Genomic DNA, 460,000 nt, shown 5'->3' with positions numbered 1-460,000 from the left:
TTCGGCAAAGATGAAGCTAGCCGTGGACGGTGAAGGGTGCCCACCAGAGGAGGGGGAGGGTTGGGCAACAATTTTGCACAACGATGAAATTGAACCGATAAGAGAACTTTCTGCTGAGAGCAATTTGATGGTTTGGTGCGTGGCACAAGTGGGACCCTCCCCCGTCAGCTGGGTTCGCTATCGACCCCGGGCACGACCCCGGAAATTGGTTAGAAGAAAATTAACTTTTGCCCATCATTTTTCCACCAAACTACCAAACAACCGGGGCTGGGATGGTGTCTTAACCGTCTAACGCACCACGGAACAATTTTGGTGCCGTGCAAGAGAAATTGAGTTGTAATTACGTACATTTTTAAGTTTTCGCTCCATGCATTGGGAGAACACATTTATGGCACCATAAAGTACACGGTTTGACACAGCATTTCCATTGTGCACTAGGTACCGACAAAAAAGGGTTCCGAAAACCCATGTTTCATTCCCGCATTTCGTACGCTGCAATTCATTAGCATGAAATTCAATCCGGTTCGCTTGTGCTGTGTTGTGCAGAATAGAATCTAGAACGGGAACACTGGAAGCTTACACGTGAGCTGCAGCAAATTAATTCCTGGAAAGGAACCTACACAACTCCCTACTAGGCCGGGCACGAGCTTTACCGTACTGTAATCTGACCACTGTCAAAACATCAAACGGCAGGACGAATGTACATCAACCTGGCATTGGACACTATTTTTTCGACCTACCTACCGGGATAAAGAAACCCACCTCAGCTTCGCATACACCTTTCGGATTAGCTTTATCGTAGCTGGATCATGAAAATTCAAACAGTACGAAGTTGAAAAAGGAAAAAACAGATATCCATTTTCCCCAAAATAGAAAACCGGTTTCGTCGTTCGGGAAATTATTCTTCTCGCACACGTACGGATCGTACCGCCCGCCCGTGTACATCAATCTGCCGGTTAGAAAAGTTCGTAACAGATGCGATAACGCATCAACCCCCCCACCCCACACTGCGTACACTGCCGCACGAGACCATCTGTCTTTATTCCATGTTCCGGAGCGAATAACTTCCACATTTCGGTTGTGTGTTAAGTACAGCCTGTACCTGTACCGAACAGCTTCACATCGCAGTAGGCAGCGGGAAAACAAAGAGAGGAACAATTGGCACGTAAATTCAACTTCATCTAGCTAAAGGTGGGAAAAAGGTTTGGCAACACTGGCAAGATTGAATGCAAATTTATGCTCCCTCGGGTAAACCATTGCACGCACTCCATGCAAAACACACACACACTGGCGCAGGAGCTGGCGTGTATTCTGGGAATTCGCTTCTTCTGCCTTCTGCGGTGTTGCTGTGCACAGTGCACCTGCGAACGCAATAAAGGGAAATGCAGGATGGGACTGGGGGCCTTCTCGGAACACGGATAACACAGTGTGGAAAATGAAGATAAGCGATGTGCAGCGTGTCAACGGGGGGTGGTGGGGTAATGTAATGAGGAGATGAATTTCTTTTCAGCAAGTTGGATGAAAGCGTTACACGATATTTATCACGCCGATGGTGCGTTGAGAACAATGGCTTATACCAGGTATCTTTACTGTTTCACCATAACATCAGTGAATCTGACGAGGTGAAACTTGTCTTGTTGCAGTATGTTTCTTTTAGTGGAAAACATAGACATGGTAATGTTTGAAAATTGGTTTTAGTATAGTTTTATGATAAGTAATTGATTAATTATAGTTTAAGCCTACTTTGGAGGCTAATGGAAGATTTTTTTGGAAAAGGGCACGCTGATACTTCCCTATGTTATGTTCAAGCAATTTGTAAAACTCTTTTTAAAAAAATTAGATCCTTGCTATGTTTTCGATATACTCGTGCACTAGAAAAATTTAATGTTAAAGATCAAAAGCCTAAACAAGTAAACTACTCATTAGGGGTAATATATATCTACCTCACAGGTTGAACTAAGGTTGTTCATGTAATGTTCCAAGTTCTAGACCACTTAGAACAATAACTAACGTCTAATTAAAGAAAAAAAAAACAAACAACTTCAAAGAGTTTCGAGAAATTGAACCAATTGAACTGCTTCATTGTTCAGTCATTTCGTCCAAAGTTTAATTAACAGCATCTTCCAATAACTGTTAAGTTGTCTGTTATGTGTCTATTATTCCAGTGCACGTATAGAGGAATATCTACTTGGTTGGTAATGGGTCCATATTGAGGACTATCATCAAACATCAGACTTTCCATTCTATTTAATTATAGTTTATTATACATTATATACAGGGTGACATCGTAGAACTGATACACTTATTTGAGAGCCCCTGTATTGTGTTTACTGTTACTGTATGTCAAACACATGGGTATATTTTGACAGATGAACTTGTTTACTATTAATGTGCAAACCGTACACTTCGTGTTTAGTTATTTTTTTTTTTGTAAACTACAATGGATTCAAGTCGCCAATCTCAAATTAAGCCGATTATTCGTCTACCGGACCTCCGGCGGTACGAGGTGACAGGCACGGTTGTTCCAAAGAAGAAACCGGGCAACAAACGAACTGTCCGAACTCCAGCGGTGATCAAAAGCGGTAAAGGAACGAATACGGCGGAATCCAGCTCGCCCGGGAAGAAAAATGGCGCGTGAAATGAACCACTATATGAGCCACTTTGCCATGCAACGCATTTTAAAAAAGGATCTAGGCAACAAACCGTATAAAAAACAAAAAATTCACGGTTTAACCAGCAAAAATATTGCCGATAGGGTTACCAGTTCTCGCTTGCTGCTGAAGACGCACGCTGGCCACAACATCATCTTTACGAACGAAAAACTGTTCACTTTGGAGGCACCCTTGAATAAGCAGAATGATCGTGTTTATGGAGCATCTCTTCGGGATATACCAGCAGATAGAAGAGTAGTCGAACGGTATCAAAATGCGTCATTTATCGATAAAGGCGTGAAGATGAACAAGGGATACTATTTAGAATACGTTCCACAAGGCCACTTAAAACCATACGCTAAGAAGCTTTTTGGTAACGACAGCTTTTGCTTCCAACAGGAATTAGCTCCAGCCCAAAAGGCTTCGATCGTTCAGGAGTGGTGCAAGGAGCATTTGCCATGTTTCATCAGTGCATCGGAATGGCCAGCTGCTAGGAAAGCTGCCACATGCTAGGAAAGTTGGGCGACGTCAAACATTTGAATTTGGACGGATGCAAGAGATTTTCCAAGATTCCAATCAACATATGGGACGAAATGCCTGATGAAGTTGTGCGTGCGGCTTGTAACGACTTCCAACAGCGCCTACTGGCCGTTATCAAGTGCAAAGGCGAAAGATTTGAAATAAATTAAGTAAAATGCAAGTTTAGTACTGATAGATGTTATTTCAATCGATTTCGAAGAAAAATGCTTCCATACAGTTTCGACATAACAGGTGAGCTTTTGTTATTATTCGCAAGGAAGTGGATGCTATGGATATTTATGATCATTCCTAGGTAATGAATCTTCTCTCTAATCTTATGTACATCGTCAATACTACATGCTAATCAAGTCATCTCGAATCATCTAGAACCTCTGAAGAGTAGGCTATTTCTTGAATTGATCGTTGCTCATCATTGATCGATTAGGTTCTTGTTTATTTTTTATTTTTATTTTTTCTATGCAGGCTTAACATCCTTCAATCAATTACTGATATTTTTAATAGTACAAATTGTCTCAACTTCTTCTCCTGGGTTTTAATATAGACGTCAGAACGCAGATACCATCGGGGATCTCATTCAACAATTGCATCGTTGAAGAAGATGAAGAATATCAACGAACTTTGGAATATCTTTATTGAAAAAAATATTTTTCTTTACTGATTCAACTTCAGATCTAATCCATCTATTAGCTTCACTATTTTAAGTACATATGTAGTACACTAAAACATGTTATCATCATTCCCGAAGGCCATTAATTTAAGTTTGATTGAATATATTAAAGTAAGTTCCCGCTTTCATCGAACGATTCGCAGCGATGAAGCAAACGTGAAATAAAACAATCGTGTAAGCCCATTTCCCAACCTAAAGCAAATTAGTTCGCTGCTCGTGATTTATATGGCCGCCCCCGAAGCGGCCACACTTGTGCGCCATTTGCAAAACAAGTGTAGGTAAACAACGCGAGGAATGCTCGCTTTGAGTCCGTTCAACAACACTATTTGCTCGTCCGTTTGTAAGGTGCGCATTCGGTGCACTGGTTTCGCATCCCTTGTCTTGTGTCCCACCCCTCATTGCAGAGTTTCGAAAGTTAAATAATCCAACAATGAGCCTGGTCTTGAGTTGCTGGTCTGTTTCTGCTTGCAGCCACAGCCCACGCTTTCTTGCGCTGCCACCAAACAGCCAGGGATAAAACGCTGGATCCACCGTGTGTAACACTTGTCGTACTGGCAATGCTCAACAAACAGCGCTAGGCAGCGTCTGCATGGTTCCGTCACTCAAACGAACCCCGGTGGAGGAGCCAATCGGGTGGAGATTCGAACATTCGCGTTTGCTGCTCCACTCCACTTTCTTTTCGCATTTAGCTTTGCCTTTGTTGATCTTCCGATTGTCTCACCCAAGTGGCTCGGAACTGTTTATGTGTGTATCTTGTCTTGCCGTCTTGAGCTTGCGTGTGTATCCTTTCGGTGGGTGGGAAAAAGCTTTGATGCTGCAGTTTTCGGTGGCGTTCGGGTGGGTTATGGGGTGGGTTTTGTGTCTACAGAAAGCAATAAAATAAGGCGCTTCCTGCAATGAATCTCACATCCATTTCTCCAACGCCTCACAACGCACCCTTTGCCTCACGGCACGCCCCGGATGGGTGAGCGTCTTCGTTCCGTTCGCTTTTCTTTATTTTGTTTCAAAGCTTTCCTGTACTCCATTCCATTACGTGCTTGACTGAGCAATGGGATTTTGATTGCTCAAAGTCGACAGAAGCCGCACATCCCGATTCGAAACGAGACCGGATCACCGGGAGCGGACTTTCGTATTGGCGGATTTTTCCAACCTTGCCTCAATTCCACAAAGCCTGACAGCAGTCAGCCTGCCACCAGCTTTCGGAAGGGCAAATTGATGATATCTTCGCATGGTACCTCCTGGGCTCCTGCCTGTGCCGCACAAAACGAAATGTTAGAAATGTGATGGGAAAAAGTTAGCATAATTTGTGTTTCACATTCAAAATTCCATCGCGCACGTGTCTTGGACGATCGTGGCATGGTACGCATCAACCATTGCTTATTTGTTTCGCGGGGTCGTGATTTTTTTGTTGTTGTGTGTTTCAGAATTACGGAAATATTTCTGCGCATTGAAGCCATAGGAGATATATCATATTGCTTATGAAACAAGCAACTCTTGACACATGTAAGGAAAAGGAAAACAAGTGGCGAGATTGTCTCAGATGGTAATAAAAATATTGAGATTGTTTTACTTCTGCCTCTCGTTACACATGCCTAGAACGCCTTTACAACTTCGACAAAATAAAGTGAACCACTTCTGTTCGCTTCCCCATTTATCTATACACAGATTATTATTCATTAACTTTTGTAATCATCCCAAGTTGGTTTGAAGTTTTGAATGTTGTTTGAAATGAGTGTTTTTCTTCGTTTTCGGAGTTGAACTGTGGCATCCATTGCAGGGTTACTGGAAAAAAAGTTTTGTACTTTTGCCTTCTTTGTCTAGGGCATTTACGTGCCCTTGTGTCCTTGTGAACGTGTAAAATGGACGTTAAGATGGGCAATCTAGTCGAGTGTATTGAGTATCATGAAATGCATAATTTAATGATCGGTCTTCTATTGCAGTTATATGACTTATTGTTTTCGATACTAAAATTTAAATATAAATAATGAGTACAACAATTTTAAAATCGATGGAAACAATACATCGAAACTTTTTCCATCAAGGTCAGCATTGAAGCTTTTCCCAAGCCATAGTTGAAAATAATACGAATTTAACAACTTTAAAATTATTTTCTAGGAGTTTTTTGTATTGAAATACAGGTACAACATTATTTACTTCGAAATAAATGAAGGTTTGTTTAAAACTTATTAAAATGAATTAAACAGTTAGCAAACATATTTAACCATATCTTTTCTTCAAAACAGATGAATAAGGTACTTTAATTCCAGTGCATAATTTATATCGTATGCTATAAACATTAAATAAGATATAATTTTAATTCGCTGTAAAATATTTCCTACATTTACTACATTAAAATTATAGAATCCTCTCTTAAATTAACCTCTTAGATTAACTGTCTGTTACAGTTACAGGATACTTGTAGTTTTACACAATATCGATTATGCATTTCGAAGTTTCGATATCGAATGTAGTATTACAAAAAGAGTACCATAAAAGATTGTTACAAAATTTACAAGTTTGTTAAAAGAAGGTTTGCTGGAATATGTGAAATAATTCTACGTTATGAATTTTCACCGATTTATCAATAACTAAATGTTCAAGTTCAACAGTATAGACGTTGCTTTTAACAAGGAACCATTACTTCGTGGAAAAAGTGGTTGAAAGAAAATATGTATTTAATGTTTCAACAAAACAAACACAATTCAAATGCAAACATGAGTTTCATAATCGTTTAATCAAGCAAGCTGCTTAACCTAACCGAGGAACCTAACCGTACAACCGCACATCAAATTTCAATTCAAAAATGTTCAATCACAACCAAATGCCACACACACTGCGGGACACATTTTGGATCTAATCAGATAATGGAAAAGCGGCCAGAAATTGAAACCATCCTTCCTCACTTTCGCACTCTCCCTCCATCCCCACGATGGGGAGAGGGAGTTCCTCCCTAACCAAACAAACATGGACAGAGGAACCGGTACCGATGTCAGTTGGAATTTGATGGATGGAATGGAACCGTTTTGGTGCTGGTTGGATGGTTCGAACAGGAAAAAAAAAATATATTTCCATTCACCTAAGCCCACTCCGACGGTTTTGGCTCTTATTTTGTTTTCATTTATTGTGTTTTTTTTTTCTCTCTTTCCCATGTTTTTTTGTTATTCTTTATCATACGAGATTTGCTTCTATGTTGCTGCTGTATGGAGGTTCAGCCTGCTTGTTTTTTCACCTCACCCGATCAGTGGCTACTACTCGACCGGATCTCGACCCGATGATATCGATTCGGGGCAAAAATAACATATCTCATGTGTTCCACAGACCAGACAAAAGGTGTTCGTTAACCTTTCGAACACGACGACCTGCTCGATTATGGGGCTCTCTATCCCGTCTCCTCCCGTTGGCATATCGCTTGGATGCGGTTTTTTTTTTATTTTCGATCAAAATTCATACAAAGCTCAACCAACGTGGAGAGTGAGCAACAAAAAAAAACGCAAACTCCTGGAGCAGAAACCATCAGGCGGAAAAAAATAAATAACATGAAGAACTATAATGTATGTGGTAAAATGGTTCGTTTTGCTTCTACATTGGTGCGTAAACTCTTTGCCCGGCAAACCGGAAACACGTTCCTGCCTTTTTACTGCGGAACCGTTGCTCCACTTCCGCGCTTAACGACATGCGAATAAAAACACCCATCGCCTGTTAGTGCACCGTCAGGTGAAACATTGTGGCTGGCATATGAACATGTTTTGCATTCGGAAAATGGAAAGCACACCGGGAGGAAAAAAAATATTCAAAATCATACCTCGGGTTTGAAACCCGGAAACAGCAACACACGCACACACATGGCCGCACAACAATTGTGAAATTCCCATGTGTTGTGTAATCCCTGTGGCATACCTTCGTTCCGCTTTTTCGTTACCAATCTCCCCCTCCCTGCACTGTCCAACAAAAAAAGACGTACAGCCACGTTAGAAGAAAAAAAACAACCTCAAGCGTTTACGGTTTAACACACCTTTCGTACATACCGCCGCCGTACCATTAACGTACCAAGCATTTTGACCACCGCGCGCTTCACGGCCACGGTTTAGCGTTCGTTTGATTTCATCCTGGCGTTAAAAATACCATTCCCTGCGAAAGAGGAACAAACCCTTCCCACAACAATCAGCTCCGCCGGTGGCCAATCGCAGGTCCGCACACAGCTGAGCGCTATTTTCGCCTCCCCTGGATGGGTATTTTGCCACATCGCATCACCGCATGGTTATCGCGCGCACGGTGGACTTTACAATAAAATATTATCGTAAACTTTTGTTTTTTTGTACCCCGTGAACGGTTCAAACGATGCCTAAGTGGAGTTTTATGCCGATTGCGTGCATTTCGCCGTTGAATGGTACGATGAGGTGCCAAAGAAAATGGTTGCGCACAAACGCGATGCTTTCATGGTGCAAATTACTACGCCTTCACCCATTGACGTAGGATAGCCTTCGACAGTAAAACGGCTCTCCATTGTGTGCTCACGTGGTTGAGCATTTAGAGCTAACGTGGCCAGTTCCACATTGCAGTTTCAGAAATTTCAAAATGGTCTATAGCAATACCCAGCTTTCTATTAGCATTCTCCAAGTTTCCTGATCTCAGAGTGATTATCTCAGGTGTTTTTTTTTGTGTTGTTTGAATACGTTTTTTATTTATTTTTTGTGGATTGTATCAAATGCGTGTGTTACAAAATGGCTTCTCGTTCCATCTTCTGCTTTTAACATGAGTGATGGGACGTTTCAAACGTTAGATGTCAGAGAGACGTCTGAATAAGTTTGAATCCTTCGTTACGTTCGACAAGTAACGAACAGAGAGGATTATCTATTAATAACATGTCGAAACAACGATACGTCATGCAATTTAAGTCTTGATGCAGTCTTCTTGTTTGTAGGAGTTTGTAGATCTCGAACAATGATTTCTCTGAATAATGCGCATCTGAATCACTCGAATCCTCTAGCGGTTCTGTTCCTCCTGTCGTTAGATCAGCCAGGTTCTTCAAATGATCTTGGTGCTCTAAGGAAGATTCGTCTTTGCTCTGTTTTCTAGACGAGCCCAGCATATTAGTTAAATAGCTTTTTCGTTTTCATCGTTTTGATCGTCTTTTCATCAAAGTACCTCTGATAATGTCTATACCATCCACGAAAGAAAGGAAATGGAAAGAGCAACTTAAAGAGCAGTGAACTCCTTAGTGCAAGATCAAGTATAACACACGGCAATCTACGATATATTTTGTAAAATTGATGTATAGAAGATTCGTGGAAATCTTCACGTGTAAAAAATTCAATCAGAAATACCATAAAGGATGATAAAGGGCATCATAACTCACGAATTTCCCTAATTTTTGTGCCTCAAGCGGACCATTCGGTCTGTTATTATTGTAATAATAAGCTAGATGCTAGAAAAATACGGAACATAAATGTAGAATATATTCAAACTTTCAAAGTTTCAAAGTGTTTGAATAACGAGGGATAAATTTAATTAAATTAAACTACAGTTTTCTTTAACTCATTGTATTCTGTTCACTTGCAATTGTATTCAGAAGCAGAATACCTAGAGTTCTAATATATACCAGTATAATAAAATTTTTCGAAAAGTTTTATTAAAATTTTAAAAGAAAAATGCCACGGCAAGCACTAAGACGTTTTCTCAATAACTATATATAATAAACTATTTACTTTGTTCGACTGTCAAAAGCATAAAAATTAAACTAGCGATTATCTGAACCAGATATTCGTAACCATTCAAAACATTAACTAAACCCTAGAGTTGCTGGATATTATTTCGTTTTTGAGCTCTTCAATACTCTACTGAGATATTTCGTAAAACATCATTTACGAGAAGGAAGAAGAAGTGCAGAAAAAATGGGACATCAGCAGATAGGGCGGGATGCAGTGCAAACAGTTGGACTAATCTTAAACAACTAGTATCACAATGCACTACCAATCATAAAATAAAAGTTGCACAACTCCCACAACAACACATTTTCTATTCTTGTTTGCCATCCAAACCTTCACTAAACCGCTTAGAGCGCTTTAAAAGAGAGCCAAAGACAGCGCTTTAGAGCTTTAAGCACTTGGTATAACGCTTTTACGAATTTTAAAACAAAGAACCCAAACTGCGCCATCATTTTACACTTTTTCAAAACTACCACCAACAACAGTACCCCGTAGGTCGTCCCTTAGTTCCCAGCGAAGCTCTCACGGGGACCTGCTTGTGATTAATGATGTGTGATAAACTATCGATTTCCTTTGCCAACAGCCGGTCACTGGGCAGCTGTTGCAAATGTTGTGTACGTGCCAGCGGCCACCAACCCAACCATCATGTTGGAGGGCCCTTGAGTTTGTGCGGGTTATTAGCCGATACGCCCCGAGCGCGGGGGTACGGAAGGGGGGGGGGGGGGGGGGGGGGTGTTAAATGCTGGTACCGGGGCCAACCGGAACATGGAAGAAACGACCACAGGAACAGGATAACAATCATTATTGTCCGACAACGTTGGGCAAGCAATGTTTCCTGGACTCTGGTCGGAAGGGAACGTATCGCCATGAGGTCGTGCGGGACGTACAAAAAACAAGTGAAAAACATTGGCTGTCTGTAATCTGTCTGTAGCATGTTGGGGTTTTTTTATTAAATTGAGCAACAACAAAAAACAACTACAGAGACGTTAGGCGCTTGAGAAAAGAATTAAGCGAGATGAAAATATTTTAGGAATTACCGTAATTTTTTCCCATTTTTCTATGATTCTCTTTAATATATAATAATAAGTCGTGGGGTTCTCATTTTCTCATTAAGATTAGATTCAGCCTACTATTTTAGAGCCTTGCACGACTCATCCAACTGTCATTTTTGTAGCTATATAGAACAACTATATAGAAGAAAAACAATAAACATTCCTTTGGAAAACTAAAGCCAAAAAGAGCAATCTAATACAGTTTACCAATAATACCAATCTAATACCAATCGTTCCACAAAAATGTCATAAACAAATGCAGATCAGAAACTTTAATAATAAAACCACGAATGAGTCAAAGAGTTTAAATAAATTCATACGAAATTGCGCGTGAATTCAACAATAAAGTTCTAAGCGTAAGATGATGATCATTTAACTTTCATATCACATTTACCACAGTTTATGTCACACCCCGCAACATATGCCGTCAAACTTCTAACAAAGAAATCCGACTCATGTTTGGCTAATTTCTCCACGTTGATTTTTGTAGCGTATTAAAGCGCTACACTTTCAAACAGTTTAACGACACTCATTCGCGAAAAAAAGCACACTGTGTATGATTTTACCAGCTACTCCTGCCAGACTGCGGTCACACCCTGTCGTGGGAAAAATTCCCCCAACTTTTCCCTGAAAATGCAGGGACAAATGGACATAAAATTACTCGGTACCAACATCAGGACCCACTCCGATGGGCGACAAAGCAAAGGTAAACAGAGCGGTAACAACATGAATGCAGTACGCACAAACTCCGGCAGCTACTCTCATTCGACTGGCTCGATCATCCCACCGAAAATGACACCCGCACCGGCAAGAAACGGTCCCGTAGACAGGGGGGAAACGGGGGAACCGAACGTCAACGTGCAAGAAACGGATGGGAAATTAAATTTGCATTTTTATCGCAAGTAAAACGATTTTTATGACGCTTTTAAGTGCCCTCGCCTTGGAATCCGGAGGACTGTTTGGAGGATGGTACGGCCGCAATGAAACGTGCCAGCGATGGGTTTTGTGGCTAATGTGCTGGTGCTGGTGCGTTTGTGGAGAACAATGTCCGACCACGTTGATGAGAGAGCACTGCAGTCGGGCATAGACTTGAAGCATCACTGGTCACTGCTTTATACGAAAGGAAAACCAATCCTGCCGGATGCTGAAGGAACTCGACCAGGACAGTCAGTTGGACAATGTCAACCGGGCCGAAAACGGGCTCGTGAGCTAAAGTGAACCTTCATAATCCCAGTTGTGACTCCCTCCAGCAGCCTCAAACCAAACACAATTTTGTGTGGCGTGTTTGGTGCTCGATAAGAAGCACGACATGATGACCCGCGGTACGCTCACGCCCGTTAAAGGGCCACGGCGCGTGTCACCATTTGCAAATAATGAGTAAATGAAATCAGCTTCCAGCCACCTTGTGTTTCGCACCACGCGCCTGGAATGGAACGGGTCCGGGGCAAATGGACACAATTACCAGAGTTTCCTGAACGCCTCCTTTCTCGGCTACCTCTTACTGCCCCCGTCCAACATCAGCGTTGGATCGTGGCTGACAGTAACAAGCGGACCGTGTTCATGGCGCACCACAAAAACGGAACATGCAACCGTCTCCGTCTCCCAACTTCCCACTGGCCGCCCCCTTCCTCCAAATGGTCTGGCGTAATGTTTAGATTAAAATGCTTTACATCGGGTGTACTCGGCGAGTGTTGCTGACAGGACGGATATGCTCGAAATGCTAACAATAGCGGATGTGTATATTGTGTGCGAAAAACGAACGACGTGAAGAAGGTTTTCACTTATCGCTTGTCCAGCCATTACGTCACAGGTGGCCGCGAGGGTCGCGCAAGACCAACCGGCTCACCATGATAGGATAATAATGTTCCCCTCCCGACAGACGCCCAACAGACACTGCGTTCTCAACGATGCTCAAACAAACTAACGAACCAACGCTGGCCAAACTAAATGGAGCTGCTGGCCAAAATTGGCCTCGAAAAAACTGATTCAGTCACGAGTGTTTTTATCGCTCGCTGCGGGATGCCAACTCGCATGCCCATTTGGGTCCCATTAGGGACTCGTTGTTTTGAGTGCCGAACAGACCCTTAAGCGGCAAACACAGTTAAGCGGTCAACCAACCGTAGGTTACTTGAGTTCGCCGAGACTGTGGCCAATTAAAAATTCCTTTGAAGATCATGTAAAATTGAAACAACAAAACAAAAACACTTTTTACTGACGAACAGTAAAGAATGGATTTTTTTTATTTAATTTGAAATAACAACCATCAACTCCCTCTGTTACAGGACATCACTGATATGCTTACGCTGTCATGGTCTGATGAGTTGCTCATAGTTTTAAGAGTAAGAAATGAAAATTATAAGAGAAACGAGGGTATCGAGCATTTCGTAATTCCAAACAATTGATTCATATTTAGCAAATACTTGAACAATAATCCTGAAGTGCAATTCTAACCTAATGAAGATCACCACAAATTAATCCTATTTTACGTTTTCGAAACCACATCCCAATTTATTTCCGTAGCTTTAGTCCGTTGGCAAATAAATCCGACTACCTGTGCGAAACATTCCAGCGCGAATCAATTTACGATGGCAAGTTCCGCGAATTCCACAACCCCGCAACCTTTTCGATCAGGTTGTTAATTAACGGAATTGCAGTGTAAGCCTTTTATTTAGCAGGAATTTACACTTGGCAAGAGGAAGCAGCCAATTATTTTCCATAAACGTAAACGAATTAAGCTGAACAAGGTGTGCTAATAAGGGTTTACAGAATGTGTTATTTACAATAGTTTAGCTTTAGTTTTGTCCGCGGAACTCAATCATTTTGAAATAAGTAATTATCCTTTTTGTTATAATCACACTGGCGGTGGGAATTTGTACACATTTGTCGTGTTATATGTTCGTTGATTTACTGATCATTTAGCGATTGGCTTGCATGAACGAGGATAGGGAAGAGATTGTCAATCGACCATGATTTTGATAAATTACTCATAACCTCTGGTAACAAATGTAAACAGTCCGACCAAGATGACTAAAACAAACCGATCGAGATTGCGGTGTTTGCCAAGAGAGGGCGCTGCCGTTGTCTCGTAGATCCCGAAGGAGACCGATACAGCGTTGGAGCGATGACCGGAGAGGCTGGGTTGACGACCGTGAAAATAAAAGCAGGTGTCAGCGTTCATTCGGGCCTCTTTTTCGCTAGTGTGAAACACATGTAATTTTTTTAACTCCATCAAATATAAAGTGTTAAAATAACGTTTGTGGAAAAAATACTTTTCATTTCAAGATTCGAAAAGCGCCTGTTGCGTGACGCAACAACCTCAATTGCTACAAATGCATTATGATCAGGAGGACCTGGAAGATACTTGAATAACCATATAAGGTGTGAATATTCTAGATCTAAAGATCAGATCTTCGTGAGAGTATCACCCGTTCGATGATCAGTTCTGGATCAACTTCTCTCGTATTTGATCATATATAGCTGAAGCGAAGACCTTATTGTAGATTTAGTCAAATCCTCGGGAAAAAGCTTCATTGCTTTGTTTTGTTCAGGAGTTTCTAGCCTTCTATCGCTCCATCAATTTCACTGTTTAATTGCATTGAGAACTGTGTGGAACAACGGACAAACCAATAGGTTACCCAGTGCTGGTCTTCGCGATGCTTTCTATTTATTAACTATTTGTGTAATTTGTGTTTCAGCCTTCGGTTTCAATTGTGGACAGAGGCTCATTTCGATTTCTTATGTCATAATCATGATGTCGAGGAACTTTAAGAACAATAATTATTCTGAGCCACAATTTTTCCCTTGTTCATAGTATTTGTACAATCAGCTCTATTAATAATTGTAATAAATAATTTAAAAATCTCGATGACATAAAAATTACAATAAAAACGATACCATTCCCTTAGCTCACCATCTACCAATCTGAAAATAATCTTCTCTGACCTTTGCGCAATATTTCGCCGAAACCACTCCTCCACGCTATCCGGTTGCATACATTTCGGGAGGGTAAAAATATTCCACCCAAAACCAATGATCGCTTTTAATAATTCATCAGTTCCTATCGCCCCCACGCCCCGCACATAATGCATGCATGATGTAGATGTATCAATTCTGTGGCCAATAGATTTACGATACCTCCATCCCTTATGCGCTTCGGCACGCACTCCCACACAGAAACACCCAAACGCACCAGAAGCGGAAAAGCGTTCCCATGCCCCGAAAAGTCGCGTTTTCAATCAAGCACGTGTTTTACCAACGATTAATTATGCAAATCTACACGTCGTGCTTCGCGCGCGGAAGTTTTGGTCCCCGTCCCGTTATGGACCACCGTACGACACATGTGTGCGCTGCGGTACAAACCCTTGAGCGAAAGCGTTACCTCATCGCTCATCTCGCCGTGCGCTGATTATATGCTTGCGGATGCGTGTGTAGGTGCGTGAAACTTCACGCACCGGTAGGAAAATCCCGCGAGGAAAATTATCCTACCCACCCGCAGTGACGGCATCGTTTCTAGAGTCTTTGCTTTGCGTCATCTTCATTAGCTTCTGGAGCCTCTATGTGGGAGAATATTATTAATATTGCCGTTCCGTTTGCTTGATTTTCAGTGAGCAGTAGGCAGTCTGAGCGAGCATGTGTGTGCATATATGCGGTGCCAGAACAAACAGTGACTGAAATAACGCCCCGAGGATAGCAATCATAGATCGGTCTGCATCCGTTCATGCAACCGGCAGAGCTCATGACTACCCTATTTGCTCTCTGGTGAAGCATGACAACTGTGTGGCTAAAACGACATCGCTATAAGTAGTTGCGAATGGAAAACTATGTGTTTCCATGGAAACTCGAACCTTCAGAGTTTAGCAAATCAATTTTACAATGATATTCCCACTCTAAATCACCTTAACATCATTTTTCCTTGACACACTTCCGTTTTAATTTACTCTACAGTAAAAGGGATGGTAAATTATATATCTGATGAGTAATAACGAGATCATTTTAAATTAACCGTTTAGGTGCTTTTTATCGGCCTATAATTCTTGAAATATTAATCATTAGACGAACAAAAGTATCGACGCCTGATCGATGGCCAACAATTTTCGTTTTTACAAAGCTGTAATTATCAAACTAAATTGACGGGTTTGTCTTTTCCTGTGAGATGGTGAACTCAAGTGTAACTTTAAGGTCAATACCACTTCGTAGACCTGTTTTGGAGCTACTTGCTGTAATTTTAATTGTAATTGTATTGTATTGTATTGTATTGTAATTGTAAGGAAAATCGGTTCAAACACTTAAGCTTCAAAAATGTTCAAAAATAACCTTTTCAAGGATATTGTTTTAATAAAAAATACATTTAAGGACCTGATGTTGCACAAAATTCAAAGAAAAGAACCAAAAAGCAAACATATTTATTTGGTAAAATTTAATTTATCTTTCTTTCTCAAATTTCTGATGGATCTGATGAATCACAAAGTTCCATGTCATTTGAATTGAGATTTTGTGCTACCAATTTCTACCATCACCTTTGTAAGTTGTAAAAGGTTTATTTGGATTTAAATTTGTAATTGAAGAATGTATTTTCCTACAAATCCGTACGAACACTGGTGTTTTAATTCTAATAATTCACAAAATTTTAAAATTTATTCTTATTTCCCAATTTTTAATCCTACATGGTTCAATTAAGTCTTCAAACGTTAGGATAACCTGTTTAAACGTTTTGTACCTAAAGCTGTGATATAAAAAATACTCAAATAAGGATTTGAGGAGCCTTATCATATATCTCTCCATTTCATAAAATATTCAAACACAATACTTAGCAAGCAAACAGTAGGTTAACCTATTTATCAAGTTTAATCAGAGCGATTCAATTTAGTTAACTCAAATAAATTTATTTTAGTTTGTCCTAATAAGTGGCTAGTATTGAAAGTTTTCTGCTTTAATTATTTACTACGCAGACATGGTTCAAAACATTAACACTTCCATTCCCAATTTTCATTTGAGAACTGAGCACACCAATTCGGTTCTCCAATTCTCTTCCACTCTGCTTGACCTGAATCAACCGATAGAATCATCAACACCTTCATCGTGAACTTCAATCCTTGGCTTTGCTTACAAAAATAAAACCATTAAACCCGCACGACCATGTGAAAGTATGTAATGGAGCACCCATTTCAACAGCATACGCTATGGAATACCCCTGACTAGGTAAAGCGATCATTCTCATTCTGGGGCCGGTTTCGTTGGAACTGGGGTTGAAACAAACCCCAAATCGATATAGAATCAAAATTACATTCAACCCATTTCCCGACACTGGCAGATGTGTGTTGTAGGTGCAGGTTGAGGAGCTGAACCGGACCAGTTCCAGTACGGTTCACAGAATCTCTGAGGAATTTTTAATTAAGTGTACCAGTCCCAATTTACCATACATCTCTGCTCTGGGGAAAACCCCGCCCCAAACAGATGGATAAATTTATTTTCCAATCACAACTTACTGCTCGATCACGTCCCACGACCCATCTCAACTCGAACTCGGTGCTCTGTCGTGTGCGATGGTTTGGGGTTTTAGTCCGTCCGTTTTCATTAGCACACAAGACACACTTTGATTGGCTATTATGCTGCGCAGGTAAGTCAGTGGCCATCTTTGCATCATCGAGCGTTCCGTGCACCACCATCAAAACAATCATCATGGGTGAAAAGATCTTACATTATTAACTTCTTTCCCTCCCCCGTTTTTGTGGTGCACCGAGCCTGAAGAATTGTAGACAAAGCCTTCCCCACCGGCAGTAGTACTACGGCGGCACGTGATACGCTTTTGCTGGAGCACACTGGAATTTATTTTGCACTACTTAGAGCTAATTCACCGGGAGACATCTAATCTACCCTGGGGAGCACGGGAAGATTAGGAGCATAACTTCCACTCCGCAGAACAATACTACACATGTGGCATGCGCCCGGAATCCATCCGCAAATCCTGCACACTAATTTCCGTACCCAGCAAATGTCTGCCGATGTGTGGCAAGTCGGAATGAATAAATTATGCAAGTAATTAAGGTGTTTGTGTGTTGCCCTGCCGATTTGTCCAACCAACGGCCAACCGGCCACAGCGTCCATTTCGCAGGCCATTTGGAAATGGGGTGTGAGAGGATCACCGCTCGCATCCTGCCACGTCCTCGTGTTTCGTTCATTAGATGTGCTATGCGGAACGTTAAAAACATTAGCCTTTCACCGGAAAGCATCCGCATCTACTACGACACCGAGAAAATGGTCAAGCGACCGCATTAAGCCATGCCCAGACCAGGTCTGTTGAGGTTCTGGCGAAAAATTCGAAGCTCCCAGAGTACGGGATGGCGCCGAATGTCTGTACCGCTGGCGCGACTCCACTCTCGCACGCTTGTTCTCTGCCTCGGACTGCTAGATGGCCACTTTCATTAGCAGCCCAACATTAACCCCGTTTCGGCGAAACCGAACCACCAGCTGGGTTGGGAAGTTTTCACCTCCTTTAGCAAAGTTTTCACCCGGCAACATGGAAAGAAATTGTCCATTTTCCAACGGCAGCCAACAGAGAGCTACTACTCGGAATGTCTGGGTTTCATGTGCAGACCGTACAAAACCGGGCACCGCGAACCACCGCGGCCATAGCCTACGGGGCCTGTGGTTGCTGCCAAACTTTTGTCCAATATTCACGTTCCGGAGGAGTAATGCGCCATCGTAGGGGGAATGATTTACTTGCGGCACAAATTGACCTTCGCCATTGCTTGGCGCCGTTAATTTTTTAATAAAAGTGTGCCTTTCCCTGGCCAAAGGCACACACGAATGGAGCCAAATTTCTTTTACGGGTAGCTTTCAAATGAATCCCGATATTAAAAGGCAATCCCCAGTACTCCCACCACAACTGTGGTAGGAAGAAGATGAGTGATTAAATAAATAACCATCGTGATTATTTACGACAGCCAGCGGTAATGCACCTGAGCCACTTTGTTGGAATCATCGGCACCGGCTAATGGAACGTTTGCTGCTGAGTAGTGTGTTCGCAAGAAAAATATTACAAAGTGTCCAGTTGATCACAGGAGAATGTATTTTGAGTTGAGCTAGCAACATAAAAGCAGGATTATTTATATATTTGATTTAGGATCACATTTTTTTCTTCTTAGTATCAGGAACAAATTGAATCTAGTATACGCGGGAAAAACAAAAATACCAGATGAAAATGCCTAGAGGAATTTTACCTTTTTCTGTCCAAAAAATATTCCAAAATACTGTTGTTCTTAAAAGGACTCATAACTGCGGTAAAACATGTTTGGTAAATTAAGATTTTCTGAGTGAGAAAACAGTTTTTCTTTAATTTGAACCCCATCACTACCAAATCTATTTCAAGCACATGGAAATCTTGGGAAAACTCTTTCATGTACCGTTCACACCGGAACGGAATATTGATTCAGATTATGCTTGATAACGATCCTGTCGTGTGAAAAACCACTGGTTGTCAAAACAACTTGTCATGAAAGACTGTTGACTGTTCTAATCCAGCAATCAACGAATTGCCTGGTATCAATTGAAGTTGAAGAGAAACTTAAAACAGTTGTTTGTTCCTGATTCCTGTGTTTAAACAGTCCTCTGGGAATTTCTTCTAGGACCTTCCAAATGGTCTTGAACCAGAAGACTGCAATTATACCAAAGACCGTTAAAAAAATAAATATCAGCTTTCAGTATCTCTTCTAGAATTGTTGAAATAGATCTCCGATGAGTGGGTTGCTAAAAAATCTATCGGAACCATCTGAGGACTCTTGGAGATCTTCGGATAAATCAATTGCTTTAAACATCTAACATCTTCCAAATCAGGTTGAAGTCTGGGGAATCCCTGATGATGAAGCAAAACTCCTCTGACGTCTGATGTTCAATGGTGGATGTCATTGATTTGTTACAATTGGAGGCCAAGGGTAGGTCCACAGAAACAATCACATAGCGACAATATCAGCAAAAGTATTTTATAACCATATTCCAGAACACCTTAAGGTCTAAAGGTTAAGCACTAATTGTCAACAGCTGAATAACCTTCATTAGGAAGTACGGAGTAGGAAACGTGGTTGCTTATCTCTATGGAAACGGACATCACGTATACGACCCTATCGCTACCCTATCGCTACGCATCATTAAGCTACTAGATCCCTCTTGTATAGTTTGGCTGCTTCTCAGTTAACTATGAGGTTAATATGGCCGTCATTGCTCAGTCTCTGCTGTACCTACGTGCAGTGTCAGTGCTGTTGCATGATCAGAACTTAACTTCTGTGCAACGATCTCTGGAAACCCCTCACGCATGATTCTCATTTACACAAGCTCATTGTCTAGCATATCTGCTGAAAGTCTATAAACCAATCGTATGCACCTTTGTTAATGCTTTGACAAAGCAATCGAACCGAAAAACATTTGCTAAAGCGAACAAATCAACTCGAAACCATAAAATGCAACCAAACCTTAGAAAGGAACTAATTTTGCCTCGATAATGCGGCGAGTTGTCCACCGGAATTGTTCAACACGGCGACCCAGTTGTAACGCACGTTGTTATCGCGTTTGTCCCACGCTTGATTTGTTGGTTACAATTTTCGTACAAAGTAGCTACGATTTGTGCCATTGCTGTCTGCGGGTTGGGTCACATTATTTATGGATCAGTAACGGTAAAGCAACAAACCGGGCGTAGCACAAACATAAAAAAACCAGGATCGTCATCATCAGCATCGTTTGGCGCTTTTCGTTCCGTTCGTTACCACGGCAATAACGACTCTCCAATACCAATGCCAAACCACACACCAACAACCGGAAACCCTCTTCTCCCATTTCTTCTTCCCATCCGGCCAACAATCGCGGTCGTTTTATCTGTGCCAAGTGTTTTTCTTCAATTACGCTTACAAACGTCCAAAATGGCCAAATGCGGAGAAGAAATTGTTTTTATTTTGTGCTTTCTGCCCTTTTTCCGTTTCCGTTGCAAAGGTACGCCTGGCCAAGATGGCAAAATCTTCCAATGGAGGTGTTACCACGAAAGGTGGCCTTCAGTGGCATGCTCCGGCAAACAACAACAGGATGCGTTGAGCATCACTTCCTTAAAAAAAGGGATTTTTAGAATTTTCGATGTTCTCCTGGCGACGAAAAGGTGGCAAGAACGTTAAAAGAGCACCAAACACACACTTACCACGGATCGTTTTTAAATATCGTTAGTTGTGTCCTTCTGGATACTTTAAAGGAGGCCATTTTCTTACGCTTTTTTTTTTGTTTTGCGCCCTTCTTCACGTGTGTTTCGTGCGGTTTTACGACACTGCAAGCTGGAGTTTTTCCTTGTTTATCCGTTCATAACGCACAACGAACCGAAACTGTCTCGAAGGTCCTTCAGATCCGTGCCAAAAACGCAACCCCCAAATGCGCCGGAAACAAACAGCACCCCGGATTCGATCGCTCTGTGTGCAGCCGTGTGCAGCGGCAGCCGCTACACCGTTTCCACGACGATTCAGTACGCCAAGAGCCTACTTAGATCGGTTACGCCGAGAAAGCACGTTGCTACGTAAGGTCGTATATAGGAGGCCGGGTGACGGGTGCGAACAAAAAAAAAACATAAATTTATTTTCATCTGAAACGAACGACAAGCTCGTAAATTTCGTCCAAAGCAATTCATTTCCGTTTGCCTGCCTGTACGGTACGGTACGACCGCGACCGGAAGGACGACTTGTGCTCGAAGTTAGCGGGTTTTACTTTTTCTTACACATCCTTCATGTGGCACGTGGTTTTTCTTGTTCTTGCACCATCTTCCACCGCGTCCCGAGCACAAATGTTCCCGTTCTTGGTGTAGGTGCAAAAGAATCCACCGTTGTTACACCGAGCGGCACACCAAGCGGATTGTGTCGTTTCGATTTTCGAAACACTTGATACTTGCCGTTTCCGGTTTTGATGGTACACACACAGCTTTTCTATACATCCTTCTCGCTTTTTTACCCTCGTATGTCGTATGTCTTGTTGTATTTCCTACTACACACCCGCATTCCGCTCACTTCTTCACTTCTTTTTCGGCATTTTTCCTTACCGACATATTTCCGGGAATGCTGACGACCCCCAACAAAGCAGTTGCGGTTACGGTGGTTCACTCGGTGTTACCGGCGGTTACGGGTGCCCCGTCATAAATCTACTTCTTCTACTTTTCCTATATATAATGACATTTACGCAAAATGGGTTAATTTTGGCCTCGGTCCCGGGTGGATGTATTACGGCAGTGGCTTTGGGGGGGGGGGGGGGTTTATAGGCTCTACTTACAGCGGTGGTTATAGATTATACAAAAAAAAAGACACAAACGGCCGAATTGTGTACATCGGTTGACTTGAGCGTCATGTTTGGAATATAAATTTCCCGCAGAACACTCAACGAAGATCATCTTCTACGAAGGTACCCCCTTATGTCATCCCTTTTCTCGTCCTGTACATGATATAGGGTTTTGTGTTTTTACAGTTTCTTTATATCAGATCTAGATCTAGATTAGCTTGTACATTTCGCATTTTATGGTGTTGACCTTTTTTCTTTCTTGTACCTTCATATGTTTATGGTTTAGATATGTTGTGCTAACATGAATTCTAAAAATATCTATTTCTATTTTTACATTACAAATGCAAAGTGTCTGTTAACTCTACATTCGACTTTAATATTTCTCTATAAGTTGCTTAAGAAGAAAACCATAGAAAAAACGTTGTGATTTATCGTCAAGTTCACGTGTTTCTTCAAAGTAAGACAAAATTTTTGTTTAAATTCCCACAAAAAATCGGACTTAAAGTTAGTCTCATTTACCATGTCTTATTTTGCATATTTTATTCGCACTCAACTCAAAGGCATGGATACTTTCTGTTTGTAAAACTTGTGACTCACTTAGCTTAAAATTGTCATAAGTTCGACAACTTTGTTTTTAGTTATTCCTAACTACACCGATATGATAGAATACTATGGTAGTGCATTGGGTAGTGTATTGGTATCGGTGTCTCTCTAAAATCTCATCCGGACCTATCCTCTGTACGCAAAAATGACAGCTTTATACCTCTTGAGGTTGTTGTACAGGACAAGTTCATATACGCAGCAAGTATTATCAATTTTATCCATCCAGTTCCCATATTTCACGCTATCGTAAGCAAATATTTGTCACACTTACGCTCCAAAAAGCGACCTATACATCCCAACTATTTCTTTGTCTTGTCTACCCTTTTAGTATCTTGAAGAGCCAAAAAAAAGCAACGCACTAGTTTTTTACAAAAGTTCAACTAATGGGCACTGGGTCCCACACAACTGCCCGCATTTTATTTCGCCAATACCAAGGGGTGACACTTTTCTCCCACGGCACGCAGTGAATAATGAACTTCCCATTTTGCGGACACCGGCACCTACGGGGCCGAAGTGCAGGAGAACCCATTTGTATGCAGCACAACCACATTATGCCGCCACTGGTCGCGTCATTCGTTTTTATGAGACAGCTCGGTTCGGTCGGTTCTAGCTGTCACAGCTTCTTCCACGATAACAAACCGCAAAATGGAAGTGCCGATCTCCCCCCTCCCGATGGATACTTTTGTGTTTGAAACAAAACGAAACCTTTTCGGTACTGGCCAGAACGATCCGAGGCCGTTTGTGCACACAAACACAAAAAAACGCCTAGCGCGTTGGGTCGAGAAGTCCAAAGCAAACGAACGGAAAAAAACATAATGTAAACGTATATGTATTAGGAAGTGATTGAGTGCTTTCGAATAGTGGACAAAAACGGACGTCGCGTCTATTATCTGTCGCAAAGGCTTCGGGCGTCGGCAGGGAAAGCATTTTGTACATATTAACGAAGAGATTAATGACCCATTCGAAGGCTGAAGAAAAATTCATTTTGTCCCGTTGTGTCGTTATTGTGTCGCAACATTGGACATTTCTTCCTGCAGATGGATCTTTTATCCATCTTTTATTTTTTGGTCTTCCTTTTCCACGGTGCTTAATATTGCAAGACATATTTTCTTCCGAAAGGTCATCATTTACTTCATCAACACATTACGATACAGAAGTTTTAATTATTTTAAGCACTTTCCCGGTAATGGATACAATATTTACACAATTGAATATTAATGCATTTCCGGCTCTCTTCACTCCTTATAATTAGATGACTGAGAGCCTCAAAAAGCCAAACAAAAGCTTTAAAGCTTAAAGCTTCAATTTCAATGTGTCACTAAAACAGCAGTTAGATATTTACTGAAACATTAAACCTATTTGCTTCTTGCTACAGCTTAAGTAATATTGATGGAACCTTTTATTTGGTGTGTTAGAACATTTGTAAGGTTCCAACGATCTGTCAAGTGAGGTTATAACTTTGAATTGAGAGTTCTCAATTATACTAGTATAACGCATACTGATCCTAGTCAACAAGGCGACCTATCACAACATTCGACCACGTAAAGACAATTTCGTTTATTTTTATTGCCAACTGCTTACAAAATACGAATAGATCTCAATTTACAGCTGCTAAAATCCACATTTATTACCCCCCAATGTACGGCACTACACAACAACAAAAAAAACCCAACAAAACGCATGCACCTGTGCTCCTGTGCAGCAATTTATCAAAATTACAATCATTTCAATGCTTAATCCGGCAACCCATTGAGCGGAGCGGATTAATTTTTAAACGTATCATAGCACTGGATTCCAATATTCCCACAATCATGTCGAAATAAATCCGGATTACTACGAAACCGACAATACCATAGCACCATCATAATCCCGTTTCCGTTCTTTTCTTTATTTGTTTACCTTTAACTTCCCACCCACTTTGTGCTCCACTTGCAGTCGCTACACGGCCCGCACCTGACGCTGGTGACATTTGGCATTTGGTGGGCCATACAGGGAAAGCGTTTCGAACATTCAATGCCACTTTTGTGTACATACGAAACAGCCAATACAGTTCCCATATCATCGTTGATAAATCGAAATTAATTTACTGTAACTACCACCGAACGGCCACTCGTCCATACCCGGCAGCTTAAGCGAATTTTAATCAATTTTTTGTTGTGCTGCGTAAAATGCAATTTAAATAAAATTAAACAAAGCACTCCAAACGGCACCACACTCAAACGAGTTCGATACGCACTCCCACGAATACCGAAGGGTTCCCCGTCCGAATGATGATTTGAAAGCGACCACATTGGCGTTAATGTCGAACAATAAAGGTCAGCTGCAACAAATGCGGGTGACAAAGTGAAGCGAATCGCCTCCTCTCGCAAAAAAGCGGATTAAAAATGCATTTGGGAACGCTTACGCGATGGCACCCACAGCGCGATCGGGCACCGCCGCGGACGGGAAGTGGCCGGCTTAAGCAAACACAAGCCACATTCATTTGGGGTTGTTTGTATACGCATTATCAATAAATGACCTCGGCAGCCGGTTGGTGCCACGTGTGCCACTTCCGGTTCTCGGGTAAATAGAGCAAGAGAGAGAGAGACAAGGAGAGTGAGATGAGTGCCACTCGTGACAATCCGCTGCGTAGTATGAGGGATCGAAAATGAAGTGTCACCGTTCCCGTTCTGGCATCTCGCTTATCCTGGTCACGTCACCGGACAGTGGATTTTTATGCGCACGGCATTAAATGGAAGAGTTAATTTAAATCACTGCTGCATTCGGAGGGGGGCAAAATTTATGGTGCAGTTTTGCAGCTTTGATTGGCCGATACTGTGCGGTGTTTTTTGTTCCCCCTTTTCCGGGGGGTAGTTCCTGGTTGTCGCATGCTGCTAAATTGGCATCATTTAACCGATCATTGATGCGTTGCCATAATGTTGCCTTATTCATGCTTAAGACTGGGAACTGAACGTGATTAATGCTGGACGAGTTGGTCGTACGCTCGCTTCGTTAAATAAACGTCTTCAATGCAACAATAGCAAACAATAGCCAACATTTATTGCCTTTAGTGTATAAATATAAAACGATCGTCAATCAAGCCATTACTTCATGTGGTGATTTTGTATTCGCTGTGCTACAGTGTTTCAGCAATCGCACGGCTTTTATAGCACTCTTTTCCTTGCGTTTAATAGCAGATTTATAGCAAATGTTATTTGAACAGTCTCATGCAATCGATGCAATTGTCTCGATAATAAAAGGGCCGACATTTAATGCCATCCTCTTCGATGGATTGGGTATTTTCTCTAGATCAGTGTCTATTAATACAGTTGCTGTCATATTTATCACGAATATTATTTCTGGAAAAAAAACCTACATTTATGATTCGATCTCTACTTGATCTCGTATTGCAAAGAAACCTGCTTTTATCTTCTGAACGTAGCGTGGTAGCGTGGAAACCCTTCATTCCATAAACTGCAATGGATCAACTAAATCTGTTTGGTCTCCTTCATCATCGATATCGCTTCGGACGTGGGTATGTGTGCGGGTGTATTAAGACTGCGAAACTCAATCACATTTTTATCGTCTATCCGAGCTTAAGATGCAGATGCGATCTCACCCGTTATTATGCGAGCGGGCCAGCGGGCCAGGAAAGGACATATGTACACACAGTTACCACACAGCTGGCAATATCTGCCGGATAGCTCCAGCTCGAAGGCGAACGCTGCATTCACAGCCAATATATAGGCGCTGCTGCTGGTAAAATCATCGACCTTCGCCGCAACGTGCTCCAAACGTGCCCTACATGTGTCTTCAACCGGCGCAAAGGATAATAATGTCGATGCCTTCGATCCGATTCGAAGGATCGGCCAAAACTGGAGTTTTGCCCTGCACCCTCCTGCCGATGGGTTGGGACGGAAACGTATAACTGGAAATTGGCATTGGCCTTTCGAGAGATATCGATTCGTTTTCTCGTTGATGGAAGGAAACACTGAAGCAAAATAAGCATTGCTAACCCCATTTTTTTTTTTTGCGCCCCGGGGCGTGTGTTCCACAGGGTGTACAAATAAACCTCGATAGAATGCTGTGGTAACACAGCATATGCAAGCAGAGCAAAATTTTCCTCATCATCATTTTTGCTTGATTTTCCTGCCCTTCCTCCGTTGTAGGGACTGGATTATTTTTTTCTTCTCTATCTTTCTTTTCGTTAGACAGTCCCGGCGCACGGGTCGATGGAAATCGTGTCGTTAAAATTGCTCCATTAAGAAACCACATCCACGGATAGGCACTCGGCACTCGGTTACGGTGAGGAAGGATCTGTTTTCCAGCAGGATTTAGATTATGGAACCGGGACATACGACATGTTGGATGGTGATAGTCTATGCATCTTATTACGTGTAAATTTAGATCAGTATCTATCGTTATCAATATAATTCCAGCAAGTTCGAATCTGGTATATATTCGTTAGGTTTATATTGATTTGAATATATGCCGTAATAATTCGTTTTGTATCATAACAATTGTCAATACTGAAAAATCTCACAGTTTTTAATATAATAATGTTCGCTATAAAACCTAAAAAGCTGGGGCGGCCCGGTGGCATGATGGTAGCGGAGCCGGTCATCACACGAATGGACCGGACCAAAATCCCATCCGGACCAAATCCCCGTAGCAAGGACTGACTATCCGGTTACGTGGTAAAAATAAGTCGATACGGCCAGGCCGTAAAAAAAAAACCTAAAAAGCTATTTTTTATTTTTATGCATAATTTTTCCACTTTTGCAATAAATTCTTAAAGACTTTGTAATAATTTAATGCTTGGAAGTAAATATTCTTTTCTATCACTCGCATCCAACTGATACCTTCATTCAACTTTAGCCCACATCCACAATCAATATGCTCCACCGGTATGCCTTTCAACACAGAATCCAAAACTTCCCAGCAATACTTCACATTAAAGTTTCAAATGATAAATTGTTTGCCCAACACGCCTTTCAACTCGGATGGAAAACTTTTCTTTCTCTCTCTCGGGTGCATCTCATACGAGCGTATCTATCAGCATCGAGCTAAAGTTTGCCCTCTCGACGAGCGCCTCATTCTCTATTGTTCACCTCCATTTTGTGGGCCAAAAGCATCCACTTACGAAGAAGGAGGGAAGACACAAGTTATTAAAATTCGAAGTGAAATTCGAATTCAACAACAACAGCAAAAAAAGCGTTATTCCAAACGTGTTAACACAAAGTGAGAACTCCATATCGTGTTCTTGGGAGGCATCTCCAAACCCCGTGCCTTCCAAAACGTTGCATTTCTAATTCCCAACGCTGAAGTGGTTTGATTTTATTCAAGCGCTCAACCGAAGCGCTGCCTTTAAACAACTGTGCAAATCATTCTGCTTTCATCGACTATTTTCTGCCCAAAAAACAAAAAACAAAACAGCCACATCAACACCGGGGATTCCGGTAATCAAAACGACTCTCATTTGCATTTTGCTTCTAGATGAAATGAAAAATAGCACCGAGTGCTATCACTGCTTATCCATGTCCTACGTCAACTCGTGTCATCTTTAGCACGGTCAGACAGTTCCCAACAGGCCCAACCCCTATTCTTTGGCGAATGTTAAAAGCAGGCCAGTAGAACAACATCATCATCATCATCATCATCATCATCATCATGATATCGTCATCCAGTTTACTCCAGTTTTATTTGTTCGGTGCCATGCTTCTTTCTGTGGTCGACTACAGGCAAAACGACGTCACTCATCCCAGCTCGCCAAAGGACACGTGTCGTGCAGCGCAAGACAGCACAACAACATCGCATCTCACAAAGAGGGCTGTGTATGTGTGTGTGTGAGTGGTGGCATACAGGGAAGAAAGTTCCTTTCAAAACTACATCCTTCATCCCGTACGATGCTGGTCAGTTGTGCACTATGCCAAAGCAGTGTACATTGTTTGCATTAATGGTACCCCCCCCCAGTACGGGAATTGGTCCGTCGCTTCCAAGTACAAAAATTCCATCAACATTTTTTCCTCCCCCCCGCCGGTGGTGACGGTTGTCCTAAGTTTGAGAATATGAAGCTCCCACCACCAAAAGCAAAAAAAAGAAGCCAAAACCTAAAATAAAATAAACGTATAAACGAAGAAGAAGGAACGGTGCGCGGTGGTTTACCAAAACAACCACACGACAAAATTTCACCTCCAGCAATCCGCTGCCAGGCAACCACCAGAGACGCTGACAGACCGATGATATTTGCCCCGTTCGGTCTGCTGGCGTTAACATATTTAAATTGAAAATTCTCTGTCAACTGGCAAACTGGCATCAACGGCCGGCTGGCCCGTTTGGTGTACGGTTTTGGGAAATTTGGTCCAGTTTATTTTTACGCCACACAACCACACACACACGCGCGCTCGTCCGCCATTACGATGCCAAGATGAATCCGAAGGCGATTGTGAGGCAGCTTCCGTCACAGCAGGCTTAGCTTCCGTTATGGAATGTATCGAGTGTGATTTTTTGCTTTCTCTGCGCCACCTCTTCGCAAAACATTTTCACTTTTAAGCTTCGTAACGTGTGGAAAATTGGGTTGAGCTTTACAAAACGGGCCCGGGAAAGAAAGGGGGCTTTGCGGAACTGGAATGGCTTTCGAAATCGGACGAACAACGAAGACGACACGTTAGTTGTAATGGGATGACAGTTGTAAACATGAAAAATGGCATCAAAATCCGTTGTTAGCGTTGGCCGGTTGGGGATTGGGGTGGTTCAACGGGCCTGGTGGGTAGCAAGGATATGACAAAAAAAACGGAATAAATGGATGTAATACCAATTCCGAGCAATAAACGAACACACATGTTAGAATGTCACGGTGTGTTTTGGGTTTTGTTTGTTATGTTTTATTTTGTTTGATACCAGATAACATTTGCGGTTGCCCATTAATTGAACGTCATGCTTTTGCGAACATGATTTACAAGGGTTTGCGAGTTAGAGTGTTAAAGTCGGAGAGATTCCAAGGGTTTTTTTTTCAAGTTGATCATGATTGTGGGTAGATAAATTTAAAATTCTTACCACTTTCAGGAATATTGAACAAACTGGAATCAATTCTGATTAATATTAATAACAATTCACAGTTTTACACAGCTTTCAGTGAGAAAAAGCATTGAAAAGAATCGATTTCTGTTAGAAAAAGTTGTCAAAAGCAAAATGGGGTTTTAGATCTAACTCGACAAAATTCAGTTGCACTTGAACAGAACAATGTCCCCAATTTTACTACTTGAATTTTAAAATTCAATGTTAATTTAATTAATTAACATTTTCCAATTATACGGGTGCCATTTTACCGGGGGTCTGATTAACCATGCTGTACGTAAATTACCGTTTAAAAGGGAATTCGACACGTTATCTGCAACGCCGTTAACGGAAGTAATGAAAAGACCAATAAATAAGTGATAAAGTATCCCCAAATTCTAACAAAAACTGAATATTTCATTTAAAACAATTAACCACACAACGAAAATATATTATACATCTAAAATAACTCTGTTCTTCATACGTTATACGCTAGTCGTATCATAAAAAGCAAATGTGTCTATTAATCGTATTACAGTCGTTCATGTTTAATTTTTTCTCTGGTTTATGAGTCCTTGTCTTGTAGACACCAATTTTCAACAGTATGTATAAATTTGTGTGCTGTAATCACCAATACTCCACGATAGAATTTATAATACTCCACGTAGGAAAAAAACAACTTGAATGATTACCTCGCATATATGGAATATTTGATGGTAGTGCATCAATAAAACATCAAAAACAATTAACGTTGATGATATGTTTAATTCAGCTTACAATAATTCAATTGAAATTTAAATTGATTCTCATCTTGAAAAAGAAAATGGTTGCAAGACTTTTTCAGAAAAAAAATCTACCGATAAAGCTCAAGGTTTTCAAAGATTTATACAATTATATAGTTTATTCACAATAAATAAATTTTATTTGTCATTAAATAAAAAGCTTGGCTAGATATTGTGTACATACATAAATGCATGAATGAGCGACAAAAATTCGTTACTTAGACACAAAAATTGATGCTCACTGTCAATAATTGGTGACTACAAGACAAAAATTTAGCGGCAATGACTGTATTTGACAGGGACCGTTCCACAGTATATTGTAACCGGCTAAGTGAAATTATAAATGAATCGGAATTAATGAGTTGTCAGTTGATAATCGTAACGAGAAGTTGGAGGAGTTGTGACATTTGATCTGATCCGATTTGATGATTCCGCTGGACTCCAGGAACATGGAGAATACGTTCCGTTGTGTTCCAATAACATTTTTTCGTAAATAATGAAGAGAAAATATGGTCTAAACATTGAATATGATCTAACGCTTGGAGCTCTTCTTACTCCAATCCCATAGTTTGGAGCATTTCTCATCCCCAGTTGGTAAGTGTCAAGGCAGTATTGAGGCAGTCAAGGCAGTGGCTGTTGTGTAACAATTCATCCTTTTCCATATACGAAAGAAGTATCATAACATATTTTATCAACAAATCGTAACACTATCGTCCTTGGTAATCATTTAATCTGTTGCGGTAAAGTAGGACTCAACAACAAAATAAACACGCTCACAACAACAGCACCACAACCACGCTTATCTTACGCTTTTCCTTCAACAACCCAACAACATGTGTCCCGCGTTGTCTTCGCCCTGCTCGTAATCAATTCCACTGCCGCCACGGCACGGCCGACCCTGCCAAACAACCGAAACAAAACTGCGTGAATTAATTTCTCACCTAAAGCAGCACGGTACGGTTCCCAAAACGGGCTCCTATTCTCCTTTCCCACATTCTTCACACGCCTGGTAGACGTTTTAATTGACTGCCATGCCCAACGTTCCGACGCCAGGGACGACGACACGCAAGAAAACGCATGTTTTGCTCCAGGGGGCGATAAATGTTTCACGTTTCTTGGCGCGGATTTTATTGCGTTTCTTTTTTTTTCCACGTTTCCACGTCTGCAAGCATGCAAAGAGGTGGTTTTGGTCAGGTTTTATGCTCGCCGTTGTCGTCGTCGTCGTGTCGATAAAATTGCAACTGATACTTCTGGCACACGAGACGAGCGTGGGCCAAAACGGAATCCAAACTGAAACCTCACGGGCTGTGCCTAGAAATGGCTCAATGGCTACAGGAATCCCTGTTGTTATTAGGCAGGGCAAAGAAAAAGGGGAAACACACTAGCAACCACCATTTTATGGGTTACGATCGAGCGAAGAATGGTTTATCGTTTGATTAGAAACGTAGAGAAGAGGCGCACGAAAAGAATGGAACGTTAATGACCCGCGAAATCGTACCATAAACCGGGATGGACTGGATTGTCTCGAGGTCAAGTGAGAAAGGACGACACTCTATTTATCTATTTATTTTTACCATGTTGGTTCAATTCCAGCGCTGTGCACGTATGAGTACTTCATCATTAACTTTTCAACCATATTTGTATGCGCATAATATCGGTATCAAACCATAATGAATTCACTTTCAATAAATCAATACGCTCATAATTACTTCCGCACAATCATCGTACCATTCAAACAATTTCAGCTCCACATCCAACTAATTTCACCGACCGATATGGTTTATCACCAACACCCAGCGATCAATTTGTTTGTTTTGTCGTGTGACAACAATGCGACAAGTATTTGCGCCAGTCAACCAGTGCAAATAAAAGCTCCACAAGCTTGTACAAAATTATAACACCCAACGATGAAACCTGAGTAATGATGCCTGTTTGTTTGACACTGCCATACGCAAGTCTCGCAAGTATTATCATCCACAGTTTGGATCACAAGCAAACACCAGCGCCAGTAACGTTGGACATTTGATGCAATAATTTCTTTAACGCTCACACAATGTACACTTGTTGTAGCGAGACTTCCTTTCATGCAGCACGTGCAAGATGATCTCTTTGTTCGACTTTGCACGCTAAACCTCCGAACCAGGGCCAAGGCTGCCCGGGACGTGGGAATGGAAAGCTCGCACGAAGGAAATGAGAACTCGCATCTCATATTTATCCCACCACCCCCCCTCCATTTCCGGTCCGGTGTGGTAAATGCGTGGCATATGACATGATGTTAGAGCCCACGCGCGAGACGCACCGAGAAAAGCGTCCAAGCTTCCGGATTATACACAGCCTAATGCTGTAGGAAACCGGCATTGGCTATTGGCGGAATCGGTCGCCGGTTTCGTTCATATTTGGACTTTTCCGAACGAAAAACCATTGTGGGCTAGTTTCGTTGTGCTGGATATCTGATTTCCACTCGTGTGGTGTATTTGCGCTATTTGCGCACACAAGCACACAGTAGACAACACGGGCGCGAAACCGCACGCTTCAGATGTGTCGACATGAACAAACATTTGACCAGGAATGATGCAATCGTTCGTCTCTCGTACAAATTGAAATCGATACGAAGGCTTATTGATTTTGCCTGTGTGGAGCGTTAAATGAAGCTTAATCGAACAATAAAGTGATAGTATTATGCGTTGGAATATGTTTCGTGAGCATTTTTACTTCGAGTAATGATGCGAAAGCTTATTCAGCTAATTTAAAAAGCTTTAAAAAGCTAACTTAAAGCATTTTGGTTGCAATGAAATAGTGAAAACCAAGGTCTGTGTAGGAAAGAGGTCGAGTAATATGGAGTAATTTGACAATTAGCCAAAATTTCGTTACACGTGATTTGACGTTTGGACGCCCTTTTCCATGCAAATGTTTTGTGTGTAGTTGTGTTGATTAAACGATCATAACAACAAGATTTTTATTGTTTTAGATTTGGTTGGAAATTTGTGTCGCTGTTTTTCAATTTTAGTCCGGAATAAGATCTGCAGATCTTATTGGCGATTGATGTTAGATATGATTGGTGTTCAAGGCAGGTGAGAAAGCAGAGAATCGAATCTTGTAAAGCGATCATCTGGCAACGAGTAGGTGAGGCTCTTCACATTTGAGGAAGAGGATGAGGCTCATCATATCTCCCGGTTCATAGTACGACATGAAAGTCCGGTACCGTGTGATCAACTCTTGGTTTCAGAACACTAATAGGTGATGACCACACACCACTTTATAAAAAAATCAACAGTTTGCTGTTTTAGCTAAAGGCATTCAAAACGAAGGAAAACTTTAACGACCAAGCTAATTGTGAATCTTCGCGATATAGTAAACAAGTAGGCTAGACGCAAGGAAAAAGTGACACTAATACCACGATAAGAGAGTGTGGGTGAGTATATTGCATCTTACACGGGCGACCAAACGTCAAATGAAATCCAAAATGGCGATCTCCTATCTTGGCTATTATTTGTCCTCTTTCCTACACAGACCTTGAGTGAAAACCATGCATTTTTAAAGTAGGTTGCATACATTCAGGGGCTAATCATAATAAAGTCATGACAGCCTTATTCGATACAAGATTCTTTAACACATAACGATGATGGTGCCATCTCTGCCCATGTAAAATGGGATCAAGAAGAACGAAGCTGTATGTAAGATAATTGTTTTACATATTCGAGACTTATCGAGACTATTTAGTCTTATTCTCATTAGATACATTTTTTAGCAATATTTTCATCATTAAAATTTCAAACATATCGCTCTAGCAAAAATGTAGTTTAGTGAGTTAATAAAATTTTCAAATTGGATTCACATATCCACCAAGACTCCGATGTTTTTTTTTGGACTCAGTAAAGTCCGGAATTGATTTGATGGCCTAAATTATTCCCACGATGGGTTCAGTTTTAGGAGTATACATGTGGGAAGGAGGTTTGACAGCCCTGGAAACAGCGCTATAGAAGCCAGCGCAGAAAGGATATGAGTCAGTAGCAAACAGAGAGGTGAACAGAACAGAGCGTTTAATTTCAACCAATAAACACATATCCCATCAAACCTTTTTACATACATTTTTTAACAAACGATTTCCTACAAACGATATTTTCCTTTGATTTACTACCAATATCTCATAGTAATTTCAAGCAACGTTCTTGCAGATTTTCTACAAATTTCTATACATCATCTAACAAGTTTTTATTGTCATTCGTGGAATTGGGATAAATTCTACTTCAGAAAAGCTAACTTATTACCCATTGCTTATTTAAATTTGATCAATTGTTTCACAACTGTTTTTGTAGGCATAATCAACTAAACGCACATTTCTCTCTCTCTCTTTCTCTATCTAGATGGTTTCTCGTTTCACATCGATGAGTCAGCTACGTTAAAACCATCAAAGTTTTTATTCTCGATTGGTCAAATTGGTCTCCAATCAATCGAACATCGTTTTGCATAACCCAATAGTATTCCCTCGTACACTCCCAGACAGCTTCTCCTAGTCGAGTTCGGGGAGAATGGTCACGAACAATCGCTACCGCAACTAAACTAACCCTTGCCAAACCGCACTCACACACGCGCACACATAAGCACACACACAGAAGCCAAATGAAACTCCGATCCGATGAGCCAAGCTCATCAGCATGCCCACGCCCAATGTCCAACGGTACGTCGCGATCATGCACGATCGAACCGACGGGGATCAGCTGTCACAAATCGCACCACCGCTATCGCCGTAGAGTATGGCCCCTGGGATCGTCGACCGTGGCAACACTGCTGGCAGCACTGTCAACACTCGGCGTGTGCACGGTCACACTCGCGACAACCAAGTCCGGAAGCGCTTCCAACCCTGCCGTACTGATCTCGAGCGATGAACCGACGGCGCTGGCCCTTGCCGCAGCCGCTGGCCAAAAGCAGTCGCAACAAACGTACTACAACAGCCGGGGTGGTAACACCCCTTCGCAACGGCAACAGTGCGCCCTGTCCGAGCACACCTGCACCAACGGACGGTGCATTCCGTGGGACAAGTACTGCAATAATGTAAATGACTGCGGTGATGGTAGCGACGAACCACGCTTCTGCACACGTAAGTAATACAACCCGGTTTGGGTGCATTCCTGTGGGTGGATGACTTTCCTTTCCGAAAGGAATCCTTTTTTGCCGGTAATGTTGTTTTTTTTCTGTCTTACTCTCCTCCCCGTGGAAGCTATTCTCATCCATCAAACAATAAATGGAATGATGGGCGGTGGGCTGGTGTTTTTTCCGTTCTCAGCAGCAAAAACAATGTTCCTAACATCATAATGGCACACTTTGCTGTGCAGTGCTGCCAGTACACCCGCGTGCGCTCGCTGCCATAATAATGCTGCCGGAAATGGATTTCTCTTTAACCATTTCCATTGTTTGCAGTCGACAAAAAAAAACGCAAACACACTCACAATTTGTCGAATGCAGCAGCTTTAGCCGGGATGCTAAAGATAGGGACGTGGCGGGAAAAAAAGAACCCGACAAACCTGACACGGAACATTCAACTGCAATTTGTCGTTATTTCTTTCCGGTTTGCGTTTTTTTTTTGCTTTTGCCTTTTGCCCAGACGTAGGGACAACTCATCGCTGTTCATCGCCGTCGTCCACCGTCTTTTTTGTGTGTTTGTGAAGTGTGATGGAAAAAAGCTGTCCCCCGGCCGGAAACACAAATCCACACATTTTCCATTAGCTATGCAATAACGGGCACACTAATGTGAAAGGAAATGCATGATGGAAAGGCATTATTTGCTGCCTCCTAACAGGATGCATTCTGTGCATTCCGCAACGCAAACAGTGCAGATTTTGTGGCTTTTTGACGTGAGAAGGGGTTTTTTTGCGAGTGTGTGTGTTTTGTACATCGTTTATTTTCAAAGGATTCTTCAAATCCTGTTTGTGGTGCGTATTCGACAATTTATAGGCACTTGTGCAATACTTGCAAACAGTTTCGAGTTTTATGAAAATTATGAAAAATTAGTTTTTCTTTTCTCTAACACAAAAATTGATTATAAATGTTCTATGTTAGTCAAATTCTTTACTCTAAATACATTATCCTCATTTGGCACACAAGAAGGCTAATTTGTACTAAAAGGCATATAAACATTTTAGAACAATTTTCAACCACAACCAGAAGCGTGCTGAGTATTTTGAAATTTTCGTTTTATAATTAAGTTAATTATCCATTTATTATCTGTTATCGGGTAATTTAAATTTATTTCATTAAAAGGTAATAGGAGACGTCAAAACGGCCAGACAAGAAGCTTTGGATTACTTGCAAACAGTTTTGAGTTTTATGTAAAATGTGGAAAAATTAGTTTTTCTTTTCGCTAACACAAAAAATTGATTATTAATGTTCTATGTTAGCCAAATTCTTTAATCTAAATTCATTATCCATATTTGGCACACAAGAAAGCTAATTTGTACTAAAAGGTATATAAATATTTTAGAACAATTTCCAACCACAACGGGAAGCGTGCTGAGTATTTTGAAATTTTCATTTTAAAATTAATTTAGTTATTCTTTTACTTTTTGTAATCGGGTAGTTTAAATTTATTTAAATAAAAGGTGATAGGGCCCATCAAATAATCAAAGCGGCCGTGACAGAAGCTTTGAATTATTAGCCGTGAACTTAAACGTAAATAAAAGCAAAATCAAATCCATTACAAGTATACAAAAGTAAATCCTCTACAGTTTTGATGTGTTTTTCCTTGGCTTTATTTTACCCCAATTTGGCACACAAAACACAACAAAACTGATAAAAAAAGGAAGTGACACTGCCATTTAGTAATGAATAGTAAGCAAAGGCACTTCAAAATTATCATCCTATACAACTCAAAATATTCGGGTTTTAAGCAGGCTACTTTGAATAACAATTTTAATTATCAACTTTTCAAGAACGGTTTATATTAAAATGAATGATTTTTATACGCTGGAACATGATTGGTTAACAGAGAGATTTAACAACCTTAGTGCTTAAAACCTATCACGTAACTACGCCGTCGTAGTCATGTCCTCTCGTCATGTTATTTATCTGATGATTATTTGTCCATGCGGATAGCTTCAAAAGGCTTTACATGTTAATAAAAACTTCAGAACCATCAGACACTCTTAAATCGACCAGAATGTCATAAAACTAAACAAACCCCATTCCTTCAATCGATCGTGGTATTAACCATGAGTTATTCAATTGTAACGGAGAAACAAATAAAAATGTTTAATTTGGGACGGAAATAAAAATGGTCATTCATTCTAACAAATCAGTGAGCTTTAATTAAATTTACTTTAAAATAGTAAACACTCAAAGTCAAAGCATTTCTAACTATTAGCCATACGAATTAGCCCATCGCAGTTTTACCCCCTTATTCGCCCAACCACGCACACACTAATATTTCAATTTTCACCTTCCAAAAGCTATTTTTCCATTCATTACATTACAGGTCATTGAACGAAATATCTCTCTCTTTTCCGCTCTTAGTTCCACATTTTGAAATTTTTCACGCCGCATTGGATTGCGTGCGAGGTACCAAGCGCGCGAATGGGCGAGTTTGCCCTCGTTTGTTGTTTTTGTTAACAAAATTTCATTTTGAACGTATTTATATTACACACCGCTCGCACGCTAAATGGCACTTGGGCGATGTAATTTTCACTTTGCGCCTGTTTGCGTTAAATTTTTCCGACAGTTTTTCAACCGGTAGCGTGGAACACAACATGGAACGCCAAAACCATTCAGATAGTTCGGGGGGGATACAAGCAGGAAGAACACACACACACACGATGCGAATGACTTTTGGCGTTGGAGTGTGAGCATACACGGGGGCAAGGCTTTTTATCACCAACCAGTGTGCCACCGTTTGTGCCATTTGAACACCTTTTCGGGTGTTTTTTTTTTCGTTTCTATGTCCCTAGTGCGCTTTTTCGTAACCCTGAATTAAGTGCCCGGAAAGTTCAGCTCCCGCCTAGCGTAAATAAAATAGTGGCGTCAAATTCGCCCCACTACACCCCCCCCCCCCCCCCCCCCCCCCCCCCAGGCCGGAATGGTACTAAAATTGAATCTACCGGTGCTGCTGCATCGGTGTGGTTCCCTTCGGAAAAATACCAAAAAGGGGAAAAAAATCACACAACAACAAAAAAAGCCTGTCCCAACCGAAGCCGGTTGTGTAAAATCGATTTTCACCTTCACCACCACCAATTTACGGTGACAGTGAACAGAAGAAACAACAAAAAACGACTCTCCCTGATAGCAGAAGTACGCGAGAACACAGGCAAAAATCGGAACACTGTGTGCTAGCATCGTGTATGCATAATGCCTACCATGTTAGAGTGCGGAAAAAAGAAACTATTAAACTCGACAACTGCATTCCGGTGCACTTTTTTGCATGCGCCAGCTTGAAGCTAGCTTTTTTATTCGATGCTGAGATACCGTCATCGTACCCATCGTTGCCGTGCAGATAGTACGAAAAAAAAAGAATTGCACCGAAAAGGTAAAGTTAGCTCCCCACGAAGCGAATAGGACGACATCGCTTATCCAACGGAACCGAACGATGACGTCGATGATGACGAGCGGCAGGAAAATGATGTGATTGGTAGAGAAAGCACACACACGCGAGCAAAAAAACAACAACCTGCACGCAGCGACCGAGAGGAACACACTGCTATAAAGTCACCGTTTTTGCTTGCCTGTTCTGCACACAATACCATGGCAGTCTGGACCCATTTCGGGCTTGGATTTTTTGTTGTTGTCGTAGCACTGACACTGCAACTGTTTTGTGCATCGCTGTCGTTGTGGTTTTCCTTCGATCAGTCGGCGTTTGCCAGCTACAATGTAAAGCTTTTATTTTCATTGCGTCGAGCAAAAGCATAAAGTCCTGTGCTGTGCGGAATTAGCTTATTAACGACCCAGATCAGATGTCGACCTGGGAGCGTCCAGTCAAAGAGCGCAAACTTATTAATTGAACATTGACAGTGTGCACTTTTTTATAGTGCTATTGGATATCGATATGACACACTATTTACAAAAGGATAAATGGCACTATAAGTGACCCAATTACGGTTATACTACGTCATAAATATAGAAATTTAATTTTTTATATATTTCATCTTGTGCAATATTCGTTTAATGATGATTTTATATGTTTTTTTTTTCAACCAAGCATGACCGAGATAAGGCAAATTGCAAGGAGGAAATGCCTTGTGCCATTTGTTATTTTTTCTCAACACAAGCGGTGTTGAAAATACGGCATTGCCATCATAATAGAAATTAAATAAATATTCTAAATGGTAAAAAGTGTTACCGTTATCGATGACATATTAAATTTCCTTTATGTGAAGTGGTAGGAACTGGTGTTGATATTTAGCTGAAATAATGATTAAATAAGCTCATAATTCGCTATTATTAAACGGCGTTGTTCTTAGCGAAATGTTAAGAATTTTCAGTTATTTTGGCGTCATACTTTAAAAGTGGAATATTTTGTAAAGAGTGAAAAAATGTGTCTATAATTTTAAAATTAAAGTTAAAGTTTCGTTTCAGATGGAACATATAATGCCCACTATTGCCATATAACTGTTGCTTTAACCATAATATGGTCGCTTACCCTAATTAATATATTTATGTTATTAACAGGTGGGCTGATAATTGTTTGGCCTATGACAGTAAAACACTTTTTTTTGGCCAAATTTTTTTTTTGTATTCAACATACGTCCCTTCAAGGATGATTCACCAATTATAGCGGTCTTTCAATTTTCGATACCATTTTTATAGTAATAGTTGCACCTTGCCTCAAAAAACGTCTTTGTTTCGGCGATCACCTTTCTTCCGACGAAAATTTCTTCTCAGAGGACATCCTTTTGGGATCTGAGAAATGGAGTTTGTCACTGAGAGCCAGATCTACGAAATACGGTGGGTGGCGAAGAATTTCGTGGCCTATTTCATGAATTTTTGCCATTGTTTTCACTGATTTGTTGCACGGTGCGTTGTCTTGACAAAACAAAACTTTTTTTTCTTCTAATGCGGCCGTTTTTTGGCGATTTCGTCCTTCAATCGCTCCAAAAATTTGATGTAATAGTCGCTGTTAATGGTTTTTTCTTTCTCAAGATAATCGATGAAGATTATTCCTTGGGAATCCCAAAAAATTGACGCCATAACCTTGCCAGCTGATTGTTGCGTTTTCCCCCGCTTTGGAGCAAGTTCATCGCGTCCAGTCCACTCGGATGACTGTCTATTGGACTTTAGAGTGAAATGGAGAAGCCAAGACTCATCCATGGTAACATACTGACGCAAAAACTCGGATTAAATTCGCTTAAACAGCTCCAAACACTGCACCGAATCATCAAATCGTTGTTGTTTTCAGTCAAATGTGAGCTCGCGCGGCAGCCATTTTGCACAGGGCTATCTCATATCCAAATACTCGTGAACGATATGTCCAACACGTTCCTTAGACATCTTTAGGGTGTCAGCTATCTCAATCAGCTTCACATTATGGGTGTTCTTAAAAATTTTGTGATTTTTTTAAATGTTTTCTTCTGTAACCACCTCTTTTGGGCTTCCACTGTGTTCACCGTCCTTAGGGCTCATTTTACCACTTTTAAATTTAGCATATCAATATTTGATGGTTGATTTTGGTAGAGCAGTGTCCAAAGACTCTTCATCAAGCCAATTTTTGGCTTTAACTATATGTTTCCCCTTCAAAAACTAATATTTTATCATCACGCGAAATTCCTTCTTTTTCCATGATTACTCAAAGCACAAAAGTTGCGTCACACAAAATGCTCTAGCTCATTAGGTTGTGGCCCGAGTGCTGTCAAATTTGGACAGAATTCGTTTGAAGGTTGGTACAAACGAAATATGATATGGATAAAAATCTTCTAGCGCGATAAATGTGTTAGGCCAAACAATTATCAGCCCACCTGTTAGTACAATATTTCCAGTAAGCAAACATACCTTAACTGTCATTAGGCCAAACAGGTATTCGTATCACACTTACACCTGGGAATGAAAGAATTAAGTAGAAATGAGGTTAGACAGTTACATTTAAAGTTATATTAACAATACCAATGTCAGTATCCAGATAATTCTTAATAATAAGGGAAGCGTTTAACAACCATTTTCATTTAATGGCAAAAAAACATATACTCATCCAACAGTGGATAGTCTGTGTTTAAGCAATTCGCCGCTGTCACTGTTCCTTACTTCAACTACGTGACCAATTACTTCAAGTGTTCTATTTGAATCTTGATAGAATAATGGTGATAATCGACATAATTGAGAAACAAGTTTCATTAAGAACGAGGCTACTCAGCAAGACAGTAATTTACATATCAAAAAACTGGGATATGCGTCATGACCAATTTAGGCAGCAGAAAACGAAATATGCGCAACTGATATTTGCGACGCGCAACCAACGTCCTCTAAACTCCACTAAAATACCCTTTTGCCTAAAGTGGTATGTATATCCACTAGAAATAATTTATGAACCTTCACAACCACAAATCGTTTATTGTCCTGGAACGAAATGCTAACTTCTAAACAAGTAAGACAATGAGAAACTACCTACAACTATCGACAATAAACACATTATCCTGATCAATCGCTAAACCATACCAGAGATATTTCAGATAATATTTAAGCACTTATTCATGATGTCTTTGAAGATGCTTAGCACTAAGGAACTGTTCTGGAAGTACAAGTTAAATTGGACTGGCTAAGCTTTTACTATTAGTTCTCACTATGAAGAAATTATTAGAACAATTCTTTAAACCATTTTTATAAACAAATAATTTTAATGAACAATCTATTACCTAATGAATCGTCCTATTTTCATCAATTCATGCTCGTTTTAGCCGAGAATCTATAAAAAATGTGAGGATCTATTAAAAGTGGGAATGTCTTTTCGAAACAACACCATCTTTTCTTTATTCCCATAACTATTTTTGCTGTGTTGGGACGGTCCGATGTTGTATTTGGTAGCACCAAGATCGGTCCCACTCAACAGGACCGTTTTCCCGACTAGGTGGTAAAAATAAGAATATAACACCCGTTCTAAGGAAGGAAAAAATGCTTTTCTTTCCAAATTACGTTAATGAAAATTAGGGTATTCAATGGCAATTATTTTGTGACACGGTGTGTGTTTCGAACTAATAAGCTGACTCTCTTCAACAGATTTATTAGCGCACAAAACAAGAATACTCAGTCAAAATTAAGTAATATCTAAGCCACGATACGCCGGCAAAATGATTGCAAATCAAACGGCTACAGTACATTGCTAACACTAAAACAATCATCTCAACAAAAGGTGCACACTTTAGCACAGAAATCCCATCGACCCACTTAAGCACCATTTACGCTCATCATTACTTCCTGCAGTGCACTTTGCTATGTTTCAATAAACCAATCGTACAATATACGGATGGTGGTACAGCCCGAAAGTGCCACAGCTACTTCCATTTGTTGGATGCAAAATAGATTTCAATCCCGTCTTCGCTCACACTCTTCACCAAGTAATTGATTCAAGTCCACTCCACCAATTCAATCCACTTCTCTGTGCGCCGCGTACCGACCGTGTGATAGCTCAATAGTTGCGCCACCAGTGGAAGACACACCATCGTACCGCACAGACCATCATCAGGTGGAGCCGTTTATCCTTCCGTCCGTCCCGTTTTTTTTTTTTGTTGCGAAAACGTCCACCATCCAAACCAAACGATGGTCATGTTACTGCTGCTGAGCTTCGCTCAGATTTTCGCTCTCTCTCTCCCCCTTTCTTGCCTTTTCCCATCATGGTAGCACCAAAGTGGGTGAATTATAACCCATTGCAAGAAAATAACAACAACCAAAACGGATGCACGGCCACTTTGGCTGATTCTCAATTATTTGTTTTTTGGGTGTTCAGCTTCCACCGGGAGTTGTTGGGTCCGGCAAGTTGCGCAACGAATTCTTCTGTTTCATTCCACCTTTGCTTTCTGCGTTCTCCATTCTCCGTAGGGTGCAACCGTACGTACTATGGCAACATTGGACTGACGTACAATCTGGAGCTGCACCGACCGAAGGAGGACCGGATACCGTACGTGTGCATCCTAACGTTCACAGCCGCCGGAGGCAACTACGGTGACATCGTGCAGGTACGTACCGGAACGTCCATTGTTTCGTTGTCCTTGTGGTTTTGTTTTTTGTTATTTTTCTTCATTTTTATTCCCTCCATCCCACACCCTGTACTATGAACACAAAGAAGTGCGAGGAAAGAAAAGATGCACTGTGTGCCGGTGGGAAAGCGAACACACGCGCAGATAGGTGTGTCATCGTGCATCGTGGACGTTGCTTTGTCGTGGTTTTGATTGCCGTTCAATTGTCAATCGACACTCGGTCAAGAGGATGGGTTTTCGAGAAATCATTTTTCACACGCCCCCACTTTCACTCACACACACTAACGCATCTCGAACGGTTTTCGCAAACAGGATCAAAGTAGGTATGAAACCACGGGCGTAAAAAAGCGTTGACACGTGTCAAAGTGCTGTCAGTGTGCGTTGCACGCAAAAGCGTTACCCGTCCCGTCTGTCATCAAAGTAGCTGAATCGATCAATCAAGCTTTACTATGGCTCCTTCGGTCCCCGTTTTCAATCCCAACAAAATGTATTTCAATGTAAGAAAAAAGCATAAAGCGAATCAGGACAAAAAAGTGCCACTACTATTGCACGGATGAATGCAGGTTGCAACTGTTTGTACAACTGCCAAAGGCGCCAAAGAGTGTTGGCAACTGGGTTTTTATTTTCCCAATTTTTTATTCGGTCCATTCGGTCCCACCCATTTTAAAACACAGTTTAGCGGCCAATGATTTTCCCACGACCATGGATCACTTTTTTACCCAACCCCTCCCCAAAAAAGGATGCGTTTGTTTTATTGTTGCTACGAACGCGAACTCGCAAAACGCATTGGCATTGAATTTCAATTTCAATTTTGCCCGCATGCAAATACATCAAATTTATCATCCGTGACACGGTGAACGCGGCCAAAGAAAAACAAACAACCCAACAACATGGATCACACGCACTGGAACACATGCCCCATTCCCTCCGGCGGGTTTGCGAACGATCATAAATCGTGAAAATAATGTCAAAACACCAGCAAGGCGCAAGCGATCGCTGTGTTTTTGTCCTATCCGAGGTGCCACCGGGGAGTGTTTTTTTTTTCGCTTGTCGCAAATTCTATTTGGCAAAACCCGTTCGCCACCTCGACAGTGTCTGCTTGCGGGAAAAACGCTTCTAAAACCCCGATCCAGTCGGGAGGGTACCGAAACTGGGTACAAAAATCATACCCACCCCCAGCCCCAGTTATGCGCAATGATGAAAATTTAATTGATCCGCTGAAAGCTTTTTGATGTTTCATCAAAATTTAATTAAACTTGATCCGCCGATCGTTCCCACAGTGGCAGAAGTTTTTATCCCTGCAATGGAATGCCGTAGCCGCGTTCCGCTTGCGCCACACCGTGTACACCTACGATCAGATTTTGGTTCGCATTCGTGTGGAGCAACCGAAAGCGTGTACCGCATCCATCGAACAAAAGCGAGTTTGCTGATTCGAAAATGATTAACCCTTCCCTCGCATTACATACCCACCTTCTTACGCTGTCCCCGATGGTGCAAAGGACATGTTTCAACGATGATCTTTTCATGCATACTAAATCATTCCGCCTCACCATACGAACGAACCGTGTTTTTACTACGTTCACTCATCAACCGTCATCCACGGAGGGAGACGAACAATGTTTGATCAAATGATAAAACTCCGAACAAAGCTAGTAATGTAAAAATTAAAAAAAACACACGCACACACACTTCCCTACATCATTTTCCCAGCCCAATGTACACCTTTCCACCTGTATAAATTATTTGCGCACAATTTAATGTGGGTCCGAAATTAATCCGAACGGAAATGTGGTGCATTCACACCGCACGAAGTAGATGGAGGCGCATGGTGCTTTATAACGAATAATATTTTTTTGGTTCATGGAGACGCCTGGTGCTTTGTGTTTTCTTTGATGGAGGCGCCCAGTATTGGAAGAATGCCGATAGGCATTTCGCGTGCTACAGTTGGGTTCAAAGTAATATTAATTACAATTTCAATCATCATTTTTATGTTGGTTTATTCTTTCATTTCGATTGAAATGGTGCAGTGTGGAAAAGTTTAATTAAAACACGACACGAGTTCACAATTTATGTAACTTGCGTTTGATACATCAAAACAGCAAAGATACAGCGAAACTCTCCTCCTCGAAACACCTCCTCAGAATCAATCAAATTAGCACTCAAGCTCTAACCTTTAATTCCATTTTCGTTCCTGGCTAGCTGTAAATGATAACTGACAATCTAATTCAACCTATTTGCCCGTGGATCACTGACAAAGCCCCGCACCGACAAACTCAAATAGGATCACAATAGAACGCCAAACAGAAGAACGTTTGGTGCCGAGCTTTGTTGTCATACAACCACATCCACACACACACTTAAAGATTGCTTTTCACACACAATGAAGGAAAAGTCATCCTTTCTTGCGAGAAAAGATTACCTACCCAACAATAAAATGCTGCTTTATTCTTCTCGGGGCGTCTTTTAATGCTATTTGCTTGCTCTCGCTTGCCATAACAGAGCACAGCTCACACTCGCCGAATATCGAAGGCCACCTTAATACGTGTATCGTATTAGTTTGTTTTTTTGTTTGTGTCGCAGCCATTCTTTAATGGGAAAATGGCTTTACGTTACATGATGCTCCGGTCAAACCGGTACCATCGACCTGGAAAAGAAAAGCGAAACCAAGTGTAATACCCAATCGGAGTATTAGCTTCGTGCTGCGGGGAACTTTCGTGATCCGATGATTCGCTGCAAACAGCTTTATTGAAAGTGGATTTAAATGTTTCTTTTATTTTTAGAGGCCTCATATAGTATCATTAGACTTTATTCTTTCTTGTAACGCTATGGAATGTACAGCTCTAAACATCATGCATCAGGCACTGTTTGCCTTGAATTTTTGTAAATTAAAAGCATTTCGAACGCATTGATTTAAAATGGTTTGCAATCGAGTAGGATGGCCACCATGCGCTCGGCACCGTGTTATGTCATGTCAGCTACTTAATGCGATTAATTCCGTCCCATCCTATAGCACTTGTTTTCTTCCCTGTAAAACAGCTCTATCACCGTGCCCCAATATCACCCGTCGGTTGTGTGTTTCTGTTACGCCAACAGATTAGATCGATTTATCGGTCAAGCACAATAACAACCGGCGCTGACGGTCGCAAGGTTGATTCGCCATCGTTGTGCGTCGTGTGTCCCATCCCCTGCAATCGACATGCGGCCGGCCAGTACAACCATAAAATATGTCCCACTCCAACCGGCTACCAATCACAACCCATCGCCGGAGTGCGGGTCAGAATCGAAGGCCATACGAAAAACGGTTTCGTAACGCCAACCGCCACGGTCACGAAAATGGAACCGAGGACCGAAACGAGCGGGCTCGATGAAATGCACATAAAACTAAACCTATTTTGTCTTAATTTATGAGCATGTCGCACGAACGAAACTAATAACGCTTATACGCGTGTATCCGTATCCACCCCCCGGTGGGACTGATCCTTTCGCTGTGGACGGCACAAAGCTCTTGCTGGCGCCCACGTGCTTCGTTCGTCGGTAAGCACTACGGAGCGACCGTGGTGTACCGTGATTACCCAAGACGGCACCACCAAGAGGAACAATCCGGTTCGATGTTGCTCCCGCACGACGTTGGCCGGGCAGGGCGTTTGAATGCGAACCCGATTATTATTTGTGGATCGTGTTCGCATCGTTTCGCATAAACATGTTTGCTTAAGGTGGAAGGAAGCTTGCTTGATCAACATGGAAAATAATAACCAAATGGATTCATTACACTTCAGCAATGCTTCAGGAAAATGCTTTATGGCTGACAGATGGCAACTCCTGTGACAGCCAGTGGTGGTTTTAGTATTGGCATGAAAATAGGACCGCACATAAAAATCCGAAAGCCGAAATTCCTTTGTTCATTTTGGGCAAGAAAAACAGTGAGCATGTGCGAGAATATTAAACAAGTTGTATTACATTTTTGGATGCCAACGATGACAAGCTTAAAATTATTTGGCAACAGATTCAAATGGACGAACGGTTACCGTTCAATCAAAAAATGTTTTTGACCCAGGCTTCATAATTCAATGATTCCTAATCTAATTCAGCTAATCTGAACACCGTTTGACTTGCAATTGTTCTCAGTAAATATTCGCATAGTTTAAAATTTCATTCCGTACGCATTGGTTTGCCTACGAATTTCATTTTAATAATCCCATTTTTATCATTGAAAAAATAAAAAAAACATATGTAACGGCAAATATTTGTATAAGCAATATTTGTAACGTAATATTTCATAATAAGGCACATTTAACAATAAAATAAAATCATTTTTTGCACAAACTAGAAATATTTTAGTCTTTTATAATGTACTAATGTAAGATTTTAATATTTTTCAAACAATAACTGTTCAACATAAGAGTTTTTCGTAGTACACGCCCGCAGTACCTCAGGCAAGATTCAGATTGTTGTAATAAAAATAACAATAGTCAAGCATTTAAATTTAAAATTAAAATTTTTGGTCATCTAGATACATAAAAAAAGGAAATAATGGCGATAATAATGGTTATAATAATTGTTCGCCAGACTCGGTCGTAGTTGGATTAGAAGTTTCCTGCTGCAAACCAAGGTTGCTAAATGATTGTAAAATCAGTTTAAATTTGGTCAAGTCTAAACTTCTAAGTCTCCAATTTCTTATGTACGTGTGGAACTTATATGACACTACCCTGAAGCGTGTTTTTAGCAACATTATTTCTATAGAAATAAATCTGTCAAACAGAAGTTCACCTAATATCCTTCTTTGCTTACCTACGAGCTAACTAGAATATGGTCCGTCATTTTTTCTTTTTTTTTGGTGATCATGGTATTTTAGCGTGTATAACGACCCGCTTTTAGGTCAAAAATGACCAAAGTACAATTAAGGGGGTCGTTATACAAGGGTAGTAACTTTTCCATTCTAGCTTTATGGATTAAAATATGATTTTGTTGAACTAAAAAGATGGAAGGATAAGACAAGGATGAATCTGTGGGTTTAAAAATGTTTGGAACAAGAGACCTGGAGCTCTTATGAAAAATCAGCAATGCTAGTACTGGATGCATTTAGAGGTCATCTACCAGCAGAGGTTAAACAAATTGTTGCTCAAGCAAAACGTTTCTGAAAGTCATTCCTGGAGGTTTAACCAGTCAACCACAACCGTTTAAGGGATTGATAAGCAAAGAATGGAGTAAGTGGATACAAGGGGCTGATTCAAATCTGACTGCTTCAGGAAGCATAAGAAAAACCCACCATTTCAGCGATCTGACAATGGGTCATTATTGCATAGTCAAGAGTCGCGCCAAGAGATCGAAGCGATTGTCGTCAAATCCTTTCAATAATGCGAAATCAGTAACAATCTTGATGGGACTGAGGATTATGAAATTAGTGATGACGGGGATGATGACAATGAAAATGTGTTTGAAAACACCAGTGAGGACGATACGAAAGAGTATTATGAAATGTAATGTTCAAAATTAAATGTAACAATAAAATTGTTCCAATTGTTAAAAAAAAAGAAATAAAATCAGTTTTTTTCTAAAAAATTTGGATAATTCATCTAGGGGGTCGTTATACACGGGGGGTCATAATACACGCTAAAATACGGTACTAACATGATGTTTAAATAGCAACTCAACCATACATTAATAAGTTGTTTATGCTGTTTTCGAAAACTCCATTTCAAGCGTTAAAACAACTTTACTCTCGCCATCAATGTATTCTTTACTACGACCAAAATAAGTGTCTCTCACGCTTATATCCACATAAAACGGAACATGCAATCGGAGGTCCCTAATTACCAAGCGCTTTTCAAATTCCGAAAAACACTCTACCCATGTACCCCAACCAACATCCAATGGCAATTATAATATTTCTCACTTTACAAAATCCAAAATCGAAATTGATACACCTAGCCGACGGTCTACCCGAAGCGCCGACGAAAATAATTAGCCATCATTTATCATGAACCCATAATGAACTGTTTGTAACGCGAATGTATAATTAAGCTCTAGCGACGGAACGGCCCGTGACTAATCTACCGAGAAAGTCCACCATTACCTCAATCCATCCCACAACGGACTTGATAGCCTTTTGCACGGAGCCCATTGCACACGAAATCCACACTTTGCGGTGGAACACATTTCGATAGGCGATTTTACCCTACCTACACTAATTGCACCTGCACCTCGCACAATCATATGATCCCCGGGTGAGTCTCGCAGGGTCAAGCAGGGTGACGATGAGTTCGGAATGTTCGGAGCGGAATGTGCCAGTGTCCAATGATAATTTTCCACCCTGCACGCTGCAAGTTAATTGCAGATTAAATGCAACCTGCTCGGACGTGCGCTCACGTGCTATACGCCATCCTGCTAGTTGAAACGATGCCCGTTCGCGGCCGGGTTGTGGCTCGTATAGTGGATTTGCTACATTTTCCAACACCTTCACCACTGATGCGAAACCGTAAACTCTCAAATGCATTATTTGTGGAGTGTGTTTCCTCCCTATAGCCACCGGAGAATAGAGAAGAAGCTGGTTGAGGGCTGCGTGCTTGGGCGTATTCGTTTCGAACAAAAGCATTTGCTGCCGTGGTGTATGTATCGGAACGAAAATAACCACAAGCGCTTGCAATAAACGATCCACAGCCAGCATTATTAACCCGCACCGTACTAACCGTTAACCTCTGCTATTTGATTGCCACCTGCAAAGACACACTCCCTCCACTGCGTAATTGCGTCTGCTCGAACAAACCCGAACGAATATGCCAGTGAATATGGTCCGTCATTTCGCTTTAGCGTACGTGAATCTGTTACTCATATTTATTTCAAAATTCGCAGTCAAAACATTGTCCTAATGTCCGTCCCACAGTGCCATTTTTTTTCTATTGTCCTACCAACCTCCCAATTACACAGTTTAAACAGCATCGCAATCATTCTATTTTCCCACAGGTGACGCTAGACAGTTTCACCCTCGGACGGTTCGTGTCGTACACGGAAAATGGCTGCCCGGACGGGTATCTGCAGGTTTCGGAAGCGAAACGTGCCAATGTCGGTGGCATGTGGTGCGGTACGACCTGGGGACCGGCCATCTTCTACAGCGAAACCGACTCCCTGGTCATGACGATTAAGCTGTTCAAGTACGTATAACGATTCCCCTCCCTGTTTGCAGTGTCAGTGCGATGACAGTCCGTTTAAACGGCACGGTTCACTACTTAAGCAGTTTAGAGAGCGAGAACGAAGGAGATAGAGACCAGGAAATTGGCACGTTTTCTGGCAAATTTAACTTGGAGAAATTTTGTACAAACTTTAACTAAGTTACTCCACTGTTTACCGCAGGCTTTCGCGTGACCAGAGCGGATACAACTTCGACTTCCGGATACAGTACAAAATGTTGTCGCGCGCCAGTGCGGTCGTACGGTACGGTGGGCACAGGCACGAGTACATTCCACCGTGGACGAATGTCACGTACATCCCGAACTATCCGCTGATCGAGGACTTTACCAACTCGACCGCACACTCGGAGCACCAGACGTACCAGGAAACCGGTCTCGGGACGGGATCCAGCCAGCAACGCAACCGGATGATATCGCTCGGCGCTAACGATCTGCCCTATCCGACGACCTACGACAATATGACGCGCGGCATTGGACTGCAGCGGGGCGGCAGTGGTTCCACCACGCTCCACGGGGGCGGTTCGATGTTTGGGCGCACAAACGGGTCGACGGACTGGATGCCGCTCGGGTCCGGTGTGCCACCCCGCAAGCAGCTAAACTACACCGAACCGCAGTACTACCTAGGTAATGACGTTGTGACGTTGCGTCCGCGTGACGTGATGGGCCGCCATTATCGTGCCACAGGAATTATGGCAACTTTTTGTTTTTGTTTAGCGTTCTCTGCAGGGGGGCCCGCCATTTTTCGGTATTGATTGTTTTTTTTTTCTCTCCCACCGTCCCTTTTCTTCCCATCCGACAGGGGATCTTATGCAGGGTACGTTCTGCTCGCGAATATTCACCAACTGCGACAAGAAGGTGTGCCGATTGCAGTCGCCCAACTTTCCCGGCATTTACCCCAGGAATTTGACGTGCTACTTCGCCGTTAGGCAGGTGAGTGTATACACCGTGGGAACCATTGCACACCATTCGAGTGCTATTAGCGTTCCTGGCGTCACAATCAAAGTGATTGAAAAAAGAAACTAAAACAACAAATGAATTATTAAATCAGAAGAAAAAAGTGCTTGTGACGGATGCCGAGGAAGATTTCAAACCATTAAGTAGCAAAGTTTTAATTGAAAAATTAGTTTGCTAACTAAAAATTTTGATAACAACAGCACTTAATTGCAAGAATTACTCAAAGCTTGTAATTGGCAATTGCCATTTCGATAGAACATCAATAACATTCTTCTTCGTAATCACTGTTAATTCACGTAATCACTGTTCATGAAGTGCAATGAATTTTGAATAGAAGTAAAAGTAAATAACATGGAACAAAGCTCCAAAACATTGTATAAGACATAACTAAGTACTATAGTACTATAACATTCAACTATACCAAGGATGAGGCACGACTAGACCGGTTCACACGACAGAACAGGTTCAAAACCTCATCCGGACCAATCCCCTGTAGCCATTCCTGACTGACCATTAGGCTTCCTGTAAAAAAGTCTAGTAAGCCATAAATGTCAGGCAAGACCTTGTGAGTCGTGGACCTTGTGGGGCGTCAAGACGAAGAACATCAGTGATAGAAACCCACTTGAACGAAAGAGCTTCATTAACACAAAACATTTTTCCAAGTGTTTCAAGCGTTTATCATTCATTGTTACTTTGTGTAAAATGTCGGAAATTTCAGAAATATCGGAAATGTCGGAAAATGTCGGAAATAAACCGTGGTTATATCATTATTACCTAAAATTAATTTGACAATCAATTAACCGTTCAATCTACCGATAAAAATCTTTCGGTATATTGTGCATATTACAAAACTATCCTTTTACATGCAAGAGAACGAAATGATTACCCTTATCAATGTATCAATTACTAGGGTGCATTTTGCCCATGTGCATTAAAGTTGTGCTCGCTCAAGTTGCTGAAGTGCGTGGGGGTCTTGGAAGCATAATGTTGATAAGTGTACCCAGAAGGCCTATCGCTGACGTAAATGTCCTAACGGGCCATCCGGCGTAGGTTCTGAGCCTTGAGGAGTTCTAAAGTCCGCTCCGGCGAATCGGAGTCAGTTCCCTGACCGTGGTGGTTCCCGAATACGAGCGGGCTTCCTTCAGCAAGGATGTGGGTTCTCTGTGAAGATTCTCTCCTCTGACAATCCAAAAGAAGTTGCTGAAGTGCACTGTTCGAGTGGTCTTCGAAGTTGCCTCTACAGTTTGGATGCCTTCCAATCGATGATTAACGGAGAGGTTCGAGTCTACCCAGACTCTCGGAGTTAGGGAGAAAATTAGGTTAGAAAATTTGTCTACATTCTTGGCCACCTGGCAGTCAACATGCACCTCGGTTCAAGTTCGGTTAAGGGGGGCAAGACTAAGGGCAAACGATCCGAGATAGACGTCGCATGCCACAGTAAATGTTTGGCATGATTAGTCTGCTCAAAGGAAGTATCAATTGCTCTCACTTACAAGGGCTTGTTATATACGCTCCAATAGTTCCCGATCGATCTCTCGTCCATTATTAGAAACCTGTAGGAATCACACTGACTATGGGTGTAGAGAGCCCTTAACCACGATGTTAATAGCATTGAATGAAACAGTTAAACTATTCCAAGTAAGAAGGAAGAAGGAAATGTCTCCAAACTAATGGGATTTGTACTTTAGATCACGATTTCATTAGATTCATGCAAAATATAAATGAATAAATAAACTATTCGACATACATGACCTATTTCAATAATTTAAAACCTACCGCAAAACTCCAAACCCCAAACAGGTTCATTATATGATGAATTAATTAATTAAACTATTAAATAAATGAAGGGTATGGAAAGTGAACAAAAATGATTTCATTGCACATTTTAGACATCGTTGTCGCAGGACTGACTGTCCTGATACGGGTAAAATATAATTAAACAAAACTAGAAATGGCAATCCTAGACCCTGGAAGATGTTGTGCTGGTAACGGCAATACCTCAAAAATGATCGCTTCCTACCGGGACAACATGGGTCAGCATCCAAAAAAAAAACGGTCACCTACTCTACACTTCTAACCATTCTTTAACCCAATAAATACCCAAAATTGTTTGCGTTAAATAACATTCAATAACATTATCATCCCTTTCTATTATCCCACTTTAAGTTCCCACCCGGTCCCTTCGTCCTCGCCCTCCGCTAATTGTTCCAGCCCTCCGAACGCTTTTTGGTTCTAACGATCCGCTGCTAGTGTGTTTTCGGCAGTTCAATGTTCTTTTCACCCATTTTGACTGTGGCATCTCCCCGTCTTCATTTCGCTCTCGTATGTTATCCTCTGTTTCTAATTAGCTATCTTCCTGTTTTCTATTCGCGCTCTCTTTTTTTCTCACCCCTTTTCTACTCTGTTTTGTGAATTGTCCATTTTTTGTATCCTCTCTTTCCTATTTGTTTCCTTCCTTTTTGTCTTTCCAGTTCCAGTTCCAGAGTACAACTAGTACTCGCTTGTTCCTGCAGTTTTCCTAATTTCTTCTTTTCGTTGTAGGGTTTAGTTTAGGGCCACTTTAGTTTTAATTTTTTTATACCATTGTACAGCCCGCGAGGCAAATAATTTGATTAAATAAATAAATAGTAATAATAATAATAGTAATAATAATAATAATAATAATAATAATAATAATAATAATAATAATAATAATAATAATAATAATAATAATAATAATAATAATAATAATAATAATAATAATAATAATAATAATAATAATAATAATAATAATAATAATAATAATAATAATAATAATAATAATAATAATAATAATAATAATAATAATAATAATAATAATAATAATAATAATAATAATAATAATAATAATAATAAAATAATAATAATATTTAAATAACTGATACGAATAGGACAAAGCTCACTTACACCCTAGCCTACAGTGTGTAATGGCCTTCGATCGCTTCGAACCGTTCGTTAGCTATCACCGAATGAATGACGGATTCTTTGCTCCTTTTTTAACGGAATAAGCTTGATTAAAGGCAGCTTTATCTCCACCTTCATCACGGGCTCTAAGCTTTCTTTGTCTTCAGCTCATTATAAGACTCACGAAGACAAGACTCCCACTCTTTTTGTTTTGAAATCAATTCCCAAACCGTTCCAGCTCATGTTCCAGCACAGCGAGTCTCAATCATACGCTTCACTTAGCAGGCGTAATGCGCAAGCGAATGCTTCGTCGGCAAACTTTTTCAACGTTGCCTTTGAAGTGTTTGCAAGATTATGAATTTGATCCAGCGTGCGCTTAAAACGCACGGTTCCATTTTCGTAAGCCAATGCAATCCTCCAACCGTTCCTTCTTCTTTCATCTTACGGTTGATCCAAATGCGCGTTTTTAAATGAAATTGTTTGTCATTCTCTCAACCGGAGATAAGACTCTACTGCTCCACTTTGGGCCTTACAACCAGTACAACCAGTCGCTGCAACGAGACGGAACCGCTCGTGCGACTACTACTAATTGGGATTAAATCGTTTCGCCTGTTGAGGCAATTTACGAAAACCATTCACCACATTTTGCTCCACTCGCCTCCTCTTTTATGGCGGGGTACCCACCCTGCGAGAAAGCCAGTGCCCAGAAGGCTCCATAATGTCTTCATCTCGAACGGATGACGGGAAGATAGTGCTACTCGTCTACTCGTTGCCCTTACTTGCCTTCCCTTTCCGGGCAGGTGTCCGTCTGTCTCCGTTCGTGGCGCAAGGAAATGGCTTCCACTTTATCGTTCCGCCAAGAAACGGGTTTCCCCTTCGGCGCCGTCCCACCACGGTCAGCTGATTAGGGTTCAATATTTTACTTAGCAATTAAAGCACCATTAAAAGTCACACTTTCACCCGCTTGTGACACCGGTGGACACCCGAACCACCTTGGCAGGATATCCGTTCAGTTCTTGCAGGTGACGAAGAGCGTGTTCTGGAAGTGTCTGGTCAGATGTGTCGACCAACGTCGACAAGCGGTACACGGTCGCTTTGCCGTAGCGCATCGGCACCGCACCGGGTAGCGCACCGTGGAACTTTTAATGAATTTTATAAGCGCTGATGAATTTTGCAGAACGTATTGCAGATGAAATTTAATTAAACTAGCGGCAAACAAACACCCCGGTCCCCGGGTCGTTTCGCCGGTCATTGCGAGAACCAGCGGCGGCGACGGCAGCCCTTCGGGGAATGCCATCAAAAGGAAACCACCAGTAAGGGAGTGTGAGAAGAGCCCTCTTAATCACCGGATTTGGCACAGGAGCAGCAGGAAAGCTGGGGCAATGACCGGGGACGAGTAAATATAAATTTCACCATTATTAGTACGCGCCTTTGCGCCTTTTTTTGAGCTTTGTCCCATTCAAAACATGATGTCACGGAACACGTAGCCCAGGAGCAGGATTATGGATCAGCATCAGTAAAGGCCCAATCCGTTTGATGATCCGATGCTCATGATTATGATTGTGACTGGCTCGTTGGCTGGCCAGATAAGTTGAATATGCCTCTCAGTGCCTCGCACCACGGGCGAAACTTTCTCGACAGGGACACATTTGATTTAGAACTTGGGCCCTCCCGAGGCCCCAGTAACAACAACAACGGAGTCGGAGAGTGACAATTTGATGGCCCTAATAAAATGATTATGCCGTGTAGACCTTCCCCCCAAGCAAGCACAAACAACAGAAGGCGTTAAAACTAATCCCATTTCGGGTGGAAAATATCGCATAATCCTCGCACTACCTTTACCTTTGCCGTTTTGTCCGGTGCGGGCAGTGAAACTGCCCTAACGTTCGTTTACAGCGCGATAACATTGCTTCAATTAAATGTGCATGACACTTGCCGGGGGGAAGGTGTATTTATAGCGGCGACGGATTAATGGGTGGTGGCCATTTTTGGAACTGGTCGTAACTGCTTACTGTGGCTGTTATTTTAATGCAAGATATTTTACAGTTACAGAACTGTTAAACACCATCCATCCATCCGGCAAACATTAGTTTGTAGTTTCTCGGCAGGACGTGGTCAGAACACAGAGCTATAGCATCAGCCATAAATAAGGATTAAATATGGTGCTGATGATTACTGATTATGGTACACTTGAAATACGAAATCAAGCGGCCACTTTTATTCTATTTTATGCTTTAAATAGTTTTGTCATGTAATCTTATGTTGTTGTTGTATATTATTAAAGAGTTTTTGGACCTCCTGGGTCTCTTTCGCCTCAATGTAATCTTATGGCTACAATTTTTCAAAGGTTTAAAATAGTTTCTTGGACACATAGCTCTGAATACTGTTTACCTACCACGGTCATATAAAACGTCATCTTAATCTGAGTTTATTTTATATTTATTTAATTGAGCTCTGGTCAACATAATTGGGTGATTGAAGGAAAGTCTAAAGGAAGTTTTTCTATAAATATTTTTCAATAAAAAAAACATGAAAAATAAATAATAAATCAGTTCTTCGACGAATAGAAACATTTGACCGAATAGGCGTTTTGATTGACAATAAGCTGACATTCAAGCATCACTATGACAACGTTATTACCCGCGCAAATAGAACATTAGGTCTACTGTTTAAATCGGCGAGGAACTTTAATGACCCACATTGTCAAAAATCTCTGTATTGCTTGTTGGTTCGCCCGTTATTAGAATACTGTTCAATTGTGACTTGGCCGTATACTACGATATCTATAAGAGACAATACAGAAAGGATTCACACGATACGCCATAAGAAAGCTAGGTTGGGCAGACGCATCCTTGCTACCACCCTACACAAACAGCGTTGCCTTCTTTTGGGCACAGAAACATTAGAGGTCAGGCGCAGCAGAGCTCAGGTCATCTTTATTGCAGGACTACTACTAGGAAACATAGATGATCCCTCGCTAGTAAGTAGGATTTCGTTTGCTGTCCCGCGATCGGTATCTAGATATCGACAAATGTCGCACGAAACTCGCGCTAACACAGTATACGGTACTAACGCGCCTCTTAAAGCCATGATTAGGCGATTCAATCAATGTTCGTGTCAGTTCGATTTTACGATGTCCATGTCCCAATTTAGAAGTTCTTTGCGTTTATTGTAATACTAAACAACGATCCTCGTTAAACCGTTCTCGGTGGACGAATTAATTAATAAACATTAAACATTAAAACGTTAATCTAAGCGAGAACTGTTTGACAAGGTTTGCGAGTTTATAGTACAATGCTATAGCCATTTCTGGACTCTTTTCAAGTTGCACTGCAATATGTAGACGCCGCAGATGTGGAGTTTTACCATTTTCCTTTTGCTTTTGCAAGGCTACAAACTATATAAGCATTTTTGAATTTACACACAAGTTCATCCAATGACAAGGGTGCGTAGAATGACCGAGCTTTTTGCAGAGCATAATTGGTTTCAAACAAGGTTTAAAAGAATGTCACGATTATACTTTCTACAACAAAAAACATATTTGGATTCACTTCTTTCTTATATGTGAAAAGCCTGTAAGCCACCATCGAAACTCAATCAAGAGTTTCAATTTTATAAAACAATCTAATGAACATATAAATAAGAAAAAAATTAATAAACAAATCAATAAACTAATTGACAAATAAAAACTTAAATTAATATACTTCTAAGTAAATTATTGAATAAATGTATGCAATTCTCTTCTTGGCGTATGAACTCCTGCCATTTCTGGCTTACTAGACTTATTTTACCACGTAGTCAATTCTTGCAACGGGGATTGGTAAAAGACCAGCATATCACCGTGCAGCCCCTAAATTTATACATACATGGTTAATTAAAGAACAATATAATAATTTAACAGATAATTCGATAAAGAAACTCACATAGGTTGAATATTCTAAGCTTAGGGATATCATAAGTTAGAACATTAAATTTAAATTATCTTATCTTTACTTGGCTAAAGTCATTCTTGAGGTTTGTTTAAGTTGGGTGGTCAATTTTTTTAGTTCACACCACCGTGTAATGAAAGGAGTAATACTAAACTACCTGTACTTACTTAAAGCCCTTATCGAAATGAGGATTCTGTATGCAATATAACCCTTTTTTTAATATTAACTGCAGGTTATGATAAATAACAATGACCTTTACTGTTTTTTGTTTTAACTTCTTTGCGATTCCAAAATCTTTGGTACTCTACTATCGGTGCTCTATTGATCAACAGTACCACTTCCACCAAATTAAGACACGAAGAGCGGAAACATCCTGCTCCCAGTAATTGTTCCGAGTGGCACATAGCAAACGCATCGCAACAATAATTAAAACATAATACGAACGTACTAATTAACGCCCTGTGTTGTTCCTCTTCCATTGTAGCACGATGTCCCACCAGGTAAGCATGCGTTTATCGTCATCAGTCAACCGAAGGGAAATCTCGTGTGGATATCGACCGAGGCATCGGCCGGTGCCGCCACGAACGCCGCCCGTGGAGACGAGAAGGAAAAGCACAAACCTCGTCTCCAAACCTGGAACGAGTGTGACAGCGTGCAGGTACGTGGAAATGGCCGAACGGCATCGCCCCACTCGCGGTTTCCCGTTCCGCTCCCTTAGAGGCATAGTATCGTAGTGATCGATTTGATCGAATCATTCCCACCCACGCGGTTGGGGGGTAAACTCACGAGGTACTCACAATCGCGTCGCAGAAACTCAATGGTCTCTTGGTGCGAATGAGATAGAAAAATCAAACGGAAAAATCGCGATGTGGAACGGAACGAGCTTCCGCTTCCCAGCTCGTCAGCTCGTCGATTTGCATTACCACACATACCCACACACACGCACCTACACGCACACGCACACATACAACAAGCGTAAGCAAAATATGCAAACAACAAACACAAAGCCTCATTTCTCGTTTTGTTTCCTACTTTCTTTCCATTCCACTCGGTAGAATGCAACTCAGTGCAGTTGCAGACACTGTCCGCCGGCTCCTCCCCCTCTAGCAGTGACCTCATTTTCCTAATCCCTTTCTCCCAAGCCGCATCATTATCAAAGGGAATCGATAAAACGAAAATAAAGTGGATATGTCTAAATTGAAAAAAGCAACGCCTACTACCACACAGACGCACACAGCACACAGTGTCAAATCCGGATGAAACTGTCCCCCTGCCTCGTTTGAATGGGACACACCGGACACACTTGCATTCGCTGTGCGACCACAATGTCCCTATTCCGGGTGAACAATATTCACACCGTGGACCGTGTGGCAGTAAGGTCGCATCCTCGTCATTGGGAAACACATATTCGATGCCTCTAGGACTCATGCTCATCGTAGCGCATGATGTTTTTCCACCCCCACCCGTTGAGTGGCCAACCTGTGAAGCGTGAATGCTTGTGCGACAGCCGCTCGTACGGGACAATATTCACCGTTCGAAGGTGTGGAAAAATTGGCCAGCAAATAGCCACAACTGCGTACGATTGCGCGATGGATGGCTATTTAAACGAACTCCCTGCGTATTGATACGCCACCGGGAGAACGCCGGATGCAATTTTTGCATTTGCGTCGCATCCGCTTGACGGCGTCGCACGGCGAGGGCTATTATTGCATTTTCATCCATCGTTCGCCAACAGCCCGCAGTGTGTGATGGTGATCGTTGCAACTGCATAAATGCATCCTGCACATCCTGCAATGTTTATACAAACTCGTTTCCTGTTTGTTCGCACCCGTTTTTCATTTCGATGTGCCATTTTCCTTTCTTTCCACGTGGCGCGGAAAAAGGAATGCAATGTATTACACTTTCCCGTTTTTTTTTGTAACTTGTTGTTTCTTTTCCTGGTCCCGTTGGGGTGCGTGTACTGGTTTGATTTTCCTTTTTGTTTTTTGTTTTGTTTTACACTCTCCCCAAGTTCCGGCGTATTGTTTTTCCACTTCTTGCACGCGCTGTGTCAAACCCATCCCCCATTAATGAGATGAATATGAAAAATAAATCGCTCCACTGGATGTGAAAATGGTGCAAACAAAAAAAAAACAAAGGCAAAGGTGAAATGGACGAACCTTTTCCTTCGCAGAAGAAAGGGTCTCCGTAAATCAAGCAAACACACACACACACACACACTCAATTCCTCCATCCTTCCGGTTCCGGCAGGGGCAGAAAAACAACGCAATCCCAACGCGGTACCGGGAAAACCGGTGGGTTTAGAATGGTGGAATGGTGTTTTGTTTTATGATCATGTTGAAGCAGCGGGGGCAGTAAACTCTTTAACTGTAATTTGTAGCAGGACTACTACCTGCTGAATGGGAATGTCGTACACGTTATTGGCATTAGTAGAACAACAAGTCACATGGCACAAAAGAACCATTTAGGGCGCAATATTTGTTGATAAAAATTGTCTGTCGATGGTTTATCATCTTTAATTTTTTATTTTTCGATTCTTTTAGCTATTATTTGAACAAACAAATAAGCCACTTGGAATTCTGATTCGATAAGATTTGTAATACGATAGTGGAGAGGGTTTTCAATGGCTAAATAGTTATATTTCGTTTATTGTTTACGTGTTCTTTTTTTTTGCTATAAGCACATAAGATTTTGAGACAATAAAAGAGACGACATAGTTGAGACATAGTTGCAATGGTTGTCTAAGAAATTATTAGAAACATAAAACATGCTCTAATGAATAACACTTTTTGTATTTATTTTTGTCAAACGTATTTTTTTGGAACTCTTCTACTCTATACTCTACTCAAGCTCCAACTCTAAATCTCTCTCTTCTTGGCGTGACACGTCATGCCTGCCGTTCCGTTCCAATAGAAACGGAGTAAGTTCGTTCCCGCACTCCCATCCTTATAGTGTTCCCATCCTTATAGTGTGCCCATCCCTAATGCGCGCCCATCACTACCGCGTCCCGATGACGTTGAGAGTATAGATTGTGACAGGCGACGAGAATTTTTTGGTCCTTCGATTCAAGTGGAGCTTCAACTCACCCTGCCGGAGTTGTAAGACAACAATTTGGATAAATAAAGAAACCAAACACCTGCCATTTCTGGCCTACTAGATTTATTTTATCACGTAATCGGGAGGACAGTTCTTGCTAAGGACGATAGGTCTGGATGGGATTTTGGTCCGATCCGTTCGTGTGAACATCGGCGTCGCTGCCATCATTAAACTGGGCCGCCCCTATCTAGATCAAAATTAACTCTATATCTAGACTATTAAAAGTTCGACAAAAAATCCCATCTCTAGCGGGAATGAAGTAGACCAGGGTTGAAAGACCAAATTCAATGTATGGAAATAAACATTTGAGGTTTGAGATAAATATATCAATAGGAAATACACTCTCTTCTGAACCAATGCTATGTGACTGCTGTTCTCTTTGGAGACAAAACATAATTTTAAAATACAGTCCCAATGACCTCAAATATTCCAAATATTATATTAATAGCTATTTTATTAACTTTTCAATCCCTATCGGGATATACCAGGTTGATTTGATTTTAAAAATTATATTTTGATTCTTTATATAGTTCTTGATCATAATTAAAAATTTATTTCCCCTGCCACCTATCGAATAAATAAAGAATAATAAATTTTTTATACAATTCACTAAAAAGTAATATGGTGCTTTAAAGTCAAACTCTTGTGAAATAATGATAAAACTTGTATCAGCACTTTTCACCAAGTATAACAACATTGCAATCAGCAGTTTAATTTTTAACCCACCAGCTTATTGGCTCATTTCCAACTCTAATTCAGTCCAATTAAACACAGCACCAAAATGAACGTTTTCCTTCAAGCACATCCTTCAGTCCGATTGAATACCGAATTTACTTCCCACACCCCCCACTCGCAGACAATCAAACCGGGTTATCAATATTGCCTTTTTCTGGACAAAAAAACGGGTTTCCATTCGAGAAAAAAAAGAAACAACCAAACATGCTCATCGTACACACCGAAAACATCTCCTGTACCGTACACTAAACCGATGGAGCTCATTAATCAAGCGCATCTGCTCCTTCCGCCTACATACAATTGTGGCTCTGCCTCTCCATTTTGGCTTAATTTGAAATACTCACCGCCCCGAGGAGGGAGTGAATGTGTGTGAGTGAGTGTATCGGCCTAAATTAAGGAGTTAGCAAACGGTTGGCAACATAAAGTCAGCACTGCCAGCATTCATTTCTGATCGTTAGTGTGATGAGAAGATTTCCTCTATCAGCGGCCAACAATGCGGCCACCAGGAAAACGAAAGGCGATATACCGCGTACGTTTCATCCATTTTTCCCTCGCTACGTATTATCTTTCGGGCAGAGGTAGTCAGTCTTTCGGCAAAGAGATTCTTTCCTTTTGCGGCCGATCGGTACGTTAGGCGTCTTTGTGCGGTGGGAGATTTGTTTTGGATGAGGAAAAATTGAACGAAACTAGAAACAAGATAGCTAAAGCCACTATTGATTAACCACCCGCTGGCGTGAGACAATGCCTTCATTGTGGGGTTCTCGGTGAAGACATTCGTCTTTTTTCTATTTCGTCTACATACGTCAAAGAAGCTAACAATTAAAAATTAAATCAAATTAAAAATAGCTTTAATTCTCTTCAAATCCGTATCAGAACGCAATTTTTAAAAAACGGAAAGACCATTTTGTTAATAGGTTTTGTGTTATAAATATTTTTCGATAAATATTATAATTTAATAAAGTTTTCGCTGCTTGTTCGTATAACACAATTACACCACAACAAATAAGTAAAGCAACTGAATTAAAGCTGTTTATACTAGAACTGTCAAGCGTTTTATGTTAATAATCATTTTAATAACAATTTCAAATACCTAGAATTATGTTTTACATTTTTTTGTTGCTCATACTAAACTATTTTCATTTCATTCATTTCATATGTAATTTATTGTGTGCCTAGAGGGTTTAACAATTTATTAACTAACATATAACGAAACGAACTTAAGGTAAACTGACAAAAATAAAGTAAGAAAACCCGTGGAAGGAAAAAATAAATCAGAGTAGGAAGGAAAGAAAAAAATGAAAAAACAAAGAGAGAAGAAGGAATAGAAATTAGAACAAAAAACATAAAGTAGCTCATAAAAGATATGTAAAAGTCATGTTCCAACTACGGAAGAATTGTTTAATTAAAAAAACAATGGAATTAAAATGAAGCTTTCCATTCAACAGCGCTGTTTGAATAGAAATAAGTTTGTTTACTAAGTTCAATTAACACTTGTCTAAAGGAAAAAAGTTCCTTCATTTTGCTTAACATATAGAAATTAATATTTAAATTATCGTTAAGTCAAAAGTGTATCACAATTAATATATTTAAGTTATGTTATGTTATGGTATGTGTTATGTTTCTTAAAAGACGGCAAAAAAACGTTTTATCAAAGAACTCCATAAATACAGTAGCGAGTTCTGCTGTCTGTCTTATTCTGATACCTCATCACCACGGCAAACGCATATTTCTGATCGATAAGATACTGAACTTTTGACACGTGAGTACGCATCCGCAGCAAGGTGTAGCACTTGCCGAAACGGGCTGTCAGCAGCTTTCAGCCTAAAGCGCTGCTTTGCTTCGGCAGTACAATACCTCGACTGATGGAGTCACGCGTGATCGATGGCTGCGTTGCGTCCGGGCTGCGATGCATTTTTACGCAGCGTCTAGCGCATTGCTGTGGTCACCGCGTATTCGCGTATAAAAGCCCGGCACTAATGCAACGTCCTGACGGATTTCCCTACCCACAGCTGCACACACGCAGCGAAAAAAAAAGAACGCAAAAAGCAGGGTAAACAACGCTCAAAACGTAACCGAAGCAGAAACAACTGAAAAACCTTTTCCGTACCTATAGAACGATAGGCGGTTCGATTGGTAGCGCTTCAAACCGGCGTGCAAATTAATCTGGGTCAGAACGGACATCACCGCCAGTGAATGGGGAAATTGGGGCCAATGACTAGAAACATGCGAATCATCGTTCCGACACGTCACTCGTTCGATGGTTCGGTCTAAATCATGCAGGTTCGATTGCGGCAACCGCGCACGAGAGCCGCGACGATGTGGATATAACATGCTCAAACCGTTTCCGAAGCCGTACCGGACGCGGAAGTGCGCATTGGGTCGCCCCACGGTCCTGTTGGGGCAGGGTTCATATTTTATGAAATTGGCGCCCAGAATTGTGCGATCACATATTAACACACTGTTCTAGGCCAGACAGCTGTTTCGCCAGAACGGAGCAACATTTTTGTTCGATGATCAATTTTGCATTATGAAATATGTCCCGTGCACAATGTGTGTGTGCGGCATGGCTGTTGCCATTTATGTACGTATCAATTTGTAGCTAAAGATTATATTTTTGTGGGAAAGGAGCTTGACAGACCTGGTAAAAAAGGATATAAGCAGTGGTTACAGGGCAGAGAGGTGAACGGTGATAACTTAATCGAATTCTTGCTACACCTCTACCCTCTTATTCTTCTTTACTTTTTATTGTATTTTCTTCATTGAATTTGAAAAATTAACATTGGCAAAACGGTTTGAACAAAACTAGATTATGAAGAGCAAATCAAACATACAAACAAATTACTTAACTAACAAAAGAGACGACCTAGAACTATACAAAATTGTAAATAAATATCTATTACCTCAAAAGGGTAACAAAGACGAAGAAAATTAAGAAGCAAAAGAAGAAGAAGAAGAAAAACAAGCAGTAGAAGAACGTGCAAACAAATTACTTAACTAACAAAAGAGACGACCTAGAACTATACAAAATTATAAATAAATATCTAATACCTCCAAAGGGTAACATAGAAGAAGAAAATGAAGAAGCAGAAGAAGAAAAAGAAGCAGAATAAGAAGAAAAGGAAGAAGCAGTAGAAGAACATGCAAACAAATTACTTAACTAACAAAAGAGACGACCTAGAATTATACAAAATTAGGAATAAATATAAAATACCTATAAAAATACCTAATATAAAGGGTAACGTAGAAGAAGAAACGAAGAAACATAAGAAGAAGAAGAAGAAGAAGAAGAAGAAGAAGAAAATTTAAGGAAAATATAGAAATAACAATTAGAAATCCCAAAACAGAGTAACACCATAACACTCCCACTGCGGGAACAAGAATAAAATATTCCAAATTATACATAATCTAAGAGTACAGATAGTTTTTGAGTAAATAACTTCTAACGTTACCCTTTTTGTGCAGTAACCAAGCTCCATAAACAGTTACTTTTCAATTTATCCCTAGTCCCTACGCTGTTCGGCTAAAGTTCCACTCGTTCGTTCGATCATTACGTTCGACACATACGAAATTCGAATTGCAAATGACCTTCAAATTGTTGCTACCATTCCCTAAGCCCATTCCCATTCGGCGACGCACACCACGCCCTGTCGTGGCCGAGTTTTGCGTAGAATTGCAATTTTGCATTTGCATTTGAGGGCCCCCGTTTTGGGAAGCCGACAACGACGATAATGACGATGTCGGCACTGATGATGGTGATGGTGGTGTTGATGCTGGTCACGATGATATCATAACTGTCCTCACGCCCTATAATCGGGCTTTACTAACATATTCAGGCCAGGCAACCGAGGATGACCTTGTTTCTGTGGTTTCCGGTTCGGTGGAAAAGTTTTTCTCCCCCAAAGGGCGTAACGTCCCGGTTTTGGTATGCAGATGGAAATGGGGGGAAAGGTTTCATTTTGCTAAATCGATACGAGTTCTGCGCATCGTGTGGAAGATGTAAAACTGGGACTGGGACTTCCGGGACTTTAGGAACAAGAATGCAAAAGGACGGTAGAGAAAGCAGTTTTCCAACTATCGATAAATTATTTCCACCGATTTAGAGCACGGGTGGGTTTTATTTGCCAGCTCGTTAAACCAGTTGCACACCTTGGCCCCCCGAGAGCCCGAGAATGTTTGGACGAATAGCAAAACGAAAGGTTGGAAAAATCAACCGTACACTCGGTGCAGATATATTTATGTAGATATCAATATTTACCATGTGCACGGATCGTGTCAGGAAGCACCGTCATTATCCAATGCTTCCAAGTCGGCCAGCACCGGACCGAAGACTGGTAGTGACATAAATTTATTATCCCGCATGTTGCACAGCGCACGGTTCCACTCTGCCAGCAAAAACATCGGAACGTCGTGTACCGGACGTTGTAAGCATTCTTTACTACGGCCACCGCCGAAGCCACGGGACGGGACGGGCCAATGGGGGGAAGAATGGATTGAAAGATTATGATATATGCTATGAATATTTAAAGCACCATGCACCGGTGCAACCACGCTACTGATCGTCGGCTGATGCTAAAATCGTTCGATGCATCCCGGGGACCCCCGAAGGGACCAACAAACTCGACCACATACTGCCATTCTGTCCATTACCTGCAGATGAAAGCTTTACCGGGTCCCGTCCCGGGGGCGGATTGAGAAGGCATGCCAGGCATCAAACCATATCGCATAACGAGCTCTCCCAGCAGGAGGGCCAAAAGACAATAAAACAACATGCTGCTACTACTACTACTACTACTACTGCTGCTACTACTACTTCTGTTGCACTCTACACTTTGTGGCTTTGTGGAAGCTCGTGGGATATTGCTTTTCCAAATAGACAACAAAACAAAAAAGCCTCGCGGGAAATATTCCGAAAAGGAAGGTTGTGTTTGCCAATAAAGAATTCCTCATTATATAGTACACCGCCATCAGTGGCCATCCTCTGCCATCCCAGCACAAGTATTTTGAGTTATTTTCAATACCATTCGGAAGGTGATTGGTGACTCCTACTGGCTACCCGGTTGTTACTTTCCTTTCCACTCGGGATACTTGGGGACCTTTTTATCTCTATTTTTATTGTTATTGTTTATGGGCTGGAATGAGCAACCGTCCCGGCTCTGTCAACTATGGGACTTGCTTTCCGCTTGCACGATAACTGACATTGAAATATTTCAATAAAACTTTGTAGTTGTTTTTTTGCAAAGCTACTAATGCTATCGATGATCACACAAAACAGGAAGCGGGAAGATTTACTGCTGATTGTCTGCTGTGGTAGACGCATTTTATGAATGTCATTTGAACGGGGATGGAATGTAAAAGCTATTGGCAAAATGTTATTGTTCTTTGTACTAAGAATCAGTAAAATACGCTCCACGTAGTAAGTTTAACTACTCAAAACCATTTAAAAAAGGTGGTGATCGTGGGAATACATTTTGTAATTGGGTACTTTGGCTTCACATTTAAATAAATAGATTTTATGAGTGTGATTATGGGTAAAAAATAGCTCAAAATTCATTAATAAGTGAAAGTAATGATATCATCATTGATGATTTGAGGCGGCCGGTGGTGTATTGATGGTGGTGCCGGTCTTTAAACGACAGGACCGGTTCAAAATCCCATCCGGACCGATCCCCTCGTCCCAATCCAATCCGATCCCGAGAAGAGAGTGTTAGAATTACAATAGTTTTTATTTAAAGCAGAGGTTTTGTGAAGAATTCGATCCATATATGAAAACAGGAAAAGGAAAGTTTTAGGGCAAATAACATTTTAATCAAGTAACCATAGAGCAAAGGAAGAGAAGGAAAAGAAATCAGTTAGTAACCACATCTAGAGAGGATCACACCTATAACAGATTGAAGTTCAAGATATTAGTTGAAAATAAAGGCAAAACCAGAAATCAACGGAAGGAGTTTGGATTCTATTACAAGAAAAAAGAACACAACGTAGGGTAACACACGCCAACAGAGAGAATGATATTATGAAATTATTCTTTATTGCCTAATCTTCGTTGACTGTCAAGGAGTGACTGGATTTCACTTTATTCACTCGTAGCTGGTAGCTCGTAGTCAGTTTTAAATTTTGTCCCGGTCCTGTCGTGTGAAGTCCTGGGCCGTCGCTACCAAATACTACACCGGAACATCCCAAAAAGGAAACGCTTCAATAACCACCAACAACACCTCGTTGTACTGGTACAAAATAGGATAAAAATCTGTACAATTGCAATGGCATTTGTATCACTTTTCGAATATAAAATTCGTTATGAAATTCCCTGCTCTAGTTTGTCCCCAACCTGTGGTGAAGTTATGCATATAAACCACCCGCACCCAAATCGGTTGCTGTGGCTGCTCACCAACGCACAAAAAAGTGTCTCTGTACAGGCGGCTGCGAACAATATTAATATTACGCACCTACAGTACTGACGGACAACCTTTTGCACAATGTTATTTTTTTCTTTTAAATCCAAAACTAAACGATGCAAAAAAAACCCCACTTCACGGCAAAAGTTTTGCAACCGTGAAATTTACGACTGTTCGTTGCGAATTAACTGTACTCTGCTACTTTCCGTTTGATATTGGATTTTGTTTGGCCGGTTTTGGGCAAAAAGTTTTCCCTTTTTTCATTTGTTTGGCGCTGTTTTTTCATTCCATCTGGAGCATGGCTGAGCAATTTTATGGTTTATTGTCTGACATTTGTAACACTAGGGCGTGAATAAAAAAATTCGAAGGCACCCCAGTAAACACTATGATAAGCATTCTACCCGAGCATGGTATAGTGCTTGATATGTTTCCAGTTTTAAAGAAAAACATGTCTTACTCCCCAAGTTTTCCATCTCCAATAAAAATCCAATTCAAATCCTTCAACTATCCTTACAACCTATGACAAACGGATATGGTAGCCACACAGAAATACACTAAAGAGCAAGAAGTAAAACAAAAAAAATAAAATAATACAAAAATAAACCCTAAACCTATCAAAACAAATTTCATTTCAATCACTTAATACAACAGTCCTAGTTAAGGGTTCATTTATCCTTTTTTGAAGCCACTTATATTGCTTGAGTTAAGTAATGGCCTTTTCGGTTTTCATATTAATTTTTTTTTTCTAATTTAAACTTAATTTACGAAAAGCTACATTTTATTTGAAAATAAGTTTGAAAAACAAACAAACAAACAACTCCAATGAAATCCAAAACAAAAACATATATTAAATAAGTAGATTAAACAATAATTTACAGTGGACATAAACGGATAAACGGATAAAACAGATAAAACGGATTATCCGTGGCAATAAGAATGCGATGGGACATTCGGCAACTGCCATACCAATTAAGGCTTGTAATGATACCTCCTAAATACAAAATTTCTGTTACAACAATAAACCACAAAGTTAATAAACTCCCTCGCCTTACCAAACATTTTCCACCTAATATTCATCAGAGAAAAGCAAACGTACTTATCAACCAAAGTTATCCGCTTATCCAGCTAATGTAAAATCCCGATAAAAACGGATAAACGATGTGTTCCATTGTAGTTGAAAATAGTCCCATCTCTTTTAATTACACTGGGTGTAAGCGGCATTGAATGAATGCTAATTATCCTTCGGTTTTTAATGGTCCTTCATTAAACAAAGAACAAAAACCAACTACATACAAACATTACATGATACTCCTACAACTACAATTAATACACTCACAAATGCAAATGCAATTTCTATTGTACCTCCGCATTGTTCAATCGACTTTCTGTAGCTTATACGCGTGTGTAGTGAGTTTCCTTTACAAATGTGTAGAACTGTCAGAATTATAACCGTTCGATTTAAATGTAAATTACTTTGTAAAACATTTCCCACCTGAAACCACACGTAACAGGAATGGGTAGAGCTTTTAGAAAACAAAAAAATAATCCATCAATCAAACCTCAAACCAATTTGCGTTAAGTAGATCGCAGCATCGCAAACATTTTTGGTGCTTTACTGCTGTAAAATTAAAAGCATTCAGCACTACTACCAACTGCGAATGCGATGTAAATTATTCTGTAAACTTTACTGTAATGTTTAAACAAAAAAAAGGCGTTTCGTCCCATTATCGCATCGTAGCCTCGAAACGTTTTTTTTTACTGAACATCTCCTTCCCTTTTTTCCGATTGGCAATCCATTGGTGCATTTTCTGTATAACAAACCCCCCCTGAATGCTGTTTTCGACCAAAAAAAGGAAACAGACCCCCAAAACGCTAACGAAAATTGCTTCGGAACGAACTCACTGTGCTGCTGCTCATTGTGGTTGTTTCGCAACATTTGTTCGATCGTCTTGCGTTGTTTCGTTTGAATCTGTTTTGATCATTTTTTGTTTTGTATTTGTTTTTAGCCTTTTTGTCTCCTGTTTGTTTGTCTCTTTCTATTTTTCTCTGTTCTTTTTTGTACTTTCATGTGTATCTCTGTCTTTCTCTCTATTTCTCTTTCTCTCGTACACATAATCATCATCACTTGTCATCGATATTATTATGCAATGCTACAAACTGCGACGGCAAAACATCGCGGTTTTACTCATTATTGCGTAAATGCTTTGCGCGCCTAATGCCAAACGCCAAACAGGACAGCACGAATCCGAAGTGGAAATCAACGGTAATGTTGTGTCTCATAGTACTACTTCACAAAAACTCTACAAACAAACCTTTTTTAAAAACACACACACACACAGAGCAAGCTAAACAACAGCGATAGTGCGCTTTTACTATCTTTGTTCTACTCTGTTTTGCTCTTTTCTTTCATCGTTGCTGTGTTTGCTTTACTTTGTTTTGTGTTTTATTCTTTTAAACACTGTTATCGCTTAGCTGCTGCTTTTTCTCTTTCACTAGCATAGTTTGGTTTTAATCTTTTCTAGAAAACCAAGCAATAAGTCTCTTCGAGCTTTGCAAACACTTTCACCAACCTGCCAAGGCTCACACTTTATTAACGTTTTGTCGAGACTTTCTATTCCACCCGCAAGCAAGTCTGTCCTTTTAGAAAACTTTTACTATTCACAACACAATCTGCAATTTAATACTTTTACTTTAATGATATGAGAAAAATCCTGTAAGATAAATCTCCCACACGATCACTCATCCTTCCAGTCTAGCTGTTAGTTTTTTTAGCTGTCACACCCTTGTTGATGTTGATGTGTATGAATGTGTTTCTTTTTTATTGTTTGTTAGTTTCTTTTTTCCCCGTTTTTTTTCCTAAATTAGTTTCACTTTACTACCTTACATTTTTTTAATGCAATGGAGAGAAAATGGTTTTTGCTATTTTTTCTTGCCTCTTGAAATTTATCTGAATATGTGCCCACTTGTGTCACCAGAGATTGCACCCCTCCAAACGTTCTCTTTCTCACTCTTGCTCTGCTCCTCCACTGCCACACAAGTTCCCGTGTTAGATATCTGGATGTATTTGGTTGTGGTTGGCTAAATAGATTTAATAATTACTCACGAAAACGTCGATGAAGCAACTAGTGAAGTGTTGTCAACATGTCAACATAACACTGCATGATTTTATGTTTAGATAAAATAGCATATAGCAGATGATCCTCCCCACATCATCACGGCGCCAAAATAATAAATATTGATTTTCCATCCTCACATGCACCGCAATTTGACTAATGTGTCATGAGAGCATTGTTTGAATAAAGCTATAATCTCATATTAACAACTTCTTTAGGGGAAAAACTACAATGAATAATAAGCAAATCACTTTGAAGTAATTGTTTTTTTTTGCGTACCCCTTACCAAAAACCCGGCCATCAAAAGCCATCAAAAGCACTCGAAGTACATTCCATTTTCATAATTGCTCCAATCATACACACAGGGTTTGTCTTCGTACAAAGGACAGGGGGTGCCACCAGGACACCAATATGGAGCCTTTTTTCTCGTGGGACCAAACGGTTGAGGTGGTTATGAAAATTAAAAAATCACCACGATCGTCTTTTTCTTTTTAGAAGACGCAACCATCCGCTGCCAAAACACATTCACAGCGCAGAGAATGCTGATGAAGGCTAATTTATTTTACATTTCATCGTGCTTCTCTGCATTGCCCCCCCCCCCCGGACGTCACTCGCTCTGTCTGCTACGGTATCGAGAGTACGTGGAAAAAAGTGAAATCCGTCGGTGTTGGACTTCGTTTTCTTTTCCCAGCGCATAAATCAACCTAGCGAAGTGCACCGTTTTCAGGCAGTTGATGGATTTGATACGACCATGCAACATACAAGCATGTGGCAGGTATGGCTGTGTGAAGGGGACTTCAAAAAAAAATACAGAAACATATTGCATCGCTCCAGCATCTTCTTTGCTCGAGCAGCATTAAGCTCCAGCCAGCCAGTCCTCCAACACCGAGCGACCGTGGTATGTAATCTTACCGCCGCTGACAAAACGATGCAGCCGATTGTGGGGAAGGAATGCTGCGTGTATAAGTACTTCCTACTACCTTGACAGGGTACACCAGGGTCCCACCACTCGCGGTAAAACCTAGCACCTGTACCGCATCTAACCGTCTTCGTCGTCGTCGTCGTCGTCGTCGTCGTAAGCTGTCATGTTCAATTTCCCAATAGACGCGCCGGGAAGAGAAACACTCATCTTTAAAGTTCTTTTTTTTCTCTATTCTACAACCTCCGTTTCCACATCGTTTCCATCGTACCGTTTTGTATGTTCTCTTATCTTTAAGATGGGATTTTTTTTTGGTCCCATTTCTTTTTTGCTCCACCTACTCCAACTCCTGTGCTAGACAATGGCGTGCAGTCTAAGTACGCTTTCCCGCTTTGCATCGTGTGCGTGAAAGTGTCGTGTCCGGGTGTTATCTTATCTACACACAGCGGTGCTGTTGCAGTGCATACGGGAAACACGATGTTAATACGCACCCGGCAGATAGCGATCTCGGTGTGTGTGTCTAGGATGTAGCTCCTTGGAAGGTTCTAGTGGTGGTCTCCATTTTTCATTCGCCAGCCGAGAAGCATCGTGGCGCTCGAAGCAAGTCGATGCAAAAAATAAAACTCCGCAACGGAGTCACTCTCGGTGGAACAGGGAAACATTAAATTGAATTAAAGCACAATGTAATGTTTTCTGCAATCATGTGCATGGATGTTCGTGCAGTGAATTATTTCATTAAAATTCGCACCAGGAAGAAATGGGCCGACGCCAACTGAGCAATTTTATGCTGTATCGGGTGTAAGTGAAGTTGACGTTTCATTTGGTCTACTTGGGAAATAATTAGGAATTACAAACAAGTAAACTTCTCCTCAATTTGACACCCATCCAGCTCAATGGTGAGAAATGTCTTGAAAATTCGGTTAAAGCGATCCAATGCCATCCATTAATCATTGATAGCCCACTCATCTTATCGCCAATACAATGTTTTAGATGACTTTAAGAAGTGAGTCGCTAAGGGCTCATTCAAGTATTACGTAACGCAAAAATTGTCAATTTTCCACCCCCTGTATTGTAACAAAACGTAACATTTGGATGACCCCCCCGCCCCTTGTTTAAAAAAAATATGAAATTTTCTTAAATTATCTAAGAAATTCCAACGTATTTCAAACAAAAACAAATGCAAAACGAAAGGAACAAACAACTTCTTATTTGAAGTTGTTTTAGAACATTTTTCAATCTGTACAGCTACGATTTTGCGTACGATATTTATTTAACAATGTTTGCTTTCATGCTGTCCGTATCTTTCGTCAATATAATTTTGTATCATTGATATGTACCAAGTTAACTAAACCAAGGTTGGATAGGTTCAGGATAAAGATATTAATTACCGGGAGACGCTTCGTATACAAGTTCTCAATCACCTCAGATCCCAAACGTGGGACCATTATTCATTCGCTAATCGTCCACTAAAAAAAGCTTAAGAAGCTCGCTTGGGAGTTTACATTACATATTAACTTGGTGATGATATATAACTTATATAGCTCTTGCTTAACGCCCAACGGAACATCAGAAATTTAAAATGTCAATAATTGTTATTTGATTAGGTATTAGGTTATGGTGGTTGGCATTGAGTTAGGAAGATAACCAGGCATTGCATAAAGTTCTTTACGATAGTGGATTACTTGGATGCATCAATTTGAGTCTGTTTAGAGCTCTTTTAAGCTCAATGTAAATTTTAAGAGTCGACGATGCTTGTTATGTGACAATGGATGCAAACTAGATCCACTACTACACACAGGAATCCAAAATCACCATCTGAGTGGACATCAGAAGTCATAAATGAGTGGGTATCAAAAGATACCAAAAAACTTGACCTTCAAACAAACGACAAGTAGATAGATAACATGGAATTTGTATAAAAATCCCTTAAATAAATTAATTTTTCATGGACTATTTAAATAATACATAGACTATGAAGCTGGAAACTAAGTATTAAAAGTTAAACCCCCCTCCCCCCTATGTAACAAATCGTAACGCTGGTACTGACCCCCCCCCCCCCCCTCACCCTATCAGCGTTACGTAATAATTGAATGAGCCCTAAGTATCATTAAGACGAACGTACAGCACCAACGCTGTCGAAACTTTTAAGATTTACTAGATACGAAGTTACGGAACATTCCAGACAGTCTAATGAACCCTAAGTCCCTCAGTCCTGACGTCGATGACCTTGAGGATGTCATATTGGACCTTCACATCAATCAAGAGCTGCGGAGCACAAAAGATTTAGTAGACATTTTACAAAAAAATATCCCAACAACAACTGAAGTTTGACAGACAGATCTATCACTCTTCGCAAATACGTACTTCACTTCATTCTCACTTCAACTTGGTTTTGGTAGACACGATTGTTAGAAAAAAACATTAACGCTTAAAGTTAAGTAACCTTCAATCGCACATTTCCGTCAGCTATCGATCGATTGCCGGTGATAAAAACGAAAATGGGCAATAACGATCGAATAACCACGATTACGAAGATTTATTCCGATCAAAAGAGAAGCAAAGCACCAATTGCTTTACTGCCCGAAGCCTAGATCGGAATCCAAATCGGTGGCGTACATGTGGCGAGGTTCTTAATCAAATTAATTGCAACTCGAATTGAGCTGTAAATGTTTGTTTGTTTTTTCTGTCTATCTTCCCTCACACAACTAAATTCACAGCAACAATCCTAAGAGCGTTTTCCTCAACTTGTGGTTAGATAAAACTCCACTTTATCGGGGGAAAAATCGGGTGCGAGGGGGATTAGCGCCACATTCGACCACTGGACCACTCTCTAGATCTGCGGTTACTAAATATTCATATTGCTCCAATTTACTCCGGACTGCTCCGATTCCGAACGACGCCAAATAGCCGACCGACACTTTATTAAGCAATAATTGAGAACGGTCGAAAACCGGAGGCTAACTGTGGACTACAAAACCGATCCGGAAACAAATCCCAGTCCCGTTTAGAGCGTGGCATTAATCACGCGCCGACCGGACTCGTTTCCCCCTTTTGGGCCCCAAAAATCCGTTTTCCCTTCAATCACGGACTCCATTTCGGGCTTTTGCCACTCGTTGCGTCGCGGCAAACCGGATGTGGAAAGGATTTGTCTTCCTGCCCTCTCCCGGAACAACAGTTCATTTAATTTAATCAGCTCCAATCGGTTGGATCCAGGCAGTATGAAGCCTGGAAGCAAGCCTGGAATAGACCTATCCATCTTAAACACCGCGTACAACGAAACAGCGTAGAATTAGGTGGCAAAGTAAAACGTGATGCTGTAGGTAGGTTGTACATACACGTTTCCCGTCCTAACAGGGAAGGCATCACAACGAACAGGGCGATACATTTTCATACATTATTCATTTTCATCTTACCGAACCAACCCGGACTGCGGTACTTCCGAGTAATCGAGCTGTGTTTGGAAGTCAGCATGATCGGACAGTGCGTTCTTAGGCGTTGCTTCTTCGATTAAGACTCTCCAACGGGATGCGGAGTGGATCGTGTTTAAGGATGTTGCAAAGTACGCGTAAAAACCTCGAACCTCGTACGAACCGTGAACCACGCAGATGGAGTGGTACCGTGAGCTTAATTTGATTTCTGTACTCTCAAACGGGGCCAGCCAACCTTCGGGCCAAGATTGTTTCATTGTCAGTAAATGTTTCTGCATCGAAGTGTAACTTTAAAAGTGATCATAACAGGTCGGGGATTTATATCCACATCATATTTCGTTGGTACCAACCTTCAAACAAGTTCTGTCAAAATTTGACAGCACTCGGACAATAATCTAGTAGGCTAGAGCATTTTGTGTGACGCAACTTTTGTGCTTTGAGTAATCATGGAAAAGAAGGAATTTCGCGGGATGATAAAATATCGCTTTTTGAAGGGGAAAAATACAGTTGAAGCTAAAAATTGGCTTGATGAACAGTTTTTGGACACTGCTTTACCGAAATCGTAGTGAAATAAGCACTGTGGACGGTGAACACAGTGGAAAAGCCCAAAAGAGGTGGTTACTGACGAAAACATAAAAAAAAATCCACAAAACTATTAAGAGCACCCATAATGTGAAGTTGATCGAGATAGCTGACACCCTAAAGATGTCTAAGAAACGTGTTGGACATATCGTTCACGAGTATTTGGATATGAGATAGCTCTGTGCAAAATGGCTGCCGCGTCAACAACAACGATTTGATGATTCGGAGCAGTGTTTGGAGCTGTTTAAGCCGAATAAATTCGAGTTTTTGCGTCAATATGTTACCATGGATGAGTCTTGGCTTCTTCACTTCACTCCAAAGTCCAATAGATAGTCATCCGAGTGGACTGGACGCAATGGTCCTGCTCCAAAACGGGGAAAACGCAACAATTAGCTGGGAAGGTTATGGCGTTAGGTTTTTGGGATTCGCAAGAAATTATCTTCATCGACTATCTCGAGAGAGTAAAGACCATTAACAGCGACTACTATATCAAGTTATTGGAGCGTTTGAAGGACGAAATCGAAAAAAAAACGGCAACATTTGAAGAAAAAAAATTGGCTTCACCAAGACAACGCACCGTGCCACAAATCAGTGAAAACAATGGCAAAAATTCATGAATTAGGCCACGAATTGCTTCCCCATCCACTGTTTTGCCCAGATCTGACCCCCAGTGACTAATTCCTATTCTCAGAACTCAAAAGGATGCTCGCTGGGAAGAAATTTCCGTCGGATGAAGAGGTGATCGCCGAAACAAAGGCCTGGGGCAAGGGGCAAATACTACTACAAAAATGGTAGTATTGAATAAAAAAAAAATAATTTGGCCAAAAAAACTGTTTTACTTATCAATTATTCAAACAATTATCAGCCCACCTGTTACAACATGTTGCTTATAGTATGATGGAAACTTCGATGTTGTAAATTAATTTTTAATTAAAAAAATATTTATTTTTCCAAAAAAATCCTTCGTATGTTAAATGAAATCAAATCTAAAAGACAATCACAAAATCCAAACAGAGGTATCATTCCTAACTCTTCCTGAACTGGCAAACGATACAACGGAGGGAAATGGAATAAAATGCTTCTCCATTTTCGTCTAATTGCCATCCCTTCCTGCCTCACACATCAATTGCGTGCGAAATCGACGACATTTGCATACGTTGCTTAAGACTGTCTGCCGTGCTGTTGTATTAAAGAAAGGAAAGCAACAAAAGACACTGTATCTGTGTCTCTGCTTCTTCTTTCTTCCCTTTAGCTCACATTACCACAATGCTCGTTTGCTTTTCTGATTATGTGTGGATTTTGCTTCCCTTTCGTGGCCTAGCGAGGCTGTCTCGAGGGAAATTGAAGTGATTTCCCGCTTTCCCGTACCCAGTGCTCGCTGCTGTACTCCATTCCATTTGATCGTGCTTGTTGATCTGTTCTCTACCCCATTCTCCAGCTTTCGTTTTTCGTTATCTTCCTCCCCGGAACAGATTAACGGCAAGAAGGATGAGGGTTTTTTTGGAGGAGTGGAAAAGTAACCAAACAAACCAAGAAAAAAGGCTGAATCAGATGTGATTTTTTCTCCTCTGTCTCTTGTCGTTCTGTTTGTGTTTGTGCTTCAGCTTTAATTTCGTCGAAAGGTTTTTCTTTTTCGTAGCTAATTCCTCCATATTTGCAATCACGTTGGTCTGGCTCGGGGTGGAACTGCTACTGCCACCCAGTAGAGGAAATGCTCCACTGCGAACGAAGTGGGCTTAAGAGCTAATTTCAATTTTATATGCTTTCCAATTTAGCGTAACTCTCTCTCTCTCTCTCTCTCTCTCTCGGTGAGTGTCTTCAGCACACCACACGCAGCAACAGCAACAGAAAAAAAAATCAAACAATACCAAACTTTGGCGCAGTACTTATTTTCCCCCGCGTTACGCACCGGAAGTGAGCGTATATTGGCGGGCCGTGACTATTTATTTCAAAGCCCAAACCCAAACCATTCCCACAAAACACGAAACTTTCAATGATACGGGATAATTTATGCAGGTCACCCAACAAACTTTGGGGCCCAGCAGTGGAAATCCTGAGGAGGCGAGCAAAAGTTTCCCCTGGTTTGGAGGAACAGGTTTTCATCTTCTACGCTCGCTCGCGTTTGGTTCATCTACCTACACCCTGCCACCAGCGTGTGGAAAGGGACGAACAGCACTTAATCTTTCTGCCAACCTCAAAAATCAGACCTTGCACAGACGCACACCACCCCCTTTGGCAGTTTGCATTAGCATCCAGTTTGATCCTTTATTTTAATGAAGCAAATCACTATGCGATCGATGGGGATCCAAATGTGAGAGGGGGGTTTGTTTGTGGAGGTTAAAATAGTTTTGCCAATCTATTTTTGCATTTGCTGTAGAAGATTGAAATAGTTTTCCCACAGCATTAAATCGAAGTATCATAAAATGCTTATGAAACGCTGACCTAAATAGATTTTTCCGAAGATCATTGAAAAGATCAGGGAGGATCTCCTAGCGTTGACGACACTTTCGATAATACTTAAGGTGATGGGTTGAAATCTGATCTATATCAAGGTTTTTGATCATCGTACCCAGAGATCACAACACAACACAATACTTGAATGCAATTTCTTACGAAAAGAGAACTTACTTTAAGCGACATTCAATTCAATTCCCTTAAATATTCTTCCAAGTTTCCACAAAGAACCATTCTACCGTACCACATCGCGACGCTTCTCCTGCTCTTTGAAGCCGTGAAATACAACGTTGCTGTTGGTATGTCTGCTGTTGGAAAATGTCGCCCATTCAAAGTTGACAAATGGAGCGTAAATTAATGAAACGTGAAACGAGCTTCAGACATCCTCCCGCTTTCCCGGACTTTCGCCTTGTTGTGGTTGTCGTTGTCGTTGTTCGAGCAGTATGAGTATTTGTAGCGAGAAAAGCGAGTAGAAAATAAAAAAACCACATGCAACACTTTCATGCTATTCAACCGACCGGGACACACACAACATGAAGCGCGTGTGACATAATGCTCATTAAAATTGTAAATTCACTGCTCGGCAGCAGCCCATCTTGGCCCGGGCTTTGCGCCTAGAGAACCCCTAGAGATGGCTTTACATCTAGCAGTGACATTCCAAGGGTTTATACGATCTTTCACTAACTGTCGCCCTTTTGTGCCTGCCTTGCGGTGGTTGCGGAGGATTTCAAGTGGACAATGTGGTGGAAGGAACTCCACAACAAACGGAAGTTGGGACCATAATGTCCACCCAGAGGCACCCCGGGCCCAGTTCAAACAGGCATGTTACGATTTCGGTTCTGACGGTTCGTTCGAAGACTCTTCGTATCTAATCCCAAAACTTTGCATATTATCAACACATTACGTACCACGTAAGCGTGCTATGTGCTGAAGCATAGCTTCATTATGAATTCTTTTGGGTGGGCCAACGAATGGCGCTGGAAACGATGCGTTTTTTCCATATAATGATGAGCTTAATTGCACCACACATCATAGAATCGTAGCGTAACATTGTACGGGGTGCTTTACAATAGCATTATAAACCCGATTTCAAAGCACCGCAGAGTGGATGAGAGAATTTAAGTGCAATTCCCCCTCACTCGGACAGTATGAAGAGTTTTACGAGCTGGATAAGGTTTGCGAACGCGTCCGCCCTCCAAAAACCGTTTGATAACCTTCGTTCGACGTAACGGAAAAAGAAGCCACCTTCACGACTGCCGTGCCGTGGAAGATTCGTCTTAAAACGACGGGAAGGACGAAGTGTGATTCCATTTGCCAACTCTTTTGTGCTTTTTCGACGCTGTCACGAGGTCCTTTTGGTGGCGGTGACAAGAGCCACGGGCGATGTTTCGATGGTGGATCGCTGGAAGGCATGCGAGACAGCTCGCACAATAAAAACCACATTGTAAAAATCACCACCACCCTAACATCCCGGCGGAATGGAATAAAATCGATCGATAAAAATTTCATCTCACACACCCCCGTCTGGATCGGGACATCACATCGAAGGACGGTTCGCATCTAACTCGGGGAACGTCTATGCCGCCATCGTTTCCACCCGCCCGAAAGGAACGGCGTAAATTCTGGGCACGATTTGAGTCAAACCGTAGTCTCGACGCCGCCATACTCCACAGCGTAAGCAGTTTTTATTAGTTATTATCGGCATTCATTATCTGCCACTTTCTGGTGGGGAAGGGAGGGAATTGACGAAGTCTGAATGGCGTTAGAAAGCAAAAATCGCATCGCAACAGGGCACATCGATATTTGATGATCGATTCCAGCGAGACAGCACGAGCCACTGATGTCAATCTACACCGGTCGAGCCGTATAACTCCCGCGAGTGCTTTCCAAGCGCCAATGGTGTTTGGATAGCTCGTGGGACATTTCACTCGTACACACCGGTACCGGTCGGTCGTAAATAATGTCTATAAATTCAACGGTGCAGCAGAAGTTTCGCTCTCGATTTTCGTGATTAATATCGACCAGAGCGATGAAGGGAACGAAATAAGTCCGCCGAGTAGATTTATGCGATGTGCTGCAGGCTGCAGCGAAACTGTCATCTATAGCAATCAATAGTCTTCTGCGGTGTACACTAACGCAGGGCTACACAGATAAATGCATAAAGCCAACCCGTTCAAGGCATTCGAACGGCACCGTAGGACACCCGTTCCATTCAAATCACTTTGATCTTTGCTAACCTAAGTGCTTGAGGGTTGTTCCCACAGTGCTACAAAATGCGAAACCGTATGGAGTAGGGCGCTCGGTTACTAACCGACCAATCCGATCGATCGACTTCATCCGATCCGGCTTTTCATCAATTAATTGTATTGTTCTATTGCTTCGTGTTAATTAGCCGAGCACATGGCCACATCATGGACGCTGCGTACGAGACATTCCTTATGCTCAACGATAACTAATCGAATGACAGGCAACAGTTCGGTTTGGCCGTATGTCCTCCCTACTGCAAATGGAATTGCCCACTTGAAGTGCATTCCATTGACCCGAACGGGAATTGAATTGTAACGTTACGATGCATGATTTACTTACCGTTACCATCTTGGTGCTCCTTAATGTCCTTAGCCCGTAGCTTTCTGGCACCCTTTTGCTCCCTTGCTGTGTTTAGTGTCCTCTGTTATCAGTCGGTTGTGCACGGAGAGCGCTGTAGAATGAGCAATTAAATTCGCTTTAGTATTTTTGAATTTTGAAAATTTCTTACACCAAAATTCACACTATTGATTGTTAACATTTAAAGGCTGTTCACTGAGGTGTAATAAATTAACCCACAAGTGTCAAAATGTGTAGCACTGAAGCAGAAAATTCACGCGATAAAACGCACCTTTGTATTGGCCAAATCAAATTGGAGATGATGCACGCAAAACTTCAAATTCTGTCTACTAATTTAAGAAAAATGTTTTACTTAGAATTTAAACCAACACCCGTTCCGTAGCTAACATACTATAGATCCTGCATTATACCCTGCATTAGAGGGTTTTCTTCTGTAGACTACAAACCCTTACGCCACTAGTTGAGTGAAGAGATAGTCTTCTTCTTTCCGCCTTAGTTTTTTAGATATGTCGACACGGTAGAGTTTACACATCTACTACCACTTCATTACGCTCTAAGTGCACTCGACAATAGATACTATTTCGCTCGTCTGTATCTCTCTCTCTCTCTCTCTCTCTCTCGCTCTATTTTACTCTCACCGTGCAAATAGACATGCAGTGATTTTTCTTGTGGCGAAATTGCGCAAAGTAGCTCACTGTTGCAAAAAAAACCCACATCTCATTTCGAGACAATTTAGCGCCTACTGAGACTGTCAAATCATTACATTGTTTTACAAGCGGGCTCGATGTCCAGCTCTCCTCATGCTAAATCGAACGCAACAGTAGGCTCTGTCTTACCCAAATGCGTGTCCTCATTCTTCTCATTGTTGAATAAATTTGTTTATAACCTACAACTTACAAAAAAATATAATTTTAAACACAACCTACACCGATTTTTTATTTGTGTTTGTGAATCAATGACAGCCAAAATTGGGCTATTTCGTACACGCGATGAAAACGACAAGCCGTTTTTTATAAGCCGAACTTATCATCGCATTTCATCGAATAGCATTGCGAAATTTCTCACTGAGAAAAATCGCTGCATGTCTATTTGCACGGTCACACATTTTAAAGTACACTATCATGAACTTTTGTCTCCCCCCCCTTTCTCTGTCTTTATCTCACACACTCTCTCTCTCTCTCTCTCTCTTTCTTCTAAGCGACTATAATCTGTCACTTATTTAAGTAGAGCGCGCGTACTATCTCGTAGCTATGATCCTAGTTCTGTCCTCATTCTTACTCATGACTCTCCATTCGGGGTTTGATTCTGTCACCTTCACAGGACTACATTACCGTGTACGATGGGTACACGACGCGTGATCCCATCATTCTGAAGATATGCGGCGGTGGTCAAGCAATACCGCAGGCCATCTCGAGCGGTCCGGAGCTGTTGGTAGAGTTCACCACATCACCCTACGGTACCTTCAATACACCCCAAACAAGCGGACACTCGCTGCATGGTTTTCAACTTGAGGTAAGTTGCCGAATTTCCCCCAACTCACAAACTATCTTCTCACGGGTTTTTATTTTGTTGGCGTAGGTCTCGGTACGTTTTGTTGACATCCAGACGCCGACGTACGCGAAAAGTAAGCGCGTGTGCGAGTTTTGGCTCCGAGGAACGGGGCACGGTGTGTTGCAGAATCCGCTACACTCGCTCGCTCCCAACACGACCTGTCTCTACCATCTGCAAGTAAGATCAATAATTAAGGTCTTTAGCAAAAGAACGATCGTCTTTAGTAACCAAACCAACGTTTTGCGTTTTGCACCTAGGGTACTGAAGCTCGCGCACTTGATGCAATCAACATCCCACGCCGCTCGGGTGCGCTTTCCACCTCGCCGACTCGCTTCAAGGTGTGGATATCGGTTATGAAGTTTGAGCTTGCGCCCGAATTCGGTGCCACCGAGGAACAGCTGCTACAGTACCAACGGACTGAGGACTGCAGCGGTATGCTACGGATATGGGACGGACCTCTTAGAGAGGTGCCCAGCTGTAAGGATTTCGACTGGTAAGCTGCGTCTTCCTAGCACTCGTTGTGTAACGCGAATTACTCATCAAGCTCTCATCCAATTTTCAGTCTAACGACCGATAAAGATGGAACACAGCGCAGCAGCATACGATTCGGTGCGAATACGACGAACATCATCGCCCGGTACTGTCGCGGGTCCGTTCCACGATCCTGCGATCACGGCATCCTCAACATGAGCAGCTCGCGACCGTGCACCTTGTCGGAGAGTTACGTCTCGAGCAGCGACTTTGTAACGTTGGAACTGAAAACATCCGATTCGACCGTGCTTCGTCCGCTACAGTTCGCACTGCGCTATGAATTCGTCGATCTCCTGCAGGACGGCACCGCGATCGGGGGTGAGAATGAATGCCATCGACGATTCGCCAGCAGCCAGATGGAACGCAAAGGACCGCACCCTATACGAAGCGTGCGAAACATATTCCTGTTCGGCCGCGGTGGAGCAAAACATTTACAGTGAGTATCTCACGCTCGTTGGGTCGTTGCCCTCGGTAAAGATCGGCATCTTGATGTAACGATGTGTTTCCCTTCAAACTGCAGCTGCATCTATCGCTTCGAAGCACAGCGTGGAGAGCGCGTGCGTATCGAGATCAATCGTGCCATGACCGGTAACCGGACGTGTGACTCACGCGTGGATCCCGACACGGGTCGATCGTACTGCTTCGGCGATAGTACGGCCCGGGTCGAGATCTTCGAGCGTCCCTGGCACGAATCGATCCTCTTTCCGCGCGGCTGTGTCTGCAATTCGACCAACAATTCCTACCTGCCGATCGTGTTCACGTCGACCGGTCGCGAGGTTGAGATACACTTCAGCGCAGCCAACATGACCAACGGGGATGATCCTGATTCGCTCAACTTCGAGGCATCGTACGAGTTCGTCAAGGGTCCAATGATGTGCAAGGACGTGCGCCGTAAGAACGCCATTACCGGTGTAGTTACGCTGACCTCGGGTGATGTATGTATCAATGCATGATTGTCTAAGCATTCGGTAGTGTATTTCATCTCGCCATCTTGCAGGTCGAATGTCGCAACCGCCCGTGGCTTATAGAACCTTCGTACGATCGGTATCTCTATATACGTCTGAAAGGGCTGTTCCTGCGTAAGTTCAATCCAGCGAGCCCGCTTGCGTACAACGCTAGCTTCAGTGCTGTAACGCCAATACGCTGCTACACCAAGTCACGCGTCATCATAACCAATGGGGAAGGTATCTCGGTGACCGCCTGTCCGCTGCCCGAAGAGACCAAGCATCGGCACGTGGTGGAGGTGTTCAGTGCCGGCTGGGGCCGTAAGCATCCGTTCTTCGGTGCGGAAGCATCACGAGTCGTTTCGGTGGAGTTCCTCAATCCGGACGAGGGGGGCCATTATGCGTTTAGTTGGCTCGAGCTTACGAAACGAACATCGGCAAGCTATGGTAAGCGATATATTGAAGGCGATGCGAAGAGAATCTTCAAAAAATGTCCAACAATCAAACTCTCCTCTTTTGGTATCCTTCAATTCTTCTAGCTTTAGTACAGGAAGAATGCCCCTACCTTTGTCCCGATCTGAACGCTTGCGTGAATGCTTCCATCTGGTGCGATGGCATCGAACAGTGTCCTTCGGGAGAGGATGAAGCCTTCACACACTGTTCTGCGCTGTTGCGGCTGCCGGCAGAGATACTGGCCGGACTGAGCGTTCTTCTGCTGGTGTTATGCTGCGGACTATTCGGATATCTATACAGGTACTAGCAGAATGGCTTCGATTCGATTCAATCGCCACTCACTCGCTCTTCATTTGCTCTTCTTTTTTCAGAAAAATCAAACGCAACTGCCGACGGACGAGCGTGCTCCAGACGCGCCTGAAATCGCTCAGCTCGATGGATACGGCCGTGTTCGAGGACAAGGAGGTGATTTGCTGACAAAACGACAATTCTGTACGGTACGTCGAGATCGATCGCGTTACCACGGTCTGACCGCGTCATCGCGCAACACCAGATGCCGTACAGAATTGTCTTCCCATGCAACCAAACCAAACCGACGATATGCCAAACGATCGCCAAACGGGCGACACCAGTGAGCAGCAGGAAAATGATGGACTGAGCAATAATAGCAGCAAAGTATCGCGTACTTCTTCTTTTCTACACACGACACTTACCACTACGGGCCCGTGGTGGAGAGCGTCACCGGACGATAGAGGATCATTACTACTACTACTGCGAGTGTCGCTACACTAGCACTGCGAACGATGGAGCAAAAACCAGAGCAAAACCTACTAACTTAACTTTACTACTTGTAGCGTTGTAGCGGATAGTAGCAACTAATCATTACTACTAGGAACAAAATAAAACGGCCCCAGACGGAAGCCATCTGTTAGTCATTCTAATTCTACAATTTTACTATAGACCAGTAGGATGAACATAAAAACGGCAGACGGAGAACGTAAATCAAAAGCGGAACGGAACCTGTCCCAACTGTCAAACTAAGGGAGCCAACATTGGCAGCGACGACCTCCGGGGTCGGGGCTGAGGTCACACACTACTATGTACTACGTTTTAGTATTACTTCTAGTAAAACGATACAAATCAGAGACAAACAATTATTATGTTTTAAACGCTAGCTGAAAGGTTATTAAATTGAAGGGCGAGAGATTGGGTCGGTTATATAGCGGCGGATCATTTGTACTTGGAAGAGTGAAATCAAAACATCCCACAACGTCCTCCAGAGGCTGCAGAGGGTTAAATCGTTCTTGCATAGGATCCCCAACACAGATTGTGCACAATCGAGTCGATTATACTTTTTACGATCAAGTTCGAGCAAGCAAATTGTACTTTGACTCTCACACTTTCCCTGTCGCGTGGCAACAAAACGCAACTGTTCCTTCGACCAAAATGCTTTTTTCCTTGACAGATTCCACCACTAAACGGCTCACTACGATCAATCCGCACTGTGCAGAGCTTTTAACGAACGATTGTCGAACTGTCTCTATGACCGTGCCCATGTTTATGCCTCAATTCTGTGGAGGATTTAAGAAGCGAAAGAGTATTATTAGCGAGTACGGGGGTATAGGATTTATTAGCGAAATGGTTACAGCAGCAAATGCAAATCGGCGTTACATTTATGGGGGAAAAAAGGTGTAAACAAACAAACACCGACACTTAACGGTACGATATGGACTTGTTCATTATTAATTGAATTGAATTATATCTAATCAGCGCGGGTGAGGTGTGCGTGTGTGTATAGCAAAAATTAAAATTGGCCGAAAAGGGGAATAGCCGTAGGAGGGCAACCAGGTGCAGGAGCAGGATATTAAAATCGATTAAATCAAACAATTTAAAAGCAAACCAACAAATGATAAGAAGCGAATGATGAGAATTTTAAACACTTACATTAAATCGTACATAGAATATAATATTCCAGTCGCAGACTAAAACAAACAAACAAAAAAAAACACATTAACTAACAAGTAACGCAATGGACGACACTTTCCTTCATAGTGTCCCGTGTTACGCAGCAAAGGTCCCGATCGTGATGATCGTGATCGAGTACTTGACATGAAGAAGGCATGTCGGCATACACGAACAAACGATGTTTCATATTCAAATAGGTCTGTTGGCGGTGGTTTGGATTCAATTGTTAGGCCCTTCCCCCAGCAGGGGCGAACACGAGTTACGTAGATAACTAGTTTATTAATGATAGAGAAACCAGCAAACAAAAAAACCCTCCCCATTTAACGTACAGGACATCCCCGATCGACGGCACAACAACACGGTTGCGGGGTTTTTTGTCTGCATTGAGCGACTTTTTCACATTTAAAGTAAAACGGACCAAAAACTAATGCTATATTGGGCGTACTCTTACCGCTCGGTAAGGAAAGACATTTGGCGTCTGGATCGTGGACGGAAATGTACATAGGAGAGAGTGAGTGTGGAAAAGGTGCAAACCCATACCTTTTACTTTGTTTTGTCGAGAGGAAGTTCTGTTCATCACGACCACCACGACCACTAACGACTAACGAGAAAGAAGGTGACACTCAAAATGGACGGACGCAGCAAGTGATTTTCCGTTTTTATGTTTAGGTGAGTTTCGGCGGCTCGAAGAATACGATTTTCAACACTGGTGGTGTCAAACATGTCAGACACACACACCGTAGTACGAGTAAGAGCATTTGAAACACATTAAAACTGCCAACTCTTTACTGTGAAGAAAAAGAGCTCCCACAGGACAGTGATCTTTCTCGATCGATCGATCGATCGATCGTACCGGAAGTTCATCGTTCATATAGGCAATATAGCGTAAAATCAAAACCCTCTAAACTGCCAAAATGCGTTCGATTTGTACACATCTAAACGTTATTTACACAATGCATAGCTTTCCGGTCCGGTTATCGATTGTCCGTTCGAAGTCATTCGGTTACACGTACACGCTATTCCGTTGTGATTGAACGATGCTAACCGCCCTACTGTCCATTAACGTTTTACACGTACCCACGAATTCGCGGTAATCGAAATCGACATCGCAAAGAACTTTAAATTACACAACCAAAAACTGCCAAAAACTTGTTGAGTAAAGGAAGTAAAATATCAATCCTTGATTGGAGCGCGGGTGTAATCGTTTCGTTTTTCACCGTAACACTTGATTTTAGTAGTCAGTAAACTCTCGCTGCATGAGAACGATCCACGGTGACAACAGAACGAAACTTGAAGGTTAGTAAAAATTGAACAATGTTAATAGATCTAATCGAATCCAGTCATGGAGCAACCGGTGGTCCGGTTCAGGAGATTAAACATACACACAAAATCAACAGACACACACACACACCTGTTAGAGAATGCAAGGGACAGGGAAGGATTCACTAGTTGAACACTTGTTAAATTTGATGCAAAAACAAAAAACAACCTAACGCATGCGTTAACTACCTTTGCTGAGTTTAATAGCTAATTTCAAGTGGAGAAGCTTTCCATTTTCTTTTCTGCCACATGCACACACACACACACACACCGGTGTAAATAGGTGAATTGAGGATCCGATCCGGTCCCGGACGGTCCTTTCTGCTCTTCTTCAGGAGTATCGAGATTCCGCACCATTCAAAAGCACTCAATCGCCACTGTCCGAAAGCAGCCACTACATGAGAGCCAGGAGACGTGTTTCACTCGCCGAAACAAGGCAAGAAAAGTTTTACCAAAACCAATATAACAAGAAATACAATTTATCTCCAGTTACAAATTTGCCAAACATGTAGAATGAACAGAACACTGGAACTTCCTCCCCCTGAACAAAACCTCCTGACAATTCGTAGCAATAGAAAATGCGCGCGCAACTGCACGTGCCCCAGATTTTTCTCTAACCAAACTGTTGTAAAATAGTATCACAGCACATCATTTGCTAAAGAAATTACCGAAGAAAAACAAAAACACAACAGTTACAAAGTAGAAAACCAATCGCTTATTATGAAAGCAACAAGAAAAAAACACAGACAAAAGCACCATATTAAAGAAGAAAACGCAAGGGTAAAAATGATAAAACAAACGGGGAAGAAAAACACAACAGATAAATTACACAACAAATTAAAAACAACGGTTGCACTTCTCAATTCTGATTCACCTCGAGATAAAGAGGCTTATTTAAAAAAAAAATAAAAAGCAAGACGAATCCAAGACTTCATGACAATAAAAGCGGTAGACGGCAGTGGGGATAGGAAGCGGTGTCGATTAGGGCAGTGGGAAATTGTTTAGAGACCGTGGAGAAGAAGTAGAAATAAAAGCGATGGACGTAGCGAATGTGTAACCGGTAAGTGCGATAGAAACAAATACAGAAAAAAAACCATAGATTTGTAATGACAGAAGAAACCATAGAAGCAAGTAAAAGCAAAAGTTGTAAAGCGATAAACGCGATAAACCCAAAATGGCAAACGGGCCAGTACTTAGTATGGCACACGAAAGCATGCGATGAACTCTCGACATACAGACGCCAACAGAAGACATGTCAAAATGCAGCTACGAATGTTCCTTTCATTAGTTTCGTTTATGTGCTACTACCTCTCGGGTAATGAAGATGTCGAAAAAGGACATTAAAATAAACGTTACAAACAGTTTCCCAACATCCAAAGCTGAACAACAACCTGAACGAGGTTGGGTAACGAATTGGATTAAACCCCAGTAGACCAGTTGGTTTTTTGTTTGTTCCAATTGATTTTGTGGCATCTTCTTTTGCATGCAAAGCAGCATGAAAATTAGGACACATGGAATTTAAGATAATCTCTCTCAATGATAAAATGTTTAGCAAAGAAACAAACAAACAGCGGTCACATTAGCGAACGAAGCGATACCAAAAGCATCTTTACATAAGCCATAAGGCAAAAGCGCATTGGAAGAACATAAAACACACCCAGAACCAGTTGAAATGATTGAAATGCATTACTAAAACAAAGACAAAGATTCAAAACTAAAAGAATTTGATGATGGTGCCCTGGTATGGGGGGCGGGAAAGTTAGTCAGCTAAGGAGACGCTGACGATGGGAAGCTAAATAAGTGATCCTAGGTATTCACAATGGGACTGTAGGAATGTTTAGAAAACAAAAAAAGTGAAATTTAAAAATTGTAAGAAAACAAAACTTTACTCCGCTAACAATAGCAATTTCAATGAAATTTCAAAGTGAACAAAACAAATCCATCACGAAATGCAACAAGAGCGAAAAGAAGAAAAAAAACATAAGAAATAAAACAACTCAACCATATCATTGAATTTCAACAGAACCGTAACATCAACCTGTATAACACATGTGCTATAATGTCTAAGTATCCTGGTGGATGGGTTATTACTATTTGGTGGTAGTATGTGCACGTTTGATCATTCTATGATGTACGCCAATGTATGCAGTCGCATTAGATGATGATGATGATGATGATGATGATAAGTCCCACCTCATACCCCAACACACAGGTTTGAGGGAGACACAATTATCTTTTATGATATTCAAACTTAAACTCTTCAACAAGTAAACTCCCATATACAATTCCCCCATTGTCCGTTAAAGAGGTCTACCGAGTACCAATTGATTGGGTAATCGTCTACCAGCTTTCTGGACCGTTCCATGCATATGGCTAGGTCTGCATGGACACCAATAGCACCAATATTGTCAGCAAAAAGATTGATCTCACAAGACTTCAACACCTGTTTCATGTCATTTATATACATCATGCACAAAATTGGTCCAATAACACTTCCTTGCGGAACTTCCAAGGGTGTTTTTTATAGCCTCTGATTTAGAGCTTCCTGAGTTCGCTGAGTTCTTTCTTTTAAATAACTTTCGAACCAATTAAGCTCCCTCCCCACAATACCAAAACGCTTTAATGTTGACCACAATAACAGTCTTGATATTGTCTCAAATGCTCGTTTTAGATCGAAATGCGCAAAAAAAGCATGTTGATGAGACGAAAGTCTTCCAACAATTGGTGCTTTGGCAATTCGTTTCTTAGCAAAAAGTCAGGGCCGCTGACAGAATCAATGTTTTCATTGATTTTTGAAATACTATTTACAAAAAACGAGTAAATAACAAGTTCAACCACGTCATAATATCTAACTACAGAAATGCATATTTAGTTCGGTTCGATCAATCTTTGTACCCTCCAAGCCTTATCTAAACAAACATCACACATGAAAAGCACATTATTATACTCACATTATCACCAATTAAAAGAACGGCGGAGCATTTTAAACACTCCATGCCGTAAAAACAAATCCGAACTATTTTTATTATAAATATTTACTAGGATCCGCCTTTACACTACCACAAACCACTTGCACACAACACTACCCTACTAATGATCTACACTGCGTTGTCACTCACGCAATTACAGATTACATTTACAAAATGTCACAAACACTACCGTAAACAAACAGATCGGACGCCGTCGCCCACGCGGTGACGCTACTTTAGGGCAGAACAAATCCTCCTGTTTTTAGCAGGTTAACACAAATAAACACATTACCAATGACATCGAAAGAATCTATCGACATTCATTAGTAAGTGAATCACATAATTTAAGCACTTTGCTATATTTTGCACTAGTTTTTACCAAACACAAAACAGAGCCTATCTATCACTGAACTGCACGTGTAGGAGAACTGCATCACTGAACAGTCACCAATACGGAAATGGGGGGTTTCTCGTAATGCTAGTAGTGGTTAGTGGTAGTGTGCGATCACCGGAAGAGAGGAGAGCCGTAATCGAGGACTCTAGTTCTCGCAGTTTTATTCTCCAGATGTCAGTCTTACTATTGACATTGTTAAATTTTATCAACAATGAATAACATAAACAGTAAGTAATTATATTCATTCACCTCGGGGCTGTAGTTTCGGCAGAACATATTTTTCATAAACTCACGACGACACAATAATGATCTACATTCTCAGATCCGGTCTTCATTTTATTACATCGATCGATTACTTCACATCTTCTGTATCAACACTTCTGTCGGAAACTTCTTTACTCCACAGGTGACCCCCTGCAGAGGCACCGAGAAGGACAGGATGACAACCAAAACCGGACGCTTTCTGTTTTCCTGTTCCATTGTTCATCTCTTTGCGTGTGTATGCCTATTGCCTCGAAACCAATGATCCGCTTTGGGGGTGAAGAAAACCGAACGTAATGTGGAGCTAATGACTTTACTTAAAAAAAACTGGCGAAACTTTTGCAACAATTCCCAGCATGCCTCTGTGAAAATCGTTTTTCTTTTGCGTCCTCTTTCTTATCGGCCTTTTTTAAGTTTATCAGTTCGATTCGTTGGGATTCGTGCCATTCCTGTTCCTGCCGTTGTTCGTGCCCTTCGTACATGGATGCCATTATCTCCTTATGCTGGGGATTTCTTTTTTACATAATCAACAATTTATTCCGTTGGATCACTGAGTTATGGAACGATTGAAATAAAAATAATTTTGTTTGGTAAGTGAGCGAACAAATAAGATTCATTGCGAAGATAAACGCAACTTACCTACTATAAACCTTCGAATTGCAACCGATTCCGTCGTCTTCTTGGTTGCCAAACGATTTTTTAACAAACTAAAGTTGGGAGAAATCAATACATTACCCACTGTATGTATGAGCGTATCAATAACCTTTCATCAGCTTACTTACCACTGGGTTGAGCATTATCTCTTCGTCCATCTTAAGAATTTGCTTGTTCAGCCCCATCACTAAGCCTATTTGATGCTGCACCATTTCGAACACCTCCTGGTCGTTGTACTCCTGTGGATCATCCTTGAACACGACCATACCATCCTTTTGATTGATGGTGGCAAATATCTCACCAGATTTGATCTAAAATTAAATGGCATTCTCAACAACTCCCTCGTCAAAGCTCATCGCTGAGGTACGTACCATATTGAGAATATATTTCTCCGCTTCGGCCGGCCCACTCAGCTGCACACGACTGGCCACATCGGCCAGCGACAGCGTGAGGAACGTTTTCGTCAATCGCTGAATGTTCTTCTTATACAGCGATGCGACGACCTGCTTCACCAAACCCATGTTCGTGTCCCGCTGGAACGAGTCGCGAAACTTGTTCACTACGTTTCGTACCTCATCCGGCGACGAGGTGTTGTACGCGCTGGACAGATCGTGGTACGCGTGGCTGAGCGGCTTCATAAACCGGGTAATAACCTGCGACGAGTACTTCGGTATTGGTAGCACCTTGCCGTGCAGAATGAGCGACACCAGAATGTACTTCTTGTACGATTCGAGCATAATGTGCGACATCGCAAGGGCAGGTGTCGAGACGGCCACCTCGAAAAAGTACAGCGCCCGCTCGTAGTTCTTCACCGCCGTGTAGATCATGCCACCGTAGTAATAGTACAGCAGGAAGTACTTCGTGTCCGCGTAGTTATCATCGGTGGTGGCGATCGCGGCAATGTCGTAGTCCAGCAAGCGTATCGCCGGATTGAACACCTTCGCACACAGGCACAGCTGACATAGGTCGGCATGGATGGGTGTTAGCTGGTTGTTGAACAGACGTATCTTCTCCAGCGCTAGCACGAGCACGTGTATGCCCTGGATGATGTGTTGTTTGTTTTTTACCAGCGCCGTCGTCAGATGATGGCAGAGTTCGTAATCTAGGAACAACACAAGGGTACATGTTTCATTAAACTAAACTCGAACGATGCAAGCCAATGCGTGAAAATAAAATGCAGTACAGTAGTCTGGGGATTCTTCGCCAAGGCAACCGATTACTCTAGTTACCCATGCTATGTGCCACCAAATTGACTCAACTTACAAACTTGTGGTGCAAATCGAACTTGTTCGGCATCGCAGGAGGTGATGAATTCCCGCACACTCCGTAGAACGTTATCTGTGTCGTCGACGTTCTGTGAGTGAAGAACGAATTGAAATTAATGAACCACCACCCTCAAAAACTCTCCAAACATTCCATACTTACACTCGAATCGTTAAACTTCGCCGATAGCACGAACAGGTAGCCCAACGAGTGCTGCTGAATATCTAACGTTTCCATTACATTGTCCAGGATGTTGCCATTCTTCGTCACCAGCTCGACCGAATCGATTAAATATACCACCAGTTCGCGAAAGTTACCTAAAAAGGGTCGTGCATTTATCGCAACACGTTCGAATCGAAAAATCATCTTTGTTTACATAATTTCCTATGCCCTTACCTGCACTGCTCTGTGTACGAACAAAATTAACATAATACTCTAGCGGGGAGGCCATTGTTTACAACACAACCGCCTTTGGTGAGGCTGTTTTGCGAACAGAAACAGGGTAGTAGACACGCTCTGCTACGAATGGTGCGTGATGGACGTTTGATGGATAATCTTTTTCTTGAAGAAACCGATTAAATAAGCGGCTCGCACGGTGTTTCTTTCTACCGTTTTCGTTTCAGCACCTCCGCAGGGACATGACCATACCCTGTCACGGTTCTCGATCAACGATGCACAAATTCTAAGTCCCGGTTCGATACCGCAACCTCCGCTGCTGCTAAACAACACGGTTTGGTTGCGTACGAAAACTTCGTTTATGAATATGCGCTAGGAAGATGGTAGAAAGCGGGCCAGCTTTATCACAGAACCTCAGGATTACCACACAAGGATGCCTTTTTTCCTTTCGCACAAGCGATTTTGTGTCGGCAAAACGCGAATGTGTGTTTCCGTGCAAGAGTGCAAGACAAGAAACGTCAACAGTGTCAGAGAGAGCATGTGCGCCAAGTGAGCCCACTTTGGTACGATTTTATTTGACACTAGCAGATAGCCGCTTCTAGCCCATCTTGTTTTATAAAAATTAAATAGAACGTCTACAAATGGTTGGAGAGCATTAAGTTGAATAAGTTTAACAATATCATTCAAGTCAAATAAATCCACCACAATGTTTGTACAATAACGTAAATAATATTTATTTTCTTCTCTTTGCAAAAATGGCAACACTGCCACATTGTAACTGTCAAATGGCCTCACCGGTTGTTTTCATTTGTGTTTTTTAGATTTTTTTTATAAAGTAATCAATTACATCTTTCACCGATAACAACAGCTTTTCATTAAATGTCCGTCACAATTTTGTGCAAATCGACATGTTCATTAAACCAGAAATAGATTTCACCAAGCCAAATGGTGCTAACGTGTCCTCCACGGTAAGCTGCTTTCTGACATGTTTAAGTATTATACTAAAGTAATAGTTTTTACCCATTTTAGAACTTCGATTCAGCTAATACTAGTGGAGAATGTTATCAAATTATGTCCGTAAGCAATGACCGCGAAGAGTCGGTCAATATTCCTCCTAGTTGGACAACACGAACGCTCAAGCAAGATACCGAACAAACCGGTAATCTGAATAAAAGGTATGCCTGCGGTTATTGTGGGATGGTTATATACGATACAATGCAGGAAATTAAGCAGCACATGATCGAAGAACTTGATTGCATTAGCCACAAAAGGTTTGCATACAGTCGAACATCTAATGACGACTACGACGAAGAAGCCGTCGACCAGATTGACTACAGCATCAAACCATCAACATCCTCCAGTACGGTGGCCAACGAGCAATCTTCCTATCGCAGCTCATCGTCATGCGAGGATGAACCACTCAAAAACAGTCCACCAAACCTAAAAGGAACCCGTCGAACACGGGCGAAGAAAGTTCAACCGGAACAGAGCGCTCCTAGCGAGGAGGAAAGTGATCAGGAAGAGGACTTTTTGCAAACCGTCACACTGAAATCGCTGACGGAAAAGTTCCAGTACGAAAAACCCCACAAATGTTCCCGTAAAGGTTGCCCGTACAAGTTCGCATCGTACGATATCCGGGACCAACATTTGCGCTGTCACGCGGAAAATGATTCCATGCCGGAAGCTTCCGATGGGGGCGCTAAAGCTGGCTTGCCACGGAAACGTTTCAGCTTTAAATGCAGTCAATGTGATGATAAGTTCGATTCCTGGAAGCCTTGCCTGATGCACGTGTGGCGCGAACATCAGATTGATCTTGGTATGCTACGGTGTCCGGTGTGTGAGAAGCGCTTTGTCTACACGGTGCACGTGTTTAAGCACCTGCAAACGCACCGCCTGAACCAAACGCTCGATGTTTCCTGTCGGGTGTGTGGTAAGAAGTTTGTCAACACGTCGCAACGTGCGGTACACGAGGCGTTACATCGAAAAAAGGACACGCACGAGGATGAAGAAGAACTGGAGGTGAAGGAGAAACTACGCTGGTACGCGGAAAGACGCTGCAACATCTGCAAGCACATGTTTTCCAACTCGAAGATACTTTCCAAACACATCAAAACGGTACACTTGAAGATAAAGCCCTTCGTGTGCAACGTGTGTGGATACAAATGTGCTCGGAAGGCAACACTTAACGTAAGTTTTACCAAAATGTTCCCCAAGCGCCCGTAGGATTTTACGTCTCACTACGTATCTCTCCCACCCACAGATTCACATCCGACAACATTCGGGGTTGAAGCCGCTAACCTGTAAAAGCTGCCCCTTTCGGACGGCGGATCCGAGCGCTCTCAGCTACCACGAACGGCGCCATCGCAACGAAAAGGCCTACCAGTGCAAAACGTGTGGCATCAGGCTGGTACAACCGAGTGCCCTGCGTTGCCACATACAAACCCAACACCCGAAAGAGTACCAACAGATGAAATGCACACTGTGCGATTATGCATCGATTAATGCACAGAATCTGAAGCGCCACCAAGCCAATCATAAAGCGGGATTGATAAAATCCAACGATGAAGATTCTCAGATGGAGTGCGACATCGAGCGGGAACATGAGCATGGGGCACAGCACGGCAGGGGCATGAGCGCAACGGATCAAGGGCGTCAGCCCCAGAATGCTCCGGAAATTTCGTTCGATTGCTTTCTGCCGCCCGAAAGCGTTGATTCCGTGGTGCATGATACCGGTGGCATAACGATTCCAGCTGCCGTCGTTACCTTGCCGGCTGCACTGTCCGAGGAGACACAGTTCCCGATTTAAACTCTAAACGCAGCTTGCTACTTTCGCATTTAAATTTGAATATCGAAACAAAGCAAGCGGAATGTTAGTCCGATATTATCGCGTAAAGACCGAGTCGATAGCATGAATATCAATTATTTAGTGGAACGTTCAATAACTTACCCTGTTTGGTTTTACGCCGCGAGTGGACCCTTTGCAACTATTCAACAAAGATTAATTTTAATCACACTCAGATCACACACAGATTAATTTCAACAAAGACCGCAGACACTCTAAATGAGAAGAACAAGATAACAAACGTAATGAGAATCCGTTTCGCTAAGTACCAAATTGTTAATTAACCTTCTTAAAAGTACATGATCGTTTAGCCCATATAAAAGAGAAGTTAGTAATATAATAAGCATTTAAATTCTTTATGTTGCTCCCACGTCATTAGTCGAAGTTATCAAGTTGAAGTCATTTGTTTCAGTCATCCCCGAGTTGAGTCAAATTGAAAGAACAGTACATTAAATTTATAATTACGAATTGTTAAAGGGTAATTCAACTCACCATATTTTGTTTACACCTACAGACAATATGGTGCATTTAAACAAACCCGTCCCATTTATCATTGATTAATGAATACCCCTAATTGCCAGCTGTTGGACATTTTACATACCCAAATCAATAAAGCATGAGAATGCAAACCGTTGTGTAAAATGTCGCAGTTTTCAATCCAGTTTCATATTCAAATTACAGCGACACTCAAAGCAAATGAGTACGGACAGTTAATAATAATAATTAAAATGGATCAATTTTACTAACCAAGGTCATTTGTAACAGCCGGGCTACTTTGCAACGGAGTTAAATAGTTCGCCAGTTATGCTAATGGGAAAGCTGATCGCTCTCACGCTTATTTCCCATTATGATTCGATCAACCAAACCGTTCACAGCAGTTTACCCTCGTTAGTGTAGTTAGAGAACAGTACCAGTGCCGAGATGAGTTACGAGTACGGTATAGCAACGGGTGCCGATAGGGAAATAGTGCGCGAAGCGCTTGCCAACTATTTCTACCCAGAAGAACCACTTACCTTAGCCCATCGGGATGGTCCCGACGTTACGGTGGACGACATGGAAAACGCTCTCTCTTTCCTGGACCAGGGCACCATAATTCTGGCACGCGCCACTAGTACCCGCCAATTAGTTGGACTTGCGATTGGAAGACCACCAACGGGCGTCATCGTGACACCTATCACCACACGAAAGTTTGCCGAAATAACAGCGTTTCTGGAGTGTCTAAGTTCACGTGCTTCCGGAAGCGGGAGTTCGTACCTTGTTACCATGCTGGCAGTACATCCTGCTCACCGTGGCCATTCGATCGGTCGCCGATTGATGGAGGAACAGATCCGATTGGTTCGTGTCCGTTGGCCAGCAGTGCAAAGTGTCACCGTGGAAGCAACAAGTGCGACCTCTTTGCGACTTATGAAGCGGATTGGAATGTGTGAAACGGCAGGGTTAAGCTTTGCGGAGTATCGAGACGATGTTGGTGAGCAAATGTTCCTTGGAGCAGGTGAAGTAATTCGATTGGAGATGAAACTGCGAAGAAAGCAAACATGCGATAAAAGTGAATAGATGAGGGTTTATGAGCGATGTACTTAAATAATAGCAATAAAACATAACCGAAAAGAAAGGAACATCCCCTGCAAGAATCCCTTTTCGCAAACGAACAGCACACGTTTCGGGGTTTTTCCTTTTGCTTTACTTTATTATTTCCACTTCCGTCACACTTCACACACAATTCTATATCCATGCTTTTGCGCCATGCCGCTCCACTTGTTCCGCTGGCGGGCGTTACCTTCTCTCACGTCTCTGTATCACTCCACACACATGTAATAGTCCCATAAATCTAGCGTATGACAGAACCGAAGGACCACAAGAATGTATCGTCGTTGCTGATTAGACAGCGAGAAAACGAGGATATCTGTTAGTTAACACCTTTTACCATGTTTATGACACCGAGTGTTGTTATTAAGAGGTTCATCATTATACTGTGTCTCCCGTCACTGACCGATAACTTTCCCATCGTTCGACGATCACGCTGCTCTTACGAAAAGATACTAAAATACGAAAATACTTCCATTAAAACTTGCTTCCTCCTTCCCTGGCCAGTATACTCGCTTTGATTTTCGTTAAATATTTCCTTATGTGGTGAGAAACGTTCCTAAACAGAAGAGACAACGCTAACTACTCTGCACGAACCTAAAAGAAAACTTGAACGGTGACTACAGCTACGGTTACTAAACAGTGAAATTAGTCACCGGTGAAGTGTTTTATCCTGTTCCAGCCATGTTCCTCTCGCTTGAGGGGTTTGGGTTTCAAACGCCCGAATGTATGCAATCAGATTATTTTTGATCATTTTGTTGCCTACTGCGTTTATCCAAACTTACGTTGCCAACGTCCAAGCAAGCGGTGAAACGTGGTCGAACAGAATAATACACTTACACTTAGTGTGACACTATTACTGGATTATGAAATAACTAGTCCTTATACGTCAAATTTGTCTAGTGGACACTACACGAACCGGTTTCAGTTGACGCATGGGAAGAGAAAGAGTTATAAGAGACTGAATCTACTGTAAATTTGGCTCAAAGGGATTGAAGAAGATTTGCGTTGCAATTTACCACAATTTCTTCCATCCCGGGAGGGGGGTTGGATCATCCTATAGCTCTAGCTAGTGCTGCAACATGGACAAATAAACCCAACAAACGACTACAAAGTTAAGGGTTGATTTGTTTGTCAAGAAAGTGCTTCTATGCCAAGGAGAATCCATCCACATCGTTTGCTTTGCACTGATTTTTGCAGTTAGCTTTGTTAGAATTCGCAGTTACCAGCGTCTTAAGTAATGCATCCTTTCCCCGTTTTACGAAGGAAGATGGGACAAATGTTGGATAAAGTGTGTTTTTGTCTTCTCTTTTGATCCTACTTCTAGTTTTAGCTTCAGTTACTAAGCTTGCGTTCTATAATTAAACCTCACTATTTGTATTACTCATCTGCCATAAAATATATAATCATGTGGGACACGATAGACCAAACTAAAAGGACCAGCCTTGTGAAATTTCTAATCTATCCCTTGCTCCACCAGACAACGTTCTACCTAAGCCTTCAAGCTTTGCGTGTTGCGCTTTGTAGCACAGTTGTATATTTTACTATTTCAATGTTCTGGAGATGTAATTATTGCAGGTTGTAAAAGTTGAAAAGCGGCACATTTGGGTAAGCTAAGTTTCAGTAGCAAAATATTAACAGAAACGGTTAGTGCATAGTGTTTAAATGAATTTTAGCGTCTTGTACCAACGAATCTACTGGTAATTTTGAAAACAATTTCAAGAAAAGAAAATAGCTCTCTACACAAACAAAAGTTTCATCAAATTACATACTTCTCTGGACCGAATCGATACCTTTCCACCACTCCACCATTCTGCACTATATTTCACGTTTATTATTTTTTTTGTCATTATACTGTACATTAAAACATCTCAGAAGGCAACATCACATCGTGGGAGAAGTGGGAGAGCATTTGTTCTGTTTTGCTTGTTTGTGTGGCGTTTAAATGATTTACTGAAACGAACGCGTCGCATACTTCTCGGAAAATGATTTTTACGCCGCGCGAGTCCATTCCAAACCGCGCGAAAGTATGTCCTCTGAATGGACAGATTCGCAGTAATAACAAGTATAAGCGTTTAGCAAAAGAGAGGAATTAACCACACAACGAATTCGTGCTGGTGCTGTTAGAAGGGATCAAGTTTCGATCGTAAAGGACATTTAAAACACGACAAATGTCTCCCCACCATGTCTGGCATTGTTGTGTCGTGTTTGATTGTTAACAAGATATCAGCTTAGCGCTGCTTTAGCATAGTTTTACATCAACATATACCAAAGACACCAAACAGCTAAAAACGTTGAAAAAGTTAGTGTACCTGTGTATCTTGGTTCCTGTATTTGCACCGGTTTTCTCTTCCCTTTGCTAAAGTTGTCCCTCTTCATACTGTTTAAATTGTGCTGCTGACCGCTCGAGGGGCCGTTTCAAACGTTTACAGCCGTCGTTCATCGTGGCGTTTAATGTTTTTTTTTTCATCAGTTTTCGTTCCTGTTTACAAAATTGATTTTCAATTACAAATTTCGATAAAACATATCGATTAAAAATTGTTAAGAAGTCGTACTCTTGCAATTTCCAATTGTTGTTTTCCTTAGCTCTTTTGGACAAGTTCGATTGTTACATCTTTTTTGTTTCTCTTTCTCTATTGTTTTAGCATGTTTTCACTGAACGTTTGGTGCCGCCTTTCCCCATCGTTTGATTTTTGTTTTCGTGTGTTCCCTAACACAGTCATGTTTTAGACTATTTTCTATACAAGATGCATTTCTTATACCTCCGTTTGTTCCTGTGCCACTGCCCATTCCTTTTCTCGATTTTTGCTGCCTTTTTACACTGACGTTGCCTGCCATCTTAACACAAATAGTCGGTTATAAATACTTAACTAATTCATTGCATTAATTTATAGAGATATTTGTTAACGCATCAAATTAAACGCTGACAATCTACCTCGATACTATGCACAAGCGCGCAGTGCACTCTTTCTAACTAATAGTTCTAACCTTCCGTATCTGGATTACTGCATTTTTTTTCTCCATTTTCGTACTCCATTTTACTGCTTTTTACTTTTATCTGTACCGGTGAACCGGTTTTAATACAGCATTGGTTCGGTTCGAAACAGATAATTACACAGCGTTACGCTACCCACGACAGTTATCGAGTGCTGGTCACTGTTGCTCTTCCGGACCCTTCGTTTAAGTAAACTATACGCATGTGCAAACGCATCAACACATGCACCATTTTCGTCCAGCAAATCGTATGCACATCAGCTGCACGTACCTCCAGTTCAAGTTCTATTTTGTAGCCGGGGTTTGTTCCGCTTCACCGAGCAAAATGGGTGAGAATTGATGGTGAATTGAAAATCTTTCAATGTGTGAGAATTTGCTTTGCATGCTGCAACATCAAACAGAACGAAAACGTTCGCCTCACTAAAGGAAGGATGAAGACCGGAAATAATTGCTAGTTTCTTTCTATTCTTTCTGCATCCGTCACATGCCATATGCAGTCAATGCCACACCCCTCAACATTCTATGTTCCACGTTGCTAACACGGATACACATCTAAACAAATAATAGACGACAAGAACCTGCGCAGAACTAGACAAAAGCACTTCGCTAATGGACTTGCAATCAGTATCACCAACTCGATAGTCTGGCTCGTTATGTTCGATGCAGTACGTGTCCAGCCGTGTGGCAATGTGTTCAGCGGCGATTCTTTGCAGTAGCTTTGCGCTTAAACGGACAGCGAAACGAAACTGTTATACTGGGTAATGTTTCGCTTGAGAATATCGGCACACAGGCCGAGCACACGTTCGAACCGGGCCCGGTCCAACTTGACACATTTGAGCGGACCACGGGCGATGACGGTTGCGGCACGGGGTCGATCGAGCAGCAGCGCAATCTCTCCGAAGTAATCCGATGGACCAAGGCGACCAACTTCAGCAGCTTCTTCATTCTAAAAGGAATCAAAAGAATAGTATGATTAAAATTAATTTCTCATGCCAACCATTGTCTCCACCCTTCTCTACTGTACCTCTCCACGCTTCTGCATGACGGTTGCACATCCTTCCACGATAATGTAGAAATCGTTGCCCGGTTCACCTTGTTTCACGATTGTTTCTCCATCCTCAAAACTAACCGGCTCAAGCGCATCGGCCACCGTTAGTCGTTCCCATTTATCGAGACTCTCTGCAATGAATAACATCAAATAAGCTGATAGTTGTCGTTCGAAGCTTAAACAAAAAGTGTATCTCTTGGTTTATTGTTTACCTAGAATTGAGACGCGCGACAAGAACTCTTCGTACATTTTGCGCTTCCGAATCGTCGAACCCATCAGAATGCGGCGGTACGAATCCCGATCGATGCCCCACAGCTTCACATCAGTTTTGGCACGGACGGTGGCCGCACGGGGCGTACCATAGATCAAGGCCAGCTCACCGAAGCTGCCACCTTCGCTGATCGTCGTTACCTGCTCATGATTTACAAAGACCTGCAATAAGAAAGAAAAGATTACTTGTGAGTAGAAGCTCTTCGAGATGTCTTATCATAAACACAGCAACTGTGGGACTCTACCTAGAAGTCCCTAATAAGGGCAGCATAAGAACATTTGAGGGTCATTTGATCCTGAAGTTTTCGTTTAGCAAGGGATATTCATTGTTTTGCAATTGCAGCATTGAATTTTAAGTTCTACTTCCAACATATCTGTAGCACCAAAGTAAATTTATTGTAAGTAGTAAAACAGTTTCTGTTAGTTCATACAACCCATAAACCGCAGTTCCTTTCCAAAACTGTGAAGATTAGACTTTTAAATAGATTATAAATTTGCAGAGGCTATGTATTATATTAAAACACAAACATCACGAAAGGTTAAGAATATATCTTTCGTAAGTTAGTTTAGTATTCTTGTTTTAAGAGTAGCGTTCCTTAATATAGACACAATATCTGTAGGAATTCTGGTGCTACTAAGCGATATTCCACCAGATGGCGCTAATAAATGCCGAATGTGTTAAGACCGGACTGAAGATCACATATTAAACTAAAAAGCGTCGTTGTTTCAACATCAATCAATCTTCTTTAAACGTTTAACACATAGAAGGCTTCGTCAGAGTACATTCAGCGCTGAGGTACAAACGTTTAATAGTATGAGAATCTTCAATTAGAAACGTTCTCCAACAAAGCAACGCAACAATCAGTGCTAAGAGTAGGACATACCCAATCATTCCAGGCAATGAGATGAAAGCTGTCCACCTTCTAATTAAATCGAAACAATTGCCTTGTTCAGTTCCATTTCCTGTCGCTTCCGTTGGTACAATGGAAGCAATGAAGAAGTGAACAATCCCGTTCCTGGTTAAGATTTCTGACCGGGAGTTGTATGTTCAAACACATATCGTTCAGCACTAACACAAATTTCAGGCGAAAAAGGAACTTGCGGTGTTTTGTTTCCATATGTGGCACTCATCCTTTTGTGGGATAAGTTTTAATTAGGAAAAGTTTTTTTTCGCAAAAGGACCACGTTTTATTATCATTGCTCAGCTTGCCCGTATGTAGCGGATGTGTAACACAACGGATGTATTCAGATGGATGCCCTTTGCATGCATGTTGCTGCATCGAACTAGTTCCAACTATCCCCCTTTGGCGGGTCGGTGATCAGGAGATGTTTTTGAAGTGGAGAGTGTGAACTATGCAAACACACACAGAGACACGATGGAAAAGCTTGAGACGAATATTAACGACGGAAGCTACGGAACCCCCAAAAGGTCAAGGATATTGTTGAAAAGGTCAGGCCAGGACGATGCATAGGAATTCAAAAATTAAAACTTCACTCACATACGGCTACGGGCAACCGTGACTTGCGGGGGACCGTTGAGGCGAGAATTTGAATACACTAATCAGTGCTGCGGTGCGGAGAACCGGTCACTCTGCACACGCTGCAGAAATTGTGCCCCTTTTGTCGGAACAAACAACAGTGACATGTACTACTGGTTTTTGAAATTAAATTTAACGAAATTGCAGCACAAGTACCATTTGTGTGTCACGCTTTCGGGACAATTCAGCCGTTGTTTGGACGCCAGCACGGTTCGCACCGAGTGGACAGACAGAATGGAACCGGAAAATTCTAATTGAAACAACGCACCAACAAATGACCACCGTCACCATCACCATTCCGTTCCGACATTTCCACTGATGAGTTGATGGGGGACGCTCTATTTATGTCCATCTTTGTCTGGGCTGGCTACTTGAAGCTTCAATTGAGCTCGCACTGACGGTGCTCCCATCCGAGAGTACTGAAGGAACCCAACTTGATGCTGCCTTTGGGATGTCTTATATGGTTTAGATATGGATGCGGCATCGATTATTCCCATCTTTATTTGATCCCACCGGGTCACGTTTTGAGTGTCGGTACACGAGTGTTTTTTCCCGATCGGAAAGCGTTGCTGATGGAAAGCGTTACCACCGACCGCACTACACAACCACAACAGAGCAAGTGTCATGGTTTGATTTTATGACCACGGCGCCTGTACGTATCCAGGAACGCTTCAATATACGACGCCAGTGTAAGCCATGCCGCGTCACCACGAAAACCCCAAAACAATTTGTCGTAATCTGTCAGTTTACGGTCTGGCGCGTGACGGTGGGTTATCGGTTGTGTACACGGTTAAGCTAACCGAACCCACTGGACTCGCTCTCCGTGTGTTGGTGGTGGTAATGTTTCATCTTCCAATCCCATATGTTCAATCATTCCTGGATTAGCTAGCGAACGTTTTATATTCGGACACAGATACGTGTTTTCAATTTCCATGCTTCCATCACTTCCACCAACTTTTTATACCAGAATTAGGGGATACACAATCCTTTTCAGCCCTAAATTAAATCTGCACACTTTTGATATGGGTATCGGAATCCGATAAGCTGAGCTTAGTGCCCTTAGTTAGGCACATACACTTTCTTTGGCAATAGTTGGGTCTAAAAATAAGTTTTCAGCATTTTACAAAAGGGGAAGTTACAAACATCGTAAAATACATACGTCAAACTTGAAGTCAATCAATACCAAAGCTTAAAGTAAGTCTGATCTGCATATGATGGGATTAGAAAAGTATCATATATTACGATCGGCTTCAGAGTGGTTACAATTTTACATCTTTTTTTAACAAAGCCTCACATTTTGAGGTTAAAATGCTGGGAACTTGCTAGCACTCCTTATATATTATCGATTAAAGTGAGCTTTTAAATGCAAATATATTTTGTTACAACTAGATTCTAAGCCATTGATCAGCTTATACATAACTTGGTAATAATTTTAGTATATTTTAGTCCAATTTACGTTTTGACAATACACAGTTGTAACAATTGCACAACGCATCGTATGCAGGATGCTATATTTAATTGCCATTTTGTTCCCCAAAATGGCCAGTGCATTAAACACTTCAACCGCCTGCCTTCATGTCCAGTTCGTTAATGACATTGAGTACATTACCGGAGAAACATTGGGGAACCAACGGTCCACACAAAAAGGTTTCCCCAAAAAACACTGTAGAGAAATTAACACAGAGCTAACTGCTTTGTCGATCCAAACGGAAGAGGGGTTATAAAATGCTAGCTCGATTAATTAACCACCAGGGTAAATGATTACCTCTTTCCGAAAAACCCATTCGCCAAACTGGTAAGTTAGATTACACAGAGCCCGGTACGCATTTGCACATTCAAACCCCACATCCCAAACCTCCTCCACAGTGTGGTTGTGCTAGGGGTTGGGATATTAATTTCGTCGTGTTTATTTGTTTACACACACATGACCGCCGACGCTACTGTTCCCGGTCGACGGTACCACGGACTCCCCCCAGCGGTACACTATTTCTGCTCAGCGCTTAGCTACTGAACCGAGAATCGAGTGAAATTTGAGCACGGTCCGCAACCCGCCCAGACCGCAAACGATCAAGATGCGCGGCGCGCTGATTACGGCATCCTTTGCTGTCCCCGCCCAAACTGCTGAGAAGTGGACGTGGACATGCGAGTGCAGCAAGGGTGTTGCGGTTGTTTACTTCACGGTAAAACAACCGTGCGCATATCCCCCCACAACGATGACGGATCGAACAATTTGCCATTATAATAATGCCTATTCAGCAACACTTTTCCCGGTGCATCAATCAGAATTCACCGACAGTTGTTTGCAAACTATTACTATTTTTGCTTCTAACTCTAACGCCACAATAAAAAGAAATAACGCTAATTATCCACACGCACCTCAACCTCGCCGATGTCGATGACGTAAAAGTTGTCACCCTCGTCGCCCTGCTGAATGATCGGTTCGCCGGGCAGAAAGTTGCAGGGAAACATCGCGTCGAAGATGTCCGACCGTTCGTTTTCGTCCAGATGCGAAAACAGCACATTCTTCGCAATCGCTTTCGACAGCGCGGCCATCGTTTTGTAATCCTTCGGCACGACTTTCTTCACGTAGCTGGTGGCGTCCTCCTCGGTGACCGGTTCGGCCGAGATGCCGCCCCTGCGCCGTACCGGCGGTACCGCCGTCTGTGGCATCGGGCTCAGATCGTCGAGATCGTCCGGCGTGGCCGCTTGCTTGCTGGCGTCCAGCTTTGCCTGTTCCTGTGTGTGTGGGAAAATGGAAGCAAGAAGAGAGAGAGAGAAGAACAAATATTAGCACACATACAAAATAATGCAGATGTATTGGAACGTGGAATTTTCCTGTTGACATGCCAGGACTCTACTTCTTCACCTTAAGCATCAAAAACCTAATTACATCCGTTTCCATCCACTTTTCTCCAGCTTCTATGCTTGGTGCGTGAACAATAGCAGAACAGTGACCTCCTAGTGTACCCTGTGCGCCCCATCCTAACATTAACAGCGTTATAGGAGGTCTTATTTCCTGAGCTTTGTCGCAAACAAAATTACCGCACACGAGAGCAAACCACGATACCCTGCTGCCCCAACGGACCCCGTTGATTCTTATCATTACGAGACATTTGACTTTTGTTTCACCAAACGGCACGACGACGGTATGTACTTATCGTTTCTCCTTTCGACCGTGAACACAACTGATCATCGACAATAGTGTTGTTTTGGAAAGGGGCAAGCATTGAATGTCAGCAATGATAGCAAGCGTTTAGATGCTAAAATTAGAAATCTATTTGTATCGATGCGAGAGGCTAGAAAATAGAACGGAAGTATTTATATTTAATGACACCACACTTACATGCCACGATGGCAGATTAACTACATTTCCTACAAATGATACATTTGAGACAAACAAAATAATATTCTGACAAACAATAGTAAACAAAATAATGACAAAATGGCAAAAATGTTGTTTGATTTCTTCTTAAGCAAAGATGTATTCTTAGAAACATAAAACTAATCATTTTTGCGATGTTTTCTGTGACCTCGAATAATAAAATTAAATTTTATTGTTCGATTATTGACTATAAATCAACGGGAGATAAATACAAAACTTAAAATGCTGTAATCCATTTCGCATGGCGGTGATAACTTGCATAAAGACAGCAGATTTTCAACTTTACAGATTGTCAAGGATTTTTCGGTATAGATTAAGTTACTTTCTGTAAACTCCGTTTGGAAATTAGATTAAAATAGTCTTTAAGTTCTTACTTCGTTATTTATAGCTATATGTTATAAATCCTCAATATGTGTGACCTGATTCTTTTAAAAACCTAACTTTATACCTCCCTTTAAAGAACTTCTGCATCGTATCCTATAAGTGATGGGAAAAATCGCTCGCATGTGGGAATCGATCCGACCGATCCAGAACCGCCTTGGGATCGATCCTCCGAATCCGATCCGAATCCTACTAGATTTTTTTATGACCACAAAAACAAATTCTTTGCTTTGTAAACATAGAAAATGCATAGTGGATATGCTAATACGATATTTTGTTCTTGAATTAAAAAAGTGGGATCAATTTATGAATTTTAAATCCAACCCATATTACATCGTAGCTGAATCACACCGACCAAGAAGTCAAGATCACCAAATACATTATGTGATTATTTTATTGATATGTTTTTAGCCAAATGCAAAAATTAAAAAAAAAACACAAACCAAAGCTACAAAAATCCAAATCCAAAAACAATTATCCAATTATTTCTATGCCTTCCTCGCTTAAATTATGCTTTAGAAATAATATTTCATGTCCGTGTAAATTAGCTTTGCCTCAGAGAAAATGCGTTCACATGAAACAGAATAAAAAAGGCAACAAATCACAAAATATCCGCATCCGAAAACAATCCCTACCACAATTACAGATTCCAATCATGACTGTTGCGAACGCGAACAAAACTCATGAATGAGCATGCTAGAATCCGAAGGGGGTTAATCATAACAATTGAGAAAACCGCGAAATCAGTCGAAATGTTAAGAACGCGAACAGAACTCATGAATGAGCGTGCTAGCACCCAAAGTGAGGGCGCAAATCATAACAGTTGACATAAACGCGAGCTCGTAAGTAAACAACGTCCGGAGACCCGTTCGAAAAGCGCATAAACAATAAGAGCCCTCACCGTTGATACTGTAAACAAATACAATCGACTATACGACAATTATCGCAAATAAGCAGACGCAATGCGACCGTCAACGGGCGTGTACACCCGACACCAATAGATTTGCCAACATAAGAAGAATAATTCGATCCTCACAATGCAAGATATGCTAAAGTAAGAACAATGATTCGATTTTTCAACATAAGATTGCTAACGTAAGGAGAATGATTATATCGTTCATCTCGTTTTCACTTTCAAATCTCGAGACACATTGTTAGTATATAAGCAGGAGAAATTGCCAATAAACTTCACTTGTACTTTAAACCCTAACACGGTATCTTCAAGTCGCTGGGTTGGCAATCGAATTGAACGGAGGTCCACACTAGATACTTACTCTGATTATTCAGAACAACAGGCTAGTGTCCGACCCGAACAATTCCGAGCGCCTTCACTTCTACGGCCCTTTCAGTGAAAGTAAAGATCCACGTTAGAAACTCGCCCTGGGAATCCAGCTACAAAGCCTAACGTCTGATCCGAACTGATCTGAAAGGTGAACGAGACTTGCGCGAGAGTCTCAGGGTAGGCCAACCTTCGCGTGGTCAACCTACGGCGGCGGACCCAGCAGTCCGACTTTGTTCCCGAAGCAACAAATGGTGGCTCCAGAGAGGAGATTACAGTAACTCGCGCGCGCATTGTAATCTCTTTAGAACGAACTTACGTTCATGGTGTGCTGTCGCCATAAGAACAGCAAAACAGTTCTGTGTATTAAATGATTCGTGAAGACGGTTAAAACATAACAAAAGTGATTAAGCGTCGTGAATATCGAATCAAGTGCAAGTGCAGAACTTTTTAAAAGGCTACGGACTAAAGTGATGTTCTAAAACTTCTACGGACGAGAAAGTGAACAATATTAACCACGAACAACAGTGATTCAAGTTGCGCACCTCTTCCACCGCAGTCGTCCTTAATCGCCACAATCGTGAAAGATCCAGCCAGTGCATCAAGGGAAGTTAACATAAATCCGAAAGGGGTAAGTGTAACGTTCTATTTAAGCACGGCAAGGAAATCTTTGATTCGTCCAAAATGCCTTATGAATTTACCGAGAATAATAAGGGTAGTTGTCGACTCTGTGCAGCGGAAGATACCGCTGAAGAGAGTATGATCGCATGTACAGAATGCGATCGATGGTTCCATTTGACATGTGCCAAATTAACTCGGAAGCCAAAGCCAGAGGAAGCCTGGCTATGCTACAAATGCCAACAAATTAAGTATGAGCTTAATAGGCAAAGAGATGAGCTCAAGGCTCTCGCGGAAAGAGACGCAAAAAATAGAGCGGAGCTCAAGGCCTTTAAAGAAGGCCAAATGGACTTCGGGGAAGGAAGTTCCACTCGAGAACAAACACTCGAGGAAATGGTTTCAAGGTTGCTGGTAAGCCAGCAACAGCAAATGAAAGAGTTCGCAAAGTTAATGGCGAACAATGGTGGTGAATCCACTCAAATAGGGATCTTGGTCAAAAGACAAGCCCTAATGCAGTTGCCTAGGTTCGATGGTAGTGCAAAACAATGGACCAATTTCAAAAGAACGTTTGAAGACACAACCCGCGAAGGGGAGTTTTCTAATATAGAAAACTTAAATCGTCTAAAGCAAGTTTTACACGGAACAGCCTACAAGACTGTTCAACAATTGATGATGGAGGCGGAAAACGTTCCGGAGATAATAAAACGTTTAGACGAAACTTTCGGTAGACCTGATATGGTTTATTTGGAATTATTGAACGATCTCCAAAGGTTACGAAAGGAGTCAAAAAACGTGATCTCGGATATGGCTAACGCACTCGAAAACATCGTGACGAACGTAAAACTTATGGGGAGACCGACGTATTTGAACGATCACAGGCTAGTGATGGATTTAACGGCTAAGTTACCGCATCACATTCAAGTGAAAAGAGCGGAACATATGGCGGCCGCATCATCATCATTAGATGTTCAAAATCTAGAGGAATTATGTCGATGGCTCAAACCCTATGCCAAAACGTCGGAAATGATGAACACGATCGCAGTTCATACACAGAAGGGAAACAGTCTTTTCCATGATCAAAAATCAACTGCTAAGGCTGAACTACAGCCTACAAAAAAGGAAACAACTTCCTACAAGTGGTCAAACAGGGTAATGAAATGCTTAATATGCAATAAACCTCATGCTACGATCACATGCTATGCATTGATCAGGGAAGTACCTTCTGAGCGAATAAAAATTGCTCGAAACAAACGTTTGTGTCAAGGTTGTTTAAAAACAAACAATCATTCGATAAACGATTGCAGGTCCGCACAAACTTGCGGAATAAATGGATGCGAAAGTAAGCACCATAAGATGCTTCATGTAAAGGTTACGCCTCCCATAGTTGAAAAAGAAGGTGTAAATAGCCATTATGAAGAAAATGCATCATCAACACATTACCAGGTATTACCGGTAACATTAATAAACGAAGATAAAAAGATAGATACATATGCTTTCCTAGATCCCGGATCGTCCTTAACACTTTTGGAAGCCAAAGTCGCAAAGAAACTTGAGCTTACAGGGAAAGAAATACCTCTTCAATTACTTTGGACACAAGGTAAAATGGCCGACCACGTTAAAAGTCAAAGCGTGGAAGTAAGAATCAAGGGTGCCACAAAAAAGGGATTTGTACTAAAAGACGTAAGGACAATTAACAATCTTAAGTTGCCAATTCAATCTTTGAATTACGACGAATTGTGCGATGAATATCCTTACCTGAAGGACTTACCCATAAATGCCTATAATAACGTTCAACCAACAATCATAATTGGCATTAAACACAATCACCTTTTAATGGGAATATCCCATAGATATGGAAAGTTAGGTGATCCGATCGCAATGAAAACAAGATTGGGGTGGTTGATTTATGGCAAGGCAGCCCATGATCAAGGAATTAATCATTCCATGATAATAAAAGAAGACGAAGGAAGTCTCCGTCAAATAAGGCCAAATTATTTATCAAGAGAGAATTCTGGTGCAAAACCAGTCACTCAGCTTCCCGAATTAAAGGACAAGGCACGAAACAATGATGAATCAGTTGAAAACTTCCCGAAAACACGGAAGAATGCTATCAAAGGAAAGATTAATAAATGCTGCATAAGGGAAAACGTTTATGCACCGCCCAAGAAAAGGGCAAACCGGAAGAAGACAATACCTTGCACGCGGTATTCGAAACAGCTTCAGACAAGCACGACAAATGTTGATGCAACAATACACAAAGATGAATACGTACCAGGGAAGCGTACGAACAAAGCAAGGTTCAAACCAAATATATGGAATGCGCTATTAATCATACTTCTTCTATTTGCAGCTCAAGCCTTTGGAAAAACGATTAATGGGTTAATCGCATACGATTGTGCAAACGATAACATCAACATAACGAGTTACTCATTGATGAAAGTAGCCTCTTGCATACCTCAAACAGAAAACATAACTACAGTCGAAACCAAGATTCAGGTATTGCAACGTAGTCCGAAAACATTAACACATGTGCGCCAGTGTAAAGTAATTATTAAACGCTCGATAAAACACTGCGGGGCTTGGTCTCACACCTCTGAATATGAACATGGTTTCGCGTATATAGTAAAGGAATTTACTCCGGATGAATGTAGGCACGCTCAAGTGGTAGGCGAAATTTCACTCTCTGATAATTATAAGATTAGGGAATTGCGTCGCAATCACACCACCAGAGGGCAGGCATTGATCATCGGCAGCGTCACGGGCTCATCGTGCGAGGGAGGTGTCTACTCAACACCATCTTATACGTGGACGAAGGCGCTGGTATACTACGAGTACGAGATCAGCATGTACGACTACGTGACGACAGCGAACATCGAGGAAGACCAAGTGACACTTCGAAGTGGTATCGTGTGCCCGTACAGTGTTGGTTGGTGTTTGGACACGGAATACGGCTATCTCACCTGGGATTTAGATCACCAAAAGCTCTGTGAAAGGACCGACTTCGAGATCATCTACGAAGGCACGGTCAATAAAACGTTTAACAGCAACAAGGGCGATCGCGTAAACGCCGTGTACACCTTGATCACACACGAACAGATGTTTTCAATAAGAGCGCGTGATGTAAAACAGATCTGCGGTTTTGACAGTTTCGATACAGATCACCCGAGGATCTTTATCCTTGAGTCAAACGGTTATCAATCGCCGTTCAAGCGCAAGGCGGTAAATGGGAGAAACCTGGATCTCTTTACCTATTTCAACTCCAAGATAACGTTGGTTGAAAGTTACCTCGGGCAGAAACTGAATGATGTGTACACCGCGGTAATGACAGAAATATGCAAGGTCGATAAGGCACTGATGGAAACAAAACTGACGTTAGCCCGTATCAATCCAACCGAATTTGTCTCCAATTTGATACGACGACCGGGGCACACAGCAGTAGTCGCCGCAGAAGTGCTGTACATCCTTGAATGCAAGCCAGTTTTCGTCACCTATGAGAGGAAAGATGAATGCTATCAAGAGGTACCGGTACAGTATAACAATCGGTCGATGTTCATGGCACCGGTTACAAGAATGCTGCAACTACGTGGTACCCAAATTGACTGCACTCCACTGCTGCCTGCTAAATTCAATATCGGTGGCCGATGGTATACGACGGATCAAAGACTACGGGAAACAACGCCGCCGCAAGAGTTAACGACGGACGTCGTGACAAGCTGGTCATACACTCCTTTACCAAGTCTAATGGAAAGTGGCGTGTATGATTACGAGAATCTGCAGCGAATGAAGGACATGGTGTACGAACAGAGTGACAAACGAATCGCTTCATCAGTCGTACACAAGATGATATCCGGCCAGCATCCAAATCTACAAGGCTTCTCTTTCGAGCCGCTCGTCTCCGAAAACATCATTCATAACGCCTTTCATAAGTATTGGACAAAACTACTATCATGGTCAACCTGGTTGGGCAACATAACGTCTACAGCGATCGGTATCTACATGTTAACCCGAGCTCTTAAATTCATCGTCGACACCATAATACACGGCAGAATTCTGTACGATATTTACGGCATTGGATGGCAGCTTTTGGCTTCGTTTTGGGACTCGCTAACAAATTTGCTGTCGCATCGCAACCACATGAAGAGGGGTCAGCATACACACGTTCCACCGACAACAGCTCCCGAGCTTGATCATCAGGACGTCGAAGTACGTTCACATCGTCTTCCAAACACCAAAACCAAGCAGTATCCCGACTTACGCGAAGAAATGGTTAGTCTTCAGGTTCAGCGTAATGACTTCGGATCATAAAGTTCTACAAGCATCAGCCCATTCTTCAGATCAATAATGCCGGTGGTAAACGAGTAATTTAAGAAATCAAATGAAGAGAGAGTGAAATAATTGAATGGATTAATAGTTATCGCGTTAATTTGTAAAACCTTTAGTTTTACCAGGGGAAGAATGTTGCGAACGCGAACAAAACTCATGAATGAGCATGCTAGAATCCGAAGGGGGTTAATCATAACAATTGAGAAAACCGCGAAATCAGTCGAAATGTTAAGAACGCGAACAGAACTCATGAATGAGCGTGCTAGCACCCAAAGTGAGGGCGCAAATCATAACAGTTGACATAAACGCGAGCTCGTAAGTAAACAACGTCCGGAGACCCGTTCGAAAAGCGCATAAACAATAAGAGCCCTCACCGTTGATACTGTAAACAAATACAATCGACTATACGACAATTATCGCAAATAAGCAGACGCAATGCGACCGTCAACGGGCGTGTACACCCGACACCAATAGATTTGCCAACATAAGAAGAATAATTCGATCCTCACAATGCAAGATATGCTAAAGTAAGAACAATGATTCGATTTTTCAACATAAGATTGCTAACGTAAGGAGAATGATTATATCGTTCATCTCGTTTTCACTTTCAAATCTCGAGACACATTGTTAGTATATAAGCAGGAGAAATTGCCAATAAACTTCACTTGTACTTTAAACCCTAACACGGTATCTTCAAGTCGCTGGGTTGGCAATCGAATTGAACGGAGGTCCACACTAGATACTTACTCTGATTATTCAGAACAACAGGCTAGTGTCCGACCCGAACAATTCCGAGCGCCTTCACTTCTACGGCCCTTTCAGTGAAAGTAAAGATCCACGTTAGAAACTCGCCCTGGGAATCCAGCTACAAAGCCTAACGTCTGATCCGAACTGATCTGAAAGGTGAACGAGACTTGCGCGAGAGTCTCAGGGTAGGCCAACCTTCGCGTGGTCAACCTACGGCGGCGGACCCAGCAGTCCGAACTTTGTTCCCGCAGCAACAATGACAGATCCGGGACCCTTGTTTTGGATTTCGATCCCGGTTTCCCGTCATTACAGATGTAGATCGAAAAGGATTGTTTTGGGATTCCAATCCAAAGGATCCTGGATTTAGGATCGAATCCGGATTGATCCAATGAAGGATCCAGAATCCAGAATCCGATCCGATCCGCCTAACACTATATCCTATATCTAAAATCCGTTCCTTCAATTTCAATACATGTCAATAAAATTTAAATATTCAAAACATTCATCTGCTGAATTTCAATAAATGAACAATGTTCATGATTCATTTTACCTCAGATGAATGTAATTGTCAAAAAATGCAAAAGGAAAAACTGATATCTTTACTGTCAGTTAATTATGAGCTTCTCTTGACGGAAACCGCAGCAATTAATTTCAAATATTTGCTTCCCGCAGGTGGCGTTAATTAAGTCGAAGCAAATATTCATTAATTAAGAGTTCATTAATAAAAAAAAAACATTAACTCTCCACCCGCTGCCGTATCGTAGCGAATCCTGTGTAGTGTTTGTTATTAAGGATATTGAGATTTTCATACGGAACTTTATAAAAACGCATTCAGTCAAGCTATACACTGAAAGATTTCTGTTCCAAATTGGCATTTCGAAATCATATATTAGATGCACAAGAGTTTTAAATGGATGATATGGCCGATTTTATGTTAAGAATTTTTTAATGTTTTATTAGACACATTCTTTTTTCAATAACATTAACAGTTTTCCAAGCAGATGTCTATTTGTAAGCTATAAAAAGTACCATTCAATCCGAGTCATATCATTCGCACTAAGTTTAAGTATCAAAGGACGATACACTTGGTTCCGATAGGCCAATCATCACTTGTATAACAAATCCTTTGAAAGCATTGTGTAAATAATAATCGTGTAAACAAATGAACACCACCTCGCGAAGGTCTCGTTTGTTTTGGACGCTCACACTTGCCATCCACAGCTTTATCCATGAATGGATTTCGGGTAACTTCCAGCATCCATTCAAAATCCATCTGCAACCCGTCCCGGTAGCCAAAAGCGACAAATCATAATAATACCATCGCATGCATCGGCAAACGTCCCGGGCAGCCTGCGTTCGTGCGCCGTTCCAATCTGTTTGCCCAAGAATAAACAACGAACCACTTCTCATGTAACAAAACCGCGTATGGTCATTCCGGGGTTTCTTTTTTTGCTTTTTGCGTCCGAACCGAAACACCACTCATTCGGGCCGTTTTCTTCTGCTGCTAAAAATACACCTTCCGAGGACTCTACTTTTGTACTCCCGCGTATCCGTTTGCGTGCTACTTCAATTTGTACCGTGAAAAATGAGTACACTACAGTGCAAACTACCAGTTGAACAAGCCTTCCAACGGAGTACACTTTAAATATCTTCCCATTTACCACAGGGGTGTGCGACAACCTTGACACATAACCTTTTATGCTCACACGGGCATGTGTGTTGGGGGGCGGCGAAAACAAATTCCATTCACTGCGGTGAGAAAATGCGGATCCGAAACATTTTCCTTTCCGTTTCGATCCAAACCTTGCGTGACCGGGTGCGATATTGGAGCGGCGGCCAAAGTGGTTCCTTTCACCAGCGAAGAACGGGTCAGCGCTGGCTAACCAGGCTCAACAACCAGAGGCCCATTTCGGGGGTAAAAATCATTTTCCACCGATGGGGGGGTCAAAGGGCTCTATTATTAGCATCCACGTATTAATGGGCATTTTTCACCTTTCGCCGCTGAAAAGTAGCGACGCTTGAATATTGATATGGTGGTGTGGGGATTACGTTACCTGTGTCCTTTTATCATTTATTCATCGTCTGCTAATAATGAAACAACTGTTACGTTCTTAGATTTTGGGGTTCTTCGTCACACGCACACAAAGCACGCCGGAAAAACAAAGCAAGAGGGAAACTTTAAATCAATACCTTCCCATGAGACCCCAGTCCTGTAAACAGCTTCAAAGCGCTTTTACGAGTACCTGACGGGGTAATAAAAATCATAAACTTTGCAGCAAAATGGGCTTTTTATCAGCATGAACACGACACCGCTCCGAATACATGCGAAAGCCAAGTATATTCGGTTCCCGGTAAAATAAACAGGCGCAACTGGTTGGATTTTCTTTAACTTTATGCTCCAGTAGCTGGACAGTCTATACTGTGTATGGTGAGAATGGTCCGGAAGGGATTTTGGACCGGTCCTGTCGTGTGAAGACCGACTACACTACCAGGTTGTCCTCATTTACAACACTAACTTAAGAGAAAATAATCTAAAAAATGTTTTTGAGACCTTAAATCTTTTTCAAATTTAAGTTAAATATAAGGAAGAAAGTTTTTTTTTTAAATTTCTTCAGGAACTGCCAGGCTGTATTGCTTACAACTAAGAGTAACTTAATCTGTTGTACAATTCACATTCGTTTGAAGACATTCCCTTCTTCAAACAGTAAAAGGTCACCTTATCCAGCGTGTACTCGGTCAATAAGTAAGAAAGTAACACAATAAAAATTATTTGATCCTTTGGCAAATTGAAAAGTACATTCAGAAGTTTTAAACATTCTAGTTTTATTTTATACTGACTCATAACTAAATAATGATTTAATAAAAAAAATGTTTCATGGTACGCCTACCCACAAATCTTACGTATATAATATATAATATATGATAACACTTATTTATATTATTTAAAAAAGATAACAAAGAAACCCTCTGCTCTCTAAGGCACCCACCAGCATGAATTTGTCAATCACAAAACATATGCCTTCGGTCGGGCTGTTCTCGTTTTGTGTATCTCTCTCTCGGGTTTTTAGCACGCCACCCAACGTGCGAAAATAAATAATTCACTCATCAGCCCCCCGACTGCGTGTATCCTTATGATGTGAACCATCTGGTCGCTTCCTGTTCCTGGGTACTGACCGGGATGGGCACAAGTAACATCATTTTATACGCTGCTCTACAACAGCAATCCAAATATCGCTAATTAACACGTTACATTAACAACAACGTCCGACGTTAATTACTCAAAACTCACCGCCATCCCATCATCCTGGGGCTCGGGTGTGTCGACAATCCCCCAGACCGACTGACACCACCTGCTTTTGCTTCGTGTTTTAATTCCACCAGCAGGGCACAACGCAGCCACTCAGTGCGAAAGCGCATATTTTGGGGAGATTAAAAAGCTTCCTGTCGCTACAAGGGAAGCATCCATCAGCACCCCAACACCAGTTGGCATTTAAAGAGAATGACAGAAAAACAGGGGGAGAGAGAAAGCTTTCACTTCAATTATTCATTCGATCTGTTTGGAAGGTACACGTCCGGAATGCGTCGTACAAACGCGTTTGTGCGAATCTTTGGAGAGATTTGTAGACAACTTCGGTACCATAACCATAACAGGCTGGCTTTGTAAGATGTACGATATATCACCTCGGGAGCTGCTACTTGTTGCAAAACTGGCCCTTCTTTAAACTCTAATGACGTCGTACACAGGCGGCACCGTCGTCTGCAGGAGGAGAAGGAAAACTTTACCGCACAAAGTTGCCACTAGCAGCTCACTGCGGCAAATGTGCGCAACATTTATCTGTGTCTGGTGGATGGGCTTTGTTCTACGTCATTTCTCTCGAATGGGGAAGAAGCAGAAGACCGTATAGCCTGACACAGGATCTGCAAACTGAGCAACTCTGAGCAGTCGAAATTATCGCTATAAGTTTTCCACCTTTGCCCCACCTTTGCAGAGAGAACATACAGTGGTGGCCGTTGTAATATGGCCACGTGTTTCAATTTCATGAAGCAAACATTCTATCTTTGAACGAGTCATTTTTATATAATTTTAAATAGTAAACGATATTGTGCGACCTATCTGAATCTCCCTAAACTAATCAATCTTCTTCTTTATCGGCATAACAACCTCAAGAGGCTAGGTCTGCAATACTTGACTTTCTGTGATTTTATTTACCAGTAGGTGGAAAATTAAGTCTTGCCGTAGAGGGATTGGAAAAGGATTCTTCAGGGTCCGAATGAGATTTTGATCCGATCCGTTCGGGAAGACTTCCGGTTATGGCAACTAATAAGACATAAGGATTCATGATTATCGCATAAGGATGAATGATTATATGAGATAAAAAAGGAACGCATACATTCCACAAAATACACGCTGTCAAATACGGCTGTCCGTCGACTGACCGAAAGTTCGAAATGTCGACTTTATACATTCCTTCTTACCTCGTAATGAAGGCATTATTTGAAGCGAAAAACATTACTTTCATCGAAGTTGGGTAAACTTATGACATTTGGTTCATATAAAAATTCAAAATGAACGATTTATTACATCGGTCGGTTTATAACTAACTTGAACTTTATGAAACTTTCCTCCAGGTAACTGAACTGAAGTAAACAGTAACTGATTTTATGGATATTAAGATAAACATCTTACAAAATGTGACGAGTAATACGGTAGCCTTATTTCACCGACCACCACTGTACGGATCTTTTCTGCAATCCAAAAGTATCCTTCTCCAGCTCAAGCACATCAATCAAGAAAAGTATTACCATTTTGTTTTAATGTAACAATTCTATCGCAAATTAATGCTGAACCGAATAAAGAAAGTAACAGCAACGTCTTAATAACGTGATACCTGCAAGCACCAACCGATAGAACGGGTTCCGGGGGAGAAAAACCGAGTCCCGAGACGGAGACTTTGATTTATTAGATTAAACAACATCGCGTGAGCAAAAGCTTCGTCTCGTGCATCAATTTTCATTAAGACTAAAACGAATTGACGTAACGGAAGGGTTACGGGGTATGAAGAGAAACGCGATTCTTATCATATTAGTGAGGTCAAACGATAACTGATGTTGAACACTTTTGCAAATTCACATGAGTTTTAAAGAATACGACCCACAATCGCCTAGAGAAAATCAAACGAGCTTTAAAAGCTCGATATTAAAGTACAAACCATCTCCCTCCAGGAACCGATCCCACTGTCAGATCTTTGATTCGATGATGGATAGGTGCATCGCTCACCACCATTTCCATATGATTTATGAAACAGCAAACAAATAACCGAAATGCTTTAATTTTAGGTGAATTCATACGCTTGCTCCACTGCTGCACGATAAATTAGCAGATGTCAACCGGTTGAAAGTCTCGCACAAATCACCATGTCCGATCCTTCGACGAGGAGTTGTGGGCGTCCGTTTGTGAGCACAAACAACCGGTGGGTTCAGAAGATGTATGACGTGACACACATTATGCTGATCACTGATGAGGCGATACTCTCCTCCCAACACCGGGAGAGGAAGCAGCATGGGAAGAACTGGAGGAACAAGTAGCACGTTTGGCCTATGTCCCTGTAAAGACCACGGTACCGTATCACTCCATTCGTCCAAAAACACGCCATTTTCGTCAACACAACGTGAGAAGGGGAGATCCGTCTCCATTCATTACTCAATCACCGCTCGAGCGGTGTATCGCTTGTCAAACTTTTGATTCATTGCTCTCCGCGCTTTCACGTTAGGTTCAAGTCTCGTGTGTCTCGCGTGTGTTTCGTGTATCGCATTTGTACTTGATTGAGCAAACCAAGTGCATAGACGTCTGGAAGATAAGGACTAGCTCAGACCAGATGTGTCTTGTGGTATGTTTTCAGCGCCAAATTTTTGCTAACGAACGTATCTCTCGACAGAGACAAAATCAAAAATGATTGATTAAATAAAGTTGGTGAATCAATTTAGCAGATTTCGCTAACAATCTGGCCTCCAATAAGTACAACCAACGATAAGTGCAGGAAATGGGTTAAGCGACACTTGTGACCTAGTCACGTGAGTAGGATGACACGTTTGACAGCATAGAGTAATATATAAATTATGTTGTTTCAAGCTATAAAATATTATAATATTATGTCCATTGTACAAAAATACACAAATGTCGTAAACATTATCGTAAATATGATTGTTTACCAATGTTTCCACGTCTTCCACAACACTGATGCATATTCATTAACACCATTAAAAGACAAAACAATATCTAGGCGTAAGGCAATGATAAACTCTATTTTGCTAAGTGTGTTCTCTTCGCCCCTAAAAACAACGGTTTGAACCAAGAAACCAAACCCCCCCCCCCCCCCCCCCCCCCACAACCTTATGGTTGCCACTCTCCAGCCGACTCCATACACACACACCGCAACTTGAATGTTTATTTTTACTTGCGCTCGAATTGGTCGCCACGCCAAATGGAATAAGCGTAAGTTCATTACAACGCGAACCGTCCCGGCCCGGGCCCGGTGGAGTTATTAAAATGTACGGACTATATTTAGTACGCGCCACACCTCGTGTCAACGGCGCGGTGCCAGGGCGTACCGGTGTCTTTTGGCACGAGCCATTCTCAAGTGGGCGCCAACGGGGTTTTGCAGCAGTTGGCAACATCCAACGGCGGCGGCCCCCGTTGACATCCAGCGATGTCGACAACACTGGAGAGTGCACTGGCGTGACTGTGAGTAACCAGAGAATCAGGTGAAGTGAGCCTCTTCTTGTGTCCTTTTGTGGAAGAAGTGGTATTTAACACTACTTTCACTACTGGTTGTACATTGTTGAAGAGACTGGTTGTGGAAAGGTACGGTAATCAAGCAAAGAAACATTTTGTATAAATCAGAAATTGCTGAATATTTTAAACATTTTTAATACAACTTTAAAGATAAAAGAACGATAAAGCTTAGTACACAATTTTAAAGAACGTAAATGTAACAAGGTGAGGATAGTGGACAGCAAACCGAGCTTCAATGACGCAAATGCGTTAGAATTAGGTTTCGGAAACCTTTTCAAGTCTCCATGCAAAACAGTATGCCCCCTTCTTACCACCACTACATATTACAACATATCGAAGAATCTCAACCTGAACCCCATCCACTATGTTTATTTATTTAGAAATATATTTTGTACTCAAATTTTAAAACATCGAAGAACGGCTAGAATGTGTGATTCAAAAAACGTGAAGCGTATTTCTTCTGTCCTTTTGAACAGATAACATTTTTTAAAAATCATTTTAGTCATTTATAGCGACTATCGCATATCAGCGCTTATCAACATAAGTTTTATAATATTTGCGATGATATCACTTGGATTAATAGGAAATTTAATGTGCAATTCGGTGTGTTTAACCAAAGGTTAACGCAAATAGGCTTTAAAATATTTGAATCTAAGAGAGAAAGAGAGTAAACTATTCGGACAAAGATTCAAATAAAACTGCAGCTCTTCATTACGCACGCGAAAAGCATCGATTATGAACGTTTTAGCAAAACCATGTGTTCAATCCTTGTACACAATTGAACTCTTTGGGATTTTTTGCTTTTCGAAGGACCATTTATTTTAACTTAAACTTAACAATTTCAAGATACGTCCGTTCCCTTTGGCGATCACTCTACTTCTTGTCTCTTGTCTCAATTCGTTCTCGCAGCTCGCTCTCTCACATCCTTCCAGCACACCGCATAGGGATGTGTAAATGACGAAATGACTTCTGGGTTTTTTTATGTTCCGGATGGGAACGGAACACCATGGTTAAAAGATAAACCACACACACACAGGGGAATCACAACTAAAAACATGTAAGAAAAAGCTTGTAATAATAAACCATCTTAAAATGTTTAATATCGTACTAAGGAAATTAATCAAGCGTGTGTACAGCTAACGTCGCAACCGTACACAAAAACGTACCATGAAGGCTCCATTAGAATTACTTCCGCTGTTGCGTTGGTCAGCGGCTACCGGCTACTTCCGGGCGTAAACTAATCGCTGATAAGTGATTAAAATATTTGTCCATAATCATCACACAAACTGTCATTTCCCTTTTCTGCCCCTTTCGCCTCAAAACACACGCATCTTCGCTGGACGGTGGGCCCCCCATCTGTGCAAGTTTGCACTATTACCACTATTTTTAGCCTTACGGATGGCCATCGACCAAGGAACGCGAACGCGACACAGCAATGAACTAACGTCGTCGCGTGCCATACGCCGGTTGGTTGTCATCGTCCTCCTCCTCATTGCCAAGGGAAGGTAGAGAAGGCCCGTATAAAAACCATCAAATTATAATGTTAATGGCTTCCCGCGCCGATTGCCCTCATCCTGCGCCTGTTGTTCGTTTGGGCAGGAAGGAATCGTTCGTCTGTTTCACTGTTGCTTCCCATTTTCGACTGGACACGATTTTGACGTGATCAAACAACAAGTGCTTCCGGTTCATGAAGATTTTGGACTGGCTGGACTCTAGAGTTCTATTATCAAAATATTGTTTACATTATTTGTCTACAAGATGTCACGTTTCTTCCCAACTCCCGCTATAAACCCACGAGGATGACATACGCGATCTTATTAATTTCCTATTTATTTACGACCCAAAATTACTAAGGCCGACTCCCAGATGGCCAATCTGCCATATTTTATCTCCCATCTTGGTGCTGTTTATTTATGGCGCATGTTAATGTTCGCAAAAAAAGGATATCACACATCAAAAAATAAAAAAGAAATTATACAAAGCTGGCTCCCTGCCCGCGATGGTGCCGATTATTTCTACTTTGCTCAACTCATCCGTGAAACAAGAATACCCCCGACGGTATTGTCACTGTGTCGCACCACAGCACACGACAAACACAGCGAGGTGCGATGTGTAGTATGGTTCCAGTTTTGGAAGGACGTGATCATTAATAATAATCAAGTCTATTGCCCGGTGAAGCATAACAATGCCGCACCGTGCCGGAATGTGGGCGATGATGGGCACAAAAAGGCGTTCGGAAAAAAAAAACGAGTATCAACTAAACCTAAGCATTACTTATTTGGGATCGACAGCAGATGTGAGACGATAACGACTTGGTGGCATAATTTATTGAGCTAAAAACAATCCAAAGGGAAAGATTTATTTACGTATCGAGCGAACGTTGTGCCCGAAAGAATGTATGACAACCTGATCAACATATTTGATTTTGACGTCTTTCGACATCGGTTTGTGTAACGTGAAGATTTTCAACAAGATGCAATAGAAAATCAACCAAACAATTGCATTGGAAGGACGTCTCTCTTAATTAATTAAATCACTCCGGCTTCATTCCGGTGACTCTGAAGTCAACAAGACACGTCTAAACGTTTTGATCTTTTGCAAACTACTAAACGATGCGTTCTGTTTTCGCTATCGCTTTCATTCAATTATTCGGGTTTCTTTTTTAATCATCATCGACGCAACGTTCATGTAGTACCACATAAGCTTCTTCTATTTAACCTTCCTGGCTACAGCACAAAACAAACACAAACACACACAGAATCTGAACCGTAATGGGATGCAATTGAAACTAATTTATGACCGTGGGCAAACAAAGTGTCTATAGTGTGAGTGGAGGATGAGAACTCGAGCGACACTTTGTCTTGTCGTGTGGTTGGTTTCTTTTTGTGATTTCATCGTCGTGCGATTTAATCTTTGAAAACGTGAAGGAAATGTAATGCGATAAGATCCTGTTCCGAAACACCATTATTTAAGGATGGCTAGGTAATAATTTGTCCCTACTTCACATGCTGCATGCGACACGAATTAATCGCTAATTAACAATTATCCTCTTCCCCACCTCCATTTTGTCCCACGGACAAACCCATCTCTCACACACACACAAATGCCACTCCTAATTGAAATATCATGTAACAGAAAACTGTTTCTTTACCTTTTCCTCCCCACCGACGATCTGACCCACGATCAACACCGACGGGCGCCCAAGGTAAATATGACCAGAATCTAAATATTGTTTCTGTTCGAAAGGCAAACCAAAACAAAAAAAAACAGTCGACCGAATGCTAACACCATCACACCATCTTCAATTCTGAACAGCTGAAAACAGCTGACAGGTTGTCGCGAACACCGGGCCGGGGGTAATTACAAGAGCTAGCTGCCCGTTTTTTGTCCATGCCCAGGTCCATCATCGCCGACGCAAAAGGACAACGCGAACAACAAAAAGGCGGAGAATAACTGTTGGTTTGCACTAAAAATACCACTCCACCGGGACCACCACCAGAGCACCGGGGCCCAGAAGACTGACAACTTTGCTGCACACAAAGGCCGACTGATCTGTTTGACGGAGCAGAAACCGTAGATACCGTGGTCGGGGCAAGAGACCCGAATTTTCACCATTTGGTTCGGTTTGAATCAACGTTCGATTTTCTATTTCCATGTGGAACGCATTCCATTATGTAACTTTTAAATAAAATAGAACAAAAAGTAGATAAAAGTGGCAATAGATTCACACAAACACCTTGTGGCAAGTAAAAAATGAAGGTGAGATTCGCATTTTAATTAGAAATTGTACTCCTTGCTAAGGAACCGAACTCCACATTGAAATCGAACCGGTATTGCCGGCTGTTTGCATTTGTCAACCTATCGTCAACTTTCTTCACTCTCTTTCTCTCCCTCTTTCTCTCTATCACCCACTCACCCACACACACAGACAAGCGACAAATAAGTTGTCGCCCATGACAGCTGGTCCGCCTATTTTCGAAGGATTAAAATAATTTCTTGGCATCAAACCAAAATCGTTTCGTTGGCCCTCCCTCCCAAACTGCAGTTGGAATTTGTCAGCTGATACCTGAGCTCCGAAATGACTAAAAACTTTCACAACAAAAAAGCACCACCACCACGGAGTTAGCTGTGCTACCTCTATTGACCTTGTGACCACGTGCTCCAACCACTCACACACCCACCAGGCGTCTCCATCGTTATCGTCGTTTATCAAATTACCACGACTTCTTGGGTGGCCATTATGGTGACCGGTTGGAATTGTGTGTTGGACCTTCCGAAAAACAAGCGCCCTCCACTGTGGAGGGCAGTTACTTAATCTAATCAATGCAGAGGAAGCGTCAATGATGGCGGCCATATACCTCACTCATTCCGGTGTGATGCCGGGAAGATTCAAGTTTCCGGTACGGGTGACGTTAAGCGCTGTAAAGCAACCGTGATGATAAGATCTCGGAACTCCCTCGGAACGGTGACGAACTCGTGTGTGCAACTTCACTCTCGAAATTAGATTGGAACTAACTGGCACCGTTTTCTATTCGTTTTTTTTGCACTTCCACTGTATTAAGCGTATTCTTCTCCTTACTTGAACTCCACTCACGGTCTTAACAAGCCTTTTAACAGGCCACAATACACCGAACCTGTTTCCTGCTGCTTCACAACATAAAACACAATGCACCGAAAAATTATTAAATATTTTAAATACTTCACAAATAGTTATTAAAGTAAATACTACTGCACCATCGACATAAGTGACTTAAACACGCACGCAGTTAATCCGGCGGTCCGAACACGACTGAGAGAGCATTCATTTCACCATCGTTTCACACCATTTTCCATTCAAACGTTTCCACTCATGCTCTCAAAGCGTTGCAAAATGCGCTCGGAAAAGAAAACATATTTTTAGAATTTTAAGCAGCGGTAGAATAAAAACAACCTGATCCTGGTGTTGGTCATCAGTGGCACCGGTAGCACTCTGGGCACTCATTGAATATTTTCATGTTATCGAATACTTATTCGATTGGATTCGGTTCTCGTGCTACTTCTACAAACAAACACCGAAATCATCAAAGACCCTAAAACCGGCAAGAAGTATCCAAACGGTGGATCACTCACCCTCGATCGTTAACCGTAAGAGAAAGATAAATAAACACTCATTTCCCTCATCTCCTCGTCAACTCAAATGGACGACCCAATCCATAACCTACACCCGGCCCGTACGAACGAACTAAAACGAACGACAGCGGCAGAAGATCTGGTTGGTTAATTACGGGTGATTGGTCAGGAATTTCAAATGAGCGCTGGAGATGCAAAAATAATACTACACCCACGATCGAAAGGACGGACGGTGTGCTGCTGTACCACACAAATGTCGGTCCACCGGTGTGTCTACTGTCACACCGTCGTGCACGGTTGGACTTAATCTTCATCTGCCACTTGTTGGGCACAAATCACTCTCGACGCGGTTGTAGTACTGTGTCAGATGCTTTCCAATAACTGTTCTGACTCGCACACTGACCGAACAATTTTCGTTAATCCCTGCCAACGGAACACGGCGGCGCAAGAAGGTATTTGGGACAGCTTCTTTTTTCTTTTCTTTCCTTCGTCCCCTCTCGCACCGAAACGGCAACGCTAAAGACGGCAATGTGTGTTTGCTGGATAGCTTCTTGCGTTAAGTAAAGTTGAACGATTTTTCAATTTTCCACCACTTGCGTGCACGCAGCAGCACAATCACACGCGCCACCACTAGAAACAAATGCAACCATAACGGCGCTACGCGGGTGCAGGGGTTGAATATTACTTAATGCACCGTTAATTGAATTTACGACCAATTGCCGCAACTTCCTTGGGTGTTTCGGTACCCCCCCCGCCGTACGCTGGTTAGTAAAGATAAGATATGCAAAGCGGGGTTGTCTCCGAGCACGCAACCGATACGACCGAACAGGAAGTGTAGTTTATCAGCTCGAACGCACCAACAACGGCATCGGCAAACGAAATGGTAAAAGATCACAACCTCAAGCCACACGCCGTGACAAAGTTCAACCAGGGCCGTAGATGGTGTTTTGCATCACTCCGCAGCAAGATCCGTTCAAGATACGCGCCAACCGACGACTAAAACGAGTGTGGTTGTTCTCGGCTTACCGTGCAGTCGTTTGGCGCGCGAGACCAAGAGACACATTCACGCAAACACCCACACGACGACGACGAAGACTAGCGGGTCGAGCGGGTCTGCTATATGTAACGGCAGTAACGCCGCATCGTTACTGCCGCGTTAGACCGCTTACTACCGCAAATCCTCCCAAAACGGTCGATGGTTGTGTGTCAGCGTGTTCCTGGCCGTTACATTTGTAGTAGCGCGCATTCGAGTGCTCGGTGGATGAATCCACTGTCGGACATGGTCTAACAGGGTGTGGGTAAAACGGGCGGGGGCATCTTAACCGAACATCCCCAAACACGGCGGCAACCCCTCAAGTGTGGCGTCGATGTATTGGTGAGTTGTCTACTGCCGTTGTTTACGATTCCGATTCCCCTCAAGATGCTCGCGGTTACGGTTACGGTTACGGGGATAAGGGTCAGATGATAAGTAATGGTACAAAGTTACTCTCAGTAAATCGAAGCGACAGAGCCACCATCCGTGAGTGTATATTTTTGGCAGGAAGATTGTTATAGCTAAAATATATTTAAAAAAATAGTTTACTTTTATACACGAAAATTTTACACAAAAAAATACAATAAATAAACTTGAAGTAATGCAGTTCTTTATAACACTAAATATATTCCAAAATAACAATATAAATGTTGCTAACCAGCAACGAAAGCAGCTATTAAAGTGCTTTATACACTCTTAAACACAATCCAGTTAAAGTCAGTTCCAACGGCCATTCGTGTAGATCGATGATGTAATCCAAATAAACAACTTTGCCCATCGGTACGAGATGACCTATTTTAAACGCACCGGGCGTTATTAATTGACCCGTGCAAAATTAGTCCATCAGAGTCCGCTGTCCCAAGCCCAGGCTGGCCATAATCGTTTAACTACCATCACCAATACCAGCCGTGTACATCACATTAAAACCTTCCCTCCAACGGTACAGGCAGGCAGGCTTCCATCATTCTCACCCACCGTATCAAATTTATGGACTTTCGTAAATGATGCTTAAAAGACGCCATTCAGCATTCCTCCGTTTCGAGTTATTGCGATTAAATGTGCAGTTCCACAACAAATGTGCTGACGGAGGTGAAAGTATACCGTACTTTTTACATAGCTTTCGTTGTAATTTTAGGCGACTAATGTAGATAACAATGGGTGTAGCATTTTTCATTAAGTGTAATTTGAGTTTAGCTTTTTTATTGCGTTTATGTTTTATATGGATACCGATCCCTTGATTCGACCAAAAGACAGTTGTTCATGTTGTAAAACGATGTTTTGTTCTTCATCAATTTCTTTAGGCGGTCGCCGCGATTTTGACTCCTCCTTCGAATATAATAAAATCAAATATCACTAAAAGAAGATAGAAACATATCCATTGCCAGAGTAAATTACATAACAATTGATGGGAAGACCAGCCTCCAGCTAGAGACACTACTACAGCCCGAAGCTACTAAAACATGAAGGCATGAACGAAATCGTACCAAAACGATACCCAAACAACACATCAAACCTAACAAACAAATCGCCCAACGGGAACGAAAACGAATGGACGATGATGATGATGAGATCGTGCAAAATGGCGCCAGACAAACAGCGAGTCCTTATGAGCTCTACATCTGGTACGTAGCAAGGGCCTTTGGATGCGGTTATCCTTCCTATCGACCATCAACCTATCGGCGGAGGTTTCCGAACCGACATCCGGCCGAAATAATAAACCATGGCATGCACACGATGATAACCATGATCATCACCGTCCATACGAAAAACGATGGCCCGTGTAATGGCTGATGGATGGTGATAATGATGACGAGCGGAAATGTGCAGCGTCGGAAATGGAATGTCTAGCAAACGGATCGGGCCCTCCCGGATATCTAACCATATTGTGGTAAAGTATGGTTTTATTACCTTGTTTCCGGTGCTCAAGAAAAGGATATGGAGAAATGATACTGATGTATGATAAGTGAGTAAGCTGTATATATAAATGTATAAATTAGAAGCAGCCAATCCAGTTGCAATCCAGTTCACCTTATAATTACGATCAAATGATGTTTCTTTGTGAGCAGTTTATTGAGTCGAAGTTGACTCATACCCAAAGAGAACAATTAGACTTTCAACGGCCAAAATTAAAGAGTGCTCTTTCTAACCGCTGTTGCTCTCCTGCTTGCTCTCTCGCCGAATCGAAAGCTCGCTCGATGACTGAACGATATTCTCATGCTGTTCGCTTCTTCGGCGTCATGCGCTCTCGCTCGTGCTCATTATTGGATATTGCGCACACACCTGTGCATTTTCTTCGTCAAATTTACCGTGTGAAAGAGTACATTTTTGCACCGGTTTTTGGTATGAGGAACTGGATGATTTTGCAAGCGCGCTGATGTTTCGGATGAAAATCCTGTCATAAGTTATATGGCACGATATGTAGAAGAAAGTTTAATGTATAATTTTTACTATTCCAAACATTTATGCTTGTAACACTAAACGGTGCCCTTATTACAAAGAGGTCATTATGGTAACGAACGGTACCGCCATGTATATCACAAAAGTATCGGTTGCTTTAAATTGAAGGATCTGTATTTTGCATCATCCGAAAAAACAAGACACTACACAAGCAACCAACTCCAGTGATTACATCGCAAGTGTTCAAATATTTTTATTTTAACAACATGAGTTATTTGAACCGCGAACGCCGTACCGGTGCTTTTTACAAACAGGTGGCTAAATTCATAAAGGTGGACGCGGCCGAAGAAGCTGACCCGTAAGCCCTAGCCGGAATGGCAAGTTCTACTGTTGGGTGGTAATGTGTCGTGTAAAATAAGGGCTTCGCTTTTTCAGTTCCCATCGAAGCGGTTGTGGAATTGCCTGGATTGATGGATTTCGGTCCATGTCGATCGACGAAGGCATCCGTTACTGAGCGCTATCTAACAACGAAACGCATCACAATTTCATGCATGTGCACGTTGAACTTATTCATACTGCTTATGCGTTTAATACTTCTGCATGCCAAAGTCACCGGAGCAAACCATAACCTATCCCTCCCAGCAGAAAAAAATTATTTCCAAAGTGATCATCCGTCTACGGTTCACTTTGCAGACGAACGGGGGAACGCATGGTTTCTAACCACGGACGGCACTATCGACTAGCTGCAGTCTGTCTCGGATGGCACGGATGGTATATGACACGAACAATATGCCCCGTACATATCCGTACGTATCCGATGCCTCCCTACTCCATTCGTTTCAGAATGCTGGGAATTGAAGATCTAAAATCACTCCTCTCACATACGCAAGCTATTTTCATCGCTAAGATTCTCCTCAACAAAATATATGCCCCATCCTTACTATCTATATTCATTCCGGCGGGCCTTACCCTATACGACCAAAATTATCCTTTTCTGCGAGCTATGAAATCATTCAACTGCTTTTTTATCATTTCGATTATAACATCTCGATATCTGCTTTTCGGGCCCGACTAATTAATGACTCCTTATAATCCTCTATGTTTGTTTCCTCCTCTGACGCGTTATTAGATTTAAGATTAGACTATAAGATTCCTTTTGTGAAGCCTTCTGAGCGGACAAATTATTTCCTCTTAACACTATACAATCATTGTATATCGAGCAAAGGATAAACCCGTGACCTGTCGAACGGTGCTGATCTTCTGTGTTTGACCAGTTTACTTTTGTGTCACTGCTTCACACTGTTCAGGACGACTGAAGGGACGTCCTCAGTTTGGTAGTTGGCGGTCAACTGCAGTGGCGGAAATAACATTGGAATCTTACGTATTTTCTGGCCAAACATAACATGTTACTTTGCGCACAAATATGTACACATTTACATTAGCTGGAGACCACAGCACTTATTTCGTGAGCGCACCATTCATCTGTCGCTACATTGTGATATGTAGAAAATAATAAAACTATTTCTGAGATTGTTATATCTTACACCACAAGAATTACAATATGCAATTGTTTTTTGTTCAAGTTCCCATAGCTGGAGTATGTTAAATAAATGATATAGTTCAGTTATGGGTTGTTTGCTGAAAAAGAGTTTGCTGAACAGCGAATCGATCACCTGATGCAGATCGGTAGAATATCGTGCCATAGATGTCGTTATGTAGCCTCGCGCTTCGTATTATACCTTCCAAGGAATATTGACGTCTGCGCGAGGAATTTACCGGCGCAAAAACTTCTCTACTTGTGGCTTGTACTCCGGATCTACCGGTAGGCCCTGATCTAAATCCTCTAGCTGTTCCTTCGTTTCAAGCGGTGCTAATTCAAAATCCGAACGAGGGAGAAGCCCTTCATCTGGCCGGGTTGCTGCTGCAAATTCCTCAGTCGCCTGTCTTTGCCTAGCAGCGTCTCTTTTAATATGGTTCTTCTAGAAACGATCCATCTTCCACAATAATCCACGGAACGCCGTTGACAAAAACAGTTTTGATTTCCATTTCGACAATTTCACAACAGAACACAAACAACTCAAAACACAAGGAATACACTAAAAAATCACACCAATCACACCATATGGGTGACGCAACATTTTGATGCATCCTCGAACCAAAACCATGACTTCAACGCAGCAGATTAAGATTTAAGTTTCACGCGCTGCGCGTAGAATAAAACGCAGTCATTAGTAACTCTCTGACACGCTATCGCCGTAGCATCATCTTCAGACGAGCGCCGCAAACACTCATGGTAAGAATCCGTTCAATTCCGTTTTCTCTTCGATGGTTTCCTTACAGAAATACAGACCTGAGCAGGTTGGCCAATATCACAATAATGTCTTCCCTTCACTTTCCCCACACACAGCTGATATGTGGTAGCAGTAGCAGGACGACAGAACAGCACATTCCAAGCCAAGGAATAAATGCTAGGGCGAAGAGTAGAGTAAAAAGGACAAATAGTACTGATAGACACGTGTACCACCACCACCACCTTAATTTATTTTTTTGCCTTTCGCTAAATTTCCGTTCGTTAAATTTTGCAAAAGCTAAAAAAAAGCGCTTTAGCCAAGCCACACACCACAAAACGCGGCCGAGCTGAGGTCAAACCTGCTTCCTTTGGAACATAATCAAGACCAAATCGCGACGTCTAAAAACGGTCACGATTAGTTCCAAGTTTTGGGTCGCGCGACCTTTTGGGATACACGGTTGCGAATAACGCCTAAAGTTAGGCAAACCGATAACACCAACCAGGCGTCATTTGAACACGTATTCGAACACGCCTACTAGGTTTAAACATTTTATGCACTATTTTAAATACGGAAAATCTTAATTTATTTACATGAAATTCTTCATGATATTAAAAAGTCTGAAGCGTACATTGAGATCTTAACGTACGTTATATTGTTCATGTATCCGTGGAAACAATTATTGCACCATAAATTGCTCAACGTTTCAATTATTCCACCAAAAAACTGTTAAAGTCACATGACAAAAGAATGGCGTAACCTTACCGCTCCGGAAGTATCTTCCCAATCAACCGTTGTCGTTACCAGATTTTTTCTTGGGAAATCACCACAAAACCACAAAACTCTCCACGGTGTGTACCTACCGCAAATCCGTATCATTACTTTCCCTTGCTTCCTTCGTACGAACATGCGTATGTGTGTGCGTGTCTTGTGTAAGACAAAAAGGACTTACCTAAAAGAAAAAGAGAAAAAATATTTCGTTAGAAAAAAGAACTTTCAAATGATGATCGATATCGAGGGGTTTTATGCTAAGAAGAATCGAATCAATATTGTCGTTCGAATTATGTACAAAACATAATAAGTCAATAACGATAAATATTTATTAATTTAAATATTAAATTAATATTAAATATTGAATGTACGCGAATACAAATATAACATTGCAATCAAACATAATCAATGCGTTCGTACTGTAGCGCCTCAAAACGAAATTCAATTTTCGTGGAAATACAACTCGTGGAGCCGCCTTTCTCCACAAATGGTATAAAACGGTCCGCCGATCCGCAGGATAAATGTTTGCCATCGAACCGATATTACATTATTATTACTCACCAATGGCAAGGTCAACATGCTTCCGGTGTGTTCTGGTAGAAGGCCGCGGGGATGAAGTGTTGTGATTTTTCGTCCCTTTTTTTCGCTAAAATATGACCGAGTCTGCCGGCGTATTACCTTCCGGTCGGGAAGTTTTAGCATGCAAAACAGGACCTGAACACTTTCATAAAACGCAAGGACTTTAGGGCAACTTTACGTCTACCATGGACGGACACACTGTTAGTCTCTTCTCGCTGTGGAGCAGAAATCCAATCGAACTTTCGCGCACAAGTGGTCCTTTCCGTTTTATTTCCGCTTACCATTCAATTATATCATTCCTGTCACTGTACCGATCGATCGAATCATAGCGAAACGCGTTGTACAAAAGCTAAGAGAGAATCAAGCCAAAAAAAAAACAACGCTAGTTCGAGGATTCATTCTACTCAGGTTGTCCCCGTCCCTGCGATTGGATCAAGCATTCATCACCCGTTTTTTTTAATAATCAATTTATTCACACACGTTTTTATGGTCAAGAATAACAATCTTCATCAAGCACGATCCTTCCCGTTGGGGTTTGGGGCTTGTGAAAATTAATTTCCCTTCATTTATCAAACCTGCCCAACAGCCGCACAGCCGTTGACGGGGTCTCGTTCGCCGACGCCAACCGCAGAGCCTTGTTTGATTAATAATTTGTTTCACTTTCATTCCTGCGTATCTCAACGTGCGTTACACCGAAACCAGAACAAATGATAAATATGGAACAGGACCGTGGGACAAAAAAAACGGCCAAAGCAACGCGAAGAAAAAAAGGCATCCCAAAGGCAAAATATTTCAATTTCACAGCCGGCTTACCACCGCGTTGTTGCTTTCGCCTTTATCAGATTTGTGTGTGTGCGTTGCAAATTATTCTCGATTTGCACGATCCCCCGTATTGAGTGTGTGACCAAGCGCCATGGAACCGGGAACTAAATTATTCGCGATTACGGCACGAGTACACGATGATTTGTTCGTGGCTTTTATTTGATTAAAGAAATTTAAATTACCTTCAGTTTATCGTGAAGGAGGAAGTTGCTTTCTGGTACCACTGCCAGATGTTACAGGTTGCCGATTGCCAGAGTGGGGAACCCTTCCTACAAGCGCACTTTTTCATGAAGGTCATGCGGGCCAACCCGACACGAAAGAAACCGCCTGGAAGGTATGCAAAAAAGTACAACGCTTCGACACCCTCGGCTAGGCGAAATGGAAACTTTCATTCGCTCCAGAAGGTACGGAATTTTCAAGTGGTCCATCACAACCCGACGGGGTTCCTCCTTTACCATCTGGACACCAGGCTGGTGCGCCCGAGGGTTGAGCACGTGGAGCAAAGGATTCGGTTCATTAGCAGCAGTACCTGTGCCTTGCCTCCTGGTGATTGGTATTGTTGGTGCTGTTTAAAATGGGCGAGGTTAATTAACAAAATGGTTATAAATTAAAGATGAAAGTAAAGCGCTGTAAAGTAATGACCAAGCTGGCCATTGAACGAGCACAACAGGAAATGCTTTCTTTAGATGCATGCATGATTTAATCCTTTTACGGTTGTTTAAAATGAACGTTGAAGAATATTTTATTGTACAAACTAATTTTAAACAGAATTTTATCACGTTTGTTTTTCAACAGCTAAAATGTACTCTATTGCCATTAAATATTATTTCTTTATCAGCAGAAGTTACGCTTTGATCACAAAACGCTACTACCACAATAAACACAATTAAGATTTTGCTTCCACGAAAGATTCTCCCTTTATACTCGATCAATCCAACCAGACAGTCCATCAATCAAACTGTTGTCCTTCCGGCGTTCGTCTTCCGGAGAGCAACCACTCAATATCAACCTCCAATGGGGAATTAATTTTTCCTAAAAAGAAGAGCAAAAATCTCGTGATGGAAATAACAACGCAACAATGCAACACTCACAATCAAAAATCCATCACTAAACGGAAGAAGTAAATCTCGAGGGATTAATTCGAGCTGTTAAAATGTGCCGATTTGCTTTTTGCTTCGATCCGGCGCGAACGCGCCCTTTCAACAACGCCATTATGGTGAAATGCTATTAATTGTTTTGGTGACAAAAAACGGACAGCCCTGGAAAGACAGCAGCGTTCATTAATTCCATTTAGGGTGCGATAAATGGGCTGTAAAACGATTTCACGAATGACAATTTATTCCGTTGTTTAACCGTGATTAAGGCCGGTTTTCTGAAGTTAACATGCGGTAATGATATGCCAGTCCCAAAACGTCTAGTGCTGCTATATACGACGACTGTTGTACAACATTACAGCACAACAAACGTAGCGAGCGTAGCTACGACCAACTCAAGATACAACGAAATAAGCACAAATCGATTTTCTTGTTTTGATCCGATTAAAATGAAGCGCTTCCTTCGCAACGCTTACACCCATATGCTGCAGTTGCTTTCGTACGACCCGCACGACGTGCTTTCCGCCGCTTTCAAGGACTCGAAACCAAACGGTTCCATTCACACATTCTGTTGCATAAACATACCGCGGCACACACGCATGCGGCGCTTCGTCTGTAACACAAAACGATCCAATTTTTTTCGTTGCACGCTCGTCGTTTGTGATGCATTCTATCCTGTCCGTGGCAATATGCAACACATTGCCACCATCTTGTGACTGCCAAGGGTGCCAAGGGTTTTCCGGTAACGAACGTGCAATGTGCATCACATTTTATATAAAAGGAGAAAATATTGGATGCAAAAAGGTTTACAAATTAAAGCTTTAACTTCAACTTTGTATACCTTTAATTATTAAGAAGCTAAAGAGAAAGCTACACAAGATATAACATTGAAGATATTGTCGGAAACAAGTTTGAAAAACCAAAAATTAGTTTTTAAATTACAGTTTTACAGAGTTTAGAAATTAAATCATTTAAACGAATGCAGTAAAATAGCTAAATGTTTCAGGGAAATTCAAGAAACCCTTCTCTTACATGGAATCAAAGACACGAACGTAAAATGGTATTGCGTCCCGCTGGAAGGGCACGGGCACTGCCACACAAAAGGAAGAGTGCGCCGAATCAACCACCCACGATAAAACACAACTGACACGATTATGCACTTTTATCAACCACGGCACAGAAAGACGGTGAGATTGAGGTCGAAAGGAGGCCGTCAGCTTCCTTCGGTGGCAGATGCCAACTGGACGGCTCAGTCGCAGTGCGGCCGCTGCATATGCAACTGAGGGGCTCTGAAAGGAGAGTGATATCGAAGAATGTACTTGTGTACAAGCAGTTCAGTGTGATAAGCCTTTTACCATGCACTCTCGATGCATCCTACGACGGAACCGGCTTCAAGCTGACAATGTCAACGAACGATGACAATAAAAAAAACCCCAACTGAGGTAACCCTTGGCGGAAGCTTTTACAAACCGTACGCAAACCACACACACACACACAGGAAGAGCATTTATAATGTTGCTCTTCCGGTGCTGCAACAGCAAAAGCAACTGTGAATGGTTACAACAGTGTAATTGTAAGCAAAACCCGGTCGTCCGGTCGGTAGAAAACCTCATTATCGAGAAACGCACGGTGAGCGGTGGAAATTTAAAATGTTATAAATTTGTTACTTTACCCCGGCAAAACTGAGGCAGCGTTCAGATGAGCACTGATCCTCTGCCCACATCCTCCGAGTGTAAACCGGACGGTGAGAAAAGTTTGCAACAATGCCGCACCATACAATGAAATCGCAACTTGATGATTTCGCAACTTTTTAATGAATTTAGCTGTGAATTTAAATATCTACTCAACACGGGGAATTGTGTTCGAGAAAAAATACATGTAACGTCATTTACATTTCTACTGTTGGGTTTGGTAAACTTTGCGTTACCAAATGGAAATGAAGGAACCCCGCCGTACCACTTCCCTACCTCGTATCTCAACATAGCATTTTGCTGATAAATAAACGCTTAAATGTATGCAATGTAGTAACAAAACGGGTTACAAAATGTTATCATGACAGAATCCTAAATTTGCTTTAATATTTTTTGAGTGTACAGCCAGTCCCCGAGATACGCTATTATAGCGAACCACTATAACCCGGGAAAAATCCGCGTAAGTCGAATCCTGGTGCAATTTCGTTTAAACTTCAAAGTCACAGAGTCGACTTCCTTCTCTGGACTTAATTTATTTTCACCGAATCAGGCGGTTCTTGGAAAGATTACATTCAAAATAAATTAAAAAGAAATGTTTTATAAGACAAAAAAGGTTATGTCAACCAAATTCAATCCTTTTTGCTTAGATATTGTGCTATAAACTAGCTCATCTGTCAAATTTCCAAAAACCGCGTATTTCCGAATCCGCGTATAAAAGGAATCTCGGGGACTGCCTGTATATAGCGTCTGAAATATTGACCTACAATAGTTTCAAAAAATATGCATCTTTGTAAAATGAGACTAATTAAATTAAAAAACTCGATGTAAATGAAGGATCGCTTTGGTGAAAGAAAAAACGAAATAAAACTCTTACTGACCACACGAAAGCTCTAAACCCGAATAAAATCTCCATCTCAACGCTCGAAGAAATGGCGCTGCAAATCAAATCCTGACACAGTTAACCCCGTTTCGTATCAAGTTCATGTCTACGACCTACTTTTCGAATGTCCTTATAACAAATCCATTCTATCTCGCAGCTTCTCGCTATCTCCGCGTTCGTAGAGTGCACACAACATTTAGAACCCATTTATTTCTCAAAGTTTGTGTATTTTTTTTTGTTGCTTTAAATCGATTTCTATATCTCGCTACGAATGCCAAAACGCATATCCAAACACCCCCACAGTGGAGAAAACAGGCCACAACAACACTGATGGAACCGTCAGTGGAAACCGACAACAAAGTTCACACTGTGGCGCCGTTCCACTTTTCATCGTCCAACCGAAATCCGCTCACTTTGCCACTCTGCCAGGATGGTGGCTGGGCGCGTTTCGGTCCACATTTTTGTTCGCGCTTTCGTCTGTGTCACGGTTGTCCGTCGTATCGCGTGTCCCAAAAATTCCGCGCCAGACCAGCGCGACGAAACAGGGCCCCATCACAGCCGCGCAAGATGAAAACCCGAAACAAAAGGCAACAGACACACGCGTTGAAATGTAACGTAAATACGTTGAGCCAGTGGCTTGTTGTAACGGTGGTTTAGCTTTCGCCTAAACCCGGCTACACCAACAAATGGGACGGAAGTAATCGGAAACAAACGATCAACGGGTTATAGTTGCCCCAAGGGGATGTGGATCACAATGTAAACCAAACCGGTCGTTACATTAGCATAGAAATTGAGGTTTTGGTCGTGTGCTCTTTCTGTCGTAAATTCTCATTTCCCAAGCTACTGTAAGCAATATCGAGAGGAGCAAATCTTTTAACAAATTAGAGTTGCTCAGTGTGACTTTAATTTCATTTACTTTTAAGGATACAATTATATGAAACCTGATCAAAATCAAAAAGACTGTAAACATTCCAATTCAACGGAATATTAGTAAACGCATCAAACCTGATAAGAAAACCCTTTCATCCTTGTGCCATAATGATCTTTTACGTAAATACTTCAAAACGTCCTGTGGCGCTAGTGTTTCATAGGGCTCGTTTAAAACAGAAGGAAAGCAGAATTGCCACTGAGCGGAAACGGTGGATGAATTATTTACACGCTTGCCATTTTGCTTTTGCCAAGCAGTAGTAGCAAAGCCCGAACAAAACCGGCCGAAAAATAAATGTGAAACGCAACAACAATACCAATATCCAATACCATTTTGAAAAGGTTAATTATAATGTATTTCAATATGAAAGTCTTGCACGCAGCAATGAGCTCTTTTGAGTAATGGCTCCTATTTTCCATTAATACATCCTACTGTAACCAGATCGTTTCCGGCAAAAAACATGGAGATGGTTTTGATGTGTTGTTGTGCTTCACCTTCGGCAGATGTTTCAATAATTGGAAAAAAAACATAAACAATACCTCTCCCCTAAACTAGGCAAACAAAATGTATGATGAAATGGGTTTAGGGTATAGTGTTCAATACTCCAATTCCTCTTGCCGTTCACCACACACCAGGCGCCTCCATTGAGTGAAGAATTTTAAATTAAAAAAAGAAAAGTCAGAAACAAAAATAAAAAAAAAAACACAATTGCAATCAGTTGCAAAATGCAATCAGTTGTATGATATTTTCATTTCCCATTTTCTCTATGACATTGCACTGCTCGATCGATCAATAGTGGGGTAGCACATTCCATACAGTTCCCGATAAAAGCGACACGTGCGAATAATAGCTATTTTCCCACAAAAAGCTCATCTTGAAAGCTTACATGTACACAAACATACTACCCACATACCTGTCGATACATTTTCAGGCAAAAAAGTTTTGTGACATCTGCCCTGCACTAGGAACGCCGTGGCAATTGATCAGGAATATAATTTGAATATGGTTCTAGGAAGGAAGATTGACAAAATAATGAAAATCCATTGTGAATGGAAATTGATTATTATTGGCATTGTGTAGCGATACTATACAATTGTGCAGGAAAAACGGTTTTCGATAAACCCATTATGAGATTCCTATCATTTAATGATTCGATGTTCAAATAAAGGATGAATGTTTCCATCTGAATAACAGCCACAAATCAATAACCCTGTCAATGCGCATCATACGAAAACGCTTCAAAAGCACACACTTGGTTGAAGAAATAAAGAACATAACAATGTTCCGCAAAACAAAAATAGTTTTATTTGGTTCAGTGTCTCTCTTCTACATCGACACACACTCGTTGCGAAATCAAAACCATACATGCCATTTCTGTGCTTATAAGCTTTTCCATTTTCCATTCAGTTTCCACCCAATGACCCAACATCAATGGGGGGAGGTTTGTGTGAGATAAATGGCAATGAAAGGCATTCAGCTGAGGCAACATAGCAATGCCTTTGACAAGAACGTACCTGTAATGCGAGAGTTCAAAAGCAGAACGAAAGAAAAGTACAACCACATTCAAATAATGATAGCCATTCAACCTTGTTTGTCGCAAACAAATTCAATTGGTAAATATAGAGGAATCAAACACCATTGAACCACGAATGCTACACTGATGCCATCAAAGAAGCACAACAGCATACGAAAAAGGAAGAGTTGCGCATCGGCAAAGTCAATAAATCACGAACCACTCCTCCCAACGTGGGGAGCAGGGCGTAACACATCGGCCAACAATCTCAATCTCAGACTAGGGGGGAAAAAAAGGCATTCCAAGAAACAGTAGCGTCACCCGCATCATCTTGGCCCACCTGATACCGTTGTCAGGAGTTTTGACAAGAGTTTTTACTCGCTCGTTGCTTCCTGCAACTCTCCAAGGAAATGTGACCGCCCGTTGCAGACAAGACAGCAAGCTTTTCGTCGCAGCTCAGATTTCGTTTCATGCAAACAATCTGAAAAATTCTGAGAATCACTACGGTGCAGCAGGTGATCTTGCCTGTGCAGCAATTTGACATAATTTGGTCTAATTTGGGAGTAAACATTATAGCACCATCGCTGAGCATTACTGTGTGAAACTAGACTACAACCTGATTTTTTGTTCTATTTGTGTTTGTACGGTGGTAGTCATCTATTTTTCCGTAACAATCCATCAAGAAACATTAAGTGCAACGAAAAGTAATATTCCTCGTTTTACATCCCATTTGATAATGGGCTTCGGCAAGAAGCTCAAGCGTTCTTTTCAAGTAAATCATCTTCAACATATCTAAAATAGAAATTTCGCGTGGGACGAAAATAAAAGAAAAATCAGGAATATTATTAGATGCATGACGAATCGAAATAAAAATACAAAACATAGCGCTTCTGTTGTTTTGTTAACACAACGATCCATAACTCTAAACATATAGATAAAATATATAAATAATAATATATAAATATATATAAAATAATAAATTCAAAAATTAAACTACTAATTGAAAAGTCGGTTTTCATAAATATCAATTTATTATAAAATGACTGACTGAGATCGAAAAGGTTATGTTTTCCTGAATATTTGTCATTATATTGGACCGACCCGGTAACGACACCTGCCTTCACACGACAGAGTCGGTCCAAAATCCCATCCGAACCAATCCTCCGTACGCATAACTGACTATCTGACTACGGGCAAATAAAGTCCAAGAAAGTCAGAAATGGCAGGTTGGATCTCTTATGGCAGGCAATTAAAAAAAAAATACTCTAGTGAAGTTGCTGAGTTGTTCCAATAACACTAAATGAAAAATTCAAGACAATCGGTTCGTTAAGCTTTCATTAAATTCTGGGAACCGTTTTGGGAAAGGTTGTTTTGATATGATCGTGATTAAATATTGAAGAAATATACATATTCGCATGTGGATGAGCCTACTGTTTATATCTATTGTTTTATCCAGATATTTGCGAGATCTAAACCTCCGTTAAAAAAATATCTCTAACATCATGTTGACTGTATATCTCCATTTAATAATTTTAGTAGAGAGTACCATTTTAAACATGATCACGATCTATACTCTAACATAAGCACTCAAACTATTGAAACATATATGTAAATAAACTTCGAATCAGACAAATACAATTAGAGTTCCATAAAACCCAACCCAAAAACCCAAATGCAACCGATCGTGCGTCAAACAAACGTCATCTCAAATTAATTGTGTCACCTAAAAGAAAACGGAACACAACGACCCGCTCTCACGCTCTACCCTTTTGTACCACCACCCATTGCCGAAAGTTATATTTCGTTGCTTTATTTTTGTCCTCACCCTCCCCCCTCCAATAAATCGTCCATCATCAGATCACACCTGACTTTGCCGCGCTTGGCGCTGCTAAAACGAGTTGGAAGGAAGGTGACATACTAAGTGGATTGGGTAAATGTCACACCTCGGTTGGACGCAGAAAACGGATGACGTGTGGCGGAGGTGGTTCATAAAACGAATGATTAATTACCATTAAGCACCATAGCGTCAGGATAATTTAGCCTATATCCAATGACGAAATCTACGGGCGTTTCGGACTTTAACACACACACTCACAGAAAAGGCACACAGTGACGTAGATAAGCGCGGCAACAGAGTGTTTCGTGTCCTGTTCCGCCATGTCTGCCTGAACTCTGTACAGGTACAAAGGAAAAGCGAAACAATTAGAACATGCGTCACAGGCGTCGAGCGCTGTAAATCAATTCATTCCAGCATGGAAATCAGATCCAAATCCCGACCTACTCTAGGTAAATCCTTTCCTTCAGGAAACAGACGGAGTATATTTTATGCGGCTCGGTGTAATGCGGTCGATGAGGCAATGCTGAAGTAAACCGTGGGAAAACTCAGCTGGGCCACGGGGACAACCTATGACAAGGCAGATCGACACGTCATGCCGGTGTGGCCCATAAAGGCGTACGATCGATTATATGTTGGGCAATGTTTTGAATACCTAGTTGGTAGCTTATTGAGACGAGAATCGAAATCGAAAGGCGATTAGGTCATCTTGGCACGGTGAACAAGTATTTTCTTCTCCATTACGAACAGAAAATTGAATGCGGCTTAAGGCTTTCATCAAGAATTCCAAATGAATAATAGTTTAATAAATTCAATCGAAGTAAAGTTGTGTTCATTTATTCCTGCTTTATGACTGTCTCTCGCGTTTGGATGCAATTAAAACATCGACAATCGACGGGAAAAAGTGCGAAATGATCCTCTCGATGTATTAGAGCTTCCATAAAGTTAAAGTCACTTAGAACATAATCATAACAATCAAGTGTCTCTATTTTGGCGGTTAAACCCATCTTTGCACACACTACAAGACTGTGTCCATTTTCATTCACCTCCATTCACTTCGATTCATTCTGTTCCGCACCATTATCTTACACGAGACCCCGATTAGATAACAAAGCCGTACGATAATGGTTACGGAAACGTGTTCCTGAACAATGCTACAAATGTCCCGATTTTGTAACTTTCCGGTCGTACAAGCGCTCACACACAGGCACCACCACTCACTCACATCGTAACATTAGCAACAGCACACTGATTACTGTAATGGATGGAATATTACACCGACGAAAGCGTTCGAAACCGAATGGACGGCAATGGCTCGTCGTCGTCCAAAAGCTTTTCCCGGTTTGGAAAATTCGAACGATGCGTACCAAAAACCGCACGCGTACAACCAACACGCAACAACAAACTGCTCACTGTGGAAGCGCCACCCAAGAACTGACGCGACTGATTCGCAATACTGCTCCCGCCAGGATGCTACTCCACGAAAGTCGGAGTCGAACGTCAAGCGCGAACAATTCGTGGAACAGTATTTTCCCAGCGGAAAAGCGCCATTGCACGTAGAGCGAAAGAGCGAGCGAATCTGGAGGTGATCTGGAATTCCAACAATGCGAAAATCTCAAGAGCGAGATGAACGAAACCTGAATTCAATACCAGTCCCTTGGGGGTTGAGCGAAAGCGAAGCGAGAGAGCATTAGGCATCGGATGAATTAATCGCGTACCGAGTGGCGCTGTTGATCAAGCAAGGAAGCATAACATTAGCACCACACGGTGCACAACCACACAGAACATTCGCTGTGGTTCTACCACAATCATCACAACAACCTCATCGGGTTCTCACCATTTTCCCACGGTCTCCAAAGAGAGCCTTCTGCCCGGTTGTTCTTCATCAACGGAACACATCCTTTTCCGTGGGCAGCTCCAAGTGTGTTGGTAAGTTCGCAGCAAATGGAGACTCTAACGCGTGCCCTTCAAAACATTACACCAATACCAATACGACCCCAATGGATGAGAAAGCTTCTCACCGACCGATGAGGAAACAAACGTACGTACACATTTGCGTGTGTTTGCGTACAATGGCCTTTGGTGCCGCGTTGATGACCTTCAGTTTGTTGCCAAACGGTGCAACGGAAAGAGATAGCCAGAACAGAGAATTCGCACTACTTTCACTTCAGGAAAATGTTACGATATGGTGTGCCGGTTTTCCGGTTAGTACCAACACATCAACACCGGGCAGTACCTACATCACACAAAAGTCATTGACGTCATAATACACCCCCAGCTTTAAAAGGGTGGCCTCTCGGTGCAGGCAGTGCTCTCTATACAATAATTTATATTTTATTTTTAAATGATATGACTGTTTTATAATTTATGCGCATATGTTAGTGATATTAAAATGATTCTGTTTATACGAAAATTATTTTTCCATAAAACAATATATAACCAAAACAAATAGCATTAACTTACAAAGAACATACTACTACACTAATCAGGAAACAAATAAAACACATGTATAAACACGAAAATTTGAAAAATATCCGTAAATTCATCTAAACAATACAAAAAAGTTAATTGATTTCAACTTTACAAAAGTCATTACTTTCACAAATAAAATACAAAAACTATTAATTATGTGAAGAATATTTCAATTTCTACTTCATGTTGTAGTTAATTTCCTGCTTTTTATCTGCAAATATTCTCCACCATTGATGTACCCTCGATTTTAATTTATCCGCCAGGGAATCACTGTGATACGCTTGTTTGCAATAAAGCTTACGAAAGCTTTTGCTCGAAGAATTGCTGGCAAAGCGCCACGGTTAGCCGAGATGGAAAACTTCACTGTCCAAATGGTAAACAAATAGAAGCTTTCCCGAAAAATACCGACTGCTACAAAGGCACGAAGCTTTACGAAACCGTGAAAACCACAGAATGCGCAACATGATGCAACGCAACAGGTGTCCTTCCAAGGTGAAAAGGCATGCAGACCAGAGCAAGCACGTTATTATCAGTGAAGCAAAACAGATTAGGAATGTATAAGTAATGCAAAATCAAGCAAAACATTTTCCACAAAGTTCGCACTTCAAGTGACAGCGTAATTGCATATGAAGAGGCAATTACATAAGGTAATCAAGAACTCACCCAGGCATTGCTCGTTATCGTGTACATATTTTTTTTTGCAAAATAAAAACTTTGCGGCGCATTTTATCGCCAAAGTTTCTTCAAAATCTCTTTTTTTATGATCGCTAAGCAACAACAATCACTGCTTCGGATGCTGTCCGATTAGGAAGATGATTTCCTTGCGCAAAACTTTTTCATTCAATTTTTTATTTCCATAAAGAAAGTACCCAAACCCTTTTAACCTCTTCTTTGCTTGTCATTCACTTTCTTGCTAAATCAAATTCGAATTGCACCAAAAACCCCCCCTTGAAACTTCATCCGAAGCGGCTTTTGTCGGGCACAATAATGTCTAAACGATAACAAGCGCTGAGTTTCTACCGGCTACCAGCTAAAAAGTAGCTGAATGAAAGGGACTTTTCCTAATTAATTGCATCTGCGTGGAAAAGACAGCCGAAGGAGAAAGCAACATCCGAGCAGTTGTATCACGACAGCTCGGGAAGTTGTTTTTTTTTTCGTGGAAAAGGCGTGGAAATGAAAGTTTTCCTGGCGCGTTGCCCACGCGGAACCAAGGAAACTTCATCGCCCTCCTGGGGGTTTCTAGCTTGCAAAACAGATTGCCCATAGAGTGTGTTTCTGTGGCAAATGCACACATTTCAAACTTGATACTAACACTTTAACACCATTCAAAAGTAAGTACCTGAAGTATGTTTAGCAAATATAAAGGTGTTTGTTTTTGTTCATAAGGAACAACCTGGCCGTATTGAAATATAAAAGTGTGACGTTTAGTGTTGCAAACGCCTGGAAGTATGCAATTTTTAAAACACTTTACACTAGTATACATTACTCGTAAGTTAAAGCGTGTCTCTAGAAGACTTATGTCCCCAATAAATGACTGGCAATTAGAAGAAACTTATTGCATACTCTCTAACACGATGCTTATAGTGCAGTAAATACACCATGAAAAATTATCGCTCTATTCTACGATAAAGGGACTGCTGTCTTCTTGTAGAAAAATTATTGTTTTTTTACATAATTCATGAAGATAAATACTGTACACGTTCACACAAAGTGACAACACACACACCAAAGCATACCTTCGTTTCACCCGATGGAGCTGGCACTGCATCGGGTAGATCCACAATGATCTCCTCGTTCGGTGTCAGCTTTTGCCCATCATCCAACGGAAGACGGTGAATCCATTGGTTGGTTCTTTGGACGTTTTTCTGTCCAGCTGATAGCAACGATTCATCCGCATCACCCTCCAATAATTCAGCCTTTCCCCCATCACCTCCAATAATGGTTGAATCCTTTGCTGGAAGCTGTTGCTCCGTACGTCGCCGGATGGTGTAAAAGCGAAACCTTCTTCGGCTACCCGACCGTCCCGCTGGCCCAAAGCCACCACCAGCCGTTGGTTCATCAGCCGCGTCACGACGCCGTGCGGACGAACCGCGGGACGATGGCAGGAAAAACGATCGAACGCGATTGAGCCGGCTCCCGGGGGACGACGTCGATGGTTCCACAGCCGATTGTTCGACGTCAGACGAAGGCAACCGCTGGGTATGGTGGTGGTCCGGCGTTGATTCGATTAAATTGTAATTCTTGGACGAGCTACCCTCGGTATCGGGCCCACTACTTCCGGGGGCTTTCTCAATGCCAAACAGCGCACCAAGTCGATTTCCCATCGTCCGTGTCCGCAAAAGGTTACGGAGGGGGGGCGATTTTCAATTTAATCACTTCAGGGACCTACCGAAACGATCGACCACGCAAAGTGCTAGTAAAACAGAGTTTCTTCTTCCCTGGTACGTTCCTCGGCAAGAAGACGCTCCTTGGTTGAACGTTTAAAATTTAACCATACTTCACACAGGAAACGCTTCACAGTCACTAAGCGCAGTAAAAACTATTGCACTATTGCACGAAAACTCTTTTGATATTAACTTTAACAAATATCCACATGTTTGCCACTGCTTCGAATGCTTCGGAACCATCTAAAACCCCGACAGACATAACGTCAATCTTCACCGTTTGCTCTGTATCAGTTTATCTAATAATCGATACTTTTATCTCCAATCGCTACAAAACGCTCCATTTCATCGTGCAATAGTTTATCGATCCCCCGGGTCACCCACGAGCAAAGCATGCGATTCCCTTTCCATCCGGAATCGCGATTAGATAGCAAGAACCCACACCCAATCGCCATATCGCTCTTCCGGATCGTGCCCCAAAAGCAAACATTTGCCAAAAACTTATCCGAAGGGCAAACAGTATATGGCGCCCTCTAGCGGCCGGGGAAACAACAACGGTAACAGGAGATGTCAAGGCACGAAAACACATTGCATACTTCGCATCCGTTTTGCGGTTGGCAATATAAGGGATGGAATGCTGCCCCCGAGCGCAGACAACCGGGAGGGCTCACAATCCGTAATTCCATTTCATTCACATCTGTAGCGCGCGATACGTGGTCTGTGTTACCATCGCTAAAAGGTATTAATTTCGCATCGATTCCAAAACATAGCCTGGATTGCTGGAAGCCACTGCAAGGGAGCAACAGATAAGATTAGATAACGAGCTGCATTTGATTGTGCCTTTTCCTCAACGTCTTATGCTTTAAGTACACACTATTAAGGGGAGCATAAATGGATTAATGCTCCGAGAGAAGCGTTACATAGCGTTACGCTGATGCGTTGTCGGTAGTAAAGAGGGAACACTTCGACTGGGATTAACATTATTGTTTGATCATGGGGGGAAGATTCTTAACATGATTAGTGGTCCAATAAAACATGATGGCTTTCACAAATTGATATGATGACATAAAAATATCCTTTTCAATCAATTAATTCTCCAACAGTCACGGACACCAAGGGTAATTATGTCTAGAAATTGAATGTCCTTCTCAGCTATAAGTTCATCTTCAGCTTCAACTTAATATTCCAAGGTTCCCAAGTACACCGTGAAGGTGACGTTACGTTAAGCGAGAGAAAATTCAAAGTTATAACAGGTAGGCTGATAATTGTTTGGCCTAACACGTATGTCGCGCTAGAAGATTTATATCCATATAATATTTCGTTTGTACCAACCTTCAAACGAATTCTGTTCAAATTTGACAGCACTCGGACAATAACCTAGTAGACTAGAGCATTTTGTGTGACGCAACTTTTGTGTTTTGAGTAATCATGGAAAGGAAGAAATTTCGCGTGATGATAAAGCATTGCTTTTTGAAGGGGAAAAATACAGTTAAAGCCAAAAATTGGTTTGATGAAAAGTCTTTGGACACTGCTCTACCAAAATCAACCATCAAATATTGGTATGCTGAATTTAAAAGTGGTGAAATGAGCCCTGAGGACGCTGAACACAGTGGACGCCCAAAAAAGGTGGTTAGAGACAAAAACAATTAAAAAATCACAAAATTATTCAGAACACCCATAATGTGAAGTTGATCGAGATAGCTGACTCCCTAAAGAAGTGTAAGGAACGTGTTGGACATATCGTTCACGAGTATTTGGATATGAGATAGCTCTGTGCAAAATGGCTGCCGCGTCAACAACAACGATTTGATAATTTGGAGCAGTGTTTGTAGCTGTTTAAGCTAAATAAATCCTAGTTTTTGCGTCAATTTGTTACCATGGATGAGTCTTGGCTCCAAAGTATAACAGACAGTCATCCGAGTGGACTGGACGCGATGAACCTGCTCCAAAGCGAGGTAAAACGCAACAATCAGTTGGCAAGGTTAGGGCGTAAGGTTTTTGGGATTCACAAGGAATAATCTTCTTCGATTATCTTGAAAAAGGATAGACCATTAATTGCGTCTACTATATAAAGTTATAGGAGCGTTTGAAGGACAAAATCGCCAAAAAACGGCCACATTTGAAGGAAAAAGAAATTTGTTTCATCAAGACAACGCACCGTGCCACAAATCAGTGAAAATAATGGCAAAAATTCATGAATTAGGCCACGAAATGCTTCGCCACCCACCGTATTTCGTAGATCTGGCTCTCAGTGACTAACCCCATGTCTCTGATCCCAAAAGGATGTCCTCTGAGAAGAAATTTTCGTCGGATAAAGATGTGTTCGCCGAACCAAAGGTCTTTTTTGAGGCAAAGAACAAATACTACTACAAAAAGGGTATCGAAAAATTTAAAGACCGCAAAAATCTGTCATAGGCCAAACAATTATCAGCCCACCTGTTATACCATCTGATCGAGCTGATCGTTGGTGATTTATCATCATAACTCATACAAAATTCTGGAAGAGTGACGAATGGCTTCATTTAAGCCTTGCAAAACGGTCCATCAATCATTAGCCACTGATAAAAATTGTAACACAAAATCTGTGACAATGGTCCCTATCGCGAAACAAGTTGTTAAAATTTATCCACCTGCTTGGTTTTATCCACCATTATATACTACTGTGTCCGAAAAATAAAGTGACTTTCCGTTTTTTTTCTAAATGGTATTTTTATTAGGCCAAATTAAGGTCATTCCATTCGAAGTAATCCCCTTCCGATGCAATGCATCTCTTCCCCCTCTTCTGCCACTCCTCGAAGCAGGTGGAAAACGCGGATGCAGGGATGGCCTATAGTTCCGCCGTCGCTGCGGCTTCTATCTCCTCGATAGTGTGAAAACGGTGTCCCCGAAGCGGCCGTTTTAGCTTGTTGAACAGCCAGAAGTCGGCTGGTGCCAAATCTGGTGAATACGGCGGTTGCGGAACGATATGAGGGCCAGTTGTTGTGAAAAACTCCCTCAAAATGATGGCCGTATGGGAGGGCGCATTATCATGGTGCAACAACAGGCTGTAGTTTTTCCACAAATCCGGCCGTTTTCCGCCGGCCGGAAATCCCAACACTTTCCGAAAGGTCTCGTATCGTCAACTGACGATTGTTGACCACCAAATCCTTGATTTGGACGACGTAGGGGTCGTCGGTCGAGGTGGATGGACTCCCCGGACGGTCCCCGTCTTCGACCTTCTCACGGCCATTCTTGAAATCACTGTACCCTTTGTACACATTTTTCTTCGACATAGAATTTTCCCAAAAGGCTTTTTGTAGCATCCGCAATGTTTCCGCAGCGTTTATTTCATTGCGCAAACAAAATTTGATACAGGTGCGCTGTTCCACAAACTTAACAACTTGGTCAATATGGACAAAAACACATGGCGCAGCTCCGAAAACAAATTTTCACTACTAGCCGGGTTGATGTTGTGACTTGAAACTTGGCAAATCTGTCAAAAACATTCAAATTGACAAACGAAAAATAAAAACAAGAGGCTTCTTTAGGCGTGCGAAATTTGACATCTAGTGTCACCTTACTTTTCGGACACAGTAGTATATCTACTAGAAATGGTATCGCGAACGATTTTCCCCTACCAGTCTATAAAATCATACCAACCATTATAAATACAGATCTAGTAGTTTTGTCATTTGTCAAAATGTATGGTTTCTCTTCATATCGTCGGCTAACGAAGAAGTGTTTTGCGTGATGCAGTAACTTGCAGCACATTCCTTTCACCTTTCCCATTTCACGACTAGGCTAGTTCTTCTATTTTATTTCTTCTAAAGTGACTTTTCCCGTACGCAGGCGGTCCGGTTCTAATCGTCATTTATTCTACAGAAATAAGTTATTCGTGAATGTTAGTGTAATATGTTTTTCATTCGGACGTGGTTAAATCAAGGTAATTCCGACTCCACATGGACGGCGGTCGCGGCAGTACCGCGAAAAACGCGGCGTGGTTTAAGATGGACAACTCTGCGGAACAGCAGCCACGGAAGATTTGAGAACCGCCACGGACCGAGATGAGCCGGGCCGAGCAGATGTTCTGTATTGGCAACGAAAGTTATACGCGTTTTCCGCGGCACCGCTCATGTGGAGACGGCCTAACAGAATACGGTTAGTTTTGAAAAGGAAAGAGATTAGCAAAGAAAAGCAGACAAAAATGAGAAGAAAAAAAGCGGAAGTCCGTTTTACCAGAATAAAAAAATTAAATTAATGAAAGTTTTTAATTTTTTTATAAGTTTGTACCTTTCCTTTTCAACAATAAATTTCCCATTACATTACATTACATTTCCCGTGAAGTAAGTTCTTAAATCTTAACATAAAACGGGGTTGATACCGTATAACTACTGCATCGAGGCAGTAGGTAAATATATGGGTTGATATAATTAGTTTAGCTCGTTCGCGATACAAATTAAAGACTTTTTTAACGACTACTCGATTTTTTCCCCACGATTTGTATGGTAGTCATGGCAGTTGCCTTCACCGTTTTAAGGGTTGACAAGTTTGCTGCGTTGCGATACCAATCCGCCATAACTGTCATTATAAGGGTTGATATTTTTATCGACTAGTAGTTAATTTTGTTCGCGATAGGGACCAATACCACACAACCTTATTAAGCTCAATAAACACGCATAGCCGTCGCACAAACGATTCGTGATTATTATCGTTAGCTATAATAAAACACCACAGACGCTAAAGTTCATTTTTCCCACCCACAGCCACAATTACTGTCAGGCTACGGACATATAATTGGCGCACTGGTTTGGAGAGCATAATCTTTCACACATCATCGATGGGTACTTCGATGGTTCGATCGATGATTGGGAGTTTTGTGCAGATTTCATCAATGAAATTGTCACAACGCAAATTGTCGCATAAGCGTTGGTAACCATGACAAACAGTGCTGCATCCCAGCTACTTGGATTGAAAAAAGTTCAAAATTGGATTGATTATCCATCGTTAACTTTTCCATCCGCCCAACACACTTACCGGCTCGTGTGGGAGAGCAGATTTTAATGGCGAAACTTCCGCCCTACCTCAGCGTCCCGTCTCTTCTACATCATCGCGATTATGAGTTCCGCGTAACGACCTGAAAGTTCATAGTGTGCTATGGTCGTAGAAAATATGATCCATTTTTCGATATCCTTCTCGTTTAATAGCTCCCCACCATAACGATCGGGGAGACCTGTGAATCGGCAAACCTTAATTACCTTCATTTGGTACATCGTTACACGCGCAACATGAGCTACGTTACACGCATCAGAATTCTGTTTCGCTCCCGAGCGTCTCCTAAAAGCGATGGTGCAAATTAATTTTTGATAACAATTTCCTGGTAATGAATGGTTTTAAAAGAAGAGAGAGAAAAGGAAAAAAATATTCCGGAAAACAAACTTTACGCTTTTGTTGGCCCTGGTGTAACTCAACACTGAATGAATATTTCCCAACAAGCAACAGCGCACCCGGAACAATACCGGGCTATGTGTGTCGGTCCAAAAGGGCTTGCTCGTGGTGGCGAAAGTTGAGCAAGAAACAATGCTCTAGCCAACCACCACCTATGGCCACCTATTTCAATGCGTTGCTGTGGGTGGGTGCTGTCGCTCTATACAAGAGACCCAGTCTGTCTGCCTGCGGTAGGAACAAGTTTCCCAGGACAAAGGCAACTCGGAACGATAGTTTGGCCGCAGCCAGCCACTGAAGAGCTCAGGAAACGGCAAACAAGCAAACACATAGTCGTGTCGTTGCGTTGGGAAATCTCGAAGCAACGTTTTGTTGGCCACGAGATTGATACTGTCGGGTAAGGACTGTTTTCTCATCCAACAACACGGATCGAATCGGTAAGCGAGCGGCAAAAATAGGATGCCACAAAAGATGGATGGCCCACAATGGATGGAACGAACACCTGTTACCGAAACAAACAGTGGGATAATTCGTCGAGAAGGTACACACAAGCATAAGCTGTACATTTATCATTTTTATATCAATGTTTTGTGAAATAATACGTATATTTTCCTTTCATTTGGAACTTTTTAGATTAAATTGGGCTTTAGAACAGATTTACGCTTTCCTATCCCAAACATTTGACCAACTGTTTCATAACCCGTTGTGATACGCCTACGAAATCATCCTGTGGCTGGAAGATATTGTAAGAGGAGACCTTCCATTTCCCAACATCCAGATGCCATCGAATCTCCACCATACCAGACGTCCCGAACCGCAGAAAGCACATTCGAACCCTGTTGCATTGGAAATACGGTGTGACGCATTGACCAGAAAGAAAGGCCAAACCAACACACAATGTCCTTTTCCGTGTTCGGCGCGTGTGGGTGCTCAAGCAATATGGCAATAGGAGCTTGGTCGACCTGGAACCATCCGACCAAAATAGACGAGACCGAGCTTTGACGACGTGTTTGCGGGGGAAAAAGTTCAATCCGATTTTCACTGTCCCAAGATCGAGCGATACGAACGAAGATTATTCAATCTTGTGGGAGGATATCTACAGAGAGTGCCACAATACACACACAGCACAGCACAGCTTATCCTGTGTTTAAGCCGTTTACATTCTTCATATTGAATGGAAAAGGATATTAAAAGCGACTACAATTTGTAATGCTTCTGTGTCAAGCCATTATCCTCAAATTAAGGCAGTTTCAATCTGAAACATACAGAATCTTTTAAGAAAATGAAGCGGAAGCTTTTATAACATTATGGCAACATCAGGGATCTGGCTTTTCTTGACTTTAATCCCTAGGCAATTCCTTGATTTGAGTTTTGCGACTTATCCTGTGTTGAGTAAAAATTCGGCACCATTATCACACCAAAAACATCGAAACAAGTAATCTTGCTTCAGAACAACATAATGCAAAAACCTATTAAAGCTGCTCCTTACAACCTTGGGCTTGTGCAAAACTAATACCGACAACTTCTTTAACCACGCGTGTCGCGTGTCGAGACAATCTTCTATCCCTTCCACTTGAAATCCTTTAAGAGCTTTTTGGCAAGATGTTATCAACCTCTGCTTAAGTGACCTCGCTTATCAGACGGTAGTTAAGGGATGGGGTTGGGGGGGTGGCTAAGTCATAAAAACGCAGAACAAACTTCAACTCCACGGCTCCAGCTTATCCCTGTCGCCAGCAAGTCGTAACGTCATCATGGTTCGTCATCATGGAGCGCCCCATGCTTCTTCTGGTTGGGTTTGGTGAGGAAAATCTCGCTCACCCCAAAACCCCTTCTATTTGATGACCTCATCAACAGCAGGGTAGCAGAGCGTACCACCAGAAAGGATCGTTTGTAGATAGCACAACCTTGGGCTGGTGTGGAGGATAGGACTTTTTGCCGCATAAGCATGAAATCGTTTATCGTTTGCATTACCTGCTTCGTGTAGCTTTTTATTTCTGTCTTCATAATGTACAACCATAGCAAATGTTGTTCCACACGCAACTACATTCGATCTACTTCCGGCGTCGGATACTGGTTTTGTTTAAATGAATCATAGCCGTCCATTATGGATGCACTAAGAGTGAAACAGGCGATTTAAAATAATAGCTCTAGCATACTTCAATAGTCGGTTCGTTTAGAAAACATCTAATTCAAAAAGGAACGTTATGCAGGCCTAGTCCAAGAATTCATTGTATTCTACGTGTTTGTAAATTCAACCAAATAATAAAAAAGGACGATAATACCTTTCAATTCAATCGAATAATTTTGTTCGATTCGAAATGATTATAATTCTCAGTACATTATGGGCCAATAAGTCAGGTGGAGTCTGTAATGTTCAAGCATAAACGATCATGTATGATGTACGATATACACGATCCACTATAGAAGAGTATCTCGAAGATTACTTGTACTGTCAAACACAACTCGGAACTCCGACCAAGAGTAATCTGGTTGAGCCAAAAGTATCATAATAAATTTATTGGAAAGCGTACACAAAAATGACACACTTAGTGACTTCAGTCGATACCCGAAATACGAGGATAATGCGTTCCAAAAAAAAGTCGTGTATCTGGAATATCCGTGCATCTCGAGATTCCTTTAAAATATCGTTTATACGTTGAATCAAGAGATCGAATATTTATTCCCACGTTACGAAGCTAGCTCAAAATTGATATTTATGCGTTTAGTTAAAGAATTACAGAAAAATGCAATGCAATTTTTTTTTATTTTTTATAATAATCAAATGGAATGTATTTTTTAAATTTGCAATTCAAAAAATTAATTCTGCAAATAAAACTTGAAAGGTCAATTTTATAAAATTCGCGTATCCCCTAATCCGTGTATGACGAGAACCACTTACTCGGGTATTAGCTATATGTAGAACGGTCTGGCCATATCGACTTATTTTACCACGGTAACCGAATAGTTAATTCTTGCTACGGGGGATTGGTCTGAGTGATGACCAGCTCCGCTACCATCATGCTACCGGTCAGCCAGGTATTCTTTCTGATGCATAAGATTCCAGACTTTCTGGATCCCAAGCCTTTAGAATTAGACCTAGTAGTGAAGTCTCCTTAGAGTGAACAACTGTGTCTATACCGGCTCTGCTACAGGTACGACGATCTGCTTTGGCAGTGTGTTTAAAAGGAGCAGCAAACTCAAACTCACTTCTTTGACATACCCTCTCCCATTCAGAAATCGGAAGTTCCAGTTGCCAACCAAAATAAAGCCATTAATTACATTCAATCGTGAATAAAAATCTAACCGATCGAAAAATCGGGATCAAGATCACGCCAAATTGCTTGTTTTCTGTGCACCACGCAAAATGTATGTACACGTCTTCGGAAGTTACACATTTCCACCAATTCATACCGCACCGCCAATAAAACAAACCATCAATCAGTTCTGCCTCGTCTGCGCATCGTGACGACACTGTACAGAACTGCAATCTTGATAGCATCAAGGTGCTGTTCGTTTGATTGCTTTGTTGTACGATGAAGGTGGCGAAAAGTGCACACGCTTGTAGAAATCTCTCCCGCCGAAGCAAGATTTTTTTGGTGTTGATAAAGGCAAGATATTGAGATTGCTTTCTGTACTTAAAAATGTCCACATTGTAAATGTGCTATAAGCTGCTGCTGAGAGCCATTTTGAATTGACGGTCATATAAAAGTTATGAATGGTCTTGCTTATAAATCCACCCAGTTCCAAGGAGATAATTCTGAATTTTACACAACCAATTCACACTTATCGACAACCGTATGACTGATCAAACGGAATATATGCGATCGATCACGATGACCGTCGCGATCACCATTCGTACCGAACCACCCCTCCCTGGCACAGAGCTAGCTCATGTGTACAGTCCACTCTGACCAATCTTGATGCATTTCCTCGCCAACAATTACGCTCACACCAGTAATCGCACCAACAGCAGCCGAATCAAACGAACACGACACACGACGATCGTGAATCTCTTGTTTTCTACTTATTTGCATACAACCCTCCGACTCCCGCCCAATCGTACAATTACATGCACAATCGTTGCGCGAGGGTAAACATCGTTTCCTGCCTGCTGCTGTGCGATTCATTCTGTCCACTCGGCACCAGTTCGGGGGTGGATGGGGTCGGTATGATGGACAACTGCAACAACATATTGTCGTTACTTGGCGACGCAATGCACAAGGTCAACTATCGGCGGAGGACAGCGCGGGACGGCCACGCACACACACACACACACACACACATGTACAAGTATCAGCAACAGCATCATTCATCATCAAACTCACCGGACTTACTTGATCGCCGTGAGATTTCGAACAAGGGGACACTCGTAGCAATGTTGGTTTGTTGTCTCTCGCCCCTAACAGGAGACATGATTAATATTGCAAAACTGAAAGAGTACACCAACAAGAGTGTTGTGCTTTCTAGAACAAAATGGAATTAATTTTTTTGTTCTGGACAGAACTAAATAGAACTATACAGAACACATTTATCAAATATTTTGAAGTACATCGAACCATCTTATGGCGAGAACTCCGATACAGTGTTTTAAGCGTTATACATATCATTCGAGAGAATTTTTTCCATACGCCATGGTATGAAAAATAAAATAATTCGATCCACGTCGATAAATAATTCATAAAAATATGTTTATCAACCAGATAAAACAATAAAGTTAAGCTAAAATCATTCTTCATCGTTATATAGAATTTTTTTTTTGATAGTCTAATCAAATGACCAATTTTTGTTGCTAATGTTTTAATTTTAACCAAAACTGAGAAATATTAGAAAATAATACCCAATGCTTTTAATACCTTCAGAATGCCCTAGGGTTCTTGAGGATTTGTTTTATCTTCTGCTGTAAATATTTATTTTTTGGCATCAGTAACTCCCGAAGTTTCGTCAAAGGACGGGTTCTCCATGCTAAAGCCTCGTAAATGTTATTGTTTTTCATTGCGGATCCTAAACAATTAGCCGTCGTTACAAGTTCATTAACTGCTAACATTTATCTGAGCAGCTCCTGAACCATCCATATCAGGCCAAAGCTTAATGAATATTTCAACTTTAGTATTGATAATCAAAAAATGGATTACAGGAACCGAAAAGCTCATTATTCGAAATTCCGAAATTTTGCTCGCTGAAAGGTGTTTTATTTCGTAGTATTTAGATATGCTTGCTGTAGGAAAAATTCGTTGAAATAGCTACTCGCAATGAGGAGGTTGATTGTATTTGAAAAACATAACGTGCGCTTAAGTCAAATTCCCATTGAGTTCCATTATTTCCAGGACACCTAGATGCAATATCACGAACTTCATAACAAGACCAACAAGATAATACCATAATGCGAAGAACGTGGGGATCTGTAATGTATCTTTCTTCGGTGATTGAATTCTGAAAAACTAACTTCAAACTTCAATAAACCGTAGATCGAGAAATAACAAAACAAATTGATACTATTTACTACCAACGTATTACACTCTAGTAAATGCCATGGCCATGCAGGCCATGTCTTTGTTACAAAAGTTTTGGAAGCAAGTTTCACGTACATCGTGAAACATTTCACTCGATTTCTGGTAAACCAGAGCCATAGCATTAAAAGATGGTTTGTCACAGAACCAAACCAATTGGGATGACATCAATGTCCAATACGTATGGCACGATAATTAGAGATCTAAATAAAAGCAAGCTCATTCAAAAGTGTGCTTTTACAGGTTCACTGTCAAAATACCGTATTTTAATTGCGTGCTAGCAACATTTATCATTTATCGGTGCTCATTATTGCATTATTGCTGCAAGCAAAGAAGATAATGAATTATGGGATTCCAAACCCAACAATTTTAGAAAATTGAGGATTATGGACTAATATCAATTCTCGTCTTCTACGCCCAACATGTGATTCCCCCCGACTAGAAATATCTACGTAAGAGCGAACTGCATCGTTTGAAACAAAGGGTAATTCGAGTCGTGGCAAATCTAGACTAGGAAATTAGGTTCTACAATTTCTAATCCTTTATTCTCCGCTCAGTCATTAATCAATGAAGATTAAAATTGGATCAAACAATGACATGGTGAAAAATTATTCAATCAATTGTCTAGCCTCTTATTCATCGTTCGTAGATCAAAATCAAAATTTGCTGGATTCGAAACCGTTCTTCAATGTAAAATAGGCCAGGACTTGTAGACATTAAATCATTAAACATTTCCTTGATTGCATATTGTTGATAAAACCACTCTTACATAGGAAGGTAGATGCTTCAGCAGTGTGGTATGGAAAACTTAAATAACACTTACCCGTTCCAGCTTCTGGAAGTACTGCCGCAGGAACACGATCGGATTGTCGGGCCGGGACACGCACAGCTGCGCAATGCAGTCCTTCAGCAACCGCTGGATCCGGTGCGTCTGGATGTACGATTCACACTCCCGCAGGTGTTGCTCTTCCTCCTGTGCGTTCGACATTGTTTTGCCTGGGGGCTTGGGGGAGGATGGGTAACGTCTGTTTAATTCACTCCGCACTCTGCGATACGTGATCTGATTCCGCCGCGCCGGTTCGAATACAGCGGTTCCGAGAGAAAATCCAATCACGAACTCGACGCACACGCTAGCCAATAATCAATCACACGCGAGATTGCACACCGTGTAACCCACGCGCTTCCAAAACGATGATGAGACCGTCAATTGATCACACGACGCTGATGCCCTAGAACACACTCCAGAAGGCGCCCGCCCGTAGGATAACGATTCCGGCTGATGATTGTTTAGTGTCGGGCTGCAGTTTCCGAAGCACGTTCGCCACACCAACGCTCGATTCGCTATACTGTGCACGCCTTCCCAAACTTGATGTTACGTTCAATGGTTGCTGCGGATGGCTGGGAATTCCCGCTGGTACCGGACAGCTGTTAGCGTTTCGTGGGAGTTACGTTAGATGCTAATGACGACCGCGCCTTAGATTACGGACAGGATTGAAGTTCAACTTCCAGCGGAACAACAGAGCGAAATCACCGATTGTCCACCGTTTGTTGACGTATCGATGATTACTTGGGACTGAAAAATGAGGACACTTGATTTATGAGTGGGGGGGGGGAAAGATGGCAAAATGCGCTCTACTGCTTCAAACACTCTACTGCCGCGACCACTGTAATTCGCTAGCCACCGCGAAATGTGAAACCTTTCTTCACAGCAACCTTTTGGGTACGGATAAAATGACGGATTCTACACGCGAAAACAACAATTCTTCGGGAGTGGTGTCACACGGTTGTTATGGCCGTACCTAGCTCCGTACACACAATTTTAGAAGGCGCAACGTAGCACTTTCCCACGAACAGCTTCTCACGCACGCAACCACACGGAAGTGCACAGTGTTCTGGATATCCAGAATTACTCCAGCTATGCTTTGGGAAGGTCGGATATAGCAGGTGGGGAATTTCTAGACTATGCAGCAAAAGACAGAAAACAATCGCACTCGATTCCTGCACACTGTCGTACACACGAGATCGCAGCGAAGGGAGAACGAATGTTGTTTTTTTTCGTATGTGTGCACTTTTTCGCTGTTTGACAGCTCCGTGCTGCACTGCTGAACGGTCCAGCGGACATGCGTTGCGAAGTTACATTGACATTCCATGGTGGGCAAGTTTGCGATGATTTTTTATTTTCAAAAATTTATTTTAAAAAAACATGGAAATGAAACATGGAAAACATGAAACTCGACGGAAAAACACCTAATCCTTCTAGGAAGGAATGTTTCTTTCTTATTGTTCCTTCCTTTTGAATCAATTGAATGTAATGGAAGCAAAATTCAAATTTATTTTTTCCTTCATTTTCATTAAAGACTCTCCATCGTTTTATGTTTATTCATTATTATTATTCATAAAACATCGTATTTAAATCAACACTCCTGGGATGTACAACATTTAACCCAGCTAAATTCAATGCGTTTGCCAATGGAACCTGCTAAATGTTGGAATGAACTACCGCTGGTCGGTATTGGCAGAGGTACTTAAAATCACTCATCGAGCGCCCTCCCTGTGGAAAATTTAACATGCCATTATAAAACTCACCAACACGGTGTAAATATATGTGCGTCCTCCCTCCTCAAACATGGTTCTTCTCTTACCTTCTCCTTGATGAACACTAGCTTCTATACCAGATCGGATGAGTTGCAGATCATGTTCAATATCTTCCTTGCTTAACAGATAGCTTATTTTGACCGGTTGAGGCATCGGAACAGAATCGCAAAGTCGTGGACGCAGTTGCCGTGTTGCCGTTGGTGACTCCGTATTCTTAGCATTCCCGGTCAGCTCCATCGCATCGACCTCATGTCGGAGCATCTTCTTTTCCTGCTCTAAATCAGAAATCGCGGTTGCGATCAGATTCGCTTTCTGCTGGGCGAATTCTTCCTCCGCAGCGGCTTTCTCACGCAAGCAGTCACGATTGGCGCTGGCTAGCGCAAAATCTCGTTCTATTTCATTCAGCAGCAAACGATCATCGAGCTCGGTTTGGAGTTTTTGTAAAATCTTAAAAAACTCCGGATGTTTGCGTTGCTTCGCAAGTTCCAACTGATGAAGCAAATCGTCTCGGTTTTCCTGATAACTTTGCTCCGCATGATGCCATTTAATCGACCACATCTCAGTTTCACTCGCATCTTCCGTCTCTTCACCACTGCTGATGTAGTTTTCAGTATCTTGGTCCATCTTGGTATCTTGGTACACTCTGTTCGCCGATTTACGATAAAACTTCGGTGGAACAATGACTAAGACGCCTACTCTATCGCCCGCTTGCAATTCCAGAACTAAGTATTCAGCAGGTACACAGGAAATGACAATGAAATGACAGGAAACGTATTGTCGAATTGAAGCAATCAATGGTTACTTGGATAATTTTCATCATTCGTATCGCCCGTTGATTCGTAAAAATTAATGAAATCCAACTTCAGTCCTCCAAGTCTCTATTATTCCAAACAGTAACCAAGACCTTCGATTACTATTACTAGCGAGGAGATGAAGGAAATTGAAAAAAAAATACACTAATAAACTGTGAGAGTTCGTTTTTATTTAACATTCAAACAAATAGACAAGCTGTAGTAGTATATGGAAACGACAAGCTTTCTACTAATAGCCACATTTAATCAGTTTCATTGTTAGAATAAAACCAAATATTACAGACACATAAAATTTATCACTAGCGATTCAAATCTGAAAACGAGACACAAACATTGACTTTTTCACCTCATCCGCGTACAAAATGTAGAACTGAATGTAGATTACCAAATACGTCGTGATTGCCCCAATCATCTGAGGAAGGGGAAAAGGAGAATAAAAGGATACCAGCATTACGTAAGACATCGATTACGAATCACCGTTCCAGAAGAACCTACCCCACACAGCATGTTGCAATTAATCTGGAAAAAGCCCATCGCTGAGAACTTGAACACCTTGTTCGGGGCTTGAAATGGGATCGTCAGTTTGATGACTTCCTAATGAGATAGTGGACAAGTGAGCATTTCGTCCCGAGCACCGCTCCTAACTCTTTCACACTTACCTCCGATGATAGATGGCGTGAACCACGCAGCTGCAAATCCGCCAACAGATCGTTCGCCTGCTTGGTTTTGTTCGAAATCTTTTCACACAACAGTACGATCGTGAGCAGCACACCGAGATTGATCGATATCGTGTTGAGGCACACCATCAGCGACCAGATGGTGAACCCATTCTCACCCGTAAACCAGTACAGAATGGTGTAGCTATAGTACAGCTGTATCGTCGTTACGATGAAGATCGAGGTGAACGTCAGTAGAAACAGTAACCCAAAGTAACGATCGAGCATTTTACAAATGTCGTACAGATCGTTGTACCGATACAGGACCTTCGGAAGTTGCAGATACTTTAGCGATGCACCGTCCATCCCGCAACCGTGCACCTCGATCACGTGCAGGCCCAATTTCTTCGGCCCATTCACCGTCGCCACATTAAGTCGGCTCGATTGCTTATAACGCATTCTTCCCAAGACCGGATGTTGTTCTTCCTCCAGCAGCTGGTTAAGCAACCGGAACCTTCCATTAATGTACAGCAGTAGTAGAATAACCTGCGTAACGGCTATCACGTCCACGAACTGGGGTAGTATCGTTATGATCCAATAGTCCACCCGGATAGCTCCTCGGAATACCGTCACGTAACAATCAAAGCCGCTCACCAACAGCAACACACCAAGCGTTCCCAAAACGATCCCAATGTTCCAACGGGCCATGCGCCCAAAGTTGCTACCGATGGAATCCTTCTGCAGATCAAATTCCAGCTTGCGCAACGCACGTATAACTTCGGCGAAATTGCGCAATCTAAATGTCGGTGTCAGTAGGATCGCGGTCAGCATGATCGCGTTGGTGATGAGCTGAAAGTAATTGGAGATGCGCGAGATCCGATCGTTCGCATGATTGCTGGTCGCGATCGAGGATACCATCGCGGTCCAGTAGAGTGTCACGAATCCACCCACCGCACAGCAAAATGGTTTCGACAGACGTACCCGGTTCGTGTTGAGTTCGAACGGTGCCAAACCGATCAAACGGTAAAACTTTACATTCATCTCAATAATCGAGATGATCGATTTGAAGGACACTTTGTTCTTCATAATAGCCGAGGCTTGGCGCCGTCACTACACTACAGTAATAGAGTGGTTCTGTTTAGACGTTCGCGGCATCCTTTTTATAGCTTGAAATGGGTGTAATCAAGAACGATTGCTTAACCACCTATAACGATGAGAACTAACACAATGCGTACGTGTAATGGAAAACAGCTATTAGGAGTGTAATGGTATCCGTTTCGGATTGGTTCCCCTCATCCGCACGCAAAAGGTAACACACCCTTCTTCTGCGTTTAAGATTTTAATTTTCGAGGTTAAAATATAGCAAACCTAGTGCTGGTGGAACATTTCTCACTTAGTTAACGGCTGGAAACGAAACGAGTACAGCATCGTACCATAAACACACTACCACACAACACACACACACACATAGTCTAAAACAGTTAGCAAATACACAATCTCAATACGAACACATGATGCTGACTTATCCGCATCTAAAACGACACCCTTTCCTACATGCCCACACACCAAATGTGTGTCCACTGGCTACATTTCGCTATATAAACGTTGTAATTGCACATTACCTTTTCACATAAAATCCTGTTCCTATCCTTAGCTACTTCCTTCCATGCGATGGATTTTGTTTACTGTACTATAAAAATAAACTATAGTTATTTCAGTTCTTACTAACCAGCCACGCCGGTCATCGCGCAGATGATCGTGGCCGAACAAACTCGCTACACTACCGATCAACGGATCGTGCGTTTAATGCTATTCTTTCATATGGTTTCTATATAGTTTTTTTTTGTATTAACCCTGTATATGTATCGAGTGCAGTTCGCTGCAATGTGGTTATAGATGTGCTACTAGTAACTTCCTTACACTACTATTACTATGTTCCATTACATATTAACCTACGGAACATTGGAACGAGAGAAATCTTGAGGCTTGAGAATTTGCAGGCTTGGGGCGTAGCTTCGTGGGAGCGGATCCCCATTTCATCAGGTAAAGGTAGTATAAGGTGAGTATCTTCCACGACTATGGAGGAGCATTAAACTGTAAACAATTTTACCCAACCGGGCGTACCCGTTTGCGGACATACACACTGAGACAGAAATTTAAAAAAAAAACCTGCTACATCACATAACGCATCGAAACTAACAAACATAGTACCGTCACTTACATTCACATTGGAGGTTTGCTAAACGCGCGAGGCGCAGATAAAATCTTTCGTTTAAAATGGGAACTTGCTATTGCTCCATTTACTTAATTTTAATTTTGTGAAGTTTTAGCTTGAAGCCTAACATTTCACTCAACACACCGGAGAGGGCGGACAGTATGACCACCTTCACGGTGGTGTAGAGATACGGATTTGCACTGAGACCGGAGATTTTGAACGGAGATTCCAGCTCCTGTGAAAACATGAAGAAACATTATTATGGGTGAATATTATCCTGACCATATCACACTCGGTCGTTACTTGCCTTGAGGAGATCAGCAGCTAATTTTAACACGTTGTTCGATATCATCAGCTCGTCTTTCTTATTTGGTTTCTGTTCAATCTGGAAGAGAAAGCATTAACTGATCATTCGCATCGCTACTTCTGTGCCAAAACGATCGACGCGCTACCAACCTGGACATAGAGATTTATCTGTTCCGTTATCAGCACCGACACGCTCTTGTACTTCTTGTTAATCTTCGTACCGAGCGTCATAAACCTCAGCAGAAACGTCCCAAACGCGCAGGACCATGCGAGCGCCTCGAGATTAAACTGCGAGTGCAGATGTACCGAGTCCTTCAACCATTCCACACTCAAAAAGGCAAGCAGCAGCAAAGTTATGATAAATGCGGCCGATACAATCACATCCACCGAGTTCTGCGGTCCGCGACGCTTTAGGTACGATCGTACGCACAGCCACGTTTTAATATTGCGCACCTTGTTCAACCGGAAGTGCGGTATGCCGGACTTTTGGGCTCGCCGGGAGGATGTCAGATGCGAGAAGAGTTTAGCGTACAGAAAGCGCTGCTTAAACGTACGCTCCGCTACGGCGAGCAGGAAAAACACCAGAAACGTTAGCACGATCCGCAACAGGAGCCCGAGCACCAGCACAAACCGTTCCCAGGTGCTCTCGCCGAAAGCGAACCGCAGCACGGCAAGTAGCGAAAAGGATGCCTTTTCGAACAGTATCACCGGCATGTCGAGGAAATTGACCTCCGTCGAGTTGGTGGAATCGACCGTCGCTTCACACAGTCGGCAGAAGGCGGGCACAAGCGATAGGAACACGGTGAGCACGACGCCGATGTACACGTAATCGCACGATTCGGGCATAGCTTCGACGCGCTCGATGATGGCGGAGGAAATGTCCAGCACGGACATTTCGGCCTTCTTTGCTTCCCGTGCCTCCCACATGGTGCAGCTGACACGATCGCTCGCACCGCAGGCCGGATTCAGGATCAGCGTTGGGACGTCCTCAAGCTCGTAATCATCATCCGAGTGTTCGTTTTGCGTATCGGAATGGTCCAGCTCGGAACTGTAGCTGCATTCTTCGCCTAAAAGTAGCGAGAAAGATGGCGTTATTCTTTTTGAGAATAGCTTTACACTTTTTGTCTAAGAAAAAATATGTCCCATTCGAGTTGGTATATGAAAAATCGAATTTAAAGATAAAGATAATCTTCAATATCCAATTTGCACAATTTGTTTCCCTTGCACATTGAACACTAAAAACTGTCCATTTCGTTTAAAATCATGATTTAAAACATGCGCGAAATACTTTGTTATGTAAACGGATGGAGAACACTTTTAGATTTAAACCGCATTGTAATTATGCAAAAGTTAGTCTAGCTCACAAGACGTTAATGCGATAAGCTTTTATGTACTGTATTATTATGCTTGCTTGTCCGCTTAGTTGCACACAGTTATTACAAAATAAAGTACAAGAGTTCAAAACTTGGCCTACTTGGTCTCGATTCTTTTCAAATTAAACTACAAATTGTTGAGGTAGACATGAACCCTTCAAACAGATATCAATTCTGTTTAAAGTTTTCGCGACTGAAACGCTGAAAGTTATGCAAATTGAATTGAGATTTCATTCGATCGAGCTCATATTGATTTCAGCTCACAAAAGTACCAAAAAAGGGAAGGATTTCACATTTACCTCAACACATTCCACTTCAACTCGAAAACAATCTACAAACGATCCTAACTTTATCACTACAGCCCGAAATTCCAGTAAATTTCGTACTGGTGCAACATGTACAAATCATAAGCTTCTACTTATCAATGCCAAACCAATGGGCTTATCTATTTGGTAATCCTCTCGGGTAAACCCCCAACTTCCTATCGTACAGCAAACAGCGCGTTTGGGTGTGGTGCATGTGCCATTACCTTCGGTCAGTACGGAGGGCGAATGGTGAAAGTGATGCTGATGCGTATGAAGCGAATGAACGGAATGGATCGTCGGCTGCACTACGGCGGAATGGCGATGAAGGTAAAGCAAATGGTGCGGTGACGGGGACGAGCCGGCCGACGACCGTACCGGTACCGGCTGATGGCGAAGCGGTGGCGATGAATGGAGTAGGTGCAGGTGGGGCGGCGACGGTGAATGCAAATCGTACTCGTTCTCTTCGTCCGTATCGTCGCTGCCGCTCGTCCCTAGCTTTTCGTCCGTTCCGCTTAACTTTGCACCGTCGTTCGGTGCGCACCGTTGCTGCTTACTTGTGTCCTTTGTACGCCGTTGCCGTACCGGCTCCTTGTACTCTTTCCCCTCCTGCGGTTGCTGCGTATCCTTTTGTGCAACGTCCGGCACCTCCTTGCCTATGCTTTGCTTGCGCTGAGGATCGAGCAGTCCATCGAGTTCTGGGATGATGGGAGTGTTGTAGCTGGTGGCACTATTTTTTAGCGTATCCGTATCGGAATCGGATTGGTGATCTTTAAACTCTATGTTTCCTCCGGTAGCACCAGTAGCTGGCCAGTCATTTGCAAAAGGACTTTTGCGGTAGCGGTTGTGATCGTGGTGAAACACATTCCCAACACTATCCTCACCGCCGGAGCTTTTGCCATTTAAGCTCTCGAACCCATCGTCATCCACGACCGGTTCCAACAGGGAAGTTCCCGGCCGTGTACGTTCCGGTACAGTTGGATCCCAATTTACATTGCGCCGACGCAACCCGGACGGTAGCAGTGGCATCGTATCCGATGCCACATGATCACCAGAACGGCGCCCGTTCGGTGGTGAATGATCGCTTGAACTGTTCGTCGATGTGATGGTTACGCCTATCGGTGAAACCTTCGCCGTACCGTTCGCTGCCCGATGAATATTTGGTGCACGATCTTCCATACGAAGCAATTCCTCCCGGAGAGTGCTATTCACATCCTGTTCCACATTTAGCTCCGGTTGCTGTCTTTCCACAGCATCACTACTGGTGCTACTGCTCGTACTACATGCACCCTTCTTTGGAGCCATCCGGGCAGGTGAACTGGTGGCCGATTTCGATCCGCCCACGCTAGCAAACGCTTTCTTGCGATCTCGATCATCCGATGGCATCCGGCCCGAAGCCGATTGTGCCGTTTCGGAGTGTGCCCTAACTCGACGCTTGCGACGAATCCGTTGCTCACGTTGCTTCTTGCTCAACGTTCCAATACCAGTCGGTGCCGACATGGGCGGGCCGGATCCGGTACTAGGGGCACCCGGCGTTCCCGAACCAGGGGAACTATGCGAGAAACACTTTTGTGATAGTTTTCCACAGGAAAACAGTGACGATCCATTACTGTTCGAGGCTGTCGCAACAATCTGCGAATGAATTACGCTTAACAGCAAACTCAGTGCTAGCGGGATCAAAAAATCCGATATCGTGACAATGTGATCGACCGCTTCTGTTGTCAACTTTGAATCACTTTCGCTACCTGTCACCGATCGGGCACAGTAGCTGTAGACGCCGAGATTCAGCATCTGGAGCAGATAGAGCGTAAGCAGGAGTAGGAAAACCCCTGGCGATGTTTGCTGTACCCACCAGCGGGCATATACCGGTAGTAGCAGAAAACGCAATGCGGCCAGATACAGCACCGTCAGGATCGAGAGTTTCGATTTAGCTTTCGGGAAGGTGGAACCGCGTACCAGATCGACATCGATCAGTTCGGTTTTGAGTTTGGTATTCTTTAATGGCAAATGGCTGATGCCAGCTAGAATTTTCTGCTCGATCGTTTTCTCCCATTGCTGCTTGTCGTAGGTGCCGATCTTCTTCTGATACCATGCGACCAAAGCATCGAGGCGCATGCTCCTCAATCGTTTGTTGTTTGTGCAGGGTGTACTTTATTGTTTGATGTTCACTAAAATACTGAAACGGAATAAAATGTTAAAAAAGACTTAAACACTTATGAATATGCCAAAAAATTAGTATTATTTACAACTTTTTGGCAGTAGAACTTTGGAGTAGTAAATGTTGAATTGCAATCAACTTTTGTTAGCAACCCCACAATTACCTTAGCAACCGAGTAGATTAATGTTACGCTAATCAAATCAAACAATAATGCAACCGAAAGGGACCAAATTTTCATGCAAGACGCAAAAAAACTTTGTTTGTTCAATTGTATCCACGATGCGTAACGGAAATATGTATGATTGGTTCCCTTATTATTTATAGACCAACTACATGCAGTGCGAATTAGAAAAGTGGTGGGGTGAGGAAATACTTTCTCATCGCAATCCTATTAATAGGCAAACTTCAGGAAGAACCGGCCGCAGCTGATTGTCCGAGGTCACACCTGATACTTCCCCCGATTGTTGGCCAATAAACTGTTCTACACTTTGTTTAAAATTTTTTTTATGCTGAAATGATACCACTGTTACCAAGCGAATTGTCACATAACACCAAATTAACACCGCACAAATCAATTTTTCACAAGTTTCCTTCACCACACACAAAGCAGCTACCTTGCTCACCTAAAGGCCAACGTTGCGCGATGAGTTTTTAATTCCGGTGTAAAAGAATTCCACATACAAAATGCTCATCGAACTCCACCTGAAGAAAGTATAAAGTTTTATGTGTTTTAAACAAGCTTCCAGCCAACGCACTTACTTTAGCTGGGCCACGAGAAAGTTTTTCCCTTTCCGACAGCGCGAGTTGAAGGTCGTATTATTGTTTACATTTGCTCACTGGCAGCGTTTTGACAGCATGAGCATTCAGCTGAAGTGTCATTTACACCAAGCGCTACCGAACTGGCAGCGCATCGGTGTGCTGTCATAGCTCCCGAGTGGGAAAATATTTTAGCCGCCTAAAGGTATGCAATTTGCGTTTCGTATAATCTCAATTTAAACTCACATAACGATGGTAATTTCTCCTCTGTTTAATGAAACAGTATAACATTGGTTAAAAATCATAAGTTTAAATGCGTGCCGCTGCTTTGTGGCCAAACGATAATTCATCATAGCTCAATTACCATCAAACGATTATTTACTTTCGAGGCATTTAGACTTCAAACTTTATACAGAAAAAGGACAGGGATCGTAGAAGATAAGTTAACTGCACATAACATAGCAGAATCACGATGAGCATTGTTAAGAAGTCATTCATTTTGTGTTACATCTGCCAGATATTTGAAATTCACCGTCAGTTGTTTTCACATTCCTACAAAATGGCTAGGTCATAGGTATTATTGGGGATATTGAAATCATAATCTGTTCTTCTCTGAAATGTTCCCTTGTGTGAAATATGGAATCCAGCGATAAAGATTCCTTCGTTCAAACATTAAATAATCTATATTCAAAAGCTACGGACAATAATCTTTCAACTTGTCAAGCCAATAATCGCCTAAGCAATATGCAATCCATAAAAAAATTTCCTTTCCACTCTACGAACTATCTCTCGGGAAAAACAATTTTCCTCATACGACGAGTGATACAAACACTACGATCGGAAGCAAACCACGAAATCTTTCCAATAAAAAAAAACCAGACCACTCGTAATACCCGATCCCGGACCGATCGTAGATCCCTGAGATTCTCTCCAACTGCTGCTCTTTGGCGCTTCGGAGGCAAGAGCACGACCAGTAGGAACTTATTTTTAACATCACCCATTCCGTAGCAATCGCGCAACGGTCGCGAATCACGGGGATCGGCCGCGAAAAGCCGTTCGTACCGAACGTACGCCGCAGTTACGAGCGGACCTCTGAACGGAGCGGAACTTGGAGACTGCAAGTCCGCGAAACATCCCCCCAGCACGAGATGGGCCTGCCGCGAATCAGGAGTCTAGTGGCACCGTTGTGCTTCCTACTGTTGGCCAGCAGCTGGCTAGTGAGCGATGTAGACTGTGCGAAAAAGGCGGGCGGTAGTGCCCCGGCCGCGGCCCCCGAGGCCACGATCGAGGAAGTTTCGGCGAAGCAGCTGGAGCGGTTACTAGAGGATAAGGATTACGTTGCCGTGTACTGGTGTAAGTGTTGGCCGGGGTGGGCCGTTCGGCGGAATTGAGTTGAGTGATGTGAAATTCTTGCTGCTATTACTGCCGTTGCTGCTACGGCTAACGATCGGGATCCTTGTCTCCGATCCGTACGCTACATCCTCTTCACGAGTATCAAATTCGTCCGTGTGTCCCGGACCCCGGACCTCTTGTATTCGCAACCTGGGGCTACCTCGGTCGTGGGAAATGTGTGCAAAAACGAGCTAAAAATAGTTGACCCGGTTCGTCCGTACTTTCCGTCCGTCGCTCACATCTTAGCCACCGCCACGGGGCCCTAGTGTGTGTTTGAGTTCAAATGCAACTGACCACTGAGAGATGAAACTGTGCAACGATTGTCACCTACACATTTGATAGTGCACACCATTCGAGCAGTTTCTCCGACAATCTGTAACTGCTCGAAACCACCGTACCAACGTTTCGTTTCCAGCTATCCTTTCGGGTGTGTCCTGCTTGCGGGTGCTAATACTATCGAAGCATACGAAGATGTACTAGGAGGATGGACCTACCACAGCAAGACAACACCACAGACACACCTACACACACAGTAACTTCACCCGTTGCGTACGCGCGCTCGTGCGCTACCGCACAACACACGCGCACGGCGCACAAACACAATCCACACCACATACCCCATTGCGCAACCGGAATTATAAGCAACAGTGGTTTTTGTCGAGTGGTGAGAGCTAAATTATTTTTAAAAATAATCGTGAAAAGAAAAGCAAATGCAGGCGGAAAAAGACAACGTCCCAACATCAATAACCCTACCCAGGCCGCAAACAGGGTTGGGGTGGAGGGGATGAGGCAAAGGGTTGAAAGGAAGTCGTGGGAAGATGGGTAGCGGGGGATGGGGAGAGGAAGATGTTTGCACGGTCGGCACGTGGGCCCCGGGTAGGGTTGGGAAAAATAGCGATGTGACACAGTGGCAACACGGTGACGGTGCGGGTAAGCTATGCGTGTGCAAATAGTGTATGTGCGTGTCCGTGTTTACACGATCGTGTGTCCTGCTGTGATATTGAGTTTCGCGTACAGAAGAAAAAAGAAATACTCCTACAGTGTGTTTGTGTATCGTGCGAGAAAATTAATGAAGGAAGATCGTATGTCCTCTGTACGTGGGGAGAGTGAAAAGGAGCTGCACTACGACACCAAACGGATGACATTGTTCTTGAGGTCATTGAAGTTGCGTGAAGATCTTCAAGTGATCGTGTTGTGTGGTGCAACAGTCCCGAGCATCGTCTGGTGAAGTTCACTACCTAATGCTATAATATTAAACCTTCTACAAAAAAAAGATCCTCCTAGAGTCGACTCCTGATGTCCGGATTGTCGAACTTCTAATGTCCGGTACAGACGACACTAACCGGAGCATCTTCCAATGTCTTCAAGTTACATCTGACAACTCCCATTGCTTCATAAATGTTCACCCCGCGGCCATTTAGAATGCCTCACATATCGTAGAACAAATGCAGGACACGAAGCCGGTACAGTTAGCTGATAAAATCGCTCGTTCCCCATGTCCCCGATGTCACTGTAGTTCTGGCGCGAGCTCAACCGTACCCGAAGCGGTGGCGGCTGCCTCCCCCGAACAACCGGTGAGCACGCGGCCTGTTCGCGAGGGTTCATGCGATAGGTTGCTGTTTTTTCGCTCAGAACAAAGTGTTCAAAAATAAACCTTCCGACCCGTGCCGACGCAGCTCACAAGATATGCGCCGGTGTGCCGTGTGCTCGACCTCGTCCTCACAATCATTTCGCAGGGGTTCCGCTCAACGGCCGCGTAGCAGGGTGTTTTTTTTTGTTGCTGGTTTCTCGTCTGCTAAAAGAGCTTTTACGCGGTTGGAAGCAAAACAGGCAAAAGCAGATGCATTAAGCGTACCATTTTGAGCAATTAGAGTGGTTCTTCTACAGATGACAAGGGGGATGATCTAGAATTCTGATGTTTTTAGTCTTTCAAGGCGTTGTAAGCTGTTCAGCATCGTTATGCGTTAGAATTGCAACAAGAATATTGAAAGGATTCTCTTTCAATCGCTCATTGGCAGTTTTATTGGTAGATATAGGCAGTAAGGGCAATACAAATATCCAAAAGTTCTTCCAAAAGATCCAAAAGATATATTAAAAGATCTTCAGGTTAAGCAAAACCACTAAAGGATCTCAGAGTGCGAGGGCTATCCAATTTTCTAGTCAAACTCTCACTCAACTCCCGCTCTAATGGAATAGAAATTCACCAACTGCATACCACCGCAACATGGCCACATGCAGTCCCGGGGAACGGTACTTGAAGAAGGTGCCGCTATGTACAAGAGAATAAATACCTCCCAAGCTCTGTACCGTTGCCAGTTTGCGGTTTTAGACACAAATTCTTCACGCGAGTTTCTTCAACCTTCTTCCCGGAAAAGGGTCTCAGTGTCCTGGGAACGGAGAGTATTAATACGTTTCTTGTTGGACATGATTTGGTGCTGTGCTCTTCCCAACTAACCTTTTGTTAGCTGGCTGCGGAAACCCCGGTTAGCCGAGGAGGTTACGGTTTCAAGTTCACTTTTCTGCCCCTCGGTGTAACACAATTTCGTTCCGTTAAATATTTCTCCCTACCGCTGGCAATAGCGGACGACCGCTACGTCCCGGATCGGTGCCGCTGCCAACAGGTTGTTGTTTATCGGTTGTATAATTGACAGCTCTGATTGATCGACACCTGGGGTATGTGTTTTTTTGGAGTAGCAAACCGGTACGGGTAGGGTCTTACTGCATTGCTGCATTTGCTTATTTTAAGCCAGCAAGAAAGGTGCTAATCATTGGTACGAAATAGCTCCAAAGGCATTCAATTGCAAACCAGGCCCGAATGCCGCATTAGGTTACGATTAATATCGGTCCGAAGTCGATAAAAATGGTGGAAGCATTCCAGAAACAAAAAGGTGAAAACAACACCTCATTTATCGCCTGCCTGCAAATATTGGTGTGGTGTGTAAAAATATTTAAAACCCCATAAACGTAAGCTGCGAAAAACGAACTCTACCCACTCGACTTTGGTTATGAAAATAATCCACTAACGCAAAATTTACTTGATCACATGTATCTGCGGCCTTCTTTTTTCCCCTTTTGCTCCATTTTGAAATTTTTTGACACACCGGATGTCGGTTGCGCTAATGGTGCGAACGGTGGAAAACCTTGAACGCCTGCGTTATGGTCCCGGTGGCCACGGCTTTATGTAAACAGTGTGTTTGCCCCCGGAGGACTACAATCCGGGGGCCAGAAATGTGAGTTTGATGTTTCCATTTGGTTATTATGGGCCATAGTAAAATGGTCCGGTGGAACGATACTGTGCGGCCGCCGACGGCAAGTGATCGAGCGATTGCCATCGCCCTCGCAAGACGAAGAAAAATGGCCAAAGGGGTGGAAAAAAATGGAGCCATAAAGTGTGTTGCACTTTGTCGAATTTTATGATTGAGCGTCGAGCGTTCAGTGTCTATTAGCGAGGGGAAAATTGTTTGGTTTAGGGTAATTTTAGAATTGGAATTGAATTGCTTCGACATTTAATTTGAATCGTTCCTCATTCATTTAAGTAACCACTGTTTAGCAAAAGCAACTAGTTTTGAATTAGTTTATTTAGTAATTCACTGTATATATAAAGGACTAGATATCCGAGGCCTTTTGTATTTCTTTTATATTTTTATAAATACAAATAACTACAACAGATTCTATTCTAACGATCGTATCGATCATGACAATATTTCATCCACACGATTATCATCACTCCGCTCTCTATTATGATGCCTTTGCTAGTCTAGACTAATCTTTATCTAATCTAAGTCTAATCTAATCTAACTTTACTAATCCCGTCAATTGCCCAGTGGATGAACTTGACTTTCCCTTCCGTGCAATCGGCCAGCTTAACGGCTCGATGGAGACGCATGGTACTTCACGTTAGGTAAAACCTAATGAACCAACCCCTGACATTGCGCGGTCTTAATCGTGTTTAACTACCCACACGAGCGTAGAGCAATTGAAATCTTGTGAGCAAGAGAGTAAACCAAACCTGTCCGACCGAATTTTCCAACAGTTTCCTTTGCATCTTCCCACTTACCAGCGATCGCGCGCTCTGCAAATCGAGATGCTGCATGGCTGCGCTACAGTCGCACAGTGGCAAATTAAAAATAGTCCCCAGGTCCCCGCAAGTCAAAGATGAAACGGTAAACGATCATTTTCCCGCGTTTTGTGTGCTCTCCCGCACGCGTCGCCATGTTTCCGCCGTGTTTTGGCACCGCACGACAATGGTGCACTCGAATCATTCAACTCGACATTGCAACGGTTGCAGTGGGATTCACTTGGCGCATACAAACGCACGCATTACGAAAAAAAACGAGTCATCGTGCTTAAGCACCTTGAGACGGGTTAGGGATGATGGTAAAAAAATTAGGTCAACTTTCACGACATTAGCGGCGACGGTGTCTTTGGAGCTCGAACCCAATGAAGTCGTTTACGACTGCCATGTCTGCCGCATGATTTATCCACTTATCCCATTCGTTCCATGATCGAAAGGATTATTATGGCAACCTTGAACTCATTATGCCATAATCAAAGGATAGCTCATTGTCTGCACGGTGACAACTTTAACTTCAATATTTCATCGAAAATCCCATCAGAGCACGTTCCGACGTGCCAAGTTATAATGCGATCGGTTTACCGTCTGCTCGTGGCTAGCAGATTTATTTTAAGAGCCCGAACACTCGCGTGGCCTGTCTCCTTCGTCTGGTTACTTATAGACATCGGTTAGGTAGACGTATCGATTAAAATCGAACGTGTCAGTTCGTCGCTTCATGTTACAAAACACGTGAACCATTTCAATGGAATGTGACCCTCTTTTGGGAGAGAAAAAAAACCCAATGGGTTTAGTTCGGTTTTAGTTCGCAAAGAAGCTTGCTGTAAATGATTGAAGCACAATTCATGCATGGTTGTTTTATAAAACAAGTTGAACGCATTATTATAGCTTTTGGAGAGTTTAGTTTTGATTTGCTATCACCCATCTTAAGAAGTATTTGTTCATCTTCCCTTTCGATTCTAAACAAAGCAATTTCAGTTTCTATAAAAGAGTACAGGCACTTCCCGAGATACGCGATTGTTGGAAACTTGACAACTGAGTTAGTTTATAGCACAAAATCTAAGCAAAAAGGTGAAAAATTGGTCGAAAATAGCTACTTTTGCTATGTAAAACAGTTTAATTTATTCTTTTCAAAAAGTACCTGATTCGCTGAATGAATTAAGTGCAGAGAAGGAAGTCGACTATGTGACTTTGAAGTATAAACAAAATTGCATCAGCGTTCGACTTACGTGGAAATTCAAGATACGCGAATTTTTCCTGGGTTATAGCGGTCTGCTATAATAGCGTATCTCGGGGACTACTTGTACTATCTTAAAGCTATAGTAAGGAACTTCAATTTGTTTAGTTGTGCTCGAAATTCATATACTTGAAAAAACATGAAAATAATTAATAATGGCCTAATAACTATGGCTCTAAACGATTTAGTACCTTAGTATTTTAGTTCCTATAAAACATGCCATAAAATGATAGCCTTTAGAGATAAAAAATATGAATCATAGCTTAATATTCATTAATATTCAGCCGAATAATAATGCTTAAATAAATGTAGATGATGGATGACATTGATTTTAGGGAAGACGAAATTACTATTGAGGTATAAAACTTATACTTATGTTTTAATTTGAAAAGTAGTTACTTCGTAGTCTTTTTCGATATATCCAGTGCTGCAAGTATCATTAATAGGCACTTAGTCCCTACCTCTCAGGGCGGCTCTGTCTCAAGATCTGGCCAGTTTCACTGTGTCTCAATAATCAACATCGACAACGATAAAACATAGGGAAACAAACGCAAAAGTTCGTCCAGTTTTTCAACCAGTTAGTCCGTTTGGTGTAAAAAGAAGTGTTGTAGTGAATTTCTTACTTAACCCGGTTGTTCACACCCGCAGCTTGTGTTTACTGATTGTTCAGTGTGGTTCTAAAATACTCCATGGAATAAGACACAAAATGAACATTCTGTTTGCTATAACGAACTGCTTTCCTGGAGTAATATTTAGTGATCGGCAAGTGATCGTGTGTATCGATCAAAATCGATGTATCAAAAATTCCGGATCAAATGTTTTCTAATCAGCAGCAGTAACAGCAGTAGCAGCAGTTTCAATAAAACAAATGATCGTATGACGTACTAAAAAAAAACTTCCCACTTCTTCTCCCCCATTTCCCCGCACACCACAGATGCCCGTAGTTGTACAACCTGCGACACAGTATTAGCAGAGCTAGAGCACATCGACGATGATACCGATTCGTTCGGTGTCGACTTTGTGAAAATCAACGACAAACGACTTGCGAAACAGTATGGCATCGCGAAGTTCCCGGCACTCACCTACTTCAGGTAAATTGCTGCTCAAAACGAACAATTTTAAATGCACTTTTAATATTTGGCAAACAAACCAAAAATAACGTTTCATCTCTTCCCACAGGGAGAAGGAACCGATCATCTACGAGGGTGACCTCATGGATGAGGCCGGTGTGCTCGACTTTCTTACCTCGCTGGAAGCGATGGATCTGCCCGACCGGATCGAGGAAGTGAATGCCAAAATTCTGTCGAAGATCATCGAAGACTCCGACTACGTTGCGGTACTGTTCTGTAAGTGCTCCGTGTTTGAATGGTGTGTGCTCGAATCGCGCGACTAAAAGAAAAAAAAACCGATCCTCGCGCTGTACATGGATTGTAGAAAGTGGGGAGAGAAAACTAGCTCAACTTACCGTACCGTAGCCTCGTACGTGGCACTCGTTTTGATGCGCTCGATTTGAAGTAGTAGTTGAAGCTGTACAGTGTTCGTGTTACAGTTGTTTTGAGTTGTATTGTTTTTCTCCTCACGTTGAAATCTCCTTCACCCGGACGGGTGTTCTGTACACAGTTGAAATATGCACCCTGCTCGATGCCGATCTTCATTTTAGTATTTGGTTTACCCGTCTCGTTCACACACTTTATCACTCGTGTTTATTTAATTACCATTTTTTTCCTTGCATCAGTATTTCGTTGTGTTGTGTAAAAATTGAAAGCAGCTAGCACATTTCATCACATTGTACAATGGATCACCAAACGCACCGTTTCATCTGATAAATTAACCACCGTACACGCTGTGTATGCGCTGCGCTGTAGATCGCAATTGTCGCGACGAACCCGGTACGCACACTATGGGCAAATGTAGAGCACGGAAGTGGACAGATTCTGTTGCAGCACCGATGTGTTTCGGGACTTTCGTAATTTCACGTTTTGCTGATCTTCTCCTCTAGCCGTGTATTATTCACCTCACGCGCGCCTTTTGCCCCCCGTTTTCTCACCGCTGATGCTGCTGCCGCTGCTGCCGTGTAGTTCAACTTCAGCGTTAAGCCTCGCGTTTTGATTCGTGCCAGACTCTCTACGCTCTTCCTACTCTTTTCGGTTCATTTCCATCGCGATTTCGCTAGCCGTGATTAATGCTGTACAGTTTTGAAAGCGAACCCTACTATAAATATCGCAATCATCATGATGTACATTTCCGTACGGCGGTTTTAAATTCATGCTCATGCCCCCCGTTCAAGTTTCTTCCCGCCCCAGAACGGTTCGGTACGGTTCGCGCACATTCCAACGTTTTCTTCTGCGCCCTGCTTGCCATTCGCCGCTCCGCAGCAGCGAACAAGGAAATGCGGACCGTTTTTAAGAGCAGTTTGTCACCTCGTATTAAATTTACCTTCTGCTCTCTTCCCGTCGGTGTCGGTTCGCGGAAGCGTTCAACTAAATTTTAATCGTTCCCATCTGTTATAAAAATACACTTTCTTATTACGTTTTTTTTCTATTCTTTTTTTTCTTTCCACTTTCCTTTCTTACTTTTTCATGCGTATTTTTTCCATACGCGCTCTGCACGTTCAAAATTGCACTACCGGTGCGGGTATATATATGTGTGTGTGTGTGCGCGCGTGTCCGTGTGTTATGCCACCTTTATGCACACCTCTCCATGCACTGCATCACGTAAAATTACACACACAAAAACACACACACCCTCACGCACGCCGGTCGTTTGAAAATTTTCAAAACCACACGAAATAATTTCGAAACCTTTTGGTCGAAACCGCACACCACCAACGTACAAACATATACACAAAAAAACTACAAACTACAAATAAACATGGTAAAATGAAAAAAAACACACATACGACAAACCCAAAAACCGCCCCTTCGTGTCGTATCGTACCCGCATATTCGTAGGCACTGATCACGAAAACTGCCCACCCGGAAACAACAGTAAGTGTAACAAAACCGTCTCTCCCTTCCACTGTCTCCCTCTCTCTTTAATTTGCTATTGTTCCACGAAAACCACCCAAAATGTCCGCGCTACGTTTTTCCCTTCATTTTTCCCACCCTGTTGATTTTCTTCTTTTGCCCAATCTCGTTTCGCTATTTTGTCTGTATTAATTTTACTTTTTTCCTACGCCTGTTTTGTTTGCTACGCTCCCAGGCAAACAGTATGCCAGGACAATTCGGTTACCAGATCAAGCTACCCGATTACTCTCGCCTACTACGCCTACTTTTTCATGTTCTATGTTTGTTTGTTCCTGTCAAGTCCTCAATGTGTCAATGTGTTTGACAGCTCTTGTCGTTAAAGTTATTGGTTCTTTCGTTCTACAATTTCAATTTTACTTTGTTATTGTTTCATACAGTTATCAAAGTTAATGCAGAAACTTTTCCATGTGAAGAAAACGTTACTTAAAGTGTTATTAATTTTCTTTATGTTATTGCTTTCTATTTGCATCCCATTTATGGTCCCATTCTCTGGTAATCGTTTTTTGTATTTCATTAAACTGTTATATTTTATATTCTACTTCCATCACTCACTAAATCCGCTACATTACCTCATTACTTCAGCTCTAACACAGCTTTGACATCGTTCTGTGATGTATTCGGCGCTTTCCTGTCGTGCTTAACGATCAATACCATGCTGCTTAACAGCTGCAGCAACGAAAGTTAAGCAAATAAATAAACAAATAAATCATTCCACTGTTACGGCTTCATCTGTTTGGTGCATCTACAGATGCATACTAACCGAATTTGACTCCATGTTTATGTTTACTTTCGAGTTACATTATATTTATACCAAAAAACCTCTCCCAACAACAAACGATTCCCTCCATCAGCTGCAACCACCACACGTGAGGAATTCGTGCTGTGGGTCACCTTGGAGGGAAATTTCGTAAAGAATACTGCCCTACAGGAGACCGTTTTACGATCGGCTCTTAATATTCAAGGTTAGCACAGTTGTTGCTTTGACTCTCTGCGCTTAAGCGAGAAGTGAGTCACGGTTAACGCAAAAGTGACATCCTCTTGAGACGACACTCACGCAGTTCGTGTCGGACAGACGTGCGTGACATCATAAGGTAACGCTTCTCCAGACACATCCCAGCGACACTAGAGCGCACTGATGTGATCCACTTAAAGATTTGGGTTTAATTTTAGTACAACACTCGCACACAGTGGCGCAGCATGTGATTATTATTAGCCACCCTGGGAATAGTTGTATCAGTGGTCGAGGAGCAAACGCATCACTTAACTGAACTGATGCACTCAGCCGCTTGGTGCGAATGCACTGTGTCATTCCATTACCACCACATCCAATTGATTGCAGTTAGGAAGAGCTCATTTCTTTTAAATGTTCAAATGTTTCCCTGCTCGGTTTAGAACCATTGTAGCCTTCAACATAACCTTCAACTTTGTAAAGAATATGAACTAAATATGATTCTACTCTCGATCTAGGGTAGCATGTTATTCGCACCTTGGTAAACGCTTTTTCAACCCTGGCTTAATAGCCATACAAACCCCAACGATGACTCACAATAAGTAAAAATTAGTTTCATTACCTAGCAAAACCATCACTCAACGCGCACCCAGCGCAAAGAGATAGTTTGTATCTGAGCGGCATGTTTTGTCTGCTCCGTATGCTCATCACCTATTTTTATCGTCAGTTTCCCTAGTGCCCTGGCTGCTTTACACAATCGGTAACCAGTTCGGAACGATTTATTGGTGCACTTTGTTGTTAAATTATAATGATCCACTACTTTGGATAATATCCCCCTTCGGTTGATGATGCTTTAAAGTGTCAATTACTTTGATGTTTGATATGCTTCCAAATGATGCAAGAATGAACATATTCCACACCGCTGTGGAGGTCAGAACTTCCTACGTTGTCGGCACGATCAACCGACCGATCACATTGGAGCTATTGCGAGTATAATATTCGCACCCATATCAAAGCCATTCCGTTCTCGTTTTCCATCAGCTAACAGTAAACGATGATATTAATGAAAACATGCACTTTCCCGCGAAGGTGGCCACACGCCGAAGAAACGTTGTTCCTTTTACGTCCCATTCAAACGCAACAAACATTCACACATGTTGGAGTGAAACAGGTTGATGTGGGAGAAGCAAAAAAAAACTCTGATCTTGAACCGATCCGAGTTAGACGTAGCGTGTAGGTGTTACCTTGCGTATACAGACGTCCATTTCGGAACCTGAACTATGAACAAGCACCCACGCACTCCATGCGCCACGGTCAGCAAATTAAAAAGAAAGCACTAAAAAACATGAAACCGCACCGATCTGCACAGTCCTACCGTACTGCTTCGCGCTTAGTAAGAAAGCGCTTCGCACACCTCGTTTGAAATTACATCACAACACATGGAGCACGGGCATTATTTTTAATCTGCACTAGTACACACCAAACCATAACTAGCGCGAGCGCCATCTAGTGCCAAACCTTTATACTCCCTTGCGTTCCCACCGTATCCAAATTGAAGTGGAGTCTGTTTTTCGCCCTCACGTCACTATCCCACCTGTGCTCTGTTCTTTGCTCTGATTCTTTCATCTCGGTTCCGTTTGTTCATACAGCTGTTTGTTTATTTGTTCGTACGCTATTTGTGTGCTCTCTAAAGTCCTGTTTGCTGCCTGGTAGGTTAATCACTGCTGTGTTGTTGTTAGTGTACGTTTTTTGGGTTGTAACAAATGGTGTGTATGTGTTGTCATTTTGCATGCTTTTGTTTCGGTACGATGAAACACCAACCCACGCTTGTTAACCGATCCACAGAAGAACGATTTCTATTCCCTCGCCCTTTTCTTCGGTTTACATTGAAAAGAAAGGGAGAAAGATCCCTCTAACAGGTTGATTATGCATGCGAAAAAGTTTACTAAATGCAAAACTCTCCTAGACACCTAAAGTTAATGATGATCACTTCCCACTGTACCTATCCATCCTTATCCATTGTGGCATACAATGTTTGCCGTCCAGTCAACCATTCAATTCTCAGCAAAGCTCCCGGACAAAAGTACAGACATGACATGAGACTAATTTCACTTCTGCCTTACCCTCAACCTCCCCCAGACAAGCCGGAATGTAAGAAGTGCATCAAGGCCCTGCAGGAGCTGGAAAACATTGACGACGAGGCGGACCAGCTTGACATCGGATTCGTGAAGATTCACGATGAAGATTTGGCTGAGGAATACAATCTGGGCCCACTGCCAAAGCTGGTCTACTATCGTCACCAGACTCCGATCGTTTACGAGCGTAAGTGTTACCGTTCTGCGTCGCGCGAGACTAGCGTGGGTTGTCGCTGATCAATGTCAATTTTCTATCACCCACTGTCCACCGTGCAGACGAACTGCAGCGTGAGGAGGACGTGCTGGAATGGCTGGTTGAGAACAAGGCCACCGGTGACGATGATGATGTCATCGAGGAGGTCAACGCCAAGACGCTCAAGACTCTAATCCAGAACATCGACAATCTGGTCGTGCTGTTCTGTAAGTTTCCCGCGAGAAAAACTCGTAATCTTCCCATCCTTGAGATCACCACCCATTAATCATTGCTCATGTACTCACCACGGCAGATGACGATGAAGATGAGGACTCGGAATCGGTACTGCAGGAGCTGGAAAACATTGACGATGACTGCGCCAAGCACGGTATCCAGTTCGTGCGGATCGACGACCCGAAGGTCTCGAAGGAGTACGGCATCGATGAGGTAAGACAACAGACACGTTCACGATCACCACTGCTTCGCCGTCGGTATGACGCAAGCCGGCACTGTTACAACCGTGCGTGTCTGTCCGGTAATGGTCGGAGTGCTTTATGGTGGTTAAAATTAGAACCCACTTGAAAGTTAACGAACCAAACCTGACTGGGGCTGATACGCGGGGTATCGTCAGTCGGTGTTATATTTATAGTGCCACCCGCCTGTATCGTCGTACGATCGGTGTGGAAAGCCACCTTGCTAATCGATTGCCGATTCCGCCAGCAGTTTTTGTTTATCTATAGTGGTTGACTGGTTTATCTCATACTGTCAGCTCTGAGCGCCCCCGTACTGTACTCGATTCTACGCTATATTCTTCACCCTTCAATGTGATACTTTCAGGTCCCCGCGATCGTGTACTTTGAGAAGCAGATCCCCAATGTGTACGATGATGATCTGTCGGATGAGGAGGAGATCCTGGAATGGTTGCTCTCTCAGCTGGAAAAGGACGAGATCGAGGATGTCACCGATGAGATGCTGGACAAACTTATCAAGGAAGGCAAATCGATCGCCGTTTTGTTCTGTACGTTAAATTTAATACCATTGCTTTCGTGTAGTTCCCTTGCTCATTGAACTTTCTCTTCCACACACTAGATGACAACAATGACAAGAAATCGGAAAAGGTTCTGAACGAGCTGGAAAACATCGACGATGAATGCGATCAGCTTGGCATCAACTTTGTCAAGATGGACGATGTCGAGGAGGCTAAGGACTACGGTGTTACCAAGTTCCCCAAGCTGGTCTACTTCGAGCAGGGTATTCCGACCGTGTACGAAGGCAGCCTTGACCAGGAAGAGGATGTGCTCGATTGGTTGGAGCGCCAGACTAACAGCGACGAAATCGAGGACGTGACTGATGAGATGTTGGACATGATCATCGAAAAGATGCAGCACGTCGCCGTGCTGTTCTACGACAAGGACTCGAAGACGTCGCAAAAGGTGCTGGCTGAGCTGGAAAACATCGACGACGAGTGCGATCAGAACGATATCGCTTTTGTAAAGATCGATGATGACAACGAAGCCAAGGAGTGGGGTATTGAGGAACTGCCTACCATGGTATGAAGGGTGCTGGGAAGTGGAGTAGATCATTCTGTACTCACGAGATCTTTCTTTTCGTAGATTCTGTTTGAACGCGGTATTCCACACATCTACGAAGGTGATCTGCAGAGGGAAGAGGAACTGCTCGGCTGGTTGGTACATCAGAAGCGTCATTCCGAAATTCCAGAAATCACCGACGAAATGAAGGACAAGCTGATGCAGATGTACGATCACGTTGCTATTATCTTCTGTAAGTAGTCAGCTAACAACCTTCCGTTTACCGTCATAATATCCTTGGTCAATACATTCCCGCCCTTCCAGACGACAAAGACGACAAGCAGGATATTCGCGTGCTGAACGAGCTGGAAAACATCGACGATGAGCTGGAAAAGGAAGAGATCGTCATTGCCCGTCTGGATAATGCTGAGGAAGCGCGTGAGTATGGTCTTGACCATCTGCCAGCACTGGTGTACTTCGAGAACGAAATCCCAGCCATCTACGAGGGCGACCTCATGAACGAGGAGGAAGTTCTCGAATGGCTCAAGCTGCAAAAGTACTCGGCCACCATCGAGGAGGTGACGGACGAGATTCTGCAGGATTTGATCGACGATCATGAATATGTGTGCGTCTACTTCAGCGGCGAGTGTGAGGAGGGAGAGAAATGTGACAAAATCCTAGACGATCTCGAAAACATCGACGATGAGCTTGACGAAGCCGGTATCATCTTTGTTACCACCGAAGATATGGGTAAGTGTAATAAAAGCTCCATCCTTATCACTCTGCTTATTGATTCTGTCTCTTATTTCAGTCACTGCCAAGAAGTACAACATTAAGAACATCCCGTCGCTGGTGTTCTTCCGCAACAAGGATCCACTGATCTTCGCGGGTGATATGAACGACGAGGATGAGGTCCTGGCATGGCTGACCGATGAGGAGACGCTCGAAATTCCCGGCAAAATCGAGGAAGTCAACATCAAGATGTTGGAGAAGATTCTGTCGGAGAATGAACACATTGTTGTGTTCTTCTGTAAGTACACGCTGCAGTGGCGGAACGGTGCCAAATCTGACCCACACCTTCGATTTTCTGTCCATCTCCACGATAGATCACGATGACGACAAGAAGGCCCAGAAGATCATTGCCGAGCTGGAGAACATTGATGATGAGTGTGAGGAGAAGGACATCGATTTCGTAAAGACGTCCGATGAAGAGATTGACAAGGAGTACGATCTCGAAACGCTGCCCGCACTGGTCTTCTACCGCAACAAGTTCCGCACGATCTACGCCGGTGATCTGATGAACGAGGAGGAGATCCTCGAGTGGGTTCTGGAGCAGTACAACACCAAGCCCGAGATCATCGAATCGGTCGACCGCAAAACGCTGCAAGTGTTGGTTAACGAGGTGGAACATTTGGCTGTGCTGTTCTGTAAGTGAACGATCGCTGTACGATCGCACCCTGGAGGATGTTTTAAAAGCGATCGATTTCTCGCTTACCTTCCCACAGACGATGACGAATGCGAAACCTGCCCCAAAATTCTCGAGAAGCTGGAAACCATCGACGACGATACCGACAAGCACCATATCCAGTTTGTGAAGGCCAACGATGAGAAGCTGGCCCACGAGATCGGAATCTTCTCGTTCCCGGCCCTCGTGTATTACGAAACCGGTGTCCCGATTATGTACGACGGTATGGAACGTTCCCCAAGCTTTGATCGAGATTAATAGCGAGATCAAGTGAATTCACAACGACAACACTTCCACCTCCCCACCAAATGGTCCCCCGTTCAACCTCCATTCCTTTTTTTTGCTATGTTTCACTTTCTTTTCCCTCTTTTCGCAGGTAATCTCAAGAACGAAAAACGCATCTTGCAGTGGCTAATTGATCACAAAAGTAAGAACGGAACTGTGTCCTAGTTGTATAAGTTATCCACCAGTGCCTTATGTCTCCGAAAAGGGAAGGCCTTCGGAGTTTACGCTCTGCCCACATTTTGACATTTTTCCCAACTCCCGACCGTTTTGCTCATTGTTTTCCTATCGGTGCTGTTGTTGCTGTTCTATTTTGTTTATTCCCTCCAGTTTTGTGTTCTGTTATTTTTCTTTTTGGGTTTTTTTCTGTTCATCGATCAAATGTACTCGCTTCACCTCGACTTCACCTCAGCTCTGCATTCCATTCGGTTCAACCTCTTCCTGACGCTAAGGATTTTACGGTCATCTTGATATTTAAACTTGCTATTACTTCTGAAACATGCTCAAGACAAGACATTAAAGCCAAACAGTGATTGGCCGGTACGTGCTTGCAATTCCGCATCATTCCTGAGAGTACAGATCCTTACAGACCGACCAGGGGAAGGTTTTGCAACCGATTCTAAACTTACACTCCTCATATGCGCCTAGTTCTGGAATTGCTTTTTCCCATCTCTCCAGCGTCATACTACCGTTAAGCTGTTAGCTCACCCGAATACCCGCTTACCATTATCATGCCCACATCACGTGTCTGATACCTTATCCCATCCGTGCAGGAAAGTACGATATCAAGCTGAAGTACGGCATGGCGCGCGAGCGCGTTCCGGTGGTATTTTCCGATCCGGAAGAGGAAGCCCGCAAGGCACTGCTTCTGGCGGAAGCACGTGCCCGTGCCGGCGTTCCGGAACGTTCCATTTTGCGCCCATCCACAACATCGCTGTCTGCGCCATCCGTTTCGACCATGTCGGGCACGCTCTGTTCGTTGTACACCGGGCTAGGTAAACGTGGCGTGGCAGAGTGGTCACCGCCAAACAGGAAGCAACAACAAACGCATGAGTCTTAATCGTTTTTTTGATGGCCACTTGGTTTCGTATCGTGCACACGTGTTTCGGTGTTCTGCAGCGTAGCGCTCCGCCCGTAGTGGATATCCGTTTTCTAACGTCGCTAGGTGGCACCTTAGTATCCTTCTGCTCCCCACTTGTCCCCTCTTCCAGTTAGCTCTTCACTAGCAATGCCTAATTGAGTCGTGCATTTAAGAGTTTTGCGGTTTTTGGTTTCTTCTTTTTTTTTGGTAAATAATATTGGCCACTACTAGCGTAGAGCAGAATTGCAGCAAAACTAGCTCCCAATCGGTGTTAGATGTAGTGTTTGTTTTTGATTGCCCAAGGCAGTACACTCTGTCGCATGCAGGCTCTTGGGAGAACTATGTTGGACTTGGTTGTTTCGTCTATGACACATGACCAGCGCACCTATCGCCATTCGGCACGCGTAGAGAAACGAGAGACAAGCATTTGCATCTTCTAGCGATCGAGCGACCCCACTTCTTTCATGCCACTTCCTTTTAACCCCTCCTTGACTGAGCGCACGAACGAACGCTTGTGCGTGAATTGGATTCCTATCCGGTCTGGTACCGCACTGGGAGTTATTGTTGGCGTTACTATAGCCTACCCGATTCGATGTTTACTAAATTCGATGTAATCAGTGTAACCGATTCGATGTAGTATGTTCGTACCGTCCGCATCGTTGTACCGCTGTATCTATAGCACCCGATCGTCGTCGTTACTACTCCCGTACTGTTCTACTAGTTCTTCGATGTTCGTTAGTGTGTAAGGCTCAAACAACGTCCCGATCAGTCCTTCGATGATTCGGTGTTGTTGTGCTGTGTTTTCTCGTACTCATAAATTCCATCTTTCCTTTTCTTCTAAAACCACTCCCCATGCCACCGCTCCCGACGCGGCCATCCCATCCGCTCATTTCTTCCAGACAATAAGCTACCGAAACCGAAACTCCGCAAGCGTTACACCGACGATGTGGAGGAGCTCGAACGGGAGGATCGTATCGACAAGAAACGATCCGGTGGCAAGAAACTAAAGCCCATCCCGAGGCTCGATGCGGTCGAACAGCCGAAAGCGCCAGGCACCGGTAAAACCGCCCCCAGCAAGGACACGAAGAGTAAGCCGGGTTCCGCCAAGTCCGCCTCCGCTTCGTCCAGTAAACCCACCAAAGCCAGCGCCAGCAAATCCGAGCCGACATCCACCAAGGTGTCGTCTGGTGGCGGTGCGAAAAAGACTGCCCGTGCTGTCGATGATGATGATGACGAAGGTAGTTTGATTCTGCGCTCCTTCGCTCCTCTGCACCTCAGTTGCTCAGTTGTAGCGCTAGCTCTCTAACCTCACTGTTGTGCCCTGTATTTGTAGTGTATTGTCGTGTACTTCGTGTTTCTGTAGTGTGCCTCTGTAGGCACAGTGGTGCTGCTCACACGCTACTGGTTTAATCTCGATTGACCGGTTCGGTCTCCTACTATCCATCTATATCTATCTGTCTCTCTCTCTCTGTAATGCGCCTAGTACATCTATGCAAGCTGTATCTACCTTAGTGTACCGTGTTTCTGTGCCTGTTTGGTCTTTGTACATACTGTAGCTAATGCTAACCCAAAAACCAAAACAACACCTGCGCCGGAAGGAGATCGGCCATGTGGAAGAATGCGTATCCTGGGAGGGAGATCACGTACACAGCTTCGATCTTCGTTCTGTCTGCACACATAACCTCTACTCCATCTGCACCATTAACCACCGTATTTTCTTCGCTCCTTGACTGTCGCGTCGCATCTCTTCCGGCTGCTGGAATCAACGAGATCGTAGAATTTTGTTTTGTTTTGCTGGTAGCTCGTAAGGATCGTGTATGTGATCTTGTGAAAGGATCATGTAAAAATGTGTACCCTTCGCGATCACCTTCCGTTCCGCTGCCCTCGTACGGTGAATGCGTTACGGCGTAGCAATGAGTCAGTATAAAAGAGCCTTTCCAATACTTCATTCATAGGTGTACAAAAGCAAAAGGAAGATAACTCCAAAATTTCGTACCACTATCATTTTCAAACCAAGCGTTCGTTCCCAATTCCACGATGTTTGCAACAAAACTAGTTTGCCTTTTTTGCCTAATTTCTTACTCATCCTTTAGCCGCCATTTTGTTCCTAGCCATTTTTCCATTTCATCTACTAGCCTACTTAGATGACGATTCGGTAACGGATGGGATGTACAGTCCCGTCGATCGTTTCACTGCACAGTAGATTGCGTGTGCGAGTGTGTGTTTAAGTGTGTGTGCGTGTGTGTATTCTTTCACCCATATACTGTTATACTACCCGTTTCCATTTATACTCCCTTTTCTGCACTCTTAATCCATCTTCTGCTATAATGTTGGTTCGGGGCTTTAAGTTGACGATTTATCTGACGTACCTGTTTCGAAACTGAGAGCGGTGTATTTTGGAGGCAAAATTGATATGTCGTACGGTTTAAGCTGACACATTGTTTATCCGCCCATGGTTTATCATCTGTATCTATGTACACTTATATGTAATCTACTACTTCCGGTCCGGATACTGCCCGCCCTGTCACTATTTTAACGAGTACTTGGTTTTCCTTGTAGCTTCCTTGTACTTGCGTACTCCTTCCACCCACAGAAAAAGAACAAAAACAAACCGAACAGCGTAAAGGATTCAAAGGGAACATAAGCGATAACACGGCAAAAGACTGTAAGAGCTATAGATGAATTTATGTTATCTTTAATCGTTAAATAAGCTGTACAGAAGCAAGTTACCTCTTAGTGCATTCACTGCTGTGCTCAAAACGCTAATGACGTTCACTGTATTCTTTTTAGGAATGGCCACTGCTAAAGTACCCAAAACACACGGACTTGACGAGCGTATACCGAGCAGAGGAGATTATTTTGGGATGTGATCGTCACTCGATCGCCACGAAATTCCAGAAACGCAACAACCACCACAGAGAGCCGCTCGAACGGACAGCAGGAACCGTTTGCTCTATAAACCTGCCTCATCCAAACGGCGTGCCGCGCTCACGTCACAAAATAATCTTGTCTGCTTGTCTGTAGCAATCAAGTGTGCAACAAGCACGTGGCCATATCCAGAGAACACTACAAAGATCCTAGGCACCAATTGCTTGCTCCTTTCAACGAACAGCTAAACTTAACACGTTCTAGTGTTTGTAAATAAGATCAAACATTAAAAGAAAAACAAGAAAATGATCCTGCTAACTTCAAGCACGTCGAAACTTCGAATGTTCATGCTACGGCGGAACCACAAATCAAACCAAAACAACAAAAAAACTTACCAAACAATACTAATGGTACACAAGAAAGCGGATGACGGGATGAAACCAAACCTCGCTGAAAATAGACAAAAAAAAACACACCGCGTCAAAGGAAACAATGTAGAAATGTTTGTTTGTAGTGATTTGGTTTTGTTTTACAAAAAACATTTTGTCAGTTAATTCATATCAATTAGCTGCTTCCGGGGTACCCCGACCCAGGGCCCAGGAAACGGATTTACGTGCGGCGAAACCGGAAGAGATCGATCCTCTGTAGCTATGTTCGAACGCGTCGATAAAAGCGCTAACCGCGAAGGGATAGCCGCGTCACACTGATAAGAAATTTCGGTTCGGTTTTAGTAAACGATGTTGTAGTTTCAAATCATGCCCACGGAACCCTACAACAGTCACGAGAAGCGATCGTGAATTGTCAAACGAACCCGTAACGCTGGCAGCGTAACGCTTTGTTACGTTTAGTGATAGTGATCCTCAGAAAGACCCGTTTGACATACGATAACGATAGTTCGCTCCATCTATTGTTACTCTTTCCTATTCTTCTCTTTTTTTTACTCTCCCATTATGTGTTTTATTTTTAATGTTTTTTTTTTGTTTCTTTTTTTTGCACAACTACGCTGCTCCGATCATGTATCGGTTCGCTGTCTATTGTGATGTATCGTGCCGCATGCGCTTTTGTTTTGGCACTTGTGGGCACAAGGTTTTTTTTTTATTTTTCATTTTACTTGCCACTCAAAACAGTAACGAGTTGCTACTAATGGCGGGACACAGAGTCGATTGTTAGTATTTGCATTCCAAAGCAAGTATAGGTGTGACGGAAAATCGCGCTCCAAAACATATCGTTGCAAATTAAATGTTTTAAACGCACAAGAACAAAAAAAGCCCCGAACCCACCAGATGTAACCCTGCTGAGAATGTGCAATGAATGTTTGACCCCTGTTTTATGCTCCCGTTTTTTTTCTCTCTATCTCTATTTTTGTTTTAATCAGTTCTAAAATCACTGCCCGCCACCATCAGCGTATCGTTTGAATAAGCATAATATTAAAAAAAAACCAACGACAAAACAAGCAAAAATTTGAACTTAGGATTCACTAAATCTGACAAAATGTTTTTTGTATAACACACAGATGACGAATGTTTCTACGTTGGACTGGGACACGCCGGTCGTGTTACAAAGCGGGACAAAAAATCCACCGCCAAGGAGGACGACTCGTTCCGGTGTTGCCCGGCAAAGGTCGAGAAGAATACCCGCGTAACGCAGATGGCCGCGCAGAAGATCAGCCGCCGGGACAGTGACGAGGCGGAGAGCCAGTTCGCGTTCCGGCAGAAGAAGCTGTCCGATGTGGCCGACGCAACGGCGGCCGCCGCCAAGGAGAAGAAGGCCGCCCAGGAACGCCAGCAGCTCGATGTGAAGAAGGCATCCAAATCGGGGGGCAAATCGGGCTCCAAGTCGGGCAAAGGTAAAAAGGACGCCAAGGACGACGATGGCGACGATGACGATGATGGACTGTTCGGTAAGCTCGGTTGGTGGTAAATGATCAAAAGCAACAGCAAACAAATCTTCCTTCCGATGTCAAGAGAGCAGGTTCCGATTACCGCACAGTTCACCCTTTTTTTTGCTCTATCGTACCAACGTTCGCCCTCGTCCGGACCTTCCCGTTCATCAGATTCCATCTCTGTGTTCTGTATGTGTTCTGTCGAAAGTAATCCCTAACGCAGGGGAGGAAACATCCTACGGTGACGCTCTACTCGGGGTCACCCAAAACGAAATTGTAGCGCTGTCAAAATTTTACCTTCCAAAACCCCACCCAGCAATTGCTCCAGGTTTGTTTCGAATCAGCAAACAACACACCGGAAGCACACAACCCGTGTTCGTGACCGTTATGGTTCCCGCCCATGCCCACGGTGTACCCAGAACCGTCTCTTTCCTAATGTGTGTGTGTGTGTGTGTGCGGATAGAAATCTTTCATTGGAATTTTCCTCCCTTTCTGATGGTTAATGTTTAACACCCCTTTCTTATCGTCATCCCCATACTGTTTCCCCCAAAATGTTTATTTCAATGTTGTTTTCTTCTTGTTAATCCTGCGTGTACAGCTTAAATGCAGCGACAACAGTATACCACTGTTGTGCCTTGTTGTGCGCGCCCCCGGGGGAATCAACCTAAGCATCCCTTATCTTCTCACGCCAAATAGGAAAGAGACGGTTTAACTTTCACTCTGATTATTTTGTTAACAACTTTTGTAAGGGTACGGTGGATGGGTAATGCACGTGAGAGGAACGTTTTGACAGCGTACAATACAAAGCAAAACAGATAACGATAGATGGTAACATTGTGGCGTAAAAGATGAAGGAAAAAGAGTTGTCAAACAACCTGTTATGCAGGATGAAAAAGTAGGAAGAAGGTGAGAAATATTTTAAAATAACTTGTAAATAGTAAAAAACAAAAACAAACCAAAAAGTGACACTGAAAAGAAAGGTAATGAAAAGTGAAAAAGAGAGAAAGAAAAAATCTCTAAGTACACAAAGAAAGTAGCAAAAGTGAAAAACAAACATAGTAAATGAAGTAACGTGGAAACAGTGTTACAAAATGCAAAAAAAAAACAAACAAAAACTTTCAAAGAAGGTGGCCAAGAAATGATTTTTTTCTATAAAAGTTGATCAAAAAAAGGAAGAAATGAACAAAAACAACAAAAAAAGTCAAATTTGCTCACTTCAAATCTATCGCTGCTTTGCATTAGACTGAGCAAAAATGGACCTGATGTGTCGGTCAATATATTAGCACGCTGCACGCTTCTCCAACTGTAATGCTGTTGTTTAGTGATAGTGGCCAAAAAAAAAACAATACTAACGCACACGCAGTCGAAAGGAACAGAATAGGTAGAAACGCTGCACTTTTCCTATTGTTATTGCAAATGATTATCTCGTTTGTACACCGGCAACATCGGAACGATCGCACATTTTGACAAGCAACAAAAAAGAAAACCTCGCACGAATTTAGGAAAACGAACCAGTACTATTACTACTACTACTGCTACTACTACTTACTACTTACTACTTATTACGTCTACTATTTCCGCATGTATTTTAGATGCACTTGCGCTCGATGCAAACGGTAACGCGCAAGGTTGTTATTATCGTTACTTATATACACCATATATACATTTCTCTTTCGTTGTTGTTTCATTTTTTCGCAACTGTTTCGCTCAACCATAGACTGCAACATGTGTTTGTCGATAGTGTATAGTAGTAACTTTATTTACCTGTTTAGACCGTTACGGGCGGCATCGTAATGCGTAACTTGTCCCATTCAGAAGGGCACAACACCCTGATCGAAAGGCAGCAACAATTAAGAAAAAAAAACCCTCATTTCACGAGGAGAGGAGGAGGAGTTGCCTAAGCTGTTGCTACTAAGCTAAGCTTTACCGCACTTTGCACTTTGGTTTGACGTGTAGCAAATCAGTGAGATCGATCAGTCGGAAACTTTACTTGTACAACCGTTTCGCCGATAACGCTGAAGCAACCGATCTCACCGATCGCACAAACTTACCTTTTTACACTCGCAACTCGCACTGAAACTGTGTTACGAAGCTCTTGTCTTAACTACCTTTTTTCTTCCTTTTTTTAAACACTTTTTAACTATTTCACGAGTTTTGCACGCGATTTTAGATACATTGTTTAGTTTACTTTTCTATTATAAATTCGGTACCTTCTGGGTGCACGTTTTGTTTTTAATATTTTTAACTTTTATCTCTGTTGGCGTGACAAGGGCGACCTGTATAAAAGGGCGGACCTGTGATTTGTGTCGTATCAGTCTTAGGATATTTCATTAAATAAATAAACAAAACAGAAGGCAAGGCGAGAAATATCGTTCTTAGAAGAAAGCTGCTAATGCTTCTGCGCCGTACTTGCGCTCCAGCTAAGGAAACAACACATTTACTAACATAAATCGCAATCGAAACTGCCATTTGGCGAAAAAAAAAGAGAATAATGTCGTCAAAATCTTCACAAAACAGATTCTCCTCCATCTCGAACGGAACGGACACACGCTCGATGGTGTATCAGAAAAGAAACCGAACCATGGTGATGGTTCGAGATGCTGCTAGTTTTTTCTGTGATTTTGAGGGTTAGTACTTTTTGGGATAAAATTATGAACGAACAAAACAAAACTAATTAGAAAACCAACAACGGTTGTCAAACTTTCAAAGAAGCTAACATCTAGTCAGACGAGAAAGACAACATACGTAAATAAAAAGGGGGGGGAAAAGAAAAGGGAGAAGTTATACAAACATGAAAGCTCAAACAAGTGTCCGAACGAACACATGAAAAAGAAAAGATGCAAAACGTTTAGAACGTGTTCAAAGAAGAAGACTAGAACTATTTCTACAAACATGAACAAACAAACATGAAACATGAAGCAACAAACAAACATGAACAAAAAAAAACACTTAACAATGGCTTGGAGCTGTTCGAAGAAGGAAATGAAAGTAGATAAATGAATACAAAAACCCCCCAGCAGAAAATGAGAATGAGAAGAAACAAAAAGTGTGTAAACACAATAAGTAAAACCCAACGGATGGGGTGGGGGGAGGGAGTGTAATACAAACGAAACAATCTCAAAACAGTACAGGTTCACTGTTAGAAGCTGTCAAAGAAGGAAGGAAAAGTGAAAAACTTTTTTATACATATAGATAAACCAAAACCAGAAAAGCAAACGAGAACAAAGGAGGGGAAAAAAATGGGAAGGAGAAACATGCAATAACTAAGAATTAAAAGGATCGAGAAAATCATCATCCCTATTGTTAAAATGCCTTTTTATCTTTAACTTTTACTGAAAATGGAAACAAAGAAAGTGAAACCAATTACCAAAACAAAGAAAACCAAACCACAACAAAGCTGTATTAGTTCAAGTGTTTCTATCGGGAAAGGTGTACATGTGTTGCCTTGTAGAAGCAGAATCCTTCCGCTGTTCGGTTCGTTCCAGTTCGGTAAGAATGGGTGACTATCGTTTTCTGCGCCCTGTCCTTCCGTCTTATCTCTTCATTCTCGCTGTAAATCTGTCCCTCTTTGCACCCACTTTTACTTGTACACATCCGTAAAAGCGATGACTTTGTAGTTCACATTAGCCCACTGCAGGATGTAAGTATTTCTGACACATATAGTGCCAGCCGGCCATTTACCATCGGCCATGTCACTATCTGTAATTGCGTGTTGCCAAATGCTACTACGAAAACGAAACCTCACTTACTCAAACCGCTTTTCTTTCTTCGGCTTTCCGATGTTGTTACCGATTTCTACTCCCGCGGGGGTTTCGGAACTGGGCCGTGGTGGTTTGCTTTGCAGGTGACCTACTGAACGAATACGACGTCCTGGATTGGATGCATGGACAGAAGACGGACGAAAGCATCCAGGAGGTGGAACGAGACGAACTGTTGAGCCTGATCGACAGTAAAGACTTCCTTGGGGTTGTATTTTGTGAGTAATGGTTGACTTCATCTAAAAAGATACGTTCTCTAATGTGGAATGCAATACCTGCTTTCAGATGTTGAGGATGATCCAAACACGCCCAAAATTCTGCGCCACATCGAGCTGATCGACGACGAAGCTTCCGACTACGGTATTCTGCTGGTCAAAAGCAGCGATCGGTTGATGGCGAAGAAGTTTGGCTTCCGCAACCCGCCCGGTGTTACCTACTTCCGCAAGGGCAAATCGATCAACTACGACGGTGACATCGACGACGAGGAGGAACTGCTCGATTGGCTCACCGATCCGCACAACATGGAAATGACCGATCACATCGAAAAGGTGAACCGAAAGATGTTCCAGAAGATACGCCAAGCGTCCGACTATTTAGCTGTGTTCTTCTGTAAGTTTGTCGCGTGGTAAAACGGAGGGGGGAAGGGGTGCGTTTTTTTTTTCTTTTGGCTAACCCACGTAACCCCGGTTGTTGCAGATAGTGACGATTGCAAACAGTGTCCACGCGTGCTGGCCGAAATCGAACACATCGATGATGAGGCGGACGGTGCCGGTATTAACTTCGTCAAGATCGACGACAAGCAGATGGCGAAGGAGCTCGGTGTTTACGCGCTGCCCGGTATCGTTTTCTTCAAGCTGTCATCTAAGGAACCTGTCATCTACGCAGGTAAGTGGCCAGTCTTCAAGCTTCAAGTATAGTTATGAAAAATTCTCCTGGATGTGTGTAGGATGTCGTCTAATTGCATAGTAAAGGTTGTTGTGTTTTTGTCCTCTACTTTGGCAAGAAGATTGAGAGTTCCTCAAGTTCCTCCATATGATATTTCTCATATGCTGCCTACTTCTTAGCGTTGGGAAGTTGAAGGTGGATCGGTTGATCCAATCCGATACAGGCTTGAAAAATCTGATCCAATCCTATAATATGGTATCAATTGATCCGGGATCACTGTTGAATAACGCTGTTGATCCCTAGCGATCCGGGATCACCGTTCCATGGAAATAGTGATCTCTTGAATGGGGATTGTGATCCCTAGCACAAGGCATTTCCTCCTTGCGATTTGCCTTATCCCGGGCATGCTCGGTTAGGCTACTTAGATATATTTCCTATTAAATTCTCTAGCGTTCCGGACAGCTTATATCCCTGATCTTGTATTTTTTAAAACACGTTTATGTCGTTTAGTCTGTACTCTACTCGATAATGCTGCTCTATTCTGGAACTCTGCCTCTCTAGTCTGGATTGCGAAACTGGACTAGGTGCAGAGATGCTTTACTTACTTAGCCGTCTTCCTTCGATTCAACTTATCAGTGTTTAAGTTTAGTTCTCTAAGCTAATTGTAGAATTTCCTTGCACCTGCTATTACGAAGTGTTATGAACTCACCTTCACCTTCTTCGATATCGGACATCCACAGGCGATCTGAATGATGAGGACGAAATCCTGAACTGGCTTATGACACAGAAGAACCCTGGCGGTGACATCATCGAAGACCTGGACGGCACGAAACTGTTGAGCCTCATCGAGGATTCCAACGCACTGGCTGTGTACTTCTGTAAGTAGTTCCATCCATCAACGAAGCAACCGAATGAAGATCGTTCACGCCACAGTTGGCTGTCGGTTGGGGGATGTGTACTGACAATGTGCTCCGTATGTGCTAATGTATGAGTTTCACTAGAGACACGTATTCACACCGGTGGGTTGATGTTCTAAAACTTCTCAGTATTCTAAACGCTACTATTTGATGTTTTGTCTTCTTTTACACCACCACCAAAGTGCACATCTCGCACGTACTACTACTGCTTTTACCGACACAGCGTATATTAAATCATAAACATTGCTCTTTGTATCTAAACTTTCTTGCACCACTTTTGTTTGTGTTTGTTAATCTGCTGCACCACCGGAACCGCGGCACCATCGGCTATCTCTTCTCATCTAGGGAACAAAACGACTTGTGAAGCTTGCTTTACAAAGGCTGCTAAAAAGCAGCGCAAAGCGAAGGAACGTAAAGGTCTGCTAGATGCTGCATCATCTGCGGAGGTCGTAGACGATGGAGCGGCGGAAGATTCTGCGTCGGATGGCGATGTACCAACGCCGACACCACCACCACCACCAGTAGCGGCTGCTGCACAGGCATCCGTGGAGGGTATAGCAGCAACAACCCCGAAACCCGTTCCCATCTCGTGTATTAGGCCTCTTGTTCTGGCAAACTGTCCATTGTTCCTATACAACTTACACACATACACTCATGTTGGTGGCCTAACTGTTGCATGTTTGTCGTTTTGTGTGAACACAGTACCGCGCGATCTCTGTACACCTATGTGATCCTTCATTGTACACCTCGGAATCTACTAAAATTATTGCACTATCTAACGTTTCTTTACCATCTCTCCCAAGTTGTACCCTTTGGAGTGTCTGGGCTTTGTGCGTACTATTGGAACTAATTACACCAATTTATATCGTCTCTCTCCCTTTCTCCACCCACAACGAGAAGATGCGGACGATTGTGAGCAGTGTTCGGGTGTGCTAGAATCGCTGGAAAACATTGACGACGACTGTGACCGGCATGGTATCATGTTTGTCAAAACGGATGATCTCTCGATCGCGGAACAGTACGGTATCTCCGAGTACCCGGTACTGGTGTACTTCGAGGACAATGTGCCGAATGTGTTTGAAGGTAAGCTAACAGCGCGTAAACACAAGCGAACTGCCTCTGGAATAATGCGCTAATTTCGCCTTTCGTCAGGTTCGTTGGACGAGGAAGAGGAAGTGCTGCAGTGGCTGATCACGCAAAAGACCGAAGATCGCATCGAGCTGATCACACGCGTTATGCTGGAATCGATGGTCGACGAAACGCAATACCTGGCGGTGTACTTCTGTAAGTGATCTCGCTTTCGCTTTCGCACATCCGATCTTCTCTACTCACAACAGTCGTTGTTGGAACTGCTGCTTCCGAAAAACCTCACCAATTGGTACCATATTTCCATTAAAAAAAGCATTACAATGCCGTTTTTTTTTTTTTTTATTTATTCATAGACGGCCAGGCCGTATTGCTATTACAATGCCGTTAATATCCACCAAAACAAGAAATTATTGATTTACCCCATTTGCATCCACGGACCAATCTCCAGAATGCACCAACAGTTCCTAATATGGTTTTCTTTTTTCTTTGTTATTCTTTTCTTTTCTTTTTACCGCACAACAAAACAATGAATTCCACACGCGCGTCTCTACCGTTCTTTGCACCTTCAAAATCAAACCATGCCCATGTTGTTCCTTATTATGTTTTTTTTTTTACTTATTTTTGTTCTCCACACCGGATGTTGTTTGTGATGCACCACGTCGTCTTCTTATCTTATGTTCTTATCAATATCCTACCCCACCGCCATTTGTCCCTACCAAACAAAACAAAACAAACCAAAAACCGCGCATACAAATCAACATGCAAATAATGCTACTGCCAACAACAGACAAAACCAAATCACCCTCGTACTGCCGAAGTTTTTGTTCTGCGGAAAACATCCGCAAGCGAAAGGAATTTGCACGGGAAGGAATTTCAGGTATCTTACTAGCAGCAGCTATCAGAACAGCGTTTTTCTTTCGTTTTTTTTCCTCTCTCTCTCTCTCTCTCTCTCTGTTTTTGTTCTCCCATTTCCGTTTTTTTTCTTCGTGTGGCTGCCGCCAACCCGATCATCTGTGTTTTTCCCCTGTGTGCCCCTGTTGGGTGTATCCCGATCACTGTTTCGCTGTCTGTTTAACAAAGCTGGCCCCCCCTGTTCTACCCAGCTGAACAACAAGCTGTACTTTTGTATATAGTTTCTGTGTTGTGATCTCTCTATGTCTGATGCTGGCTACCAACCAAAATCTACTCCCCCGCAAGCGCAGCGCCATTTTGCGCCTCCACCGGAAACACATCCGTTTTCCGCTCCTGAGATACTACTACTGATGCATCTCCTATGTGCTGTGTGTTTGCCCTCTTCCCGAATTTGCTTCCAATGTACATACAAGCAAAACAAATAATTCGTGCAATATAATACGCGTTTTTTTCCGAAGGATATCTTCTTTAGCCCAATACTCCACCACACAGCCCAACAATTCTAATACTGGCCTCCACTGTAAATATTGCCGTGATTGATTGACTCACTTCCATAGCTTTCTACCGCAAAAACCCCATTCGCTAAGGGACATCTGTGTGCCGAATACGGAAACCTTGCTTGCGCGAGAAATTCCTTGCCGAATAATGTGTCCATTTGCCCGGAATGCCCGGAATATGCGTTTGTGCACTCCAACGGAATGAACTTCTTCGGCAGTATGTCTGTGCTCTGTTTTGTTTTTTTTTTCATTTCTATTCCTACTGTTACAACCTATGCATAATTGTTCACCAACAGAAAAAAAGACCACCTCTCTCTCGCCAGCCAAATTCTTCCCCTGTCTCAAGTCTCAAGCTAACCAATGCGCAATGTGTAATATAAATGAAAACATTTCCATCGATGCTTGCTGCGATTCCGTTCGTTTCATGTCTACCTCATCATATACGCACCCTCCCCAAAAAAAAACTTCGTGTCCCTTTTCTACTGTTAGCTCTTAAAGCTTCCTTCCTTCTTCCTCTCTACTGCTATCTGTCTTCATTGGTTGTGTTCTCTCTAATGAATTGTATTTGATGTAACGCCTATCCGCATTGCCATCTTGCGTGTTCTGTGCCTAACGTTTCCGTCTTCCCTTTCGACAGACAAGATCAACTGCAACATCTGCGATCAAATCCTGGAGGGTTTGGAAGTGATCGACGACGAGCTGGACGTGTTCGGTATTCACATGGTGAAGATTCAGGATCCACAGCTGGCGAAGCGCTACTCCATCAAGACATTCCCGGCGCTAGTGTACTTCAGGTAGGGATGAAACACGGGATGAACTGCATCTCTAAAACTGGAACTGGAACGGTCATTTAGCTAATCGATCATTTACTCACCATATGCGGCTAGAAACGGTAACCCATTGATCTACGAAGGTGATCTCCAGAACGAACAGTCCGTACTCGAGTGGTTGGTTGATGATGACAATCGTGAACTGGCAGATGAAATTGAGGAAGTTAACGAGCGTATGCTGGATCGTTTAATGGAACAGTCGCCGCTTCTCTGTGTGTTTTACTGTAAGTTCATCCTAAGAAGTCACGTCTTACTGCACTACTCACAGCTCCGTCTCCCGTTTACAGACGATGAAGATTGTGCCGAGTGTGATGACATCCTTGAGGAGCTGGAACTGATCGACGGTGAGGTAGATCTTTACGGCATTGACTTCGTCAAGGTCGCCAGCCTGGATGCGGCTCACAAGTACGGCGTTACGACAATTCCGTCGCTCGTGTACTATCGCAAGCAAATCCCGATGCTGTACGATGGGGACATGCACGATCACGAGCGTGTCATGAACTGGTTGACGTCACAGGATGTGTTCGAAATTAAAAACGAAATCGAAGAAGTTAACCGCAAGATGCTGAACAAACTGCTCGACGAGAATGAGTTCCTGGCCGTCTATTTCTGTGAGTATCGGAATGGTGTTATACTTTTCCAACCTTTTTTAAACATAAAATAAAATATACCTTCTGCTGCTTCTCTCCCAGTTGAGGAAGATCACGAAGAAAGTGAGGCGGTGCTGGAAAAGCTGGAACTGATCGACAGCGAAACGGATAACCTGGACATTACGTTCGTCAAGATGGGTGATCCACGGTACGCACGCAAATGGGGCGTCACCAAGCTGCCCGCGATCGTCTACTTCCGCAAACGGTTCCCCAGCATCTACCGGGGTGACATGTACGACGAACAGGACGTGCTCGAGTGGTTGCGCAAGAACCGATTCCGTCAGCCGGAGCTGAACATCTTCATGTACGCACTGATCGCGCTCGGTCTCGGGTTCGTCATCTACACTGCATTTTTGCTCCAGTGCTTTAAGCCTGCCCCACCCGCACCGGTGCCCCATCCGAAGCAGAACTAATAACGCGCTTCGCGCCGGCTGGCACTAGGGTACATATTCTTCCAGAATAATAAACGTTAATAAGGTGCAAACACGATCAGGTTGATCATGTTTGTCCCAAGGAGGGGGGGAGGAGAAAATGACAATTAGAAAGCCGATTTTAATGTGAAGTGTGAGTGAAGGGAAATATACTTTTACACTCGTCTCGCGACATCATCCACATCCATCTCTTCCCATGAGTTCCCTGACGCATCCTTGAGTTCCATGATCTACAAAAAACTGCCCCCAATAAGAACAAAAAACAAACGCACTACCGGATGGGTTTGTATTAGAGATGGTTTAATTTTGTTATATAGAAGAAAACACAAACAAACGTTTGCGAACATTATGCGAGAAGGAGAAACACACAAGACCAAACAAGAGAAATAAATTCGATAAAAATTAACATAACATTTTCTCCACTGTGATCATACTACTCTGATGATGATAATAATAACGAACAAGACGACATAACCCCATAATAATACGCAAGTATCCTTTGGAGGTGGGAAATCACAGGGAATTAAAGAAAAAAAAACAAGAAGAAGTATAAAGTAAGCAAACTTGTAAGCGTTTTCCCAAAAAGAGAGAAAAACTGTTGAACGGTAGAAAGGAACAAAAAACAAACACACAAAAAAACAAAACACATTACATGGTATAAACATACATACGAAAACGAAATGCAACGAATTGTTGATTGTTGATGCACCTGGTACATTTTTCCTCCCCAATTTGGATATCAAAAAACATGAAGCCCAATGTGGGTTTTAATGTTAGCGAGCTACTAGTAGAAGCGGTGGGTCCGTGTGTCTCGGTTCAGAGTGAAATAAAAAGAGAGAAAGCGAGAGAGAGAGAAAAGTAAATTAATTTTCTGTACCACGACGGGGATGTGAGCCCTTTTTGCAATCACGTGCAAAGACTCGCCATCACATCCCGGTGATCGGTGTGGCGGTACCAAAACGTTGCGAATAATCGAAAAGACATACGTTAACCGAAACGAAGATGACGACAAACGACAGACCGATCGGGATTTGTTTCTGTAAAAAAAAAAACAACCGTTGCTGTGTTCTGCTGTTTTCATCTAGTTAGCCATTTTTATGTTGTTGTCAGTATGGAGTCTATGGTGTATTATCGTTTGTATTACAACATTCAAACCCCGCTCTGTCCCGTTCTCTGTTTTTTTCTTCTGTTTGCTTTCGTATAACAAAATGTATATTTTAAGTAATTAAATGTTTGAAAACAAAAATCACCACTATAAAACAATAGACTTTGCGATGAACTAAATGTCTGTGAAGGTGTGCGCTAGATTTTAAACAAACAAAACAATGTAAAACCCGTACCATACTATCCTGCAAAGCGTACAACATGCTGTAAATAAAAGCTGATAGCGAACCAACAGAACAGAGCAAGGCGTCTTTTCCTGCCCGTTTGTGTCGAATCGGGCGTCATTCTCTGCTTTCTCAAGTAAGGAAACAAACACACAGCAGACGCCATACGCCGAATATTATCCACTCCATTGAAGACGGATTTATTACGTGCGACAGAGCATTACGATCGAAGGATGATCACCGTGTCAATCTCCTGTTTCGACGGGGCTACATAAATACACACATAATTACTCCACTCTGGTTCCTTCACTTGTCCACACACACACACACACTTAAAAAATCAACCTATTTAACGGTGTTGTTAATGGTTTTCCTCTCTTTCTCTTGCAACAGTTGCATCTAATTTACCAAATTACGGACCCAGCGGAAGGGACAACAAAATATTCCACAAGTCTGAGGAATTCTCCGCTCATGTGTTGCTTTGTTAATCTGCTACAGTTTTCCTCGATCCTCCTCCTGTATGATCACTTCATTTCCGAAATTTTGCGACGCATATGTTAACAATGTCGAATCGTTGTCGGTTCAAAATAAAATGGAGTTATACAGATTCGTGGACATGTTCGCTAATGTGGATATTTTATGTAGTGTTTCATTCCTGTCGCTTCTAAAACGTAATTTTAGCAAGTTGCCTAATATATTGTTCATCTATCATTTATGCATCCGGTCGAATCTGCGCGACGGTTATTGTTAACAAAAACGCCACTTCTCCCCCTAAAGGCTCTCATTTCCTACCTCTTTGCAAATTGAAAATTGCAAAACATTCAATGATCGTTCTTTGAATCGCTAGAACGCACGAACCATGTTACGGGCAGGACGAAACCACAGTGAATACAAAACCGTAACAGCTCACTACACACTCACTTAATCGCTCGGGGTTGCTCCTGCTGTTCTCCCCTCTTTACAATATGGTTCGTTAATGTTTATCTCACTTGTAGTTAATATGTATACATTAGCTTTCCCTACCCATTCTAAAGATATTTTGTCCTCCATTTAGACGTGTGCGGCGTGTGTGTGCATATGCTCTTTCTATAACATTCCTTTTATATTATTTGCTCTTTGCTTCTCTCCGTTATTCAATATGGACGAAAAATTTGTACGTTCTGTAAACCACACTCACAAACGGCTACACACACGAGCAAGATACAGGAGCTAAACGGATGAAATAATAGCTCCACCCAACACCATTCTGCTCCGAACGAACGAAGGACGACTTCTCTCACATCGAAGAAGACAACAAAGCAGGAAACATCCAGTAGTGTTTAGTGGATGCACTGACTACTCCTTACGTGTGTGCGTGTGTATGTGGTGTGGTTTTCGTTTAAATAACGCTTATAAAAATATCCAACCGTCCCAAATGCAGCATGACGGCGCTACAGCAACATGATGTCCTGCCCAACCAACTTGTACGATCCCTATCATATACGGTGATAATGGTGATACGATCCGATATTAGCTCTTTTGTTCCTATTCTTTTGTTTTTTTGCAAACTACATCTCTTACACACGCACACACCTTGCACGTCCGCTCAATGCACATTCAAACGTTGTGTCAGGTACTGTTCTATTAAATGGTAAAAATAGTTACATTTATTCATGTGCACAGCTAGCACGTCGGCATATATGAATATAGTATATGTATGTATGTATGTATATATATATATCGGTATATAGTGTACTTTTTTCTTTTACTTCCGTTCTTTCAAAGTCCTTAATTTCATGTACATTGCATAAACCACTGACATTAACAATTAATGGTACGGCCCAGAAGACATTCTTCCGCGACCAAGATATATGTGTTTTTTTTTGTTTGGTAGATGCAAAACCAAGCACTACGTCGATTCATTCGCCGTATACCACGTAACTTCACTAATAACACCTCGGCACAGTTCGGCGCTTCCGAGTCTAATACGCCTGTGGTAGCTGCTAATGGTACCACTAACAAGATATGAATGCACATTTACATACGCTACTTGCCGTTTGCCCGTAGTAACGACGTACTACTTGTGGAACATCATGGAACTACCGCAGTAATATTGGTAACTCTCCTAGTCCAACGCCTAGTCTTGACAATGATTTTGAGTATAAGCGTACACATGTGGACACTCCACATCGATAAGCCACAGCTCTAACATTCTCTTAGCCGATGATCTCGCTTTTTGAAGATCGCCCTAAAAAATGTTCCACCCCTTCGAAACATGATGTTCACACTCTCTGTATTAGAGCGCTCCTATATCAACAGGAGTTCTAACTCATGTGTAGCTGCCCCACCATTTGCTTACTTGCTACGGTTTCGCTAACATCAATGTCCATGTCGTTGGGATGTTTTATCTTCTGAAAGCACACACACACAAACACACGCACATACACACATTCTTAACGTCGTACCAAAAATTACAACACGCTAACATCCTACCAAATACACAATTGTTGAGAATCGAGCCACTGTGTGCACCTTTACCAACGGTTCGGTCCACCTGTGTTTCGTTCTCCCAAAATGGCAACGCGTGAAATAGAGCGCGTTTGCAAAATTCCAAACGGTTCGTTTGCTTTGTACCAATTTACCAAACAAATGTTAAAGCGTGCGTTTACATCGAGCCCGACTTCGCGTAATGCCGAAGGCTGGATTTGGTGCCGCCACCAGTGCCGCCACCGCTGTCGTTGGTGGGGGTTGGATTTTCCGCCGACTGACGTTCGTGATACTCCTGGAAGCAGGGCACGATGCACAGATTCGTCTGACACTCCGGACAGTGGTACTTGGTTTTGCGGCGCAAGATACGCCCGTGCGCATCGATCGTGTTCCAGCAGAAGTTGCAGCCAAGAGCCGGCCCTTCGCGTACCACCGGGCAGTGACTCGAGCGCGGATTATCCAGCCCCGGTATGTCGGTTGAGCGGGATGAGGTCTAAAATGGCACAAAGGGGAAAATTGTTATTACAAATTTCGCATAGTTCATGCAATCCGGCCTTACCAATGGTGTTGATATCGACCGGGAAAGCTCTTCACCCTTCACGCGGATTGTACTGGTCGGTGCGGACGTGATGGTGGTAGGATTTGACGGCTGTTCGCTAGCATTGCTAACGACACTAACGCAAGCACCACCCGAAACGGTTTGTATCGGTTCGGCCGGTACAATCACCACCGTCGGACCGGAAGAACCGGTACGATCTACGCTCGATTGTAGCTGAATCGTAGGAATCACACTCGTCGGTGTACCCGCTTCCTCATCCGAGTCCGTCTTCAAGGAGGACGATGGCGTTAGGTAGTGTGTAGAACCGCTGCTGCTCGTAACCAGTGTCAAAGGTGTCGAATTACCACGCTGTCCCGTGCCGGGATGAGAGAGCTGACGCTGCAGGTTGTACGCCTGCAGTGGTTCGAACGTTCCACCCGTACTGTGACCGGCGGCCGACGTTTGACTCGGTAACAGTGGATGCGAGTGCTGCTTAACAAGGTACGGTTGCTGGCTGGTAGGTACGGAAAGCAAATGGCCGTGCGGTCGATCAACCGCACCCTGGCGGTTCTCACCCAACGATCCGATCGGTCCACCGATCACGGAAATGGACGACGATAGTGGCAGGATTGGTTCGGACACCTGGCGCTCAAAGCGATGGTGTGACGGCACGGTGAGCAGATGCTGATGTCCGTACTGTGCCGTAGGACTGTTATCATCCGATGGCGTATCCGGTTCGTACGGTTGCTGACCGATTGAGGACGAATCGCTTTCCTTCTTGATACGCTGCTGACGGATCAACAGACGGCCACGCTTTGCCACCGCACTCACTATGTGACCACCGGACGTGGAGGTGGACTGTTCGCTGCTACCGAGACTGCCGGTGCCGGTTGAAGCTTTCGATGCACCACTGGACGTCGATGAGGACGACTGGCCTGGTATTAACCCAAGTGCCATGCGTGCCTTCTCAGCCACTAAGGAGGAAGAAGAGAGCAAAAAGCAGAAGAAAAAATAAACATATAATAATTTTTTGTTTGACAAAGTACGAAATTAATAAAAACAGAAGAAAACATACAGAACAATTATAATTCAGCCTCTCGAAATGTTAACAGTTATTCAAAAGTGCAATAAACAATAATTGTAACAGCGAAACATATGCAAAAACATATACGACAACGCAATAATTCAGTTTGCTTCAATTTATTTAAATTACTCACATAAGTAAATACTTATTTTTCACAGAACGCGTACGTGTGTGTGTGTGTTTGTTCACTTTAATCGATTCATTTTGTCCTGTACTTTTCTGCTTTTCCTCTTTCTTTCTTCCACTTTCTTTTTTTCTTGGATTGTTTTCTGGTATGTTTGTTTGTGTATTACTTTCTTATGTTTTTATGTTTGTGTACATGTGTTTCTTAAACAAACTGATACGAGAATGGCATTTTTGCTTACTTATTTAACTTTTTTCTTACCGATGACTGTCGACATTTGCTCTAATGTCTGTTGTTACAAACAAACAATTTCCCTTTATTCCTTTTCTTCTTATATGCTTTTGCTTTTGTCACATGTTGTGAATTGCTTCTTCCAATACAACGAATTCAATTTAAATTAGGATTGTTTGTTCCGTTTGCTTCGTTTTGTTTGAAGCGCTTTCCTCCACTTTCTTGCCGCTTTTCTTGACTATGCACTTTCGTCCACCAACGCGTAAAGTGCTTCTATCCACATTCAACTATTCCGTTTCCTTCAACTGTGCTTTTTTCCCCGTTTATATTACAATAAACTTAGCGAGAGTTTAATCTGTTGATTTATACAAATTTCCACACGTGTTTACTGCACCTTATCTTACTTACATTTCTTCTTTCATTGTGTTTGTTTGTGTTTTGTTTAATTCGCTGTAATAATTTCATTAACCTTTTCATTAGTTTTTTTTCTCGTGTAAATGTCTTTTTTGTTTCGTCACAAAATGCTTTTGAATGATATTCTTTTTACCTGTTTTCTTGCTTTTTACCATATTCTCGTTTTACTTTAAAGTATTTCTGAAGGATGTTTCGTGTGATCTGTTCCTTACTAGATTTATCGATCAAGTGTAGTGAATATGTCTCCGCTTCAGCCATGTTATACTGATTTGCTTTACACTAGTGTAGTTTGCAGTTACAAGAATCATCAATTATCACCTGCAACAGTTAATTGATTTTCGCATATCGATGACTGTGACTGTTTGTGTAGGTTATTTTTGCTTTGCTCTCTTTTTGCTTCTGCTTTTCTATTTCACTCTTAACTCTACGCTTCTACACTGCTTCCCTAATCGCCTTGACCTTTTCGCACAAGACTGACTTTAAGTTGTGCGGTGTTTTTTTTTAAACACCCTACAAATATACACGTATAAACTGCTAAAAAAGAGTTAACAAAAATACTATTCACCATCGCGCTTTTGGATTTTATTTTACTATACAATTTTTGTTTTCTTTCTTTTGTTTTTTTTTTGTTCGACATTTATCTCTTACGATTTCTTTTTCTTACCTCTTCATTCTCTTTTTTTCCATCATACCGTGGCTATGTGTTTTGTTCATTTTTTCACTACATTATCTTCATAATTGCTACTTTTACTTCTACTGATTTTACATCTATTTGTTTGCCGTATCCCTGCTTCTCTCTGCACCCTGGCCGCTCTTTCCACCCTTCCGGAGAGCTGGGATTTTGAAAGTGTTGTGTTTTTTTTGTTTTATGCTTAAAATACATAATTTTTGTTTTTAGAAACTCGATATTTTTCACTCGTTATCTGCTTCTCCACCTTCGTTTGCCTCTATACACTTTGTTTTAATCTAAGCCGCATCAAGCATGCCCTCGAAGTCGAACCCCGAAAGTCTCTCGTTCTCCCCTGCCCCATTATGTATAAATGAAAACATAAATAATATTTTACATGTAGATGGATCACTTGCTTTAAACACATACAACGTACAAGAAAGACTAACACACAGACATACATATAATTACACACATACAAGACATATATTCTTTCTTGCACGCAATTTGGAAGGTCAGAAGAAGGATAACGGGGGGACTGAGATAAATATCTTTCGAATCGAAATGGTATGTGTGCCCACATACAAACACACCGAGCACCGGATAAAGATTCGTCTGAATACAGGAACTGGAAACTGAACACACCACTAGTTCTTCGAATTGAAGTGGTGTCCTCATTGAAATAAATGTTAATTTTACAAAAAATATACTCTCGAAAGAGAAAAAAAAGGATATGCTTACCAACATGGGCATATCATGCATACAATTAATTAATTGAAACTAATTTCTGATTGACATACAGCGATATCCCCAAGGACTTGACGGACTTCCAGTAGTTCAAAAGCTCATTACCTCCATATGGAAAAGTGCAATTGTTAAGATCGTCAGCTTCATTGGATGCGATCGTCCAAAACAAAAAGGATAAAGGGATGATCTTTCTCTACATACTGTTATCATACCGTACTGTAGAGCTTTTCCGTTATGTGGCTTCAATTGTTGCGCACCGACGACAGTGGAGGTTCAATGGGGCGGCAGGTCTCGTTTAGACCCTATGTTTCTGTCACCTCCGTAGTAGTAGGACAACTACCACCACCAAGGGATAGAATGGCCGGATCAGTACCACCTCCACCACCACCATCACCACCATTGCTTACGGTCACAACACGAAGCCACCCGTCCCCTTACATGGAGTTAAAGTTCAACCCTTGGAGGTTTACTGCGCCCGTATTCATGTTAACCGTGGCCGTATCCGGATACCGCTGGCGGGACATCTGATGCAGATTGGCGGTGGTCGTAAAATCGACATGCCGTGTATCGAGAAAACCCATCACACCCATCGGATGTCCGTGCGGTGGGCACATGAGGGGGGTAGTGGAAGAGGCAGCAACGACGGCAGCGGCAGCAGCTGCCGCAGCGGCATTCGTTGTGTCGTTGCCTTGCTGTTGCGCTTGCTGCTGTTGATGTTGCGTTTGCTGTGCTGAAGTGACCTGTTGCTGGGTCGCTTGATGTTGCTGGACTTGCTGTTGCTGCTGCTGCTGCTGCTGCAGCGACATATTAAGAGCAGGGGAAGATAGTGCCGTATCATAGTGCTCCATCGAAGCGTTCTCATCACCGGGTGGCGTTGTGGCCGTCGGAGGCGGGGATATGTTCGGTTCCAGCTTGATGCGATTCTTAATACTGGGCCGGCTGATCGGGTAACCACGCTTCTTATACTCTAACCATAGCGTACGATTGTTAACGCCGTACAGTCGTGCGGCTTTACAGAAACCGATACCACCGAACCGGACCGCCTCGAGTGCTCGCAGGAAATTTTCATCGCCCTGTGGATTGACGGATCGTTTCCGCTTGACCGGTTGCACGGTACCACCGGCACCGGTTGTACCCGTTCCAGCAGCACCTCCTCCCGCACCGTTTCCTGCACCAGCACCACCGCTACCGCCACCGCCGCCCGTTGTACCATTTCCTCCGGCCGTACCATTACCACCGGCTCCCGTGCCCGTATTGCCATTCCCGCTCGCATTCGTGCCGGACGTCGCACCGGCCGTTGTTGCGCCGAGCGGTGACTGATTCGGCGTTCCGGTACTGTACACAAGCCCCGTCGTCTGATCGCTGCCCGTCTGCGGTGACGTCGGCGTGGACAGGTTCGACGATTGGTAGCTGTTGACCATACTGTTCGGGTTAACCGATATGATCTGGGGCGAGAATGGATGCTGATAGATTTGTACCGGTGTCGTCGGTTGCGGTGTTGTCGCGTTCGAGTTCGTCGTGGATGCGTTCGCGAGCCCACCATTGTTACCGGTGGCCGATCCAGCCGTACCACTGCCCGGTGCACCACCATTGGCGGCATTGTTTGCACCGTTGCCGCCACTACTTAAGCCTTGACTATCACCCTGATGCTGTTGCTGCTGTTGATTCGTTTGCTGATGATGTTGCTGCTGTTGCTGCACCTGCTGCTGATGTTGTTGCTGCTGTTGATGTTGCTGCTGCTGTTGTTGCTGCTGCTGTTGCTGCAGTCCTAAATTCGTCTGACACGGCGCAATGCCAAACCGCGAATAATTCGTATCGATTACCGTCCATTGCCCACCTGGGAACGGAAAAGGGAACAAGAGAGCTTTGATTATTTATTTGTTTTCTATTTAATTTCGTATCGCGCAAACATTCTGTCCTTCCTTTCTATCTTTTTCCTCACAAAATCGCTTTCAATGTGTTTCTCGTTTTGTTACACGAAGCTTTACGTTCGATCGTCCAAAAAATACTAATTTTTGCTAGTTTTTTTTATACATTTTCAAAACAAAGCGATCGTTTTTTTTTTTTCAATCCCGAAGGCCTTTTCAAGTAGGAAACGAAAAGAATTTGCAAATTTACGCCATGTGTTGTGTGGTAATAGTAGTAGTAATAGTAGTAATAGTGGAAGGAAATGGGTACAAATTACGTGCGTTTACTTCACTGTTTTGTTCATGATTTCGAAGGTAAAAACTAAGGTAAACAAATTGAATTTTCTTCTCAAATGCCACACTTTAGCTATAAAGACTCGGAGATTTTAAATAACAGTTTGTAAATTACAAAGAAACCAAAAAAAAACTAAGAGCAGCAAGATGTACTCCGTCATTAAACAAAATTAAAAGACAAAAAATCTTTAAACTAACCTAGGTGAGGGGCATTTTGTTTGCAAACAGAAAGAAAAAATCATTGCAAATGCAAAAGTAAAACAAAATTCCCAAGAGGAAAATAACCATGATTTTAAATTGTGTAAAACATACTGACAGCAAATAGACTAAACTACCAGAGCAAGTAAATAAGACTGAAAAATTTCTGTACTTCTTACATGCTTTTGTAACCGCTGCTTACTTTTACTTATTCGGAACATTTTTTTCAAGTAAAATTTTAAAACAGAATGCGCTCTCTAAGATATACAAAAAAAAAATCTAGTCCAAATGTTTCTACTTATACTTGTACCAAACGAGTCGTCGTTCAACAGTTGAAAGAACAGTAGCTAAAGTAACCGTAACTCTAGTGTGATCAAGAAATAGGAAATCGATCAGAAATGGAATACGCAAAACAGAAATTTTAAGAATCGTTAACTCCTTTTTTTCCTTGTCTTTTATCATCTCCTTTATCTCGTTTACTTCGTATCATTTGTCACCTTTTCATATTCGAGTGTAAAATTAAATAAAAAACAAATAAATACAGGCATCGTTTTGTTCGATTCACGCATGTCATGGTTTCCAACGCGTTTGCATTGCTCTCCATTGTGACATTCATTATCACATATGATATCGTAATGCTTTGTTTTTTTAATTCTTTTTATGCGTTTTTTAATACAATACCCGAGCTCTCTCTGTCTCCTCTTTCGTTGCACCAAATTTTGTTTCATTTTGTTTCATTTAATATTATTATTACACATAAAAATTTGATTAACGTTAAAGTTTGTTTGTTTGTTTGTTTTTTTTCTGTTGTTACAATACAATTAAAAACACTACAACAAAGTGAGATTAGATTAGATAATTTTGTGACATTAATTATTACAATTTAAATTATTGCACGAGCTGCCATTATTTGCTGAAACATGATTTAGCGCGGTTCTTTAGTTCAGTGGAGTGGTTGAGTTTGGATGGTGAGTAATTGTTTGGAATGTGTTGGTAGTAAGTGAGTGGTTGAATGAATGTGAATGAGTTGTTTGTTTGTTTTTTTTTGTTCACACTTTTCCATTACTTTATGTTTGCGTATTTTTTGTGTGTTTGTGAGCGATTGTTTTTGATTTTCTTTTCTGTTTTTCCATTACTTTTGTTGGTTTTTTACTCAATTTTTAAAACAACTGTTTTCACATCTGGTTCATCGAAACAGGAGATGATGATTAAGATTAAATCATAAGTAAAAGAAAAAAACACACACACACACATACAGATACAACACAGTATCGACATTGAAAAATGTACAGGCAAACATCGATCGAAACGATTTGTTAGAAGTGTTGAAATAAAACGGAAAGACAACAAAAAAAACAATGAATATGACAGATGACAAAAAAGGAAAACAAAACATGATTTCTGTATTTTATGTTGCAGTGAAAGAGACATATATATATATAGATACGCACTACATGAAAAAAGCAGATAGAAAACCATTTAATGTGTAGCTGCATCTAAAGAGTGGCACGAAAAAACAAACGGTACTGCAAACAGCAAGCGCCATTTGACATGGATGTGCAGGAGGATGGGAACGATGAAAGGGCACACACTGTCGGAATCAATCATGATTTTAATAAAATGACACACGAAACAGAGAGCACGTCGCATGTAAACCCGGCACAAATTACGAGCGCGAGAGAGAGAGAGATATGCGAAAGTGACGATGACAATTATTACTTACGCGTGCTATACACGATTTCAACAAATGCCGTAGAGAAATGGAAGCGACAACACAACAACAGCAGGCGGGTAAAGCATAAAATATTCAAACAGCAAAATAAAACTCGCCCACTTCGATCGGGAGCAGAAAGTCGCGACCGTCGCGCTTGGTGCGGGATTTTGCGTCTGTATATGCAGACGATCGATAAACCGTCTATAAAGCATCCCATCTCGTCTTGTTGGAGAGTGTGTGTGTGTGTGTGTGTGTGTGTGTGTGTGGACACTAACATGGTATGGTAATTGAAGAAATCAAATTAGCAAGGAAACGTGGTACAACACGGGGCCAATATCCTCCCCGTTTGATGCTGTGCCGTTCGATCAACTAGTCTTGCTGAAAGCGTACAGACAGACAGGGCGAAAAGGCTCTACTCTGAAGGGAGTTAGTTAGGAACCGAGCCGATGCATTCTAAAACGATCAGGTGAACCTGAAAACGGCCGGAAAATAGGGCCGTAACTGCCACATCCAATGCAGACGACACAGACGACCGGGTTCGACTGTTCCCCGTCTGGCGGCCATTACCGGCACAGATAGGCATAGATAAGCAGTAAATCTTACACATCCACGCTTGCCTTTACAGCAGCCAAACAGAAACACGCAGTGGAGTGGACGCTGGCTGGTGCCACCAAATAGCCGGGCGATAAAATCCAATCCTAATTACGCAAACACCAGCAGTTCCGGCTGGAACTGAAGCTGGATGGGGATGTTCGTCTCCACATCTTCACTTCATACCCACAACCCAGAGGAGCATTTCCATCCGGTTGATTGCACATTCATCTCATTAGAAAATGGTTCCCCATCCATCCGCGTGTCCTTTACCGCCACCGAAAGCTTATCGCAACAACCACCATTCTCGAGCGCGCTGTCCTCGTTTCCAGAGGACCAAGAAATCATGATTAATTCACACAAGCAGGGGCATTGTGAGTGAAGGTGCTAGACGATGGTTGCTGTGCGGGCACTGTGTTCAGTCACAATATATTCTCACCACCAGTAAAAGCGAGGGGGGGATTGACATTTTGGTGGTCATAAATTACGATGAAATAATCCTTTCCACGAGACAAAGCACCCCCCCGAACAAACAGACACGTTGACGCCGACGTAGGCGTTTATGGCCTAACTTTCTAACATGCTTTAGATTCTACTCAATTTAAAACAACAATGCGGTTAACTGCTTACACAGTAACATTAAACCACTAGCTTAAAAAGTAGCTCAAGATCTTTATTACATCGCGCAGAATTTACTTTAACTAAAGCATTGAAACAACCAGAGTTTAAGAAATCCCTCAAAATGGCTTTTACACATTGTGGCGAAATATGTCACCTACAGTCGTCTCGAAAGTTTCGGCACGAAATTAATCAATCGATGGTATTTTACTCATGCTGCGGGGCGATGCTGCTTTATTAATAGGAGAGCACAAAAAAAAACCCCATTCCAATGGGAACAGCGCTACACATCACCACCCCACGTGGGGAGGACACCTCGTCCCGATAAAGGAGAACTTTGTTCTAACTCTTCCCTTTCAGAACCAGTACCAAAACATCGTAATCAAAAACTCCCCGTTTGTTTGTGCATCGGGACTGCTGTAATGGGGCGCGCGGAACCTCTGGCACGTCCTTTTTCTTCTCGGCACGATCGATATGGCGTCAGAGTTGACAGATGCTCACGGTTGACATTCGCTGTGATGCTTTCGAGGGAAAGGTTAGAACGCCAACCATGGACTATCGTGCGGGCGCAAGGCGACAGACACTGTTCCATCTTGTTTGGAACAACCCTTCGGTGCCAGTGTCGGTGCGCTGTAACAGTAACGGAGTGTAGAATGTTTCAACACCGACCGGTGGGGTCTGTTGTGGATAAGTATGGCTGGTGGCAGCTGATGAAGAGTTTTGTTGAAACACATCCCGTTGAGAAGATGAACAATTTAAAGCATGTCACCGGGATAAGGATGGCCGGCTTGAGGTTCTATCCGTCTAGCGGATTCTAGCTGCTTTATAATTAATCGTGAAACCCTTTTTGTTTGCAACCATGTGGATGAATGGTTTACACACACTTCTTGCCGAATTCAATTTGCGTTATTAGATTTTCGCTTTAAAATCCATTTCGTTTCAATATTTAATTACGAAAGATACTCTTGTCCTTTGCAACCTTTTTGATGAGTGTTTGCAGCACCACCTGCGTTTTCATCCTTTGCTATTGATTGATTGTATGAATTCCTCGTATAATCTTAAGATTTTGCCATCTAACCAACACACCAATCGCTTTTTTGTAATGAATTTGCATTTAAGCTCACATTCCAGTTCAAAACAACGACTTCCATCCGACAGACAGCATCCTCTCGCTTCGAATTTACATCGTTATCATCAGCAGTCAGGAAGAAACAAAGCCAAGCCACCAATAAACGAAATAGATTTGCTGGAATATCCATCGTAAAGGGTGCGAACGATAAAAAGGCCGAATGATAGTCTCTTTTGTAAAAACACTGTAACACCCGCTAAGTCGCACTCTTCGCCGTTTGATGGTGCCTTATCCTAGGGCACAGGATGAACGCACCCAACCGGAATTAAACTACCATCCGGAGGCTGATTTTCCACCGAACGTCAATACAGCGAAAGTGAGTTCTCTCCAACACTCCCTACTCGAAAACGTTATGCTGTCATGTGCGACCATCGTGTCGCTTTGAATTGAAGTATTGGGCGTCAATCGGACGTGCAAATAACCCATTCGAACGAAACAGCGTAGAGCACACCATTTATCTACTGCAAGGCGAAATACACTGGGTAAATGTTACGAAAATTTGAACCTTTTATATTTATTGGAAGATTCAAATGATTGAATATATCTGATAAATTCATTTTATGAAAAATAATTTAGTTCCAAAGAGGCAGTGATGCCACTGATATATTTTAAACAAGCATACAAAATAAAACTTTGGATGTTTTTGTATCATTATTCAAGAACTCTTGGAACTTTACAAAGGCATTATAAACGCAATTAGCGAACAAACGAAACTCAAATGAACCATTTCAATTCAAAAAATGATCGTCCATTCATGTGTTCAGCCACTTAAATAGCTGAATTACCCATTCAAAATTTGCGCTTCACGCTCAGATAAGAAGCATCTCTCCATGAATAGATTAGTAATTCTACTTTTCAGATATCCACTTCATTCCCATCTCATAAATCGTAGACAAGCATCAATGAGCAAAAGCAAAACATACTTCTAAAGCGAGTTATGCAAAGAAAGGTAAAAAGACCAATTAAAAACGGCTCGTGAAAGCATCAAAAGCTACGTTACCGAGCGCAGCACAAAGCCGGGAGTAAAACTTACTCTCTTTACTAGCATTAATCCTTATCACACATTTCTGGCTTCGTTGTTATTATGCTGAGATACTCAAAAAAAAGCTTTCTGCTTGCCAGTTTTCTTCTCCTGTCAACGCTTAATGTCACCACGTGTACTGATGAAGTTGACAGGTTCACAAATATCTAGTAGGCCTTAAAGAGGCTGTTAGTAGGCAAGTGTGAGAGACGAAACAAATTCATTGAAATCAGTGCATTTGAAAAGACACAAAAGATGAATGGGTAAATTACACGATTAAAAAAAAAAACGTCACATGTGAAATCCGTTTGCTGAATACAAAAACGAAAAGGTCCAGCAATTAAAGGGGGGGTTATTTAATCAATACCCATGCATGCGCCCACAGTGCTAACCAGATTTGCGCTAAATGCTTCACCTTTCAAAAGGTTTTGCTTTGGTTGGCTAACTAATTGCTCAATCTACCGTGTGTGAAGGACGCGCTCGATGTTGGAACGAGTTTCCATCCATAATTCTAGTTCATGAAGCAGAAACCAAAAAAAATATATGTATAGGAAAAATTATGGAACAGGTTGGAAAAAAGATCAATACACATTCACATAAGTGGGTAAAACAAAACGAATGCTCAGCCGATACGGCTAGGCCGTTCTAAAGAAGCAAAAAAATACTAATCCTTCCCCAAACTGGGTTGAAGGCATTTATTATTTCTCCAAACGAATGCCATCAATTCATTCCGTCACATTCGATGCCATACCTCCCAATTAAGGGTAAAAGGTTCTTTTCACCTTTAGCAAGGGAAAACCTCATCCCAGCCAGCGCGACGCTCACTAATCAATGCACGGGGCAATGTGGCACGGGAAGAACGTAGCAACACGCGAGAGAACACTCCGAAGAAGAAATACAACTTCACAAACGTCAACATCAGGCAAACATTCCAACACCATCGCACCATCGCAGCAGAGTAAAATTTCCATTTCCATCGAAGCAGGTCACGAACGGGGTATCCAATGACGTCGTTCGGAAAAAGTGACGGGGATGGGGGGGGGGGGGGGGGGGGGGGGATGGATATTCCTCCCGTGCACCAAAAGGGGGGTGGACATTTTGTTGGAGTATTTGTTGCCATCAATCTGGTCCAACGTGCCACCCCGACCACCGGTGTGATGGTTGTGCGGATGACTGCGGAAAAAGGGAAAACTTCCAACGACAAAGAAAAAGGTCGCGGCGACGCCACACAGCAGCTTTCTTTGCACCACGGTCAACACCAGTCCGGTGTAAATGTATGGGTTCGTGTTGCCTTCAGTTAGTTTTACTTCGTTCCTCTATTCAGTGTGTGTTTGTGTGTATGGGAATGGTAAAATCTATAAAGTGCAAGGACAACAGCAAGGCACGGTAGCATGCGGCCGCCGGTAACGAAAATCAATACTGAAAAACATCAATCAATGTCAGGAACGGGAAGAAGCGATAGAAACGGAGCAAGAGAAGGATTGGTCCGTTGCCTGGTATTGAATAATTTTCTCGCCACTTGACTTTTCCCTTCGGATTGTTTTTTAATAGTTCTTGGCCGTATCTCCATTCTGACATTTATAATTCAATTAATTCCAGCTTTTTTTTCTTGCTGTTGTAATATTAATTGCACGAAAGCGTACTTGCAAGTGCATTTTGCATGCATCGTGTGCATCAAACATAACCAAAAAAGAACAAATCACATCAAATAAAAATGTTCGTCTAATAAAACATTTCTTTTTCATACAGAACTATACTGATTGCATCTAATCTGCATTGGACAAAAAAGGTATAAATAATAACTAAATCCAATACATCACCGTCAAATGCAAAAGCAAGTCCCGGCAAAAGGAAATAAAGTTTTGAATACAACTCAATAGAAAACTAGCATACGATAAAACCTCATCCCATCCAACAGAACTAACAATTTCGCATCTATCGATGTAATTTTCCAATAATGGTAAACCAATTTCCATTAGGAAATGAAGAATTGAGGAAAACATGCTCTGAAAACTGATACAGCTTATCTGTTTTTTTTTTGTTTTCCGTGAAAAACATGAAGCAAATTACGCCGATTGCTTCTGTTGGAATTAACTGGCAGTCTAATCTAATTTGAGATAAATGTATTATAAAGTATAAAAGGTCGCATCTATTGCCAGCGGTAGCTAATGATCGATAATTTACAAAATCGTTGTAAATTTATGTATATTAAAAAATGAAAACTAAATAACTCTTATAACGATTAATTCAAAGTCTCACTTGACTATATTTTGGGACATCTTTTAGTAAAGTACAGTGGATTCTCAATTGATTTAAGAACACCTGCAAAGAATTTCCCAATTATTGGAACAAAAATCACAGTTTACGGCAATGTTACCAAATTATTTCATAATTGCAGCAGATAATATAATAACACCACACAAGTATTTCGGAGCTACGGAAAAGTCCATTAACAGAGAATATAAACGTGTTAAGAGCAATTGTCGTTGAGACGTAAGTTTAATTTAACGTTTTCAATATCATCTGCTGCGATTGTAAAAATGATAACGGGTGTTGTGAAATCAATTGAAAATCCCTGTATAACACATTAAATATTAAAATTTCCCGCATAAAAAGCAAAGCAAATGTAAAATAGTAAAACCACAAAACAATCCCCAACGATCGATCAATCGATCGTGCCAAGGTGGTAGAAAATACCAACACGAAATGGTCTCTTTTTGGCATGTCTTGTTAAACATGTTTTCCATCGCAGCGAATCCACTCTCCAGCTAGCTAGGTAGGTATGGTTGTTCTAGTGAAATTTGCTACATTTGCTAGCTCTACGTTAAAAGAAGCTGCATCAGAATCTTTGTTACCTTAACACGCGAACCACACGACAACGTGGTTCGGCTGCTGTCCACCAACAACTGCTTCCTCCTCGTACGATGTTGCTATCGATTGAATGAATATTTCAGACAACAACACGCTTCCCGATGACCGAAAGCACATCCGGCTTTTCTTTGCTAACCCCTTCTTCTGCTCTGTTGTGGCCACTTTGCTACTACAACGCAGGTTCGGAGGTTTGAGACCGAAATTCCCATTCACGGTTGCTAGTAGCAGCCTGACTAGCTGTCAGCAATGCGTTTTTCTTTCGAATGGTTAAAATCTCAGAGCGGAGGGTAAGAGCAACTCCAACAGTTCCGCAGCGCAGGGCACGGGTGAAAAGGGATACTAAAATATTCAATTTATTCGTTCAACCTCGTGCCACCATTCGGCACCATTCGATACCAGGCGAGATGCGTTCCGGGGAAATCGGTGTTATGCTGCTGCAGGTGACCGGAAAGCGAAATACCACCATCACCGTAAGGCGATCGATCGGATCGATGCAAAAAGGCGGACCACCATCGATACAACCGAGCAGAAGTGGAAACAATACTGATTGAATCAATACAAGTCAGTAGACTGCCTGGTGGTGGTGGTGGCGAAGGTTTTATGCGATGAAATATGTAAAATGTTTGCAGAAGGGATAGAACCCTTGGATTACATTATACAGAAATTGCATTCGAATGTTATCACTTTAATGGATCAATTTTCATTACCCAGCGCAGTAATCAAATGGTCGCAAAACTGAAAGCTTTCAGTTCAGTTTCCTTTCACCAATTGCCTTTTTATTTTGCCTCATTATCAGAGCAGCGAATGGATATAATGTTTCCATTGTTCCAATCCTTTCCGGTGCAATTTGATTTGATTTGCTTTGGACAATCCGCAGCACCATCGCTACCGCACAAAATGGAAGATGTGACACGTTGGACAACTCTTGATCGCTCTTGAAAAAAAAGCTGTAAAGTTGTCCACTTACAGAGCGACACGTATTGGAACGTATCTCTATCGTTCTCGACCTTTGTTCTCGAAAAATAAAACGGACGGACAAACTAATTCCAACCGGGAATGCCACGTTTAGTTTTAACATAGAGAGAGAGAGCACCACAGCGGTTTACACCGCCAGCATACCGCTACCGTATATTGAAAGCAAACACAGCATCCGTAATTTGCCTTACGACCTGACTTCGAGGCTTTGACTTCGATTAACCAAACTCTCTGTCAAGCTCAACCAATGTCGCCTTCCCCCCCCCCCTACCAGAGTACGATCGTTTGCCAAACAACGTGAAGCTGCCAAAGCAGAACCCAATTAAAATGGATGTCCATCCAAACCTATCAGCCCGACGGATCCGGAACTCGAGCGTACTTCTTACTTACCCATGCAAAGCACCGTGTACCGGTGGTAATGTTAGAATGCTGAAATGCATTCAGTTTTTCCATCCGCTTTAGACACTGGACACGGCAAAGTTGTGGGGGATAAAGAAGATATGACCAGAAAGAGAAAAAAAAATGCGAACACGATCCATCTTGATTGGAATGGAGACCCGGGCCTGTTCCGAACCAAAACCGAGTGCTTCTGGTGTGTTGGACCGTACCTGGCACAATGGATTATGGAGAACCAACAAAACTGTCATACACGACGCACCTACCTGCGAGGGCAGCCCTAACGTACGCATGCAACTGACATGCGTGTGCATGTGTGGGAGAAATATATGGGAAGTAAAGCTTGGCGTGGAACAAGTCACCACACGTGCAGGGAAACAATTCAATGGCATTCTTTGGCCAATTCTATTTCCGTACCATTGTTTCTAACGTTTGACGTACGATGAACGTCATCGAATAACAACGAGCCCCCATTTGAGCGCGGAGGTAAACAAACGGACACTTCGGGGTATTGTTATACTACTGTTTGGAAATGCCTTCAAACGACTAGTTAGGGCATAGGGATGGTTAAAGCATTGAGTAGGTCTAAATCGGTCAAAAGATTTTTCTCACGAGTTCTTGAAGATATGTTACAAACCATGTGGGCTTCATTCAACAATAAATATACGAAAAAATACAATAAAAATTCAATTCAATAAAAAATATGTAAACCATGTTATGTTATAAGGTTTGAAACAACTCCAGCTGCTTGCTGCATAATAATACAGGGTTTCCGGGTTTAACTGAGTCTGAGAACAGAGTCAGCTTCTATTTCAACCGGTTCCAGATGGTACGAGTGATTCAGGATCTATTAACTGAGCCCTTGCTAGTTCCGTTTGAACTCCGCTGAAAGTGTTTTTATAAACCATTGTTTTATGCATATTTGTGCATATTTTTATATCATAAATAATTTAAAAAAATAATAAATAATAAATAAATTAATCATAAGTCTAAAATATTCGCTGGCTGGGATACGGTGGGATAAGTTTTGCGGTACTTTATTATGAGCCGCTTGTTCCGCATTGATAAATGAGATTTAATAGTATAACCACTAAACGGTCTCTTCTATTTCCTACTTCTCAAAAGTGGAACCTGAAACAGTTCAATAAAGCAGTGGTGAGAAATCAATATTGATCAAGACTAGGTTAGTCATACCTAATTATCAACCGTCCTTCGTTGCTTGAAATCCTTGCTCTCAATGCGCCAAATTATGTTGTGCTAAATATTTTATTGTTTGTGTGGCGAGACCCACCATCACGGTCCTGTGGCTATGTACAATGATTTTCCATACTCAATGTGGTGGCTTAATTTGATAATAAGGCAACCACAACCAACAGCAGTGTTTTATATGTTACCGGTACGGGTATAAAATCAATTCTACCCGTGGTATTCGCCATAGAACCGGGAGCGATTGACCATTAACGAGAAGTTTACGCTCAACAGCACCAGAAATAAAAACAACCAAACAATCCCCAGCTTTGTGCCACCTTTTGTTCACCTTCATTTTCCTTGTGCGCCTTTAAGTTCGTTTCGCCGTACTTGGATTTGTATTTAATGAGCACAATGGTTGCCCTACTAGCGCTTTTCGCTTCTAGCGATGCTTTTTCCTTTCGTTTTTAATCCAACCAACACGAACGAACGACACCAACATTAATGTCAGCGTTGCTAGAACAGAAAATAATCCCGCCAGCAATCATTGCGTTCCAAAAATGGATAAAGTGACACGGAAGCGAACATGAGCATTCATTTACCCCGCGGAAGGAAACGGGACCACGAATAACATTTCAATCAGCCTTCCACCAAACATAAGACACACAAACACACGAGCATAGCAAGCCATGAGCACCGGGAGAAATGGAACAGTACCATATCCTTTATCTTTATCCGGTTCGAGCCACTCGAACAACTGGCACTGGCGGAATTGGAGGACAACCAAAAAAAATAAAAAATTAAAACTCCAATGAGAAAGCAAATGACCAGCACCGAAACCATGCCACGAATGGAAATGAATAAAATAAAATCGAATTAAACACGCCAATGGAGGCGCCTGGTGGTGGATGGGAACAACAACAAACGGGTCTTTCGTCCCTTTCTTCCCATTCTTCCCTTGCGCTCTTGAGCCGAATCGTGTGTTCGTGTGTGAAGGGTGAAGCTGACATTAATGTCGCCTATTCGATAGCATTCACGGGCCGCTGGTGTGTGAGTGAGCGAAAGTTACGAACCGAAATGAACGACCCCAAAATAATAATGCTTTCGATTTTCCATGTGCACAAAATTTGCTGGGAATGGGTACTACGAATTACGCATTGTCGCATATCTGATCAAGAGGTGGGTTCCGAGGTGCGTATGTAATGTGGTCCCAGCAGCAGCAACCATCAACACATCGGAAAACTGCACATACTACAGGAGCATGATTATTATTTGGGAAAATGATCAAAAATTTAAAGAAAAATTATAATCATAATAGCAAAAAGAATACAACATAGTACGGTTTACCGACCTACGCAATCGTTTACGCACGTTTAAGTGTCCAAATCACTAGCCGTAAGCGGATGAAATACAATTCTGCCACAAATGGGGAGTGGGAACTGTAAAACCGCATCATATTTTTCATTAAACATTGAACTGCTATCAATTCAAATTATTATCAATTATTTCAGCAAATATTTGAATTTGTAAACCTGCAAATTAATTTATTTGTACTCACAAACAATACTATTATTTCATGCTTTTGTGCAGTGATGTATTGTTCAACAATAAAGTAAATTAAAACGACACCATCACCCTTTTTACACACCAGTTTACAAGCACAATTTGGGGTTCCTACATGATTCACTTTATTTAAAAAAAATCATCAACAAAAAAGTTGATACTGCACACGTTGCGTGTGTCCGTGTCACCTTAGCATAAACATAATTTAAATATATTCCGGAGCCAATTTAATAAAAAGCGCCCCCATGCTTGCCTCGGACGATCGGACACTCTGCCGCCACCATCATCATCATCAACATCACGTGTTCCGTGATTTTAATTACATTCGCTGGAATAAATTATTATCCTATTTTCCATTTCATTCGCACCCCGTGTTTGCTGTTGTGTAGCAGCAGTGGCCTACCCCTCCAATTTTTCTTGATTGTATTGTACCAAGGGATCCCATTGTTTCCTGATTTCAGTTTTGGAGGGTAAATTTTAATTGCATTTTCGTATTTTTTGTTTCTGTACATTCATTTGTTTTTTTTTTATTTTTCTCATTCATGTAACTTAAAACATTATAGCTTGTAATGAAAAAGTTCCGAAAAAGTATACCTCAATGCAAAAAATACTTTGTAAAGCAAGATAAATCGAGAAGTCCTCATTCAAAAGCATATCGTTGATAAACTATCAATTCTATTCGATAATCCTCCTGTCCGAGAGGAATATATGATCAAACTCATATATTCAAACCAAAAAACTCGCGCTAACTCCCACGAATGTAACTCACCGTGTGTCAACCACGAATTGTGATGGAAATCGATTCGATTACTTCCTTCCAACCCATTATTTATATCAAACCAACAACAAACAAAAATGGGTTTTTGTGTCTCTTTCAATCGGTTGTAGGTAAATTTAATTCATTTCCCGTCAAGAACACAGCCGAACAATGCACCGCAAGCGGCCGGTTTTCCACGCACCAGCATAGTAGTAGCGTAATAATTCAAATGCACCCATCACCTATTGTTATCGTGCAATACCCACAAGGACCACCCATACGTCACGAAGGATTAGTTTGACGTGTGTACAATAATGGCGAAACCGAGAAACAACAACAGAACAGAACCGTGGTCTGTTCATTTTGTGGCTTTTGGTAAGCGTTTGAGAAGGATGGACGATACTCACTATTTCCCCTCAAAAGCTCATCATTATCCACAGGGGCAGGATATTGGTGACGCGAGTCAAAATCACCTTTAATGATGCCCGAGCGTTTTTGGCCTTAATGGCACAAAGGGCACATGAAACTACCTTGAGCCCCGAAGAAGGGTTTCAACATGATGGATAGGAATGACAGGACCGAGATAGATTCCCATTCGGACCATTCCTCCGTAGCAAGACTCTCCAGCTAGATATGATAAAATCAATCTAGTAAGCCAGGAATCGTTACGTCAATACATTCTGCCTTATAATGTACCAAACCAAGGTCTGTGTAGGATAGAGGTCGAGTAATGTAGAGCGATTTGACAAGTAGCCAAAAGTTCGTTACACGTGATTTGACGTTTGGACGCCATTTTCCATTCAAATGTTTTGTGTGTAGTTGTGTTGATTAACCGGGCCGGTCATAGCAACAAGATTTTTACTGTTTTAGATTTGGTTGAAAATTTGTGTCGCTGTTTTTTCGATTTTAGTCCGGAAAAAAGCGTTACTAAAAAAGCGTAAATGTTTGGCTTACTCCTGTGGAGAAAAACTATTCAAGTGTTGGACGTGTTTCGGTATGTATGATTTTTTTTATTTAAGGCCAAATTAAAATTTGTATTTCGCAGCGTTTAACATTATGTCCGGAAAATGCGATACAAACAGCGGACAAAAAACATAAAAAAAACCACAAGCAGGACATCAGCCGGACGCATATCATCAAACGCAGCAAAGGAAGTGTGGACGGAAATTGGAGAAACAACACAATCTCCTCTTACATTATCGTACATCAAACGTCAAACACATCCTGTTCACACTTACCAAGACACATTGTGTGTACTTATCTACGTATACAATTGTGCGTATGGATCCCTTTTACCTTCCCTTCACCTTTCTACCAACACCCGGGCTATTCCACAAACTTCGTCACCCAAAAGGACACACGAATGATGCATAATAAATTAGTATCGAAGTTGTCCATCGTTGGACGATTGCTGCACACACGCTTCCCTTACACATCTCCTTCCATCTGCTACAAATGAGCTGCTTCCGGTTGAAATGGCCGAAAAACAAAACAATACAGCGATGACAGTTGAAAAAAATGTCACACTTGCGATACCACAAAAGGCAACGGAAGGTGTGCCCGGAAATGGTGACCGTGTGATAGAGGGATGCAGCCAACAAGAGTAAAAGAAAAACAAAACGATGTCCAATGTTGTGGTGTTGTAAAAAATGTATAGCGAAATATTGAACGTACATACGCCCACCAGTGAGGCAAAAGCTTCCGGTGTACTGTGGCGAACGAACGATCGATCGATGCAATGTAATGAGCGTATGATGCTCATATTTTAATTCCCATTTAATTGTACTTAAAATTGCACTAGTTAAACGATCATATGTCATAGAAAATTATGCAATATCAAATTAATTCAAATATATAGCTTAAAACGTTTTAAATATCTTTTTTCTTTTATAATTAACATATATAATATGAGTCATTTATTATTAACCGTTTTTAAGTAGGAAGAATGCATAAATTAAAATGATAACAAGAAGCTACTAGAACGCAACAGTAAAAAATTGCCTTTTCCATTCCCCAATAATGCTATTCAAACTAGTCACTCTTTTCCCCACAGTATTTTTCTCCATTTTACCTGGGTTCTCCATTCATTGCTCTATGTTCCACGCAACTCAAATCGATCAAGATACAAAAAAACAATTCAAAACAAAAACAGCGATTATGGCAAGCACTCAAATCGAAGCGTTTTCTGCCGGTTTTTTTTCCACATCCCTATTTATACTCATTTTATTCATGTCACACCTTCATGATACACTATTATAAATCATGTCACATAGAATTTCGCTTCGTTTTTGTGTTTATTTAGCACGATGATAACGGCAAACGATTACTTTTTCCTATCCCTTCGGTTTGAAATGGGTTGATGGCTGTATGATAACAGAAGTATAAACAATAGCGCGCGCGCTGAAAGGATTGAACATATTTTTGCAGCAACAAATAAAATCCTTTATCCTCGCACTGTAAAAATAGTTTTCATTGGTTGTTTCCAACATTTTTAAAACCAACCAAAAATCGGCAATCAAAGCAATTGATCGCAATAATGGGTTGAAACGAATGCGGTAAGGGTGATTGTCGATTAGAGAAAAAGCTCACCAATTAAAACACGAAACAAGGTTGCTGCTCAATTGGTCACATTAAATGTAGGTAGAATCGAAGAATCGTGTGCCAGACACACAATGTTTGAGCTTTATTTGTTATTTAATCCCACCTAGTCACTAATTGAACGTTTTTCATTGCACGTTTCTGCTTTGTTTGGGCTTTCTTTGCAACACAGAATTAGGATTAACGCCAATGTTCACCAAAAAAAAACAGACGGTGCTTAATGAATCATAATTGTTTTAAACGAATATAAAAATGATCAATGGTGTTGTTTTGCAACGTCAGTCTCTCTTCTTTAGTGCTAAATAAATGTATAATAAATGTAATTAAAACACTATAACTGCGAACAAAATCTATCGCAAGCAATTCATGTAGCAGATAGACGACTAGGAGGAAAAGTTAATGAACACCAAAAAAGGTTTAAAAGTTCAATACAATAAAAAGACAAATCCTCCACCAAATACATTATAAATCAGACAACACCTAAAAAAACTATGTAAGTCAAATTACGTGTGCTAAAAAATACTGGATTTAATTTTAAAGGTTTTCAATTTTGATTGACAAAGTTTTAGATATTTCCATATGTTAGATAAGTTCAACTGGAAAGTGCTTAAATATATATATATATATATATATATATATATATATATATATATCTAAACTGAAAGCTTTCCATTTAAATATAAATATATATATAACCCTATTTCTAGTATGCAAACGACTTACATTGAATGCCATTCCAGGATTCTGTTCAAGTTGAACTAGAATGTCTCGAGGAAGAATTGGAATCCTTCCCTTGGAGCTAACATAACAAATTGTATTATGATACTATGTAAAATATTTATAATTTTGCATCAAATAACGATGCGTATTTTCCGAATGGTATCGACATCACCGCGACGGACATTACACATACTGGGCCTGAAGTGCATCTCCATATTTTCTCTATAACTTTATACTACATCCCACAATCTCATATTTAACGAATTTACCAAATTCATCGCTATCGCAACAAACAATACAACACCACGACCGCCCGTGCCCATCGGTTCACACACAGCCCAAATGCATCATTTGCATTATCCAATGGTATTTTTCCCTTCCCGTCACATCCCATCCTCTCGATACTTTAACGCATTCAATCACCACCCAACCGATTCCCCCGGCGGTGCCCATCGACGATACGCCACCATTTTCCAATCGATCGATACCAAATGTGATTGCAGTGGAAAGCGACCTTCGGAGTGCTGTTTTATTGAAATTCGATGACAGCCAACGGGCTCCCCGTACTGAACAAGGGGAGGCGTGAAAATGTGCTTCCACTGCTGCAGTTGCCATCCATCCACAGCAGCATCAATAAGTAGGTGAGATATGGTGAGTGGGAAGATTATTACAGCCGCCTCGAGTTGACGTAATTTAACCCATCCTTCGTTACTCCTTCCACAGCTGCCTTCCGGCGACGCCACCAGCAGCAGTTTCATCGTGCTTCACGAAATTCGCCTATCCTGCGCGACCAATCAGACCCATACACACGATGTCAGTAAAACGGATCGGAAAGTGTAAGGAACGCATCGGATGGGCTACAATTTAGTATCCGTTTACGGTGGAAGAACAGCAGATAGTAAGGCCATCTACCCCTTCTGGGATCTGCCGTTTATTTCCATCAACAATCATTTAGGGATACACACATACAACGCTCCGTCCCGCTCCGTTTTACGGGATGGACGTGGATGTGGACCAAGGACGGGAAAATTCATTCCCAGCCATCACCAAATCTGTCGGCTCGACTGCAAAGGTAGCTGCTGCTGCTGCTGCTGGGGCTTAATGGTGCTGATGACTATTCGAAACGAATTTTAATCAGTTTGCATTCCACGCATACTATCCAAACAATGCAGTGAACGATTGCAATCGAGTCAAGAGACACCACCGAAAAGGGAAATGGGGCATACACAGGAGAAGAAGGGGGGAAAATGCAATATATGCCAATACTTATACTCTCTTTTTTTCTATTTACAAAACCACACACACACACCCATACACAGACGTTTTCATATCATTTGCGCAAAAGTGGGAAAAAGAAACTTTTAAAATGAAAATTTTTGGTAACGAGCGGTGAAGCACATTTTGGTTTGGTATGTGTTTATGTTGGATTTCTTTGTAATTCGATTGATGTCCTTCCCTTTATCCTTTTGATAACCTATGATTATCATTACTGTTTACAGATTTGTCATGCATTATATTTTAATTTTAGATTGATTTTAATACAATATAATCGGCTTTTAAAAAGTTTTTCAATTACCGATTTGAAAAAAAAAATAATTAAAGGAAAAGCAGATAAATGTCGAAAAAAGAAACATGTTCAGAGCGACGTTATTTTATAACGCGTTATTCGTTTCAAAGCAAACAAAAAGATTAATTGCGATCTCGAATAGCAACGAGAAACTAATTAAACCAATATTAATTGCACCTTCTCATTAAAATTGCAGCAAATTTTAAATGAACCTCCGACAAAGGCAAAACCGTATGTTTCGGGCCAAAGTGGAATAGCCAATTGGAATGGATCAATACCCAAAATTTATCAGATAAAATGCATCTATCGTTTTTGCAGCTCTAAAAATAGCTCGTTTTGCAGGAGCTAGTGGTAGGACACTACATCGATGAAATGGTGGTGTTTACTTTGTAGCGAAACATGAAAAGGAATGTTACAAATTTTATTACACATTATTTCACAAAATACAACCTCAGTATAAATATAAGCGGAAGCGTTATATTACTTCATTCTGGCACATCTCATTACATACGCATCAAAGGATGAATAAATGAATGCCCGGTACACCGAAAGCCACCAGCTTTAAGCGACAGCTTAACGGGTGTATCTCCACCCATGGAAACAGTAAAACAGTAAAAGGTGTGTTTGGTTTTGTTTGCAATTGCATCATATGCTTTTGCTTTTTATTTTGTGAAAAAAAACATAATTTTCATCAATAATGATCAAACACTCACGCTGAAGCAGAAGCTTTTAATATGGCACACATATGTGACACACGCGTTCAATGGGAAATGGTTGGTAACAGCAACGCCACTTCCACGCTCTACCTTTCTTCATTATATTTTTATAATCCATCAATATATTTACTGCGCCCAACATTAATTGCATTCTTGTGACGCGCAATTCAATTTATTCAACGCCAACAAGCATACACCGGACGGCGGATTATACCGGTCGGGTAGACTTTACTGATAAACAAAACTGAAATAGCCAAATAGGATCCACATCTGCTGATAATTGGAATGGAAAAATAATAATAATTAAATGGAAACCATCTCGCTGAACAAAAAAAAAAACAATTCGATTCCATAGCTTAAGATTACGTGCATGGCTTGTTACATTGGGAATAAGTGGCAGAATGCAAGAATGACAAAAAAGTATAAAAGTTCATTGAAATATTACGCGAAGTAAAAATAGCTCACAAAGAACAAAAAAGCTTTCTATAAGATCCTTACAAATAAGCCCAAACAACGTAAACTACCATCTGTTTTATACAACATTGCACTTTTTGAAACAAGTGCAACGAATTAATTTAATAAACCTAAATACAATCCATAGCGAAAATAATAACTGAACGAAGGATGATAATATAAACAATGAACGAAGGAACACTTGTTAGTACCACATGAGAAACATGATTAATGTTATTGTAGTGAATGGAGCATATGAACGAGTGAAAACGTTTCCGAACATCACACATACGAAGACTGCATACATTCACACACACACACACGTAATAATCAAACATACATCCAAACACAGCGATACCAATACACAGCCAATCAATGAATGAACGAAAAGCAGCACCAAGAGAGAGAGAGAGGCTGAATTATATAGAGAAACCGGAAAACGAAACGGGCGAGGGATAGAAAGGTTTCAGACAGACAGATGGACGCGTACCGAGAACAGCAGACGACGTTGCTATTATCGTGGCATCTCGTCGCCTGCCATGTCTCGGGTACCAGGTGGGCCACAAAGGATATCACATTGTGTTTGGTCGGTGGGTCCACTTACCGGTATGCTGTGATTGCGATTGCGTTATATTTACGGCGGTCGGTGTCGTCGAAATGTCCATCGGTATGGTTTGCGTGACCCCGCTCAGGTCTTCCGTTTTCTACAATGCAAGCAAGAGAAAAGGATATGTTAATGGTTGTCTATTTTTCGAAGCGAATAGAACGACAATGCAACACTGTGATGATTTTGATTACATCCGCCAAACCACACGCGGCAATGCTGCTGGTGTCTGTACGGCAACTATTGGTTTTTGTTTGTTGGAGAAGTCCTACGGTCGTTAGACCAATGTAATCAAAATCCAACGTGGCGATCCTTGCGGTACATACGATAATGCTCGGCATGTGATGGCCCGTCTCGTCGACGCTCTCCTGCGATGATTCGTGCTGTTGCTGGTCCACGTCCGAGCTGGGGCTTTCCTTAATGATACGGATATTGTTACCGGCAGCGGCGGCTGCTGCTGCTGCAGCGACAGCGGCCGCGCCCAGCGCTAACGCACCGTGCCCTGCCGTCGCCGTACCGTACGATATGTTGTCCACCTGCTGCTGGATGTGTAGATGCGGCACGAGGTTTAGTGTGCTCGGGTCCGCACTCGGGCCGTGCTGTTCGTCCGTCTGCTGTTGTTGCTGCTGCTGCTGAGCAGCGGCAGCCGCAGCAGCAGCGGCAGCTACTGCCGCCGCTTGGTGCTGCGCTACGACCACAGCCGCCTGCTGCTGTTGATGCTGCAACCGGTCGGTCGAGATGGAACCGGAACCAGTTGACGTCTTCCGTAACCGTTTCCTTCGTGCCGCAGGTGACATGTTGGTCGTGGGGGAAGGTGATCGTCTCAGCTGCTGGGTTTGTTGATGTAACTGTTGCTGCTGCTGCTGTTGCTGCTGTTGGTGTTGGTACTGCTGTTGTTGTGTTTGTTGCTGGTGATGTTGTGCCTGCTGCTGCTGTTGTTGTTGCTGCTGTTGTTGCTGCTGCTGCTGCTGTTGCGCTTGCTGCTGAGATTCGGCACTGCCCCATATCGCATCGCCAGCCGCACCGGGTATTACGTTCGCCGCCTGTATCAGATCGGATGGGTCGAGCTTGCTCAGGTCCGCCTTACACACGGCTGACGCATCCGGCATCTCCGCCAGGCCCTTGATTTTGAGCATTTCGGCCGTCTTGAGCACCTGGGGCAGCTGTTCGGTCGACACGTTCACCTCACCGTAGTACATGAAGTCAACCATCGTCTTCAGGTCGTTGTACTGCACGTCCTTCAATATCACGATTGGGTGTTGGCAGGGATTGGCGGTGAAAAGTGACTGAAGAAAAAATAAAATAAAAACCAATAAACGTTATTGTAGAGGCATGAAGACAAGGAAAAAAAGTGTTGGAGAAGTGTTATAATGTCAGAAAGATATGAGCTAATATACAAAACTATCAAAATGGCATTATCACACAGAAATGAATATTTGAAAATGTTCGTTATCCAAGGTTATCAAGGGATGAACCATTTCAATATATGCAATCCCCTCTACCTACTCTTCTGTTCCAATTCTCGTAACATTGTCCTGTCGTTTACACAAAAGCATAAACCTTTTCATTTCACCCTTCTTCAAAACGATAACATTTCAAACATTTTCTACAACAACAGAAAAGAGCTTACCCTGTGAACCTGAGCCGTATTTCTGTGATTGTCAGTTGATATAATTTTTATAAATTACTCTACATCCCTCTTGTGTTGGAATACCTCCGCGAACCCTTGCACAACGCGCTTGTATTCCAATTGCCGAAAGGTCGTAGATTAAATAACACCCTGTTATTGCCACGCGTGTCGAAAGATTTCCGGACGGGATAACGCAACTGAAGGCAATAGCCGAGGGGAATACTCGTGAGCTTTCCTTTTTGATTAGGGTGAGAAATGCTCAAAAAGCAAACCAAAGTGCGAAACACATTCGACATTAGGGTAGGGAAGAAATGATTCGGGAAGGAATATTTCTGAGAGAAATTGTAACAACTGTGACTATAGTGCATCCTACTGACATGCTGGAGGAAAGAATTTGGAAACAATAGGATAACAAAAATCAATACTTTATCCATGTGTCATGTGTCCCTTTTTTTTGTTTTGCATTCAAATGCCAGTAATCATAGTAGGCGACTGAAATCCACACACATCCATAGTAGGCTATCTATTATGATCCACCGACAACACACACACACACACACATGCGCGTGATGTACGAGATTAATTAGCAACATGATTCAAACTCCTCCTGTCATATGCTACACTCGCACGCCATCTCTATCTTCGGTCTGACACAGAGCATCCCCGAGTGCACGTTATCCTATTTCCTCATGTGTTCGTCATTAATACCTGTCACGTTTGAGGACGAAGGGCTGTAAGTGTAAGTGGATACTGGGTGAGGGGAGGGGAGCCTAGACGGCACCGAAAGGGTTATTGACGCAATTAACCAAAACCAGGCAACCATACATGCGTGAAAGAAAGTTAAGTGTTCGGAGTCACGGTGGAAAATGTCTTGGAATACATTTTTCACACTTATTTTCCCTTACACAACAGGGACAAGGAAATTTATTTGTATGATGAATGTAGCATAATACTATGCGTATGGTGGCAGAAACCAATTTTAACTTTACGAATCATTTGCTCTTAATTATTACTTAAAATACTGCGAAAACAAAGTCTGCGATATTGGAAGATAGTTGTGTCAGAAACCTTTAGAACCTTCAGGGTGTAACATGCAAATATAATTTCCAGAAAGCAATTCTATTATGAAACGAAACAATTGTCTAATTACTAAATGTAACAAAAAAATTAACACGAGTGTCAATTATCAGACATTAAGAAACACTGAAAAATAAAAAGCTATTCTTTACATCTCAAATGCATGAACATTATCAGTTGGATGGCATTCTTAGCCTTATCTTTATCCAAACAAGACTGTGAAGATGACAAAGCTGCTTACAAGTACGGATTGGTAAAGAGCATATTCTCCAAATACCACTGACCATAATTTTATTTCACTCCGTAAAACTTGAAGCATCATTAACCGAAAGCATACGATAGTCTACATTTAGGCGCCGTTTTATAAGCACTCTTACCTGAAAGTAGGAACTGCACGCCGACAGGACAACCTTGTGTGCCTGCAGCTGCCGTCCCTCGGCGGCCAGCGTAACGTCGACCAGGCTCTCATTGTGCAGCAGCGTCGAGAAGACCGAGATGAAGTTCGGCTGATGGTTGTTCCACCGTAGACAGTACTGCTGCACGGACATCATTCACGAGCCGTTTTTTGTTTAAAGGAAGGCGAAGCAGAGAGTTTGTACGCTGGCTACGTTGGCACTACCCGATGGTTGGTAGTGCTTCACCCAACGATACGCCCGTACCGTGGTTTGCGTGGGTTTGTCAATGCTCCCAATGCTACGGTTTGCAATAGCGATCAATAGTGATTTTTTTTAACGGATATTTAACGATCTGCAATTAAAAAGGAAAAAAATTGATGTTAATGTATATAAATGTGTCGCTAAACAAACATAAATTTGCAATCTATCTTAAATGGCATATACCTAATCATAGTACATATTTAAATGTTAAATCTTTCGATAATAATTTATTACCCTGTTCGCAGAACTGGACAAGGCAGGATCAAAGATGATCACAGATCACAAAATGTGATACCAAACATAATTATAGCATAGTTACAGGCGCTTAATATAAAATTAGTACAAAGGGTCTTATCATATCTTAATCTAAATCTTAATCCCAACATGTTATTTATTTAGTAATTAAACAAACACAAGCCTGCGATTTGCGAAAACTTATGAACCAATGAAGAGAAGACTAGTCGTGTCCATAGCTTCTAAGCGTATGTAACGTCAAATTGAAACTGAAAACAGATGCATAAAATAAAAAGCCATAATCAAAAGTGATGTGACTTTCATTAATACAGGCAGTCCCCGAGATACGCGGTTCCTCTTATACGCGGATTCGGAGATACGCGGTTTTTGGAAATTTGACAGCTGAGCTAGTTTATAGCACAAAATTTAAACAAAATGGTGAAAAATTGGTCAAAAATAGCTTTTATGTCATATAAAACATTTGTTTTTAACTTATTTTAATGTAACCTTTCTAAAAATCGCCTGATCCGTCGCATAAATTAAATGCAGAAAAGGAAGTCGACTCTGTAACTTTGAGGTATAAATGAAATTGCACCAGGATTCGACTTACGCGGAAATTCGAGTTACGCGGATTTTTCCCGGGTTATAGCGGTCCGCTATAATAGCGTATCTCGGGGACTGCCTTTTTAATCAAAATATACCATATACAGGCAGTCCCCGAGATACGCTATTATAGCGAACCGCTATAATCCGGGAAAAATCCGCGTAAGTCGAATTCTGGTGCAATTTCGTTTATACTTCAAAGTCACAGAGTCGACTTCCTACTCTGGACTTAATTTTTTCACCGAATCAAGCGATTTAAAGAAAGTGTATTCTTTCTTTTATTTTATTCTAAAATAAATTAGAAAGAAATGTTTTATGTGACAAAAAAGGTATTTACGACCAATTTTCATCCTTTTGCTTAGATTTTGTGCTATAAACTAGCTCAGCTGTCAAATTTCCAAAAACCGCGTATCTCCGAATCCGTGTATAAGAGGAACCACCGCGTATCTCTCGGGGACTGCCTGTAATGCGTATCTTCCTATGTACTTCTCGTGATGATGCTCATGTATTTTAATTATCTTAATCTATCGGTAAAATACCAAACGAGTAATATAACTACAAAGCCTTATAAATAGGAACAAATTAACCTCAGCGAAGAGCAGCGATTATGCAGTAATTCAGCCGTCGTTAATAATATTGTCATTAATCACGATTCAACGACGCTGCACACAATACGGACCTTTCCTAGCAAAGTTTGAAGTCCTCCCTTTAATTGGTACATCCTTTCGGTAAGCAAAGAAGCAAACAAAAAAAAGATCCACACCATTCTCATTAACGCACCCCCGGCGAAACGTCAAACTACAATGCCAATGACAACATCTCTCGCGCACGCAAGAAAAAAGGAACATCGCAAGATGACGGCATCGACTACCAAGTTTGCGGGGCGCGCGTGTGTATTTATGTAGTTTGTTGTTGTCCAACAATGCCGCGACACCAACGTACACCCATACCAAAACAAAACTAAACGATAAATAATATATCATCAGCTGCTGCTGCTGCTGCTAACTGCTCGAAAGAGCAACAACTCATGGCATGCTGATGCTCAAGTGGATTATAAGTGAGAGAACAGTTTTCGCACACCGATGGAGAAAGAGTGAACATCCGCCCCGGTCCCTTTAGAAGGCAAAACAAAACAAAAAAAAGGAACCACCCAGTCACTTACCCCTCACAGCACAACTGAAGAAGCAGGCTGGGTTTGGGTGAAAAATTCTAGTACATATTGTATACTTATTAGTGTTAGGGGAAGATATAACAGCCACCACACCTTTATGTACAAGGCACCGGAATAGAGCAACCATATGTTAACGCAGTAGGGTCATGGCATTTCGAAAGTCAAGGTAAATGCGACGCATACGACACTAAAGCAAAATAGGTACCGTTTTTCCCATTTGCTACACGAGGGAAAACACTCTTGGGGACGTGATGTCATAGAGGGGTATCGCGTCATTGCGAATTGGCACGAAATTTAAAGCTCTTCCGAAAGGTCTGACGCAATCGTAGCAAAACACAAACAGCAAGGAAAGGGACACAAAACAAACAGAAACCCAGATTTAGAATTAAGATAATCTTAAATGTGTCCCTCTCGGTTTAGATTGCTATCAACCAATCCGTCTGGAGGGGAAAAATCAATAACCACCACATTTTTCCACAACCTCCAAAACAAAAAAAAAAGGACGAGGAGGTAAAAGGTGAACGACTTTGAGTGACAGCAGTTCGGTCACGACGGCGTGTTTGCAAATCGATCGAGAATTAAGATATGTTTGTGGTTGTTTAATTAACTGCATCAATGCAGTCGAGTTGCTATTCTGAGGGGATTTTTTGTTCTGCCACGATATTCGTTTAATGGTAATAAACTTACGAATACGAGCAGCTGATCCCCTTCTGATTTACCACCTTTAGCCGAGATAGCCGAGAGTGGCTTATCAACAGTGTTAATAATGCCCATATGCTTCATCATCAGCGATAAAATGGATGAGTTCTTTGTAATGAAATAAAAATTAACAAATAACATCGAAATGTAAACTTTAGCTCGTGCCATCATACTCACAACAACGGCCACCAGCAAGCGTGATCTTTTCTTGATCCACAGTTGAATTACAGTTCTTTAGCTTTATGCGATCGTTACATATTATTACAAAAAAGTCATCTTAGCGTACGGTATGGACCGTTGCCGGGGTCTGAGATTGGCTTCCTTTCTTTGCAAGTCGCTGTTGCTAATGCAAGGTGTGAAAATCGTTACTCGAACGCTGATATTAACCATACAACACTAACAGAAGCTAGTTTAATGCACCTTTAATTAGAAGGAAAATTTCTATTTTCCTGAAAATTAATTATTAAAAATTATTAAAAATTCTACAAAATGTAATGATCTAATTTTGTAAACGGGGCCAACTTTACCCCGACTTGGAAGAAATGAAAATGAGAAAGCGTTATTTACGTAGAAACGTTTTTTTTTATGAGAAAGCGTTATTTATATGTCAGATGATGACGGATGAGTAACGCTCAATGCGTTCACCTACTGCAAAACGGGGTTGTACCAACCAGATGGCCCAGTCGTTAACCTCGCATTAGAGAGCACCATTGAGCACCTATTTCTAATAGGTCAAACCCGATTCCTGGGATTGAACAGACGATTTAAAAAAAACGCTTGTTTGAAGTTGTCCAAAATTTAGACAGAAATCTTGGATCAAAAGTCATCACAGACAACGGACTTTGTCAGATACTCAATCAGATACTCAATACAAAATAAAAATAATCCCAAAACTCTCATTTTCCTTTGAGATACGAAAGCTGTCTCCGTCCATACAGCAAGGATCCGTGTTGGTTGATCATGTCATTAAAATGACACCGAACAGCCTCATTGGTGATCATCTTCGTGTGTATGCGATGCGTGCCAAACCCCATTTTAAAAAGAATTTGTCACTGAAGTTATCTGTAGCTCCAAAGTTCGCTTAACCTTGAAAGCCACAAATTGAACTAATTGAGTGACTACAAAAATCTAACATTTAAACCCATCCACCCGTCTTATATGCCTGATCCCTTAGATTGTGGATCGGATTTAAACATCGTTCGACCAACAACATGCCGCTGATTACCATCGCCAATTACAAGCAAAGAGTCACGATTTAAAGCCGCTTGCTGTTCGGTTCCCGATGCGCACCGATCATCTTCTCCTTTTACGTTTGCTATTACCGTACCCGGACACTCACTCACTCACTGCTGGAGCGGTTGGGCGTGCGGGTTTCGTGGGACGGTTGGCTGAGGACACGGGCGGTGTTGTAGGAACCTTGAAAAATGGACACGGCCATCGAGCAGTTGTGTATGCGGGCGAGCGCAAGCGCACATACACACACACACACACGTTACACATCATCCCCCAAGGCGGCTTAAGCCGTACCGCGACGAACAACTTTGCCCGTTGGAGTTGACGTCATCGGTATGGCGTCGTACGCGTGTACGTAAATCATCATCGGTTCGCTTCACATCGCTCCTACATTGCTGGATGCGCACAATGTGCGAATGAGTGTTCCTGCATGCTTGGTTAAACGGAACTCAAGGTGGCGGTATAAGAAGGGGCGCAAAGATTACCAAGCAAGTTGTAATGATGGCGCACATAGATCCCAACTCACCACCCCCACACGATATCATCGCGTGATAAAGCTTCGAACTGTGTAAATGCACATTCGTCACGTTATCGAGGACTGGGGAATACACACCCGCACGTTTCAAAGACAGCTGAGCTAATGATGAGCATTAGCAGCGGACATAGAACAAAGTTCAACGATTCACAAAAAAAGTTACTTCCAATTTCATCATTTATTTGAGTGTTTGTAAGCTAAAAATAGCTAAAAACCACGTTAACAACATTTTGAGAACAATGTTTTGCTCACAATATAGACGATAAGGGTTCAACACGTAGTGACACATTTGCTCACATCATATTTCTAATTTTAAATATTTATTTTTTTTAATAACTTTACCTTATCGCCTTATTAGCTTTATGCTAAACTTTAGGGCTAGTAGCGAACTTAACGCGGAAACTGTTAACAACAAACAAATTACCTCACATTGCTCGACAGACCAGACCAGACCAGACCAGAAGTGGTATCCCGAAGGCATTCGATGATCATGATCATGATCGCTCTCGATGCTTGACAGGGCAACCGGCACCATTGCGCGGACAGAACATTAATATGCAGTCATGGGACCAGGCTTCACCACACCGGAGAGCGATAAAAATTTCATTATGTATAATTATATGCTTCGCAACTTGTTACCTATACACCGTGATAGGGAAGGTTTGGGTTTGCGAGTAAGTTTTCAGTGTTTTGCAAAATTTGACGCCACCTTTGACGTAACTTTTTCTGGAATCAAGCAATTTTTCAATCAAAAACGATGCCTTACATGCACCCTTTAATAAGATGACATATAAGACTGAGGCCTATTGTTTTATCCAGATAACTTTTGAGTAATAACGTATTGACGTGAATCGAACCGTATCGAACGATTTAAACAATTTAAAATAGACGATCTTTTAAAAAAGATGAGCTGCAGCTGATTGTTTTAAAGCAAAGAATTTGAGATTTTTCTAAATCAAGAACCGTGTGAAAGACACGGATAGTGTTTGACCTAAAACAACAAACTGATTCAATTCGGAAAAAATATTGGAATTGGGAATATTGGAAGCACTGAGCAGTGTAGTAGAAGCCGAAGACATCGTACGGCGTTACTGCATGTCCGGTATGGTTCTGATGCCCTTCCTGTTCGTACAAGGTATTGTCAGTAGTGATGAGAAGGCGATCTATTATGGTAACCTCAAAGTGATATATTCATCCGCAGAAAGTCTTGCTCTGGCATGGAACCCCGCTAGAAAATGATGAAAAAAGTACTAATGATTAGACACGAGTATACAATTTTCGACACTGGGCCAAATGTCGCCAAATGCTCTGATCAAGAAGAATGGACAATAACGGACCTGATATTCTACCTCATCCACTTTATGCGGTTGAACCACTTTATGCACTTGAACGGCTGAAGTGCCGCTACGAAAAAGATATTGGACGCGCATCCCGGGAAAAAAGCTATAAACTTACTCGCACACCCAATAGTAACCATTTTCGTTTCACTTCAGCATTCTGACGTTTCACGCATTTGCACGCATTGGGAGCATTAAATTTCGTCCCGAAATGCCTGAAGCGCGGTGCGTTTTTATTGAACCGTCACAAAACGCTTTGCTGCTGATCCAAAAAAAATCAACGCCAAATTATGGCTCACTGATCGTGCGCGTTACGAACAGCGGGGAAAACGAATTCTAATCTTCTTGCCAGCAAACAAATTCCAGCAGCATAATATGATGGCATTGCCTACACCTTACACTTATGCGCACGTGAGAATGCATCATCAACCGAATCCGCCCGGCGTTCGTGATTGATCGTTTCGCATTAATAGCAGCCCAGTGAGTGGTGCGCTGGATCCTTCCCCCCATTGCCAGTCAAGCGGCTGGGCGGTGGTATCGCGGATATAATAATGGGATAATTATCCAATGCAAAACGCTGCTCGCTTGGAACAAACGATTTACATTTCCCACCGCTGGGCACTAAAGAAGGGCCGATTATTGCATCGAGAATGCAAGTGTGTGTGTGTGTGTGTGTGTGTGTGTGTGTGTGTGTGTGTGTGTGTGTGTGTGTGTGTGTGTGTGTGTGTGTGTGTGTGTGTGTGTGTGTGTGTGTGTGTGTGTGTGTGTGTGTGTGTGTGTGTGTGTGTGTGTGTGTGTGTGTGTGTGTGTGTGTGTGTGTGTGTGTGTGTGTGTGTGTGTGTGTGTGTGTGTGTGTGTGTGTGTGTGTGTGTGTGTGTGTGTGTGTGTGTGTGTGTGTGTGTGTGTGTGTGTGTGTGTGTGTGTGTGTGTGTGTGTGTGTGTGTGTGTGTGTGTGTGTGTGTGTGTGTGTGTGTGTGTGTGTGTGTGTGTGTGTGTGTGTGTGTGTGTGTGTGTGTGTTTGTGTGTGTGTGTGTGTGTGTGTGTGTGTGTTTAAAATTGTGTACGCGAATATGTTATACGATTTCCAACCGTGCAAACACGTCCCAACGAGACAAGGCAAGGCGAACAAGTTTGAAACCACTATTGACATTTTATATGAGCCGATTAATATCCTCTCGGATGGAGCTGCGTAATTATTACTCCCTTTTTTGTTTCGATTGGAGAACCCCCCACTTTATCTTATCATCATCTTTCGCTCTCTCACTCTTTCTTTCTTTATCTCTCCATGAACAAGTTGTGTTTTTTTTTACTTCCTAATGAGAACAGATATTCTTGAACTATCATAATATTCATTACTGCTGTAGGATAATTCTTATGCTTAACCGTTCACGAGCAGCGTTTCAGCGAGAACGAGAACGGTGTGCGCCCATGTTTATGACGATTGCATAATAAAACATCTCATAAACTGGTATTAAATGAGTACTGAGCGTTTTATTGTGTATTGATTCGTCCGAAGGCGTTCAATGACATTTTTCCCATAAATAGAACCGTTGCATATCGACGTCGTCCTGAAGGAATGACATAATATGTGGACACATTAAAATAGTGAATAAATTCCTAAACATATGGAAATTTTATCGAGCAGCATTTCTCATGTAGAACACTATAAATCATATTTTTATTATTATTATTATTATAAAATAATAGCTTCCAAAATCCAAAAATAAAATGTAAATAATGCGCTAAACGGAAATGTTCGTAATTTGTTAACCGAACTTGATTACCTTCATCGTTCATTATAAAGATTATTTTACCATTTTTTTGTGATAAAATTGTTCCATAAAATTCAAAAAATCCATAAGAATCAACGATCATATTTAAATCACAACCATCGAGGTATAAGACCAATAGCAAAGACATAGTGCGGCGAAGCATAAACCCCACAAATATATGACCGCTCGTAATAGGAAACCCACAGCGGATTCCAGCATTCCAGGATCTTTTCGTCGTCTGTTGAATTAATATAAAATTATCGATAATTTTTTTTTTGTTGATGATTCATTTTTTGTCTTCCAAAAGTTACCTACAAGCAGCCTACAAATAGTCCAGAATCAAGCGCCTGAGGTACACAGTTCGTCAAAAGGTTGCAACATTGCAAACATTGCAATGGTAATGAAAGCTTAAATTACACAAAATAATTAAAGTAGAAGAAAAATTGTTAAAAGAACATTAACAAATGTTTCTAAGATTAAAACTAATTTAAATTTACATAATAAACTATCAACAGCTGGTAATTCGTTCCATTATTTAGGATCCTAATTCTCTACTGCATCCAATATTCAACACCATCTTCAGCAGCTTCACTTTCTGGAAGTAAAACAACACGACACAATTACACACCAATCCATATTCCCCCTCAATGGGGAGATTCATGAATGGGTGGCGTTCCCCACACCACCACCCTGATGGAGCGTCTGCAATAATACTCGCAAAAGAAAAATGAAACCAAAGCGACAAAAGTGGGTGATTTTAGTACAGCCCTGACTCATTGCAGAGAAGAACCCCCTTTTGCATAATCTACCACCGGTTTTTGTTGGCAAGGACCACACCACACAGTTAACTAACTCATTAAAACCCGTCACGTGCACACAACGTAACCGCTGCGGGACGAGATGCACTACTACTAACGCGAAAAACAAATCACATATAAACACAAACACACACACAGTAGTCCGCTGGTCGATGGGCACGCGGATCATAAAACAATAGTGTATCTATTTTTCGCGCATGCTTTGATGGAAATGGAAACGCGCCCGTGTGTGAGTGTGGTTCATAGTGTGCGTGCAGAAGAGAATAAAGTTTTTATTTGCGAGAAGGGATCTAAAACGAATGGGCACATTTTTGTCTGCATTTCGATTCCTACCGACAGATGTGCCTTAAAGACAGAAGCCCATTGGAGAGATCTAAGGATCAACGAACGTTCTTCTTTCCCCAAACTTAAATGCTGATTTGTTTTTTACAACATTCCAATCCAAATATAGCTCACAGATGAAAATCAAAGTAAACAATCAATTGTAGCAATCATTTTTTTCAATAAACATGCTAATGCTTCTTAGGAGAATGGTCTTTTGCATTCGTGTCGTTTGTTCATAAGTTTCAAAATTGTTATTTCTTTTTCTTTCGCTTTGGATTATTCTTTATTTATTTAGTTGTTTTATGAAAATGATTAAAATTATTAAACGGACGACACTTTTTATCTAACTTTTTGTTTATCATGTACAATAGTACTCATGAAGTAATCCACACTTTTTTAATATAATAATCAACAATTGGGTAGCAATACGGCCTGGCCGTCCCTGAATAAATAAAAAAAAATCAACAATTGGGTAAACTACAATACAGGGTATCCCACAATTTTTTGACAGTTTCCCAAGGTTTTTTAATTGCGTCCCAGATATTTTTGAATCTGTCTCGAGATTTTTTGACTGCGTCCCATCAATTTTTGAATCCGTCCCGACATTTTTTGACTGCGCCCCACACATTTTTGAATTCGTCCCGAGGATTTTTGACGGTTCTCCATATATTTTTGAATTTGTTGCTTGGTTTTTTGACAGTTTCCCAAATAGTTTTGAATGCTACTTTAAATAAATTGTCTTTCACATAACCACACGATTGGGACGGACACGATGGGACGCAATAAAAAAATCGCGGGACGGATTCAAAAATTGATAGGAAACTGTCAAAGAATTCCGGGATACACTGTAAGCCAACAACAACATGTTGTACAAAGTAAGCATGTAATAGTTTTAAAAGAAGGAAGTAAAAGGCCTTCTACATGTCAGCCACCGAACTAAATTAAGTCAAAGTAATCCAGAGCAAAGAGCCTAGACTAGAGCCACTATAGGTTATAGTGCCGGCAAACAAAACAGACAATAGACTGCAACTACTAAAATAAATCATAGTTTTACAAAAAGCTCATTAAAAACCTGAACCTCAGGCCGTTGAGAACGGTTTAACATTTTCTATAATTAGAAAAAGAAAAAAACAGTGTACAATAGTCTACAGAAATGTGTTTAGTCTACTTCACTGAAGAGAAGTAAAAATTAAAAAAAAAATCACCATTTATATCTCCAATGATTCATCATCAACACTCCTTACGAGGATGAGCTAATGGTAAATTTCGATATCATCTACCATCACTGAATTCTCCATCGACCAAAACACAATAAAATAATATGCTTTGTAAAAATATGATTTATTAGCTTTAAGTTATGGTAAAAACAGAAACACTTCAAACTAATTTGTACACCCAATTCACTTGTTCCATATGATACCGTTTAGCAACGAAAAAAAACCGTCCGATGACGACATCTTAGAGTGAAAGAAATCTTCAAACCTGTGACTCATCAGTCTGGTCAATTTATGGAGTAACAACAAGAGAAAAAAACAAATCAATAAAACAGGTTTGTTTTGGCCCAACAACTGTCTACAATCTTCCTTTACGGGTGGTGAGTTAAGTCAATGGTGGAATGTTTGGGTGATGTTGAGCAATTTGGAAGAATCAAGAAAGCAATTTGATTTGTAAAGTTTTATTTATTCAAATAGAAAGCTTATGTCATTAGAAAAGCGCGGAAAAATTAGCACTAAATGCTAAAAATTACAAACAGAGAAAACTAAAATTTTAAGTGTCCCTTGACATGCCTTTTGTCCAGCAAATCAACAAAGCATACCCGCATACAAACAACATTATCTCGTGATATCATTTCATTTGATAACGAAATGAAATAAAAACGTAAAAAAGTTCATATAGAAGGATGGTAAAACAACTTACTTTTAAATAGGTGCGGATATGCTTATAAAATTAAGCTTTAAAATATGCTAAATAAAATCAACAAATTCTTGCCTATCTCGAACGTTCGTCGAACCGTTTGTTTTATGCTACGAACCAACTGCTCTTCTCCAGTGACGTAAAACGGTTGATAAAAAGACATTTGATACGCAAATTAATTTACCACCACCACCATTGGCGCAAATCGCGGGATCCCGAACCGAAAGACCCAACACACATCAGAACTCCGTTCCGTTTTGCCGTTATCGTCTACCCCTTTCCGGGGGCTGGAGTATGACGCAAGTGATCACAAACCGATCACCACTCGCCGTGAGTTTAACTTTAAACCCATGCTGCCTGCTGGTGGTGAGAAAGTTGACATCGCAAACGTGAAAATACATCCTCAACATAACTTCACCACCACCGACACAACAACACCGAGCAACATTCCGAGACTGGCCACCCTTCCATTGGCCCATCTAAGGAAGGGCCCACCAGCACACTTGCAAAATGTGTTCTGCCTCGAAAATGTAACCACTGGTGGTGCAATTTTTATGTTGTTATTAATCAACAAGCCCCCCTCACGGTAGGGACCTTCTACTCGATAAACCCGAATGATAATATAAACCAGCATCAACAACATCGTCGTCGGGTCTGCAACAAATAGGGCCGGTTCGGAGACAGTCTATGTGCGGGTACGGGCGAAACACCGTGGACGAAAGTACCCAATTCAGCCCGCAGGGGAACAATAATTTGCATCGAAAGCGTCCAAGTGGACGGTTGAACGGTTTGTGGTTCGATCTTAATGTGGCAAGCATTGCAACGATGCAAAACAAACCCCTAATGGTGACAATATATGCACATGATTCGAATCTATGATGTAAGCAATACGGCCTGGCCGATTCTTAAGAAAATGAAAAATTAAAAATCTCGCAGCTCTTTGCTACCACCAAGGAGATGGTCTCGCTTGTCTACTCTTCTACCTAGCGCTGAAGAGGACCATCCTCGACTCGGTGCTGGAAACAACGAGGACCCTCTTCTATAAGTCAATTCAACTCCTGATCTACGCTAATGCGAACGCGCATTGCGATGCGAACGAAACTGGGACTGTATAGAACTTATATAGTTCCAGTACTCATATACAACTCTGAGACACGAACTATGTCTAAAACTGGCGAAACCTTCTTAGCAGCGTTCGAGAGGAAGATGCTCCAAAGGTTTTGTGGGCCCGCATGTGCCATGTGGGAGGACAATGACGAGCTCTACAGAAAACTACTTAAACTACTTAAACTTAGATCGCGTTAAATAATTTCGAAACGATCTCTACGAATGTTTCGTCTTTCTTAGTCCCATGCAGGGATAAGAGGTGGTACATCTTCATTAAACTCGCCAGGCACCGGTAGGAAGGTCACGTCATGAGAATGACACCGGACGACCCAGCCCGTAAAGTCCTATTAGATCGTCCACATGAGATGGTGTGATGACGTTGATGCGTCCGCCAGAAATGCTGGGAATCCATTAGGATGGGCTGACGACGTCGCTCGCAAGTGAGCGGTATAAAGGACTCCTGCAATAGGCCAAAAGCATGAAGTGGTTGTAGCGTTGGATAAGTAATAAATCGGACAAGTTCAAGCGCTTAGATTTATATCGAGAGTCATCGAGAATCATCGCAAAGCGAGGGCCGAGATGCCTCCAACGACTAGCGAAATGATAATACAATCATTCGATGTCGTGATCGTGAAGAAATCAGTTAAGTAATATCAAGTAGAGCCATATTTTGTTTCCTTATAGGCACAACAACTTCAAGAAACTTAAATTGCGGATATGTTTTTCTCACACTGCGATTATTAAACAATTTAAATTGAGTCAAGCATTGGGAATTAAAAGATTTGAACAAAGATTAAAAATAAAAGTTATAATATTGGAAAGCGGTGTTTCTTTTCCTGACAAAAGTTCTAATCTTGTTAAACATGACTAAAGCAAACGCGTGTTGAGTCGACAGCGTTGTCCAATTACTTAATTCCCATTCACAGCGAGCTAACAACCCAACCTTGAGACAGTAAACAACCAGGACTGGACTGATTATATTGGATATACCATTACTCGGGCAGTTACGCTTAAAAGCCTTAGTGTGTTGGCATAGAGACAAGCAGATCGGTAGAACCTTGCCCTTCCTTCACCACCATTCTAAACGCGATCACGAAGTCACCCCAATTTAGGGTAATTAAACTTTCCAGAAACACTTCCTCCTGTGTTCACGGTGCTACAGACGTTAGGTGTAACGTTTTTCTTTGTCCATCAAATTTGGGGCTTAATTTAAAACGAAAGGCTTAACGTATTTACTTAACAAACAACACTTCCTCTTCTTCGACGGCAGAACAATCTCAGGCGGTTTAGGCCTGCCATTTCTGGCTTTCTTTGACTTTATTTACCCGTGTAGTCAGTGCCGCGTACGGGGAGGATTAATCCGGATGAGATTTTGGACCGGTCCTGTCGTGTGAAGACTGGCGCCGGTCCCGATAAACCACCGAGTTTCAAGCGGCTTAAAGGGTTAGTGAGTGTCCAGTGGTGCGGTGTCACTTTCATGAATTTCACAAAATCAACCCATGGAAATCTCGTCAATTAAACACATTTAACAATAGTCCGTGTAGCAGCCGCTTTCCTTATTAATTTTGTTACAGAGATCGTCAACTCCACAAGACCTTTTTTCTGACAGTGTTAGGCATGATCCATCATATCAAAGGCAGTGTTGGAAATACAATAGTTTTAATGAAAACTGGATCGAATTCTTCGATCCTCTGCTTTAAATGTAAAGCAGAGGATCGAAGAATTCGATCCATATATGAAAACAAGAAAAGGAACATTTTAGGACAAATAAGGTTTTAATCAAGTAACCATAGAGCAAAGGAAGAGAAGGAAAAGAAATCAGTTATTTACCACATCTAGAGAGGATCACACCTATAACTGATTGAAGTTCAAGATATTAATTAGAAAATAAAGGCAAAACCAGAAATTAACGGAAGGAGTTTGGATTCTATTACAAGAAAAAAGAACACAACGTAGGGTAACACACGCCAGCAGGCAGTGATTGCCAAAAAACATTCGACAACATGGGAGAGGACTATCTCAATCTCAATGCAACATGGAGGAGGATTATTTAAATGTGTAGACATTTGCTCTAAAATAGTTTGCACAACTTCTAAAAATGAGATCACCTCACTGCGTAGGTCGGATTTTGTTATGATTTGTGCTTTTTTTTGTCCGGATATCCCCAAACAAACAGTTTTCGTGCTTAAGGCTTCTCTAGGCTTCGTGTAACTACAATAAATCACAACTCGAATCAACTCCAAAGAATCCCAAAACTTGTTCGATAATAATTCAAATTTTCAAAATTAGTTAGAAGGTAACCACCGACAACGAACGCTAGAAAAACTCAGTACTTCTAGTGTTAATAAACAATTTCGCAGAACTAGACTATGTATGAATGGTTTTTGTGGAACTTGCACCATAAAAATAGGTATGATAAGCCACATATGAAGGAAGGAATCTCTTTTGAGTCCCTACGCACCAAGAGAGACATTACTTACACCAGAACTACTTGCAGGATTGGAGGATTGCGGCGCCTCCGTACGTAGGACATCCTCAAAACGAATTTACCAAAAAATTAACTTCTCGCATATCAGCGGAAAACAGTCACTGATATTTCTATAACTTATTTCGATAGCTTTGTTATCTTTACACCCATATACCACAACTACTGCTGCACTCATATCATCTCGCCACATCATATCCGATCAAATGCTTGTTGGTTGGTGTGTAGGCACCAGGTTGTTGTTTGTGTAATTCCATATTTCTATCCTCAAACCCACATCTTGCCCAAGCCTAATCAGTACCATTGTTCGCTACATTGTTTTCTCACCTTTTGTTATTGTTTCTCTTGAAGAAATTACCGTGTGCACGGATGGGAATAAATGGATATTCAAGTTTTCCCGATTCTTGAGAAGGTTTTCTTCCATGCGGCAAACACCCACACGGCTCCAATATCCTCCGAACTCGGAATCCTTGGCACTGATTCTTAACAAATCAAAAGGATGGGAGCTCCCGCTGGTAAACACACCGTGTTTAGTAAAGATGAATTTTCTTTCTTTTCACTTTTCATTCAATGTACGGGGGGACCACAATTCCTTCTTTCCCCGGCTGAGTGTAGTATCAGCATGTAAAGGTGCATTCACGCACTATACCCCCTTTTAACGCACAGCACACGTGTGTGTGCTTGTGCACACACACACACCCACACACACAACCTCGCTACAGACACAATCACACAATCAGCGGCCTCGCGATAACGCCAGCACTCGCAAAGCACTACGGCAGCATCAGCAGGGAAACGCGCGCGCATACACCTTTTCTTTAACTCCTAGCCTTTTGTGTGTTATCTTTCGTTTGTCTCCCCCAACAAACAAACAAAAAAACACAAACTGCAACACCACACACACATACACAGGCGCGCACAATCGCACGTCGGAATGGCGCCACACACGCACGGCGCAGCAGCACCGAAAAAACAACACACACTCGCGGAACGCGCGCGCGAGCACACGGTACGCACTCACGCACGCACGCGCACTAACACACGAATCGAGAAGGAAAGGGCTCACACTCGCTCGCGCGCTGTACCGCGTTTGCACGGCCTTGCCGAAATTTGAAAAAAAAACTTAAGAAGACGGGTACTATGTTGTTCTGCTCTTCTCATCCGCACAATGGTTCGTTGCTATGCTAGGTGGTTGTTGTTTTTTTGTGTGTTGTTTCATCAAAACATCAAAACCAAACCACCGCTACACAGCTTCATTACGGTGCTTCATCACAACTGCATGGTGTTTTCCCGACAACGTATTGATTTTTTCCGGCTGAAGAAAGGATGTGTTTTTTTTTTATTCACGGCGCCCCTACAAAAGTAAAAATAATTAAAACTACTATTGTTTCCCCCCAAATCAATGCTTGACGATGTTGCTGCTTTTACAACACGTTTACAATACGGTTAGAAAGGGATCGTCGCTATATCCGCTTACATTTGTTCTCCCTTTCTGTCATTCGATCGCAAATATGAACCGGGTGAATGCAAAGGGTTTTGTCTCGCACACTAGCGCACACACAAACACAGATATATGTACGAAAAGGGTACACGCAACGAGATGCACACGCGCGTTCTTCAGGTGATACAGAAGCTTTTCATTAGTTTTGCTTCTCTAACGCATCTTATCCTTTGTGCCTTTTCCACAATCAATTACAACAACCCAATCTAAAGGATTATCACATTCATCTTACAATTTCTATGCAACTTTGATTTTGATCAAAAACAAAAAAATAATGCAAATTGTTACTTTTATTTGTCACTACACCTTTTCGCTCATAGTTGTTAATACAACTGACAGGAAAAGGAAGCGCTTCTTCCTGGCTACCATTTCTTCTTCTTGTTCACTTCCATCCTATAATCGTAAAGTAAACACAACCGCGTCCTTTCCCACCGCGTTATGCTTGCCACCATTTCGTTTCTTTCGCAACTGAACACACAATCGGACCAACGAGTCAAAATGCATCCAGGCAGCCATATACATACTGGCAAATAGTGGAAAATACACCCTACACAACGGACCGAACACCACCTCTCGCTGGCGGGTGAGAAAATTCACTACACCGAACAAACGACGGACGACCACGGCCACAAGACGGGCAGCCCCACGATGATGCAGCGTACTTGGCACAAACCGCACACACACGCACACTATGAAACAAATGAATTTGTTGATCCTGCAGCGCGCGCCCGTGTTGACTTTTGGGAATGATCCTTGTGGACCATCGTTAGCAAACCGCACAGAATTCGTCCTTGCTGCACCCCGGGCTCCACTATTATGGCAGTGTAACAACCTTTTGTTGTAATCGCTTCTCGCTCTCACCACTATTCCGTTGCCTCCCGCGCAGCATCACACACCTTCTCTGTCGCACACAATTCGCTCTCACTCCCTCCTTCGCTCCTGCCCTAGCTGGAACACATTTTCGTCCTGTTGGCAGTGTTGAACGCACGCAGATCTGCCACCGGATGAACGCTGCGGATGAATCTGCACACGCACGCACACTACCGCGCGCACACTGTTGTACGCGCGTGTGAAAAAATGTTCTTTCCTTATTTTCACCACCTACCGATGGTAGCTGTAGCGCAACCTGTCCGAACAGTCCACTGATACACCATCGTTGCACTGAATGCACGCTTCGGATGTGGATTGTTGTACGATTACTTTAATACCAAACGGGTTCAGCACATCTCTCATACCTATTTTAACTACGTGAACGCGCACTGGATCCTTTTTTCCGCTGCAAAAACCATTTTTTCCAAACGAAAACCCACCGACAACGTCGTGCACAGTGAGCTCGCTCTGTTTCCGATAGTGGTGAACGAACGGGCGGATTAGTTGCACCTTGGCCGATCCGATCCGGAGCAGTTCGAATGTAATCCGATTGTTTACCCACGTTGGGAATTATTTTATTCTGAGTTTGGGTAAACATTGATAGCAATATAGCTCTTTTATTTTCTTGCTTTTGCACTTAAATAACAAAATTGCAGTCAATAAATTTAAATGAATGTTAACGTTAACTAACCAACGGATAAAATAACATGTTTTTGAACCAAATGTTCTTTCAAAATACTACAGTGCGCACGATCTGTCAAAATCATTGCGGCAAACGTCAAACCGAAGTGGTGACAAAATCGAATTACATAAAACGGAACCAATCCGAAGAATAACTTTTCTCCGCGGAACGGGGCCCGAAATCGGATTGGACTGTTGAACGCTGCGTCGTGAAAAGTTCCCCTTAACGATGGCCTCCATCTTGCGATCTTTCGTCTCAACGTTCGCTAAAAGCGGTGTGTGTAACCGAAGCGGTAAGGATGGCCATAAAAACGCACACATTCACCTGCTATCCCCAGTGTTTGTTTTGATGGTGTTGCGAATATTGAAACAAATCTTTCTTGCAGGCATTTCCCGTGCTGCCCCGGCTATTATGCTGCGCTATAAATCTACTGAACCTGCAGCAGAATCAAGACGTTAGTTGCCATCCTTTATACTAGTGTAAAAGGCAATTTTTAACATACTTCTGGTTTGACTTTTAGCCACGGTCCGCAAACCGGATGCCGCGGCCCGTTTGGAGTTGTCGGAGTTCGGCAAGTACGTCGCAGAATGCATGCCGAAGTACGTCCAGAAGGTTCAGCTGACCTCGGGCGACGAGCTGGAGGTGCTGATTGCACCGGAAGGTGTTGTGCCAGTGCTGCAGTTTCTGAAAGATCATCACAACGCTCAGTTTGCAAATTTGGTGGATATTGCCGGCATGGATGTACCTTCCCGTCAGTATCGTTTCGAGATTATCTACAACATTCTATCGCTACGTTACAATTCACGCATCCGCGTAAAGACCTACACCGACGAACTGACGCCGATCGATTCGTGCAACGAGGTATTTAAGGCAGCCAACTGGTACGAGCGTGAGATTTGGGACATGTACGGGGTATTCTTTGCTAACCATCCGGATCTGCGCCGTATTCTGACCGATTATGGATTCGAGGGTCATCCGCAGCGTCGTGATTTTCCGCTGAGCGGTTACGTCGAGCTGCGGTACGACGACGAGAAGAAACGTGTCGTGTGCGAACCGCTCGAGCTGGCGCAGGAGTTCCGCAAGTTTGATCTATCTGCACCGTGGGAACAGTTCCCGAATTTCCGAAATGCTAATCCTGCCACGGAGGAAGTTGCAACGAAACCGACGGAAAAGTAGTAAATTAATAAGTTGGTGGGGGAAAACACATACGACACGATATCGGATATTGTCGAAATATGAGAGTGAATGTTTTCTTCGTTCTTAGAATGAAATATAATCGGACGCTGCTGTAAGTGTGTGGATTAGATTTTGATATCATACAGGATGAGAAGAAAATTATGGTTGCCCTGTTCTAAAGTGTAACAGTTTATTGTGAAGAACCAATCTAACTACGACACTCGCACAACTACAGAATAATGGAATCCTGTGTTAATTCGGACGCAGACACGTCCAGATTTTGGTATGTAACGCCTAACAAATCTCCAACCGTGTGTTCAGCATCCGCTAGGACTGTTCCGACGCAACGGTCCAAATTCAGAACAGCGTGATCGCATTTCGCTATGTTTCCTTTAATTTCTTTTACGCTTGCGCTATTACTCGGTTGTGAAGATCGAACCTTTCGCCATATGGAAGTTTTCGGTAATTCGTATACCCGTGCCGCTTCCGAAAGTGACATGCGTCCCGCAATGCATTCGTTCACCGCCTCCGTCAGCCGTTGCCGAAAGGATTCGTCCTTATCGCGCTGTTTCAATGTTACTTTGCTTGGCAGTATGCCCTTCTTGTACAACCGTATCTTATCCCGATGAAGCGTCGACAGTGGAATCTCAAAACGCTGGCTTACGTGTACCAACTTTTCGCCGGATTTTAACGCATCGATAGCCTCCCGTCGCTGGTTAGCTAGTTTCGGTGAAGTCGGTCGAACCAGACGGGGCATTTTCATTGTTCTTCGCCACAGCACGGTCTTAGCGATCTTGTACTGTTGAGAGGCCACACGATAGCTTATGCTACGATTTAATATTGCATCGATGGCTGCATTAAGGCGAGTCTCATAGCTAGAGGCATCTAACTGCTCGCTAGATTCCGATTTCGCAACCTCGTTCAAACGGTCCCCCAAACCTTCATGTAACAGATTCTGAACCGTTGTATTACAATCTGAATTTTCCATCTCATAATCCAGTGAAGAGCTGCCGCCATCGATCGATTTATCGCCTAAGCTCAGTTCCTGGCAAGCGAATTCGACGGATTTATTTGGTACTGGTAAATCATTGAACTGCTCGCGTTGCCCCGCTGCACTGAGTTCAGACACTTCTTCTCGCTCGCAATCGTGTGAAAGGAACACTGCTGTTTCATTACCGCCAATCGACCCATCCTGCATCGAGTTGATGAATGTTCCGAAATTAATCTCTAAGGATCGATCATCGCTATACGGAGCTCCTCGTATCTGTAGCAAACTACAAGCTTCTACGAAGGGTGCTACGTCGTGCGGCTGTAAGTAAACTTCCCCAGTGTAGATGAATTGTAAAACGCATCGTAAACACGAAAGCTTCAGATCCGGTATGAGAACCGTCAGGTGATCCGCGGCAATAGCAGACGAGTTCATGGTGCCTGCAAAAATTGCCTCGAAGAATCTTGACGCCATACACAGTACTGCACGATTAGCACACAACTCTCCCTCGGGTACGACCAATCGGCAATCGGTGTACTGGTGTGATACAAAAATTTCATGAACAGCACGCACCATATGCTCCTGAAAGCTGGTCCACTTTACGCACGATTCATCTGCCATGATCGCGAGTAGCATGCACTTACTTGGTTTTAGAACTTATTTTATGCTAATACTCTGCAATGGTTAGTTTTGCAATCCATGTAAAATTGCGAAAATGTGAAATGATACGAATGATGTGCTTACCAACAAAACCCTGGCGGCACAATTGTACGAATAGGCTAGCTGTCAAACCGATCAGCCTATGCTTCCCGTATGTAGATATGTGCGTGGTCGCGAGCGTGTGTATCACCCAGCTCGTCATCGTATCATTGGCTTGTGTGGCTTTGTACCTTGCGTTGTTTGGCTACAGGTTTCACTCTACGTTCGTGCCAAGTAGTTGCAGTTTGTGAAAAGTTTATCAAAGAGAACAGAACAACTGACCAAAGATTGTGCAAGGAATATACACCTTCAAGTAAGTACTTATTACATACATTAGCTGGAACTGTTGAAAAAGTTACAGTTTCTATTCAACATGTACCATAACTATATTTCCAGATGGCACAGAAGGAACACACTGCAGGAACCAGCAGCAATCGCAGGAAGACGATATCGACACACGGACAAACATCGAGGACGAGGACAATGCAATACTGGAAGTAGATGATCATTCCGGTGGGCATCATCATCATCATCCTGCGTTCATCGTGATAGGATGTTCCGATCGTGTGTTCCAGTTTCGGTCAGAATGCCTGACTAGAACTATTTTAAATATTGTGCGGTAATGTATTGTAATATAAAACATTGTAGTGAAATAAAAATTGTAAACAAAAAAAAACAATAAAAAATTATTTTAATTAATATTTAATAACCTTGAGAAATAATAATCATTATGAACCTTGGGGGAAGCATCCGAGCTGTCAATCTGAATTGTACGGATAGATCTTCTTCTTCGTACCCCTAATCGTACAATTGCAATTGCTCTAACCGGTGCGCTATCAGTACAATTGTGCTGCCAGGGAACATAACGGCGCTTGGCATAAAGATAAATAATACATGAGTTGTCATTCTGGCAAGGAGGTTGACACATGTCAGAAATCTCACAAAAGCAGGACAGCAACGTATGATGAAGCGCGATGGCATGATAAATACTGCCGTTTGCTCCAACATTCTAAACCTTCAGACGATCCTTGCTGAAGTGCTTGGAATCAGTGATCAATTTACATTATCCCAGCTGTAGCAACGCAGAAATTCATTTTTCTTTTGATGAGTTATTCTATTACCAAGGATAAGAACTTATAAATAAGCGTAGAAGGTAATACAGCGCGTGCAATCCACCGTTTGTATACTGGTTGTTCTTAATAATAATAATCTTATAATCTTATAATATTCATTCGCATATAGTTTTTTAAAATAGAAAACATACTTAACTATTCTGTACATAACAAATGATCAGAGCATACTGTTAAAACAAGCGATGCGCCAAATAGCATCATTTAACACACTGTGCGCACAGAACACTTATAGCAATGATCATAGTTCAATCAATGCATTTCTAGCAACTTTGTAACTTTTCACACCGTTTTCATTCCAATTCTAGCGAAGCCATGGCAAAACAAGTCGAACACATTAAAAGTGAAGAAGAAGCAAAGTGCGGTCTGAAATACCACAACGACGATTCCTCAGGTTCGCGCAATGGCAGAATGGTAAACAACAGGTTGCTGTCGGACATAACGTTTATTGTGGGGTCCGAAAAACAACGAATCTACGCGCACAAGCTGCCCTTGGTGACGGCGTCGGAGTATTTCTATGCCTTGTTCTGTGGAAGCTTTGCTGAAGCGCAACTCGCGGAGATCGAACTAAAGGATGTAGAAGCAGAAACATTTCTTACAATCCTGCGTCTAATTTACGGTGCTGAAATAGAAATCAACGATGAAAATATTCGAGATATTTACGACCATACGCAAATGTACTTGTTGCCAACATCGTACTACCAACCGCTGATTAACTATCTCAAGAAGCAGGTAGTCGATAAGGATTCAGCAATGAAGATCTTTCGCGAAAACCATCACTACAAATTTGAGCTCGTCGATGAAGCATGTTTGCCATATATTCAAAACAACCCACTATACTATTTTAAATTGGAAGGTTTTACCGAGATTGAGGAAGAACGGATGCTAAAGATTATTGGTTTGCAACAAATCAATTGCACTGATGAACAGTTGCTTTGTGCACTCGAAATGTGTGAGTTTACAAACGACAAATATGGCGCAAAGGAATTGAAGAAGCTTGTAAAAGGAAAAATACGTAAATACTTTTCTCATAAATTACCTCTTCTTTATTCTGCGAGTCTAACTTCTGAAGACCCCGGGAATAATGGATTTACGCTGCAGGTCACATCTCGTGAATCGATAGCATTGTATGGAATGGGTGTATACGTAAAACCTACCGAAGGTAATGCTTTGGTTGCACTCTATCGTCAAGCTGATGATCAAAAATATCGTGAAATTTCGAGTTTAAACTTCGCTAAAAGAAGCAATCCATGTTTAGAGATAGTGGATTTGATGTTCGAAGAAATGGAAATGCTAAAAGATAAAACATATGCCTTTTTTATATCAATGGAAAACAGTAATGGTTATGTTATCTACTCTGGTGGTGATGATCTTCATCCGTCATTAGTACATGACAATATTAAAATATCTTTCAGCTTTGATTTTAGTAATTCTCACGCTATTGCCCATTTGTGGGTCAAGTGTTCTGAATGCGGAGTCAGATCAAAACAAGCCTCGCAATCGTGTTGCCAATATTAAAACGAAAATTTATAATTGCAAGTTGGAATATTATTGTTCTTTTAATATCGTGTAATAATATAATTTGTATTGCGAAGTTGGATATTCTTCATTTATTAGATTGTGTTCATTTGGTAAATTGACTCATCATATCTGTCCGAAACGCAAGACAACTTCCCGTACTAACAACTTTTCTTATGATTCATTCCATTCTCATGATAATCATATATGTTAACCCACATTGTTAATTACTTCAAGATAAACTAGGTAATTGTTAGTTTAGCATCCAGCGTTAGTATCATGGAAGGTTTGGCGTTCATGGTGGATGCGATGGAAAAGATGATTTTAAAGAAGCCTGACAACATACAGAGCACCATAAAGAGCACGGCCATCTGGTATATTGTGTATAATTCGGTTATGGAGTGATCCTGGATGCGCTCGTTGTAGGAAAGCCTGAACAGCAATTTGATTGTCCAATGACTTCGGGCATTTGGTGTAAATCTAACCTACAATCAATGGCCTGGGAACCTTTTGTCGTGGGACTAAGTACATAAAATGTGCTACCATGTTTACGTGTTGGAAAGTAACTTTGCCGATCATCTGAAAAAGAGCAGCACAAAGCCCGACTGCGTCGCCAAAAGGACGATCAGAATTATCCAAAAGTATTGTGTACTTTTTATTTGCATGGCAAACATCTTTTTAATGCCCAAACAAATAAAGTTAGCGATAATAAATTGAGCATTGCATGATCGACGAATTGCACATGTCGCGTTGAATAAACAACCGGGACAATGAACTCAATTTGTTGCGTTTTGAATCGTTCCACTAAATAGCTTCCGACTGCATGCGCCTCTCGAATTAGACCGAATTCTGCTAATTCTGCATCAACAATCGATGGCTTTCTTCGAGAATATTCGTTCCTTTGAGGCCCTAGCCACACAACGCAAGAGCTCGGCTATACAATTGTTCCAGCTCATGTTCGATTTCAACAATCCTATTGTTTTAAAATAACTGGAAACGATCGTCTAGCTATCATTATTTCAGATTGGAACAAAAGATCCGCAAAAATGGCTACCAGCTAAAATGGCTACCTAGCTAAATAAACATGCTTTTTCGTTTTGACACGTTGAAACATCAGTGAGTCAGAGCGAGAAAGCTAGTTTTGGCTAGACTGACAATCGTGACAGCAGAAACATGCAGAAGCTGATGTTCAGCGCAAGAAGTCGAGATCATTCCACGTTGGACCGTCGGACGAGCCAGTTCGAAACTAAGGTGAGCTATAGAAGTGGTCGCGGTATTTGCCATTCTTGCAGTGAAAAGAGTAACTTAGGAGAAGTGTGTTGCGAGAAGTTGTACAAATTCATCTATTCCCGTTGAAACATCGAATTAAATCATTTTTGGAGACTATAGAAGGTAAGTTAGTTAACAACGTAGTTTAAATCAGTGCAGCACAGTGTTCGAAAGTGTGTTCTTATCCCCGTCCGAGGTTCGTAGTGCTGCAGTATTAAATTCATGCAAATAGTGTCCTTAGCGTAAGCATTCCACACTATCTGAATGATTGAGCGGATACTCTTGCAATAGCAATAGTGGGCTTATTAGATTCGTAATTCTGATAAAAGAATGTTTTCTGCTTAATTCTAGTTACATCATCAAGATGGCAGATCAAGAAACACAGATTATTGCTAGCCCAACAGATGCGAAGAACGATTTAAAATACGATGGTCCTTTAGGTTCACGTATTGAAGCCATGATAAACAACGAGTTGTTGTCGGACATAACGTTCATCGTGGGACCCGAAAAGCGAAAAATCTTTGCTCACAAACTGCCGTTGGTGACGGCGTCGGAGTACTTCTACACATTGTTTTATGGGAGCTTTTATGAAGCGCAACTGGACGAGATAGAACTGAAGGATGAAGATCCGGAAATCTTTCTTGTGATCCTACGACTTGTTTACGGTGCAAAGGTTAAAATCGGTTATGACAACATACATGATGTTTTTGAGCATATGCGATTTTACCTGCTGCCAACGGAGTGCTACAAGCCTTCAGATCGTCGACAAGGATTCAGCAATGAAGATCTTTCGCGAAAACCATCAATACCAATTTGAGCTCGTCGATGAAGCATGTTTGCCATATATTCAAAACAACCCGCTATACTATTTTAAATTGGAAGGTTTTACCGAGATTGAGGAAGAACGGATGCTAAAGATTATTGGTTTGCAACAAATCAATTGCACTGATGAACAGTTGCTTTGTGCACTCGAAATGTGTGAGTTTACAAACGACAAATATGACGCAAAGGAATTGAAGAAGTTTGTAAGTGGAACAAAACGTAAATGAATGTTTTGGATAGATTGAATAGATTGCGTTCTTCTCACGTTCCTGAAACCTATTTTACTTTGACCCTCACGTCACGGAACTCGATATCCTTGTATGGAATAGGAGTATATATTATACCTACTAGCGGCGATACTTCGGTTAAACTCTCTGTCCGTTATCGTTGCGATGTACGATATAATGAAATATGTATTTTAAATGTGAAAGGAGGCAATCCAGGTTTAGAGATAGTGGATTTGATGTTCGAAGAAATTGTATTGGTGAAGAAAAAGTATTATGGTTTTTGTTTGCATATCGTAAACGGCGATGGTTATTTAGTTTCCAATCCTGAGACTTATGGTATCGTTCATGATAGTATTAAATTAGAACGTTCTATTGTACTTAGCAATTCTAATGTTCCTGCTCATTTGTGGGTCACGAACCCAGCATGCAGCGTCCAAGCGAATCAAGCGCTGCAATCGCGTTGCCGAATGAAATGTTAAATTAGAAAACGGTCGCGTGAAATAAAATATATTCAAAATGTAAGGTAAATTCGTTCCTGGTGTTTCTGTTTTATTTATACGGTGCTGTACACTTGGTGTGACCGACTGTGACAATCGTCGCAAGGTGGCCAATGCTGTTTAATATTTTGTATCATGTTACGAATGGTTGAGTTGTATGGCAATAGATCCCCATTGGACTAATTTTTTGAAGAATCCTTCCATATTTTGATTGGACAGATTGGGAAGAAATGATTGGCGTTAAAACATCAAAGTGTTAAGCAAACATTAATCTGCGGTACTGTAAAATATCACACATTGAATCCTAAATTATCGGTGAAAAAACGGTTTAAGTTGAACGAGCCGGTTCCAGTTGCTATTTGTTAGAGTCAGTTGACTGTTAATAATGCTAAAAAGGGCTCTCTGCTTCAAGTGAGTTCATCAAATCATTTCCTGATGAGAGACGGTCCACAATATGCAGTATTACTCCATAACCCGATGCATGAAACCGTAGCATATCTTTCCGGTAAAAATAACATGCGATGCTTGTAAATACAATACCAAAACGCAACAATCCAAGGTTCAGTGAATATTGTTGAAAGGTGGGTTACCATGATATATTAGTTTATTTGTGTAGTTTTTGTTCTTCATTTTGCAATAATTTTACGATATGATTGTTATTCGATGTTTTCGTATGTTGCAAAATAATTACAAACAATACCCGAGTTACGCGTTTCTCGACATACGCAGATTTCATACGCAGTTCGCGGATACATTAGACATTTAACAGAGTTTTGTATGCGGATTTATGCGGAATGCATTATCCGCATATCTCGGATATCGACCGTATAATCAAAAATACCGAACGCTTTGAATCTTCGATCATAAATGTCAAAAATGGGATTCAACGTGGCGGCAATCCGTCAAACAATGAACCAGTGTGCGTACCCTGCGTATATTTGGAGAACGAAACGGCAAAGATTTTGTTCGTCACTCGCTTCGTTCCATTGTTAAAATAGCACTCGCTTGGAGCGGTCTATTCAAGTTGTTCAGTGATTGCCTTATAGTAGCACGTTCGCCTCTCTCTCTCTCTCTCTGCGTCTGCCATCGCTCGTTCGTAACCAACGAAACTTCCAGATCGAGCACTGCAACCCAGCTGCACGAGGAAGGCACGCGTGAATAAAACCAGCAAAAACTCCTCCGCCCTGAGGCACAGTTCGTCCGTGTGCTAATCCAAACGCGCTCAACAAAGAAACTCGGCGATAATCGCTAAGCGAAACGTTACTTTTCTTCACTTGTGTCTATTTTGTTTATCGTATGTCCATCCAGAATCTTAATACATTTGGTGAGTAACATAACCGCACTTTTCCTGTTGGTCGTAGAGTTCTCTTTTTAGGTTGAGTTTCTCCGAGAAACGTGCACTTCCGCGTTCCCCGCTTGTGGGCTATTCTTTTGTTGTCCCCCACCCCACCATATACATGGTATACATGGTGAACCTCTCGACGGAATCGAAACACTTTCTCGTGTCTTTCGATATCGTCAAACGTTGCGAGGGGTAGGTTTGGGTGGTAAGGGTTTATAATTTTCTACTGACATGCATTCCAAAGTGCGTATATTCGTAGTAATTTCATACAGCACACATTCGCAGTTCGCGTGATCCGCGCGCCATTAAAATATCATGAAGCCTCTGTGTAAAGAGATGTGTGAAGAGTTGTTGTTGTGTGTGTACGCGCGCGCGTTCATCGAGAAAAGCACTCTCGTTTGGCAGTGGTAGTGGTGTGATGCTAACCAATACCAACTCCCATAAAAAAATGCTCGAAACAATCACGTGAAAGAAGGAAAGAGATAGTTGAGAGTTTTCAAAATGGCGGATGATATTCTTCGTTCACTCGGGTGTGTTGAATACGTGTACGGAATGAATTAGTATGATGGTGTGCGTGAGCTCGTGAATCAAATGACATAGCAACGTGTTTCGTGGGACATACTTTGGATGTTGGAAAACCGTGAAATTGTCATTTTATGAGCAATTTATAAACTTGTGTAGAAAAAGAAACTATAATTTCGCAAACAACAAGCATGCGATAGCAAGTGTCATACTTGGCAATTTCTTTTTTTTTGTGTTTGCAACTGGTGTCAAGGCTAATTGGACAAATATTTCGCATGGTCATTGTTGTCATTGACGTCGCCATCGCCCCTGCTAGAGTTTTTTTTTTTCGTATTGTATACGTTCTCCTTGTACCTGTGCAGTTGTAGCCCTTACAGTAAGCAACTGCTTGATCTCGTCCCTGGCTGGTCATTTTGCCCTCTATTGCAGGTGAATTGACCGCGTTCGAGGTAAATCGGATATAAGGGGTTAGTCACTGCTTTGAACTTCGTTTTTTCGCAGTTTGGAGGATTTCAATCTCACCCATGAATGCTGTTGATTTCTTATTATATCTTGTTATGGTGAACGTTAAGCTATCTTCTTCTTATTCGATTTAACTTAAGCAAACTTGAAGTGGACGTAGCAGGTCGTAAATGTAATATATCTCAGAGAGGGTGCTAACCATGAGGTATTTTATGGTACTTGAATTTTGTATCGATATTTTTGATTGTTTTGCAATGGTTTGAAGCGATTGGACTGGTCTCTCTTTGTTCGGAAAGCAAAGATTACTTGGATGCCCGCCCAAGCGCTGATTCGCACCCGAACAACTTTGAGCTACTGCGATACTAATTCCCATGACTCACCAACATGAATGACCTAATAACGAAGGAGCGCAGTCGAGAGTTGCTAAAAAAAATGCTTACCACTACCACATCAGCTCTCGCTTGCTATAATGGAGCAGCTATTTGTTTTTGTTGAATTGTTTTACGTCCATGGTATTTTTTTAAAATTAAACATTGTCCTTCTTTTTGTATTTATTGTGCTAACGTACTTCGATTTGTTCCTTTTTTCTTTGGCAGACCCATTTGCTGATGCAATAAAGGGTGCAGACTACGATGTGCAGGACGGTCTCGTGCACATAAGAATTCAGCAGAGAAATGGTCGCAAAACGCTAACCACTGTCCAGGGATTGTCGGCCGAGTACGACCTGAAGAAGATCGTGCGAGCATGTAAGAAGGTGAGCATTGATGACAAAATGAGGAATATGATTTTACTGTGAAGCCCGAACCTAACGCCCTAAACCGTTTCTGTTTCTTTTTTGTGGTTTTGTCATTTTTTTTGTAGGAATTCGCATGCAATGGCACAGTAATTGAGCATCCTGAGTACGGCGAGGTGCTACAGCTGCAGGGTGACCAGCGGGAGAACATTTGCCAGTGGCTAACGAAGTCCGGTCTCGCAAAACCGGACCAGCTGAAGGTGCACGGTTTTTAAGTTCACGAATCCCCGGTTGCCGTCAATCACGCTCCGTTCGTGTGCGTGTGTGACCGTGTGAAGAGCGTGAAACAATACAGTAGGAGTAAAAGAGGAATAGGGCAAACAGTAAGAGGAATAGTAGGGAACACAGAAAGAATAGGTACTGAACGTCAACCAAACACCCAGCTAACTCTTTCTTTTCTGCAAAGCATAACCACACTCCGGTACTGCGCTCTGACGACGCTACTTGCCTATTGCTTCACATCGACATCCGTGGCACACCGCGTACCGCTGAATGAATGTAAATTCTCTCGCATCAGATTCTCATCACCTTTCCCTTTCCACACATGTCTATTTATCGGTTCTAAATTACAATCTGCATTGTCCGTGATTCATCGATCGATCCTTAGCACACATTAACAACGCACCAAGCTCTGTCACTTGTCGTCGCTGTCCAATTTCGTGATTAGGGGTAGCCGCGTAAAGATAACTGCTCATCGTTCGTCTGGATTGTTTTCCACTTCCAATGAGAATTTCCATTGGAAGAGTAGGGTATTCCCAGGTGCAACGATACAATCAGTCGCGAAGTGGACAAGCTGCGGTTAATAGTATCGCAGTTCCTTCGTGCAGCAGTAGCCAGTTGTGTACCGTGTCGGTGTGTGCCGCGCAGCGGCTTGCATCGATGGGTATTGAATCACTGTCTCTGCTGTAAACCTGGAATCATGGGAATTTAGTACAGGAATAGAGTGCGTGCGTGCGTACGTGCATTCGTGCGCACGTACGTGACCGAGTGAGCGAGCGAGCAAGAGAGAGAGAGAGAGAGAGGTGCATGTGTGTGTGTGTGTTTGTGCCGCGCGGTTGAAGAAATGCAGTTTAGCGGCCAACATTAAAGAACATCATCATCAGGGGCAAACTATTGAACGAAACAACCAGACGGTAATGATGTGCGCATCCTTGACATCAGCGCAGCAGTAACAACAGCCAGCATCAGCCTTTTATTTCGAGAAGGGAAATCACTGTCTCTTGAAGAGTTTGTCGCGTTATACACTTTTGTCATCTTAGATCGAAATAATAATGTAAAACAAGCAACAACAACAACAAAAAAACATAGCCAAAATCAGAAAAATAACTATGCTGTTTTAAATTGAATTTATGTCTTTTGTACATGTTTTACAGCGTTCACATGATACTCTTTCATCTCCTTTTTTTGATTGCGAATCACGCAAACAATCGATCCGATCAAAGGAAATGCGATGCATCTGCGGTTGGAAAGAACAAGCGGACTAACAAGGCATACTATTGGACAATCGTAATTAACCATCTTTATATAATATAATACGATTACTTTCCGAATAGAACTTATAGAAATGCGTGAGCGTTAAGCAGGATCTTGATCATTCTGCAACATGGATTAATTAATAGTAAGTTCAAATTCTATCCTCGAGCCGGTAACGAGCAGTGTGCATTCAAGAAGGAAGACAACAATACCCCAAACTTTGCACTGCACAAAGTCCAGTGAAGTGATTTGAAATCATTGAAGTAATGTGGCTAGCCTAGTAGTTGTACATTGAGGATGTCTGAAGGTCTAATTTCTCCATACCATGGATATTTATTTCCTCCGGAATGAAATGAAATCTTGTATTTATGAACGATTTTAACCTTGCAAAACGGTTCCATTGAATGACGGAGATGTACACACTTCAACGCACGTGCAGGTAAAAACTGCTCGAATATTTTGAATTTTGTCAACCACTGTCATCTGCTCGAATGGCGTTCATGAGGCTACGGTGTGCGTTTGAAAGAGCGCTTCGATTATAAAAGATATTTGGAGATCTCCCACATGAGACATTCGAAAGGTAATAAACTAATGTTGACCAGCTTAACATAGATAGAACATAGATAACATAGATAGGAACGGAATGAAGAAAAAAGCATCCTTATTTATCACTTTCTGTTTACAAGGGAAATGTGTTCATAGATTCAAAGCACAGTGGACAATTTGCTACGTACATAACGGCACAAAATTTTAGATGAGTGTTGTTTGCTGCGGTAAGTATAGTTTTTAATAGTGGATAACCGAATGAGGCAATGTGCTGTTATATTTAACAACTCGAACAATATACTTCGTCTGATTGTACCATTCACTCGGAAGTTACACGTGTAGAGACAGCGAATTGGCGACCCAAAAATGTTCCCTTCTAAATGATATATATGTGTTGAAAATGGTGTAAAGACCTTTTACAATATTTATTTATACCCATACGACCTTTCGAGGGATACGAAACCTTATTTTGAATTCCATGAAACGTTGTAGTTCTTGTTCTATGCATGACCCAAAACGTGGGACTAGGAATTAATTGCATTAGGTCATCTTTAGAACTCGAGTTCTCGCGATAATTTTTATTTATATACTAACCGTTATTTTTAATCATTTTATCACAAATTTAATCATACTATATGGACGACTATTTCGATTCTGAACTTTGCACATTATCGAGCAATTCGAAATTATCAAAACGACTCACGAATTGTTCTTGGCATTAAAGGCACAGTTAATTTATCATCTGATCAGTATTACAAACGTTTGAATTTTCAAGTGCTGGGATGTAGTGGATTATTGTACCGTTCAAATTCAAACCAAATCTGGTCAATCTTGTCTTTTCGAAAAATGTTCATAATCTCTGCACGACTGTACCTGTAGATTGAAAAAAATGGCAGAATGTGGAAACTCTAGCACGAATCGTATCGTATAACGGCACCTTAATACCGCTTCGATACTAGCATATGGAGACGCCTAGTACTTGAAGCATATTGTGGGCACTGTCGGTTTCTACTGTTAGATAAAATTTATATACTTTACTCAACAAGTTAACTTACAAATTTAATATAACCAATTTCTTCAAAGCACTACCGTTCACATTTGTAGTGTATTCACGCACTTGCGCGTTCTGTTTATAATTAGGAAACTTAAGATTATTTTTCTTTTTGGATTTTATATATATATACTGAATTAGATTGTTTTTAGCTTCACTCACATGTATCTAACTTTGTGGGGCTTTTAAAATCGCTCACTTATTACGACATTCGTTTTGTTTTTTTGACTACTGTTGCGTCCAAATGCCCAACGTGCATTCATCTCAGCTGCGCGAGATTTCTCATGCGTGCTAATTTTCTCATCGTATCCCACACACACACACACACACAGAACAAAACAGCAAACAGGCAACAGTGGCGGTGCACCAGTAGCGGCCACATAGTCACTCTGTTTGGCAAACCGAACGCGCGCGTGCACGGTTGCCTCTCCGGTTTGGTGCCGTTTCTCCCTCCGTTTTCTCCCTGCTAACCTCCAGACAAACGGTACGCACATCGCAGACGGTGTCCTTGGCAAATGTGGGTATTGTGATGTGTTGTTTTTTTTCCACACACCAGCCTCACGATGGTCACCCTGTTGGGTTTGGACCACGCAGGGAAAATATGTGTAGGTGTGCAAATTAGTGTTTAATATTGCGTCCACAACTTTCGAGCACTTTCTTCGGGCCATGTACACACTAGCCCTGGCTTCTGCACGTCGGTACGGTGAACCATTTTCACTCAGGGTCAGTAAATGAGTGAATTATGCTGTACCGTATGGTAGCGAAAATTGCAACACCCCAGTAAAGATACGTGCGGGGGTGGTACCATCCACCGAACCAGCTGGTTGTGTATGTGTGTTAGTGTGTGTGTGTGTGTGTGTGGTGCGATGCATCATCAGACAGGCGTTGCAGCAGATGCATCTACAATGCGAACGCCTTATTATTGCCGGTCAAAGTAAGCCGAACGAGTGTTCGAAGAAGCGAAGGATGCATTTGGAGTGGGAGAACAACTGTTTCCAATTGCATCCCTTCGTACCGTGATCAGTGTGGAGAAAGTTGTGCGGTAGGGTGGAAAAATTCAATTTGTTGTTGTTCGGTTTGTGTGTGCGTGTGTGTTCCTTTGTTTGGAGCTATTCGCTATTGCCATTTGACCTCGCAAATAGTTCACCAAAGCAGGGGTTAAGCAGAGAGCGAGGGAGAATGATAAAAAGCAAAAGGACATTCTCCTCCCTTCTTATTTTCCCTTTCTTTCCATCTATCGAGCGAAGAGGGGGGGTGGGGGGGGGGGGGGGTGCAGCACTAAAACATACGGAAGGTACGTTGAATGTTTTTTGCTCTGATAAGGACTTTAAAAATTGCCCTTAGCAGTTTTTCATCACTATTACCATCAACTCAATGGGCGGTCATGAGTTGTTTGCAAGGGTTTGCTCATTTGCTACACATTCCAGTAAAATCCGCACCTTTGACCTACTGACAGCGTATTGCGGTTCCCCGTTATGGTACGTGTAGTTGAGAAGAAAACAGCAAATAAAAAACACGAACGAACGGCGTAGGTGGTGTATGGAAAGGACACGTGAGAGCGAGAGAAAGAGAGCGTGAGTGTGTGAGATGAATGTGGAGCGCGCGTGAACCCCGTCAAATCTCATCGTCGACAGCGTGTGTGTGAGGTACTTTCTTTAATTATTTAATATTTTGCGCTAGTGCGTATGTGGAGTGTTCTGATGTATGGTGAAGTGAATGAATCGAATGTGTACTTTTGCTAATTACTTCATAGCATCTAAACCGAATCATATAATACAAAAACTACTCCGTGCGGGGGTGAGATTTTTGGTCGAATCTCTTTCTGGATAGTTCACTCTCACACACTTTCTCTCTCTCTCTCTCTCTCTCTCTCTCTCTCTCTCTCCCTCTCTCTCTCGCACAAGCTTTCTCATTTTTATTTGCTTTTATCTCATCTACCCTACGGTTGATGAAGTGACGGGTGGGGTGGTGTGGGAGGGAGGAAGAGGGGGTTGGGGACGGGTGTCTGCAATATTGCACATCGCCCACTGTGATCATCATGTTTGCGGAGTCATCGCCGATATACACACACACACAGACACACAATCGTCCAGTGTAACTTGTTGTTTGGGTTTCCTCGCCTAACCGTTTCCGCCCAACTGTCCGCGACCGTTCCACCGAACCGTAGGAGAGAAGTTATAAGTGAGCAAGGAACAAAAAAGTTGCCGTTCTTTCTTCGCTTACCAGCACCCAAGCAAGCTCTTTGTGTGTTTTGAATAGTGTACGGGAATCGATAACGCAATGCACGAAAGGCGCTATCATACTTTCGAAACTGATATTGGAGTGAGGATGAAAAAGGCAATGAATGCATGAGGAAGAAAAACGAACGAAAGACTGAAAATGCAAATATATCACCGCCTTTGAGTGCTCAAAAGTGTAAAACTGCATCGGGAATGGGAGAGAATCGTCAAATGTGGTGCAGCATCCAGCGATGTGCGCCTAAAGGTAGGCAATTCAGTGCATCCATGCAACCTGCTATTTAGAAGTTGCTGCGGTAATATTTTCAGCCGAAGATTAGCAACGCAAATGATGTGCGCTTGTGTTTGCCAGCAAAAAGGTTGACCCTGAACATTATCGTTTCGTTGCTTATACATTCAGCAAAGTGTTTTGCAGGGCAGACGTGTAGCATATGTCACATTACAGAGCAAGTTTTAGTAAAAAAGTTTGCTTCATTTAGTATACAGGTCGTGCGTAAAAACGTGTCTCAAGTGTAAATAACACGTGATCTGAAGATAGAACAAAATAATTTAAATGGAGTATTGGTGAGATTAACTGTTACCAAGTGCAAAATCATGTGAAATAAGTTTGATGAAACTGTTTACGATGTGTGAGTAAAATACTTCGTATCCATGATGTGCATGATATTCCATATGGCTACAGCTTTCGATAGCGAACATTTCCATCGGGACGATGGCAGTCGGCATGAATGCCGAAGTCTGGCACGGTGCTGGGAGCTCAGTGTACAAATAGGACCCTTGCACCGAGTGTAAACCCCTTACCCTCTGCCGTGCAGCTAGCAAGAAAGCTAGGAATTTCCTTATCCTCGGTACCCTTCCATTATCCATCATCCCTGTATCCACGTCTTGCCGGCCACCGTAGGCCGCTTCCCGGATAATGCCATTGCGAAAGTATCGACTCGTCTCGTCCGTGAGCAATAACGGCACCAGCAGCAGTGGCGCTAACACCTACAGTGGCAGTTCCAGCAGCGGCACGTTTACCCTCACGTCCACGATAACGACCCTGGCGAATGCGACCGGTGGCGCCAGTCCGGCGTCGATCGGGCAACATCACCACCACCATCATCTGCACCATCAGGCGGCACAACAGCAGCCACACTTACAGCTGCAAACGACCAACGTGGCCGTTCTTCAATCACGTCCACGGCAGCAGACGCAGCAGCAACAGCAGCTATCCAACACCCACCATTACCATCACCATCATCACCACCATCACCATCAGCAGCAACAGCAGCAACAGTTGCTACAGCAAGCATCAGTTACTACGGTGCAGGGACAAACGCGACTAGCGACGCATTATAGCGCTCACCAGCAGCAACTTCAACATCATCCGCAGCAGCAGCAGCAGCAGCAACAACAACAACAACAAGAGCAGCATCAACAGGCGGTTGCCCTTGGATCTCATCAAACCCACCATCACCATCAACCGGTACCGGTGCAAATTCTTCAAACCGTACCGGCAGCGGCCCCGCCCATTGTGGACCCTTTGCCCCTTTGTCTGGATGCTAACGGGACGTACCTCTGCACATCCTACAATCCCCGCTGTTACATAATTCAAAAGGTAAGTTTCATTCTCGTATTACTTACATACTATAATTATCAATCCACTACTTATCAATTTAGTATAAACCGCGCACTATACGCCTGTACAAGTGTTGCAAAAGATGAACTATTCCATACCCTCGCCAATACAATTCCCCTTTAGGTAATAATAATTTTTTGCGGCAATTGTTTTTGCTGTAATACGCCTAAAGGTATGCAATGCCCTTAGCTTGTCACTCATTTTACGGCAACATATTAACAGACGCGAAATCTTTGATTGCATGCCATGTGTAAATAAAAATAGATCATGATTCCGATTGCATAATTATAGGCGAAAAAATTATACTAGGAGCAAACTTGCAGTGTGAGCTGCAATTTAAATTGGCCGTTAGTGATAGAATAAATTTAAAATATTGGTTACTTTAAATAATTTTCCAAAGAGAACATAACGATATGTTACAGACGGGTGAATTTAAGACATTGAATACATTTGCAGTGAATCCAATGTAAATGTAAAATCAAATATAAGAAATGGTCTTAAGTTTTTCAATGAACATTCATTCATTCATGCAACTTTCAATAAACATTTTATTAATTATATAAACTACACGAACGCTCCACTACACCAGACCGACAAATAATAAATCTACAGCGCAAAATTAGTTCAAATGCATATTTTTTTATAAATACACTCCTATTTATAAAACAGCAACTTGATAAAGGATGACACCATAGGAATTTAATTGTACAATTTGTATTTGTATTACCTTTCGTTACGGCTGGCGTGTCATGATGGATTTTAAAACATGAGACATTTGCTGAAATTTAAACCATCCACACCCGTACCATATGGTGGTGATTGTCCCCTGGGCCTTTTTTTTAACCCATAATGCGGGCACAGTGAGTGAGTGGGCCCTTCTCAAATAGCCATTCGAAGAAAATGGTCCAACTCGTCCCGTTTGAATCATTTTCCGAATCGCGACTGATTAATTGGATTTTTAGAATTTGAGTGCAAACCCGTGGGGGTTTGTTTTTCGATTTTGTGCGGCTTCCGTTTGTGTTTGATTTCCTGTAATCATTACAGCTACGGGTAAGTCCAATATGCTGATTTGTTACACAATAACTTACAAGTACCAGGTATGCGAATTGCCAGTTTAAAAATGGTTTTTAATTTAAGTTGCGATTGCTTCATTCAACAAACGTTATAAAACCAAGATAACGTTCATAAGAATAATCATGCAAGTGATAATGTGTGACAAAACATATTCTATTTTTGGTAATCAGTCATAAATATCTATATCGAGTGCTTTAGCCGATTTAATATTCTAATAAAACCCTTGAACCAAAAACCCTGGGACCAAACGTCCAAGAATAAACAAATAAATAGGAAAAAAGATAAAGTTTGTCGAAAACTGGATAAAAATCCCTCTAAGAAATGGCATTCATAAAAAAAAAATCGTCGTTGACAAAATAACATTCGATTCGTTCCGGAAGTATCCCGCAGTGTGCCCACGTTTCCCGGAATAAAAGGAAGTTCAAACAATCCACATAAAACCCTTGTACTACGTGTGCAAAGCTTTGCATTGCCATATGGAATGCATGTTCATGGGAAACATTACAGCTCTTGTGATGTCTTTCAACATGTATACACTAGAGGAAAATGTGGGACGGGATGTGTTGGCGTGAATGTTAAACAGACCTTTGAATCACACCGAGCATTTATCGAATACGCCTATCCGACCTCCGAAAATCCGGTGCTGCCATCTGTGAAGCTAATAGCTTGCGCCACGTTCACTTGTTGCATCTGCTCCCAGTTCCCTCGGGAAAATCGATTGCCAATCAACAGGTACGCATTGCAAAGATTTTCTTTGTTCGTCGTAATCTGGCGTCGTAATCTCGTTTATGGTGTCCTGATATTGGGCTGCAGAAGCAGTATGGCTAACGTTTAATTCACTTGTTTGATATATTTTGTGACGTACAACGAATCATTTGTTCGTCATTTTGTAAGTTGACGTAGTTATAGACGTAAGATACCATTATGATAATGAAGAACCGTAGAGCGCCTAAATGTATGCAGTTCCGTCTGAACTGTACCGTTTTCATATTGTACCCGTGCTTTCCGTTTTAGGTTATTAAAAAGCTGATGAATTTTTTCCTTATTTCATTTACACTTCGTGTTAAATTTTTGATTTAATGCTAATATAAAAGCAAGCACTTACCACACGGTTGTGCATGTGATTGCATACTGTGCAGGCGTATACATTTAGGCTAATATAGCCAAGCTTGAAATTTCATGCACTCTCATTATCACGTTGCATACATGTAGGCGCACATTTTTTTCGTCGGCAACAGTGTGATTTCCAAAAGTGATTTTTTAATCACATCGACATGTACTTAGTAATATTACTCTGAAATATGTTTCCATTTACAGCTCACTCCAACACCGGTTAGCTGCATCACGTACGAGGTGACGCCTATCGCAGCACCACTGGTAGCTCAACCCTCAGTACTGACCGCTTCGAATCGATCAACTCCAGCGGGGATCACTGCAGGACCATCCGTTCAAACGATCGCTAGCGTTGACGAGCTGCTTCCCTACAACAAAACTACTTCCATTCCGCCAGTAACTACGGTTGGCGGTTCCGGGCTGGAACTGACCCCTTTACCACCTGATAACGGCAGCAGTGGAGCTGGTAGTAACCAGCATCACAACCAACATCACAACTACACTATCGGAGGCGATGCAGCAGCGTCAGTGCCAGTAGTACAAACTGGCAGCATACCATCGGTAGCGAACCGGATCGAAGGGAACCGTAGCGTTCCCAAATCCAATAGCATTCATGGTCAGGATTCGGGATTTGCGAACATAAAGGTGAAGAAAGATCCGACTAACAGCAATAGCAGAAGGGTTTGTGCAGTCATTCACGCTCCAAACGATACCCAGACTGTTCCTGGGTGTGATACTGGTGTTGCGAGTGCGGTCGGAATAAATGCAGGCAGTGAACTACTTAGCGCCACAGAGGAGATCAGAACGGTCGTGCCGGTAGATGCAAGCGCGTCAAAAACCGACGGTGATACCAGTAGTAATAGTTATAATCGTAATGGAAGTATAATATCTAGTGCCAACACAGTTCCGAATCAGCAGCACTCGTTATCTGGTGGTGATGGTGCTCATCGTGCCAGTGGTTCGGTTATCACAAAAGTACAACGGATCGTACAATCGACTGGTGCAAGCGGATCAATCAGTTCTACAGGTAAGTGCTTAGTTTGCTTTAAGTCATTACGTGAAAGGGTCATGTTTACGATGACACAATGTACTTGGCCACGACAATTATGAAATCAAAACAAAAAGATTTGATTTGAGAAGGAGAGCCTTTAAAAACGAGTACTTCTTTTTAGAAGTTTTTTCACATAATAATCAACTTTTCTTGCTAATACACCCTTCAACCAGCAAATGCTCGCATATCAGCGCGTCATGCCATGAATCAGAGTTATTGCGGTTTGTAACGGTTTTATGAATTCCATACAAAATGTACGGGCTTTTTTTTAATTTTTATAATGACTTGTATGCTGGAACGGTTTAAACTTGTTAAGATAATTGACTGTACTTAGATTGACAAAGGTTTAATCTTGAAACTATTTAAACAATTTCGTAACGAAGTGGTCCTCTGTACTGGCGTAAGCAGTACGTGCCGTATTCTTCTATTTTACGAAACAGAGATGAATATTCAAAAGCTTACCACTTGGTCTTTCTGCGTCTCAAGCGTCATCTGCGTTTTCTGGTACCTTAACAGCTTGAAATCAGCCTCTTGATAACGATCCTAGTTTGTTAGAATTTCCACATGTGTTTTAAACCAAACATGAAAATGATTTCACATAAAAAGGAAGGCAATGACTTATTACTTACTAAGAAAATTTCTTTATAATAACACCCGCTTTATCCACGCTGGACTCGCACACCAATGCTGTTTAGCAGTTCAATTTGGGTCGTACGATGTTCGAGTTCTCTATTTACCTTGGCACGAAACGTTTTTTGGACCATTGCAGTGGTAATGTCAAAAGCCAGCCGTGAAAATGTTCACTGGGGAACGGACCCGTAGAAAGAGCCAACTGTCAAATTGCTCACAGCGATGCGTTAATTGGGTACTTTGCTCGGAAGGTGCCGTGCGCGACGAGTGTGTTTTGGAAGTTTCTCCTTCGAATTTCGGTGCAGAAAAAGACAATAATCGGTTAGTAGCAATCAGAAAAGGGTTGTGCGCATTGTGTTACACTTATGCTAACGTACGCCAATCGTACTTTTCCCCGGGGAATGTGCTGAACGGTGAAAAATGGTTCCAGTGGGATTGCCACGATTGAAATGCAATTGCAACGGGTAGCCATAACCAGAACACCAAGTCACACCGTATACACCATCGTAGCTGGCCGATGGATCGAGACAGTATAGTGAGTGCGCGCGTGTACGTAGGTGTGTGCGTGTAATGTATTGACTGCTGGCGAATATGTGTCTCACTTTTATCCGGTGGAATAGTTGATTGAAACACGAGTCCAGATTGTGGTAAAACGGTTTTTATGCTGTAACAATGAGGTACACAAGATAGGTGTTGAATGGAACAAGCTTTTCGTGCGGTATACCCTAAGCATATAACATTAGGCTTCTATAATTGTTGGTGAATTTTTGTTATCGCATGTCGGGCCGTTCATTCGTGTGGTGGTATTTTAAAAGAAGGGAGAAGAAAATTCACTCTGCTACAGTTTTCCTTGAACCAGTTGGATAGAAATTAGTGGCCTGTTAAATCGTGCACGAAACAATTATCATGTTGTGTAGCTCGGCTCTGTTTGGTCAAGAATTGTTTCGCAGATGAACATAAATCCGGCCCTCCTATACTGGTAACGAGGCAGGCGCGCACACACCGTTGCGGGTGCGGGTCGTGTGCTCTAGTGTGGTTGTGTGTGAGACACCGTCGGAGCACACAGAGCCAGACGTTGCGAGAGAATGGAAACAGTTCACACTCCTCACACGGACAGTGCGCGAGTGAGTTGCCTCCTTCATTCGTGGTTGGTCCGGTCGTCTTTCGACCATGGGTGCTTTTTGTCGTGGCAGCGCCAACCTTTGATTATGCAGTGTTGAATTTCCGGTGCGAATTGTTTCATCTCTGTGCACAGCACACGCACGCCAAAAATCCGTGCACCAGTCGTGTGTCTATCCCGCGTGAAGGTAGTGAAAATGGAACGTACGCGTTCGCAAAACAGGATATGACGATGATGTGTGATATGGTACAAGTGGTGAGCCCTAGGAAGGAAAAAGAGCAAACGCTCCCCGTCCCATTGCGTGCGAGAAGGAGAGCGAATGTGCCTGCGTGTGTTCAGTCGATAAAGTGTGTGGTGGTGTGTGATATGCTGTGTGCTGCCGTGTGTCGAACCGTGTACACAGCATGGGGATATACAATGTCCCCTTGTACGAACAGTGGCAAAGCACAGAAAAGTTCATCTCTCAACCACCCCAAAAGTCATTTGTCAACAAAAAAAACGCGTGATGAATTTTTACCTTGTAAGGAAGATCCCAACGATTAAAAAGCGGACAAAACGTTGAATGGTTAAAACGTCTAAATTTATCTCGCCCCACAGTGAGCTGCTAAAAAATTATGTGATGTGGGGAAAAAACACATCTCAGCGCTCATCGCAGCTCACGCTCACCCGTGCGATGTGAGTAAGTTGGATGAATTTAGAAATTTTCACCCAATTTTCGATACACCTAAAAGGGAATGTGGGATTTTTTCGCTACTGCACACAGATGTGTGAGTGCGCGCATTTATCAGTTGAGAAGTATGCAGACGGTGTGTGTGCGTTTATTAGTGGTAGAAAAGAAGAGAAAATACTTGCCCGTAATAGGGTTTCAAACTCTGTTCGCTGAGATGTGTCCAATTCGCTGAACATTAGTGAGAAAGTGTGTGAGAATTACATTTTCTCTCTCTCTCTTTCTCATTCGCAATCGCATTATCTTAGCAAAAAGATTTTTATGAATATTATTTCTAGCAACAGTTTTAATTCTTTTCATTGCTTTGCTCCCAACCAAGCAGATTATATTTTTAACTCATTTTTTTGTGTTTCGAGGAATGCGATTGGGTGTGCGTGTCACACGTTCGCTCATTCGACATCATCAGCTGTAGATGTGGTTGTGTGTGAGTTGAATGGACTGAGGAGGAAAAGAGAGATCAGCGGTTTGCAAAAGTGCCCATATTCTGTTCTCAACTTGTTTTCCAACCTCCTTTTTGGTGTTGTTTTTCACATCGCACATCGTGGCAGTGTGCGAACGGCCAGTGTGTCACGTTGCTGGTGGAATTGTGTGCATGTGTGAGTGAATAGTTCCGTTGGCGAGCGAAGAAAATGTGTGCATACGCAATCGGTACGGGGTTTTTTTCTCCGTCCAATTCACTTAGTGGATGGGTTTTTCACGGATTTAACGGATTAATTTACTTTAGAATTTACTATTAAAATTCTACTACAGATGGGTTTGTTTAGTGATGTGTCCCTATTCATTTTCTGATTAAATATGAGTAACTGCCAAGTATCATTTTTGCAACGCTTACGTTTCTATAGAAACAGTAGCAGTAGTACAGCATTTTACAGTATTTAATGCGTACGCAAGCGAAAGATATACTCATGTTGGGGCAAAACATTATTTCTTTCTAGAAAATTTGATAAAAAAACATAACCTTGACGTGTCGCGATATCGTAAAAAAAGCCGGTAAAAAATAAACGCACGCACACACGTACATTCCGCACCGTTACACGACAGATCCTTCGGTCCCGCTGGTTGCGTTGTGTGTAGTGGTAGGAATCGCTAAAAGACATCAGCAGCGCAGCATAATGCAGACATCCCACCCTTTTGGGGGTGGTACCGAAATGCCGCGTGTGTGTTTCGGTTTCGTGGGTGCTTGAGGAAAACTATAAAAAGTTATCTAATATCACTAGCGCACACCTTCGTCAGCAGTATGAAAATGCCCGAAAATCATTTGTTTAAAAGGTGCAGTTTTGAAAACAAGACATTTCGTGCAATGTTGCGTCAATCCATTCAGCTACTTGATCATAAATCATTTGTGATTTTTCTAACATTTTTTAAATGTTAACATGTGTGGAGCATGTTGATTTCGTTACAATATGCCTTTAGTGAATTTGTTATTATTAATTATTAGTACATCTTTAGCATGTTGCTTTCATAACATCATGTCTTCATATTTTTATTTTCTGATTTTTCTTTATCGACACAACACCCTCAAGCGGTCTAGGCCTGCCATTTCTGGCTTTCTTTGACTTTAATTACCCGTAGCTGGATAGCCAGAGTCCTGCGTACGGAGGATTGGTCCGGATGGGATTTTGGACCGGTCTTGTCGTGTGAAAATTGGTTCCACGAATAATACACCACCACCGTTCCCAAAACTTACTATCTGGTTGATGAATTATTTTCACTAATGTATTTTCAGCATGTTAAAGAAGCGTTAGTTTCATCATGCCTTCGATTTATACGTTTATTATTCAGACGCTTATTTGTTATTTTTAAGACCAATAATTGAAATATGCATTATATATGAAGAATAATGTATTCACTTTTGTACAAATGTTGCAAGGCATTTGCAATTGTCATTGCCTTATCCTGGGCCTACTCGGTTATAATTTTGTAATATAAATCATAGTTTTTTTTAACGAAAATTACACAGATATTATGCACTCAAATGCAACTAACGTTCGTTCGACGAAGAGAATGGTTTAGTGTGCTACACCACAGCGCGCAATGCAACAGTAGAATTGAATTACTTTTTGCACATTGCTGTAGTGTGTGTATGTGCGATACACTATCGCGTGAGCACATTTTGCATTCACTTATTTTGGTGTGCAATGGCTCAACACATGCAGCATGAGTCTCCCGTGTCAATTTAGTTTTAATGTGAAGAGAGTGTGAGAGAGAGAGAGAGAGAGAGAGAGAGAGAGAGTAATATAAAGAGAGAGCGCGAAGGTACGATACGTGCAGATGGGTGTGTGCGTGCTAAATATTAGTCAAACTCGTAGTGCATCAGTTCAAGTCATCCAGAACTTACAGGCAGAAGTTTTGCGGAACAGTTACTGGAAATGATTTGTTATTTGTAGAAAAAAAAACAGGTACTTTTGTTTAAGCAATACTGGGAAATAATTGTCTTCTCTATTCTCTATTGTTTCTCTTCCCTAAAATACATTATAACAGTGAAAAGACTAGATTGTTGATCGTGTGTTATTGATCTGTCTCGCTTGCGAGCTTGCTCTTGCGTATACTACCAAGGATTGGGTCTATGAAAATGTGTTCGAGAACACTAGATGTTAAAAAATTGTTGCAGCAACATGTTTTAACTCCACAGATTTTTATATAATGTGTAACTTATACAATGTCCAATGGTTTACATAATCGATGCACGTTTTTACTGGTTTAAAGCAGGTGCATTGTTGTAGTGAACAAAAAAACATGACATGGAATAATAAAAGCAGAGCAGAAAAGCAGTGCATAATCCAAAATGTTTGACAAGGATAATGTTGTACAAACTAGCAAAAGATATTCTGCGACCGAAGCCTCAATTGCTTTTTATTGATTTTATAGAGGCTCTGTGCCTGATGTCAATTGAAAATTGGAGCAACGAAATAATAGAAACAATTGCAACGTTTATTAGTTACTTTGTTAGGAGATATGCTAAATGAGTTATTCCTCTCAGTTTGCCAACTAAAATTTTTACACTCTTAAAACCTTTTTCAACTCTTAAATGATGAGTGCTCTGATTAAGGGGAGTAAGGAATCATCCCTGATAAACACAGGAGTTCATAGGAAACATTACTCACCAACGCATAAGTCTTTTTCTTAGAGTACGGACCTACTAGGACCTACTATGACCTACTTTATTTACCCGTAGCTGGATAGTCAGTCCGATCAGGACCGATCTTGTCGTGTGAAGATCTGCGCCGCTATCAAAAACACCTCCGAGGTATTTGAGGCGATCCTCAAATATGAGGTGTAAACCACATATCAATGGAATTTCGATATCATACCATACCATTAGGTCGTATTCAGTCCTATGTTTGACAAGTCTGGCATTGAACAAATGTCGTTCGCATCATTTTCATAGATCCGGCTCTAAGAAACAGCCAATTCCTATGATCTTGGGGAGCGTACATCGCATAAACCATCATTGAACTGACAGTCATAAACTATCTCATAATCATTACTTTAAAAAAAAAAGAGAGAGAGAGAGAGAGAGAGAGCAAAGTCCGCGGTCTAACTGATTGCAACTTGCTATAGTTTTATTGGTATTGTTTCTTTTTCGGTTTCCACCGTACCCCGTCTAAATGTCAAATGCAGTTCGGAAAGGAAGAGAGGTCATTCAGTGTGTTTCTGCGTTCAGCGATGTTCACCGCTATCGTCTCGCTCTGGCCAGCAGCCACTCTTTGCTTTCTTGCTGGTTAATTTTGTTCAATCGTTTCACACACATACACCTCGTGTGTTGGTTCGTTCGCCTTTCGGCCATATTGGCTCCCGCGCTTCTGTCATTTCGAATTGTGTGTCCTCCGTTTTTCGTTTTTTTTTTCTTCAGTTGTTCTTCTACTCTCCCCACCTATGATCGGCGGAGTCACATCTATTCCCTTTCCCCCCACCCTGTGCATAAACTGTTCAGTGGTGTGTGTGTGTGCCTGTAGGAAAGGGCAACTAGCGCGTGTCGTCTTGAATGTGTGTGTGAAAATAACGCAATCGTGCGGCGCACACATCGATGGGGGCTGGTTCAATTTTACTGATTCCGTTTGACACATTCCGCTTAAATGTGGAAGAAGAGGCAGGAGAGCTTGGTTAGTTAGTATAGGTGTTCTTTGGGGCGAAGAGATGGATTGCCAATAATTCGTCGGTGGTCGTCGTGGCTCTGTGTGTTCCGTCACAAACCGTCGGCAATGGGTGTTGGGCAGATTTTGTGCCAGTTTCTCGGCGAGGAATAGTTGTCAAATGTAAGCGGAAACAATGAGAGAAAATGATTTATTTTAATTTTTTTTATTTAAATTCCATTATGACGGCAATGCCGTATTTTCAGAAAATGATTTGTTTTCCCATTTTTTTTGCTAGCTTAAGCACAGGTTTTAAGCTAGAAATTGTTCTGCGAGAGTAAGTGAACAACTGTGACACAGGAGTTGTGTGAAAACAATGCAACTTTTCGGTGTCGGTGCCATTTCTGGGCATGAACGAGGTGGGGTGAATGTGATGCGGAAAAAGATGACGTGGTTGATTAATGATGACCCCTGCCGTTCATTCACTAACACCGGATCACGACTGGCACACATTCATTCACTACGCGTGAATTATCATCATTGAGCAATTTGGATAAATTAACAAATGGAAGAACAACCTTTTTGATGGGCCATCAATGGGACGGAGGGAGTGAGCCGGGTGCCGATGGGCAGGATTGGTACCGGCAGAAGTGTTAACATAAATTAGATCATATAAATTTCTTTTTTTCAGAATGGAAGGTCTATTTGATGGGTTATCTTTCACGAATTTTGACAATTCATGTTGAGTACGGACCTTCAGAACGTGAAAAGGAAATACACAAAAATGATGCAACAATCGTAAAATTATCAGTTTGGTGAAGTGTTTTGGCGATAGTGAAAGCGGCAGGTTGACAAATTCTCTGCCTACCTCAGCCACCGGCCAAAGGAGACGTTTGACGTTTTATCTCTCGCCATCTCCTTTTTGCACTTGACAGATAAAAGTTGTCAGATAAAATCTAGCAAGTGCATGGGAAGAGCGAGCAGGGTAATAAAGGCTAAAAAGAGAGAAGGAAAGTGATGAAAGAGTAAGAGATAACGAAAGAGAGATAGATAGATAAAGGGAGTGAGACGCAAATATTATCACACACCACCATACACCGTGTGGCAAGTGGAATTGTTATTTTATGTCGTATTCTTCATGTTTTGCGCCCGGTAATAGTACATGGTGGTGTACATTTAATAAGCAAAATCATCCCATACCTTTCCTGCAAGCCAACTAGACGTATTTTCCCCCCTATCTGACGTTAAAAAGAGTTGTTAAAAGTACCAAATTTTGCTACGGTTCAAATTCACATCCAAGTATGCGTAGAGAGATAGTTGTTTTTTTTGTTGGGGACAGTTTGTTGTGTGTGGGTTGGTGTGTAAAAACGTGTATTACTTCGCACAGTACGACAGTATGACCCGGAGGTGAGAATTCCCCGTATGGTTTAATACACGTACAACATTTGGAAACATGTGAGGCAATAAGTGTGTGTGTGCGAGCACACGCATAATACGTTCTACAGAGCTCCACTTGTGCGAAAGAGCGACCACGAAATCGGATCGGAGAAGAAGAAGTAGAGACGGTGGAAAGTATATTACCCACTGCGATAAGCGTTCGCAGTGCGTCCCGTTTGTGTGTGTGTGCGTTCGTGGTTCGGTGTGGTTTTACCGGCTTTTTTTTTGTTACTCCTGTGTGTGCTCGCGACGGGTTGCTGTAGAAAGAAAGGAAGAAAAACAGTGTCAAGCAGACAGGTGCCCTTTCTCTTTCCTACACACCCCGAGTGCAAGCTGATATCAACAGTGAAGTGAGCGTGTATGCGAGTGCGCTCGTGCTTGTGTGTGTGAGTGTTTGCGAGTTTCGTGTGCGAACGCGCGCTCTCGGCACTGTGCTCCAATCGTTGGTGTGTTGTTCAATTATTTGTTTCCGGTTCGCAATCGACGTCGCGGTGTGTTTTACCAATCGGACGGGGCGCGGGCACGTGGAGTGAAAGGCCAGTTCGGAATTACGGATTCGACTCTTTTCCGGCGGCGGTTAAGCCAACCGGGGAAAATAAAATTTTCATCGTGTGCTCGTGCCCTCCCTATATAAATATATTGCCATCTACACACTAAATGCGAAACGAATAATTTATCGACGATGTTATCGTTTTTGGAGTTTGCATAGTGTGTTTATGTGCGTTGCGTTCGTTTGTGTGCGTATAGCGCAACAGCTAGTGAAAAGTGAATTAATAATTGTTTTTTTTTGTTCTTCTTTAAGAAATTGAATTTCACCCTACACCCTCCAATTTGGTGTCCCAGCCTGAGTGTGTGCGCGTGTGTGTTCAACCAGTGTAATATTTTTGGTGTATGTGTGGTGTGTGTGTACTTGTGTGGGTGTATGTGTTGCTAGAAGACGCAGCGGCAGTACGGCACCGATTGTTTCACACGTGAGTGCAATTTGACTAGTTTTGTTTCATCTGTGCGCGCGGTTCTGGTGTGTACACGTGTGCAGGACATCCCATACATTCGGCCCCGGAAGGAGTGTTGAAAAATAAAAAAAAGGATAGTTCGAACACTGTCGAACAAGTGCACGCGAAAAGAAGGAATAAAACCTCCCCTTGTGTACGGTAAGGCGATCCAGCCGTTTGACACACCGTTTTCATCAGTCAAGTGTGCCGTATCGAGAAGAAAAAACAACAGACAAACAGTTGTGTTGTTTTGTCTTGTTCGGGTTGTTTTTTTTTTGCGCACAGTGGAACAGTACTACCAGCGACAGTTAATAAATCCGGTAATTATACACACACACACAGTGACACAAGGATTTAACACTGCGTAATCCCTGTGCGTTAAACAAAAACAAAAGCAAAACCGATCGTCCCGGCATCCCCATCTCGGCGGAAGCATAGAGCACTAACGCACAATAACGACGAACACCACGGAGCGACGGCGGCGCCTTTGACGGCGACCGTAAACTCGCCGGTTGTCAACGCCACCACATCCTTGGCGCGCGGGGTGGCCAACAAACCGAAGCAAATTGCTCCTCAACAAAGAAATATGGAAACTGGTAAGAGCGGAGAAGGAGGGTGTGGTCGAGAGGGATCGACCGGATTTCCATCCGCCATTCTATTGATAGTTGTGTGATACGAGTGGGAGTGGGTTTTTTTTTTAAAGAAAGTATCATTAAGAACCAAGAAAATCAACGTGTAAATGTACACTTAGAAGCTAGAGTCACCTCCGACGGATGTGGGTTCTCTATGAAGATTCTCTTCTCTGACAATCCAAAAGAAAAGCAGCTAGAGTCACCTAAAGCCGCCAGAGGCGATAGAGACCAAGGAGGTCCAAAGCCTCTCTAATATTTGACAACAACAACAACCTAAAGCCGCGGTCTGCAAAGTGTGGCGGGCTAAAGCTTTTATCCGGCCTTATAGAAAATGTTGAAAGATCTCTCAAAGAACACACGATCGCATCACGACACCAAGTATGTATAGCTGGGAATCCACATACATCTACATTAAATGTGTCATATTTGTCTACATTTTTTCAAAAACACATTTCATCGGTCGTCTTTTTTCAACTAATTTATGCTTGGTTGGTATGAAAGCCGAACAAAGTTGCTACCACGGTATTGAAGGCAGTCGTGTTTATGAGTTGTTTAACGCCAAAATCGACACCTAATGAAACGATCATCGACACCACGTGATGAGGCTTAAGGATGGCCATCCTATTATCACCTATTTCATGTGTCGAAAACTTCGTTTGTTGAGTCTATCTTGTTCCTTTCGTGAAATATATGCCGATCCTTGATGTAAAACAAATCTGACACACCGTAACTTTGACACAGGTTGGTTGGTTTATTATCAGCTTATCGAGACTTTTTGCTGCATCCGTCTCAGCGACCTGACATAGCTATACTGATGTTATTGGTAACTTGTCGTATAGTTCACATTCTTCACCTTTTAAAAGCAATTTCACAGTACGGTACAATCATATCTATATGCTTGCAGCTTCATAATAATGGAAAGTTGAAAAAAAAAACTCCTTTTTTGAAGGAAACGTTGATTTCTTGAACTTTTAACCTTCTATTTTCATCAATTCCTTAAAATACAGTACTTTCGACCTACCTATAATCTCTCGAGTTATCTCACAATTATGACACGATAAACATGTAAACCCTAATCAATCAAGCCAGAGAGGAATTCCAACCCTTCCAAATGTATCGTGCTTGTCTAAGTTATTCGACCGTTCATAGCGGTTCTAAGTGAATTTCGGTGGTTCAGTTTTGGTTCAGCTGTGGGCGAATTCACATTCTAGCATAAGGATTACACCGGACCGGATTAGCGGAAATAGTCCTGAATAACTACGAAAAAAGAAGAATCCTTTTCCTTAGGCAATGAGCGAATTCTGCCATTAATCGGTTATTAGTTAACATGTTTGTAAAAAAAATTATCCAACACGCTTGCCCACTCCAGTGACCCCAATGCAACTAGTGGTGTGGTTAATGAATCTTTTAAGAAGAGTCATTCATATGAATCTTCAGTGACGAGTCATCCAAATCAGACATTGACTCCCAAAAGGTTAAAGAATCCTCAAGGGGGACAGTGGTACATGAACTTCTTGGAAGTAATTAATCTTAGATAACTCATGATTGAAAGATTCGTCCAGATTCATAAATCTGAATCGAATTCAATACGAATCGAATACATGCAACGGCAATAGTTTTTATTCTTTAATTTTTTCTTCTTGTGCGTAATGATTTTTCGTTGAACAGAAACATTTTTTCTGGGTGCTTTTGGTAATCACGTTAAAGCACACCTCCCTCGCGTCGTTCGATGACAAATCCCGCTAGAATCTCTATAAATACATGTCTGTTCTGTTCCGGTCTTTGACGGAAAGATGAAACGTTAATTGGCGATTTAGCATGCATTTTAAACGATAATTTGTTCTCAATAGTTTTAGATAGGCAATCCAACACGTAGTTAATAAGTTCGTTGACAATTACTAGGAAGAAGGTTCATTAAATCTTTCCATATTTAAAATTAGCTCAGTTAGCTCATCTCAACATTTTAAATGGGTAAGTTAAGTTATTCATTCTTCCTAAGCTGTTTATCGGCGCACTGTCATATACAAACGGAGTTCAGAAAAAGGTCTTATGTGGTTTTTTTTTAAATGCAATTTATTACATAATTGTGTGGGAAGTATTTCAATGTGCAGAATATTAAAAGTTAAAAGAAGAGTTTCATCAAACAACAAATTGATAAATCGAAGTTCCGTAGATAGAATTGTCATATCAGCCGTTTGTCGCACCACTGATCGCAAGAAACTGTTAGTTTTTTTTGCTATATAATTGTAATTGTGAAACAGAACAAAACTTCGTCTCTTTAGAATCCTTATCGTGAATCTCGTGTAAACGCCTTAAACGTCATTTCCATCTGTCAAAAGATAAGGATGGTTGTGGAAAGTCAGCTATCAAAAGTTTCCATCAGGGATTCTCCTTCACACCCACCACCAGAAAGAAAAACTGATAATTTCCATGGCGGCTATCTGGAGGGACGGGTTTCGGGTGCGTATGTGTGTGCGTACGTTAGCTTTTCACACTTTCGATCTTATCTCCAACGACCCTGGGATGGTTGTTGTTGTTGGTGACGTTATGTTCAAAACGCACATGGTACCGAAGTTGTCGATTGTGCCCGTGTTATGAAAGTGGCCTTCTCGTGCGAAACAAACACGTTGCAGGAATTAAATAATAATTAAAAATTGTCTCAACAGAAAAAGCTTTTCACATATTCCAAAAAAAAATGCGTACCAAAACCTCGTCACGCATAACACACATAAGTATGGCAGAACCCTTGTGCCTATGACGTACTGTACTATCAGCACACAACCGTATATCTGCCCGTTGCTTGTTCATTCTTACACTCGCACACTGATAAGCTGTGGGGGTTCCATATCTTGATGGATTTAGGGTGAGTTTTTGCGACGCATTCCCGGCATCACCATCCCGCTTTTCCCGGGTGGTAGGTCTGGTTTCTGTTTTGTGCTCGATTATCTGTCGACAATGAATGAATGTTTCGCCAGAGGTCGAGTGTGCCTCTGTGTGGTGTGAAGGAGTTTCGCTGTGTGATATGTGACCGGTAGCAGGCAAACCGCACATTGTTGACGATAAGAAATAACGCTACAGTTTTGCTGGATGATAAACTATCGCTAAAAAATGTTTCTTACGAGATTACGCTTTGAAAGTATTACAAAACTCAAGGGTTTATTAATATTTGTGTTTGAATCGTGTAATATGATTGTAAGCAATTCATGGTGTTCGTTTTTTGGACGTGAAAATTCTTCCATTTTATGACGAGTTGTTTTTGTTTAAGTGTTTATGTTGTTACATCATTTATTCTACATTCATTCTTCGAGATCTGATATTTTTAGATCAATTTTTGTGCATCTTTAATGCTTTGCCCATCAGAAATTGATTTTTTAATGATTGCAAAATATTATCAGGAGTTCGGAATATTAATACATATTACGATCAAATAGTCCGAGTGGATTCTATAACGTTCAAGAATGATCGATTCTGAATCCGGATTTGATATAGACGGAATTTCGAGATTTGCGAATCTAACGATTCTCGAGGATTGTTTGTGCTAGATGTTAGTATCTTTTATGTTAGTTAGTTAGTTAGAATATTTTTAAATCTTTAAATTTCGATTGATTTCACGAAACGACGTTTATCAGTAAAAATATTGTATTATTATATTATTTATGACACAATGTTAAACAATAATTTGTGCTTTTTTGGTGCTATGTTTGGTCTACTGTTGAGTACGTAAACTTTTAAATGTACGAACTCCGTTTCCAACAGTTAAACACCTCAAAACTATCCATTATTTTTCATCTTCTGGGTGTGCAGGGGCGGCCACAAACAAAATTAAATTCTTCTTTCCGACAGATTGTACCTCTTAGAGCGTTCCCAATGCTAGGTTCGCCGCTTGCGTTGTTGTGCTTATGACTCACCTGCTAAATAAGTAATTGCTGGTGCATTCGTCAACTGTCAGCACTAGTGCACCGCATCCTGTTGCTGCTGATGCAGTATGTGTCATCAATCCGCGAAGAGATGATTTTTGTTTGCTGTGGTTGTTTCTGATGATGGAGATAATGGCTGTGATGCGTTTCTCCGCTGTGGGTGGCCGCCTCCCTTTTTTCATGCTTATTGTAAGTAAGCAAGCACACGTGGGACGGCACTATTTGGTGATTGAGTCACATTTCTAATGCCTTTTTTTGCATTCAAATCGATAATACGTTTGAAGCGTGCAGCACTTCAGAGCTTGAGAGCGTAAAAAGTCCAGTAAAGTGTCGCTGGATGCACTCTTCCGTTCCATGGGACCATTTCCGGCATTATCATATCAAGCGTTGATTTCAGTTGCTTATCAGCATGCAACTGTCGTGCAACTCTACTCTTTACTGTTGTGTGGTTTTTATTTCGGTTTAAGAGACCACTGGTGCATCACATGAGAGTGGTTATTATCCCACCGAAGGGGGGGTTTGGTTTGGTTTTTGTGACGATAATAAAAAAGCACTAACCTCGATCATCCCCAGCATGCAAGCAATTGGGTCACGATCGATCTTAAGGGGGGGTGTGCATAATGCATTTATTTTTTAGTACTCAGACAATCAAAAGTTCATCATAGCGTAGATTTGTGTAACGATTTCTTTCGAGATTCAACTCTTATGTTCGCTACACCAAAATAACTTGTTCCAGGGTGTCATTTTTTAACTGGCTTTGAGTTGCAGTTTTGTGCAACTTTTGAATACCTGCACTGCCGCGCTCTGTATTCGTTTTCGATCGGTGGGATTTCCCTAGTCACCTGAAGCGTTTTGGACGTACAACGCTCTAATGTGCACAACTGCGTTCGAGATGTTCGATTGTTCGCGTATGTGTGTGAGAAAGGGGTTGTAAAATTTGACCGTAAAGCTCGTCGTCTTCTTCCACGTAGCCACTTTCCACACAAACACTTGCTCCCCGCATAACGACGAATCGTATATTTTTGAAGCATTTTTTCTTGTTGTTGCAATTTTTGCGTGCTCATGCCGCGCTGATTGACGTGTAGAGTCTTCTTGCAAGGCGCATATAGCTAAAGAACGATTTTTACGTTAGTTTTTTTTTGTTGTTGCCTGCCTTCTCTGGCTCTGGAGGCTCCACTAGCCCCCCCACATAAGAGGGAAGTCCTCGCTTCGAACGTTGAGCTCTCCTTCTTACTGCTTGACCATATATATAGCACCATATACATATATTGGACAGCGTTCGGTTTTATGGTTTTCGTATATTTTCGTTACGTGCGCGAGATACGTTTTCTTCGTCTAGCGAGAAAAGGTTCTTAGTGGCCTTTTTATGGATGTGTTTTTTTGTGCTTCGACAGTTTTTGGTCACGGGTATCGAGAGTGGTACGAGGGTTTCCTTCATTCTGGGCGATTTTATGAGAATTTTGAAAATACAGAATGGGGTTTTTAGTGTGCAGATTTCGATAGGGGACCGTGGGGCGTGATGTGGTACACACTTGTGAAATATTTTTAAAATGTTTTACTAAAATTGTTAACTAACATTAAAGGAGTTTGTAAGCAAGGATGTATTTTTTAGCTGCTTCTTGCACGAAAAAAATTCAATCAACGTTTTTATATAAAATTGCATACGTCAACAGGTTGAATGCAGCTGTCAAAATATAAAACAAAGCAAAGGATTTATTTCTGCATTGTGTTTATGCATTACATTTAGTTTTGATCACTCTCAAATCTTCCATCTTAACTCGAAACGACGTGAGTCCATCTGATTTAGAAATATATTCGGTAAATGCAATGTAACTTTGTGTACATGTGTTGCAAATACACGGCAGTTGTAAAATAGTTCCTAACATCGTTTTTATCTGCTCCAATGAAGGAGCAATTCTTCTGTTCACACCACCAGGCACTTGCATAGCCTTTTACAAGTTTTATCATGTTTCATTTGTATATATTAACAACTGTGGGTATTATAATTAAAAGCGAATCAAAATTTATGATATCTCGGAAGAACTGTTTATCAAACAATTGACAAAATTATATTAAATGCTATTGGAATTGATTTGTCCAGGAGTCTTAGACAACGGGAAATAATCAAAACTACGCGGTATAGAACCAATTTCGGTCAAACAGATCCCGTTAATGTAATGTGTACAGTTTTTAATGATAATTGCAATATGTATGAATTTGGTATTTCGCAACCGGCATTTCGCGAACGTTTCCGTTTCTGTCCATCAATGTCCAACTCGTCTTGTTAGGTCCGTTATCTCTTTGTCACATTACCAACTAAGTATTCATTAACACACGTGCATGTCCGATGAAATAAATAATAAATAATAATATTTTTTTTTTGCTTTGAGTAATGGATAATTGTTACGGGATCATTTTGCTCCTCTATCCCATACATATTGGAGCGTTGTTTAAATCCACAAAGCGTTACAAATCTATTTGGAAAAAATATAATATTTTAAAACAATTCTTTCATTAGACTTGGCACCGGAACTCCATAAACACCGTATTTTAGACCTTTAACCACAGGTATTATTAATAATCGAATATTGTTTGGTGTAATAATTCGTGACATTTCACGGTTGAGCAATTCCCCTTGGTTGTGTGAAATAGAAAGGGTAATATCGTAGCGTCGTGTACGGTTGGTCTGGTAGAATCCATTCCACCACCACGGGGTTGGTTTATGGTTGATTGATTTGAAGTGGCCGTGCACAAGATTAAAAAAAACACAGTGCCACACAACCTCCCCCCACTGCAAGGAAGTTAATCACAAAAAAAGGGAATAATAATAATCGCCTCGAATTTTAATGATTGCTAGTGCCTTATTGACGGTACTGCGGCACAGTGTAAGACAGTTGGGGTGGCAGTCTAGTCACCACTTGTTATCCACTTCCAGTTACAGATCGATATCGATCTGCAGGCTCACAGCTCACTAAACGTGTGCAGCACCGAAAGCGAATGGGAGCCTCTGGGTATTGCGTGTGCTGTGCATCGTTTTATATTTGATTGAGATTGATTAGCGAGTAACCAATGTGCACCTTCCATTCCGGGTGACCCCCCCCCCCCCCCCCCTCCATTATGAACCGTGAAAACTTGGGTGCATTTGTGGTCTTCCGCGCCTCACCAGTAGCCGGTGGAAAAGTAAAAGTGTTCTAGTTTTTTGTTTTGTTTTTTAGTTTTTGTAATCAAGTACAACAATCACCATGTAAAGTTGTCTTGTCGAATGTGACTCAATTCGTTAGGAAGGAGCGGTGCAGTATCAGTAATAGCAGCCTCCCACACCACAACCCTAGCTGACCAAGCGCATATCCATAGAGCGTTAACAGCGAAAATGAATATTAAATACATTTTCTAATAATAAAACCCCATCGGTGATCGCTTTAGTGGGGTTCGGTGTATGTGTGTGGTTGAATTGGAAATTCCAACTTGGAATGTAGTTTAGAATGTGACTGTGTGACCGAGGCGAGGAAGGCTCCTTCGTGTTCTCGATAGGGAGGGGACGTGTGGTTGCGTTTGGGCTCGCAAAAACTCCCTTCGTTCAGGAGGGGGGTAACAGCCAGGAAAGGAAACGGGAAATTTAACACACTCTCGGGGCCGTTTCAGGGTCCGAAGGGTTTTGCAGGGCGGGAGGAAAGGGATGCGTGTCGCTGCGCACCGTGGCAGTTGTTTTTGATAGAAAATCAATCGACATTTGATGGCAATCGATTTGCTTTGTTATGGACGCCCTGTGTTCTACAAGGCGGTTCCCTGCGTGTGCGGTGTGCATTATCGCAAGAAGAGGGTGTGTTGCTTTCAAGGTAGTGCTGTGTTGTAATATATGTGGCACACACCCCCACAATCTTGCTCAAGTGGATCTCTCGTGGTCTTGATTGCATTTTAACTTAATTTTCTTTCTTGTTTCAATGTGGTTAGATTGTTAGCAATTGTGTCGTTAAAATCTCCGATTTGTTTACACTTTTTGTGCCCCGAATGAATGTTGGTAAAGTTTAAGAACGGGCAAAAATAAAACAAAAAAAAAGAACATTAAACCCATGTTCTGCTCTCTGCGACGTACAGCAATTGTGAACCGAAATGTTTGTCTTTCGAACGTGTACCGTATTTACATATTGTTCAATCCTATTCTCCCTTGTCTTCTTGCTAATGGGTGTCTTAACTTGGCGTTGAGTTTGAGTTTGTATTTAGCACCACCACCCATGCTTTGCTGCGGCTTTATGATCATGTATCGAGATGGTTCACGATGGTCTAAGAAGCATCAGGACACACCGGGAAGCACTCTCCAGTAGTTAAACAATGGCTGGGTGTTTTTACAGCACAACAGAACCTGTGGCTTGCTTTTTTTTACAAAAAATGTTGTATCCACCCTTCCCGTTTTGGGGCCATTGGATTTTATGTTAATAACAATAACACAACGATATTTATTGTCCGATCGTACAAATGTAAGTTTGAATCAAGAATATTTTTATACTAACTTTTATATACACTGGTCTTGTATTTTTATATTGAAGCTTGTGTAAAAATGCAAATGAAAACAGTTAAAATATAACAGAATACTTTAATTTTTGAAAATTCTAATACAGTGCTTCCCAACCTCTTTATTAGTGCGGCCCATTTTAGTTCAACATATGCAATATGTGCAGGCTATGAGCAGGGACTGCATATAAAAATGACAAAAGATTGATTAAAGTGTGAAATTAGCTAACGATTATTTTCTCATTAGAATAATACGTATTTCGGTAAATTTAATCCCCCGAACAAGTTTGCATGGCATGACGTTGAAAGTGATAGCGATTGGTTCAACGACCAACCACTTTTACTCTTGCAAGGACCATAGGTTGAAGACCACTGGCCATTAATAAAGAGATAGTTAAAATGAAACTTCAATATTGAAGAATAAAGTGGAGCGTCGATTATCCGGGTGCCATTTATCCGGGTGTCTGATTATCCGTGCTGTTCGGAAAAGACAGTTCCAAAGGAAATTTGTCATATTCCGGGCAACACCGTTAACGTAAAAATTTAAAGACCCAATTGTATATGATCAAATGAGCTCAACTTCTTAAAGAAAACAACTATAATTTGTTTTGAAACAATAAAATATACATAAGTAACAATATAATATTTATATATATATATTTAAATATATAAATATTATATACAAAAATAGACCTACCTATGACACATTATTTGCTAATTTAATCGTAAATAGGATATGTTCCTATTATCCGGAAACCGTCGAGTCCCGATGAGCACGGATAAGGATAATCGACACTCCACTGTATTAGAATTAAAGAAGGCTACTGTCGTTCTTAATTATGCTTGAAGCGATGTCTTGCGGGGAGTTAGTATTAATATTATGAAATAGTTCCTCTGGGTTATTCTTGACTTTACTTTTTTTTTTGCTAGAACGGCCTGGCCGTATCGACTTATTTTACCACGTAGCCGGATAGTCAGTCCTTGCTACGGAGGATTGGTCCGGATGGGATTTTGGTCCGGTCCGTTCGTGTGAAGACCGGCTCCGCTACCATCATGTCACCGGGCCGCTCCTATCTTGACTTTACTTAGCTGTGTAAATTATGTATCTCCTTCGGTTAGTAAAGCTAACAGCTAAGCTAAGCTCGCTGAGAAAACATATCATTCGATTATGTAACAATGATCCAACTTAATAGCCTAAAAGATTGGTCATGTCGAGTGGCTAATGTCATTTGTGCATCAAGACACAACAAATACCGAGTGGTAAATTTCAAAAGTGACACATGCAACTAATAACCTGTCGCAGATCATTTCCCGTTGACCTAGAGGTGTTCGACTTCTGCCAAAACTGTGGCACACCTTGTATGCTAGCAATGATAAATTGCATGCATATTTTGGTGTGTGAGTAAAACCAGCTACTACCAGCACCCAAGAGGTATCTCCCGATTACGAATTTGGGATCCGTTTGTCACCCGATCAACACACCGGCGCGACCTAATGGAAAGTTCCTCGATACTCTTGTTGACGTTCCTGTACAGTTCTGCTCAGGTACTGTTGTTATGCGCGCAGAAAGTGGGTGAGAAAAGCTGGTGCCAAAAATTCTTTCGCATCACCTCGTTTGATCTCGTGCTTGTGCGTGTGTACGTGTATCTTTTCGGCGCGGGCCATCCTTACCCAGCTGGGATTGTGTCAGCAGTATTGAAGGCACACCACCGCGCACACTGCCGGCAGTCGAAGCGCATCAAGACGGTTGGGTGATATCTGATCAGGTGCCAATCGTTCTTCTCATGTCAGAAACAGAAATCCGAGCAGGAAGGAAAGCGATCAATCGCGGCAGGGGATGGCGGTGGGATGGAGTCGGTGTAATTATTTGACAGCAGGAATCTCTGGGTGCGGGAGCACCGATTCCTCCCCGCCCATTATTTGTGTCCTTCTTGCGCGCTGATAGTATCGTACTGCGTAAGTGGTGCTACTCAACCATCAGGCGAGGAAAGGAAGGCGAGTTGGATATCGCTGACAAGATGTTGTTGGTTTTTTTTTGTTGTTTTGTTTTCGAAGGAATGTACGTCGGATGATGTTCTCCCACTCACTCGCTATCATCTGCTGGCCCCTCAACCGGTGGTAAAGCACCAACACCGGCGACATCACGTCGAGGGCTGGCAGGGCTTTGACTCTACCCGTTTTTAATGTCTTGTGACAAAGGGTTACATACCGGCACCGCAGAATGACGCGTGATATGAATGTGTGTGTATTTTATGTTGGGTGCATTCGTAATACGTCATTTTTGACAGCGATACGCAACAATTTTTGGCAACTTGTCAATAGTTTATCTTATGTGTAGCATGATGAACGTATGTAATTTAGTTGACTTTCATTGTGTTTCTAAAGAAAACGGCTTAGCGTCCCAGTGTTATGTTCGACACATAAGACACATCACAAGCAGAATAAGTGTCGATCTAAGTATCGGTATTTGATGAAGATTTCACTTTAGAGCTAATTTTTTTTTATTACTATAAAATCCAAACGTGAATTGCGACCATTGGATCGACAAAATGGCGATTGCAATGGTGATAAAATTTCATATAATCAAGGTCAATTATTTTTCACGCGTTTATACGCACTAGTATAACAATTTTAGCGTAGCTGAGCTTTGCGATATCGTAATGAACAATGGCAATATGGATTTGTAACATATTGTTAAATGTCATACTTCTGCGATGTTATCTAACGCTACACCTATTTCGTCTTCTGCCATTACGGCAGCAGATGTCAATTTTGTAAAAACGAGTTGAAAACCCCTTTGTTATTAGAAGATTATTTATATGCTTTACTATTTTACGTATCAATTCGTGTCCTTTATCAATTTTTTCGAATTGTCAAAAAATGGATGTTAGTTTTAAGTTTGGTTTTAACTTAAGCTGCAATAGATCCCTATATTGTTTTCAACGGTACGTTTTGAATGTGGTTTGATGATGCTCTAGCTATTGTTGTAAAAGGGTTATACCTTTCACTTTTGGCGCTTGTTTAGTGGAGCTTCTTTTTTTCGAACGGGTTATGCTGGGAAGAATGTGACCTTTTGTACAGCCTGCGTTTTAAGCATCTTCATAATTCCTAGCTAGGATATCGTTGAGATTAGTTCGTGATATATTGTAGGATATACTGTACCATTTCGTCTAAAAAAAGCCTCTTTAAAATATTAATATTTTTTAAAATCAATTAAATACGAGGTCACTTTGATTTGACGGTTTTACTCGTACACTGTCTTTTTAAATGACAGCTGTCAAAATTGTGGTCGTCGATCAATGCGCGTTTACACGTATATACATCTATTTTATTATTATTTTATTTTTTTAAACTTCTACAATTTATTATTTTATTAGTAGAAAGAAACATCAACAGAAATTACTATTTTTGAAGTTCAATACTTCATTGCCCAAGTTGGAAATAATTTTCTGTGTTTTATTGCGAACATTTTTCTACTCTTGTGTTTCTACAATCGAATCCAATTTCCTCTCTGGTGCTACTCTGGTGTTGCTTACTATTGTCCGTATCACGCAAGCAACCTCCAGCTGCGAATGACAACTGCGTGTGTGCAGTAGAAGAAGAATGGGTTTGAACACGGTTAATGGTTCTATGGATTCGGATCGAATTCACACGAAACATCGCAACAGGCGTAACAGACGTAAATCTGTGTGGCGGGCGATAAAATCTTCCGACGCTGATCGCGATCGCTCATTTTATGCAAGTCGCTAAGCAATGCAATGCGAATACAAAAGAAGATGGTCTTCAGCGATGCGATGCGTTGGAGTGCGAGATTTGGTTTTTGTGGTGGGGGAGCACAGTGGAAGAATTTGAGTAGAATTTTCTGCTGTTGGAGTAAGATTTTTGGTAACCTTTCGTTGAATTATGTTAAATCTTTGCGGAACAGGTTTTTGTTGCTGGGATGTAGTTTTTTTCTGCAGCACAGCACAACATTAATGCACCATACCTAAGTCAATTAAAAACCTGATTTTTACGAGATACTGTGGCGGTTTGAAAGGTTGTGCATGTTTTGTGTTCTGTTTCTGCAAAGTCTAAAGGTTGGCTGACAAACACCTTCAAGATTCGTCGACAAAACATCTACTTAACCACACGGTGGAGTCGGTACAGTTCGTCGAGGGTTGAGTTCATTTCGCAGTGTGCGATTTCTATTGTCTTACGGTTGTCGCATAATGTCACATCGAAACAGCTCCGTTTACGGGCACATGTTTTTATTTTTGTAAATCATCTGCCGGGTAACAGCAACACCAGTATTGATGGAACCTTTTTTTTTGTCGTTTAAATGATCCACCGATAGGTAGGTGATCTTTCATATTTAAATGCCAAAAGCAATATTGTTAGGCAGTGGATGTTAGTTGTCTTTTTCGGTTAGCTCTTCATTTTTTCCACCCCATCCTCCTGTGTGCAATAGTTGCGAGGAGAGTTTTTACTGATGTTGCCAATTTTTCCATCAATGACCTGAATTATGAGCTGGTTCGATCCAGCAAGGTAGGAGGAGATAGAAAGGGAGTGAGAAAGAGACGAGGAAAGAAGGCCACATGCGAATAAACCTGTTATGTTTCACCCCGAAAATGGATTTAATGATGAAATAGTAGAGGTCGGCAGTAGAGTCGGCATCACACTCTTGGAGGTCTCTCCGGTATTTGTCTGTTTTTTTGTTGTTGTTCCATATGTGGACATTTGTGATTAGAAAAGGCAGCATATTTGTTGTATGAAAAAAAAAAACAAACCATGCTAAATTTGGATTGGCCTTTCTTCTGCTTTTCGGCCGTGTTGTTAAGCCACCAGAGAAAGACCGATGGGTTATTTTAATCCTGTGAAGGTTGAAGTAAATGGATGGTCTTAAGAGATGGAAGATATCTGATTTGATTTGTAAATGATGCTCTAAACACACGTCTGTGTACCGCGATTAGGGATATAATGTGCTGAAAGAATAATAAGCTGTGTGTCTTTTTTTTAAAATGCGATTGACAGGCCAACAAATTGGAAGAGCCAGCCAAACAATTATATAATGCACTATGCTCCATATATGAGCCACGCTAGACAAGTTCCTTGGGGAAAGTTCGTGATAGTATTAATCTCTTTTTTTAGACGCGACAGGATACATTATCCGTTATACGTCACGCCAGTCCCGTACGCACTTCTCAACCATAACGTTGATCTTATTGTAAATTAGCGATCGATTGATTAGCGATCGGTAGAGGCCCGGGTGGCATTGACATCGTCTAAATTGATTGAAATTTTGACGCATGGCTAATAAAGCTTTACGGTTGGTTGGTAAGAAAGAAGCCAATACGAAGAACCATCCAAGTGGCATTGCGTGCGCCCTCTTCCCTACCTTCCCCCCCAGTGATTAGAAAGACCTGTCTCATTAGCACCGGTTGTTTTTCCTCCGATTTCCGACCACCACCTGTGTACCCCAACAATCGGGAGTGAGGGTCTTGCGTTGCGTTAAAAAGCTGGTTCGAAAGGTGTGTACCTCCCATGTATCGAACCGAAGTGTAAAAAGCGAAGAATCTCGAGACTACCGTTAAAATGATGACCGCCGTTGTTGTTGTGGTTGTGGTGGTGGTGTGGAAAAGCGGAACAACCTCCGGCAATATGGGGTGGCTTAGGTAAAGGCCAATGGCCAATCCAAAATCACCGCCATCCACATTCCCCTTGCCCCCCTTGTCGTCTGCTAGAGAGCATCACGGGTGTGTGTGTGTGTTTGAAAGTGGAGCACAGTTATGTTGTTTTCATCATTATCGGCTTATTCGGAAATATGTTGCAGTTTTTTTTCCACCCTGTTCACTTACTGGACTTCGGAGATGTATTTTCCCATGGATTTTTCGACGAAACAAAGTTGCAATGTTTGACATTGGAGCAAAGTGTACCTTGCATGTAACAACATCAGGAGAGGTTTCGATTGGGGAAGTTAGACAGTTAGTAAAAACAGAACTGAGCTAAGGTAAATATACTTTGTTGCATCAATGCAGTGTGAAATTCATTCACAAATCTGGGTAGAGTTCATTGAGTGTCCGTGCTGTTATAAACATGTCGATCTGCAGTTGATCAGTTGATCAGTCAACGTCTAGATTTGAACCCAGATCGATCTTGGCCCTGTTGAGTCACACTTTACCGACTGTACTGTGGTGACCGGATTATAATTCTTCGCTCACGTCAATGCAAATGGCCAAGTTGATTATCACATCTCCAAGGTTTGTCACTGCCCTGAGATCGCATGATCTTTTCATCCCACCAAGAACGGCACCACACTCAGCTGCATCCAAGCGTGGTGGTTATTGCATCTAGAGCGAGAACCTCCGGTGGATTGAACTTTCGTTCACCTCTCACTGATTACGGACAAAAACTTGTCGGTATGATCCCGACGTGTCTGCCGCTCTATACGTCATAGCGCACACCCCTGGCTGGGCCCATCGCCTGCACCGACCGTCTGTGTCTATAGTTAGGTTATGTCATCGGCTACTTGTGCCGCCGGTCATTCTCAATCGCGAACGCGCGCGCGCACCCAGCGAGCGCTTGCGTGTCTGTTGTTGTCCACTCACACCAGTGCGTGATGGTGTGCAGTGTGCCAGACCCCCCGCGCACCCCCAAAAAGGTCCTTCCTTCTTCCATTGGGCTGGCATGCGCGAACGCTTCGACCGATTGGCGAACGAAAATAACCTACGAACTCTCTGTCGCACATACCTTGCCTTGCGTGTCGTTGCTTCCATGTGTCCATGCCGTGTACAGAGGGTATTATAGTGTCCAACCGTCACCCGAGCACACCGCCAACTGTGCGCGTCTAGCTATTTCGGTTCACTTGACTGTCTCGTTGCTTGTGGATAGCAGGGGAATGGGGGAGGAAAGTGGGGAGAGGTTCAGTCTCCCTTCACATCCTGCAATGGACGTGGGGCGACTTGTGAAGATAGTCGCACGACACCTCCATCTTGCTACACGCCTTGTGCTGTGATGACAGATGGCAGAAGCAACCGAACTGAGACTTGACCGATTGCGTTCAACTTCGAAGCCAGTCGGTCACGGGGGGAAGGGAGGGAACACTGGCGGGGTGTGTATCCACAGCAGGCAAAACTTAAAAAAATAAAACAATCCGGTACTCTTTGAGTCCCATGTGTCCCGTGTGTTGGTCTCTCGCAAAACTGACGGCTCCCACAGGCATGGATGGGACGGAAAAAGCAGATTTGGATCATTCGAGTTTGATGATGGCGTCGTCCCCCACGGAGAAGGGGGGGAGGGCTACGTGTTGTGCCACAGGCGCTGATGCTGTCTTACTCGGAATTAGATCTTGGACGAGCGCACCGCTGGGGAATGTTGGGCCGCCGCTTGGTAAGCAGTTGGAGGTAGCAAAGGTTTCAGTTTTGCGCAAACTCCTCCCCAACTTGCGGATGACCTCCAGGAGTGATGGTAAAGGAACTGGGCTTTTTAGGTTCAAAATAATTCCGATTCTCGGTGCAGTGTTCCGTATACTAAAAATATAAATATATAGTTTTGAGCTATATTTCACCGTATTTGATTGAAAAACCTTCTTCTCAAGCAATTTACATGAATATAAACCAAAAATACTGTACGGGCTATTCTACAACTGGTAAAATATGTCTTATAATTCCTTATTGGCTCTCGTTACTATTAGTTGTTCCATCATCGGAGACCGCCCGAAATGTGGCAGAGTGCCATCCAATTTAGCCGAAAACTATACGAACACAACCATACAGTAAAGCATTCCGTTTTCCACTTGCCGTTCCACATAGGAAGTACTCTAATGAATTATTTATGAAGTTCTTTCCGTGCGCACCTTCTTCGTTTTTGCTTTTAACGACGATGTTCGTATCACAGATGTTCGAAAAGCAGAAGATTAGTTTCCGTTCTGCTAAAACTATGAGACGAACGCTGTGTTGTTGGTTCCGAAATCTTCTGGTCAGCTTATTTCATTTACGATATTGCGTAAAATTATCAAAATATGTTCCACTACAGAGCCGTCCGCCATGCTGTTTCGATCGACTTTTATCTTAAATGTGATTATTTCTTGTCTATGGATGGAACAATTTGAGAAACTCGCTTTTTTGCTGCATGGCAAGAGGTACCTGACACAGTTGGTAACAAAATAAATCAAATTTCGACAGGTACTACTTATGCACTACGGTCATGTGAAGTTGCATACTATAAAAATGCTCTATCATTCGATGGTAAATAGAAATGTTGTGCCAATAATAAGTGGCAAATATTCTTCGCTATCGATTGATTTCGATATGGACAACAGAGGCAACTTTCGATTGCCAAAGAAATGTTTCTGTTTGTTACCTTTGGAGTTTTCCCACTTAAGACGTTAGTGCACCAAACTTTTCTGGCAGCCAGCTTTGAAGTTATACGTACTAAGTTCTCAGTTGTCGTAGCATACACATCAGAACAGATCTTACACCATCATACATTCAAGTTACCTAAGGTTATGTTTTCGAAATGAGCCACAGAGTGCAGTTGAAGCGATAGAAAGATATTCTTCATTTCACGATTCAGAATCGAACAAAATTGATTGGTTAGGCAACGGAAGTAAACTCAATTACGGTGCTACTGATGGAATCTAAAAAAAGAGATAAAGAAATGGGTGGCTATTGGATTTATCTTTACATCATGCAAGACGCGATCGATATTGACTAGTTCGGAAGCAGCTTCAGTTCAATTAAAAGTGCCGATTTTAATAGATTTTCCGTTTTGTCTTTATCTTTTCCTCTCTCTCTCTCAACCAACAGGCTTCGTGCTGATGAATGGTGGTGACAACACAACAGGCAAACTGTCCGCAAACGTTTCGACAGCGATCTATTCGGCTCCCGGTGTGGGAGCGGTCGTCGCTACAGCCACCACACCGACAGCAGCAAGCACAATCATAACGAGCGGAATGTCCAGTATGACGATCGTTTCCCAGCAGCAGCAGCAACAAACACCACCAGCGACGGTGGATTACAGCACCCTGAACGGAACCGGAACCACCACCACCACCTCGGTGGGTGTTGCCGCGAATGAGACACCTTCGGCCGCCGCCACACCTGAATACTACGCCGAAGGAACCACACCGACCGTTGGCAATGCTACGACGCCCGTTACCAATGCTGCAGCAGTAGCAGCCTCGGCAAACCCTAGTAATAATAGTTATAGCACTCCCGCCCTCGTCAGTAGCCATCCGTCGAGCAGCAACAATAATGGCGCCAGTAACAGTACGCAATCAGTGATGGTTGACGGTGGTAGTGCGATAGTCGCCACCACCGCCGGTAGCAACGCCACCGACGTCGGTAAAGTGATGTGGGACGGCGGGATGGTGCCACCGCCGGCTCCGAACAGCAGTTCCAGTGATAACAACAATCCTTTAGAGATGCCTTTAGATCAGCTGAAGAACCTGTTGCAAACCCAGCTTGATTACTATTTTTCGCGGTAAGTTGGATCTGAAGGACAAAATGAGGTGTATGTCTTACTACTGTCGGCGGAATTCTTTAAAGGAAAGGGGAGCAACGCTTATTCTCGAAGTGCGATTGTGATATGATCTCTACTACTGCCAAATGGTTAACACTCCATCAAAGAATTTTACATTGAGTTGACCTAGGTTCTCTCATGTTCTTGTTGTATGTGGACGCTGACTCCTAAGCTATACTCTGTGCTACACTAGCTACTTGAAGCTTTTCCTATCTTTTTGATTTCACTATTGTGTTGATAGAAGAGGAAGAAGAATGTGCGTATAATGAATAACACATTTATCGATGCTTTATGTACAAACACTCTGTTTGTTAATCCTATCGTAAAGTTTGTTTCTGTTGTGCGATGTCTGCGTAACGATCGTTGGATCAAATGTATCGAAAAATGTTAAAGAAATATGTCTAGATATGATATTAAGTCTCCAAGTCAGATGGCCAAACACTGCTCTGTAACACGACATCGCACTGTGATACTAAATATTAGGCTAGAAAAAAACATTAGACGCAATCTTCTAACATAAAACGGGAAAGCAACATATTTAGAAATAGCCACGCTACAACTACTTTGAACGATAACAATCGACGCACCTCAAAGAAGCTCTAGACACTATCAGGTTTTAACAAAGTGATTGTCGCAGCACTAACTTTGCGGACAATGAACCATCGTCTGCCTTTAGTACACGATGTGATGATTTAAATGTGCCAACTATCAATCTTATTGATGTGCCCTTCGTATCGCTGTGAATGAGTAAATAGGGAGCCCTAAGCAATGAGCCGGTTTTCGTGTGGGTTCCGAAGAGGCTCCGAATAAACCAAATTTCCAATCGAGAGGTATAAACCCCTTCACACCCGTTATCATTACAGAGAAAATCTTGCGAACGACACATATCTCCTGACACAAATGGACAACGATCAGTACGTGCCAATCTGGACCATTGCGAACTTCAATCAAGTGAAGAAGCTTACCAAGGACATCAAACTGATAACGGAGGTGCTGCGGGCATCGCCGAACGTACAGGTGGACGATGAAGGTTTAAAGGTGCGCCCGAACCATAAACGGTGTATCGTGATATTGCGCGAAATATCGGACAACACGCCGGTCGAGGAGGTTAAGGTAAGGGTAGGTGTGCATATACAGAATGCCAGCTAACTGTTCGGTTTTTGCGTACATTTCAGAACATTTTCCAAGGCGAAAATTGTCCACGCTTTATTTCTTGTGAATTTGCCCACAACAACTCTTGGTACGTTACGTTCGAATCGGACGAAGACGCTCAGCGTGCGTACCGGTACTTGCGCGAAGATGTTAAGGAATTCCAGGTTGGTGTTTGACACATTTTTTTTTAATTTTTAGGATCAAATGTTTTTGTTTTGAAATCATAACATTTCATGTTTTCATGTTTACTTTTAGGGCAAGCAAATTATGGCGCGAATAAAGGCCAAACCAATGAACCGGTTACCGATCACCCCGGTTGGTGGTGTACCAATGAAAAACGGAATGAATGGTTTCAGGACGACACCGCCACCGGGTGCACCAGTTTCGGCAGTAACCGTCATTCCGCCGACCGCAGCTTCGGCGGCGGCTGCAGCGGCCGCAGCAGCAGCGGTAGCCGGTGTGTCTACCGCAACCTACGATCCGGTAGGATCTGCGGCAGTTAATGCATTAGCGTACTCCGGCACCCAGGGATACATACTGCAGCACAATGCTCCGCTGCAGCCGGGTTACAACCCGGCGGTTCATATGTTTGTAAGTGGGCTTTTTATACCGCCTGACGTTTTCCTATGCCGTTTGACAGTGCACTTATTAGGAAGTAACAAAACTAATATAAAACTGTAAAATTACATCGAACGGCTGGAACGGCTTTGGTGAAGGTGGAAAGTAGCAATATTTAATCAAATGTCTTTTCCATATTTCAGCCATTCCAGCAACCGCCATTGTATAGCGGATTTATGCCATCGTGGCAGCCCGCCACGGGCAATTATTTCGAAATGAGCCCGTACATGACTAATGGAATGCAGCCGGTGACGGTGTACTCAACCGGTGGAAGCACAACTGCGGGTGGTGGGGGTGGTGCGGCCGGTGGCGGTAAACAGCAGAACGGCAGGTACGGTGGTGTGCCAGGTGGTGGTGGTAGTGGCGGTGGCCACCGTCAAAATCCTCGCAACAAACGCCAATCACAGCAGCAACAGCACGGAAGCCTTGCCAACAATGAGGGTCAATCGGTTACAACGAACAATAGTGTCACCGGTTCAACCGGCGGTATGCATCGGCAGCAGTCGAGCTATCAGACGCAAAGCGCAGGTAGTGCGGGTGTTTCCACTTCCGGCGGTGTGCAGTCCCAGGTAGCCACTACCTATCAAGCATCTGCGGGTGCTGGGAAAAGTGCTGGACTGCTCGGCGGAAAACCTGCGACGGTCGGAACGACAACCGGGACGACCATGACGGCAATACCGGCCATCGGTGGCAATACGGTATTCGTACCCCAGTACCCGCACTACGTTGCTGCACCGCTGCAACATCAACAGCAGCAACAACTTTACAGTGGCCAACAGCAACAACCACCACAGTCCGATGGAGGGATGGAGCTACTCGTGCGGGATATGCAGCGAGCGCATTTGTACGACGAGGACGGTGCATCCGTCGGTGCCAACACGGTACTGGTGTTGCCAACCTATGCTGCCAGTGGTAGCGCCAGCGGTGGCACTGCTGGTGGAGGCGGTGGAGGTCGCAAAAATTCCAACACCAACGCAACGAATGCTACCATAATGTCAATCGAGAGTTCCCAGCAGCAACATCAACAGCAATCATGGGTGTCGAATCAACCGCGCCGGAATCCCCGCCGAAGGAAGGACGAGATGATTACGCCAATGGAAGGTGGCAACAGTGGTGTTGCAAGCGTTACCGGCATGTACGGTACTGGTGGCGGGAGCAACATGCGCCACACTACGGCCTATAGCAGTAGTAGCAGTAACAATAATAACGGTAGCAGCAACAATGGTGCTGCCAATGTGAATAATACCAGTAGCAATAAGGTTATCATGCATACAACTAGTCTCAACCAATTGACGCCTTCCACCGGTGGGGGAGGAAGTGGTGGGGGTGGTAAATACCAGGGCCGCGGGGGTGCTGGACGCGGCAGTGATAATAATGGATATGCCGGTGGTATGATGGTCCCGGACCATCACGGTGGTGGTGCCAGTGGTGGTGGATACCACTCGCAAGCGCATAACACAACGCACCATCAAAATCGGAACGCGGCAGGAACGTCCGCAACGCCATCCGGCGGACTGGTTGATTCCAGCTCTTCCTTTCAACAACAGCATGGTGCTGGCGCCGGAGGAGGTCACAATAAGCAGCAATTGCAGGATATGATGCATCATCAGCAGCAGCAACAGCAGCATCCACAGTACCACCAACATCAATTAAATCAACAACCTCACCTTAGCCATCATCAACAATCGCAGCAGTTGCAATCGCACCATGCATCGTCCGCTGGTGCGAGCAATCATCAAGCGCAGCACAACAGCAACAGCAACCACGGCCATCATAATCAGCAGGGTGTGGGACAATCGCAGTCCCAGCATCACCAGCAACAGCAACACCATGTGTTGCAGCAATCTGCTCATCCAGTGCACACGCAGCAACAATCGCAGGCCGCTGCTTCGCACCATCCGAACCATTACCAGCAGCAGCAGCAGCAGCAACATCAGCATCATCAACAAACCGTGGGTGGTGGTGGAGGAGGTTCGTCGAACGTTGGTGGTAGCAATGCCAACAGTGGTAGCAGTGCGGCCACCAGTTCCAGCAACATAAACACCTCTAACGCTTCCCACAGCAGTACCAGTGTTCAGTTCGATCTCGAACCAGCGGCATTTCCACCTCTTCCGGGCCACGAAGGAAGAAGCATCACCTCTACGGGGACGTCTATTGGTGGCGGTGGTACTGCCGGAAACAATACCACTGCTGGTGTAGGACGCTCAGGCTCCAAGGGAGGAGGAGGTGGAGGAGGAAATGGTTCCTCTTCAACTCACAGCCAAACGGCACATCACCATTCGGGCGGTGGTGCTATCACAAGTAATACTTCCGGTGGAAGTTCCAGTGCCAGTTCCTCATCTACCGCTGCACATCGGGTTGATGGACAATCGGAAGGAGGACACTCATCGAACATTGCCGCAACCGGTGCGAGTTCCGTGGTTTCCAGTGGTGGAGTGCCATCAGTTGCCGGCGCACCACCACCACCGCCAGTCGTATCGGCTTGGGGTGAAAATCATCGGTTAGCGGATGTTGTTAAAGGTACGGCGAAGGGCGTCCGGGCGCCAGGAGGTACCGCAACGGCAGCGGCAATCGTGGCCGGAACTGCCACCGTGCCGGTCGTTTCCGCCAACAGTAGCAGTAGTAGCAACGAGCTTAGCCTGGTTAATAAAAATAGTGCGGTGGAGGCGAAATCAAACGAATCCGGTCCAACGAATGGCGCTTCTGGTGCGTCTGGAAACGCTAATAATCAGCATCAGAATAATCATCTACCTGTGATAAAGGGCAGCACGAATGTCTCAACGAACGGTGGCAGTCAAACTGCTTCCTCTTCGTCCTCCTCCGCTACGACCACTTCGGTTGCCGCCAATACTTCTGTTCCGACAGCTGCAAACACCGTCGCCGCTGCTACTACAGCTGATAAATCTACAAAGACTGACGTATCGTTGTTGCAAATGGCACCCGCTAGCACCGCGTCAACGACGACCCGGGCCACTTCCACTGCTACGTTAGACGCCACTAGCGGATCGTCCTCCGCCTCGGTAGTAAAGGGAGAACCAGTGACTGTCTCTGCACCGCCGACAACGGCCAACGCGGCCACGATGACATCGACTGATTTCATTACCAAATCCTCGTCGGCCTCCTTGACCTCCGTTGCGCCGTCCGCAACGACGGCTTCGTCGAAAAAATCATCGACATCATCTGCTGCCACCAACACCGTTCAGCATCAGCAGACACCCAACGCTGCTGGTAAATCGTCCAACAATACGGTACCACCTCCACCACCGCCGACATTTTCACTGCAAAACCACCCGCCGTTAGTTCCGCACGATAGTGCTATGAGCAGCAGCGCCAGTACGACCACTGTCGCCACTCCTCAGGTACGGCTAAGCTATGCACAGGTAGCGCAGCATTTGGCCGAACAAAGCAAGGATAAGGATCAGCAGCAGCACGCTGTGGCTCTTTCGTCCCATAGTCATGGTAGCGATAAGGCGACTGTCTCTGCAATGGGCAGCACCAACAGCACTCCCACCGCAACAGTATCGGGTGGAGCGGAGAAAGAGAACAGCAGCAGTAGTGGAACGGTCGGCAGTTCTTTGTCGGTCGCAGAAAGCAATGGTTCGTCGTCCGGAACGGGTACGACGGCGGCGGCGGCGGCATCATCTACCACTGGTGCTACCGTTACACACGGTACCACGAGTGGTGCAGCAGGTTCAACGAGCAACAACTCCGGAGGATTTATCGGAGTTGGAAGCAAGCGGAAAGATTCAGGGTCCAGGGGCTCGGGTACGGGCACGACAGCGCACCACCATCACGGGGATGGCTTTCGAGAACAACGAGGTAAGTCATGGGTTGAGGTTTCTTTTCTGTGGGGATAACGATGCAAATTATGTTTGACAATAAACTAGAATAGAATAATTAGTAGGTGGATTCATCATTAGCAATACGGAATAGAATGAAATAAAGCTATAATAAGTCCATTTTTAATGCATACTTTATGCTATGGATTGTGAGTTTTGCGAATGTTTTGTTGTTTGTTAACTAACACGAAGCGTTAGAAGGACAGTTTTAAAATATTTCATAATATCATAATCATAATCATAATCATAATATTATCATAATATTAATATTAATCATAATATTAATACACGTTTGTCCTTTTGTAGATACGCGCTACAATCAACAACACGGTGCAGGTGGAAACACTAATGCACGCAACTCCAAAGATTACCGTCAGTCTTCCGGTGGTGGCGGCGGCCACACCAATGCCGTTGGATCTTCCCTGCACGCGACCACTGCTGGTGGTGGGTTGAGAAATGCCACTGCAGAGCAAAACAATAACAATCACTCGCAGCATCACCAAGGTGGTGGTGGCGGTCGAAGTTTAGGCAACAACAATAACCATCATAATAACAACAATAACACCGGCGCCGGAGGTGGTACTGGAAAGTCTCTTTCTGCTGGTGGCGGCGGCGGCGGTGGTGGTGGTGCCAGAGCGGTACGCTCACATCAACTTAAAGACTATCAGCCACACCAGCAAACCCACCACCAGACACACCCGCGCAGTCCCAAATGATGGCGCTTAATATGGATCTAAACGTGGCACCGAAGAACTTCCTCTCACTCAACACACAACATATAAAGCGCAGCATGATGATGCGTGGACGGTAACATGCATCACCATAGAAAAAAGTCTCAAATGGTACAGTTTTGAGCATTGTTTGATGAACCTCACCGCGGTTTGTCGATATGAAGGACGTAGGACTTTAGTGAAAGTAGCTATATGGTAGCGTATGTGTGTATATTGCGGGGTTAATCTACACCGGGGTATGAAAGCAGTACACGATGAGGACGGTGTACAGAGAACGTGTGCTTTTCTTTAGCGACAATATGTTTTTTGCTTGCCATCACACAGGTAAGAGCAAATCATGGATTCATGGTTTCTCAATTGTTTGTGTTTGTGTTTGTGTATGTGTGGCAGTACGGTTTGCAATCTCACAGACGAACTGCAACATTATGTTTTCTACCAGACACAATTCTGTGGTTTGCTAGATGAAATGAGTATATGGTTATAAATGATGCACAACTTTGATCTAATCGATTGTCATGCAAATGCTATCGTCGTCGCATTTCTTTTCGTTTAATTGTAACAAAATTGTAGATCTGTAGTAGAAGATTACAGAATACAACAACACCCAGGTAAGCAAGTAAAGCAATGCTCAGAGAGAGAGGAGTTGCACGAGAATCGCAAAACAGATGAAAACAAAAAAATACCCTGACTCGAATCTCAAAGCAAAGAAAAAGCGTATTACTCCGTGATACATAAGAAAATGAATTGGCACGTGCACAAAGCTGTCAACATAACTTTATAGTGCTGTTTTAGAAACAATCGTTATAATTCTATTTCATTTGATCACGTATTCTTCCGTCGTCTGTGTATTTGTTGGTTCAAAGACCTTGCTTGTTCGTTAGTTAGCCGGCGTTCGAGACCGGGATTAAGCGTTAACGATGTGTTAAACACATTCGATATCCTTGCATCCTTGCAATAAATTTACCCTCTCTGTGGTGGGTGGTTACTTAGCAATAGTAATCCCATCCTTGCAATATACACAAATACCAAAGCCATACTACCATTAACCCATACGAACAACGGGTATCAGTTGAGTGCTAACAGAGTGAAAGAAAAAGGTAGAAAGAGAGAGAGGGAGAGAGATAAAAAGAAAGAGAGAGAGAGAGAGAGAGAGAGAGTGCACAGTAGGATATCCATTTGTTTTATTGTTTTGCTTATTGTTTAAATCATTTCACTGTGCGTGTGTGTGTGTGTGTGGAAATGTGCTTGCGTATAAACGTAATGTTTGTATCCAGGCATGTAAAACATAAAACGAAAGAATAACGTATATAACGCACTACCATGTTAAAAAAATGTAACTATTTTTTTGATACGGCAAAATAATTGATATTTGATAAAACTCTTTCGGGTAATATAGTGCTATCACACATCAAAACACAGGGAGCGCCACGCACACGTATATAAATGAAAAAAAATATTTGTTTTTTAAACTATTATCATTATTAATATTATTTTTTGTTTCTACAGTTGTGTTACGTTTTTTTTTTGATTCCTCTCTGCAATTATGCGCGATAAAGAGTAGAAAAGAGGAACACTCGATTATTATCCGCTTTGCAACTTATCATTATTTACTTTATTAATTATTACTGCTATTTTTATTACTATTCTTAATTCGATATGATTGGTATAACGTTTAAACTTATTGATACCTTTGTATTGCAGTTCATTGTTAATTTGTTGATAATCGATGGATGTGATGGGCGGGGTGGGGTGAGGAAAAGGAAAACGTGGATAGGAAAGGAGGGAACAGAGGGAGGTTGGGTTGGGAAAAAGGAAAGAGAAAACGTTGTTTGTGAACACGTAAAAAACAGCTGTAAGTGAATATGAAAGCAATGCGGGAAGGGAAAACACAAACAAAAGCGCAAAGTGGTGTTCCAAAACAAAACAAAAAACCAACAAAACAAAACAAAAAAAAAACTGTTACTAAAAAGCTGTGTGTTTTATAGTGTTAATGTTGCGCTACACAGAGTAAATTGAATGAAAAGATGATGATGATGCACACTCAATCCAGACACGCAATGCATATAAATATATTCTCTGTTCGTTATACCCTGTATATAATCAAAGCAAAGGATTGCGGTGCACCGTATTTGCTCCCGTTCAGTTGCTCGGTCTAAACCAAGTGCACTAGTTAATAGGAGAATCCTGGATTTAGTTCATAAGTATACTCTTGTGTAAGTCGTTTAAAGTAATAGTTTACGGTGTGCGTCTGAATTGAAGTTGCCTGAGTTTTGTATGGAGAGGAGGAACACTAAGACCCAGAACAGGAAAACAGAGGAACGGAGGTGGGGTAGCGTTTAAGCAAACTACTGCCGTCAATATTGCTAACACACACACACAGAAACATACAGACAGATAAACATAAACACCCTGGGGCGAAATCATAGTTATAGATTGAGCAGTAAGGTGTGCGGTGAGGAACTAGTAGTGAATATATTAAGCTAGTGATCCATCTTGGGCTTAATGGTTACGAGAACGCTATTGCAAACTTACCTTTTGCAATCGAAAACACAGAAAAAGTAACAAAAAAATAACAGAATACTTCTTTTTTAACAAGAAACAATAGAACCTGATGTAGAACCAGATTATACCGGTGTACTAGGGACGGAATAAGATCACTTGGTTTGCATCATAATAGGGGTCGTAATAGAAAGCCCTACATATAAAGCTGGTAGCGGTAGGCTCGTAGCGAGAAGAACATGCAAACGCTTCGAGTAACCGATCCGTTTTTTTGTATCGTAGTGGTAGGCCGACCGCCTTTGAAAAAGTTTAGCAACTTGCAATCTAAGTTTCTTATTTGGTTGTACAACCGATGTCATCCTAGCCTTTACCACCCGCTCTAGAGACTGAGTGTCCTTTCACATGGTAGTAACTAAAAAGGAGATATCCCACTTTCCAAATGTCAGCTGGATATGCCAGTTTAACCGTTCAAAACCAACAGCACTACTGTCAACTATAGATTTTCTTATTATCATTTATTCATGAAACCGTTCTACAATCAGCAATCTAAATGAATATTTTTATCCCCGTTGTCTTTTCGTATCTATTGCTCTTCTACAAGCATATCGCATCATGCCTTTCTTTTTCAAATGAGAATATTCCATGCCACACGTACTACTTCCGCCGACTAATTGTCGTGTTTTGATTTGTTTTGTAATATTTGTGTCTCTTGTCTTTAACCACCTTTAGCTTAACCGTAGATTTTATCTGTTCCGGCTGGTTATTTTTGGTGGTGCTGCGCAATTCATTTAAACTCTCTGACTGAACTCATTCAGCATCATCTGGATGTGGTCATCTCACTATGGTCCCACATCATCTGAATATGGTCCCACTGTACCATATTGTCGTCGCGCATCTCATTCGCATCTCATCGTTCATGCAATATTCTCCATTTTTCATCCATTGCTTCCTCATTTGAACCCACTCCCATCAGCTCAAATCCTCGGTGCAATATCGTGTTCAGCATTGCATTGTGTATCGTATTGTAATGCATTTACTCTAGTGTAGCATGCCACACAAGATGAAGAGACAGACACAGAAGAATATCCAAGACAGAACGGAATTCAACGTCTCTAACAGATTGAATAGAAAGCTTGGCATTATCCATTTAATAACCCTTGAAACATTGATGATGTTGGCGTTACCGTGGATTAAAAACCTCTTATGATGCATCTTCTGTTTTCTATGAATTAGGAAGATCCCTGAAAAAGGGCAAGTCCAACAGAATTCATTCATAATCATGAAATTGTTTGATTAACTCCCATAACAAGAATCTCCTTTACTCCCTCAATAGAGAGACCATCCATTTGTGAAGGATTGTGACTCTTACTGCATATGTACCCTGGCATGGCCTCACAATCACCAAGTGGGGATAATGCAGCCCAGCTCCTAAAACTTCTTGAAGTGGATTCGCTGTTGTTTCGCTGGTATTTCGGAACTGGTAGACCTGGTTCTGAATGACTATAGAGATGCAATTATTGGCAAGGTTATCATATTGTGCCTGAATACTCATTTCATGTAGAATTTCGGGTGTAACCACCGGGTGTAAAATTATCTTCAATATTCGATTCTGGTGAATGAGCAGGTAGACAGTACAAGAGCCCTTCCTCCGTTGAAACCTTTTCGAACGGACCTAATGATGTGATCGTTATTTTCATCGGTATCTTATTATATCGTCCAATCTTATTTTGCTGGCACGATTTGCATCCTCTTACATATCTTTCTATGTCCCTGTCCATTCTAGCCCAAATGAATAATTCCTTCATTCGATTTTTCATTCTTCTTACTCCCACATGGCCTCCTAAAGGAGCGTCATGAAATTCTTTCAGTTTTTATCAACTTTAATTCTTTCCGAATCCAGACTCATAGTTTTTGAATTTGCTTTTGATTGCTTGTTTCATTCTTTCTATACTTTCTCTGCCTCATATTTCGTTTTCGCTTGCTTCATTCACCAAGTCTGTGCTTAATCATTCTCCCCAGTGATCTTTTTGTGGAGTACTCTTCGTATTTTCTTCTACCATTTCTCCTTTTTCAATATTTTTTTGACTTGGAACTACTACTACTGTATTGTTTCCATTTCTTGTATCTTCTGTTTTGCTTTCTTTCACATTTGAAAGGCGTGAAAGGAGAGTAATCAGCAATACTACATTCTCCTTTCCTTTTTTGTATCTTATTTCACATTCTACTCATTAGAAACAATCTCAGCCCTAATCGAGATAGAATATAAAATTTCAATCCAAGTTCCAATAAAATTCTCTCAACGTGTTGTCGGCAGTAGTGTTGTTGTGTTTTTTCCAATTCCAAGCACAACCAATCGCGAACCACCTCGCCCCCCACATTCAATAACCTGGTTGGGAAATTCGTATAGATAAACACGTCCACTAATACTACATTTGTGCCCCTCCGATCCCGTACCTATTAGTTCCTTTTCTGTTTCTCGCTAACAGAATAAAATACGCACATCATTTCATTCTTCAGTAACACTTGTGTTAGAATGCAATTGAATTGGTTGGTTATCATAGAAAACGAAAAAAACATAATAGCTTTTAAGCAAACCAAATATGGATTTCATTATTTCTTTTCGTTCTCGGGTTAATTTCTCACGGAAAAAGCAAGCAAGCAGACGTGTGTGTGTATGGTTGCGCTGTGCCGTACACTCTCGTGTAAATGTACCATGTTCCGGAAAAGGAAAGGTTTTGCAATCATTGGTTTTATTTGTTACTACGCGCCTTGTGTGTAGAGATATATGCACGCAAACATTTTGTTTGCTTTATTTTTGTTGTTGTAATTTGTTTGTGGTTTGGTTATTGTGACCCGGAAATAAAGACGATGCTTACAACGACGATGAATGGCGTAGAATAACTATATTTGAATATCGGTATCGATTCACGCGTTTCGGACGAGACACGATAGTTTGTTGTTTTGCCTTTATTAGTAGTATATTTTATGTCATGGTTATTTCAATCAAGTTTTGTACTAGGAATTTTAAATAATCATGATCATGCCTTAGCTTTTTTAGATTTCTTCGAGACTCTCGGGTCTCTACTGTTGCACGGTCTGGATCGATCAGCAATCGGGCGAACGAGCGCGCATCCCGCACGTGTCTGATTTTTAAAAAAGAACATGATGATCGTAGTTCAGGTATAAAATCCTTGGATGATGATCATTGCTGAAGGATGTCTTATTGCTGGTAGTTAAAGCTTTAGCAAAAAAAAACAGAACGGTATGAAATGAGAGTATAGCAGGACACGATGAAACGTGAACATTTACTTGTCCGGCAGTGAGCAAGTGGCCCTTTACACGATCGTCGAGAACGTTTTAGATAGATGCGCGCTACAGGATATGCATGCGGCTTTATCCGCCAGCGCGATGATGCTCGCATGAAGACACATTTTAGAGACTGCAAAAACTTACATACGGAACACACCTAGCGAGAGAATGCGAACCGCATTCTCAAAACGTTTGGATAAGCATAGCATATAGTGCATGGCGTTTGGTGTTGTTGGTGTGTGACGTCGGGTCACTGACAGTGCTGTAATAGCTAGTGATTGTTTTTCCGTTTTACCTTCGCGGGCACATAAATCAAAGCTCACCAAATGCGTCTATTGGTTGCGAGACAATTTGTGTGACACCTGACCGACAGAGGAAAATCGGCTTTGGCTGCGCAGAGTGAAGCGAACGAAAATGGTGGGCGGGCAAAAATGAGCAACACACAAACAACTATGATATACAATTGTAGGTTAGCTTTGTAATAGAAATGTCGGTGTGCGCCACACCTGGGTGTGCGATGATCAAAGGTAGAAGGCGCGCAAAGAAGTAAAATAGCAGCACAGCAGCAACATACATACAGTCGTCCTGCAGCGGGAGTTCGGCGTCGAAACGTTCGGCTAAACAATGCAAAACACAGAGGGACAGAGCAGTTACACGAAATCGAGTCAAATACATGTTTGCTCACTGGCGTTAGCGACAGTGAAGCGTAAAGCTGTGCTGATGAAACGGTTGAAGCGTAAAGTGTAGGAAACTAAAGAATACTTAGATTTAAACGCGGAAGAGATACAATATCGACGTAGACAAGAAAGATATATGGATTATATATATATACATATAAATATATAAATGTAAGGGAAAAAGTATATACATTATATATACACAATACTATATACACAACTCTAATGATAAAAAACAAATGGTTAAACATAAGCACCGTTGATTTAAAAAAAAAAAAAAACAAGAAAAAGGGATATGTTAAATACGAAAAACAAACAAAAACAAAACAAAAACCTTACCTGCAGGGTTTCTTATACGCGCGGATTATGCAGAAAGTCTGGGAAAGACTGAAACTACTGGGGAAAATGGGAATGGGCAAGGAAGGAAAGCAAATTAAAAAAAATCCTTTCGTCCTTTGCGGAACGTGGGAGAAAGATATAAACGTGCTGCCACAGATACTAGTTCGGTAGTCGGTAATGGTGATAAAGTTACTGTTGGTGAAGAAGAGAAAGAGAAAGTGACAGGAAGTAGAACGGGGAGGGGGGTGCAAACCCTGTATACACGAATGCATTAGGGAAGTAAAACAAAGAAGACATGGAAATTAAAAACAGAACAAAACACACTAAAAAAAAAAACAAACACACACAAGGTGATTACAAATGGGAGAGTAATTAGATACTATGAAAACATATTGATCAACGTTAAAACAAGCAAAACATTGGCTAGAAAGACTGCAGCAAAAATGTAACAGAAAAACAGGCTAGATGAAATCGGGCAAGAAAAGGAACTCTCGCGATTGATTGCGACAATTGTTTCGTGTTTTGTTAGCGTGCATACAATGTGCACCGCGAAGACTAACGCAAAACGTACACTGAGCGAGTCGGGCCGGAACCAAAATATGTTTAAAAATGTATGGTAGCTTAAAAATCAAAAGTATATAGGAGCAAAATGTGTTGTAGTGCAGCAACAGCCGACAGCCGTTGCTGCGCTAAAAAGATACCGAAAAAGGTAACACAGCCACACACACACCTGATAAACATCGACAGAACACCGGGAGCAGCATGTGTGGCGCATGACGATAAAGGCACCCATGTGCTTGCGTCCTCTACCATCCAAAACATCTCCACCAATAACCCCCAAGAAATTGCGATACTATAAACCAAGATGACCAAGAAAGGGAAAGGCGCCGTGTTAGGAATGTAATAATGTCCGGAAGCGAGGGCAAACTGGGAAACGGGAAGCTAGTAAATCATTGGATAAGCGAATTTGAACGTTGATAATACCTACACTCTAGTTGCTAGAAATGAAAATGTAAAACACAAAAACAAATCGTGGGGTGACAATTGAAGGGTGGCGGTGGTGACCGCGTGATGATAACAAAACGATGAAAACCACAGTGGGGAAAGAAAACAAGGAGAAAAAAACTAAAAACGAAAATGTGGAGCAAAAAAATTGTTGTAAAATAAGAAACAAATACACACACCCACACACACCCCAGAGTTACACGGACAAAAAAAAAGAAACCGTGCTATTGAAATGTGAAAAAGGGAAAACCGCGAAAGAGAGAGAGAGAGAGGTTGCAGGAGAAACCAGAGCGGATTGCAGAGACAAGTGTGACCGAATAGGAAGGGATTGAAGAAAATGATGTAATACGCGATATGAAGCATAAAAGTAAAAAAAAGAGTAAAAAACGAGAAACTACAAAGCAAACACAAAAAAATACAAAAAAGAAGAAACACAAATGGTTTTTTTGCGTGGTTTGTATGTGTTGTTTATTTTCATCTTTCTTTCTTTCTGTTTTTGCATATACGTATGAAAGAATTTAATTATTTTCTTCTATTTTTAGTTGTGCTCATTACGCATTGGAATTCAACAGTACCTGTTGTATTAAAGTTGCAGAATGTTGTCTGAGGCAAGGATCCTACATCGGTGTTCACTGTGGATCTATAGCTACAGGTTGTGTAGCGAATGCTGTCAGTGAAATGGCCATGGGGCTTGATAATCTTAGTATTCATCCGTGTGTAAATATCACTATGGAGCTTCAGAAAAGCGCATCTGGTACTTCTTCAAGAACTGTTGATGAAGGTGGCTTTATCAACTGTGAACACTGGTTGTCATCGATCATAGATCAGCTTATTCTTCAAGAAGGACCGATTATTGAACAACGTGGTAAAAATAAACCTTTATCAAGTAGTCATGATATAGTGGATCGTTAATTCAAGAAGAAGTTATATAGAGTATTAATTATTCAGTGTCGTTATTCGTTCGTCCTGTTTCCTAATTTGTTACCTCACTCCGGCACAGTTGTTGACCCGTTCGACACAGGAGCCACCAGCGCCATCTAGCGCTCGGTACCGCAACTCGTTACATATCGATCGTACATCGAGATCGAATCGGCCACTAGATGATAGCTGCACAGGCACATTTCTGAATTGTGCCAACACCGAGACTTCCCAAGACTTGGGGGAGTCTTGATGGATGATCGTAATCATAAGTTGGTTTTTGTCATTGAAGGAGTAACGACAAGAGTGTGAGCAGTGCACTTTGCATCCTTCATCAAGAATATAAATGTTTAAGACTTTTGCCCACTTTTGCACGCTGGACAATCAGAAAATATTTCCATATTCTCATATATTTGCTTTCATCTAGTAAAATATATCTAGTCAAATTATCCTATCCTTAGTAAAAGTACGCTTATGTCGAGTAAAATTTACAAATCAAGTTAAAAATATCTAAAACAAATAAGGAAGTTACACCCAAAGGAAGTAAAATTGAATATTCGTGGGGTTTTTATAAAATGATGTTTTCTAAATCGGTATCCACAATTGCTTGCAAATCTGGTAGTCGGTCAACTTGAAATTTTCCAGCAAGGAATATCTGGGAGATGTATCAAGGTTGAGTAAAATCCATTTTTTTACGAAGTCCTGGGACTGTCCTTTCAGTCTTGCGTTTGCGGTAGATTGGTCCGGATAAGGTTCTGTTTCGATCATGTCGTGTGGAACCGGCCGCTACAAAAAAACATCTTTGGACCATCATCGGGGTCATAATGAAGTCACGATAAATATTTGAAAATTAAAAAAAAAACTCAATAACTTGTATAAAACTCGTGCGAAAGCTATACCAAAGTCTATGGAAGAATACTGCACCATGTTTGGAAAACTATGGAAAACTGAGTAAAACTAAATTTGAAAACCCGTCGAACACTGCTTTGGAGCATTCCGGAGTGAAATAAGATCTTTTCCGATGTTGAATTCGGTTATGAATTCACTCGGGATTATCCACTATGATGGTGTGAATGGTTTGCGGGATCGGTTCCACACGACAAGATCGATACCAAATCTCATCTGGGCCAATCCCCCGTACACAGGACTGATTATACAGCTTACCTGTAGTCATAAAGTTAATAATAAAGCAGAAGAATCTTCCCGCAATTAACCCGTACTTCTTATGAACTATTACTTCAGATTGGCAATACTGCCATGGAAATTGCAGTTCTAGATTCCAAATAAAGATTTAGTTATTCTGCCCATTTAGCACTGTGACTGTGTCGTCCAGTGCAGTAGGTATTCAGAAATAAATAGTAAAAGTAGATAAGTGTCGGGGCAAATTATAGTGAAAATTATGTTCCTTAAATAATGCTAAGAAGATTTTTAAAGCATTTATGGATGGGATTAAATAAAAAACAGTTCCAACGATGAAGCATGTTCATAACACGATGCTGTAATGTAAGCTTAGTGATATTGCACATAATTGTTGGCAATCGTTTTAAAAAAAGTAAAAGCATTATTCATGAAACACACCACACGGTGGTGAGATGTTTATTTATTAAACTGCTGCACCGCCTGCAACAAGAACAGCAAACGATCGTACTATCGTTCACTTCCGCTGAAACAGGTTCTTTTACGACGATCGTTTGCGAGAAGTATCCCTGTTGCGCGTGCGTGATGAACACCGTACAAAAAAGAAGACATATTTGACGTTTTGAAAGGCAAAATCGGGGATCCGCTGTTCGGCCGGTAACAGCCGTAATTAAAACCGCCGCTGCAGATGGAAGCAGTGAAACGGGTTCGGTGCGTTTTTCGTTCCCATGCTTCTTGTGCAGCGCTGTGTTCTTTCCACTCCCTGCGGGGTTGGAGCGAAAGCGTTTTCCGAGGGCTTGTTCCTACCAGATTGATGACTCCGCTTTGGTCAGATTCTTCTGTAGCATGGGTGTGACTCATCATCATCATCTGTTCGAACATCCATCGAATGAGTCCATCCACCCTGTATCGATATACACATCTCACCAATTGCTTTTTTCCGTTTTCTCTTTTTAGTGACACAAAAAGGGCGAAACGAGCGTGCATGTGGCGGTTGTATTATTTAATATTCCACCAGCGATCAAACAGAAGAACGAGAACGACTGATCAAACAGGAGAGCAAAGTGTTACGAAATGGCTGTGGCAACTATACCGAATGGAGAAGAAAAGAACACCCCATCTTCCGTGCATGGGAAAACAGACTTGAAGCATGCAACGAAATCAAAACCAAAAAACAATCGTGAAGAAGAAAGCGAATGGTCGGTAAAAAAATGCCGATTGCGATAGAGAACCGAACCCGAAACAGAGAAGATACAGTGAAAACATCACACGATGCAGTCAAAAGTAGGGAACAAAGCACCGAACAACGCAACGCAATGGGAACGAAACCACACACCGGCAGCAGCAGCAGCAGCAGCAGCACCATACCCAGACGTAACGATGTTCTTTCAGGTGTATTGCGTCCCGAAAAGGGTCCTGCCCGCCAGTTGAGTTGAATGAAAAACAACAAACCGAACAAACAACACACTACGCCACCAGTTCCGAGGAGCAGCAAAAAAATAAGCAATAAACCGAACTAATGTGCGATCGAGTTCTTCATGGTTCGCTTGCACACAGCACACAGCAGCAGCAGCAGCAGGAGCAGGAGACAATCTTCTTCTGGATACCACGTCCGAATGACTTCGGTGCGTGGTAAGGTGACGAACCTTTTTTCTGCGGGGTGAGGAAGCAGTTATGTTTTTCGTCGATCGTCGCCGAAGCAATCGAATGGGAAGCATGGCGAAGAAAAGAACAAAACAAGCGCATAACAACGGGAGGGAATACGTTCGGGATATGTGCGCATGAGTCATGTGGAAAGCATGCGCGTATTGGCCGCACGGCTTATCGCCGGTGCGTGCGTACATGTGTGCCAAGTGGAGTAGCGCCGATCGTGCCCTCTCTTTGGGGTGTGTCGCACTGAACCGGGGGGATCTTGGTTTTGTTTTTAGCTTTCGAGAATTCGCCGTAAATTATGCAAATTACAGCTCCGAAACGGAAGGACAAGACGGAGAGATGATCTTTCGATGCTGCTGATTAGTCATCATGCTAATGCTTTGTTTTGTGGTTAGAAATGGTACGGTTTAAAGTTTTGTGTTACCTTCTTTTGTAACATCGATCGATTTATTTCGTACACATTTATTTATTATTAGTTTATTATTAAAATTATTATGCTCTATTTCCTGTGATGAACAAACACCATCACCACCACCAACCACCAGCATCAGCATCCGCAACTGCAATCCATAGTTTTAAGTTAGTTTATAAAACAACCGAGCAAGCCCGGGATAAGGCTCATAACTGGGAGGAAATGCCCACAGTCATTCAATTTCGACAAACTAAGTCGATCATACGGCCCTCGGCTAAAAATTAGATTACCAATTTCCTTTTTGTTTATCTTTTTCGATTAACAATGATTTCGGGTGTTTACTTTCTCTAGTCGTTATCATTTTTTAATATTTATACATTAAAATGTATATTAATATTTACACTTTTGCATTCAAAGTTAGAAGTCATTGTGTGGTTTTGGGCTTCAAATGTCTGGTGTATTTATTTTCTTCTTTTTTAAGTAAAATTCCATGAAACACTCGACTTATTTTTACCACGTAGCTGGATAGTCAATCCTTGCTACGTGTGTTTGGTCGATGTGGGATTTTTGCTCGACCCTGTCGTGTGAAGACCGGCGTCGCTACCAATACACCACTGGACCGCGCAAACAGCCTTTATTGATGTTTTATTTATATGTGACTTTATGAGCTTCAAGCTTTTTGGCCTCTAAAGAGCTTGCTCGTCATATACCATCTCCCCTTCCAGTTGCCCAAAATGGGACCTAACTATCATTTCCGAAGGAGCGGCCGTAGGAGTGTTCCAAAGTAGTTAAAAAAATCAAATTCAAATATGAATTCTGCATATGTCAAATATTTACAACTATCACTAACTATTCAAAATAATGATTTGCTCGCGGTCGTTAGAGCGAACTATCGCCTGAAACATGTATATATTTTTTACTTTACTGTCAATTACTGTCAATTTCTTGTAATATTTTATTTCCAAAATTAACTTATTTATTTTTATTTTATTTTCCTCTCTCCTGAAAAAACACCAATCCCCATGTAACACAATTTTTGCTCAGAATTGTTACTTGCCTTGGCAATGGATGCAACCCTCGTTCATCTTTACAACACGCATGCCCCGTAACCGTTCCATCCCTTGGTCCGTGCGAATGGTGAAATATCCTTCAAATGGTCGTATTTTGTTCTACCGTGAACAAGTGAACAGATACACCTTCTTCCGGTCATTAAGTGCAGACGAAACCGGTTTCGAGAAGCACCGAAACCGACAAAAGTAATGCACACCCGAACAGAATGAAATTTGTTGGAAAACTGTGAGCGTATTGCAATTTTGGGCAATTGTCTTACCCACTGTTACAAAAAAAAAAAAATGCAGCGAAAGGAAGGCATGGAAAAGAAAACATAAAAACACCCTTCAAGATGATTTTCTTTCCCTGCTTTCTTGTGCACGCATTGGGACAATTGTGCCGGTTAAAGTCCATGGCGAGTCCAAATTGATTCCCTAACATTTCTTGGTGCTTGGTGATCTTTTCTTGTTTTGTTTGAATGGTGCTCTTTTACACCGGCTTTGACTGCATTGTACCTGCCAGTCCTACGTGCTATTTGTACCCTGTTCATGAAGAACGAAGCACAATAGGAAAGGAAGCCTATATCGTGTAGGTTCTCACACAGCTGGACTTATTGAACCGGCATTGGACGATATTTGAGCTTTACAAATTCTTTCATACAGCCAAAGAAGGACTGTCTTGTGTGTATTGTTTTCATACTGAATGTGATCTTCGTATGTCTAATAGGTTTTATTCTATTTTTATGTGTTTCAGATTATTTTTATTGTAAAGATCTCGTTGATATTGATGATATTGTAAAGATCTCGTTTTGTTAATACAGCTCTACCAATTATTTTGATTGTACATTAAACTTAACAAAGCGTTATGTCGCAGCGTTTTGCAAAAGGTAAATATTATTATATGCAACTTTATACAACTTTTTTCTTTCATTGTTTACCGGTTATGTTCTTACTTCTGGATAATGATTATAATATTATCATGATTGTGCTAATGTTTTTGATTTTTTTTTATTTTAATGCTTACTTTCATAAAATTTAAGTTTATTCATTTATTTAATAATTTTAAACGGCTTTCATAAAGACAACCGAGTATCCCCGGGATAAGGCAAATTGCAAGGAGGAAATGCCTTGTAAAATTGTACACTACTCGACACTACAGTGTAGTGGTCGGCGAAAGCCGTCATAATGGAAATATAAATAAATAAATAAATTTGAAAAGTATATTGTAAAGAGTAGAGAGTAGTGTAGAGAGTAAAATAGGAAAAAAAGAATTAAAAAAACAAATAAGCACGAGAGATAGCGAAATTGCTTTCTAAGGATTGTATGTTAAAAGAACAATATCATTCTGTTTTCATACAGCCTCTCTCAACCCCTGCAGTGAGAGAAAGAGAGAATAAAGGATACAAACGGAAGGGATGAAATTGTTCCATTTTCCACAACCGTTCCTGTGCGCTAGAGGGTGAATAGTTGCCGATAGTGTGTGCGTGTGTGAGTAAGCCACCAGAGTAGCCAGTTGTCTCGCTCTACTAAAATGGATTCCTTTACCCAGCTTTGTGCGCGAAAGAGCACGGTTGTATCGCATCTCGACCGTACGTGATGCTGACAGCTTTTTCAATGCTTGCTTCGTATTCTTTCGCGAGCAGTCGGATCGAACGGACGCGCCAGTAGTGTGCCCATCGGTCGTGTGTAAAGTGTTTTTAATTGATCGCACGTGAACTATCCCGATGTGTTTTTTTTGTTGTGGAAAATGAGAATTTATACAAAGTGTAACTGTGGTGTGTAGCAGTGAATGGATGTGGCAAAGGTGCAATACAAGGATACGCGTTCAGAGTTCAACACGGCAGAGGGAGGGTAACCTGTAAGCTGCAAACGACGAACGTGTTTTAATTCGATTGAAGCCTGCAGCAAGTGTTGTTTCAGTGTAAGTGTGTGTGTGTGTAGAGTTGTGCGTGCATGTAATTTGCGCCAGTATTGAAGGTGTTTCTGCACACATTGCCCGTCGGCATGTGAGTCGTGTGTGTGTGTGTGTTTGGTGGAAAAGAATTAAACATATCTCCTGTTAGGAGACCCATCAACCTTCAATTACGAATTGTTTAATAGTGCACCCGGCGGGATATGCAGACACCCGCCTTTGTGGAGAACTTCGAAAAGGTAAGATAAAAGCGAATGCTTAACGAAAAAGGCAAGTGTGGATACACAATGAAGCTGGGGGCGAAGCTTTCGGCAGCCATTTTGAGCCCCTTCAGCGCTAAGGGTAACGCGCGTTTGTGTGTTTTTTTTTTCTTCTCTCTTTTCGCTGTGTTGTCGAGCGACGAGGAATCGTACCAGAAAAGGGGAGAATTATGCGCAGGCGCACTCACGAGTGAAAGAGAAGATTCGGCATTCAAAAGCCGATACAAACCATAAAATATACGGTGTGGTGAAGGGGATGTTGGTGGGTCGCGTAGAGCAAAATAATATCATAGCAAAACAACCCAAAACAATACGATGATCTCCAGTGTGTGGTTGTGTGCGTGTTTTGAGTTAGCTGATGGTAACCGCAGCGTCCCCGAACCAACGTTTGCTTTGCTGTGGTGAGGTATTTTGCTAGGCTTTAAATGTACCAAAAACAGGGAAATTTATTTACTGGTGGCTTGTTATGGCCACCTTTCAAACACAAGTGCACAAAAATAAACAAAACGCACTGCGGCACCCGTGTGTGCATGTGTGCGAGCGTCATTTTCCCTTTGCTCGATTTTCCCCCTTTGAGGAAGGGGAGGTGAAGTAGAAGTGAGAGAAAAGGGGTGCTTGGTGAGGAAAATGTGAGAACGTCGGCCAAACGAGGCGCATTTGCTCTAGTGTGCGTGAATGTTTTTCGTTTTCCATCGTGTTGTGTGTCGCGCAATATACGGTGGGTTTTTCCGCGGTTATTTTTCGCCCACCCCTTTGCGTCGTGCGTAGCAAAAAAAAAACGCAATTTCCCTCATCTATAGCCCATTGCAAGTGTTAAGGAATCTGTGTGGAAATATTGATTCCAGCTATAAATAAGTTTATAAGCTTCTAAATTCGAGATATTATTTCAAAAGTATTAATTACAGTAACAAAATTAAATTGAGGACTTCAAATTATTGTGCAGCAACCTTTGTGTCTCTAATAATTAATTATTAAAAATCCTCTTTATAACATTTTGGCTTATAATTTACTACTAAATTAAAAGCTCCATGCACATCCAATATACTATAAAGCTACTTTTACTTTACGACGGTATAGAATTATGTACATATTTTACCTTTTTTTTTGCCTGCAAAGTGCTTCGACCAGCGATGGTATGCAACGGCACGGCAGCAAAAACAACCCGAACCATATTAAAGTACGCGTGAAAAGTAAATAAATGCACTCTTTCTTTAAATCGCTCGTAAACGCAAACATAAAACGCAAGGCCCTGGCAAAGTGACAGAGGCATTAAGCGACGAACCGGCCTTCGCCGTTGCGTTGCGTAGTGTTGGTGAGTTAACGCCGTGGTACGGACCCCCGGACGGAGTGGGTATGATCGTGTTTGATCGAGTTTCAACGTTTATTTCAATCGTTTGCATTTATAAAAAAGTTCGATCGTTTGTGATTTGAGATAATCATTTTCAACATAAATTAATTATCATGACATTAGTTATTGTTTTTAGATAAGAGCAATAAGATTTAGTTGAAATAAAGGATAAACCTTTATATTTTATATTTTTAATTTTAAACAAATGTTAATCATAACTGATCGTAAAATTTATTAAAACTGAATAGATCGTAAAAGTAGTAATAAAATACACTGTTGAACGGTTATTGCACTCGCTGTGTTGAAACACAACATAAATCAAGTACACAGTGTGTTACATTGATACACATTTTAAAATTTTCTCATTTACATTGTAAAAATGTAATTTTTAAAATGTTTCTGATCATTCTAAGCTTGAGCAGCGATCGGTCGCCTTGTGCTGCGACGATATAACCTACACAATCACTCCTATCACAACTATGGATCATTTTATGAGCTCAGCCATTCACCAGTATTATGTATGTGTCGACCGCGACACGTTTGTCTCCTAAACCCCAAAGCTACATAGCCGCATCTCGTGCGTCACAGTTTCATCACAAAGAGCGTTGGCTGGAATGTATGCTCCTCTGCTGTACGATTTCTACTCACCTTGGGCTGGAGAGTGGAGTGAATCGAACGGGCAAAAGAGCACCCATAAGGTCTCCGAAATCCGGCTCCACTGTCCTCGATAGCGGTTCGATACGCGGCGTATATACTAATACACTACTATGCTCCTCTCGTGTATCAGTTTGTGGCCCTGCGTACGGCCCGCGGGGTCTTTCCACTGCCGCGAAGTGATGCAATAGTAGGTAAAAGAAGATAAAAAAGTTGTTACATTTGCCAGATGCCATTGCCGGGGGTTGAAAGCTTCACGCGGATCGGGCGGCGCCTTGAACCGGTGCGTCTGAGCGTGTGTTTGTACGTGCTTGTGGTTCGATTCACAGTAAAGACCTGATCGATGCCAATTCCGTTTTGCATTCCATCAAACGAGAATGCGTTAGTGCTGAGTGCATTGGCGAGATAAAGCGATCATGTCAATTCCTTTGTCATTTAATTTGAAAATTTATGTTTATGTCATCCAGCTTTATTTGGCTTTATAGCTTTTTTCGGCATGTAGTCAAAAACAAGCAGATAGCAAACAGCAAAACCTCATTAGTTAATAAAAGACACATATACGTTTGAATCTCTTTTTATCTGGTTTTGGTTCTAAACAATATTATAAGCATTTAAAGATTAGAAACATTTTTACTGTGAAAGATGAAGGTTTTTACAGCATTTTTATTAAAAAAGTTACAGAAAAAAGTCACATAATATTAAAACTACCGCACCAGTCAAGTGAATTGGTTAGATTCGTAAGAAACGTATGAATTTTCGTAATTAAACCATTCTACTATAGTTACTGTATCACTTTTACATTTTTGTTTTAACTTAACTTGAAAAAAATAGTCCAGATTTTTTAAAGTTTTTATTATAAAATAATTGCAAATTCTGGTAATTTTGGAGTAATAGTGAAGTGATGGTACACATTTTCTTTTTTCCGTTGACAATTATTCCAGCATTTTTACAACTGGAACTTTTTATGTACAATAAACCTGGAAGATTGTATGATGTATGTATTTAAATACAGGCAGTCCCCGAAATACGCGGTTCCTCTTATACGCGGATTCGGAGATACGCGGTTTTTAAAAATTTGACAGCTGAGCAGGTTTATAGCACAAAATCTAAGTAAAAAACTGAAAATTGGTCGAAAATAACGTTTTTTGTCTCATAAAACATTTCTTTCTAACTTATTCTAATGTATTCTTTCTTAAAATCGCCTGATTCGGTGAAAAAATTAAGTCCAGAGAAGTAGGTCGACTCTGTTACTTTGAAGTATAAACGAAATTGCACCAGAATTCGACTTGCGCCGAAATTCGAGTTACGCGGATTTCTCTCGGATTTTAGCGGTCCGCTATAATAGCGTATCTCGGGGACTGCCTGTACTCATATTTATTCTACTAACTGAAATTCGATTTAAAGTTTATTACGTGGCAACACAGGTTGCTGTAAAAATGAAAGCATAATGTTGCTATTAAATTTGCTTACCAATCACTGATCTATTGAAGGTAGGCGAACCAAAAACGGACTCCTTGTCTGTCAGGTTTGTTGCTTTTTGTTAAACAAAAGGTTCAATTTGCGAGTTGCTAGAGCTGTCTTCAAATCCCCGTTCTTCAAATACTGGGTTACAAAAATGTAATTTCTTTGACAGAATTCTCCTTCAACAAAACAAAACTTCGTGAATGGAGTGGTTCAGAGCTTCGTCTAGGTGTGTACTAGTTTGAACTCATGAAACGTGAAGCGTTCGCGAAAGTTGGGACTCTGAGATATGCTTAATATATCGATTTTATTGATGTCCTATTTAAAGGAAAAGTAGCTGTATTCGATGTACGTCTTCTTCTGATTAAGAGTCCTCATTATGAGAATGATTGAGAATGGACTCAAAGGCTTTATCAGCCTGTTATGGCAAGTATGACTTAATACATCTTTGCATCAAGAAGAAGAGTGGAAAATTAAGACCTGTGTTTAAAAATTATGAATGCAATTCATACAGTTTCACAGTTTGAACGAGTTAGACAGTAGTAGGACCATTATAATACGATGAATAATATCCTTTTCATCGTAAATATTATTATTTGACAGTCACAATCAGTGTGCATGTTTAATTGGGCACAAAATTTACATAAAATTTAATTCTTTCAAAAAAAACACTCTCTATTCTAGACCCAGACTTCTCTGGTAAAATATTTTTCCCTCTACACCGTTCGTTTAATTCGCCAGCTCGCAAGGAAACATAAATCTTGTTCCAAATAAGTTTCCAATAAAACCATACCGCCGCTGTCCGTCGTCTGTGCCTGATTTTTCATCCATGCCGTTGGCGTGCGCAAATTTTTTGGCATGGTTTATTGTTTTTCATAACCTTTTGCGCCAGCAGTGAAGGAGGGGGAGGTCGCTAACAACGACGGGGTCGTACTAATGTTTCTGTGTGGCGCCCTATGTGTGTCCGGGCGGGCATTGCATTTTGCAGTGCCTCCTGCAGAACCGTGTGCTGCGGGGAAGGAAAAGCTCGTACACGTGCGTGCACGTTGCATTCTAATAAACCACCCTTTGCTGCTGACCATGCAAGCCTTCGTTTGTGGCCCGATCTAACCCCCCACGAATCGTATCTCCCTGCCGTGTGTCATGTTTTTTTTTGCGGGGCAATGCATTTGTTGGTCACTGCCGCCACCGCCACCGTGCCGTGCGCACACGTGAAAAAGGCAGAAACAGCTGAAACGAAACCCACAACCACGAGGGGAATCTCCTCGAATTAGTGGAGACCCTTAAATGCGTTTTAACCTCCCAGGTGTGTGAGTGTTTTTTTTTGCTTTTGTTGGAAACGGATTAGCGCGCGTTAGCCATTGCTGCGGCAGGCGTTCAGGCGTGCCGTTTGGGCAGCGCGCTTGTGTTTGCTGGTGCCGCGCGTTATGCGAGACACAAGAAGGGGTGCACTCAAGAATGACCATTTGGGCAATAACAACACACACACACACTAATGGGGACAATTGTGAGGGGTTACTTTTTTAGCGGTGCCCACGCTACACGAGCACGCGGCTGGGCCGGGGCGAATGTTATGTTTTTCCCTCTTTTGTTGGACCAGGGAAAACGAGAAAAAGAAGCTTGACCGAGCATCTTTTTTCTGAACCGAAATGCAATTATTTTTCACTCCACCTCTACTACGGCCCGGGGTTTGCAATTGCGTGCGATCGTTATCGGGGGGAGTGTACAGCTGGGTGGCGGCGCCCATTTACTGCTGGGCTGTTCGTGTGGTGAGAATGTGGGTTTTAGGGTGTTGTTCGGTGGGGATTTTTGTAGTTGCGTAGAGCATTTGTAGTTGGCATTAAGTTATAATTTGTAACCTAATGTGTTGGAAAATCTTGGAAAGATTGGATGTTTACTGCTGGATGTTTCATACAAGTTCATTGATAATGATAGCGTATGCACCATTTGCTGGGCATTGATGAGAGAATGAGGAATTTCCAATACACGTATTTGTAATTAATGACCGGATTTGGAAATTGGATCCTTTATTTGGAATTAAAGATAGGAGGTGGATATGATTTGAGATGGTTCGACTTTATGTCCGACAATGAGACCAACCAATTCAACTACTTTCATTCATAGACTATAGCCAACCTAATGCTTTATTATCCTTTTTAATTCTAAATTCGATCTTAAATCTTATTGCTTGTTAATCTACAGGGGAGTTCATTTAATTAGGGTAAAAGACGTGACAATATAACAACAATCAACATTATGTTTGACATTTGAATGATTTGTTTCATTAACGATTTGTTTTATTATTTTTACACTCTCGTTCAATTCAATTCGATTAATTAGATTTGGTTTATATTTTGTAATGTTTTCATAGTGGCTTTAGAACATCAAACCTTTTTATTTAATGCGATTTCAAAGAATCACTTAAAATTTCGTAATAAAACGTAATAAATTTCATAAGAAGTATAGCATTTTGCAAAATTTAGCATTTTAATATTGATTAATTAAAAGTCGTAGAAAGATAGAAACGAATAGAGGGAATAAGAAAAGAAAAATAAGATATTACAAGATGGAAGTAGAAATAAAATTAGCTATAAAATAGGGAGCGTAACGTATTATTTTAGTGAAACTCTAACCTATAACAATGGAACAAAAGCATCAATAAAAACATTCAAACAAAAACAAAATGTATCAGGGTCGATGAATATAGATGCTCGGCATTCGTTCGCTCTCGTCAAGTTGGCAGTTGGCCAACCTATGTTGAAAGCAACGATTTAATCTCTTTTCAAACCGAATCCAAACCGTCTGGCAGACATCATAATGTCACTAAAGCCACCGTCTCATACCAAGCCGCAAGCAGTAGTATATCGCAGTGATTTGAGACGCACTGGCGACAAACATCTGAAGTTGGCCAATTTGCTTTACTCTTCTTGTCTTTATGTGGCAAAGTTTAAACTCCGATGCCATAGAAGAAGCGGAAACTATCATTTCCCGTTTCCTGAAGAGCTTTGGCATTAAATTATGAGAAAACTTGTTCGATGGTACCGGTTCCCAGTGGTAAGAATGTCTCAACTAGAAGAAAAGGATTGTTTTGAAGGAATGCGTTTTTAGTATGGAAATTCGTATAAAAATTAAAATTTTCTTTTAATTATTTATTACAAATATTTTATTGAACAGATGAACACGCAACGCGCTTCCAAACCGTTATTAATTCTGTCTCTCTTTTCTTCCATTTATTTTTAGTATTTGGGAAAAGCACTAAACGTACGTAAGTGCCAACTACAACACACGTCAGCGTAAAGCTAACCTTCAATGCGTGAGAACAACGAAACAGAACACCAATCGCGATCGTCTCATATACCATAGTAGGCGGTGAAGCAAAAGTGTTGTGAAACGTGCGCAGAAAGCAGTTTTTTTTGTATGATAAATAGTTGATTTTGTTATGCGTTATTGATTGTTAAGTTCCTTAAAAAAAACCACAACCATCTAAACAGGTGTGAAGTGTGTGCGTATGCGAGCAGCTTACGGTAAGCTTCGTTTGTAATCCGAGTCAAATTGGATGCCGGCATCATCCGTGGTGGCGTGAGAGAGCAAAAGTAAATGCTTTCGTGCTTACACGTCAGAAAGGGCGCAAAAGTAAAAGTTCTAGCCTTGCCAGTTTGGAGGGCTGCTCTTTCGGATGCCGATCAGTACGAAGATGAGTGACGGTGGATGAAAAAACACTGCTGGTCAGTGGTTAACGGTTCCCGCGAAAGTGTGTGTTGAATCGAATCGTAATAAATCGTGGCTGTTGAAGGTGGGGAAGAGCAACAGTAAAGCAATAAGGCACGTAATAAAAAACCTCGTTTTTGGGCAAAATGGATCTTGCGGGCGAAATTGGAACGAGCTCGAGGCAGGGACGCTTCGAGGACTATCAACGCATGAGTACCTCCCTGCAGAACTTGGCCACCGATCAACCGGACCATCATCATAGAACAAGGTAAGCTAAGCGAACATCAATTTATTTTAATCTTGCGATGAAGAGAAGTACGAAATAAACTTCAACGTCGTATTTAATCGTAGCGTAATCGCATTCGGCTTGAACTCCGATTTGATTCTCGCTTATAAACCCAGGAAGGATCGAGAATATGAACGCGAGCCCACGACATCGCGAATGTTCGCCCTATAAGTTGATGATGAAAGGGAGAATTCTCTCTTTCTCGCGGTTCAAGTTAATGCGTATTCTCTTTGCATTATGATTGTGGCTTACGCATGCGCTGAGAAAATTGCTGGATGGCAGGGAAGAGCAACCAGCATTTGTTGTTAAATGACTATTCATTTCATCGATGATGGACGTTGATAAGTAAGGTTTTATGGGTACAAAACAAAAATGACTTACCTCGGGAGATTTAAGAGATGATGATGGCGTTCTGTGTTTGTTTCCAAATCTGGCTACCCGAAGCTAGAAAGGTAAAGGCAATAATGAAGAGCGAACCAGAGTGTTTTGGTGCAATTATTACGGTAATTATGATCGTATTACACATAGCGGGTTTAGGGGTAATGTTGGTTAATAGATTTTGTCAATCATAAAACACGTATTTTTCTGTGTTTGAATAGCTTTTTCTACCATTAAAGTGGGGAAAACAGGTAACTATCCGAGTGGGACCGGTCTTCATACGACAAAACTGTAAAAGAACTAAAATATCATAAGAACTTTCCGCTGCAACAAGGACCGACTGTTTGGCTATCTGGTAAAAGTAAATCAAAAGTAAAAAGGAAATCTGGCAGTAAGCCAGAACTCGCTGGTATGACCAGGTATGTCGTAACGCTAAGAAAAATGCAACAAAATGGTGTTATAATTGCTCGATGTTGTTACAATTCTTTTTAGTTACAATTTTGCGATGAATCAACTTTTGATGTTGGTTTGCAAACCTATGTCATAGTTTGTCCTAGTGTACCTATGCTTCAAAGGTTTCATTCTGTTCGCCTGAGTAAGCCTGAATCTTGTAAAAGGTTTTTGTGCGCTGCAGAAAATTCCTTTAGGTTCAGATAACGAAAACTTCAATTTGTGTTCAAGGTGGGATAATTTTGCCGGGGCAAATGAGTGTAAACAAAATAAAAATATATAAACAAATATGATAAAAATATTGAAGCGATAATTATTCCTCATTCCTCATATGAATGAGCATACAATGAGCAAGAAGAGCTAAAAGAAATAAAATTAAAATTTTAAAACCTTCTCATGCAAATATCAGTTTAAATTATGTTCTATTATAGAATTTTTAAATTTGAGGATTTCTGTAATATTTTCTAATATGAATAGCTACGAATGGTAGTTGCGCCGATTCCATACGGCAGGACCGGTTGATAATCCCTCCAAAACCATTCCCACGTACGCCCGTATGACTGACTATCCAGCAACGAGTAAATAAAGTCACAGAAAGCCAGAAATGGCAGTCTTAGACCTCTTGAGGTTGTTGTGCCGATAAAGGAGTAGAATATTGTTTAAGTACTCTTCAATATTGATAATTTTAAAGGAAAACATTCTCTATCCAATATACAAGGCTTTGGTATATGTTTATTGCCGAGCTTCTGAATGTATATGCTTTGGTTAACTGTAAGGTATTGCAGTTAAGAAATATCAAGATCGTTAACCACGATCGTTAACGATCAATAATAAATTTAAAAAACACACCCCATACGCTGTTGATTGAAAGAGTACACTGATGGCAGGTTGTTTACCCCTGCTCCAGAGAGTAACAACCTCTCTCGACTTCTCTCTTACGGTTACCATGCTCTCTCCTGTACCGTGCACATACCGTTACTCCAAGAGCACGCATCGAAGCCTACTGCAGCAACCGCGAGTAGCATCCCCAAACATCCCCAACATTACGGACGTGTGTTTCATCAACAGCGGAAGGTGACGATGCCGCTCGCCGTCGCGAACTACTGCGTCGTGTGTGTGTGTTTGCCAGTGCTTTGTGGGCCAGACGCGTCCGTACGTCTTGACTATTCCACCCTCGCACGGTACGTCCTCCCACGATCGGCTCACCACCGTACGCGGATGACTTTCTCTGCCCGCCGTGTGCTGTGCACTTTTCTCGATCAGTGTGGAGTGGTTGCCTTTCGGATCGCAGCTACCCTTGACGTGGTGTCGCTCAAGGCCTTCCCGGTTGTTTTCGGTTGCTAGCGAGACCCGCGCGACTGCTGCGATGTGATTTCGCCTGTGTCTGTGTTCTAGTTGGAGGGTGGCTCTTCCAGTCGACGAGACTGTCACCTGTGCGCTGGTTGTGTGTGCGTGCGTGAGAATCAATATCCGCCCAATCGTGTGTTCGCTTCCTTCTTTGATGGTGCGTTGCTGAGTTTAGCAGTGCGTGCGTTTCGCCAAGTGGTGTGCGGATGCGTGCGTGTCGTCTCCCTTTGTGCCGCACGCTGGGTAAACAACGCAGACAAGCGTTTGTTGTAAAACTTTAAGCAGGTACGGTCCGGTATCGTGCGCTCACACACAAAAGAAGGTGCGATTAAGTGCGTCATTTTACTGCCACCCGCGCATTGCGAGATGATTTACAACGTGGAAGCCGTAAAACATACAACAACATCAACAGTGAACACCATAGCTTGGTAACGGAATTTCGTGACCCTTACCACGATCCGGGGTGTGATAAACAGACGGTCTTTTCTAACGAAATCGAACATCTTTTTCACTGCTGCGTGTGAGCCTCGAGATAAAGGGAAAGAGAGAGAGAAAGAGAGAGAGGGTCTGAAATTGGGATTAAGAGCAAGATTTCGCATTTGCGAAAGGTTGTGCCCAAAAAAAAAACATATTGCTTTTGTTTCGAGTATGTGTTCGTGGAAGTGCGTGTGTTTGTGTGGCCTAGATTAAGTGCTTCGATGGCTTCGTTTCGCCTGAGTGGCAGCTGTGCGACCTTTGGGCTGTGAAGACCTTGCGGAAAAATAGACGAGACGAAGCTGTTTGGTTTTACGATTCCCCTTTCGAAAACGGTATAACCTTTGAATGATCTTCTCTCGATCGATCGATGCGGAAAGCATCCTGCTGTGTGTGTTAGTGTGTGTGTGTGGCAAAAGGAAGAAAAGGAGCTTTCACTTGCTAGGTGTGTGACGAAAGTGCAAAACACCTGTCAAATAGTAGTGCATGATCGTTCGAAACGTCAGATACAGATCTTATTCTAATTGTTCAATACGTTGCCAAACCCAAAGTTTGCTTTTGCACAGAATATAAGGATATTCTTTTATATATTTAATGGCATCTGATGCTATTTTGAATCATTTCTTTTAAAATATTACGATAAGTAGGAAAATGAGAGAAAAATTAGAATGTTTTATGATTTCTTTGTAGGTTATCGAAATGTGATTAAGTTAACGGCAAATTGCTTGTTTTATGTACACAAAAAATCGAAATAATTACTGCTTTCAAACAAACAAACAAAAAACAACAAAATCAGTACAGTGAGTGACCATTTCCGCCAAAAGTGTTAGTTTGTGTTTGTGAAAAAAAAGCCTCTCGTTGTGGTCCTTGCGTGGAAGAGGACACAATTCCTTCCTGTAGCCAAGATACACGATACGCAGCAAAATTGGATAAACAAAAGTGTAACGCGATCATTCAACGGCAACCGAAAGCGACAGAAGGCAACAACAGCAGAGGCGCAATGGTGTTTGTCGGATCGTTGTTCGAACGCTGCTGCGAACCGCCGGACAAGCCAGCACTCGAAAATGCCATCGTTAAGAAAGGGTGTGTATTATATTTGATCCATCTGAATTCCAATATCGGATGATACTTCAAGGATTCTTCTGATATCGGGGATTTAAAAAGTGAACTAGAGGGTCAACTAAATTTCGCATTTTTCGAGAGAAATCGTTGATTTTTTCATTCGGATCTGAATTCTGATGGTTACTTATAGACATCTCTATGAATTATTATATTAAATTAAAATGATTAATTTTGAAAATCAAGTTCGAAATTCCTGCTACAATTGATAAGTTGTAAAAGTGCTCAATAAGAGCAGTAGCTTTATGAAATATACATCTAACTTAATCGGTTAGGTTAAGTCTTCCATTGCTGAGAAAGTACAGATCGATAGAGAGATCTCTCAACGGCAAGTCTTCCGTCCGATTTGGACATAATGTAATTATGTCTCTCATTCTAAACGATGACGTTTAGACATGCATCTACGTCAAAGAATAAGCAGCTCTCAATGTAGTGCGAGCAATCACGTACAACGGAAACACTCTTTCCGTTGTAGGCATAAGTGACGATCTTGGGAAATTCCCACCTTCAGTTGCTGGTATGTGGTTTGTATATAGCAAGCTTCGTCAGACAATTTTATGTAATGCTGAAGTTCTCATTTTTGTCGGAGCAGTAAATAGTGCTTCCATATCATAATGGTCTACCAAATATGGTATAAAACTCTGATTTGGATAAACGCCGAGTCTCGAGTCCAACAGCGTATTAGAAAAAACTTCATATAAAACCCCATCACAAAGAATCGCGAATTAAACGTTGATTTATCGCTTATAAGCTTCTTTACCTACACAAAGTAGTTATTAGGCTACACTCGAATGCCTCCGAGAGAACACTCGAATGCACTAAGGATGCCAGTCAATTAGCCTCGGTGAATGCAAATGAGTCGTGGCGATAAGCAGAGTGGCGTTACAGCCAGCCATCTTCGCTTCCGATCGTACCGTCCCTTCCCTTCCGTTTCGAATGATTTTGTAACGGAGAAGCTGGTGGAAAAAAATGATTTCCTGAGCAGTATTGAGTTACGGTTAAATAAAAACCGCTGGTTGGTGGGTCTTGCCTCGGTCCCCACGACAACAATGATACAATGATTAGCAAATAAACCGGTTGCCAATCAGTGAGATTATACCGATCTTGGTTGATGATCGTCAAATCAAAGCAAGCCAAAGGACGGAAGCTTCCTTTCATGATGTTTTATTTTTCCGTCATTTGGTATTTGTATTTGTATGAAACTTACCTCATCTTTATCAGCTTGTTTCATCAGTTGAATAAGCTCTCTCTCTCTCTCTCGCAAATCAATCAAGTTGTACTCGTTTGACATAAAAATCGGTTTGTTTAGAGTTTGTTACGTCTGTAAGTGACTTTGTAGTTATATATTTCATAACTTATATTTTAGTTTAAATTTCTGATCGTTTTTGTTGTACAAATTTCAACACATGAACATTTATCTAAGTCAAGACTAGCCCAACAGTTGCAACATTAGTTTCACCTTCGGCAGAGCGATGCTCTTTGAAGCGCGCGACATCAACCGCCCTCACCTTTGCCCAGCGCATGTACAACCGAGCCGAGCTATTCGGGAGGTGCGGATTATTTGCTCGAAGTTCGACTGAAAGTGGATCGACCTCAGCTCAAAGTTCCGCATTATCTCGTTATGTGTTCTTTTTTCCCTCCCCAGCTTGTTATTGTTGTGTGTGTGTGCGTGTGTTTGTGTTTGTTGGGAGGCCCTCTATTTCTCTGCCCCGTACATGAAGGTTTCTGAACGTGAGATTGTCTCGTCACTTCCGACTGATAAGCACAAAACCATTCACAAGGGAGAAGCGAGCCCTAGATCCCCCGGTCCACCCCCCGGGCCATCCAGTGCTTTCCTGGAAGTACCTTCCAGTACTTCGTACCCTAGCAGAGGAGTCTAAGCAGACATCAACAAGTCGTCCATGTGTCTTAATCCGATTATCGGGGGTGATTTGCTAGAATTCTAGTGTCTTTGCTCTTTTCTCAATATATGTGTGTTTGATGTGATTTTAATGACAGATTGTCGAATACACGTAACAGGCAGGTTTTTAATTGATAGTGGGCAGCCATAGCCATCTATTTGTCGCACCATCGCAACGAGGGCTCTATTAATCTTTCCCTTTTAATCACCAACGACCGGAGGAACGGGCACCCTCATGCTGCTTAATTAAGACAAATCAAGTAGAAAAATCATAAATCCACCCCTCTCGGCACTGATCTGCCCCGTCCGGCAACTAAAACCACCCTCGCATCGTCCAACAGCAGCACGATACAGATACGCCAATGTTTCATTATTTACCGGAAACCATCAAAATATGGGGTTCGTTTCGTGTGTGCTGCTTTTGTTTTGCAGTCTTTTAAGTCACCTTGCCACGATAATAAATGCAAAACAAATACCACAATTTACACATTAGAAACCAAAAAAAAAAAATCCGAAAACCTTTAACGAGGTCGGGGTCGGCTCGTGTGTTGGGACGGTGCGGTTTTTTTTTTTGAAAAATGCTGCGTGTGGCGATTTTGTGGCAAAAGAAAATATGTTTTAATTTTTCCAAACACTGCTGATTGGGCCAATGGCCAATGGTTGCGCTTGGTTGAGTTTTGCAATTTGATGCCGGTCGCTTCGCAAAAGGGATCGTCGAGACTTTTGGGGTGCTGTGGGTTTTTTGTTTGTTACATTTTGTTGAAGTTACTTTTAGCAACAACAGCAAAGGTTAATTTTGGTCGTGTTTTTTAATCGGTAAAGTTTCTACAATTTGTTTCTACAGTTTTGTATAAAACCACACCACTTTCATCCTTACCCTTCACACCTGTGCAGTCTGCGCTGCCTTGACTACGGTCGATCTAACGCTGAAGGTCATTCAACTGGCGTTTTCTCGTTTGGAAAAGAGTGCACCCGATGTATCGGTTTTTCCACCGATTGATGACAGAAACACAAAAAATGCATCACACTCGGAGGAAGGAGTGTGAAGAGCGGCAGTTGGGAAGGGAAGCGGTAGCCCATGTCGAAATATCAGTTGCGGGTGCATGCACAACGGGGCAAACAACGGAGACAACATTTAGATAGTGTTTTGCACCTAGTTGGCCCCCTTTTCCCACCCAAAACATTGGGGTCAAGTGCAGTGTGTGAAGTTTGTGGCGGAAATAAGTGTGTAAATATATATTTTTTTGATACGGATGCACCATAATGTACAGCGTTGGGGTTTTCAGACCGTCAGCAAAGGCTGCGGCTGTCGTATGTTAAGGCAAATTGCAATCAATGGTCGGTTTAGAAAATTGGAATTTCTTTCATAAAGAACGGCTAGATCGCATTGCTTAAATCAACATTAGTTTGAGAGACATTTCCTTCTCCGAACAGTGAAAGGGTACCTTAGGCCGGGTGTATTCTGGGTGTCGACTCTATGGTCTTTACAAATATAAAATAAGTTTAGTAAGTATCTGAATAAGAGGACTCCTGCAGCAGGCCAACACCAAAGCAAAGCGGTTGAAGTACCTAATAACTCTGCAAGCAAGTCTTAAGTTTTTTTCAGAATTTCAATTAGCGAAAATATGAAGATAACATTGCTACTTTGAGGCCTCAAAGAACATGAAAGTAACTTACCTTTGTCGTCGGTCTAATACTCGTAACGCAAGGTGAATGAATTGTCCACTGGACGCAGTAGAAAATGCAGTTTTTTCTGTTGTCTGTCTTGCTTACGTTGTCTACTTATCAGGTGCTACAACCGCTTCACTGTCTTGTTCTGCCGGATTAACCTTTTAAACCGCTCTAGGTCGAGTAACGTCATTTATCAACCAAAAATCACGGCCTTTCTGGAGGACGCGTCAATGCCATCATTTCATCTCAATTTTGGCCTACCACGCCTCCTCTGCCTCATGTGGACGACATGAAAGGACTTTTCGGGCTGGGTCGTCCGGTGTCATTCTCATGACGTGATCATCTCACCGTAGTCTGGCGAGTCTGTACGACAGTAAGTTCGCCGTAAAACTCGTAGAGCTCGTCGTTGGTAGAGGCTCCTCCATGGTCCTTCCACACATCCTTCTCAGCGACCTTCAAGTGACGATCACTTCGAATGTGGCTAAGAGAAGGGTATCATCAGTTATGGACAAAGTCCATGTCACAGAGACGCGTATCTCAACATCAATATTATTGTCGGTGCTGACTTTTGACCCAAGATAGGTGAAATTTAGGACGACTTCAAAATTGCACTCACTTATTTGTACGTCACCTCTGCGTAAGGTAGGATTTGTTAGGATCGTGTTAATGTGATACGAAATAATACAATAAGTTGTTTTGGTATGTATGTGATAAGACTTACGAATAACCGAACATTGTATCAGGATTTCTTTAGAAATGCCCAGTTGATGTTTGGAATTGATGGCTAGAAGAATTTGGCAATGGGACAAACGAGAAACCCATTGACTGTAACTGTTGTCTTTTTACATCCTCTCTGGACTTCAGAGTCTTTGTGAGAAGAAGAGAAGAAGAATCTATTTGATCGCTTTTAGTAAATGCTAAGGTACTTGCAGTCAATAATTTATCTACATTTATCTTGCAAAGTTGTAATTTGAATATGTACATTGCAATTTGAAATTATCTTCCAATTCTTATTTTTAATAATAAAATAAACTTTTCTTAAGAAGTACAAAAACTATAGTGTATGGTTTTGTTACCTTTTTAAGGAACAGAATCATAACGACCTCTACTAGGAAGTATTAGTAATAATAAGTAAATTTACACGACGGTAGATGAATGAGGCTTATCAATATTCGAAATTCCAATGTTTTCATCGTAAATTGTTTCCTATTCTTTGTTTCAATTTACTTGTTGAACTTGTTGAACTTCACAAACAAACAATGGTCAATAAACACGTGATCTCAATTGCGTTGCACCAAACTGCCACCGGACGATGATTGTTTTGCACGCTCAGGAGAGCTTTCGTGCGGTCAAGAAATGGCCAACGAACAAACAAACAAACAAACAAATAAACACGCATAATCTAGCAGACAAGCCTCGGTCGCGCAAAATGGCGTTCAGCGTGTCCCGTTCGATGACCGATCCCGTGCCATGATCGTGGTTTCCGTTTGCTGTGTGTGTGTTCTGATGGTCCGCCAAGACAAAGAGCGGTCGATTCGCGCTTCAATTGCACAAGGTAAGAATACGCGCACGGTGCTGCCGGTGCCAACCCGGCGGCATCAGAAAAATCACATTAGAACGCATGTCAACGTGATCGTAACGGCTCAACAGCATCGCGGATGAAGGAAAGGAGCGTAAAATAGACGAAGACCGATTGTCATGCCGTAGCGGTTGCGCGTTGTTTGCAAACCGGCGGGGACCTTGGTGAGAGCGCTCGAGAATCACATTTCGCGACAAAGAGACCGTGCCATTACTGTGTGAGACGGAATGGGGGGCGAATTGTGTAACTAACGGTAAACTCGCGTGTGGATGAGTTCCTGTTTCAACTCCAGCATTCGTTTATCGATCCGATCGGCATAGGAGAATGACATGTGAAGATGGCGGATTGCGAGAATGAAGGCTCCAAAGAGCAGCAACCATTAAATAACTCTAGATGGAGGTGATCTGTTGTGGCGCAGCTCCAATGGAAGTGTTAATGTGCAGGTTACAGAAAGGAACTTCGATTAAACGGTTTAACATAAAGAGAGAACCCTTTGCACAGCTTTGTTCTTTGGAAAAAGTTCCGGATCGCGTCTTCTCATATATAATATATCAGCAATAGTTATAACAAATGCTGCAACTGCTGCATAGAGATGTAGTTATTGTTATTTCGGAAATATTTGTTTTTATTACCAAATGATCCGCCGATCTTGACACGACAGGACCGGTCAAAAATTTCATCCTGACCCGCTATGTCCCATGACTTCCTGACTACGTGGTAAAATTAAGTCTAGTAGGTCAGAAATGGCAGGCAATGGACCTTAGAACGTCGTTCCGCCAAGTAGAAAGAGAATTATGCTGATCATCAGTCCCATATTAGTCCCACCCAACACAAGTTAGAGAAGGATGAAATTATCTCAATGGTATTTGAAACTCTTGCTTATGTTTTTTAAACAAAGCTGGTAGAGCAAGTGGTGAAATCAAGGTATACTTTACAGTATTCGATGACATCAGTGGAGGATCAATCCCCTTGGAGGCCCAGGGCGGAATTTTTCAAGGGGGGCTCATAATTTTGCTACGGCATTATCGGTGTTAGGGAGATGTACTTCAAACATGATTTAACAACACCAGCAGAGTCTCGGAAAAAAGCTCTATTGCGTACGCCTCAGAGTTCTGTTGCGTAGCCCTGTAAACGGGCCTAGTAAGCTAGTCTCCATATATAAACGTTTGTATGCGCTAAGGAGAACGATAACGCCACTACTTGGATCGCCATTAGCTGGTACGAAATTCCATACAAAACCAGCTGTTTTCAGATTGCCGATTCCAGGAGAGCATCCACGGAAGAAGTAGCACCTAGTACAGCAATTTTGGTCGAAAACCGCCGAAAGGTATGCAATGTTTAAACACTAACTTTCCCGTTGGTCGAGAAAAATTTCTTCGAAAACTACCAGTTTCCGAATGTATAATACCAGGAGAGCATGCACGGAAGAGGTAGCTCCTGGTACTGCGCCGTAAGGTATGCAATGTTTATACACTAACTTTGCAACCAACTTGCAACGCAATGCGCCGTAAGGTATGCAATATTTATACACTAACCTTGCAACCAATTTGCAATGCAAGTTTGGTGCATGCAAGAAACTTGCAGCAAGATGGCGCGCAAGATGGCGCCCAACTTCGTACTTGCATGCAACAAACTTGCATGCAAACTTGCATGCAAGTTCTTGCAAGCAAATTCTTGCATGCAAACTTGCATGCAAGTTTGCATGCAAGTTTGCATGCAAGTTCTTGTATGCAAGTTTGCATGAAAGTTTGCATGCAAGTTCTTGCATGCAAGTTCTTGCATGCAAGTTCTTGCATACAAACTCGCATGCAAACTTGCATACAAACTTGCATGCAAACTTGCATGCAAGTTTGCATGCAAGAATTTGCTTGCAAGAACTTGCATGCAAGTTTGCATGCAAGTTTGTTGCATGCAAGTACGAAGTTGGGCGCCATCTTGCTGCAAGTTTCTTGCATGCACCAAACTTGCATTGCAAATTGGTTGCAAGGTTAGTGTATAAATATTGCATACCTTACGGCGCATTGCGTTGCAAGTTGGTTGCAAAGTTAGTGTATAAACATTGCATACCTTACGGCGCAGTACCAGGAGCTACCTCTTCCGTGCATGCTCTCCTGGTACTAAACATTCGAAAACTGGTAGTTTTCGAAGAAATTTTTCTCGACCAACGGGAAAGTTAGTGTTTAAACATTGCATACCTTTCGGCGGTTTTCGACCAAAATTGCTGTACTTGGTGCTACCTCTTCCGTGGATGCTCTCCTGGTATTATACATTCGGAAACAGGTAGTTTTGGAAGAAATTTTTCTCGACCAACGGGAAAATTAGTGTCCTGGTGCAATTTCGTTTATACTTTAAAGTCACAAAGTCGATATTCTTCTCTGCATTTAATTTATCACATAGAAAAAAATGTTTTATATAACCAAGGAAGATATTTTTGATCAATTTTCTACCTTGTAAATTAATTTTTTTTGCTATAATTTAACTTTGTTTTAAAATTTTCAAAAATCGCACAATAGGCACAAATTTATTGGGGCCCCCAACACGGCGAGGCCCTAGGCGACCGCCTACTCCGCCTACCGTTTGATCCGCCGCTGGATGACATCCTTGCATTTCTTCAAATAGACTTTCAAGAAATACCACATACGGTGAAAAGTTCACAAATTTGTCACTTGATTGATCAGTCTTTTAGGTAAATGGTAACATAAGCCGAATATGGCGATCAAGATCGATCAGATATTAAAAAAAAAAAACAAACTAGAGAAGGAAAGTGAAAGGAAACAAATATTGTGAAAAATGTGGCTAATTGTTTTTGTTGCAGATGATATGATAAACATTGCATTGGAAATGCATTTATTTCCTAAAGGGAAGTGAATAAAATCATAACTTTCACAGGACCTTTATTCCGATATCAACTGGCAATGATACCTGTAACGCATACGGCTGCTTTGATGTGTTTTCGCAACTAGATATGATTTTTTTCTTATACACTGACTTTTTTGTCATATCAAATGGTATGCGTTTGTCAAAGAGTTCGGGTTTGCTGCAGTATTAAAGATATTGCACATATAATACATTTGCTGTGTACTAAATCTCCACTAAATCTCACTATCGTACAAGCAAAATGCCCCAAACTGAAACACTGCCGTAAAAGGTCGATGAAATGTTTACTGCGTAGAAAACAACACGCACGTAAGATTGACGTGGTGTAGAGTAAGCGCAAAACAAAAAAATGGCGCAGACGACGTATTGTTCCGGGAGGGTGATGGTGATGATGGTTAGGTCTTCTTTCCTTTATCCATGCCCACTGTACCGAGCCGGTCGCATGATAATGTGTTCGCCTTCACATACCGCAATTGCACACACAAATCGATCGGCCGGCTACCGAATTTTTCGGGGCTCGTGTTTGCGTCGTCGCTACTAATAAGATATCCCATTGTGTGTGTACACCTTGCTGTTGTAGGGGTTTGTGGCGATTAGGCAACCAAATGGCAGTGAGGAAAACAGCAAAAAAGCAAAAAAACCTCAAATAACATTCAAGCGATATTCGTGTGGCGCCTATACTTTTGGCAGGTGGCATGATAGATAGCGTCCGGACTCCGGAACGGGGAAAGTGATTTACGGGAAAATAGTTTTCCCAGCCCGAGGGTTACCGAGGAATCCCAACTCCAACTGGGTTATAAGGTGATGGGAGGAAAACTAACTCCCTACAAGTCTAGCCGGCAGACTGTTTGGGGATTTCTTTGTGTGGATACATTTTTTTGTGTTATTGCCCTTAAAATCTTAACGTTTTCCCGCTCTTCCGCACGGACTCACGATTGGTAGCGAGGGTTGTGAGCGACTCGGTTCGTATGGATTCCAGCTCCAGTCGAAGTTTGTTGTGACAACCTACATTGTTTCGTTTGGCCGTGGGTTGAAAGAAAAGAAACAACCTCTACCTCCATACCAGGAAAAACAAAAGGGCTTTACCGCACATCGCTTTTCTGTCACAACTTTCCACATCCCTAATCATTGGCACACGCTTTAATGAGATTCATTGAAGATGTGTATGTTTAATTCCGCGCCGTTCAGCATTTGTTACACAGTTTGCGATACGAAATAGATGACGGTGGCATTAAAAGAATCTGCTATCGAAATATAGTCTGACTTACACACACGGCGAGGCACGGTGTATGATGGCCATCGTACAACCTGCTTTCGCACGGTTTGCTCCGCTGTTGCTGCTGACGCGTTGGGTGCCGTTGGCAAACAACCGTACAGCACCACAAATGGCCAACCACGACCGAGACTGATAAGATAAAGCCAACATCATCATCAGCAGCAGCAGCACCACCGTACCACAACCACACAACACGTGTGTTTGTTTGTGTGCGGTCGTCGCTTCTTTCGCGAACGATGCGAATCGATGCGGATATCGATGCCCGTCGGCTCGATTCAGAGTAATTGGAGGGTTTTTTTTAAACATCCACTAATCCATTTTGGCTAAGGTTCACAATTTGGACATAGACAACAAAAAGGAAGTTGTTCTCCAAGTTATTTATCGATTATATTCCATAAATGAACTAATTGCATCTCATTGCAGTATTAAATAAGCTTAACAAACAACTAGAAAACATTATTTTTACTACTAATTTCTTCTTTCATTTCTATTACTTTTAATTTAGCTATCTTAATCAATAATTCTGCAACCTTATCATACAAAAATAAGAGGACAATAGACAATCTTCAGATTTGTGTTTTCTAATCTGGTAGTATTTTGGAATTGGCACTGATTGGGAACATGTCTATTTATAGCCCATACAACACTTGCCCAACACTTGCTGCTGGCCGTTGTTTTGTGTGTGGACGGAAAAATAGCCACTGAAGGTTGTGATAAGATGTTTATTGCACCCTTGCAACACACCATACAAGGAAGTGACATGTACGTTGAAGAATGTCGACAGTCGATTAGTTCATGCATGTAGCAGAGTTATATTGTTAGAGTTCCAATAGTTTCCGTTTGGTTTGCGTTAATAAATTTCAAGGCTGCTAGCTTAGCGATCTGAGGTGATCTTTTATTAGAGGGTAGAAGACAAAACTTTGAGTGATCCAACTATCAATTCTCGCTCGCTTCTTGCATTGAATTTTTCGCGGGATTTTTAATCGATCTTCCGAGGTGCCTGCAATGATCTCTGTTTTGTCGGAGACTGGCGATCACCTGACCTCATGCGATCACCTGACGTTAGACCATACTACTAATTACATTTACTTATATTTATTCAATATGTTCAATATGTATAAATCCCAATATAAACCGTACCAGTACCTTTTAACTTATGCGTTACATCTTCTTTATCGTTTTTCCTTCAGCATGATGTCCATCCAGGAGGAGCTGGATCAGCTGGGACTGAACAACGAGCATCAGCAATCGGCCCCACCGTACCCGCAGGTCATCTTCGGCGATGAGTACCATCATCAGCAGGCCGCCAACACGGACATTAGCCCGGACTACATGCATCATCATCCGGCGATGTGTGCGAATGGTTGGCCCCAGCTACCGATGGGTATGGTAGCGGCCGGTGGTCCCGGTGTCGGTCCGGTGGGCGTCGGCATTGGTGGTGTCGGTGTCGGCATGTCCAACAAACCCGCCACATCCGGTTGGATGGATGGGCTGTTCGGTTGCATGCGACCGGTGCTGTCGCTGATCGGCAAAAGCCACATTATGGAGATGAAGAGCAAACAGACTGAGGACTGGGAGATTTCGTATGAAACGATCACGGATATGGTGTGGTTGGGCAGCGGTGCCCAGGGTGCCGTGTTCCGTGGCAAGCTGCGCAACGAAATGGTGGCGGTCAAGAAGGTCCACGATCTGAAGGAGACGGATATCCGGCATCTGCGCAAGCTGGATCATGAGAACATCGTGAAATTCAAGTGAGTGTGGTGTAGTGGGTTGGAAAAAGGGTTTGGATTCACGATTCACCTTGCCGCGTGTGTCACGTGCTGCGGATCTTGCTTTTACTGCGCTTGGAAACGGGTGTGGTAGGGTAGTACCGATTTCCGGTGTTGGTGGCCCGTGTGAATCGCCAACCAGGAGCCAGGTTTTGCGCTAGGTCAAAGCTATTTATAGTCGGCCTTCTGTCGCCTCCAGTACTGGGGTTTTTTTTTGTTATACCCCCTTATGTTCTACAATTCTATCGTCCGTTTCTTCTGTTGGCAAGAGAACAGGCGCGATAAAACCCTTCAGTGTGCGACTTTATCTGTTACATGCAAAAACATAAGAAATTTTATCATTTAAAAACATCGTACTGTCGCTTCCATTCCTTGTGACAAATGGTTCTCCACTTCTGTTTCTTTTCATTATTGGTTGTTTTAAGCTTATCAATATAATTTGTAAAACGAAATGATTTTTTTTTAAGTTTCTATTGCTGATTTTTTAATTTTTGCTCTACAAAAAAATATTTTTTGTTAATAAATTTATTATTTATTAACATAACAGGTGTGATATTTCTTATTATTGTACTATTTTTTACCGTTACTTTTATAACAAAATAGCATCAGGAAGGAATTAGGAAAAATCTCCCTTACTGGATTACTGTATTTTTTTTTATTCCTAATGAACGGCCAGGCCATATTGCAGAAATCTGTTGGAATCTTAACTTAAGATACAATTAACATTAGTTTAAAGATATACAAAGATAGCTCCAAACAGTGAAAGAGCAACTTAGGGATATAGTCGGCCGTATTGTAATTATTGCTAATTATTATACTATATTTCATAGTGTCTTAAAACTACTAAAGAACAAAAAAAAAACAAAACTGTTGTAAAAGAGCAAATGAAAAACTAAGAGTATTAGAGCCATAGTTTTAAATCAGATATGTTCAAAAACGATTTTTTGTAGTTACTTCATTTTATCACGAAATAATGGAGTTGAACGTAATGTTCACAGTGTTGCACCTTTAAGGGTTTATCGCTAGAATGGCTGCATAATTTATGTAAACCCCAGCGTACTAGCGTGTCTCACGTGACCTACCGCACCCCTAGATCCAACCATCCAATGCACCTTGCACGACCATCGTCTATCGTCACTTTATCGCCATGCCATGAAACCACCAACTTCCGGTGCAATTTTTAAAACAAACCTCCGGTTGAACCATTTTACTTATTCTCTTTCTGCATTTATTTTTCTATTCCATTCCGTACGACCTGACCTGAATATTCTACCGTTCCGACGTATCGTCTTCGTGCCGGACAGAGGAGTGTGCACCCAGGCGCCAGCATTCTGCATCATCATGGAGTACTGTCCGCATGGTTCGCTGCAAAAGAAGCTGCAGGACAGTGGTGGAATCATATCGCCCCAGCAGCTCGTTTCCTGGTCGCAACAGATCGCGCTCGGCATGCAGTACCTGCACACGCACAAGATCATCCATCGCGATCTGAAAAGTCCCAAGTACGTATAGCATTGTCGGGTGGGAGAGTCTGGATGATAAAGGACGGTAATGCTCCGTATCGTCGCGGAAATGTAACCCAATCACATGGCGCATTCAGCCGTTCCAAGTGTAACGCTAACCGAACTGAAGGTCCCCAGGTCTCACTCTATTTGAAAGTTCGTTCCATTCACCATCGCAAAGCACACACGGTGCAGGTATACTTAACTAGACTTAATTATCTTGTCTACGTTGTTTTACAAACCCATGACGTTTGGGTACGGTGGGCAACACAGCGAAAAAAAAAACCCCGGAATAAAGTTTGGAAAATACCGTGTACCATCACCGCCGCCGCGCAGCGTCAGGAGGGCAGAGAGTGTGCAATTTTATGAGTTTTCGTTTGAGTTTTCACGGTTTGGCCGTTGGGCGTTGGGAAAACTCGCGAGGGAAAACTGAATGAAAGTACAAGCTTTCATTTCACGTCGGGTAGAGACTTTTTGTCGAAACTGGGATCACCCTGTGAGATACGAGGAAAGGTTTTAAATATCAAGCTATTTGTCTCCTAATGGTGGATTCTTCAACGCCAAGCTCTACCAAAATTTTGGGTCTCTTACATCTTCTCTCAACTTATGAGACTGGGTCGTCTGGTTGTGCATTTCAATAACATGCGATTCGTCCAGGCGATCTTCAACTCATGAGTTAAATTGTGAGTTAAATCGTGAGTGAGTTACCAGAGCTTAATTTATGCAGGAGTTATTTAACGCATGAGTGAGTTACTATGGGAATTAATTGTGATCATCTCCCCACCCGCCGCCAATCGCTCGTTTACTAAAACTGATTTAAATATTTATGAGTGAATTGAAGAGTTAAATCTATATTCTCATTCATGGACTCAAATTACAATCCTTTTTTTTACTTCGTTAAACTCTGGCCGTATCGACTTATTTTTACCACGTAGCCGGATAGTCAGTCTACGGGGGATTGGTCCGGATGGGATTTTGGTTCGGTCCGTTCGTGTGAAGACCGGCTCCGCTACCATCATGCCACCGGGCCGCCCCGACAATACTTTTCAAATAGTTGTGATGTGTGATAATATATACTTACTCGTAACTCTCGATATATTTGACGGTCCAAAGTCTCTACAAACCGAAATACCTACAATCCTTTTCAATTAGTTTAGATTTCTCATCTCTGCTGTAGAGATTTCAATTAATTGCTCAATACTTAAGTCATCGTACATCTCATAGAGCTTATTATTTGCCTTCCATTAAAGCAACAATAATGAGTTCTAAATTATAAGGCATTAAACCAAGGAAGGTTAACTGATAATATTCCTATAACTAACCCCATCTGTAGCTTAGTTACCTTTAATTTATTTCTTTTTCGATTGTGAAAAACTCTACGCGTCCTTCACATTGCCATCGCAAGCAGTTCAACGCGTGCCTTTTCGTACCATGTCTTATGACGTCTTCCAAGGCCGGATCCGTTCATATGAATCGATGCCACACCATTCCTTCGTGCCTCTTTTCCAATTTTTGCGCGTACGGCGGTGTGTGTGTGTGCCGCAGTTGTTGGGAAAATCCAAAAATTGATCCACCCGGAACTGTGGTGTGGCCGGCAGCAGTTTTTTTTTGTTTTTGTTGCTGTGACCTTTCCGAAACCGGCAAACTTAAGGCAGCAATCGTGTACCGCATGATGCGTGGTAGATGCTAGTACAAGCGAGCAAGTGGGGAGCACATACCGTTAACTGCTTTCGTAACGAAAGGGAAACGCATGCGTATGAAAAGCCACCACCAGCAGCAGCGCCATGTGCGAGAGGCAGCTTCGCGTGTTGGTTCGGGAAAGGAAATCCGGGGAAACCGGGAGAGGATCGTTTCTTTGGTCCAGTTTCCAGTTTTGTTCCGTTGCGTTTACTACCATCGAATGACGTCATGAATATGCGTCTTTTTGCGTTGATTGTTCTTATGCAATGCCATTTTCAAACAGTGACGTAATAGCAACGGTTTTCGCCTTTGGTCGTATTGTGATTCATTCATCCTTACCTCCTCATGTATGTATTCACCAGATGCACGTTAATTAATGTAAAAAATCTCCTTTTCTTACAGTATTCTAATCGGTGATGGTGATGTGATCAAGATCAGTGACTTTGGTACGTCGCGCGAATGGAACGAGATCAGCACGAAGATGAGCTTCGCCGGTACGGTGGCGTGGATGGCACCGGAAGTGATCCGCAACTGGCCATGCAATGAAAAGGTCGACATCTGGTCGTACGGGGTGGTGCTGTGGGAGTTGCTTACCGGCGAGGTCCCGTACAAGAATGTCGACTCGTCGCAAATCCTGTACGGCGTCGGTAGCTATTTGCTGCACCTGCCAATACCGGACACGTGTCCCGAGGGCTTCAAGCTGCTGATCAAACAGTGCTGGAGCACGAAACCCCGGAATCGGCCCTCGTTTAAGATCATTCTGACGCATCTGGACATTGCGGGGCGGGAGTTGTTGGCGATGTGCGAGAAGGAGCACGAGGCGTACTACCAATCGCAACGCTCCTGGCGCGAGGAGATCCGTGGCCAGATGCAAAAGATCACGAGCACGGGCATTGACTTCCAGAAGTTCGAGCAGGATTTGATACAGAAGCGGAAGGACGAATGGAAGCACGCGCAGCACATACGGATGACGTACGAAAGGAAGCTGGAACGGACGAATATGCTATGCCTGCAGCTGTCCACGTTCGTCGCACTGTTGGAGCAGAAAGAGCAGGAAATTCTTAAGTAAGTGTTGATAGGCTGTACTAAAAAGCAATAGTTGTCTTAGTATGTTGTACTAATTACTGTTCTTCATTAACAGGCGCGAGAAACAACTTGCACCAGAGCAACGAAAGTGTGGCTTCCTGAAGCGTGGTTCGGACAAAACGAATCGCAAACGACCTTTTAGCTTTCCCTCGATGGCTGCTTTGCCCGGTCGTGCTTATGGTGAATCAACGACTCCGAGTCCAACGGCGGCCGGTGTTACACCGGCGAAGGCAACGCTGTACGCTGAGCTAAACCCTTCCGGCCATCAGGGTGCAAGGTCGGTCGTTGTGACGGCAGCACCACCGCCACCGTACAGCACCCTAGCGCCACTCCAGCAAGCATCAGCTACGCCGGCAATTGCCACCATCAGTCCGGACGCGACAGCGGTCGTCCCGTCACCGATGGCGCCAACGACAACCTCTTCTGGCAGGGTGAAAAAGCTACGCCATCGGCGAGTTGGTTCGGGAACGATAAACTGTAGCCCAAAGTGCAGCCCGTGCCGCGATCGGCGGGTACAGAGTGAACCGGAATCGCGTCACGTGAAGCTAGTGGACACGGAAACGCAAACCGAACCGATGGACATCAGTGAGCCGGATGTGAGTCCGAGCCCGAACGTGGCCACCAAGCGTATGTCAGCCAGTTTGCGCGAAGAGGAGGAGGAGGAGAAGGTGGAGACTGAGGTGATTGAAGAGGCGTTGAAACGGTTAAGCGTAAGCGAGCGGCTCGCTGGGGAACGACTTCCGGTGGAAACGCGCGCCAGTGCGTACCGATGTAGCAGCAAGCCACAGTCGGAGGATGACGGTGAAGTGCCTGAGGATGAGGAGAACGGTAATTCGATTTCCATCTCCACGATGACGAATAGCCGGAGCAGTGACATGATGACAACGAGTGGCGGTGGTGTCCCGGTGACCGGTTCCGAACAGAACTACCGATATATGCGACGGCAGCAGAGTGCGCAGCACCAGCCGCAGGAGAACCTGCAGGAGGAGGAAGCCGATGGCGATGTGGAGGAGTATGACGACGAGCGGGAAGATTCGAGCCCCGACCCGATAATGGATGCGATGAATCGGAACGAGCGGTTCGATCGGGTTTGCAGCGATGACGACAAGATCGATACGCTCGATCGGAAGGTCACCATCATCTCGGAGAAGCTGCAGCAGAGTGCCGCGTACGGGAATCTCCTTAACGACAACAACGTCATCGTGTACCGTGCTGCGATGAAGCAACCAAACCGCGACGGTGGAAAAACGATACTGCTGAAGCATCCGGCTGCGGGAAGCAATTTAAAACCGGCCGGTGCTGTTGGGGCCGGGATCGGTGCGTACATGTACAGTGGGCCGCATGCCGGTGGTTTAGTGGCGCCACCGGTTGGTGATGTGAAGATCCACGGTGAGCTAGTGGACCATGAGCCAAAGGAGGAGGAAAGCTGGACCGATGAGGAGGGTGAAGAACCGGACCAGAACACATACTATGTGCTGCGTCGTAAGAGGTAAGTGACGGTACACGCTGTGACTCAGCGTCACGATAAGATGCGTCGGATGATATGTGTGGGCTAACAATGGGTTCATCTTGTTAAAAAGAAGGAGGAAAAGTTGCGAGATTAAATGTTTGCTAAAAGTTATCAGCGAACGACACTTTTGGTGTGTGTGTGTTTGTGGTGTAGGTGTTTTATGTTATCAAACTTTTGGGGCATGTGATGATGACTACGTGTGGACAATCCCGTGCTAGCAGGAATGCTATATTGTTGTGATGTGATTGATTACGATACCGCATATAGGAAAAATGAGGTTTGATTAAAGTTAAAGTTAAAGGAAAGGTTGCAAAAACGATAAACATTTAAAGTTACTCTAAGAATTATTTTTCTTGGAAGGACAGTGTTTTCGGAAATTTTAATTTGTGAATTATCAGCTTGTCTTGGGATGCTTTTTATTACGTTTATAATTAATACAATAATCATTATATACCAAATTAATGAGTTTCCCTTTCTGCTCCACAGTATTGGTCGTCTTCCAATAAAGCGTGGTCGACGCATGAAACACTCTGTCGGTTCGGGTCCATCGGTACCACACCATCCGGCACCTGCTGGCGGAGCGGACCATCTGGTGATCGTGCATCGGAAGATCCACTCGAACGTGACCATCTCGGATGAGGAGAACACGTCCGAGTATAGTCACACACCCTCGAGTCAGCGATCGACGCTCGAATCCAATCCGGATCTACCGTCGGTCGTGATGATGAAATCCGGACGACGTGTGGATCGTATCGTGCAGCAGCAACCGATGCATAAGAGCACCACTTCCGCAAAGGATACCGACGATGACGATGCAGACGACGATGATGACGATGGCAACGTGCCGGACAGTGATCTTGAGCAGGACTCTAGCGATAGTAGCTCGGACGAGGTGGGCCAAGTTGATCGGCAACCGGTGGCGGATGTCGTCAACGGCAATCGCGTGTAACCGGCGCGTTTATCCCGCTCATCTATTACTGATGCCATGCTGTAGCGGTGTGTTTTCCATGTTTGAGATTATGAATGGGAAGGGTTACCCGTGTAAAGCGTTTTCTTTTTTCTTCTACCAGTTCAGTCGATTCATTGCTTGTATTGATAGAATTGCGCCCAACGCTTTTGACGCACGTTGGTGCGTATTTACGTTGTAAATTTAATTCCAGTTAAATGTTTTCCTTTGCTTGTACTGTGTTGCCGCTCTGTTCCGTCCTTCATTCTGTTTTGCTTTTTGAGTTTTGTTTTCTTTACCGATACCGCAAAGACGGACGTATGGTAGTTTTTCTGAAAACGGCACCATCTCTAGCAGTGGGGCTTTTGCTGCCGGTATGATCTGTAATCCATTACAAGAAAGAATCCAGTCCAGTCGCTAAAAAAGATATTATACTTAGACTTAGGGTACGCTCAGGAAGGCGTATGCGAAACGTGCGTATTTGTGAACGTGAGACTGAATCGATCGATAGCTCTGCTATATGTTTGTCGTGCTTGTGCTATTGTGGGTTTATTTATTCGGAAACCACTTCCACGAAAACATTATTCCGTGCGCGTGTTTAGTATGTGCATGTGTGGAATACAAAACAAAAAGAAATGAATCGCAATTTCAAACGGTACCACGAAACAATCTTCGACTGTGTGGTGTACAAATTATGGTGGCCTATTAAAACAGACGTAATCTGTCGTATTTAGTTTTTAGCTGTTAGAATTTAAATAGGACTCTAGCGAAGGGAACAACGGCTAGGGTGAGTGTTCTTTGTGCGCGAAAGCGCATCGTACGTGTCGGTGGCCATCATTCTTAAGATTTTGGTATGATAACAACCGAAAAAGCAATGGCAATGTTTGAATGTTTAATTGTACATATTTGTGTTGGCGATTCCGTTTTCCGTTTTTGAATATTTGCTCATTTGCTGCCACTGGAAACGTTTCCTGTTTATGTTTTGTTTGTTTGTTTAGTTTGTGTTAGTTCCTACGTTGTATATTCTTGATATTTACTCATTATTTCAAAGTCTCATTCGCTTTACTGTAAACGCCTGTTACGTATTTTACACTTACGATACGTATCTATTTATTTGCTCTCGATATACATTCCTGAGCCAAAGGAACGGAGTGAATGGACAAATGAAATGAGTAATGTGCAATTTGGCAAACCCAGGGGACAGACACACGCGGGTGAATTAAGGTATTCTTCACGGATGTAAACATTCCACCCTATAGCTCATAGTAGTTTAGAAACTCCTAAAGGCAACTAGCACCACAAAAAAACCCTAGACTATGCGCATGTAATATAAACTAAATAACGAGAAAGCAATCAAATATTCATCAATCGGGGTAAAAGGTTTACCCGCAAAACATGTCTCAGAAGGATTAACCCAACGTACGAAAGGACAGAAGTGCATTATTACTGGAGAAAAGAGAAGAAAACATATACCAGAAAGGACACGTTCATTTCGATGTTCGCTTCACAGTTTGATGTCCTTAAGGCGTGTATTTGTGAACGATGAATGTTTCCGATTCCGCGATACTGTTGCCATTGCCTTAACTGTTGGAAGCCTGCAGCATTACTAATTTAGAGAGAAACCCGCAAATGGTAGCAAATAGTTGTGCTCTGTTTGCTTGTTAGCATGTAGAAGCAAGCAGCACCATACAAACTCATTGGTACCTGGCTAGAGCGTTCATTAAATATGTTGGCAAACAAAAGAAGCATTCATCGGCAAAAAAAAAATACATACAAATGAGCGCAACTTTCAATGCAAGCGGATAAATGTAGCCATACGAAAGCGTAGCATCACGTTGCAGCTGCAAGAGATATTATTTTTGATGCATTTTACTCTATTCACCACTCGCGCGCGCTCTCCAGCAGATGCGATCGTAACAAGCAAACGTGTTTAAATTTACTAGCGACGTAAAAATTACCCAGGAGTTGTAAATCGGAAAAAAGACAAACACTACCTTTAGCGCGTATCACGCAATGAAGCAAAGCATTATAAATATACAACTGTAAGTATATGTGTCTGCACGCAGCTTGTACGACATTTTTAGGCCTTTTTTCACCCTTCCCAGAACTGCTGATAGCAGAAGTCGAAGAGATTAGTTTATTTTTGCAACAGACAAAACAGCGTCATCGTATCGATAGTAGTGTAACGTTAAACAAACAGCAACTCCAATTAAAAGATAAGGTAATGCCGGCTAGCCAGCAGATATAGCTATAATAATCGTTGTTCAAAATCAAACATTCAAATAATTAACACACACTCGGTGCAATTCAATCGTGAGCACCGGCGCTTTATAGAGCAGTTCAGGAAAGACAAAACAGAAACGAATAATTTACAGGAATATGCAGGATAAAACAAAAACTATAGGAACGGATTAGTGTAACGGTAATGTGCCGGAGTGGCAAACATATAAACCTCGTGTAATAAATCCACTATTATTAGTAATAATACTTAAACGGCAGGAGGATCCCGGAAGGGGAAGCCAATACAGTTTGGTAACAGAATGTTCAAAGAGACATGCGAGAGCTAAGTTTGTCGCGCGAAATAAAGAAACATACAAATGAAAACAATAGTTTGCTAGTCTGTTTTCTATTTAGCTATGTGTAGATTAATTATTAGTTTTCAACAGACAATTAATTCATTGTGTGAATTTTGAATGATAAACGCTTTTCTTTTTTTCTTTTGTTTGAATTCACACAGTTTATGTTATTAATGAACTGTTAATATAATTTTGTGCAAGATGTATTCATGCGTAGATTATGTTTGCGGAAAACCCTGTGTGTACTAAATTTTATTAGCACATAGCACAGTGGGAAATTCCGCCGTGAATGGATATTTTCTCCAATAGCAATGAAGATAGCAATTTACGTTTAGATTTTCTTATGAAAGATTAGAATAAATCCCTTACCGATTTCCGTAGCTTCATTTGCGAGGAATTCATGCAATTTGCAATAATTTTGATGAAAACAATGTTTCCATTCGGCTAACCGTCGATTGCGTTTACACTGTGCGGTTTTAGTTCTCGTATATTTTGACACGTTGTTTGACGTTTCGGTGTGTTCGTGTTCCGAATCGCGTTTTTGTTGTGCTGTGTGTGGGTGTGTGTGTATGTGAGGAAAATTGATTTTTTTGCCACAAAACAATCAGCGCTCGCGAAAAGTTAAATACACCATATTTTATGAAAAATCCAATACCTAGCATGACCGCAAACGGAAACAGTGCTTTCTCTGGCGTTCGGTGAAGAAGCGTACGTGCGTGCGTGCGTGCTTGCTGGTTGCTGTTGCCTGTTATCGCTGTTGAACGTGTTTGTTGCCGTGTGGAGTGTGGTGAAAGTACTTGCTGGCGAAGAATCCCACACACAACGCCGTGGGAAACGACGGCAGCATCCTCCTTTCAACCATTTCACTTTTCCAAGCCCCTTCTGGGGTTTTTCCGGGCCAGGAATCGCAGTTTTATCGGTGATTGTCGGACTGTGTTGTTTTAATATCGGTTAGAATCTGTCCACAATTTTCAACACCTTGTTGTGGTGGTGCAACGTGTACAAGTGCTGCAGAGTTCATCTTAGTTCCTCTCGTTCGCCATGGCCAGTCCACGTACACGTCGTGTTCTGAGTGAGCTGAAACCGTCGGACGGAAACAATGTAAGTTACCTCTATCGGTCAAACGTGACACGCGTCATTAACCCACAAATACTAATCCGCTTGAAATTTTTTGGGACTTGTTTTTTGGATTGCGTTCACTGTAGAAATGCTTCGAGTGTGGCACCCATAACCCGCAATGGGTCTCCGTGACGTACGGCATTTGGATCTGTCTCGAGTGTTCCGGCAAACACCGTGGCCTTGGTGTGCATCTATCCTTTGTGCGCTCGGTTTCGATGGACAAGTGGAAAGACGTCGAGCTGGAAAAGATGAAGGTCGGCGGCAATCGGAAGGCGCGTGAATTTCTCGAAGCGCAGGATGATTGGGACGAAACGATGCCCATCCAGCGGAAGTACAACACGCGTGCAGCGGCCCTGTACCGTGACCGAATAAGCACACTAGCCCAGGGCCAACCGTGGGACGAATCGAGCGCGCTGGCACGCGTGAAGGGGTCGGGTTATGCCGGTGGCACTAGTGGTGCTTCTAGCAGTGGTCACGGCGCATCGACCGGCTCGATGACACATTCCAGAAGCAGTGGATCGATGGGCGGAGGATACCAGAATGGGGGCGATACGTACTACCAGGATGGGGGAAGCTATCAGCAGTACCAGACGCCAGAGTTTAAGGCCCAGAAGGAAGATTTCTTTAGCCGCAGGCAGGAAGAAAATGCGTCCAGACCGGAGTGAGTAATGGAAGGAACGGTTTGTTGAACAGATGGTGGAATAATGAAAAATACGCAATATTTTCAGAAATTTGCCACCGAACCAGGGCGGAAAGTATGCCGGTTTTGGTTACACGATGGATCCACCACCAAGAAGTCAATCACACGAGATTTTCGATACGGTTCAATCGTCGCTTGCTACGGTAAGCGGAAAAAGTTGTTTCTTGTTCATGGCATACTAATAATCCGCAATTTCTTGCATTGCTAGGGCTGGAATGTGTTCTCCAAGGTGGCAAATGTGGCAAAGGAGAACGCCCTCAAGTACGGGAGTATGGCATCACAAAAGGTAGTTGAAGTTTCTAGCACCGTGTCGGATAAGGTAGTTGTCGCACACATATAGCACTATGTTTTTTTTTCAGTTCGCTTTTTTATTGCTAGCCTAAGTATTCCTCTTATCAGGGATTCGATTATTAATCTTCTTTTATGTTATTTTTTTTACTTGTTGAACTTTTGTTTTCTTATGTTCTCACATGCACCTACATCGAAACATTCTCAATCGAATATGCTGTTTACCGCCGGCATACTCATCCCGTTCATTGTGTTTGTGTTCGTCTATTGGTGTTTGTTGGCTAGGTTAAGGAAGGTTCGCTGTTGGAAGGAGTCGGCTCCCAAGTGTCAAACCTAGCGACGAAGGTTCGTATTGAAATCAGGGATAGCAATTAAGCTCTCGTTTATGTATGCTTTTTAACATACACCGTAGTTGGAATGCTTCCATATCGTTGCGTAATATCATTTAGCGAAGCGCAGGAAGCCGAAGCCTATATTTATTACAATCATTTTAATCCTTCCCATTTGTAGGTTACCGAGGTGGGTCGCAAAGGATGGGGAGGATTTGGTGCTCCGGGTGGCAGCTACAGCACGCCATCCGGTAGCAACGATCAGTACAGCAACATTTCCTCAGACAGTGGCGTTAGCAGTCCTATCAATGGGCGACAGGGTAGTGGGGGATATCAGCAACGTGGTTCATCTGGGTCAGCACGCCGAGATGAGTCCTGGTCGAATAACGGTTGGTCTAATGATAGTAATTCCAACAGCTTGCCCCAATCATACCAGAACGGTGACAACGATGATGACGGTTGGACCGGTTTCGAATCGTACTCGGGATCGTCAACCGGCAAAGCTAACGCATCGACAGAATTGATGAATAATGTTGACATGCGCAACGATAATTTCGACCGCCAAACAAAGTCCGGTGGTAGTGGAACGCGCCGTACCAGCAGCAATGGGACGGGCAAACAGTCGACCAAATCGCCACCTTCCAGTATCGATCAGGACTTTGCTGCACTTGATATTAAAAGCAACCGGGCACCGAAAGGCACTAGTAGCACTAGCACCACTTCCAAGAAGGCAAATAATAACCCAGAGGACGACCTGTGGAACATGCTGAACAATTAGGCAAGCCAGAGATGGAGTGATAACAAAAAACCCGACTGCTAAACGTCGGAGTTGATGTGAATTTTAACGAATCATACACTACTGCTACCAGGAAACAATTGCCAGATATGACTTACTGTGGGGGATTCCCGTTTGACCGTTTCCCCCATTCCCATACTACCGAGCATGTAATGTGAATGTGTAATTCAATCCAATGTATTATAAGAGGTTCTAAACCGGCCGATCGACTATATCCCGGGAGGTTTCGCTCCTGTTCAGATCTGGTGGCAACTAGGCGTTAGCGAGAAGATTAAAGATATAGTAATGGAAAAAAGCAGCCTCTAGATGGAGAGTGATCGACAGCGAAGTGTAATGGTACAGGTATTGGGAGAGATATATTATATTAGAAGGCGAGAAAAGTAGTGGAATATATATATACACACAAATATTCTATATTCTAGTAGAAATCCTTGAAGAATGCGTCGTGAAAGTATGCGGCGTTGATTGTTTTTCGAATCCCGATCCCTACTCTCCTGCAAACCTTCATTCCTTCCGTAAAGAAACGAAAAACAAAAACATCCTTTAGCAAAATGACCTATGAATATGAAGCGGAGAAAAGAACTGGAAGCATCACTGTGCTACACAGATAATAAAAGTGGTCCTAATTGTAATCGCAAATCTACAAAACACACCTCCCCTCGAAGCATGCGTGCGACGTGCGGCAACAAAGGCAGAAAACATCCGAAGAATGTAGTTCCGTTTGATACAATGCAAATGGAGTGGCTTTTAGAGTCCTCTTCCTTTCAGGATCTGAGAATGACAGTGGTGTTGGTATCATCTAAGAGGACTATTCTTGCCCTTATCAATCAATTTGAAGGAAATCGTCCACCATCCTCCAAAACCCAGTAAAGCTTCAATAAGCATTGGCTTCACTCCTAAGAAGCCGGTGGAAGAGCTTTGTACGGCGAGTGATTAAAATCGTCTTTGATATGTCATATGGAGAAGCTGAGTGGCCCACCAAACATCATGACGGAGATAGCAAGAAGGTTTTTCCGAAGGACTGCTGCAGATCTGGTGATTCACGTATCATCGTGGACCATAAAGGTAAGAGACTGGTGATGGAAATGGATTTTTTAGTGAGTAAGATCATTCATAGATTTCGACTGAACCAAGATCTTAAGAACTTCGTCAAAATAATAACCTCGTGTTCTTACTCGTTCGGAGGTATTTCAACCACTTTCTCCGATATTCCCTTTAGCAAAGGCATGTTGCTAAACATTAAAAAACCTCGATTGTATCTCGTCTTTTTAATGCCGTATAGTTGCCCGATACGTTCATTATCCTTCAAGTTGAAATCTTTAACCTTCAATCACACAAATCCCTCTACCACTATCAAGGCAAACAACGCTTACCCAAAATGGACGAGCTCCTTTAGCGACGCGTTCAATACCGGTCATTTCCACCAACGAAATTTGTGGGAGGATTATAAACTGGTAAAAATATTGACATTTATTGATGAGTTATTAATGGCGTCATCTTGTAGTTGAAGATTGAAAACTAATTAAGAACAAATGAGATTGAAATTATTGGCTTTTTGGAGACCGAATATCTTCCCATCCGTCACTTAACTACAACAGCAAAATTAACCAAACAAAATAATCCATTATGTATGCCCATGCACATGCGAATGATTATCGTAATAACGTGCCGGTTGATGTAAGAGTAAGCGTTTGTGAGCTTTTGAACTTGGAGACTTCCGAAGACGCGGCTACTGCTGTCTCTCGATGAATGGAACGATCGTGGATAGAATATTGTTTTTACTTTATTAAGCCGAGGGCGTAGGTTACCTCCGTCAGGCAATTCGTTAGGTCCGGGTTTGCTGGTGCCAATCCGACGAGAGTCGTACGCGTATGCGAGTTTTGCATTCATGACAACGAATAAAAGCTGACCTGCTACCGTATTTGCGCTCCGGAGTGCTGATTTGTTTGAATGAGTGACGTCGGGCCACCTACACCCACATCCTACCGGGTACCGGGTTTCGCTGATGTAGGTGCTTTATGGGAAAAGATTGATCTTCAAGTGGACAACCGTGTTCCAAAGTCCGGTCGATCGTAAATAAATGCAGTTAATGGGGATGGATGCGATGGATCATAGAAGATCTCCACTGTGTGATGTACGCAATGCAATTCGTCATCCCGGAACTCGGAATTCGGAATGCGTTAATGTCTCGAATGGCTCACAAAAGTACCATGTAACAAAAAACAAAAAAGAACTGATCGAGTAAAGTATCACTATTCCGGTATTAGCAACAAACAAAGCATGTTTTCGATTGGCAATGTGGAGTACGGTTCCTTATAACCGTCCATTGCAACTAACGGTGACATCGTTTAGTGTATCTTCAAGCAAAAAAACTTGAAGCGCCAAGCGAACCTCACACAAGCCCGTTTATAAAGGGCCATTAAATTTAAAGACACCCGTAGCGATCCGACTGTAGCTGTAACTTAGCGGTGATTGGGAAAGGATGATTGGACATGCAGACAGGTTTTTATTTCCTACTAGTGATCCATCGCTCAATGTGTACAAAGGTAGGGCCAAATTTAAGGCTTGAGTTCCCATTCTTGGACCCATAAAGGCGAGGGTTTAGAATGATCCACAATTGATTAAATTTTGCTAACCACTAGCAGGGGGAAGATATACGAACCTGCACAGCTTTGAGGCTTTGAGGAGTCTTAGCAATAGACTCATTCTGGACGAGATAGAAGCCGTGGTTGTAAAGATGGTTTTATGGCAGTTTTTTTTTCTTCCTCTCAGAATATGTTTCTCCAGAGAATCTATACCCCCGCTGTGTGGTGATATTTAGCATAGTGATGGACACCAGGAGGCAGTAAGATTCGATTGATTATAGTGTTTTTTTGAACAGATTCGAAGAAGTGACGAGGTCAGCTTCTCGCGCATTCGATTGACGTTATGATAGAGGATTAAACTTTTGGTAATTGCCATAGGCTTTTAATCGGAATTATTTCCCATTAGTTCGGATCAGTATGGGTGTGAGAGGGTGGGATTAAATAATGGTTTTAGTTGAACTACCATATTAACAAGCTTTGCAATAATTTTCTTACTCGTTTACCTTAATTTATTAACCAATTTGTCGACGTTATTCTTCCGCAGGTTTGGTGATGCTTAAAGTTCGTCTACTGCCCCTGGTCGTGGCGGGCTGATCTGATCTGAGTCAACCAACAAACCGGGGGTCACTTCGAGACCGGCAGAGCCTCTGTGTGTGTAATGATATCCATAAAAATGGACCTTTTTGACACGCAAATGGAGGGAACACCGTGGGCTCGTTTAAATGTGCAACAATAACAGCAGCAGCAGAGAAGATCTTCATCCAACTGTAAGTAGAAAACAGCAGCTCTACCAGGCTCCATTATTGATGACCTATCTTTTGGTCGAAGGTTGCTCTGTTGCCTCACCGATCGGGTAACGATGGCCACTGTCGTGAGCCGCTGTCCTTGAAGGTTTGCGGTATGTTCGGATGCGATAAAAGATATAATTTATCGTACGGGACACCGCTGCCGAAAAACTTCAACGCGATGGTCCAGGGCCGTTTGCAGTAGTGGACTAGAGAGGGAGAGAGAGGGACTAGACATCGGGAGGATCGAAAATTGCATTGCGATCGAGGAATATTATTGTATGAACTTTTGAGTGGAAGCGAACCCTTGACCACGTTGAGTGAAAAGGCAGAGGTTCTTCCCGAAATAGATGCGCATTGCCGTTGGTTGATAGTGAGGTTAAGCGTGAAGTACGTAATCGAAAAGTGACAAATTTATCGACACTCGAATCACTCGGCACCGGCTCGAAGTCACAGCTTGTTGATGGAGACTTCACTGTGTCGATGTCCTTTCTGAAGCTTGGGGCACGCTTGAAGACGATGACTTTCACCCGACGAGTACGCTTTGAAAGCGGAATTGCTTGATCGCTTGGCGACCTTGAGATTGGTTGATTTGGAGGTTCTTTTCGGTGCACTTGAGGATGTTGGTGTTTCAATGTCGGTGACTTTTTGGAAAGTGCATCCACGGGTTGGAGGCATGTGGAGCTTTGTTACCCGTGTAGGTCATGAGAGGGTTATGGATAGCCTTTGAAGAGTGATTTTCGGAAGAAGCTGTGATTACACCGCGCAAAAGTATGATATTCATGCTTTGTGAGTAAAATTCGGCTGGAACCAGTTTGGGTTTTGTTTTTTAGCCGATGGATCAACGGTTCGTTCACGGTGTCCCTCACATCTATGGGCCGCGCATTGCTCGAAATGATCTCGATCTCCTTCGAACAGAGAGACGCGCAACCGTGTGCAAGTGCGTACGACGCCCTGTCGGCTTGCCGGGCGAAACATACGCATCGCAATCCGTGCATGAAGACCGGGGCGGACTCATCTTACCGGGGAGAGACCGGTTACCGAGGCGCAGTATCCTCGGGTGTATCCCGTGTGAGGTGTGGTGGTCCCGAAAAAGGTCGCCCGGTTTGTAAATTCCATTTCTTTTCAGCGTCGTGGCTGCGTGCGGTTGCGAAAGTGTGGTTGTGATGAACCGTTTTTTTTTTCTTTCGGTGGCACACAGTTCGTTGCCGCCAGCGGTTCCAAAACGCGTCACCGAAACGATGGATCGGGTGACAATTGAACACCGATTAGTGTGCAGCTGAACACTCGAACGTTCCGCAACATCTCCTGTGGGGATTCAGGGGTCAAGAGTCGTGTTTGTCGCAAACGGTCTTCCGCAAACGCAACTGGGAAACGAAGCTAATGCCGAGCTTTTATGGCTGTGTGAAATTGTGGTGCGACAGTCTTAGCTGCGAGCGGCGAGGAAGCGCAAAATGGCGGCATCCAAAAATCAAGGCCGATCGAAATGCGATTTTAGGATCGGTTTGATTCGGTTTAAAATGCGGAACCATGGTGGTCGTTCGAGGCAGAGGCTCTCCCGGATAACATACGCGACATTTCACAGCTCTTAGACCTTTTCTCGCGAGGAAATCCTTTAATAATAATTTGCACGTTGTTTTCTTCTTCCGTCTTCGGTTTATAAAATATTATAAATTCGACAGCATTAGCTGCGGCATAAAAAAATGCGTTTAAATATCCTTAATATACTATGCTTAACAATATTAATCGCAACGCAACGCAAACAAAAAAATGCATCTCAAATCGGAAAAGAACAATTATCGTTAATCAATAGGTCGAGGTCTTTCGGTCGGCATTTTGTGGATTTTTTTTCTCTCTCCCTATCATGTGGCACTTGTACTACACAGCTACTCACAAAACACGAGACGGTTTCACCCTCGGGGCTAATGCCAACGCTGGACAATGTCCGCACGGGACACCAGAGCACGGTTGATTATCGCACCTCGTGTCGCATCTTCCGACCAAGCGCATCCCAATTAAGCGAAGGTTGTCCACTTGCTAGTGGCGCTCGATAATTGTCAAAATGTGCGAACTGCACAACAAATTTGTCGTACGAAAGGTGCTGTTTTAAGGTGTCGAATTTGTCGTAGAGTTAGTGTGTACCAGTTGTCTTTATTGACTTTGTAGCAAGATTGATGATAATCTATTGTCAATCGTACACAGCTCCTTTAAAATTGCTGATAAAACCAATCGAAAAGGTGTTCATTAACTAAAATCCTTATATTGGATTAGACGATCCAGCCTTTCTTTCACTGCTGGTGCTCGCTGCGTGTCGTGTAGAAGTTGCGGGTGCCCAATTTATCTCGATTTCGTTGACGGATGTTTTCGTTCGCTAGCGGAGCGATCGCCGTATGACAAATGATGCCGCCAGGCGTGCTGCGGTGCCAGCTTCGGCAGGGCAAAGGCATTACCCGGGCAATGATTAGCATAAGCCGCGAACGCAATTTATCTTCCACCTGAGGAGGGACTGGTTTTTGGGGCTCGGGTGAGATTGATGAGCGTCCGAATCGGCTTGTCCTCGCTTGGCGAAGACAAAAATGTGTCCCATTCCATGTGGATCGCTTCTGTTGACCGCAACCGACTGTGGAGTGCGTGTGTTGTTTTGGGTAGGTGTATGAAATCAATATTCTTTGTTTTTACACGGACAAAATACACTCTCTTAGAGGATGCGCATGATGTCGTGTGGAAGAACAGTTGGTTGCGTGTTTTTCGATAATTTTTGCACGATCACCTGTCAATGGTTATGATTGGGTTCTGCCATAAATCAGCCCGGGTTTGTGTGTGATTTATGTTATCTGCACTGGAAACGGCCATGGCAATACGGCTAAAGGTGAAGGTCGAGGGATCATTTTTTCAATACTCAATATAACAGCATTTCACCAAATCAATCTTCGAGAAGAAAATGTTAAAAAACGCGAAGATGTTTATCATTATAAATGTGAAACCCTTTATTTCAGTATGTTCTATTTAACAATCTCTTTATTCCCCTTTGTTTTTTTGCGTTTCAGTTATTTTTGCAAATCTTCTTAGCAAATGTGGTTATGAATATTAATTTTCATATTTTTATAACATATCGGTTCAGCCACACTGTCCCACACATAACCACTTGAATCGTTCGATGCGAATGTTAATTTGGAGTTTTAGAGGTCGTTTCTTAGTCGCTCTTCACACTTGATGTTTGCCAAACTGCACTGATTGTGTTGCGTGGAGAAGCGGAAGTTATGAATAATATTATTCTTGTCTATACAAAATTAACCGTTTTATATAAAAATTTACATATAATTTACATATAAAATCGATTTCTTTTGTATCGATATTATGTGTGTTATTTGGTTGGTTTCTTTCGCAAAAAAAATGATTGCGGTTCTTTTAAGGGAAGATATTTTTGTGTGATTTACAGTTTATTAAAAATTTGCTAAAATAATATAAAAACAATATACTGGCAAATCACGATTTTTCTGTTTAAAAAGTAAATTCATCAACGTTTCCTACATTGGAGAGTAGAATTTCTCAGAGGCTGTGAACCGTTTATTTCGGCCCTTCTGGCAGACGCATCAACGTCATCACACCATCTCATATTTGGCCTACCACGCCTCCTCTACCTCATGTGGACTTCCTAAAAGGACTTTACTACGGGGTGGGTCGTCCGGTATCATTCTTATGACGTGACCCACCATCCCACCATAGTCTGGCGAGTCTAATACGCTGTACGTCAGTAAGATCGCCGTACAACCCACAGAGTTCGACATTGTAGCGGCTCCTCCATTGTCCTTCCACACAAACGGGGCCAAAAATCCTTCTCAGCATCATCCTTTTGAACGTGGTGGCTAATGCAGAACTGGTTGTCATTTTAAAACAAAATTCGAGAAAACTTACCTTTTTTAAGCTATTTAGTGAATATTTCCACTCAAAGTATTTAGTAATTGTTTAGAATATTTTTAGGTTATAATATGATCGTTTAGTTATGACCCTTCTCGTGCGTCTCTGCATCATTCTTGTGATTTTATATTCTGGCTTGAAACGTGTCTCTGATTTAAATTGGTGAATTAGGTTTTTAATGTATCTAATCTATCTGGATACCCTTCTATGAAAAAATCTTCAGTATTTACTCTTAATTCCAGGGACCCAGGTTTTATCTTATTACTATTGTTCCTCTATTTTATATGAGCAGCAAACGGACAAATTCCTTATCTTTCAAATATAAGTACCATATAAATAATATTCTTTATTTACGAATGCCATCTCCTTTGTTAGACTAGCGATGTTATTGCAGAATCTATAACTAGTCTTAATGTTTTTTAATTAATGTAAATGATCAAAATATTAAACATTTTATTAACGTGAAGAAGTTCGCATACCATAGGAATTATGGTTTTGCTTTATTACTGCAAAAGCTATTGATACAAAGCTGGAATGCTTCCGTCTCTCAAGGAAATCAAACTCGCTTTCAATGAAGTTATTTGAACGCAGGAGAAACGTGTTCCAGTTTCCTCCGTGCCGGCTGACAATGAACATCAATAGGAACTAGTTCAATGTTACCGTGCTTCATTTGTCCCTGCCATCAGCTGGGCCATTGCTGGACCGCAAGAGAGAGAGAAAAAAACCTCCCTGCTGCATACTTTATTCCTTGTGTGAAGGCAATTGATTTGCTTTGAATTGTAATCTCTCATCGCAGCCTTTTCTTTGCCAAGGTTAGATTAACTTAATTTTATCCACTTAATGGACGAAACGAAAAGATTCCGAAAATTGGAGTTAATTGCCGGTGTAAAACAACTTCCAAATATTCTGTTTCGGTACGCTACGACAACCGGTGCGACAAGCTTTGCGCACACGCGGCAGGAACCGGTTGCCGTGGAACTTCTTCACCAGCCCACCAAGCCCAATATAAATAACGTGCCTAGCTGACTGGAATTTCAAATTTAGCATCCAATTTTAGATTCTTCCAAGCGTGTGCGATTGTCCAAATTTAAGCCCTGCTCAAAATATGCTGCCAAGAATAGGAGACGTCGGTCAACGGTCGGTGGAATTTATCGCATCGGGCCACTCCTTATCACCCCGGAGCTGCTTGAACGCGACGATTAGGTTTCTATTTTTGCTTGTGTCAGAAGAAGGATCTTGTTATTTAAATCCGTGCGATTTCGTATCTCGCGCTCAGAATGGGTTGTAAAAATGCGTAAAAATGTGTTTTTTTTTCTTCAGCCGTTGGGTTCGGACCGCCTGAGATCGCGAGCCGGTTTGGAGCTGCCTGTGCGCAGCTGGCGCAACAATATAACACGACGAGCTTCTTCGAACGTGCCCTCAGCGAGGCAGGCGACTGTAGACGAGCTTTTACGATTATGTCGCTTTGTGGATGCGATGCTCGTGGTATGGTTTTGATCATCTTTCCGGCAACCTTCAACACGGCATCCACTCAACCGAACCTCTTTCGGATCCGGATGATCCGTGTGCAGGGCGATGTAAAGAGCAGCGCTGTGGTGAAGCCTCGATCTTATCACCCTAAAAATCGAAGCAGTGTGGGGAAAAGGCAAGCTGAGGTTAAATAGTGGGAAAATGGTGTCGAAACAGTGTCCCTCAGTGTCCTTGCGGTAACGCATGTTGCTGATAGTAGAAAGTAATTGTCTCAAAAAAAGGACAAAAACAATTTGTCCGCCAGGGGTTTTCATAAACATTGGTTCTTTTCTATTTTCCTCATCTTCAATATCTTAATCGAATGGCAGTAGCGTAATTGTTTTTTTTATTTCTTTTCGTTCCATTGAAGGTAAACAAGAGGGTTACATTTGTAATCAATTTTACTTTGCTATAACGACCGGCCGCGGTACCACGGGGACGGGTCGGGATGTTGTTTTTATTTTTCGCAATGGAGGGCATACGGCTGTCATAAATAACAGCAGGTCATTTTGCGACAAGTGATCGCGGTGCTCGAAAGTTATGTACGATTTTTGTAACTGTGCGTGCATCGGATGCGCCTGCCCCTACCAAGGACACCTAGAAGAGGGACACCCTGTGGAGGATGCGCGCGCAAAACCGTACGCGCTACACCGGGTCGCTGCTTTTGGGTAACCATTTAGCTTAATTTTTATTTCCATCTTAATGCTACAATTCCATTTGTGGATGGATGGATGGATTAATTAACGTTTGAGTAGTTTGATTTTAGTACATTTTTAGTACACCGGTGGCGTTTGAGTTGAAGAAATTGTGCCCAATGAATTCCCATAAAACCAAACGACATTCCTTCATACTTGGCCAGCGTTGTTTGGCACAAGGACGAATTTAGTTAAATCAACATTTTTCCTTACCCCATCCCCATCCCGTCCCATCAACCCCCTGTCCATCTGTTTCGATTTTCCCACCTCCAACCGGTACATTCATACCGCTGGGGGAGGGGTTCGCGGCTTGATCGCGCATCGAACTCGTTTCGTCGATTTTAGCATTTTAAAGTTCGTCCCCATGCCGCGTGCGCATAGTTCGCGCGAAAAGCAAAAGAGCAAAAATTATCATCCTCACCCAGGTCGTTCTGGTGTTTTTTGTTTTTCTGCTCGTGCGCGGGGTGTTTTGTTTCAGTGGTGATTTTATCGATTCCGCCGGGTTCCATTATTTGCATTTTCATGTTTTTTGTTTTGTGGCTGAGAACTACGTTTCGCATTGGGGTTTGGGGGTTGTTACTATAAGCGATGAATGTGTGTGATAAAGCAAGGCTGTTAGGGAGCAGCAAAATGCAGATAGATATCACCTACTTCTTTAGCTGACCGGGTCACATTTTGGACGAAAGCATGACAAAAAAGGACATTTTTGGAACACCAGTTCAGCGATACAACCGGTACGGTTAGAAGACTCGTCTCGTTCCCGGCATTCCGTTATCATAAAACTCCTCACACACACACACATGCACCTTGATTCGTTCCATTGACCGATTGACAGTGGGTCGCCAGTTGTTGTGGTCGCAGGTCAGTCGTAGACCGCTTGGAACGGGTTTTGTGTGTGCGGTTCGCTTCTCCATTCGCCGGGCACATTATGCTACCGAGTCCCAGATGGTTCGAGGTCGATGGCAGCCAGTTGCATATACGAAGTGGCAATTTATAAGCGCGCGCGCGATAATTCACTTTCAATATTTCGCGAAATCGCGAACACGGGCCACCGGGGGTTGGTCGGATTGCAATGTATCTAGGATGATGGGTGAATGGGTGTTGGTTTGGTTTATTTTTGTACAATGTTTATCGCCCGCCTTGCAAAGTGCATCCCAAAAGCCCACCTTCCGAGAGTGGTCAACATATTTTTGCATAAGATCGATTAATGATCGTCACATGTTTAGCCGCGGAGGATGCTACCTGTCCTTGCTATAATTAGTCACCATGTGAAACATGTACGTTGGGGTTTTTTCTCTGGTTTGTGAGCTCATTTTAGCGGACATGGTTGTGTGGCCCTGACATTCAGGTACTTTTTGCGATCGTTGGATTTCCGTCCCAATAATCGATGGAAATGAACCTTTTTTTTGGTTTGGAAGAATAAAAGATTATTAGATAAAGGAACACCACCGTAAAACATCGAAATTTGTCTTGGTGCCGTGACCAGGATAATAAAAACAAAATTAATGTTTAAATAAAAACAAAATAAAATCAACATTCGTGTAGGGTAACTGGTGCCGTGACCAGGATACATGACGTCATTGGTTGGCCCAAAATCATCGAAAAGGAAGTGGAAATAGGGTATCATTATTGTGCCCCGTTTTGGTTTCGCCCTGTTTGCAGCCGAGGTTAAGCTTGTCAGCTTTTGCTCTGATTAATGAGCATTGCGCATGCTACTAAAAGTATCAACTTTCATCACACCCGTAACCGTTAACCTGTTGTAGCGTACGACAATGACCACAAGCTATGTAAGGGTGCGAAAAGCGGTGTCTATAGAAGGGACGCTTTATGCCCTACAAATGATCGATCAACAATCCGTAGCGCTAGCGTATGATTATGGCACGCAATAACACGATGGAACATAAAACACACAATAACCGTTTTATTGGTCAATTCAACTGACAACGGGCGGCGATACGAGGCGTGTGTGTGTGTTTCCATTGCTATGGTTATTGGTGTGATGTAATTTTACACCTCCGGAGTGAAGAGCTTGATGTGAAGATGAGCAGCAGCCTGGCCCATCTCGCGGGACGTGTCTTCCGGGGAGTGTTTTCCACTCACGTACTGATCTTTGATTGCATTTACAATTCAATTACACCGGCAGCCAGGACATGCATGCTAATGAAGAATGCAGTGCAGGTGTGTTATTCATCCGTTTGCAGCGATATTCGGTGTGCGATAAATTATTAACAATTAAACATTTTGATTTTTTTTTCGTTTGTTATAGCTAACAGAACCAAGCAGAAGGACGCCTGGAGAAAAAAAAATATGGAAATGAAACGCAACTTGAAGTTCGAAGATAACAGTTGCATAATTGCATAGCGTTGCTGTCAATCACTTATTATAAAGTTGCACAAATTGGCTATGATCGATGACGAACGAATCGATCATCCTCTAAACACTCGCCTAATGTCAACTAAACATTTAATGCTGCATATTGAAAATGTCAGCCAATGTTTGCCGCCAAACTTGGGGAGTAGTTGGTGCTTACCCGATTTTGCATCCGTCTCCCGAAACCCCTGTTTGACCCCCGTACACATGCAGATGAGAGGAGTACAAAAGTAACAACCAGCAGAAAATCGGAAAGGAATAACCACTTTACGGCGTTTATCGTAAAACCAGTAAGCAAAGGATGGGGGGGCCATCGGTGTACATCGTAGTTGAGTGAAAGAGACAAGGGGCCACCGTCGTCGGTGTGCAGGGTATAGAAAGAACCCCATGCCCATAAATGTGACTTTTCTGGCCGATGGTAAAAGGTGTTGAGGTTCAAACCACAAACCGAAGGCTACCGTTTGAACTTGAAAATTGTGCTGCTTGTCAGCCGAGTGCCGCGGTCATCTTGCAAGAATGTTATGAAGCGCTGACAAACGGCGCTAATCGTATCCGTCCTCTCGGGATGCTGGGTGGCAAAGCGAGCAGGGTGTGACATCTCGCCTGGTTGGGTGTTGTTGTATTTGCACAGAAGAAATGCCGCGCACAGATGGTTAGACGTCGCGCGGCTTAGTCACAGCAGGGCGAATACTTAGTGTTTAGATTGATGGGACATAGAATTTTCACGGTTTTTTGCCTGTCACGGTCACTGCTAGTGTATGAAACTGATGGCGTAAAATGTTAACCGATTTTGTCTTAATTTGTCGCTGGATCAATTTGATGGCCCATCGGCTACATTATGGTTTACTGGAATTTTTGTATGCCATTCTGGTCTTCTACCAAGGGGAGAAAGGTCAAAATTCCGGTTGTGCTGTAATGTCTTTTGTAGACCCAAGCGTACAATAATGTTACCACCTTCGGAAGTCACTTGAACGAAGAAACATTCAAACTAATTGAGTTTAGTTCGATTCCCGCTCATCTGGTTCAATCGCATCAATGAGATATCTCGCAAACCCGAAAAAAATACTTCTATACTTAAGATGGTTTTATTATCGGCAATCTATTCCTTTTAATTGTGGTAACCTGTACTATTTTAGTCAGTTTGTGTTCATATTAAACAATGTCTTCAGTGTGCGACAAGCGATCCGCTTGTTCCCTTCGTGTAAAAATTGGGTGCTTAAAAAATTACTTAGCGTCTTCTTTTCCTTGTTTAGCGCCTTAGTAGTTTACACTCTTGTAGTCTTGTTTAGTTTCCTTTGTTTTTTTGCTTTTGCTGTTTTTTTCCTGTTCGATTTTGATTTTGTTTATTCTTCTTCTCGGCGTAACGACCTACTAGGTCATGCCTACCATTTCTGGCTTACTAGACTTATTTTACCACGTAGTCGGATTGTCTGGATTGGTGGATTGGTCTGAAAGATATTTTGGTCCGGTCCGTTTGGGTGAAGACCGGCGCCTCTACCATCATGCCACCGGGCCGCCCCTTGATATATAGAAATTTAAGTACAGTTTTTTGTATATATTTATTCATATTCATTCGTTTAAATTGTCTATTCTATTATTTAATTTATACATTTATATATTTTACATATTTTACATATTAAATTATATTATATATAATATTTAATTCGTTTGTTTGGAATTTTTTCTGGATATAAAAAACTAAAAACTTTAAATATAAAATAAAAAAATAAAAATATATTAAAATATAAATAATATAACTTGAATATAATTTAAAAAAAAAAATACTAGAGGAACTAGTGATTAAATATAGTGGAAATCATTAGGTAGGGAATGAAAAGAAAAGAAATCATTTTACAAAACTTACAGATTTCTACAAAAGTCGATCAATATATCGGATTTATATGGCTAGATATTGATGAATCATTGGGTGGATGATCGTCACCGCATTCCGTGGTAGGAAGTATAGAATTCCAAACGGATGCTTTCGTAGAGGAGAAAATAGATAAAAAAATGTGTGTAAGATAATTTGGTATGTAATTTTATATTTCATAGATTTTACTTATCTAATTCTAGTTCTCTATTAGGTAGTTCCCTTATTTACAATTGGTTAATCTATTTTTTTGTTTAAATTATTAAAACTATTTCCTATTCTTCAATTACTTTAAAAATATTTATTTAAGCCTCCCTTACTGCCATAATGTGTTACAACGGGTCACCCTTCATGTCGCGCGACACAGCAGCACGCACGCTCGAACGACGGCTTTGCGCCGAGACTCATCTGCTCACCATAGTGAGAGATCGTCATCATCTCCCGTCGCGGGCCGCCGATGATGGGAAGTCGTATAAATAAGCCTTTGAAATTCGCAGCGCATTTCAGTCCGCTGTGGATTTTGGCGCGTTTTGGATCGTTCTTCGTGTGTCCGTCCACTACGCGCGTGGGGACATCTCGTGTGCTCGAGGTGCGCGCTGTTACGGTGCTATATGCTAAACTGAGTGAGCCAAATGTTGCTATAAAAAGTGAATTTGTGAAGGAACAACGTAACACTGCCAGGTGTAGCCGTGATAGAAACAGTACTTACTATTAGGAACAGGTGCCATCCGTAGTGTGATTGAAGCTGCACGAGAGACGTCATCTTTATGGATTAATTGTTTCCTGCGGTTTAAAACATTCTTCTGTTGTGAACATCCTACCCAACTAGTGGTGCTTGAAAATGGTGAGTTGTGCTGCGGTGGACGGTGATCTTCAGTCACATAGAATGAAAAGTGATGTGGCCAAAAGGCGCGAAGACAGCACGTGTATGTCGAGCACGTCCACCGACGTGCCCATGTTACTAAAGTGCTTGATGGAAGAGGATGTCATCTTCCGGAGGACTTCGGTTCTGGGTTTTGAGGGGGGGGGTTGGGGGATCTTCAGTGATACAATCCTGTGACATAAACGCAGGACACGTCCCGGGTGCGCCATCTCCAGGATCGTACATTCGTACATTGGCGCCGAGAGGTTCTCACCGATTCGCATCCGGATGCTAGACACGATGTCCGAGTAGGAGGTCTTTGTGGAATGCGTGCGTGCGTGCCTTTGTATGTATGTGTATGTGAGTGTGTGTGTGAGTTTTGGTCTGTGCGGTAGTAGAATATATCGCAGATGCTTTGATGATCTGTCACCCGTTTGCGAAGGGAAGAATGTTGATATTTCGTGACGACTTCCACTCACTACACGTCGTCGGTTCTGATCATCTGGCGTACCGCGGAGACGACAACTCGTCATTATTGGCCAGTGGTTGCAGGCTGCTACTGCCGCTGGAGGGTGTCAGCTAGAAGGTGTCTCCTTCAGCACGTATGGAGATAAAAATGATGGATAAATGGTCATGATTTACGGTGAATGTGTTGTTTATGCAAATGTTGCGCTTTGATTACTACAGATTGTGCGCAAGAGAAAACCGATTGTACTCTTCAGTCAGCTTCGTAAGTCTTCCACAAAGAAGAAGCGCAAGAATTGTTCCGATTGAGACAAAAAACAGCGATTTTACGTTCCATTTGTTTCCATTATTGAACGTTGAGCAAACACGTGAATGGTGCCTTGCTGAGTATCAAAACGCATCAGGACCTCTTGTGAGGATGAGTCATCTGCTGGGGAAATTTTAAAATTTCCAATTCAATTCATCACCTTGATGGAAGTTGTTATTGATAAGGAATCCTTGGAATGATTCACAGTCTCCCGTGTGGGAAAGTTTTAACAGCGTAGGTGATGAGACGGTGAGATGACCTACGCCGAGGGGATTCTTGTGAGGACCTTCGCGATCAAGTGTGTGTTAATTAATCAAGCTTGAAGTTCGTCACAGTTAATAATGTTTAGATGAGGTCGAGATGTAGCAACTCTTCTTCATTTGGGCCGAACCGATGTTCATTAGAGTTGATTGTTCTAATTAACATGCGTATGATGATATTCGAATTACTTCAGTATACCATTTACACGTGTTAATGTTTTGCTTTAAATTATACTTCGTGAGGTAAACGGAACCTAAACTGATAAATGTATCAAAGTACTTGCGGAAATTATTCCTCATGTACATAGGTAATTATTATAAGTAGTGTACGAAGTAATATTTTTAAATGAATTCCTGCTGTCAAATTTAAGTTTGAAGTTTGGTAAAATTAAATGATTAATTAAAGGATGTCTATGTCCCAATTTAAAAGTTCTTTGCGTTTATTGTAACTCCATACAACGATCCTCGTTAAACTGTTCTCGTTGGACGAATTAATTAATAAACATTAATCATTTAAATTGTATATTCAGCTGTTGCATAGAAAACTTTTTAATAAGGTTTTCCCATGGTTAAATTTTATTTAGAATATATTTTGAAGATTTACCATACAAAATTTATTGAAAAAAAAAACTGGCATTATTAATTGGATTACGATTTCCATTTAGCCTAAATTCACCAAAAAATGGTACCATTTTTGTTTGTTTTTGTCGTCCTATCAAACACTTCCTGCAATTATGTAACCTGCAGCAGCTCTCAAGTTACCTAAAAGCCACATCGGTCCAAAATGCCACACACGCCACGTAGAGGTTGCATTCCTTCCATCAGGTTAAGCGGCCAGCGAGTTCTCTTGGCCAAACACACGATATCGAGCAGTTCGCTTCAATGGCTTGAGAAGATTTGTTTAATTTTCTTCTCTTAAACGGACCGTTTGTACTGTGTGTCGGCGGCAAAATACATAACGAGCTCATTGTTTGATCAACCGACCGCTAGCAGCCGGTCGAAGCTGATCTGCAAACGTCAAAACGTGTGGTGACAAAAACAAAAGCAACTGCAGGCCGAGGCATGGTGGACCGGGTGGTGATTGCACGATGCACACAATCACCCCCTGGGGGTGGTTGGAATGCGAAATATGATCGTGTGCTCCCATCATCGTGGCCGCGCGCTAGAGAGCAACGGAAGGGAACGCAACATGAAAACTTCATTATCATTTTGGGTTTGCACCAGCCTGACAACTGAGGAGATTTGCGAACAACTCCTGTTGGTGGACCGTTTATCTTGCGTACTACGAGGTCAAGATATAAAGCAATACGATTTGTCACCCAGCGCAGTGTTCTACGCTTACCGTCCAGAGGTCTTGATGAAGATTTTAGACAACGACGCTTATAATGTTGGAAGGTGTATGTTTTGTCTCATAAATATGGATGATTGATATTTGGTTATGCTAATGCTTCTTTCTCGCTTGCAGCGCGGTGCGAGAGTGGCCGGGTGGCTCCCCTATCACCGTCGTCTTGCATCAGGGCGCAGGTTGTGTTTCCAGCGTTGTTATCAGCGCACAGGGTCTTTTATGTGCCCCAGTAACCGACTGTGGTTTCGCGGCTTGATTTGATGTGGGAGTACGCCCAGTCGGGTTCGTTGCATTTCCCCAAAAGTCCCAATGGCAACATCGGGATCCATCCATAACACCCTAGCGCCAAGATTGCAACAAGTTGGTCAGTTGTGCACCGGCCCAGTTCACCAATGCCGGAATGTGCTATGGGCCGACCTCAAAAAACCGAGCACCGTATGAGTGCGGATTCGTTACATAACTGTTAGGATGAGGATGACTAGAAGCGGTACGCGACACTGACACCAGCCATGATGCAGCCGAAGATCGCGGGAAGATCGTTTCGGTATCTCCCGTATCGAGATGCTAATAAGCCAGCCGAAGGGGAGACCATGAACGCTGAGGGTTATGGCGATCGGATAGGTCACTGTGACATCTCCGGGGCACGATGCCCCAAACAGACAGGTTGGCAGACGTACGATGCTCTCGGCCAGCGCCATCGCAACCGGTTGGGAGACTTTTGTTTTCGTTTGAGATTGATTTTCGAAACTGGATCGCTCGAAATGGTCGCAGGATGCTGTTGCTGTCTCGTTCAGTGAGTTAAGGTCGGTTGTTGGGGTGTTGTTTAGGAGTGTCTGATAACAATTATCGACATTTTGACGACTAAAGTGTACGTGTGTGTGTGTGCGATGTTTATGTGGATTTTCGGATTTTGTCAATCAACTTCATCGCGATGGTGGACCACCATACGCTAAACAATGTTTCGTGCGTTGCGGTAGGGCTGCGTGTTGCAATGATCATATCGTGACATATGTTGTAATGCGTTTTACTGATCAAGGTTAGCAACGGCTAGATGAAATAGATTTTATGTATTGTATTGCGTTCGTATTTAAATTGCATTGGAGTTAGGTGCACTCAATAAGATCCAATGGTGCGATCTTTTACAGCTTAGATTTGTTTTGGACATAAAATATTATTTTTCTTTATTTACTTTCTATATTATCTAAAATATTATATTATTATATTATTTTATTAAATCTATAAGTAGTTACCAGCATTCATTCAGTGAGTATTTCAATTTGACATAGTTCGAATAATCTAATTAGCTGTCTACAAAAATTCGACCTGGATGATCAGTAAGATGAATCTGACAGAGTTGAGTGAGCTATCGTTGAAGAGCTTTTCAGAAGAGGGGCAGGGGACCTTGCAGAAGTGTGAATCACGCATCTGATTCGTCAGAAATCCCAGCACAATTCAAGTAATAATCAATATCAAATTATGTGCAATCAACAACACATCAATTAGATACGAGAACAGTATCATTCTTCGAAGTGACTTCAGTTTAGGAGAAGGATACAAAAACCCCTTCATGTAGTCATCATTAATCTGTGAATAATAAGTAGAATGAAATAAAAGTCATTTAATGACTGCATTCTGTTAATAGAATCTCCAAGATGCCGTGTATCCAAAAGACTTTAAGCACATCCCACACATATTTCGGACCTACATTGGAGGATTATTTCCTTATGTTACAATTTCCATCCTCATTCGAAGGCTAATTTCGTGTAAGTCAAAGCTCCTGGTGTCATGTTTTTTTGGTTTTCATTATTCATTTCATTCTCCCGGCATGATCGCTCATAAAAGCGTGTCGCGGCATACTAAATCCTATTATCCTAGCAACCAATCTCTTGCAAAAAGCTGAGATCTAGCCCCGATGCTAGAACGAGTTTCTAAGCACATCAACACACCCCACAAAGAAAGATCGTTAACTTCCTTTCAGCTCTTTCGCTCGTTTCCTGCGGGTCGGATAATGGCGGGTAACTTGAAACAAACGGCAACAAAAAAAAATCGCTAGAGACATGTTTGTCAAATAATTGTGCAAATGTTGTGTGGCTTTTTTTGTTGCTGTTGTTTTGGCCTATCTACTCCAGCATGATGCGGTCGTATCTCTGTGCATGCAAAATCGCACACAAATTTTCAAAGTTCTTGTTGACGTCAGATGTTTGAGCTGGGTCGTCGAACTTTGGGGCGATGTGTTCCACTTCACTGTTTGGTGTTGGTGCGTTGTTACTTCTAACAACGAAATTTGAGGCTGTCGATTAATTTAATCATCGTTTCGCAGTGGCGAAGTTGGAAAAAATCTCGTACCATTAGATAGCGTTCTTCGTTTGGTGGTCTTCAAACTCTTCGCTATCTATTGCTTTCATCGTGCGTCGAGATATTGATGGTGTCGTTGCAGTAATGATCGTTTTCCCGTACGTTTTGCAGGCCCTGCCCAAAAGATCGTTGAAATGTATTTGCACATTTGTCACTCAGTTTGAGTCCCCTCGACACTGCCATTTTTTGGCGAAGGTGTCGGATATCAACTCTTCTCGATAACAAAAAATCATGATTGAGTGATCTTAAAGAAGTTATGCTTAAAAATATTTTGGAAATTACATTATATGTCCACAATTCGAGAAAAAAGGGCTGTGGACCATGACACTGTTCCGCTCGCATCTTACCGGCCCGTCAACGACGATGGTGACAATGTTTCCCACGCGATTACATTCAAACTCACCTGTGCCCCTGTGCCGGTGCATTTTTGGTTTCCTCCTCTCTTCTTCAGCCACACTGGGGGCATGTGGATGTGTTTCCTCGTAACCCACTGGCCCAATAGATGATGGTGGTTTTTTTTGCATTTCGGTTAGCGCGGCAGATGCGATTGTGCAAAGTTCCCGTTTTGGTGGTCCCATTTTCCTTCACCCAACCACAAACCCAGCGATCATGTCAAAAGGTGACAAAGATTAAGCGCACATTGGGAATGCAGATAGGAGGCTCGCTTTCTGCCGCAATCTGCCGCTTGGACCACAACGACCGGAAAACTCCATATGTTTCCATATGGTATGTGGTGGTTGGTATCGTTGTCGTGTGACTCTTGCCGCACAAACATTGGGTGACAGACACTGTGAAGCGCCTTCCGTTCCAGCGTCACTTTACGGTTTGGATGTCGTGTGAGTTGTTGCAGATAATTCAATTAAGATAGCAAATCGGCTCAGCAATTTGTCGTCCGAATGTGAGGATAATGGGCTCTGGCGGTGGTTGATGTTGCGTGTCGTAATTTGACCAATGACCGTAACTGAGCAGGGTGCGATTTGTTTGCCGGATGATTAGGTACGGAGCGGGAAAAGATAGGCGGAAAGGGAAGTTTCTAGGTTTTGCAAAGGAACTGTTTGGATGGAAGCTGCACAAGAAATAGACATAGTATGATTAAATGGAAAACAATGTGTGGAGATTGTATCGTAAAGCTATGCAATTAGATGCAGATTGAGTGGTTAACTTCTGTATATTCCATAACGATTACAACCATACAGATTTTGATTACTATTCCGTGGATGACTAAATTATTAATTTGATTTAATGGGATAATCATATAATGTGTTGTTTTATGACGTTTTCGATTTAAATATTAATGAATTATTTAATATTTAATATTAATATTAATTTAATATTAACATTAATATTTAAAACAATGTAAATTTGAAGATCATTGTTCAATTATCTTGAATCACAGATGTCAGGTGACCAAATATTCTTGCATAACATACATTTACTACGTCTATACGTTTTCTTAACCTCTGCTTTAATAGTTTTTTTTCGTTTCCAACTTTACTGAAATACTCTTTCAAATGTCGTTAGAAAGGGAAAGGGATGCGCCCATGTGGTCGATATCACCAAGCATCACGCATCATACTTGAGAATGCCATTAGCATCCGACCGGCTTGGTGACCTTGAATCGGTATCATCGCACTCAAACCACCGGATCTATTTCTTCTCTCACCTGCGGCTGCATACCCCCACATCGTGTGTTAATTGTCCATCCCGTGGGCCGATCGAGCTTGATCACGGTCGAGTTAAAATCGGGCAAACAAATAATGCACAAAACATACGCCGTCGGAGATGACGCTTTATGACGCCCAAGCGGTCGAGGCACAGCGTCTGTAGATTGGTAGGATTCTGTCATCCGTCTTGAACCACCCCAGTGGACAGTGGAACTCAATTGGCCGAAGGACGGTTTTATCGCACCGAACCGTAACGGTGCGAAGTTGTCCACTCGAGACGAGCTTTTGTCATCAGTAACATAGCACTTCAATCAAGCGTCAAGAGACAAAAGGTTGAGCATTATACACGCTTATTTTGTCTATGTTTTTTGGAGCGCTTTAGGCGAATTGGAGGATCATTAGGTTAATGTCTTTTTATCTTGGACGATCGCGATCATCCCGAGAGTTGATGGGGTTGTGGTGAGAAATACACATGGAAGGATCATTATAGAAATGGTTTATGTTATTTAATTAGGAAATGCTGTTGTGGTTGAACGGAACCCAAAACTAATAGGCACCATATCTTGAGGCTAAGAACGAAAATGAATGGATTTTTAATCAATCGTATAAACATCATATTTAGCAGCAGAAGTGCGTATGCCGTACACCTTCTTCCTTACTAATGAAGAATCAATTTAGCGTTGACTTTTATCAGAAATCGATTTATTATCCCATCTTTTAGAAGGCAAACAGCTCGTCTTTCCCGTACAAGCACGCGGTGTCTAGTGGGTGAACTATTGACAGACGCCGAATCGAAACCATTGTGCCCTTCGAGGGACGATCTGTCGAACGCGTCGCGGCAGCCCTGTCGAACCAGTTATAATGCGTTCGTGCCGTTTGACTGGTACGGTTGCGTAACGAGCATCATCTTTATTAAGGCTGCGACATCGCGAGATGCTGATCGTTACATTAACTGGTTTTGGTACAGTATTTGTGGTGGTTTGTTTTGCTGCGGTAGGGGTTACCCGATTATCCACTGCAGGATGTGACCTTCGAAACATGCAGAGGTAGAGCGACAAGATCGGAAGGTTACCCACTAGTAGGTGGTTATGTCCTGTACGATTTTCTGTACGCGTGTACCGCGCACCGGGTGAACGGATTGTGTTCCGTATGATGGTGCGACATGAAATTACCGTTCGAGGTTAGATCGGAAAGACAGACAGCTAAAGAAAAAAAAACAAATCTTCACCTCGTAGCATCTAATGCGTTGCATCCTTTAGTGTCCATACCGGGTATGTTCAAGTTCGCCAAATGGCCGGTACGGTCAATCTAGAATGATCATCATTAACTCCCTGTCATAACACGTCGCTGAAATTGTGGTCACTGCTCTCAACGTGAAGTGTCCTATTTATGATCTGCGGTTAGATAATCGCATCATCTTTCAACAACTGTTGGCGATGAAGTTAGTGTAGGTAATTTTATTTTTATTTTTTTTATAGAGAAAATACCAAATTAAGTAAATAATTGTAAGTGTCTGGTACAACAACCACGCGAGTGCCGGGTTCGTCGCTTTAGGCAGTGTTGAAGTCTTTCTGTTTTTTGCACTCATTCTGCTCCGTTTGACTTCACGGGGTTAATTGTAGCAAAGCAAAAGAGGTTAACAGCACGATAAAATTTTGTTTTCTTAGTGTTGTGTTTTTACATAGAAAATTTCATTTGCTTGAGCGTGTCTAGAAAGAGGACTAATGTTAGAGTTTTATTTTTTTGTTCCCATAAGGTTTTTTTTCTCTAAGACTGTTCTAGGATGCTAAGCATTCTCACAAACTAAGCCAAAATTAGATGTTCAATCTTAAAAAACTCATGTGTATGGTTGCGATATGCTAAAATACCTCAGCGCTACTCGCTAAGGGAAGGAGAAGGAAACAAAATGAAAGGTAAACATTGCCTTCTTCTTGCAAGAAAAAAAAACGATTCTAGAACCGTTCCAGAAGTGGGTCATTATTTGCATACCTTTCGGCAAGAACAACACCTATGTGAACCATGGTCGTGCGATTATGACTTTTGGACGCTCATGTACTACACGTACTTGATGACACCCACCAGCATCAGGCGGACGTCTCGTATAGCCGGCAGCCGCCCGACCCGACCCGACCGTACGACATTTGCGTGTGTGTACAGTAATACTTGTGTGACCCTTCGCTTCCCATCTTTTGCGCCTTATTTTCCACGATTTCGTTCACCTGAAACCGCATGCGAGATGCCTCCGGGGGGCATCTGTTTGCTATTCATAAGTGGTCGATAATCGAAAGTAATTAGTAATTGTTGTTGCCGAGCGTTGTTAATATTCTCGCGTCTGTGTTGTTGTGTCGAGAAGCGAACGGTGGTCTGATGATCGTCATCGAGCAAATCTTCACTTTATACATCGAAGGTAAGATTGCGAGCGACCTTACGGTAGAGAAGGAACAGCTTTTGTAGATTGTCTCGGCGCCGTACGTCACACGTATAGTAATGGCTACTGGAATTAAAAAAAAAAACAAACCTTTTCCTAACATCAGCGTCCAGCTGTTCGCCATTGTGGAGCTGATAATAATTGAAAAAATAAATGAACGATCCACCCGCTTTGAGAAGAACCTGTCGGAAAGGCAGTGCTGTCTAATGCTTTTCTGCACACTTCAAGGTTGGGGTTATGAAGGAAGATACCAAAGTGTGGTCATTACACGCAAAAACACATCCGCCGGTATTGCGATAAAAAAAACCCAAGCAGAAATGTCCTGTAACTTCAATTGCTCCGACGATCTGTCGCGATCGTACGTACGCTGTTGATTTGATTAATATTACCATCATCATTATCAATGGTGGATACGTTTACCCATCAGTATTCTCGCTTTACTTTGTATCGTCGTATGCATGCTGTTATCGTTGAAATGTGGGTCAGCGTAGTGTAAAGTGTGGAGTGTTCAAGGTGATTGGACGCATCACTCAGCTGACGGTTGTATTAATCAAAATTATTAATAGCAATTAAATGTTAATCAAACACCTGCGCGAGAGAGGAATTATGTTTCTACTGGCAATTTTAGAGGGCATCTTTAATGAAGAGAACATAGCTTACTAGGCACGAACAACAGATAAACTGGTTATTAACAAGCTTCAATATTTATACACACAAAAACGTTAAAATATGTCCCTGAAGTCTGATTCAAAATGACAGGATGATGCGAAGAACATTACTACTGTTACGGAACTGTTGTAGATTCTTCAATATTGTACATCAAAGAAGGAAGAATAATCATTTGTTTGACAATGAATTCTAATTAGCATTCCGTTTCCCACCGATCGATATATCTTCGCTCAGCGCATGTACAGCAAACTAGTTCTACAGAACGGGCACTAGAAGAAAAAGCAAACACACTCATTAGCGATATACAAAGTAAAGATAAAGATCATCTTCGCGTGGGATTCGTTCAGTATTGCAAATAAATTCGCGTACGTACACATTGCACAATCGATCATTTCTTGAAACGAGCTCATACGATCGACGAAACGCGATAGAGTGGAAATCGAAAGTATTGCCACGCGATCCTCCGTCGTCCGTCGTCTAAAGGTATGTGAAGGACCTTGAGCAAATTAATTTCATTCCATGTGTGGAAGTGGAAGCATTTGCCGGGAAGCTGCCGAGACCCCGCAGCTGAAACGTAAGTGCTCGGTACGTCCGTTTCAGGGAATGCCTTTTCGAAGATAGCTTCACAAATCCGAATACCCGCATACACGCATGGTGGGCTATAGATCTTGCCAAACCGGCAGAAGCTACAGGCGATCGTAAATTAGACAAATAGTGACGCTCCTTGCTGCGCACGGTAGAACCTTGCCGCTGGACCTTGACAGACCTTGACGTTTAGCATTTTACATTGGGATCTCTTTCGCTCTGCAAAACCTCACAGTGGGCTGGGGGAGGACGTGGTGGCCAAAGTGAGAATGAAGGTGCCAACTCCATATACACTACTACGCTCGTTAACGGTCACGTTAAACGCATCGCGTGTCCCATCAACCCCGAGTATGTCCATATCTTCCTTATCGATGTGACGTGAACCTGTCAACGGTACGTTACAAATGGTTCGACGGCCCGGTTGACATCCCGCCGCCACGTAACCTTCCTCCCGCACGCTTATGATTTAACACCTTCCAGCCCGGCGCTTCAAGATGGGGTTTGCCCCGTTTCTGAATGACTTTGCAGATCGTTGCTTGGGGCGATTAATCATGGGGCCTTTAACCGGATGGGTCTAGACTCTAGAGTTAACCCTTGACTTGCGGTGTGTGTGTGTCTGTATAGCACCGAGAGGCGGCCGTGTGTTTGTTTGTGTGTTTATTGATGGACGAGCGTCTGATAGTGTGCTACTGGCTGATCGGTTGTGGGTTGTGGAAGCTATTTTCTAGGTCATTAATTTATTAACCTCCATTGTACCTTTTTTTCTGAAACCCTTAGAGGAGCACTACCATACTGCTTGGTGTGCTGTTAGCCGTTGGAACAGCTCGGGCCGATATTTCGACGCTCCTGCGCGGAGGTTACTCGGGCAACAATATCCTGCAGGACGATGGATACCATTACGACAAACCAAAAGTACCGTTTGAGGAGCCAACCACACCGCGCAAGTGCGCGGTAACGGATCAAAACCCGGACGGAAGCTGTGGTTATGATTATCCAAAGCCAGATCAATCCTTTAATCTGCCCAATGAGTATCTTCCACCAACGACAACGGTAAGGCGAGAAGGGGTAAGATAGCAACTATGAAAGTTGATTGTTAATTGTTTTGCTGCTGTCCTTGTTGCAGACGACTCGTAGGACAACAACCACCACACGTCCAACGACGACCACAACGAGAAGAACGACAACGACGACGCGTCCGACTACAACGGTAAGTGGGGTTGTAAACATGTCAGCAATATGGGATCATCCAGCGCTAATTTCAATTGTATCTCTTGCCCTTTTTTTGCAGACTACTCGTCGTACTACTCCTGTGCAGGAGTATCTCCCGCCGAGCACAACCCGTCGGACAACAATAACTACCCGTCCCACGACTACGGTAATTTCGCACAGTTGGAAATTATTCTCGTTTGTTGTGGACCTCTTGCAGAAGTTTCATAATGTCTTGTCTTGATCTTTCCTGTTCTAGACCACTCGTCGCACAACAACCACCACCAGACCTACAACGACAACGCGGAGAACAACTACGCCGCGAGTCGTAACTACGACCAAGTGCCCACTGTCCGCCCAGAATCCTGATGGCAGCTGTGGATATGATTATCCGCGACCGGATCAGTCATTCACACTGCCGAACCGTGTGTCCACAACGACCACCACTCGTAGGACAACGCCACCACAAGAATATCTTCCTCCTACGACCACAACGAGACGTACAACGACTACCACTCGTCCCACAACAACGGTACGATATTTGTGCACTTGAATAATGCGTTTGCTAAATATTTACCGAAAGTGACGACATTGATTTCGTTTGCAGACTACTCGCAGAACTACTACGACGACGCGTCCAACAACCACAACAACGAGACGCCCCACTACGACGACCACCAAGTGTCCACCATCGGCCCAAAACCCTGACGGAAGCTGTGGCTACGACTATCCGAAGCCAGATCAGTCCTTCACCCTTCCGAATCGTGTTTCCACCACTACGCCAAGACCAACGGTAGGAATTCCGCTAGCCCTTCTTTTGATAATATTCAGTGCAGGTGCAGAGGTGTTTGCGATAAGCAAACAGTTATATTTACTTCCAGTTCGGTTCGGTACACAATTTTACACTTCTACTGGAACGTATTGACAATGGTTACTTCCGTTTCCTTGCGTAACACCTGATCGAACGATCAGCAAACAAGTTTGTGATTGCTTTTAATTTTTTTTAACGAATTCCATACACCTTTTCACATTGGCATGAAAACAATGCGAACCCTTTTGCAAATGGAACGGTTTTTGGTGCCCTTCAGGAAGGGATGTTCACTACTTTTGGTATTAATCAATCCAAACAGGTTTCGACGAACCATGTGGAGATTGAATTGAGAATAAATTAACGCTTGTTTTGGTTATGGAACAGTGGGCTGGTTCCTGTTGAAGATAGGAAAATGTTCTTGGGGACATTTGGCGTTTTATATTTCGACATGATATGAACTGAGCAAAGTCTAGAAATTTGGAAATGTCGAGCCCTTGTGATCTTCACAATGACACACATTTATTCTGCGACAGCATTGGCAGCTTTTTGGTGCGGTCGTTTTACAACCGTCGGGAAACTTTATGATAATCTAATGATGTCTTTGGTTTTACATTATATTTTAGACAACAACCCGTAGGACGACAACCACCACAAGGCCAACAACGACGGTGAGTTGTTTTTTGTTGTCGAATATATCACGATGAATGTATAATTATGTTTAATGTTGTGCTTCGTTCCATTCCAAGACCACGCGTCGTACGACCACCACCACCAGGCCAACAACGCGAACAACGCAACGGATCGTGACGACGACCAAGTGTGCTCCTTCCGCCCAGAATCCGGACGGAAGCTGCGGTTACGATTATCCCAAACCCGATCAATCTTTCACGCTGCCGAATCGGGTATCCACTACAACGCCCCGCCAGACGACGGTATGTGATCTGCATGATTACCTTAATGATTGGTTTTTAGATGGATGAATTGTATAAAATTTCTTTTTACTAGACTACTCGTCGTACAACAACAACTCGTAGAACAACGCCATCTCAGGAATATCTACCTCCTACGACAACTACCAGGCGAACAACGACACGGCCCACAACAACCGTAAGTTTTAATATTTGATTAGAAGGATTCGAAATTTTTCCTAAATCTTTATTCCACTTATTACCATGTATTTATTTATTGCAGACAACTCGCCGCACAACCACCACCACACGTCCCACGACAACAACCCGTCGAACAACTACGCCACGGATTGTGACAACCACAAAATGTGCTCCTTCCGCTCAGAATCCTGATGGCAGCTGTGGCTATGACTATCCCAAACCAGATCAATCATTCACACTGCCAAACCGTGTGTCCACAACGACCACCACTCGTAGGACAACGCCACCACAAGAATATCTTCCTCCTACGACCACAACGAGACGTACAACGACTACCACTCGTCCCACGACAACGGTACGATATCATAGAGAGTTAAGGAGTTAATTATTATTGTCTTATTGATATTCATATTTGTATTTTTTTTAATCAGACAACTCGTCGCACTACAACAACAACACGTCCAACAACGACAACAACACGAAGAACAACAACGCGTCCCGTTGTAACGACGACAAAGTGCCCTCCTTCCGCTCAGAATCCTGATGGAAGCTGTGGCTATGATTATCCCAAACCGGATCAATCATTTACGCTGCCCAACAGAGTTTCTACAACTACAACACCGCGGCCAACAACGACGGTAAGAAGCTGCGAAATGATTATATAGAGATAGGTTAACAATTTTATTACAATCGTAGACCACCCGTCGTACGACGACTACAATACGAAGAACCACACCGGCACAAGAATATCTGCCCCCGACAACGACCACACGCCGAACGACGACTACAACACGTCCAACCACTACGGTAAGTGCAGGTGTATAATCTAAAGAAATTGAGCTATTATGGTTGTCTCATCGCTTTGTTTAACTTGCAGACAACAAGAAGAACGACAACTACAACGCGCCCAACGACTAGAACGACACAGCGCATCGTAACGACCACGAAGTGTGCTCCATCTGATCGGAATCCCGATGGTAGCTGTGGATATGATTACCCGAAACCGGATCAATCTTTCACGCTGCCTAATCGTGTATCGACAACAACAACACCCAGGCCAACCACCGTACGTTTGAATGTGTAATAGAAATCATCTTAAGATTTGAATCCTAATAACATTGGTTTATTTGCAGACTACCCGTCGTACTACAACGACAACACGAAGAACCACACCTGCCCAGGAATATCTTCCACCGAGTACAACAACTCGACGTACGACAACGACAACCAGGCCAACAACTACCACGCGGCGTACAACAACTACTACTCGTCCAACGACAACGGTGAGTAACGGACTGCTAAACCGCGCCTTAACGTATTGATGATCGATTTAACACGATCGATTTTGTCTATATCATAGACCACCAGAAGGACAACAACTACAACAAGGCCCACGACAAGGACGACGCAAAGAATCGTAACCACAACGAAGTGTCCACTGTCGCAACAGAATCCCGATGGAAGCTGTGGATATGATTATCCGAGACCGGATCAATCATTTACCTTGCCCAATCGAGTGTCCACCACTACCACCAGACGGCCAACTACGGTAGTTATAAACCCGGTTTTTAAAGATATCGTTTCGAAGTATAATTTTTTGTTTCTTACTTCCACAGACAACTCGACTTACCACGACAACTACTCGTCGCACAACTCCGGCACAGGAGTATCTACCTCCGACGACTACTACTCGTCGTCCAACAACAACGACGACTCGCCCAACAACTACGGTAATAAGCATGTTAAGTAAATGTTTTTTTGTTACATACAGGATGAGATGAAAAAACTGCAATCTCAGGCTGCTGCAAGGTATATGAATATAGGAGGTAAAGTTCAAAGTCTATATTACTATATAGACTACACAGGTCGATTCATATAGAGTAGCCTCTGACAAGTAGCCGTGGGAAATTTTTTAACAGTTAAATGAAAAATTTGTTTACGTTTTTTCGTTTTTACAAAAGTGTTGGTACGTAGAGGCGAATCTTCCGAAGAACGGACTAATCGGTCATATATCGGTCATATCGATCCGAACTTCAAGTGACAACGTTGCCAACAACTATTGCCGGATTCTACGGCATTCAATGTTGGGTCGCTTTTGAGGCCTGATGCGCGGCGCATCAGTAGTTCTACTACTGATTTAAGCACGAGGTTCCTTTATCCTCCTTTTCCTTTTTACGTATGGTCTTTACCGGATCCTATTTTTGCGATTCTCTTTCTGCGCTTCTTATAAGCACGCTTATGTCGCACCCACTTGACAATTCTTTCGCAGCAGTACCGGTATTCCAGTATTCTCACGCGTTTTTCGGTTATTCCGAAGGGAAATATTGATCGTACCTATGTGTACGATCATTTTGTGTGGTGAAAGAAGATGAAAATCATGCTGGATAAACTCTTTGCTGAACTGAATATCGAACATCTAGAGCGTGTTTGTTGTTTTGGAAGTTGCAATTCATATGATTGCACCTACTAAATTAATATCCCGGGGACTGTTGTTATTTTTGAGCCGCTCAAATTTCTTCCAGTGACAGTGACTCATTTTATTGTTTCCAAACACGCCAAAGCATTTTATTGTTGATTTCATTAGAAAAAAATTTATTCGTGATAGAGTTCAAGCGTAATAGCGTAATTGCTTTATATTTGGCTGCACAACCCCAAGTGGCTATCGTTAGAGCCCTCCAGCAATTAAATATTAAAACAAAATTTGTGTCTCGTACCATCGCTCGTTACCGTGATACTCGTAGCCTAGCCCGACGTGAAGGAAGTGTACGAAAACAAAAATACAGTAATATCGCTAGATATGTTTCGGAAAGTGAAGAAGCGGATTGAACGGAATTCGCGTCACAGTGGCCGACAAACGGCTCGTGAGTTGAACAGATCGCAATATGCCATTCGGCAAATATTGAAGAATGAGCTTGGGGTGAAGGCTTTGAAATTCCAAAAATAAACCACTAGATGCACAAAAAAAGTAAGACTCACAAGAGCCAAAGAGTTGCTTCGCTTGGCCGAAAGTGGTGAACTGTCACGAATTTGGTATTCATTGATTTTTGAACTGCTTCTTTTAGACCACACGCCGGACAACCACCACTACAAGGCCCACCACCACCACCACCAGGTTGACGACTACTACACGTAGAACGACAACGAGACCTCCAGTAGTAACCACAAAGTGTCCACTGTCGCAACAGAATCCCGATGGAAGCTGTGGATACGACTATCCGCGACCAGATCAGTCGTTTACGTTGCCAAACCGTGTATCTACAACCACGCCACGAGCAACAACGGTACGAGGATGGTATCAGAATGGGCCTTGTTGTGAATATATTTTATAATGGGTTTTGTGGTTTTAGACTACACGTCGGACGACTCCTGCTCAGGAATATCTACCACCAACAACTACAACTACTACCCGTAGGCCAACAACGACCACAACGACACGCCGTACAACAACCACTACTCGTCCTACGACAACGGTAATTTGAAGAGAAACAGAAATAATTGTTGTACAGCTGGAATTGAATTTAACAATCTTTTAAATAACTTTCCAGACCACACGGAGAACCACACCAGCAGTGGAGTACCTACCGCCAACCACTACGACGCGGCGTACAACAACTACCACACGTCCAACGACAACAGTATGTCATAGTAGCTGCTAAATAGTATCCTTCAATAAACACTAATATGAGTTTCCTATCCTACTCTAGACCACACGCCGCACAACCACAACCACCAGGCCAACTACGACTACGCGCGTAGTGACAACGACCAAATGTCCGCTGTCCCAACAAAATCCCGATGGAAGCTGCGGTTACGATTATCCCAAACCGGATGAATCTTTCACGCTACCGAACCGTGTCTCAACAACCACTACACCGAGACCAACGACGGTAAGGCAGGGCGGATACTAACGAGTGCATTAAAAGAAAATGACTTTTTTGATGCATTTTAGAGATTTTTATATTAATTTCTAGTTACCTATAGGTGAATCTAGCTATGCTTTAACTTTTATAACTATCCTATTGTGCACAGACACACTTTGTTAATGTTATTTGCCAATTAGTAACAGCTATTTCGAAAATAGTCAATTGCATGTTTGTTTGAAATGTGGCCTCCTTTATAGCGGAGCAAAGAAATTTTTTCATGGTGAGTCGCTTCCTCTACACCAGATAGATGAAATACGTCATGTATAATATTAATTCCCTTCTGGAGAAAGATCATACTGTGAAACAAAAGCTTGATTCATTGAACTTGAGATCGTGTTAAAATTCTTCATTCTTGCGAAGGACTGAGGCAAGCGGCCAAACCGAGAAGAAATATTTGCACAGGACACTGCAATACGAAAGTGTCAGCTCGGCCAGTCACTTAAAAGGAGCGACAAACAGACGAAACGCAATGTCGGAATTTAAATTAATAATCAGCCCTGTTTGAAACAATATAGTTGCAACTTTCGTTGGGGGTCTTCTTCTACCATGAAGCTAAGCATGGATAGCTCCAACATCATGTTTCCAAAGAAATTCCTTGTTTGGTTAACGACCAGCGAAAAGGTAAAAGTTCTTTCCTTCAGAGTTTATGGTGATTTGGGATATGTCCAAGAAGTGTCTTCCCTAAGTTTTGGTTTCCATGAATGAGGATCACGCAAAAGGGTATGGGAAGTGTGAACTGTTTTGGAGTGCGGACAGATGCGAATTTTAATTCTTTCGTAGTTGAACCTCAAACAGAGTATTACAATAATTCTATGGTCATAACGGAACGTTAGTCAATCGCTAAGGCTGAACTAAGCTAAATCTACATGTTTGTTCTGGATGATCTTTGCTTAGGCTCCGATCAGTTGACGCAAGGTCGGGTTCGATAGGATGTCGAAACTAAGCATATGATTCCAGCGTACTTTATTGCATTCTATTTTATTTATTAAATTTTTCCTATTCACATGCATATTATATTTTTAAATGCATAAGTCAATCACGTTAATTTCAATGCTAATCTCAATATTTATTGCAGACAACAAGACGCACAACGACCACAACAAGAACAACTACAACACGCCGTACGACACCGCCCCAGGAATACCTTCCACCATCGACCACCACGAGAGTAATGATCAAAATTGTTTCCTTTAATTTTGTTTCGACCCTGTTGCTAATGTTACCATGAAACTCTACTTGTAGCGAACAACAACTACCACACGACCCACCACTACGACGACGACGACACCTCGGCCAACAACGACAACGGTGAAGGGATGCAGCGAAACGGAGCTCAATCCGGACGGTACCTGCGGTTATGATTATCCGAAGCCGCCCAACCCACTCACACTGCCACCAAAGATTCCGACCACCACCGTCCGGACAACGCCCGCGCCCGAATATCTGCCACCGGAGGAAACGACCGGCTATGCGTACCCCAAGCCAGCCATACCGTTTAACTTCTAGGAACTCTACATCAATCTCTCCTGGTTTACTGATCCTTTGTTGTTCTCCCCATCCCACCAGAACCTAGTTGTTTCATTGTCCTGTTTTCCTGAACATTCCTACCTACCCCCGTGTTTAGTGTGTTTGTGTTTTTGGTGCGTATGTGCTGTGTACATCGGTAACGTCGTTTCGTCGCGTTTTCGCATAATTTAAGGCATAGCTAGTAGAAATAACGTCGTGTTCTAGACCACCCGGAAAGCAATCTAATCTTTTCTACTTATTTTTTGTTTTGGAAATTGTCTTTGTCCGTCCAAATTTCTTGTTTTCCCCCCGTTCCCTGTTTGGTAACAAAATGATTTATTTAGATTACGGTAACGAGTGGAATGAAGTCTGCAACGGAGGAAACAAGTGTGTATGGAAAATACTCATCAAACATTGAATAAGTTAGTCAAAACGAACACTATTCCCGTGTTGAGAGGCCAGTAGTATGTAGATCTTTCGCTCTTCTGATTTTTTTTTCTCGCTATAATAATGAAGATGTGTTCGAGGATCGTGCAGAAAAATAGTACCCGAATAGAAATGATAATAATGAAGCAGTGGAATAAAGAAACCACAAGCGGAAAGGTGAATAATTTTATAACATTTTCGTATAGTTTGTTTTGTAGCGTTATCATAGTGCTACCATCGTAGTACTTAACCCATTTCATCTTACATGCCGATTATGCCTATTTTGGGTGTCCTATTAACTTGAATTTATGTTATCTTTTATGCTTATGTTACCACCATACGAAAAACGGCCGGTACTGTTTTGTTTTCTATAAAAGTGTTTTTTTTTTCGGCAAAAAATCGCGGTCGCGATGGGTGATGATGCAAGCGCCACCGACGACTTCCAACAGAAGGGGAATGGATGCATTAATATTCTAAAAACGAAATTCAACCCAACTCGCCTTGCCTCCCACCACTCTTGGTTGGCTGGGTTCCAAAGATATCCAACGAAAGCGCAAGTAATGTGGGGCTCGTCTCGAATCGCTCGAGAATCAGCGATTACCCCGAACGTACGTAGAAAGCATAAGGAGCCACCGGTCCAATTTGGTCAGTATATGGCTGCGGATGGACAGCAATCAGTTGGAATCAGTTATGTGGGGTTGAAAGAAAAGCAATTGCAAAATATGATGTCACGTCATGCGTACGCTGTGTTCCAACAATACTCACCAAAAAAAAGATGACCCACGAAGCTGTTGGTGTTAAATGATTTTCACATATTTCGAACAAATGAAAACAAAAGCTAACAACAGTCGGCGCTTAGAGGGAGAAGGTTTGGAAGATCGCAACAAAAAAAACCCTCAGACACATTCGACAAGAAACATATTTCATATTTCCACAAGAAAAGCATCGTAGTAAGCATAAAAGTAAATCTTTGTGGTGGTTGGTTTGTGGTTGCTAAGCAAACACGAACCCCTGGCTTCCTAATCGAATACTTAGCACACCACGCTTCCGACGCTTGTGTTCATTCGTAGAAGCACACTCGCTGCCTGTTGTTTTTGTGTTGTGTTGGAAGGTAATTATTCGCTTCACGGTCTCTTACAACGAGCCCTCAAATGCGTATTGCTCAGCCCCAGTGCCATAGACAACGGGCGTGCGATATTCTGCTAGGAGGTACATGGAAGTGTCACTTAAAGATTCCTGCAGCAAACCCACAAAGGTAGCAGACGATTACAAAGGCGCGATAAGAAACAGCCGGTGACAATGCGAGGGACAGTCCGTCGGGCCGGAAGATGGCGTTTAGCTTCCGTTTTATGGCTTTGCGGGGTTTGGAAGTTGGAAAGCGTAGCCAGGCAACGCCACAACACCTTGTAGTAGGGTGTCCGCTGGTGAGAAAATAGATCTGGGAATGAATCTCTCCCCGGGGTGGGGAAGTTAATGACGGGCGTGTATTAAACACAACGCAACAGGTGCTCCGGTGCTGGTACTACTACGCGGAATGGGAAGGAAAAGTGTTTGCTTAAGCTTGAAACAAAACCGAAACCATGGCGGATCCCCAGATACCGGGAGGCAGATACACATGTGCTGCATGCTAGGGTGCGTTTGAAGATTGCGCGAGCCAAGTAAGTCACGCGGCCATATCGACAGCCATGAATTAAATCTTCACATACGTGGCCGAATACGAATACGCCTGCCAGCAGTCAGGCCCGTTTTGCATGCATGCGTGCGTGCCCGGTTTGTGGCGCTGTTGGCCTGCAACAAGAAGGTTGCTTTGTGGGCCGAATTGTGGCACCGCTGGTGACAGTTTCGCTGCGACGTTGAACACGGCACGGTGTCCATGGTGATGGTTATTGCGTCCGTGGCTTGTGCCAGTGCAGAGTGTGTAATATGCAACGCTTTTGCTCAGTGAAACAGTGAAATGTTTAACGCGTTCTTAGCGCTTAGTTCGGAGTGATGTGAATGATCGGTTCTGTGAAGATCGTACTCGAGCCTTAGCTGGTAAAGAATTGGACGGTACAGCTGGCAGAATGTTTAACGAAAGAAAACTTACCAGCGGTGGTCATGGGTTCGTGAAAGCCTACAGCAATAATTGGTTGTCGCATCTAGGAGCGGTCTATAAGTGAGTTTTTTTATAATTAAATAATACCAGTTAAATGGGAGCAAATCTTAGAATCATTTTATTTCATTTTCCTGGAACTTAAAGAACTGATTAGGAAAATTTTTAAAAGAATATGTATTAAATATCAACATCCCAAGAGGTGAGAGAATCGCCATGCTGAACTGTCAGAACTTCAATTTTCAAAAGCATCTCTTACTCTAAAACAATCCAAGAAATTTTCAATGAAATTCACATTCACAATCAATGAAATTCACATTTTCTACCAGGTAATCAAGATTGCAAATTCTTTTCGTATGATTTTGTGTTTAACCGTGCGGAATGTATAAGGCATGTCTATCCCGTAGGCAGCGGGATGGGACGTAGAGATTGATGGCTGATAGAAGGGAAGGAACATCCAGATTCTCATTCTAAGTGCTTAACTAATATTTTCAAACTTCAAATGGTTTCTTTGTATGCATCTTTTCATGTATGGAATGATAAATCAAGAAAATAACTTGATTTCGGAGCTGGAAAACCAATTTCCTCTTTCGGAAAACGTATTTTACGTAGAAACGATAGTTTGAATCTTTTAACCGGCTTGAGAAACACTGTACATTTAGTGCTCTGCCGGCTCTCAACGGCCATACTGAATGTTCACGCGTTGTTCGGCTATCTCGAAGGGAAATATTGCTCATAATGTGTGCCAGATCAGTTTGTGTGGTGAAAGAAGATGGATATAATGCTGGATACACTCTTTGGTGAAGGGACGGCCCGGTGGCATGATGGTAGCGGAGCCGATCTTTACACGAACGGACTGGACCAAAATCCCATCCGGACCAATCCTCCGTAGCAAGGAACTGACTACCAGCCTAGGGGTTAAAATAAGGGTCGATACGGGCTAGGCCGTTCTAACGAAGAAAAAAAACTCTTTGTTGAACTGAATTTTGAATATCCTAGATCCTGCTTATTTGTTTTGGAAGTTGCAACCTCATATGATTTTGTAAAGTCTTACAGATGTCCAACAATCTGGTACCCAGCGAAAGCGATAAAAATTCGTAATCTAAATTAATACACCTTGAAAAAGGGACCGTTATCGGCTAAGAGCCCGATAATAGTCTGAAAAGAGCTCAATGAGAACTTGATAATAGTCTAACAATAGTCTCATAATAGTTCGATCATAGTCTGATCGTAGTCCGATTATAGTCCGATCATAGTCTGATCGTAGTCCGATTATAGTCCGATAGTCGTTCGATAATAATCCGATAATAGTCCGATCATAGGCATGTTTTACGTGTATTCACTTTGTGATATCTCAGCGGAAACTACTAAATTAATTAGACTGTCGGCTACTTCAACGCACAAGCTACTTTATTCTATCAGCACTTGCGACTTATCTGCATCGCTTGTTACATCAGACTCTCGAGCGCAGGACTCGCGCCCGCTTTTAAATTGATCAAAACTAACGGTACCTTCGCTCGTCGTACCGCTGCAATCACGATACTACCATTTGTCCTCTTTCAAGTTTTTTCTCTTGTTCCGAGGAAACGGAACACACTTCATCCCTTCTTCTCGTCGTAATGACCTACTTAAGTCATGCCTGCCATTTCTGGCATACTAGATTTATTTTACCACACAGCCGTATAGTCAGCCAGAAAGTCAGAACCTTTATTATTTTTAACGTAAGTTTAGTTTACGTACTGAAATTTCTGATGTGTTGCAGTCTCCTTTTCTTATATTTCGAAAAGTCATTTATACTTCGGGAGAATCATTATTTGCTATTATTTCCTCAGTCTGTTCACCCATTTAACTTCCATTTTTCACCTGATGGCCAACGCATAGAGTAAGCAAATACGGTTGAGTGCATGTTGAAAGTTACTCGTTAAGCTGAGCCGCATTTGAAGCTTTGTCATGTGTAGCACTTTGTCTTTGTCTTTGACTTCATGAGTAAATGAGTTTTTGAGAAAGTTCCTCCACACTGCTAATGAGGTGAAGAATTGCAATTTTGTCGTTTAATGATTAATACTGATACCGGAATGTTTATCTTGCATTGTGCTTTCCCGTAGATATGAATCACCCAAGGATGTGCTGCGTAAACCCAACCATCAGCATCGAAAGATCGCTCTGTACAGTATTTTAGCGATGGCATTTGTGGCCTTCTTTACGCTCTTCATGATTGTGCACGAGGCCGACCGCAAATCACGTCAGATATTGATCGAAACCAGCTTCACCAATGAGACGGCTATCGAACCGAGTGCTGGCGGGTACAACACCATCCTAACGACACCGCTTTCTTCGGGTTTACCATCGACGGGGACCAACACTTCCCAGGAGGACGAGTCTTCCATGAAGCGGACACGACGTCTACGATATTACGGTGCAGAGGAAAAGTCCGACAGATCTTCGGGATCGGCTAATGGGCGTGATCGGTTGGTACTGCTGCCGGCACGGTTTCTTAAACCACCTTCACGTGCACCCGAATGGTCATCAACGTCATGGGAGGAAACGAAAGCGAAACCTCTCTCGGGTGAAGAAGCTGAACGACGTCGAGACACATTGGCTGTAGAGCCGAAGCCCTTCCAGGTGGCAATAAACGGGCTGGTACCGATTGGGTTTCAACAGCCGCGTGTAAACCGTACGACGAAGGCGCTGGCAAGCGATTGGACACCGTCCAGCGTGCAGGACATTGTGCGGCAGTTGACGCTGGCCAAGCGCAAACAGCAACAACAACTTCAGCAGCAACATATGCTCTACTACAACTATCCCTATAATCCCTCGCTTCAACCGGCGGAATTTAATCACCCGGTGCATCCCAATCATCGCGTTAAGTTCAGCGGCATCTATCGTCATCCGCGCAAAGAGGGCGACATAACGACGCTGTTCGGTGCGGCCTCGCAACGTCCGCGCGAAGTACATCTGCAGGCGCCGCAGTTGATAAATCAGCAGCTGCAACCCGACCGGCTGTACAACTTTAAACCTTCCAGCCCGAGTGAGGTGAATCTGCTCGCGACGGAACAGTTTCGCTTTGCGCCCGCTGGCACCCAACTACCGGCGAGTGATGAGTGGTCGACACGTGGTATGCCCTTCTCGGTGATGCTCAACCTGGAACCGATGCCGATTGTAGGGCCGGGCACTAAAGGATTTTCACAGCAACAACATCAACAGCAGCGATATAGGAAGCGGGTTCGAAATCCTTACCGGAACCCGTACCGCCAACCACCGGCATGGTCGGAACAAAGCTTCGCACAGTTAGCGCCCTATCAACAGCGTGTTCGACCTTCGCCAACGCAACCATTCCGGCCGGTATTTGGACAGGCAGGAAGTGAGGAGTACGAGGGTGAGAATTACTTCCGGAAGGAGGGTCGTATACCGCCACGCATTCCACCCTTTTCCGCACCGTTTATCGCACCGGGACGTTTGATGGTACACTTCAACATCTATCCCCGGCATCAACCGATCTCGCAGGTGGCGGAACGTCGGGAATCGGAACACGACCACACAACCCCTGCATCGTTGGAATCGATCGAGTTCAACACGGGTGAAGAGCAGCAGCAACAACAGCGGGTAAAGATTACAAGTGAGGCACCACCTGTAACGATGGCACCGGTCACATCAACGGTGGAGGTGATCAAATCGATAGAAATTCCAACGCAGATCAACTTCGATCATGTACCATTGGGGCGTAATCCACCCCCACCGTTACCGTCCTTTAGTCGGTGGACTAGTGATGAACGAACCAGTAAGAACGTGTGGAACGGTGGGGTGCGGGTATGAAGGGATTTTGGTGCATTTCGTAGGCTATGTGCTGTACTAATGGATGTAGTAGCTCTAGAGTAAGCGTAACTGTAGGCTGGGAGTATGTGCATTAAAAGGGCGTAACTGGAGGTGTAATTTGGTTATCAATTTGTTCATTGATTGCTGTTAGTACGTTAGTAAATTGATATAAATTGCTTAGATGACTCCCAGCAAGATATAATTCTTGTTAGTACTTGGGAAAGCTCTCATCACACCATGAAGAGTTGTACATGCTGTGCAAACATCATTGTTCAGGAAGTGACGGATTAAGCCCCTTGGAGGCGGAATGGCAGTTGGGATCCTTATTTCGAAACGGATGGGGTGTATCGGAAGAAGCGGATAAATTCTTCCATTGGTCGTGGTCGAAATTGTTGTACAAAAAATTCATTCTAAATTACTTATTTATTATTCAGCAACTCGAATATACTAGTACGATTGTTCTTAAGTATTATTTCACTCTTTCGTACAGTGGTTTCCTTGAAGGTTGTTAAAGGAAATTTTACTGTTTACTGATATGCACATGATGATGAACTTAATCAGAGGCGCGGCCCTTGAGAGACTCTAGTCTCCGTGTAAATGGTCGGCAAGTGTGTAAATGTCCCCATTGTAAATTGTCCCCCAACAAAGCGGCCCGTGGCCCCAAATCGACGGAAAATTTATGCAACCTCTTGTTTCGGATGCTCTCTTGCGGGGCACCATCAGCTAAAGCATCAGCGGGGAGTTTGAGAGAGAGAGAGATGAAGGATAATGGTAGCCAATGTGTAGAAGATCTGCTATCACGTAAATATAAATTTACCCATCACTATTGCATTGCCTACTATCAAACCCGCGAGAGCGATCACTAGTGTAAGGCAGTGGAGGATCAATCCCCTTGGAGGCCCAGGGCGGAATTTTTAAATGGGGGCCTATAATTTTGCTACGGCATTATCGGTGTTAGGGAGGTGTACTTCAAACATGATTTAACAACACCAGCAGAGTCTCGGAAAAAAGCTCTATTGCGTACGCCTCAGAGTTCTGTTGCGTAGCCCTGTAAACGGGCCTAGTAAGCTAGTCTATATATTAACGTTTGTATGCGCTAAGGAGAGCCATAACGCCACTACTTCGATCACATTTTTTACGATTCATGTACATTTACGATTCCTGATTAGTCCAAAGCCTTCTACGATTTTTCGCCCAAGGTACAGTTTGAAATCGGTTTACTTCTTCGGTAACAATCAGAGAAATTTCTTAGAAACCTTTTTCGGTCATGTTGATTTTTTAGGTGATGAACAACACAATTGTTTTCAGATTTCCGATACCAGGAAAGCATGTTTTTCAAGAGGTGACACCTGCAGTGTGGAATTAATTTGCCCATCACTATTGCATTGCATACTATCAAACCCGTCAGAGCGATCGCTAGTGTAAGGAAGATGGATGAAACGGAAAACATTCTTCATCTAGCTCAAACTTTCCGTCGGCTGGTACGAAATTCCATACAAACCAGCTATTTTCAGATTGCCGATACAAGGAAAGCATCCACGGAAGAGGTAGCACTAAGTACAGCAATTTTGCTCGAAAACCGCCGAAAGGTATGCAATATTCAAAACATTAACTTTCCCGTTAATCGAGAATAATTTCTTCGAAAACTACCAGTTTCCGAACGTATAATACCAGGAGAGCATCCACGGAAGAGGTAGCTCCTGGTACTGCGCCGTAAGGTATGCAATGTTTATACACTATATAACCGCCGTAAGGTATGCAATGTTCATACACTATTTAAACGCCGTAAGGTATGCAATGTTTATACACCATATAAACGCCGTAAGGTATGCAATTTTTATACACTATATAAACATTGCATACCTTACGGCGCAGTACCAGGAGCTACCTCTTCCGTGGTATGCTCTCCTGGTACTAAACATTCGAAAACTGGTGGTTTTCGAAGAAATTTTTCTCGATTAACGGGAAAGTTAATGTTTTGAAAATTGCATACCTTTCGGCGGTTTTCGACCAAAATTGCAATCCCAAGTTGTTGCATGTAAGATGTTGCATGCCAGATGTTGCGCAACATATGTTGCGCGACATATGTTGCAAGCCAGATGTTGTGCAACATATGTTGCGCAACATGTGTTGCGCAACATGTGTTGTGCAACATGTGTTATGCAACATCCTGGTACTCGGCTGGTACCAGGTGTTACCTCTTGAAAAACATGCTCTCCTGGTATCGAAAATCTGAAAACAGCTGGTTTGTATGCAAAGTTGGTGTGTAAACATTTTATACCTTTCGGCGGTTTTTGAGCAAAATTGCTGTACTAGGAGCTACCTCTTCCGTGGATGCTCTCCTGGTATTATACGTTCGGAAACTTGTAGTTTTCGAAAAAAAATTTCTCGACTAACGGGAAAATTAGTGTTCTTGGTCCTGGTGCAATTTCGTTTATACTTTAAAGTCACAAAGTCGATATTCTTTTCTGCATTTAATTTATCACATAGAAACAAATATTTTATATAACCAAGGAAGATATTTTTGATCAATTTTTTACCTTTTTAATTAAATGTTGTGCTGTGAATTAACTCTGCTGTTAAATTTTCAAAAATCGCACAATCGGCACACATTTTTTGGGGCCCCTAACACGGCGAGGCCCTATGCGACCGCCTACTCCGCCTACCGTTTGATCCGCCGCTGGAAGATGGATGAAACGGAAAGCATCCTTCATCTCGCTCAAACTTTCCGTCGGTTGGTATTCCATACAAAACCAGCTGTTTTCAGATTGCCGATACCAAGAGAGCATCCACGGAAGAGGCAGCACCTAGTACAGCAGTTTTCCTCGAAAACCCTTCGGATAAGCAGATTTAACACGGGAACAAAAGTCACACACACTGTTTCTTTGAATTGTACATAAAATTATGATTGCAATTTTTAAGCTATGCCGAATTTATTTTGTAAGCAAGCCATTGTGTCCAATGCATTTTACGAATAAATGATTATTTTTTTGTAAAATTTAAGGAACAATAATTTTTTAATCCCACAACTTATCTCATTCTGCTCGCGCCCTACCCGTGTCAAATGGTTTAAATATCCCGTAAATTAATAGTGTGAATAGAACCATTAATCGCATTTCGTCTGACCTGACTAACGATTTATTATTTTCTAGCTTTTTATTAATTTATTTCCGTATTTTTTATAGTTGAATGGCGGATGGTTGGGCTTTAAGGTGCTATACTAAATGATGGGTACCTAAATAGACGAAATAAAAATAGCCATCTGTTTGGCCGGATAGATATCAATCTTAACGCTAAAATGTCAACAGTTTTTGGGCAACGGTTAAGAGCAGCACGGGCACACCCTTTGTTGAAATATTTACTTCATCCGCATCTGTAGCACGAAGTGTGGTTGAAGGTCGATGGAAATGCATGCTCACTTCCTTAGAGCGAGCAATGTGATTTATACCTTAATCCCAGCAGCTTGGTCCGCTCTAGTAGGCCATGATTTAATGAATTGCATTTTATGATTCGTAGCAACAGTAGCAACAGGTGAGGAACTCTCTATTTCCTAGCCCTTTTGACCTTTTGCAGCCCGGATCAGCGAAATGTGTCGGAATTGTCGATGACACTCAACACATCTGAAGCTATTGTGCTTGATGTGCACGACCTTCGGGAAAACGATCCACCTCGGTTGCATTCCAGAAAATTGAACCTTCACCCGTGCTGGTGTAGGACGATCGTTACCTTTCGGTTCGGTGCATCTTACCCCGATCGGACATTGATTTATGATCACTTTCAACACGCATATCATCGTGGGGGTACTTCTCCGTCACGGACAACGAGCGGGACCGGATTCATAATCAACATAAAAAAGTATCATACTACATTACATTATAATCGCCTCTGATCGCCATTTGGGGACGCAATGTGGATTGTTGCTTATTGTTCCAATGTGATGCTGTTTCGATGCTTGCGGCCGGTGTCGATTCGTCATAGGATTTTATCGAATATCCGGATCCGATTATTGCAGGGATGTTCAATCGACAAGGGAGCAGATGAACATATGGTCGTGATTTAAATTTCGATTCTAAAGAGCTGCCTAAGAGAACATTGAGTTCTGTGCCAAAATAGAAATTAGAAAACCATTTTAGCCAACAGAAATGTGCATCACTAAGAATTACAAACTGCATTTCCTATTTTTGCTGGAAATGTTTTCAGTTATTCTCAAGCTTTGGCAGTATAAATGACTCTTCAAAATTAGTATTACAAACTAGATTTTTAGACCTTATTATTTCTGCACGTTAAAATTATTGAGTCTGGAAAAAGTATATTTGCCTATAAGGTAAAGAACTGCTCAAAAATTAAGAAAAACAACCAATAGTCTTTGGAGGGTGTTTTCTTGATGTAAATTGTAAATTATTCCCTTTTTCTTCAATGTATATAAAAATGTTGAAAAACACAAGCACAACCGAGTATGCCTAGGATAAGGCAAATTACAAGGAGGAAATGCCTTGTAAAAATTATACAAAACTCAACAGCGTCCTTGATAGTGTGGCGTATGCCGTCATCACTAATTAAATAATTAAATTTATTAATACTAAAAAATAAAACTCACTAAAAACTAAATAAAATAAAACTGAACCTTATGCGCTGCGCAATGGTCTCACTAATTCGCATCAATTTCGAAACGTGGCCTACTTTAATGGGCATGATATGTTATTAAAATAACACTGGACAACCTTATCCATGCAGGGTTTATGGTTCTTCACATCGTATGTATAAATCCACATAGAGCGGGAGTTATGACGTCTTGTTGAGAGTTGTTTACTTATGCAAAATTGATGATCGATTCAACGATCAGTTCTAGGACTTGAAGATTTTGCAGATCATCCTTCGCTCATGCTCGTTTTCTTGCATATCTGAAACATATTTAACACATTTAAATTTTTAATAAAATATGAACTATTTTTCTACATCCGTTCGCTAATATACTTACTGTTGTACAAACAACTAATCCGCTTGAAGATTGATGATCCCTGGGGTCGTCCCTTTATGTGAGCCATCTGTGCCTGCTTCACTGTTCTTCCCTTCCATCAACCCGCTCGTAATTGCATTGTGTCATTAATTGTAATGCCTTTCACAAGAACGCATTAAAATTGTCTTATCGACTCCACCTGATGGCCGTGAGCTGGTCGCCGCGGTTTAAATCACGCTCCATTCAATGTCTTCAGCTCGTTGCATCTTCACTTCTCAATTTTCGTTCTGCTGCAGCCGTCAACCAGCTAAGGTGACGTTCGTGGCATGATTCGGTTCCGTGTGCAGCACCGTCCACGCCGATTGATATTTCCTGCATTCATAAAAATGGTCATCCACCCAGCCATCCGTCCGGTTTCGAGGGGACAAGGTGAAAAAAACACCAAAAAGAAAGAACAAAACAAAATTAATCGTCAGCAGATTGTGCGTCGCCGAGGGTTGTGATCGTACCGAACAATCCAATCGAGCTTCGTGCACAACAAGGTGCACTAAAGGCCAAACATGGAGCCACGGATTATGGGCGAATCGAATGAATCGGCTAGAAGCTGGAAGAAAAAGAAGCATATCAACAAAGAATTGTCATTAAGCAGTGAACCCGTTAAAACGGGATGCCAAATTTTGCATACGTGAGTCATCCCGCGACCATCGGCGGTGTGTTACCTTCCGGAGCCGATGAAACCGATGCTCGTTCATTTGCATCTTTAGTGACAAGTTGTATCATTTGGGATTGAAGAAGGCGAAACCGGAATCGTGTTATCTCTTGTGGGAGGATTATTGCTGGTCCAATGCAAACTGAAAGAAAAGGAACAATGTAATAGAAGAACGAATGGGAATTAAGTCCAAACGGCTAAATTAAGGGACATCGTCTAATATTACGATCATTGGGCAGAAACTATACAACCAAGTGGCAGATCTCCTAGGGTCTCGCCTAGGGTCGACCCCCGAAATAAAGCTGTAGCTGTAGGAAAGCGCACGTGGATTATGTTATTAAATGGTGTACGGATTTGCGGATCTCGGATTATTTTCTTTCGTTATTTTCTTTCACTTTTGAATGTATTTTCAAAAGCCTCTTGAAATGCTAAAAAACATGGCACAACATTTAGAACCTTTTACGTTTTCCCTATTAAATTCTCAACCTACTATTCCGCTTAGTAGACCTTCCAAGGGGCATGATTCGTCGCTGGTTCATGTACGGCCCAAAACGCGGAGCAAAGTAAGGTAGATTAAAGTTTAGGATTAGGCAAAAGAATGTGAAATTAGCGTAGTGTAAAATTAGTAGTTATAAACAAACAAATAGATACATGATGTTCAAAACATCACAAGCAACTCTTTGAATTAACTTAGAAGAACGAAATATATATATTATTAATTATTAAAAACTAAACTATTGACTTGTACATTCTTGTTCATGTTAATGTTTATACTGGATGAAAAAACGAGGGGAAATTGTCAATTTGGTAGCAGCACTAATTCCAAACGATAGGAACCTTACAACATCTCACCTGGATCAATCGCCCAAAGCAAGGCCCAAAATTGACTATCCAGCTACGTGTAAGTAAACTCAAAGAAAGCCAAAAATGAAAGGCAGTATAAGCTTTGAGTAACTATTTACACAGATACACTGCCAAACTGATAGAATCTTAGATGGTCACTGTTCTCTAGTACTTTTTCAAAGATTTTATGATCTACTTATACTAGTTTATAAATCAATAACTTTTTTCACATAATCCTCTAATTATACACCACTATTTATGCTGGTATGAAGCGAAATTTTAGTAAGTGGTAGGTATTTTGTTTCATTTTCCACGATGAGTCACTTTCAAAAAGCCAACACGTCGTATTGTTGGAACCAGCGGCGGATCAAACGGTTGGCGGAGTAGGCGGTCGCCTAGGGCCTCGCCGTGTTGGGGGCCCCAAACAACTTGTGGTGATTGTGCGATTTTTGGAAATTTAGCAGCAGAGTTAATTTATAGCACAAAATGTAATTAGAAAGGTAGAAATTTGATCGAAAATATTCTTGGATGTTATATATCCTTGGTTATATAAAACATTTGTTTCTATTTGATTAGCTATATCGGCCCGGTTACACGGCAACGCAAGAGAAGTATGCAGTGTACTCAAATTCCTTCTTCTTTATCGGCACGACATCTTTAGGATGTTTAAGCTTGCCATTTCTATTTTTTTTACTTTATTTACCCGTAGGATAGTCAGTGCTGCGTACGGAGGTTTGGTGGTCCAAATGAAATTTTTCCGTGGTCCTGTCTTGTGCAGACCGGCTGCGCTACCAATACACCATCTGGCCGCCCCGTGAACCCTTATATGCCCTTTTTACTTCAACCTATTCATGTATTCTATTTCTTGAACGGGATTTTTTCATCTGTTCGTAAATGATCCTACCGTTAGATGCTAAAATAGAAACCATGCTTGTTTTCACTTCCGCAATATTCGCAAGCTATTGCCATTGCGATACTCGTGGTGTGGTATTGTTTTCTCTCCCCGATTGAACCGTGAAAATGTCCAGCCTACGTGTTTCGAAACAGTATTGTGGTGGAGTATTGTGTTTAGTATTTCGATTGTCATGATTTCTGCAAGTTTGCAAGCCGGTATTGATGTTATAACTGACACAATCTGTCAGTGTACTACGAAATAGCTAGCATTGTCATAGAATATGAATAACATCATATTGCAATCAATAGAACTCTCTTTTCCGTTTGATATTTCATACCTCATGTTTCTTGGAATACCATTTCTGTCTTTCTTGATTATTACTTATTCGAAGCTGGATTGTAGGTCCAGCTTATGTCCACCCATCCCAAACTGTCCAAATATTTCATCATATCCCCGTGTAGAATACTGTTCAAACTACATTGTTGTAATCTCGGTAACATTTGCATCGTTGTTAGACTGAAATTGTTCTAAAATTTCCTATTCTAAATCCATACGGTTGACGATCATCACTGCGAAATCGTTCATCAATCATTCATGTTTTTCAAGAGGTGGCATCTGCAGCTTGGGACAAATTTGCCCACCACAATTGCTGTTGCATACTATCAAACACGTGAGAACGATCGCTAATAAGTAAGATCAATAAAACGAAAGGCATCCTTCATCTCGCTCAAACTTTCCGTCGGCTGGTACCGCCATCTTGTCCGCCATCTTGTCCGCCATCTTGTCCGCCATCTTGTCCACCATCTTGGGCGCCATCTTGGCCGCCATCTTGTCCGCCATCTTGGCCGTCATCTTGTCCGCCATCTTGTGCGCCATCTTGTTCGCCATTTTGTCCGCCATCTTGTCCACCATCTTGTCCGCCATCTTGTCCGCCATCTTGTCCGCCATCTTGTCCGCCATCTTGTCCGTCATCTTGTCCGCCATCTCTGCCGCCATCTTGGCCGCCACCTTGTCCGCCATCTTGTCCGCCATCTTGTCCGCCATTTTGGCCGCCATCTTGTGTCCGCCATCTTGGCCGCCATCTTGTCCGCCATCTTGTCCGCCATCTTGTCCGCAACATTGGCCGCCATCTTGTCCGCCATCTTGTCCGCCATCTTGGCCGCCATCTTGGCCGCCATCTTGGCCGCCATCTTGGCCGCCATCTTGGCCGCCATCTTGGCCGCCATCTTGTCCGCCATCTTGGCCGCCATCTTGTCCGCCATCTTGTTCGACATCTTGTTCGCCATCTTGTCCGCCAACTCGGCCGCCATCTTGTCCGCCATTTTGTCCGCCATCTTGTGTCCGCCATCTTGTCCGCCATCTTGTCCGCCATCTTGTCCTCCATCTTGGCCGCCATCTTGGTCCGCCATCTTGTGTCCGCCATCTTGTCCGCCATCTTGTCCGCCATCTTGGCCGCCATCTTGGCCGCCATCTTGGCCGCCATCTTGTCCGCCATCTTGTCCGCCATCTTGGCCGCCATCTTGGCCGCCATCTTGTCCGCCATCTTGTCCACCATCTTGGCCGCCATCTTGTCCGCCATCTTGGCCGCCATCTTGTCCGGCATCTTGTCCGCCATCTTGTCCGCCATCTTGTCCATCATCTTGTCCGCCATCTTGTCCGCCATCTCTGCCGCCATCTTGGCCGCCATCTTGTCCGCCATCTTGTCCGCCATCTTGTCCGCCATTTTGGCCGCCATCTTGTGTCCGCCATCTTGGCCGCCATCTTGTCCGCCATCTTGTCCTCCATCTTGTCCGCCATCTTGGCCGCCATCTTGGCCGCCATCTTGTCCGCCATCTTGTCCTCCATCTTGGCCGCCATCTTGACCGCCATCTTGTCCGCCATCTTGTCCGCCATCTTGTCCGCCATCTTGTCCACCATCTTGGCCGCCATCTTGTCCGCCATTTTGGCCGCCATCTTGTGTCCGCCATCTTGTCCGCCATCTCTGCCGCCATCTTGGCCGCCACCTTGTCCGCCATCTTGTCCGCCATCTTGTCCGCCATTTTGGCCGCCATCTTGTCCGCCATCTTGTCCTCCATCTTGGCCGCCATCTTGGTCCGCCATCTTGTGTACGCCATCTTGTCCGCCATCTTGTCCGCCATCTTGTCCGCCATCTTGTCCGCCATCTCGGCCGCCATCTTGACCGCCATCTTGTCCGCCATCTTGTCCGCCTTCTTGTCCGCCATCTTGTCCGCCATCTTGTCCGCCATCTTGGCCGCTATCTTGTCCGCCATCTTGTCCGCCATATTGTCCGCCAACTTGTCCGCCATCTTGTCCACCATCTCGGCCGCCATCTTGGGCGCCATCTTGTCCTCCATCTTGTCCGCCATCTTGTTCGACATCTTGTTCGCCATCTTGTCCGCCATCTTGTCCGCCATCTTGTCCGCCATTTTGTCCGCCATCTTGTGTCCGCCATCTTGTCCGGCATATTGTCCGCCATCTTGTCCGCCATCTTGTCCTCCATCTTGTCCTCCATCTTGTCCACCATCTTGGTCCGCCATCTTGTCCGCCATCTTGTCCGTCATCTTGTACGCCATCTTGTCCGCCATCTTGGTCGCCATCTTGTCCGCCATCTTGTCCGCCATCTTGTGTCCGCCATCTTGTCCGCCATCTTGTCCGCCATCTTGTCCTCCATCTTGTCCACCATCTTGGCCGCCATCTTGTCCGACATCGTGTCCGCCATCTTGGCTGCCATCTTGTTCGCCATCTTGTCCGCCAACTTGTCCGCCATCTTGGCCGCCATCTCGGCCGCCATCTTGGCCGCCATCTTGTCCGCCATCTTGTCCGCCATCTTGTCCGCCATCTTGTCCGCCATCTTGTCCGCCATCTTGTCCGCCATCTTGGCCGCCATGTTTCCCGCCATCTTGTGTCCGCCATCTTGTGCGCCATCTTGTCCTCCATCTTGGCTGCCATCTTGTCCGCCATCTTGGCCGCCATCGTGGCCGCCATCTTGGCCGCCATCTTGGCCGCCATCTTGTCCTCCATCTTGGCCGCCATCTTGTCCGCCATCTTGGCCGCCATCTTGGCCGCCATCTTGGCCGCCATCTTGTCCGCCATCTTGGCCGCCATCTTGTCCGCCATCTTGACCGCCATCTTGTGTCCGCCATCTTGTCCGCCATCTTGTCCGCCATCTTGTCCGCCATCTTGTCAGCCATCTTGTCCGCCATCTTGTCCGCCATCTTGTCTTCCATCTTGGCCACCATCTTGGCCGCCATTTTGGCCGCCATCTTGTCCGCCATCTTGGCCGCCATCTTGGCCGCCATCTTGTCCACCATCTTGTACGCCATCTTGTGTCCTCCATCTTGCCCGCCATCTTGTGTCCGCCATCTTGTCCGCCATCTTGGCCGCCATCTTGTCCACCATCTTGACCGCCATCTTGTCCGCCATCTTGGCCGCCATCTTGTCCACCATCTTGACCGCCATCTTGTGTCCGCCATCTTGGCCGCCATCTTGTCCGCCATCTTGTCCGCCATCTTGGCCGCCATCTTGGCCGCCATCTTGGCCGCCATCTTGTCCGCCATCTTGTCCGCCATCTTGTCCTCCATCTTGTCCGCCATCTTGTCCGCCATCTTGTCCGCCATCTTGACCGCCATCTTGTCCTCCATCTTGTCCGCCATCTTGTCCGCCATCTTGTCAGCCATCTGGTCCGCCATCTTGTCCGCCATCTTGTCCGCCATCTTGTCCGCCATCTTGGCCGCCATCTTGTCCGCCATCTTGTCCGCCATCTTGGCCGCCATCTTGTGTCCGCCATCTTGTCCGCCATCTTGTCCGCCATCTTGTCCGCCATCTTGGCCGCCATCTTGGCTGCCATCTTGGCCGCCATCTTGTGTCCGCCATCTTGTCCGCCATCTTGTCCGCCATCTTGTGTCCGCCATCTTGGCCGCCATCTTGGCCGCCATCTTGTGTCCGCCATCTTGTCCGCCATCTTGTCCGCCATCTTGTGTCCGCCATTTTGGCCGCCATCTTGTCCGCCATCTTGTCCTTCATTTTGGCCGCCATCTTGGCCGCCATCTTGTGTCCGCCATGTTGTCCGCCATCTTGTCCGCCATCTTGGTCCGCCATCTTGGTCGCCATCTTGTCCGCCATCTTGGTCGCCATCTTGTCCGCCATCTTGGCCGCCATCTTGTGTCCGCCATCTTGGCCGCCATCTTGGCCGCCATCTTGTCCGCCATCTTGTCCGCCATCTTGACCGCCATCTTGTGTCCGCCATCTTGTCCGCCATCTTGTCCGCCATCTTGTCCGCCATCTTGACCGCCATCTTGTCCGCCATCTTGTCCGCCATCTTGTCCTCCATCTTGGCCGCCATCTTGTCCGCCATCTTGTCCTCCATCTTGTCCTCCATCTTGTCCGCCATCTTGGCCGCCATCTTGGCCGCCATCTTGTCCGCCATCTTGACCGCCATCTCGGCCGCCATCTTGTCCGCCATCTTGTCCGCCATCTTGTCCGCCATCTTGTCCGCCATGTTTCCCGCCATCTTGTGTCCGCCATCTTGGCCGCCATCTTGTCCGCCATCTTGTCCGCCATCTTGACCGCCATCTTGTGTCCGCCATCTTGTCCGCCATCTTGGCCGCCATCTTGTCCGCCATCTTGGCCGCCATCTTGTCCGCCATCTTGTTCTCCATCTTGTCCGCCATCTTGTCCGCCATCTTGGTCGCCATCTTGTCCGCCATCTTGGCCGCCATCTTGTCCGCCATCTTGTCCGCCATCTTGTTCGCCATCTTGTCCTCCATCTTGTCCTCCATCTTGTCCGCCATCTTGTCCGCCATCTTGTCCTCCATCTTGGCCGCCATCTTGTCCGCCATCTTGTCCTCCATCTTGTTCTCCATCTTGGCCGCCATCTTGGCCGCCATCTTGTCCGCCATCTTGTCCGCCATCTTGACCGCCATCTTGTCCGCCATCTTGTCCGCCATCTTGTCCTCCATCTTGGCCGCCATCTTGTCCGCCATCTTGTGTCCGCCATCTTGGCCGCCATCTTGGCCGCCATCTTGACCGCCATCTTGTCCTTCATCTTGTCCGCCATCTTGGCCGCCATCTTGGCCGCCATCTTGTCCGCCATCTTGGCCGCCATCTTGTCCGCCATCTTGTTCTCCATCTTGTCCGCCATCTTGTCCGCCATCTTGGCCGCCATCTTGTCCGCCATCTTGGCCGCCATCTTGGCCGCCATCTTGTCCACCATCTTGTCCGCCATCTTGTGTCCGCCATCTTGGCCGCCATCTTGTGTCCGCCATCTTGTCCGCCATCTTGTCCGCCATCTTGTCCGCCATCTTGGTCGCCATCTTGTCCGCCATCTTGGCCGCCATCTTGTCCGCCATCTTGTCCGCCATCTTGTCCGCCATCTTGTGTCCGCCATCTTGGCCGCCATCTTGTGTCCGCCATCTTGTCCGCCATCTTGTCCGCCATCTTGTCCGCCATCTTGGTCGCCATCTTGTCCGCCATCTTGTCCGCCATCTTGTCCGCCATCTTGACCGCCATCTTGGCCGCCATCTTGTCCGCCATCTTGTCCGCCATCTTGACCGCCATCTTGTGTCCGCCATCTTGTCCGCCATCTTGTCCGCCATCTTGTCCGCCATCTTGTCCGCCATCTTGTTCGCCATCTTGTCCTCCATCTTGTCCTCCATCTTGTCCGCCATCTTGTCCGCCATCTTGTCCTCCATCTTGGCCGCCATCTTGTCCGCCATCTTGTCCTCCATCTTGTTCTCCATCTTGGCCGCCATCTTGGCCGCCATCTTGTCCGCCATCTTGTCCGCCATCTTGACCGCCATCTTGTCCGCCATCTTGTCCGCCATCTTGTCCTCCATCTTGGCCGCCATCTTGTCCGCCATCTTGTGTCCGCCATCTTGGCCGCCATCTTGGCCGCCATCTTGACCGCCATCTTGTCCTTCATCTTGTCCGCCATCTTGGCCGCCATCTTGGCCGCCATCTTGTCCGCCATCTTGGCCGCCATCTTGTCCGCCATCTTGTTCTCCATCTTGTCCGCCATCTTGTCCGCCATCTTGGCCGCCATCTTGTCCGCCATCTTGGCCGCCATCTTGGCCGCCATCTTGTCCACCATCTTGTCCGCCATCTTGTGTCCGCCATCTTGGCCGCCATCTTGTGTCCGCCATCTTGTCCGCCATCTTGTCCGCCATCTTGTCCGCCATCTTGGTCGCCATCTTGTCCGCCATCTTGGCCGCCATCTTGTCCGCCATCTTGTCCGCCATCTTGACCGCCATCTTGTGTCCGCCATCTTGTCCGCCATCTTGTCCGCCATCTTGTCCGCCATCTTGACCGCCATCTTGTCCGCCATCTTGTCCTCCATCTTGGCCGCCATCTTGTCCGCCATCTTGTCCTCCATCTTGTCCTCCATCTTGTCCGCCATCTTGGCCGCCATCTTGGCCGCCATCTTGTCCGCCATCTTGGCCGCCATCTTGTCCGCCATCTTGTCCGCCATCTTGACCGCCATCTTGTGTCCGCCATCTTGTCCGCCATCTTGTCCGCCATCTTGTCCGCCATCTTGACCGCCATCTTGTCCGCCATCTTGTCCTCCATCTTGGCCGCCATCTTGTCCGCCATCTTGTCCTCCATCTTGTCCTCCATCTTGTCCGCCATCTTGGCCGCCATCTTGGCCGCCATCTTGGCCGCCATCTTGGCCGCCATCTCGGCCGCCATCTTGTCCGCCATCTTGTCCGCCATCTTGGCCGCCATTTCGGCCGCCATCTTGGCCGCCATCTTGTCCGCCATCTTGTCCGCCATCTTGTCCGCCATCTTGTCCTCCATCTTGTCCTCCATCTTGTCCGCCATCTTGTCCGCCATCTTGTCCTCCATCTTGGCCGCCATCTTGTCCGCCATCTTGTCCGCCATCTTGTCCGCCATCTTGGCCGCCATCTTGTCCGCCATCTTGTCCGCCATCTTGTCCGCCATCTTGACCGCCATCTTGTCCGCCATCTTGTCCGCCATCTTGTCCTCCATCTTGGCCGCCATCTTGTCCGCCATCTTGTGTCCGCCATCGTGTCCGCCATCTTGTCCGCCATCTTGACCGCCATCTTGTCCTTCATCTTGTCCGCCATCTTGGCCGTCATCTTGGCCGCCATCTTGTCCGCCATCTTGGCCGCCATCTTGTCCGCCATCTTGTCCTCCATCTTGGCCGCCATCTTGGCCGCCATTTTGCCGCCATCTTGTCCGCCATCTTGGCCGCCATCTTGTCCGCCATCTTGTCCGCCATCTTGTCCGCCATCTTGACCGCCATCTTGTGTCCGCCATCTTGTCCGCCATCTTGTCCGCCATCTTGTCCGCCATCTTGACCGCCATCTTGTCCGCCATCTTGTCCGCCATCTTGTCCTCCATCTTGGCCGCCATCTTGTCCGCCATCTTGTCCTCCATCTTGTCCTCCATCTTGTCCGCCATCTTGTCCTCCATCTTGGCCGCCATCTTGTCCGCCATCTTGTGTCCGCCATCTTGTCCGCCATCTTGTCCGCCATCTTGTCCGCCATCTTGTCCTTCATCTTGTCCGCCATCTTGGCCGCCATCTTGGCCGCCATCTTGTCCGCCATCTTGGCCGCCATCTTGTCCGCCATCTTGTTCTCCATCTTGGCCGCCATCTTGGCCGCCATCGTGTCCGCCATCTTGTCCGCCATCTTGTCCGCCATCTTGTACGCCATCTTGTCCGCCATCTTGTCCGCCATCTTGTCCGCCATCTTGTCCGCCATGTTTCCCGCCATCTTGTGTCCGCCATCTTGTCCGCCATCTTGTCCGCCATCTTGTCCGCCATCTTGACCGCCATCTTGTCCGCCATCTTGTCCTCCATCTTGTGCGCCATGTTGTCCGCCATCTTGTCCTCCATCTTGTCCTCCATTTTGTCCTCCATCTTGTCCGCCATCTTGGCCGCCATCTTGGCCGCCATCTTGGCCGCCATCTTGTCCGCCATCTTGTCCGCCATCTTGGCCGCCATCTTGTCCGCCATCTTGTCCGCCATCTTGACCACCATCTTGTCCGCCATCTTGTCCGCCATCTTGTCCGCCATCTTGTCCGCCATCTTGACCGCCATCTTGTCCTCCATCTTGTCCGCCATCTTGGCCGCCATCTTGGCCGCCATCTTGTCCGCCATCTTGTCCGCCATCTTGGCCGCTATCTTGTCCGCCATCTTGTCCGCCATCTTGGCCGCCATCTTGGCCGCCATCTTGTCCGCCATCTTGTCCGCCATCTTGGCCGCCATCTTGTGTCCGCCATCTTGTCCGCCATCTTGGCTGCCATCTTGGCCGCCATCGTGTCCGCCATCTTGGCCGCCATCTTGCGCGCCATCTTGTGGGGGAAGGGGGGAGGGGGATGGAAGATGTTACCTCTTGAACTACATGCTCTCCTGATATCGGAAATCTGAAAACAGCTGGTTTGTATGAAAAGTTAGTGTATAAACATTGCATACCTTACGGCGCATTTCATTGCAAGTTGATTGCATACCTTCCGGCGCAGTACCAGGAGCTACCTCTTCCGTGGATGCTCTCCTGGTACAATACATTCGAAAACTGGTAGTTTTCCAAGAAATTTTTCACGACCAACGGGAAAGTTAGTGTTTAAACATTGCATACCTTTCGGCGGTCTTTGAGCAAAATTGCTGGAAAATTTTACTCGACCAACGGGAAAGTTAGTCTTTTAATATTGCATACTTTTCGGCGGTTTTCGACCAAAATTGCTGTACAAGGTGCTACCTCTTCCGTGGATGCTTCCCTGGTATCGGAAATCGGAAAACTGCTGGTTTTGTATGGAATTTCGTACCAGCCGACGGAAAGTTTGAGCGAGATGAAGGATGCTTTCCGTTTTATTGATCTTACTTATTAGCGATCGTTCTCACGTGTTTGATAGTATGCAATAGCAATTGTGATGGGCAAATTTGTCCCAAGCTGCAGATGCCACCTCTTGAAAAACATGCTCTCGTGGTATCGGAAATCTGAAAACAATTGTGTGCGCGGCTACGGTTTAGTGGTTTTCACAGTTGACCAGCTGATTTGGTCGTTGGACAAATTTGTCAGCATTTTATCATCTCTCGTGGCTCTGCACCTAATGGATCAAAGAATGCTGTAAAACATGATCAATTGTTGAACAAGTTCAGTAAGTAGAAGCTCACCACAGAAATCAACCGTTAATTTTTGTTCATCGCCTAAAACATCGACGTGAGCGAATGATCATGGAGGTAGTCTTTCAACACAAAAACTTGACCTAGCATTTTAGTTTTCAAATGCTAAAAGCTATGCAAATTTATCCGACTGTGCATAACACAAATTGTTATTATTATATAAAATTTGCGTTGTTTGTTTAATGGTGTTCGATTTCTTTATTAATCCAAATTATTCTACTTCAACTCCGGCAGGGTGAGTTGAAGCTACACTCTTTCGAAGGACCAATGTATGATTACAACTCCGGCAGGGTGAGTTGTAGCTCTATCTTAATCGAAGGACTCATCTGTTCTCTGCTTGTCTGTCACTTATAGTGATGGGCACGCTTTAGGGATGGGCACACTATAGGGATGGGAACACTATAAGGATGGGAGTGCGGGAACGAACTTACTCTGCTATAAGGATGGGAGTGCGGGAACGAACTTACTCCGGTTCAATGGGAACGGAACAAATGGGATACACAATGTTAAACAATCCACTAAATAATAATTGAACAAAAAAATCGAAATTCACAACTTAGCAACTCGCTCGAACTGTATTGCAAAACGTATGATGGGTGACTACCCATCACAATGCAGCAGAGAATGATCTCCCGCCAGGATATGCAATATATACGCGGCATACTTACGTCGAGTAATTTGATTGGATGAATTTTCCTCTACATTCGGCTCCATCTGGGCATCATCCTCATTGATGACGGCACCACTATCTGTGTTTGTCCCCGTGCTCGATTGTTTCGGCTGTCTTCCTCGGCGGTGTATCTTAAACATACCATGAGTCCAACCGGCTTCACCCCGTGGGAACAGGATCGTGTACTGTAGTGGACGTATCATCTGGTTGGTCTCATACACTGGCCTTAAGGACCCTGTAGCACGATGTTGCAGCAGAATCTCTCGTGTATATTCCGTGCTACCGGTGATATCGTCCCAAACACACATGACCCACCTCACCTGTAGTCGGTGCGTTGTTCCGGCACTGGTCAATACCTGGTATACGTGAAAGAAGGCAAAGGCGCAGCTCATCGCGAACAGACATGCGTTCATACGTATGACTGAACATCCATGTTAGTGGATTGCGCATGATAAATACCCAGGATACAGGATAGAAAATAGCGATTAAGTTCACCACCAAATGCTGGTGCTTGAGTGTTTTGTTAACTTAAATTAAGATCAAAGAAGTAGGCCCCTTCTTACTGCGCTTTTCGCCTTGTTTCTTTTCAAGTCCCCTCAATGTCCCCCTTTCCTTCTGCATCGTTTTTAAAGTAAGAGGCCCCAGCTATAATTTCGCCCTGGGCCTCCAAGGGGATTGATCCACTGGTTGCAACGGAGCATTTTGCCACCACTGGCCTAAAACATCAAATGTTGTGGGTCAAGCCCGATTGCACTGATGATGATGAATCATTTAATCCATTTCCAACGAAACAAGTAAAAATTGAGTCCGGTGCCGGTCAGAATCCACACTGTACAGACTCAAACTTGTTGTTCCGATTATTCTCATTCGGTAAAATGTCAACCCGCAACGCAAAATAAATATTTAGCAGCTATATTATGAATGTGTTTTAAACATTCTTCAAGGTTCTTCTAAGAGATTTTCAAGAAATTGTACGTGATTTCTTGTCATTTTTGGCGATTTCCAGTATTTTCAATTCCGGATCTGGATTTTGCACCAACTGTCATCTTTAACTCGATTCGCTCGAAAACCACCAACCAATTTGCTCGAAAACCACCAAAAAACTGCTTCAAAAACTACCAGTCTTCGAATGTTTACTACCAGGAGAGCATACCACGGAAGAGGTAGCACCTAGTACAGCAATTTTGCTCGAAAACTACCGAAAAACTGCTTTAACACTACCAGTTTTCGAATGTTTAGTACCAGGAGAGCATACCACGGAAGAGGTAGCACCTAGTACAGCAATTTTGCTCGAAAACCACCGAAAAGCTGCTTCAAAAACTACCAGTCTTCGAATGTTTACTACCAGGAGAGCAAACTACGGAAGAGGTAGCACCTAGTACAGCAATTTTGCTCGAAAACCACCGAAAAACTGCTTCAAAAACTACCAGTTTTCGAAAGTATAGTACCAGGAGAGCACACCACGGAAGAGGTAGCACCTAGTACAGCAATTTTGCTCGAAAACCACCGAAAAGCTGCTTCAAAAACTACCAGTCTTCGAATGTTTAGTACCAGGAGAGCAAACTACGGAAGAGGTAGCACCTAGTACAGCAATTTTGCTCGAAAACCACCGAAAAACTGCTTCAAAAACTACCAGTTTTCGAATATTTAGTACCAGGAGAGCATACCAGGCAAGAGGTAGCACCTAGTCCAGCAATTTTGCTCGAAAACCACCGAAAAACTGCTTCAAAAACTACCAGTTTTCAAATGTTTAGTACCAGGAGAGCATACCACGGAAGAGGTAGCACCAAGTACAGCAATTTTGCTCGAAAACCACCGAAAAACTGATTCAAAAACTACCAGTTTTCGAATGTTTAGTACCAGGAGAGCATACCACGGAAGAGGTAGCACCTAGTACAGCAATTTTTCTCGAAAACCACCGAAAAACTGCTTCAAAAACTACCAGTTTTCGAATGTTTAGTATCAGGAGAGCATACCACGGAAGAGGTAGCACCTAGTACAGCAATTTTGCTCGAAAACCACCGAAAAACTGCTTCAAAAACTACCAGTTTTCGGATGTTTAGTACCAGGAGAGCATACCACGGAAGAGGTAGCACCTAGTACAGCAATTTTGCTCGAAAACCACCGAAAAACTGCTTCAAAAACTACCAGTTTTCGAACGTAAAGTACCAGGAGAGCATACCACGGAAGAGGTAGCACCTAGTACAGCAATTTTGCTCGAAAACCACCGAAAAACTGCTTCAAAAACTACCAGTTTTCGAATGTTTAGTACCAGGAGAGCAAACTACGGAAGAGGTAGCACCTAGTACAGCAATTTTGATCGAAAACCACCAAAAAAACTGCTTCGAAAACTACCAGTTTTCGAATGTTTAGTATCAGGAGAGCATACCAGGGAAGAGGTAGCACCTAGTACAGCAATTTTGCTCGAAAACCACCGAAAACCTGCTTCGAAAACTACCAGTTTTCAAAAGTATAGTACCAGGAGAGCATACCACGGAAGAGGTAGCACCTAGTACAGCAATTTCGCTCGGAAACCACCGAAAAACTGCTTCAAAAACTACCAGTTTTCGAATGTTTAGTACCAGGAGAGCATACCACGGAATAGGTAGCACCTAGTACAGCAATTTTGCTCGAAAACCACCGAAAAACTGCTTCAAAAACTACCAGTTTTCGAATGTTTAGTATCAGGAGAGCATACCAGGGAAGAGGTAGCACCTAGTACAGCAATTTTGCTCGAAAACCACCGAAAAACTGCTTCAAAAACTACCAGTTTTCGAATGTTTAGTACCAGAAGAGCATACCACGGAAGAGGTAGCACCTAGCACCGCAATTTTGCTCGAAAACCACCGAAAACCTGCTTCAAAAACTACCAGTTTTCGAATGTTTAGTACCAGGAGAGCATACCACGGAAGAGGTAGCACCTAGTACAGCAATTTCGCTCGAAAACCACCGAAAAACTGCTTCAAAAACTACCGGATTTCAAATGTTTAGTACCAGGAGAGCATACAACGGAAGAGGTAGCACCTAGTACAGCAATTTCGCTCGGAAACCACCGAAAAACTGCTTCAAAAACTACCAGTTTTCGAATGTTTAGTACCAGGAGAGCATACCACGGAAGAGGTAGCACCTAGTACAGCAATTTCGCTCGGAAACCACCGAAAAACTGCTTCAAAAACTGCCAGTTTTCGAATGTTTAGTACCAGGAGAGCATAACACGGAAGAGGTAGCACCAAGTACAGCAATTTTGCTCGAAAACCACCGAAAAACTGCTCCAAAACCTACCAGTTTTCGAATGTTTAGTACCAGGAGAGCATACCACGGAAGAGGTAGCACCTAGTACAGCAATTTCGCTCGAAAACCACCGAAAAACTGCTTCAAAAACTACCAGTTTTCGAATGTTTAGTACCAGGAGAGCATAACACGGAAGAGGTAGCACCTAGTACAGCAATTTCGCTCGAAAACCACCGAAAAACTGCTCCAAAAACTACCAGTTTTCGAATGTTTAGTACCAGAAGAGCATACCACGGAAGAGGTAGCACCTAGTACAGCAATTTTGCTCGAAAATCACCGAAAAACTGCTTCATAAACTACCAGTTTTTGAATGTTTAGTATCAGGAGAGCATACCACGGAAGAGGTAGCACCTAGTACAGCAATTTCGCTCGGAAACCACCGAAAAACTGCTTCAAAAACTACCAGTTTTCGAATGTTTAGTACCAGGAGAGCATAACACGGAAGAGGTAGCACCTAGTACAGCAATTTCGCTCGAAAACCACCGAAAAACTGCTCCAAAAACTACCAGTTTTCGAATGTTTAGTACCAGGAGAGCATACCACGGAAGAGGTAGCACCTAGTACAGCAATTTTGCTCGAAAACCACCGAAAAACTGCTTCAAAAACTACCAGTTTTTGAATGTTTAGTATCAGGAGAGCATACCACGGAAGAGGTAGCACCTAGTACAGCAATTTCGCTCGAAAACCACCGAAAAACTGCTTCAAAAACTCCCAGTTTTCGAATGTTTAGTACCAGGAGAGCATACCACGGAAGAGGTAGCAACTAGCACCGTAATTTTGCTCGAAAACCACCGAAAACCTGCTTCAAAAACTACCAGTTTTCGAATGTTTAGTATCAGGAGAGCATACCACGGAAGAGGTAGCACCTAGTACAGCAATTTCGCTCGAAAACCACCGAAAAACTGCTTCAAAAACTCCCAGTTTTCGAATGTTTAGTACCAGGAGAGCATACCACGGAAGAGGTAGCACCTAGTACAGCAATTTTGCTCGAAAATCACCGAAAAACGGCTTCAAAAACTACCAGTTTTCGAATGTTTAGTATCAGGAGAGCATACCACGGAAGAGGTAGCACCTAGTACAGCAATTTCGCTCGGAAACCACCGAAAAACTGCTTCAAAAACTACCAGTTTTCGAATGTTTAGTACCAGGAGAGCATACCACGGAAGAGGTAGCACCTAGTACAGCAATTTTGCTCGAAAACCACCGAAAAACTGCTTCAAAAACTACCAGTTTTCGAATGTTTAGTACCAGGAGAGCATAACACGGAAGAGGTAGCACCTAGTACAGCAATTTTGCTTGAAAACCACCGAAAAACTGCTTCAAAAACTACCGGATTTTAAATGTTTAGTACCAGGAGAGCATACCACGGAAGAGGTAGCACCTAGTACAGCAATTTCGCTCGAAAACCACCGAAAAACTGCTCCAAAAACTACCAGTTTTCGAATGTTTAGTACCAGGAGAGCATAACACGGAAGAGGTAGCACCTAGTCCAGCAATTTTTCTCGAAAACCACCGAAAAACTGCTTCAAAAACTACCAGTTTTCGAATGTTTAGTACCAGGAGAGCATAACACGGAAGAGGTAGCACCTAGTACAGCAATTTTGCTTGAAAACCACCGAAAAACTGCTTCAAAAACTACCGTATTTCAAATGTTTAGTACCAGGAGAGCATACCACGGAAGAGGTAGTACCTAGTACAGCAATTTTGCTCGAAAACCACCGAAAAACTGCTCCAAAAACTACCAGTTTTCGAATGTTTAGTACCAGGAGAGCATACCACGGAAGAGGTAGCACCTAGTACAGCAATTTCGCTCGGAAACCACCGAAAAACTGCTTCAAAAACTACCAGTTTTCGAATGTTTAGTACCAGAAGAGCATACCACGGAAGAGGTAGCACCTAGTACAGCAATTTCGCTCGGAAACCACCGAAAAACTGCTTCAAAAACTACCAGTTTTCGAATGTTTAGTACCAGGAGAGCATACCACGGAAGAGGTAGCACCTAGTACAGCAATTTCGCTCGGAAACCACCGACAAACTGCTTCAAAAACTACCAGTTTTCGAATGTTTAGTACCAGGAGAGCATACCACGGAAGAGGTAGCACCTAGTACAGCAATTTCGCTCGAAAACCACCGAAAAACTGCTTCAAAAACTACCAGTTTTCGAATGTTTAGTACCAGGAGAGCATACCACGGAAGAGGTAGCACCTAGTCCAGCAATTTTGCTTGAAAACCACCGAAAAACTGCTTCAAAAACTACCGGATTTCAAATGTTTAGTACCAGGAGAGCATACCACGGAAGAGGTAGCACCTAGTACAGCAATTTCGCTCGGAAACCACCGAAAAACTGCTCCAAAAACTACCAGTTTTCGAATGTTTAGTATCAGGAGAGCATACCACGGAAGAGATAGCACCTAGTGCAGCAATTTTGCTCGAAAACCACCGAAAAACTGATTCAAAAGCTACCAGTTCGCAGATATTTAGTCCCTGGAGAGCATACCACGGAAGAGGTAGCACCTAGTACAGCAATTTTGCTCGAAAACCACCGAAAAACTGCTTCAAAACTACCAGTTTTCGAATGTTTAGTACCAGGAGAGCATACCACGGAAGAGGTAGCACCTAGTACAGCAATTTTGCTCGAAAACCACCGAAAAACTGCTTTAAAACTACCAGTTTTCAAATGTTTAGTACCAGGAGAGCATACCACGGAAGAGGTAGCACCAAGTACAGCAATTTTGCTTGAAAACCACCGAAAAACTGATTCAAAAACTACCAGTTTTCGAATGTTTAGTACCAGGAGAGCATACCACGGAAGAGGTAGCACTTAGTACAGCACTTTGGTTCGAAAACCACCGAAAAACTGCTTCAAAAACTACCAGTTTTCGAATGTTTAGTACCAGGAGAGCATAACACGGAAGAGGTAGCACCTAGTACAGCAATTTCGCTCGGAAACCACCGAAAAACTGCTTCAAAAACTACCAGTTTTCGAATGTTTAGTACCAGGGAGAGCATAACACGGAAGAGGTAGCACGTAGTACAGCAATTTTGCTCGAAAACCACCGAAAAACTGCTTCGAAAACTACCAGTTTTCGAATGTTTAGTATCAGGAGAGCATACCACGGAAGAGATAGCACCTAGTACAGCAATTTTGCTCGAAAACCACCGAAAAACTGATTCAAAAGCTACCAGTTCGCAGATATTTAGTCCCTGGAGAGCATACCACGGAAGAGGTAGCACCTAGTACAGCAATTTTGCTCGAAAACCACCGAAAAACTGCTTCAAAACTACCAGTTTTCGATGTTTAGTACCAGGAGAGCATACCACAGAAGAGGGTAGCACCTAGTACAGCAATTTTGCTCGAAAACCACCGGAAAAACTGCTTTAAAACTACCAGTTTTCAAATGTTTAGTACCAGGAGAGCATACCACGAAGAGGTAGCACCAAGTACAGTAATTTTGCTTGAAAACCACCGAAAAACTGATTCAAAAACTACCAGTTTTCGAATGTTTAGTACCAGGAGAGCATACCACGGAAGAAGTAGCACTTAGTACAGCAATTTGGTTCGAAAACCACCGAAAAACTGCTTCATAAACTACCAGTTTTCGAATGTTTAGTACCAGGAGAGCATAACACGGAAGAGGTAGCACCTAGTACAGCAATTTTGATCGAAAACCACCAAAAAAACTGCTTCGAAAACTACCAGTTTTTTAACGTTTAGTATCAGGAGAGCATACCACGGAAGAGGGTAGCACCTAGTACAGCAATTTTGCTCGAAAACCACCGAAAAACTGCTTCAAAAACTACCAGTTTTCAAAAGTATAGTACCAGGAGAGCATACCACGGAAGAGGTAGCACCTAGTACAGCAATTTCGCTCGAAAACCACCGAGAAACTGCTTCGAAAACTACCAGTTTTCGAATGTTTAGTACCAGGAGAGCATACCACGTAAGAGGTAGCACCTAGTACAGCAATTTTGCTCGAAAACCACCGAAAAACTGCTCCAAAAACTACCAGTTTTCGAATGTTTAGTATCAGGTGAGCATACCACGGAAGAGGTAGCACCTAGTACAGCAATTTTGCTCGAAAACCACCGAAAAACTGCTTCAAAAACTACCAGTTTTCGAATGTTTAGTACCAGGAGAGCATACCACGGAAGAGGTAGCACCTAGCACCGCAATTTTGCTCGAAAACCACCGAAAACCTGCTTCAAAAACTACCAGTTTTCGAATGTTTTAGTACCAGGAGAGCATACCACGGAAGAGGTAGCACCTAGTACAGCAATTTCGCTCGAAAACCACCGAAAAACTGATTCAAAAACTACCAGTTTTCGAATGTTTAGTACCAGGAGAGCATACCACGGAAGAGGTAGCACCTAGTACAGCAATTTTGCTCGAAAACCACCGAAAAACTGCTTCAAAAACTACCAGTTTTCGAATGTTTAGTACCAGGAGAGCATACACGGAAGAGGTAGCACCTAGTACAGCAATTTTGCTCGAAAACCACCGAAAAACTGCTTCAAAACTACCAGTTTTCGAATGTTTAGTACCAGGAGAGCATAACACGGAAGAGGTAGCACCTAGTACAGCAATTTTGCTCGAAAACCACCGAAAAACTGCTTCAAAAACTACCAGTTTTCGAATGTTTAGTACCAGGAGAGCATACCACGGAAGGAGGTAGCACCTAGTACAGCAATTTCGCTCGGAAACCACCGAAAAACTGCTTCAAAAACTACCAGTTTTCGAATGTTTAGTACCAGGAGAGCATACCACGGAAGAGGTAGCACCTAGTACAGCAATTTTGCTCGAAAATCACCGAAAAACTGCTTCAAAAACTACCAGTTTTCGAATGTTTAGTATCAGGAGAGCATACCACGGAAGAGGTAACACCTAGTACAGCAATTTCGCTCGAAGACCACCGAAAAACTGCTTCAAAAACTACCAGTTTTCGAATGTTTAGTACCAGGAGAGCATACCACGGAAGAGGTAGCACCTAGTACAGCAATTTTGCTCGAAAAACCACCGAAAAACTGCTTCATAAACTACCAGTTTTTGAATGTTTAGTATCAGGAGAGCATACCACGGAAGAGGTAGCACCTAGTACAGCAATTTTGCTCGAAAACCACCGAAAAACAGCTTCGACAACTACCAGTTTTCGAATGTTTAGTACCAGAAGAGCATACCACGGAAGAGGTAGCACCTAGTACAGCAATTTTGCTCGAAAAACCACCGAAAAACTGCTTCAAAAACTACCAGTTTTCGAATGTTTAGTACCAGGAGAGCATACCACGGAAGAGGTAGCACCTAGTACAGCAATTTCGCTCGAAAACCACCGAAAAACTGCTTCAAAAACTACCAGTTTTCGAATGTTTAGTACCAGGAGAGCATACCACGGAAGAGGTAGCACCTAGTACAGCAATTTCGCTCGAAAACCACCGAAAAACTGCTTCAAAAACTACCAGAAAACCACCGAAAAACTGCTTCGAAAACTACCAGTTTACGAATGTTTAGTACCAGGAGAGCATACCACGGAAGAGGTAGCACCTAGTACAGCAATTTTGCTCGAAAACCACCGAAAAACTGCTCCAAAAACTACCAGTTTTCGAATGTTTAGTACCAGGAGAGCATACCACGGAAGAGGTAGCACCTAGTACAGCAATTTTGCTCGAAAATCACCGAAAAACTGCTTCAAAACCTACCAGTTTTTGAATGTTTAGAACCAGGAGAGCATACCACGGAAGAGGTAGCACCTAGCACGGCAATTTTGCTCGAAAATCACCGAAAAAACTGCTTCAAAAACTACCAGTTTTCGAATGTTTAGTACCAGGAGAGCATACCACGGAAGAGGTAGCACCTAGTACAGCAATTTTGCTCGAAAACCACCGAAAAACTGCTCCAAAAACTACCAGTTTTCGAATGTTTAGTATCAGGTGAGCATACCACGGAAGAGGTAGCACCTAGTACAGCAATTTTGCTCGAAAACCACCGAAAAACTGCTCCAAAAACTACCAGTTTTCGAATGTTTAGTATCAGGTGAGCATACCACGGAAGAGGTAGCACCTAGTACAGCAATGTTGCTTGAAAACCACCGAAAAACTGCTTCAAAAACTACCAGTTTTCGAATGTTTAGTACCAGGAGAGCATACCACGGAAGAGGTAGCACCTAGCACCGCAATTTTGCTCGAAAACCACCGAAAACCTGCTTCAAAAACTACCAGTTTTCGAATGTTTAGTACCAGGAGAGCATACCACGGAAGAGGTAGCACCTAGTACAGCAATTTCGCTCGAAAACCACCGAAAAACTGCTTCAAAAACTACCAGTTTTCGAATGTTTAGTACCAGGAGAGCATACCACGGAAGAGGTAGCACCTAGTACAGCAATTTTGCTCGAAAACCACCGAAAAACTGCTTCAAAAACTACCAGTTTTCGAATGTAAAGTACCAGGAGAGCATACCACGGAAGAGGTAGCACCTAGTACAGCAATTTCGCTCGGAAACCACCGAAAAACTGCTTCAAAAACTACCAGTTTTCGAATGTTTAGTACCAGGAGAGCATACCACGGAAGAGGTAGCACCTAGTACAGCAATTTCGCTCGAAAACCACCGAAAAACTGCTTCGAAAACTACCAGTTTTCGAATGTTTAGTACCAGGAGAGCATACCACGGAAGAGGTAGCACCTAGTACAGCAATTTCGCTCGAAAACCACCGAAAAACTGCTCCAAAAACTACCAGTTTTCGAATGTTTAGTATCAGGTGAGCATACCACGGAAGAGGTAGCACCTAGTACAGCAATTTTGCTTGAAAACCACCGAAAAACTGCTTCAAAAACTACCAGTTTTCGAATGTTTAGTACCAGGAGAGCATACCACGGAAGAGGTAGCACCTAGCACCGCAATTTTGCTCGAAAACCACCGAAAACCTGCTTCAAAAACTACCAGTTTTCGAATGTTTAGTACCAGGAGAGCATACCACGGAAGAGGTAGCACCTAGTACAGCAATTTCGCTCGAAAACCACCGAAAAACTGCTTCAAAAACTACCAGTTTTCGAATGTTTAGTACCAGGAGAGCATAACACGGAAGAGGTAGCACCTAGTACAGCAATTTTGCTCGAAAACCACCGAAAAACTGCTTCAAAAACTACCAGTTTTCGAATGTTTAGTACAAGGAGAGCATACCACGGAAGAGGTAGCACCTAGTACAGCAATTTTGCTCGAAAACCACCGAAAAACTGCTTCAAAACTACCAGTTTTCGAATGTTTAGTACCAGGAGAGCATACCACGGAAGAGGTAGCACCTAGTACAGCAATTTTGCTCGAAAACCACCGAAAAACTGCTTCAAAAACTACCAGTTTTCGAATGTTTAGTACCAGGAGAGCATACCACGGAAGAGGTAGCACCTAGTACAGCAATTTCGCTCGGAAACCACCGAAAACCTGCTTCAAAAACTACCAGTTTTCGAATGTTTAGTACCAGGAGAGCATACCATGGAAGAGGTAGCACCTAGTACAGCAATTTTGCTCGAAAACCACTGAAAAACAGCTTCGACAACTACCAGTTTTCGAATGTTTAGTACCAGAAGAGCATACCACGGAAGAGGTAGCACCTAGTACAGCAATTTTGCTCGAAAACCACCGAAAAACTGCTTCAAAAACTACCAGTTTTCGAATGTTTAGTACCAGGAGAGCATACCACGGAAGAGGTAGCACCTAGTACAGCAATTTTACTCGAAAACCACCGAAAAACTGCTTCAAAAACTACCAGTTTTCGAATGTTTAGTACCAGGAGAGCATACCACGGAAGAGGTAGCACCTAGCACCGCAATTTTGCTCGAAAACCACCGAAAAACTGCTTCGAAAACTACCAGTTTTCAAATGTTTAGTACCAGGAGAGCATACCACGGAAGAGGTAGCACCTAGCACCGCAATTTTGCTCGAAAACCACCGAAAAACTGCTTCAAAAACTACCAGTTTTTGAATGTTTAGAACCAGGAGAGCATACCACGGAAGAGGTAGCACCTAGTACAGCAATTTTGCTCGAAAACCACCGAAAAACTGCTTCAAAAAACTACCAGTTTTCGAATGTTTAGTACAAGGAGAGCATACCACGGAAGAGGTAGCACCTAGTACAGCAATTTCGCTCGAAAACCACCGAAAAACTGCTCCAAAAACTACCAGTTTTCGAATGTTTAGTACCAGGAGAGCATACCACGGAAGAGGTAGCACCTAGTACAGCAATTTCGCTCGAAAACCACCGAAAAACTGCTTCAAAAACTACCAGAAAACCACCGAAAAACTGCTTCGAAAACTACCAGTTTTTGAATGTTTAGTACCAGGAGAGCATACCACGGAAGAGGTAGCACCTAGTACAGCAATTTTGCTCGAAAACCACCGAAAAACTGCTCCAAAAACTACCAGTTTTCGAATGTTTAGTACCAGGAGAGCATAACACGGAAGAGGTAGCACCTAGTACAGCAATTTTGCTCGAAAATCACCGAAAAACTGCTTTAAAACCTACCAGTTTTTTGAATGTTTAGAACCAGGAGAGCATACCACGGAAGAGGTAGCACCTAGCACGGCAATTTTGCTCGAAAATCACCGAAAAACTGCTTCAAAAACTACCAGTTTTCGAATGTTTAGTACCAGGAGAGCATACCACGGAAGAGGTAGCACCTAGTACAGCAATTTTGCTCGAAAACCACCGAAAAACTGATTCAAAAACTACCAGGTTTCGAATGTTTAGTACCAGGAGAGCATACCACGGAAGAGGTAGCACCTAGTACAGCAATTTTGCTCGAAAACCACCGAAAAACTGCTTCGAAAACTACCAGTTTTCGAATGTTTAGTACCAGGAGAGCATACCACGGAAGAGGTAGCACCTAGTACAGCAATTTTGCTCGAAAACCACCGAAAAACTGCTTCAAAAACTACCAGTTTTCGAATGTTTAGTATCAGGAGAGCATACCACGGAAGAGGTAGCACCTAGTACAGCAATTTTACTCGAAAACCACCGAAAAACTGCTTCGAAAACTACCAGTTTTCGAATGTAAAGTACCAGGAGAGCATACCACGGAAGAGGTAGCACCTAGTCCAGCAATTTCGCTCGGAAACCACCGAAAACCTGCTTCAAAAACTACCAGTTTTCGAATGTTTAGTACCAGGAGAGCATACCACGGAAGAGGTAGCACCTAGTACAGCAATTTCGCTCGAAAACCACCGACAAACTGCTTCAAAAACTACCAGTTTTCGAATGTTTAGTACCAGAAGAGCATACCACGGAAGAGGTAGCACCTAGCACCGCAATTTTGCTCGAAAACCACCGAAAAACTGCTTCAAAAACTACCAGTTTTTGAATGTTTAGAACCAGGAGAGCATACCACGGAAGAGGTAGCACCTAGTACAGCAATTTTGCTCGAAAACCACCGAAAAACTGCTTCAAAAACTACCAGTTTTCGAATGTTTAGTACCAGGAGAGCATACCACGGAAGAGGTAGCACCTAGTACAGCAATTTTGCTCGAAAACCACCAAAAAACTGCTTCAAAAACTACCAGTTTTCGAATGTTTAGTACCAGGAGAGCATACCACGGAAGAGGTAGCACCTAGCACCGCAATTTTGCTCGAAAACCACCGAAAAACTGCTTCAAAAACTACCAGTTTTCGAATGTTTAGTACCAGGAGAGCATACCACGGAAGAGGTAGCACCTAGTACAGCAATTTTGCTCGAAAACCACCGAAAAACTGCTTCAAAAACTACCAGTTTTCGAATGTTTAGTACCAGGAGAGCATACCACGGAAGAGGTAGCACCTAGTACAGCAATTTTACTCGAAAACCACCGAAAAACTGCTTCAAAAACTACCAGTTTTCGAATGTTTAGTACCAGGAGAGCATACCACGGAAGAGGTAGCACCTAGCACCGCAATTTTGCTCGAAAACCACCGAAAAACTGCTTCGAAAACTACCAGTTTTCAAATGTTTAGTACCAGGAGAGCATACCACGGAAGAGGTAGCACCTAGTACAGCAATTTCGCTCGAAAACCACCGAAAAACTGCTTCAAAAACTACCAGTTTTCGAATGTTTAGTACCAGGAGAGCATACCACGGAAGAGGTAGCACCTAGTACAGCAATTTTGCTCGAAAACCACCGAAAAACTGCTTCAAAAACTACCAGTTTTCGAATGTTTAGTACCAGGAGAGCATACCACGGAAGAGGTAGCACCTAGTACAGCAATTTTACTCGAAAACCACCGAAAAACTGCTTCGAAAACTACCAGTTTTCGAATGTAAAGTACCAGGAGAGCATACCACGGAAGAGGTAGCACCTAGTCCAGCAATTTCGCTCGGAAACCACCGAAAAACTGCTTCAAAAACTACCAGTTTTCGAATGTTTAGTACCAGGAGAGCATACCACGGAAGAGGTAGCACCTAGCACCGCAATTTTGCTCGAAAACCACCGAAAAACTGCTTCGAAAACTACCAGTTTTTGAATGTTTAGTACCAGGAGAGCATACCACGGAAGAGGTAGCACCTAGTACAGCAATTTTGCTCGAAAACCACCGAAAAACTGCTTCAAAAACTACCAGTTTTCAAAAGTATAATACCAGGAGAGCATACCACGGAAGAGGTAGCACCTAGTACAGCAATTTCGCTCGAAAACCACCGAAAAACTGCTTCAAAAACTACCAGTTTTCGAATGTTTAGTACCAGAAGAGCATACCACGGAAGAGGTAGCACCTAGTACAGCAATTTTGCTCGAAAACCACCGAAAAACTGCTCCAAAAAATACCAGTTTTTGAATGTTTAGTATCAGGAGAGCATAACACGGAAGAAGTAACACCTAGTACAGCAATTTCGCTCGAAAACCACCGAAAAACTGCTTCAAAAACTACCAGTTTTCGAATGTTTAGTACCAGGAGAGCATACCACGGAAGAGGTAGCACCTAGTCCAGCAATTTTTCTCGAAAACCACCGAAAAAATGCTTCAAAAACTACCAGTTTTCGAATGTTTAGTACCAGGAGAGCATAACACGGAAAAGGTAGCACCTAGTACAGCAATTTTGCTTGAAAACCACCGAAAAACTGCTTCAAAAACTACCGGATTTCAAATGTTGAGTACCAGGAGAGCATACCACGGAAGAGGTAGCACCTAGTACAGCAATTTTGCTCGAAAACCACCCAAAAACTGCTTCAAAACTACCAGTTTTCGAATGTTTAGTACCAGGAGAGCATAACACGGAAGAGGTAGCACCTAGTACAGCAATTTTGCTCGAAAGCCACCGAAAAACTGCTTCAAAAACTACCAGTTTTCGAATGTTTAGTACCAGGAGAGCATACCACGGAAGAGGTAGCACCTAGTACAGCAATTTTGCTCGAAAACCACCAAAAAACTGCTTCAAAAACTACCAGTTTTCGAATGTTTAGTACCAGGAGAGCATACCACGGAAGAGGTAGCACCTAGCACCGCAATTTTGCTCGAAAACCACCGAAAAACTGCTTCAAAAACTACCAGTTTTCAAATGTTTAGTACCAGGAGAGCATACCACGGAAGAGGTAGCACCAAGTACAGCAATTTTGCTTGAAAACCACCGAAAAACTGCTTTACAACTACCAGTTCGCAGATGTTTAGTACCAGGAGAGCATACCACGGAAGAGGTAGTACCTAGTACAGCAATTTTGATCGAAAACCACCAAAAAAAACTGATTCGAAAACTACCAGTTTTTGAATGTTTAGTATCAAGAGAGCATGCCAGGGAAGAGGTAGCACCTAGTCCAGCAATTTTTCTCGAAAACCACCGAAAAAATGCTTCAAAAACTACCAGTTTTCGAATGTTTAGTACCAGGAGAGCATAACACGGAAGAGGTAGCACCTAGTACAGCAATTTTGCTTGAAAACCACCGAAAAACTGCTTCAAAAACTACCGGATTTCAAATGTTGAGTACCAGGAGAGCATACCACGGAAGAGGTAGCACCTAGTACAGCAATTTTGCTTGAAAACCACCCAAAAACTGCTTCAAAACTACCAGTTTTCGAATGTTTAGTACCAGGAGAGCATAACACGGAAGAGGTAGCACCTAGTACAGCAATTTTGCTCGAAAGCTACCGAAAAACTGCTTCAAAAGCTACCAGTTTTCGAATATTTAGTACCAGGAGAGCATACCAGGGAAGAGGTAGCACCTAGTCCAGCAATTTTGCTCGAAAACCACCGAAAAACTGCTTCAAAAACTACCAGTTTTCAAATGTTTAGTACCAGGAGAGCATACCACGGAAGAGGTAGCACCAAGTACAGCAATTTTGCTTGAAAACCACCGAAAAACTGCTTTACAACTACCAGTTTTCGAATGTTTAGTACCAGGAGAGCATACCACGGAAGAAGTAACACCTAGTACAGCAATTTCGCTCAAAAACCACCGAAAACCTGCTTCAAAAACTACCAGTTTTCGAATGTTTAGTACCAGGAGAGCATACCACGGAAGAGGTAGCACCTAGTCCAGCAATTTTTCTCGAAAACCACCGAAAACCTGCTTCAAAAACTACCAGTTTTCGAATGTTTAGTACCAGGAGAGCATAACACGGAAGAGGTAGCACCTAGTACAGCAATTTTGCTTGAAAACCACCGAAAAACTGCTTCGAAAACTACCGGATTTCAAATGTTGAGTACCAGGAGATCATACCACGGAAGAGGTAGTACCTAGTACAGACATTTTGCTCGAAAACCACCCAAAAACTGCTTCAAAACTACCAGTTTTCGAATGTTTAGTACCAGAAGAGCATAACACGGAAGAGGTAGCACCTAGTACAGCAATTTTGCTCGCAAAACCACCGAAAAACTGCTTCAAAAGCTACCAGTTTTCGAATATTTAGTACCAGGAGAGCATACCACGGAAGAGGTAGCACCTAGTCCAGCAATTTTGCTCGAAAACCACCGAAAAACTGCTTCAAAAACTACCAGTTTTCAAATGTTTAGTACCAGAAGAGCATACCACGGAAGAGGTAGCACCTAGCACCGCAAGTTTGCTCGGAAACCACCGAAAAACTGCTTCAAAAACTACCAGTTTTCGAATGTTTAGTACCAGGAGAGCATACCACGGAAGAGGTAGCACCTAGTACAGCAATTTTGCTTGAAAACCACCGAAAAACTGCTTCAAAAACTACCAGTTTTCGAATGTTTAGTACCAGGAGAGCATACCACGGAAGAGGTAGCACCTAGTACAGCAATTTTGCTCGAAAACCACCGAAAAACTGCTTCAAAAACTACCAGTTTTCGAATGTTTAGTACCAGGAGAGCATACCACGGAAGAGGTAGCACCTAGTACAGCAATTTTGCTCGAAAACCACAGAAAAACTGCTTCAAAACTACCAGTTTTCGAATGTTTAGTACCAGGAGAGCATACCACGGAAGAGGTAGCACCTAGCACCGCAATTTTGCTCGAAAACCACCGAAAAACTGCTTCAAAAACTACCAGTTTTCGAATGTTTAGTACCAGGAGAGCATACCACGGAAGAGGTAGCACCTAGTACAGCAATTTCGCTCGGAAACCACCGAAAAACTGCTTCAAAAACTACCAGTTTTCGAATGTTTAGTACCAGGAGAGCATACCATGGAAGAGGTAGCACCTAGTACAGCAATTTTGCTCGAAAACCACTGAAAAACAGCTTCGACAACTACCAGTTTTCGAATGTTTAGTACCAGAAGAGCATACCACGGAAGAGGTAGCACCTAGTACAGCAATTTTGCTCGAAAACCACCGAAAAACTGCTTCAAAAACTACCAGTTTTCGAATGTTTAGTACCAGGAGAGCATACCACGGAAGAGGTAGCACCTAGTACAGCAATTTTGCTTGAAAACCACCGAAAAACTGCTTCAAAAACTACCAGTTTTCGAATGTTTAGTACCAGGAGAGCATACCACGGAAGAGGTAGCACCTAGCACCGCAATTTTGCTCGAAAACCACCGAAAAACTGCTTCAAAAACTACCAGTTTTTGAATGTTTAGTACCAGGAGAGCATACCACGGAAGAGGTAGCACCTAGTACAGCAATTTTACTCGAAAACCACCGAAAAACTGCTTCAAAAACTACCAGTTTTCGAATGTTTAGTACCAGGAGAGCATACCACGGAAGAGGTAGCACCTAGCACCGCAATTTTGCTCGAAAACCACCGAAAAACTGCTTCGAAAACTACCAGTTTTCGAATGTTTAGTACCAGGAGAGCATACCACGGAAGAGGTAGCACCTAGCACCGCAATTTTGCTCGAAAACCACCGAAAAACTGCTTCAAAAACTACCAGTTTTTGAATGTTTAGTACCAGAAGAGCATAACACGGAAGAGGTAGCACCTAGTACAGCAATTTTACTCGAAAACCACCGAAAAACTGCTTCAAAAACTACCAGTTTTCGAATGTTTAGTACCAGGAGAGCATACCACGGAAGAGGTAGCACCTAGCACCGCAATTTTGCTCGAAAACCACCGAAAAACTGCTTCGAAAACTACCAGTTTTCAAATGTTTAGTACCAGGAGAGCATACCACGGAAGAGGTAGCACCTAGCACCGCAATTTTGCTCGAAAACCACCGAAAAACTGCTTCAAAAACTACCAGTTTTTGAATGTTTAGTACCAGGAGAGCATACCACGGAAGAGGTAGCACCTAGTACAGCAATTTTGCTCGAAAACCACCGAAAAACTGCTTCAAAAACTACCAGTTTTCGAATGTTTAGTACAAGGAGAGCATACCACGGAAGAGGTAGCACCTAGTACAGCAATTTCGCTCGAAAACCACCGAAAAACTGCTCCAAAAACTACCAGTTTTCGAATGTTTAGTACCAGGAGAGCATACCACGGAAGAGGTAGCACCTAGTACAGCAATTTTGCTCGAAAACCACCGAAAAACTGCTTCAAAAACTACCAGAAAACCACCGAAAAACTGCTTCGAAAACTACCAGTTTTTGAATGTTTAGTACCAGGAGAGCATACCACGGAAGAGGTAGCACCTAGTACAGCAATTTTGCTCGAAAACCACCGAAAAACTGCTCCAAAAACTACCGGATTTCAAATGTTGAGTACCAGGAGAGCATACCATGGAAGAGGTAGCACCTAGTACAGCAATTTTGCTCGAAAATCACCGAAAAACTGCTTCAAAACCTACCAGTTTTTGAATGTTTAGAACCAGGAGAGCATACCACGGAAGAGGTAGCACCTAGTCCAGCAATTTCGCTCGGAAACCACCGAAAAACTGCTTCAAAAACTACCAGTTTTCGAATGTTTAGTACCAGGAAAGCATACCACGGAATAGGTAGCACCTAGTACAGCAATTTTGCTCGAAAACCACCGAAAAACTGATTCAAAAACTACCAGGTTTCGAATGTTTAGTACCAGGAGAGCATACCACGGAAGAGGTAGCACCTAGTACAGCAATTTTGCTCGAAAACCACCGAAAAACTGCTTCGAAAACTACCAGTTTTCGAATGTTTAGTACCAGGAGAGCATACCACGGAAGAGGTAGCACCTAGTACAGCAATTTCGCTCGAAAACCACCGAAAAACTGCTTCAAAAACTACCAGTTTTCGAATGTTTAGTACCAGGAGAGCATAACACGGAAGAGGTAGCACCTAGTACAGCAATTTCGCTCGAAAACCACCGAAAAACTGCTTCAAAAACTACCAGTTTTCGAATGTTTACTACCAGGAGAGCATACCACGGAAGAGGTAGCACCTAGTACAGCAATTTTGCTCGAAAACCACCGAAAAACTGCTTCAAAAACTACCAGTTTTCGAATGTTTAGTACCAGGAGAGCATACCACGGAAGAGGTAGCACCTAGTACAGCAATTTTGCTCGAAAACCACCGAAAAACTGCTTCGAAAACTACCAGTTTTCGAATGTAAAGTACCAGGAGAGCATACCACGGAAGAGGTAGCACCTAGTCCAGCAATTTCGCTCGGAAACCACCGAAAAACTGCTTCAAAAACTACCAGTTTTCGAATGTTTAGTACCAGGAGAGCATACCACGGAAGAGGTAGCACCTAGTACAGCAATTTCGCTCGAAAACCACCGACAAACTGCTTCAAAAACTACCAGTTTTCGAATGTTTAGTACCAGAAGAGCATACCACGGCAGAGGTAGCACCTAGTACAGCAATTTTGCTCGAAAACCACCGAAAAACTGCTTCAAAAACTACCAGTTTTCGAATGTTTAGTACCAGGAGAGCATACCACGGAAGAGGTAGCACCTAGTACAGCAATTTTGCTCGAAAACCACCGAAAAACTGCTTCAAAAACAACCAGTTTTCGAATGTTTAGTACCAGGAGAGCATACCACGGAAGAGGTAGCACCTAGTACAGCAATTTTACTCGAAAACCACCGAAAAACTGCTTCAAAAACTACCAGTTTTCGAATGTTTAGTACCAGGAGAGCATACCACGGAAGAGGTAGCACCTAGCACCGCAATTTTGCTCGAAAACCACCGAAAAACTGCTCCAAAAACTACCAGTTTTCGAATGTTTAGTACCAGGAGAGCATACCACGGAAGAGGTAGCACCTAGTACAGCAATTTTGCTCGAAAACCACCGAAAAACTGCTTCAAAAACTACCAGAAAACCACCGAAAAACTGCTTCGAAAACTACCAGTTTTTGAATGTTTAGTACCAGGAGAGCATACCACGGAAGAGGTAGCACCTAGTACAGCAATTTTGCTCGAAAACCACCGAAAAACTGCTCCAAAAACTACCGGATTTCAAATGTTGAGTACCAGGAGAGCATACCACGGAAGAGGTAGCACCTAGTACAGCAATTTTGCTCGAAAATCACCGAAAAACTGCTTCAAAACCTACCAGTTTTTGAATGTTTAGAACCAGGAGAGCATACCACGGAAGAGGTAGCACCTAGTCCAGCAATTTCGCTCGGAAACCACCGAAAAACTGCTTCAAAAACTACCAGTTTTCGAATGTTTAGTACCAGGAAAGCATACCACGGAATAGGTAGCACCTAGTACAGCAATTTTGCTCGAAAAGCACCGAAAAACTGATTCAAAAACTACCAGGTTTCGAATGTTTAGTACCAGGAGAGCATACCACGGAAGAGGTAGCACCTAGTACAGCAATTTTGCTCGAAAACCACCGAAAAACTGCTTCGAAAACTACCAGTTTTCGAATGTAAAGTACCAGGTGAGCATACCACGGAAGAGGTAGCACCTAGTACAGCAATTTCGCTCGAAAACCACCGAAAAACTGCTTCAAAAACTACCAGTTTTCGAATGTTTAGTACCAGGAGAGCATAACACGGAAGAGGTAGCACCTAGTACAGCAATTTCGCTCGAAAACCACCGAAAAACTGCTTCAAAAACTACCAGTTTTCGAATGTTTACTACCAGGAGAGCATACCACGGAAGAGGTAGCACCTAGTACAGCAATTTTGCTCGAAAACCACCGAAAAACTGCTTCAAAAACTACCAGTTTTCGAATGTTTAGTACCAGGAGAGCATACCACGGAAGAGGTAGCACCTAGTACAGCAATTTTGCTCGAAAACCACCGAAAAACTGCTTCGAAAACTACCAGTTTTCGAATGTAAAGTACCAGGAGAGCATACCACGGAAGAGGTAGCACCTAGTCCAGCAATTTCGCTCGGAAACCACCGAAAAACTGCTTCAAAAACTACCAGTTTTCGAATGTTTAGTACCAGGAGAGCATACCACGGAAGAGGTAGCACCTAGTACAGCAATTTCGCTCGAAAATCACCGACAAACTGCTTCAAAAACTACCAGTTTTCGAATGTTTAGTACCAGAAGAGCATACCACGGCAGAGGTAGCACCTAGTACAGCAATTTTGCTCGAAAACCACCGAAAAACTGCTTCAAAAACTACCAGTTTTCGAATGTTTAGTACCAGGAGAGCATACCACGGAAGAGGTAGCACCTAGTACAGCAATTTTGCTCGAAAACCACCGAAAAACTGCTTCAAAAACAACCAGTTTTCGAATGTTTAGTACCAGGAGAGCATACCACGGAAGAGGTAGCACCTAGTACAGCAATTTTACTCGAAAACCACCGAAAAACTGCTTCAAAAACTACCAGTTTTCGAATGTTTAGTACCAGGAGAGCATACCACGGAAGAGGTAGCACCTAGCACCGCAATTTTGCTCGAAAACCACCGAAAAACTGCTTCGAAAACTACCAGTTTTCAAATGTTTAGTACCAGGAGAGCATACCACGGAAGAGGTAGCACCTACCACCCGCAATTTTGCTCGAAAACCACCGAAAAACTGCTTCAAAAACTACCAGTTTTTGAATGTTTAGAACCAGGAGAGCATACCACGGAAGAGGTAGCACCTAGTACAGCAATTTTGCTCGAAAACCACCGAAAAACTGCTTCAAAAACTACCAGTTTTCGAATGTTTAGTACAAGGAGAGCATACCACGGAAGAGGTAGCACCTAGTACAGCAATTTCGCTCGAAAACCACCGAAAAACTGCTCCCAAAACTACCAGTTTTCGAATGTTTAGTACCAGGAGAGCATACCACGGAAGAGGTAGCACCTAGTACAGCAATTTCGCTCGAAAACCACCGAAAAACTGCTTCAAAAACTACCGGATTTCAAATGTTGAGTACCAGGAGAGCATACCACGGAAGAGGTAGCACCTAGTACAGCAATTTCGCTCGAAAACCACCGAAAAACTGCTTCAAAAACTACCAGTTTTTGAATGTTTAGAACCAGGAGAGCATACCACGGAAGAGGTAGCACCTAGTACAGCAATTTTGCTCGAAAACCACCGAAAAACTGCTTCAAAAACTACCAGTTTTCGAATGTTTAGTACAAGGAGAGCATACCACGGAAGAGGTAGCACCTAGTACAGCAATTTCGCTCGAAAACCACCGAAAAACTGCTCCCAAAACTACCAGTTTTCGAATGTTTAGTACCAGAAGAGCATACCACGGAAGAGGTAGCACCTAGTACAGCAATTTTGCTCGAAAACCACCGAAAAACTGCTTCAAAAACTACCAGTTTTCGAATGTTTAGTACCAGGAGAGCATACCACGGAAGAGGTAGCACCTAGTACAGCAATTTCGCTCGAAAACCACCGACAAACTGCTTCAAAAACTACCAGTTTTCGAATGTTTACTACCAGGAGAGCATACCACGGAAAAGGTAGCACCTAGTACAGCAATTTTGCTCGAAAACCACCGAAAAACTGCATCAAAAACTACCAGTTTTCGAATGTTTAGTACCAGGAGAGCATACCACGGAAGAGGTAGCACCTAGTACAGCAATTTCGCTCGGAAACCACCGAAAAACTGCTTCAAAAACTACCAGTTTTCGAATGTTTAGTACCAGGAGAGCATACCACGGAAGAGGTAGCACCTAGTACAGCAATTTTGCTCGAAAACCACTGAAAAACAGCTTCGACAACTACCAGTTTTCGAATGTTTAGTACCAGAAGAGCATACCACGGAAGAGGTAGCACCTAGTACAGCAATTTTGCTCGAAAACCACCGAAAAACTGCTTCAAAAACAACCAGTTTTCGAATGTTTAGTACCAGGAGAGCATACCACGGAAGAGGTAGCACCTAGTACAGCAATTTCGCTCGAAAACCACCGAAAAACTGCTTCAAAAACTACCAGTTTTCGAATGTTTACTACCAGGAGAGCATACCACGGAAGAGGTAGCACCTAGTACAGCAATTTCGCTCGAAAACCACCGAAAAACTGCTTCAAAAACTACCAGAAAACCACCGAAAAACTGCTTCGAAAACTACCAGTTTTTGAATGTTTAGTACCAGGAGAGCATACCACGGAAGAGGTAGCACCTAGTACAGCAATTTTGCTCGAAAACCACCGAAAAACTGCTCCAAAAACTACCGGATTTCAAATGTTGAGTACCAGGAGAGCATACCATGGAAGAGGTAGCACCTAGTACAGCAATTTTGCTCGAAAATCACCGAAAAACTGCTTCAAAACCTACCAGTTTTTGAATGTTTAGAACCAGGAGAGCATACCACGGAAGAGGTAGCACCTAGCACGGCAATTTTGCTCGAAAATCACCGAAAAACTGCTTCAAAAACTACCAGTTTTCGAATGTTTAGTACCAGGAGAGCATACCACGGAAGAGGTAGCACCTAGTACAGCAATTTTGCTCGAAAACCACCGAAAAAACTGCTTCAAAAACTACCAGTTTTCGAATGTTCAGTACCAGGAGAGCATACCACGGAAGAGGTAGCACCTAGTACAGCAATTTTGCTCGAAAACCACCGAAAAACTGCTTCGAAAACTACCAGTTTTCGAATGTAAAGTACCGGGAGAGCATACCACGGAAGAGGTAGCACCTAGTCCAGCAATTTCGCTCGGAAACCACCGAAAAACTGCTTCAAAAACTACCAGTTTTGGAATGTTTAGTACCAGGAGAGCATACCACGGAAGAGGTAGCACCTAGTACAGCAATTTCGCTCGAAAACCACCGAAAAACTGCTTCAAAAACTACCAGTTTTCGAATGTTTACTACCAGGAGAGCATACCACGGAAAAGGTAGCACCTAGTACAGCAATTTTGCTCGAAAACCACCGAAAAACTGCATCAAAAACTACCAGTTTTCGAATGTTTAGTATCAGGAGAGCATACCACGGAAGAGGTAGCACCTAGTACAGCAATTTTGATCGAAAACCACCGAAAAACTGCTTCAAAAACTACCAGTTTTCGAATGTTTAGTACCAGGAGAGCATACCACGGAAGAGGTAGCACCTAGTCCAGCAATTTCGCTCGGAAACCACCGAAAAACTGCTTCAAAAACTACCAGTTTTTGAATGTTTAGTACCAGGAGAGCATACCACGGAAGAGGTAGCACCTAGTACAGCAATTTCGCTCGAAAACCACCGAAAAACTGCTTCAAAAACTACCAGTTTTCGAATGTTTAGTACCAGAAAAACATACCACGGAAGAGGTAGCACCTAGTACAGCAATTTTGCTCGAAAACCACCGAAAAACTGCTTCAAAAACTACCAGTTTTCGAATGTTTAGTACCAGAAGAGCATACCACGGAAGAGGTAGCACCTAGTACAGCAATTTTGCTCGAAAACCACCGAAAAACTGCTTCAAAAACTACCAGTTTTCGAATGTTTAGTACCAGGAGAGCATACCACGGAAGAGGTAGCACCTAGTACAGCAATTTTGCTCGAAAACCACCAAAAAACTGCTTCAAAAACTACCAGTTTTCGAATGTTTAGTACCAGGAGAGCATACCACGGAAGAGGTAGCACCTAGCACCGCAATTTTGCTCGAAAACCACCGAAAAACTGCTTCAAAAACTACCAGTTTTCGAATGTTTAGTACCAGGAGAGCATACCACGGAAGAGGTAGCACCTAGTACAGCAATTTTGCTCGAAAACCACCGAAAAACTGCTTCAAAAACTACCAGTTTTCGAATGTTTAGTACCAGGAGAGCATACCACGGAAGAGGTAGCACCTAGTACAGCAATTTTGCTCGAAAACCACCAAAAAACTGCTTCAAAAACTACCAGTTTTCGAATGTTTAGTACCAGGAGAGCATACCATGGAAGAGGTAGCACCTAGTACAGCAATTTTGCTCGAAAACCACCGAAAAACTGCTTCAAAAACTACCAGTTTTCGAATGTTTAGTACCAGGAGAGCATACCACGGAAGAGGTAGCACCTAGTACAGCAATTTTGCTCGAAAACCACGGAAAAACTGCTTCAAAAACTACCAGTTTTCGAAAGTTTAGTACCAGAAGAGCATACCACGGAAGAGGTAGCACCTAGTACAGCAATTTTGCTCGAAAACCACCGAAAGACTGATTCAAAAACTACCAGTTTTCGAATGTTTAGTACCAGAAGAGCATACCACGGAAGAGGTAGCACCTAGTCCAGCAATTTTTCTCGAAAACCACCGAAAAAATGCTTCAAAAACTACCAGTTTTCGAATGTTTAGTACCAGGAGAGCATAACACGGAAGAGGTAGCACCTAGTACAGCAATTTTGCTCGAAAACCACCAAAAAACTGCTTCAAAAACTACCAGTTTTCGAATGTTTAGTACCAGGAGAGCATACCACGGAAGAGGTAGCACCTAGCACAGCAATTTTGCTCGAAAACCACCGAAAAACTGCTTCAAAAACTACCAGTTTTCGAATGTTTAGTACCAGGAGAGCATACCATGGAAGAGGTAGCACCTAGTACAGCAATTTTGCTCGAAAACCACCGAAAAACTGCTTCAAAAACTACCAGTTTTCGAATGTTTAGTACCAGGAGAGCATATCATGGAAGAGGTAGCACCTAGTACAGCAATTTTGCTCGAAAACCACCGAAAAAATGCTCCAAAAACTACCAGTTTTCGAATGTTTAGTACCAGGAGAGCATACCATGGAAGAGGTAGCACCTAGTACAGCAATTTTGCTCGAAAACCACCGAAAAACTGCTTCAAAAACTACCAGTTTTCGAATGTTTAGTACCAGAAGAGCATACCATGGAAGAGGTAGCACCTAGTACAGCAATTTTGCTCGAAAACCACCGAAAAACTGCTTCAAAAACTACCAGTTTTCGAATGTTTAGTACCAGGAGAGCATACCATGGAAGAGGTAGCACCTAGTACAGCAATTTTGCTCGAAAACCACCGAAAAACTGCTTCAAAAACTACCAGTTTTCGAATGTTTAGTACCAGGAGAGCATACCATGGAAGAGGTAGCACCTAGTACAGCAATTTTGCTCGAAAATCACCGAAAAACTGCTTCAAAAACTACCGGATTTCAAATGTTGAGTACCAGGAGAGCATACCACGGAAGAGGTAGTACCTAGTACAGCAATTTTGCTCGAAAACCACCGAAAAACTGCTTCAAAACTACCAGTTTTCGAATGTAAAGTACCAGGAGAGCATACCACGGAAGAGGTAGCACCTAGTACAGCAATTTCGCTCGAAAACCACCGAAAAACTGCTTCAAAAACTACCAGTTTTCGAATGTTTAGTACCAGGAGAGCATACCACGGAAGAGGTAGCACCTAGTACAGCAATTTTGCTCGAAAACCACCGAAAAACTGCTTCAAAAACTACCAGTTTTCGAATGTTTAGTACCAGGAGAGCATATCACGGAAGAGGTAGCACCTAGTACAGCAATTTTGCTCGAAAACCACTGAAAAACAGCTTCGACAACTACCAGTTTTCGAATGTTTAGTACCAGGAGAGCATACCACGGAAGAGGTAGCACCTAGTACAGCAATTTCGCTCGAAAACCACCGAAAAACTGCTTCAAAAACTACCAGAAAACCACCGAAAAACTGCTTCGAAAACTACCAGTTTTTGAATGTTTAGTACCAGGAGAGCATACCATGGAAGAGGTAGCACCTAGTACAGCAATTTTGCTCGAAAACCACCGAAAAACTGCTCCAAAAACTACCAGTTTTTGAATGTTTAGTATCAGGAGAGCATACCACGGAAGAGGTAGCACCAAGTACAGCAATTTTGCTTGAAAACCACCGAAAAACTGCTTTAAAACTACCAGTTCGCAGATGTTTAGTACCAGGAGAGCATACCACGGAAGAGGTAGTACCTAGTACAGCAATTTTGATCGAAAACCACCAAAAAAAACTGATTCGAAAACTACCAGTTTTTGAATGTTTAGTATCAGGAGAGCATACCAGGGAAGAGGTAGCACCTAGTACAGCAATTTTGCTTGAAAACCACCGAAAAACTGCTTCAAAAACTACCGGATTTCAAATGTTGAGTACCAGGAGAGCATACCACGGAAGAGGTAGCACCTAGTACAGCAATTTTGCTCGAAAACCACCGAAAAACTGCTTCAAAAACTACCAGTTTTCGAATGTTTAGTACCAGGAGAGCATAACACGGAAGAGGTAGCACCTAGTACAGCAATTTTGCTTGAAAACCACCGAAAAACTGCTTCAAAAACTACCGGATTTCAAATGTTGAGTACCAGGAGAGCATACCACGGAAGAGGTAGCACCTAGTACAGCAATTTTGCTTGAAAACCACCGAAAAACTGCTTCAAAACTACCAGCTTTCAAATGTTTAGTACCAGGAGAGCATACCACGGAAGAGGTAGCACCAAGTACAGCAATTTTGCTTGAAAACCACCGAAAAACTGCTTTAAAACTACCAGTTCGCAGATGTTTAGTACAAGGAGAGCATACCACGGAAGAGGTAGTACCTAGTACAGCAATTTTGATCGAAAACCACCGAAAAACTGCTTCAAAACTACCAGTTTTCGAATGTTTAGTACCAGGAGAGCATACCAGGGAAGAGGTAGCACCTAGTACAGCAATTTTGCTTGAAAACCACCGAAAAACTGCTTCAAAAACTACCGGATTTCAAATGTTGAGTACCAGGAGAGCATACCACGGAAGAGGTAGCAGCTAGTCCAGCAATTTTGCTCGAAAACCACCGAAAAACTGCTTCAAAAACTACCAGTTTTCAAATGTTTAGTACCAGGAGAGCATACCACGGAAGAGGTAGCACCAAGTACAGCAATTTTGCTTGAAAACCACCGAAAAACTGCTTTAAAACTACCAGTTCGCAGATGTTTAGTACCAGGAGAGCATACCACGGAAGAGGTAGCACCAAGTACAGCAATTTTGCTTGAAAACCACCGAAAAACTGCTTTAAAACTACCAGTTCGCAGATGTTTAGTACCAGGAGAGCATACCACGGAAGAGGTAGTACCTAGTACAGCAATTTTGATCGAAAACCACCAAAAAAAACTGATTCGAAAACTACCAGTTTTTGAATGTTTAGTATCAGGAGAGCATACCAGGGAAGAGGTAGCACCTAGTACAGCAATTTTGCTTGAAAACCACCGAAAAACTGCTTCAAAAACTACCGGATTTCAAATGTTGAGTACCAGGAGAGCATACCACGGAAGAGGTAGCACCTAGTACAGCAATTTTGCTTGAAAACCACCGAAAAACTGCTTCAAAAACTACCAGTTTTCGAATGTTTAGTACCAGGAGAGCATACCACGGAAGAGGTAGCACCTAGTACAGCAATTTTGCTCGGAAACCACCGAAAAACTGCTTCAAAAACTACCAGTTTTCGAATGTTTAGTACCAGGAGAGCATACCACGGAAGAGGTAGCACCTAGTACAGCAATTTTGCTCGAAAACCACTGAAAAACAGCTTCGACAACTACCAGTTTTCGAATGTTTAGTACCAGAAGAGCATACCATGGAAGAGGTAGCACCTAGTACAGCAATTTTGCTCGAAAACCACCGAAAAACTGCTTCAAAAACAACCAGTTTTCGAATGTTTAGTACCAGGAGAGCATACCACGGAAGAGGTAGCACCTAGTACAGCAATTTCGCTCGAAAACCACCGAAAAACTGCTTCAAAAACTACCAGTTTTCGAATGTTTACTACCAGGAGAGCATACCACGGAAAAGGTAGCACCTAGTACAGCAATTTTGCTCGAAAACCACCGAAAAACTGCATCAAAAACTACCAGTTTTCGAATGTTTAGTACCAGGAGAGCATACCACGGAAGAGGTAGCACCTAGTACAGCAATTTTGCTCGGAAACCACCGAAAAACTGCTTCAAAAACTACCAGTTTTCGAATGTTTAGTACCAGGAGAGCATACCACGGAAGAGGTAGCACCTAGTACAGCAATTTTGCTCGAAAACCACTGAAAAACAGCTTCGACAACTACCAGTTTTCGAATGTTTAGTACCAGAAGAGCATACCACGGAAGAGGTAGCACCTAGTACAGCAATTTTGCTCGAAAACCACCGAAAAACTGCTTCAAAAACAACCAGTTTTCGAATGTTTAGTACCAGGAGAGCATACCACGGAAGAGGTAGCACCTAGTACAGCAATTTCGCTCGAAAACCACCGAAAAACTGCTTCAAAAACTACCAGTTTTCGAATGTTTACTACCAGGAGAGCATACCACGGAAGAGGTAGCACCTAGTACAGCAATTTCGCTCGAAAACCACCGAAAAACTGCTTCAAAAACTACCAGAAAACCACCGAAAAACTGCTTCGAAAACTACCAGTTTTTGAATGTTTAGTACCAGGAGAGCATACCACGGAAGAGGTAGCACCTAGTACAGCAATTTTGCTCGAAAACCACCGAAAAACTGCTCCAAAAACTACCGGATTTCAAATGTTGAGTACCAGGAGAGCATACCATGGAAGAGGTAGCACCTAGTACAGCAATTTTGCTCGAAAATCACCGAAAAACTGCTTCAAAACCTACCAGTTTTTGAATGTTTAGAACCAGGAGAGCATACCACGGAAGAGGTAGCACCTAGCACGGCAATTTTGCTCGAAAATCACCGAAAAACTGCTTCAAAAACTACCAGTTTTCGAATGTTTAGTACCAGGAGAGCATACCACGGAAGAGGTAGCACCTAGTACAGCAATTTTGCTCGAAAACCACCGAAAAAACTGCTTCAAAAACTACCAGTTTTCGAATGTTCAGTACCAGGAGAGCATACCACGGAAGAGGTAGCACCTAGTACAGCAATTTTGCTCGAAAACCACCGAAAAACTGCTTCGAAAACTACCAGTTTTCGAATGTAAAGTACCGGGAGAGCATACCACGGAAGAGGTAGCACCTAGTCCAGCAATTTCGCTCGGAAACCACCGAAAAACTGCTTCAAAAACTACCAGTTTTCGAATGTTTAGTACCAGGAGAGCATACCACGGAAGAGGTAGCACCTAGTACAGCAATTTCGCTCGAAAACCACCGAAAAACTGCTTCAAAAACTACCAGTTTTCGAATGTTTACTACCAGGAGAGCATACCACGGAAAAGGTAGCACCTAGTACAGCAATTTTGCTCGAAAACCACCGAAAAACTGCATCAAAAACTACCAGTTTTCGAATGTTTAGTACCAGGAGAGCATACCATGGAAGAGGTAGCACCTAGTACAGCAATTTTGCTCGAAAACCACCGAAAAACTGCTTCAAAAACTACCAGTTTTCGAATGTTTAGTACCAGGAGAGCATACCACGGAAGAGGTAGCACCTAATACAGCAATTTTGCTCGAAAACCACGGAAAAACTGCTTCAAAAACTACCAGTTTTCGAATGTTTAGTACCAGAAGAGCATACCACGGAAGAGGTAGCACCTAGTACAGCAATTTTGCTCGAAAACCACCGAAAGACTGATTCAAAAACTACCAGTTTTCGAATGTTTAGTACCAGGAGAGCATACCACGGAAGAGGTAGCACCTAGTCCAGCAATTTTTCTCGAAAACCACCGAAAAAATGCTTCAAAAACTACCAGTTTTCGAATGTTTAGTACCAGGAGAGCATAACACGGAAGAGGTAGCACCTAGTACAGCAATTTTGCTCGAAAACCACCAAAAAACTGCTTCAAAAACTACCAGTTTTCGAATGTTTAGTACCAGGAGAGCATACCACGGAAGAGGTAGCACCTAGCACAGCAATTTTGCTCGAAAACCACCGAAAAACTGCTTCAAAAACTACCAGTTTTCGAATGTTTAGTACCAGGAGAGCATACCATGGAAGAGGTAGCACCTAGTACAGCAATTTTGCTCGAAAACCACCGAAAAACTGCTTCAAAAACTACCAGTTTTCGAATGTTTAGTACCAGGAGAGCATACCATGGAAGAGGTAGCACCTAGTACAGCAATTTTGCTCGAAAACCACCGAAAAAATGCTCCAAAAACTACCAGTTTTCGAATGTTTAGTACCAGGAGAGCATACCATGGAAGAGGTAGCACCTAGTACAGCAATTTTGCTCGAAAACCACCGAAAAACTGCTTCAAAAACTACCAGTTTTCGAATGTTTAGTACCAGGAGAGCATACCATGGAAGAGGTAGCACCTAGTACAGCAATTTTGCTCGAAAACCACCGAAAAACTGCTTCAAAAACTACCAGTTTTCGAATGTTTAGTACCAGGAGAGCATACCATGGAAGAGGTAGCACCTAGTACAGCAATTTTGCTCGAAAACCACCGAAAAACTGCTTCAAAAACTACCAGTTTTCGAATGTTTAGTACCAGGAGAGCATACCATGGAAGAGGTAGCACCTAGTACAGCAATTTTGCTCGAAAATCACCGAAACACTGCTTCAAAAACTACCGGATTTCAAATGTTGAGTACCAGGAGAGCATACCACGGAAGAGGTAGTACCTAGTACAGCAATTTTGCTCGAAAACCACCGAAAAACTGCTTCAAAACTACCAGTTTTCGAATGTAAAGTACCAGGAGAGCATACCACGGAAGAGGTAGCACCTAGTACAGCAATTTCGCTCGAAAACCACCGAAAAACTGCTTCAAAAACTACCAGTTTTCGAATGTTTACTACCAGGAGAGCATACCACGGAAGAGGTAGCACCTAGTACAGCAATTTTGCTCGAAAACCACCGAAAAACTGCTTCAAAAACTACCAGTTTTCGAATGTTTAGTACCAGGAGAGCATATCACGGAAGAGGTAGCACCTAGTACAGCAATTTTGCTCGAAAACCACTGAAAAACAGCTTCGACAACTACCAGTTTTCGAATGTTTAGTACCAGGAGAGCATACCACGGAAGAGGTAGCACCTAGTACAGCAATTTCGCTCGAAAACCACCGAAAAACTGCTTCAAAAACTACCAGAAAACCACCGAAAAACTGCTTCGAAAACTACCAGTTTTTGAATGTTTAGTACCAGGAGAGCATACCATGGAAGAGGTAGCACCTAGTACAGCAATTTTGCTCGAAAACCACCGAAAAACTGCTCCAAAAACTACCAGTTTTTGAATGTTTAGTATCAGGAGAGCATACCACGGAAGAGGTAGCACCAAGTACAGCAATTTTGCTTGAAAACCACCGAAAAAACTGCTTTAAAACTACCAGTTCGCAGATGTTTAGTACCAGGAGAGCATACCACGGAAGAGGTAGTACCTAGTACAGCAATTTTGATCGAAAACCACCAAAAAAAACTGATTCGAAAACTACCAGTTTTTGAATGTTTAGTATCAGGAGAGCATACCAGGGAAGAGGTAGCACCTAGTACAGCAATTTTGCTTGAAAACCACCGAAAAACTGCTTCAAAAACTACCGGATTTCAAATGTTGAGTACCAGGAGAGCATACCACGGAAGAGGTAGCACCTAGTACAGCAATTTTGCTCGAAAACCACCGAAAACCTGCTTCAAAAACTACCAGTTTTCGAATGTTTAGTACCAGGAGAGCATAACACGGAAGAGGTAGCACCTAGTACAGCAATTTCGCTCGAAAACCACCGAAAAACTGCTTCAAAAACTACCAGTTTTCGAATGTTTACTACCAGGAGAGCATACCACGGAAAAGGTAGCACCTAGTACAGCAATTTTGCTCGAAAACCACCGAAAAACTGCATCAAAAACTACCAGTTTTCGAATGTTTAGTACCAGGAGAGCATACCACGGAAGAGGTAGCACCTAGTACAGCAATTTTGCTCGGAAACCACCGAAAAACTGCTTCAAAAACTACCAGTTTTCGAATGTTTAGTACCAGGAGAGCATACCACGGAAGAGGTAGCACCTAGTACAGCAATTTTGCTCGAAAACCACTGAAAAACAGCTTCGACAACTACCAGTTTTCGAATGTTTAGTACCAGAAGAGCATACCAGGGAAGAGGTAGCACCTAGTACAGCAATTTTGCTCGAAAACCACCGAAAAACTGCTTCAAAAACAACCAGTTTTCGAATGTTTAGTACCAGGAGAGCATACCACGGAAGAGGTAGCACCTAGTACAGCAATTTTGCTTGAAAACCACCGAAAAACTGCTTCAAAAACTACCGGATTTCAAATGTTGAGTACCAGGAGAGCATACCACGGAAGAGGTAGCAGCTAGTCCAGCAATTTTGCTCGAAAACCACCGAAAAACTGCTTCAAAAACTACCAGTTTTCAAATGTTTAGTACCAGGAGAGCATACCACGGAAGAGGTAGCACCAAGTACAGCAATTTTGCTTGAAAACCACCGAAAAACTGCTTTAAAACTACCAGTTCGCAGATGTTTAGTACCAGGAGAGCATACCACGGAAGAGGTAGCACCAAGTACAGCAATTTTGCTTGAAAACCACCGAAAAACTGCTTTAAAACTACCAGTTCGCAGATTTTTAGTACCAGGAGAGCATACCACGGAAGAGGTAGTACCTAGTACAGCAATTTTGATCGAAAACCACCAAAAAAAACTGATTCGAAAACTACCAGTTTTTGAATGTTTAGTATCAGGAGAGCATACCAGGGAAGAGGTAGCACCTAGTACAGCAATTTTGCTTGAAAACCACCGAAAAACTGCTTCAAAAACTACCGGATTTCAAATGTTGAGTACCAGGAGAGCATACCACGGAAGAGGTAGCACCTAGTACAGCAATTTTGCTTGAAAACCACCGAAAAACTGCTTCAAAAACTACCAGTTTTCGAATGTTTAGTACCAGGAGAGCATACCACGGAAGAGGTAGCACCTAGTACAGCAATTTTGCTCGGAAACCACCGAAAAACTGCTTCAAAAACTACCAGTTTTCGAATGTTTAGTACCAGGAGAGCATACCACGGAAGAGGTAGCACCTAGTACAGCAATTTTGCTCGAAAACCACTGAAAAACAGCTTCGACAACTACCAGTTTTCGAATGTTTAGTACCAGAAGAGCATACCACGGAAGAGGTAGCACCTAGTACAGCAATTTTGCTCGAAAACCACCGAAAAACTGCTTCAAAAACAACCAGTTTTCGAATGTTTAGTACCAGGAGAGCATACCACGGAAGAGGTAGCACCTAGTACAGCAATTTCGCTCGAAAACCACCGAAAAACTGCTTCAAAAACTACCAGTTTTCGAATGTTTACTACCAGGAGAGCATACCACGGAAAAGGTAGCACCTAGTACAGCAATTTTGCTCGAAAACCACCGAAAAACTGCATCAAAAACTACCAGTTTTCGAATGTTTAGTACCAGGAGAGCATACCACGGAAGAGGTAGCACCTAGTACAGCAATTTTGCTCGGAAACCACCGAAAAAACTGCTTCAAAAACTACCAGTTTTCGAATGTTTAGTACCAGGAGAGCATACCACGGAAGAGGTAGCACCTAGTACAGCAATTTTGCTCGAAAACCACTGAAAAACAGCTTCGACAACTACCAGTTTTCGAATGTTTAGTACCAGAAGAGCATACCACGGAAGAGGTAGCACCTAGTACAGCAATTTTGCTCGAAAACCACCGAAAAACTGCTTCAAAAACAACCAGTTTTCGAATGTTTAGTACCAGGAGAGCATACCACGGAAGAGGTAGCACCTAGTACAGCAATTTCGCTCGAAAACCACCGAAAAACTGCTTCAAAAACTACCAGTTTTCGAATGTTTACTACCAGGAGAGCATACCACGGAAGAGGTAGCACCTAGTACAGCAATTTCGCTCGAAAACCACCGAAAAACTGCTTCAAAAACTACCAGAAAACCACCGAAAAACTGCTTCGAAAACTACCAGTTTTTGAATGTTTAGTACCAGGAGAGCATACCACGGAAGAGGTAGCACCTAGTACAGCAATTTTGCTCGAAAACCACCGAAAAACTGCTCCAAAAACTACCGGATTTCAAATGTTGAGTACCAGGAGAGCATACCATGGAAGAGGTAGCACCTAGTACAGCAATTTTGCTCGAAAATCACCGAAAAACTGCTTCAAAACCTACCAGTTTTTGAATGTTTAGTACCAGGAGAGCATACCACGGAAGAGGTAGCACCTAGCACGGCAATTTTGCTCGAAAATCACCGAAAAACTGCTTCAAAAACTACCAGTTTTCGAATGTTTAGTACCAGGAGAGCATACCACGGAAGAGGTAGCACCTAGTACAGCAATTTTGCTCGAAAACCACCGAAAAACTGCTTCAAAAACTACCAGTTTTCGAATGTTCAGTACCAGGAGAGCATACCACGGAAGAGGTAGCACCTAGTACAGCAATTTTGCTCGAAAACCACCGAAAAACTGCTTCGAAAACTACCAGTTTTCGAATGTAAAGTACCGGGAGAGCATACCACGGAAGAGGTAGCACCTAGTACAGCAATTTCGCTCGGAAACCACCGAAAAACTGCTTCAAAAACTACCAGTTTTCGAATGTTTAGTACCAGGAGAGCATACCACGGAAGAGGTAGCACCTAGTACAGCAATTTCGCTCGAAAACCACCGAAAAACTGCTTCAAAAACTACCAGTTTTCGAATGTTTACTACCAGGAGAGCATACCACGGAAAAGGTAGCACCTAGTACAGCAATTTTGCTCGAAAACCACCGAAAAACTGCATCAAAAACTACCAGTTTTCGAATGTTTAGTATCAGGAGAGCATACCACGGAAGAGGTAGCACCTAGTACAGCAATTTTGCTCGAAAACCACCGAAAAACTGCTTCAAAAACTACCAGTTTTCGAATGTTTAGTACCAGGAGAGCATACCACGGAAGAGGTAGCACCTAGTCCAGCAATTTCGCTCGGAAACCACCGAAAAACTGCTTCAAAAACTACCAGTTTTTGAATGTTTAGTACCAGGAGAGCATACCACGGAAGAGGTAGCACCTAGTACAGCAATTTCGCTCGAAAACCACCGAAAAACTGCTTCAAAAACTACCAGTTTTCGAATGTTTAGTACCAGAAAAACATACCACGGAAGAGGTAGCACCTAGTACAGCAATTTTGCTCGAAAACCACCGAAAAACTGCTTCAAAAACTACCAGTTTTCGAATGTTTAGTACCAGAAGAGCATACCACGGAAGAGGTAGCACCTAGTACAGCAATTTTGCTCGAAAACCACCGAAAAACTGCTTCAAAAACTACCAGTTTTCGAATGTTTAGTACCAGGAGAGCATACCACGGAAGAGGTAGCACCTAGTACAGCAATTTTGCTCGAAAACCACCAAAAAACTGCTTCAAAAACTACCAGTTTTCGAATGTTTAGTACCAGGAGAGCATACCACGGAAGAGGTAGCACCTAGCACCGCAATTTTGCTCGAAAACCACCGAAAAACTGCTTCAAAAACTACCAGTTTTCGAATGTTTAGTACCAGGAGAGCATACCACGGAAGAGGTAGCACCTAGTACAGCAATTTTGCTCGAAAACCACCGAAAAACTGCTTCAAAAACTACCAGTTTTCGAATGTTTAGTACCAGGAGAGCATACCACGGAAGAGGTAGCACCTAGTACAGCAATTTTGCTCGAAAACCACCAAAAAACTGCTTCAAAAACTACCAGTTTTCGAATGTTTAGTACCAGGAGAGCATACCATGGAAGAGGTAGCACCTAGTACAGCAATTTTGCTCGAAAACCACCGAAAAACTGCTTCAAAAACTACCAGTTTTCGAATGTTTAGTACCAGGAGAGCATACCACGGAAGAGGTAGCACCTAGTACAGCAATTTTGCTCGAAAACCACGGAAAAACTGCTTCGAAAACTACCAGTTTTCGAAAGTTTAGTACCAGAAGAGCATACCACGGAAGAGGTAGCACCTAGTACAGCAATTTTGCTCGAAAACCACCGAAAGACTGATTCAAAAACTACCAGTTTTCGAATGTTTAGTACCAGGAGAGCATACCACGGAAGAGGTAGCACCTAGTCCAGCAATTTTTCTCGAAAACCACCGAAAAAATGCTTCAAAAACTACCAGTTTTCGAATGTTTAGTACCAGGAGAGCATAACACGGAAGAGGTAGCACCTAGTACAGCAATTTTGCTCGAAAACCACCAAAAAACTGCTTCAAAAACTACCAGTTTTCGAATGTTTAGTACCAGGAGAGCATACCACGGAAGAGGTAGCACCTAGCACAGCAATTTTGCTCGAAAACCACCGAAAAACTGCTTCAAAAACTACCAGTTTTCGAATGTTTAGTACCAGGAGAGCATACCATGGAAGAGGTAGCACCTAGTACAGTAATTTTGCTCGAAAACCACCGAAAAACTGCTTCAAAAACTACCAGTTTTCGAATGTTTAGTACCAGGAGAGCATACCATGGAAGAGGTAGCACCTAGTACAGCAATTTTGCTCGAAAACCACCGAAAAAATGCTCCAAAAACTACCAGGTTTCGAATGTTTAGTACCAGGAGAGCATACCATGGAAGAGGTAGCACCTAGTACAGCAATTTTGCTCGAAAACCACCGAAAAACTGCTTCAAAAACTACCAGTTTTCGAATGTTTTAGTACCAGGAGAGCATACCATGGAAGAGGTAGCACCTAGTACAGCAATTTTGCTCGAAAACCACCGAAAAACTGCTTCAAAAACTACCAGTTTTCGAATGTTTAGTACCAGGAGAGCATACCATGGAAGAGGTAGCACCTAGTACAGCAATTTTGCTCGAAAACCACCGAAAAACTGCTTCAAAAACTACCAGTTTTCGAATGTTTAGTACCAGGAGAGCATACCATGGAAGAGGTAGCACCTAGTACAGCAATTTTGCTCGAAAATCACCGAAAAACTGCTTCAAAAACTACCGGATTTCAAATGTTGAGTACCAGGAGAGCATACCACGGAAGAGGTAGTACCTAGTACAGCAATTTTGCTCGAAAACCACCGAAAAACTGCTTCAAAACTACCAGTTTTCGAATGTAAAGTACCAGGAGAGCATACCACGGAAGAGGTAGCACCTAGTACAGCAATTTCGCTCGAAAACCACCGAAAAACTGCTTCAAAAACTACCAGTTTTCGAATGTTTAGTACCAGGAGAGCATACCACGGAAGAGGTAGCACCTAGTACAGCAATTTTGCTCGAAAACCACCGAAAAACTGCTTCAAAAACTACCAGTTTTCGAATGTTTAGTACCAGGAGAGCATATCACGGAAGAGGTAGCACCTAGTACAGCAATTTTGCTCGAAAATCACTGAAAAACAGCTTCGACAACTACCAGTTTTCGAATGTTTAGTACCAGGAGAGCATACCACGGAAGAGGTAGCACCTAGTACAGCAATTTCGCTCGAAAACCACCGAAAAACTGCTTCAAAAACTACCAGAAAACCACCGAAAAACTGCTTCGAAAACTACCAGTTTTTGAATGTTTAGTACCAGGAGAGCATACCATGGAAGAGGTAGCACCTAGTACAGCAATTTTGCTCGAAAACCACCGAAAAACTGCTCCAAAAACTACCAGTTTTTGAATGTTTAGTATCAGGAGAGCATACCACGGAAGAGGTAGCACCAAGTACAGCAATTTTGCTTGAAAACCACCGAAAAACTGCTTTAAAACTACCAGTTCGCAGATGTTTAGTACCAGGAGAGCATACCACGGAAGAGGTAGTACCTAGTACAGCAATTTTGATGGAAAACCACCAAAAAAATTTGATTCGAAAACTACCAGTTTTTGAATGTTTAGTATCAGGAGAGCATACCAGGGAAGAGGTAGCACCTAGTACAGCAATTTTGCTTGAAAACCACCGAAAAACTGCTTCAAAAACTACCGGATTTCAAATGTTGAGTACCAGGAGAGCATACCACGGAAGAGGTAGCACCTAGTACAGCAATTTTGCTTGAAAACCACCGAAAAACTGCTTCAAAACTACCAGTTTTCAAATGTTTAGTACCAGGAGAGCATACCACGGAAGAGGTAGCACCAAGTACAGCAATTTTGCTTGAAAACCACCGAAAAACTGCTTTAAAACTACCAGTTCGCAGATGTTTAGTACAAGGAGAGCATACCACGGAAGAGGTAGTACCTAGTACAGCAATTTTGATCGAAAACCACCGAAAAACTGCTTCAAAACTACCAGTTTTCGAATGTTTAGTACCAGGAGAGCATACCAGGGAAGAGGTAGCACCTAGTACAGCAATTTTGCTTGAAAACCACCGAAAAACTGCTTCAAAAACTACCGGATTTCAAATGTTGAGTACCAGGAGAGCATACCACGGAAGAGGTAGCAGCTAGTCCAGCAATTTTGCTCGAAAACCACCGAAAAACTGCTTCAAAAACTACCAGTTTTCAAATGTTTAGTACCAGGAGAGCATACCACGGAAGAGGTAGCACCAAGTACAGCAATTTTGCTTGAAAACCACCGAAAAACTGCTTTAAAACTACCAGTTCGCAGATGTTTAGTACCAGGAGAGCATACCACGGAAGAGGTAGCACCAAGTACAGCAATTTTGCTTGAAAACCACCGAAAAACTGCTTTAAAACTACCAGTTCGCAGATGTTTAGTACCAGGAGAGCATACCACGGAAGAGGTAGTACCTAGTACAGCAATTTTGATCGAAAACCACCAAAAAAAACTGATTCGAAAACTACCAGTTTTTGAATGTTTAGTATCAGGAGAGCATACCAGGGAAGAGGTAGCACCTAGTACAGCAATTTTGCTTGAAAACCACCGAAAAACTGCTTCAAAAACTACCGGATTTCAAATGTTGAGTACCAGGAGAGCATACCACGGAAGAGGTAGCACCTAGTACAGCAATTTTGCTTGAAAACCACCGAAAAACTGCTTCAAAAACTACCAGTTTTCGAATGTTTAGTACCAGGAGAGCATACCACGGAAGAGGTAGCACCTAGTACAGCAATTTTGCTCGAAAACCACCGAAAAACTGCTTCAAAAACAACCAGTTTTCGAATGTTTAGTACCAGGAGAGCATACCACGGAAGAGGTAGCACCTAGTACAGCAATTTTGCTCGAAAACCACTGAAAAACAGCTTCGACAACTACCAGTTTTCGAATGTTTAGTACCAGAAGAGCATACCACGGAAGAGGTAGCACCTAGTACAGCAATTTTGCTCGAAAACCACCGAAAAACTGCTTCAAAAACTACCAGTTTTCGAATGTTTAGTACCAGGAGAGCATACCACGGAAGAGGTAGCACCTAGTACAGCAATTTTGCTCGAAAACCACCAAAAAACTGCTTCAAAAACTACCAGTTTTCGAATGTTTAGTACCAGGAGAGCATACCACGGAAGAGGTAGCAGCTAGCACAGCAATTTTGCTCGAAAACCACCGAAAAACTGCTTCGAAAACTACCAGTTTTCGAATGTTTAGTACCAGGAGAGCATACCATGGAAGAGGTAGCACCTAGTACAGCAATTTTGCTCGAAAACCACCGAAAAACTGCTTCAAAAACTACCAGTTTTCGAATGTTTAGTACCAGGAGAGCATACCATGGAAGAGGTAGCACCTAGTACAGCAATTTTGCTCGAAAACCACCGAAAAACTGCTCCAAAAACTACCAGTTTTCGAATGTTTAGTACCAGGAGAGCATACCACGGAAGAGGTAGCACCTAGTACAGCAATTTTGCTCGAAAACCACCGAAAAACTGCTTCAAAAACTACCAGTTTTCGAATGTTTAGTACCAGGAGAGCATACCACGGAAGAGGTAGCACCTAGTACAGCAATTTTACTCGAAAACCACCGAAAAACTGCTTCAAAAACTACCAGTTTTCGAATGTTTAGTACCAGGAGAGCATACCACGGAAGAAGTAGCACCTAGTACAGCAATTTCGCTCGAAAACCACCTTAAAACTGCTTCAAAAACTACCAGAAAACCACCGAAAAACTGCTTCGAAAACTACCAGTTTTTGAATGTTTAGTACCAGGAGAGCATACCACGGAAGAGGTAGCACCTAGTACAGCAATTTTGCTCGAAAACCACCGAAAAACTGCTTCGAAAACTACCAGTTTTCGAATGTAAAGTACCAGGAGAGCATACCACGGAAGAGGTAGCACCTAGTACAGCAATTTCGCTCGGAAACCACCGAAAAACTGCTTCAAAAACTACCAGTTTTCGAATGTTTAGTACCAGGAGAGCATACCACGGAAGAGGTAGCACCTAGTACAGCAATTTCGCTCGAAAACCACCGAAAAACTGCTTCGAAAACTACCAGTTTTCGAATGTTTAGTACCAGGAGAGCATACCACGGAAGAGGTAGCACCTAGTACAGCAATTTTGCTCGAAAACCACCGAAAAACTGCTTCAAAAACTACCAGTTTTCGAAAGTTTAGTACCAGAAGAGCATACCACGGAAGAGGTAGCACCTAGTACAGCAATTTTGCTCGAAAACCACCGAAAAACTGATTCAAAAACTACCAGGTTTCGAATGTTTAGTACCAGGAGAGCATACCACGGAAGAGGTAGCACCTAGTACAGCAATTTTGCTCGAAAACCACCGAAAAACTGCTTCGAAAACTACCAGTTTTCGAATGTAAAGTACCAGGAGAGCATACCACGGAAGAGGTAGCACCTAGTACAGCAATTTCGCTCGAAAACCACCGAAAAACTGCTTCAAAAACTACCAGTTTTCGAATGTTTAGTACCAGGAGAGCATACCACGGAAGAGGTAGCACCTAGTACAGCAATTTCGCTCGAAAACCACCGAAAAACTGCTTCGAAAACTACCAGTTTTCGAATGTTTAGTACCAGGAGAGCATACCACGGAAGAGGTAGCACCTAGTACAGCAATTTTGCTCGAAAACCACCGAAAAACTGCTTCAAAAACTACCGGATTTCGAATGTTTAGTATCAGGAGAGCATACCACGGAAGAGGTAGCACCTAGTACAGCAATTTCGCTCGAAAACCACCGAAAACCTGCTTCAAAAACTACCAGTTTTCGAATGTTTAGTACCAGGAGAGCATACCACGGAAGAGGTAGCACCTAGTACAGCAATTTTGCTCGAAAACCACCGAAAAACTGCTTCAAAAACTACCAGTTTTCGAATGTTTAGTACCAGGAGAGCATACCTCGGAACAGGTAGCACCTAGTACAGCAATTTTGCTCGAAAACCACCGAAAAACTGCTTCAAAAACTACCAGTTTTCGAATGTTTAGTACCAGAAGAGCATACCACGGAAGAGGTAGCACCTAGTACAGCAATTTTGCTCGAAAACCACCGAAAAACTGCTTCAAAAACTACCAGTTTTCGAATGTTTAGTACCAGGAGAGCATACCACGGAAGAGGTAGCACCTAGTACAGCAATTTTGCTCGAAAACCACCGAAAAACTGCTTCAAAAACTACCAGTTTTCGAATGTTTAGTACCAGGAGAGCATACCACGGAAGAGGTAGCACCTAGCACAGCAATTTTGCTCGAAAACCACCGAAAAACTGCTTCAAAAACTACCAGTTTTCGAATGTTTAGTACCAGGAGAGCATACCATGGAAGAGGTAGCACCTAGTACAGCAATTTTGCTCGAAAACCACCGAAAAACTGCTTCAAAAACTACCAGTTTTCGAATGTTTAGTACCAGGAGAGCATACCATGGAAGAGGTAGCACCTAGTACAGCAATTTTGCTCGAAAACCACCGAAAAACTGCTCCAAAAACTACCAGTTTTCGAATGTTTAGTACCAGGAGAGCATACCACGGAAGAGGTAGCACCTAGTACAGCAATTTTGCTCGAAAACCACCGAAAAACTGCTTCAAAAACTACCAGTTTTCGAATGTTTAGTACCAGGAGAGCATACCACGGAAGAGGTAGCACCTAGTACAGCAATTTTACTCGAAAACCACCGAAAAACTGCTTCAAAAACTACCAGTTTTCGAATGTTTAGTACCAGGAGAGCATACCACGGAAGAGGTAGCACCTAGCACCGCAATTTTGCTCGAAAACCACCGAAAAACTGCTTCGAAAACTACCAGTTTTCAAATGTTTAGTACCAGGAGAGCATACCACGGAATAGGTAGCACCTAGTACAGCAATTTTGCTCGAAAACCACCGAAAAACTGCTTCAAAAACTACCAGTTTTCAAAAGTATAGTACCAGGAGAGCATACCACGGAAGAGGTAGCACCTAGTACAGCAATTTCGCTCGAAAACCACCGAAAAACTGCTTCAAAAACTACCAGTTTTCGAATGTTTAGTACCAGAAGAGCATACCACGGAAGAGGTAGCACCTAGTACAGCAATTTTGCTCGAAAACCACCGAAAAACTGCTTCAAAAACTACCAGTTTTTGAATGTTTAGTATCAGGAGAGCATACCACGGAAGAAGTAACACCTAGTACAGCAATTTCGCTCGAAAACCACCGAAAAACTGCTTCAAAAACTACCAGTTTTCGAATGTTTAGTACCAGGAGAGCATACCACGGAAGAGGTAGCACCTAGTCCAGCAATTTTTCTCGAAAACCACCGAAAAAATGCTTCAAAAACTACCAGTTTTCGAATGTTTAGTACCAGGAGAGCATAACACGGAAGAGGTAGCACCTAGTACAGCAATTTTGCTTGAAAACCACCGAAAAACTGCTTCAAAAACTACCGGATTTCAAATGTTGAGTACCAGGAGAGCATACCACGGAAGAGGTAGTACCTAGTACAGCAATTTTGCTCAAAAACCACCGAAAAACTGCTTCAAAACTACGAGTTTTCGAATGTTTAGTACCAGGAGAGCATAACACGGAAGAGGTAGCACCTAGTACAGCAATTTTGCTCGAAAGCTACCGAAAAACTGCTTCAAAAGCTACCAGTTTTCGAATATTTAGTACCAGGAGAGCATACCAGGGAAGAGGTAGCACCTAGTCCAGCAATTTTGCTCGAAAACCACCGAAAAACTGCTTCAAAAACTACCAGTTTTCAAATGTTTAGTACCAGGAGAGCATACCACGGAAGAGGTAGCACCAAGTACAGCAATTTTGCTTGAAAACCACCGAAAAACTGCTTTAAAACTGCCAGTTCGCAGATGTTTAGTACCAGGAGAGCATACCACGGAAGAGGTAGTACCTAGTACAGCAATTTTGATCGAAAACCACCAAAAAAAACTGATTCGAAAACTACCAGTTTTCGAATGTAAAGTACCAGGAGAGCATACCACGGAAGAGGTAGCACCTAGTCCAGCAATTTCGCTCGGAAACCACCGAAAAACTGCTTCAAAAACTACCAGTTTTCGAATGTTTAGTACCAGGAGAGCATACCACGGAAGAGGTAGCACCTAGCACCGCAATTTTGCTCGAAAACCACCGAAAAACTGCTTCGAAAACTACCAGTTTTCAAATGTTTAGTACCAGGAGAGCATACCACGGAAGAGGTAGCACCTACCACCGCAATTTTGCTCGAAAACCACCGAAAAACTACTTCAAAAACTACCAGTTTTTGAATGTTTAGAACCAGGAGAGCATACCACGGAAGAGGTAGCACCTAGTCCAGCAATTTTGCTCGAAAACCACCGAAAAACTGCTTCAAAAATTACCAGTTTTCGAATGTTTAGTACCAGGAGAGCATACCACGGAAGAGGTAGCACCTAGTACAGCAATTTCGCTCGAAAATCACCGAAAAACTGCTCCAAAAACTACCAGTTTTCGAATGTTTAGTACCAGGAGAGCATACCACGGAAGAGGTAGCACCTAGTACAGCAATTTCGCTCGAAAACCACCGAAAAACTGCTTCAAAAACTACCAGAAAACCACCGAAAAACTGCATCGAAAACTACCAGTTTTTGAATGTTTAGTACCAGGAGAGCATACCACGGAAGAGGTAGCACCTAGTACAGCAATTTTGCTCGAAAACCACCGAAAAACTGCTCCAAAAACTACCGGATTTCAAATGTTGAGTACCAGGAGAGCATACCATGGAAGAGGTAGCACCTAGTACAGCAATTTTGCTCGAAAATCACCGAAAAACTGCTTCAAAACCTACCAGTTTTCGAATGTTTAGAACCAGGAGAGCATACCACGGAAGAGGTAGTACCTAGCACGGCAATTTTGCTTGAAAATCACCGAAAAACTGCTTCAAAAACTACCAGTTTTCGAATGTTTAGTACCAGGAGAGCATACCACGGAAGAGGTAGCACCTAGTACAGCAATTTTGCTCGAAAACCACCGAAAAACTGCTTCAAAACTACCAGTTTTCGAATGTTTAGTACCAGGAGAGCATACCACGGAAGAGGTAGCACCTAGTACAGCAATTTTGCTCGAAAACCACCGAAAAACTGCTTCGAAAACTACCAGTTTTCGAATGTAAAGTACCAGGAGAGCATACCACGGAAGAGGTAGCACCTACTCCAGCAATTTCGCTCGGAAACCACCGAAAAACTGCTTCAAAAACTACCAGTTTTCGAATGTTTAGTACCAGGAGAGCATACCACGGAAGAGGTAGCACCTAGTACAGCAATTTCGCTCGAAAACCACCGAAAAACTGCTTCAAAAACTACCAGTTTTCGAATGTTTACTACCAGGAGAGCATACCACG

General features: G+C 42.5%; 19 protein-coding genes and 1 pseudogene across 25 annotated transcripts; 13 read left to right on the top strand and 7 right to left on the bottom strand.

Moving 5' to 3' along the window:
- Positions 1–34,813: 34,813 nt before the first annotated feature.
- Positions 34,814–87,878, top strand: LOC128301253 (uncharacterized). Its single transcript, XM_053037635.1, has 15 exons — positions 34,814–35,425; positions 43,333–43,469; positions 50,451–50,638; positions 50,838–51,298; positions 51,474–51,604; positions 58,964–59,137; positions 70,936–70,965; positions 83,123–83,314; positions 83,381–83,530; positions 83,611–83,846; positions 83,916–84,320; positions 84,405–84,819; positions 84,882–85,275; positions 85,368–85,581; positions 85,653–87,878. Exons 1-15 carry the CDS (start codon positions 34,948–34,950, stop codon positions 85,756–85,758), a joined length of 3,711 nt encoding a protein of 1,236 aa, XP_052893595.1. The 5' UTR covers positions 34,814–34,947; the 3' UTR covers positions 85,759–87,878.
- Positions 87,879–92,247: 4,369 nt separating this feature from the next.
- Positions 92,248–94,999, bottom strand: LOC128301529 (COP9 signalosome complex subunit 3). Its single transcript, XM_053038071.1, has 7 exons — positions 94,504–94,999; positions 94,270–94,424; positions 94,108–94,198; positions 93,216–93,946; positions 92,973–93,155; positions 92,830–92,897; positions 92,248–92,740 (listed from the first exon to the last, which is right to left on the bottom strand). The coding sequence occupies exons 1-7, from the start codon at positions 94,556–94,558 to the stop codon at positions 92,725–92,727; spliced, it is 1,299 nt and encodes a 432-aa protein (XP_052894031.1). The 5' UTR covers positions 94,559–94,999; the 3' UTR covers positions 92,248–92,724.
- Positions 95,000–95,374: 375 nt separating this feature from the next.
- On the top strand, positions 95,375–97,505 carry LOC128303849 (zinc finger protein 846). The gene is made up of 3 exons (XM_053040926.1): positions 95,375–95,471; positions 95,533–96,690; positions 96,764–97,505. Exons 1-3 carry the CDS (start codon positions 95,412–95,414, stop codon positions 97,307–97,309), a joined length of 1,764 nt encoding a protein of 587 aa, XP_052896886.1. The 5' UTR covers positions 95,375–95,411; the 3' UTR covers positions 97,310–97,505.
- A 49-nt stretch (positions 97,506–97,554) lies between these two features.
- LOC128304451 (uncharacterized) lies at positions 97,555–98,943 on the top strand. The gene has a single exon (XM_053041642.1). It carries the CDS (start codon positions 98,267–98,269, stop codon positions 98,897–98,899), a length of 633 nt encoding a protein of 210 aa, XP_052897602.1. The 5' UTR covers positions 97,555–98,266; the 3' UTR covers positions 98,900–98,943.
- A 2,469-nt stretch (positions 98,944–101,412) lies between these two features.
- LOC128305542 (cAMP-dependent protein kinase type I regulatory subunit) lies at positions 101,413–161,019 on the bottom strand. Of its 2 annotated transcripts, none has more exons than XM_053043038.1 (5): positions 159,849–161,019; positions 107,156–107,515; positions 103,184–103,403; positions 102,948–103,102; positions 101,413–102,869 (listed from the first exon to the last, which is right to left on the bottom strand). In XM_053043038.1, exons 1-5 carry the CDS (start codon positions 160,011–160,013, stop codon positions 102,648–102,650), a joined length of 1,122 nt encoding a protein of 373 aa, XP_052898998.1. In that variant the 5' UTR covers positions 160,014–161,019; the 3' UTR covers positions 101,413–102,647. The 2 variants fall into 2 exon arrangements, with proteins under 2 accessions (XP_052898998.1, XP_052898999.1); XM_053043039.1 differs by lacking the exon at positions 159,849–161,019 and adding an exon at positions 135,484–135,502.
- Positions 161,020–161,556: 537 nt separating this feature from the next.
- On the bottom strand, positions 161,557–162,244 carry LOC128302861 (uncharacterized). Its single transcript, XM_053039707.1, has 2 exons — positions 161,668–162,244; positions 161,557–161,576 (listed from the first exon to the last, which is right to left on the bottom strand). Exons 1-2 carry the CDS (start codon positions 162,242–162,244, stop codon positions 161,557–161,559), a joined length of 597 nt encoding a protein of 198 aa, XP_052895667.1.
- A 399-nt stretch (positions 162,245–162,643) lies between these two features.
- LOC128303890 (putative gustatory receptor 2a) lies at positions 162,644–164,193 on the bottom strand. The gene is made up of 3 exons (XM_053040973.1): positions 163,092–164,193; positions 162,928–163,026; positions 162,644–162,844 (listed from the first exon to the last, which is right to left on the bottom strand). The coding sequence occupies exons 1-3, from the start codon at positions 164,172–164,174 to the stop codon at positions 162,740–162,742; spliced, it is 1,287 nt and encodes a 428-aa protein (XP_052896933.1). The 5' UTR covers positions 164,175–164,193; the 3' UTR covers positions 162,644–162,739.
- Positions 164,194–165,383: 1,190 nt separating this feature from the next.
- On the bottom strand, positions 165,384–170,234 carry LOC128303889 (protein phtf). Its single transcript, XM_053040972.1, has 6 exons — positions 170,202–170,234; positions 170,066–170,144; positions 167,512–169,460; positions 165,760–166,676; positions 165,611–165,688; positions 165,384–165,538 (listed from the first exon to the last, which is right to left on the bottom strand). Exons 3-6 carry the CDS (start codon positions 169,397–169,399, stop codon positions 165,389–165,391), a joined length of 3,033 nt encoding a protein of 1,010 aa, XP_052896932.1. The 5' UTR covers positions 169,400–169,460; positions 170,066–170,144; positions 170,202–170,234; the 3' UTR covers positions 165,384–165,388.
- A 1,112-nt stretch (positions 170,235–171,346) lies between these two features.
- Positions 171,347–203,367, top strand: LOC128305163 (uncharacterized). Its single transcript, XM_053042484.1, has 29 exons — positions 171,347–171,551; positions 177,834–177,990; positions 178,079–178,245; positions 179,851–179,886; positions 183,014–183,196; positions 183,286–183,429; positions 183,516–183,649; positions 184,040–184,220; positions 184,292–184,752; positions 184,816–184,984; positions 185,056–185,481; positions 185,543–185,761; positions 185,838–186,158; positions 186,237–186,419; positions 186,573–186,623; positions 187,252–187,473; positions 188,459–188,797; positions 196,154–196,285; positions 196,353–196,676; positions 196,764–196,952; positions 197,693–197,830; positions 198,215–198,421; positions 198,770–198,952; positions 199,022–199,153; positions 199,746–199,835; positions 201,005–201,161; positions 201,255–201,421; positions 201,485–201,808; positions 201,890–203,367. Exons 1-29 carry the CDS (start codon positions 171,347–171,349, stop codon positions 202,258–202,260), a joined length of 6,012 nt encoding a protein of 2,003 aa, XP_052898444.1. The 3' UTR covers positions 202,261–203,367.
- A 435-nt stretch (positions 203,368–203,802) lies between these two features.
- Positions 203,803–250,686, bottom strand: LOC128305445 (longitudinals lacking protein, isoforms H/M/V). 2 transcript variants are annotated; one of them, XM_053042894.1, is made up of 6 exons: positions 249,680–250,686; positions 234,842–235,211; positions 232,084–233,043; positions 231,758–231,857; positions 206,632–207,584; positions 203,803–206,565 (listed from the first exon to the last, which is right to left on the bottom strand). In XM_053042894.1, exons 2-6 carry the CDS (start codon positions 235,013–235,015, stop codon positions 206,251–206,253), a joined length of 2,502 nt encoding a protein of 833 aa, XP_052898854.1. In that variant the 5' UTR covers positions 235,016–235,211; positions 249,680–250,686; the 3' UTR covers positions 203,803–206,250. The 2 variants fall into 2 exon arrangements, with proteins under 2 accessions (XP_052898854.1, XP_052898853.1); XM_053042893.1 differs by lacking the exons at positions 203,803–206,565; positions 206,632–207,584 and adding an exon at positions 207,741–211,714.
- Positions 250,687–252,501: 1,815 nt separating this feature from the next.
- Positions 252,502–253,716, top strand: LOC128301295 (NADH dehydrogenase [ubiquinone] iron-sulfur protein 3, mitochondrial). Of its 2 annotated transcripts, none has more exons than XM_053037695.1 (3): positions 252,502–252,679; positions 252,791–252,859; positions 252,926–253,716. In XM_053037695.1, the coding sequence occupies exons 1-3, from the start codon at positions 252,634–252,636 to the stop codon at positions 253,579–253,581; spliced, it is 771 nt and encodes a 256-aa protein (XP_052893655.1). In that variant the 5' UTR covers positions 252,502–252,633; the 3' UTR covers positions 253,582–253,716. The 2 variants fall into 2 exon arrangements, with proteins under 2 accessions (XP_052893655.1, XP_052893654.1); XM_053037694.1 differs by having other exon boundaries at positions 252,502–252,697.
- On the bottom strand, positions 253,632–255,254 carry LOC128301294 (uncharacterized). Its single transcript, XM_053037693.1, has one exon. It carries the CDS (start codon positions 255,203–255,205, stop codon positions 253,811–253,813), a length of 1,395 nt encoding a protein of 464 aa, XP_052893653.1. The 5' UTR covers positions 255,206–255,254; the 3' UTR covers positions 253,632–253,810.
- A 1,001-nt stretch (positions 255,255–256,255) lies between these two features.
- LOC128304323 (kelch-like protein 3) lies at positions 256,256–257,954 on the top strand. Its single transcript, XM_053041500.1, has 2 exons — positions 256,256–256,421; positions 256,707–257,954. The coding sequence occupies exon 2, from the start codon at positions 256,714–256,716 to the stop codon at positions 257,914–257,916; it is 1,203 nt and encodes a 400-aa protein (XP_052897460.1). The 5' UTR covers positions 256,256–256,421; positions 256,707–256,713; the 3' UTR covers positions 257,917–257,954.
- A 1,217-nt stretch (positions 257,955–259,171) lies between these two features.
- On the top strand, positions 259,172–260,705 carry LOC128302860 (uncharacterized; annotated as a pseudogene).
- Positions 260,706–261,725: 1,020 nt separating this feature from the next.
- LOC128300486 (eukaryotic translation initiation factor eIF1) lies at positions 261,726–265,214 on the top strand. Its single transcript, XM_053036557.1, has 3 exons — positions 261,726–262,055; positions 263,654–263,811; positions 263,919–265,214. Exons 1-3 carry the CDS (start codon positions 262,028–262,030, stop codon positions 264,063–264,065), a joined length of 333 nt encoding a protein of 110 aa, XP_052892517.1. The 5' UTR covers positions 261,726–262,027; the 3' UTR covers positions 264,066–265,214.
- Positions 265,215–270,073: 4,859 nt separating this feature from the next.
- LOC128301566 (la-related protein Larp4B) lies at positions 270,074–309,031 on the top strand. The gene is made up of 9 exons (XM_053038121.1): positions 270,074–270,757; positions 273,170–274,003; positions 283,607–283,610; positions 300,837–301,512; positions 302,415–302,664; positions 302,727–302,867; positions 302,959–303,294; positions 303,465–307,140; positions 307,467–309,031. Exons 1-9 carry the CDS (start codon positions 270,074–270,076, stop codon positions 307,874–307,876), a joined length of 7,011 nt encoding a protein of 2,336 aa, XP_052894081.1. The 3' UTR covers positions 307,877–309,031.
- Positions 309,032–330,011: 20,980 nt separating this feature from the next.
- LOC128301762 (mitogen-activated protein kinase kinase kinase 12) lies at positions 330,012–353,924 on the top strand. Of its 2 annotated transcripts, none has more exons than XM_053038388.1 (6): positions 330,012–330,500; positions 344,780–345,340; positions 346,663–346,857; positions 348,940–349,602; positions 349,679–351,112; positions 351,620–353,924. In XM_053038388.1, the coding sequence occupies exons 1-6, from the start codon at positions 330,379–330,381 to the stop codon at positions 352,080–352,082; spliced, it is 3,438 nt and encodes a 1,145-aa protein (XP_052894348.1). In that variant the 5' UTR covers positions 330,012–330,378; the 3' UTR covers positions 352,083–353,924. The 2 variants fall into 2 exon arrangements, with proteins under 2 accessions (XP_052894348.1, XP_052894349.1); XM_053038389.1 differs by lacking the exon at positions 330,012–330,500 and adding an exon at positions 333,929–334,250.
- Positions 353,925–355,228: 1,304 nt separating this feature from the next.
- Positions 355,229–358,301, top strand: LOC128300881 (ADP-ribosylation factor GTPase-activating protein 1). 3 transcript variants are annotated; one of them, XM_053037112.1, is made up of 6 exons: positions 355,229–355,756; positions 355,861–356,435; positions 356,503–356,617; positions 356,683–356,760; positions 357,048–357,107; positions 357,273–358,301. In XM_053037112.1, the coding sequence occupies exons 1-6, from the start codon at positions 355,697–355,699 to the stop codon at positions 357,867–357,869; spliced, it is 1,485 nt and encodes a 494-aa protein (XP_052893072.1). In that variant the 5' UTR covers positions 355,229–355,696; the 3' UTR covers positions 357,870–358,301. The 3 variants fall into 3 exon arrangements, with proteins under 3 accessions (XP_052893072.1, XP_052893071.1, XP_052893073.1); XM_053037111.1 differs by having other exon boundaries at positions 356,683–356,793; XM_053037113.1 differs by lacking the exon at positions 357,048–357,107.
- A 24,192-nt stretch (positions 358,302–382,493) lies between these two features.
- On the top strand, positions 382,494–391,707 carry LOC128302859 (mucin-2-like). Its single transcript, XM_053039705.1, has 22 exons — positions 382,494–382,559; positions 383,337–383,609; positions 383,683–383,770; positions 383,810–383,934; positions 384,025–384,297; positions 384,373–384,558; positions 385,200–385,244; positions 385,323–385,508; positions 385,582–385,683; positions 385,768–386,040; positions 386,117–386,323; positions 386,382–386,492; positions 386,563–386,751; positions 386,819–386,968; positions 387,046–387,234; positions 387,302–387,415; positions 388,748–388,966; positions 389,033–389,155; positions 389,231–389,320; positions 389,390–389,572; positions 390,684–390,776; positions 390,851–391,707. Exons 1-22 carry the CDS (start codon positions 382,494–382,496, stop codon positions 391,112–391,114), a joined length of 3,549 nt encoding a protein of 1,182 aa, XP_052895665.1. The 3' UTR covers positions 391,115–391,707.
- A 1,896-nt stretch (positions 391,708–393,603) lies between these two features.
- Positions 393,604–397,445, top strand: LOC128304042 (uncharacterized). The gene is made up of 2 exons (XM_053041165.1): positions 393,604–393,695; positions 395,738–397,445. Exons 1-2 carry the CDS (start codon positions 393,604–393,606, stop codon positions 397,443–397,445), a joined length of 1,800 nt encoding a protein of 599 aa, XP_052897125.1.
- The last annotated feature ends 62,555 nt before the right edge of the window (positions 397,446–460,000 follow it).

Source organism: Anopheles moucheti, chromosome 3 (assembly GCF_943734755.1).
Source record: "Anopheles moucheti chromosome 3, idAnoMoucSN_F20_07, whole genome shotgun sequence".
NCBI lineage: Eukaryota > Metazoa > Arthropoda > Insecta > Diptera > Culicidae > Anopheles > Anopheles moucheti.
The sequence above is the reverse complement of the archived record's forward strand: the minus strand, read 5'-3'. Positions and strand labels throughout refer to the sequence as shown.

Bases quoted from the DNA above. Each gene is read 5' to 3' on its own strand.
- LOC128301253 (XM_053037635.1), top strand. From the start codon at position 34,948: ATGAAACTCCGATCCGATGAGCCAAGCTCATCAGCATGCCCACGCCCA. The intron at 51,605-58,963 runs GTGAGTGTATAC...CTTCCATTGTAG, and splicing joins GCTACTTCGCCGTTAGGCAG to CACGATGTCCCACCAGGTAA. The intron at 83,315-83,380 runs GTAAGTTGCCGA...TTGTTGGCGTAG, and splicing joins TGCATGGTTTTCAACTTGAG to GTCTCGGTACGTTTTGTTGA.
- LOC128301529 (XM_053038071.1), bottom strand. From the start codon at position 94,558: ATGGCCTCCCCGCTAGAGTATTATGTTAATTTTGTTCGTACACAGAGC. The intron at 94,425-94,503 runs GTAAGGGCATAG...GACCCTTTTTAG, and splicing joins TCGTACACAGAGCAGTGCAG to GTAACTTTCGCGAACTGGTG. The intron at 92,898-92,972 runs GTAAGTAAGCTG...TCCCAACTTTAG, and splicing joins AGATAATGCTCAACCCAGTG to TTTGTTAAAAAATCGTTTGG.
- LOC128303849 (XM_053040926.1), top strand. From the start codon at position 95,412: ATGTTCATTAAACCAGAAATAGATTTCACCAAGCCAAATGGTGCTAAC. The intron at 95,472-95,532 runs GTAAGCTGCTTT...TACCCATTTTAG, and splicing joins GTGCTAACGTGTCCTCCACG to AACTTCGATTCAGCTAATAC. The intron at 96,691-96,763 runs GTAAGTTTTACC...TCCCACCCACAG, and splicing joins CTCGGAAGGCAACACTTAAC to ATTCACATCCGACAACATTC.
- LOC128304451 (XM_053041642.1), top strand. From the start codon at position 98,267: ATGAGTTACGAGTACGGTATAGCAACGGGTGCCGATAGGGAAATAGTG.
- LOC128305542 (XM_053043038.1), bottom strand. From the start codon at position 160,013: ATGTCGAACGCACAGGAGGAAGAGCAACACCTGCGGGAGTGTGAATCG. The intron at 107,516-159,848 runs GTAAGTGTTATT...CCACACACACAG, and splicing joins ACTTCCAGAAGCTGGAACGG to GAACAGGCAAAGCTGGACGC. The intron at 103,103-103,183 runs GTAAACAATAAA...TATTCATTGCAG, and splicing joins GTCGCGCGTCTCAATTCTAG to AGAGTCTCGATAAATGGGAA.
- LOC128302861 (XM_053039707.1), bottom strand. From the start codon at position 162,244: ATGGACCAAGATACTGAAAACTACATCAGCAGTGGTGAAGAGACGGAA. The intron at 161,577-161,667 runs GTAAGAGAAGAA...AATTTTCCACAG, and splicing joins TAGTGTTCATCAAGGAGAAG to GGAGGGCGCTCGATGAGTGA.
- LOC128303890 (XM_053040973.1), bottom strand. From the start codon at position 164,174: ATGAAGAACAAAGTGTCCTTCAAATCGATCATCTCGATTATTGAGATG. The intron at 163,027-163,091 runs GTAAGTGTGAAA...CTATCTCATTAG, and splicing joins CACGCCATCTATCATCGGAG to GAAGTCATCAAACTGACGAT. The intron at 162,845-162,927 runs GTAGGTTCTTCT...CCCCTTCCTCAG, and splicing joins ATTGCAACATGCTGTGTGGG to ATGATTGGGGCAATCACGAC.
- LOC128303889 (XM_053040972.1), bottom strand. From the start codon at position 169,399: ATGCGCCTCGATGCTTTGGTCGCATGGTATCAGAAGAAGATCGGCACC. The intron at 165,689-165,759 runs GTTGGTAGCGCG...TTTCTCTTCCAG, and splicing joins AGATAAATCTCTATGTCCAG to ATTGAACAGAAACCAAATAA. The intron at 165,539-165,610 runs GCAAGTAACGAC...ATGTTTTCACAG, and splicing joins TAGCTGCTGATCTCCTCAAG to GAGCTGGAATCTCCGTTCAA.
- LOC128305163 (XM_053042484.1), top strand. From the start codon at position 171,347: ATGGGCCTGCCGCGAATCAGGAGTCTAGTGGCACCGTTGTGCTTCCTA. The intron at 198,422-198,769 runs GTATAGCAGCAA...CACAACGAGAAG, and splicing joins TGCACAGGCATCCGTGGAGG to ATGCGGACGATTGTGAGCAG. The intron at 201,809-201,889 runs GTGAGTATCGGA...CTTCTCTCCCAG, and splicing joins GTTCCTGGCCGTCTATTTCT to TTGAGGAAGATCACGAAGAA.
- LOC128305445 (XM_053042893.1), bottom strand. From the start codon at position 235,015: ATGATGTCCGTGCAGCAGTACTGTCTACGGTGGAACAACCATCAGCCG. The intron at 233,044-234,841 runs GTAAGAGTGCTT...TTTTTTCTTCAG, and splicing joins CGTGCAGTTCCTACTTTCAG to TCACTTTTCACCGCCAATCC. The intron at 231,858-232,083 runs GTATGTACCGCA...CTTGCATTGTAG, and splicing joins ATCACATGCCGAGCATTATC to AAAACGGAAGACCTGAGCGG.
- LOC128301295 (XM_053037694.1), top strand. From the start codon at position 252,634: ATGGCCTCCATCTTGCGATCTTTCGTCTCAACGTTCGCTAAAAGCGGT. The intron at 252,698-252,790 runs GTAAGGATGGCC...TCTTTCTTGCAG, and splicing joins CGGTGTGTGTAACCGAAGCG to GCATTTCCCGTGCTGCCCCG. The intron at 252,860-252,925 runs GTTAGTTGCCAT...TTTGACTTTTAG, and splicing joins ACCTGCAGCAGAATCAAGAC to CCACGGTCCGCAAACCGGAT.
- LOC128301294 (XM_053037693.1), bottom strand. From the start codon at position 255,205: ATGCTACTCGCGATCATGGCAGATGAATCGTGCGTAAAGTGGACCAGC.
- LOC128304323 (XM_053041500.1), top strand. From the start codon at position 256,714: ATGGCAAAACAAGTCGAACACATTAAAAGTGAAGAAGAAGCAAAGTGC.
- LOC128300486 (XM_053036557.1), top strand. From the start codon at position 262,028: ATGTCCATCCAGAATCTTAATACATTTG. The intron at 262,056-263,653 runs GTGAGTAACATA...TTTCTTTGGCAG, and splicing joins CCAGAATCTTAATACATTTG to ACCCATTTGCTGATGCAATA. The intron at 263,812-263,918 runs GTGAGCATTGAT...TTTTTTTTGTAG, and splicing joins TCGTGCGAGCATGTAAGAAG to GAATTCGCATGCAATGGCAC.
- LOC128301566 (XM_053038121.1), top strand. From the start codon at position 270,074: ATGCCATTGCGAAAGTATCGACTCGTCTCGTCCGTGAGCAATAACGGC. The intron at 270,758-273,169 runs GTAAGTTTCATT...TTCCATTTACAG, and splicing joins GCTGTTACATAATTCAAAAG to CTCACTCCAACACCGGTTAG. The intron at 303,295-303,464 runs GTAAGTGGGCTT...TCCATATTTCAG, and splicing joins ACCCGGCGGTTCATATGTTT to CCATTCCAGCAACCGCCATT.
- LOC128301762 (XM_053038388.1), top strand. From the start codon at position 330,379: ATGGATCTTGCGGGCGAAATTGGAACGAGCTCGAGGCAGGGACGCTTC. The intron at 330,501-344,779 runs GTAAGCTAAGCG...TTTTTCCTTCAG, and splicing joins GACCATCATCATAGAACAAG to CATGATGTCCATCCAGGAGG. The intron at 349,603-349,678 runs GTAAGTGTTGAT...CTTCATTAACAG, and splicing joins AAAGAGCAGGAAATTCTTAA to GCGCGAGAAACAACTTGCAC.
- LOC128300881 (XM_053037111.1), top strand. From the start codon at position 355,697: ATGGCCAGTCCACGTACACGTCGTGTTCTGAGTGAGCTGAAACCGTCG. The intron at 356,618-356,682 runs GTAAGCGGAAAA...TTGCATTGCTAG, and splicing joins TTCAATCGTCGCTTGCTACG to GGCTGGAATGTGTTCTCCAA. The intron at 357,108-357,272 runs GTTCGTATTGAA...TCCCATTTGTAG, and splicing joins TGTCAAACCTAGCGACGAAG to GTTACCGAGGTGGGTCGCAA.
- LOC128302859 (XM_053039705.1), top strand. From the start codon at position 382,494: ATGTGTGGAAGTGGAAGCATTTGCCGGGAAGCTGCCGAGACCCCGCAG. The intron at 383,771-383,809 runs GTGGGGTTGTAA...GGGATCATCCAG, and splicing joins GCGTCCGACTACAACGGTAA to CGCTAATTTCAATTGTATCT. The intron at 384,298-384,372 runs GTACGATATTTG...TTTCGTTTGCAG, and splicing joins CCACTCGTCCCACAACAACG to ACTACTCGCAGAACTACTAC.
- LOC128304042 (XM_053041165.1), top strand. From the start codon at position 393,604: ATGTTTAACGAAAGAAAACTTACCAGCGGTGGTCATGGGTTCGTGAAA. The intron at 393,696-395,737 runs GTGAGTTTTTTT...GCTTTCCCGTAG, and splicing joins CATCTAGGAGCGGTCTATAA to ATATGAATCACCCAAGGATG.